Below are 576,716 nucleotides of genomic sequence, written 5' to 3'. Positions count from 1 at the left end.
ATGTATTGACTTTAATATTTCACTTAAGTGTGTTTGGTGAATACAACCAATGCTCTCTAATGTTAAAAATGTGAAGCTTTACAGTTCGGTTGAAGGTGTTTAAAATATGCTTGAAATAAATGTTTATAAGGCGATTTAGATATATAAAATATTAACAAAATACATTAAGATAACCAAAGAAAGCCTATGGCAAACTGTTCATTTGTAAAGGTGATATATTATTTAGTAATTTGTAAATGTCATAACCTGACCGAGCATGTAGTAACTGTCTTGCTCTTAAATAGTCAAACAAAACTACTATACTATCTTGTAGAAATATTATCCTTTTCATTATTTCAAAGAATAGTTAATTACCTTTAAAAGTTTAACTAAAAAGAAAAGGTTATTTTCTATGTATCCTATTTTATATTTGGTTTAATATTCACAAACAAACTTGCTATTTAAAATATGCTTGATCAGGACAAACTCATTGTGACATAGGCAGGACTTGAACACTGGTTTGGGGAAGCAAACAGAAGTAATGACAGTGCCACTGCTTTGATCCTTTAATAGTAAATGATCTTTAATACATTTTTTAATGTGAGAAATTATTTTTTACAGCACCACAAAACACATTTAACATGAAATAAATTGTTTTTCTTCTTAGTACACTTTTTTCATATAAATATATATATATATATATTTATTGCCAATTTCATTTTCCATATTCAAGAGGAAATTACAACTATAGATCACAGTTTCCATAACCAGACATTATAGTAATTATCTTACATAATATTATTAGATAATTACCTGAAAACATCGCTGCAGGAACATGTCGGATTGACACAAATATTTGAAAAAGATTTTATCATGTTCTTATTATGGCCAAAATAGGGATGGCATAAATGTAGAACCACTTAATTGGAACACCCATATTAAGGGGACACTTAGTTGAGTCCTGAATTTGTCCCTTAATAGAAGTTCTGCTGTTTCATCCATTAAAGAATCATTCAGCATTTCAAAACTAAAAAAAAAGTTATGGACTATACCATTTGTGGAGAGGGGTTTTTAAATAAAAATTTCTACTTTTCGAGTTACATCTCGCTCTTTGAGGAGAAGTCGGTTTATCCAGGTAAGCTAGGCAAGAAATAGACAGGTAATATCTGTCATAAATACTAGAAATAGAATGATGTTATGTGTTTGATAAGTTCCATAAATTCTGTAGGAGATACTTCCATGATAAGTAGCTGATAAATTGCATAGAAGGTTAAATAGATTTCCGAGTTTTATGCCATCATGTTTTTAGATGATTGTGGCATACTGTACATCTCCCAGTACTCATATTTAACCATTAACACTTAAAATAAAGTTTGATTCCCGCTAGGAAGGACGCAACAAAAGGACATAAGAACAAAACAAGTGATTTGATCGATCAATATGCGGTAGATCATCCAAACTGTCGCTTGTGATTGGTCAACTTACTTGCGTTGCGCTTACGTCGCTGCGTTACGTAAGTGGGAATCAAGCTTAAGGCAAACACCTTTAAACAACCCTATTTAAGTGAAAACTTTTGACTTAAGCAAAATGCTTAGTATTTAAATTAAGTAAGTGAACAGGGCCACTGGTTTACACTTATTAAACTAGCTTTAGATGATCGAAGCACAAGTGTAAATGTGGCCAATTTAAAACAGAGAAATATTTACAGGAATAAACTAGGTAATCTATGTGATTACATCTTCATATTCCATCCCATTATTTATTGTTTCACTTACATTAAAAACCATTTCAGATTTTTTTTAAAGTACATCTAAACGTACGTTATCGTTTTGAGAGTGGATTTCCGTGACTGTGTTAATGATAATTAAAACAAGGTGATTACATTGCTCTCATGCTCCAATTACCTCAGAAAGATTTATTGACATGTTTGATGGATCATGTTAGCGAATAAATGACAAATGGTCAATATGGTTGACTCTCGTTGTTAATACTAAAACAAAGTTAATCATTGCGATATTATGTACACTGATTATTAATTATGGATATTGGTATAACCAGACAGAATGCACTTTGACTATATTAAATTTAATAGGTGCCGTAATCATTGATAGGCCGTCAAAAGGGGTTCCAAAATGGATGAGGAAGATTTAATAACTGGATAATAGAGAATAATAACCATATCTTATTGATTTAAGAAAAAAATAGTAGAGTTTATAATAAATTTTTCTTATCATAATAATAATGATAATGACTAATAATTCTTGGTACTAGAAATAATAATGATGATTATGGACTTAATGGAGATAAAAACTTTTAATCTTGAAGGATATTGAAATCACCTGTTGCCTAAACATTATAAAGTAAATACAATCATGATGAGAAGACGATAATATAACAGATATTACAACATTTTAAATAGAATGCTTAAAACAATACAGGAAATAAAATCTTTCAGTTTAGATACAAATCAAACAACAAAATTAAAGGTCATTAAGATTGGACCAATATTTAGAGCATTGAAAATACAGGGCTTGCATATATTATTAATATTTTGTTTTTTATTTTATTTAAATTCACACTCAACAACGGGAAGCCTGCCAGTTACAGAATGAAATATAATAGAAGTACTTTAGTATATCTTTAACTAAAATGTTACCATAACAAAATATGTAGGCCTACTATAAAATTAAAATATAAAACTGATAATAGATAAAACTTTTTACCAAAAATGCAGTTTTAATAATTTATATTTCTTGAACTTGATATATTATGACATTACATCATATCTTATAAAAAGTTATCTGAAACTGTATAAAGTAGATTTATAACATTTAAGAGGATAAAAATGATTTTGATTTATTGATATGATATATTAATAACATATTAATAATTCTTCTTTGAAAATATTTAAAAGAAATGTAGTTTCAGTTATTCCCAGATGGAATTACCTGCCTTATATCATTTTATATCTAACATGTTGAGGACATTCCTCCACAAAATGACTATAGTCAATACATTCATTTTAAGAAGCTATAGATATTTTTCAGTTTTAATCCTCGTGTAAAATATGTCATCCAACTTAAAATTAGCTTAAAACCTATATGCATATTATATTTCTTTAAATCCAGCTTTTCCACATGGTGTTTAGGTTGGTGTAATAAATAAATAATATATAACGAAGTTTGATAAAAATGAGAAATAACTAAGAACTAAAATTTAGAAATAATTATGGTTAAAATATCCTAAGTTATATGTTGAAGTTCATAGGGATTAAATGATAACATCACTAGCGTATCAATAATTTCCTTAGCTTCCTAGAACTGATTTTACTTTCTTGTCCTAATAACTTCTGTGTTGTTCTCTTCACCAACTTTTTGGGGTTATTGAATTGGGCGTGGTCTACTAAATAAGACATTTATCTACTAAATTATGTTTGCAAATTTGTTTGGATGTCATAAATTGTGATTTATTGATCTATATCCCCAGTAATTAAATACATTATTAGTAGTAACCCCCGCCCGGGAGGTAAGCCCCGACGAGTAGGAGGGTCGCTGCGGTGAGCGTTGAAGCGAATCAAACTGCGCATTTTGAATTTTAATTTCTAATCTAAAGTTACTCCGTCTTTAAAATCTGTAATAATAACACGTTTTTAGTCTGAGAAAACAATGTTAGTTAGGATCTAGACTGATCTTAAAAAGGAGAAAATTCAATGGATTTTTAATCTTCTTATAAAACTCTATTCATTATAAGATTATTAAACAGTTCAATGTAACTCCTATTAGTATTATTTCTATACACACAATTAATTCATAGGAAATTATATACGGTATGGACACGCATGTTCTTTAAATCTGCTATACCTAAGAACTTATATAAATACCACTAAAGTATAACAAACCTTTACATTTTATTAATCATAAAAGTGACACCATAGGCAAATATACTATGGTCTACTAACTGTTAAATAATCAATGATTTGCTAAACACGATATCTAATAAAATTTGGTTTATTTTCTTTTTTATAAAACCAATTTTATGATTGATTCGTTTTATTGGAGGATAAAGTTAGATAAATGTAAAAGCTATAAACTTTTGCAATTATACAAAATGATTGATCAGAGGAAATAGTAAATGACAAGTTAAGCTGTATATACTATTTTATGATCTTGCTACTCGCACAACATCTAACAGAGCGACCTGAAACATGCACTTTTCAAACTAAATTCCTGCACTAAATAATCCTTGATCAATCCTGTATTCTGAACTTTATATAATCCGTAATGATTTATCCTTTCAGAGTATATAAATTTATTAACTCATTATTACTAATTTATGTTTTTATATATTAAATATAATTTAAAACAAAGAAGTTCTGTTTTGGTTGTAAATGTTAGAAGCTTCTTGTCAAATTAAGAAGAATATATTTTGGAATTTAAAAGGGATTGAATATATTTAATACCGAGTGGACATATGATTAATAGAATGGAATCGCTTAGAATAACAACACAATGAAAACAAGACAGACTTGCCGTTGAAACTCGGTACTCTAACAATGATAATGGGCCTTAACACTTAATATAAAAGTAATTACTATGACGTTTAATTAATTATGAATTACACAAGTTCTTTGAACATGTACTGTATGTTTGAAATAAATAGGTCAGATGATCTTTTTATGTAAACGTGCGGAGGAATTTTATCATAAATACAACATTAAATGCATGGTTTATTTGTTATACAAACTTATAAATGTTGACAAATATATATCACATTCATAAAAATTAACTAAGGCCTACTGTATATGTTTTTAGATTCTAACAAATTTATTTTTTAAATGATTTTACTTAATATATCGTAAATTAACATTGCAGATATTCTAATAGGTGATTTAATTTTTTTTGTATGGTCATTTTTTTATTTATTAAAATAATTTTTCCTTTGGTAAATTTTTATATAATGTATACTATGTATCATACTTTTAGAAAATAAATAAACTGTCTAGAATCATTACATAGTAATAATCATCCTTAATATAATAATCAATGATGCAATATACCAACCTAAAAAAGTAGTAATCTTAACTGAAATATATATTTTCAAATATATAAACGCTAAAAAAGAGTGATCAATTTTAAATGGATAAAACACTATTTGCTAAACTAAATTTAGGGTTATATTAAAAAATAATATATTCAGGTTTATTCAGACAAGCTAAATATAAATCAGTATTTTTGTATAAAATAAAATAATAGGTAGGAAAGAATATATAACAAAATTGTGAAAATGCATAGTATTTACACCCCCTTCCACTGTCAACTAATACTGCTAAACACTTCATCCTAACATTAATAATCTTACTTTTATTTGCTCCATGACGTCTAGCAAAGCCATTCAGAAAGCACATTAATAATAGCATGTACAATAAAAAATCCTTCATTTGGCAAAATTATCTGAATAAAACTCTCAATAAAAAAATATATATATATATTCACAACTGGCAAAACTTTTATATCATGGTTGTAACATATAATCGACAACAATTCTAAATCCTGTGCAGCTGAGTCCGTGTTATAGACCACTATGCTATTAAGCTCATATCAACATAGAAATAATACTAGAGTATACTTGGTGAACTTCAACCTCTGGATCGCTCTATAGTTTTCTTAGCTTTAGCACGGCAATCAGATTGCAATCCCTTGTTACACCTACTCTGATTGTCATAGTGCGCAGGCACTCAAGCGTGTAATCCGTACTGTATACACCTGCCTGCTTACTCTATTGATCCTAAATAGGTACTCAACGTTTATTACCCCCAGGCTCCTAACTAACAGGGTCAATTAATTTTAAATATTATACCTAAAGATGTCCATAACATATATTAGGAATAAAATTGCTGATGGCTGTTATAGTTATAAAAGCATTAAAACCGAATAATTCTGTTTTAATGCAAACTAAAATTAATTCACTACATTAGCAACAAATTTCTTTTTTATAGAAAAATTAGCAAAGGTATTTCTTTTAGAATTTGAAATGAAAACAGGTACTGCGTTTGGATCAGGTTTCAAAGTAAAACTGAGAAACACAATATATATTTACCTTAGCCATAAGTATATAGTTTGTTCTTTAAAATAAAACTATTTTGGATGATATAAAACATAAACTTTCGATTTATTTGTTCCGGAAAGATAGATATATAGCAAAATAATTTAGACATTTTAATCTAATGTTTTTAAATAATTTGTTTAATGCTAAGGAAGAATGGATCTTTTTACAAATATCATTGATCAGAGAAATGCAAATTGTTCGAAAGTCCAATGATTATCATGTTGAATTGAACAATCTATGATAACTTTATTGACTTTATCAGGTTATGGACCCTATCCACAATAAAATGATTATAACACTTTATTACAGAATTTTCTACTTAAACTCAATCTAAATATCCTATGGGAATAATACTTACTTTAGGGTATACTTATTTCATGTTAAACATAAAGAATATATTAGTGATAACACAGCAAGGTTAAGGAAAGTCCCCAAGACAGGGGGTCATTTCTACGAAAATTTAATTATATATTTATACAAAAATATATCAAAAATCCTGGCAAACTCTATATAAAAAGTTGTTAAGAATCAATATGATTATTTTATAGCATGTATATTTTGTAAGAACGGTCAGGGTTTTTGTAGATGTAAACTTTTCTCATATTGTTTATTTACCTCGTATTGTCATCAGTAAAATGCCCAACCTTCTAGTCACAATGAAACCACCACCTTTATAAAACCTGAATGGAAAACAGCACTTTGCTTTAATACTTTGATTAATCTAAAAAAAAGCTTCTAAAATATACATACAAATTCCTGGACAAAAGAATTGTAGGTCGTTTAAACAAAAACTTTAAGTGTTTGGGTCAATCAACTGGATCATACCAATAAGTTCAGAACTGGTTTTCCAATTACTATTAAGATTTGAATAAATACATAAATAGATGATGTGATGATATATGTTTAAGTTTTGTGTATTTCATAAGTTTTTTTCTACTGATTCTGTGTTTTTATTTATTACTTTATTTATGTGTTAGATCCACTTGTGATTCTAGTGCCATGACTCTGGTAGTGCCGACAAAGAAAGAAGTAAAAAAAAATAAATGAATGATATAGATGGAGAATACTTTTAAGAAAAAGGGTGTTGTTTTGTTTTTACATATCCATCCACACTCCACATATAACTGTGCAATTACTACTACTTAAGGCTTTATTAACAAACTTTGTTAATCTACTATACTTACAGTATACATTTTCTCATTCTGTTTTGAATTTATCTAATATTAAAACTGATTTAGATATACAGTAGACCCTACTTAGGGAGTCAAAGATGTGTCCCTTAATAGGGATGTCCACTGAATAGGGCACCATAGTATATGTTGTTTATTTCACAGGGAATAGTGTCCTCCTAAACAGGGATGTCCACTGAATGGAGGTTGGCTGTAGTGTTAAAAAACATAATTGTTTATTTCACAGGAAAGTGTCCCCTTAATAGAGGCATCCTATAGAAAGGGCTGTCCCAAAGGAGGGGGTTCTACAATCTTATTATTCTTTAAAACTCCAATAATATAACATTACATTCATTGTAAATGATATATATGAGAAGAAGAAGAATGAAGACAAAATTCTTGAGGTATTTAAAAACAGTAGAATAGATGAGTTGATTAAGACAGCAACAAACATTGCCACAACTGTTATATAACCGCTATAATTTAAACTGATTGCAGCTCAGAAGCAGTAAGAATTTCTATTAATACTTACAACGTTTTAACAATTTATTCTAAAACCTTGCCTCTTGCTTTAATATTGTTTAATATATTGCTACACATTGATAGAATGTATTAACATTATTTTTACATTAAACATTGTTAACGAAGGTCAGAACATAAATGATGATATAAAAGCAATTATGCAATTTTTTCAGATATCTATTTTTAAATGAAATTATAATTTACGTTTATATTTTATTTGTTCAATCTCACAAATATTTATAAACTATTATATAATTGTATACTTAAAGTTATATAATTTTTGTTAATATTTTTGTTGATTATGCCTTTTTAATGTCGCATAATATACAAATGCAAAATGGCCTATTCAAAGTCTGATTTTATTAATCATTATTTTTCATTTTTTTGGGGGACAATGCATCTTTAAATAAATGATAATAATATATATATATATAATTATGATAAAGACCGAGATGGCCAATTGAAAGAAATTCAATTCAATTCAATGAAACTTTTATTATTAACTCATGCTGGGAAAGTTGTTTGTTTGTGTTACAAATATCAATAAAATGTGTTAAAATACACATAAAATTACAAAAGTACAATGATCATCAAACTGCCATATGTGAAAAAAAACTGTTTCTGTCATCTTCAAATGTCTCCGTTTACACACAATTTTACCAGTTAGCCATTAAGTTTATTATTATCCAGGTTAAACTAAACTTGAAATAAAAAACAATACAGTTAGTAGAAACAAACTGCACCTAGAGTTAAATTTAATTTTATTAACTAACAACTCCTACTTGAAATTATAATAACTAAAATTGTATATTTGGTTAAACACATCTATGTTAAAATCCAATAGAAGTAAGATATAGAGAAAACATATTTAATTGATATATAATTTGAACTTATAGTAGGTTTCTTAATTAAGATTTATTCTTTATATATTATTTAAGAGCATGTTTAGCATTGAAGAAAAAAACAATCAGAATATTTTGGATCTGCATTATATCAAGTATTCCACAGCCTTCTATTTTCACAATATATTAATAATTAATCTATCATTTTTTAATGGATGTTGTGTAGTGGGGATAAATGTTATTATGTTGCAAAAAAAAAAACCATTACACACAGGGTCATGATATTTTTGTTTAAAGTTAAAGAATCTCATAAAACCAGAATTTAGAAGGAGTAAGAAAAATAGGATGGGTTGGAGATGGGTGAAGTGGCATATGAAGTCCTCTTCTACACAAATATATCCCTAGCCCTTTTTCTTTTTTCTTTTCTACCTTTCAAAGTGCTCCTTTGTTGTTTTTTAAATGCTAGACTATTTCTCACTTTATGATCATGCAGTAGTGAAGTCAATTGTTTTATTTGTACATGCATTTCAGCTACGTAAATGTTTTACGCTGTTTTCCCATAGAAGCAATTTTTAAAAATTGCACAACATTTAGGCTTTTTTAATGCAAGAAAATTTATGTAAGAAAATTTTTTCATTTTATAATTTTGGAAACATCAAAAGCTAGTTACTAATCACAATAAACAGTGTCAACTGTTTACTTACGTCAACCACTGATCATTTGTGTAATTGATTTCCCTTGGTAAATTTTCATCACATCCAACAATGAGGTTATCCAAATATCTCCAGGCCAAAGGTGACAAAAATTAGTTAAGTCAATAAATTGATAAATCAATACGAGTAATTAACTAGTTCAATACAGTCAACTTTCCCAATAAGCGGACTCTAAAAACTGGAAACGCATCAAAAACCTTTCTTGAGGTCCAAACGCAAATTCATTTTTACCATTAAAAACACATTCGGAAAACAAACAAGTTTATTATACAGTAAAGTATCCCAATACTGGACACCCTCAGGCTGTTTTCTGGAAAAGTATGGTATTGCGATTGTGTATTTAATGGTTAAAAAGAATATTGGACCTTTTGGACTCCAAGAAAAGTGGGGGAGTTTTTTCGGTTTTCAGAGAGTCTGGTATTAGAAGAGTAGACTGTAACATATTTCCTATTAGCCCAAAGGTGTTCGGTATCGAGAGAGTTAACTACATTTATATCATAATTATTTATCAATTTTTGCTTATGGCATGACGTATTGATAACAACAATACACACTCACATTCTAGATTACAAGATATTTTGTGTTCGTTTACTCATAATTTTTTTTTTTTTTTTCAATTCAACTTTTATTTCAGACAATTGTCCATATGGTATAATACATTAATAATAATACACACAAACAATATATAAAGCTTTATTAACATTTACAATATACTAGTGCATGATATTGAGCCAATGTCTGAATATTAACCCAGTAAACCTACTGCAAGATTGGTAGAAACCTGGTTTCTGATCCATTATCTATTTTTACATTGTGTTTTATCAATGCAAATATTAGAACAGCTTTATCCAATACAAGAAATCCTTACACTCTACATTGGCCCTACTTATAACAGTTACTATATTAGTAGGAGAAAAAATATTCCCTCCCCCAATTTTTTTTATTACTAAAAATGCAATAAAATAATAGTAGTTAGTACTCCATTTAAATCTTGGTAGTTAAATTGTGTTTATCACTAAAAATGTAATATAAATTGATAACAAATTGAGACCTAGGGAGCCAAGGTTGACTAAATACAATAAGGTGGTGACCTGTTATTTGTACAATATATGCTATCATTTTGACTAGATAAAAACAGGGGATTATTTAAACACTATAGTTAGTATATGAAAAGATGTTTACGGTTAGAAATAAAAAAAGACTGTATGAATGGCAGTCACCACAGAATTGCCAAGCCTAACGTTGGACAAAAGAAGCGTTGAATCACACCAGAGCTGCTAGAGTAATTAATTTCTTTTCTTCTATATTTTTAACACTACCCTGGATTTTTAGATTATGAATCAAACTGTATTATGGTCTTAAAGTATAAATCATAAAAACCACTATACTACTATTACAGTTAAATTCAACAACAACTATTGTACATTGTTGTTATTCCTTTCTGGTGTACTTTTTTCTGTTATGTTACCCTACTATTCAATAAATGAGTGAATAATGAATGAATTGTATTGTGTCAATAACATTCAAATATTTTTGTATATGTAAAATATATTTGTTTTTATATGGAAAAGTTTAACATTTTCTGAGATGAACTTTAATTTAATTTAAATGATGATTTCTTCCGCTGTCCTTTACAAGTTCTTTAGCACTGGAAACATATCCAACTTGTTATATCAATATATGATTTCCTCTTGTGTCGGTCATTCAACTCTTTTCAGGATCACAGCTTAATTTCCACTTAATTCTTTCTTGTAACTGATGGTTAAAAAAATGACCTGATGGTATATGGCCAAGTTCATTGTCAGCAGCTTATCTATACTGTTGAACATTCAGAATGGGATGGTTAACAGTTTAGGCGGCCAATCAGGAAAAATATAGAAATACTTGAACACTTTTGTGGCAAAATAAGCTTCCTAATTATAAATAACACTACAGTAGGTTTAATATAGAGCAATACAGGTTATGAACCCATTTTGGTTGGAACACTTTACCATACACTAATAATCCACAGCAGTCTGTGCTTATTTACTGTACATAATCACTTTTTAAAACTAGACTGATGCAGGCTTTGAACCCATGCACTTTTAACACTTGACCACCAAGTCACACCATATTAAACATATATAATGTAAACTCTTAACAACAAGTAACAAAACAGGTAAACAGGTAAAAGAGTTCATTTTCTAGTTAATGAGTAATACGTATGGGACCTAGAATTGTTGAAAAGTTTAAAGTAATACGCGAAAAAGGTATGCAAAAACGTTTAAAACGTTCATTGTTAGAAATTTTATCAGTTACTACCAGCAGATTCTAAAAATACGTAAACATCTTAAAAATATGGTAACATAATAATTAATATAAAGAAGGAAATCACACCTGAGCAACAATAATTTGGAAAACAAGGTCTTCCGTTCCATCCTTTTGTTATCTAAAGCCAGTCTGAGCCTCTGTAAGTCATGCTCAAGACATTGTGGTATAGGGAAACCTACAAATTGCAATGGTTTACCCCTAATTGATGTCTCATGACTCTATTATAGTACGTAGGCTTTTTAATAGCTGCACTAAAGATTCCTCTTTCCAAAAGAGGATTAGAAGCCATGCTTGCTCAGCATCATCTCTGTTCTTGACTTTGCAGTATATTTGACATTTAATAACAGAACCTTTATTATTTGTAATTGTAAACAAATTTAACTGATTAACTATCGAATATGGATTAGTGCGATTCTATATTACAAGTTGCTAGGTAACATACAAACACAATTGAAATATTTGATCCTTAATTTAGTAATATGCTATGCCAAGGATTTGGGGATAAGGAATTTGTAACTAAACCGAAATGAATAACAACACACATTAAACTGGTGCAGGATGCTATATAGGTTCATTCAATGCTACTGTGGTACATATTCTAAATAGAATTCACTGCACATTTAAAATGTACTATAGTGTTTTATGCCTACCTATAATATTTGCTTGCCTTTAATTACAATTGGCACATACTTTGCAAACTCATGGAAAAAATCCCCAGGTCAGTACATATGATCCACCTGGGGAGGGCTATTTGATTGCAGGCAGGGTGCAATTACAATCATATGATCCAGGTTAACTAGGTGAAACAATCCCAGGTCAGTACACATATTTATTTAAAGGTATCATAACATATCAGATGATGTAGACTGTTATCATAAATGATTCAAAGTACCCTAATACAAAGATGCCTTTGTTGCCATAACAAGTTATCCCATTCTGTGTATGTACAGTATAAAGAACTGCAAGCCTACAATCCAAATTTCATATGCACATCTACATGCAAATTCACAGAAGCAAATACCTAAGTTACTAAAATTCGGAGTACAGAATACCGTCTGGCTCCAGTAACTAGACAGTGAAAGTGTACACGTGTACATACACAATATCAGAGCCTCACAAAAACTAGATAAACAGATACACACACGTGCCTGTATCCAGGGTAGGACCACACCAAATCCAGGTCAATATTATCCCACACAATTCTATCTGTTATCGCATAATAAAACGTTAAGTGGGGTGTACACTTCATAAAAAAAAGTATAATATAATGAATTCAAATCTTTAAAACTACTGTGAAGCCTTGGGCTAACCCAAATGCGGTGAATTTTTAAAAACAACAATTACTAAAAATAAGATAGTTCAATGTTCATGCATCCAGCATACAAAACCACTCATTTTCAGCGAGATAAATCAGACTATTATATGAAAAATATATTAAAATAATTCAAGCGTGTCAATAGTATTGTTTGGAGGTATCAATGGATAAAGATGGATAAAGATGAACAAGATATGTCCATGTCAATCAAGATGCAGTTAAATTTAAATCAAATTGTCTTGAAAAATAGGTTTTTAAGTTAATATTTTAGGTCCTGTTTCTGATGCGAATCAATTACCAGTTATTAACCATGTGAATAAATTAACTCCAATTTCTTGGGAGCAGAAACCGGATAAATTTTCAGTAACAGCATGAAAATAACGATTAAAAACACTCAATTGATTAGGTATTAGAATGCCATTTAACCAGTTATCGCTATGAAACTTTTAGCTGCAACGCAAAATAATGATTATTTGAATGAATAGTCTGGTCAAAATTGCCTGAATGTGTCACGCATGTAAACTTTACAGTTTTGTTTGATTTTTAAATGAAATTAACAGTATAGTTCCTACCTCTACTTTCTAAATACAACTGTTTTGCATATTTTGCTATTTCAGCAATATTTTGCAGGAAATGAACATTGTCATAATAAGACAAGAAATGTTTAAAAATGCCCCAAGTGCTCGTCTTGAATCAATGGAAAATATTCGTGAAAAGACTTTTGAAACATTAACAGCTTAAAAGTATGTCGCATTGAAAAGTTCAACGACAAAACAAAGAAACAGAATAGTATGGATGCCGTTGCAAACCTAATCATTATTATGTTCATTAGGCAAGCATTCACTTAAATTGTTATTAACTGGTTTAAAGTAATCTTATAATCATGGTGCAAGCTTTAATTCATTATGCATTATTCCTTAAAGACAAAAACCATAGGCTTACGCTAGAACCAACTAAAGCTCTGTCTACAATATCAAACAAGTTTGACAAAAAAACTGTGATGTGCCCAAATATGGTAGTGATATGCTTAAATATGGTAGTGATATGACATCATCATGTCCATATTTGGGCATCACATTTTTTGTCATATAAAGTTTGATAGTGTAGACAGAGCTTGAAAGTACTTAATAGTTGTTGATGTGGTGCTTCAACTACCTCACCCTAGTGGTTAATTGCCCATATGGCCTAGCCACACTAACTTTTAAATAACTCTTAAGTATATGGTAGATTATGGAAAAACAGCCTCGCCCTCTAAAGACGGTCATCATGTGACTGACCGTATTATTAAGTATAATTAGTTAATAATATTTTAATATCTCAGAATTTTGCAGATAATATCTAATATTAATACTATATTATATCATATTGTTATCAAAATGCTACTTAAGTAGTGGTAATTCTTTTGTTGCATATTCATTAATTTCTGAAATAGATACTTTTCTGTCTACAGACAGTTGAATGTTATAAGAATCTGAGTGATAAATAAACTCCTGAAAGCGTTTTTCACAAATTTCATTTTATATAACATGAAGCTAAGCATTCCTTTTGAGTTAATGCATTGTGTTTCGTTCAAGAGGAGGGTTGTATCAATTTGATCTCTGTTGCACATGGATATTGAGGACTTTTTCTAAAGCTGCCATTCAATGAGACTTGCACATGCAACAAAACAACTATAAACACATTTTTAGTATTACATATTTTATATCCTCTTTTACATATATAAACCTATAGCTAGGAAGGTTTGGAAGGTTAGAATGAATCCAATTTTTCCCATTGTGCCCAATTTCAAGGTAGACACCAGCAACATGAGTGATGGTCTGTCCCATGACAAATGTTGTCTCTTTTGGGAAAAAAAGGAAAAATCCAGCTTGTCAAACTAGTTGGTTTACCAACAATTTCACTGCCTAATTCCCCTGGTGGCCCTCTATGATCTGTATCCTCCAATCTTTCATAAGAGAAAACATGCACACTAACACATTATGAAACATAATAAGAAGCAGCATAGTTTCAGAGAGAATAATTTATTCCAATATCTTAATTAAATAATCACATGAAAGGTAGTTTGTACAGAAGTAGTAGTAAGTTACAGATAAAATGTACATTTATAATATATCATTTATTAAACTATTTCTTGTGAATATCATTGAGATATGAAGGATGATACAAGGCTGATAACAAAATATACGCTTTAATAATAATTTGTTGTATATAATTAAAATTACAAAATATGGCATTCTATATTAGTCACAGACCTACATATGAAGTATGGGCCTAATATATTAAACCACTTACACATTACTAAAAGAATTTGAACTGAAAATCAACCTCATATAAACGCCTGTAGCGTATCTTCACCAACGGTTTTCATAATTAAAACTTGATACTAATGGTAACCATACTATTTGTGAACAAATTGCCCTCGTTTCATGAACGAGTGTTAAATGTACTTATGTATGCCGAAACTAATATAGAAATATTCAAAGGCATTACTTCAGAAAAACATATTTTATAATACTGACATATTATTAATATAGATAACTATGAAATATAACGCTTTTTTATAAACTTATTCTGTGAGAAAAAGTCTGTTAAGTACCAATTCAGGGGTGATAAGATAATTGTTAATTTACTTTAAGTTATTTTTTTATAATCATACTTTTTTTTTTGTCTTGTGTGGGTTCGTCCCACTTTTATTATAGTTCTCTGTTATAAATATAATAATATATGTATATATGCACATTTATATATTTCTCGTATTTATAAGGTTGCTAAAAAAATACATATCTTTGAAACAGTATATACATAAGCTAAGATTATTTTGATGTTAAAAAGAAACCTCATTTACATTTTTTAAATACAATTAGTTAAAATATATAGATGGCAATAAAATGAAAAAATTGATTAAAAAAAACATACTTTATGAAAAAGTGGTTATTGTTGTTTTATTTTGTTTGTGTCCATGTCTGGGTAGAGAGGCTATAAACTCAGGGGAGGAACATAATCATGCTTCTTCTTGTGTATCAATAAAAAAGCAAACACGCTGGATATTAGGAAGTTCTTTAACTGTCAAACTATTATCTCAAATCTAATCATCTCATTATTATACGTAGGAAAAGAAAATCAATCAAATACTTCCTCTATTCACTTCTAGTGACCTTTAATATAGGTAATTAATTAAAATAGTTGGTTATATAAGTTGTTATTTCACCTACAATTTCTTAATATAGCAAAGATAGTATAAAACTGATATTCTCGATTTATCTTTATTGATGATAATTGTATAATGGTGAATCCCCTTTGTTTTCAGTGTTTGTCATTGTGAAATATCAGGAAATAAAAGAGAGCTTTACAGTAGATAACAAATACATAATTGCAAAACTGAATTAAATAGAATGAAACAAAACAACTTTATCTTCAGGTATTTTTCAAAGCAAGGACTGCAAAATTGTTTTATTATAGATATAGTGCCCTCTATCTTGAAATTGTTGTATAATAGGGGTGGACTTGGAACAGAATGTATTGGTGATTGCATTACATGCTTTGTTTGGTTTCACCACCAATAACTCAAAAATTCATTCATTTAATCTTTTATTTTGTAATCTCTGGTCCACAGAAAATTAATTACATTTAGATAAAAAAAAATGAGTGACTTAAGTGCAATAAGATTCACACTCATCTCAGGATGCTATTTCACCTGGAGAGCATCTTTGACTCATACAAGACATTGTCTACTATCGTTGAGACTAATACATATCATTTGAATTAAGTCTACCCATCAGGCTATATATTGATTTTCTTTAAAATTCATAAAAAGAAGGAAGTTTACATTCATAAACATGAGGCTGACACTACAATGTCAAGGCCTTTGCAACAACATTCTTAACCCATTATTACTATAAGGTTGCCTATATACAGGCTATTACAGTTTTTTTCAAATTCCAAATGTCCATTTTAAATCAAAAAAGTTGTCTAAATAAGTTCTTGAACTTATATATAATATATTATAATTTTATTTTTAAAGATTTCGTGAATTTAATTATGTAAAAGCTTATATCAAATAGAATCACTTTAAGTCAAATCACATGATGATCATCTAATCAGGTGACTGAGCAACCAACACTAAACAAATCATCTGACCAACAAACCAATTAAGCTTGGTTGATATTTACTTAACAACCAATCAACAACAAGCAACATCTTCATCAACCAATCAATAGAGCAAATGACCAAGGCACTAAACAACCAACCAATAGAAACAACCTAATTCCTACTTCACTGATCTCGGTGATAAAAGTTTTCATAAAATAGAGGGCGGTACACTATTTATACTACATTTCAGGATTATAACTGAGGTTGACTAATACCATGGAGGTATCTAATACTAAGTCAAGGTAACTAACAGTAAGCTACGTATTGTATCAGTACTTAAACAAATTCCAGATAATCACACCAGCTTTTAACTTTTAAAACCCTTTATAATTCCATTTAAACAAAAAAAAGTCTACAAAGCAAAAGGATGTGATTTTCTATTCATGCCTGAGAAGGTAATAATCGTCCCGTTTTTCTTGCTATGAAGGACAGGCTGGCTAGTCATTAAGCCATCAATTAATTTCAACAATGATCAAAAAGATCCTATGCTTTATGCAAGATGAATATATATTGATATAAACTTACGTGACTGTTTGATATCTACATGTGGGCAGGGTTATTAGCATAATTAGTAGTGTATAAGATATCTTGTGTAATCACTGTATAACGGACATGCCATAAAGCCCTCTAATTTTGCGATCTAAATCTCCATAATATTTTGAGTATAATTTTATTTTTATTCAATTTGATAAAGAAAATATATCCTTTATTTTTATTTTAAAATTATAAAAAAACAAACAGTTAGTAGTTACAAAACTAATTATAATATTAATAATAAATTTGGACTTCCTCTATGTACTTCAAATTAAAAGCAACAAGTTTTGAATTAAAAATAAAACAGATATATAGAAAATCAGAAGAAAAGAAGGTAGTGAGTCACAAAAAATATAAATATTATTAATACAGTTTGTCAGTTATTATGGTAATTAATTCACGTTAATAATCTCTTCAAATGAATAAGCTTGTATGATGGTTTGTTAATAGCTTTAATAACTCCTTTATTTATTTATAATAATAATAATAATGAACTAATTCTTTCTTTAATAATTTAAATAATACAAATATCCCAAGAATTATAAACAACACATCACAGAGAAGTTAAAAGTTATACAGTATTAATGATATTACGTATATTTTATTTACACTACAGTGTTTGAATCATAATTATATGAGTCACTAATCACTAGAAAGTATGCTCTAATAAAGTTTTAAACAAACTTTGTGAAGATTTATGACGACTAAAATCATGATAGAGCTTTAATACTTTCTGTTTGTGTAAGTGTGCACTACTTGGTAATAGTGGTTTTTTCTTTATCTAATTTATACACAGACTTAATCCATGCAAACACTGGTTTACAATAGATTACAATAAACTTTTCTGATTGTATTATGATTTTACCACTCACATGGTCAACGAACTCAATAATTGCGTGACATCATCAATATTTTCATTGAAGTAAAAAAAACAGTTATAAGCATAAGTATTTTTTAAATAGACTATTAGATATGATTATATTCTTTTTATTATTTTGGTATATAACATTATGCTGCCAAATAATGTTGTATTTGACAGAAGATATGGATTTTTATAACCTAATGTGTATATACTTTTTAATGTAATAATTTATAATGTTTGTATTTGATTGTGTAGTAAGATAAGTCCATATTTATTTTTTGTTGTTGTTGTACATCTCTTGAGAATTGTGCCTCTGTTATAAAAGAGAAACAATAAAGTTATTATTATTATTATCATTATTATGGATGGGAGTTCCAGAATTTTCCATGAGTGTGCCACAGGTAGACAGACATCAGTGATAACTAGGTTCTTGTTGTATAGGAATACAGCCACATAAATGGTTATTCATCATAAATGAAAGACTATTTTTCAAATAACAAAAACCAAAAGTGATGTCTGTAGCGCATGAGGGCTGGTTACCTGGATAAAATTACAATAGTCTTTTGTTTCTACCACAAATAAAGTTTTACCAACCACACCCACAAATGATAAGATCCAATATATCACTGTATACCATCAGGGAAAGACAGTGATTATACTCGTAGTACTCACAAAATAGATTTTTAGAAAGTTTTATTCCTTATATGATCAAGAAATTTCTTAAGGGGCCTATGAAATTTGGTGGGGATTATGCTTACATCGTAGTGTATGGATTTACCAGTCTTGTGTCGGAATTTTACCTAGATTAAGGGTGGGATTAAATCCGAGCATGGGATTATATATGGTACCTTTTTATTTGTTTACAAAATTATCCATGGTACTATAGTGGTTGAGACAATGAGTGTTAATATTTAGTCTATTTAATAAACTCTCTAACAACTTATAATAAGATGGCGACTCCCATCACAGCGACTCGCCTTTCATCATTGAGGGGGCTATCCACTTAAAGTATACAAATACTACAGTTACCTAAAGTGACCGAACAGTTTACACAATACCCACTGGTAGTGTGATAACTCTGAAAGAGAAGTTTTATGTAACCACCATCATGTTTAATCAGCAAATGTTTTACAACAAGCAAACATCATAATAATGCCTAACACAAACGTATATTCTCAAATATTACACATATAAATTTTTTTTCTGGTACCAAAGCGAAAGTGTGGGGAAAAGTACAACAAACGATATGCTACAAAGATTAAGTTATTTACAACACTATGTAATAAATTCTTTTCTAATTAATTAAATTAAACAATGCAACTTTCTGGTACCAGAAAGGAAACAAATTTTAAATAAATGAAATAAAACAAATGATTATTAAATTTTACATTTTGGGAAGACGCTAAATAAGAGCTTTTCCAACTTTCGTAAGTCCTTGATTGTTCATATTATAATAAATATTAATATTTTTTTTTAAAAAACAGTGTAATTTTAATTTTCAATAGAATAAATGATAAATAGATAAATAGATAAGGTTCTCAATGAAACTATATGCAAAGAAGTAGATATACAATGTAGCAAATTTCCAAAGAATCCTGAACATGGAAAAGTGAGTCACTTTCTCATCAACACAAAAATACTGAAACATTGCTACAAAATGTTTTTCTTCGTAATATATTTATAATTTACAATATGTCAATTATCCCCCGAGTAATGTTTCACGTTCGATTATATTTCAGAGTCTCACGGATCACGAACACAGCCCATTATTACGGTGACGTCAACATAATTACATTTAGTACGCAAAGACATCATTTGTTGCTTTTATAAACTAAACACCCACTATATTTCTGACATGCCATTAACAATTGGTTAGGAGTATTTTAATGAAATCTCAAAATTAAGTAGAAAATTTAGATTTTACAAATGCCAAATGTTAACACAACTTACTTGTAGCTATATTGAAATTGTAGAAGAAAACTCATTTTTAATTGTAAAAATAGTAAAAAACTGTAGAACACCTATTAAGGGGCAACTTCAGGACCTAACAAAGTGTCATTTTAAGACGGGTGTATTCCACTGAATAAAGGATATCCCCATAAAAGGGATATCCCCTAAATAGGGATTCCCCTGTATAAGGGTTGGGTATATTGCACCTTGATCGTTTCGCAGGAAAGTGTCCTCTAAACCTCTGTCTACATTATTAAACTTTATGACAAAAACATGTGATGTGCCCATATATGGACATGATGATGTCATACCACTACCATATTTGGGCACATCACACTTTTTTTGTCAAACTAGTTTGATAGTGTAGACAAAGGTTTAGTTTAAATAAATTGTTAGAATTTCATTTCATTTTTTCATTTCATTTATTTCAATAAATATAAATATAAATATAATAAATATATTTTTGTTTATAAATGACCACATTTCTGGTAAATCGTTGCTCCGAAAAAACTGGATCTTTATCGTTTTTGTTTATTAATTATCCAGTATGCGGATAACTCCTTGTTTTTATTGTATTTGAGATCCTACCACTGGACACCCACAGAATTGTCATTTTTACAGTAATTTGCCTTTGGATATATATTGTATAGGAAATAGTATTGTACTTTATTAGACACAAGTCATGTTTGATGTGGTGCTTATTCAATCAATTATTGAGGATTCAGAGTTCCAATCCATTTCAAAAAAACCTTTTAGTAATAATTATAATTATGAGTATTAATAATAATAATTGTAATAAAAATTCAATTTAGTTCTGCATCACTAGCTGTAGGTGTTCTTTAGTAGATAGTATTTATAATAATTTCAATGAAATAAATACTACACATAATCCTTTAATGAACATAACTGGATTTAACTTAATATCAAATATGGAAATGAATATTTTAAAACATTATTCTCATGGGATAGAAATCATTGTACGTGACAATTTGATATTCTATTTTAAAATTATTAATTTAACAGAAATGATTTCTCTGAACTGCTATTTATTTTTCTATAATAACCGTTGACTTTATTCTCCAGCACTACTATAATTAATACAGGTCTGCTTTTATTTATAGACCACAGTACTGTGCAACACTGTTGAGCTATCATTATATAGCTAAAATTATTTGAAATATAGAATAATCCTACAAAATAATAATTAAACTTGAGTATTAAGTGAACTAAGTAATAAGACTTACTGTCTTGTTGATATAATGGAATTTGTTATTGTTAATAATCAGAAATTATGATAATATGATATTAAATCAAAACATCTATATATACCATCCTCTTTACACACGGGTATAGTAATTGCAATGTATGAGAATAAACAACAAATGACTATCTATCCATACGTCTAGATGTATGTGGTATACACCCTTTTTGAGAACATGCACATTAATATGGACCTGTTTAACTATCATGAAACCATTGTGGTTCAATGGTTATGTTCAAATGTTATGGTTCAATTCATGTTGGGTGCTGCCAAACCTATTTATGGAATAGTATATGGAATTATATACAATTGTATAACATTTTACTAATAAATTAGACCAAAAGAAGTAAATGATGCCCAAAATTAAAATATTAAATATTATATTATAAATATATACTGTACTTGATTGAATTTTATTCAAACCACAATTTAAAGCAATATTCTACTGGACAAAATCATTTTTAGATAAATGTTTTTAACAACAGATGTTTACAGCGTTTGAAACAGTGTTGAGTGGTAATGAGTGTTTAATAACAGACAGCAATAATATTTAAAAGGTAAAGGCATTCGTGAACTAAAAGCATTACAAATCAGAGCCATTGGGATGCAAGCTATCATGATACACATAGACTCTGCAGTATTCCCTATTGTAGAGATGCCATGTCCCTCAAGAGTTTTTTAAATCACTGTTAATGGACTTTGTAGAATTTACTAATACATTGTCTTCAGGGATTTAAAAATCTATGTTATATTTCAAAAACTGAACAAGAGGCTCAAAATCTTTTGTTTTCTGAATCACACAAATCTTACCACATCCCTGTTTTTCAGTAGGTTTTATTTGTAGAAAAAGTTAAAACCTAAAGTAAAGTCTACATCCTGACCTCGTCATTGAAAAGTAACCAATTTGTAATAGCGTGGTGAAGAATTCATCAAGTAGTTTATTTGATTGTGTTAGCTAAATTGGTAATTAATTGATTGAATTTGAATAAAACAAAGATTTATCAATATTGAGTGGTCCAAATAAAACAACCTGAGCATTAATAAAAAGCCCAAAGGGAGACTCATTACTCATTCATGATTGATTTCTTCTGTTACTATGATATATAGAACATGGTCTCATTTCAGTGATTGAAAAGAAAGTACTGTAATTGCAACAAAAATGTTTGATGTACATAATAAAAATAAGCATCTCAATAGGAGTCAATGTATAGTACAAGGGAAGTTTACTGTTCCCTGGATAGTACCATATTAGTGAAATACAATGGCACAACGTAGATGTCTGAGGCCCCTGGTTTTAAGGACCCTCCAATGCTGGAGGCTGTTTCCTTTATGTTTGGGGCCCTGTAATGTCTGAGGTGCCTAGGTTTTGCTAGTGGGCGCGTATAGCCGTTACTCCACCGGTTAAATAGCATATTGAAGTACTGTACCTAGTTTCATTCTTGCCTCTTTTTCCCTCACAATTACTCAGCCATTACTATATTTTTAAAACTATATAATATATATTTATGAGTTAAAAGACGAAAAACGTTGAATAGAAGGCTTTAAACATATAAAATATTATCCTCCTTTAATTAATACAAAACATTCATTTTTATGCACAAATTGTCCTATTCCTGTTCCTATCATGCTATATTCTGGCCTACAATTCATTTTTTTTAAAGCTGTCCACGAAATGATATATGTTGTTGTCATATCATCAAATTAAATGTTTAAGAAATGACCAAAAAAAATGAAAATAGTACATTTCAAGCCAATAGTACAATTAGTTGTGGGCTACAAAAAGTATTAAATTAAATTCATTCAATGTAATCTTCTTATTTATATTCTTCAATATAAATTTCAGTTAGCATGCAAAAGATAAGATAACGATAAATAATAAAGTAAAGGTGTCGTAATTCCCATATCTATATTAATACTCAAGATTATAAGTTTAAACCGAGTATGTTCTTAGTAATAAATTACTAAGTAAACGACACTAAATTTAACAGTGAAAAGGTATATCAAACATTTTGATTCGGTTCTCCTGACACATTTTATTATAAATTGATAGTCACGTAAATTTTGACCTTGACAACGCTCTCAGCAACGTCTAATACCAATAAACAACATAATGAGATTTGACGTCTTCAAATAATATATAGATACTTGTCTGTAATATCCTGAATGCTAGCAAACACATTGACAAATTTAATTACTGGTTTTTTTTTCAAATTTTTGTTATTAATACAACATCATAAAATAAGACTGGAAAAAACCTTGAAATATATAATGAAATGAAAATATTTCCACAATACTTTTACACACAATAAGACTGTGAATACAGGATTTTGAAAGAAAAGGACATGGACTGAGGGAGGTTCTTTTCAAGGGCCTAAAATAGGACCTAAAATGTAAAAATGCTGACTTGAACTTAATGTTCTATAAAAAATATAGGGTGGTGGACTTCCCTCTTAGATTCACCTGTTGTGGTAGATTGGCATAGTACTAAATGAATCTACAGTACTAGATAAGGTGCTACAAATATGAATATGTATTTATTATTATTGCTTTAAGGTTTTCATGCTGAAAATCAATATAATTAATGATATATAAATTAAAGAGAAAACATTAGACAGATATCCAATTAATCAGCAATCAAGAAAAACACTTCTGCTGGTCTTTGAAATAAAAGCAGATAATGTTGGTACAGATTTTCCATTTGTCTATTTATAACAAAGTACTATTTTAAAGAGTTACGCTGGATATATCTTAAATGACTAAGGCTCCACATTAGCTGTGCAGCAATTATGTTCAATCATAGTTAAAAATCAATAATACATTAATATACATAAAGCAGCATGACTTAATAATGTTCTCCAACAATCAATGATAATAGACATTTCACAGTTCGAAAAGTCTGGAAGATGAATTATAACAAGCAACTATTAGTTTCAATAACAAACCGACAAAACATATGGATTGCATGCCAAATTTAGTTTCAGTGAACACCAAGAATGTAGTTTGTATACTGAGATGTACTATTTGATCTGGTTAATTAAACATGCTCTATTAATTAAAGCCACATTGGACAGATTGATAGTTTTAAATATTAAGGTGTCTACTAAGTTATACATCATTGGAAACTATTTTAAATAGAAGTCTTTGGTCAATTCCTTAATTACACAGAAAAAAAAATTTGTATCAATGGAAATTATTAACAAAAACTGGAACAAATTATGGGAAATATCTCACTTTTCAACTCATATTAATATACCCTACCTGTGTTGCAATTACAATACATTATAATTACATTTATTTTATACTTTTTATTCCATAATACTCTACAGCCTAATAAATATCACTTTTCTGTTTGCGTTGAAATATGCTTTTTATATCATACAGACAAAAGAGTGAAACATATTCAGTCCATGTCTGCATGATGTGAAGAGTACCTTTATTGACATGTCTATAGTGGTTAAAGACAGCTAACCTTTAAAACAGTGAAACATAAAAGCAATATCTAGATAAAAATTGATTTTTATACAATTAATTGCATGGATTAATGTCATTAATTAGGAATTTATTTTGACTTTTTAATATATCGCAGGTGCAACTAAAATTATGTACACCCATTTACAAGATGTACTGTAACTCAAGCTGTGAAACCGACTCCATAAAATGAACATTTTTATCAATCATCTTGTAATACACTAGTTTTAATTACAATATGTCAAATGAAGAAATTAATATTGATGATTACTTTAATAATAACTGACAGAAGATGTATGTATATAGTAAAATGACTGTGAACCAACAAAATATGATTTTTTTTTTCTATATGGTTGTTGTTATAAATTGATTTATTAAGTGGTCTTGGAGGCAGTTGTGGATCAAGGATTTTGAAATAAGGGGGGCCTATGACCTAAAAATGGCAAATTTTAGGTGCCAAATTTAACCTCTTCAATGCATGTTCATGTAAATTACTTCTTAAATCTGTAATATCTTTTAACACAAAAAATACAATGTAATATTTTGAAGTACAAGATGTATTCTTCCATATATTTCGCAATTCCAATGAAAAAAACTAATTATATTTTAATGAATATTTATTACGATTTACATTACAATCAGTGATTTCATTTTATTTGATTTATTTCAACACGTCAGACAGGAAAGAATATTATCATGAGTTATGGGATACCTGTTTCTTTTTATGGATATTAAAAAATGTTTTTGTAATATCCAAGATGCATCTCCATTAAAAAGATTACTATCCTCGTATATACGTCACTCAACTCCACGGATCTCTCAGTCTCTAATGAGATTTTCCATTAAAACTATATAAATAATCATACAATTAAGTAAAATAGATTAATCGTTGTCCTATCAATCATGTTGGGAATATAGTGTGACGGTAGTTTAATGCAATTACAAGCGACTGTCGGTACAGACATTCTCAAAGAAAAGATATGAAAAAATTATAGGAGGTGGCTCTAATGACAGAAGGGATGGATGTCTTCGATATCATAAAATGTCAATAATAATCTAGCGCTCAATTTACTAAATATAACATAAAATCTTACAAGAAATGCTCAATGCACTAATAACTGATTCAAACATACAGCATAGCTTGCACAATGTATAATTGTTGCATGGATATCTCCCGGGATAATCTTACAGAGTTACAACGCTTTCACACGTTAATGAAAATGTAATCGCTGTATAAAGGAATCAGTATAAAGGAATCAGTAGAAAGTCTGTATGCTGCATAGTTACCGCTGTGTTACATCAATGTAACATGAAATCACTTTCACATTTGCATACCAAGGTAACAATTTGTTCTAGTATTTTTTTTTTTATATTTAAAAAAATATGAATATGTAATTATATTTAAGTTTTATTTTTAATTCAGCTTTTAAATGTCAATCTTTTTTTTTAAATTTAAAAATAATCAAAGCGTAATTAGAACATAATAAAACAACTTTCAATCTACTTTTGAGATATAACTTGTCATTCTGTGCAATCTAGCCGTCATCAAACACTGTGTGTTAGATATCTGTCTTCTAATTCTTATTGAACCAAATCAAATAAGCAGGTTGACTGGAATTTCAAAAGTACATTGAATGTATAGTTATTTCAGTTGCTCTACTTTCAATTGTATCACATCTAACCATGTACTGTATGTAAAGCCATCATTTCTTTTATGACAATTTAAATTTTGTAAATTAAAGTATGTCACAGTAAGCTAGAGTTATACAAATACATGGATATGCAATACCATACAAATATTATTTATTTAGAATAATTAGGTACCGTTGCTATTCAAATGTTGAACTACCAGGTATGTATTCAATTTTTCCTCCCAAATTTTTCCTTACAGCTTCCTCCTTACAATTTCTTCCTCCCTCTTCACAACTTCCCTCTTCCTAACTTCCTCCTCCCAACTTCCTCTACCAAACTTTATCCTCACAACTTCGTCCTCCCTCCTCCCCCAATTTTCTCCTCACAACAGCCTCCTTTCTCCTCCCCACTCCCTCTTCACAACTTCCTTCTCCCAACTCCCTCTTCACAACTTCCTTCTCCCAACTCCCTCTTCACAACTTCCTTCTCCCAACTCCCTCTTCCCAATGTCCTCCTCCTAACTCATTTTTTTGTTTTATCAACAGCATTGGATGTCTAATACTCTGTATTATTCCAGCTTCATCAAAAGTGGAGCTGTGGCTTGGTGGTTATGATGCTTGGCTACCAATCTAAGGGTCCTGGGTTCAAGTCCTGTCATATGTCAGGGTTTTTTTCTCATGACTCCACTCCCAAAGACTTAATAATAAGTGTTTGTTTATGTAGAGCATCTTGTGTATATGTTTGTCTTGTGAAATTTTAAATAGTTTATCCATCCTGTAATTGGCGGGTTACTCGCTGTTGGATGAGTATGAAATAAAATCGTTAAGAACCAATTGCAACAAACAACAAAGCTTGAAGTGATGGTATCTATTTATAACTTCTGACATTAACATATATTAAAATGAAGCTAGCACATGAATAATACATTTAGAATACCAGACAAAAAACATCCTTCAAGAAACACATTTCTCTGAATAATTTACAGGATACATAATAAAATTAATATATATAATGGCCATTGTTATGAATATCAATAACATTTTATCATCACGTTTCTCAAATTTCTCGATTAGACTCTATAAATAGTTAAATGCTGTTGATCATAAATTATAATAATTCTTCTCTATCTCCTCCTAAAGCATGGGGCAAATACTCCCTATGTTCTGGGGTTTTGAATGCGACACCATAAAGCCATGACACATTTGTTTTTTAGACCAATCTCTTTTAAACGGCCGGATGTTGCTTAGCAATATTTTTGTCACACATTTACAGGTCAAAGATACCAGTCCAAAGGACAGGTAACAGCAAGTACAATTTATTTGTCTGAATGCTTATTTCAGTAATTGGTTATCCGCAACGAAGTTGCAGGATAACCTCTTGTGATTGTACGAAATCATCATCTTTTTTGTCATCTTCTTTCTTTCTGTATGATTTTTGTGTAACGCTTTTCTCTAAAACTTGCAAACATAACATTTTGTTAACTATGTTAACATTTTGACATTCACGTAACGTCGTCAAGCGAAGCTTTTTATGATGTTTACAATTGCGCAACGCGACGTACGCGCGATTTAACGATTTTCTCGTATTTAACATATGTCGAAAACCAAATAACATTTTTAAGTGAAACTTTGCAAAAGTTTAATTTATATCATGCGCTAACTGTCTGTTGAAAAAAAATTGCGTGTTTTACACAAAGTTACGCGCGCACGCGCATTTAAAATTTCAAAATGCGCAAAATTATTTTCTAATCAACTTTCTACGCGTTTCATGTCGTTTTAAGCATGTAAAAAATTCCCACGCGTGCGCACATTTTTACGTGTGCGGTGCGCACGTAGCATTGAAAACGTATTTTTTTCGCGTGATTTATGTTTTTCCAGCTTTTTCTAGTAATTTTACCAAATTTTAAACAATTTCGACTTAAAGATACGTCATACGAGCACGTCCAATTGGACAATTTGCGCGCGTTTTTTATGAAAAGGTTAAAAAATTCGTTTAAAATATGCCTTTTTTTAAACAGTCGTAATTTCTAAACTAGACGGTCAAATTTTTGTGGATGACATATTCTGGAAGTAGATGAGTTTTAGATATCGAATCAGATATTAATATGGCTAACCGGACATTGTGACGTCATCGTATGGCCACGCGAACATAAAATTTAGGATTTTTGTATCTTTTGTCATAGCTCATCACATTGAATAGAGCGCATCTCCACTTATCCGTTTTCCATTTTAACCCCGATTTTGATATTGTCTAGGTCAATCAAGTGTCTTTCGCATGAGTTAAAAATATTTTAATTTTTTTGACGTCATCATGCCTAAAAATTTAAATCACGTGTGGCATTAATTTCATCTTTACAGTAAATTTTAATCTGTTATAGCTCGTAAGAATAAAATTTGATAATCACGATTAAAACTTTTTCTGGAAGCTATTGGATTGTAGATACGAAATTATGTAAAAATGTTGCCAATCGGATGTTGTGACGTCATCATATGGCCAGTTAAATAAAAAAGGTCGTATTTTCATCTTTTGCGTCATAATTCATTACATTTAAAAGAGCGCGCATCAATATTTCACGTATTCAAATTTCTTCTACACGCTAATACGTTGTTGCTGAGATAATTTCCTTTCGGAATTGCTACCTTCGCGTTTCATTTTAAAACCGTCAACATGTTAAAAATTGCAATAAATAGCGGGTCCCGTAATTTCACCTATTCTATGTATGTCACTGTATGTGATATGGATACAGATTATACTGTGTATACTATATATGAATTTAAATAATAAAATTCAGCAATAACAACATATCATATTCTTCAGTTCAGGTCCTAATGCCAACGTGAACACTTTCTTTTGTCCTCAACCTATCCCCTTAATGTTAATGTTGCACCACTTGCGCGGCGGATAACCAAACTCGTCAAAGTGACGAGTTACATGTCTAGTTGAGATTAGATCGGTTTGAACATCTGTTTTTCACATTTTGTTGTGAAATGATAATATTTAACGGCTAGGTGATGCTATAAATGCAAGTAATGCAAATGCAATGTTTTCGTTCTGTAGTTATGTGAAAAGCGTACATTATTATATACAGTTTAAAGGACATCCATAAAAAATGGGAAGAAAATTATTATTGTTAAAATATGTACTTATAAATATTCAACCTCTGCGGGAGGGCGTTTTCATGGTCATAACATTGAGTTATGCTACCATTTCGGGATAAACTGACATAGACCCTTTAAAACATGAAAAAATGTATCACTGCATATATTTTCAACTTCAACAAAACAATACAATACAATTGTTCCTGTACACTGTTCTGATTTTACCAGATTTTTTGGTAAATTTTTAGTTTAAAAAAAAAAAAAAAAGAAGTTGCTTCACGCAAGGCAACAAGTACATTTTTTTCCCTTAATGAAAGTCCGGTCAAACTCAAGTAGGACCATTTCAACAAATTTCTATCATTATTTCTTTACTGTACTATTTTTTGCTGCAATATATATGACATTAGTTGCTCTTACAAGAGCAAACTTGAAATAAATTTATGAACCGGTAATTGACATCTCAAAATTAATGTCTGCATTTTAAAGGATCTTTAGGTTCCCTCTAATTAGTCCACTATTAGGCTAATTGATGCAAGTGGAAGTAAATTTTTATTAGCGGAAATTGATCTTCGTAAGAACGCTTTTAAGTTCTCGTTACTTTGCCGTCTTGTACGGACGGACATTGTTTACGTTTGACTGAGGAGGATACTAATTCATCATTCTATAACCACTGTACGTCAATGTTCAACTTCATCTATTATACTAGAAACAGTCATGGTAAAATTTATATCTATAATAATCACACCCAAAGCATTTATGGCCCTGCTACACCTTGCCGATTTAGCTAGCGTATTCTCAATGTAAGACAAATTTCAGGAATATGCTGATGTATGAAGTACGCTAAACATAAGTTTGGTAGGAGTTAAGTGCACGTTTGAGTATATCTGATACGTCAAGTACGTTATAGAATAAGTATCTGCATGCACACAATTCACCATGTATAACTCTAATACGTTTAAAAACACCTGAACTTATGCTAGCTAAATAAGGTGTGACAGGGCCATTACTGAATTAAAGATATTGACATTGGTAAAAGCATTGCAGGGATTTTCAATACATAACAAAGTATGAAAACAAAGAAATAATAAAAATAAAATTTGAATTCATGATGTAATTATAGGTAGGTATGAATTTATTATTACGAATTAATCTGATTGTCTGCAAATATAAGGATTTGGATATAAAATATCTATAGTACCTACAGTATATCAATTATAACTTTGAAATGTTAATATAATTCAGATTTATGAATAAAATGCTGATATAACTACAAACTTTATGAATTTTTTTTATAAAACTACTTTAATTATGAGAATGAATTGTTATAATAGACTGATATTATTTCATTTATTTTATTTCTTTATTTGTTTTAATCCATAATAAACATTACATAATAAATTACAGTTCATATACATTAGTTTGGCTTTAAAAGTTGGTAAACCACTGTTTGATTAACATTAGCTTTGCCACATATTTATAAATCATAAGTCAACAGTTCTGTACCAATATGTTATCAGATTATTAGATTAACTGCTAAAAAGTGTGATTTATAGTGTTCACTATGAAAAGGTTGTGAAACTATTTTTCAAGCAAATTATATCTATCATGAGTTACATATGGTTGGTTTAAATATTATAAATACTTTTTTTTGGTAAAATATGTTTTGAAATTCAGATTTCAGATAGCTTTACTATTATACTTTAATCTACATGAAATATTTCTAAATTAAACTGAATAAATTATAGTGTATTTTCACCGTAAACGAATTTAAGTATTCAGTGTGATGGAATATTGGACGCTTTTCCAAGTATGCTGTCTGATACTCCATTCTAGAATACAGATTCAAGTATATGATGACGTCATTCAATTTCTCACCATTAATCAATTGACATTAATAAACTCTGATCTTCATATTGATTGAAGCAATCAAGTAACGGACGCTAACTTAATATAAATTAATAGCATTTTTTATAATTTAATGTATAGAAAAGAGCTTGAGTACTTTAGGTATTCCAATAGATATTTCCCTAGTACCCAGAAAAGCAAGCTCTTTTTTAAATACTTTAGTTTAATTTAGGTGTTTTTTTTTCTATTTTAATATTTTAAGCTAAACTTTTTGAATGTTCCTGTATTGTATTTCTTGTGTAAATTGCCTCCTTTTTTATACAGTATATAATTATCATTGGTTTTATACTTTTATACAAATTTTAATATTGAACAAATGTAAATATCTTTGTAATTCAGCTAAGGCTGCGATAATGATATTGAAATAAATGAAATGAAATGAAATGAAATGAAAAAAAATTAGGACTAAATGATGCATGCACTACCCTAGTGTTATTCAGAAAATGTTAAATAAAATTACTCATAACCAAAAAAAAAATATTGTGCACTAAAATGTATAAAAGAGCTTGAGTACTTTAGGAAACCAATAGATATTTTTCTAGTACCCAGAAAAACAAACGTCTTTTTAAATACTTTAGTCTAACTGGGATTAACTGATACATCGTACACCATCCTAGTGTTAAAAAAAATTACACATAATAAAAAACAAACTTTAAATAATAAATATTGTGTACAATTTTGTTTTATTTGACTGAAACTATCACAGTTGTTCAATCTCAGTAAATTAGCATGTTATGCTGTGAATTTTAATCCAAATGAATTCAAACTGGATTTTATTGTTCTACTTAAAATATTTAAAGATATACATAACTGAATTTTCTTTCTAAATGTATATTTTAAAAATCAAAACATTTACCATGCAGGTATTGGCCTACTCAAAGTGAAATTATTTATAAAGCTCTGTCTACACTATCAAAGTGATATGCCCATTTATGGACATGATGATGTCATATCACTACCATATTTGGGAACATCACACTTTTTGTCGAACTAGTTTGATAGTGTAGACAGATATTTAGTAGGTTTTACAATCAAACATTTTCCAAAGTATAGTATATTTTAATTGCCTGCAATGTTTGGACGTAGAGTGTAACTTAAAATGCAGAGAGAAAAAGAAAGGGGGAAAAAGGATAAAAACTTGAACTCCAATCCATGCCAGGTCACTGTAGGTACTTTAAATAAATGGTCATTTTGTTCACAGGTCCACATCCTGGTATTATCAACATCGCCATATAATATAAGATCCTGTAATATATAGCGTTAAAATTTAAACACAGGAAAGAAGTTCCCCTTTGATCTTAGAGTTTGTTTATGTTCCATTATTTAAGGCATCAATAGTATTGTGTATATGTTGACAGTGCCTAATATGCTTTTTCATTGGGTAAAATACAATATTTAAATCTCCAAGGACATATAGTTTGACACCAATCATTTGTTATGTTTCTTGTGCAATGTCTATTCTTCCCCAAGTTTGTTCTAGGCATGGTAAGATGTAATCCAGTTCTCTTTTACAAGATCATCTTCATTCAAGTTCGTTCTGGGCACAGTGGGATGTAATGGTTTTGTTCTCACCCCTTTCACCTTTACAATTTCAAGACCAGTTTAAATTCATTCTGGGCATGGCCGGATGTAATAATAGTTCTTCTAATATCCTACTTTTGCCTTTAAAATGTTGAAACCATCTTTAGTAAGTTCCATCCTGGGTATGGTGGGATGTAATGATACTTCTCTTATCTACCCATAGCCAAGCATTTGCATATCCAACATCTCATGAAGTTCAATACATACTTATTTCAAAATCAGCAATGTTGCATGTATTTTAAAATTTGATCTTGAATGTTTAGGTAATCGTTACATTTTTAAATGTGCTATAATATATATTCAAAAGAATTCTATGTTGATTTTAGCCGGGACCCCATTTGATCCATTTAAATATGCATTGAAATAGAAGCGGAACTCTCCTGAAAATATCAATGCAATTCATTCATTAATTAACCATAATTATTCGTACATACGTAGCCTACAAAAACCCTACATAATCACAACCAATCTTTTTTCAAAGAAATATCATGAATATTCTAAAATCTTAAATTTTACAGTCTAGGAATATTATAATAGTAATTCATATGAGCGATTACTATGTACTTAAGGCACTTAAAAACCCATTTGCCTACTAAAACGTGTCATGGATGGGCTGTTTAATATACAATTGTTAAAAGGGTGCGTATTTGAATGAAACAAAATCAATGTCACTACAGCCACATAAGAGTTTACCTACGTCATATTAAGGCTGACTGACTAACTCTATATTATTATTGTGAAATTCAGTTCCAAAAGTCCTATGTTTACAGAGTTACAAACAGTAAACATCCGGTATATAAGAGATAGGGGAAATAATATATTAGTGTACAATGTAAGTAATACTAGTCTTACATTAAAAGAAAGTAAAATACAGTGTACATTTCCTGAATCGTATATCATAATGGTTCCTTAATCCAGGTGCTTTTTATTGAACCTCATTACCCCATGTTAGTTTTATGTTTCGTTGTGAATTTGATACTAATTTACATATGTACAGTATATAATTTTTCTTTTTTAAATTGAATACCGTAATCATGATCAGACCTAAACGATTTCGTAAAAATTGACTCTGACAAGGGGTGTCCCTTGAATAGGCGTGCTTCAAAGACATTCTACTGTATATTAGACATTGATGAACCAAGCACAGCCATCTTGATTATCGCTTGATTAAAGACAAATTTCAGCAGAATGAATGCAGACAAATAGCTATAGAAAGGAAGCCACAAACTATGTCACATTACTTACATCTTGTTTAACTATTTCTAATGAGGCATACAAAATTTGATCTTCAGCATTTAATTTCATATGCCAATCAGTCAATACCTGAAACATACCAGAAGTACTGACAACCCCTTTTTGGTTTAAATTTAGGTTTCCCTGCTTTGACAAGAATCACAATTAATCAAGAAGACATCAAGTCATACCAAAGCACAACTTTCCCTTTGCCTAGATGAGCTGGAACTTTATTTTGGTGGATACTGTATATACCCATCATTGACACAAATCAGTTAAGAAACTCTTGTTTTTTTCTCAGAGAAAGTAGAAAGTTGGGATACTAAGGGGTGAACACAGTTGAAGATGATGAAAAGAACAAGACTACTCATTTATTTTTTGAACAGGACCATTCTACAATTCTTGTAACCTAACATGTATTATGAAAGAATGGTCTGTGCTAATGTCTATTTTTAGCTTTGTTGCACTATTGATTTCATTGTGTAGTCCATGATTTCGTATTGTTTCCTTGTATATGCCTTAAGATGTCAGCATTACTTTGTTTTTGTTTATAAGTATAGTTCACATATATTAAACTACACATATGTACTGCAAACTTTATATCAACACATAGATATGGATTGTTTCATTTCCGATAAATCATAAAATTAATTCTCTTGAAGCTGCTTTTAAGTATTTAGTCCTAATCTATAAGCAAATATGTAATCTATAATCAATGGAAAACAATGTTTAATTCTAAAATGTCAATGGTCATTTCGAAAAATTATAGTCAATGTTAAATTAAATGTAAATTAGTATTATCTATGTGTAAATGCCAGTCAATAAACTCATTAATACTATTATCTCATTTAGCTAAACTAAACCTAAAATAAATATTTTGCAATGGGATAGAAATACCTATTTCCTAACTATTCAAGGACTCTGGGAAGACTTTAAATTACGAAAAAAGCCACATAATATAAACGTCATGGTGCTCTATGGCTTAGGTAGTTTGAAATCAGGTAATCCTCTGAATAATTCAATTCATCGCACCTGTTCAATTCTTAAGTATAAATCCGGACAGATCCTCCAATGCTGCTCACTTGTTCATCTGTTCTATATGAATGACCTATGACATGTAATAATTTAATTACAATGCAGTATATACTATTAGTTAATATATATCAGATCAAAACTAAGTAATATAATGTTTGTTACCCATTACTATATATTTAAGGGATATACCTAAAATATCGATGTGAGGAATTACCCACACCCAGGACACGCCTAATTAATGAACCGTTTTGGTAGCATGAGAAGAAATATATTTAGAGAAATTAATTATTTCAATAACTCATATATTCCATGTATGAGTATCTCATCTCTATAATATAATACACCATTTTTGATGAACTCATTAGTGGTCTGATTAACACTCAGATTGAACATTTTTATGAGTTACATTTAACATTATTATTATTTCTGTTATAGTAAAGCAAAATTAGACCGATAATTTATCATAAGTGTGACAGTATTATGGTTATTAATAGTATATATGAATACTAATAACTTGGTACCTACTTACTAAGCGCCAGAAGTTCAAGTGTCTTTGCGGTGCCTGATTGATCTATGCAGAACGCTGGATAATGATCTGAAGGACATCTTTATCAAGTAAAAATACTTAATATAATAAAATGAACTTGACGCTAATAAGACACTTGTGGAGTACTCCTAATTAAACGATGCTTTAATTATAATCTTGTTTTAAGGCATATGAAACAAAGTACTTTAATAAACCTATAATGTTTTCTCGTTAAAATATGTAAAATACTGCGGTACTACTGTAAATAATTTTCATACAACTTTCTAATCTATATATTTTTCATTCAAAGCCATGTACCTAAAGATTGAGGTACTCTGTATGAAACAGCCTATAGTACATTAAAATGTTCAATCAAGTATCTAGTGTCTGACTATTTCTATCTGTCATGTCTATATTTTTAAAGTTCAATGTAACAAACAATAACATTTTTTGACATTTTAAAAATGTTGGTAAAACCTACAAACGATTTTTGTGAACTCTCAACTTAAGGAATATTTTTTGGTAAGTTTCACCAAAATTATTTTGGTTTAACACCAAAAAAAAAAATTATCAAAAATTATCATTAGAAACAAGATGAATTTATTTCAACATAATAAAAAAAAAAAACGTAATTGAGGAATAACAACATTTTCTTTAAATATTATACATTTATAACAAGACTTCTTTATAGAGTAGGAATTATTTAATTCTATATTCATTTAGTTCACAAGAATGAATTGAATGTATAATTATTATTCAAATATCTACACCATTGAGCCACGTTTAATTTTGGTCTCGTCAAACTGTCTAGCATACCATCATAAATAGGTCTCAAAGAAATAAACATTAATATTTTGAAATTATTACCTATTATTAATTTAATATATTCATAAAGCAAAGAATGTTTTGGCCGATGTTAAGCTCTGTCTATATGCCCGTATATGGAAATGATGATACTTTTTTTTGCCAAACTAATTTGATAGTGTAGGCAGAGCTTATATTAACCTATATGTGTATTCTTAGAATCTGAAATATGGTAGAACTTCTGAGTTGAATTTAATTACTAAACTAATAGTGTAATGATGATAATGATGTTGATATGGCTACTTGATATCATTTAACTAAACTAGATTCATGAGCGAATTTATGCAAGATCCCAAGATATTATTGGAAGCTGAGCTAAATTGAGACATATTGTTTAATACACGGAGTCACATAAAATTTAATGTCATGACAAATAGTAGTGACTGTAAATATGAAGGGTACATAGTACTTATTAATAAAAAATATAAATCTTTTTCAGTTTTGATGAGAGCATTATTGACACAGTAATATTTTTCAAATATAATTTTGTATTATTTACGCATTATGGTACACTATCCAGCTTCATACTCAACAGTATACCTCAAGCCAAAGGAAATGTTTTTAAATGCAGATATTTGTTTAACTGGGTCATCCATAAATCAGTACAGTATTAGTTTGTTTGTTTGCAATATATTTTATCTTATATTTTTTCCTCACACAAAAAAATCATATCATATTTATTTTTATGAATATCATATTAATATTATTACATTTTTATGTTTTAAATGTGTGTGCAATATAATTTTTTTCGACTGTTTTAACTGTTATTTGTATATATACTTTTACTGTTTATACTGTTCATGTTTTTATGACCTCACCACACTGAACCAGTGCCACCATTTTAAAAGTAAAGTGTCCTAAATAAATTAATAAATATTTTTTTAAGATTAATTAAGATTGTTACATACACAGTCACTATTAAAAAAAAAAAATTTCTTACTAATTTATGAAATTATACGAAAATAACTAACATTAACAATAATATTCAAAACAATTTTCCTCCAAACATATATTACTCAGAAAGGATGGTGATAGTGTACTGTTATATGTAAATAGCTATATATTTAAAAAACCCTTAAAAAAATAAACATCTTTTATTATGCAATTTAAATTTTAATATATAAATATAGTAATTTAACTCTTTTGTTAAGATTATTAATGCTAATAAATTAGTACCTGCACAATGTAAAAATTCATATTTTCATAACTATAGTGATATCAATTATAGGTCCATTGTAAAGACACATCAACAATAATGAACAAAGTGATGAAGACAAAAAATAAAATAGTTGCAGGTACTGTACTTTACTTACTTACTGTACTTAGAAATTAAAGCTTTTTAACCAGGATTCGTCGGGATGGAAGTTTTAATATTAACAAAACAAAATGTATATGACATGCCCAATGTACAAACATAACTATCATTGGTCTATGTTCATTGAAATTAGCACTTCTCTATATAGGTTGCAATGATCTATTGAATCCTAAGAGTATTTAAAGAAACTTTCCCTACATTTTTTCGATATAATTGAAGGTCGCAAGTGGATTTGTGAAAAAATTAATTTTATATGGGCCTATTGAGATAATTGTTTTTGTCTTTAAACGGTATAAATGTGAAAAATAAATCAATTCTATAAATACCAGCATGTAATGCGCACAAATTTGTATGTTCATTTATCTTCTGCATTACACCTACTGTCCATCAATTGTGAAAGCAAGACAACAAAGGGAAGAACTATAATTATTTAGGAAAAATAATGTGCTTTCCCCAATTTGTACCGGTATTAACGGATTCTGGCAAAAACAGAAAGATAATTTATGCAGCAACTTGACAATGGCAATGCTTACTAGCGTATGATGTCTGTACGTTACCGCTGTTTACCAGCTAGGCCTACAAACCTAAGATTAGCTAGGTTTGGCTCCATCCAAAAGAGGACATTCAAGCAAGCTACTAAGTGCATTGTTTTTCTCCGTTTTATCATAATTAATGGTAAAACCTTAAATACAGGGAATGACCTGTTTTTATGTTTTTAAATTAATATTTATGAATTATTTTTACAAAACATCAAAAACTGCAGGAAATTTTTCCTTAAAATGAGCTAGTCAACACGAAAGTGAATCTGAATGCAAAGGGTATTTGAGACACTGGTAAAAAAAACTACCCACAAAGGTCGTGTTTATACAACACCCTAAATTTGAACACGGCTTTAATTTTTAGCGTGTTGTTCGGACCGAGGTCAACCCACCTTAACGTTTGCTGTTATACTAGAAATCACGATACCGTGTTGTACCGGAAGTTTCATCAACACGCAGTGCATGCTAGGATAAAAGGTCAAATCGTTGATCGCTTGAATTGAATTGTTGGCTGGGTTGTCAACAAATCATCGTCGCCTCCTCGCTGCTGTCCGATGTATTCGCGCGGTTTTTAACGTTTTCATTATTGTATTCGTTCACGTTTGCATTGTTGTTTATTTTGTTCTCGGTTCATTTAAATTAATAAAAGTTATTTTAAGGGTTTCATTGTTTCATCTATACACTATGGAAGAAGATGCCATTTTTGCGATGTTATTTTTTATTCTGTTTGGAGTGGGAAACGATAGTCTATAGAGGCCTACTACCACTACGAGTTGGCCCTACCAGGCTAGGCGTAAGACGTGGTAGGAGGATGATTGCTGGCAGCGAAGCAGCAATAAATGGGCCCAATCTTGTTAGACGTCGCATGACATGATTGATATTACGACCTGTTTTAACGAGAGGTCAAAATATACCCTGAGGACACTTCCAACACGGTAACAGCGACCGGGAATCCACCAAATTTTAGGATTCAGCCAAGTAGCCTTTTTTGCAATTAAAATCTCATTACACGGAATCTCTTTGTTGTTATACAACACACTTCTCGTAGGCGTGTAGAATATGCGTGTAATAGCGTGTTGTATAAACGCGCCCAAAGTGTATATTAACAGGAACATACTAAAGATAAAAGACAACACCATCCTTGGTCAATCAATTAACATGACACAAACAACATGTGTCCAATTATACTGGTTTTAGTTTCAATTAATTAGTTAATATGTATCAAGACCAATGTAAAGCACCCTAAAAGATTTATCAGAATGGGTCAAGAATCGCTGATCCTGCTGATGTCATAAAGACATTTACAAATCCATAAAAGGATATTTCTATCCAATTTAAAGCACGTACTCTTGCCTATTAGAGTCTAACAAACAACGTGTCATGGAAATTTTATGCCACCTTTGCTAGAGCAGAGCTAGGTTTTAATACTCTAGACTTGCCCCAAGGTATTGTCTTTTTTATGTTGAGTTGAGCATTTCAATTTTTGTCTAGTTATTCCATCTCCAAGTATTGTATGTATGAAATGCCATGTGTGCCAAATCTTTTGACCAATATAAGTTGATTTGCTGTGTAGAACCTCGAGTAGGTTTAGTACTGGCTCAGAATACATATTAAGCAAAATGCCACTCCAGGCTATTCAACTTATTACTTATATTCTTGTGTTTAGTGTATCAAGCTATGGGAGTGTGATGAAATAAATGTACATTTTTTTATTTGTTATATTGTAATAAAAGCAAATGGCCTAAATATTATGAATATTAACATTCCTAAATGCAAGCCTTGCTCCTAATAAAAATATCTAGAATATTAGAAAACATTTGGTGATGATTTTTGTTGGCAGGTACAGCAGGTAAAGAGAAATCATTTGTCAATTGCTGCCATGAACTAACTATAAAGGTTTACTACTATCAAACCTGTTCAAACAAATCCGTCCAAACAAATTAAATACATAAGCACATTATACATAAAGATACCAAACAACCATACGTATTTGAAACTTTACTAAAATAAATTAAAACATTTTTGTAACAAAATCAGCATGGCATTGAAAATGTAAAACCAAACTGTTGATTGAGAAGAGTGAAATATTAGTGGAAATGTAATGTGTTAAAGCCAAGGTTACAAGTGCTTAATTAGAGAGATAAATGATTCACTCTTAAAATCCTGCAATAATGATGTCAACAAGTATATTCTGCAATACTCTGGTGTTTTAGAAGGATGTTTTAGAATTCAAGGAAAAGCCAAATTTGCATTTCATTTTATTTACAGTATATTTATTTTTTAAATATTAAATAAGTACTGTTGAGACAAATAGAAACAAGTTTTATTAATTATTCATCATTTAGTTTTATTTTATTTCTATTTTCATTATTTTACGCTTCAAAGTAGTTATAATGATTATAATTATTTTACAGTTAAAAACAATGCTGGTATCCATATAAAATGTTCAGATGTGCTTGACAAACTTAAACAGGATTCTGTGTACAAATCAGTTTTGAGACAAGACATTTTCATTGTTATAAATTGTATAAGAAATGTTTTTGAAAAATAGCCAAATTCAGTAAACATTAAAGAAATTATTTTTGGATGTGTACAATTGAAATCAAGTTTAAATCAAAACACTTCTCTATCATTTTAAGGGCCATTCAAATTATCAAATTAAAGCCTACTTAACATAAATAGGAATAAAAAAACTTTTGAGTAGTTAGTAAAGTAGTTTGTTATTTAATTATTATGTATAATACTTTTTATTTTACTGTATTCTCCCAGTTCCAGACACCCTTACACTAGCCCAAATGTCTGGTTTTTCATTACTGTCTTTAATATAGTATGAAGAGGATCTGAGAAATTTGGAAGAAACAAACAAAAAAATCTGATTTTTCAAAAATGTTCAATCAAGGAGTACAGAAAGTACTATTCAAGATTTAAAATATTCACTGATATTGTGTTGTGTCTTTTATAACTTTTCATTGAATAAACTGGATAAAAATTAAACTAATTTAAATATTGTCCTTATTGACACTAATTCCATCTTAATTGGCGTTTAAATATCCAATGTTTACATCTCAGACTATAGCATGAATTACCTAATTGCAGGATAATGTAATGAAATGAAAAAGAGGCTTGAACCAAGGACTTTGCGGATTAGGAGTTAACACCAACCAGCGCCACTGTGCTCATGTTAAGACAGTCTTACACAAGACAGTCACTGGTATCAATTGACCTTTTTATCCTCTCTGATTAAAAAAACAAATTAAATCTAGTATAGTTGCAGTTTTAAACTTCAGTCAGGGGAAAATGACAAAAGGCTTCTTACTTTCTAGGAGATTTATCAGTATAATCTATATTGTTTTGACAACTCTTATAACATGACCACAGTGCTGATTTTGCCATTTTTTCCCTAATGGATGATTTAAAAACTACTAATGTCAGTCAAACATGAGACATTTTGCTGAGACCTAAAATTAAATATTTTTAAATATTTATCAGTTGTTTTGTCTTTGTTGGATAAAATGGAATATAACAATGCATCATTTGATTATTTTCAGCAATAAAATATTCTCATTTTTAAAGTAAACAATCATACAGTATTTATATTATTGTAGACCAGCAGAATTAAGTTGAATATAGTGTATTAGGAGTATTTATTGTTGTTGCTGAAGAAAATATCCAACTGGAATACTGGATGGTAAGCCTACCAAACACCAGAATATTCTTCCTATCTGATATAATCAGAGTATATCAGGATTAATGGTAACAATCTGCAATCGGAGCTGTTTAATTTAGTCATCACTTCTTCATCAGTTGCACACACTGTTGTTAGTGGTACAACCTAAATAAAACAATGAGTAAGACAATGACAGAAAGCATAACAAAATGCAAAATAAACAACAATAAAAGCAAAGTACCTGTGTAAATTATGTTTACAGTACTTAAGAAATGTAGGCATGTACAAAGTTTAATTCGGGGTCAAAACAGAATTTTAGGGGTGAACAGGTATATATGTAATGATAATAAAAAATATATAACATTTTAAAAACCATGTTTTCCTCAGAATTCCATATAACAAGCGTGCTTTGCGACTTCAAAATCATTTAAGCCTTCAGAATTGCATGGAATTTTGTTAAAGATAATAAGTGATGAAAAGCAAGCTGGGAAGAGGATATCTGCATCATTTGCTACATTAGTGAAAGTAATTTTTTTTTCAAGGTTTATTAAGATGGAATGTGATTGAAATGAAGAAAAGATTTTATAAGAAAATTTCCTGGTGTAACAGAGTTAAGTACTAAAGTGGCCTAGTGTACTGCAAAGTGCTTAATTTGTCTAAAAACTAAATGTTTGATAATTGAAAATGATTAGTACGCTTTAAGTTTGTGTACTAATACTGTATGTATCTTTATATTTCAAGTTCAAATTAAGGTCACAATCAAATCTTATGATCACTCTGCATAAAAGTTTTAGAAGCTGTTTCAAAACTATTTAAGAGAAACCTTCCTTTGGAACACCCTAATTCAGGGACACCTAAGAGAAACTGCTCTGTGATTGTGATATGAATGAGGGACACCCTTTATCAAGGGGTATAAAAGTCTCATTTGAGGCAATATAGGAAGTTGACTTGAAAGAGTCGTGAGTTACAACCCTGGCTCTAGGGGCGCGTTTATACAACACGCTATTACACGCATATTCTACACGCCTACGAAAAGTGTGTTGTATAACAACAAAGAGATTCTGTGTAATGAGATTTTAATTGCAAAAAAGGCTACTTGGCTGAATCCTAAAATTTGGTGGATTCCCGGTCGCCGTTACCGTGTTGGAAGTGTCCTCAGGGTATATTTTGACCTCTCGTTAAAACAGGTCGTAATATCAATCATTGCTAACAAGATTGGGCCCATTTATTGCTGCTTCGCTGCCAGCAATCATCCTCCTACCACGTCTTACGCCTAGCCTAGTGGGGCCAACTCGTAGTGGTAGTAGGCCTCTATCGTTTCCAACTCCAAACAGAATAAAAAAAATAACATCGCAAAAATGGCATCTTCTTCCATAGTGTATAGATGAAACAATGAAACCCTTAAAATAACTTTTATTAATTTAAATGAACCGAGAACAAAATAAACAACAATGCAAACATGAACGAATACAATTATAATGAAAATGGTAAAAACCGCGCGAATACATCGGACAGCGAGGAGGCGACGATGATTGTTGACAACTCAGCCAATTCAAGCGCGATCAACGATTTGACCTTTTATCCTAGCATGCACTGCGTGTTGATGAAACTTCCGGTATAACACGGTATCGTGATTTCTAGTATAACAGCAAACGTTAAGGTGGGTTGACCTCGGTCCGAACAACACGCTAAAAATTAAAGCCGTGTTCAAATTTAGGGTGTTGTATAAACACGACCTAGGTCTGGATTGAACCCTGGACCTTGGGATTGGAGGGTAAGCATGTTAACCACCAAACTACAGCTCCACTACTTCACTTCATTTATAGGTCCTATTAAAGTTTTTTTTAATAATCCTACTGTATGCGGAAACAGGATGGTTGTGCTGCTACATCGCAATATCTACTCTTAACACCACATGCTTTGTAAATTAAATAAAAGTTCTAAACCACAGGATTTGTGTTCATTTATTCAGGTCCTATTCATTCATATTTCATTCAACTGTTCATCAGCTTTCAATAGCACAGGCCTTGAATAAAGATTTCAAAAAGGTCTTTTTTTGTTCTGAATAAATAATATATATATCAAACCATTATCCTTGGACTTTATGGAAATTGTACAGAAAGATTTATACACTGTTTATTGAAATATACATGTTTTTTATAAGAAAAATTAGTCATGAATCTGTGTTTATATTTTGGTATTGTAATATGTGCCTTTAAACATGATTAGGCTGTACTGTGACTAGCTAGACAATTTTTATTTAATCATATTTTAACATATTTTTTTCCATATTTTTTTCTGAATTTGTTTCAGCTGGGGTATTTCAAATTATGAGAAAATAAGTTTATAACTGTTAATATTTAAATTTCACTGGATCCAATAAAGTTTCCACTTAATAAAGTGCCCCTTTATATAGTGTCTCCTGAATAGGCCATAATATTACAACATCTTATTTTATTTGTTTCATGGAAAAGTCTCCTAGTCTTAATGAGAATTCCCTTAAATAGGGGATGTCCAAAATGAGGGAGATTGTTAATTGTATTAATAAATCCATTTTATAATATTGATTTTTTAAATCTTTTTTTTTTAAATTGTACGCATTTCAGCCTTTGCTTTTAACTGCTGAATGGATTATGCCTGCTTTAAGTACAATACACAATCTTGATATTATTTCTTAAATCTTTGTGTAAATTGGATAATTGAAGACAGACAATTTTCTCATTAAAATGCGATTAACAGAACCACAGGACAAGTGCTTTACTGAGACCATGTTGACCTTAAGATGAGCAACAACAGACAATGTAACAGTACCTTTAAAATGGCTTACAGATGTATTATCCATATGAACAACTTACAGAACCATTTATACAACTAAAATTAAACTATGTTTACTAGTATATTTTATCCATGAATAAACTTAAGACTATCTAAATAAGATGCATGTGTTGAAAACGAAAAACAAAAAGTTTAGTTTTCTGTTTTATGCCTTGGTTCACATTAAGTAGGCCTACAGTATTGTCAGCCTATGCTCATACTACTTCCTTGGTTCACATTAAAGTACATCTTGAGCCTATATACTCACACTACTTGAATCACATTAAAGTACACTATATTGAGAATATGCTCATACTACTTGGTTCACATTAAAGTACATCTTGAGCCTATGCTCATATTACTTTTTTCACATTAAAGTATACTTATGCTCACACTACTTGAATAACATTAAGATACACTATCTTCAGCCTATGCTCATACTACTTGGTTCATATTAAAGTACACTATTTGCACTTTCTTCTTACCTACTGTACCTAATAGTAGGAAACAAGCTATTCACATAAATATCTTATCATCAACAAAACAGCAAGCATTGCAGACCTATCGTTAAAGTTAAGATCGGAAATACATAATCAAATGTAATACTTGTGTAGCATGTACAAAATATAAACAAACAAGACAATGACGTCCCACTAATGTTATATTCTCTTTTGTCATTTTAACGATGGTTAGGCATCAGGCATATTTCACCAATCTTGACAAATTGGTAAAAAGTAGTGCAAAAAACAATGCAAAACCTCATTTCCTTTTTTACAATAGACCTTTTTTCAGGAAAACATTCATTGACAGTATTTTAACATTTTTTTCAGAACATTTATTCTTATACAAATCACCTATAGTAATACATCGCACTTACAATACAACCTAGAAAAGCATATGAAAAACCAAGTAACAATTTAATTTGCCAATCAACACAAGATGCAGTATGATAAACTAAGTAATTAGAACATTATGGTGTTGCTTTACACGTACCGCACTATAAACACCAGTTGGAATATTGAATGAACATGTCAAAATGTGTATAATTAATCATTTGATACAAAGTGAACAGTACTTTGTGAAACTTTAAACTATTGATTAAAAACAAGGGATCTCATTCATTTTCTTTAACAAAGTGAAGAATAGACTGTGAAATTCATTTTAACTTTTTTTATACAGTAAAATCAGAGTCAGAATGATATATTCAAAAAACGTTTTTCTAATCGATTTCAGTATATATGCAGTCAGATACAATTTATTTCTTTGCAACTGATGTCTATTAGATGTTAGGTTGTTAACACGTTGCAGATACAATTTATTTCTTTGCAACTGATGTCTATTAGATGTTAGGCTGTTAACACGTTGCAGATACAATTTATTTCTTTGCAACTGATGTCTATTAGATGTTAGGTTGTTAACACGTTGCAGATACAATTTATTTCTTTGCAACTGATGTCTATTAGATGTTAGGTTGTTAACACGTTGCAAATACAATTTATTTCTTTGCAACTGATGTCTATTAGATGTTAGGCTGTTAACACATTGCAGATACAATTTATTTCTTTGCAACTGATGTCTATTAGATGTTAGGTTGTTAACACATTGCAGATACAATTTATTTCTTTGCAACTGATGTCTATTAGATGTTAGGTTGTTAACACATTGCAGATACAATTTATTTCTTTGCAACTGATGTCTATTAGATGTTAGGCTGTTAACACATTGCAGATACAATTTATTTCTTTGCAACTGATGTCTATTAGATGTTAGGTTGTTAACACATTGCAGATACAATTTATTTCTTTGCAACTGATGTCTATTAGATGTTAGGTTGTTAACACATTGCAGATACAATTTATTTCTTTGCAACTGATGTCTATTAGATGTTAGGTTGTTAACACATTGCAGATACAATTTATTTCTTTGCAACTGATGTCTATTAGATGTTAGGTTGTTAACACGTTGCAGATACAATTTATTTCTTTGCAACTGATGTCTATTAGATGTTAGGTTGTTAACACATTGCAGATACAATTTATTTCTTTGCAACTGATGTCTATTAGATGTTAGGTTGTTAACACGTTGCAGATACAATTTCTTGTAATATCTTTTATTAGGATAATGCAATCCGTAAATAAGTAACTGGACCTAGTCTGAATGTAAATCACAGATATGTTTCTCTATGGAAAGTGCACAAGTTAAACCAGAATTAACCAATAGAAATTAACAATAGACACTTCCAATATATCTACAACAGAATGTAGGGTGCCGAGTGACAAAAATCACTGTAGGGGAACAGGGGTGTATATTTCATACACATCTAACAGTGAGTAAATCTCCACTTACAGGAGGGATAAACTATTTAATAATTTATCGTGCTTATAAACTAAGTCTCATTTGAGGGAGTGGAGTTGAAAGAATTGTAACTCCGGACCTTGGGATTGGAAGGCAAGCATGATTAACCACCAAGCTACAGCTCCACTACTAAAAAGATAAGACATTAGGCTCAGTTCAGGACTTTTTACAAAGGCAACGTAACAATACATTTGCACGAAGAAAAGTCACATAATTAAAAGCGATGTGTTAACTTAATTTATTCTGTTGACATTATATATTTACATTTACCGACTCTCCTATGGCGATGCTTAACATTGTCTTTGATGAGTGGTTGGTATATAGAATTGTACTTTCCGAATCTATGCTGTTGTGTGTAAAATACTATGTCTGTTGCCTTGATTTTACAACTTTTCCCCTTAGGGGTGTCCCAAATGAATAGGGGTTGTCTCCTGAATAGGAATGTACCTTTAATAGGGGTGTCCCAAATGAATAGGGGTTGTCTCCTGAATAGGAATGTACCTTTAATAGGGGTGTCCCAAATGAATAGGGGTTGTCTCCTGAATAGGAATGTACCTTTAATAGGGGTGTCCCAAATGAATAGGGGTTGTCTCCTGAATAGGAATGTACCTTTAATAGGGGTGTCCCAAATGAATAGGGGTTGTCTCCTGAATAGGAATGTACCTTTAATAGGGGTGTCCCAAATGAATAGGGGTTGTCTCCTGAATAGGAATGTACCTTTAATAGGGGTGTCCCAAATGAATAGGGGTTGTCTCCTGAATAGGAATGTACCCTTAATAGGGGTGTCCCAAATGAATAGGGGTTGTCTCCTGAATAGGAATGTACCCTTAATAGGGGTGTCCCAAATGAGAGGTACTATATTGGTAATATTCGATCCTTATGTTAGTTTCAGATATTTTAGTAACCATCTCAGAGAGATTATCTTATCAACAAGAGCATCTATGTTGTGGAATTAATCCCACCTAACTATTTATAACTGAAATTATAATAACGGTAATTAAACTTATAATTAATGTAAACTGATCAGATTATCATTATGATAACAGTAACTCATGAATAAAATGCTCTTAAAATATCTGTTATTAATTGTTAAATTTAATTATTTCTACTCCAGTTTTCATAAATTGTTTATACAGTCAGTTCTAGGTCATTTCAATTACTTATTTTACAATATATCATAAATAATATATTAATATTAATATAATAGGAAGTCAGTAGAAAATATTTTCAAATGTATTGTAATTGTGATTAAATGAATAAACTTTATATTTCACATGGAAAAATTAAAGTCACAGATAAATTTTAAGTGAATGTCAAACTAAATAGCAGAGGTGAGAAAATTGAATGAATTAGGACTACGTTTTCGATTTCTAACTCCTAATGAATTAAAAACCAAAAATGTATTTTAATTATAATGGTATAACACTTTTTCAATTTCCATTTTGGTGAGCCACTTGACATGTGATTCATTTCGCTTTTGGATTTTAAACTTTTTGTTTTGTTTTGTTATATAGCAATATTTCTTCTTTGTAAGCATACATCTTATTTCCTGATGAAATAAAATAAATCAAATGAAAGAGGAAATGAATCTTTACATAAACCTTTACAAGTTGATAAATTTATCCCTATACTAAAGGGCCATAAATTAGGGCAACTTAAAGGTTCAAACAGAATTAAGTTTTCCACCATAAAAAACATCCATCAATCAAATATAATGTCTATCAATATTTATATGCACAATGCCAAAGCAATCAGATATAAACTTAAAGCTGAGATTTGTATTGAATAAAGAACACAATGAACTTATACTTCTAAACTAAGTGACCTGTATACACTGAAATATGGTGCAGCACATACAAGCTAGTTCACATCAAGTAATTGTTTGGAAAAACATAACCACTAAAATATGTATCATTATAATCGTGAAACGTCTGACCGTAGCATAATTGGTCATAACTGGTCACCTGTGTATTTATTGATTTAACACGATTTGACCACACAAAGTCCCGATGTTTGTGGGTCACTTGCCATGTTTATGTCATTGCACATGTTAATATCATTCTATCAGATGTTAAGATTTAACGGTGAATCTTCAAATCTTTCCCATGGAGCTCTGTCTAAAATAATAAACATATTTATTATCAACAGATAATCAATTTAACAATCTTCCAAACAGTTAACTTCTGGATGAGCAGTATATTTATGAGATTTAGTGTCACTGTCTTGAAGTTTAAGGTTTAATATATTGCAATAAGCCTCTTTCTCTTTTTCAGCTAATAATTTTCACCGAATATTTCATTGAATTGTGTTTTTTACAGCAAGATAGGTAGATTAGATAGAGATAAATAAAATTGCTAAACATAATTTAATTTGGTAAAAAAAAAATAACTGTGTAGTAACTTTGTGTCAAGAGCTGTTTTAATTGGTCAGATGGTTCATTTATTAGAATAAAACCTTTAAATAACATCTGATCTAGTAATGTTGGTAGTATTAATCCGTGTTTAACATTATACCATTAATGTTGTTACATTCAAATAATAATGAATAATAATTGATCCTTTAAAATAATTTTGTACCTCAATTTGAAACAAACAGAAAACCCCATTAAGCACAATGATGAAAGAGATTTACTGGCTCCTGTGTGCTTTAGTATGATAATCATTAATGGCTATTTGTTGATCATTCTTATATAAGTAGATTTACCCTTAATTACAATTTATACAAAGTAAATCCGGTTTACAGTAATGATAGGATGTTGAGATTTACTCAAAAACAAACACAAAAAACCCTTCAAACTAAATGAATAAAAGATTTAAAAGGATTTTAAATTCAGTTATCAATCAAATAAAATTAATATTTATATTGATACAATTTAAGGTACCAATGTATTCTAAATTCAAAACATGTTTACGCTTTCTTCATAGCTTCGTAACAGTTCTAATATAATTCTGTTGGGTTGTTGTTTAAAAATTTGATCTAACTGGTTTTTTTCTCTTGCTTCTGGTGATATTGTAGTCTTTAAAAACGTTTTCATAATTTTCCATTTTTATTGTTTATATTTGTAATTTGTAAGTGTTAACTGGACTTCAAGGAAGAACAATGTACAAATATTGAATGAATATCCAGAATAAAGAAAGATTTCTATCTATCTATCTATTTTACTTTATTTTTTAGTTTAATTATATAGTTGTTATTGTACTATTATTTATTACTTTGTCAACATTTGATCTGGTTTTTTCCTTAATTTTACTTTTTATAATAAAATAATACAAATTGTTTTATTTGAAATGAATTATGTCTGAAATAAGTAATAAATGAATTTGGTGCTGAAGAATTTTAAACAAAAGTGAAAAAAATATTAGTATAACAATTGCATTGATACGCTACTATTGCAGTCACAATGTTTATTTTTCAGCAATAGCCTATACATAACATAAATAAATTAAATTTTCATAAACCTAATGTCAAATACAATACTGTAGAAAACTTGTAAATAAATAGACATCTTCGGGAAATTGTCCCCTTGAAAGGAGTTCCTCCTAAAGAGAGGCCAATGTGTAAAAACATATTTTCACTTTCGTGAAAGTGTCCTTTTAATTGGGGTATCCCATAAATAGGTGGTTCAAAAAAGGTCAAATCAAATTATAAAATCAGTTTTATTCAACTACTCTTTTAGATACTTGAACATTCCATTATACATAGGTTAACCAACCAAGACTCAGTACAAACGCATGACGGTCTTTCTCTTGAATACATGTCATCGAAACCTGTAGATTCAGGGTATTCATTTAGTTGAACAAGATTCAAGCTGTGAAGCTACGATGCACACGAAGATGACTTGGGCAAAGTCCACAGGTCGTATTTCAAAAATCTTCCTCTTCAGTAATATGGATCACGATATATGAATCTTGACGTGCATATCATGTTAAAAATCGTGTTCTTGTAACATTCTACTACAAAGGTTGTGGTTTGAAATCGCAAGTAAAAATTGGAAAAACCAAAATATTTTATTTTTTTGTTAAAATTTTTTGATGAACAGTTCCAGTTAAACTGAAATCAAATCTTTCTGTGCCTTATATGATGAGAGTTGATTTAAATGATATTCACAGAATAATGAATTTCTTAATATTCCTTTAATTTAGCACCAGATTACAGTAGCATAACAAATTACTATCTCCCTCGAGGACTTTAATGAGATCCAGTACCCTCTTAACCTAATTAATATTCATAATTAATCAGATGATGTAGGTCAAATTAAATGCTAACATTGTCAATCATTCATTCATTCTTAACAATGAATACTCGTTTTTATTAAAATTTTAGAAATACCATTTAATGTAGGCCTAATCAGTCATTTAACATTAATCCTATTTCTGAATTTATGTAGGCCTATAATAATTCATCTAACTTTCTTGGGTTCCGAAATTTTCCCTTTAACAGGAGTTCTACTGTATATTATTTGCTCAAGGAAAACAGAGATTCTGTAACTTGTAAATTGTATACCTTTACAATTTACTAATCGTCAACGATTGTACAGATTTAATTATTTAAAAGCAAACTAGATAAGAAACTTAAATTGAAACATTTCAATAAAGTTGGAATGCGATCGATTACATGTTGACAAATATCAACAGGTTTTTGTGGCGACGAAATCAAGTAATGGGTCATATCACACAGAGAAGAGAACCCACCACCTATTCAAAGACCAACTCATGCATTACAGTATAACGCAAAAATAACATAAATAACAATTGGTCATAGAACAAATTAATCACGTCGTCTCACTTGGCTATACCAGTTGACTCGGGAAGACAATATAAAGCACCAGTAAGATGGTAGAAATCACTAATTGAACAATAAAAATCACTTGTAAGAAAATGTATACAATAAGGAGTAAAAAGCTATACAAACAAATAATTAGTCAAACTTTCTACACAAAAAAAAGTTTTATTATTACGTGTATGACTTGTTGTAAAAGCCTTCTAGCTATAGACCTCACTGTATGGGTTTCTTTATCCATGGTTCCCTTCAACTAACTTAAAAGCTTTTCATTAACTGAAGTCAATTTTAGAATTAAGAGCAAAATTAATGAAGTATACTTCATTCATTTGCACCAATTAAAATGGACTGAATAAATATTTTTCAGCTTTTTTTTTTTAAATTTACATGGGCAATACTAAATACAATTATTAAGTAAAGCTAAAAAAATTGAAAAAAAAAATCCTAATGGAATTTATACTAAATATGATGGAATAAAAATAATTAGAAATATTGGAATTTAATATTGGCAATTACTAATTAGGACGAGCTGCCAAGTGTCAATCAAATTCTTATTAACAATAATTAATAAGTAGGATTGCATGAGAACAGCTTCAGTTGTTTTACACAATTGTGTGTCGTGTTATTAGCACTCGTAAGCTACAAAACACAATTATGCTGCTGAAGAGGATTCAAAAATAAACTTGAAAACCAAATGTAATTCCTGTTGAAGTTGAATAACTGTAAACAAAATGCAGTTGTATATTTTACAAATTAAATACCAATATAGTGTGTTATAAAAGGTGTAACGTATAAAGCCAATTAACAGAGATACTGTCTAGATATGTTGTTAATTACCCTCATTACGAAATGACTACTAATAATGATAATGATAATGATTATTTTGAACAGTTTACGGCCTGAGGGAGAACACAGAACAAGTTCGCTGATAGATACCAAGTTGTCATGCACTCACTGCACTGGTTTTATTGTTACTTTAGGTACGAGCCAGCTAAACCACCTGGCTCCCTGTCTGGGGCCTGGATAGAGTACAGATACTATGCCATGCCTAATTAAGCACATTTTGTTACATATTTACTATATTTACCCTACAAATTCAGAATCCTACCACCTTGGGAATTCAGGAACCTCGTAGGCCTCTTGAAAATACAGTTGTTATTGTTTCTGATCTACCTACTAAGTTAGGAAGCCAGCTTTCAAAACTTTTTACACAGGTGAGAGTCATCCATACCAGTATGGCCCAGACCCAGTAGGGGAGCACTGCTAAAACAAATCATAAAAATAACTTACTTAGTTCTTCCTCTTCCATTGCTAGGCCCAACTTGCTGATTACAAGAACCCAAAGAATCCAGAATATTCGCCTCTTGATTATCATCGTGTAGGCTATGTCATAAACTTTTCTTGTCAAACTTTTCTCACAGTATTTCAGTACAGTTGCATAAACACACTTGCTAAGTACCAACTGGTTGACACTTCAGTAAACATCACGGTGCAATACACATGTAGTCTGAAACTTCTTACAATTGTTTAAATAGAGGGCGCCAAAGTAGTTAAAACTAGAACTGTCCCGAAAATCGTTAAATCTATTAGTATTAATTTCATTTAGCTCTATTTTTCTTTCCTGATTAAATGAGGCGGCTTGTGTAATCGTAATCCCATCATCTTAAACGTACCATAATTGTTCATTGAAATTATCGTCTTTATCATCACAATACTAGTTCGGAGAATATGTGTATTGCAAAATATATTGTATGAATCCCGGTATGAATTGACTGGCCTTCTGAATAGAGGCCTGCTCCACATCAACCATGTTATCACCTAGATCATATTATTATCAAATTATCTTCTGCTCATCTTATCAGCATTTTTTCATCATCATCATCATCATCTCATCATCACAATCATTGCATTGCAGTTGTTAAACGTTATTGTAATCTTCATCGCAAAATGTGATGTTACGAGATTTTAAAAAGATAATATGACATTCGTCTGATAAACAACTTTCTAGATGGATCTAAGTTGCGTGACTTGCATCACAAATTACACTAATCTTCGTGTTATACTCTTGTTTTACGACTTATTAATACCAACAAGGGACCGTGATCATGACAAATTTTATGCCTCTACTTAGTGAGAACGGACACGGAATAAAATGGATATTAAAATACATTTAGGAATTCCTTGTATGTACGTCACTATGTTTTTCAAGAAAAAGTAATTCTCATTTTTACACCATGTATTTAGGGCCTTATATATATTGACCTTATTATAATCGTAAAAACTTAATGAATATTTAAGAATACGAGGTTTTTTTTTTGTCTGTACAGCATGCATCCATTTATGTCAAATACGGAAACCGCGATCGTGACGGATATTATAATTATCATTGACAATGAGTGTTAGAATGAATTATATTTATATTTATATATATATATATATATTTTTTTTTATCAATCAATTTTTTCCCATGTTTTAGTCCTAGTTCCTAATAATAGCAGTATGTTAGTCTCAGTGTAACCCTTTTTTTGGTATGCCATACCGGTACTATTTTGTTAATCCCTAAAACAAAAGCAAAACGAAACCAAGTTGTTCTAGCATTTTTATTGAAAACATAAACAGAAAAAAATACTATAACAAAATTGAAAATGAAACAGAAATAGATAAGAAAAAAGTTTGAAAATAACTTGGCCGACGAGGGCGCAATATTCATTTTGAACAATACATAGCTTACATGCATTATTTATTTATTTTTTTTTTTTAACCATATTTAATAAGGGTGATATTTAACTTTAAAATATCAATTCTTGCTGTTATATTATTTCCAATATCATATATACGTAAAGTAACACTTTTATTGATTGACCTTTGTTTTTTAACAAATTTGAAAGTTGAATGAAAGCCTAACCTTATTTAATAATAATCAGATATACGAAGAAGAATGTACCGGAACTATTGAGGCTTTAAGTGGAAGCGATGGATATTTATAATTGAAATGCAATATGTGAATGATAAAAGACACATTATGAAGGAGCTCATAATGAATTGATCGTCTTTGTTCGGACAGGTACTGCTTTGTAACGCGTGGCTTCTCACCTGTTACCCCTCATATTAACAGAGGTCATTTAAAAAGTTTTAAACTGATCAAGATGAATGAGAAGCTCACATGATAAACTACGAACCTTTATATTATTCGTTTTGAATGGTTGTACTGTCGCACTTTGTAATAACCTGTTGCACTTTTTAAAACTGTTTTCGCACTGTAATAACCTGTTTAAATAGATTATTTAATAATCTTTGTGAATAAATTGCTACAATGTATTTACGCGTTTCACTAATATTGTTGCGACTCGGCTTACCACCCAGATGCGCTATATATGCACTACGAGTTAATGTTAGCGTATTTTTAATAATACCCATTCGTTCGTTCGGTGTTTCTGCTAAAGTAAGGTATACGTGTTGTTAGATAAGGCAGGTTTTTTATGAAATAACCAGTTTAAAAATGTTATTACAAAGTGCGACAGCAGTTATTACAAAGTGTAACAGCTTTCGTTATTACAAAGTTCGGCAGCCAGTTATTACAAAGTGCACAACTCGATTATTACAAAGTGCGACAGAAGTTATTACCAAGTGCGATAAGTGTGACAATTTGGTTACAAAGTGCGACAGATATTACAAAGTGCGACGATTATTACAAAGTGCGACAGCTTTCGTTATTACAAAGTGCAACAGGCAGTTATTACAAAGTGCGACAGCTTTCGTTATTACAAAGTGCGACAGGCAGTTAGGCCTATTACAAAGTGCGACAGCTCGATTATTACAAAGTGCGACAGAAGTTATTACCAAGTGCGAAAAGTTTTACACTTTATAACGTTATAAAGTGCGTCAGACATTACAAAGTGCAACGATTATTACAAAGTGCGAAAGTACAAACGCTTCTTCAATGAGAATGTATAGAATATAGTATAAGGTAATACAATTTGACGTTCCTCCAACGAGGCGATGAGGGTCAAATATTTTCCAATTCATTAACTATGCAAAGTGCATAATATAGATATTTAGTATGATGTTAGGCCTAAAGCGTTACCAACTTTACTGAGAACAACATAGGGCAACAATAATTAATCCTAAATATGTATATAAAAAACATACAGAAGTTGCTCTAAAGATTTATATTGAGCTAAATCAGGCCAAGAGGGCCTACAATCGAAAAACAAAGCGGATTCATAGTATTGCAGGACATGAACCCATGAGTAGGTCTAATTGGGCATTGACAATTACACCAACGATATCGGTATTCAACTCCATTCAATCGCATAAATAGGCTACATTTGTTGTGTTAAATGCGACGAAACCGAAACACTTGGGAGTGAAAGAGTAACCAGGGTCGTAATTACCAGTCACACTTTTAAGTGAGATATATATTAACTTAATAAATATTCAGGTATTTTCCATAAATTGTATTCACTTAGTTAGGAGATTTCCCTTTAGCCTAAATGTAAATGGTGACTATACGCCCACTGGCACCTATAGAACCTGAACCACCAAACACCGCTCAAAGATGGAGAATGTAAACATTACACAATGCCACTCATTTCAAATCTTGCATCACGAGGAGCTTTCTGAGTGAATTATACAATTAAAACAAATATTTTGGTGATCAAAACAATAATTCATACTATCAATATAGGCTATTTTGGGTTCGAAATTTTCCCTCCATAAATCGATTTAATAATTAGGAGTTGGATAGCCGAGTGGTTAGGACACTTGACTGTCATGTCATACATATAGACCCGGGTTCAATTCCCGACAACTTCCAGTCCACTCAGCTGTAAATGAGTACCTAGTTGAAAATAGGGAGAAAAAAGGCGGCGTGGAAAGGAACTGGCCACCCTAACACATAATGCCGAGGCTTAGTACAATGAGCTCCTAACAGCTTATTCCCCTACGTTCAGAATAAACACGGGACTCACCTTTACCTTTAATCGATTTATAACTGTGAGTCACCTAACTACGGGCTACGTAACAATGGGTTTTATATTGGTACAGAGTATACACGTATATGTTGCTATCGGTATAAAAGGCTATTTATTTGAACAACCTTATTTCATTTTCATATTTATTCAGATGATGATGGCCGCGTCATAAAAAGGTTAATAACCGATCGTCTGAAAAATAAGTCTTATTCGGTATAGTTACTAACTATGGTTCTTGACATTAGTAATGATGCTATTTTTATCTTTAACTGAGAGATCTTCACCAACTCATGATTAAATCAGAATATGCGCAAAGAAAAACATCCTGCTAGGGGTGTCGTTCATTTGGTTGTTTTATCGCCCCTGGTTCATTTTGTCCAAACATGCACCATCAATATATGCATAATGCAATACATATTGTATAGTAAATCGCTATCTCTCTCTCAATATATCATACAATGCTACGTTTTGAAGTGATATAGGCTGACCTACATGTCTGAATTGTAAATAGATAAAATGTTTGCTATCAAGATTACCGTAAGAACACCACAAAAGTACGACAAACGTAATACCAGGCAAATTTCACTCTCCCCTGGTAATATTAACCACAAACTATATTAAACACCAACCACTAACGTAATCTTGATTTTGCTTACTATTGGTAAAATGTTTTATTTATGACATACATGGCGTGTCATACGTATACTTGAGCTGGACGGAAACAAAGAAACATTACAACACAAAAAAAAAGAGAATAGTGACTTGGGGCAAGTCTACCAATAAAGTAATATTTAGAATAAAAAATAATTTTAATAGTTTAATATAAATTAAACTACTACTAATTAGTTTGAATTTTTGTTTTAATCTGAAAAATATAGTTCAGAATTTTTGTTATTCAATTATAGACCTACTGGTACTGAAAAATGTAAATTGTCAGACAAGTTATAATAACCTACGCCTCAAGGTAAAATTCAGAATTCAAAGATGAATTTATTATGATCGATGTGTTTTGTAGGGTTTTTGTTACACTTTGTTATTTAGGTACCTGGTAAGTTAAGTTGATTCAGTTCCGCCAATCAGCTTCTATTAGCTATTATAAAACGTCACCAGACCATTTGGTATACTGTATGTACAACTGAACTTCATTTTGATTTAGACCTGCTTTTTTACGAACGTTATCGGGAGAATGTCGGAACCCGTAAGCGACCCCGTTACTGTTGCTGATGTTACGGACCCTCAGACAAAACCACTATACAAAGGTGACATTCAGGAAGGAAGAGAAATCGACATAGGCATTGCATCTAAATCGGATGAATCTTCACAATTGGTTGGAGAGCCGATTGTATATACACGTCGATGGTTCATGTTAACTATATTCTGTTTAGTATCTATGACAAATGCTGCTCAGTGGATTCAATATGCTTCAATATCAAATGTAGTAGCAGATTATTACGATGTTTCTACTCTTGCAGTTGACTGGCTTTCTATGATATTTATGCTTTTATATATTCCATTGATATTTCCAGTGACTTGGTTATTAGATAAACGTGGATTGAAGGTTATAGGTCTTCTTGGCAGTAGTTTGAACTGTTTGGGAGGATGGCTTCGCTTCGTAGGTGCACTACCAAGCCGATTTGCTTTAGCGTTCATAGGGCAGTCTATATGTTCTGTCGCTCAGGTTTTCATCCTTGGTATGCCAGCTCATGTTGCCGCCACTTGGTTTGGTGGTGACCAAGTGTCAACTGCCTGTGCTATTGGTGTTTTTGGAAACCAGGTATTTCATTTTATTTCAGTTCATTCAATTTTACGAACAAACACATGATATGATATTGAGTAGGCCTATATCATAATTGTTCACATGTAAATTATACATGATTGTTTGTATCTTCTATAGGCCGAATGTTATTCTATTCAATTGGTATTAATTTGTTGTAGATTAAGTAATATTAGAAATTCAATATTTAAACAACTTCAGCAAGATCTTTACCATAATGATCTACCGGTACATAACATATATGGGACTATTCACAATAAGTGTCCTTGAACTTAACTACCCCAACTTTTTTGACAATCGAAAATCATAAAGATACCCAATTCAACAAACAACCAATTTTAACTATAATCTTTTACTTATTTTGTAAATTATTTAAAAAAAACTGCATGGAAAGAACGAAATGAAACATTATAGTATTATTACATGACACAACTTTTTATTATTATTTCTCCGTATTTACTTACAATTTCATAACTTAACTATTATTTTATGTGAATTATTATGTATATTTAAACCACTGTAAAAGAATTGTGCATCTACTGCAAAAGAGAAAACAATAAATTATTATTACTAATTATTATTATTATTATTATTATCAGTCAAAAACACTGTTTAGTGGTTTGTATTTACTTAGGCCGATATGGGCTAGGCCCAAGGCAAATCAGTGGATAAGGTCAATCAAAGTTGAGAACTGGTTCAATTTCCTGGGGGAAAACGAAATTTATGGAACTATATTCCCTCTCAACTAACATTTGAAAAAATGCTAAGATTCAATCAAGTTTCCAGGGAAAGGGTTATATTTGCTGTTGCTGGTACTTAATGTCTAAGTATAATATAGGATGATATTAATAGATCTTTAGCTTCATTGATCTTAATTCTTTATATTATAAATAATGAAACTAACTTGAAACTCAACAAAAGCAATTGCACATATAAACGAATGGAGAAATCTTGTGAGGTGTATTTCTAAGGTAGGCCAGGCGGCGAAGTAAGCCTACATGGACCTCTCTGCGACGACACTGTAAAGTAGTAGGCCTACTAGTAGTAAATATTGACGCGGTTTACATTATATTTCTCAGCAAATCTCATCTCCTGTCACTGCTTACATTTGTTTACAGGTTGGTGTTGCTCTTGGATTCGTTCTACCTCCATACATTGTACCAAACGACGATGACGTAGAAGAACACATGAGAAATATGTTTTTAGGAACCGCTATCATTACTACGGTGTTATTTCTGTTGGTTGTATTTTGTAAGTAGGCCTACTACCACGAGGAAATTATTACAAATTTTAAAATGTAGTTCATCGAATAATACGTACGGTACTGTATTTTGCATGTATGGACATATATGTACCAGTACAAATGCACAATTATTCGATTTCTTGTTCACACTGAGGTGACCTTAAGTTATATTCAGAATAATGAATAAAAAGCCTACTTATCGTTAATTTGTGTGTGCAGCAGCAGATACCGACTCGCGAGTACGCCATCAAAGAATAAACAAGCGACAAGTGTTAATCTATACTACTGTTACTACTTTAATATCTATCCGAGTTTCTGATACTGTAGGCCTAATACTGTTGTTTTGATACTTCTTTTAGTTTACCAAGCAGAGCCACCGACGCCACCTAGCAAGGCACGACTGACGAACAAAGAAGCGGGAAAAGAAGATTCTTATATGCTGTCCATTAAGGCACTTCTAAGAAATAGAAATTTTGTCTTTCTGATCGTAACGTATGGTAAGTGTTGTTGAGCCGTGAAATGTGCAAAAGGTTTCCCTCAAATGGACAAACATCCACATTTGTGCAAACATGGCACCCTCAAATCTGTAAAGATGTATTAACCCACTAATGTGCAAACATCACGCCGTTAAATGTAAAAACGATCAGTTCTGACGTTAAATGTGCAAATAAAATTCTACAATGTGCAAATAATTTTGTTCAACCAAAATCGTTTATTAAAAATGATAGACGAGGTATTTTTGTACAGCACTGGGGAGTTCTGGGCAGGAGGTTGTGCACGATGGTTAAATAAAGTGAACGGTAGGCCTACCGAGTAATTAAATGTGTTGAGTATTTATTGCTTAAGCATAACGAGAACCTAATTCTAAATAGTCACGGGTTTTTCTAATGATGTTTAGGCCTACATGACTATTTAGAATTAAGGTTATCATTTTTACTTGTCGGAGTTATCAAACATTTTCAACCATTTTGAAAGGTAGGCATATTTTGAATTTAAAATGGTTATATATTTACAATTTGTAGTGCACTTTATACTTTCTGGGATGTACTTTAGAAGATATCATGTTGACTGAATTATGAAACACTCCTTTACATTAAAACCTTTTTTTTAATCAGGTGTCAACGTGGGATCGTTCTACGCCGTATCAACTCTATTGAATCAGATAGTACTTTCTGAGTTCCCGGTATGTACGCTGTATTTTAGGTGAAATCTAATTTAGAAAATCAAGAAATACATCGAAATCGAAAATATGTATATTAGATAATAATAACATTATAGCTTTATTAATAACATTATTATTAGGCTTAATTGTTTGAAGAAAATCAAACTCTTTGGCTTGAATACGTGGATAATCAAGAGAACGACATTCATTTACAAAACAAAAAAATGAATATGAAACACGTGTGCCTAACATGTCAAAACAGTGAAGTAAAATAGTCCAGCACCTTCGATATGTTGGCGGCAACATTGATAACACAATTAGAAATACTATACATTATGTGGAGTTTAATTAAATTCGGGTTGTCTTTGAACCAGTAAATTTAAATTTTACTCTTCTGAGATGATTATTTCTTATGCTAAGATAATTGAATGTATTTGGAAGTAGCTTTGCGTCAGGGAGCTTGATTCCCACTGCGGCACAGCGCAAGAAGGTGACGTAGACGCCACGCAAGCAAGTTGACCAATGACAATCAGCATTTTGAATAATCCATTGCTTGTGAATAGTCAAATCATTTGCGTTTCGCCTACGTCCTTTTCGTTGCGTCCAAGTTAAGCTTAAGTTAAGTGGTCAAATGTTTGCCCTTAAGTCTGATGTGTGAATGTTAGTATAGTATACTCATACGTTATACAATACAATTACAGTAAAGTACAATTACGTCAGATTTAGGGAAAAAAATTTCACCAATATGTTATTATTTATATCAGGGTGAGGAACAAATGGTTGGATTGATAGGACTTGCAATCGTTTTAGCTGGACTTGGAGGCTCAGCTGTTATGGGTTACTGGTTGGATAAAACAAGAACATATCGGTATGATCAATATTAGTATAAAGTCTACCCTCGTTGAACAAAGTTTAATGAAAAATAAAATTGAGTGAATCAGATAAAAGCAACATAGATATTTTGTGTAACCATTAAGTTCAATAACATCGGGCTTGCCTCAAACTGACATAAACATGCATTATCGACTAATTCTTGGTTCCCACTAGGACTCAACGCAAGGACATTACGCAAAGCAAACTTATTTGACCAATCACAAGCGATGGATTATTTAACAGTCATGATTGGTCAACTCGCCTTAGTTGCGTTTACGTCATTGCGTTGCGTCTGTAGTAGGAACCAAACTTAAATAATTTCAGAAATCTTAAATTCTATTATTTGTTTATAATTAGAGGGACGACCGTTGTGGTGTATATTCTTACGTTCGTCGGAATGGTGTTCTTTTCGTTTTCACTCTACCTTAATCAAATTTGGGTAGTGTTCGGCATAGCTACATTCTTAGGGTAAGTAAGACACGAGGTATACAATAATTAAATGTTTCACCGCAAGATGTGGTTTTTTTTTTTATTTGTTGCTGCACTTATTTCATTGGGATCATCTGCCATGATGATAATCTGTACAATAGTAAAATATTAGTAAAATAGATTTTGACATGAAGGCAGTAATTTTCTAATTGAATCGATTTTAAAACACCATGATCTTTACGAAAAATAATTTCTTTCTGTTAGCTAGAAATGTGTTTTAATGATTACCGTACTATAATATGTACACATTAATTTAATAATAATTGTTAAATTTGATTTTAGGCCTAACTAAGATAATGGATTCAATTTAAATGTTTTTTTTTTTAATCTATTTTATTTTGTGATAGGTTCTTCATGACTGGTTACCTACCTCTTGGGTTTGAGTTTGCGGCGGAACTAACGTATCCAGAGCCTGAAGGCACCTCTTCTGGACTGTTGAATGCCGCGGCACAGGTAATACTTAAGTGTATCATAACAATTAATTTTTTTATGATACAAAGATTGCACGTTGTCTGTCTATTTACCTTAAAATGTGTTTTGATCTATTCTGGGTGGTTTTCAAAAAGTAATATCATAATATTATTTTTAATTAATATATTTTTTCTCCATTTTACTTTCTGACGATAACAATATTGACAAAGTAACAAAAACCTAGAAAATTATAAAGACGAACAAACATGGCACACTAACGCCGTTAGGCATAAATGTAAAACGATCAGTTCTGACGATAAATGTGCAAATGTAATTCTAAATGTGCAAATCATTTTTTCAACCCAAATCGTTTATTAACAAGGCCATATAGATGGCTGCAGTCGCGTGCTCAAGTTAGTGTTTACCGACCGACCGACCGACTAACCTACCAACCGACCGAAATTGCTGAACCTGTTTAAAAATGTTGAAAATTGTTAAAAACATTTATATTTTTTTAATTTACACGTGCGTAGCCTGTCACTTTTGACGTGGTCGTATAACGTAATTTCGAGTTGAAAAGTAAGTCAAGAAAACAGAAATCGGGCAAAAAGAGTGCGTATTAACATTTAACGCGCAGTACGCGTGCAAAAATCTGCGCACTCATGGCAATTTTTTAAACGCTTAAAATTGCCTGAAACGTACTCTTATTTCATCGAAAATACATTTTTGACAATTGGAACATTTTAAGCGCCTGTATGCATGCGTTACATACGCTACGCACGTAATTGTATTGCCATATGATGATTTATGTCCTGAAATTTATGCCCTAATTTTATTTAATTGTAATTCATGCTTGTGAAGATATGATTACAAACGTGATTTCGTTAAATCGTGCGTAGACCGCGTAATTTTTTATTGCGCACCGTGAAAACCTAACCACATCGATTCCTGGCCATAAGGAATATACTGTGAAAAATTGACTTAGCTAGATTAAACTGATTTTAAGATAAGGTCATATAAAAGTGTTTACCGACCGACCAACCAACCGACCGACATAGTGAGCTGTAGACTAAAAATAATAACCTAATTCTAAATAGTCAAGGGTTTTTCAAACAATGTTTTCAAGATATAGCCACTTACATATTTAATTATAGTACAAACTGAATTTTTTTTAAACACACAATCATGTCCGGGGATGCAGGACTGACACGTGGTCGCTGCTTGCAGACCGGAGATGGTAACTTCCATAACGTTGAAATTAAAGTCCCTTATAGCTCTCCACTTATTTTAAAGGAAATTCATAAAACATAATGAACTGGTTTCATTAGATTTCATATTACTTGATTTAAAATGTAATTTGCACATTTGTTGATTTCATTTGCACATTTAACGTCAAAACGGATCGTTTTTACATTTAACGGTGTGATGTTTGCACATTAGTTGATTAATACATCTTTGCAGATTTGCACATTTAAGAGTGCCATGTTTGCTCAAGTGTGGTTTGTTGTACATTTGAGGGCAAATGTTTGCACAAATGTGGTTGTTTGCACAAATGTGATTGTTTGCACAAATGTGGTTGTTTGCACAAATGTGGTTGTTTGCACAATTGTGTTTTTTTTTTTGTTCATTTCACGGCTCAACAGCCCTTCATTTCTCACTCATGAGGCCGATTGAATTGCATATTGATCGAAACGTAAAGATACTCAACATTATCTTAAATTTGCGTCGTGTTGATTTTGAGATATAGGCTAACTTTATAATTTCCTTTTGATATGGATACTGTTAAACACACACACAGTTCTAAAACCAAATAGCTCTGTTTTGGGGGCTTTGGATCACAAGAAGTCGTATACCGAATCTGCATTTGGAGACATTTGTATATAGGCTATGCGTGCATATTTAACTCTGTATAGGCTTAAGAAAGTAAGATTTTTAAATACATTTTTAATTTCTAGACATTTGGAATTGCATTTACAATGTCAATGGGTGCGTTGGTATCAAACGTAAATACACTTTCAGGCAACATATTCCTGTGTATTGCAATCTTGATTGGAACAATTATAACAGGTATGCCTAACCCTTTATATGGTGGACTTATAATGCTTGGTTCCCTTAAGCCTGTTTTCCTGTCGACGTTATTCGATGCTATCGTTAACAATAATCGGCAATCTTCTACATAAACATTGAAATGTTAACGATTTACAGGAAAAGGTACTCTCTATCGTTATCATTTAAACTTTGAACTGGTAACGATCAACGAAACAGGCTTTACAGTCGCAACGCAGCGACGTGTTGCGTAATCACAAGGTTTGATTTCACGCAGGCTGGGGCAAACACAATTATTAAGCTTGGTTCCCACTAGAACGTAACGCAAGGACGTAAACGCAACGCAAGAGTTGTGATTGCTCGCTTGTCATTGGTTAAAACGCTTGCGTTGCGTTTACGTCCTTGCGTTACGTTCTAGTGGAAACCAAGCTTAGGGTATTTGCTTACGTTGCGTAGATTGCGTTACGTTGCTTGATGTAATTTGTTGCTTGTCGTTGGTAAACTCGCGTTGCGTCTAACGTCTTTGCAGTGCGTCTCTTGTTGGAACCAAGCTTTAGGTAGTACTGTACTGTACAGAAAGAAAATGCTGCTATTGTCTGGTACTGACGTAGATAAATATTATATTCTGTTGTATGTATCTGTATTATGTTTTGTTGTAGGTTTTATAAAGTCTGATTTACGAAGACAGCGTGCAGAGAATCGACAGGTTGGTTTGTATAGTGGAATATTCAACTCTGACAGATAACAGTACCATGCTACATTACTTCTAGTGCTTCTATCACGTCATTCTAAAAGGTATCATTCATGCTAGAACATTAGATAGACTACCAAAATCCAGTAATTTACTCTAATATAGAAGAGAATGATTACTCTGAAAACTGACCACCGTTGATTCTACTCTTCGTGACAATGTTCTAATTAAGTAGCCGAAAACGAATTAATGGCCTCACGGTATTCATTTCTTCACAGTACTCTTTTTCAGATAGATATTAATGACAACATTTGTCAGCATAAATTAGAACTAGCCAAACTATGTGGCCAGAGGCTGATGAAATCTCCTCGAACAATAAATGTTCATTGTCACGTATATATGCCATAACCACAAGCACCACCTCAAACACCCTCCTGTTCCCCCAATCATTCGGCTAGGCCAGTTAAAATACATTTCAAACAGCCACTGTACAACCCGCCTGTAAACACACGTTAAAGCTATAAATGTTTTTACTCACTCTAACGAACATGTTTTGGTCTAAAGGTTACAGCGCCAACACAATGCTAACGACATCGACATTTATGTCAAAGCAATGTACAACTGAAGGTACCGTATGTTCTTATATTGCATGTGTTCCAACTTGCTCAAGTTCAAGATGTATTGTCCCCCTGAAAAAAATATTTTTTTTAAATTTTTTTTTTTAATATGCCATTTTAATAATAATAATTATTCACTTTGACCAAAAATTGGATCGAAAAAAAAAAGTATTTACCTGAAAAAACTAATAAAACTATTAGTAATTTAAAGCAAAAAAATGGTCAAATTGGCTGCCAGCCTATGGTTTTTGGTGAAACTACAAAATAACATATTCAAAGTCTGATTTAATTAATCTTCATTTATCTTGTTTTTTGGGGGACAATACATCATTAAATAAAAAAGAAACTCATTTCATTTTGCAAATGATATATACACAAAGTAACTTTTAACAAAAACGAAGCAGTTTAATACACTAGTTTCATCAGTTTTCTTCTGTAAAATTTCAGTTCATCAATTTTTGCTTTTCATCTACCTTTCCAATTAGAATCGTAAAAGAATCTTATTAATATTCATTCTATTGGTTTGCTTGATGGAGTTTTCTTGAAGGGTTTAAGCATTGATTGATGAAATGCAATATTAAATAAACATTACGTGTTTTTCTTTTCGAAAGTGAATTTCATTATATATATTTCCTTAAAGACCTTGCTATTATATGATTTCGGCCAAAACAAACGTCCATCAGCTTAAATTCATTCGTACTTTGTTTGCAACATAAAACATGCCGCATATTGGACTCCCGTACTCCAGTAGAGCACGAGTACAAATCTTTCTCCCAATTTATGCCCGTTTGTGCATTACGTCATTCATTAATTCATCATCCATAACGGATTGTAACTAGCGCCATCACAATTCTATCAGTATAAACACCATGTACAGTAAAGTATTTGGTTTATTTTATTTTTTAATAGAAAGCATCAGTTTCATAATTTCTCAATACCAAGTTAACGTATTGAAAATTCATATTCATAATTTCTCGATAAGTAATAGTTTGATTATGAAGTTCAAGTTAGTCCTTATAAATATTGATTTTTTTTATATTGAGTACATATTGTTTTTAAGGTAACCGAGGTTGCAGTGGCATCTGAAGAACAAAATGGGACTGAATTATAAATAATCAACTAATAATGTATAGTAATGAGGATGATTTGGAACAAATACTGAAAATTTGTATTTATATTTAATGTACTTAACAGAAACATTGCTACATAATATTTAGTTTATTAAAAACATTACATACATGTAAAGATAAACCAAAATGGTTACATTTGAAGTTGTATTTACATTAAGAAAACACGTTTTTAAAGCTTGGTTCCCACACTTGAACGCAACAACGAGTTGACAAATCAACACAAGTCATATATTGGTTGAAGGTTTGCATGGCGAAATCAAATGTTGATATAAAGTTTGCGGTACGGTACACCACGTAGACCTAGGCCTATATTAGTTCTGAAAAGAACTGTTGAGTTTCTCGACGTTTCGATCAATATGCTTTGATCGTCCTGAGGATCGTCCTCACTCCTGAGGACGATCAAAGCATATTGAACAGTTCTTTTCAGAACTAATATAGGCCTACGTGGTGTACCGCAAACTTTATATCAACAACACAAGTCAGTTCTAATGATGCGTCGTGATTTGTTAAAATCATGCGCTTACATCATTACGTTGCGTCTAATGCGAACCAAACTTAAGTAGGTTTATAAAGCGTGGTTCCCACTAGCGACGCAACACAGGGATGTAACGCAACGCAAGTGAATTGACCAATCACAAGCGATGGCTTATTATTTTTGTGACTGTCTATAACTTCGCTTGTCATTGGTTAAAACGCTTGCGTTGCGTTTACGTCCTTGCGTTACGTTCTAGTGGGAACCAAGCTTAAATGATAACGCTTCATTATTCATGTTAACTTTTGTTTGATACTTTTTAAAGATGTATTAAAGTCAGTATCGTTTTGTATTTAGGTAGACTATTTATTGTATCATTTTATTCGGGATTTGCGCTTCTGAAGATGATACATTGCTATAATTATGTTTTGCAATGACAAATCGATGCATCATATACCCAAACGCCCACAGCAAAATGGTCTATTTCTCTTAATGCATGTGATCAAGTGTTATCATTTGACATTAATATCCAAATGCAGATTTTTACATTTTCTAAATTAATATTTTACATTTCAGTCTGTTGAATATAAGGAGGTTCCTTTCATCTATAAAAATGTGTTTTACTTGTTTGATTTGTGTTTTTGTTTGTCTATGAGATGAATGAAGAGAAATTATTATTATAGGAAGCGATCCGAACAAACATTGGTTTTATTATTGGAATAACTATGTAAAAAAAACCATGACCAAAATATCGTTTTAAACAAACTTCCTGTTTCATTTACAAAAATGAATAAAAAACGTTTTCGCGGTTTTAATGATCACCATTATTTCACCTTATTGGCCCATTCAGTTTATTTTTTTATCTGTAGCAAATTGAAAATGAAAACTAGAGTTGGGAAATAAAAAGAGACGACACTCACGTTAGATCTAGTTTGAGAGAGTTTGGTATAAAAATACTTAATTAGTATCCACATTTTCCACTTTTTTTGGGAAAAATAGAAAGTGTTTCTCAACTGATTTGTGTCTATATATCCACCAGCTACATCTGGCCTGGGGAAAGCCGCCATTTTGGATTTTCAAAATGGCCGCCATAAAATACAGGTTTTTGCTCACATCTCCTCTTCTACAGCATGTACAGACATTGTTTTGGTGGCAAAATGTTGGTTTTGACGGTCAAGGAATCCAAATACAGCTTTAATTTGACGTTCACCCAATGGCTACTAAATGGCTGGTATAAAAGTTATCGATTTGTCCTCATACCTCAGCTTCTACATCATGTATGGAAGTGATTTTGGAGGTATAATATGTTTTGAGGGTCAATAAATCTAAATACAGTTTTTTAAAGTTCACTCATGGCTTCCATTTTGATTTAAATCTTCGTTGTTGACGCGTTGTCTGCTGTTTCGCACATTTCTTTAATAAGCATGCGTGTGGACTGATTAAGGGTGGTTATTTTTAGAAGATTTATTCACGAGAACAAGTTGTCCGAAAAATCGTCTCACTCACGTACTGTTGATTTTAATTTTACATAAACATTTACTAAGTTAAATATCTATATTTTAAGTAGCATTAATTAAATATGTCAAACTATATTACAAAAGCTTTCAGTTTTGGTATTTAAATGAGGTAATTATTAAAGGTTAAATATACATAAGGAACAGAATACACTTAAAGTGTAAGTGCTCGTTTGCAAGCTAAGTACTACTATTATGTGAGCCATAAAGAAGTTGGTAACAGCAGAAATATATGACCAAGAAGATTCATTATAAAATATTTACCGACAACTATATAACAACAAATTCTTAAATAACAACAACATCCAAGCTAACAAAAATATGCAACTAAGACCAAATAGCTGATTGCTAAACAATTTATGAGAACCGAGGTAGGAAAAGGTGTGTTGTTAGTCCCCCATTGAGACAAGCATGCAAAGTAATTTCTCTAATACAGATATTATAATAAATAATAATAATAATAATATCTCTATTATATATATTATTATATTGATTGAATCATTGGCCTACATTTTAAAAAGATCATAATGTGAAAATGAAAATGTCCGCGATGTCTGCTTATTATTGTCAGTTACTTAAACTGAAGAAGACTAAGAGATGTGAAAGATCGTGTATTAAAAGTACTTAATACATCTAGTCTCTTTTCTAGATGACTTGCAATAGTCTGTTAGACTCTATTTAGTGACAACTACAGAACTATGTGATTAGACCGACTGTCTAAACTAAATTCTGATATCAAATTATGTATCTATTATAGTCATATCTAAACAATGCTTGTTATCCGTCACATTTGCTATCACTGGTCAAGCTTGGTTTCTACTAGGAACGCAGCGTAACGTAGACGCAACGCAATCGAGTTGACCAATGAGCGACAGTTCGATTAATCCATCATCGCTTTTGATTGGTCAAAACACTTGTGTTACGCTTACGTCCTTGCGTTGTGTCCTGGAGAGAACCAAGTTTTAGTTTGGCGAAAGACAACATGCTGCAACTTCAAGTGATATCTTCGGAACATTAATCCTTTCAAATGTATTTACTTTATACTTATTAATTACATTAATGTTGCGATTATGTTTATTTTACACGCATTATGTGGGCGTATTACGTGACTGTGTAGGCCTAAAGATATTTTAGTTTACCAGCTTGAAATCGATAATGTTTTCTTTCATTAAATAGAGTAGGAACAGAAGTTGCGATCTGCTACAAAAACAAAACAAGCACAGAGACGGTAACGGTATGCGGTAAACGGTAAACGAAAAATAGATAGAATCCATTTTTTATGGACCATTTAAATTCAGAGCGGACGGGCGTGTGAACGGAACCCTGTCAAGATAGATATATAGATTATACGTGGGAAAGAGACGCGCTTTTCCGCTTACCGTTGCCGCTGGTGTGTGTAAATTGGCCTTTAGTTGAATGTACTTAATATTATTTAAATAGTAGGCCTATATTCAAATGAAAATGTAATGATAAGGAGAAAATTTTATAGTAAGAACATTCGAATAAAATATTTATTTCTGAGTAATAACTGTGATAGCAAGTCATATAATATAAGACATTATTCCCGTACATTGTCATCCATTTTTTAAATCATTAATTGATTTGATTTCATACCGATATTTCACCATCTGATTTTTCCTCATGTCAGATAAACATGTTTTTCTGAACCATTGGCCGCTATATAAACATGGAAGAGTTAAATTATGTAATTTCACTCTTCCCTGAAACATTTTTCATGAATCCATCTATTGTTGCTGTGGTTTATCGGCATTATCAAAACATTGCATTTAGATATTAATAATTATCTATCCATAATTAAGTGATCATATCGTATGACGTCCAATGTTTACAAACAGAAATACTACGAAAACACCTAGCCCAAGTCAAGTAAATGAGGTATAAGTTCAATTTCAAGTTATCTTTATTGTGTTTTCAGTAACGGGTTTCAAACCAAAATTGGTTGCTGGTTTTAAAACAGAATATCAAAAAAAATATTAACGACATATAAATATAAAAATTAAAGTCAAAACATTCAATGTGTTGTTAGACGTTCGACTACTGATCGTGAGATCGAAGTTCGAATCCAACTCTCGCCGCATTGCTTGTATCCTTAGGCAAGATGCTTTACTTACGTTTGCCTCTCTCCACCCAGGTGTACAAATGGAAACCCGGTTTGATCAAGACACAACTTTGCGCTGATTACTAGCTGCATTGTGGGAGTATATGTTTCCATAAGTGTTTGATCCACGACTAAACATGCAAAACACTTCGTTGTACATTTTTTAACTAAAGTGAAATACTTCAATATTTCTTCATATTCATTCAGCATAATGATTGATTGCTTAATAAATTTGTCAAGCAGTATAAATTGATTGATAACAATATTAATGCTAATAGTTGAATATATTTGACTGTAATTATGTGTATCAGTCGATTCGGTTTAACAAACATCCAATCAAAGTACTGTAATACGTTGACGTTTATGATACCAGGAACATCACTCCTCTAGTTATAATATAGGCTACAGTCGTCTAGTAGAACACAGACGATGCTATTTAGTGAACGATTGTTTACTTTTGTTTCAATCGTTATACGGGTTTTCATAGCGCTACAGTACTACAATGTCCAATGTGAGTATATTTTATACAGTATAGTTAGTGTGGCCATAGACTTGCACCAAAGCCTCTGGTGCTAGTTTTTGTCTTAATATTTATTATACATATGAAACGCCATATGTGCCAAAATGTTTTTGACTAATATTAAGTCGAATAGTGTGACCTAGACATACATTTAGGTAGGAAGACGCCGCGAGTAAAGCTATTAATTATTGACTTAGATGTTCTTTGTTTGAACTTAATTGAAGTAGAGTGAGTATATCTATCTTTTGTAAACTGTTATTTCATTCAATTTGTGAAAAGACGGACCATTATTAGAAGAATGTGTACGAGTTCTTTAGAAGTCATTTTCCATTTTAGTAGGTCCATCTGCTCCGCCTCTCCCACCTCCACATTCAAAGGTCTGGATTACTGGTGGAGCATTGATTTGAATATTTGTTCCAGATTGAGTTCCCAGCAAAACCTTACTAACCACGGTGGGCTAAAACATATAGATAACATATTAGGCCTAGTCCAAAATATACGTCTTGTGTAAACAAATGTACATACATATACATTATAATTGTGAGGCATATACATCTATGATAGATACTAAGGACAAACATGAAGTTTCTGGTTTTGTGACGACTAAATGATTCGACAGTGATAGAGACTTGGATTGCTAACATGTTGTTAATTTGGTTGTAAATTATCATTCGGCGAATAAGCAATACGGATATTTTTATTTTGCGTCATGTGAAATAGGAATTGATGACGTCACATCATGATTTCAGTTGTTGGTTTCTGGTTTCATGGACCTTTCCCTTATGTTCTACGTACGTCCGAACGTCTAATCAATGCTTACACTTTTATATCAGAGGCACAGTCTCGGTGAGATGTGCAACAAGTGTAGGGCCTACAGTAAATAAAAAGAAATAATAACAAATTTCCTACAAAGGTACCGTATGCTTTGCCATGACGTTTGCGGTCAAGCAAGGCCAATGTGAAAAATTGTATAGTACAGCTTTATTTCATTGAAGTTCCGCCGAATTTCAAAAAGGCAACTGCAAGTCTATACATTATCACGTATTCCATCTCAACTAAATTGAAGGCACAATGATACATACATGAATGTATTTGTTTCGATTCAATGGTCTGGTTTTTGTTTCTGAAACTTAAAATTCTTTATAAATTTATTTATAAATTGCATGAATTGCATGTTGTGAAATTTATTCTCGATATTTATTTATGTTAGACTTCCCCCATTGCAAACATTAATATTTTCAAGTTATACATCATAATTATTTTACATGATTAATTATCCCACCATCGTACAAATAATATCGTTAAATTGAAGAATGAAAATGAATGAATGAAAATAGATGTTTAAAAACATGCTATTTTATAGGCCTACTAATTTATTTAGTGACATTATGTTCTGTGTCTTCCTTTAGATGCTGGAAAGCTTTGATTATCTAATATTTGCAGAACTGAACTGTTATTGTATCAGAGGCACAGTCTCAATGAGATGTGCAACAAGTTTACAGTGAATAATACACTTGTACTGATGAAGGGCTAGTGTTGCCCGAAAGCTCTGCTAACTTTTCTGGCTGTTTTACTTTATCGTTTTGATTTAGCTTTTCGCTTTTTTTTTTGTATCTCCATTGAGATCCAGCCACAGCATTGTCATTTTTTTAGTAATTTGCCTTTGGATTTATATACACATACACATACACACACTTATATATATACAACAACAAAACAATTTAGACATAAGACAAATTACAAACAAATTAAGTAAACTGAGAAAGATTAAAAACTAAGAAAAGGTGTCAATTAAGTTTGAGAAGGAATTTATTATATATATTACCATTTTTCAATTATTCTGTTGTTGACAATAGTGATTATTAAATTCGTTATAATGTTCTTGCTATACTACTCAGTAAATTAAATAGTTGATCAAACATCGATTGCAAAAACTATAGCTTTTGGCATTAGCCAATACCACAATCCTTTTAATTCAGATAATAGGCTTGAAAAGGACGTTTGCTGTTTAAATTTGTTTGCAATTAATTATATAAACACGAACAAAAGAATAATATTGTTTGCATAGCGAATAAACATTATTCCCTGTACATTAATTTACTTTATAAATGAAATTATATATGTATTATGTTCATGAATTTCAAGATAAATCAATTCCACACGATTTGTCGATTTAAAGACCATGGCGGCCTTCTCAGTTCTAGTGAAATTCTATTGGTTCGCTTCGATAAAAAAAAAACACAATACACTCGGCGTATTTTAGCAATATAGGCCTACATGGTTAAAGTTTAACATCAATATCCCTTTTTTCGGTGTATACTAATTACTCAGATTGGCATCTACTAAAAATAGAATACGAATACATTGGAACAATACTTACGCAATTACCATTTTTCTATTCTGTTACTGACACTAAAGATTATTATATTCGTTATAATATTCTTACTATACTACTCAGTAAATAGTTGATCAAACACCGATTGCAAAAACTCTATAGTTACGGCATTGGTATTAGCCAATAAAGCTTGGTTCCCACTAGCGACGCTGCGTCGTTACGTGCTAGTGAGAACCAGGCTTAACACGGAAAACGTTAGTAGCTAATAAAGCTTGGTTCCCACTAGCGACGCTGCGTTATGTGCTAGTGAGAACCACGCTTAACACAAAAAACGTTAATAGCCAATAAAGCTTGGTTCCCACTAGCGACGCTACGTTACGTTCTAGTGAGAACCACGCTTAACACTGAAAACGTTAGTAGCCAATAAAACTTGGTTCCCACTAGCGATGCTGCGCTACGTGCTAGTGGGAACCACGCTTAACACAAAAAAACGTTGATAGGCTCGCAAACGGCGATGTTCTGTTTAAAATTTTCAATTACATAACAAAAACAAAGAATAATACTGTTTGCATGGCGAATAAACATTATTCCAATAGGCATACCTTTACAAATGAAATTATATATTCATCAATTTCAAGATCAATATTTATTGCACACGATTTGTCGATTTAAAAACCGTGGCGGCCTTCTCAGTTCTAGTGAAATTCTATTGGTTCGCTTCAATTAAAAAAAAAACAATAAACTCGGCGTATTTTAGCAATATACAATATTTGAATTAGAACTTATTTTGTCATTTTAATTTTTTTCTGTTATTCCGTTAAAATATAAAACTAGTTTGACCAAACAAAGTGTGATGTGCCCAAATATGGTATTTATATGACGCCATTATTTACAGTTTGATAGTCAGAGATTTATAAGTATTGCGACGTGTTTTTATGAATTAAAAGCCTCTTATTATTTGCGACCGATTCGATTTATATAACTGAGGCTAACCTTCGATTGAAAACTGAAGTTATACAACATGCTAATATCGATAAGATGATATCACTTTATCACAATTACCGTACCACTGTAATCCATTACCAAACCGTTCAAATAATTTTGTAAAGAAGGTTTTGAAACTCTATTTAATAATTAATAAATATAACGAACTCCATCTTTTGCTTAAGCCCCTTCGTCGGTAAATTCTTTAGTTTTCAAGTAAAACGACATTCAGATTATAAGTGAGTAGATTACGTTCGAGCTTTTACCATCTACGTTATGAAATCACCTTGGATTCATAATAAGGCCTTCCAACCAACTGATTAAATCTGACTGAAAGAAAAGAGATATCAATTGGACCATATTTTGGTCGATAAATCACGTCGACAGAAAGTAGTCCGATATAGATATTAGCAATAGTAGTATTTTGAAAATGCAGCTTTTTTCGAGTCGCGCGAAGCTTTAAAAAGCCCATTGCGAAGAAAGTGTCGCCTGACAACACCAGTCCCGGTTCGAGTTGACGCTTCGCGCGTGTCGCTTCGCGTGTATATTATTGTTCAGCAATGTGCAACATCACCCTTAAATATGCAACTATAATAGTTGCATGGTATTGCTAATAATATATTGATTAAACTGTAGTGATATTTATTTTTGTTTGAAATCAAATCGATTTAGAAATTTGAAACTCACCACTCTACTGTAGAGTGGTGAGTTTCAAATTTCTAAATCGATTTGATTTCAAACAAAATTAAAATATCATTACAGTTTAATCAATATATTAGGCCTACTGTTAAAAATCTAACAGCGTGCTGATCAGTGGCACACAAATGGACACTTGTTATGTCCCAACTTTGAGACAATGCTATTGTTTTTAGCGTGTCTTACCTTGCTTTTCACACCTATCAGAAACAATTCTCTTCTACAGCTAGTTTCAATCCCTCCCACTGTGTTAACTTGCCATTGTTTCTGGCAGTCCTACCCATTTCCACTTATATTCCAAGTTTCCTGGACTTTCTGCATTCTCACTCCTGAGGACGATCAAAGCATATTGATCGAAACGTATTTTCAGAACTAATATACGTGGTGTACCGCAAACTTTATATCAGTATTAGTTTTGTTTTACAGTATTTATTGTTAATTAGGAATTTATTTTGTTTAAATACAGGTGTCGTCTGTTTTACCACGTGAATATTTGATGAAATGGAAATAAGATCGACCTGAAATACTAAAATTGCGACTTGGTATATATATCAAGTAGTCGTTTGAAATTGAGATAAGCATTTGATTGGAATAAACACAATGGAACTAAATGGTTGTCAGCCACGCGTGCGCCGATTGACATAAGTATAGCTTCATTTTGAAATCCAACAGATACCAAAGTTTAGGTCATGCATTTGACTCCAATACGAAATTCTGTCCGGATCATACAAAATAAATATTTAGTTTGACTTCTATAACATCGTTAAACTATATCGGTGTTACTGATTACATGTGTTCCATGCGACTGTGTTGACGTTTTACACGTTGCGCGTCTCGAATTGTGTCAACGTGTGACACATTTAGATATTTGTTGCTGTGGAACATTTACTGTTCATTTCAGAAAAAAGTTATACAAGAGATACGTTTATGTAAGTACCGATATTGTTACAAAAACGAAAAGAATATTGTTATAAATTCAAATAAATTACATTATTGGAAGATATATTTAGCCCTATTTCCAGCATCTAGGATTTGGTGACATAACTGTCATAGAAATGGCAATATATTCTTACATATCGTTAGTTATTGGAGTTGTCGCAGTGCTAGCAAATGGAGGCTCTTTGTATGTTTTTAAACGGATGAAGATGATTTCTAAAACTGTGACGCACTCTTTGCTATTTCACCAGTCTGTGATAGACTGCCTAAGCGCCTTACTTTTCTTACCGTTTTACCCACTCTCGGAATTATTTGGCATCTGGCAGGATAACGACGCGTTCTGTAAATGTAGAGGAGTTTACTGGATTTTGGCTGTAACTTCAACTGCCAACATGATTTACCTCAGTATTGAAAGGTACTATGCTATCGTACGACCAATGCGTCACTTGATTTTGTTTAAAGGACGAGCGTTACCAGTAGCGTTACCGGTAACATATTTAGCCGGTTTTATTTGCAGTGTACACGCGTTTATAGTGTCCGAGTCTGACCCAGTACAAAAAGTGTGCGTTTATAACTGGAACGGTAACGACACACTTAAACTTGGTCACGGTGTGTTTATATTTATCATAGAATGGATTATACCGACCACTATTTTTATATATGTTCACAGCAAAATATATCTGACTTTGAAAGCTCATGCAAGATCAGAATCTGCTACGATGTCGATGCCCAACACATCGACAGAAAATGTCAATAACGCACTCAATAAATGTTTGGTATCAATTGTGTTGGTGATTTTTGTTACGTATCTCGTTTGCTGGACGCCTAAAATATTTCTATATCTACTTGAGAACTGTGGCGTTAAAATAAATTCATACCTTAATCAATTTTCAGTATTGTTATTGACATCTAATCTGTGTTGGAACCCTTTCATATATACATTCAAATACAAGGAATTCAATCAAGGTGTTACAAGAATTTGGAACGAAGTTATCCGTAGAAAACCAAAAATGAAATCTTATGTTTCGCATGTCTATGGCAATAAAACCCAAGTTATATCCGTCTCGGAGGAGTAGCCACGCAAACTAAACATTGTACAGTAGGTCCATACGTGTTTTTGTCATGTTCATAATAGACCTAAATATAAAATCAGTCAAGATAATAAAAAATATAAATGGTTGGAAATAATTCAGATTTAGTGTTACACTAGATGTTTGTAGCATAACAATCGATGGTGTGTACCTGTACTTATCACTGTATCTTTATGTTCAGTATATTGTCTATTGTAGTATAGGTCTATAACGTAGTTCATTTCGAAGTCAACTATAAAACGGGTCTACACTTAGGTACTACGGTACAGTACGATATATCAAGAAATTCGTTAAACTTTAGCATTACCATATTTAATGCTTTTTATATAAATACTAATGTTGTTAATTAGTTGTAGTATTTCACATTTTCAAAATGTGATGAAAGACGGTGAAATAATATGTTTTGTGTCAGTATGAGTAAATCACCTATGTGTGTGCCACCGATGTAAAGGTGTTATTCAAAATAAATTGGTATTCCATTAAAGAAATGTTATCTCTTTATGTTGTTTGTTAAAAATCACAAGCTTAATAAACTTGAGCATAGAAATAGGTGTGTTTCAACATGTCCCACTGTATTAAAGTATCTGAGTATGATACTGGACCGATTAATAGATAAGATATCAAGAATCGGCTAATCTTAAACTAAGGTATAATAAATATAACATATACAGATATGCAAACCAAAAGTTAATTTAATATTCCAAGAAAAATGTCAAAATAAAACCATGGACTACAACTATGTCAATATTTGGTTTAAAGAAGCAATGGAAACAATCTATATTTAGCTTATGAACAAATTCGTTAAAAGCAATTTGAATTTGATAAATAATATCCGATTATCAAACTGGTAATAAGCGAAGCGTCCTATATAGGCTTCTTGCATGGTGACAGCACATTGATTTCTCCACTGTGAGGGAGAGGCTTGAATTTGTTTAATAAACTCTAAATATACTATAAGCACTTTAAATGACAATTCTGTAGGAATGACTTATGTGTTGCGTATTAACAGTTGCATTGCTTTGCATATACTGTACACCTATACGTAAACAGTACGTTGGTCCATACTTACATTCCAAAGTGAACCAATTATTGCTTACCTTAGTGAAGCTTACCTTGGTGAAATGTATTTTTTAGGAAAGTGCAAACCTCAAATTTGCATGCATGAATTTAAACGTGATGGAGAACGACTACGAAAGATATGTTTGGGATAATTACGCCGTGATTTCTAAACTGCCTATGCCACATATCAATTATACTTAGTTTTTAAATACACCAAACACGGGTTAAAATTCTACCAAACATTAATTATTGCTATCCAATCACGTTGAGATATTGAAATTGACGCCAAACTATGTTAGCAAAATGTGAACCACACAATAAATATGTCATCACTACCATATAAACACGCACATCAAGTTTTCTATATCACAACACCACTATGTATAGACCAAATATTATTTTTTGTATCTACAACTAATTTGGAATAATTCACTCCTATATACAGATATTAATAACAATTATGACCTCGGGTAATAAAATAATTGATACATCTATGTGGTACTGGCCATGACATAAAATATCATATTACAGATACATATTAAGGAGATAACGCTTGGTTCACACTAAGACACAAAGCAAGGACATAAGTGCAACATAAGATAGTTGACCAATCACAAGGGATGGATTATTCGAACTGTCGCTTGTCATTGGTCAGCACGCTTGCGGGCTCCCTTTACGTCCTTGCGTTGCGTCCTAGTGGGAAACAAGCATAAGAGTTAATTTGTCTAGTCAACTTTTAATTTTTAAAAGGGTCCTGGAAATAGGTTTTTAGGGTGAAGATTGCAATGTTTTCCCACCGTTTCGGCTCTTTATATATAGATTATCCTACTAAAATATGTTAACATTTTTAAAAAATAAATAAATAATACAAGATATATAAAAAAGAATGTGTGTATGATGTAAGTATATGTTAAATTGCTTATAGTAATACACATTCACTAGTAGATTGATTTTTTTTGCATTGTTAAACTCAAGGCAGATTGATGCAAGACTTTGGACACTAATACAACTGATAGAGCTAAATATTTAAGCTCTGTCCACACTATCAAATTTTATGTGATGTGCCCATATACGGACATGATGATGTTATAACAATACAATATTTGGGCACGTTTTTTTTTTGTCAAACTAGTTTGATAGTGTAGACAGAGCTTGTGAAGCACTAACTATAAGTTGAACGTGAAGCTTTATCATTACACTGAATGAATACTAGCAAAGACAGGGTGACTTATGGCAAGTGAACAGCGGTACATATTATAAGAGATAAGATAGGGATATAAATACAAAATCTCACAAATTTAAAACATGTGTTCTACCATGGAGAAAAAAAATGTATATACTTATTTCTCTACGGTTCTACTAAAATCAATCCTTAAATTGCAAAACCTACGAGAACATTTACAAAGGGCACTTTATATCTAAAATTGTCATCTAGTTTTTTAATTGTGGCCACGTAAAACAGATAACCATTTTTAAAATAAAGAACACTAAAGCAACATTACTAATAAACACTTTGAAGGATAAAAATTACCAATTTTAAGAGCTATTTAAGTCTTGAATGAGGTATTAAAACCATAGCAACGAGGTATCACACAAAGACACATAAAATTAAATATTAGCTTATAAAAATAGCTGAGTTTTTGTAAACTCAAATATTGAAAAGTTAATGCATTGAATAATTTACAATTTCTCCATACCATATCTACAAAGTATCTACAACATAAAATGTGCTGGATATATCGTAAAGACAACTTTAAAAAGCAAAACAAAATATTTTATCTGGTCTAGTTCTAATAGGCTTCTTTAGCAATATTTGCATAAACCATACCATGTATATATTTTCTTATACACATGAACACTTTATGCATTTTTTGTGATGTAGTGTGCGATTGTAAACCATTGCATTTAGTCTATTTTAAAAAGGTTTTTGACATCTGCTAAAGCCTTTTCTATTGCTTGGCCAAATTTTCTTGAATTCTGTAAGAAAACAAATACATTTTTAATAGAAATATACAAACATATCAAACTAGTTTGCCAAATATGGTAGTGATATGCTTAAATATGGTAGTGATATGCTTAAATATGGTAGTGATATGCTTAAATATGGTAGTGATATGCTTAAATATGGTAGTGATATGCTTAAATATGGTAGTGATATGCTTAAATATGGTAGTGATATGCTTAAATATGGTAGTGATATGCTTACATATGGTAGTGATATGCTTAAATATGGTAGTGATACGACATCATCATGATTCATTTTGTGTTTAGCTAATCAGTTTATTAACCGATCAGTGTTTCTATGAATGGATGACTAGAGTGTTACGTTGTTTTTCCACAGGATATCGCAGTTACGTTGTTTTGCCTAAGAAATGACTTTCATTCTATGCACGTCATTTCCAAGGCAAAACAACATATCTGTTAAAAGTGGTAATAACTTTTGATCAAATTGAATAAATTATTTAAAATTTTGTATTTAATAATAATTATTATTTATTTATACTCATGCAAAATTTCACATCATTACGATAATTTGTTTCTGAAATGCAAACACTCAAACTTCAATTCAATTTTTCTCGAAAAGCTAAATTTTGTAGTTACTTTGTTTTGCCTTGGAACGGCCGAGTTGGTAGCAGGAACGCTAGTAGACCAAATCATTTTGCTTTTATGATCATTTGGAAAATGATCACATAATGAAACATGAATGCAAAAAAAAAAAATTAATTTAAATTGAATGTCAGCCCAAATATGGTAGTTTTACAGTATTTTAACCACCAAGATGGAAAGAAATATAACTTACTGAGGTAGAACAGGACACTTTGCAGGAAATATGAATAAATAACATGTTTTCACCAGCAATGATATAAGAGACGCCATAACCATCATCAGATACCTGAAACAAACAGTTTAAGTTTTAACAGTGCTACTACTGTATGCTATATTCATATGTGATGTGTATTATTATTGTAGTATGGAAAATGAATTCATTATTATTACATTACAAGTAACATACTAAACACAGAAAGTGAAGTTTCAGTAATGTTAATTATGATCATTAATTTATAGCAACAATGTGCGAGTGAGTGGCCGAGCGGTTAATACAGTTAAGTGTAACTGTAATTAGCCATAACATCGGCTAGAGTTTGAGGTTCACTCGCTCCATGGTTCTGTTGGTACAACGAGTAATTACGGATAAGGACTATAAACAATAGGTCCAGTGTACACATCTAGCTCACATGCACTTTAAAGAACCTAGTACATCTTTACATCATCTTTACCCCAGTGTACTAGTACACACACAGCCACTGATCATAACTGGGCCCTCTGGCAGACCAGTCTTTGACTGAAGAGGTTACACAATATAAAATAAAATACAACAAATGTAAAAAAAACATTGTAAAATGGCTGAACAATGTTTGATTAATAAATAACATTTTAATTTAATATTGTAACATCATTGAGGAATTCAACAAATACATACTGGGCCAAATCCTCCTCCAGCTGATATGTACTCAGGATGTTTCACAAGGTCCATTTTCTTAGTTTGTTGATGAGGTGTTTGACTGGTAGATAGCCGCCATGGCTCTGTCAATGCCTAAAACATAAGTATATTTAGGTTAGGTATTAATAGGAAAACGATTTAAATGTAAATTGTACAAAATACATAATACCATTTTTACTAGTTTTAACAAGAAATGCCTAATATTTGTCCTTGTAAAGAGATAATTTGTCCTTGTGAACATTGATCAATAAAAAAGTTCTTAAGCTCTGTCTACACTATCAAAATGTATGTGACAACAAATGTGATGTGCCCAAATATGGACATGATAATGTCTCTAAAAGAAGTGGTAAGGTATGAATAGGCGCGGCTCATGGGCAATACCACTGTAAACAATTTTTTATTTTCGGGTTATGTTATCCCCTTGAAGGGGATAAGGCCTGTGTCGGTTCATCCAGGTAAGCTAGACACGTAATAGACTTGGACATATCACTACCATATTTGGCCATATCACTACCATATTTGGGCACATGACATTTTTGTCAAACTAGTTTGATAGTGTAGACAGGGCTTTAGAGTATATTCAAACCTCATGCAGGAAGGGAGATTCTTCTTCTAAATACTTGGACACAACATACAAACAGAACAAGTGCCTGTCAATTCCTTTGCCATTCATCGCATCTCGGTAACTTTTCACATGAACATCAACAGCTTTCTTAAACAGTTCTAATCTCTGTTGAGCCTGTAAAGGAATAAAACAAAATAAAATTAAAATTGATTTCTAGTCTATAGAGGCTTATACCCTTTTCACATCTGCAAAATGTAACAACTTTTAACAAGTTGTAACCAGGTTTGCATAGTGTGAATACAATTTGTGGAAAATCTCGCGAAATTATACAGGGGACCTCTGACCTCTGAAAAACACTGATGAGAGGCCTGTTTTTGTTCAGAGATGTTCCGAGTTATTACTGCGCATGTATTGCCCTAGTATTAAACTGACTAATCATAGTAATAAAATAGTGCACAAATAGCGTGATCAGTGTGAAAAGGACAGTAACAAATAGTCTATGAACTATTGTCTATTAACAAATAAATAAAACTATGAAACAACAAGACAAAGAAGACTCACCGAGTATTCTGGGTTATCCATGGAACGCACAAAATCACAAGATTCTATCGTACATGGCCGTACAGTTTCAGTTCGTCCCTCACGGAACAATCGCGTCATCGAAGCTTCATACGTCTGGTTAAAGCGACCTTGGTCCTACATAAAGTAATCATTTATTTGTTAATACTTTTTCCTGAAGCAATACTGCAAACAAACAAGGTTAACATCTTTAATGTCTTATTCTATAATTAGAAAACTGCATATCAATTTGAATGAATGCATCAAAGCTATTACTTTTCTAATTTAAATTTAGGCATATTGCCAAGAATAAGTGGTTACATTCATCTGATCAACTTGCCATCTGAGCCTATCTGTACCATACTGATTGCATCCTTAGGCAAGATGCTTTACTATCATTGCCTCGTCCTTTGTATGTCTCGTGTACATATAGTACATGTTAAAGAACTTAGTACATATTCGAAATAGTAGGGGATCTGGTAGGCGCTGCACTGCTGGCTGCTATGGGTCCGTGGAAGGCCCAATCTGAATTTCCTCAGTTTCCAGTTAAGCTTGAGGACCAGAATAACTACCTTTAACACTTTTTTGTCAAGAAACAAAATATCGGTATTTCACAGGGTTTAGGATCAGTAGGCAAGGATCTTAACCACCAAGCTACAACTCCACTCAAATATTTAAATATTCTTACCCTATAATAAGCTAACTGCATAGCCATTTGAATGAATGCATCAGGGCTAACTTTACATTTTTTCATCAGTCCTTTACCAAATGCATTATGTACTTTAACGTGGAGGTCTACATCGTTAGCTAAATTTATTGCGAATTCCCTGCTGGTATTGATTACACCCAACAACTGAAAAACAAAAACATAAATTAAATTATAATAATTCCCTCTTTGAATTTAAATGGATTAAAGTTTACTTTTATAACAAAAATATTATAATAATATACAGCAATAATATATAGCAACAAACAAAACCTAGAAATCTACACCTGGATAACCCGTGAAAGTTTAAGAGTGAGTGGCCGAGCGGTTAAGACAGTGGAACCGTAATCCAGCCACAACATCGGCAAGGGTTCTCAGCTCACTTGCTCCATGGTTCTGGTTCATGGTTCTCAGGTAAGGAGTATAAACCATAGGTCCAGTGTACACACCTTGCTCATCTGCACTTTAAAGAACCTAGTACATCTTTCGAGACGAGTAAGAGTATAAACTGGTTTCCAAGGGGGCCAATAGATATCTGGGATTGTTAAGATTTTAAGAACAGTTATATAAAATGATTAATAATTTAAGTTATTTACAATCTCTAAAATTACAATGTTTATAGTCATCACACAAATTGAAATCAATTTCTTACTTCTGGTACAATGTTCCACTTGAGCAGCTGCGGAGGGCTCAACTCCTTTGTTATGGTTCCTCTACAGTGGCCATCTTCTCGGTATCCAAGTGTCATATAGTCTTCTGCGTAGGCATATTCAAACAGATGGGCCATAATTGGGGCATCGGCACTAGGAAAACAATTTATTTTGTTATTAACATATACCGTATAGTTACATTTTCACAATCAAAACCACACATTATTATAGTATATCAAACAATATAAAGTATATATAAATTTGGTTTCAGAAATGATACGTTTTCTGCTAACTTTTCTGGCTGTTTTGATTTAGCTTTTCGCTTTTTTTTTTGTATCTCCATTGAGATCCAGCCACTGATACCCACAGCATTGTCATTTTTTTTCAGTAATTTGCCTTTGGATTTATAGTTAATATTACAAATATGATGTTATTTACAATCTACCAGCAACCTCCTTATACCAGACTTTCTGAAAACCGAAAACTCTCCTAATATCAGACTTTTCTAGTGTATATGTAGTCCAAAAGGCTCACATTTAGATTAACAGACTTTCCGGAAAACCAGACATATTAGCAGTAGCCCAAAGTTTAAATTGTATACATAATTAATTTAGATGATAATAATGAATGAGACTACTGAATAGCACGCAGCTAGTGAAGACATTAAATTAGACAAATTATAAGACAATAGTTTGATGAAATTATGTGTGCACATTACTTCCGATGAGCGTCCACATAACGCTTAATACAAGGGCATCACACCGTTTTTATGAAGAAGCTATGCAAATTTGCCAGAAGTGAAAAGTGCCGATCACAATATAAATATATACATATATACTTGCGAGTTTTGAAGTTATTTGTCTACACAAAGCTAGTTTATTGTGTACGCGAAAGTAGCACCTTTACTTCTGAGTCTTCTGAGTAAATTGTCTGTAGTAAGGTTGTAACTTAATACAAAGAACATCTTCACAGGCATTACTACCCGGGGCTTACAACAAACAAATTGCTCCTTCAAGTTTTACCTTCTATCCATCTATACGTCCCTAATGCTATTTATACATACTACGCTATATACAACTTACATTGAATGTTCAGCATTGCATCCAACTCGTCCATTCTTGAAGACAACAAGGTTGAAAGACTTGTCAAACCAACGATCATAACCTTTGCCATGGAGTAAAGAGCGTCCAAATCGATCTAACTGTGTGTAGTCATCCTATATAAAGAAGCACAATTAAATGATGACAGTTTATATACATTTCTTGAATACATTATTATTATTATTGAAAAACTGTTTTCATCTACCAAAACCAACAAAGGTAAGTCCTTCAATTCAAAATAAAAAATATTATAATATTTGCTATACTACAACAATTTTAAATGTACTGTATTAGAAAATATAAATGACTATATAAACATAAAAACTTCACTGTTCATATCCCCTTTACACTGCTGCAAAAGTGTGGAGATTAATTGTGTAACCGTGTCATAGACTTTCTCTTTGGCCCGAGAGGGCTGTGTTACTGTACAACAATTTGAGAAAATTGATATAGCAACCCAATGATTTTTTAAATAGAGCATACAGGTTAATATTAGTGTACAAAACATAATACAACTTATTAATTATTACTGATGAATCAGTTAATTAATTGTCTATCACATTAAAGCAACATGACCATGTGGCAACCCTACAATCAAGCTCACCAATTGAATAAAAACATCATCCCCAATCATCATGAAATACATTTATGAACCAAATGATAAAAACTCATAAACCATCTATTAATATTATATCAACTGTAGTAAGATCTACTATACATTATGTTAATATTCAAATCTCTTTGGAGAGATCTGGACATGCTATAACACAAAACATGCAAATCTAAAACAAACACCTCTCCATACAAATTTGCCATACTTGGCACAAATTTGTTAAATTTCTGAAGCCTTTTATTTGCTTCAAGAATGACCATACAACTCTGAACTTACAATAATGGTTTAGAAACTTTGTGGTGAGGGAGAAGTTGTTGGACATGTGAAGGGAAGGAAGGGAGCATTCATCATCTTTTGTTGATGATGGGGTAAACGGTTAGGATCAATTAATGTATGCTACCACATTTTAAAATAGTCTTCCATCTTATACAAATTTGCCATAACTGGTACTGGTAATATATCTGCATTTTATATGCTTTTACAAATGACAAATACATGATCTTGTTTCAGAAAATATGTGGCAAGGGAGAAGGTGTTATTTTGAGGGATGGAACATACACTATTGTTTTTTAGGGTAAAGGTGGGATCAATTAATGATATCTTGTCATGCACGTAATTTGATAAAAAGTACCTATTTGAAAAAAAACTATAAGCATTAGTTTGAAAAATAATTGTTAGTATATAAATTATAATAAAGTAGGATGAACCAAAAATGAACCAAATGATTAAAAGCATAATGCAAAAAGTAAGCAAAATAAAAATACCAGCACCCCACCCCTAGTGTTATTAAAAAGCATAAATAATACAGCTAAGAATAGCAAGTTATTTAAATAAGCAAGCATGCAATTGATTTTAATTGTACAGGTGAGTATCTGGGGACAAATTGTTTACTGTACCTTGTCTATAGGGTTTTCAGATGATCTCTTGGTATACCATGATGGGTAAACTTTTCGGAAGTCTTCAAGTGGTTCCTTGTATGAAACAAACATGGTGGCAGGGGTTTTAAAATGGACATGAAATGATTTTCAAATTGCAAGATATTCACAAGTTTCATTTTCACAAGTTGCACTAAGCAGATTTTAGTTTAATATCTGTTGTAGTATAGTATGTCATTTTTTCCAAAATATATCATTATATAGCCATAAACACCAATGTGTAACATGAAGAGATAGAAATTATTGTTTTTGCTTATAAATTCATATTTCACAAAACCATTAGGATACAAAGTTCTGTACTGTATTTAAAACAATGTTTAAGCTGTCTACACGATCAAACTTTATGTGACAAAGCAAATGTGATGTGGCCATATATTTTTTGGACATATCACTACCATATTTGGGCACATCGCACTTTTTTTTTATAGTTTGATAGTATAAACAGATCTTTAGTAATACATAATACCCTTTTCACATTCTGATTATACAGTTTACACACACAAAGGTGTCAACATCTACGTTTGTGTGGTGTAAACATTGCTAAGCGATGTGAAATAGTAGCAAAATTATCATTTTTGGGTTTAAAGGTGTCATTTGTTTAACAAATTTCCATTTGTTTTTACATAATTAAAATAAGCTAAAGTTCAATCACTTTATAATAAACAGCATACATCTTGTAAACAATAAGAAACTATGAAAGGTGGTATTACTTTTAGAAGAGACTAATTTGTGACCATTCTATGTGGAACTATTGGGGCCATTTTGGATAAAAGAAAAAAAAAGTTTCCATAATAAAATTAGACTTGCATAAACTCAAATACATTTGTTTACTTTTTTAAAGTTTCATGGCAAATACCTGATCATGATTAAAACAAAATAAAATTGTTTTGGTAAAAAATTATAATTGAAAGACTGAACTTTTATCAATGTTTTTTTTTAATAATATGTTTGTTGAGATGGTAAACATGGATTTAAAGGCAAAGGAGAAGGATGATACAAGGAGTGAATGAATGTACAGTGACGTGCTCGGATATAGACAAGCTAACAGAAACAAAAATTTGCAGAGAATTAAACAAAATAATAATAATACATAGTAAGATTATAAAAATGTAGATAATTTGTGCTTACAGGTCAGGTACAGGCATGAATTTTTTATACTCTGGTTAAGAAACAAAAATCACATTGAAAAAACATGAATTTCTCTTAAAATTAAATGTAATTATGCAATGTAATACCATATCCGGAGATTCCCTAGCAAGTGAAAAAAGGTGCAAAAAAGCTGGTGGGTATGCAGTGGATAGTTTTTGTTAAAGCAAAAAAATAAACGTCTGAAGCCCCAAAAATTAGGGGAAATAATAGATCGATTATTAGAATGCATGATCAATAGAAATGTTTTTCCCGCACCTGACCTTTAAAAAGTATAGAACATCAAAATAAAAAATGAGAAACAAATAGTTTAACCCATAACCAATATAATACTGCCAATTAGTGCAATAAGTATATTAGGATGTTCTACATTTTATAGTATATTAAAGAGTATTTTTCTGTACTAGGTAAAACAATATTAAATTGCTTACTTGGATTAATCAGGCACTCGTTTTTACCAAAATAAAACTAGCATCCTGTTGATTATCTTAATTCGAATTTAAACTACTGTAATTCATAAACTTTATTCAATGCAGTTATTTTGTTTTACAAATCTCATTTCATAAATTGATTGAATAGGCATCAACTAATAGCAGATATTCCTTTTTATCAGCAGATATTCCTTTTTATCAGCAGAAAGTTAGTTAACTGGTTATTTAATGAAATATTAAAAGTTGTCAGAAGATTGAAATTAAAAAATATAGGTATTATTAAATGAATTATATAGTAAATTGATGTGGTGTATATGGTTATTTTATCAGCATTATTGTTAGTATAATAATTATATATACTATTTTTAGGTGATCATTTAGAATAAAATGATCACCTATTGTTATTGTATGAAATCTTATTCCGCTTTATTTCTTTCTGTACAGATTTTGTGTGTCAATTATCTCAAAAAGTAAAATGTCAATGATCACAACAATTTTACAATATCTCCCAAATACTTTAACTTAATCCTAATAAGCTTTTCAGCGTGATCACTCAACCGTGACGTCATTTATACGCCATTTTGTGAAATCACATTATCAATCATATCTCCATAATTCATTATCATATATTAATGAAATTTATTACACGTAAACTTCAGGTCAAGGGTAAAAATATAAGCAAGTAAAAACGCACGTGCACGTAGGGTCATGCGCGTAAAATCGCGCGTTCAAAATTTAAAAAGCTCAAAATTAAGTTTTAATCAATTTAGAGCATGAATTAGGCCATTTGCGTGTTTCAAAAAATTACTGCGCAAAAATGCGTTTTTCAGCGCGCGATTCTTAAAAAGCGTAAAAATACGATTTTTTTGTAGAAATCGCATTTTACTCACCATCCTTAGTACACTCACCGAATTTGAGTTCGTTCCGACTTAAAATAACGCTATACGAGCATGTTAAAAATGACAAAATGCGCACATTAACTGCATAAAAGTGCTGAAAATGATGAAAAATAAGGCATTTTTAAAATGAAAATCATTCTTCAGAATGCACGATGACCCCCAATTTTTTTAAATTATTCTGGAAGCCATTGAGTTCTAGATATAAATTCATGTACACATTTGACGTACAAAATGTTGTGAAGTCACCAAATGGCCACTCAAATTTAAAAATTAGGTTTTTTTCTCTTTTGTCATAGATTATCACATTCAACTGAGCGCATCTCGGTTATTTTGTGCCAGATTTTCGCTAAATTTTTTGTATATGATTGCTCATTTAATTATCTTTCTCATGAGTTGTCAACATTTTCATTTTGATGACGTCATCACGCGTAAAAACTTGAATAACGTAGGTCGTGTAATTTCACCTACACCATACATTTGAATATCTTACAGCTCTTCCGAATTAAATGTGACCTTGATGATTATAATTTATTATGAAAGCTGATGAAATGTAGATATGAATTCATATAAAAATTAAGCCTATCGAATGTTGTGATGTTATCATATGGCTAGTTGAAGTTAAAACGTTGTTTTTAAATTTCTTTAGTCGAAGTTATACAAATTTCAAAGAGCGCGCATTGCGCTTCTACGTGTCAAATTCTCTTCCAATCCTTATATTTATTTGCTCAATTAATTATCTTTCGAAATTGTCATCTTCGAGTTTATTTTGATAATTCCATCATACCAAAAAAATAGAACATGATGTGGGTCCCGTAATTTCACCTCTGCTACACTGTATATAGATATACAGATACTGTACATATTGTATATGACACATAATAGGTACAACTCAGCACTATAAGTGTATATGCATCATGTCATAGGATGGCGTACATCAGCTTTTTACGATCGCATGTTAACGTACGTGCATGTTTAAAAAGTGTTAATTTCATTAAAATGATAAAAATGATCACCTATAATTCGTCAAAGTGACGAATTAAATTCTAGTTGTATACTGTACTTTTTGCGTAATATATTTAAAATTGAAGTTACTAAATCCATTTTTGCTCTACTTCGATGTAATTTTCTTTTTGGAAAGCACTAGTATACAATTATTCACTAAGCTGCTTCTATACTAAATGAATGGTAAAGAGAGGTTAACAGTTATGGTAATCATGTTTTCCTAATTAGTCATTACAATTAATAATTCCTAATTAGTGTACCCTGGTACCATGCAAACTTATGGTATTCCTATACCACAATAGTGTTATGCTGTATCATTTGTATAGTGTATTAAAATAAGGTCACTAGTAGGTGTGGTTTGGGTATGTTTAGATTGAAGTTACTGTAGTGTATAATTGTAAACAACAAAATCTGTGGCAGCTCAGAATAGAGATTAGCTTTAAGCTGATGTCGGGCTTAAAGTGTTTCCTTACAGGCAGGAAATAATATTTCTACCTTGTGAAGTGAATCATGAAAAATGTATCATGGAACACTGGACTACTGGTATTTTAATAGTGGTACAAATACAACAGAAAGGTATATTTGACCACCTCTAATAATAAGCCTGTTATAGGCATTAATTTAATACAATACATATTAAAGATGTACTGTCCCCCAAAAACATGAAAAATAAAGATTAATAAAATCAGACTTTGAATAGATTATTTTTTAGCTTTAATAAGTTAATCAATTCTGTAGAAAAAAAATGGAAAAAATTAATGTTTTCACTTATAAAATTACAAAATAAATGGTTAATTCAACCAAAAACATATTGGCTGGCAGCCAATTTGACTATTTTGTTTTGCTTTAAATTACATTTTTTTAGGTAAATACTTTTTTTTCCCCCGATCCAATTTTTGGTTGATAACTATTTGGTGACATTAAAATGGCATATTCAACAGAAAAATTCATTTAAGAAATATTTTTTTTAGGGGACAATACATCTTTAATGCATCTTAAAAATGTCCTTGATTAAGATTATAAATAGAAGAAAAATGATGTCATGTAAGTAACTTAAAGCTTGTTTCCCTCTTGGACGCATTGATTGGCAAAATGTAAGTGAGTTAACCAATCATAAGCTTGTTTCCCTCTTGGACGCAGTGAGTTAACCAATCATAAGCGCCAGATTGGAACCAAGTGGAAATATCTTAATATAATAGTAAAGAATATTTTTAGAATATGTCTAATTTATATAATATATATCTTCAAAAGTTTGTTTCATTAAAATGTGAATGTTGTATAATGCTTTGCATGTCAATTCTTTCAACAGGAAACAAAAACCAAAGTTAATAAATGCCATTATATAATAAATATATATGCAACCACAAACACCTGCATGTTTGTTTTCACCAAGTGATGCCAAACTTTAAACCTTATCTTTTCTTATCACATTTTAACAAAATCTGTATTCACCCTGTGTGTACAATTTATATGTAGAGGAATAAAGCTCTGTCTACACTATCAAACTAGTTTGACAAAATGTTACACAAAATGTATGATGTGCCCAAATATGGTAGTGATATGGCCAAATATACTATTGATATGACATCACCATATCTGGGCACATCACATTTTTTGTTACATAAAGTTTGATAGTGTAGACAGAGCTTTAGATTATTGGTAGAACACTTACTGGGTCATAGTCATGCTCATCTTCATCGAGTACAACAACAAATGCAGCCTTCTCAATTATATCTAGTGACACTTTGTTGTCTCCTGACTTGAAAAACTTCTGACGGGCCGCTGCCCATGGAATTCTAAGAAACAGAGCAGAGTATAAATGACGCTAGTTACAGATTAACCTGAACATATTACTATTTATATAACAATTTATAGGAACGTTTAAGTTTCCAAAGTAAATTTAGTAAAAATATAAAAAACGGTTTCAGCTAACAATAAATAAATAGAACTTTAACTACATAGTGAAACTATCCCCCGTCGGACACCATCCCGGTACTTCTAGAACTAGATTCGGGGTTGGTAAAAAACTAAATCCCGCCGGACACCATTCCTGTATTTCAAGGTTTAGAGTTGATAATAACTGGTAATAATTAGTTGCGTAACACAGAGGCATAAGTGGCCCTCCAATGCTGGAGGCCTTGCAATGTTTTAAGTTTTTTTTGACATATTTGAATGCCTTTTTCTTCCAGGCCCTGCACAGAGGCCCCTGGGTTTAGCCAGTGTGCGCTCATAGCCGTTACGCCACTGGTAATAATAATGATCATGTAAGTTGACATAAAAAGTGTGCCCAAATATGGTAGTGATATGACAGCATCGTGTCCATTTATGGGCACATTACATTTTGTCACATAAGGTTTGATAGTGTAGACAGAGCTTTATACTCGTCAATACTGGACAACAAAGATGTGATCCTTTTGGTTATTATGAAGGAACCTTTCCATATTATATACTCTTACCTTTCTCCAGCTGTGAGTGCTGGTATATACTTATCACCCTCACCTGGCTCAGTATCGTCATCCAATATATATTGGAACTGCCTAAAGAACAGAAGCAGTAGTAAATAACAACTTCAATATCCTCTTTAGGGGGATGGATTTATGGACAACTCTACTACTACTCTTAAGATAGGTACAGCTTCAACAACCGCTTCATGAGGATGCATAGCATGAACAATACATAATGACTACTTGATTTTAAAGATTGCATTTGACCTAGTTTAAACGTTTAAAAAATCAAATACAAATTATTAGTGATACGGTAGCCATATAGGTCAAGATTCCTGCTTATTACTACCATGAAACTGGCTTTAAATTTAAAGTTTAAAGATGTATTGTCCCTTGAAACACAAAAGAATGAAGGTCAACATATTCTAAATTTAAATTGGCCACATCAAAGTAATATTAAAGTTATTCACCTTAAGTCAAAAATTCGAGCCAAAAACAACAATTTTACGTAATTAACAGCTAAATTAATTTTATTACATTTCGTCTGGATAATTGTCCCGAGAAAAAGTAAACAAAGATTTCAAACCATGAGTATACATTAAGCATGATGCTAATTAGGATTGTTTACAACTCGTCACGGATGAGAAGGTGTTTTACACAGATCGCGAGGAAGTTTTATGATTATACATACAGAGTAGCCAAACAAGCGCGTTGCATTATGAGATATGTTTTGATAGAAAACTTTGAACTAAAAAACGTCTGTATTTCAGTTAATTGATTTTTTTTCCGACTCATAATTGGTAAAAATTAATAACTATTATGATACTTCAAAATGACCGACTTTTTTTCGAAATCTTTTTTAAATTTTTTTTGGAATTTGGCAAAGGGACAATACATCTTTAAGGTTTAACTTTAATTTCCACAAAGGCCCAGATCAACAACTGGTTGTTCTAGTACACAATTTTTATACAAATGTGTATTTCTTATCTAATAATTGCTGCATCTTGAAGAGTTTATAAAACTCACTCCAAATAACGAGAGGCAAGCCATGATTCAATGTTTCGATCTTTATTTTATATATCTGGATGATGATTTAAGCCTCCTGATAATGATCAAATAAAGATCGAAACGTTAAATCATGGCTTGTCTCTTGATGAATTTCATTTAGCATTTGGTTAAGGATGAAATTTCTTTTTTAAAAATCTATAAAAACCAAAATGTTTGAAAGTTAGAAATATTTTCTGTAAAGTGTAAATATTTTAATTGAGGGTGAGATTTTTATAATTATACTTACTGTTCCAATTCGCATGCATTAAGATTGTAACCGTTTATCTGAAAAAGTAACTTGTAAAATCGGCCCATATGGTACACAGCCACATGTCTTGAAGTATGGAACGTCACAACTTTATCGGTCTCTAAGCCTGGGATTCTTGTTGTGTTAAAAAGCCTTTCATACTGCCATGAACATAGTGGCACAAGATTCTGAACCATGATAGGGTCCAAGGTTTCTTGAAATATTTCTTTGCGGAATTTAAGGCAAGAAAGTGTCACATTAGCTGCCCTAGCTGCCTGGAATCTTGAACTTTGCCACATAATAGTATCCTACCATTAAAAAATAAACTAATTAATTAATCATGCAGCAACATATTTTGAGAATTAATCAAGAATAAATGTGTTTAAATACTGTAAAAGGAAATCATTATCTATGCTCACGCTAGCCATTTGCGTTTTTGCAAATGGCGATTGGAGTTGTCAATTGGCGAAAAATAATTTGATATCATTCGCAAAACTGGCAAAGTTTTCTGTAAACCACAACATTGCTGCCGTCGTCGCCAGCCTATGCGATCGCAATGTAGAGATATTGCGTTACTTGCCTATCAACAACGTGTTTATACGTCACTCAAGTAAATTAAAACAGGATTCCCATTTGGAGGCATACTTAAATTGTACAGGCGAGTAGTTGGAAATCACGTTATTTTGTGAATCGCTATTTTCCTTCGGGTATTCCTAAATACCAAGCTTTACAAATTTTGCGAAAGCAAATTTGACCTTAGCGTGAGCGTAGATTATATACATTAATTGACATGGTATCCAGATAATGATGCTGGTTTGGATTACCAGCACAATTAATTTATGAGATAACACTTTATTTACATGATCTATGGTAAAAATAATTAATTTGCAAAATAATGAAAAAAATAACAAATTAAAAAAAATATTACGATGGAAAAATGTATATCAAAATTTGAAATAACAGTCTTATTCAGCTTCAGCTATACCCTTTTCTAAGACAGATTCGGTACCTAGGCTCTCAACAATAAATTGTAAACTTTATTTATGAAACTCACAAGGCCATAATAATTGCTGTTAACCATGAGTGCAGAGCGCCCTCTAAGGTAGACATATTCCTCCCACCAATCACTGACATAGTTTGACGAGGACCACCATTTGAGGTACAAGTATCTTTGTAATCGCATCCCAAGGTTCTGTTTGAAGTCAGTAGCGAGGCGTTCCATTTTGTTGTACTTTTCATCATCCATAAATGGACGCACTGATCGTAAATACTAAAAAGAAATATAATCAGTTAGATTAGATATTGCTACAGGTATACATAGCAAATCTCTTTTACATACTGTAGATATCTTTACAATACTTGAAGGGTTGTTGAGAGCGACTCATTTTTTTAAGCATAAATAAAAATAAAATTCTTTCAGACAACTTTTCTAAAACCAGAATTATCTTACATTTAAAAGGTCTAAAATCAATATCTAAAATGTATTCTGTAAAATGGAGTTTTCAGAATACATTTGTATCTACAATTCTTCAGTATCATCAAAATGCAAACGTAATACAACATGTATCACATGTGTTCCACATGTATCACATGTGTTCCACATGTATCGCCTATAGTAATTTATAGATAGATAGACCTAACCTTACATGATACTGTACATACACAACATGTGATACACATGAGATGCTGATAATGGGATAATAGGTGGAGATACAGCACCGAGAATTAGGTACTAAATGAGGGGGTTTGGGCCCCTCATAATTTTCCCAATTTTCGTTTTCATTATTTATACAGTGTCAATGAAAATCTATATAAGGATGCTGTATACTAAAATATTTAATTTAAATTTTCTTAAAATATTAATATTACTACCTAAGCCTCAAAAGTTAAGAGACTTGGTTTAAATTACATGGTGTGTGATTCCTTTCCATACATTTTATCATGGAATAAAAGATCTCAATGATAAAATGTATAGGTGACAGTGAATTGACATAGTGTAAAAGCGAAATGTTATAGATGCGAAACTTGGCCAGACAAAATGTTCAATGTGACCTTCTTATAAATAGATTATCAAAGTAGGTTGAGAGAGTTTTATCAAATTATTTATACAGTGTCAATAAAGGCATTGTTTATTATTAGTGCTATATTGTTTAAAAAAAAAAATAAGTTGACAAACCCTTCGTAAGGTATCATCAATAGAAGGCAGAGGTAGATTGGGTAGTGTGGCCTGGTAGCTGTACAGCTGAGGCTTACGAGTACAAAACACCTTCAAACAAATCTGTAAAAAAGACATAAACAAAATCTATATATGAATGTTCATAAAAATTAAAGGTAACAAGGCTACTACCTAAGCCTTAAAAGTTATGAGACTTGGTTTAAATGACATGGTTAAGATTTACTATAGTGGTGTATCAACTGTTGATGCTGAATATATATATATATATATCAGTCTTTTATTTATTTTTTTTTCACATAAAAATATCATGTACCAATTGGCCATAAGGATTAGCCTTAAGGATTTAGTTCCCTTTTGTGTTTCCTGCCACTTACTTTGTGGCCATGTTTTTGTTGTGTTTATGTTTTTGTCAATAACGGTCATTCTATCATACAAAACATCACAAATACTGACCACCCATATTTTGGTAAGTAGTGAAGACTTTCCTCTTGGTTCATACATAAACCTACGATACGATAGTACAAACTTTAACATGTATCTCATGGAGTAAATGCCAACCAACCAGAGTATTGTGGCAAACACTATAGTGGACATGTAGCTACTGGTACCAGTGTCAAGATATGAGCCTCTGTAATGTAAAAAGAGTAATAAATATGAAATATCTTTATTTTACCTCTCTTTTTTAATAATGAAATATAGTATATACAAAATAACTGATAATTATCTGATTTAAATGAGATAATTATCGGTTAATTTTTCTTGAGCGAAATTGGTTAAACCCTGTTTCCACAGGAAGTTTTATTGATTAATTAATTATTCTGTGGAAACATGGCCTTAGATAACGCACCCATACCTTTTAACATGGGAAAAAAATATCCCAATGATAAAATGTATAGGTGACAGTGAATTGATATGTAGTGTAAAAGCGAAATGTTATAGATTCGAAACTTGGCCAGACAAAATGTTCAATGTGACCTTCTTATAAGTAGATTATCCAAGTAGGTTGAGTTTTATCAAAATCAAAACATTTCCGATAACTAACAACAATACACCAGATAACAGTTTAGTAGAGGTGTACTTTACCTAGGCCAGTCAAGTTTGTTGATGTATATTATACTACTGTATAATATACATCATTGAGACATAGACAATGTCAAGTCAAGTATCATTTATTATCATTTGTTTAAGAAAAAACATAGAAATTATGTGTACTGTACTGTAAGATACAGAATGCATCGCTCCATTAACAGTATTGGATGATTGTTGTATAAAGCGCATAGAAACAATGTATTAGACGCTACATAAGACTACTTATTATTATCTAAATAGTGTCTTTAGCTTGTTAATTTTGATTCTAAATCGTATAATATACTTACAATGGTAGATATTCACGTACTGTAGCAATCAAACCCATAGAAGGGTCGATCCTAGCCAAACTGACAGCCAATACAACGCTTACAACTGCAAGCCATGATGCTGGACTTGCTGGGTATGTTGTGGTTACTAGATGGTTCTACAAACAGAAAATAACATCTATTATTTTACTGTAGTTTAAGCATATTTTGGATGTTAGGCTGTTGGTCTACATAAAATTCATATTGCATAAAAAACTTGATTGAAATAAAAATTAAATTCAAAAAGAGTAAAGGATTGTCTAGGTACTGTATTGGGAGTATGTTTCCATACGCGTTTGATCTAAAAAAAATGACTGGGGTAGTATTGTTCAGGTAAAATATAAATGTCCATTTACAACCATACTGGAACAATATTGGAGAATTTTTGTCTATTCTTAGTTCCTATTATTTTGTCGATTATAAAACGTTCTATTTCAGCCGGAAACTCCTATAAAACACCAATTTTACTGGAGGGTAAAATTAAGGTAGGCCTACTGGTAGGAATCCAGTCATAAAAGCAATATGAATCATTTCCCTTGTCATTGAAAAAAAAAGAAGACTTTACGCAAATAATCTTCATTGCCGCTCAATTTAGATTTAATATTAACATACTGCGTCACTTCACTAATAAATTATAATGTTCACAAAATAAATAAAGCCTTATCTCTCACAAAGAAAGTGACGAGATGGTTTAGACTGTATGTGGAACTTTGATATTTACCTATAGCCTCCATAATAGAAAGGCGTCTAGAATATAAAGTAGGTTAATTAATGGATTTTATTATTTAAACAAAGGAACTACAGATTTAAAAAAAAAACAGGAAGTAATTTCTATCGAAAAATACAATACTGTAGTAATTAACTAATTAAAACTAATTAATAAAATGTAACCCTTGTGTTGACAAAACACTGGCTTTTCTGTCAGTGTATGTGCAGGAAGGGAGAGGTAGACAAAACAAAATTACAGATAATAAAAAAAAAACAATTCTGGGCAGTTACTGTACTCAAAAATGATTAAAACAATATACTATTTTTTCTTATTCAAATTTATCGCAAATATTTACTGTATTTAATAGGTTTTACTGTAGCGTGTACAGTACAGTAACCGCAACCACAATATCAAATTTATACTAGATAATAATTTTTTTGTTGTGGTTTGGTTTACCACAACTCAACTGTGTATGTTTTAGATAGGAAATAATAGTAAACAAACTAAGTAATAGTGAAGTGTAGTATGCGATAAATACCGGAACTTAAACAAGATACTGTAGATTACAGATATCAGTAACTGTAGGCTTTATACTGCCATTACACTTTAGACAATTCAGTTGTGTTTCAGAAAAAAGAGCTAAAATACTTATATTGGTGCCCATAGAAATTAACTGGTCCATATAACACACAATGGGCAATTGTGGGCTAAACTAACAGCTTTTTTTCTGAGCATTGACTATTAAATTTGAATGCTCAAACTTCTAATATAATTATGCATACAAAAAAAAACAGGTTAACTATTAAATAATAAAAACTCAGTTTGTACCCCATACATAGAAGACACTAAATAGTTTATTAATATATTTGGTAAAGGGGTGAATTCCCTAATTTGCTTAACAATGCAGAAGTTGGTATATAAGACAGATTGTTATTTACTGAATCAGCTTTGAATTATTTATGTACACAATGGTATATCCATGGTAAAATGACTGTATCTTATTTAAACCTATTCCTTTGTTATCAGTTATCTTGCTTTGTATGCCCTTACTGTAAAAATAAACTATTTGTCAACATAACAATTATGCATATCTTAGGCAATAGAGACCATTGATTAAAATACAATTTGTAATAGTTGTATTATTGTCAGCAATGTGGGTTTTTCGCGTGCCGACTAGGCTATGTGATACACCCATTTACATAGCTAGTCTGCAAATTGGGATTCGGCAAATTGGGATTCGGCAAATTGGGATTCGGCAAACTGGAGTCCGCAAACTGGGAGGGAGTCGGCAATCTAAAAGTCGGCAAATTGGTCAGGTACCAAGGGAGCCCTACTGTACTTGAACAACATAAAATTTGCGGGATGGGCATATTAATAAAGAAATTGAATATTTGGGTGAGCTTATCATCAGTGTAAAATAATAAATAGTAATATAATTATAAATGGCCATACTCTAAATCTGCTTAACCGTTTCTTCCAAGATCTTTTACTGCTATCATAAACTGCTTTCAATGCTTCATGGTTTAAACTAACATCAATACCCTCACCCGTGACAGTAAACTGGAAGGCTACTGCCTGATGCGCTTCAGCCATCTTGCTTTGTTGATTGCCAAGAAGGGCACCTGAAAAATAAAAAATAAAAGATTGACGAAGGCTGCTACTGTAACTTGTAAGAACAATATACAAGACCAACAAATAATTGTTAGTGTACAATACAGGAAAAAGCATATTGCATATTTCATAAACAAGAAAGGCATATTGTATAGGTAAGCCTTACAGTACATGACCAATGCAACCAAAGATTGACTTATTTACACTTACAGTAACCTGGAAAGAAGCCAATCATGGGTTTATTTTATACTTTGCTAAGTATTATAACCATACTCAGTATCTGACACCAGTATCAATAATATTGCCTCCAAAGCAGAGCTATAAATATTTTATTAACATGTAATTGTTTTATTATCTAATTCGTCTTTCCTTCTTGTTTAGTTTGATTTATTGAGACAGATATCCTGTGTGTACTATTCAATTTGAGATAATTTGCAATTCCATTTTCACGAGGCAACTTTCACCTCATGAAATTATTTGTACCATTCCACTAATAAACATTCATTATTTGTATACTATTTTTTTTGTACTTGTATGTACAGGTTGTGTTTCTTTTGCATACTTTCAAATGTTCTTGAGTTACTGAACTAAATTTGACAATTGCATACTGCAAGAAGTGTAATGTTTATGACAGCAAAGCAAATATATACTACCACCCAGTAAGTTTAATGGAAAAAGATTTACTAACATTTATCAACAAATTGTATAAACCAATGAATGACAGATAGTGCTGCATTACTCAATCAGTTTAAAATGTCAAAATTGTGGAAAATATCAAGATAATTTATGCAACAATACAACATTAATATTTACTATGCTAGGTTTTGATTCTACAGTAGATTTGTAAAGATATCAATTTATTCCCAGGATATTACTATGTAGTATTATATAACACCTAAATAAATTCCTGTCATTTGATTTGGACGATTGTGGGTCACATGGCGTGCAATAGTACGCACTATTAAACGATCGTTTAATAGTACTTTTTGAAACATTTTTGTGTACGAAAAAAAAAACGTCTCGCGGATGAAAAAAAATCTAGTACTGTACACAATTATCCTATGATATGGCTCTGTACTGTGAAATACAACAGCGCCACCTGTCGTCGTCTGGTCTCAGTTTCATTTGTAAACACCGCCGCGAGATATGCAACAGCAGCAGATATTGTGTACGATTTGGACATTATGTACTAATTTCATTCAAAAAGGCATTTAAATTAGCTTTAGATCGTTTTTAGGATTTTGATTAATTAATGGGGACATCCCTACAAGACGTGGAATTGTTGGAAAAACCATAATTAGCTTAGATAAGTTCCAATTGTCTGTCGAAGTTTTGCCTTTCAGCCAAGCTAGTACTAGGCTACTAGGTCTAGCCTAGGTCATGCTAGTATTAGGCTAGGCCTAGCCTAGGCGTTTTAGCCTTGATAGGCCTAGGATTGTTTGGTCGTTTGTTGACATAATTAACACAAAAGTAGGTGTTTTTACGAAATCCATAAATATAACATTCAATATAAAATTATTAAAAACCAAATGTTACTGTTTTTAATCAATGTGTGTGAATGAAATGTAGCCTAGTAAGCTTTGGCTAGGGCTACCTTTTATTTGATTCAAATAACTAGAATTTATTTAGATGTTATATAAAACAAATAATGAATGTTTTGTATTCGTGTAATAGTACAAATAATGGCACTTGGTGAATGATGAAAGGTTATATCAACTCGGCGTTGCCTCGTTGATATAACCTTTCATCATTCACCTCGTGCCATTATTTGTACCATTACACTCATAAACATTCATTATTTGTATACTATTACCTTATATTCCCAGGGAGCCTGAGTATGAAAGTTGTTTTAAGTAAGGATGTTGAATTATGTACTAGGATTGCATTAACATAACAATTATTAGAATCGCCTTATTTTTCACATTTGATTAAAGACAAACAAAGTTATCTCAATAGGACCAATGGATTTACTGAAGTCTTACGTCCAAATTTAGCCTACTGTACATGGGATAGAAATGTAACTCTAAAACATGGGTCTACAATACTCTGTATTCTGAAAAGTTAAAAAGTATCAACAATTACTGTACTTTATTAACCAGTTATTGACTAAATAATTGTACTGTGAATTTACAGTTCTGCCTCAAATATGCCATGGCTTTCCAATGACTTGCAAGTTAGCATTTTATATGTATTTAAATAATAAAGCTACTATAATCTAATAATTATGCACAAAAACACAAGAATACAGAAGTGTAAAAACAACAGGATGCATGCAGGGTGCGGACAATAAAGTACTTAACAACACAAGTAGTGTACAGTCTACTATAATGATCATGATTCAGACCTGATCTAAGTACGTTGTATAGAATAGTAAGTGCTTAAAGTACTTTGAATACTGTAAATCCAGGAAAAATAAAATATCAAAACAGATCCCAACTCATTCAGATGCAAAGTGGAAATACTACAACTTGCAATCTGTTTTTGATAACTATACAGTAGTTATTATTACTATCATTTTTAATCTATTTCTAAATACTGTAGTACAGTACATTATTTTCAATTAGTTTGTTTACAATGCAAAGTTCAATTGTATTAGCAAATGCTTTTATCTTACTGTACTGTACGCATGATTAATAACAATTAACATTGACCATATTGACTAATCATTTTTGGTATGAGGTCAACAATACATGTTACACAACATGGCCATTCCTGCATGTCGAACAGTATTAAGGGTCTTTCACACCTGTTCCGGCACGGCGAATCGAACATCAATGTTTCGTTTTCATGCGGCTATGCGCCAATCGATATGTGCGTAGCCGCGTGAAAACGAAACATTGGCGTTCGATTGGATTTTCCAGCGCCGGACCGGAATCGTGCCGGAACAGGTGTGAAAGACCCTTTAATCCTGAAAAATTATGAATTGTATTTTGTTGGATTTAATTTACCTTCCCCTTAAAGATGTATTGTCCATTGAAACACAAAAAATGAAGGTCAAAATATACTAAATTTTAATTGGCCATATCAAAGTAATATTAAAGTTATTCACTTTAAGTCGAAAATTCGAGCCAAAAACAACAATTTTTACGTAATTAACAGCTAAATTAATTTGATTACATTTCGTCTGGAAAATAGTCGCGAGCGAAAGTAAACAAAGATTTCAAACCATGAGTATACATTATGCATGGTGCTAATTAGGATTGTTTACAACTCGTCACTGTTGAGAGGGTGTTTTCACACAGATTGCGAGGAAATTTTATGATTATGCATACAGAGTAGCCAAATAAGCGCATTGCGTTATAAGATATGTTTTTCAGTTAAAATTTTTTTTTTTCGACTAATTTTTGGTGAAAGTTAATAACTATTATGATACTTCAAAATGACCCACTTTTTTTCAAAATCTTTTTATTCTTATTTTTTTTGGAATTTGACAAAGGGACAATACATCTTTAAGCTCTGTCAACATTATAAAACTTTATGTGACAAAAAAATGTGATGTGCTTATATATGGACATGATGATGTCTTATCACTACCATATTTGGGCATATCACTACCATATTTAAGAACATCACATTTATTTTTGTCAAACTAGTTTGATAGTGTAAACAGAGCTTTAGATTAAGAATAAAAAGCTCAAGAAATGTCTTTTCCAATGAACTTTAATAAATTACTGATATTAGTGTGAAGACTCATCTGCATTGGTATCTATCAAATAGAATATATAATCACAAATGTTGAACACAACATAGTAAAAAAAAGAAAATGTTTACGGTCTCCAAAAGTGTGGACTTTAAAAACTACTGTGTGAATGATACAACTGACTGGTCAATTCAATTAACATGTGATTGTAGAGCACCCATAACGGCCAGTTACAATCCATTCTATTTCTTTCTTTTCAAAAGAATACAATGAATACAATACAGTACAAGATTATTTTTATTTATTTACTTTATTATTATTTACATTATTTAAATTATAAATTTTGAATAGTAATAAGTTGCAGTGCAGTATCCATTGAGGAAAGCTTTAAACTCCCTACAGTGTACCCACCCACTTTCCTTTACTGTGTGATTAACAATTTTATATTTTAACAACTCTACTGTATCTTTTGAATATAGGCCAAACCCACAAATCTTATCAAATGCCAAATAATTCTATCACAACATTTCCGGGTCATGTAAACAGAATTAACATTAATATCTAGTTATAATTATTTGTTATCAGACTTTATAGACGAAACTATATCTACTGCATTGCACATGTCTGTATACAAAATTACAGTTAAATTTTACATTTTTTCTATCAAATAGTATTTTTAAATGCTAAAGAGTAATTTACTTTTACTACACTAGCAACCCATATTGTACAATGGCTCATTTTAATTAATTAATTTCTTTTATTTGTGTTTTTATACAATGTACTTTTCAATATGAATAGTTATGTTACCTCTTTAGGTTACTATGCAAGCATACATTACTACATTACATGCTAATCAATTTAATAAGGCATTTCTAGTTTTAAATATTATAATCTATTCATTTATGTTTAAAGAAAAAATTAATAATTATTGTAACTAAAAAATGGTAGTAATTTTTAGGAAGTAAGTCTGTAGGCTTGAAGGTCAATGAAGAAAGACAAACTATAGCTGTGTTAATGCGATTACTTTAATAAGGAGACTTCTTGTTATCAGTATTGAAATCTATGTATCTTTGGGCATTGCAGACAAAACGATGGTTGAGATCCCTTACACGGTTTATTTAGCTCATCAGTGTCCGAATGCACACAAAATAGTACCTGCATAGTACTGTATATTCTCAAAGTCACCTTCACAAATGTGCAGACTATAAATAGGTCATACTGTACCTCTTACTAATGATATGAAAGCTATTTGGTCGTTCATTCTGCTAATAAATTCAAAAGATTATATATGAGAGTTTATAGTACCGAAGCTAATTACTGTAGTAGCATTTTACAAAATTCCAACAAGGAAACATACATAATTAAGTTTGAGAAACAAAATTATTCATCAATTCAAATAAATGTATAAAAACATTGATATTAAGTATACTTATATTATATAGCATAAATCTTGATAAATGTATATTTATAAATTTCTGAATGTGAATACTAGATCAAACCTGGGTGAAAATATGATAAAGCTTATTTTTGCAGAGAGCTAAGTACTAGTCCTATTCATGATAGAACTAATAATTAGCCATTTGGAGGATGTTTGTGAAGGGGGTTTTGAAGGGTTTTTGAGGTTTGCGCATGGTTTGAGCAGTTTAGTTTTGTGCCTTACGTGTTGTTTTATTGTGGAACTTACAGTATATCTTTCTCCCTAATTTAAAATGCTTAATGTCAACAATACATATTTCAACTCAATATTGCATGCATGGACCAAAACCATCCACTAAAATGTGCACTATGCGAGGAAACCTTACAGATTTGCTTTAACTTCCTTTGTAAATAAAGTACTTAAGCAAGAATACAGTAAAATAAGAAAAATTGTGATTTCATCATTATTGATAGTTACTAAGGGTATGTCATATTGTCATAACAAAAAAATTTTGAAATTAGTTTGTGGTACACTACGTACAGTATGTTACTTCTGAAAAGAACTGTTGAGTTTCTCATCATTATTATTATTATTATTATTATTTTATTTATATAGCGCTTTTCCAAATTAGTATAAAATGATCAAAGCGCTTTACATCAGCAGACCCAACAATGAGTCACTTCATAGGAAATAGATGTGTTTTGAGGGCTTTTTTAAATTTTAAAACCGTGGTTTGTTCCCGGATCACAGACGGGAGTTTGTTCCACATCACCGGTTCAAATTTTGAGAAAGTATTATTTCCAGAGGTCAGCTTTTTGAGACAGTGATCCAATCTAGTGTGATCTATCTCGGACCTCAGGCCTCTCTTAGCACATCTATACACCCGTAAGAGATTGCTCAGATAACAGGGCGCATTATTATTTATACAATTGTAGACATGAAGTAACACTTTAAAAGTGATTCTACTTTCAACAGGTAGCTAATGCAATTCATAAAGCAGAGGTCTAGAACTAACAAACATAGGTATTTGGTAAATTAACCTGGCAGCCCGGTTCTGAAGCTTTTTTAATCTCGAAACATTATGTTTGGACATTCCAACAAATAGTGAGTTACAATAATCTAACCTGGATAGAATTAGTGACCTCAAAGCCTCGGTACACGTTTTTTTGTCTAAACAATTTCTTATTCTACGCAATGCCCTTAAGAAAAAATTTACAGTACGGCAGACATTATCAATGTGGGGTGTCATACGAAGAAAAACATCAAACACCACACCAAGATTTCTAACTGTGTTGGAGGGTTTAACAATAATTTCACCAATATTCAGTTGAATATTTCTATTACTAATGTCGACTCTTGGTGGAGTTAAAACTAATATCTCTGTTTTTGATTCATTAAGTTTATAAATACTAAGATCATTAATACATTTAGTAATTCTATAAATGGCAACTTCGAGATCCCCTGGCACTTTAGGGTTAAAGCTGGTATACAATTGAGTGTCATCTGCATCTGTAGATGAAAAAGTATCCCATAAGACTTAATAATGTCAGCAATAGGTTTAATGTAAGTGGTAAAAAGTGGGGGACTAATTGTGGACCCTTGTGGGACACCAGAGCTAAGATGAAATTTACTTGATTCAGATCCATTTAAAGTGACTTTACAATATCTGTCTTCGACGTATGTTTTAATCCAGTTACTAGCATTTCCTATTACCCCATAGTTATCTTTAAGTCTGTTTACAAGTATATGGTGATCTACCGTCATCTCATCTAGAACAACTACAGATGGGCCAAAAGATTGACAGAATGGCAGCCGAGAATCGGCAAAAGAAGAAGAGAAAGACCAAAACATAGGAGAGATGATGTCATACTGTACCTTATACAGGTACAGTACAACTTGGGCTAGGACAGCACAGAACAGAAACAAATGGTACAGTAGAGGCTTGAAGAGGGCTACTGTACACCCGACAGGGGATGATAGAGCCGCGGTAAGGTAATGATGTTAAAAAACAAGCTAGCAATGCCCTAATTAATAATAAAAACAAAACAGTACCTTTGACATTTCTGCTGCGTGTTGACATTTTGAAGGTCTTCCATCCGACTATACTTTACAAAATAGTAGTCTATTTACTGTACCAGGATATTTAGTATAGAATTCTCACTAATATTTAAATACCAGGATAAAATAATGCAAGACTAAAGTACTGTACAAATGGCTATTCTCAAGCGCATTAACCTCTACTCCACTCTACCAATCAGATGACAGCTCACAGTGACAATTTACATTTTTTTGGAATTTTATGTTTGTTTATAAAATATAATTAGGTTTTTTTACATTGTAATTCTACAATTGGCTGGTACCCTTATAACCCTAAATATTCAAACAGTAAAAATTGAAATAATAATAATATTATGCAAAACAAATATGAATAATGTTACAAACATCTACCAGCATTTTTAGTACAAATAAATCCAGAAAAAATAAATATCAATATAACAGGATAATTATGACGTAATAATCAGAATGGCTATAATAATCAATGGATATTGTTAATGAATGAATGACTGTATGATACTTAATAAGATTCCTTAGATAATAGAATGGTAACGCACTTAATAGTTGTCCAAGAAATGCTACAGTACTACTGTACAGAGGAACCCAGTTTCAGTTCCAAGAAAGTAAAAGAGGATTCTAATCAGATACAGTACAGTACTGCAGTTATATTGTATACACAGGTAGGTATGTGTCATGAAGGTTCTTAGACTTTCTATTGTACTGTACAGTAGGCTATATGCAGAATATATCCATGTGCAAAGGGTAGTGTAGCATCTGTTTCAATAATGTTCACAAACACCAGGTTTGAGGTAAGTTTGGGATGGAATGATCTTTGTTTGCAATATTTACATTCTAAGTGGCATGATGCATTTTCTTTAAAGGTCTGTTTATAAAGGTACAGTAGTCATACGAGTCATGGTTCGGAGAATCCGGTACAACAGTACCGATAGCAGTACCGCTATCAGGGCATGTACCGGATTCGCCAAACATACTGTAGTACAGAAGGCTACAGAGGCCTGGCTAGAGCTACTGTAAAGCAGTAGTACCTAGCCTACTGTAGTAGTATTAGTACTGTATGGTGTATGTGTTATGCACAATTTAAACAATTTTAAATTGCGCAAGGATTTCCTATAATTAAACAGCAAATTTAAAAAATTTAAGAGAAGCCATTATGATGAGCAGAACGCTGCGAGGTAATGTGACAGGATCTTGAGTGCCGGGGGCTTCTTCTTTTTATGCCTACTACTACTACATTTCATGCTATTTTGTATTCAAATTGAAATTGCGCAAGTAAGCCCTTGCACATTTTAAATTGTGCATAACATGGATGGAGTAGGCCTAATAATAACTGTATACTCCTATGACTAGGCCTATGTGTGGTTTGATTGAATAGGCCCTTGTCCCAGCCGTCTTCCTTTATAATTAATATTATTATTAATAATAGGCTTTGTCAACCTGTGATTGTGTATCCTCCTTTTCACTTCATGCAAAAATTTGTGTTGACATTTCTATTTTTGTTTATATTATATTATTACAAGGCCTACATCATAACAACATCAAGAGATGAGCATTTGAAACTGTATACTATACACACACATATATTGCTAGGTCTTAGCCTAGCCCACCCCTATCCTCTTCCTCCTCCTCTATTAGTATTACTAGCAGATCGTCGTCTGCAGACGACCAACAAGAAGGCTGTATAGCTCATCCAGGCCTAGCTTACTTATTCTGCATTTGGTTTGGTCTTTAACGAACTACCGTCAACAAAATAATCATATATTATTTGCATAATGTATATGCTTTTTAAATAAACAAAACAATATCTTACCCTTATTAAAAACACCAAATTATACAAATATTTAGCAAGAGCTCCAGCTTTTTTTTGTGAATGAACTGCCCTGCCAAGCCCCCTGGGCAACAACTGGAGAGGGCGCTAGACAGCTGAGACGAGCAGCAGCAGAGCGAGCCATAATATAAAGAGTTGTGACTTCAAATTGAGTAGAAGTCACGTTTGTGTCCAACTATTCCTATGTGGAGTATGGAGTCTTTTGTTTTGAAAATGTATAACGTTCAAAAGGCTTTAACTATCGAATTTAATATCAAAACAATCAATTTGTTTAAAGGATTTAGTTAAAATAATAGAAAAATTATAAAGTTACTGCGAACATGATTTTAAACATAAAAAAAAATTCAAAGATAAAATAAAATTCAACAAAAAATAAAGTCTTTATATATATGGCTCTGGAGACTGAGAGAGCCCCAATAAAATTGTTCTTATTTTAAAAGAGATAACCATACATGGCCGGCTATGTTTTTACAAAACATCTCTATATCAAATCATGCATACAATAGAAAGTTACTATGATCACACAAGTCCTCAAAACATATCTTCGTGTGAATCTCAAAATATATTTTGCTGATGATTTTATTTCATTTAAATTAATTTTCTTTCCTTTTACAGCAAAAATCATCAAACCTGTGTAAATGTCTGTACTACATGTAAATTTAAATATTAATAATATTAATTTAATACAAAACGTGAGACCATCATTTATACAATTACATATTTATTGACATCTGTTTTATTAGTAACAAATATAAGCATCTTATTTTTCATTGCACATACATTTTTAAAGTTAGAATCATTTCTTTATAATTCCTTTTTTTGTTGTAAAATTGCAAACATAAATTGATAGCATAATCAAAAATAAACAGTTAAGTAAATATTTATACAAACAAATAATTAATGAAAAAAAGTTATACAGAGGAATACAGAATTATTTCTAGCTAAATATTAAAATAATTGCAAAATTTGTTGCAAAATTTGTTGAAATTGTAATGGTATAATATTCGATGGGTTGGAGCTGATCAAACGCTCCTCCTCTTATTAAAAAAAGCAGGTCTGTGGGATTTCCCTTTGCAGAACAAACTGCAGTAACTTCTCACATTGAATAAGAGGCTACAGTCTGTAAGTAGTATATAATTAATATTGTTAAAAAAATATAAAGATAAAGCAAGGGAGAGTAACTTCCCAGAGTACATACAATTTTGCAGAGCAGTAAAAAAGCAACTAATAACAGTTGCGTAACAGCTATATGAGCACTCACTGGCTAAACACAGGGGATCAATATTTTGAGGTGCCATAGAGCATGAGCAGCATCAGTGCAATTGTCGAGGGCCCCTTATGAGTGCTAAATCTGGGGCCTTTGTTCCCTGTGTTTACACCACTGAATAATAAGTACTGGTAATTTTAACTATAGAAAGTCAACAATGAGCTTGTCAACAATATAATATACTTTATATAACAACTATATTACTACAAACTAATTTAAGTAGTAGGACTACAATAAAGTATTTATTTAATATACTTCTTTTATTCATAATGATTAAAGAATTATTATAATATTGATTTAATCAAATTTAATATTTAACATACATTTAATTTCATTGGTAGAATGCAATAATCTATCATATATTTCTAAATTTGTTTTATATATACCTGTATACTAAATTTGGTTTTATTCCTTTCATTAAGATTAAAAACATAAGCATTAAAAGTTAAACATGAAATAATCAAATTTAGTACAGACAGTGCTTTCATCTGTGGTCCCAGTGGACACAAAGTATAACAAGCTTTAATAGGTATAGTAAATTTATTTAAATTTAAAAACCAATCCAAAGGTACTTTTTTTCGGAAACAAGACCTTTGCTAACTATCATATTTAAAATGAAAGAAATGTATACAAATACATTTAAATTATTGCTTAAATACAATAAAGTAATCTACTTAAAAAAAATATTTAAGCTGGATTTGCAAGTAAAATATAAGGAATTTAATTATATTGTTAGAATTTGAAAATATAGCTCTGCGTATTATTATACTTTGAAAATCTAGATATAATAAAAAATATATGTATCTCTTTTTTTTTTAAATTGGCATCTAACTTCAAGGTATGTAGCCAAGTTCACATTAAACTTATATCAATTGTCTAAGTAATAATATTTTCTGTGAAATACATGATAAACTACAGCAGTGATGTTACAGTTCACGGTACATGTTTCATTTTATACACAGTTGTCTAGACAATTTTGATTTACATTCATTGAATGTGCTTATACAGTATATGTCATTGAGAAATTGACAGATAATGAACAACTAGGGTTAAACAAAATGTACAGACTAAAACAGAATCTGAAATTAGAACCAGAAATAATGTGTAAGGGAACATACACTTATGAAATTGCTCATAACACAAGGTTAGCAATTGACAAAAGCCCATCTTGCTTATACTGTAAATATAAAAATGTTTTTAAAATTTGATTAGCAATTCTTTTTTCTGGTGATCTACCACGCTAGCGGATCACCTATTATGTTTATTATTATTGAAGCCTTTTGGTCAATTTTACATATTTTGCATCATGTATTGTTTACAGTATAAACTACTAGGCCTATCCACATTTTCTATAAACTTAACAAAGTACACATGAGTAGATGGTTTCTTTGGCTAAAGGCACTTCCTGAAATAGAAATTTAGAGCCATGGCCTAAAAAATTATATATATATAATGCTTTTATTTTTATCAAATGCATTTTTAAAAATTAAAAATTTGGTATACAATGAGTAAATACACGATATTAAAATTGATATTGAAAAAAAGACATTCTCATATTCAATGTAGGAAATATAACATTACCTGATTAAATATACAGCCAGCTCTCGATTTTAACATGATTAGGCCCAAAGACTTTACAATGAGAAACCTAACATTTCAGTAGGTTAATTAATTCACTTTGCCAAGGTGTTCAGACAATAACCTAACAATCAATATGAGTTTCATACACATTTTGAACTAGCACAGTATGAATATCAAATTCCTATTCAGGGAATCTTAAAATTAAGTAGGTTAGAGGTCACAACATGGAAACAATGTTGCTAGTTGGATCTACAAACCATTTGCAATGACCTTATTTGCAATTACCTCATTTGCATAAGGTTCTGTATGTCACAAAATTAATAGCTGTAATGTGTGATAATACATTTTTTAATGAATCAGTTAAGAAAACAACTGTATCGTTTTCACAGGTTACAAACATCTTGATTAAAAACTAGTTCTAGTCTGCAGTGCCAAGTTGTTTTGATTTTGAGTTCTTCCTTATCTCATTTGGATTTCCAACACCTAGTATGATAAGCTTGCCATCACGTAATCCAACAAAGATGTGACTGCTCTTTGGGGCTAGAGACAGACACTGGATTGGTACATTCAAAGGAATCGTTGCTAGCACCTTCAGCCTACAAAAAGGTTATAAAACAAGTTATTCATCAACAAGTACACTCAAATTTATAATTATACTGCAAACCACTGCTGTTAAGGAATACTCCTATTGGTAATTTAACCATTGTGCAACAGAGCAGATTGTTACCAGTCGGCTTGATATGGAAAATTCCCTGCTGTATGGTCTGCTAAAGAAGCAGTTGCGGACTCTCCAGAAGGTGCAAAATTGGGCAGCTCGCTTGGTGATGTGTGCCAAAAAGTATGATCACGTCAAACCATTTTTCAAAGAGTTAAATTGGCTACCCATGGAGTCACATGTTAAATTTAAGATCCTGCTGCTGGTGTTCCGATGCCTAAATAGCTGCTGCGCTCCAAAATATCTCTCAGAATTGTTGACAGTCAAGAAGGGAAAGCGAGAACTAAGATCTAGTCATCAGGTGCTACTGGACATTCCGAGGAGCAAACATAGTTGGGGAGATCGAACTTTCAGTGTTGCTGGACCTAGGCTCTGGAACCACCTACCCTTGAACATTAAACACATCATTATTGAGTCACTTTAAGTCACTACTCAAAACTCACCTTTTCTGATTTTTTCTACAGCGCCATGAGCAATGAATGTTGGAATGGCGCTATATAAATCGAACGATTGATTGATTGATTGATTGAATGGAATTGGTGACCATTTAATCTTTTTATTGTACTTTTTTATACAGTACTTTTTATGCATTTTCAGTCCTTTTTACTTTTTGTACTCTTCTTTATTCAGTGTCTTTTTTAAGGGACACTTCAATACCCAATAAGGGTACATATATTGCCTCTTACTTGTATCAAATTAAAGTGTCCCCTTAATAACAGGTCCCCTGAATAGAGGTGTCATCTGAATAGAGATGCATTAAAATTATTTATAAACAGTAAAAATGAAAGTAATAATTTAAACATAAGTTGATTTAAATCAAACAAGAAAATATATAAACTGTTGATAGGACTACAAACTAGAGGGCAGAACCTTGTTTCGTGAGGACCCTATAGACATAACAAAAAAATCAAAAAATCAAATAAATGAAAAATCATACCGAAATGTGTCCCAGATCTTGAACACTCCTTTTTGATCCCCAGTCAAAAGATGGTTGTTGTTGATCTTAATGTCTGTTAAGTTACCAACATTATCTTGACTCCACAGTTGTTTACCATTTATTGAGTAAACATGCAAACTGGATAACTCCTAAAAAACAAATAACACTTTGTCAACTTGACCACCACCTGACCAACAACCGCACCACATCTCAACAACAACAACAACAACATGGCTACGGCTCTGTACTGTATCACATTCACATTTAAATTTAAAGAGTAAAGCTAAGTATTACCGTCACTGGTTTGTTGCCTTTTAACTGCTGGGAGTGTAGTACGATATGACCTTCTTCAGAGATGGCTAGTCTTGGGATGTACAGCCTAAGCCCTTGTTGACATTCAGGTTGCAGAGTTCGAATGTAATGCCCTTTGCGTACAGTGTGGATGATCACAATACCGTCCTGAAAGACAACAATTATACAAAACATAAATAAAAATAACAAATTGTTGCTATTCAATATTATTATTAAATAAAATATAAATAAACAGTCTGTGACAGGGTATATAGTTATTGGTGGCTTTTTATCACACACTTGTCATTTGATTGGAGGATTATAGGTCACATGATATTCAATAAATATTCGATTGAACTCTTAGTTATGTCATCAAGAGTGCAATGTCGTTATATGCAAGTACTTTATTTGTTTTGCATGTTCACTTTTGTTACACAGTGAGCAACCACAAGCACGACAAAATTCTAGGCTTGACTGATCATATTTGTAGTATGTGCCGTCTATAAATGTTACTACTTTGCATCCAAAGTTGGAGTGCTGCTTTTTTGAATATTTTAGCCTCTTGTTAAAGTAGATGTACTATAAAACAAATAATGAATGTTTGTATTCGTGCAATGAAACAAATAATTTCAATCAGTGAAAGATGACAATTTGTTCTATTTTCACCTCATAAAATTATTTGTACTACTGCATTCATAAACATTAATTATTTGTATAATAGTTTTGACTAATAATTAGGTATTGACAAGTAACATGATTCAAGATCAACAACACTACTGTACTAACCTTTGCAGCTGACACAGCCATGTCTAACTCAGTACTTATAGCCACATGAGTCACCTCATCATCATGACCATACAGTACTTGTATTGGTTTATTGTTCAGTCCACTTGCCATGATTCCCTATAAAAGCAAGAAAACAAATGTGAAAAAAAGCGATGTGTAGAGTAATTCTCTCAAGCGTAGCTCACTCTAGCGACGTATCAACGCAGTGCAGTGACGTACAGAATCAACGCAAAGTTCCGTACTGCATAATCACAAGTGGGAATCCATCAGTGCTTCAAAAAAGGATTTCAATGTATTTCTAATAATAATACAAAAACTGTGGGTAGTATCAACTACTATATTTGCTTTGGCATCCAAATTCATATTATGTCAATTCATTTAAAAATAATATATGACCTGAAATGTGACCTCCCAAATCATGCAAGTTGTGTCACGTGAGCCAGTAATCAGGTGAGTTCCACAGTGATCTAAAGCTAGGCAGGTTACAATATCTGTCAAAAACAACATTTATATAAGCAAATCGACAGAACATAAGAACATGTAAACAGGTGTATTTATGTAAAATATAATCAATTGAGATTACATTAATATGAAAAAGATAAAGTAGAGTGAAATGTTGTAAGGTGTTTTTTCGATTTATTGTAAAATCAAAATGGTACTGGGTATGATTAACTAACGTTCTTGTCATCCATTCATAGAAGTACTGATGTAATTGTCTATCGGTACAGCGACTATGAATGGACCCAAGACATGACTTAGGCCATGTAAAAAAAAAAGGTTGTTGATCGTCCTCGCCTGACATCGAAAATTGGTCCGCCTCATTTTTTTTTTTTTTTAACCGTGAAAATCCGGGCGAAAATCCCGTTTTTAAACCTCAGATCAGTCGTCGCGATCGCAAAATTCAGAAATTCATCGCGTTTATCTGGCCCTCTATCGATAGTATCAATATGCGCATGTGCAAGATACGGGTATCCAGCTTTATTTGTTTATTCTTTTCGCTGGCCTGCTGGCCTGCTGTACAGCGTGGGTTCTTTTTACACGTGATTTGTGAACAATAGATCTTTATTGATACGTATTTACGCAGCTTAAATGCCTTTTGTGGTACTTTCTATTACCCACGAGGGTAGTAGTTCGCCGATTAAAGATTGGTTTGGCTGCGAAGTCACGGCTGATGTAACATTATCAGAGTTGTATGTTGAATTGTACACAGGGAAGTTTGACAGTGAATCCGTCGTGGGCGATAGGCCTACGTTGCCTACAGTGTACGCCAGCGATAGGAAGCCCGGAAAGGGAGATGGTATGATCAAAGTATCGGCCCAGTCTAAGCTGAGTGACATCGTGGATAAACTAGGTTCGTTCATTAAGTTTGTCCAAACACCTACAGTTCCCGAAATTACGATGCCCCAAAATGCTAGGCCTAGTGCATTTGTTGTACTGATGGCAGGCGCAAGCAATTGGAACAAAAGCTTACCGCCGAAGTTCAGCAACATTTCAACATTTTGTCGAATCGTTACACTTTCATGATGCTTTGCTGCTTTTTTATAAAAAAAAAAAAGCCTCCCTCCCTCCTGCCTTTTTTTAAAAAAAAGGACGATCAACAATTTTTTTTTTACATGGCCTTACTACAACTTTTTTTAAATAATTTAATACATAAAGTTTGCAGTACACCACGTATGTAGTTCTGAAACACTAAAAAATCCTAATGACACTGAAAATGAACACAAAAATATGTACCTATATGACGAATAACATGGGTCACCAGTTTGCCCTTTGACACACTGAGTGCTCGGAGACTGCCATCCCAATGACCACCAGAAAAGAGGAGCTTTGAGTCGTGACTGGTCACAAAGAGATTAGAGGTGATTTTGAATCCTGGAGAGAATGGACCACCCACCATCTTTCTTGTCCTAAATCAACAAAAGTTTGTTTGTTTTATTACAAAATATGAATTATTATTTCTGCATTTGAAATTCATAAAACAAATATATAGTCAAGTTGCCAAAGATGTACAAGAAGTACAAAGTTAAATTAAATAGTACAAGTTTGCTTTTATTATATTATCTATATATAAATTTACGTAATATTACACAATTTAACTTACTTGGCATTCAGGAGTGATGGATCCCTGTCAAATGTGAAGAAATATGAAACATATTTATCGTAAGGTAACCAACCATGAACTCCCATAATACCTCGCTCACTAACTGTTATCTGTAAGAAAATAAAGTACGAAGATAAAGATTATTGTCACTGTAAAACCTTGAAAGATGTGGATGCGTGAAAATATAACATTTCATCTTTCACCTCTTGAAATTATTTGTACCATTGCACTAAAAAACATTCATTATTTTGCATACCATTCAACTGTCTACTCACTAAAAACTGTTAGAATAATAATAATAATAATAATAATACCATGTTGTCTGGCATGCCATGTTGTATAAATGATCTTGCTTGAGTTCTAGGCACATTAACATACACCAGTGGCTCACTATCAGTTGCAGATGCCTGTACAGATATATAAAATGATAAATTATTTTGTTCAATGAGAATGGAAAAAAATTAAAAGAACAAAAACAGTGAAATGATAGTAGGAACAAAGATAGTAAGGGGAAAGAAGAGGAAAGAGAATGTATGAAGAGCTGGAAAGAGGAATTAATAAATACTGAAAAGCAAAACAAAATTCTAGAACAGAAACAGAATTAAAACACCATGACATTTTTTTAAGTAATCAACTTTCAGACATTCAAACCCATAAATGATTGGGCTCTTTACTTAATTTGGATTGCCTGAAGATTTTAACAGACTATAGAGAAACAAACTTGCTTTATGTCAGATAAATGACTGATAGAACTGACCTCAACAAAGAAAGCCTTCAATTCACTTAGATGATTGAAGAGATTCAGTACACCTTGTTGAGTCTTCAGTGTCTTTCTTGCGGCTTCCTCTAGAGTGAACCGAGGTGGATGAGGTTCACGCAAGAGCTGGCAAGGTGTCTGTCCAAAATTGTTGATCATCCCTTCCAATGCTACACGGTCAAATTCATTGTCTATTGCATCAAGATCTACGGCTCCTAAAAAATTGTAAAGGTAAACGTTAATACTAGTTTTTAAACTTAACTGGAAACTGAGGAAATTTGGATTAGGCACTCTACGGCCCCACGGCAGCCAGCAGTGCAGCGCCGACCAGATGATAATAATAGATTCTAAAATTTATAACATGCCAAAACATAAGTAACCTGATTACATTTTTTTTTCATTTCTTTATTCGAATTCATAAAATAACACAACATAAAAAAAATACAAAGAATGAATTCAGGGTAACACAAAAAAGTAACCAAAGGTCAAACTTATTTCCATTGTGGCCCTTAAGGATAAAAACACCATAAGAATAAACATTTACAATAAACAATAACACATGTAGTAACAATATAAATATAAATTATAATCTTTCAAGCATAACCTCTTTGAGATGTTTCCTGATATTTCTTTTGAATTGATTGATGGTTTCTGAACACTGTATCAATTTTGGCAGGTGATTCCATGACGTTATTGCCGTGTTAACAAAGGTTGTTTGGGAGTGGTTACCTATATATGGTCTATAAATTGATTGAGTTGCAAATCTAGTATTGTACTGGTGAATTACATTTGCTCTACTAATACCATCATTCATAAACGTAGGGCTTAATCCATTAATAATACGATACATGTGACAAAGTTTTATCTGTTTAACTCTTAAGTCTACTGGGAGCCAATTCAGTTTGTTTAATTCATTAGCCCCAATGTGATCCCTTGGTTCAAGACCAAGAATACATCTGACCGTCTTATTTTGTGCAGTTTGCAATTTAACTTTTAATGTTTTTTTTAATCCAGAGTACCACACGCTACAAGCATAATCATAAAGGCATAACACCAAACTATTTGCTAGTAACTTAAGATCTCTGAAAGTTAAGTACTTTCTATTTCTATATAAAAATTTTACCCTTGAGTTTACTTTCTTTATAACTGATTTACCTATATAATCTCCAGTTAGATTGTTATCGAGTTCAAGTCCTAGATAACTTACTGTAGGTTTGTTTGTGATTATATAATCATTGCATGTAACTTTCAATTCTTGTTGATTTCTGAGTTTACGTTTAGATCCAAATAGAATTGAATACGTTTTGCCTAGATGCAATGACAATCTATTATCTAATAACCAAGAATTAATAGATTTTAATTCTTTTGACAATACATTTTGTATATTGGCGACACTTTTATCAGATACAACTATAGCAGAATCATCGGCATAAAGGAGCAGTTTACAACTCAATGCAGATTCCATATCATTCACATACATTAAGAACAACAGTGGGCCCAATATTGACCCCTGAGGGACCCCACATGTTATTTTTTTCCACGTTGAAAGAGTACCACAATTATCAACTACCTGCCATCTATCTGTTAAATATGATTTAAACCAACCTATTACTGTTTGGGACAATCCTAATGCTCTCATTTTGCCTAGTAAAATCTGATGGTCTACAGTATCGAAAGCCTTTTGTAGGTCTAAGACTATCATACCTGTTAAATTACCTTTATCCCAATTCTTTTTAATATGGTCAGTTAGGTGAATTAAACAAAGATCTGTCGAAAAATTTGCTCGGAACCCACATTGGAAATCATAGATAAGTGATTTAGAATTAAGGTATTCCATCAATTGGTCATGTACTAGTCTTTCAACAACTTTAGAAAAAGCCGAGAGTATAGACACCGGACGATAGTTACCTACCACCGTTTTACTACCCTTTTTGTGAATTGGGATGACTCTCGCTAATTTCCATTCTTTGGGTACAATACCGGATGTGAAGGACAACTTAATAATATGAGTTAATGGTTTTGCTATTGCAGAAGCCCCATCTTTGAAGAATTTGGCTGGTAGAGTATCTATTCCGGTAGCTTTACTCGTCGATAATTGTGTCAAAGCTTTAAGAACATTATCTTCAGATAATTCTATGAAAGAAAAATCATTAGGAAAGACACCTTTGCTACTGTAAAAGACATTGACATGTTCCAAGTTATAAGTATTACTAGGAGGGTCAAGTTTGTTTACTAGCTCTCCAGCAACGTTGGTGAAGTACGAATTAAACTCTTCAGCAACTTCTTTCTTATCATGAACATATTCATTGTTGATCTCAAGACAAACCTGTTTCTTGTCATTATTATTTGATTTAGAGGTTCCAAGACCTTTAAGAACTTTCCATAATTGTTTTGGTTTGTATTTATTTTCTTGAAGTTGTTCAGAATAAAAATTTACTTTAGCTTTTTTAATTTTATAATTTACACTATTTCGGAGTTTTCTAAAACCTTTGAGATGCATCACATCCTTTGTACTACGATATCTAATTAACATTTTGTCTCTTTGCCTAATAAGATCTCTTAATTCGGAGTCAAACCATGGTTGATCTTTTACTTTAACCCTAACTTTTTTTTTAGGAGCAATTGAATCAATTATACGCAGAAACTTATCTTTAAATGTATCCCATGAAGATTGAACACAAGTTAAACTAATACAATCTGACCAGTCAATACTATTAAGCATATGAGTCAGTGAATCAGAACTGTAATTTTTCATTGATCTAACATCAATTGTTCTGTGTATGCCAGAAATGATATTAGTCCGTTTTCGTCTACAAAACGTTAAAAAGTGATCACTTAGTCCAATAGGAATTACTCCACTGGCCTTAATTTTTAAAGGATCACTGGCAAAGATCAAATCTATTGCTGAGCTATTGTTATCACTGATCCTAGTTGGTTCAGTGATAAGTTGTTCAAGACCGAAAATATTACAGAAGTTAGTCACTGACTCATAGTTGTTACGATTACAATTTAAAACATTTACATTAAAGTCTCCAAGAATAATAATTTCTTGAGCAATGAAGTTTCCAACAGTCATAAGCAGGTTTTCTAAACAGTTAAAAAATGTACCTTGTTTTGGTGGGCGATAGCAAACACCGGTTAAAATTGGCTTCGACTTTGGCAAAATTATATCAATCCATTTGCATTCGATATCCTCTCTGTCCAAATCATTTCTGACTGAGTATGAAATAGTATTGCGTATATATAAACACACTCCACCCCCTTTTCCATTTCTGTCTTTCCTTACTATTGAGAAATTTTCAATTTTTATTTCAGCATCATTGATTGAATCATCGAGCCACGACTCACTTATTGCAATGACTGATGCGTTCGTATTTTTTGCAATATCTCGAATTTGATCGATTTTGTTACGTAAACTTCTAACGTTAAGGTGAATAAATATCAAACCCTTACCACAAAGAAGTTTACATTCCAACTCGTTGAGCAGCCTATCCTCGTTTTCCAAATTGGCATTTAACAACTCCGTGTACGAAACATCAGATATATTAATAGTATCTTCAAATAATGAATCACTGAAGATAGGTACCATACATGAGTAGCAATGCCAGTCCGAATCCGATTTGGCAAGGCGATTGTATTCTTTAATAGAGATATTCGCACATTTAATGTGGTACCATGAGTCACATCCATCGCAGCAGATACCTCGTTGATTTGATTTCACAGATCCTGAACACAGCCCACATGGATCACAAGTTGTGGGTCCAGGGTTAGACGATATATCTCCACTTAAAACAAGAATCATAAACGCAAAATGTCTCAATAAAACTCCAAGTCGTATTGCCCGTGTTTTAGTTTTTCCTCCGTGACCGTGTTTGCGTGGATATACCTTTTCAAAGTATGACGTAGAACATAATTTAAGTGCTGTGATTCCATGTTGGCTAGTGAAGAATTCCTTAAACGGACTGCTTGTACGCAAATCATTGGAATTTCTCTGGACGTCCCTGGCATTCCATTTTGTTATCACCGCCAGCAGGATCACTAACTAACTAACATCGATTTTGTAAATCATAAAGGATATCAAATAATTTAAAAATGAGTTTAAATTTGAAGATTGGTTAAAGAGGATAGCCAAATAAGAAGCATAGATATACTAACCTTCATATGTGCAGTAGTAAAACACATTAAGTGCTTCGGCTGCCTCTGACCCTCGCTGTTTGTAGCCAAAGATGAGATCAATCCAGTGATGAAGGTTTGCGGACACATAATCACACTCCTAAGAAAAACAATTTTGAAGTACGATTACGTTATGAGCCAATATGACACTGATTCTGATATCATTCTTTATAACACACCTGTTTGTATTATTCAAAAGTAATAGCTAAAGGTGATAATCAACACATGCACAATTTCTGTAAACATTTTCAGAATTTTTACCATGCAACGTTGTTGACCGCTTGTGTTTGGAAATCAAAGTGTTGTGCGCACTGTCTATAACTGTTCTACTCCATGTCTAAAGTTAGAGTACTGCATTTTATAATGGCCTAGCTTCTTTCTCATTAAAATATTCTCACCATCCAACTCATAAACATTCATTCTTTGTATAATAATGAATCATGGCTTTATTCACCTTGTTCATATACTGTACATGGTATACATTTGATATTATTGCGAAGTCAATTATCAATTGAATGCATTTTATGTTACCAAAATCAAATCAATAATATTTGTATTGACTCCTGTGAAAATATTTATTTTCCAATTCCAATTGATGTTTTATATTGTATTTCATGTCGTTTGTGTATTTTATATATTAATATTTTTAAATGCCTAGAGTTTTTTAAATGCTTTAAATTTGCATCCAGCTCTTTTATACCTGCATTGTTGTATTGAACACAATAAAGATAAATTGAACTTGATATAAATACAGGCATACAGAAACTCTAAAACATCCAGTTGTTAAGCTATCTACACTATCAAACTAGTTGGACCAAAAAACTGTGATGTGGCTAAATATGGTAGTGATATACCCAAATATGGTAGTGATATGACATCATCATGTCCATATATTCACACCAAGACATAATTTCGCATATGACAATTGTACTATTCACAGAATTAGAAGCAAGCTTACAAGAGCCTCTCTATGTTTGTAGATAAAATCAACGGCTGAATTAGCCCACTTTGGTAGTATGACATCATCCACCTTCTCTCCTGTCTGAAGGCAACCTAAATCAAACCCTAAAAGAACAATGATTTGTCAATATAGAATTAACTTACCAAATCATAATTATCTTATCTAGTATTAAGTAAAGTGAATAAATATTAAAATAATACAAATTTAAATATAAGTCTTGATTTTAAAACAAGCATAACCGTATAATGTACATATTTTCAAAACTACCAATAATTCTAATGACAAAAGTAGTCAGAAATGTCTGTTTATCGTTTAAAAAATGAATCTCTCTATACCTTCATACTAGGTCGTCGTAACTAGATTGTACTTTCAATCTAGTATATACTGTATTTATTTGAATAATGTCCCGCTTTGAATAAACGACCCTCCCCCACCCCCAATAGAACATCATTTTGAATAAATGCCCCGTAACATGCATATATACACAATATTTTATAATTACACACATTTCTATTTGTAGTAGAATTCATGATCTACAATTTAGTAAGCATTTTGATACAATCTTTGCTGTATTTTATCACATCTGGATATTAATTTTTCATATCTAGGGGGTATTTATTTGATTACAACTTTGGTTACCATATTTCACACAAAAAAAAAATGTCTCCACCGGATTAAACACCTCCCTCGAATAAACGCCCCGCCTAAACCCCTACAGGGGAGGCGTTTATTTGGGGGAGACGTTTATTTTTATTTACCGAATAAATATGGTAAATTAATTAAATAAAATACTTCTTGCAATTATACTCAACCTACCATTGCTATTTTCCAGAAATTCTGGCAAGTAAAAGAATTCTGGAATGAGTTCCTTGACATCATTTGGATTGTCCATCAGTGTTCTCCAGAGAGAAGGAATGGAATGGAACTGACGATCAGCACAGTCAAATCTAAAACATGGAATATCTATAGTTAACAGCAACAGACAATATTCATAAATAAAAATAGTAGTAGTAGTAGTAATTTTGTTTTTAAACTTTATACAATTCTTTACAATAAACCATTAATAGACGATTGCGTGTGAGACGTTTCAACATGTTCTCAACAAACTTTCATCTGAACAACGGTGGGTTATCGCTGTCTCATATATATGACCACCTCATTTCACATGAAAATCTGAAGAACTTCAGCAAATCACAGACCAAGTTTGCCAATAGGGGGTGCGGCCCTACAATTAGCAAAGCTACTCCTAGAAATTACTAACATCCAGTCATTACCAGATGAAGATTTGTTGACAAGTCGAAACGTCGCACAGGCATGTATCTATTAATGGGTTATTGTAATGAATTGTATACAAATAGTAGTAGTAGTTCATTTAATCATTTTTATTTTTATAGTTGTTAATTTGTGTTTCATGAAACTATTTAATGATACTATAACAAATATTTTCAATTATAACGTGAGTAGATCCTTGTCATTTGATTGGAATATTAACCAAAACGAAATTTTTTCTGAAATAATAAATACAATTTTTAAGTTGTTTTTTTTTCAAAATGTGGACTAGTATGTGGGCTAGAAAACTCCACAGCCAACTAGCTCGGAAGACTAAAAAGAACAACTAAATCAGTTAAATAAAACAACTCACTTGTCACTTTGCAGCTGTATGTGTAAAGTAGTAAATGGTTCCATACGCACCATGTAGTGCATCACCCCTGCTGGGTTTGAGTAGTGAGTTCCATAGTGAAACTTAGCAATGGTTCCACTGGGATCTTCAAAGTTATCATACCTATCATTATAAAGGCAAAACATCCACATACACTGAATTTATTTCAACATTTCAACATTTGGTAAAAATATTTTAACAACAATTCATAAAATGAATTGAAAGAGGCACTAGTCTCTAGAAGAACAATCTTATGTTGGGCAAGTCTGAAACAAATATTTAAAAGATACGAATATCACACACGTGTTGTCCATGTTTAATAAAAAAATAAGTCAATGAGTGTGCTTTTATCATTCGGAATGGTTGCAATTCTAGTTGGCTCTTCAACCATTACTGTAAATAATCATTGTATATATTTTATAATTAATATTTATATTGGTCTTGTTTTTTTGTAAAAATCTACTGTAATATTATACCTTATTGTGGTTACCATTATAACAAATGTACGATTGATTGAATAAAGTTCACATATAAAAAAAAACCAAAAAAAACCACCTGATGGAGCACCTAAAGACGGAGACCACTCCAGAACAGTAAGTTGGTTACTGGTGTTGGCCAACATTCAAACAATAATAAAAACTTTGCATTGTTGGATATTCAAATTAGATTATTCAGAAACCAAAGTAAGAAAAAAGAATTTGTTATGGACATACTTATCCTGAACTCCGGCAATATTCTTTGGATTAACGACACCAAGAGGTCTGGTGAGATCACGAAAGACTTCTGGATTTGAAAGATCCAAAGTCTCACTGGTATAATCAGCAAGAACCCAAGGAAACTGAAAGTAACAATAAAATATATTTCCTAATGAAACATAATTGCACCTCAGGTTTCCAGCTTGTCTGTCTATCCATTCACGATATACAAAAGTACTTTTTCTAAATCTCTTCTGGTCACATCCACCCATTTTGATGTTTTACAATGATATTCTAATTGATATAAAGTCAACTCTCTCAATATTGGATACCTTTGGGCCGTCGTAATTTATCTGGTTTTCTGCGAAGTCTGGTATTTGGAGTGTTTTTCATGATAAAAATGAATTTGGGACCTTGTGTAACTCAAGAAAAATCTGGTTTTGTGAGAGTTTCTGGTTTTCAGAGTCCAGTATTGGGAGAGTTGACTGTATTATCATTTGACCATGGACAACGAACAATAAAACAAACAATCAAACAAAAAATAAAAACAAACTTACAACATGGTATTGGCTGAGGTCATTGTAACTCCTCCCGGCGATTGTGTTAAGCTGCATGAGGTAGTCAAAGTTAGAGATTTCTCTCAGTTGCCATTTCTGAGTAAGGTTGGAAGCCTTGAGTAGATCACTGGGAGACTTCACACCAAAATAGCTTATGTTTGTAGGACGTACGCTTAGAATACGGCTGTATACATGGTTTCGTACCTGTTATAACAAGTTTATAGTGTCAAATTAAGATTTACTGTTGAACTGAATACAGTAGAACACATTCTTTAGAAGAAACCTCTATTAAGGGGAAACTTTCATGGGAAATAAACAAGGGTGAATATATGTTTTAACATTAGGCCAACCCCTATTCAGGGGATACCCCTAACAAGGGGACACTTTCCTGTGAAACAAACAGGAGGAAATGTTGTTTTAACACTATGTATGGCCATCCCTATTCAGGGGACACACTTTATGAAGGGGGCACTTTCCTGTTAAAAAAACAAGAAGAAATATATGTTTTAACACTATGGACAACCCCTATTCAGGGGACAATTGCAGAAAATAAAATAAAAACTTACTTTCTTATCTTTAAAGTTAATAAAATAATTTGTTTGGTCAATGAAGAATATTTCCAGAGCACTTCTTCGTAAGTTGAATCGCCTTAAGTGAATCTCTCGTAGTTGAGATATTGACCACTTAAAATCTTGACCACCACCTAAACACCAAATCAAATATAACTGGTTGTGTAAATGAAATCAATAACAAATCCTTACCTATCAGAAATATTCATAGATTTCATACATTCAATTTTTTCCAAAAACCTCCCATCTTAGAGAAATATGTCAATCATCTATCTCTCAAAACTACAGTACTATTAATACCCTTGACTATCAGGAGACTTATGATAGAAGATGGCATATATAGGTTGTCATTAATGTGAATAGTCAACAGATTTTACAATATCTTTCTCCTTAAAGCGTCTTTCACACCTGTTCCGGTCTAGCTCCGCCAAATAAAATCGCATCTCGATGTTTGTTTTCATTACACTCCACATGGCTATGCGCCAATACTTTTACTTGGTGTGCGCGTAGCCACGTGGTGCATTATATAAAGGAAAAGTTGCTAATGCGAAACCTAAACTGAACTGGAGCCGGTGTGAAAGACACTTAACACTTGGTCTTTGCTCCTCAATACTAATGTAAAATAACTAAGAGACAGATAAATAACAAATAGTTTACCTTCGACTTTATCAGGAGACATATCATAGAAGATGACATGGTTTGTGTTGACCTCTAGTTTACCATTTACTACTTCCATTAACGTTATAAGTGAACAGTCAACAGATTTCACTACAACTTTCTCCTTAGCACTTGGTCCCTGCTCCTCAGCACTAACGTAAAAGAAATTATAACAGAATTTTCTTCTATGCTAGAAATCACTCACAGCAGCACATAAAATACATTGTTAAATAAGTGATATTTGTTTATAGATAGTTTAGATGATTCCAATATGACACAAATCAATCAAGTGACATGCTTGGTGGCATATTGAAAAGTGAACAGATAAGGGCCTGTAACTACCCAAAAGAGTATGTATATCAAATGTTTGTAGCTAAACATTTTAAACCATTGCATCATTTCAAAGCCCTTTGTGCATAAAATGTTTACTAACAGTGCATTTGCTCCATTATGCTTGTATTCTTTAAAAAAGATTGAACTTCTTCTTGTAAGGATCCAACAAGACAATCTTACTATTATCTAAAATTTTTCCAGAACAAAACAAAGTATACAAGTATTTATAAACTTACTTTTCTTGATTAATGGCCATCCATTCTTCATCTCCTAAATGGTCATCTTGAAGATCATCTGTAGCTATTAAATTCTTTAAAGAAGCTAGTTTGAATGTATCGTCTTCCTCTGGAAGTGGACCTATCAAACAATAGTGGAAACGAAGTAGAAACTTATTAATACATAGAAGGGTAACAAATTAAGTTGCAAACAATAGAGATCTGTCTATTTCTTGACTATCTTTATTTCCAAGCACATAAAAATAGATGAACATTTTTTAGGTAAAAGTTCAAAATAATTAGAATTAGTTTTAAGTAGTGGAATACAAAGGGGGTAGTTTCTATCAAAAATAAAAAAACAAGAGGAAAAACAATATAGGCAAACATTGATAATTTTGATCATCTTTGTATACACAGAAAGGACTTCCTTCTCTATATTCAGCTGAAACATCCATAAATACCCACCTAGGGATGCAATGGACAGTAAATGCATAGAAGTACTTAAATTATTGAAAACTATAAAATTCTTAATGTTTACCCGTATCTCTCATCTGACTAGCTTCCTTATGTTGGTCAAATGCATAGTTCTGTGTTAATTTATTTCTTATTCTTGAGTAATTCTCCTGGCTTGATAATTTCCAATGAACTTCCTCAGTGGTTCTTTTGGAAAAATGGTGAACAACATTTTTAATTTTGACATAATATATTGTCATGTGCAGATTGTGAGCATTTCCATTGCTTTAAAAGGCAACTTGAATACTTTTTTATTTTCATTTATTTGGCCAAAATTACACAAACCAGAAATGGTGTTGATAGTGGATGTGGATGAACAGAAATTAACCCTTTCCCCACACTGTTTGGAAATACGAAAAGTGGAACACCCCTACCAATCAATTGGACAGTTTGCTCTAGTGGGAGCACCCCAACCTACCACCGCCATCATACATTTTTTCCTTTTTCAATTCAATTTTGTAATTATCTTATAAACTCTTGAAATTATTACAGTATACAAAGATTTCCATGAGTTTTGACAATGTACCTTTCTGCCCATGTGCCTCGTTCTCCTACTAAGAATCTCTTGCTGGCTCTCCACTGCTTCAACACAGACAAATGCTGATTACGTTGCTTGTTAAGAAAACTTGTGTACCGACTGTAATCCTTCTTACGCAAGTCTTCAAATGGTTGCATAATATGTTTCTAAAATGATATAAATTTGTCAGCAAATATGCAGTTTACATTTTTTGAATGCATCCAACAGCGACTCGCCAATTTCAGGTTGGATTAACTACTTTATAATTGATCATGCTTATAAACTAAGTCGCGTTTGAGGCTTAGGGAATAGTGTTGAAAGAGTTGTGAATTACAACCCTGGCACTAGGTCAAGATTGAACATTGGACCTTGGGTTTGGAAGGCAAGTACGTTAACCACCAGGCTACAGCTCTACTATATTATGTTACAATGTGCCTAGGGATACAATACCAAAGTTTCTGGCTGCTAAAGGTACAGTAAATGACATGACATCACAACTGTGTATATTCTTTTCTTTTATTTTAATTACCATTTGCCACAATTTTTATAGGGTAAGTCATCATAAGGGATTTACCATACCTTTAGCAGCCAAAGGCTTTGATATGGTACTGTCCCTGACAAATTATATTAATCAGAATTGGACCTTTGAAAACACCTCTTTTAAACTTACCTGGAACAGTAGCTTGCTTTCTCCCATTGCTCGATTCCGTTTGTGTATAGCCGTGTTACACTCATCAAAACATTTCTTCCAAAATTTGGACATGTATGCTGTGGCTGCGCTAAAGTTAAGTGTGCTGTATTCTTCCATGTAAGGCGTCACCTGAAAAAGGAGAAAATACTGTAAAACAACTGTACTATAAAAACTCTATATTGCAAAATTGTTTTGTTATAAACTGTTGAAGTCATTCCTAAAGCTTGGTTTCCACTACGATGCAATGCAAGGACGTAAGTTCAACGCAAGCTAGTTAACCAATCACAAGCGATGGAGTATTCAAACTGTTGTCATTGGTCATCTAGTTGGGAACTAAGCTTTACCTGTTTCTCTATGTATAGTTTCCATTCTTCTGACAAACAATATTTTTGGAAATCTTCAAAGTACGATGAACTGGTGTCAGTGGTTGGTAGGTTCGGTAGAAAGGAGGACATTTTTAACGGTTGATAATAAATCTCAATCATGGCTCGGATAAGTGGAACAATGTACGCATATGTCTTGATTTCAATTGCTACAAAATTAAAAGAATATACTGTTATTAATAGTGGAGTTGTAGCTTGGTGGTTAATGTGCTTGCTCTTAAGTCTCAAGGTATGGGGTTGAATCCTGACTTAGTGTCAGGTTTTCTCTAAGCCTGAAATGAGACTTAGCTTAAACAAGATGTATTTATCCATACTATAATTGGCGAGTTCGCTTGATGTTGGATGTGTATGAAATAAAACACTATTGCTCAAAAATCTAATATTTCAAATAGCTTTAACATATTATAATTCTGATAAAATAAAAAACAAACTATTGATACTATCAACCGTTTTCCACAACAACGCTACAAGCATTGTACGACGTGTTGTACGTTAATCCCCAACTGTTCAGACACACATACTTTTAGCGTCGTACGTTAAAACGGTCTAACGCCATGGGTCTGAACAGGGCCAAATTGTGTAGGTAATTTGTATTGGTATATTATTGTTGAGGACTCAGCCTTGGTTGCAATTTTATCACTCACTAATGTAACAATCAACCACTAATGTACATTAACCACTAACGTAACAAAAATCAACCACTGATGTAACAATTTTATTAACCATTAACGCGACAACAATTTAACCATTAACGTAACAATTAGTGGTTGATTGTTACATTAGTGGGTGATACAGCAAGCAGGGCTGCTGGCATTCACTAATTATTCAGAGTTACAACCTTCAAACCATGTATTTAATCCTTTGGGTTTTTAACATTAAGAGAAAATATTGATAAAATTAAAATTAAACATACTATTGAGTGAGCTAATGAGAGCCGAATGCATAGATCCTAGGATGAAGCATACTTCAGAGGTTGACGGTATTGGTCTTGTTTGCAACAAATGATGTAGTTTGGCTGACGCTATAGCACACATCTATCAAAAGACATTGAAAATCATATATCATGGAACAATAGTAAGGGACATTAACATTTCATGAATATACCAGTAATATATAATATGAGATATTCAATTGTTACTGTATATGGTGAGTATAATCCCATGATTGAGAATGACCCCACGCCCTAATTCAGGCTAAATTCTGACAAAAGACTTTTGTAAATCCGAGTAAATCCCACCTATTAATTTTATCAAAATTTCATACCTTCTGTACACGGTTGTTTACAGTAGGCCTATTGGCTAGCAGGGCACGATTGTAATGAGAAACCAATTTTTATTTGAAACAATAAAGATGAGGAAATCTGTGAGAATGAGAAAAAGTTTCCCCAACCAAGATTCAAACCCGGAACCTTCTGCTTGATATGCAGATGTCCTAACCATTAGACCACTGGGGCTTTTATGGTATTTGATATAAAGGACTAAACATCTATGAAAGCAAAAGAGCATAAAAAACTACATCAATACATAAATTAATGTTTCAATAGCTTCTGTGACTAACCTAATATTCAAAATTAGCATAGTAGTATAAGCAATCCAAAAGCTCATTTATTAGATAAAAGGTTACAAATAAATTATAATCAATACAGCTTGGTTCCTAATATGGTCATTTGACCTATTTCAGGCAGATACTCTTCCAATGAATAAGCAATTAGTAGACCAATCATTGTTTATACGTCTATTCATTTCCACAGGCTATGCACTAGTGGGAACCAAGCCTTAAAAATAAGTAATACTAATAATGTTAATATTTACATCCATATCATCCTTAGCCATAAAACTCATCAGAATTCTCAGACTGGTCTGTGATATCTCTGTATACTCATCTCCTTCTAACTTCCTTTCCCAAATACCAAGGCTGTCTACAAGATCTATGGCACCTTCTACAAGCTAAAGAAAAATATTTAATTTTTATGTTTTTTTAAAAACAAGAATGGTAAAGTAGTAGTTTTTTGTTGTTGTTGCAAGAATTCATATTATGTAATTTACAAAAAATCAAACAAAAATAAACTGACCCCACATAATACAGCAACATTTGTAAATAAACTGACCCCACATAATATAGCATACATTTGTAAATAAACTGACCCCACATAATATAGCATACATTTGTAAATAAACTGACCCCACATAATACAGCATACATTTGTAAATAAACTGACCGACCCCACATAATATAGCATACATTTGTAAATAAACTGACCCCACATAATATAGCATACATTTGTAAATAAACTGACCCCACATAATATAGCATACATTTGTTAGGAGCAACATTTTAGCAAACAATGAATAATATTATATAATGTCTAATAGAAAATTGAAGGAAATAAGATAGAAATAATGAAAAACAAAATCTAGTTTAGTTGTTTGTTTATAAACTGAAAACATTTATCTCAGGTTATGACTTTCTTTCACATTTATTTTTTTGTAGGATGCAATTATTTATAGCATACCAAGGATGTCGAAAAAAATGGCACCTTAACATTAAAACACCTTAAAATATATCTATCTATTTATTAATTTACATTTTTTTATAACAAAAATGGTAGTTTTTTTTTATAGACAAGTTCATGTCATTTACCCAAAATCAACTAAAATAAACTAACTACACAGATATATTTGGAGCAAAATGTTAGCAAACAGTTAATACCATAACATTTTGAATAGAAAATGAAAGGAAATAAGATAGAATTAATGAAAACAAAATCTAGTTTACTGTAGTTATTGTTTATAAACCGAAAATAAAACAAATACAATATATTAAGTTATGCTTCCTTGTTGTGAAATTGTCATATTTATTTTTTATTGTAGGATTCAATTATATAAAATACAATTACAGTTTATGATTTACTATATTAACATCAAAGATCTTAGTAGTTGATGTACAAGATGACAAAATTATCTCTTGTTCTCATCTTTATAGCAGTGACTTATATGTTCAATGTTAGTAATGCAATTATAGAAGGTACTGTTGGCTGGTGGTATAATACAGATACATCATATTTGCATTCTGTAGCAATAGTATCACCAAATGAAAAGTCTGGAAATCATCCTACTAGATTTAATCCAGTTGAATGTAAACTGTTGATATCTTTTAATGTACTACAGAATAAGGGAATATATGCATGTAATAATAGAAATAAGCATTATTTGTTGTCTTCGGCTGAAGTTGCTCAGACGACACCTAAATCTTTTTGGAAAGTTAACTGTAAACCTTTTGCACAAATCATAGAGGGAGAAGATGTTAACATAAAATGCAAATTGAATTCTACAAGTTTGACAAACACACAAATCACAACTGGATGGATCCAAGGAAGATATAACATTATAGAGTCACATGGTGTACATAGCACAGGTACTGTAATACGTTTTAATCATACTTTGACTGGTTTTACACCTGGAGATGGTATATTCTTTTACTGTGTTTTAAACATTTTATTTAATAACACAGACTTTCGATGCCACACAGTACTAATTAATAGTTCACCCTCGATTAATTGTGAAAATCATAAGATTGAAAAATGAAGACTATGAGAATTCAAACTGCTTCAAGTGCCATGTAGAAGGTGGTTCTGGTGATAAGAAAGTGTACAATTGGACCTTAAATGGAGACTATGAGAATTCAAACTGCTTCAAGTGCCATGTAGAAGGTTGTTCTGGTGATAAGAAAGTGTACAATTGGACCTTAAATGGAGACTATGAGAATTCAAACTGCTTCAAGTGCCATGTAGAAGGTTGTTCTGGTGATAAGAAAGTGTACAATTGGACCTTAAATGGAGACTATGAGAATTCAAACTGCTTCAAATGCCATGTAGAAGGTGGTTCTGGTGATAAGAAAGTGTACAATTGGACCTTAAATGGAGACTATGAGAATTCAAACTGCTTCAAGTGCCATGTAGAAGGTTGTTCTGGTGATAAGAAAGTGTACAATTGGACCTTAAATGGAGACTATGAGAATTCAAACTGCTTCAAGTGCCATGTAGAAGGTGGTTCTGGTGATAAGAAAGTGTACAATTGGACCTTAAATGGAGACTATGAGAATTCAAACTGCTTCAAGTGCCATGTAGAAGGTTGTTCTGGTGATAAGAAAGTGTACAATTGGACCTTAAATGGAGACTATGAGAATTCAAACTGCTTCAAGTGCCATGTAGAAGGTGGTTCTGGTGATAAGAAAGTGTACAATTGGACCTTAAATGGAGACTATGAGAATTCAAACTGCTTCAAGTGCCATGTAGAAGGTGGTTCTGGTGATAAGAAAGTGTACAATTGGACCTTAAATGGAGACTATGAGAATTCAAACTGCTTCAAGTGCCATGTAGAAGGTTGTTCTGGTGATAAGAAAGTGTACAATTAGACCTTAAATGGAGACTATGAGAATTCAAACTGCTTCAAGTGCCATGTAGAAGGTTGTTCTGGTGATAAGAAAGTGTACAATTGGACCTTAAATGGAGACTATGAGAATTCAAACTGCTTCAAGTGCCATGTAGAAGGTGGTTCTGGTGATAAGAAAGTGTACAATTGGACCTTAAATGGAGACTATGAGAATTCAAACTGCTTCAAGTGCCATGTAGAAGGTGGTTCTGGTGATAAGAAAGTGTACAATTGGACCTTAAATGGAGACTATGAGAATTCAAACTGCTTCAAGTGCCATGTAGAAGGTTGTTCTGGTGATAAGAAAGTGTACAATTGGACCTTAAATGGAGACTATGAGAATTCAAACTGCTTCAAGTGCCATGTAGAAGGTTGTTCTGGTGATAAGAAAGTGTACAATTGGACCTTAAATGGAGACTATGAGAATTCAAACTGCTTCAAGTGCCATGTAGAAGGTGGTTCTGGTGATAAGAAAGTGTACAATTGGACCTTAAATGGAGACTATGAGAATTCAAACTGCTTCAAGTGCCATGTAGAAGGTTGTTCTGGTGATAAGAAAGTGTACAATTGGACCTTAAATGGAGACTATGAGAATTCAAACTGCTTCAAGTGCCATGTAGAAGGTTGTTCTGGTGATAAGAAAGTGTACAATTAGACCTTAAATGGAGACTATGAGAATTCAAACTGCTTCAAGTGCCATGTAGAAGGTTGTTCTGGTGATAAGAAAGTGTACAATTGGACCTTAAATGGAGACTATGAGAATTCAAACTGCTTCAAGTGCCATGTAGAAGGTGGTTCTGGTGATAAGAAAGTGTACAATTGGACCTTAAATGGAGACTATGAGAATTCAAACTGCTTCAAGTGCCATGTAGAAGGTGGTTCTGGTGATAAGAAAGTGTACAATTGGACCTTAAATGGAGAGAGATTTACAGACAAGAACCACGTAAAAGATGAAAGATGTTTTAATAATTTACCAGCAGGTCATCACACTGTTAAATGTATAGTGAGTACTGATGGTATAAATATCTCAGATGAGGTGGAATGTATTGTCAATGAATTACCTTGCACACAACCATCAAGCCATCAGGTTTTAACAGTCAATGATTTCTTGTCAATGGACACACAGACCAAAAAGACCACTATGCCTCAACTGGATAACACAGGCATTGCAATAAAAGGGACAAAGAAAGCACCTAAGAAAACTGAGATGGAATTTATTGTCTATGAATTACCTTGCACACAACCAACAAGCCATCAACTTTTAACAGTCAATGATGTCCTGTCAACAGACACACAGACCAAAAAGACCACTATGACCCAAATGGATAACACAAGTATTGCAATAACAGGAACAAAGAAAGCATCTGAGAAAACTACACACATGACACACAGACCTGAATCTGAAAACAACAATCAAGGAATGTTTAAAGATGTTGGCATAACAACCATACTATTAGCAATGTCAACTACCATATTTGGGTTTATAATAATAGTGCTACTTTATCTATTAAAAAAAAAACATCACACCAAACCACTACCTGCTGTGTACTATCAAAGAAACAGAGATGTTACACAAACAAGTGCTGGAATGAGAGTGCAAGAAACTTCTGAGAATGAACACACCACTGATGATGTCTACTATACAATAGATGAGGAAGCAGAAAATGACTATGTTGTGTCATTCACTGTGATGGCAAACAAGAGATGTACAAACTTGTACAACAAAGATGATGATGATGGAAATGATGCCCAAAATCCACATTATTTTGTACTTGAATCACAATAAGCAAACACTGACTGTACTTTGTTAATGTGCTGCTAATCATCAGCCAAGTATAGGAACTGTCAAGCTTAAAATTAAGGAGAATTACAAACAGATTTGACCCTAAATAAAACATTTTTTGGTTTAATTTTGATACTGTTTCATTATTGAATAAATGTATGCTGTATTTCGATGCAAGTAGACTATTGCCCATATCCATGCAATTAACCTCTGTATATGGATATTGGATAATAATGGTAGTTTTTCTTTATAAATATATTACATCCATATTATCTTTAATCATAAAAGTAATTAGAAATCTCAGACTGGCCTGTGATATCGTTGTATATTAAGTTTCTTTCCCAAATAAAATACCAAGGTTGTCTAAAAGATCTATGGCACCTTCAACAAAATAAAAAAATATAATAATTATAATTTAATAAAATAACTTTACACTAAACATACAATATTAGACAGGAGGAAATAATCATAACCGAAATAAACTGACAAGATACAAAAAAAAATTAGTTGAGGTTTTAGTTTCTCAATCGAAAGCATGCTACTGATTGATTTAAATGATTTTAGTTGTTGTGATATTACCATGATTGTTGTTGTGCAATTCAGATAAAAAAACAAAAAGATCATAAAGTATATTAATATTAGGTTGAAACATCTTAAACTTTTACGTGATAACTTGAGAATACAATATGAGCAAGTCAACTCTATATCTCATCGCTGTAACAGTGGTTTGCCTGTTGGATGTGAGTAATGCTAGTGCAGAAGGTACTGTTGGCTGGCTCAATTATACATCTGATACATCATACACCCATGGTGTAGCAATACAACCAACAAAACAGTTTGGTAAACCTCCTACTAACGATAATTGTCTGCTTTTTATATCTTTTAATGGACAAGAAGATACAGGAATATACACATGTCAAGATAAGGAGAATAAACATTATGTGGTTTCTTCAACGAAAGTTGTTGGATTATCACCTGAATCATCTTGGAATGTTACATGTGAACATTCTCCATACATTATAGAAGGAGAAGAAGTTAACATCACATATAAAATTAACTCTAAGAGAAACATTACAGAAATTACAACAGGATGGATTCAAGGAAGGTACAATACAATACAATCACATAGTGTACATAGTATTGAAATAAGTCATCTTTTGACTGGTTTCCTACATGGAGATGGTATATTCTTTTACTGTGTTTCAGAAATGTTAATCAATGGAAAAGCCTATCAGTGCTACAGAGTAATATTAAAGGTCCACCCTCGATTGATTGTAAAAATCAAAAAGTTGCTAAATGAAACACATGACCTTGATAATTCAAATTGCTTCAAGTGCCATGTAGAAGGTGGTTCTAATGATAAGAAAATTTACAGTTGGACCTTAAATAGAGAAGGATTTGTTGACAAGAACCAGGTAAAAAATGAAAGATGTTTTAACAATTTACCAGGAGGTCATCACACTATCAAGTGTATAGTGAGTACTGACTCTATGAATATCTCAGATGAGGTGGAATATATTGTTAATGATTTACCATCTCAAAGCTCTGACATAACAACCATACTATTGGCAACATCAACTACTGGCATATTTGGGGTTATGGTACTTTTACTACTCTATCTACTAAAGAGAAAACATGACAAGAACAATCCATTAGCTGCTGTGCATTGTCAAAGAAACCCAGATGTTGAACAATCCAGTGAAGAAGGGAGAGAACAAGGAATATATGAAAATACACAGACCAGTGATGAGGTGGTTTACCATCAATTAGATGACAAAGCAGAGAATTATTATTATTCTGACACTGTGCTGTAATTTAACAAATGTAAAACTGTTTACCAAACAAAAGGGAAATGATGGTGAATATCCATGTATACTTGAATTAATGTAAAATAAGAAAACAAAAGTGATCTGGCTGTGGCAGTGTATGATCATCAGCTATGTACAACATTGTTCATATGGGGTTTTACATATATATCCCAATTTCAAAATATATATCACTTTTTAAAGTATATAATCAAGAGAACTATAATGCTGTTCTACAATGTTGTGATTGAACAGAGTTAACCATGTGATCTATTGGTAGGGTGTTTAAATATCAAGCAGAAGAGGACATTTGATCCACTCTCAATGATTTTCTCATCTTCACCATTTACACAGCAGTAGTAGTAAAGGGCACAACTTATAACAACATTTTCTATATAAAATATAATATTTATTTTTATACAGTTTCATTATTGAATATATGTCAATGGTTTTTTTTCTCTTTTGTGGGGGCAACCCACTTTTATTGCAATGATAAACAATATGGTGAATGGTTACAGTATATATGTCTATCTATCTATTTTCAATGAATATTTAAGTGATATTACAATATTGTGTTGAAATCTAGATAAAACAAACATGTATACAGAGAAAATTTATATTACAGAGCTAAAACGATATAAAGATTGATATTTAGTATTAAAAAGAGATTCGATATAATATAAATATATATGATAAAATGGTATATTGCATTATAAGATTATGTTTTGTTTGAATACTTTTATAAAATTGTATAGTTTTACATTTTGATTATGTCAATGTTTATAGGCTATTGGTCATGCTATGCAATAACAACCTTTGTCCCAGAATATTGGGTATATATATAGTCGTGACAGTTTGTAATTTTCAGTTTCAAAACCAGAACTATAACTAGAACTATTATCAAGTTTCTTTAAAGATTGAATATTCCTGTAGAAAAGAGATATACAGAGTGCAAGAGGTTTTATTTTGTACAATAACATTTGGAGATTTTTCATATCAAATTAATGAACATTTGATACAACATGACAAGGTTATCTCTTTTTCTCATCACTGTAGCAATAGTTTTTCTTTTGGATGTCAATGATGCTCAACATACAAATATTACAATAGGATGGTTTTTTAAGCCTAATACATCATATAGCTATGATCCAGCAATACTACCATTAAGTAAACAGTTTGTAGGACAAATTGATGGGAAATATCCTGATAACAACAATACAGTCAACTGTAATCTAGGTATATATTATTATAATGTACAACAAAAGGTAGGACTACACACATGTCAAGATGATGATAATAAACATTATCTGGTTCCTTCTGCTGATGTTGTTCAAAAAGACCCACATTCGTTTTGGATTGTTACATGTGAACATTTTGAAAACATTATAGAGAGAGAAGAAGTACAAATCACATGCAAGATTAACAGAAACAACACGATAATCACAACTGGATGGATCCAAGGAAGATATAGCATAATACAGTCACACAATGTAACAAGTACTTTTGCTCAGACTTTAACTGGTTTTCTACCTGGAGATGGCATATTCTTTTACTGTGTTTTCGAGCATTTAAAAAAATATCGCCGATGCAACACAGAAATATTAAAGGTTTATCCTCAATTATTCGTAAAAATCAAAAGGTTGCAAAATCGAACACAAGAAAAAAAATTGAATTGCTTCAAGTGCCATGTAGAAGGTGGTTCTGGTGATAAGAAAATTCACAGTTGGACCTTAAATGGAGAGACACTTGTCAACAAGAACCAGGTAAAAGATGAAAGATGTTTTAATAATTTACCAGCAGGTCATCACACTGTAAAGTGTATAGTGATTACTGATGCTAAGAACATCTCAGATGAGGTGGAATTTATTGTCTATGAATTACCTTGCACATGGACACAGAGTCATCATAGGAAAAAGGAAATCTCCGAAAAAACTACACACAAGCCACCTAAGACAACTCCCCGGAAATCTGCATCTCAAAACAAGAATCAAGGAATCAATACAACCGCCCTACCATTGGCAACATTAACTACCATATTGGGGTTTACAGTGATATTGCTACTATTGTACCTCCTCAAAAGGAAACATCACAACAAACCATTAAATGCTGTCCGTTATGAAAGAAATAGGGAGTATGCAAGTGTGTATGACAATTCAATTAATGTTCCACAGGCAAATACAGATGTAAGAGAGAGGGATACATCTGATAACTTACAGAGCAGGGCAGATGATGATGATGATGTGTACTATACTATAGATGACATAGCTGACCATGTCATTGATGACACAGTGATACCAAGCAAGAGGTGTACAAATGCTTATAACAATGATGCTGAAAATCCACAATATTTTGTACTTGAGTCTTCATAAACATTAGCAGTATCTGTACTTATAGCAGTAATGTTGCTATTTGTAGCAGCCAGACATAAGATCAAAGGACTGTTCCTGTCTTGGCAAGGCAAGCTCAGTGTCCTGTTGTTAGATTGCCTTGCTTAAAGTATGTATTGACATGAAATGTGAATGGCACAGAGAATCTGTGGGCTTTTAGATGGTTTTACCAAACTTGTATGTGTATCACACGTTCCCAATATACAGTACATACACCATTTTCGTTATATATAATTATCAAATATATATATATATATATATATATATATATTTGATAATTATATATAACGAACAGAGGACTAGTTGTGTTCCGACCGTACCACGCCGAGAATGTTAAAGGGTCGTTATCCGATCGAGTTAAAGAACAATACCATGAAAGCCCCAGTGGTCTATGGTTAGGGCAACTGCATATCAAGCAGGCGGTCCGAGTTCGAGTCTCGGTTGGGGCGACTTTTTCTCATTCTCCCAGATTTCCTCATCTTTATCGTTTCAAAAATTAATTAAATAATTTTCAGTGTATCACCGGGTGGTTTGGAATTTATTTCTATGCCTGTTGTGTTTATATATATATATATATATATATATATTAACACAAGAGGCAAAGAACATTAATTCTAAACATATTGCAATCTTCATTTGTGAATATAATGTAAAACTCTGTCTACACTATTAAACTAGTTTGAAAAAAAGTGATATGCCCAAATATGGTAGTAATACAAAAGCATCATGTCCATATATGGGCACATCACATTTTTTGTCACATATGATATTGATAAAGTTTTATAGTGTAGACAGAGCTTAAAGTTTGTGTCAATGTTATTGTTTGTACATATTATATATTTCAGCCTGTTGCTGTTTGGGTTTTCTTAATTAACAATGTTATATGTACATATTACTTTCAACTACTGTTTTTAATAATCACTAGATATGAATTTGGAATGCATGTTAATATTTTGGAATTTCCTACCTTTTCTGCTGCTATATAGACTATGGACAATATCAATAAAGTTTTTACCAGCCTTGCATCTTCTTGTGCATTTATATTTGTGATTTTTTTTCACCTTTTTTATGTCTTCATACTTTCGGAACATTATATTTTGATTACCTATTTGTATTCCTTTAAATTGTTTGCAAACAAAACAAAAAACAAGAAGCGATGGATCCAAGGAAGGTACAATACAAAACAATCACACAGTGTACATAGTACCGAAATAAGTCATCTTTTGACTGGTTTCCTACATGGAGATGGTATATTCTTTTACTGTGTTTCAGAAATGTTCGGCAATAGAAAATCCTATCAGTGCTACAAAGTAATATTAAAGGTCCACCCTCGATTGATTGTCAATAGTTTACCATTACAAAGCGCTGGCATAACTATCAAAAACCTTTACAAAAAAAACAAATTATGTTTTGAAATTATTATTTAGTTAATTATAACTCTTGCCTCTTGTACAAAAATTAAGATTTTTGGACAAGTAGTTCTTGAGAAAATGCAGTTTCAGTTTATTTTTACTTTAAGACTGCTCGCCAGCTTTTGAAAATTCTCTCCTCCTATCTTTTAACACTAGCAGGTCCGAAAATAATACTAAAAGTGGTCCAGAATCGGGATCCTGGTCCGGATTGCCTACAAAATTTAATGGAGTGGTCCTTGACTATCTGTGGTTTCATTTTGGTAATAACTTTTTGAGTACGGTAATCCTACACTCTCAAATCCGAAATACCTGAAAACCAGAAAGTATGGGGAAGGTGGTTTTGAGTAGAAAAGGAAATGTAAATAATCTCTGGCAATTATCATAGTAGTATATATGTTTAAGAAGATATCACAACTATCTTAAGTAAAAAATAGCAATGTAAATCTATTATATATTGTAATTATACATATATATTAAATGTTTTTAATGTTATGACTGTAGTTTTTATGTCATTGATGAACATTAAAAGCAAACAGACAAATGTAGTGAGGTCAAGGGCAATAGAAGTTTCTAAATGCACACAACAGGTAAAAAGAAGAAATACTCTTTACTAATGAATGTTATGACTGTAGTAGTTTCTATTTCATTGGCCCTGTTTCTGCGGCCAATCCCAAATATACCGTATAAATATATCGTATATGAAATTTGTGCACCGTTTCCACTGCACATTCGTTGGTGGGCTGTAAAAAAGTTGGCTTTCATTACCCAAAATGCACATTTTGTGAGACGGAAGTATGGATTGACCTAGAGTCTCGTGTAGTGAGGTTACATGACAAAAACAAAACAATGATGGTTTCTCAAAACGTCGTAGCATTGCTTTCTATTTTAAATCTAATGAGCAGAAGTGGCAACGAATTTACATCGCACAAACAATCTAGAAATGTAGAATGGGCATTGACTAGATTTATGCAAAGACGACGACGGTGTTTGCCGATAATCTGCTTTTATTTTGTTTGAGATACTTTTGTAAATCTCGGTATCTCTTCTGTTGCCATGCAGTCTCCCCCCAACCTTCGCTTCTCCCCACAATTTAATTGCAAAAATAGTTATTTCTTCAGTCCACAGTGATATTTTAATCTGTTGCTTGCTTATACACGTGTGTGTCAATGCAGCAGAAAAACCAAACAAACGCGTCACGCTCTGTTAGTTTTTGACCTCGTGTCATGGGTCGGGTCACATATACGGTAAATTTTGAGTGCAGCAGAAACGGGGTACGAAATATACGGTATATTTTGGAATATACCGTATAATATCCACAAACGATGGAGATATTTATGCGGTATATATACCGCATATATACTGTATAATTTTTATGAGACTCGGTTCTGCTGCCAAAAAATATACCGTATATAAAATATACCGTATATATACGGTATATTTTTGGCAGCAGAAACAGGGCCATTGATGAACTTTCAAAGAAAACAAAAATAGGCATGCAGACGTGTGCTGTTAAGGTAAAAATCAGTATTTATCTCTCAAGAAATTTAACTCTAAATTGGGGAAAGTGGTTTAAGTAGAAATAATGATAAATTATATTATACAGATATATATTTTAACAACAATAGCTTCATCCATCTACCATGTAGATTGGATGCAAGAGCAAATTCATGAATACATTTTGTGACAATATTGCCGGTCTTCCCCAACCTGCACAACATGCCATACACCACCTTACTGTGTTTCAGAAATGTTCGGCAATGGAAAAGCCTATCAGTGCTACAGAGTAATATTAAAGGTCCACCCTCAATTGATTGTCAATAGTTTACCATTGCAGGGCGCTAATAAAGTATATAATCACCTAATAAAGAGAACTATAATGCTGTTCTACCATAATGTTGTGATTGGACAGAGTTAACCATGTGACCTAATAATTGGTAAGGTAGATTAAATACAGAAGAGGAAATTGTATCCACTCTAATTGATTTTTCTCATCTTCACCATTTACACAACAGTATAAGTAAAGTGCACAACTTATATATAACATGTTCTGTATTAAATTTATTTTTGATATACTGATTTTTTTTCCCCATGTATTTAGCATACTGGACATACTGACCAATCTTCTGGAAAACACTGGCCAGTATTAGCAACATCAACTTTCATATTTGGGTTAATGTCAAAGTTTAAAACAGTACCATTAGTCTATAAAAGATGTACACTTTGCAACTTTTTATACTGATTTAAACTTTCCTATGTATTTAGCATACTGGACATACTGACCAATCTTCTGGAAAACACTGGCCAGTCTTCTGGACATACTGACCAGTGTTATGGAGTGTATCTAATTGCTTGGCATGGATTGTGCTATGAAGCAAATAATGAGCTACTATAACTGCAATTTCGTTGCCTAAAGACCTACAGGTATAAAACATTTTCCAGAATATAATTTAATGTGGATTCATTATTGGAAAAGAAAGATTTGCTGCATTTTAATAATTAGGCTATTAGCCACGTATAATATGCAATAACAACAAAACTTTATTTATAAAACATTTTACAGAATGTATTTTATATAATTGATGTGGTTTCATTATTAAAAAAGAAAAATTTGCTGCATTTTGATAATTAGGCTATTAGCCACTTATAATATGCAAAACTTTGTTAATAAATATTGCCAAATATATTAATTGTACATTTTGACAAATAAGGAATTAATATTTCATTTTGTATCAGTTTATAAACCAGAACTACAAATTTATGTTAATGAAAAGTTATACAAAATACACATCATGAATTGTTTTCTACAATTCCAACTGGAGATTCATCACTACATCAACACATTTATGCAATATGACCAGATAATCTATTTTCTCATTCTTGTAGCAGTTTGTCTGTTTGATGTCAGTAATGCTAATGCAGAACATACAGTTGGATGGTTGTATTCTACAACTGATAGATCATATACCTATCTAGCAGCAATATGCCCATCCAGTAAACAGTTTATAGGGCAAATTGATGGAAAATATCCTGATAACAATAAGACAGTGAACTGTAACCTGTTTATGAATTTAAATTCACAACAAAATGTAGGAATATACACATGTCAAGATTTTGAGAATAAACATTATTTGATTCCTTCAACAGAAGAAATCTTTTTGGATTGTTAACTGTGAACCTTTCCCAAAGATTGTAGAGGAACAGGAAGTACAGATCACATGTAAAATTAATAGAAAAAAACAAGAAATCACAAGTGGATGGATCCAAGGAAGATATAACAATATACAGTCCCATATTGTTAATAGTACTGCAATAAGATTTAGTCAGACTTTAACCGGTTTCTTACCTGGAGATGGCATATTCTTTTACTGTATTTCAGATTTGTATGTCGGTGCCGGAGACAATCGGTGCAACACAGTAATATTAGAGGTCCAACCTCAAACCAAAAGTTCTCAAAACAACAATCAAGGAAGAAAAGATGTTTACCTAACAACTATACTATTAGCAACATCAACTACCATATTTGGGATTATTGTAGTTGTACTACTTTATCTACTAAAGAAGAAACATCAAAACAAAGCACTAGCTGCTATATATTACCAAAGAAACAGAGACACAATTGGCTATGACACTTCTAATATTCCACAAACCAGTACAGACCTAAAAGAATGTCACACTAACCATCCACAGGCGTTTGGAGTTGATGTCTTTTACAGTGTATTAGATGATAAAGCAGGTAAAAATGTGATGTGAAGAGGTGGAAAAATGCTCACAACAGAGATGCTGTAAAAAGTCTACAATAGTTTGTACTTAAACCGTAGGGCCAAATTCTTTGTTAATTCATAGCAAACAACATAACCTAATTAAATGTACAGTATATGATTCATCCTATAGTAGGAAATACTAAGTACTATCTAATAATTATTTTTGGTCTAAAATCATTCCCAATTTAATCTGAACCTAAACATTTGTCTATCCTTTCTATTACTGACGAAGCTATAACAACAATAATAATAAAAATACATAATCTATAATTATTTCATTAGTTGTAGTGCCAAAGCCTTTGCACTCTCCTATAGCCAACGATTTTAATGTGTTTAGACTTTAACGTAAAACAGGTGTTTTTATACCATTTTTGTAAAATAGCGGAATGCCTGAACATGTTTCTTGGCCATAATCCTAATCTTATCATTAGAAATGTTAAATGTGTGGAATTTTTCTACTTTACTATGTAGACTAGATGGAAATAATAATAAAGTTTATTATAAGCTTGTAACTTTTTGTATATATTTTATGTATCCTTGTGTTCTATTTTTGTCGTTATTATTTCTGAACAAATTGGAAAAAAATTCAATACAACATCAAAATCAAAAATTTAGAAACAATTGAAGGAATTACCCAGCAAAAAAGCAGTTCAGTGATGTACAATAAATAATACATATATCATATCATATACAAAAACCAGTACTGTATATTGTAAAATTTAATCAAATTCTCTATCATATTTGTATCATAACTTAATATAGAAAATATGCATTAAGGGAATGAGACTACCTGTAGGTACTGTATGGCCACTATAATATTGTTTATTGAATGGGGAAAATGTATTGTTTTATCTATAACATTGTTAACTAAAACAGATAACATAAATAAGTCAACAAAATACCTTTTCACTCCAAGCGTTTGGACTTTCTCCATCTTCCCCAAACAGAAAATCTTGCACAAGTTTTACAAGTCTTAATCCGTTCTCCATTTCAGTTGCACTGTCTAGATTTCCATGCTTAGCATTATTGACAGCGCCCTCTAACATCTTCTCTATGAGGTTCCGTTTTATGACAATACCAGGACGAATGAGATCACATTTCTCCATCAATTGGTTAATACAGACAAAGACCTGGCCACGTTCCTGTATTAAATAAACTTAAATTATGTGTTTGGAATGCTTGGGTCTATTGGGAGCTTTAGAGCTTTAGAGCTTATGGCCCTAGAGTATGAGAAGGCCCCTTTGGAGTGCTAAACCAGAGACCTTTTACCCTAGCGATATGCCACTGTAGCCATTTGACTTTGATCTCAATTGTTGTTTCAACATATGATAATTAATTATATATGTGAGGTACTTACACACCAGACCTCCTCTGATGATCCTTGAAAGCCATTCCAAAGAACATGAAAGAGAATTTCTGTTATTGTGTCAGCCAAAACTTGTCCAGTTTTATCAACTTCTGAATCGTCTTCAGAATAATCTTCATCTTCATCCTCCTCGCTCTGTAAGGACAGCCGTAAGTCTGACTTCCTTAAAGGCTTATTAAACCTTTGATTGTAAAACATGGAAAGCATTGCGTCCTCAGTTTGGAAGCTACCACTACGTGAACCAACTTCAACGTATTCTGAATCATACTGGACCGACTCGGCTTTAGGTGGTGCCAACCGGTTATCACTTGATATTGAAGATATTTCTGAAAGCTCTGGTACGGAATTATGAGCGCTAGAGATGTTACTGCTCAACCCTGTATCTAGTAGATCTTTAGTTTGATTTGAAGATTTTTCTGTACTGAGGTTTTCGCTGGTGACGGACACGCGTGACTTATTATCTGAAACATCATCATCTGTGAAATCTAATAGGTCAACGTCATCAATGTCTTCGCATTTGATTTCAATTTGACCAGATTTTGCATATAGTTTGGTGATGACGTCTTGCCAGCCTGTTTCCTTGGCTATGTCTGACCTACAGGCTTTGTTTGTATACAGAATATGAAGTAGTTGTGTAGTTGCCTCTAGTTTTATAAGTACATTTCCTTTTTGGACCAACTGCAATGCAGCAATCAATCCGCTGAAGTTTGGTTCACTACATGTCAGTTTTTCATCTGAATGAAGAAATAATAGGTGAATTAAATGAAATACAATTCATAAAGGTACATATCTAAATGGTTCTAAAAGTAGAACTTAAGTATAAAGTGTAGGTCCAGTTTACACAAAATGCTTGTGTGCACTTTAAAGAACCTAGTACATCTTTCGAGACAATAAGGGGTTCCCTGGTGTACTACAGTAGTTGACACAGCCTATCTTAAGCTTAGGCGAGAAGCATGTAGTTGAAAAGTGTAACATCTAAGTCCACAGTGTGACGATCGGAATGGCGCTATATCATTATTATATTATTAGTAACTGCAGAAATTTCCTGAACATTGTATCAAATCAAATTCTTTAATGCTAAAAACAACAAATACCACAAAATAAGTTGTCAAGAAACACTAATATGGCTAAGAGCCTGTCTTCCCCCTTTTCATATTGTTTTTTTACCATATTTTCATGAGGGTGATCCATCCATCCAGCAATTGCTGATCATTAGGGACCCTCAGAGGTTCACAAGACAAACATATACACAAGATGTTCTGCATAAACAAAGTCTTATTACAAGTCTTTGGGAGTCTTTGTCCGGAGTTGTGATGGGACTTGAACCCAGGACCCTTGGAGTGGTAGCCAAGCTTCATAACCACCAAGCCACAACTCCACTCCTCCTGTAACAAATACTAACCTGTGACTTGCTCCACAAGGTTTTTAGCAATGGGCATACTCATAGGAATTGATTCCATTAACATTATCAGGCCAGCATGACCTACTTCAGTTAGACGTATTCTACTTTTAGTCTTCTCGTTAACTCTTGCCGTCTTCAACAATGCAGTTAAGATCTTAATGTATAAAAGGTAAAACAGCCATTTTCTATAAAATGATTTCTTATTAGATTACAGAAATGTTATTGGTCCATTTAAAATGGAAATACACTTTCCTTGGCTTAGTTAAAACAATAAAACAGCTATTAAAAGATATACATCAAATTGCAAAACACTTGGAGGTGTCCTCTGAATAGAGGTTTGCAGTGGTGTATTGCCTCTTGTTCATTTCATGGGAAAGTGTCCCGCTAATAGGGATGTCCTCTAAATAGGGTGTCCCAAATAAGGGGTACTACTGTATTCCTTAATAGTTGAACCAAAAACAAGTACACTTTGCTTCTGTAGTTTACCAGATGAGAATAAAGCGTCTGGGGATTCCTAAAAATTTGGGAGACATTTTTACTTACCTTAAACACCCTGACCCTAAGAGCATCCGAGTGGTCTTTGTCTACAAGTAAGGCATATAGCAATTCTCCAATACCTTCCTCAAACATTAACAGCATCAGTTGATCTCCTGCTGAGGTACTATGGAGCAGTGAATATAAGGTATCAATTGCTTCATTTTTCTGAGAAAAAAATGGCAATATTAATGTAATATTTATATAAATCCAAATTACTGAAAAATGACAATGCTGTGGGTGTCAGTGGCTGGATCTCAATGGAGAAAATAAAATAAGAAAGAGCTAAATAAAAACGATAATGTAAAACAGCCAGAAAAATTAGAAGAACTTTTAGGCAACACTAGCCCTTCATCAGTGCAAGTGTAATATTTAAAATATAGATATTATTTACATGAATAATCAAGTTGGTAGTTGACAAAACTTGCACATGCACATACGTTTGAATACAATTGTTATTGCATGTATCCATAACCATGGTATCCAAATGATCGGAATTGCACTGGGAAAGACTACATTTGAACTGCCTCCATCCAGAGGGGTTTTTAAATAGGAGAGGCACCCTGGTGCAAGTGTTTACAAGAAATGATATAAACAATTATGTCAAGTTTTCAGCTTTCCATGAATAGTCTACAATGTTATCAATGGTGTTTATTAAATAAAATACACAAACAAACATTGGTGTTGATAGAGTGAGTTGTATACACTACAGATGCCAATAAATTAAACAGTTCAGGTGCCATACCGGGCCGTATAAATGTGTATTTATAGCAATTTGTAGCTAGCATAAAATAAATGTCTTACCAGTTGTTCACATGGGGCAGTAGCTATAAAAGCTAGAATGGAACACAATTCTTCCTTTGAAATACTGTTTCCTTTGGATACGTAATATTTGATCAAACCAAAGAGGGCAGCTCGTATCGTCTTGGAATCCTCTCTTGATATATCTTCTGGACCAAAATCGCTGATTAACAAAAATATTATTATAAATGTAAAGTATTAGTTGTACACACAGCAAATATTGGGTTAGAATCTTGTTTAAAGCTCTGCCTACAAATCAAACTTTATGTGACAAAAAAATGTGATGTGCCCATATATGGACATGATGACATCATATCACTTCCATATTTTGGTATATCACTTCCATATTTGGGCACATCACACTTTTTTGTCAAACTTAAGACAGGGTCTATTCTCATGATAAAAACACTTCGTAGTAAAAAGTATCTCGCAGCATTTACGTTTATTATACTTTGGACTAATCAAAGTTATTATTATAATCATTATTACCATAAATCAGAATTAAATCAATTTAATCAGTAACCCATAATCAATTCATGAAACTTTATTATCTCAAACTCTGGGGAAATTCATTTGGTTGTGGTATATAAAGATTCATTATTATTAATCTTGTTACTAAGTCTCAGTAGGACATGATTTGGCGATCAGAAAAATAAACATACAAAGATACAGCATTTCTTTGAGTAGGGTAGCCTTTATATTAACAAAACTGCTCTTCTAAAGGGCATGCTGTCTCAAATCTTAATGTCATTATGAAAAATTCCAATATTTGTAATAACACTAGCAATACCTGTAGTATGTTCTGATGACATCCAATATATAACTCACTCCAAACTTCTGATGGAAGTATTTGTGGTCATCTTTAATGACAGTGGACAAATACTGAATATGAGCTAAGAGAAAACAACATTTGCATTGTTATTTGTTGTTACCTAAACCGTCATAATAATCCAAAATCCAAAACAGTTAAATATATTTCATCATCATTTATATAGTGCATTCCACAAACAACAACGTCTCAATGCACTTTTCAACTACCTGCCAACTACAGCGTTTTACCATCAGAACCATGGAGCAAGTGAGCCTTGACCCCTTGCCATAAGGATTAGGTTCCACTGTCTTAACCACTCGGCCAACTCACTTACTCCATTATCATTAAACTTATTATAGATAATCACAATTATTATTGCCACTGCCTCCACGCTTGCATCAACCTACCTATCCTAACTGTGAAATCACTTTTGCTCCATATTCTGAAGTCAAATAGCAGATGCTGGTATGTACTCTTTGATAACACTGAGTTGCCATCCGATATGTATTCTAAAAATGTCTGTATGGCCATTAGAACATGGACATCGATTAATCGTGGATCCACCTGTAAATACAATGTATATAATAATAATATTCAGATGGATTTTGTAAGTAAGATAAAGACAACTGTAAGTTATTTGTTTGTGAAGAGATGGGTTATTCCATTTTATATATAGGGCTTCTTTTATTAAATGGAATAATCCAATAACTTGTTACAAAATCCATCTGAATAATAATAATACATATAGATTATTTATCAGGTATAAGATCTTTTAATAAAAACCTTTACTACTGTATTTATAATAAATGTCAACATGTATGTACAACATTCATACTATATGTACACCTTGCTTTGTTAATGTATTATTTCTTTCTCCTGTTCTTACTGTAAAGGTAAAAGAAATTTATTCTGTCCCTCAACTAGAAACTGAGGAAATTCTGATTAGGCCCTCTGCGAATCCACGGCAGCCAGAAGTGCAGTGCCTACCAGAACAGCACACCAGGAGACGATACCCTACTCTTTTCACAGAGTGAACAAGTTCTTTAACATGCACTATATGTACTGTACAAAAAACCAAAACCTTTACATCCCATCCGGAGAACGAGGCAATAACACTAATTGTTGACAGTCAAGAAGGGAAAGCGAGAACCAAGATCTAGTCATCAGGTGCTACTGGGCATTCCAAGGAGCAAACATAGTTGGGGAGATCGGACTTTCAGTGTTGCTGGACCTAGGCTCTGGAACCACCTACCCTTGAACATTAAACACACATCATTATTGAGTCACTTTAAGTCACTACTCAAAACTCACCTTTTCTGATTTTTTTTTTACAGCGCCATGAGCAATGAATGTTGGAATGGCGCTATATAAATCGAACGATTGATTGATTGATTGATTGACTAAAACATCTTGCCTAACGATGCAATCAGTATGGTACAGATAGGCTTAAACGCATGCCTATCACATGCTAGTCTGAAATTATCATTACACCATCACTCTCCGATATATACAGCACCCAACGCAATTCTTAGACGGTCTGCCATCCAAAAAGCAACCGGCCCAACGATGCTTAACTTTGGTGATCTGACGAGAACCAGTGTTTTAACGCAGTATGGCCATATGTAACCTCTGTCTGGGAACCAACATCCTGTTTACTGGTCAGATTTCTTAATCATAAATTATCTTTATAATATTTAAATGTACTACTGGTACACTATTATCCACAACATCAATATCATCACCAAAAAAATCACCATAATACCTTTTGTAGAAGCATTCCTATTGTTGGAATTCCCTGGCACTGATGTAACATATCCTGGTTAATGGGATGTCCAACACATATGTTCTTAATAAGGGTTAGAAAACAAGCCACTTGATTCTGTTCTAATGCAAGATCTAAAAAAAGAAAATCAACACGCAACATGTGTTAATTACAGTTTGGGCAACCTCTGTATTCATATACGTATGGGTAAATCTTACATACTACGTCACACATTATGTGTACCATACATGATATCGATTTGTGATGTGTTTCGAATGCATTTCACACGTTTAAGATATATTTGTTGAATATTAAGTTGTTAAACACAGCACAGATAACATTTTACCAGCAAAACTTAAAAATAAATTATTCAAGAAAATTCAGAGTTTTAGTATAAAAATGATTCAAAAAGATGACAGAGAATTAAAAATATTGGCTAGGCCTGCTGTAGCCTAGGCTAGATAGGCTCAGGCTAGGTTTGTGTATGTTTGTTTGTGTAAACGTGTATTCATCACAAAAATGATTTTGGCCAAATTAAAAAAGCTATTATCAAACTTATCGCTTACATGTGTTTGACATGGGTACGTATGCGTATAAATGAATTTGCCTAAACTATACGTGTATTCATCACAAAAATAATTTTGGCCAAATTAAATCGCTTACATGTGTTTGACACGGGTACGTATGCGTATAAATGAATTTGCCCAAACTATCTAATATTAATTTACTTTGTTAATATTACCTGCTCTGTATTTATATTTAGTACTATATTTGACAATTATAATCTATTTTATCCACAAAAAAATTACTCATGACTCACCAGTTTCTCCAGGAGACTGCAGCACCTCCCATCCATCAGCACTTATTGTTCTTTCAGGTGTAAGAGGAGTCATTGGTTCCAACAGTATATTGTCTTCAGATGTTGCCATCTCTAAAATTGGGAACAAGACTTGAACACCGCCTATGCAGTTAATCACTTCCTGGAAAATAATATTTAAAAGCATATTATATTAAGATCTGAGTTACCTGTATATTCCATATGAGATTTTAAATAGCACACCTCTGTATTCTTTTAACATGGACCGAAATATCTCTATCCGAATATAGTTTTCCCTGATATTTAGCCAAGTATTTTACTCAGTTTCTGAGTGCTTTGCTTCTTTTTTATATAAAGTTTGCGGTTCACCAAGTATATTAGTTCTGAAAAGAACTGTTGAGTTTCTCAACATTTCTATCAGTATGCTTTGATCATCTTCAGGAGGAGAAAATATTTGTGATGAATACACATTTTTACTAAAATAAATCTGATTTTATTTTACAAGAGCCTAGACACGGCAGGTGCATGTTTTGTACATGGCCTAAAAAATATGTCATTAGCACATACCTTTAGATCCCATGTGGCACAACTGTGGCCATTCAACCGGCCTTGGTATAAATGGTTTGGTGCCAAATCTGAACATACTCCATTCCTACATGCCCTTGCATCATAGTACAGTAACATCTTGGCTGGAAGTTCTGACAAGTCATTATCTTCACGTTGAAATAATATCACATTATTTGGACCTATGTAAAAAATAACGATAATTTATACTGGTAGAAATAAGTGAATATGTCAGCTTTCACATTGACACGGTAATTTATACAAAATATTAATCTGTGCACACGGATATAAGCCCAGTAAATTCTGTTCCATTCATCCGTTCATTATCGTTCAATTTACCATTCAGTCTGATAAACAGAGTTAAGTTTATGACATAATTTTGAAAGTTTTTCAACCAAAGCTAATGCACGTGGTAGCCATTTTTTTTATTTTTAGTTGTTACAAATTTAACCAAAACATCATATATACATGCATATTATAAAGTATATGTAGACTGTGAATTTTCTTTGATTCTCCTCGTAAGAAACTTCTAAAAAACACGTCCATAAAACTATGTGTCTAGGAGGAGGCTGACAATCATAGTTTGGGTCTTGAAATTGATTTGTACAACCATCACACTGTAAAATTACCATCCCTTTCATTGACTGTCTCGTTGTAAAAGCGCACTATTATGATAAAGGAAAATTTATCTACTGTCTCGTTGTGAAAGCGCACTATTATGATAAAGGAAAACTTACCTTCAATGTAAAGCCTTTTAATCTCCTTTGATTGTAAGGCATCATGGAAGATGCAAACACTTCCCATCTGGCCATGAAGACTTAAAGATTCCCCCAAGATATCATCCTGTGATCCTATTGGAATTGTCATTGTTCCTGGGTCTACTGTATTGGACTCACGGCGAGGTAGATGATTTGTCAACAACTTCCCCATATTTTTAAGGGAGAGCTGAGATCTTCCTTCAGTGGGTTGGGTAGCAGTGCTCGGCTGAAAGGTGTTGGGGCCAATCGTACATTTGGTGAATGGCTATAAATAAAATTAAGAACAAATTGTTTATATTCACATGCCCTTTATTCTAAATGTCTGTTGCAAAATCCGTTAATTTTAATACTTATTTAGAAGGCTGTATATCTTCAGGATTTAATGCAATATTGTGTTTTATAAGATGTGTCAACCTTTCGGTTGTTATGCTACAACCGTCGCAAAGATTCTCCAAGACAGTTTTAGCATAACAAGCATATATACCATTCTCAACACTACTTTATTCCCTAATGGAAACACATGGTATACCACAAGCCTAACTTTGCTAGTGTTTAAACAATACTACTAACCTCGTTTAGGGCTGGAAATTTCAGTTGAGATGTATGCCTCAACAGGCCATCAATATACACAGATAGTTGACTTTGGACAAATGGTCTTCGAGAAGCAGCATGAACAATATCCAGAGAATGCTATAAGAGAAGTACAGATTTGAAAATTTAATGGAGTTTTTTAAATTCTAAACTAATCCTAAAATATTTTTCTGGACCAGAACCAGAAATTTAAAAAAAGATCTGACAAAAGAACAAATAAATAAATTACCCATTGATTGTCAGTAAGAGAACATTCGACAATATCTTTTACATAGTATTCTTTACGAGTACAGATGGCGATAGTAAGGATGCCGTCTAATGTAAAGAAAGCCTCAAATCCCATTCCACTTGCCGAATAAAAACTGAAATGTAAACAAAAATTGTTATAATTACAACATCAAAGTACTATGTGATTGAACCTACTGTACTAAAGTCTACTTTATTGGCTTGGTTGTTTATTGAAAATTTTTTTCCAAATATAACTAGAATTGTGCAATTTAAAAGCCTCTAATTTAATATAATGTCTAATACACATTTAGTACAAGAAGTAGGGGAAATTGTGTTCATCACAAGACAACCAGGACACGTGCAGGAACCAATTACAGTACCTGTATAACTGTCTTCGGTATATCTGGACCATGGATGGGTCATCTTCTGATAAGCATTGGTCTAGACACAGCCAAGCATGAAATGAGAATCCATGGCCTGGCCACTTGTGTATTGCTGATATCGTTATTCCCTGTCAAAAAAAGTATATTTTTCATTTTATTTAATTTCGATTAAACATTTATTTTCTTCCTTGCATCGTCATATACAATTAAGAATACATTTTAAAATGACTGTATTAACCCATGAATGTCATTATTCATTATTTTTAATATGTTTTCCAGAAAGACATATAATATACAAAAAATGAATGTTTATGAGTGCAATAGGGCAGATAATTTTATGAGGAGAACATTTCCTCTTTCACTGAATTTATTTGCCACTTTCACTAACATTCATTACTTGTGTTATAACACATCTACTTTTAACGATGAGCCTTGGCTAATGGACTAAAGCATTTGCGAATTGGATGTAGAGCAATTCTAAACGACGTGATGCTACAGTTTGATTTTCAAATGTACAGTCAACAGCCTAGCCAAGAATATGGACTATGTACTGACAATCTAATAATACATGTCTATTGAATATCATGTGACTCACAATCCTCCAATCAAAGAATCTATTCAGGTGTGTTATAATAAATAATAATAAATATACATTGAAAACATATACAAATTATTACTGACACTAGCAGATGTGGCAGATTGTAGAAAAGTAATAAAATCACTTTGTAGAAAAGTGACAATTCAAATCCGCATGGATTCACTTACAGCATTTCGGTCTTCCAAATCAAAATAATGATGGGCTCCCAATTTGCCCCCTTTCCTTGCCATCATGGACATACTATGCATCATATGTTTACATTTTGGTGACAGCACCTTCTCATCTTCTCCTCGTATTAGTGTTATTAGTCGTTTTAATTCTGACGACGTTATACTACAAGAGCCCAGTGACTGAAGTAATTGAATCAACTTGTCTGTCAAACATAAAAAAAATAATTCATCAATATGAAAATGTAAAGTTCATACATGGTATTTGTAATGTCCTTTTTAATATTGAAATATAAAACAATATTATGTTTGTTTTCAGGCCTTTTCTCCAAATAATATAATATTAGTATAATTTGTCTAAAATTATGTAGACTTTATTATATTTAACACACACACATACATACATTCTTCAAATTAAAATAAATTCTGCTTATATTAAGCAAAATATTTGTTCTGCCTATCACATAGCAGTCAGGGGGAAAATGCCAAAAGGCTACCTGCTTTCTAGGAGTTTTATCAGATAATCTATATTGTTTTGTTTACTTTTGAACATGACCACAGTGCTTATTTTCCATTTTTCCTAACTGACAGCATTGTCAGTATGAGTTAATTGGTATTTGTAAACATTTATAGACAAAATGAAGCAGATTCGGTTTAACAAAGAATGTATGCACATAGGACAAGCACACACAGTGTATTATTATTATTTCAAATTGATAATATTCTCTGAACACTTTGTACCTTCTGCTTTCGGATCAAGGGTATTTCTACGCTCCAATGTATCTAGTATACACCCTATAATGTTACTAGAACAACACTGTAAGCGGTTGTGATTGCACCAGGTACAGCACCGTGAAAGATTGCGACACACTTCCAGTTGAAGATCCTGTGATTTGAAATCTGGTAGCCACTTAATCATGATGGATGCAGGACCAGTGTTACGTATCACTTGATCTTTCTCAGCTACAAATTCATCGTCCACAAGCTGAATTTGAACATAAGTAATAATAAATTAAATTATAAAGTACAGGTGGTCTAATCCCCGTTTACATTGTCCGTAATTTAAAAATCATAGTCACTAGCTGCCAGGAAAGCACAAAAGCAGCCTAAGCCACTGTCACCAATTAGGTGTGTACCTCCAATATATATATATATATATATTAACTTAATTATGAACATGTTGAACTACTTAACATAATACAGGTTAGATGGTCTAAACCCCCTGTTCATACATGTATGACTAGGTCTATCTCAGCTACAAATTCATGGTCCACAAGCTGTTTGAATTTGAACTTAAGTAATAATTAATTAATTTTACAGATCGTCTACCCCTGTTCACAAGGTTGGGTGTTTAAATTATTAATTATTATATATTAACCGTGATTAAAAACTTGTTCGCAAATAAAACATTTTGATCTGTCTCGAGGTTGCATAAATAAAAACTAACCATATTGTAAATTCTTACTTTTTCTCACACAGTCTGTATATGTAATGTGGAGGGAGAGTATATATAATAGTCTATATTGTAACAAATAGTTTGGTACACAGATGATTCCTACAACACCCTTTTATAAATTTAGATAAAACATTAATTTTTAGAAGCATTTTAACATCAAAGTATACAATACAATGATGAGAGACCTGTATAGAAACCAAAGATTGTATTTACAGCGCATTGAATTAAGATATTATCTCCAAAATAAAAAGAAAGTATCTTGGTAAAGTACATTGGTTTTATACTACGTAGGCTCATCAGACAATAGTCTAAGTTATTTAAAAAACAAAAAATAATTTTGGACTGTATATAATACTTTTTAAGATGTTTTGTTTTGTAAAAATAGGTAGATGATCATGTCATTATGGTTTTAGAATAAGAGTTTTGAATAGTGAAAATGATCTTGTTAGGTGCACTACAAACTATCTGTTATGGATCTTTAAATCCCCTCACTAAATGGAAATGTTGTGATTAATCAAACACTTTCCAAAGATGATACTATCTGTCTGTATAGGAAGATTGTTAAGAGCTGAGGTTACACCTCTCACCAATTTGGATGTTTTCATTGTTATTATTTAAATTTGTAGAGATCATATCAAGTTTTCAAGTATCAAGTTTCTTTTATTTATATCACTGTCGCAGCCGAAGCTGAATTATTGTTTATTTAAAGATATATTGTCCCCACCCCCCCCCCCCCAAAAAAAATACTTCCAAAACTAATTTTTTTATTTACCTGAAAAAAATGTAATTTAAAGCACAAAAAAATTGTTAAATTGGCTGCCAGCCAATGGGTTTGTCATTTTATAAGTGAAAACATTATTTATTTTTCGTTTTTTTTTCCTACGGAAGTGATTAACTTTATTAAAACTACAAAATAACATATTCAAAGCCTGATTTAATTAATTTTTTGGGGGACAATAAATCTTTAAATTAAAATGTATAAAACAATTAAAGCATCAATAACATAAAATATACCATATCAAACAAAGAATTGAGTAATTCTTTGGAAGGCTGTCCTAATCGTTGTAAGGCTTCTCCAAGTCGCTGGTATCCAACAGCCTCTCTAAAAGCATCTTTGGCACATGTTGATTGCATGAAAAGTGATGCTAATGTACGAACTGTCAGATACGCAATAGTCAGCTTGTTACTCTTTGTTTCCTGATAAATAAATACAAAAAATTATATTTAATTAAATAATTGGGTATAATAATTATGAAATAATTACCACATTTCTATAGCGCCCTTTTCATGACTAATCATGCTCAAAAGCGCTTTACATAGCACATTATTACCCTGATCATTTTTTGGAAACATACTCCCATAATGCAGCTACTAATCAGTTGTTGTATTTGATCTAACCGGGTACCCATTTTATAGACCTGGGTGGAGAGAGGCAAATAAAGTGTCTTGCCTAATGATACAAGCAATGTGGCGAGAGTTGGATTTGGACCACGATCTCACGATCAGTATTCCAATGTCCAACACACTGCGCCACATGCCCTCACCATATAAAAAAATATTACACCACAACCTTGAACCAAACATCAGGGTGAGCAAAGATCAAATAGGTGATGTAACACAACTAGGTAAGAATAGAGAGTCGAATTGCGTGGAATAAATGATGTCTGGTGGTGATGATAATGATGATGATGATAGAAATATTCAATCAAAAAAGAGTAACTTTTGATTAAAAACCTACAAGTTATAGTAACTAGAGATTAGCTTTCACTTTGGACAAACACTCCCTTCCGTTAATTATGAATTCAGCCAAGTGGGGAATTCCCTTTTTTGGTACTGAGAAAATATCGGTTCAATTAAGTTCTAACCAATCAATATTTTAATAATAGAAAATGTTTCAACTTACTGCAGCATTGTTTAAAACCTTTAACAGCTCATTAAAAATATCTAATTTAATAAACGATTCTTGTAAATCAGTCTTATCTCGGCCAAGCATAATATGTGGAATGGTTCCTATAAAATAAAAAAAGGCATCTATATAGCTTTCACATTTGTTACATTCAGAAACATTAAAAATCATATAATTAATATATTCCCCCAAGAAGTTTCAGGCAATATATAATGATTAATTCTCACTAGAGATGCAACACAAGGATGCTACGCAACGTTAATGATTTGACAAATCATGAAGCGATAAAATATTGGGAACCAAGTTTAACAAAGAAACTGAAATAACATGTAGAATACCAATACTACAGTCATAATCATGAGTATGGGGAAAAAAGTGATAGATTTCAAAGAGAAATTATGTAAATTACATTTAACGACATCAGCCCGATTTGCAATTCACATGACCACTATCTACACCGCATACATTAACTCATTAGTGTAGGTTGACCCAATGAGGGAAACAGTGATTACTGTATTATCGTAATGCTTTATGCAAATGTCATTCATACATAAAGTAAATACTTCATCGTGTTTATAATTTACAAACTTGAGATAGGTAAAAATTAATTATGCAGATAACTTAAATAAATACCAAATACCAATCAATAGGACTGTAAGATTTTTAAGATTTTAGGAAACTTAACTGTGTACCTAAAAGCTACCAAATCCAAAACCAAACCAACACAACTAGACTGTATATTAATCAAAATGTCTCTGGGTAGATTTGAACTTGAGACCTCTAGATGCATCATGTTGTTACACCATAAACAAGTGTCATATTGTCTAATTACCCATTCATTATTTTCAAAATAATATTATTAAAGAATTACTCATCTATTAAATGCCAATTACTGTCATGGATTTGTGTCAGAGTCAATTTAAAAGATGAAAGTCAGTGTAGGAGAGATTAAAAGGATATTACGCACAAGGTGTTAAGAGATAATAGGACTTAAATAACATCTGCTAACAGATGTATTCAGGGTCTTACACAAAAAATAATATTATTTATAAAATACAGTAAAGCAATATTAAGAGGCGAGTGTCCTCCTGAATCAGGTTTTGTCAGCAAGATTTGCTGGATTAAACTTGTTTAAACCAGTATTTAAGATGGTATAAGAAAATTATACATAAAATAAACACCTATCTAGTAGTGGTACGGTAGGTTAGGCATAGCCATTAAAAACATAGACCAAGAACAATCAGGGCTATATTTTGTCAATTGGTTAGACAATGTACAATATTATTTGACTTTTGTGTATTTAGACGATTATTATCTTATTTAGTATATATCAGTAATTCAGTACTTAATTGTCCCTTTAATAGTGGTATTTACTGAAACATTATTGAAACTGTCCCCCACAAATGATGGGTTCTACAGAAATTCAAATCAAACTAATCTAGAAATTACTGGGGAATAATTTGAACATAAACAATTTAAAATAACAAAATCAATCAGTATCATTTAGATTCTTATTTGACTATTATTATTGATACACTATTTTAAGATGACTGGTTGACAGCTTTTATTTTTTGACCTACATTTTTTTTTTCTTGATGTCTTTTTGTGTTATTAAATTTGTCTTAACTGATAGATTCAAGGTTTTATTTTCAATTTTTTTATATATTTAAATTCTGGTTGATTGTTACGTTAGGCAAAAATGATCCAATACTTTCATTTTTAACAGACGGATATCAAATCAAAACATGGATCAGACGTAAAATGAAATAATGATGAGTCGCAGGCAAGATTTAAATAAAATTGATTGGTAGAAGAATGTGATGTTTGCCATAGGGATTCTAAGGTCACAAGTTGAGTCAAGCGTAAAGAAAGTGAACGTGTTCTTTTAAGGAAGAGGTTGATTTTGCGCAGAGTTCAGATGTGAGAACGAGTCATCATGAGTATTGATAAGAAGTTCCTTGTTCAATAGCCGTCTTACAGTTTTCATCAGTTTCTTGAGCTACTAACTACCATGGATTTATTGCTTTCAGGAATATAATACAAAACCAATTCTGTAAGTACAACATACTTATTTCGCATAATTTTTTCGAGGCCGTAAATGTTGTTAGAATTTCTAAAACAAGCATTTTGCGGCCTTCTATAGTATATTTTACTGTAAAGAAATCAAGGCCGTAAATTTTGTTAGAATTTCTAGCATAGAACAAGCATTTTACTATGAAAAAATAAACAATTGTTTTATAAATTGTTGAATAAGCTCCTTGAGGCCAAGGTTTGGTCTTGAGAGAAGTGAACTATCTAATCAACAAAAATGATTCTATAAGCTGTTATTAAAAGAGAAAATAATTACTACTACTTACGAAGTAATTTTAGCTGAACCTCAGGGTTGCTTTTACTGTTATTTAATGCTTTTATTAGGTTTCCAAGTAGTTCCAATATGTCTACTTGCCTCTGGTAAAAGAAAAGTCATCAAAAAATTGCAATAATCAGAATAGAACAGTTCTTTAAAGTATGTGCACAAAAGGCCTATTAACCATATAATGGATTGAAAGGAGTCTTAACATATATTATGTCCATAATTATTGTTAGTTTCTTTTGTTTTCATAAGTGGACTCTTAGCGAAAATAAATGATGACAGTACATTGGGATGCTCCCACTAGAGTGCATGATTGGCAGATTGTTTCATTGTCTGATAGGGACATTCTAAAAATTCTTCTTTTTGTATTGTATCCTATACTTTTTGTAGAAGGGCTATTGTTGCTTTATCCTGGTAGGCTATAGGCACACAAATTATGGTAAGAGTGATAATAGACCATTTCTTCCGTTTACAGAATAGACAGTGTTACTATTGGATTTATTTTTGTATGTGAGAAGATTATTTTAAAGTAAATAGTGCGTATTATATACCGGCACCTTTCAATTCACAGCATCTGTTTTTTTTAATCGCCGGTCTATAGTTATTGCCATGCCCTCAAACTAAAGACCGGCTAAACGAAAAATCTTCTTTAATACAATCAGTTACACACACGCGCTGCGCCGATTGTGTAGTTAGCCCTAGCCTACGATGATTAACTTGTGTATGAGCTAACTAGAGGATTTAGTAAGTTTAGCGGCCAGTTAAAATATGAAGAAACAAATAAAGTATGACTTGGAAATATTTATTACATATCTGGAAGCGACGAATTATCAAATACAGGCCTTTTTTGGTTGCTTATTGGCAGCAAAACTATGTCACTAACTAGGCCAAGGGCTACTCCAACCAAGTCCATGTTTGCGTTCGCTTCGGCCTAGTCTAGCCTGCCAAATTGGGTGGTACGGTATATAAAACAAATATTTACTGGGCTTTCATTGGGGCACGGTAAAATATATATATATCCAATCTGCAGACAGTACTGTTTTGATCTTATTAGATCTCGTCAGTGCAGCTCAGGTTTCGAAATGAAATGTACCACAGAACTGGCATAATATGTATATTTAACCATGTCCCTCAACCCAGTAAATATTTGTATACTATTACTTGCAATGTGACTCACAATCAGAAATTTATTTAGATGTTATCTAATAAAATATTTACATAAGATAACTTACTTCTTCGGGTGAACAGGTATGAATAACCTGTATCATTAATATAATGCACTTTAAAATAAGATCATAGAGAGATAAGTTGTCTTTCAATACATGAGGGCTAGCTAATGATTGGCTTTTTTCAGGTAACAATTGATGAAAGATAAGATCCACGGTTGCAGGTGATACCACTTTCAGAGCATTTTCCTAGAGAAAACAAAATAAGTTTCCATTAATCAGTATATTTTATAGTCAATAAGAAACGCTTTTAGTATAAAATATACATTATATGCTAAGTAATTGTAAAGTAACAAGCTCTTGTATTCAATATCAGTGTGTTCAAACAGTTTCCTTCAAACTGATCAAAAAATGAAAAACTATGCTTCCTAATGCGATGTCGACATTTAAAGATCATTGTGGGTCATTATAATATATGAATAATATAGAACAATGAATTAACAATCAAAATGTCTTAATAGGTGTCATGATACATTCATGTTTAACAAATACACTTACAGTGCTACCACAAAGTATTGCCCCATATATATGAAAGAGATGAACTTGTATGTCTTCTGGTAGATGACTATTTTCTTCTTGAAAACAATCTGTAAACAACAGGTGGCATTTATTTAGTTTACTTAAATATATCGGATCATTTAGGTTTAATAATGTTGGGTTACATTATTGATATATTTTCTCTCACTGTATTAATGTTACAATGTTTATTATTATATACTGGCACCTTTCAATTCACGTCGGCATCTATAGTTATTGCCATGCCCTCGAACTATAGACTGGCTAAACTGCGCATGTCTGTTTCCTCCATATCTTCAATACAATCCACACACGCGATGCGATGATTGTGTAGCTAGCGCGTGTGGATTGTATTGAAGATATAAAGGAAATATGTGGACGGAGCTGACTATAAGATTTAGTAAGCGGCCAGTTAAAATATAGAGAAACAAATAAAGTATGCTTTGGGAATATTTAGTGGAGTTGAAAGAGTCTTGATGTACAACCCTGGACCTTGGGATTGGAGGCCAAGCATGTTAACCACCAAGCTACGGCTCCACTACTTAGAAATGTCCAATTGAGATTCACATTTTGTTACAGTGTAAAAGCATCAGTTATTAATTGCACACAAAAGACGTGAAGTCGAGATGATGTTATTGAAATTTGAAATTCAATTCACTCAAAGTGACAAAAGTACCTTGTATAAAATCAATATACTAACCATAGAAAAATGGCACAAATTCAACAGAAAGAAACCCTGGCTGATAGTGTAACTGGCGTTGATCCATTTTGTGTCTGGAAGTAAATAAATAATGGAGTATAATACTGTATTTAGTTTTATCTCTTTTTTTCAAATAATATTAAAAATAATGTTTTCATCAGGTTTCAAAGATTTCAATAAATCAATATATTAAGAAAATTTGTAGTTAAAATATCAGTCATGGAAGTGATAATAATATGATGATAAAGCCATTACGTACAATCATGTGTTAATTGTGCGTTATACAAACTAAGATTTCATAGAAACCTAATTAATAGCAACTTTCACTTTAAGTACAGTAGGATATTGAACTACTAGTAACGCAGATGGCTATCAGATAATCATCAAACTTTGTATCATTAAGGTGCAATAAAGATGTGTAAAACAGTAAAAATAAATGACCTAATATTGTGTTTGAGGTCATAAATAAAATTCTATTACTGATTTAAAAAATTACTTTTCAAACAAACTTTTAAACTAAAACTGAAGAATACATGATAGTAAAAAACAAATTTAAATCATGTGATTTATTTGGATTTTAACCAAAAAGATAAGATTTAAAAGAATGAAACTATTACAGCCACATCTTATATTTATCTGCATTTTATAGATAACACTTAAAATTAGAAATTACGCATTGCGTGGGATGCTTTGATATCTTAAAGCATACTATACAGTAGTAACTGTATGCGTCATTGTGTACATAGTATTTAAGAGCGGACCTTCCCATTTCCTTTGGTGTAAAAGCTGCTTATAAGAAAAATAGAAATGGAAAGTTTTAAACTACTAGTACATTCTTATAAACAACTATTTTTTTTAAATACCCATTTCCTATATGATTTTAAAGTGGTGTCGGTAGTCTCTGATTATTACTTACCAGGATAAATATAAAAATACAGTTGAACCAATATTAAGAGGACACCCTCAGGACCCAACAAATTGTCCCTTTAACAGAATTGTCTACGAAATAAGGATTAGCCTTAGTGTTAAAATATATATGTCCCCTTATTCACTTAACATGAAAGTGTCTCCTTTTTTTTTTTTTTTTTTTATTCTCATCCAACAGCGAGTAACCCGCCAATTACAGGATGGATAAACTATTTAATAATTTCACAAGACAAATATATACACAAGATGCTCTACATAAACAAAGACTTATTATTAAGTCTTTGGGAGTGGAGTTGTAAATTGTCATGAGAAAAAAACCCTGACATATGACAGGACTTAAACCCAGGACCCTAAGATTGGTTGCCAAGCATCATAACCACCAAGCCACAGCTCCACTCCTCCTTAATAGAGGTGTCCTCTAAATACAGGTTGGCCATAATGTTAAAACATAATAGGTTTCCCCTCGTTCGTTTCATAGGAAATGGTCCCCTAAATAGTCTACTGATAGTTAGAAACTTCAATCAAAATATTTTATGATTGCAAGTACAAATATCATTCATTATTATTTTTTTTAATCTTTAAAGCTCTGTGTACACTATCAAACTAACAAAAATGATGTATGATGTGATGTGCCTATATATGGACATGATGATGTCATATCACTACCATATTTGGGCATATCACTATGCCTTTAATGATGATCACGAAGTGTTTTGGAGTGGTTATGGATGCAATTGTGACAACAATTTTCACCAATCTTTGTTCAAATACGTGAATTTTAGCACAATAAACCTAGGCCGGCAGAGCCACTTTCAAAGAATAGCATTACCGGTGTGTGAAGGGGTCTGTGTAGTCAGCTGTCCAGGTCAGTATGCAAATGTTAAATGGAGCCTAGTTGAAATGGAATATACAAAGCGTTCTATGAACAACTTTGTGCAATATTTTTTCTACTATTTTACTGATGCAGTCTACATTCGATTTATTCTTGACGACAATTTTCATCCGATACCATTTTATTATTCAAAATGTGCAATAACCAGCTGTCCAGGTCAGTATGCACATAAGTGGAACCAAGTCGAAATGGAACTTACACAACGTTCTATGAACAACTTTGTGCAATATTTTTTCTACTATTTTAATGATGTTGTTTACATTGACGACGATTTTCATCCGATATCTATTTATTATTCAAAATGTGCAATAACAAAACTGGCCTTACATCTTTACAAGTACGAAAGAAATCGAAGTTTAAATTCCTTGGCAGGGCTGTGTCATACTATTCAAATTCGTACTCTACGTATTTGGTCTGTTGTACTTGGAGGGGAGAAGTCAATCCTGGACCGAATGCTACTAATTCGAATAATAAAAGCAGCTCTTTAAAGGTGTACTACCAAAACGTTCGTAGTGTAAAAAATAAAATGGAATCATATAAATCGGAATTGTTTAGTCACATGTCACAAGATACATAGACGTTGTAGCATTAAAACTGAAACCTGGTTAAATAACACTAATTGATTGAGAACTGTCTTTAGATGGCTTTAATCTATATCGCAGGGACCGGCAAGAGGACAAGAGAGGCGGTGGAGTTTTACTCTTAATTAACAACAAATACAGGTCGTGTCGTCTCATTCAGTTTGAAGATGAAAGTCAAGAACTAATGTGGGTAAAAATTCAACTGTCTAGAAAAAAATGTTTAATTATTGGTATATATTATCGCCCCCCATCGGCACCTAAATCTCAAATCGATCGTCTCTGTGAGTCTATAAACAATGTGCAATATGAATTTCAGGGCTTCAATCATGACGTTATGTTATTAGGAGATTTTAATCTACCTGAGATAAAATGGCGTTTGAATAGTTATAATAAGTGCAATATTGTAGAATGTGAAGCTCCCGACAACTCTAATGGCAAATTTATAGATAATATTTTACAGGGCAATAATTTTAATCAATTTGTATATTTTCCGACATGTGCCGATCACACTCTTGATCTTGTCTTGTGCAATACTATATGCCACGAAGTTTCATCCGGTGAAGATATTTTCACTTCTGATCACTGTGCAATAAATTTTAAATATCCTATAGAGTTTAACAAACACCTTATCAATGATGACGATCGATTGTTATATAATTTTTAAAAACTTAACAAATTAGATTTTATACAAATGCTTTCTCATATTCCTTGGCATTTACTTGATCTTGCCGTTGACATTGATGAGGCAGTTAATTTATTTTATGATTTTATTTTTGCTACTATCAAAGATCTCGTCCCTGTTTTCAGACCTAAGAGAAAACTCCCACCATGGTTTGATAATGAGTTCTACACTGCTCTGAAATCTAAAGAATCATATTTTAGAGAAAAAAAACGTAATCCAAATAGGTTAAATATTGAAAATTTTCGATTTGCTAGGTCAAATTTTAAACGACTTTGTAGATTTAAGTATCAAACCTATGTTAATTCATTATGTTTTAATTTAAGTTGTAATCCGAAACGTTTTTGGTCTTGGATAAAATCCTCAAGAAAAAATAATAATAACATCCCTTCGGAACTACATTTTAATAATCAGTCAGCTTACACTGTAAAAGACAAAGCAAACTTACTTTTATTCTGTTTTTAGTCCTGTTAACAACGATTTGGATATTCCTAATCTTCCTGAATATCCCATTGATTGCTTATCTAAACTTGAGTTTAATCAGGAGGTTATAGAAAAGCACATTAATGAAATTGATTCTCATAAGGCTTCAGGTAATGATGGTCTAAGTAATATTGTTTTGTCTTTAGCTGCCAAACCTCTTTCTTTCCCTTGTAAAATTTTATTTGAAAGATGCATTTCTGAGAAACGTTTTCCGATAAAATGGAAGCAAGCTAACGTGTGCCCTATCTTTAAAGCTGGTTCTAAATCTGATGTACGCAATTATAGACCAGTTTCTAAAGTATTTGAAAAAATTGTTCACGACCAAATTGTTAAACATATATCTCCAGTTATTAGTGACCATCAACACGGATTTTACCCAGGAAGGTCTTGTGAAACAAATTTGTCTGTTCTGTTGTCACATGCAAAAGGACAATGCAAAGTTGTATATACAGACATGGCTAAAGCCTTTGACAGGGTCTCCCATAAGTTGCTCTTGTTCAAACTTCAACAATTTGGTCTAAATCACGATTTAATTTTATTTTTTACAAGTTATTTATCGGACAGGTTTCAGAGTCACTTTTGATGGTAATGCGTCTGAATGGCTTCCAGTTTTATCTGGCGTGCCTCAGGGGTCTATTTTGGGGCCTCTTTTTTTCATTATGTTTATCAACGATTTTTCCTTTGTTCCTCGTCATTCTAATGTTCTTATGTTTGCTGACGATATTAAATTATTTAAGTCTATACAAACTTTAAATGATATGTTGTTGTTACAAGAAGAGGTTGACAGACTCATTCACTTGGAATATGTCAGTCAATGCCTCTAAATGCAAATCAATGTCTTTTACTCTTAAGAAAAAACCCATCTATTTTGACTTTTATATTAAGAATATTATACTTGAAAGAGTGTCTGTTCACAAAGACCTTGGTATTTTTTTAGATAGATCATTAACCTTCTGTAAACATATTGATTTTATAGTCTCTAAATGCAATAGACTTTTGGGTTTTCTTTGGAGACATTGCAGACATATTAACGATAAAAAGGCATTAGTTATTTTATACAAATCTTTAGTTAGGTCGAATCTTGAATTCTGCAGTGTTATTTTTAACTCTATTTCTCTTGCCCAGTCTTCTAGATTACAAAGTGTACAGAACAAGTTTTGTCAATTTTATGTGCGTAAATTTGGTTCTATTAGCAAAGACGTTCTTATTAATTTAGCGGATAGGCGTAAGCTATTTGATTTAATTTTTCTTTTTAAGCTGTGAACTCAATTTTTCATGGTAGTTTTGAAGTGTACTTTCCTATTTCTGTTCCACAAAATCAATTATTTTCTATATCAAGAGGGAGGGTAAATATTACTAAAAATGGTTTTGTTAATCGTTTGCCTAAGTTATACCACTCACTATGTAAAATTGATGGATCTGTTGATATTTTTAGATTCCCTTGCTTGTTTCCGTCACAAGGTTTTGTCTAATGTCAGTAATATTTAAATGTTGTCTTGTTATCTGTTGATTTTTGCTTGTATATAATATGTTATATTTTGCGACTTTCAACCCTGTTAATGGTGACGTTTGGTCACTGTAGGGTGATGATGAAAATGAAAAATAAAAAAATAAAAAAAATATTTGGGCATATCACTACAATATTTGGCCATATTACTAGTTTGATAGTGTGAAATCAGATTTAAAATTTCTACTTACCCTACAAGAGATTTCCTCCATGTGTGAAAAGGATCATACATGCATTCGCCTAGATGTAATGTATGCTTAACTAAATCCATGTACTTTTCTTTAGATGTATCACAGTCAAATTCAGGTATCTGTTATAATATTCAAGACATAAGCAATCAGAAAATCATTACCAACATAATTTAATTATCAAGAATAAAAAAGGAAGAGATTTCCTCCATGTGTGAAAGTGATCATACATTCGCCTAGATGTAATGTATGCTTAACTAAATCCATGTACTTTTCTTTAGATGTATCACAGTCAAATTCAGGTATCTGTTATAATATTCAAGACATAAACAATCAGAAAATCTTTACCAACATAATTCAATTATCAAGAATAAAAAAGACTATTCATTTTTGCCTTTCAGCAGAACCCAACTAATATCCAGGGGCTTTCTTTAAAATAAATCCAGGGGCCTTTGACAAAATCGTAAAATCGTAGAGTTGTTTTTGATATGGTATTTTTATACAACTCATTCAATTCCGTTTATGATTGTCCTCTTGTTGCTTTGTTTAAGTTGAATATTCCAACTCGTACTCGCAGCAAGTGTTTGCTTCACGTTCCTTGTGGTCGTGTTGAATGCACAAAACGAGGTATCTTTCAGCGGTTACCTAACACATTTAATAGGTTACTTGTTACTTGTTTGGATATTGATTTATTTTATGATAGTTTAAATGTATTTAAGGGTAAAATTGTTAAGTCAAGTCAAGTATCATTTATTATCATTTGTTTTAGGAAAAACATAGAAATTCTGTTTGCTCTGTTGGCGGAGCACAATATCCAACGGACACAACACGAACTCAAAAAACAAGAACATTACAAAAAAAAGTCTACATCATATTTAAGGCTCTAATAGATCCTGGAAAGAAACTATTTGTAAATCGTGCCTTATTGGCCTTAATAGAACGAAATCGCCGACCGCTGCGCATCAACTGGAACATACTAGAGGCCGGATGAAAATGATCATCTTTGATAGCCACTGCCTTTTTCAGAAGACGATCCGAAAATATGTTCTCCAAAGGCAGTTGTGTAGATCCAATTATACGCGATGCGGTCTTGACTATTCTATTTAGGTCACGCTTTTCATTTTCGGTAGCGCTACCGAACCATACCGTTAAAGAATACGTTATTACACTCTCTATAACTGACCTATAGAAGGACGACATTATTACAGAGTTTATACCAAATGATTTAAGTCTACGTAGGAAGTAGATTCTTCTTTGGGCCTTTCTAATAATGTTACGTGTGTTAATATGCCACTTCAGATCATTTGAAATATAAATACCCAAGAATTTAAATTCTTCTACAAACTCAACTGATATACCATTAATAAATATTGGATATTTGACATTAAGTGATTTACGGAAATCAACAACCATTTCTTTAGTCTTAGATACATTCAAGAACAGATTGTTTTCGTTACACCAGTCTACAACTCGTTTAACTTGGTTGCGATAATTAGACTCATCACTGTCATCATTGATTAGACCTACAATGGTACAATTAAATCTCTTTAATGTTGTTATCTTTGTTTATGTTTGTGTTGTTTTTATGAATACATTTTATTTATTATGTTTAGATTCAACCTGTTAGTGGCGATTTCATCGCTGTTGGTCGACAACTGAATAAAATAAAATATAATAAAATAAAATATATAAAGAGACATACTAACTATACAATATAAAATACAATATTATACAGATATTGCCTGCTTAGAGGTGAAATATAACATTTGACATCCCCGAGGGAATGATATTTGCTCGAGGGAATATATTTCCCTAAGCGCCAAGTGCTGAGAGGGGAATATATTCCAGAGAGCAAAATATAATTCCCCAAGGGGATGTCAAATCTTATATTTTACCGATATAAAAGGCGATATCTGTTATATCATATACCCAACAACAAGTAGAATATCTACTGGGTCGGTAGCTAGGCCTCCTTTATGTAATAAGCCTACCTAGTTAGGCGTTGCATTCACCTTATTTTAACTTGTTGGCTAACAGATATCGCCTTTTATATTGTTAAAATATAAGATTTGACATACACTCGGGAATGATATTATGTTCTCGGGAAATATATATTCCCTCGAACAAAATATCATTCCCTCAGGGATGTCAAATGTTATATTTAACCTCTAAGCAGTCAATATCTGTATAATACTACAGTAGAACCCTTTATTTAGGGAACAACTTTTTTACTATTAATACCGCTGTTACTCCTAAATTAAGTTACACTAAATTTGAAAATGAAAATGTACATAAATACTTATAAAATGTACCTTCTTTAAAACAGCTGAAGCGATTGGAATTATCTGGCGGAAAAACTCACACGATGCAATCAAAGCAATATTGTCATGATTTCTGAAGGGAAAAAAAAATTATCAAAATAAGAAAGTCTGGACCAGTCTACAACACTGTACACTAGATTATTCACATTATAACTTGGTTTATAATTTATAATATTTATGCTATTTTTAACTGCTCACGGAGTCACAAAACAGTAGCAACATCTGAAAATGTGGGATCAACATGTAACAACACTAATTGGCAACAATGTGGAATTAATATGTGACAAATAATATTAATTGGTGGCAATGTGGTTACAATATTAGAACATGTGTAATTTAACTACAAGAACCATAGTGCGATTGGGGTTGCTATGTACAGTACATAACTACAGTATAATTAAAATTAACATGACAATACGTCTCAGCTACTCCACAGTTGATTATATAAGTATATTATTTTTTTTTTAAGAATGTTAAAATCTGATTTTAGAAATCATGAGGTTGTGTCAATGGTGTGCAACTGTTTTGCATATTATATCTTCTTCCTATTGTTAACACATTCTATTTTATAGTATATTAAATTATAATTTTATATCCTCTGCTTTGGGTAACAACCTATTCAGGGGGACACCCCCATTACTTTTCCATGAAATGAATGAGAGCAAGGGCAGATCCAGGAGGAGGCCAAGGTAGGACATCAAATTCAGCCTTTCGTTTCACCATTTTTTTCAAAATCCTGTTCAGAGGACACTTTTTTGTGTCCCAAAGGTGTCCAATTAATAGGATTTCTATTATATTATACCATGTAAACTGTCTATATTCATATTTTATACCTGCATAGTACAATTAATACTTTGACCATATCTAGCACAAACTGTAACGTGTCATCTTTCAGGTTTTCAACAAGTAAACTTTGACTTTGTTCTAACTTGTCCCTTATTACTTGTAGAAGATTGCTTGGTAAAGTTGATAATGGTATACTATCTAGTTGAGATCTGCGAAAATATAAAAATAAAATCTTTAATTAAAAAGAAACCCTGAGGAATTACTCAGAGATTAGAGATTATTATCATGACATTGTAGAGAGTGACAAGTTTAATGGTTTCTTTTTTTTAACTTCATAATTGAATGACTTTGTTTCTCAACACTTATGAGAGTTATAAAGAGTTGTTAATGTATTAACATGAAATAATCTTTCCTAATATCAGCAGGGTTTTTTTTGTGTTCAGGCAGAGATGCAGATAACTGTATGTGGCTATATTAGTTTTGCTCTCGGTTTATTTTCTGAGTCTAGGTAGGAGGCCTAAACTAGAGGCTTCCTTTATCTTGATCCATACAAATAAAAACCATGACCATTTACACTTATTTTCTACATTAGAAATTAACCTGTTAAAACTTAGGTACTGTATCCATGTGGCAAAATATGTTACAGTGCAATCCCTCCATTTTGGGAATCCTATTAAGGACACTTTCTTCTGAAACAAGTGCCAAATATGTTCAAACAACAACATAACTACTGTTCATTAGAAACAACTTTTAAGGTGTCCCTCTTGGAGTCCCATGATCCTATTATTAGGGGTTCTGCAGTATTCCTAAACTATAATGCTTACATTTTATCAAAATATACAGTTAAAAACCTATTAAAGGGACACCTTCAGGACCCAACAAATTGTGCTCTTAATAGGGTGTCCCCTGAATAGGGATCTCTATATCTACAAAAAAAAAGCAAATTGATCTGGAATCCCAAAATTGAGAAAAATCTGTATTAATAGCGATGTTATCAATTTGTCTTTTTTTGCATTGGCATTCTCAAAAGTGACTACTGTACTGCAGCAATATTTTTAATTATTTACACCTGACCAATCTTACTTTTCAAAAGTATAACATAAACATTAAAAACAAAACCTATTATAAATTGAATAAACTAGATGGTACGCTCGCTTCGCTCGCGTACCATCTAGGTCGTGCCCACAGATGGTTCTCGAATACATAATAATTTCAGCGTTAAAAAACTGACAATTTCAAATGTACGTACAATAATACATGTCGTTTACAGAAACGAATAAATAGACACTGATTTATGTACTCAACTAAAATTAGCACCCTGGGAATTACTTCCGAAAGAGAAACTTGTCACAAAATGAGACCAATTGTTGGTTTTCAATTGTTTCTTAGAGCCAATTCATACTTAAGTTGGTTCCTACCCTACCCACCAAAGTTGTTGCGTTTAGGGCATATGATGCACCGTAGGCCTATCAGGCTCTACTATGGCTTTACAACGCTACTCATGCCAGTGAGGGAAGGGTGATGATATGGGTGGTTTAACTGCAATAATAAAGATTTGTACATAATATACGGCGACTGAAAACGCTAGCACCAGCTCATTATCCGTTTAAAAAAAATTATATCCAACCTCTGCAGCACAGATTGAAAAAAAAAATGGATCGAATTTCTGTTATGAGTATACAGTACAGTACTTTCCTTTACGACGCCTGAGGGAATAGACACTTGTGGAACGACACAGAGATTGGAATGTTCCATTCATCGCAAATCAATACATTTGTATAAACGTATATTAAATCTATCAAAATAGTATTTTTTTAAAGAAAATCGGCCTGTCTTCAACATCATGATACTGTACTCGAGCTGTTCAACCGGTTTTCAGCTATTAAAAACAATTATCGTAGGAGGAGATAGGAAAATGCGAAGCCTCCTCGAATTTTTGTGGCGGGTATTTTTCAAGATTGACATCCATTAGACAGTGTATACCACGATCGGAAAACACCCCTATTTGGGGAAAATCGTTGAACCTAAATTCGTTTTAATCGTCAATAACTAATTATCTAACTTAATTTAATTAGTAAACAGGGTTACTTCAGGTGGTTAAAATCAGTACCGAAAGTACGAACCAACTTTATATACCATCGAGTAAAAATTCTAAAAGTAAGGCGCAATTTACCGAATTACACAAACCAACAGTGGTGTTGGTAGTCTATGAGTGCCGCTTACCTGGATAAACCAACATAAGCCTCTCTCTCCGACGAGAGGTAAACATTACGAAAAGAAGAACATTAATAACATTAATTTTTCCCCACCCCCGTCGGATAATGGATCAGTCCGCCACCAGTACGCCCTCAAGTGAGACACACCCACTTATCATCGTCATCATTTCTCAAGACCACCTGCCTGAGGGGACGGTAGGGAGGGCGTTTATCCAGGTAAGCGGCACTCATAGACTACCAACACCACTGTTGGTTTGTGTAGTCTATATCGTGCCTAGCTTACCTGGATAAACCAACATAAGCCAGTGTAGCACCGGACTAGAGTCTAGTCGGAGGCGGGAGGCAAGGTAAACATTGTCATACATACCTAGTGTCTGGGCTTCAAGATTGAAGCCACCACCGTAGACTGGTTTGCGGAGGTATCCGACAGGTAGTGGGAAGTGAAGGTGGACTGTGATCGCCACCATGCCGCTTGCAGGATGTCTGGAAGGGGCACCCCAGCAAACAGCGCCCATGAAGCGGCTATGCCACGCACTTGGTGCATATGTGCCGGAGGAGGCGTATTTGTGGAGTCGTAACCAGCCCGGATGGCTGCCACGACCCAGTTTGCCAGCGTCGACCGAGCAGCCGGTCGGAAGGGTGCAACTGTCGATATGAACAGATGTGACGCTGAGACCCGAATGGACTCTGTGCGTTTGATGTAAAACTTTAGTGCCCGCACCGGGCACCAAAGTCTGTCTTCCTCAACCCCTGAATATGCAGCAATGGTGGGAATAAACACAGTCGGCGGCGAGAAGTTCAATGTCTGAGATTTTGCAAGGAAATCTTTCCTAAAAACCAACCGCGCGCCACCCCGTTCAAACCTGATGTGCCCTGGCTCCAGAGAAAGAGCATGCAGTTCACCTCTGCGCTTGCACGAGGCTAGTGCAATCAAAAAGGCAGTTTTGAGAGTCAGGTTGTAAAGTGATGCCCTACTCAGGGGCTCGAAGGGTGGACGCATAAGAGCGGCTAGGACGACATTGACGTCCCAACGTGGAATCAGGGCCTTAGTAGGAGGCCGTTCTCGAAACATCCCGCGAAGCAAACTGGAAATTGCAGGGGATGAAGAGATGGTCGAGCCGTCTTTAAAATTCGGAATTACTGCAGCCAAGGCAGACCGATAGCCGGATACGGTGCGAACCTGCAGACCTGACTCAAACAGGTAATGTAGGAAAGCGCAGACCTGGCCCAAAGTCACTTTCATAGGGTCGGTCTTCTGGCGCTTGCACCATTCGAAAAAGTGTTTTAATCGGCTATTGTAGACAGCAAGAGTGGATTCCCGTCGGGATTTCGCCGCGAGGGCGGCCGGACCATCTGGAATGCCTGAGTCTCTGAAACGATCCCTGACAATGGCCATACAGTCAGGTCGAGGGATATGAGGTTCGGTAGAGCAAACCGAGCTCGGCCCTGCGTCAGCAAGTCGTTCCGAATCGGAAGACGTAACGGCTGATCGTACAGAAGGCCCAGAAGCAGTGGAAACCACGGCTGCCTGGGCCAATACGGCGCTATTAGTAGGACTCGGCATTGATGGCGCTGAATGTGCGTCAGGACCAGTGGCAGTATTGAAATCGGTGGAAAGGCATATGCCCAAAGGTTGTCCCATGGTATGGACAGGGCATCCACCGCCCACGCATGTGCATCCCGATATCGACTGCAGAACGTCGGGAGCTGCGTGTTGCCTGACGTCGCAAACAGATCTACATGGGGCCGCCCAAAGTGGTTGAAGATCTGGGTGGCGATTATTGGAAGAAGACGCCATTCCGTAGGACGTAGAAGTGGACGGGACAGTGCGTCCGCCACTATGTTCAGACGACCCGCAATGTGGGCCGCTGACAGTTGGATGTTGTGTCTTATACACCACATTAGCAACGTCCACGTGTGGCAACATAGCGTGGGGGACCGTGTACCCCCTTGCCTGTTTATGTATGCCACGACGGTTGTGTTGTCGGAATTGACGAGAACATGGCGATTTGCCAGATGGGGAAGAAGAGCCTCCAATGAGCGCTCGACTGCCCAAAGTTCGAGCAGGTTGATGTGGGCGCGCGTCTCCTCGGGCGACCAGAGGCCGGAGACGCGAATGTCCGGAGACGGTATGTGACCGCCCCAGCCTACTTCGGATGCGTCCGTTTCCACACGGACATCCGGAATTGACCTTTGTATAGGTGTGCCCACAAGTAACCTGTCTTCCACGAGCCACCATTCGAGATGCGAGATAATGAACGCATTCGTTGGAACCACCTTGTGTAGAGAGTCTGATCTTGGGCGGTACGCTGCCAGAAGGTGCAGATGTAGAGGCCGCATCCTTAACCGGCAGAACGGAACGAGGGCGACGAAGCTGGCCAGTGACCCCAAGGTGCGTAGCCAGTCGTACGCCGTCGGAGCCTGAGCATTGATAAGATGTAGCACTGCAGTTCTTGCCTTGGCCACACGCTCGATGGATGGGCACGCACGGCCCGTAACCAAATTTATTTGGGCTCCGAGATACAGAGGGTTCTGAGAAGGGAGAAGACATGACTTCTCCTCGTTTATTATGAACCCTGCTTGTTCCGTCACGAGGCGGACAAAAGATAAGCTGCTCAGCAGCTGGTCCCTGGACTGGGCCACGATCAACCAATCGTCTAAGTACATGAACACTCTGATGCCGTGTTGATGAAAGAACGCCGCCAGGGTTCTCACTAGACGAGTAGACACTCGTGGGGCCGTTGAGAGGCCGAACGGCAGAGCTACGAATTGGTATACCTGATCGTGAATGCGGAAGCGCAGCCAACTCTGGTGTTCTTGCGCAATAGGCACGTGAAAGTACGCGTCTTTCAAGTCTATTGTGGCTGCCCAGTCCCCTCGTCTTAGCCCCAACAGGATAGATGAGACAGTCTCCATCCTGAACCTGCGGGGCCGGATGTACCGCTTGTTCAGACTTTTGAGGTTTAGGATGGGTCGCCAATCGCCCGATTTTTTCTGGGCGAGGAAAACGGTGGATTCGTGTCCCGGGATCGTAAGTTGTTCCTTTTGAACATGCACCACAGCTCCTTTCTGGAGCAGTGCTTCGAGGCCCGTCATGAGCGCTTGACTCTTTTCCGGCTCTGACGGAATCCTCGTGTGCCGGGCACCTCCGCTCACCGGAGGGCTCGAGAATTCGATACGATACCCGTGAGTCACGGTGGAGAGAACCCATCTGTCTGTGGTCAGGGTCTCCCAAACCCGTGAAAACCGTTTCAAGCGACCCCCCACCTGCCCGCCCTCGCTTGGAGGGACGGGCGTCCCCGGGCCGTCACCGGCGCTTCACATTATAATACCGGCGACCACTCCTGTTGGTGGCGCCTTTGCCACCCCTATTTCGCATTCCGCGAGGGGGGTGTGAAGCCTGTCTTGATGTAGAAGCCTGACTTTGCATAGGCTGAGCCGGTGGCGGCGGGGGAGGCTGCATCTGCTGAGGAGCAGCAGGGACAGGCGGCGGTCGTGCGGCTGTCCCTGAGCGTGAATTGCTAGCTCGGCGTTTTTGCGGGAAGCGCGCTCTTGTCTCCCGACGAGCTTCCCTCTCACGAGCCCATTTATCCTCCTTCTGTGAGAAGGAGCCAAAGAACAAGTCCTGCGCCCCGAAGGAGTCAGACGTAGTAAACCTACGGAAATCGGTCGGTGCGATGTCAGTTGCACCCAAGACGTTAACGCGACGGGCCGCGGCCGCAGATAATGAGATCGTTGCCTGTTGATCAACAACCAGGCCCATGATCTGCTGTAGTAGAGCTATCACGTCCGAATCGCCCTGGGGCGGATGTTCTGGATCAGCCAGAAAGGATAGCAAGTACCCGGCCATAGAGGCGGCTCTAAGCGTCTCGCGTGCGGCCCTGTCGACGGACGTAAGGACGTCCTCTGTCCGGGATTCCGAAGGCTTCAAAAAATTAGTCCTGGACGGGTCCAGGTTCTGGTCCTCACGGACCCGTTCCTTCGCTGCCTCCGGGACGCTTGGCGCCGCGATGTACAGTTCGAATTGTTTCTGCGGCACCGGAAAAGCCGATGACAGGCTATAAGGCATAGGCCTACGAATCTTGGACTCTTTTGCGATCAGCTCCACACGTTCCACAAGTTCTGGATCGAGAGGCGTAACCGGGCACGAAGATACCTTCTTAAAGGGCGTGCGTACGCCAAAAGTGGAAAACCGCTTAGACGAAGGAGTATGCTTAGGCTCGCGATACGTGAAATCGACGCCGAGAAAGGACAGCACCGCGGGGACCGTCCGCATAACTAGCGCCTGCAGACCTTCCTCCCCTGGCCCGGCCTGCTCTCGTAAGCTATCTCTATCATCGTCAGAGAGCGAGGCCATCGTCCTGTCACTATCGTAATCCCTTTGCCGGACGGACGAACCATCGAAAAACGAGGTCTGCTGTGGGCCAACATCAATGTATGGAATATGGGGAGGAGGTCTAATCTGAGAGGGTACCTCAGGCTCATCCCTCGGCAGAGCTCTCACAGCTGCAACAATGGCTTGCAGTAACCCCGGAGAAAACTCATTCACCCCCGGAACCGCAGAGGCCGCAGCCGGTGCAGGCATATCTGGAAGGCTAACTTCCGGCGCGACGACAGGGGGGCCTGCCGTATCAACGGCACCCACCTCCGAAGGTGGTGCCGCTTCCGTGCGCTCTTTAGGCTTAGGGAGCGATTTGAACTTGGACGGTGTCCAGCGGACACAAACATCGCACGGCGACAACTCGGTACACATGCGGCAATTTATACACTCCAAGTGGCGGTCCCACTTCACGGTAGAGCGGGGACCCCTACATTTAATACAGTCCTGCTTAGGCATGGTGATCTAACAGACCTACTTTTCCCCACTAGCCTAACGAACAACAAAAGATCTTCCAGTATTTCTATCCAGGTGAAACACACTGGATAACGGCTTACAACGCTAAATTTTAACTCCTGGCAACCAGCCAAGGGTAACGATTCTAAACGTATCCACCACAAGATAACGATCTACTACACTTAGCTTCGTTTTCTTGCTCTATTCTTCTCTTCCAGTCTACAGTATAAAGGTCTTTATCGCAAATTCCTCAGGAATTCCAGGAATGTGTTCAAAAAGACGTACGTACACAACGACGTTACGAAAAGAAATGATGACGATGATAAGTGGGTGTGTCTCACTTGAGGGCGTACTGGTGGCGGACTGATCCATTATCCGACGGGGGTGGGGAAAAATTAATGTTATTAATGTTCTTCTTTTCGTAATGTTTACCTCTCGTCGGAGAGAGAGGCTTATGTTGGTTTATCCAGGTAAGCTAGGCACGATATAGACTTTGCCCTTACGTAAATTTATATATAGATACAAGAAATGCATGTAGTTTGCTACCTCCATTAAGAAACCAAGTTATGTAAAAGCTGCTACAAGTTTGTTTGTAATCATAAAATCTGCTACAAGTTTGTTTGCAATCAGATTGACCCCACACAAACACGTAATCAAAAGTAAACATCAAACCTACTACAAATGCTTTCATTCATTTACTTTACATTCACAATTGATGATTACTACACAAACAAAAGGATTTATTTACTTTTTATCATATTCATGTAACTGTAAGTTTCACTTTTAAAAATGACCATGTTTGGCACTGGTATTTTATTGTTTTTTTGCGAGACTATAGTAACCCTCAAATAGTAGTGGAGTTGTGGCTTGGTGGTTATGATGCTTGGCTACCACTCCTAGGGTCCTGGGTTGAAGTCCTATCATGTGTCAGGACAAAATTACAACTCACTCCCAAAGACTTGTAAAAGACTTTGTTTTATGTAGAGCATCTCGTGTATATGTTTGTCATGTGAACCTCTGAGGGTCCCTAATGATCAGCAATTGCTGGATAGATCACTCTCATTAAATATAAAATATATATATATATTACATAGCCTATGTAAATACGTGAACGTGATTGGTTGAAACTGCGTCACATGACTACCGCTGCGAGGATCGTTAATCGTATATATCCTCGAGAACGATGATATTGACTGAGTAATTTTCATGTGCAACACTCGCGTTTGCCGATAAATAAACAAAAGTCATCTACTGGATCTTGAACTCGGGATGGAATTGTCACTCCATCACAAGACAACGCTTCAACCGCTGCGCCACGGAACTTGCTTGAAGAAATTAATCTTTTAAACTATTTAAGCTATGCATACATAGCGCCCTCATTTGTTGTTAGTCCTCCCTAAATGTGATGAAACACCGTTTGTGATTGGTCAAAACTCACGGTAGTAACCTAGTAACTAGTACGCGCTGAACATCCGGCAATTCGGCTCCTCGAAGAGAAGAAGACGAATTGTTTATTCGGCCAACCTGATTATAATATTATTATTAATAGGCTTATTGATGGAAATTCTTCTGTTAATTTAAACGACCTAGGCCTAAGTGAATATTTTATTGCCAAGGAATCATTAATTAGTAATTATCTGTATATTATTCTTCGCAAGGTACTGTAAGGTGTCTAGGCAGGCTTGTTTACATACATAAATACAAATACTATATAGGTAGGAGGCCTAGCCTAGCTTCACCCAACCCAGCAGACTTGTTCTTGGCTATATAATATAACAGATATCGCCTTTTATATCGATTAAATATAAGATTTGAAATCCCCTCGGGAATGTCAAATCTTATATTTAACCTCTAAGCAGTCAATATCTGTGCAGAATCTGTTTGGGCTTTAGCCTATTCTCATTCCTGGTTGTTTTTACATTGATGACCGAATAAATATTATTATTATTATTATTATTATTATACAAGGCGGTATAAATAAGAGGGAAGGAAGAAACAAGATGAAGCAAATTTTATGTACTGTGTGGATTCATTCATTCATTCATCAGTGGAAAATTACTTCCATTTGATTGTAATTTGCATTATAAAATATACATAGAAATTATGTTCTCTGAGATGTACAAAAACAGATAAATGAAAAACTAACAAAAACAAATACAAAATGTCACATCACTCTTGTATGGTATTGAGGAGGGTTAGAAATAAAACCATACTCATGCATTTATGTTAAGTCAATATTACCTAATAACCAACTAACATCTTATTATATATTATATTTGACATTTTAACAAGGCAGAAAATCATAATCTATAATAACCTTAATAAAAGGTTAGAGATTTACAGGGTGGTAGAATGAGTCTTCTTGGGTAAGGACTATAAACTACATGTCCAGTGTACACAAAATGATTGTATGTGCTTTTAATGAACATCAGTACATTTTTTGTACACCCGGTGTACTAGTTCACACAGCCACTGTCATGGACAGATGAGGAAGTCCACAGCTATGAGCAATGATTGTTGAAATGAAGATTATTATAATTATTATCAAAATTGCAATTTCTCAATCTTGTTGCTCACACATATCAATTTTGTAACCTTTATAATATTTTCTGAATTTATTAGAAAATCATTCTCTTAAAGATAAAATTACACAGATCAAATGATCGGTAAGCAGGAAAACAAAAATCTAGAATCTATGTTATTCTGACCATTTACACAAAATGCAGAGTGGACAGCTAATCGGGATAGATACAGATTCTATGTGGGACAAACATGCGGTTTCTTCTTACCATTATTGCTCATCTGTGTGAAGTGGCTTGACTCCAGAGTCTTCGCACAGATACAAAATTGAATAATACTTAGTTTAAGCTTAACATTTACTATTCCTGACTAAAGTCTTCATCAGTACCTGTACGTGATTATCAGATGATAACATTGTATACAATCATACTGGAAAGTATAAATAGAAAGGGTGCATACATACCCTTCCTGTATGTGTTTGAACTGTAGGTCAATGGAACCATCAAAGTGTTGAAGTAGATGTTTTAAGTAACTCTTAAAGTACTCTACATCTTGCTGTGAATAAGAACAAAAAAATACATTATGAATAACAATACAAATTGTTTACACCATAGAGATAGATTAAATATTCAAATGAATTATAAAGTAATGAAGAATTTGACCATGGATGTTTCTTAATGATACTAAACTGTATTATTGAGACTATAGTCATGGAGTTATAATAATAATAATTATATTTATTGGTTACTCTCCTTTAAAACAGAGGAAACTCTACAAAATTATAGTTACAAAATGTAAGATCAGTGGCATAATGCAGGCCTGAGAGCCTCTGGTTTACAAACACAAAGTGGCCCTCCAATACTGGAGGCCTTGGGCATTTTTAGCCTTTTCCGACATATTTTAATGCCTATTTTATCTTCTGGGCACTGCTCAGGGGGCTCCTAGGTTTAGTCACTGAGTGGTCATCATACAGTAGCCGTTATGCCAACTGTGCAAGATAACTCACAATTGGTGATTGTTTTTTATTAATTCTGATTAATTATCCATGTTCTGTCTTTATGATGTGATCACTTTCAGTATCATAATACTGATTTTAAAATTGAATCACAGATGTAAATGAAATAACATTTTAAATATGATGTTTGGGATAATGAAGTTATTTGAATTTAAAAGAAAATAACGAACTTCATCATGTTTCTTATGAAAATGTATTTTAGACACAGTTGAACTAAGGGACAGCGTGACCTGCTGAGTACGACAATTCAATACCAGTGTGCCCTAGCGGTAGTGGAAAAACATACAGTATTAGGGTGGTTTCGCAATCTTACGAATACGATAACGAAAACGTCACACATTTGTAAAACTTTTGAGCTGATCCCCATTTCATATTCGTAAAGCGTATTCGTGTTGACGAATATCACCAGTCATATTCATAATACAAAACGAGTATAGTTTTTGATCTATTTTGCACATTTTGCATTTCAATCAGGAATGGTTCATGATTATAATATAATTATACTTTTAATTTTATTGAAAGTAATTTACTAAAGTAATTTACTAAAATGCTTTGATGTTACGCTAGGCCAAGGCAGCCAAGCACCAAGCAACACGTACAGTACCTGCGCTTCGCTCAAATTTACCGCAGTCATATTTTGGACGACGCCCTCAATATTTCGTTGCCATGCGAAACAGATTTTTACTGGCTTACGAAAAATGAATACGTGTGCGTGACATATCCGTTTTCGTTATCGTATTCGTAAGATTGCGAAACCTCCCTATTGTCTTTCTTTGGATGTCCTAATTAATAATAATGTAGAAACTATAATTGATTTCCGTGGGATTCAAGATAGTTATAGTACAAAGCCTAGAATGTGCAAAACAAACAACATAAATGTGAAATGCAAATTAACTCTTCGAGGAGAAATGCTATTGTCGGTTTATCCAGGTAAGCTAGGCACGAAATAGACCACTGAATTATAATTATACTTCGAAGAGAATACTGTAGGCTATCACATTGTAAAGCTGGTTTTTCACTAGGTGAATTGTTTATGTAAATCATATATTCATATTTCCATCTTCCAAATCCCTTTCTACAACAAATTCTAGTTATAATTGTTTCTTTTTATGCGAATCGAATAATTGTTGTTTACACCATGAAATAGATAATTCCCGGATCTATTATTCTATATATTGTTTTAACATATTAAATCCAAAACTTACTGATTAGAACAATAAAAAAAAAAATTAACAAGGAAAATATTTCAATATTGTTTAAATAAACAAGCACGAATGTGCGATACTCGGGGTAGTACCACAAAAGAAGCTGTAATGACGTCATAAGACGGGATGTGACGTAACATACACATCAATAATCTCGCTACTAAATAGTTTATACGGCTATACGGTACCATCTTCGAGACGTCATATGGCTGCATCCGGTTTGAAATTTTAAAATCCGTATCTATAGCTTTGAGGACATGTCCCTGTAGTATATTCATGCCAAATCCCAGCTCAATACTACAACGAATAAGGGAGGAATAGTACTTTATAAATCGCACTTTTTACTCAATAGTGTTGGATGGAAAAGGAGAAGATGAGAGAGTCCTTGAGTCGGGTACCCCGAGTAAAAACACATTATGAATAACAATAGAGAATTTTTAAAGACAAGACAAAAGATTATCTATAAATTAATCAAGCATTTTGAGTGCATTAACTATTTCCAAAATACAATAAAAAGTACATTATGAATAAACCAACTTGTAATTAATAATCTGAGTTGTAATCATATAACAATTCATGACAGTAATATTTACAACATAAAGGTCATGAATAATAGTAAATGAATAATTAACTGATTGTAAATAATCTAGAGAAAATACTGTTTTTATCATTTATACTGTAGGAAATATTATATTAAATTTAAAAAGGTTTCTTATCTTAATTAAGTGTGTGGGCAGTTTTTCCCGATGAAGTATTGAAATTCAGCAGTTGAGGTCTCCTTAACATGCTTTTTTTCGAAAGTCCGACATTACCTCACTGAAATAGATGCTGTTTCCAATTTTTAATCTTTTTATCTTTTAAATTTGTATATTTATGAATCAATCCCTTATACTCATTTTGAGTCTTAAGATACTTTTTTTATAAGCTTGTACAAATGTTTTACTTGGTGCAATATTTTTTTGTATTTGCTTTAGTTGCCCCTGACCATTGTGCTCTGTTTCTGTTCTGTATCTGTGTTTTGGTCGAATAAATAAATGAAATAAAATGTATTAATATGTTAAACATGTTTATGTAGTCGCTGCTGCAACATACTGTAACAGTCGGCTTTAATAGTAATTTTTATGTTTTTATCCGAGAACTTCCTTATATGGACTAAACAAATTTATTAACACTCAGTCAAGTGTCTAGAATTGTAAAAGGAGAAGATTACAGATGGAAGAAACACCCATTGTTAAGTAGTTTATTTTTCTATAAAAATGAATATCAAAATATTCTTGCCAAAATGTAATAGGGGGAAGAAAGGAAAGGGTGTTTTTAACAAAATTAAATACTGTGTGCTTATTTCTTTTCCCAACACGCAAACAAATCATTTATTTATTCATTTAAATTTCATCTTCATGGTATGCTCTTATTTTAGCTACTTGAGAAAGTACTTTGAAGGATTTTATTATAAAGATTCTCTTTACAGCTGATATTGATAAAATACATGGTGCGAAATTTACAGAAAGACATTACAGAAATTTACTATTATACAAATAATGAATGTTTTCATAGTGTAATGGTAAAAATAATGGCACGGTGAAATATAACCTTTAATCATCAACTGAATGAAATTATTTGTACCATTACACGAATACAAAATATTCATTATTTGTTTATCTATTATCTATCTATCTTTAAATAGATTCCAGTCATTTGAATCAGAATGCTGTTGACATTCAAAAGTAATAGTATAAAAAAAATATTTTCCAAATGCGAAAACATTTTTTAAAGTACTATTGAACGACCGTTCAATAGTGCGTACTATTGCACAGCATGTGACCCACAATCATTCAATCAAATGACAGGAATTTATTTAGATGTTATATAAAATCTATTAAAGTATCATATTTCAATGCAACAGTTACAAGTTAATAACCTTAGAACTAAACTAACATGTATCATCACTGTAGTCGAGGGATATGGAAAAAAAAGGCTAGGTCTTGCCCACTTTATAATGAATGCTAGTCAAGTCATCCCATTGCAAAGTCACCCCATACAAAGTGGCCCTAATACAAAGTGGCCCTAATACAAAGTGGCCCTAATACAAAGTGGCCCTAATACAAAGTGGCCCTAATACAAAGTCACTCACGAACGAGCTATAATGGGAAGATACTGTTCTGTAGGTAGTGGCGAAGGTCGCAAGCCAATCAAATGTTGCTTTTAGAAATAGAAAGGTTATCCCCGTTTGGCACATGGTTACAAGACTGATACAAGACCCAGTCAGCATAGGATAGGATAGGCTGATAGATATACTATACAGTAACATTAACTGTTTTAACAAAAGGGGCGACTTTGTTTTGTCGGGGCAATTTTGCGATGGGGTGACTTGACTGGATCCGTTTGTTAATATAGCCTAGGCCTACAGCCCTACGGCCGCCCTAGCTATACCTAAGCTAGCTATCTATATAAATTTAGTCTCTATTTAGTCTCTCTAAAATAAAGGCTAGGGCCTAGGCCTTTTAGGGCGGCTAGGCCTAGGCTTAGGCTAGTTAGTAGGCCTAGCCTAGAGGCCTAGAAGGCTTAGCCGGATTGCCTCTCTAATTATTAAGAACAATTTATGACCACTAACCTTTTGCTTGAATAACAACCAGAGCTGATAGAACTGCTCATCATTTTTCAAGCTCATGATTACAGTTCGGTAATAAAGTACATTAACATTGATAAGTTTGCATTTGTAGGGCCCTACCTAGGCTAGGCCTACACAAAAAAACAAAATAAACAGCACTCGTCTCGATCTCGAACACACACACGGCCGGCACACGGAACTAATTTATAAATGCCGCCCTCTATAGTTTAAGTATCTTGAACTTTTTAGTATTTTCCAGTGATTTGCTTACAGCTCACTGGTATTTTCTTACCTCCGCCAAGGAGGTATGTATTCGATCGCATGTGTTACTTGGCAAAATTTTGCCAAGTATAGTATTTACGTTGTTTGTATGTTTATTAGTTATTATTCTGAATGTTTTTGTGTAGATAGGTATATATATATTTGGAGGCAAATTCTCGACCACTTTTTAGTATTATTTTCAGACCTGCTAGTGTTAAAAGATAGGAGACAATTTTCAAAAGCCGGCGAGCAGTCTTAAAAATTGTATGCTATTAACTCAATAACTAATTGTTATTATTACAACTAAAACTTTTAAAAATAATGAATTATTTTAATTAAACTATTATTTCTAAATATAAGTCTATAAAATAGTTTTTAACATGTTAATTTTAGGTTTCAAATACAATCCGTTTTGCTAGCGCCGATCCTTCCATTCTCTGGTTGTAAATTGCGTCAAAACGCTCATTTTGAGCGACAGTAAAACGAGTCTTCCAGTCTCCAATGACACCTACAGTATATAATAAATAAGTTATAAGCATATTTAATAATTGAATAAAAATGTATTATACATTATATTGAAAACTTCTGCAGTGTTTCTAATCGCCTCACGATTATTTGCAGTATACTGAGCCATTGGCTATGAAAAGCCATTTTCCATTATAACATTAAATAAAATTACCTTTCCGCAGCAAAGCATAAGTTCGTTCGCCTTTTTCTTTTTTTAGTTGAAAAAATGGGACACGATTGTTCGCTTTCATGTTAGAAAATGATGTATTCTGGACAACTTTATCCACTTGTTCCTCTGACAAAGGACGAGACAGAAAATCAGAGATCCGAACAACACATCCTTTGTGATCCTGTAAGAATGTCAAACATTATTCATGTGGGATTTAAAATTATGAATTATGGTATTTAACAAATGTAATATTACTTTTCCAGGAATATTTCGCATTTGCAACCCTAATTTTCATTCTTTATTTTCGTAACTTTGTCCTAAAAGTTTAGTTGAGAATATTTATACACTAGTCGAGATCAGTTTAACGTATAGCGAAACTTGAATAAAAATTACACTAAAAATAACCAACTAAACTCACAAGTTTCATTTCTTCGTAAGTTAAGAACAAAAAGTTCTTTTTATCTCGATGGTTTTCATAGTACGGCAGATTGAAATCAAACCAATTTCCATACAACACTGAAAATAAATAAACGCATTAATTGAGTCTATAGGCCTAGGCCTATATAAAATAATTTACGTAAGAGCAAAATTCGATCAATCGCGCGTTACTTCTTCTAGAATGTTTACTTGATGGTATATAAAGTTGGTTCGTACTTTTGGTACTGATTTTAACCATCTGATGTAACCCTGTTTACTAATTAAATTGAGTTAGATAATTAGTTATTGACAATTAATATAATAGCTGAAAATCAGTTGAACAGCTCGAGTACAGCATCATAATGTTGAATACAGGCCGATTTTCTTTTAAAAATACTATTTTGATAGATTTAATATAGAATAATAGAACATTCCAATCTCTCAGTCTCAATATAATTATTTGGTTTAACACAAGTAGGTAAATGTATGGGTCCTTGGGGATAAACTTGAAATCTTTAGATATAATATTGCAATACTTTGACAATACTGTAAATACATATTATTAACTATTTTTGGTCGCCATATGAATCGAAAATGTCTTACTGTGAGTGTGGGTATAGGCTCTACTGGTAGATAATATAAACATATATGATATACAAATAAACTTTATTACTGACAGTTGCCTCTCAACGTTTGTATTAATTAATAATTACTAAAAATATAAACGTCGTAGTGGTGTATCGCTACACCTACTTTACTATCAATCGACTATGACAGCAGCAGTTTTAACAAAGTATCAAATGTTTTACTGTATTTAGTGGTATGTTATTTATAGGCCTATAAAACATGAAACATATTTCGTTGGAGTGGATAAATAATATATTTTAAAATTTTTCGTCTTTGTATCCATCCTCTTCCCTATCCCTCAACCCTAATGTTATATACAAAACACAAATTGGGTTCGTTTAAATTAGTCCAAATCAAAAAATTGGACTAATTTTGTGACAAGTTTCTCTTTCTCTCAATTCCCAGGACAAAATGTAGTTGTTATGATGTATGATGATGATGTCACTATGTTATCATACATCATATGGTTTTGTATTATTATTGTATTATGTAATCATGTATATTAGTTAAAGAGCTTTGTATCTGTAAGCTGTATATGAACATTTGTATACGAAAACGAATAAATGCATGAATGAATGAATGAATGAAAATGGTAGTATTTCCAACTTGTATATAATTTTAAGTCTGTAAACTTATGTGATGCATTAATATCGGTACACATTATGCACTAAAAGCTCGTATTAAGTTATTTAATTCTATACAATATAGGCCTACAACATACAGAGATCGAATTGTAAGTTAACTTACCGTCAGCCTTTAGAGATGCTTCAAAGCAGCTATCCCACTCCTCATACTCCTCCAACATCCTCCTTTCGGATAGAAAATGCCAACAAGAAACAGCACTGTCCTTTGGATTTCGTATCACGAACACCACCTATAAAATCAACAACAAATTATGGAATCCTATGAGGTTATATTGAAAATTACTTTGCGGCGGCGCACATGAGTCGGTTAACGATGAGGAAAGCCGCGATATACACGACTAGAAAAATAATAGAAGCTAACATAACATCAATAAACTTACCTTTCCTTTTCCTTCAAATACCTGTTTTGGTAGTACATCAACTCGAGCGTGCGTCATCATTACTCTTGGCTTTTCTGTCGAAAAACTGTCATATTTCTTGTAGTTATCACCAAATTCGATTGGCCCCTTTGGATCGCTTCCATAATCTTCCTTAGCGTTATCTTTGTTTCCCTCACACACAATATTTCTCACCAATTCTTGCGTCCAATGAGTGCCTAAAAGGAAATCACAGGAATAACTGAGTGAAATCTGTTTTTCTAAACAAAGAAATCAACGTATTTATTTACTACGATTTAGCTCGGACTGATTCGAGTTTTAGCCGGTACGTTTCACAACCATTCATTCATTCATTTCAGAACATTTCTTTCTCTTTTCTTTTCTATCTACAGAATTTGTGATAAAAAAAATTATAAATAAGAGCGGCGAAACCCAAAAAGCGAAAACTTGTGAAGGACTGCCAAAAAAAAATAGGGTACAATTTAATTTTTTTTAAACCGAAGTAAACAAATGAAACCGATTAAAAATATCAATGACATTTGAATTAATATTATTTAGGATTCAGTGATTGTATGTGGATAATAGATGCCTTTTAGCTTAAATGAGAAAATTAATTATACAACTAAAACAAAAAACTTACCAGCTTTTATATATGCAAGTACAAAAACATCATCCTCTCTTACTTCGAAATTGTGTATGTTATCAGGTGTGTCATCATACACATGCCGCGGCCATTTAAAACCATTTATAACATTTACACCTTGATACGTTTTTGGTTGGTCTGTCATAGTGGTTTGACTGGAAGTACGGTTCTGTGAGTCAAAATATTATTTACTTTATAATGTAGGCCTACTCCGAGCCAGTGTTGTTGTACTACAACATAGGCAATGGCGGACAACCATATCACATCATAATGATTAATGACAGTAGTATTATTTTATCATTTTCTTTTATTTTATGACCAAGTGATGAACCAATTGAAATTATTATAACTCACCTGATATTATTATCATGCATGTTTAAACTAATTAATTAGTTTTATTAAACTCTATTATTTCTAAGTTTAACCGTATCAAAGTTTTTTAAATGTTGATTTCAGATCTCAAATACAATCTTGCTTGCAAGTTTTGCTAGCGCCGATCCTTCCATTCTCTGGTTGTAAATTGCGTCAAAACGCTCATTTTGAGTGACAGTAAAACGAGTCTTCCAGTCTTCAACGACACCTACAATAAATAAGTTAAAGGCATAATAATAAAGTATTTTAATTAAATTGAAAGCAATGCCTAATCGATGAATTACAGTTACTAATTTATAAATTACTTTAAGTGACCATATATATTTACATCATTTTATTTTCTAATTAATACACAGTGACGTTGAATTACTATCTAAAAGATAATAATAATAATAATAACTGGTACTTGATATAGCGCATAATGCTGAAAGCCTCAATGCGGTTTACATAGACAGAAAAATTTAGAAAATTAAACATTCAAAAGGTGGGTTTTGAGGAGAGATTTGAAGACACTGGTGGAAGTTGCCTGACGGATTTCAAAGGGCAACGCATTCCAAAGAGAAACAGATGCCGAAAAAAAGATCATTTTCTTCTATGAATAAAATTACATTTCCGCATCCGTTTGCTTATTTCTCCGTTTCGTTGAAACGATGTTGGATTTTTTGCTTTCATGTTAGAAAATGTTGTAATTTCCACAGCTTTATCAACGTGTTCCTCTGACAAAGGACGAGACAGAAAATCAGAGATCCGAACAACACATCCTTTGTGATCCTGTAATAATTTTAATCATGGTCGGATTTAAAATTCTGGTTTAACAAACTGTAAAAATGTGAATTTTCGAGATGCCAAAAAAAATAAAAAAATATATATCATTTAAATGAAAAATTAAGATAAGAAAATCGATACAGAGAAATCAGAGGCCTATAGTTTACACGACTTACCGTAATCAAACAACAAAACTCATAAGTTTCATTTCTTTGTAAGTTAAGAACAAAAAGTTCTTTTTATCTCGATAATGTTCATAGTACGGCAGATTGAAATCAAACCAATTTCCATACATCACTGAAAAATAAACGCATCAATAAAGATAAAGGTGAGTCCCGTGTTCATTCTGAACGTAGGGGAATAAGCTGTTAGGAGCTCATTGTACTAAGCCTCGGCATTGGGCATATGTGGTAGGGTGGCCAGTTCCTTTCCACGCCGCCTTTTTTCTCCCTAGTATTTTCAACTAGGTATACTCATTTACAGCTGAGTGGACGTATCAATATCTGCCTTATATTACTGATTTCTTTCCAACTCTCCTTGACAAAGGAAGGTACAGATACTTGAGCTACGCCGCGATCAGTCTCTAAAGTTTGTTTTAATTACAGCATGTATTCCTTTACTTGAGACTCAGTATTCTCCACTACGTGCTGAGCTAATTCTAATTCACACGGCGTTTCACTTACTGTCAGACCTCAGAAATGTTTCAAAAAAAGTATCCCACTCCCCATATTCTTCAGTAACCCGTTTTTCTTTCACAAAATTCCAACAAGAAACGGCAATGTCCTTTGGATTTCGCATCACAAACACGACCTATTTATCAATAAAAAAGCATGGGCGCCGTTTACCGTACCTAAAGAGCCAACAACAACATCGGCAAGGGTTCGAGGCCGACTCGCTCCTAGTTCTGGTGGTGGAACAAGTCTTCTCGGATAAGGACTATAAACCGTAGGTCCAGTGTACACAGTTATAACCTGTGTGTACTTTAAAGAACCCAGTTCATTATTCGAAAAAGAGTAGGGGGTTACCCCGGTGAACTGGTTCACACAATAGCCCCTGTATCAGGGGGATTACCACCTATCTGATAGGACAGTGATTAATTCACTATTGGTAATCCTTGGCCACATTGCCTAAAGACATAAAATAAAATAAAATAAAATAAAATAAATCTTACTTTCATCAGTTACATAATTTAGGCTATGGCTCCCTGAGGCACCTCTTATAAGTATGAAGGAAAATTAAGCATTTAAACCATCAATGAATTTAATTTCCCCGTTCCATTTCGCATCTTGTATTGCCTGGTAACGCTCCAATGTTCTCCTCAATTAAATAAATATTATACTGTGGGCCTATAGGCATAATATCTCATTGCAATTAAATTAACTTACCTTTCCCTTTTCTTCTAATGCCTAATGTTTTGGTAGTGCGTCAACTGGTGCGTGCGTCATAATAACTCTTGGTTTTTCTGTTTCATATTTCTTGAAATTATCACCAAATTCAAGTTGTCTATGGGGATTGCTTCCATAATCTTCCTTAACATTTTCTTTGTTTCCCTGACACACAATATTTCTCACTAATTCTCGCGCCCAATTAGTTCCTAAATGAAAACAGTAACTTGATCTTGTTTGCATCTCTTAGCAGCCGACGAATGAATCGGTTCGAGTCCGATGAATTAAATAAGAACAAACACCCACCAGATTTTGGATATGCAACTACAAAAACATCATCGTCTCTTATTTCGAAACTTTGTTGTCTTTTAGGGGTGTCATTATGCACCTGCGGTGACCATGTAAAGCCATTTATAACATTTACACCTAGAAACGTTTTGTCTGTCATAGCTGTGCCACGTGGTTTTCATGGAAGTACGGTTCTGCGCGACGTCAAAATATTATTTAGATTATAGGCCTTCTCCGATCTAGTATTGGTCTGCTATAACCTAGTACAGTATAGACAATGACGGATACAACCATAATTATAAAATATTAATTACGGTAGTATTATTTTATCATTTTCTTATATTATAGCGTTTTTGCAGGATACATAAGGCCACCGGCGGTTAATAATGATTTTATGACCAAGCGATGAACCTGGAAACAATGGTCAAACGGTGCATTTTTTCAAAATTAATTTATTCAATTAAAATTATTATAACTCAATTCATCTGATGTTATTATAACGCATGTTTAAACTAATTAATTAGTTTATTAAACTATATTATTTCTGAATTTAAACGTATCAAATATAGTTTTTCAAATGTTGATTTCAGATCTCAAATACAATCCGTTTGCTAGCGGTGATCCTTCCGTGTTCCAAAAAAGGTCGCACTCTTCATATTCTTCTTGTGTAACTAACCAATATCAAATTAAAAATACAGAGCACATTTTGAGAATTTGACATTTCGATCTATTTAATTTTATTTGATTATTTTAATCATCAGACTATGCCCATTCATTGTTGGATAAAGCCAGCATTTCCATATTTTCCCGCCACGCAGTCCTCATCAAAATTGCCGTGTCTGTGCATTGGTGATTTCTCTTCATTTCCGCTCCTCCTGTTGGTTGCCCGGTTTGTGAGCCTCTTTGTGCATCTATTATGTTCTTGTTATGTGTCCTGCCTCTCTATTTCATTTCTCTGATCTTTTATATAATATCCCTTGATGTTTGTGTTTGTCTTATTTCGGGGTCACGAAGGTCAGTCCCGTGTTCTCTGAACGTAGGGGAATGAGCTGTTAGGAGCTCATTGTACTAAACATCGGCATTAATTGGTAGGGTGGCCAGTTCCTTTCCACGCCGCCTTTTTTCTCCCTAGTATTTTCAACCAGGTACTCATTTACAGCTGAGTGGACTGGGAGTTGTCGGGAATTGAACCCGGGTCTATCTGTATGACAGTCAAGTGTCCTAACCACTCGGCTATCCAACTCCTGATAAATAAAGCATTATTTGTCCATTTCTGAGTTGTTGTTGTTGTTGTTGTTGTTTTTGTTGTTGCTCCATGCAATGATTGTTATTATGCACTGGTCATTGATTATTGAAAATCATCAATTATAAATCGAAACGTTGAATTCTCAAAATGTTTTTAATGAGTTAAACACGTAGAAATCTTCTGGCTGTTCTAAAAAGAGGTAAATATCATTTTAATAGTAGCTGAGCTTTATCGATACGTGAACCTTTTACTTTAGAAGTTACTTTTTAAAATAAAAGCAGGGAAGATTCACTCTTCCCTGATATAAGTAAGAAATAATAATTATCCGGCTCTACACTACAGCGGTTTGTTTCTTTTCTGTAATATAACTATTAACACATTCTTCTGTCATTTCCTCCACCATTACAATAGATTGTATTACAAGATTGAAGGCTTAGTCTTATTAAATTAAAATTATTGGCGTTCATGGCATCTTTATTTTCTTATTATTTGTGTACAGTATTCACACACTTTTTGTTGTATAGGCCTTAGGACCTACATTTATATAGATTTAATACCGTGTTAAGAATATTCGTTTACTGCAGTAAAGGAATTAGTGTAGCCAGTCTACCTATCTAAAAAAGTAACCATTTAGATACTGTAAATGCTATCATTAGTACCTTAGTCAAACTTTTGTATTCTTCTTTTTTTGTTTCATTTATTTTGGCTTGGTGAAAAGGGTAGTTAAAAGGGAGGATATTTTATACTTCCTCTCCTGACGAGTTTGTAGCTGCTCTACCCAAACAGATAGACACAGTTTAGTACGATTTCAATCACGTCTTACATTGCCATGTTTAATTTATACATTGTAATTAACATATTATTTCAAAAATTGTAATATATATATATATATATATATATATATATATATATATATATATATATATATATATATATATATATATATGCCCCTAGTTAAATTTCATGCATTTCATTCATATATATAAAAAAAAAAAATAAATAAAAGAAAAAAAAAAAAAAAAAAAAAAAAAAAAAAATAGGGACTTTCGCCAATGAGCTATGCTCGACGCGATTATGAGATCATGTTCCGAATATGAGCACTGTTTCTATAATTTACAGTATGATTTATATATAATTTACACAGTGCTACGCAACATCATTGATTTACATATACACAATATTATTTAAAAAACCGTTGCGAATTAAAGTTGGAATTTATTCTGACTTGTTAAGCCTCCACTGATTGTGAGGGCGTTTGTTGTATGAGAGAATGTATCTGGTGGGTGAAAATCTGTGATAATACCATACATGGCTCTGTGGTCTAGTTGTATGATACTCGCCCTGTAAGCGAGAGGTTGCAGGTTCGAATCCCGCCAGAGACATTTTTTCATACAACTAAAAAAAAAAAAAAAAAAAAAAAAAAAAAAAACGGAACTTTCGCCAATCAGCTATTGCTCGACGCGATTATGAGATCATGTTCCGAATATGAGCACTGTTTCTATAATTTACAGTATGATTTATATATAATTTACACAGTGCTACGCAACATCATTGATTTACATATACACAATATTATTTAAAAAACCGTTGCGAATTAAAGATGGAATTTATTCTGACTTGTTAAGCCTCCACTGATTGTGAGGGCGCTTGTTGTATGAGAGAATGTATCTGGTGGGTGAAAATCTGTGATAATACCATACATGGCTCTGTGGTCTAGTGGTATGATACTCGCCCAGTAAGCGAGAGGTTGCAGGTTCGAATCCCGCCAGAGACATTTTTTCATACAACTAAAAAATACGGAACTTTCGCCAATGAGCTATGCTCGACGCGATTATGAGATCATGTTCCGAATATGAGCACTGTTTCTATAATTTACAGTATGATTTATATATATATATATATATATATGAATGAAATGCATGAAATTTAACTAGGGGCAACTGACTGACTCTTTGAGTTATAGGAATTTTTTTTGCTTTATAGTTTCTCCCTGACCATTGTGTTTTGTTTCTGTTCTGTATCATTTTAATTTTATTGGTCGAATAAATAAATGAAATGAAATGAGAATAATATTTTGTTGTAAGATACAAATGAAAGAAAATTATTATTGAATGAATTGTCACAAATGAGTTACAAATAGCGTCGACCCAGTCAGTAATTGTTTAATGTTTGTTTAGGTCAGAGCCATACATATTATGGCTCAGCAGCTCTGAGATATATAAATTGCGCCCTCTTTTTTGGTAAATTTTCGACCACTAAAAATTAACAGGAAGTCTTGGTTTTTTAATGGACCTTTTAATGGTGGTGCCTCCTAGCTAGGCCTAGGTTTGTACATTAAAAATGTAGTTGGAATTTAAGTGGTTGTGTTTACTGTTACCTGATAGATGATTCTATTAGATAATGGAATATCTTACATCTTTTTTTAACGTGAGTATCTTTATTAACAGCTGTTTTATAGTGTCGAAACGTAACAATTTGTAGACGATTAATCAGCCCACCGAGCCTACCGTATTTATGTTACTGACAATAACACCTACCCTGACCTGACAGTCGTGTCTGCTTGGCTATAGGGCTACCTACAGTAGGCCAAGTAGGCTAGGCTAGAGGAGCAGCCTAGGCGTAGTAGTAGTCCTCTATATTTCTTTCAGAGATGGGTTGGGTAGGCTGTTGTGTATAGGCCTAGCTAGGCTAGGCCTATAGTATTACTATTAGTATTAGCCTAATAATTACTGTAGGCCTAGGCCTAGACTAGTATTAGTTAGATAGTATTAAATGTCAGCTTGTTAGGCGCTAGTTCCCTTTCGCACCTGTTTTTATTTCGACTTCTTTTTACTCCAAATGTGTTATGTAACTTATTGTGAATACCACACCTTAGAATTGGGCCTCATCTTAGTACTTTTATGAAGAAGTGCCTTAGTGATGCTTACTTTAGTGAAATAAGGAGGCAAAGAGTATTTACTCGTACTCGTAGAGGCTGCCTCCTCTCATGGTGTTTATGTGTGTGTCATATTTTTGCTTGAAAGGTGTTAAGTGTTGGGCTTGAAACAATGTGAAAGGGTAATGAGAGGATTTATTACTTTTTGTGAGATCTCCTTGATAAAGTTAATTAACAAATTTTGAGTCAAAATAAATGGCAGGGGGCAAAACGGAACTAGCGCCGCTTGTTAATGTATTGTCAATTTTTTGTGTCTTTTGTGAAGTAGTAGACCTAGGCCTAGGTGACTTTCAGACAGAAAACATGTCAACCGCATTGCGATTGGTCCTCACAACCATAAAAATCCCATGATAGATTAACCCCAAATAATGTAGGCAATGGTGAGTAAAAAGAACAATTTAATAATGAGGAAAAATAAATCCATTGAAAATAGAACCCACAAACCTCGGATCCCTACCAACATGACTACACCATCGACCTGGTCCAAACGAGTCTGTGTTAAACTGTAGTGTATTTGATTACTTTTTGTATGTGTACGCTTTTTAACTGACCAATAATGATGTCGCCGATGCTCTACTCGCATAGTACTCTTGTAAAAGGATATTAACTCCACAGAAGCCATATTTTATAAAATTTAATGTGATTCAATTTTCTTTAAAAAATTGAATTACATTTTTATTGTTCATTTTTTTCCATGATAATAAATAAATTTAAAATTTAAAAAAATACTGGTATTGCATTGTATTTTTAATTTATAAATATTCTAAAACTATCATGGTACAGTTATTAGTCTATCATAGATAGGTAGATTTATCTAGTAACTACCTGTAAATACATTTTGGGACCCAGGTTTTATTGGTACAGTATATAGTAGCTTTGGTGTCTAAACTAAAGACTGGCACCCGATGTGATCATTAAACTACACTATTTAGAGGGAAATTAGATAAGATATTGTACAATAGTAAAATGAAATTTGGTTGAATTTAACATGCAATTAGACATATCAAATACAATAATAAAGCATTCTAAATATCAGAATGGTTATCTTATCATTCTATTATTAATAATATCAATGCGACAAAGGTCCAGATACTGTGCTATGTTATTGTTATTTGGAACTTATAGTAAAACCCAATAAAACTCTAGATAGAGCTACAGTACAGTACAGTACTATTTGAATCTAAACACATCTTAAGATTATCTTAAGATTTAGTAATTTAAGAAAACAAAACAGCACAACAACAGAACAGTTACTAATCTGTTGACGTATTACTGTAATATTATGTAAATATGGTATAACATTATGAATAGTTTACAACTGGCAGCATTATTGTTTGATGATATGAGCACTTTATTGTTAGTTCTATATTTGCATTGAACCTTTGATAGTGGGTAGGGCAGCATTGATGCATCTTTACACATGAGTTAGTTCTACACCAGTGTCAAATAATTTGCATTATGTTTTATTCACTCAGGTTTATGAACCATTGGCTTTGAAAGCTTTTCAATTTAAACTACAGATTCGCTAAATACATGCACCTACTGTATGTTATATTTGGTAAATTTTGTATCTATCAGTATAACATTTTTTTCAATTACTGTACTTGTATACATAGTTTGGTCATCGTGTGGTGGTTAAACAAAAATTAACTTTACTGATAACCAGTGTAAAATTAAATAAAAATACAGCTCAATTGATCAATAATAATAGATTTTTTAGGCGCACATACTGTATCCATGTCGCTTGTGGACAACCAAAAGAAATTAATCGAAAGCCTAAAAACTATGAAATCTAGAAACAAAAACCATACATAACACCCATAATAAGTTAAATCGAGTGGCCAAGCGGTTAAGGAAGGGTGCCGCAAACCATCTATATAATTGCCACAGGTTCAAGGCACTTCTCGTCTCGGATAAGGACTTAAAGCTGGAGTTCCAGTGTACACATCTGGCTCGTGTGCACTTTAAAGTGTACAGTTAGTATCAATTAAACAAATGTGTCTTAATTGGTAACTACTGTGATACTTGATACAGTAGCTAGACCTTTTAATTTGCGTCAATATAATGTAAATTATATGACTTTAATACATCACTAAAGTTAAGCTGTCAATCAATTCTGTCTTAATAAAAATGTAAATGTTTAAAGTAGTAATTAAAGTAAATAGAGGAAGAACACGACAAGCACTGCTACAGTAGCAAAGGGCCCTCCATAGCTGGATAGTTGCATTGGGGCTGATGATACTCTAGGACCCCCTAGCTCTGAGACCCTGTGTTTAGCAAGTGAGTGCATAGCCATTACCAAGTTAAGAAAATGATGTCAAGTGCAGATACTAAGTCATGTTTTCATTTTTAGGCCATTAGGGATGGGTAAAATTTAATTTAAAACACTTAATGTTAGTTTGCTGGTGTTTGTATTTTTTTGTTTACAGTAACAAATTATGTTTTTAAAAAATGATTTAAAAAAAAACCAAGTACCAAGTGTGTTGAGTACCAACTATGTTTCAATCACTTGTATTGGTTTGATATTAGGTTTATGTTTTTTGTAGGTTTGCGGGATTCTTGGTTCTTTCTTAGGACCAGTTAGATAGTGTAATACTGCAACAAAATCCAGACAAAAGCAGTCACACTTGACTGCTTTTTAATTTGAACTTACTGTTTAAAATCCTGAAACCATCCATGCTGAAATTATGATGACTTTACAAACGGCACTTGACGTCACTACTGTCATCTCCTGCCTAATTCTCGCTATATATTAGATAAAATGTATTGATAGCTTTCTTATTGATATAAAGTCAAATTTAAATTGTAAGTATAAAATATTAAAATTGAATTTTAATTTTATTAAAGAAACAAAATGGTTACATTTTTTAATTTGTTTTTATTGATTTATACTGTACTGTACTTTAATTTGAATTTTTTTTCCTCGCAAATTTAGGTTTTACTACAATTGTAATTTATTACATTGAAACTATATTAGTAATATAGGTATAACTTCTGGACATAAAAAAATGTTGTATTCAATACGAATTGTTAAAACAGTGCTCATAAGCTGCCTACTACTGAATTACTACAGTAAGACCTTTTGTATGAACTGTTCTTCCTACCAAACAGTATACAGTATACTGTAAGTGGTAATGCATTAGTTTGTGGTAGACATTACAATGTTACAAATCCCAGGGTTCATATTCTGGCATTTTGACAATAATAATAGCAGCAGTTTGCCAGTTGCCAGATATCTTTACTAAAAATAGCTAGTATTAGTAAATAAAACATTAACAAACTTGGTGAAACATGGATAGTTCACACTCAATTGCTGAATAAATGTGAATTTATCTATTTTGTGCCTATAGTAGCTTACCTGGATGAACCTACAATAGCCCATGCTCTCCACAGGGCTATTGAATGTAATAACAAAAAGACTAAGGAAATAGAAACCATCTCAAATCAAAACTAACACCTCGATGAAATAAAATTACAGAATTGAGAAGTTAAACAAATATATCAAATAAGCAATTAATACCATTGAATCAATGCATTAAATAAATAAAATACAACTCTTGCTCTCCCAAAACCAGACTTTTTTCCAAAAGGTCCCAAATTCATTTTTACCATTAAGAACACATTCTGAATACCAGACTTTCCGGAAAACCAGACATGTGTACTGTACTTGGCCAGCCCAAAGGTGTCTGGTATTGGGAGAGTTTACTGTACTGTATAATAACAAAACATTCTATTAGAATTAACTATGGTCACGTTTTCCTGTGCTTTCGGAAAACAATTGCGTTGTAGGGATTTGTTATTAAATTTATGATTCAAAAAAATTAAATTAAATTTAAAATTTAATCCCTATCCTGTTTGCAGTAGACCACCGCAGAAAACATCAAAAGTTATAAGCTCAAAAGCATTATTTGTAGTATAAAAGCTAATTAACACTTCCTGATTTCGCATTAAAGTTGAATTTTATCATACAAAGCCTATAGTACTTAACAGATCATCATAATAGTAATTTAATTTTAAATTAGATCAAATGTAAAGTTATGGTTAAAATGGTCATTCAGAGTACAACAAACTATTTTTTATTTGTCCATTTTAAATGTAAAGATTTTCTTTCTTTTTTTCATTACAAAACAATGAAACTTGTAAGTCGATTCTTGATATTTATTTTATAAACTGTATAAAAATAAAACAACCAGTTTAATAATTCAAGAACATTGTATCCAGTAATATTTTATTTTAGTCATGGTTTGTTAATGTTTTGTTATAAACTCCTGTATGTAAGTTTTCAAAAGCTTAAACTGTACAATGGATTGAAATAACACTTTTGTCATGTACTGTAAAGTGACAATACAGTAGGCCATTTCCTGTTTAGTTTTAACTCTTAAATCTAAAAGCCATGTTTTAGTAGGTTTTTTTTATCCATGTCCTTTACAAGGATCTTTATAACAAAGTATACTGTAGACAGATTTTCTTAATTGCCCAAATCTCAGATACTAGTACTGGATAGTTGTCCTCTCAATTTCTTGGTAGCCAAATTGTGGCAAAATATTGTAATCTTTTTTTAAACTGCAAACTAAAAGTTGCCCTACATGAGTACAAATTCAATTTTGGTGGTTCCAGGACCGAAGACTGAAACTGATTCTGTGAGCTCCTGTATTGCATGGCTGCAGTGTGTCTATTCACATGTTTATACAGTATTAACAAACATTTCTTGTTATTATTACTGTACTGTATGTACAATATATAAGTTTAATATAATTTTTAGTTAACCTTGTTAAATACCTACAGTATGTTATAAAAATAATGTATTAGTTTGTGTTATTCTTTATGATACAACAAACAAAGGAAATAATTACAGTACTGTACATGTTTTAGTTTCATAAACTATTGTTTTAAATTTATACTGTTTTATACTGTTTTTATATTGGCAGGTTTAATTTGCTAAAACAACCGAAAGATGTTTGCATCAAAGAAATCACTTAAAATTTCTGGAACTACAGATAGAAAATCTACAATTGGCTTCCTGAAAAGAATCCGACATACAATCAACCGGGCAAAAAATGATAAATCCATTTATTATTCAAAAAGAGACATGTTGACATCATTAGGTGATGACCAGGGTGTGATAATGAATGGATTTGGAACATGTAGGAAAGACCTGGATGGTGAATCTACAAATAATCTAGCCTTAATGAAAGGTGAAAGTTCATCTAATGAAAATGCTGAATATATGAATGTTAATGAGATTACATGCGATTCCTCAGAAATTTATGCAACAGCTAATGAGGATGGGGATTTGCTTGAAGAGAGGCACATGGTGGTCTCGCATTATGGCGCAATTAATACGCCCAGAGAAAAGGACAACAATGAAAATGAGGCTGATTATGAAAAACAAGGAGCAAGACCAAAAGGGAAACCACCCCAGATTAACTGTTCTGTTAATGAAAATGTGTACTCTTCAACACACATAAACTCTTTGAGTAACCAAGAATTAAATGCATCAAAAGCGTGGGTCAAAGGTCTTTCAAATGTAACAGAAAATGAACCGCAGCAGCTTTGTCCGCCAACGTCAATCACAAATTATAAACAAGGTTCTATTAGCTGTCAGCGTAGTTCTACTTCAAATGTATTTGTATCCCATATTAAAATTAAAAAGAACCAAAATCCTGATGACAGAATGGAAGAAACTGTAGCTCACGATGACCTTTCACCCCAATTAGCTACACCAGAAATGGATTGTGAAACTGATAGTTTAAAAGAGATAACAAATGAATCGATGAGCAAAATCACGGAAGTAGATCACGATAATACTGGCAATGTATTGCCTATTCTGATAAAACGCTCGTCGCGAGGGGATGTTGATGAAAAGTGTACCAACACACCCTTCATCGCGGAGATTTTAACAGAAGAGGATGTCAGGCTCGAACTTGCGCTTGAAAAACAATTTAAATCGCGATCTGGAATTGAGTATATAGATAATAATATTGAAAAAGACAATATGGTTAGCGGTAAATTAGAAGATTGTGGAGAAGTAAGAAGTGTTAGAGATGAAGATGCATTGGATACGAATGCAATCTCATTCAAAGACGATGACAAATCGGAAGAAATGAGAGTAGACCATCTGTTGGAACCACCAAAAATTGATAGGAAAACAAAACCCACACTGACTCGTGTAAGAAGTTGTCAAGCTGCTATGAGCTGTTCTGATCCTGTTCCACCATCTCCACCACCCCCTGTTCCACCTAGACTATCATTTCTTGACTTTGATATGCTGCATGATATCGACGATATGGATAGTGATGATGATACGCATGTTACTATGGAACACTTTTTAGAGGGTTCGGACACAGCAAGAAAAACTAAATCTTTACCGAGGCCTCCAGGTTTGACGTCGGACTCAAAAGATTCTTTAAAATCTTCAACCATGCCTTTCAAAACACGCTTTTCGCAAATTTTTAGATTTAAGCGTCCCAGTGTAATTAATGGCAAAAGACAATCTGTACGACCGCTTCCCGATATTCCCACTGAAAAAGTTCCAGATATTAGTGAACAAACAAATAGACCAAATTGCTATCTACCAATACAACCTAAAGATTTATCAAGTCTACCAGAAAATCAAGGTAAGTTCTTTTCTATATATTTTATTGTTTTATTAATAAAAAGCATACATTTTGTGCACTTTCAAAATTATTTTTTTTCCCTGTGGGGATCTAGGAATGGACCAGAAGTCAAAGGGTAAATACTGTTTTTCATGGTAAATTAGGATAATAGTGACAAAGTATGGCGTTGTAGTGGAGCTGTAGCTTGTGTTTACATGCATGCCTTCCAATTCCAAGGTCTAGGGTTCAATCCTGACCTACTGTAGTGTAGTTCCAAGGGTCTATTCTACAGTACTTACGACTGTTAAATAGCTTAACTACCAAGCTTCAAATTAGACTTATAAAAATGATATAGTTTATAGTTCATCCATATTGAGGCCTCTAATTGGCGCACAGACTTGTTTGACGTGAATAAATAAAATAACATAAATTATTTGTGAATGAAGAAGATGTGTTAATTGTTGAACCCTGGGATCTTACTGATTATAGTAGACACACAATTTCAGATGGTACCTTTTTTAGGTCAACCAGGCTACAGTAGTGTCAAACATGGAAAGAAGCGCATTTTTATTTCGCTACAGTATTTTATAGCTTACATTAGCTCACATAATACTTAATAGCTATAGTACGGTACATCTTGGCGGACCTCACATTTAAGGAGAGTTTCACATAAAAGCGACTATTTTTAAGAGTTAGCTGTACAGTATCAAATTTAAATTCTGAAATTTCCCTTTCCTCGTTAGAGTATATTAAGGTGAGGTGAAACAAAATTCTGAAATTTCCTTTTTCTCGCTATATTTAGAATTTTATAAGGTGAGGTGATGCAAAATTCTGAAATTTCCTTTTTCTCGTTATATTTAGCATTTTATAAGGTGAGGTGATGCAAAATTCTGCAATTTCCTTTTTCTCGCTATATTTAGCATTTTATAAGGTGAGGTGAGGCAATCTGTTGTTAGCTATAAAACAAACAAAGCATTAATGTTTATTGTGTCAGCGAGGTTCATTGTACAACATTTTTTACAGGTTCTTACTGCTTTGTTCACATTCAATATAAAACTGTAGTTTCAGTTGTATTTCCTTATTGCCGTCCAGTACTAAAAGTACTGTATGCTTCTAGTACAAATATGATACAGTACTGTTCTAAAGCTCTGTTTACACTATCAAACTATAACAGAAAAAAAGTGTGATGTGCCCAAATAAGGTAGTGATATGCCCAAATATGATAGTGATATGACATCATCTTGTCCATATATGGGCACATCACATTTTTTTGTCACATAAAGTTTTGCAGTGTAGACTAAGACTACTATTGATTTGAAGTACTGTACTTTGTGTACTGTATTACTATTAGAGAGACCTTAGAACAGAACAGTATCAAACTTAATTGTACTGACTGAGTCTGATTATGATCATTCCAACACCATTCAGTGTATACCTTTATGTACATACTCTGTATCCTAAGAATATTTAGATTAGTATAGTAGATACATGTCAAGTTTGATGTTGCTACTGTCTTGAGATTTCCCAATTATGACTCCAACCCATCTCCCAACCATTTTTTGTTACCTTTTAATTGGGACAAAACATCTTGACTGACTGGGTTGAAACGTCCAAAAAAAGGATTTTTATGTTGTTTTGACCTACGATCAGTATAATTCTGATGATATTAAAAAAGAATTGATTAAAAATCGATCGATTGATCTATTGATGAAAAAGCATGATATTTTGGCATGGCATGAGAGCTTGAGGTTGAACCAGATGCGTAGGACTTGACATATACAGTATGATAGTATTGCAACCGTAACACATATTGTGGCTAATGTTGGTTTATCCAGTAAGTTACTGTACTGTAGACACAACATAGATTGCATGTACAGTATGTAACCAAAACATTTCATTTTGTACTTTTGATTTCCACTTTAACACTTTGTGTTTGAAAACACAACGCTTGACTGCCAAACACGAAGATCTTTTTTTACGAAATCCAGTAGATAGGTTAATTATTGGTATATACTATAAATATGGACACTACCGTATTTTCCGGAGTATAGGTCGAGACTTTGTGGGAAAATTTTAATTGCAAAATCGGGGGGTCGACTTATACTCCGACCATGCGATTTTTAAAAAAAATCAGGCCGAAAAAATATGTTCAAAAGCCGTCAGCTGTCAAGGCCCAGCAAGGTCAGTGACAGTGGCCTATCATCAATCACTCACAGAAGTTTTCAATTTAATACCTACATTGTACAAAATAATACAACTCCAACAAGTACTGGTCAATAAAATATTAATATATCACAATGACTCATTTTGATGTTAATATTACGCTTTTAAGATAATTAAGAATAAATAGTTTTCTTTATGCTTCTTTATTCACTCTCGCGAAAACATCGTAACACACACCACAGACGTCGGAATGTCCCAATGCAGCATGTTTGTTATTGCGCGATATTTTCATCTATACACATGCACAGTTTGTTTGTTTGTTCGTAATTACAATTACTGCGCATGTCTATTCATAAAATAAATTCTCCTTAGTCGGGCGCGTGTACATTTTACAGATAACGCGATTTACAACTACTCGTCTGTACAATTAATAAGCCTCCTAACGGAAAACTCGTTTTAATTTATTCGAGTGACGCGAAAAACATCGCTGATGGCAAGTAACGCTACATCGCTGTCATTTATTATAGGCTGGTAAAGACGGCGGCGAAGTCGTCGCCATTCGTCCGTCCGATATTGATTAGGCCTACACTTTAATAATATAAACAACCAACCACATTTCATACATTTCTAGCCCTTTTTGAACTTTAAAGTAAGTTGTGTTATTAGCCGATTTTGGGGGTCGACTTATACAGTATTCAGGTCATACCAAAATCAACGATATTCTAGGCCAAAGTTGGGGGTCGACTTATACTTGGGGTCGACCTATACTCCGGAAAATACGTACTGTATATTTGGTCTGGACCATCAATATTTTACTATTTGAAAGTAACTAATCTGGTTACGAACGACTGTCAAATGGTACCTGTCGAAATAACATACACCGCGCATCACAGTAGCGCGTAAAGCGATGGCTTGGCGCATTGTGTATCGGTCGCGCGCTAGCTATGCCGCCGAAGCATTACAAAGGTTTTTGTGGATTGGCATGTTTGTTTGTTGTCTGAATATTAAAAAATAATGGAGTCATTTTCAATATGAAGTCTTTAATTTTATTATTGTATGTATACCCTATTTGTTTTGGTGTTTCACTGTAAGGTAAGTGACCGAGTTTCACGCAGCAAACTTGTTTAGAAATGGTATTGATATTATCATCAGTTTACTAGGCTAGTAGTACTAGCCTAGTCGTAAAACGGTTCCGGAGCAACTTTAGGCCTGGTTAACCAGGCCTGGTGTCTTTACTATGTGGATTTTGGCGAAACATTGATGTAAGATTTATGATTTATAAAATGTAATACATTTTTCGATAGTGATAACTAGTTTTTATAGGCCTACTATCGTTGCCATGTACAGTAAGTAACTTTTTCGTTGTTTGTTGATCTCACCGGGCCATATTTTCGAATACCTCGACTTTCTTGCGCGAAACTACAAAAAAATAAAAAAGTGGGTTACTTTTATTTTTCTATTACGATTTACATATTGCGATTTGAAAATCATTCTTGGTACCATTGTAAAGCTAAATCAGATTACATACATAGTTTCAACCAGCCTTTAAAAACATTGAATTGAGCTAAAAACGATGGCGGTGGCAGTTTCTAACTGGAAAAACGTCTGGCAGTCAAAGTGTTAATGTAATCATTTCAATTGGCTGGTGCAATTACAGTAACAGTAACACTGTTATAATAAACCTTTTCAATACAAACTTCAACTGTAAAGACATTAACACTTTCTGTTGAATGTTTCAATTTTCAATTATATATAATAATACCATTATCATGTAACTTCCTTGTTTTAAATTTCAATATTACAGTGTGTACAGAACCCTTCCTGTATGATTGGCATTCATTTTTCCTGGTATACAGTACTATACCATAAGTAAAAACCTTGGCTTTTTGACAAGAAATCTATATTTGCTGATGCACTGTAATGGATTTAAAATATAAAGAAGATTAGTGTAAATATTGAGGAATTATATAAACTAATTCCTTTAAATTAACTAACTGTACCCTTCCTAATCTAAGGCTACTACACAGTAGTTTAATACAGTGTGCCCCGCAAGACAGTAGTTCCCAAAGCTGTAGGCTATACAGTACACTATATTAACTGTACCTATAAATAAGATAGATTTAAACAAACGTAAAATACAGTAATAACTACATTTAGTGTTTAACTGGTATCTTGTAACTTACTTAACAATGGTTTAGTGTAGTGTGTTATACTGTAGCTAACAAGGGACTGTGGTCCCTGTGTGATAAAATGACTCTGACCGGCTTAGAACCTGTGACCTCTTGGTGACAAGGCAAATTTCATTAGACCACAGAGGCTTCTAGATAAAACTTGTTGAAATTGGATAATTAATTGGCCTTCAATTTTGATATTTATTTAAAAAGAAACTACACATTTCGTCAGATTGTATTTAGGCCTACTTTGAGGGTGTTCACACTTATTGCGTAAGGCTGGCTTACGCCTTGCGTAGCCTACTGTACTCCTTTTACGTGTGAACTAGTGGCGTTATTAATGCACCTACAGTAACTACCCCCACGTCGTTGCCGTTATTAACCACAGCTACAGTACTGACATACCCTAACTAACGCTACAGATATAACCCCAGCGACGCTTGTTTATGTTTATACAAATTATATTCTAAATGTTTTATATACAATTAGGAGACTGTTAGTATTAGTACTACTGTAGGTAGTTGTTAAGTACGATTTTTAGGAATCCTGGCTCTGCCTGTTTTGTGTGATGTTTTCTTGTTCTTTGTCCACGCTTTTTAATATTGTATATATATTATGGAGACAAAAATAAATGAAGTGAAGTGAAATTAATAATTTGGATCTTATTTTAAGATGTTTACCTGGAATGATTCTGTTTTTTACTGTATGTATTGTAAATTATTTTAAATTGCTGATTTAATTTTCTGCTCTTTTCGAGCAGAGTGACTTTGGGGAAAGAATCAGAAATTGAAAATCAAGTTCTTTGCGGAATGTACAGTATTACTGGCTGATGACAGCAACTGTTCTTAAAGTAACACCCTGCTTACAGGATATTTAGTAATTACATAGGTGCCTAGAGGTTTATTATTAAAGGACATGGTTGTTTACAAACTCGGAATGTTTTCAACCCCTTGCTGGGCTGACTCAATAAATTGTTGTAAGTTTTAAAATTGTTTTAATTACTTTTATTAATGGACAGGGAAAGTATCTTTTACTTGTTCTTGTTCAACCAACAAAATTCTATTAAAACTTACACAAACACGCCACCACACCTATCTGTTTCTAAGCATTTTAGTTTTGTTGTTCATGTACAATCAGTTATGTGACAACAAAGTATACTGTATTTTATCTTTTATCTTGTTAGTTACAGTAGTAAAATTTCAGACCTCTGCTTTTTAAACTAATAAATAGGTCAGGGAAAAATTTCATTTTAAAATTTTGTTTAGCAATTATTGCTAATCAAACTGATTTTTTAGTCGAGAAACATAGTTTTGTATTGTCTTTTTTGCTACACAATTTTAGAAATGTGTAGCAATAAGGTTGTTTTGTATAGCTTTTTGCTATGCTACACTGGCAAAAATATTCCCTGTAGGTGAATAAATTTTTATAACTGTAAAGTGACTTTGCTGTACCCAAAGTATAAAGTATATCAAGTCCATCTACTTGTTTGATTAATGTATTAATGCGATGAGAAAGCAGGTTACCAAATGAACTGATTTTCACTTAGCATGTAATTTAATTATTAATAATATGATAATTGCATTATTTACACTGCCAATTAAACAGCTTTCCCGAAGCTATAGTTTAAGGACGTCTCAACCAATTAACTACTGTACAACGTTTGGTAAGCCTATCGTTTGTAGTTGTTTTTTGGTCACTACTTCTGGGTTGGTACAGTAACAGTTACCGGACCGGGAGACTCCTAAAGTTGCCTTGGGGAGGGGGAATTGGTGTTGACTGATTCAAAGCCATATAGTATAAGGAGTTACGACATTAGATTGATTAGAACCACCTTTGACACAAACTGCCCTACCAACATTATCAAATTTCATTTCATTTGTGATGATTTGCCATTAATGTTTAATATAATAAATATATCCACAATACTTTATTATTTTGTTTAGTCAGCACACTTTAATTACATAATTGTTATTAATACGATGTAGTTGGCACATCGATAATTCACTTTCAAATGTGCAATTAAATTTGTTAAGATATAAGAAACCGAGACAATTTTGACACAATTTGCTCCGGTGTGTATCACATGACTTTAACCCAATGTCGTAACTTTTTATGGCTCTGGACTGATTGCTATTAACAACTGTAAAGTACTGTAGAGGACACTTTCAGTATTATTAACTATTTTTTCAACGTCACAAAAACTCCATTTGTGGTAACAGTGTAAGATAGGACTTTCTTTTTAAAGCATTACACACTGCACCATAGCTTGAGGTTGTATGATTATGAGTGTGTTAAAATGAATTACTGCATTTCACAGATAACGTAACTTCGTTGACTCATCTCATTGAAGGAGTTTCCTATTAAAAAATCTGTTTAAAAAAAGGTGATTTTTAATCAGTCTCTGTTGTGACATACTGTACTATAGGTGGTTGCTACACATACATTGAAAAACTATTTTAATATTTTTTTTAACCCTTTACTGTTTTTATATTTTACTAAATTAAACAAATTTTCAAATAACTAGATCCAATCTATATTATATTCCCACTTCCTTCCTTTTTTTTTAGCAATTCCAGAACAAATTGTTTTGTCAGTTTTAATGGATTTTCCAAATATGCATGCAATTACTGTAGATCATGTGAGATACTGTAAATATTGGCATTTTTGATGATTTTTGATGATTTTCATTTTTTTTTTTATTGCGCAATGAGGGTTTGCCTTTTTAGTACCGGTACATGTTAATTTTGAATACATAAATGATGATGATGATGATAAAGATAATAATGCTACAGTACATTTTTTATCCACTAGCAAAACATTGTTATTTGTAAAACGAGAAGCCTACTGTAACTAGCAAGCAAGTGAATTGTTGGTATTGAATTAATTCTACAGTCAACATAATGAATTTGTAGATGAAGACTAAAGTACCTCTGCTTGACTTTTTTTAAAAGTTACTACCAGCAAACCAAGACAGTGCTATCGATTTAAAAGTTTAAAATTTACATAGCTATTAAGTTATTTTGTTGATGGAAGACCTTTATTTTTCATGTTACTGTATCAACTTTTTTCATGTTATTGTACCAACTTTTCTCATGTTACTGTACCAACTTTTCTCATGTTATTGTACCAACTTTTCTCATGTTGCTGTACCAACTTTTCTCATGTTATTGTTTGTACCAACTTTTCTCATTTCCCAATACTGGTAGCCACCCACTTCACTACAGTTAGTCTGCTGCAAACCTTAAAAATATAAATAATTTTACAAAAGGTACAGATATTGATCAAAAATTAAACTGAGCTATTTGGAAAGCCTTTGTGATTTACACATTAGTATTGTTCTTGTTAACAACCACTAGCTATATTGATTTTCATTGGTTTTACATGCTGTGAAGTTGAGTGTTTTATCAACGGGATAACAATGATATTAAATGACCTGTACATAGGCTCTATTGAGTTACTACTGGTGTACACAGACCAACTGTGTTAATGGAGTGTATTACAATAACAAATGTCCAGACTCTCAGCTTTGTAATATTTCAACAGTTTGATTAATTAAAGCAATAACTTTAATTGATTGTCGGCCACAAAATGGTTAACGAGAGTAAAAACCAAAAAGGTGTTTCTATATTGCAGAAAAGGAAGGCATAGGTTCAAGTCTTTGTATTTGAATTAGTTGTTTATTTAATTTGAATTTATTATTTATAAACATACAATCTGTAGAACAGATTAAAGTAGAGTAGAACAGGAGTTAGTATAGGCTAATCAAAGTCAAAGTTTATCAGCTTGACGAAACTGTCATTGACACGTAACTTAAATTAATACTGGTTTACAATTAATGAACTATCTCAATTCTATTCTCAAGATCATTTTTTTTTAAACAATAAACATAAAATAAAAAAATGATCATATAAAAATGAGTTTACAAGATCATAAAATTACAATACAATCAATATTAAAAAATGATTACAATAATATTATATTTAGACTATAGATTATCAATTTTTTAAATATTTAATTATTTACTAGTATTTGCTCACACTAATTTTACCCTGGGAGTTTTTGGTTAAAATGGGCCTTTTAACTTAAAACTATTTCACTGATGTCCATAGTTTAACCAAAGACTAAAAATAGACAAATTATATTGTGTACCATATTTATTTTGAATAAATTGCTTTGGACAAACACCCCCTAAAATAACTGCCCAAGGCTTTTATTTTTTTCTTTGAATAACGCCTTACCACTTGCATACATACCCATGATACTGTTATATCACATTTCTATTCATGATCTACAATTTACCAAGCATTTTTTTTATAATTTTTACTGTATTTTATCACTTTTTGATATTAATGTGTTATATTTTGAAATTGATTTGCTATTAAAATACATGTTACCATTACACGCAAAAAAATAAATGCCCATACTCCTAAAAATCTTATTGAAACATAAACATCCCAGGGCAATTATTCAAATAAATACATACAAAGATATAAATGGTTACAAATTAATTCCTATTCACCTGGCTCTCATTCGCTACATAAGAGGAAAACAATATATTGCTTCTTTTGAATGACGTTGATTGTTACGTGGATAGGAAATCCTTATAGGTTTCTGTGAAACAATTGTTTACACTTTTTTCTATAAATATATTAAAACATTCTATTCATTGTAATGCAATGCAGTTTATTTTTGGTCAAATCCATTGTGAATTGTTTTGCAAGTCATTCTATTTGAACATTTTATACAGTTGAATTTTAAAGTGTGTACCCTGGTGGTAGCAATATTTCTTTTCGTACATAAATTGGGTTCCCTCATGAAACGACATAAAAAAAACATTTACGGTAGTCATATCCAAGGTGTTAAGAATTGACCAATTCGCTATTATGCAAACGCTTTCTTTCAAGCTGTCTGTATAGTCAAATGGATTAGGCTATGGACACTGCATGTCAATGTATGGGTTTCGAATCCCATGAGCAACTTTGTTTGACTTTATAGTGAGAGAGATTATTTTGAGGGTTAGGTTAAGTTAAATTTAGGAAGTAGTTTGGCTATATTTAGCCATTTTTGGTGTAGGTTGTTGAACAGCTATTTTATAAACAAATCTTGAAAGAAAAATCAAATCTTTGATAATGAAATATTATACATTTTACAACTTGGTAATCTAAAAGGGTTTATAATAATCTTTTATAGCAGAAAATACTATTAGAGTTTTTCTTGACCTTTACATACTGTATCTGTATAGGTATTTAATAATTTCCAGGGACCTCCTCCACTATCTTTTCTTGATGATAGTAAAATAGGCAGTAACATAACATCAGACCTTTGTATTATCTGTCACTAGTTATAATGCCAGCATGCTTTTGATATGTTCAAGTATGCCTATCTTTGCTAAACATAAAATGTCAAATATGCAATGGCTTTATAGTACTTATCCACAACATAGCGTATCAACCTATATTGTATTTAGATAATGTATGGCCTGTTTATGCAGATATTTGTCCTAATAATTGTATCGATACCTAACAAAATTGAATTGAATTTTTATTGAAGAAAATATCAGTTAATTGCGGAAATAAAATTGTTATTATATATCAATCGGTCTGTTTACCAACAATATCCTGTTTTCTGCAATATATACACTTGAAAATTAGAAAAATACAGACATGTAAAAAATAACTTTAATCAAAATGAAATAAGAAAATTAATATCAATCATGGAATTTTTTTTCTGTAGGTGTTTGATGCCTTTACAGTATTTTAATAATGCACTAGCATTTAGAAACCGAACCAAACCCCTGTAGCAGTCAAAGCAGGACTCTTCCAGGGTCATAGTAGCCATAACATCGGCATGGGTTCGAGGCTCACTCACTCCATGGTTCTGGTGGTAGAACGAGTCTTCTCGGATAAGGACTATAAACCGTAGGTCCAGTGTACACAACTTGCTCGTGTGCACTTTAAAGAACCTAGTACATCTTTCGAGACAAGTAGGGGGTTACCCCGGTGTATTAGTACATCACAGCCACTGATCACCAACTGGGCCCTCTGGGAGAGTCTTTGACTGAAGAGGTTACCCAGTATAAATATATATTTCAATCAAGTCAATCAATAGTTCACATGTTTTCAGATATAAATTGGACAACCAAGGCTTTGACAACATCTGTTTTTCTATATACAATTCAATAACATTTTACTCATTTTTGACATTTTTAGATGATGATAATGATGTACCACCAGAGCTGCCAGAAAGGGATGCTATCGTTAATGACGAAGCTGAGAAGTCGAGGGCAGAATTTACCTCAAGTTTACGCAAAATTAGTGACGTAAGTTCTGATTATTAATTAAGAGAACGTGATTGTTTCAAGCAAAACACCACACCAATGCAATATCGAAACAACTATACTTCTACTTCTACTATACTTCTTCATATTACATGATGTACACATCCAAAGTAATACAACATTAGCACATGATCTGCACTTACTGTGTTGATTGATACTGACTGATAGTTATTAGTAAATATGCAATTTAATCAAATAACAATATTAAAATTATGTTGTTTGTAAACATTGCAGAATAATTTCAATGGGCCTGTTTCTGCTGCAACTGCTCAAAATACGGTATAAAAATACGGTATTTTTTATACCGTATTTTTTAGTACCCCGTTTCTGCTAACAATACTTCTTGGGTGGTCGTGTTAAATTTCATTCTTTTTACCCAAATTGCCATTAATTTATTTGGTCGATAATTAAAAGTCGCAATAAAGGAAGTTTTACGTCTCACTTTCAACAGCCTAGCCCTAGTGATAGAGATGTTAGAGCACAGAATGGGGACAAGTAATTCGTTCCCTCCCCGAGTTATTGTACTGCTTTTGCAGGCTCTTCAGCTTTGAGTTCACTTGCTTTGGAGACAAGTCTATTCCGTACTCCTGCTTTATTTTTTTAGAAATGTCTTTATAAATGTTGTTGTCCCTTTTATTACTTTTTAGTTGGCCGGACATTTTAGCTTCCCTTTCCCACACAGATTTATATAGTAAATACTTTGACGTCTTCGCTCCACATTTTCGCCGAATATATCTATACACGTGTGTAAAACAGCTGACAGCGACAGAAAATAAAAACACGATGTTGACCTCATGTCGCAGGTAAAAAAAATACGGTATTTTTTATTGGCAGCAGAAAAGGGTACAAAAAATATGGTATAAATTTGTAAATTTTCCCCACAAAATTTGTGGATAAAATACGATATACAAGATACGGTATTTTTTTTATGAGCGCAGTTTCTGCTGCCAAAAAAATATGGTATAAATACGGTATTCAAAAAATACCGTATAAAATACGGTATTTTCTTGGCAGCAGAAACAGGGCCAATGTTATTCGCTGCTGATACTTTCAAGGGCAAATATCCGCATACAAACAAAACAATATAAAAACAAATTAAAAACTAGATTTAATTCGTCACTATGACGAATTATAGGTTATATGCATTGATTTAAATAAAGATAATTGATTTTTAAAAGATATATTGATTGATTGATTGATTTTCTCAGAATCTTTAATTATTTGTAATATATGATAGGACCTTGCTAACGCGAACAACATAGCCGGTATCACAATCCGATCAAAGATCCATATGCGTATAATGTCATAAACCACATTTGTTGTTACATAATAAAAAAGACATAAGTTAATTTTTATCTAGATTTCATTATAAATCATGTGTATAATCTATACACTAAGAAATAAATTTGAACAAACAATACGGGAAATAAAAAAAAAATCTTATTTCGTTTCCCAAGGTGAGACTCGATCTCGGGACCTTGAATGCCATAGACACGAGCACAGACCACCGAGCCGTACACAACTGACTAAAAGTTGTAGAAAAATTCCTCTGTGTATTTACTATGCAGTAACCACTTTGATGCAAATAGATTATTACATACCGAAATGAATTATAATTTTTTACTATGATGACATCTTTAAAATGTATACAAATGATGCACTGTCAAACTACATACTTTTAACTTTAATATATGAATTTTTGAAGGAAGAAAGTTAATGTTAAGTTTGTTATTTTGGCCTAAGAAAATGTCATAATTTGTTTGATTGTCGAAATTATTTTTTTTTAATTTAATATGCAATTAATGATGACTTAATCAACTTTTGTTCTCTTTATTTGATAATAAATCATACATATGATACATACAATTCAAGAAAATGAAATAAAAAATAGGTGTTCCCCTGCATTCTGACGATATATATTAATTTTAAAATTTAGCATATTTTCACCATTTTGTTAACTTACGTGCGTAGCCAGTCACTTTTGACGTGCTCGTATAACGCAATTTCGAGTTGAAACCTGAATCAAATATGATGATATTATTAAAGAAAGATTGTAAAACAGAAATCGGGCACAAAGAGTGCGCATTCGCGTGCAAAAATCTGCGCACTCATGGCATTTTTTTAAACGCTTAAAATTGCCTGAAACGTACTCTAATTTCATCGAAAATAAATTTTGACAATTTTGAACATTTTAAGCGCGCGTACGCAAGCGTTATATGCGCTACGCACGTAATTTTATTGCCATATGATGAAATATGACCTGAAATTTATGAGTACCAAATTTTGTTTAATTGTGATTCATGCTTGTGAAGATATGATTACAAACGTGATTTCGTAAAATCGCGCGTAGACCGCGTAATTTTTGATTACGCATCGTGAAAATATAACCACATCAATTCCTGGCCATGAGGAATATACTCTGAAAACTTGACTTAGCTAGATTAAACTGATGCCAAGATAATGCACGGACAAAATAGTTCTAAGGAAAGAATAAATAAATAAATAAATAAATAAATAAATAAAGATTTTGACAGAATCAAGAGGTTATATGCATATCATGCATATAACCTAATTAGAATTATTTACAATTCTGTGCAATTCAGCAGAAAATGGGTTTAAAATATACGTTATAGGCGAGAGGGAGAGAATGAATGGGAAGGGTAGAGTGGAGGAAGCAGGAGGACTTAGAATTTAGATTGGAATCGGAGATAAGAGGAATGTCTGTCATTTTAGTTGGTAACCTAACATAATGCAGTTGTCACATGTGACAGTATGTGACACTATTACAGAATTTACCTATGATACTTGACCGATAAAACTATATGTGGCGATAGAGTACAGAGATTCATGTGAAGTGGGACAGTTTGACACAGTGATTATAAAAGGATGGTAATAAAAAAATGGTAACAGATGATACACTTCAACATCTAATCAGGGCCACAATGTGACGTTTAAGCAACCATACCAACAATTCCACTTAAAATGATATGTTATATTATTATTTTAGCTGTTGTGAATTCTGAAATATCATATAATATTCTTACCCAGGGATAAATGTTATTTTGGTTACATTTAATATCTATTTTCTTAGCCTAAAATGACTTAGTATTGTGACCTATATTACATCCAATAGGGACTCTTGATCTAGATATTAAAAACATACAATTGACAAGTTATTTTAAGAACAGGCTTAAAAAAAACAGCAACTTTAAATCTGTACCTTATTGGTACCTTAAGGATAAGCAGAATACAAAACGTATGTAGCCTAGCTGTATAAATATACTACCCTTCTCCAAAATGTGAGTGATTCACATATATCCATAATTTCAACCACCTGTATGTATATATGTCTAAATTTCCTTGCCAAAGAATTTTAAACAGGTGATGTTTTTAACCTGTTAAGAATCATATAATCAAACTTGTCTAACTTTATTTGACATTTTTGTAGAAAGATTAACATAGTTGTACTGACAAATGTTGTCAGTTTTGAAATGTTGTTTTGTATCTCTGAAACGTCTGTCAGAATTAATCCAGAAAACAATTGCCATATTTTTTCTTTGTGTGCTTTGCTTTTTGGTAAACTTTAGTGAGCTCAACAATGACTGGTGATTCAGTGATTATGTTTCAAAGGAAATGAGCAGGCATTGTTTGGTAGTATAAGCGGGGGCCATCTTAGGAATTAAATAGTAAAGGATACATACAGATAATATAGTTTACATTAGCTAATATTATTTTATATTATTTATTGGAGTGTTTATGAAAACGTACAGGTATCTTCCAACACAAAAAAACATGTTGGCGAATGTGTACTGTACAAAACCTTTGTTGTTGTTGTTGAACCCCTCCCCCTTACCCCTTCTCTCCGTGCATTATTTATTAAGTTTCACAAGGCATACAGTACAAACAATAAGAACAAAAAACAGAAAAAGTGACAATGAATGGGAGAGGCAACAGTACATGTCAGTACAGTTACTCCTCCCCAATTACAGTGAAGACTGTTATAATTGTATCATAATTATACAAGCCCATCACTTTTCTTGCAGCGTGGATGGTATTGGGGGCCGATGAGTTGGGACGATGCTGAATCACGTCTTGAAAACACACCAGATGGCTCGTTCCTCGTAAGAGACAGCTCCGATGATCGACACATACTCAGCCTTAGCTTCCGTGCGCAGAGTACAACGCACCACACCAGAATAGAACACCATAATGGTTAGTCTATATTTACATTCATGATTCAATTACTCTTTCATGCAATAATGCATTGTAAATTTAACTTCAAATTTCATTGTTTGAAATGCTTCTTTGTTATATGCTCTATTGTTTATGATAAGCTTTTTCCTAATTTTCTACTGCACAATATAAACAGGAAAAGGTTGGTAATTTTGGCAAAACTAATAAATCAAAACAACTCTCAAATCAAATTGCTTTTGTTTTCTGTTGTTAAATAGTTTCTGTTCTGAAATGATTTAAACAACCTTGTGTTTTTTTCTGATCAAACAGGTTACTGTAAAAAAAATAAATAATAACAGCATTTTATAATCAGTGAAACTAAAGGTCGAAGGTTGGTGTTAAAAATCCTGACTCTAAAATACGCAGTCACTAAATTTACAAAAGACCTATTATACACTTATTTTTTAGGAAATTGATATCAGGGGTCTTGCCTGCCATCTTCTTGTTGAGCTGTTCCAAACAAATGCATTCTTGGCTTAGTAATCATACTGATGTATTTACAAAATACTTTACTTATTACATTTAATTTGCAGGTAAATTTAGTTTCTGGTCCCAGCCAACTTCTCATGGTAGTGCTTCCATCGTGGAATTCATCGAAGAAGCCATGCAACATTCTCGGAACGGGCGGTACCTCTATTTCCTGCGTCCACGCCTTCCAGGATTCCCACCAGCTCCAGTGCAGCTTCTTTACCAGATCTCTCGGTTCCAGAAAGCACGTTCTTTGCAGCACATGTGTCGGTTTGTGATACGTAAACATGCAAGACTTGATCACATTGATTTATTGCCGCTACCAAGGCGTTTAAAAGACTATTTGAAAGAAGGACAATACTACACACCAGATGATATACTTAAGGATATATAAAGAAAGTCAACTACTGCAGCTACTGCAGTACATTGTATACATTGTTGGAGGCCCTTTAAATTCCATTATACTGCACCAATGACTACAAATTAATGTAACGTAACAAGTGCGTGCACATGGTTACGTACTAATCAGTGTTGTGCTGATAGCTTCTGTAATTACCAACATTTCTGACATCAGCAAAAAGCTATCCAATTCTGACTTGTAAGAATACACAATGTCCATTACTGACTTGTGAAAATACACAATGTCCATTACTCGTAGTGTTTTAATGCAGCATTGTGAATATATGGCTATAATATGGATTATTAAACTAAAATTAGTAATATAGTCAACACTCCCAATATCGGAATCCTTGGACTTGGCTTGGCTTTTTTTCTGGAAAGTCTGAATGGTATAAATAAGAATTTTTGACTGGTTAGACCTCAAGAAAAGGTTTGGGAGAGATTCTGGTGTCAGAGAGTCCAGTATCGGGAGAGTTGACTGTATTATCACAATCTCCTATGGTATTCCAGGATCAAAATTATATATATATATATATATCTATACTTTTTTTAAGTATCTTTAGTGTACTATTGTATACTCATTTATTTATTTACACTTAATTTAACTTGTCATGGGGACCAAAGAATATTGATCATTAAATATTTAATACTCTACTATATCTTTAAATAATTATGAAATTATAAATGACATTTATAGAAAGAAAATTAATTGATTGGTTGTATTGGAAAAGAAAAACATTTCAATAATAATCTTAGGCAACAATATTTTATTTTAATAGAAAGTATCCATCACCTGATTATTTTAAATTGTGTATTTTCAATTACGTAAATGGAAAATAAAATAAATAAATATACATCTATAAATTAATAGACGATGTTTAAGGCTATGGTGTTGGGTGAAATTGAACTTATTTTTGTAGATAAAAAAAAACAAATATTTATGCTAAAGCGTACCAACTTGTATTGATCAAATTGTTGGTTGCCAGAATGTAAATAAAATTGTATATATTTCATAGTTTACTTTATAAAAAAAGATGGAAAATATGAAGAAGTTTTGTTGTTATATAAGTATAATTGTGGTATTTTAAAATAGATGGATTTTGTAACACTATTGATACGCTTTTAAATTTATCTATTAATCTTCACTGACAAATATCACAAATTTAAAAAACCACATTTATGTATTTAAAATGAATTTTTTGAAGTTGTATAATTATGACAAACATGTGAAAGACAACAAATTCTTAAGGCGATAAACATACATTTTTCTCACATAAAACTTTTTAACAATTTTTTATTCTAGAACTATAGGATAACCATTTATGCTTTCTTTGATGAAAATAATATTTTAAAAATCTAATCAAATGACGTCATGATAAATAAGAACAATGAAATTGTTGTATCGTCACTATTATTGTTCTTGCAGTCATTTGATGTTTGGAAATATTATTTTCATTAAAGACAGCATATGGTTATCCTATAGTTCTAGAATGAAAATTGTTTTTATTTTTGTTTTATGTGAGAAAAATGTATGTTTACCTTTTTATCTTCCTAGTGTAAATGGGCCTTTAAACTAGTTCATATTTCATATCAGTCTGAATTTGATTATTTTAGTTAAATAGGTTTTGTCAGATTGTATTGATTCTGTTTAATAATTTATTTTAACACACAATTCTACAAAATTCCCACTCCCATCCGTTTCTATTTCCTATTGTATTGTATGTTTATATTATGTTTATTTATAAAAAAATTAAATGTATGTATTATATGTAATGTATACAAGTACAAAATATTACTTCGGCATAGGATGTTTTTATCATTTAAATAAATAATAGTATATAGTATTACATACCATTTTCATAGTTATTTTGACTTATCTTTTGCCTTAATAATAATTATTATCACTTAGTCAGAATTTTCTAACTTTGAGGTGATGGATTGGATTATTGACCCAAAATTATAAGATACATATTGGCACAAAACTGTATCTTCCAAACAAACAGTTATGTAAAATCGGGTAAAAATTCTCATTAAAATAAGTCTTTTAGTTATTGCCTTTAATCATTGCAGGATACTACACAAACGTTTGCGATAACATTACACCATGTACATACTTCTTATAAAGAATTTTTAGACTGTATTACTGTAGTACGAAAGTTCTTTATTTAATCAGAGTATGAATAGATAACAGTCTGGTTATTGCACTCTGGCAAAGTCTGCTAAAGTTTGTGAACAGTGGTGACTCATTATCTCCCCTGAGAGATGCTACATTAGCAGAGAACTATTTTCATCGTGCGTTGCAGCGTCAAATTTTCAGTAAAAATAAAACGATCGTAGATCTCTGACAACAGCAACTTACATTTTCTCTCACTTAAGAAAGTTGAAATAAGAAGAAGTTTAAGTAAAAGTTGAGTGAATATATAGGAAAGTTTGGTTTAAAAATATTAATTTAATCTTTCAATATCAAATATAATAATCAATAAGATGCACAAACTATAATACTTTACATGAGAAATTTATTTTTTTGTTTTATTAATAGATATTATTGTTTTGTTTTGTGTATAGATGCTTTCCAAATTTAAAAACAGTACATCTAAAAAATAAAATTAAAACAAATTCTATTTTTTCATTTATACCAAATGTTAAATTTTAAAATGATAACAATTATATTTCTTATGACTCGGTCAGAATACAATGTAAATTAAATTAAGCCTTTTTTTAAATAAAAATATTAATTTATTAATCATAAATAATTTGAAAAGAACATACTTATTGTAGTTCAAAAAATTGAGACAAAAACGTTATAAATGAAATAGGATAACATTATAATAACATTTTTTGTATGGTGCACTATACTATTTTATTAGAGTCAATATTTGGCTTTAATTAATTTTCCAAGACAGAATGAAACCCGAACCTAGTGAAAATAATTGCTGCCTCCCTTGCCCTCTTTCCTCCAACCACCATTTCCCTTCAAACTTTTCCTGGCTACTTTTTACGCATGGCTGGTCCATGAAAACTAAACATTTGTCTTTCAGTTGTTTTTTTGTATAAAATTAAATAGAAATGTAAAAATAAGATGTAAGGACTCATTTCCTTATAAAGAAGCATATTCCAATTTGATTTCTCAATTCATTATAGTCTAAAGAAATTTCAATCAAAATGATTATAGGCATATTTTATATATTTATTCTACAAGATTCTCAATGCTGTATATGCAAATTCTACAATATTTGCCCAGTATCATATGAATATTTGGTAATACCATAGAGATATTATAGTTCACTATAATATCTCTATGGTAATACAGTATCACATGTAGTGCCTGTATAATGTAAGGTTAGGTTAAGTGTTAGGCTATGGTATATGATACTAGGAGATACATGTGAAGCCCATGTGATGTTGTATTACCGAATATCCTATGATACTGGGCAAATCTAGATACAGAATCGAGAATCGGGTGTTTATTCAGGTTAAGTGTGTACACACATATATCCAAAATTAATATTGGAAAAAAAAGAAGTAAAGAAATCTATTTGCTTTTTTTTTTTTAAGAAGTCAATTATTAAGTGGAATCCAATTTTACTTATTTACAATTATAAAAGGAAATGAAATGATTAAATATTATAAAGCAAACATACAGTAATTAAAAATCTTGTGTTCCTTAAAAAATACATCTTTAGTGACTTTACAAGTTGAAATAGTATGTTCATATTGTTCCTAGTTACAGATTTTAAATTGATTATCATGACTGTATTTTTTATTAAAATAAAACATAGGACATAAAAATGTCTCAGCTATATAGAAGAAATAGCTTATCTTGGCAATCAGAAGTGTTCTACATGTTGGAATATACAGTAATGGAACAAACAATCGCATCGTATCATTAAAATCTATGCAAATAATATAGTCAACCTGTTGTACCTTGTTTGACGTGTAGTATATTGCGTAGTAGCTTAAGCTTCATTGCTTACATTTGTGTATTTTGCAATCAAATATTTGTGAATATAATATTGATAATAAATTTTGTAAACAATATTAAGTGAATGTTGTTTTTTTTTACTTGTGATTCAAAACAATGTTTATTATTATTATTTACACATTCTAGTGGCGTTGTAGCTTGGGTATGTTGCTTGCCTACCGTACCTAGTTTCTGTGTTCAAATCCTGTCACATTGCAGAATTTGTTCCCACAACAAAACCAACTCTACTCGTGTTAGGAATTTATTTATGTACAACATGCTACCCGATTCTCAGTGCTGTATCTCCACATTATTTCCCCAGTATCTTAGAAACATTCTGTAAAACAGCATGTGAAACACATGTGATGTTGTATTACAGAATTGTCCTATGATACTGGAGAAATCTAGGCACAGTACAGAGAATCGGGTGAATATTATTGTGACAATTTATATATATATTACACTTATACCTAATACATTTTCCCTGGTCAAGGGAAAATGTTCATGTCATATTCTATAAAATACTATTCTCTCTCCCAATGTTTAACTAATCTCATTTTATTCTTTTATCACTGTATTGTTATACAGTAGACATTTTTTATACTCATTTTGGCTATGCTGAGAAAACAATGGTTTATGATAATATGGGATATTCCCCTGGACCTCACAATATAAATTTAGATTTGCGCTTTTTTTTTTTTTGGCAATTAAACGTTTTTTTTTTTTTTTATCAATACAGTAGTACCTCCTAGACTATAGTTGATCAAATTATCATATTTAAAGAATGTTTTTGCTAGTTTTAACATTGACAATTTGCAATATAGCTACTCATTAAACATTTTTTAATATATTTTTTCAAGTTTGCCTATTTCCTGGTTTGCACTGGTCTGTTGTTCGAGATTGGGCCAATACATGATTGCATACGCTTATAAGCTGATTCACCAAAGGTAGTTACAAAGGCTTCTATGATGAATAAACAGGAAAGCCAATACTGACATACTTGGGTAAATGCCAACTAGATAAACACAACCGAGGGGGAAAAAGTATGGTACGGCTATAAGTGATAGATATAACACATACAACCTATGAGCAACATATGTACCGACTCTTTTGCAATTAAAAGTCTCATAAAATATATATTTTTAACTCACTATTATAAATTGGTAAACAACAGTAATCTAGAGCTTACAATGATTTTGTTGACATTCACAATGCCTTCAATATACAATAATTTACATTAATTTCAGTGTATCCATCTATAAAGCTCTGTCACTTTATGTGACAATAAAAATGTGATGTGCCCAAATATGGACACGATGACATCATATCACTACCATATTTGTGCACATCCCACTGTCATCTACATCTACTTTTTTTTGTCCAATTAGTTTGATAGTGTAGACAGAGCTTAAGTCAAGTTCCCCAGTGGTATGATAATTAAATTAGTTACTGTTCCCACCGGCTTATGATCATTGTAGAAAACCCTTTTTTATTATTTCATACGCATATTTAAAACTTATAAGTCATTAAGAACGGTGCATAATAATATAGTTAATTTGAGTTCCAACAGCAAGTACTGGCCAAGTACAGGATACCATACCGTGCTTATAACCTCTTATTTCAGGCCTGGGGAGTTACAAGCATGGCACTATGATTGAACCATGGAACTTTGGATTGGAAGGAAAGCACATTAACTACTAAGATACAGTTCCACAACTACTAAGGTATCATTTTCAAGATTGTTTTCATGCCACTCCTTTAGGTAGTTATATTCAAGACAACGGAAGCATTAGGAAACAATTACCATGCGGTTGTAGTTTACAGCTGAAAAAATGGGTATTTGGAAACTCGGACTGGGCGTGTGCAAACCCCAAAGCTTGTCTGGGAAAAGAGAATCTATGAAAACATTTGCTGATAAATATTGAGATGCTTGTAGATGGTAGTTATCGTGAGATGAGCGGTTTTTTGTAAGAAATATTTCTTGTTTAATTTGGTATAATATAAATGCTTTGTTTGTTTAAATGCTGACACTGTAAACATTTTACTGTCGACCTCACCTTTGACGCATGTTTTGACTTAGGAAAACATTGACAGTTCTAGCTTAACTATAATTGATATCGTAACAGTTTGAGTGATTCACATTTGAATCATCAGTCAATCACCTGAAATCTGGATTTATAATCCTATACCAATTAAAACATTGTCAACATGTACATTTTACCAATAAGTCATTGCCAATTAATGCTTTATTTTTAAGATGACAAAGACATAAAACATAGCTCAAATATAATTGGTAGTAACAGTAAGATTACAAGTTTACAATATTGTGTTTTTGTTACTATTAATTTAAAGTTCAAATTCATTAGAGATCATGTCAACAGGCATATCGAAGGGGGTGCCCAGCAGGCCCAGGCCCCCTAAATTTGGCAAATTACATTGCAAAAGATAGAAAATTAGAATAACTTAGGCATTTAATTTCACCATTTTTTGGTCCACCCCAACCCCCTACCCTCCCCTATTTTAAATCCTGGATCCACCACTGAAATTATTCTACAGCAGTAGCTGTGTTATGTTTACTCTATGACCTGTTTATTATTTAGCATGCTTTGATTGGCTAATAATATACATTTTTTAATTGCAATGACTGCTGTGAAAGCTCTACATTAAGACGCGCTGAAATCTTACTTTATTCCAATCAAAACAGTAGAGTAGATCGCTTAATAGTGGAGGTGGGTTGTATTCGTATTTAGGATAATAGAAATTCGAGGAATGAACAAAATAGCCAGTTACTATTATAGCATCTTTTTTATTAATTATAAAATATAATTATTTCATAATAGTGAAACAAAATTAAATGTTGGTTTGATATAGTAGTGTAGTATAGAGTGACATGGGGACCAGCACAGGGATGAAGACCAATTGGAATACAGTACTAGCATTGACATAATGTGGATTTGCAGAAAAAGGATACAGGCTACACTGTTGAAGAGGTACAGACATGTATACGGTATAGGGGATTCCCTGTGTAGGATAAGGAAGAATGGAAAGTCTGTCAGAAGATGCCGAATAGGATACAGTGATGACATCACATAATTGCTATAATGATCACTTTGATGAGATGATCCCTTGTTTTTAACTGATCTGTTTTTAAACTTAAAACTGATAATTTAATATTTGCAGGTGAAATATTATGTTTTAAATCTTTTTGTTAACAAAAGAATTATTTATGCACCAATATAGAAGAGTGCAGACAACCATCTTATTTCCTGTAAACATATAAAAGTTTAAAATAACATAATATATGTACATACAAATACATTAACAGTAGTGTATTGTTATACAATAAAATCTATATTTACTCAGAGATCTACTTTTATATATATTACAATATCTATCAATAAAACATTAGCATTTTATTGGTCATATTTTAGGGACAAAATTATACTCTATTATGGTTAAGGCACTATTTTTTCAATATAGTGCCCTGTCAAAAAATACACTAACATAACACTATGTAGATATAAGTTTGTGGTACACCATGTATGTTAGTTCCTTTCAGAACTAACATACGTGGTGTACCACAAACTTCTATCAACATTTAATTTCGCCATGCAAACCTTCAAACAACATAACAATATTTTATTAGGACATTTCACAGTAAAATTTCGTTCTTGTAGGACAGTCCAAGTTCCTTATGAGGCATGATAATAGAATTGAGAACGATAGTCTCATCCGGTACAATTACATGTTGTCCTGAAAAATATTGAAAAAGATTTATTTTAAAATATTGTTTTGAAATGCAATATGGAGCTTTCGTTTTGCGACGACCAACGACCTACGCATGGACCTAGAAACTACTATTGAATATCAACAACAGAGCGAGACACATTCAAACAACTACAAGTTCAAATTTGTACATTGTAAACAATGGAGAAGAAGGAAGCATACTGTATTTTTAGACAAGTACTTCCTTCAATCAATAAATAAGCATTTACTGAATAATAATACAAGATATCAAGGATTGGAATTATCATGTTCATCACATTATCATAATCTTTTAAAATCAACGTCATTTTATTTTGTAATTCTGTGTGAGAAATTAATTACATGTGCAGGCAATTTGTTCGCAGCATTCTTTCTATTATCTCTACAAAATCACACAAATTTATCTTTTGTAACATAAAGTGCAATTAATGCTGTGAATCAGTGATTTTTTATTTTACATGTATTTTTGTAAAATTATTTTTGAATAAAATATACTATATAGTGATAATCTAATCTTTAATCTTTATTTGTAATTCTTTGTGAGAAATTACATTAGATTGAGGCCCGTAGGGAGGATTTTTACAGGGGTTCTTTCTTCCACAAAAAGGGGAAAATGCAAGCAACTGAACAAAAAACAAATTTAGGCCTAGTCTAGTAAATGAAAAGTAATTTGTCTGCTGGCTAGCTATAGGATTGGACAAAAAAGTTAGGCCTATTTACTAGCACTTTTGCTACTAGTCTCTAGTTTGAAATGGGTTTTCCCTTCAGGGAAAAGGGGTTCTTTCGAACCTTATGAACTATGGCTATGGGCTTGAGATCACACTCCCAATCTAGTTAACTGCAGTTTGAGAGGTTATCACTGTATAAAGCACATTATAAACATTATTGTCAACTTTGTCAATATTTTAATATCAATAATAAAATTATTGCTTCATGAAACTATTCAAATATTATCAGTATACAAACATTTTATTTTTTATTACATGTTTTTAATTTATATTTTGCATAATTTGTGTGCATTGAGTGTGTGAACATGCTATATTTATTTATATTTTTTAAATAAATATTTACTTATTAGTAAATGCACTGTTGAGTAACATATTAAAAAATGTAAATCTGTATCTAAATATAAAAAATAAATGATAGGGTATTTTTGTAAATGAAAATTAAGAAGATAATGGTGACAAAATATATAAAAATATACTTTTTGGAATTATTATGCATACATGTAAGGTATTTTTGTGAATGAATATAAAGAAGAAAATGTAAAAAAAGAATAAATAACAATATTATTTTTTCAACACTTCGGATGCTTATGCATATATGGTATCTTTTATCTACAAATGATGTACTTTGCTTACAAGAATAGTAAAGCCTATAGGAGTATCTGGTTCTTGACACTATATGTGAGGTCTTTATGTGGCAGAACAATGGAGTTGAGAATGACAACCTCAGATGGAATGGTAACATTTTGACCTGCAAAAAGATGATACTATAATGGTAAAAAGAAGAAAAATGATCGATGCATTAAGTAATTATAGAGACTTTTTAATTTTGACGCACCATTTGACTACATGTATGCATCTGTTGAGTCGAAAAGTCATTCTGCACATTCTTAGAAACATATGAAATGACTATAGATGAAATGACTATTATTAATTAGACTCAACAGATGCAAGTCGTAAAAACTGATGGCTCGGTAATACCCTTGGTTTCTACAGACAAGGTCAAGACTAGGAAAACCCACAACTCTTCCACAGTTCTGGTTTTAAACAATAGAGTACACTAGTCCAAAACTATGTCTACAGTTTATGTGACAAGAAAATGTGATGTGCCACAATGATGTCATATTTGCACACATCACACTTTTGTTGTCAAACAAGACAGAGACAGAGCTAACATTCAAAGGTCATGCAAAATATATGAACATGTAAGATTGAGATTTTATAAGCCTGTTTTAAAGGAAGTGCTGATAAATGGTATACAGTGCAAATTTGGGTTATGATAAATTATATAAATTATGAAAAAGCATTATGTTTGAGAATGGAATGAAACATTACCTAAGATAGTGATAGATGGATTGAGTCGCCCATCAGAGTTGAATAAAGCATCACTATCTATTTTTGCGTGTTTGTCATTCGGATTAGGGTCAGAGGGCGTGCCTTCGACCCTTGACCAGGCACCAACCAAACTGTTCCAACCAACAATACTGTTCAAGATGCAGCAATGATCCTAAATATGAAAAAATTATTAACATTAGGTTAAAATACACATACCAACAGTGTTGTTGGTAGTCTATGAGTGGCACTTAACTGGATACAAAAAAACCCCTCCAGCTTCCCCTGCAGTCAAGCAAAATGATAATGGTGGTAAATTGGTGTGTGGTTGACAGATTAGTCCATTATTGTAGAGGGGTACGCAACAAGGAACTTATACAGCATATTTTCATAACATAGTTCTCCCTCAGGAGAGCAAAGGCTACTGAAATTTATCCAGGTACGCTAAGCATTCTTAAATCATGGATCCAACAGTATCTAAAGCTCTGTCTACACTATAAAACTACTTAAACACAAAATGTGATGTGCCCAAATATGGTGGTGATATGACATTACCATGTCCATATATGGGCGCATCACATTTTGTTGTCACAGAAAGTTTGATAGTGTAAACATAGCTTTATACGTAGGACAATGACTTCACATTTTGAAATATTGAACACACCTGTAATGTTGCACCTGGTAGAAGGATAGACTCTCTTACTCTCACACCTGCTCCTATTGTTACATTTTCACCAACTGTTACATTTGGTCCAAGCTGAAATATTGAAGTAGAAAAAAAGTCTTTGTTTGGGATACCAGATCTTAGGAGATACTAGTAAAGGTATACATAAATGACAATGGCAAAGAATACTGTATTCACCAATCCTAAAGCTCTGTCTACACTATCAAATCTTATGTGATGACAACAAAATGTGATGTGCCCATATATGGACATGATGATGTCATATCACTACCATATTTGGGCATATCACAAGCATATTTGGGTACATCACACTAGTTTGATAGTGTAGACAGAGTTTTAGTTATATACAGTATTTCAATTAATAACTAACTGTAGGTATTAACTGAATAAATATCTAAAGACTTCTCTTGCTGTTCAATTATATAGGAAAATTTCCCTTTAATAGTTAAAATGTAAAGATGGCCAATAATAATTTTGAGGCAATGCATGGTTAAACCAAATCCACTGAGATACCATCAAGCTCTATGACTGCCCCATTTATAAACCCTTTAAATTTTGAAATACGCCAATGGGACAATCATGATGAGGCTAGCTAAAACGATGGCTATCTTACAGTTGCAGAAGGGTCGACATTAGCTTTAGGGTGAATGTACACATCTCCTATGATCTTGGGTTTTCCATCTTCGTTCAGAGCCAAGATTTCAGGGTGGTTGCGATGGTATAGCCCAAGGTACAGACGATTAGCATAGATGGCTGATCTGTAAGCAGAACAAATTGACCTTGTAAGACAAAATAAAATTTCTTTTTAATCAGTAGATTATTTTTATAACAGAAATTGTGGAACTTACCCGGCAGATTTGATTTGACTCCAAAATCCTTGTGTTTTGAAAACAAAGAGACTACCAGTGCCAGCTAGTGGTGTAAAGATGTCTTGTTCAAATCGGATGCAATCTTTAGCCTGAGTGAAACTATCACAGCTATTTAGAAAGTAACAAGCCACATTAGTATAGGAGGACTGACAATGGGCTTAGGAGTAATTTGTTTCAAGGAGCCTGAGTGTGGAATGAGCTTCCTAATGAGTTAAATCAAACCTCTTTGTACTAGAAATAAAAGTGATGAAGATGTCCCTTGCATTTACAGTACACATTCAAGGGCAAAATGAATGTCAAGAATAGTACCCTTTTCACATCTGCAAAATGTAACAACTTGAAACCAGGTTTGCATAGTGTGAAGACAATTTGTTGAAAATCTCCCGAGAAAAACACAACAACAATCCTGTGTTTTTGTTCCGAGATCTTACTGCGCGCACGTTTATTGCCCTGGTATTAACTGACCAATCATAGTAATCAAATAGAGCACAACTATTCTTTCCTCCCAAGATTTCACAATCTTGTGTAAAAACATGTAATAAGTTGGGAGATCAAACCTGGTTACAACTTGTTAGAAGTTGTAACAATTTTTGCAGATGTGAAAAGGGTATAAGAGACAAATTTGATAATATTGGTATATACGAAGTGGAGAACAGTAGGCCTATCACCAATGAAAACTGTCATGCATTGGACAAGCCAGAGAAATTATCAAATTTAATTATGAAGATCCATATTTCTATTAATACAAATCTAAATGAATATAATTAATATTTTGGTCTTTTTTGGTGTTTGGGTTCGAAATATTATTCCCTTAATAGGGGTTGAATCAACCATTTAGCATACACAAAAATGTCCCCGTCGTCTTAGTAGGGGTTGGCCATTGTGTTATATATTTTACAAGAAAGTGTTCCCTTAATAGGGATGTTCTAATGTAGCATGATTACAAAATATGAATAAAACAATTTAATATACCTGAATATTTCATTCTGATTTAGTTGAAAGACTCTACCAATTCTATCAAATATTTCTGGTGACAGGAGGTACACACCGCCGTTGATAATACTACTCACAAAGGTTTGAGGTTTCTCCACATAATGAAGCACCTAACAAATAAATTTGTTTATCTATTATTTCATTGGCTTACCAGTTTCAAAACAATTTCTCCAATCAGTTTAAGTTTGATTAAGTTGATACCTTTTGATTAGAGTAGACCTTTGATAGAATATGCTTGTCCTGTGTGGCATGGTTACCTTACTGGGGAGAAGTCTCGTAATATTGAGAGAATCCAGAAACGAGCTCTGCGAATAATACTAGGGCATGATTGTATTTGTTCATTGCTATATTATATATTTGTTCATTGCTATATTATATATTTGTTCATTGCTATAGTATATATTTGTTCATTGCTATAATATATATTTGTTCATTGCCATATTATATATTTCTTCATTGCTATAGTATATATTTGTTCATTGCTATATTATATATTTGTTCATTGCCATATTATATATTTGTTCATTGCTATAGTATATATTTGTTTACTCATAAGCCAGAATTGGATTAAATAAATAATAATAACAATAATAATAATATACATTGTAGAGGAAATATAATGGTACACAATCAATCATACAAATTATATACAGATTTCTAAAATATATACCTCATGAGTTTCAGGATTCTCTACCAGACATCCATAGTTCAAAGATTGCTTTCGGGTTGCCTTTCAAAAAAATAAGAATATAATAATATTTATATAAGAATAATGATATTCAAACTTATGTCAAGACAATTTTATCAAACAGTAGCTAACAGCTAGATTTCATCAGTTGTTATGTTGCAAGACCATGCAGTGGCTGCAAAAGAAGTCCAACTGTCATCTTAGCAACGAAGCAACTGACAAAGTCAAGCTGTTAGCACAACGAAACTGTCTTGAAATAAGCTTTAATATCGGTTTATTCTTTTGAACATTACCTAATAATAATCCGTGTTTTATATCATATTCAAAGTTGTTAAATTGAGTTTATACAATTGTTGAATGGGTCACTGATTAATGGGAGTCTCTTAGATCCATTATTGATTGCATTCATGGTACTGAATATACCTATGCATTGTATTAACTATACAAAAATCAGGAGTGAATATGCAAATGCCCATGAATGAATATATCAGGGGTAAATATGAAAATGTTCAGAGGTAACATATGCAAATGCTCATGAATGAATATGCAAATGAACATGAATAAATATGCAAATACCCAGGGGTAATATGCAAATACCCATAAATGAATATGCAAATGCTCATTAATGAATATGCAAATGCTTAGGAATGAACATGCAAATGTCCATGAATGAATAGGCAAATGCTCAGGAGTGAATATGCAAATACACAAATCGAAAACTAACCTCAGTTGCTAATATTGTATACTTTGTACCGTTTGGAAGATTCTTATGAAAGGTATACATATCATTGAGAGGGAAATCACAACAAACATCTCCATTGAAAACAAAGAATCCCTCTGGGTTACCACTCAGTATCTGGTCTCTGAAATGATATAGGCCTCCTGCTGTTCCTAGGGATGTGTATTCTTGTAGGTATCTGGGAAAAAACATATTTACAATTGGGAATTGAAATAAAATGAGGGAGGTCAAATAAAATGACCGTGGTTTTGGCAGTCGGTTAATGCTGCTTAAATGGATAAACCAACATCCCTTTATAATAATTAATCCGGCAATCAGGCACTCACATGGTCATGTATGAATGCAAAACTTCATTACCATTCGTGATGCTGCATTATGTGCTACAAAAATCGTTATACATACTTCTGTGCTTGTGTTTTAAAAACCATACTTAATACATCTAAGAATCAAAATGTACCAGAGTGTATCATTACTATTTTCAGACTGTATCATTACTCTCCCTCAGAGATCAAGGGCTGCTGTTGGTTTATCCAGGTAAGCTAGGCACAACATAGACTTATAGACCAATAAAACAAACATGTCTCAAAATGATTACAATCATGACCCTTATATAGGAGTACATAATATATTTGCAAACCACAATGATTTTTACTTACCATTTTAAACTCATAAAACACCAATATTATAAGAGTATCAAAAGCAAAATGAAATGTACCTAATGTTAATCTTAAACTTTTGTTGCGTTGTTTGGATGAAACGATTAAGAGCTTCACTTGGCTGATAGAATCCAATTAACAGGATTTCTTTGACTTCAGATACCTGAAAAAATGACAAGATTTCTGTGTAGAAATCATACAATGACAAGTGGTATTTACTATACTTTGGGACAAGATAAAAGATAAAATTGATTCATGGGGGAATCTCTTCTTACCATACAACATGCTTCTATGTGGTGATATATGATGGGAAAGCCAGCTACTGGAAACAGAGGTTTCGGCAACTCAAGTGACAGAGGTCGAAAACGAGTTCCTGAAAAGAAATGTTATAAATTATTTATTACATTTTCAAAATATGTATTTAAAATACAAATTGGAAAAAATGTGATTTGCTACATGATTTTTTGTGTTAGAAACATAAAAATAAACAAATAATTAAGGAATTCATGGGCATAATTATATCAGAACTGCATGGACGATAGACTTCATTCATGGACATGCAATACTACTAGGGAATCAACAATTAAACATTTTCTAGCAAATGTAATTTTAAAACATTGGCCCTTCGGATACAAATAACATGTGGTGTAAATTAGTGGTACATACAATTTTCCTGGTACAACTTTGCTCAGCTCACATCTATGATCTCGACCGGCTTATTAAGACTGGGCGAGCCGAGTTAGGCCTCGAGTTCTACCTAGCGGCTAGGCCTACCTATATTCTGACTTGTATGTAAAGTAATTATTAGTATATAAAATATATGCATTACCTTTCTGGGGTCCTCCTATAAGTATTACGGCTTTCAACATGTTTGAAATTAAACTGTATGCTACCTAGATCGGACGTAAAAAGAACAAATTTGTTGCACAATATTGCCGACGTGGAGTTGTTGGACGTTTGTTTTGTTTTTTTAATGTTTTGCAACAACGTGTCAAGGTTCAAACGAGGATCGTTCAAGTGTGAAAGTTTGACACATTAATAAAAACTCCGAAAAAGTATTTGAAGTTTTAAAAAATATATAGTAAAGTTACAAAAGCTAATATTACAGAAAAAATATTGAAAGAAGATTTTCCAGTATTCCCAGCCCAAAAAGTTTCGGAGCTTAAACTTCCATCCTTCTAAAATGTATTGTAACAAAATTCTAAAATAGATTGCGTGTCTAGTACTAGTAGCCTATTGACTGAAAATTTGTAATGATCAAATAAATATACAAGAATATCAAAATGTATATACAAAGTTAATAAAACATAACATTTGATGAACTTATACATCATGCATCGTACATTTTTATAAACATAATATAATTTGACATAAATATTTTAGTTCAATAGATTTATACCGTACAATTTCAGGAGACAAAAACGGCTTCTTGATCCATCGCTCAGAATTCGGAGTCTGAATAAGGTACGGATTCAAATCGTACGGTTTTGGTGTTTAATGATATTGCAATATATTTTAATTTACTTTGATATAGTATTTATGTGCATTTTTAATGTTTATTCAAATTTTATTCTAAGTGTTTTTTTATACAATCAGTGCAATAGGAGACTTAGTATAGTGATTAGGTTCGCTTGTTAGGAATCCTGTCTCTTGTAGTTTGTCCACGTTTTTTTATATTGTATTTTTATGGAGACAAAATAAATTAAATGAAATTAAATGAAATGAACGATCCCATACTTTACCACTAAACCCATTTTCCATGATATTTTTCTCAGGCCACAGAACCGAATAGGTGCGATGTGAAAGCAGCTTAAAACATAATGTAACAACAAATATAATATATAAATATATAAAACTAGTTAATAATAAACATTATAGATTACATTACTTACTTATTTGGCGCATAGGCCTACTGAAATGTGATTCAGTTTGTCCTTAAAATTATTTTTGTTCAATTTGAAAAATGTAGAAAATTATTAGGCCTATCTGATTATTATGTGACACTCATATTTTTATTAACATTTTTTTTGTAATAAGGATGTGGCCTATTTATTTGTTACACATCATACAAACGTGTTTTCGTGAAATCATTATTGTAAATCATTTATTCTACTTTTGAAAAATTTTAGTTTCGACGTATAGATTAAAGCTACACTATAAATTCAACAGGAAAAACCTGGGGATTATCTTTGTGAGAAATTTTTTTAATGGTCTGCCGCCCTCTGTTTAGAAACCAGACGATAAACATAGCATGCTAACTTGACATCGGTTGCTTAGAAAGAAGAATCAGTACACTATTAAGTAAGTTACTCTTCAATAATTTGAACGAAATGATAATATAAGATATTGAAATGATTTCTTAATTTGAAAGTAATATATGCACGGTAATCGTCTGCTAGTTGGATAATTATAGAGGATTAGTTGTTCCAGTGTGAAAATTGAACCAACCCTTTTGGCACCGAGGGATAAGAAGTATCTAGCCTTTGGATTAACTTGATGATTGAAGACAGTAGTATAGCCTGTACATTTTCCTTCACTAGGGCCCAATAAACAATTCGTTATGGAAGCAGCCTGTGCTATTGTACCCAAGATTTCTGAACCCTCTGATTGTATTGATACTATTGTTGGAATTTGTGAATCTATTTCGGAACAATCCGGTTCAGAATTCGATGAAAATGTTGAATTATCAGAGGTTTTTGTGGAGAGGGATCCTCAAAAAGATAACATGGCAATGGACAGATTTTCACATTTTACTATAAAAAAGCAAACTTCATACAGGTGAGTGTGACATTTTATTTAAATTAATTGACATATTTTATATATTTTAACATTAGTTTTATTGAAAAATTGTGGGTGGGAGATCCCTAACACCTGCCTAACACTCTGAGCTTTGGTAATTATTGTCAAAAATTATTATTAAATGAGCACATGTTTATGTTTTATATTGTTTTAATTTAACATAGTTCTGATGGTGGGTCCCTATTTTTGGTGCAGCCCCTATTCATTGTCGCATATAATCAACAGCTTATTTTTTAGTCTACAGTAGTTCCACTAAATAAGTTTATTATCTCATTCCATTTAATTAACACATGGTAAAAAAGTTTGATGCAGCAGTGTATTTTTAACAGTCAGAATTCACTTGTTGTTTTGAAGTGCTTGTTGAATAATTTACGGTCTGTTTATATTGTTCATTGTGTACTGTACTAAGACTTCATTCATTCAATAATATTGATGCCTTATTTCAACTGTAAATTCATCATATACTTACAAAACAGAATAAAGTTAAATCAATAGTTTTATGTTGCTTTTGCTTTACGATTTAATTTATATACTTATACTTATATAACTGTATTTACAGTAGTAGCCTATATTGTAATAGCTTTTGTGTGAAATGACAAAATCCTTAAAGTTAAATGCTTTATGTTCAATTTATTCATCCATTTATTTTAGATGGCAGACACTCTACTGTGTAAATCATGTACAACAATAGCTCCATGATGTAATCCATAGTATATTCTACTATTATTAGGCCTTAGTGGATTTTCTTTTGTCATTTTTCTACTAGTATAAAACTAAAGTTTGTGTTTTAAAAATGTGTATAGAAATAAATCTGTTTTGAAGGACCCTTAAGCACACGTAGAGGAGCTTACAAAGAGAGGAGAGTATTTAAAAAATAAAATTTTAGATTTTTAGTTGTAAATAGCACAGACTGTACATAGTAAATCGTCCATACTGTAGATTTAGATTGTTGCCATAGATTCATATTGTTTAGTGAGCTCAGCTGGTAGTGGTTATTTGTCTATCCTTGAATAGGTAATAACACAGTTAAAACAATTAACAGCTATAATGATAATTACATCATTTTAATTGGTTTCACCTTAACTTGCTAATTTGTGAGCAAAAACCATTCAGTGTAAAATCTGTCCTTACTAAAAATAGGTGAATAAAATTAAGTGTTTACCATATTCTCATACTTGAACAACTGAATTATTTAGTTAAAAGAAATCACTGTACAGTACAGTACATACATCAGTATAACCTACAGTATCCTACTGTTTATGTATGGTGTTAAAGCTGAAGCTGACAGACCTAGATGGTTGGTAGTCTACAGTAGTTGGCAAAAAAAGAAGGTACCGGTATGACAAATAATATGGTTAAATTAATGCATTAAAAATGTAAAATCGTTTGATACTCTCACCTTGACTGTAGATCATCTGTTGTTCCTAGAATTTTATTTGACTTTTAATCTTTCTTTTAATACTAAATAGGCAGATATTTCTGTTTTTTATGAAATTATATTTTTTTCTGTGTAGATCTTTGCTAATCTAGTAATCAACTTCTGATAGGCATATATTTTTAATTTCTATTTGTAAACACTGATAAAAATTAAAGATTATAGTAGCTTGATTTTTTAATTCAACTTCCCCATTCTTGCTTTCAATTTACGGAAAGTGGCATACATACTGTAACATTCTTTAAAATGTATCATTTCATAGAGGTAATTCTATACCTCCATCATTATGTAGTTTAAAATTAAAATTTGCCTAAATTATACAGTCTAGCCTAATATCTAGCCTGTAATAAAATCTAGCATGCCTAGTTTCCGGAAAGTCTGGTATTCTGAATGTGTTTTTAATGGTAAACAATATTTTTGGACCTTTTGAACCTCATAAAGCCTGGTTTTGTTTGGAGAGAGTTGGCCCTATTTTAAATATAGTATTTAAGTGTTAAAGTAAATACACTGCTGTATGGGAATGAAATAAATAACATTTAAATATTATTTGAATTTTGTTTAAAGGTCATACATTCATATTTTAAATGTAATGTGTTTAAAGGCAAAAATAAATACTGTTCAATAATCTCATATTCATTATTCATTGTCACATATAACAATTTCCTTATTTTAAGTTCTTTTATGTTGGATTAATCATGATATTTATTAAATTTCACTATTTTTTCAATGAAAACATTTTAATCGTGACCCTGAATTTGATAAAAATAGAATTTCTATTATTTTATGATACTGTACTACCGTATTGTGTATAACATAACAAATAATATAATAAAAAATTTGATTGAATTCAGTATTTTTTAAGACATTTTACCTTTGTCTCCCCACCCATGCTATATGACCATAGCAACTATAATATACATATCCTAATATCATTTCTAAACTCTGCACTACATGTCTAGCGACCGTTCTATTTTATTGCTTATTTATTGCCCCGAATTAAAATCCTTTCTCCATGTTTTAAATTCTTGAGCAGCAGTGTACGATACATATGAATAACGCTCTTTCTTTTGACATATCAAACAACAGCGTTACGTTGATCTTTCATCATTTCTTTTGACAGCGTAGTATGCCGCAAACAACACGATGTAAGTCTTATTTTACACCTTCAATTATAATTCAGTTTCTTAATTGTTATTGTTTTGAAATTATCCAAAGAAGCGAAGATACTGTCTGCATCGCAATTTTGCTGATCATAGATATTGACGTGGCCATATGTTTGATTATTATAAGTGTATCTACTGTACTGTAGCATAGCATGATCTGTATCCTGCGCTGCTGTGTATAATCTATTGTTGTTTTAGGCACTTCACACTTCAAAATATTTTAGTTCTTTATGTTGCCGTCTACTATCTTAAACCGTAAGACAAATTATAGAATTTACTCTTTAAGTAGAAGTGTTAAAACATTCAATCTGCTTTACAGTAGAAATAGCTGAATTCTTGAATAAATTAAATAGTTGAAACTAGTTTTTACAATTTAATATTTGTTATGATAAAGATTATATAAAATGGTTAATAAGTAATTGCATCTGCTGTACATTAAAACACATTATGGTAAAGTGATTAATACTGGATAATTCACCAATTATGTTAATTTTTATTTTGACCAGAGTTTTATAATAAATGTATGGCTGGCATTATTTTCACCACATATTGTGTTCGAATCTCAAACTGCCCACTTGACCCTTGATAGTTACACATCAACAAATATTTCTACATCCTCTTATTCCTATGTTAATTGTTTATTAAAGTGTATGTGGACTTGTTTGCCACCTCTTCTCTTATATGCTTTATCCTTTTTAAGATATCACCTTACCGATAATTTTTGATTGCAAAAATCAATTTAGAATTCCAATAAGGCTGAAGTACTTGCTGTAATTGGTTTTGATGTAAGGACACTTGTAATGCAGCCATGGTAAAAAAATGTAGATAATAGGCAAGATACCAACCATCCATTAAATCCAAATAATTATTGCTACTGTAAATCAGGCTGAATAATCAATGATGTAGTCTATTATATAGCGGCCATAGTTCAGAAGGGTAAAACTAGCTTTACACAAATGTTGAACTTTGCGTACTGTACATAGTGTACGCTTGCACCTTTCTGAGGTCCTTTCCCAAAAAGAGCTTTTAATTTGCGATGACCTATGACCTGGGAATTGATGGTTTGCTTGTCATCGTCTGATCTAGGAACCACCAAAATTGTACGTCAAGGAATACAGTGAGGAACCATGCGTGAATTCCCTGCATGTGCGCAAGGAATACAGTGAGGTACCATGCATGAATTCCCTGCATGTGCGCAAGGAATACACTGGAACCATGCGTGAATTCCCTGCATGTGCGCAAGGAATACACTGTGGAACCATGCGTGAATTCCCTGCATGTGCGCAAGGAATACACTGGTGGAACCATGCGTGAATTCCCTGCATGTGCGCAAGGAATACAGTGTGGAACCATGCCTGAATTCCCTGCATGTGCGCAAGGAATACAGTGAGGTACCATGCGTGAATTCCCTGCATGTGCGCAAGGAATATACTGTGGAACCATGCGTGAATTCCCTGCATGTGCGCAAGGAATGCAGTGAGGAACCATGCCTGAATTCCCTGCATGTGCGCAAGGAATACATGGCGTACAGTACTTGTTCGTAGCTTGTCAGTTGTCGCAACTCGGAAGCTCCCTAATGTTAATATTCTTGTCAGAGTACAGAAATGATAATAAGTACATCTTCATTTATAGCTTGGGCATGGTCTATTTACTATGTTGCTATTCTAGTAATTGTTTAATTTTGATTTACAAATGTATCATGATCGGTAATCAATAATTAAATTCCAAGTGGCAATAAAACTGAGTTAGTTATTATTACAGTAGTTTAATGGTGGCAGTCAGTGTTTACTACTTGACTAATATAATTATTTATTGTGTAGAGTACTTAGTGGTTTAGTAATTAAATTGTTTTTCTACTTCTCTAGATTAATTAATGTGGTAAAGAATGATATTATTGTTTGGATTGTTAAGTCATAAACTGAACATTTCAGGTCACAGAAATATAAGACCTAAAGCTCTGTCTACACTCTCAATCTTTATGTGACAAAAAAAAATGTGATGTGCCCATATATGGACATGATGATGTTATATCACTACCATATTTAGGAATATCACTACTATATTTGGACACATCATACTTTATTTGTCAAACTAGTTTTGAGCTTTACAGGTTTATCCAATATCAAATGTACTTAAAACAGGTTGGCTAAAAATAGAATGAGGCAGGATGTTAGATATATTACAAGCAGTGGGTTTATTAATTATCTCATTAATATTAATATCTTTGCAAAAAATAACTAATGTCAGAAGCTGTCTCTCCAAATAACTATTAAATACATTTATATTTAACTTTTAGCCAAAACTAGTCATAAATGCAGCAACATTTGTTGTAACTATAGAGGGCCTTCTTAAGTTATAGTACATTCATTTTTATGTGAATTTATTTTTCTTTGCTATTTTTATTTTCTTTTTTCTGTTAAAATGCAATATACTGTTTCTTGACAGAAAGATACTATACATTCTATGATAGTGTAGAGTACAGAGCAATCAGAAGGTAAAACAGAGTTTAAAACAAAATGTAAATCCATGAAAGTGGCTTCAGTAGGCCTACAAATGTCTGTAAATAGATGCTAATTGGATAGGTTATTACCATGGCAACCTGTCAAATGTTTATATTATGGATAAATTATTCTTTAAATACTTTTAAAAAGAAGAAAACCGTAATAATTATGACAGCTTGATGTCTTCTCAATAAAATTACGAGAATTTTTTTTAAATTTGAAGAAAAAAAGATTTTGTTCAAATATATTGACTAATAATAATATAGCATTCACTTTCATTTTTGTGGTTTTTTTAAACATTTATTTTCTCCAGTAGGCATATTGATACAGTACTGGCCATAATGTTTGTGTGAACCATCTGCCAATGTGGATCATTTGTACTGGTAGAAAGAATATATGTAGATTAAGGTTGAAATCTACCTTCAGGGCTTGTTTATATCCGGCTGCCTATATTTCTATGCATATATATTTATTAATGTTATTATTTTTTTTTAATAATGTATATATTTTTTCACAGCCCCTGTGGTCGTTTTGGCACCCTGTGTCGAAGAATAATGTTATTGTTATGATGTTAGAATAATACATGGGCAAATACATAGAAGTAAATTTTCTTTTGTGATCCAATATAATGCGATAGATAAATACGAAATAAAAACGCTTTTCAATTTGGTTGTTACAATCTGACCACACAACACGGTATTGTTGGCAGCACTATGTTTCCTTTGAAAAAAAGTATATTCTGATGATTTAAGTGGGCCACTATAAATACCAACATGCATTATGCATGAATTAATATTGTTTTCCTTCTGTGATGCACCTGCTTAGTGTGATATCGTGAAGGGAAAACAATGGAAAAACCATAACTTTTCAGTGAAAATATACATATAAAATGTTTTCAGCAACGAGAAAATGCTGAATTAGACCTATAGCTAGTGTTTGTATATTACCGTAGTTTATCAAAAGCCTGGCCTAGAAACCTATGCCTAAATAGGCTAGGCCTATACCTATCTAAGTAATGATGATGGTTGTACGTATGGGTATGCCCATGTGAAGGTATGGTTAATGGTAAATCCATTTATTATAGAGGATGAAACTAATGTTTCCTTATAGTATGTACAGTAGCTCTCCTTCAGTTGAGCACAGGCTATTGTCGGTTTATCCAGGTAAGTAGCACTCATATCCGGTTTGTATGTTTGTCTGACAATATTCACAACTAAAATTGAAAGTGAGAACTTTTAAATAACAGGACAGTTTTTAAATCAAAACCACACATTTTGCACAAGTCAGTTGGCAAATAATTATATTTTTGACCATGCCTTAAAATATTTAAACATGCCTTTAATGACATTCATTTACTGTATGTTGAAATGTTTGATTCTATACAGAGTATTAGGATGGTTTTCTATTTAACTTAAGTTAATTAATGAACAAGATCTGATCATAATGTAAAATTCATATTAAGAAATGGTACATGTTTTTGTAAAATTTATTTCACACCATTGATCAACCAATACTCTGTGTCAAAATTAAGATCAAATCTTATTAACATAAACTAATTATGATTGTACTCGTTTTTCTACAGAGCAAGTTCGACCCACTAACCTTCTAAAAGGTCAAATCAGAACGCTGCGGTAAACATTAGCATTAACAATTTGATAAACTGAATAAGAATAACATTAGCAAAATAATAACAAAACCAGTCAAAATTACCGCAAAGCAATTACTGTAATAAATTAACGCAAAGCAATTACTGTAATAAATTAACGCAAAGCAATTACTGTAATAAATTAACGTAAACCAATTACTGTAATAAATTAACGATGCAATGAACATGCTTTTATTGTAGAAATTAATCTTAATAAGAGTATTAATTTTTTTTTAAATAAATATTTGTCTAAAATTTTAATTATTGTGTTTATCACCTCATGTTTTTTTCATTATTTCTTGTTTATGACATGAAAGTATATTTGATATTTTCAGAAAAAAATTTTTTTTAGAGATAATTTATTTAACCAATGCAAAGTAAAAAAGATGACATGACATGATTTACATGATATTTCTGAAATATTTTTCAGAAAACATATTTTGAACACAGAACAAAAAATATCATTGATTCTAACATTTTTTTAAATGGTATACGACTGCAGTATACTTACGTATATTTTTATATACGGTAACAATATAAACCAATTTTATAATTGTATATTCTCGTTTTTCACATAATAGTCTTTGAAATAGTACAGATGTGGCAAAAGGTTTGGTACAGCCTGGCATAAGCATAGGTACAAACTTCAGACATGGAGTAATCACTCGGACATTACAGCATACTGTAGGTATGAGTAATGACTCAGACTTGGAGTAATCACTGACATTACAGCATACTGTAGGTATGAGTAATGACTCAGACTTGGAGTAATCACTCGGACATTACAGCATACTGTAGGTATGAGTAATGACTCAGACTTGGAGTAATCACTGACATTACAGCATACTGTAGGTATGAGTAATGACTCAGACTTTGAGTATTCACTCGGACAGTGCAGCATACTGTAGGTATGAGTAATGACTCAGACTTGGAGTAATCACTGACATTACAGCATACTGTAGGTACGAGTAATGACTCAGACTTGGAGTAATCACTCGGACATTGCAGCATACTGTAGGTATGAGTAATGACTCAGACTTGGAGTATTCACTCGGACATTGCAGCATACTTACTGTAGGTATGAGTAATGACTCAGACTTAGAGTAATCACTGACATTACAGCATACTGTAGGTACGAGTAATGACTCAGACTTTAGAGTAATCACTCGGACATTGCAGCATACTGTAGGTATGAGTAATGACTCAGACTTGGAGTATTCACTCGGACATTGCAGCATACTTACTGTAGGTATGAGTAATGACTCAGACTTGGAGTAATCACTGACATTACAGCATACTGTAGGTACGAGTAATGACTCAGACTTTAGAGTAATCACTCGGACATTGCAGCATACTGTAGGTATGAGTAATGACTCAGACTTGGAGTATTCACTCGGACATTGCAGCATACTGTAGGTATGAGTAATGACTCAGACTTGGAGTAATCACTGACATTGCAGCATACTGTAGGTACGAGTAATGACTCAGACTTGGAGTAATCACTCGGACATTGCAGCATACTGTAGGTACGAGTTATGACTCAAACTTGGAGTAATCACTGACATTGCATAAGCATAGGTACAAACTCGAACTTGGAGTAATCAATCGGATATTGCAGCATACTGTAGGTACAGTACGAGTTATGACTCAGACTTGGAGTAATCACTGACATTGCAGCATACTGTAGGTACGAGTTATGACTCAAACTTGGAGTAATCACTGACATTGCATAAGCATAGGTACAAACTCGAACTTGGAGTAATCAATCGGATATTGCAGCATACTGTAGGTACGAGTTATGACTCAGACTTGGAGTAATCACTGACATTGCAGCATACTGTAGGTACGAGTTATGACTCAAACTTGGAGTAATCACTGACATTGCAGCATATTTTGTGAGGGTCCCTAATGATCAGCTTTGGCTGGATGGACCCTCGTAAAATATTGTTGAAATAAAATAAGGTAAAATAAATAAATACTGTAGGTATGAGGTATGACTCAAACTTGGAGTAATCACTGACATTGCATAATACGAGTTATGACTCGAACTTGGAGTAATCACTCAGTTATGATCACTTCTCCAGAAGGGAATATAGAACTCAAAGTAATTCAATTTAGTAATCTTTCAATTATATTTAACAATAGTCTTTGTATATAAACTTCAATGGACAATGTATGATCAGTCTGTGATGGATCTGTTAAATTCTAGGTCATCAAAGCCTATGTGATTACTGTTGACATCTTCTGCCACTTCTTCTTCATGATGATTTTATTTTTTTGGGACAGCAGATTATCTTGATCTAAATTCTTAATACTCTTGTTTTTATCCAAGACAATTCTAACAGGAAGCTTTGTATTTTAAACTTTTTAACCTATTGGATTTTTAAATTTAGAAATTCATAGTAAAAAATAAATTACTGTACTTAAAATATTAGGTTAAAGTATTTGGGAATATTTTTATGAATGGCAATGAAAGAGTAGATGTTGTGAATTCAACTACTACTTCTGTCCCAAAATTAGGACCATGTTTTGTCTTTATCTCTATTCAAATGGGATTTCTATCCTTAATACTAATAACTAAGAAGCTAAAATGAGTGGTTCGCACACAGATCTTTACCTTCATTATGTTAATGTATTCCAAAATACTGATCCGTGAAAGAGTTAAAGTCTTAGCAAGTAGAATGTCATGCCAAATATGTTATATGTTCAGTGTTACTGTATATACAGTGTATGAATAATTTAAAACAGCGCAGTAGAAACTCATACAGTAAAACTCCTACTCAGGGGATATTTTCAGGACACACCAACGTTCCCCCTTAATAGGGATGGTCCCAATGGAGCAATTATACTGTATAACCTCAATAGAACCACCCTATAGAACAGTTAAAGGTTTTTTAAAGGTGCACACATCAACTAGTTTTACAAAACTATTCTTATACTATAGTGAGATTTTATACATTTAAATTAGTCTGATGATAGTATTGTAGAAACTGGTGCTATTATTTTTACTTGCTATGCAAAAGAGTAAGTTTGTTTATACCCAGAAAATTTGTTAATAATTGTCTAGGAACAAAGTTGAGCTCTTAATGTTGGCTATATATTTTTTTCTTACGCGTCCAACAGCGAGTAACTTACCATTTACAGGATGGATAAACTATTTAATAATTTACCTTGCAATATGAGCTAAGTCTCACTTGAGGCTTGGGGAATTGAGTTAAACAAGTCGTGAGTTACAACCCTGGCACTCATGATTGAACCCCGGACCTTGGGATTAGAAGACAAACATGTTAACCACCAAACTACATCTCATTTTCTACTTCTTTTTAGTGCTTTATAATCCCTGCAATTTTTACGGTATACTATAGTATAGCACATGGAAAACAGAATGATCAGATTCAGCCAAACCACATTAAAGAATCGCTACACCTTTTTCTTAAGCTCTGTCTACACCATTAAACTAGTTTGACCAAAAAAGTGTGATGTTCCCAAATATGTTAGTGATATGCTTAAATATGGTAGTGATATGCTTAAATATTGTAATGATATGACATCATCATGTCCATAAAGTATATATGGGCATTACAATTTTTGGCACATAAAGTTTGATAGTGTAAACAAAGCTTTACAGGTAGCCTTTAATTCGCAGTGGCTTATAAGATAATAAGGTGCAAAAAAGGGTGTGGTTGGTACTCAACTGTATACTCGTCCTTCACCTCTACATCACACGAAATGTACTATGAAAGATATATATGAAATAATATGTTAATAACCAGTGCACCATTTTTTTAATTCTTAGTGTCAGAATACTGTAGAAGTTGAAATATTAAAAGATTAATTTTAGGAAGTTTTAGCTTATATCGGTGTTAATGATTGGTTGAAAATCTGATAAAAGCAATTGATAATTTAGGGTAAGGCCAAGATAGAAAGTAGCCATGACACCTCAAAAGTGGTTTTAAAGTTGAGATACAGTAAAGTCTAATTACTGTATAGTATGTATGAGGTCAACGAAAATGTGATTTGTTTGTAGTTTTGTATTAACGATAAAACTGTTTTTTTTTTTTATTTGGAGAGTTTGAATAATATCCTGAATTTAAACACTTAGTTTGAAGTGGCTTAGTAGTACTATTGCATGCACTTCCAAAACATATTATAAAGGAAGAAAGTAATTCTGATCCTATTATTTTAATACCTGTATGAAGGACAACCACATGTTTGTCTAGTATTACAACAAGATAGCCGTACCGAATGATATCTGTAAAATGTTATGTAATATTTTTCATACAGTCAAAATGTACTGTAATCAACACTATGTAGTGATTGATCATTTCCGTTTATCAAACCAATATTAAAAATACATAATAGTACATATAATAACTTAAATGATAGAACATTACATTACCAGTAACTATATATTATAGGGTGATCAATTTATTTACACATTAAAATGTGTAAATAATTTATACCAGGTACTAATACTTGTATTGAAATATTATAATTACACCTGCAGTCGCTATCCCCCCCCCCAAAAAAAAAAATTCTCTCATTCTTGCTTCTCTGTATCAAATTTATTCCTCTTTGATATTAGCCCTCCTCCACCTATCCCTCCTTTATCTCATTTTTCATCCTGCCTCCCAAAAGTAACAATGGTCCTCTAAATCATGCCTAGAGAGCTTACAGTACCTGGAGAGAGGATACATTTACGAAAAGAAGAACATCTTTTGAGCACCCCTATCGGAAACACCTGCCAAGTAAATCAAAACAAAAAGTTACATTATTTTATTTGTTGATGAATATGTATTTGGATAAAAACTATAATAAATTTAAATATTCTTTTGAACATTAGATGTGTGTGTAGTTTGTACATTTTTAGGTTGGATTGTTTCGGATGTCATTTGAATTTTGCTAATTAGCAGGATGTTTCTCATTAAGTTTTAATCATTTGTGATGTAACATTTTAAGTGATAATTATAACACTGTTCATGACTTAAAACATTCGAGTTTCGTGGATTAGTAAATCATTCACTCATTTACAATATAAATTCATACAGTATGTTCTGTTGGCTTTGATGGAGGGAAGGTTGTAGAAAATATGTGAACAAAAATATATAAACATATGTGTTAGAAAATATCAATTAAAATGTATGGCATATTGAAAGGATATTTCCTTTGTCTGTTTGAATGAATGGTATTTATATATATTCTCTTCTCTTCAAATATATATATATTTTCTCTCCTCTTTAAATTTTGCCAATGTACAAGAAAGAATTTTATTGAAATAAAGAGCATATTCTATTTCATACCTAGCTGTATAAACCGACAATGGCTTATTCTCCTTAAGGAGCAATATAACTTGAAATAAAGTTCATTAAACACCCCTCTGCATAACTGGAACATACCCTCAGGTGCATCCCACAAATCATAATATCTTTTTGAGACATGGAAGGGCATGAATAAAGGCCAAATTACACAGACAAGCGGTGACGGTAATATAAATATTGAATCTATGTTAGTCCTTATGCCCATTTACACACAACACGGACGGGCGGTTTCAACTCAAGATAGATACAGATTCTATGTGGGACAAGCTACATGTTTTTCTGCTTACCGTTACCGCTCGTCTGTGTAAATTGGCCTTAAAGAGTTTACAATGCACAGTGGTATTCCATTACAAAGACAAATGTGCATATTCAAACAACATTAAATCTGAATTGGATGGGATTTGAACCTAACAACCTTCATGTTTTATGTGAGGTTCAGGTAAAATAACCACCAGTCATCAATCACTTGCAAAATTATTGATCATTTTAATCGTGCATTGAACTAGTTACGTTATGTTATAAGGCTAAACTCATAACCTCTTGATAGAGTGACGTCTTTAATACTATGAATGTTTGTTGATCGTGAAATGATGTCGCCATTATTGACCAGGTAATATTATACTTTTCACAAGCTTTGCTGTAGCATACATGCTTTAATTTATGTTATCACAGAGGTGATTTATCTATTGGATTAAGGACTCATCATAAGATTTCCTCAATTTGTTAATGACTTTAATAAACGTTGCAGCTTTACAGTATATTCTTCATGCAACATCTTCTGTCTAATTGAAGAATTTTTTTTCATAATGTTTTAGAAAATACAACCACCAAAACCCATTGTTTTTGCTACAGTAGTATGAACCTCCTTGCCACCTATTTGTATCCTACTAAAGATTGTATATAGTACTACTGTAAACAATTTAAACGTAAACAGGAAACATATTACATGCTTATTAAATAACTACTGTAATGTTCTTATTAAACCTTACCCACATATTGCTGAACAAATAGGCACTAAGATCCACCTGTTCTCTCTGAAACAAACACTGATAATTAATATTTGTTTTCACTAGTATATGTACAGTACTGTTATACTTTTAATATTTATAAGTGCAAATATGTCAGGCTGTTTATATTCAATTATTTCACATATTAACCCTCCCAATCATATCAAGTTCATAGTAGTAGTACTGTAGTACAGTAGTTTACGCAAATATTTCTGTGATTATATAGTCTATTTCGTGCCTGGCTTACCTAGATAAGCCCAAAGAGGGAGATATACTCGAAAAAGTATATTGCAGCAATATGTTATACCAGTAGTAACAGTATGCTTAAAAGGCAATACTATTTTTCAAATAATGTGGTCTGGTTTTTGATATATAAAATCTAGTATTACCTACAGTATTCTTCATTTTCATCTTTATAACACCTATCACAATCAGTAAACTGAGAGACAATCCCATTCTCTTTACAATGCAGTACAAAGTTTTTTATCATGTACATGTGTGTTGTACTGTATGTACATGCAACCAACGGCTTTATGTTACATCCAAAAGATGAGGTAATAAGAGAAACGCATCTTGCATAAAGGACATAAGCAATATGACACAGATCTCCAACACATGCCTATCCCACGATGATATTGGGCTTGTGGATAATTAAAACAGGCTTAAAGGGCATATTTAGAGAGAGATATCATTTTTTTTAATCTAGGGGCAGGTTGAAAAGTAGGGTGGAAGTCATCTTTTGAAGATTGTAATGCAGACAGATACTGTAGGACATCATTTAAGCTTGGCTTATTTCATTTCGCCATTTTTAGCCCTGGGTCTCCATCCCCTTCTTCCCTATTTAAACATCCTGGATCCTCCACTGGCATCTGTGTGCAACTCAGCCTACTACTGTACTTTATTATTATTATTTACTCTACTGTATGTCTAGCTTATGCTGGCCTATCTGTACAGTACTATACCATTAAAAGTAAAGTATTTTGATCATCACTTTTTTTTCAAATCATTGAGTATGACCCAGCCTACTTTACTTATGAATCTTATTTCAAATTCATTTTATCGCAATAATTTATTTGTCTCGTCTCAAACTTGTTCACGTAAATACTATATTTCTGTATGTACAGTATGTAGGAATGGCAATAACACATAGTATTATAACAACACAGTTTTGAACAATCAATAAAATTCATGGTTTGCAATATTCAAATGCCTACTGTACAGTACAGCTGTGGAAAAAAGATTTCTTGAATTTATTTGAAATATGTGGGTAGAAAATAGAATTTATGATGCAACACCAATCCACTGCTTTTGTAAATATTTATCTGTTCAATAATTGTGACCATGTTTGTGTCCAGTGTATGTATAGGTCTTTTGTACACACAAACATTTTCAATTGAAGCCGATAAACTGTATAAACAAAATTAAATGTAAGAAATAGGCTTATTCATAGCTATTGGTAATACCTACACTAGGTTATGATCAAATATTCAATATCGTTTAAAGGTTATTATACGGCCTACACTATAAAATAGTTGCTCATTTATAATCACGCTATTTGTAATTACTACAGTGTTATGATAATACAATTACTATTACTCACATAATAACAATTTTCAAATACCTTTATTTATTCTTTTTCAATATAAAATCTATTTAGAATGTAAAGTTGACAATCTTTTAAATAGTGACCAGGTTTTATGATTTTTATCTTTAAAAGCTAAATAAAAACAGATAGATCAAAACTAGGTTGTACAGTAACAGCTGTATCAGTGGCAACCTTTTCCATATGTACTCTTCGACATCTCATTACGGCTTTCCTATTCGAATAAGCACTGTTTATGGCATTTAATTGAGTATACTTGCATCCATTGCTTACTCAGACCTTTTTACTAATCAATTCTAAGAGAACTGTAGCACAGGGAGTCCATTAAAGAATAGACATTTTACAATATTGATGCTTTGTATATTGACATTTTTTCTAATTCTGAATAGTACTGAAATTAAAATATGAAAGTACTTTGCCGCCTAAAAAGTATTGAAATTACATATAGAAAGTAAAAATATCTATTTTCCCTTTGATTATGGAAAAAACTAGGTATACCAAACTACATTTAAGAATCTACTACTGTATACCATCAGAGGCAGTTCCATGGGGAGCAAAAGGGGCTCATGCTCTAAACTGTATACCATCAGAGGCAGTTCCATGGGGAGCAAAAGGGGCTCATGCTCCCCGTTTTGACAGCTAAAACAAAATGATTAACTACATTTTGAAAATCTAAGCTGAGAGACTGTTATTATTATATGGTACAGAATTACTGTTTCTTTTTTAATCATGAATACGCCCCTAACCATGATAAATAATAATTTTGAAAAACTGTTCATCACATCAGGGAAGAGTGAAGTTTTTCCTGATCACATAAATTTATGACATTCAATAATAGAGAAAATAATATTTTTATAATTTTACTGAATTATCTGTTGATAGTGAGAATTTTGTATATTTTCCTCTATGTACAGTAGGGGGTAACTTTTATTTCTGTGGGTTTTTGTAAAAATAAAAAATAAGGAATATAAATGTATTTTGTATAAAACCGAATGTGAGTTTTAAAATCGTTAGCAACAGTTGTTTATTTCTTTAGAAATTGTAAACTAATAAAACTGCTTAAAATTCCTTGTTAGATCCTGCTAATAATTTCTTGTCTAGAAATATATTGATGATATATCCCTAGACGCTTTCTATGTCCCGTTTACGTCAAATCATCGTCTTCCTTTTCGTATCCGCATCAAAGAAGTTCTAAATTAAGAATTTTAAAGAAATCTATTAAAAACTGTTTAACGATCATGAAGTTATAGTGCGTATTACGTGGGTAGACTTCCGGTGTCATAGACAGGTTTATAATCAGATGAGAATATTGAATCCGTGTCCGTTTATTATATCTATAATTCAAATCTTTGATTTATTAAATGTTTCTTAATATAAATATTTTTTACACAAAATTATAAGCTAAGAATATGGTTCTATTTTCAATTCAATTAATTATTTTCAACATGAATAAATGTATGTATAAAGATCTCTATGATAGGTTAAAAGGTACCATATTTATTCGAATAAATGCCAACCTTTGAATAATGACCCGCCAAATAAACACCTGCCATAGAACATTGTTTGGAATAAACATTCCCACAAATTATATTAAAGTTTTTTTTTGTCTCGCCACATGCATACACATAATATTGTATTTTAACACATTTCTATTTGTAGTAGAATTCATTGGCTTCCACGAGCAGCAATTTTCCAAGCATTTTTTACTGTATTTTATGACTTCTTGATATTTACATTAGTATACTCTGTACAGTACATACAAGAATAATTGTGTAGACCTTGGTATGGGACCCCGTAGGAGACAATTATAATTTTAACACCATGGTGGAGATACTATAGTAGTTGTGGGTTGGAAATTACAATTATACTGTACACTTTCAAGCAAAATTCCTTTTAAATTTAAAATTGAAAAAAAAAAATGTTTATATTTATCCATATGTTATATACAATATATATCAATATTTTTGTGAAGCTCACTTTTAAAAATATATGTCTACTGCCCTCATGTTTTAATATTTGTAGCAACTGATGCTAGATAAATATTGTATTTAATTTAAATGTTGCCCTCTATAATTATTAAAAAACATTAATCTATGAATGGTGGCTCTTCTATACTGGAGCAGTGGTGGTTCTGTACGTTATTCAATAAATTACAAATTAATATGAACAAATTAAATAAAAAAGAAATTGTGATCAAAATGTCTCTATACATATATTGGGAGTTGTACATTAATTATGTATCTTATTTGTTGATGTATTTATTGTATGTACTGTTAATACAAAATTACCAATTAGTTTCAAATTAGTATATCTCTTTTTGTTTTTAATAAATTTATAGTTGTTTCCTTGTTTAGTTTATTGTTTTGTTTTACATCATATACAAGCATTCAAGTTTAGACGTTTTTAAGAGAATGAAATTCTCTTCAGGTTTTAATCAACAGATTAGGTAGAATATTGTTATCAGTAGACATGTATACCCCTATTAATGATATCTTAAGTACTCTTGGATGGAGTAGACTTACAGAAAAATGGAATGAAAATATTCTTATAATGCTATTTAAATGTTTAAAAGAAATAGCTCCAAGATACTTAACAATATTATTTCAATTTACTGTAGATAACCATAATAAATGCACTCGCTCCCAAAGTAATAATGATTTATCTATTCCGTTATGGAATAACTCTCAGGGTAAAAGAACTTTTGTTTATAGATCAACTAAATTATGGAATTCTCTACCAAATAACATAAAATCAGAACTCCATAATATGTCTTTGGCAACTTTTAAATCTTCACTATAGAAATCATATATGTATTAACCTTTTTGCCTTCACAATTGTAAATAGTTTTATATCTGTTTTCTTTCTTTTTGTTTTTCTTTTATATTTTATTTTTGTTGTAAATATGTTTACTGAACCACTTTGGAAATCAGTACATTTGTATTGAAAGTGTATTTCAGTTTAAAGAAAGAACAAATAAATAAATGAATAATAAAATCACAGAAAATTTGCTCTTTTTTTTTGCTCGAAACTGTAATGTACTGGTATAAAGATTTTTAAATTTAAAAAAATGGCACCAATTTTTTTCTAAACTATTTTCATAAAATAATTACCATTAGCATTATGTTTTATAATCAATTAATTTTTGATGGTTTAAGTATTCAGAATCATATACTGTATCAAATATGTTTTATGTGCCTGTGTTTCAATAATGCAATCTCAAATCTTAATACATGTAATAGAATACGTCATATATACGATTATTATAAATTAGTGGATTTCTCTATTTACGGCGTTGGTATGCAGAGAAAAATGTCAGGAAGTCTAGATATCTGAACAAGGAAGTGTTAAACAGCTGGATGTGCGAAGTATAGTATCTCAGTTTGTTGTTGTAGCATGTATGTGTGTGGGTTTTGCACACGGGGTTTTGTTGACCTTTTGACTGTAGTAGGCATGCACCATGGCCCTGTAAAGTTTCTTCTTTTACATTTTGATCCATCATGCATGAAGCAACAAAAGGAATGATTCTGTAAAGCTGTTCTTCAGAAAATCCCATTTTAGAGTGTTAGATTGGTAGCAATCAATTGACAACTGTGTGTATGTATGATCAACTTATTTCTCCATGGTATGATATACTGTGATGCTACAAGACTAACCCAACTATATCCTCTTCTCTGTATATCCTATTCATCTCTATCTAAAGCATGGATGATTCTACTACTACTACTGCCACTTCTCCCACTAGTACTCCATGTCGATCTGCCACCTTTCCACAGAGGAACTTTCGAAGACGACGCAGTAGTTACGGGTATGTTCATATTAATGATTGTTTTGGCCAAGGGGTGGTTGCTTTTTTTTTGGAATAGTTGACAGTAGCCCTATTGTATATTATCTGGTTCACATTGTGTTCATATTTTGTTTGATGATTTCAAATATAGTACCTTAGTATTTAAACCTATATTGAAATTGGATACTGTACATATTAAACGTTTTTCTTAAGTGCTACTGTATACAGTATAGTTCTGCTATGGTAGATTGCTATTACATTGTTATTATGAAACCACTGTATATGAGGAAATCATCGTATCATTATTTGAACCTTACAAGTTGAATATATACATTTTCATAAGTAAAGAAATGCATACTGTATTTTTTTAGTATGTATCAAAGTCTTTACACAATAAACAATAACAAATAATAAAATAAACAAGATCCCCAAAAATATTCCATATCAAAATTATCTTTAAAATCCATTGTCTGCTGAATAACAAAAAAAATTAAAACATGTTTGAAATAATAATAATACATAGGTAAATAGTTGTTTACATCTTGTCTACTCATGATAAACTATGCCACTAGCTAAATTAGAAAATTAAAAGACACAAGACGCTAGTGAAATTTCAAATGCAGTCGCCTAATAATAAAGTTTTACTTTACACTATATGCACAAGTCCTGTAATCAAGAACATAGTATTAATACAAATATTTCCCAAAAGACCCTGTGGAGAACATAATAGAATATGATGAAGGATGATACATACGTATAACGTTGCTTAGCAACCTAGTTTTCTTGTGATTGTTCATGAGATTCAACCAGCTGTAATGGTACTCGCCTTATGTGTATATTAAATGTGATACGCTTTTCATGTTTTATGACAATTAACTTCATATTTAAGTGGTAATTCTTCCTGATATATGACTTTACCCTGGCCATTTTGAATGTGATGAATCTTTTAGTTTTTGTTGTTATATAATGTACCTTAAATTTATGATAAAAGCAAAACCATTTTTGATAATGATAATTGTGATGTAGGAAAAATGAATGGTAAATTTATTAACTTATCAATTTCATCATCATTGTTGTCATTGTCAGATGTTTACCCTACTCTGACGTAATTGTACTTTATACTATGTACATTTTAAAATAGCTGAGCATGAATATGTACAGGAGTAGGTCCAGTGTACACAAGCAACTTACGTTCACTTTTAAAAACATTGTATTTCTGTTGAAACGAGTACCTGGTTTACTTACACCCTTAATGGCAACATGATGTACCAGTAAAAGCAGAGGGTCTTCCAGTACCAGTATTATAATATTATATAGTAGTAATATTATAGTATTATACATACTGTAGCTGCCTTTATGGTTATGCCAATATTCAGCAGAGTGGTTGCAAATTGCTAATGTTTATGTAGAAATATATTTTAACAAATAAATGAACCCAACAGAACTCAGCTTAGTTAAATAATATTTTAGGCCTAGCCCACAAACATCCGACCCCCCCCCCCCCCCCCTGTCAAAACTTTGATCTGCCACAAATTGAGCTATATATTATTATGCCAATATTCAGTGTTATGAATCTATAGATGTCTTTATAATATGGATATGCCAATATTCAGTGTTATGGATCTATAGATGTCTTTATAATATGGATATGCCAATATTCAGTGTTATGGATCTATAGATGTCTTTATAATATGGATATGCCAATATTCAGTGTTATGGATCTATAGCTGCCAATATTTACTAAATGTAGCCATGACATTTCATTCAAGGTGTACAATTTCTTGTTTCTAATACTTGAATCTACCATTCCTTGAATCCGGAACTTATTTGTGGTTAACAGTCTTATAAAGTACATCCCGGAAAAGGCTTTAAGCGTCTAATTCTTTAATTCCTTAAATCTTAGCCTTGGGAGTTTTTTTTTATCTTTTTATAATTACAAACTAGTCTTGTAGGAAATTTATGAATGTTGTTGTAGACAGAGCTTCAGACCAACACAGTGTTCAACTTGGCCAAGTTGAACACTGTGTTGGTCTAAAGCTCTGTTTACACTATCAAACTAGTTTGACAAAAAAACGTGTGATGTGTCCCAAATATGGTAGTAATATTCTTAAATATTGTAGTGATATGACATCATAATGTTCATATACAGGCACATCACATTTGTTTTTCACATAAAATTTGTGTAGACAGAGCATTATGGCTTGTGCATTGCATGGAAAACATCACTTATAGGCCTACTGTAGCAGCATTTTAATAGAAACTGTAGTTAATAGTCATTCTTGGAATAAAATTACAGGCCATAAGAATACCTGAGAAACCAAACTGCTCATCTGACTTGCCCAGAAGGCCATCAAATATTCAGTATTTCTGTAAGATCTACTAATTTTTCTGTTTAGTCAGTGTAATCCCATTGCACTAAATACAGGTATAAAACTATATATATCTTCATGCTAATTGTCTGTTTAAAAATGTTTGCAAAAGCCTAATGTTATGCAAACCAGATTGCATATTTTGGCATGACAATTACCTTATTGTCAATTTTATTTATCAAAAGCAAATCAAAATTTGAAATGATAATATTAATTTGCCATATTTCACAATAATAAATTGTGGGACAATTATTACATTTCAACTTTTTTTATGTTCTTTACGACTGCCCCACCCAACCCTGAATTTGTCCCGAAATAGTTTCACATATCCATTGAAAACATAAGAAAATGTGTTTTTATTTGTGAATTACAAAATGTGTGACTTATATATATTAGTATTATGTTATTCAGTAAAAAACTGACACATAAAATGTACCATGTATCGCATTGATACTATAGAAATTGATTCATATCACTGATTTTTATCATTTTTTCTTCAACAATCTGATACTTAGTAGTAGTACAAAAACTCATTAAACATATCTTTATGTAGCTTTGTTGAAAAGTGTATGGTAAATAATCATTATAGGTATTGTATATATCTCTATACATTTCTCAACCATGTGGATTTCTTACAGCAATATCATAGTTAAATTACTGTTTCAACTTTGACCTTTTGAAGCCATCCTTTATGATTTGATGGTCGATGATGAATTTCACTTAATAAAAGATGGTGTTGATAGCTAAGTAGGAAATGACATTAACACCAAGGTTTTCGTAACTGCAATATGGTTATGAATATTTGATTTTTATCATTCGATTTCATTTTTAGATTTAAACATTATTGGCAATAAAATGATAATACATTTTCAATTTCAATAACACTATATAAACATTTTACAATATAAACTATAAACGTATTAAGTACAATAAATAGTAGATTCATATTATACTACTGAAGTTATATAATAGAATAATTAAAATTTAACTAAATAATTTTATGTATAATAATAATTATCACTCAATATATGTTGAATAAAAGCTTTGTAATTAGCTTATACAGTAGAATATAATATATTGCAATAATTTTTTTATACAAACGATAAATACTTTTTAATTTAAACCATGAATTGATTAATAAAGCAAACGGCTAATTTTTTTTGTGCCAATTTTGCGCTTATTTTATATGTAAAGCAACGATGGAAGGATAATATTCATTAGTTGTAATTGTTTAGTCATCACTCGTCTGAAGCATGAAGTAAGTCCACATAGTGGTATCTGAAGAAATAATTACTATGCGCATAGCTAATTACAAAGGTTATTTAACGTATAAAATAGTTAACAGCGTGAAATGAATGTTGACAAGAAGGCTAATGACCTTTGACCTCTGTGTGTTTAATTTGCATGTCTATTACAAATTAATTGTACTTGTGCATCCTTGGCTATCTACTATGTTTTCCTATTACACACATTATACGACCTGTATACATGTAATATACATAGGATACGTTGATTATACAAGCTCAGGATAGCTGTGATTATCGGTCAGAGGCTATTATTGGATTTGGACTGATGTTCCAGCCTAGCTCGCTCGATTCTAGCCTTCCTCTGGGACAACTTGCCGTTGATCATCTTTAGTCTAGCGTCTTCTTCTTAGTTAGTAGTATAGCAAAGTAAACGTGCTCCTTCATCATGGCTTTGTCACAAGCACCAAGCAAGTGCAGGAAATATCGTGTTCAAGAACGAACAAGAAGAACGTAAGACATTTTAGAATTTTAATTATGTACCGGTCAGTAATGCATTCTGTATAATTTATTAATTCTGATGCCGGTGTTGTTAGTAAAATTTAAAAATTCAGCCGTACAGTACAGCAGTGTAACGGTTTTTTTTATTATTCATTGATAAAATATTTTATTCTAATTGTATTAAAACATTTAAAAAAATGCATATTATGTTTAAGTATAGTATGATGGTGTTAATATGAGGAACTAAATAGCTGGAAAGGGTGGGAATGTTGTAATCAGAGGCATAGGCTGACGTTAGACGGACTGTGCTATAAAATTGTTGGTTATTTATGTGAATTACTCAATTTATAAATTCAAACTAAGACGGCATCGCACAAACAACATCTATCATGATATTTATCGTAAAGGCTAAATCAGCTATACAGACAGCAAGGTGGGTAGACGAGACTCATACAGCCACAATCAAACCTATTGCTTTTCTGTGTAATGTAGGAATAGGAGTTTGATCATAAGTGCATATGTTTAAGTTTAAGTTTATGGCAAGATAACTATATTGTATGTATTAACCCTGTTAATTAAAGACACCTTCCCAACAATTTGTGACGTTTTGTAAAAATGATACATATATATTACTTTAAAAACATTAAAACAGGTCATTCCTTGTCTTAAATGTACGTTTTATGGTAAATTATGATAAAAAGTGAGAAACAATGCACTACCTAAGTAGCTCGCGGCGAATGACCTCTCGTAGACGGTCTTTAGACCTAGCCTAGCTTAGTTTTGTAGGCCTAGCTGGTAAACATCGGTAACGTACGAACATCGTACGCTAGCTATATACCTAGCCTGACGTTGTATAGTTGCTGCTTTAATTGTCTTTCTATTTTTGCCAGACTCCGTTGATACAAATTGGGCAAAACCTGGTATTTGCGCTGAATAGTTAGGAGTCTTCCATTTGTTTTTGCCTCACGATCGATCGAAAAGTGGGTCACTATAATTATTAGAATCGACTTATTTTTCACATTTTTAACCATTTAAAGACGAAAAAAGTTATCGCAATAGGACCATATAGTATTATTTTTACATTAAATATAGTTTGTGATCTTAAATTAGATCTAAAAAACGTAGGGAAGGTGTCTTTAAGTGTTAAATTATACCAATCTTTGTGCATTAGCTCAATTCTTAAAAGTTAATCAGGTACAGTTATTGGAATCAAAAATCCTTATCACTGTACCCCATGATTTCCACAGGCAATGTATTCCATGATATTTTAAATGAAAAATACTTTTATTATTACAGTATATATACTGGTATTATTTTTGTAATTTATTTAAATAAACATGCCAACAAGTTAATAGGTTGTCTAGAGGATTGATTCCAATGGTTTTCCAGTTTAAAAAAGTAATTCTTGATAAAGAGAGAACAAGATGGTGGCTGCAATCGAGCATTCAATGCTCCAGTCACGCCTGCTACGCAGTGGTCACGCATTGAGCTACCCCTGCACTGAGCATTAAATATGAGAAGTATTTTTACATTCACCAGTAAGATGCTCAACGTAGCGTGTTATTAAATTAATTTTCTTTATGTATTATATTAGATTCTTTTAAATATTTTATATTCTAAATTTTAATAATGTTTTGAACAGATTTACAGTGGCCGTATTTGTTGGTACTTGTCGGAATCACGTCCCAGTCAGGAGTCCGCCCTCTAGCCAATCTTATAAACTCTTTGACATATACAATGTGAAATAACACTTTGTTCATATAGGACATAAATAAATAAAATGCCAATGTTATTAATATTAATAAATTAAAGTACCTGGACAGTTTTTTATAATAATTTATTTGTGTATATTATTTTCTATCTGCGTATGTTTTAAATATATTAATTAACAGGCACAGAACAAATTAAAAACCACCTAGAATATTAAATATATAAAATGTTGTGAAATCAAATATCTATGTGTAAATAAATAATGTTGGACTATCATCAGTTAAGCCACATAAAAACATAGTATAAAGATTACTGACAATACTGAAAAGGTCAAAGATCAATTGTATATTTTATATAAAGTAAAACTACAATTTTTTTATTTCCAGAAACGTCGCCAATCAATAGTTAAAGCCTACTGGAAGTTTAACATTTTAATTATATATTTGTTCCCTTTCGCAGACAACCCTCAATATCGTTAACATATTCAATACAATAATTGAAGAGAGCCCTCATCAGTTTTAAAGTGAATGAAAGATGCTACTAATTATAACGCTTCTTCTGATTTATAAACAAGGATTCATAACAAATTTTGGCTTTCATCTTCAAATATATGACTACTTTTTTTAACCATAAAGAATAATATTCCTTTGCAGAATCAGTAAATGGTATTTAAATTCGATGGAAGAAACTTGAATAAATCAGTGGTTTTTAGTACTGTTATTGTTAATTAAATTTATTTGAAAATATCAGCTTGTAAGCTTGGCAACTCAAGTACTCATCCTTTGTCACTGAATCATTATGAATTTCAGCATAAATTAAAGACAATGATGAATAAATTATAGAATTTATTATGGTTGAATTATTGCTAGTTAAGTAGTCCTCCATTTTGGATTTTACTTGCGATAGTACTTATTTTTAAATTATGTTTTTAAATTTGCAATTTATATTAATTGTACACTGGTTTTCATTTGAAGCTTATTATAAACTAGACCCTAGCTTAAATGCAACTTTTATTAAAACATAAACAATAATAATATTAAAAATAAAATATAATAGTTAATTATATCTCAACCGTAATTGTAATAGTAAATAACGATTATTTTTATTTACTACGTCAGGTGAATAAAACTAATCGTTATTTACTATTACAATTACGGTTGAGATATAATTAACTATTATATTTTATTTGTAATACCAACCGAATGAATCTTTTTAATGAATAATAATATTGTGATAAAATTTAAATACATTTTGTACATTATTAGATAATACTACTAAATGTTTTTTGAAAGAAAAACTAAGTATCCCTTTTTTTAATTAGAACAATTGGCAACAAATAAAATAATTGATTTTATTGTATCATTTTTAAATATCCTTTACTATGGCAGTAGACATAGTTATCTAATTCTAAATTGAGACAAACACTACTAAATAAATGCTTACCACTAAATGTCACTAAACCCTAAATTTATGTGGGTTGGACACAGGTTTGATGGTTAAGGCAATCGATTGATTGATTGATTGATTTGACTACCAATTAATCGTAATCAAAAATATCCATGCATTTTGAATTGATTAATTATTTGTAGGTGATTATTCTGTGTTTTCCCCACTTTTACTATCCACACCTTCTGTGTATATTTGTTTGCATTCAGACAGTAGACTCTAATTTGACCATCTTGTTATACCATAATATATACCATATTTAGAGTTATAACATTCATTGTATTCTAAAAATTAAATGTATCGCATATTTTGTTCCGAACTTCAACATTTTTAATTTTGATATTAAAAAAAAAATGTTGCTGTATACAACAAATGATAATGACTGCTGAATAACTTGATTATGAATATGTTGTCGTATTAATTAAATTGCTAAAACCTATCATTGCAAAATGTAAAAATAGATTATACTGTCCATTGATTAGCAGATTTAATAACCCTCCTACCTTGGAACATTCATAGATCTGAGTGGTGTCATTCATGGAATTGATAATTGTTGTATGAAATCTAGGGAGTTTTATCAGGAAGCTTTTAATGTCACTGAGACTTGTCTTTTCATTGGCTGTTGGCTTTTAGTAATTACATGGGAGTATAGTCAAACTCGTTGCATAGACCTGGTGTAGTTTATTGTGCAAATTTGAACGCTGGCGTTCAACTATACTGGTACTACTATGAAGCGATCTGAGTCTCTGGATACGGCGACAAAAGCAAAAAGTGGAACGAGTAAAAGAGTTTTTCTGCGTTTTTATCGTCGTTTAACCAGTGAAAGTGATTTGACCACACAAAAGGAACAATGCGATCAGGCTTCAAATCGGACTGATAGTTTCAAGTAATGTTTACATTCGTTTTAATATTTCCTATTCAAAAATTTGGTTTTTAAAAATAAAAATGTTGGTTATTGTTTTTTCAGTCAACAAAACTATGTTGCGATTAAATCATTTTGTATGAAATTTTTTTTAATACCGTGATTTTTAACAAATCAATGATTTAACAGAATGGTTCTTAATTCTTTGAGCTTTGGCAAATTTATTTGGTGAAGAGTTTTGTAATAATTTTTTACAAATCAATTAGTTGATCATAGAAACTTAAACAAAATCTGGAGACTAAAATACACAAGCACAAGTTGGTAAGTTTTTGAAAGACATAGTAATGTTAATACAATAATTATAGTAAAATATGAAAATGGTTGTGAAAAATGTTTAATAATATGTCATTATGACAGAATTGGATACAATACCAGTTATTTACTGTATTATACCTGCTATTATCAGAATAGACTTTGATACCAGTGTCTATTCTTAGTTAAGCAAACAGAAAATCAGTGCCTTCAATAGCAACCTAAAACAATATTGTTATTGAGATTAAGTGGATATAATTTCTAATGTCATTTCAAGTAGTGTCCATCTCTATCTAATACAATTATTTGTTAAATAGGCATGCCTTCCTCTACCACCTTCACCTACCTCCATATACCACAGTTTGGTGACTGATACCCATCTCTACCACCATTTGGTAGACATATTACGCACCTCTCTCTACCACCATTTGGTGGCCTCACGCACCCATCTCTACCACAATTGATGGCCTCACGCACCCATCTCTACCACAATTGGATGACTGATACCCATCTCTACCACAATTTGGTGGACGTACGCACCTCTCTGTACCACCATTTGGTGGCCGCACACACCCATCTCTACCACAATTTAGTAACCTGCCACCTCTATCACAGTTAGGTAACAGCAAACATTTCTATCTACCACAATTTGGAAACTTTGGCGCCTCCCTCGATCACAGTTTTATGCCGGCCTCTGACCCATCTCCATATCCACAATTCATTAGCATTTATTTACTGTACATATCTCTGCCATAATTTACCTCACCCAACTCTATCATATCTACCATAATTTGTTAGCCTCTATCTAGTACCGTTTGAAACCTCCAAAAAACAGTTTCCAAGCAATGGATAAACAAAGCTGTATATATAATGTCTATATAATAATCCTCACTAGGCCTTTGCTAGATTCACTTCATGCTTGATCAATGTTTTATTATATTAGGTTATTTTTAGGCCTAAACAAATCATTGTTTGAGAGGAAAGCCTGTAGCCAGGATTTTTATAAAGGTTTCCGTTTTTCAAAAAAGGGGAAAAAAATCTTCATAATTAAGCTGGCTTATTTACCATACTTTCACTGCTATTCTCTAGTAAGGGCAAAAGGGGGTTTGTTCGAACCCTCGTACCCCCTCTGCCTACAGGCTTGAGAGGACACTGTGTTGTGTCCCTAGGTTTCTCCTTAATAATGGTTGTATTGTATTGTATAATAATTACATTTTTCTCTTTAAATCAAAAGTTGGAAAGATATTAAATTATAAGTAAATATTATTTTGAAAAATGAAGATAAACAGCTTTAGTTCTAGAAAAAAAAATCAGATATATTAAAAACATATTATATATATTATTATATAAGCTTTGATATTTCAAACTATTTATAAATACAGGTACCATAATAAATGTATTTATGTATAATTATGTAGTTATGAATTGATGGGACAAAAAAGATTTCCATTGATGCTACTAAATTAGATCATTTCTTGCATGGATCATTTAAAATGTTTATGACTTACAATAATTATTATGATAATATGCAATAGTCATATTATAAAACAATGCCTGTAGGCATTTTGACATTACTCCAGTTCAAATTACCTATGGAAAATATACTAGGAATGTTCCATAATGGTGTAGGTACCATAGGTCAAATTTATATATACTCATGTGGGTAACCAGCATTTTGACATTACATTGTTTCCATTGGAAGCGGTTTGCGAACCAAAAAGTATTATCGCCAGTTTTACAAAACATATTTGACTGTGTCAATGGAGTTTTTATCTGCAATGCGATCTTTTTTATAAATCGATTTTGCAGCAGTTCTTTTGAAATTTTTCAGCCGAAATAGGTCCTAGAAAAGGAAAGGAAAATGAACAATCATATTGTGTTTTACTGAAATTCCAACAACTGTTGGGTACAGCTGAGCAACTAAAATAATGTACATTAAAATTTCTAGTTTGAATGAATGCAGTTTTTTTTTTATTAGAGTGCTTGATCAGAATATTTGATTTTGTTGTATGCAGAATGACTTGATGGATGTGCCCTTATCCAGCTCATTTCCTCTCTAGTATTTACACTGGCCTGTAGTCTTATGCACACCTTACTTTACATTTTATCCACGTACCTGACTTAAGCACACAAACACAAACTTCATAAATAATGACTTGTCAAAGAAAATCTACTTTCAAAATGTTTCTATACCTTTATACATTGCAAAGGAGACATTTAGGGGGACAAATTCAAGAGCCAACGAAGTGTCCTCTTGGTAGGGGTTGACCATGTTAATTAAAACATTGCAACGTACCTCTTTCATTTCACACAGGAAAGTCTCTTTAACAGGTGTCCCCCGAATAGGTTCCATGAATAGGTGTGTCCTAAATGTGGACTTCACTGTATGTTATATTTTGTTGGTTTCTATTACCAAGATTGTTTGAAATATTTTGGGCATTATTGTACCTTATTTTTGCTGTAAAAGACACACACCTGCTAATAGGAAATGGGTCGACCAAAACAGGGATTTCCCTTCTCTATCACCTTCCCCAGTATCTAGGCGCTAAATAAATATATATTACGGTAAATTGTATTTACCAATTTGAAAGTATATGGCTATGTTGTGAAATTAAGTAGGCCTACATATTGTATTTTTCTACAGTTCTATGAATACATAATATACTTTGCCATTATGTACTTTTTAGCTAAATTGAGGCAAGATAATTAAGTTTTCAAATATTCTTATTATGCATTCTTAATCTCCATATTCTCCCTTTTTTTCGATTCAAACTTTCAAAGTTTTGAATATTACTGTGTTAACGTCAAAGATGCCTATTTTTAATATTCTGTCAATCTGTGTATATACACTATTCTATACAGTAGATTCATTCTTCCGTATGCAGTCATAGTTAATGAGCTGTGAGATACTTTTCCATAGATACTCATAAAATTGTACATCTGGGACTATAAACATTAAGCAAAAAAGTCAGTAAATTCAAACTCATAATTATTTATGCTAAATGCATTGACTATTATTATTATTATTATTGTTGTTATGTGTTTAGGCTTGTATTATTTTTGCCTTTTCAGTTGTTATTGTCTCATTGTTTGTATTAAATTATTATTATTATTGATATTATTGCTATTAACTGCCAGTATTCACTGTCTAGCGACAGCAAATTCAATTAAATATATACATATATATTTTAACGGTCTTCTAAGTATTTTGTTATTTTGTTTTTTATAGAGTGTCTCTGAAGTCAAGCTTTTTTTTTTCTTGTCGTTAAAATGCAATTTAAGTCAATTATCTGAATGTTTAATGTATCTGTGACTGAAACATACTAATTTTTTTTCAATTTTTTTCCGTTAGTTGCTCAGGTAGATTTCATTTTTGACATTAATGTATTTTTAATAATTTATTGTTCAATATAATATATATATATAATAATTTGCGGTTAAAATATTACAGTGAGTTATTATTAGTGATTACATCTTGATCTGGTTTTGAGTCAGTCAGAGTCAGTCCAGTTTATTAATTTATGTTTTAATAATATAATTATCCTTTGAATAATCTTCTTATCATAATTCCATGATGATCTGAAGCAAGATTTCAATGCAGTACTTAACTTATCAATTAGGATTTTTCCCTACTGTAGTAGTAGTACAGTACTAACTAACTGAACAGTTAAACAGGGATGCCACAAGCCATAACATCGGCACATGTTTAAGACTATTCTTGACTATAGATCAGGTGGTAGAACTAATCCCGGAAATGAAATAAAAGTGTGCATTTAAAAGAACCCAGATCCATCTTTCGGGAAAGTAGGTGGTTGCCCTGGTGTACTGGTCCATGTCAACCATTAGGTAGAAGCTGTATTGCATGAAGGGACCCTTGTATGTCATCGCTATTCAACATTTTTATAGTAACAGCCAATTAGGAAGCAGAAAATGTTTTATAGCTACAAGGTTTTATACAAATCTGAGTGAATTCCTAGAGATTCCTTCAAAATTGTGTCATTTTTAAAATGTGAATAATACAAAATTTACTTAATCAGCATTACTAATTTACAAGCACACGGAAAGCATAAACAGACAAAATTGTTTCATGTCCTACTGTAAAATGAGGTTTTGTGGAGATACAAGGTTTTGATAGAATAGTGACGGTTTGCAATTCAGCCCTGCAAGACAGCCCTGCAAGACATACTATTTTTTTTATTATGTCTATATTATCACTCTTCTTTCTTTTTTATATACTGTATCAATACCATTTAATTCATAATTCATTGTTGTATTTGCTTTTGCTGATTTTCATGAAAATAATAATGGTTAAATTCAATTATTCAAGTAAACAGTGTTGTGAAAATGTAGTAGAAAAACATTTACTATTCTGTTTAGCGAACCAAGATTTCGTCTTTGATACAACAACAGGACAAGGAGTTAACTGACCGTGATGCACTTATTATATACAATTCCGGCCTGTCAATTTTTTGCAATGATTTTGCCAAGTCTTAGTAGGCCTGTTGTATCTATATAATTATAGTAGACAATAGTAAAAACCATTTTTTATGGTCTTATATAAAGTACAACACGGAAATCAATTACAGAATTGTATAGAGCAGGAATTTTAAAAAGAAAACCACAAAAGAATTGTTTAATACAGTTTCCTTGGTTTAAAAAAAGATGTGCTCTGATTGTTGTATTCCATTGTTCAAATACAATCAATCCTTTTCACTGTTTTTATGCAAACAATAAATGGCTAAGTTATTTAATTTCCTGGTTATCAGAAACTTTTAAAACTCTGTAATACCATTTATTAAGAGATTTTGTGTTATTTGTTATTTCCTTACCACATTGAAACACCGGTTCTCGTCAGATCACCGAAGTTAAGCAATGTTGGGCCCGGTTAGAGCTTGGATGGGAAACCATCTGGGAATACTGGGTGCTGTATATGGAGCTGGGGTCCCATTAGACATTTGAAATCAGCACTGCTGACTCTTATGGCAGCCCCTGCATCTCATCTAGTATCTGCCTCAGACGTATTGGCTTATGCCTCTCCTCTGGTTAAGGTGGGCACTGGACGAGAGAAGCCCTTGGTCAGTGTTGGGACCAGCCAAAGGTACTTTAAACAGTCCTGGCTTTAGTCATCATTCAGATGAATGTAAGACTAATTGTGTTACTGAAAAGTTAAAATACCATTATTACTATAAATAGTTTTTTTGTGTTCGGATCCAAATGCGGATTTGTATTCAACCTATTTAAACCTGTCTTTGTTGTGGTACCTTTATTTTGATGTGACTTATCTATTCAACCTTATTAATACTGGTTACTTCATGGTTAAAACGTTGGGATTCACAAATCATTCTTGCATAAGGTTCTTATTGTATGTTAATTTACTGAGAATATGTATTTATTATGATAGTGTTATTGTTATGATTCAAGGCTTATTGCTTTGGAACCGCCCATTTCTATGTAGTAATGAATGTTTATATGGCGTAAAAATAAAGAAACTTTCTCCAAAAGAGATATCTGGTCTCCAACTTTGCATGCAGACATCTTTAAATTTGACTAAATCAATGTCAAATGTCAATATTTTTTTACTCTTAACAGCATGGTACATTTTACATTTTTTTTTTCGGCAATATGATGGCGCCAGAAGGCCAGGTTTGTTGGAGGTCTCACGCTGTTGTTTCACCATAATTTGTGCAACATCGATTGATACCTATATATAACAAACATTGACATAGTCAAAATATTTTATTCTGGCTTCTATTTAATTTATATGTATATTGATATCGATATGCTAGACGAAACTGTCTTGGAACGTAAGGTAAAATAAATGTTATACTGGTTTACACTCAATGAACCATCATATCAACATTGACATAAACTATTATGGTTTTTTGCAGGAAAGCTATATCAAAATCAAATGCATATGTAAACCAATTGCATGGATTGCCATCAAATCACCTACCAATCACAAGTCAGTCAAGTGGAGAACGCCCTCTACGAACAACTGTTGATTGGACAGTAAGTTTTGTCATAAACATACTTAAGTTTATAATAACAAAATTGATAACGTACAAAAAACTACTTTAGTTTCTTATGTAACACAAACTTTGAGGAAATGAATGCACTTAATATAAGTTTGAGTCACAAACTAGTTAATTGTAATGTGATAAATTCTTTGTTACAAAAATACTATATAAAACGATTGTTATCTTTGGTTATAAATAATTTTCTTGTATTAACAAAGAAACCACTTATGAAGGATATGAAGAAAAAAATGAGTAATAAAAGAATGTCTAAGATGAATAATATTTGACCCAACTTCTATTTCAAGGACTCTTAGAAATAACAGTTTCATTATTTCTCATATAATTACAATTAGTATGTTTTTGTTCTCTGTTATAACTGTATTTCCTTCAATGATATTAAATTTGCTCATATCTTTGTGTATTGTTATAACTGTATTTTTCTTAGGACTGAACAGCTTTCATCTATTCACAGTGTTATTAGATAGAATGTTTCGTGACTAGTTATTAAATAGTTTAATATCATAAAACACCATAAAATAACTTTATATAGTAATAACAGATCTATTTTTATTTAATTTTTTTGTCAAAAAAAGGAGAAAGATTATATAAGCAATAAACAAATATATTTTATATTTTTTTAATATATCATTTTTCATTTTGACCCAAAATTGAATTAAACAATTTTTGGTTTTATTTTTTTTTCTAAATTTAACCATTCATTTTTAATAATTAAAATCGCTCGCTAAGTGACAGTGAGTATCTTGATTTAAACTTCAAAATGGCATATTCAAAGTCTGATTTTATTAATCTTCAGTTTTAATGTTTTGAGGGACAATACACATCTTTAATAAATATTTTAGGATGTCTCCTTTATAATCTATAAAGACTTAAATGCCATGCACTTTTATTCAGTAGATATTCAGTAACCCATTGGATAATCACTATCCATCATTTCATAGTCAAAATCAATCTTTGCTGTGGCAACATCATCTATCTTGATTTTCAACACGTAATCAATAACCACTTGTTGCCCCAATAATTGTGTTGCCCATCAGCAGTAATAAGGAATAATAGGCCATATCTTATTGTGTTGATATAACTAACTAATTAAAAAAATAAGAAAAATATATCCACACTTTTTTAATTAGCCTAAGTAATAGTTTTTTTCACAAGTGGAACAAACAAAAAGATTCATAAATTATGAATAATGTGTGTATGAATAATACAGTATTGAAATAATTCAAATTAATGGTGATATTTATGATTAATAAAAAAAAACACTGTTTATTGTAAATATATATGCCAAGTATCAAAGTATACAGTGCATTAATGAAAAAAAATAGGGTAAATATGTAAAATTTCAAATTTACATTTAAAGTGTATTGACGTGTCTGTGGTAATATCAAACACAGGCAAGCAATACAAAAGTACAGTATACTCGTAATACATATTTAATAATAATGCGCTGCTCTCACAGCATTTATTAGGTCCAATAAAACATCGGAAATTCGTTTTTTGTACACTATTTAAAAAAGAACGAACAAATATATAAGAACATAGTACACACTATACAAAATTGCACAAAAACATTATACATAATAATAAAAATACTTATATAAAAATTACTTAAACAGAACCAAATTATCTAGTAACGGTGTTGTTGAAAACTGTAATTGACTTAGGGATAAATGATTTGGAATAACGTGTTGTTCGCACACGGTGGGATTGAAGTCGGATTAATGATGGGAGAAAATTATATTCTTTGAAGAGGGGATGAGAAGGTTGGTTGTGATAGGATACCATAGAGATCACAGTATTTTCATATGTAGATTTCATACGACGCCCTCAATATTCGTTGCCATGCGAAACACATTTTTACTGGCTTACGAAAACAAATATGTGTGCGTGACGTATCTGGTTTTCGTTATCGTATTCGTAGCGTTGTGAAACCTCCCTAATAGTTCCATGATGACCAAGTGAATCCTTACATACAAGAATTATATTCTGTTGGTAATTTAATTTCATTCAACAGATGATGTTATTCATATAATTATTATTTTATTAATTATACCATTAAAAACCAATTTAAGAAATCAAGTAAGGGAAAGGTGAGTCCCGTATTCTCTGAACGTAAGCAAAGAATATATATCACAAGAATGAGTAATCCGCGATTTTCCCTGTAACAGTAATATTGTCCATGTGGTAGGGCGCCGCCATAAGTGTGGATGTATCTGGGATGTATACAACTTTTTGTGACGGTTTCACTAATCAAAGGCTGGACCACCGGTAGTATTTTCATGATAAAAAATGTTATCAACTACATGCCAACATCATGTTAAATACTATTTGGATATTTAATTGTTCGTTTTATGCAATTTATTTAGTAAAAACTGCCGTATAAACAGTTTGCTTTAACAACCGGGCGCTACGATAGTGTGACCGGACGAAGGATAGTTTAATAATATTCCTATATTTAACTTGTTTCTGGTAAAACAAATAAATGTTAATGACATTTAACATTTTGTCCTATTAATAACATGTATTTTATACTAATTTATATCATAAAAACAATACTTAATGTAGAGTAGTACACGGCAATGGTAAAGAATAGGCCATGCTGAGTAACGATTCATTGATTTTGGTGTTGCTGTGTTAGGCCTTTTTTGTGAACTAACTTAGCATGTTAGTAAATAATTGTCTGTAAAAGTGAATGTACACTAGTTTGTTAATAAATATGTATTATAAAATAGTTTACAATTGCAAAAACTATTATCATAATTCTATTTAATGTGACATGCATAATATCTATTAAATCAAGTCTTATTTAGTATGTATACGTCCGCCCTTATGAGGGCGGGCATCACTCACTGGAGCTCTCTGTTACAAATTTCTCATGCAAAAATCGCGAAATACTCATTCTTGTGATATATATTCTTTGACGTAAGGGAATGAGCTGTTAGGAGCTCATTGTACTAAGCCTCGGCATTATGTGGTAGGGTGGCCAGTTCCTTTCCACGCCGCCTTTTTTCTCCCTTGTATTTTCAACCAGGTATTTATTTACAGCTGAGTGGACTGGGAGTTGTCGGGAATTGAACCTGAGTCTATCTGTATGACAGTCAAGTGTCCAAACCAACTCCATACAGTTTAAAAATTGGTTAAGTTCAGTAATGGTACAAATGATAAATATCAACATTCATATAGATAGTATCACATATTAGACCACTGTAGCACAATCTCTATGGTATTAACAATTCTAATATCCTCATTATATTTCAGTTATCTCCTAAATTAAAATGTAGTTGTAATACATTTTCCTTCCTGTTATCATTTCTCTTTTTTCAGGAAAATGCGATATTAGGTGACCACTTATGGCAAGAGACAAATGCCTCAGGGGAATGTTGTTATGTCGGAGAACAAGATTGTTTGGTAAGTTACAACAATCATTTAGACCCATAGGATGTTACCATGGAAAAGAGGTTTATGACAGGGCAAAGTTCATGTAATTCTATAAATGTCATTTTGATATGACCATATTTGGTGATAATGCATGCATTGACAAAAATATGATGATGGTGGCATGCATGGATGTAGGCAAAAATTGTTATTGCAGCAAAATTACCCTGAAAGAAAAGCTCTTATGATAGGGCAAAATTCATGATTATACATACAAATTCTAATTCATTATTAGGAGTGAAACGATCATTTTAGATTTTTTCTTCTGTTTAGAGTGTCATTTGATGTTTTAATGCTAATACATATACTTTAATATTTCCCACTCTACCTCCTTCTGATCCTTGTTAATCATAGCAAGTGCTTTATCTGTTAATCTTCTTCGTTATCTCTTTTTGATCATCTTCTTTGACACGTAAGTTTTAGGAAAATGTTGAGCCTTAGTAAAAGTTTGTCCAGTCATTCATCTTGCCTAGTGATCTTCTACACTTCTGTCCCCTCCTCTAATAATAATCATTTCATCAAAATGTTTTTATTCTTTCATCTTCCTCTGACAATTTTAGAAAGCTTTAGTACATTTATAGCAAAATACTAAAAACTATGAGCAGACAAAAGAAAATATTTCAATCGAAAGCTTTTATTAATAAAAAATATATTAATGTTGAAACAGCCATACAGTAGTAAACTTATATTCAATCAATATTTTTTCAAAGAATGATTCTTATCGAAAATATAGTTAATGATTATAATCATGTATATAAAGATAGAAAGAATGAATGAATATTGAAAATCAATTATTATAATAATATGACAAAATTCTCTTTAAGATGTAACACATTTTATTTGGCAATGAGGATATGAATATTGTTTTTGATAAAAATTATTTTCAATTACAATTTATTTATATTTATACTTATTATATGCTATGATATTTTAAGTATTGGCTGTAATAATCTTTATTTATTTTATTTTAAAATATTATCATTTTCTAATAATCGATATAGTAGGTTTAAGGTATTTTTGTGTGGAAGATGTTTTAAAAGTTATTTTTACTCAATAATTTGTTAAAGGCAGTTATTTACTTTTTCTCCCTTTCTCTTCCACAATATTTTATCTGTACACGACATTCCCCATCCATGTGATACACATATGCCTTTAACAGATAATTTATAATACTTGTATGTCAGTAATTAAAATTTTTTGTTAATTAATTAAATAAATTTCATTTAAAATGTTATTATGTAGATAATTATTTTATTAATTTTTAATTCTTTGTAAATTTAACTGTTTTATAAATTGTATTTTCTTATTTAGTCATCTCATAATAATAGACGCAACTCCATCTCTTCCAAAAAGCTTGCTGCCAACAATGTGGTATATACCTGCATGTTAAGATGATTTGCATGACTGCATTAAAATTGATTCATTTGCATAAAGACACATGTGAAAATCTGAATAATTTGCATTATGACATTAAAAAAATAGTTTGCCAAATTAAATATGAGATTTAAAATTTAATTTAATAAGTTGTTGTATTTGTTATTATATAATATTAATATATTATTAACTCATCTCATTTTTAGAAGTTTTGGCAGAATAGAAAGCAAATTAAAATTAATTTTTATTTATATAATTTAATCATCTTCAAAAGAAAAAGCCAATTTATTGATCTTTCTTCTCAACTAAAATATGATCTTCATGGAATTTTTATTATATGTAAAAAAATTGCATTTTACTGATTGATAAATTTGCATAATGGAATTGAAATCAAACTTATTTACCTAAAGATGTTATTTTTTCAAATAGGAATACAGACTGATTATGCTATTTCATTTTTTTTCCTGAAATTTCCGATTAAATATTATACAATAATGTCAACTAAACTGTGATTACTGGCTGTGTTATTGCACATCACTGCATTTTACCAATTTAATACATTTGCATAATGACACATGTGGAATTTAAATTAAACAATTTTCAGAATTTAGAAGATAGACTAGGATGTGAGGATATTTGATAAAGTGTGATAGGAAAAATATGCAAGTAATGTCTCAATACAAATTTGAATTTTCTTTCCTAAAATGTTATAAAAAAAATGTATAATTATTTTAATTTCATTTTGACAGTTACACCAGGAAAGGTGTATTTTTATATTATTAAAAAAAAAAGGCCTGTAGGGTATATGTGTTTAGTGACCCCTCGTTTAACTAACCTTGTTTAATCTCCGAAATTTTGAATAACTATTACTGTACTGCATGTAAATTCTTCATTACTAATAATAATGAATATTTATTCGCATGTTCTCTGGCTGTAAAGAACTTGAATTGTTTTACAATGAATTTTTTACCATCATGCCTGAAACTAAATTAAGATCCTGATGTAGGGCGATGACAACATTGCAAAATACCGAATTTGTATATGCTTATAAATAGAATTCATTAATGATTATTCAGTAATTAATAATGGTTTAATTATATAACAATAGTAGGTTAATTAATTTTTCAGTTTGTTCTATATCTTTTTTCATGTTTTTTATTTTGTAAGTGCTGTTTGCAGAATTCCCAGGTATAACATTAATTATATATAGCGTTCATTATTCATCAAACTATATCTGCCATGTCAGACACTGTTGTGGCTTTTGTGGTTGCATTTGAATTATTCTGAGTGCTATATATATATATAGAATGTTCTATATTTAGATTCTAATCATGGAACAGTAGTTTCTCTCCATGTTATTATATCAATTAAGCGCTACCACCTATTTCATATTTTTAATCATTTGCCAATACACTTCTCACTATAATACAGTGACCGATAATTGCTCTTCGCTGCAACTCTAGTAGACAGTATTGTGGTTGCTATGGAAACTGTATTTGCATATAACTTGATTTAAAATGTGGAATGTAGGGAACGTGACAGAGCTTCAATATTAACTGGAGTAACGAATCAATAATTCGTGTCAAGACCAAATGAAAGATTTTCATTTTTCTAAGTCAACACATTTAAAGAATGTTTTACATGATTTTGTACCAAACAAAATGTATTCTTATAATATGTAATCATTCAGTACTGGAAAGATGTTGATGATGATTGTTGATCTGATTATGAGATTAAAAGTTAATTAATGATAATGTGTATAACATTAACGATGTAAAAGTTAATGGCCTTAAGTGTGAGAGGTTTCAAACGGATGAGGCAAAGATGTAATTATTAATGAGCTTTGCTGGCAACTAGGAAGCGGCGATGAACGCTGGTGGTAAAAATTGAAAATGTAAGACATTGAAAATACATACTAGAGACATACATGGAGTTGTGTGTTCAATTTAAGATCCTGCTGCTGGTGTTCCGATGCCTAAATAGTTGCCCTCGCAAATACCTCTCAGAATTATTGACAATCAAGAGAAAGCGAGAACTAAGATCTAGTCATCAGGTTCTACTGCACATTCCGAGGAGCAAACATAGTTTGGGGAGATTGGACTTTCAGTATTGCTGGACCTAGGCTCTGGAACCACCTGCCTTTGAACATTAAACACTAATCAAAACTCACATTTTCTGATATTTTTGGCAGCGCCATGATCAATAACTCTTGGAATGGCGCTATATAAATCAAACGATTAATTGGTGTTCAATAATATTAGTGATGAGAACCCTATGCCTAATTGTACCATACTGTACATGCAAAGACTCCTGTATTTTAGACTCGTCTCTCGGTCCAACATCATACTCCCAATTTTCCACATTTTCTTCCAGATTACAAAGATAACTAAATTTTGATGTATACGTGTTGATTTCTGCATTAAAATATAACAAAAAAGCTTGCACACAATCAATTTACAATATTTAAGTTTGTACGACCATCTGCGGTCATAATTTTAAATTTTTTTTTCATAGCCACTATCGATACTGCTTGTCACGTCACACACTGCACATTCTTACTTTTCCTGGTCTTGATAATAAATAGGGTGATGTTGACCTGATGATGTTGTATGTTGTACGATTTTGTTGTTGATGATTATAAGAATCTTGGTGTTTATGTCCCTTATGAGTTCTTTTCCCCACGGAGTAAAAATTTAAGCTGTAACATTATTTTTTTAAACAACTACCAAAACCAGATTCATAGAAAGGCGAGTGAGTGGCCAAACGCTTACGACAGTAGAACCGTAATACCTTGCCACATTAACATCGGCAAGGGTTCGAGCCTCACTCGATCCATGGTGCTGGTGTTAGAAATATAAACCGTAGGTTCAGTGTACACATCTGGCTCATGTGTACTTTAAAGAATCTAGTAAATCCTTCGAGATGAGTAGGAGGTTACCCCAGGGTACTAGTATACACACAGCCACTGTCACACACACACTTTTCATAACTCATCAAGAGCTCTTGATTGTCAGCATACACTGTTTAGGGTCACCATTTATAAATAAGGTGAAATAATAAAAAAAATAAATAGAAATTAACTGTTATTTTTTAATTTGTCAATAGAAACATTATAAAATAATAAAGTAATGAAAAATCCTAATCCTAGCTAAGATTACAAAATGTTAAATCACTAAAATGAAATAATTCATTCACGTAAAACCTTTCAAATTCCCTAGGAAGAAATAACTTACATTGTAATCAATATATTAACCTCATCTATACCAACTTTTATAATGAACAAACACACTGATAATATCATAATTAATCTAGTGTTAAAGTCACACCAGAGGGAATGATTTTCTACATAATTTGTCTTGGATATTCTAAGAATTAAAAAGGTGTTGTTTTGGAAACACTTTTAAATGTACAAATTATCATTATTTGTCACTCTTCTATCCCTCCCTGGTACCATACAAAATGATTGCGTTTTTTTGTTTTCGTTTTGATCTGTTTTTTTTTTTTCTTGTACGGTATCGAAATAAATCACAGCAAATCAAACATTTTGTTATTTTAGACATTTAAATTTGAATTTTGAAACTGCGACTCAAACAATAGACGTGCTATTATCTATTATCATTATTTTATCATACGCGCAAGACAGGCTTACCTTCCCCTACTATCATTATTTACTACTACCACTCATAAAAACGGAGACAAAAAAAATGGTTGAAATCGTAATCACAAGATTATGTAAATGACAGGTACTGAAAAATCCTGGTTTAATAGGGGAAGAAATTTGCTTAATTGTTTTATAACTATCTATCTCAGAATTTAGTTTAGAAGTGGTAGAATGAGAACGGTAAATGCGCAGACGGACTGTTACAAGTACTCGTTCTACCCAGCTGGGATACGACATTATAACAAAAGATTTGTTAGAAAGTTCTTTTTTCCCTTTTTTTATATTTATGTAAGGCAAGCCAAGATATGAGCACTGTAATTTCCATTATATTGGATAATAAAAGGAATCTGTGTTTGTATCTGTTTTATTTGCAAATTTTATGAGAAATAGCTGATAGATATAGTATGACACTTCACAAATGTTTTGTTTCATAATTATGCAATAGACTAACTGCAGCCATGCAAAACACTGTTACCATTAATTCAGCAATTGCATAATAGTGCCTGATAATTCATGCAAGGATACCTGGACAACAAGCATGAGGGAATTTACAGTGCATCATAGTATAAAGGGTTTCACACCTGTCCTAGCACAGTTCCGGAAACACGACGCTCCACGTGGCTATGCGCCAATTGAAAATGCGTATAGCTGCGTGAAAACGAAACATTGACGTTGATGGTGCCTGACTGGAACCGTGCCGGAACAGGTTTGAAAGATCCAAGGCATCTTTTAAATATATTTAATCAATTTTTTTTTCTTTAATTATGCAGAAAACTGGTTCACGAAGAAAATGTTCATCATGTAAAATTATTGTACATACATCTTGTATGAGGCAGCTTGAAAGAATCAACTTTAAGTGTAAACCGAATTTCAGAGATGCAAGTTTTAGAAATTACCGTGACGTAAGTAAACTATGATATTTCTGACAGATTATTATTTAAGCACATAAGTCTACGATATGTAAAGTGTTAATCCTATAAATGAAGAGGTAAATCCAATAAAATGTTTTTAACAATGGTAGAGTGGTTATAATGTCAGTTTTCTAATCCCATGCTTCTGGGTTCAATTCTGTAATATTCAACTTCATCACAGAGATTTTCATACTAGAAAATAACCTGAAATCACTAACCAATCACATATCGTGGTCCCAACTTCTGTCAAGTTTATAAAGGTTCCACATCTGTTATGTTTAAATTTGAGTTAATTTACGTGAATAAGTGCATTTTGTAGGATTGTAGATAATAAATAAATCATTTTGTTTGAGTTAATTTAGTTTGAAATATTAAATATTTAAATATATTTGTACTGCATGATGTTTTGTAATTGTGAACAATTATTAACTTTTGTATCTATACATATTGTAACTATGACTGTAATTTTGTGCTGGGCAAACCTCTTGTTACGAGAGTGTTCCTCAGTTTAGAAAGGAGAGTAACTAATAAATATTATTATTATTATTAACATACATGCCAGAATGATAGTTAACTGTGCAAACCTAATGAAAACTAGATTTGAACTAGTCGGCAAACTGTGCAAACCTAACGAAAACTAGATTTGAACTAGTCAGCAAACCGTGCAAACCTAACGAAAACTGATTTGAACTAGTCAGCAAACTGTGCAAACCTAACGAAAACTATATTTGAACTAGTCAGCAAACTGTGCAAACCTAACGAAAACTATATTTGAACTAGTCAGCAAACTGTGCAAAACCTAATGAAAACTAGATTTGAACTAGTCAGCAAACTGTGCAAACCTAACGAAAACTAGATTTGAACTAGTCAGCAAACTGTGCAAAACCTAATGAAAACTAGATTTGAACTAGTCAGCAAACTGTGCAAACCTAACGAAAACTAGATTTGAACTAGTCAGCAAACTGTGCAAACCTAACGAAAACTATATTTGAACTAGTCAGCAAACTGTGCAAACCTAACGAAAACTAGATTTGAACTAGTCAGCAAACTGTGCAAACCTAACGAAAACTAGATTTGAACTAGTCAGCAAACTGTGCAAAACCTAATGAAAACTAGATTTGAACTAGGCAGCAAACTGTGCGAAACCTAATGAAAACTAGATTTGAACTAGTCACTGTTCAAACCTAATGAAAACTATATTTGAACTAGTCAGCAAATTGTTCAAACCTAATGAAAACTAGATTTGAACTAGTCAGCAAACGGTTCAAACCTAACGAAACTAGATTTGAACTAGTCAGCAAACTGTGCAAACCTAATAAAAACTAGATTTGAACTAGTCAGCAAACTGTGCAAACCTAATGAAAACTAGATTTGAACTAGTCAGCAAACTGTGCAAACCTAATGAAAACTAGATTTGAACTAGTCAGCAAACTGTGCAAACCTAACGAAAACTGATTTGAACTAGTCAGCAAACTGTGCGAAACCTAATGAAAACTATATTTTAACTAGGCAGCAAACTGTGCAAAACTTAATGAAAACTAGATTTGAACTAGTCAGCAAACTGTGCAAACCTAATGAAAACTAGATTTGAACTAGTCAGCAAACTGTTCAAACCTAATGAAAACTAGATTTGAACTAGTCGGCACAAACACAATGTACCACAATAAAAGTAATTTTGATGCTACAGTAAAACCCCTTCTTTGAAACACCTATTTAAGGACACAGCGGGCATCTTTATTCCTGTGAAACAAACAAAGGGAAATACGTGTTTTGACACTAGTACCACTACCAACCCCATTTATTTTTTTATTTTAACCATATTTAATGAGAGTGATCCATCCAGCAGTGGCTGATCATTTGGGACCCTCAGAACATACCCATTCAGGAGACACCTATTTTTATGATACTTTGTTGGGTCCTGAGTAACTTCTACGGTATAATAGTTTTACACCACTCTATTCAATTTGAGTCCAGTTCAGTTTAAAAATAACCTTTTCAAAATGTCTTTTTTTAGAATCTAGTTGTACGACATCACTGGGTACACAGAAGGCGACAGGAAGGAAAATGTAAACAATGTGCTCGTGGCTTTCAACAAAAACTTTTCCAGCAAAAAGACATCATAGCGATTAGTTGTTCTTGGTGCAAAGTAGCAGTATGTATTCAACTGTTTGTATACTTAAACACTAAATACTAAATGAAAATAATAAACCCAATATATTTGTATATCATGGTTGGATCTAGGATTTTTTTAAAGGGAAAGCTCTAACATAATAATATTAATAGTAAAATTTAATTTTAGCTGTCAAACGCATGACCCAAGCACTACTCCACTGAATCTCAATATTATCATTATTATTATTAATAATATCATTATTATCATATTTACACACTCTGACAGTTATAGAAACACTGATAAACAAGAAATATTTCTTACAAAAAACACCGCTCGACATTTTAAAATGAATCATTGTTCTTTTGAGAGAAACAATGATAATAAAAAAATGAGCAAAGCAATTGTCAATCATATATAATGATTGTATCAGAATGATAATTGCAATATGGTTCCTCATATTTTTCTAAATACCATCCTTATTTTGAACTCAATTTGAACTGATATGATAGCTTAGAAAATCATTATTTTATTTCATTCATTGGAAAGGTTCTTATGTCTCAAAGAAAATAAAGGTAGATGGTTGTCAACCATACCTTTCAAATAATCTTTATTGCAATCATAATATTTATAAAATATTATTAATATATTAGATAATTACAATTCATATACATACAAAGGAACACATTACCTTAACACACATACAATTACCTACTACTAAAAACTCACTTTCGATAGATTTGCTGTTTTACTACAGCAACTGTTGAACATCAAGTTATCGTTTTTAAGATTACATACAATATTGTTAAAATAATTGAAACAGCAACAAAAATAGTAAAGCAGCGAGTAAGAGAATTTAGAACTTTCGAATAACACTAACTGTATGTATTTTTGTTCGTTTTATTAGTATCATAGTAAAGTGTCTTGTTTTACAATGGGTCTAATTGAGGAACCGTGTAATCTTGGAGTTTTTGCATCGTGCATTATTCCACCAACATGGATTATTCGTCTGCCCAAACAAAGAGTTCCGGTGAGTATATATTTACCTATGCATCATTATTTTTTCATATCCAACCATGGGCTACACTACTACTATAGATTTTACTAACCCATTTTGTACTGTATGCCCAAACAAAGTGATAACAGGGCTGGAGCCAGAATAAGGAAAACGAGGCGCTTGCCTCTTCCGAAATTTTTACCACCCACCCCAATTTCCCAGCACAGATCGTCATATTTTATATTAATAATTATATTTAAAGCACCTTTGCCTCGTCTGATTTTAACCTCTTGCTATATGGCCTTGATAACATTACATATTGTACATTATCAGCCATGGTGTTAACTATTTTTGCACATCATGTTGATGGAAATCGTGGATAATGGAAATTTAGTACATAGGTTTGCTAAGCATTGTACTAAATTGATCTTTTTTAAATTTGATCCTTTTTTTATTCTAATGTAAGTTTTCTGACCACTCTTGATCTTCAAGCGCTGCCTAATATTACCATGTACGAGCAAGGTAATTCTTTTCTAGCCTTTTTTCTATTCATTCGCCTTGATCAAGTTTACGATGGTTATTAGTGAGTGATTTCTTCCTAACTTAACCCTGGGCAAAAGAAGTGAATGTATTAATTGTTACCATACTCCACTATCAGTGATCTATCACAACAACAACAAAAAAAGAACCATCTAAAAAAAAAGAGAAATCTGTTTATTTAGAAAGCTATGATTGAATTTCTTTGTAGACGTCTTTTAAGTCATCACAAAGGAGGAAACGACGTTCATCAACAAAGCGTCGAGTGAGCAGCAAAAAAGAGGAAAGCAAGCCGACAAGACCCTTTGTGATCAAATCAATTCCATCTCCTCATGTCAAGCCTTTACTGGTTTTCATTAATCCAAAAAGCGGTGGTAATCAGGTTAGTTCTGTGTAATTTAAGGCTCATCATTCTAAAACTAATGTTTACAATATGCAACATCTAATCTACAAAAGAAAAGACCATACATTTGCGCAATTTATAAAACTACAGTCGCCATTTACCAATCATACTAAGAGCGAGAAAAACACATTATAATAGAACACATACAATTCTCCTATCTAAGTAAATACCACCAATGATTATTCAAATATGAACATTCTTTATTGCAACAAGGTAAGCATTGTTGAATTTACAATATTAAAATAACAATAAAATATTTAAAAGTTTACATTACAATATATATAGAAATGACATCAAAATATATACCCAAGTCATATATATAATATGTTTATTGTATATACTTAGTATTTCACTTCAGTGGTGACTACAACTGGCCCATAACCAAGTTTACTGAAAGAAGATGGTTCATCTTACATTCATAATATATTGTTATTACAATAACAGTAGGGAATACAAGGGGGAATGACTGGCATATTATTATTTTAATGTGTTATTATAAATTAATATTTGTAATGACTTGAACAATTAACATATAAATATTAAACATTTTGTAAAAAGATTAGATAAGTTGCATTTAATGAAAGTCAATCATTATATTGCCTAGCTACTGTACCTTTTCATATAGCATTTTTTTGAACAATTTTCTATATTTTAGCACTGTACAAACTTACCCTTGGTCCTTTTCATCTTTTAATGTTTTTTATTCTGTATTTTTTAGCTACTGTACCTTTTTCATATTGCATTTTTTTTTAATTTTTATATAATTTAGCATTGTAAAATTGTAGGTCATCAACCATAAAATAAAATCATTTATTTGTTTATTCTCTGAATATTACCCCAAATCATTGTTATTACATGATTCTGTGCTTCTTACAATAGGGTGCTAAGTTGTTGGTGAAATTCCAGTGGTTACTTAATCCCCGCCAGGTATTTGACCTAATGCTGGATGGACCGAGAGAAGCGTGAGTATAAAGATTAAAAGGACTTTGAAAATAAAACCTTTCACGGTCAATAGTACCCACAACAAGTAATTAACCTTGGACATTGGTTGTAGTTTTATTTGTTTTATTCAAATATAATTTGTTAATATATGAAAACTGTCAACGCAATCCATTTTATTGGGATTAATCTTCCTTCGGGGTAATAACTGTTATTAAATTTTAAAGTTATGTAAATATATGTTAAAAGGTTTCATATACAGATGCACACATATTTACTGTTAGAAGCTGGTAGGCATACCCTGTTTATTACTTCAAACAGACAGGCAGACTAGACAAGTTTACAATAAGTCATACATCGCCTTCCTTTATTTGTATATGTAGGCCTACACAATGTTAAATTTGGATGTCTCTATGGCATCAAAGATAAAACATTTCATAATAGATTATCAATTTAATTAGATGTAAACGAATAAAAAGTTTTTTCATATAGTTACTTTATACAAGTAGTAGTAGTTTATCATATAAATTGTTTCCTTGAAATGTTTCAGATTGGAAGTGTATCGCAAAGTACCTAATCTACGGATTCTTGTAGGTGGAGGAGATGGCACTGTTGGATGGATCCTATCGGAACTTGACAAACTCAAGTTTAAGCCATTTCCTCCTGTTGCTATAATTCCACTGGGAACAGGAAATGATCTTGCACGAACATTAAACTGGGGAGGGGTAAGTCTATATACTGTATTTCTCCAAACAAAAATGTGGTATGGTCATTCATATATTCTGTTATCTGGTGTATATAGCATTATTTATAATTTGTTTTACAACTAATTAAATATAGTTCTCCATTTAATGTTATCACTATAGTAGATTACTAATCACTAGGCTGAACTAGATTACTCCTACCTTCAGAAGATCTACTGGCAATTTACACAGACGAGTGGTAACGGTAATAAAAATATAGAATCTTTGTTGTTCCTTATGACCATTTACACACAATGTGAAGAGAACTCGTGGTTTCCGCTCAGGATGATAGATACAGATTCTACATGGAACAAGCTACACAGTTTTCTAGTTTAATGTTACCACTCGCCTGTGTAAATTTGCTTTTACTTCTAAAACACATAATTGAGACTTTTAAATTTTAAATAGACCAAAGCGTATTATGTTTAACCATATATTTCATTCATAATATTGTTTTTATTATTCATTATTATAATTAATTATAACTTTAAACAATGATAGCTACGACACAATGTGTCTGAACACATTCTTTAGGGGTTATAAATTTGGTTATAGGGAAAATTGCGGATCATCCACTATTTAAATCCAGGAAGGTTAGCTCATATCACTGTTCAACTCCACTGCATTAAGCAGAACAAAATGTACTATTAATAACAGATAACATAGGTTTGTTTTTTTGATCAGTAAAGAAATGAATATAAAATATAGAATAACATGCTTTTATGGGAATTAATCTTGACCTTGCCAACAGCTTATCTGTAAGGTATTCTTAATGATTTGCATTATGTCATAGTTATTGTGGATGCTGATAATGCCATGAACATTCGTCGATGTTCACATTCATAATGTTCTTTAACAACTAATTATTAGATGTGTTTCGAATCATATGGCTTTTAATCATGTTGCTACGGAAGTAAATTATGTCTTCACGTTCGGAATTAATTATTTTGATATTGGGCTTAAAATTTTTGCTGAGACTTAAATCATAACATATCGAGTGTTAACCCTAATTCCTGTGATGGATGTCAATTTTTTTGATAGAAAACTATAATTCAGCCTAAAACTGTATTAATTGCATATGCTGTAGAGTTTGAGGCAATTTAACTTATCCTAGCCTACTCCTCAGGTTGAATCATTCATCCTTGTTACTTCATTTAGGTACATTGTACATGTAACACAAGACTGTTAACCTTGCATGCTTTAATGAATGTATGAATGAAAAGAAGAATTATCCTAAAAAAACCTTAGTTAACTTCTTTTATATAATATAGTAGAATTTGAGGTAAATGAACCTAGCTTGAATATATTTCAACCTTAATTTCTGTGTTTACTGATAGAAGATTGAAAAATTCTAGAACTGTATAAATAAAACACCGATTAGAGTACCTAGGTTACCCTACTTGGAGTATCAAACCAAATGTCAACAATATTCCTAATCCTATTTTCTAACATTTCCTCTCCGGAATCTATCCCTCAAAAATGTTTATAATGACCTGTTTCTACTGCCAAATAAGGTATATTTTCTAAATACCATATATACGGTATATTTTTGGCAGCAGAAATGGTGCTTGCAAAAGTATACCGTTTTTCACCCTACTAAATTTGTGGATGAAATACTGTATTTTGTGTATCATTTTCTGCTTCCAATACAAAAATACTGTATGTTTTATTTTCTATAAGCTTTTTACACATGGATAGTCTATAGTCAATGAAAGTAAGGAACAACATCACAACATTTGCAATTAATCTGTTTGAGAACAAAGATTTTGGGAAACTTAAAAGGGAACAAACAGGACAGCCAGATTTAGAAAGATAATTTAGGAAAAATTAAGAGAGTACGGGTTGCAGACTTGCTGAAACAAGTCAATAAAAGAACAAAAAGAAACTGAATGCAAAGTCTACAACATCGCCAAAGATAAATTCTAATTCGCGCAAGGAAGGATATCTTGTCCCCATTTGGATCGAAAGGCAGGTTGGGTACAAAATATGAATTTTAACATGACCACCCAAGATAGTACTTCTAGCAGAAACAGGGTACTAAAAAATATAGTATAAAATATACTGTATTTTATACCGTATTTTGAGGATATACAGCAGAAACAGGCCCTAATAAAACATGCTGACATTTAAATGGAAAAATTGTAAAAATCATTGTAACTCTAGTTGTTTTTATATCAAATGAAACGAAACAGAATATGTTTAGTTTTTCGAACATTTTTATTATCATATCATTTTATGTTGTTTTGTATGACCACAATTTCAAACAATAGATTTTCCAATTTTGTAAAAATGAACCTATTATGTAAGTTGTAGCATGTTTCATAATGTGACAGAACCTTTGAAATTAACTGCACATTAGCTATGCACCATAAATTGATGATGTCATCAAGGTGTATGTTGTATGTACTTTGGTAGCAGGTGATTTCACCTCAATGGTGAGATATCTCTTTTTAGCTTTCCACCTGGTGAGGAAACACACTGGAAACTGTCATTATAATAAATCTGTATTATTTACACTTTATTGAAAAACACATATTGACATTAATAACAAATTGGTAGTTGTACTTAAAGAGGTATTGTCCCCCAAAAACATGAAAAATAAAGACTAATAAAATCAGACTTTGAATATATTATTTTGTAGTTTTAATAAAGTAAAAAATGGAAAAATTTATGTTTTCACTTATAAATGACAAAATAAATGGTTAAATTAAACCAGAAATCCATTGGCTGGCAGCGAATTTGAAAATTTTTTTTGCTTCGAATTACAGTTTTTTTAATAGGTAAATGCATTTTTTTGGCCAAACTATGAGATGAAATTAAAATGGCATATTCAACAACAAAAATAACAAGAATTATTTTTTCATGGGGACAATACATCTTTAATTAAGGTACTGGCTTCCCTTCATTAGTTGAACAAGTTCTTTGTTTTCACAATTTGGGTATTCAATGTATTTCATATCCAATAAATAAACTAGATCTGAACTCGTCACTTGAGGACGAGTTTGGTTATCCGCCCGCAACAAAATGTATCTTGCGCATTCAAGTACTTTTCAGTTGTGACTTTTTCAAAAAAATTAGCCTATTCAAAATTAAAACTGCCCTTTAAGTGTAATAACCAAACAAATCCTTTTATTTAATTGTTTTCCCGTGATGAGATTTGAACCCAGTACCTCTGATACCAAAGTCGGTTGCACTACACATCGAGCCATATGAGCACCTGCTGAAGAAAATCCGAAAAAAGAGTCCTCGTTCATTCGGTATGTCGTGAATCCCCTCGATGCAAGTTGATTATTACATATCAAACGTAAATCATAAATTTTACTATGATGAAATCTTCACAAATTTTAAACAGTGACATATTAGCAAAGTGCATACTTTCAAGTTTTATATATCAACATGTAAAGAAAAAAGATAAACGTTATGTTTATTGTTTTGCTCTTTGAATATGTTATTGTTTGTTTGATGATAAAAATTTCGAAAATTATATTTAATATGCAAATAATGTAGCCATCAAACACGTTTTAACATTCAACACTATAATAAATCAGATCTACGATTCACAGACTGTAATAAAATAAAATAAAAAATGGGGGTAACCTTGCATTCTGATGAACTGTATCACTTTTAAAAGTAGACATATTTTGCAACATTTTCACAATTTGTTGACGTTTTCGTGCGCAACCAGTCATGTTTAACGTGCTCGTCGAACGCCATTTCAAGTTGAAAAGTGAATAAAATAACGTAAAATTGTTAACCTAAGTTTGAAAAACACAATTTATGTAAAAGAAAAGCTTATACGCGTTCCCTGCGCCGTGCGTGCGTAAAAATGTGGGCACCTTTTTTTAAACCCTTAAAATGACCTGAAACGTGCTCTAATTTAATCAGAAATTAATTTGAAGCATTTTAAAATTTCAAACGCCGTTTACGCACGCACTTTCTAATGTTACAAAATTCGGTAGGGATAAAAAAGTTAACAATTAATGTAAAGCAAACGTGGCTGAAAATTACGTTAAAAAATATTTATCTGTTTCAAAGTTATGATCAATTTAAGATTTTCAGAAAATCGCGCGTAACTTACGATACGCGCCTCTGACAGCGTCCAAAAGCTTGGCTGCACATCTTCAGTTAAATGTCTATATGTTGACCAAGTTACAACATGTTATGTTCACGCATTGCAGAGAAACAGCGTGTACAAATTTGGAGCATTTTAAAATTTCAAACGCAATTTACGCGCAAACTTTCTAGTGTCCAAAAATGTGCTAAAGATTGAAAAAGTTAGCCATTGATGTGAAGAAAACGTGGCTGCAAGTTACGTTAAAAAATATTTATCGGTTTCGAAGTTATGATCAATTTAAGATTTTCAGAAAATCGCGCGTAACTTACGCTACGCGGCTCTGACAGCGTCCAAAAGCTTGGCTGCACATCTTCAGTTAAATGTCTAAATGTTTACCAAGTTACAACATGTTATGTTAACACGTTGCAGAGAAACGTCGCGTACAAAAAGTGGCGGAAAGAAAGAAGAATAATAAAAAAAAAGAAACTACAATTCCAAGGGCTTATCCGCTTGAGGCGGATAACCAATAATGAAAAAGTGATTAGTATGAGAGTACAGAGATTTATTTGTACATGAATTGTATGTAAGGGAAGAATTTTAAAATATAGATATTTAATTTATATTAATCAAAAGACAAACAATTACTGAAAACTTAAAATGCTGTGCATATAAGTGATTAGATGTCAATGGAAATTCAAAATTTAAATAAACAAAAACCTAAAACAAAACAGCCAGAAAGAAATTTTGCAGAGTTTTTGGGCAGCCCTAACCCATCTTCAGTACAAGTGAGAGTATTAATAAAATTATTAAATATTATATTAATGATATATAATTGTATTATTTTTCTAGGGCTACACTGATGAGCCAATTTCTAAGATACTAAGTTATGTTGAGGATGGTCCTGTTTCACAGCTTGACAGGTTTGTATAACAAAATATACTCACTATGATTGTTGTTTTCCTCAAAAACATATTCACATTCTGTAGGGAATGACAGTATATATCTTCAATCTAACCTAAGTCATGGGGTGCCTGGGGAGGAGGTATTTTCCCAGACTGGGCCAGTGTGCCCCTTTAGGCAGTGAAATTAAATTACCATTACGGTACCATAAAAAAATTGACTGAATTTTAAAGTAAAACTCTGTCTACACATGAAGACTTCATGGTCTTTATTTGACCAAAAAAATGTGATGTGCCCATATATGGACACAATGATATCATATCACTACCATATTTGGGCACATTGCATTCATTTTTTTCTATCTAGCTTATGTGCATTCAGCCACTTTCACTACAACTTTTAAATATTTGACTAAATTAAATCAGTTGACATATCATAGTGCAGTAGAATACTGTTGGTGTAATGATTAATATTTTGAAATGTATTTATGTTACAGATGGGATCTATTTGTGGAGAAAAATCATGTAGTTGACTATACAGCAATGGAGAACGAAAGGGTTGTGGATGAACTACCACTAAACGTTGTTAATAATTACTTCAGTTTGGGAGCTGATGCAGCGACTGTTTTAGATTTCCATGAATCTAGAGGTTTGCAATAAGTTTGTTTTCCAACTGCAACTTTTGTAGAACTATAGAATAGGACATCCCCTATTCAAAAGGGACACCACTATTAAAGTGACACTTTCTTATGAAGAAAACGAGGGGTATATACTTTATTCAGAGGACACCTCTATAGGTGACACTTTGTTGGGTCTTAAAGGTGTCTTCCTAATAGGTTTTCTACTATAATTGTTATATAACTAGTCATTTAAAAAGTTAACTAAACCTCTTATTTAAATAGTTGGATAAGAGCACTTGAAAAATATATATAAGAAAACTGATTTCCTTTCTCTTTTCAATTGTTGTGTAAAGTACTTATTTATAAAATTTATAAACTATAACATGGGGAAAATACATTTTTTCTTAAAATGTACATACTTGATTAATTTTTGTATAATAATAAAAAAAATGTTTAATTCTAATATAATTTTAATTAACAAAATATTTCTTTTTTTTCCAAACAGAGGCTAACCCAGAAAAGTTCAACAACAGGCTGCGTAACAAGTTATACTATGCTCGTGTCGGTGGAAGTGATTTCCTAAAACGATCCTCCAAAGATCTTACAAAGCAGATTACAGTGGAATGTGATGGTGTTGATCTGACACAGAAAATACAAGACCTTAAAATTCATTGTTTAGTCTTTCTTAATATTTCAAAGTAAGTGATTGATATAAACATGTGTAACATTCTAGTGCATAATTGATTGTATTCTTAAATATATCTTTTACATATTTCTACACCTCATCAATACTGGTGTCAGACAATTTGTATGTATGTACCAATGATAACCCACGATCCAGTTGTGGTGAATTGGAGACACTATTTTTTGGTGGAAACCATCTCATCCAAAAGGTGGTGCAGTATAACCATGCATTCCAAGCCACCAGTTTAAACTTAGGCTGTGTTCGGATGTAAAATCAGTTACATGTGTAACTTTACATATGTAATCAGTAATCGTTCGGAAAATGAACAATTAACACATGTAAACTCATATTTCATGCATCTCTTTACACTATTAAGGTAAAATTGCTGCTTATCTTGCGGTTAATCAGCTTGCGGTTTAAGGTGTAATTCAAAATTGGATTTTTGAAACAGCAAGTTTATCTCAAAATTTACACCACACGCGACTATTACTTGTGTAAATTTGTTCCGTCCGAATGGGCTCATAGCAGCGATTTTTTGTTTTTATATATTTAGGCAAATTGCCAAGTATAACCAAAAGCGAATTCATACAATATATCCTTCTTAAAGATGGTAATGGGAGTTGAGTTATTATATTATATGTCATTAGAAAAAATGCTGACACTGACAGGACTTCAACCCAAGACCCTTAGATTGGTAGTCAAGCATCATAACCACTAAGCCACAACTCCACTCCTAAATAGATAGATTTGAACAAGGCAATTTGGTCCTTTAACATGGTTCTGTTGTATAACTACTACCCAACAACTTTAAAGCCGATTTTCCAATAGGCGAATTTGTTCGCGCGAATCCAACATTTCGAAGAGAGAAAAATCGCCTACTCTCTTTCCACTACATGAGCGAATAGCTGCGACGTTCATGTTCCTCGCGGGGTTGCTGGGCTTTTCGATTTGCATGAGTGCTCATGAAAGCGTCATAGCTCATTTTCTGAGCTCTGATTGGTTGCGCAATATTTCGCTTCGCGAAGTAGAAACAATTCGAACTAGTAAATTTTGCTGAAGCGAAAAATCAAAGGAACTAGAATTTGTTGAAGAAGGGAGTATGACAGACAGAAACTCAAATACGCATGCGCATAGCATGACGCTTTCGATTCGCGCGAACAAATTTGCCTAGTGGAAAATCGGCTTAACATGTCAATTAAGCAAGCAAGCTTTAAACAGTCAATACATGTCTGTATATGGTTATTATGGTTTATTTTACTGAAACTATGTAATTTCTGTTTTGATAGATATGGTGCTGGATGTAGTCCTTGGGGTAACCCAAGTACACATCAGTTTGAACAACAGCGACAAGATGATGGATACTTAGAGGTTATTGGATTCACACCTTCTCAAATTGTAAGACACTAGACATTCTTTGTATTGTATTAGCTACCTCAACGGTTCAACTAAATTATTTTAGGCCTACCGTGTATCTAAAGTTTAGTGCCTAAAAGACGCAGACTAAATGACACAGGATAGTTTTTTTACAACTATGATTATTATTATTTTTTTCATACAGATAACTTTTATTTGCTAAAATAAACTAGAAATTGCATTGCTTAATTATCACAAAGACAGATATAAAAATTTAGTATAACAGTGTAGTATAATAATGTTGTACAGTATAACAATATAATAATATATATACACATCCAACATGGATGGATAAACTATTTTATAATTTTTCGTGATTATAAACTAAGGGCCTGTTCAGACCTACGGAGTTATGCTTTCGTATTGTACGCGGCGTACAAGTCCATAGGTCTGAACCAGGAAAAGATTAGTGGAAGCCACCTCGTACGACACTGATATTTCGTACGCTACGAAAGCTCAAAGTATGAGTTTAGTGGACGTCACTTACAATACAAAAGTCGCGCATCGATGAATATGACCTAGGTTAGATATCTAGCCAATCAAATTACAATATTCGCCACATCACATCGTGACATGTGCTCCTCATCGTATAGCCAAGCTGATCCATTTGTTGTGATCGGTGAACGTGCGAAAAAATCATACCTTTTGTTGTTACACTATACAGTATTATTATTATTAATATTATTATATTAATTAATTTAAAATTTCATCGAAGCGTGCGCATTGGCGAGAAACCGAAGTAAAATACCTTATTTCATTGTGGGGAAGCCCTGAGTTCAGAGATCGGTTGGAAGTGAAAAACTGGCGTAAAAACACCGGCAACAAGATGTCTGTGTTCAACGAGATGGCGGACACGTTAGCAGATGGGCCATCCTCATAAAGAAGGATTTAATATCCAAATGAAATTGAAGGGGTCGTCGTATAAAGCGGCGAAAGATCGAGTAAATAAATCTGGAGCCAGTGCAAGTACGGGATTTGAACATTTTTCTGCCATAAATGATATTTTAGGTCATAGACCAAATATAAACCCAAACCCCAAAACAATCGGCTGGTTGGTATGCCTGACAACCAATCGATAATGCCGAGCCCAAGTGTTCGGTCTAGGCCTGTAACTCCTAAACCAACCACTACTACTTTTAATAACAACAAAGGTAGGTCTATGCGTGCGTTAGAGTTTGGTTAATCGCCAGCGAGTGACATCATATCCGTTTGTAACGCAACTTCGTTGCAATGAATCTGAACACTTTGCTCTTACGACGCTCATTAAAATATGACCTTGGCTGTGATACGAAAGCATAACTCCGTAGGTCTGAACATACCCTAAGTCTCATTTGAGGCTTAAGAAGTTAAAAGAGTCGTGAGTTACAACCTTAGCAACTCTGGCCCTGGGATTGGAAGGCAAGCATGAAACCCCCAAGCTACAGCTCTTATCAAGCTACAGCTCTTATCAAGCTACAGCCCTTATCAAGCTACAACTCCACTACTATTATGAGTTTTTCATCTGACTGTCTGTCAGAGATAGAAGCCTATTTTGTTAACATAGTGTATTCCCTAAATATATATAATATAAATATATCTTAATCTCTAAAGGTGCTATAACACTCAAATTTGTAAACTTTGTTTCCTTCTCAGGCTACTCTATATGTTGGAGGTCATGGTGAGCGGTTATGCCAATGTCAAAAGGTCAAGTTAACGACTAAGACTCCGATACCAATGCAGGTGGATGGTGAACCGTGTCGATTAACCCCAAGTAAAATCACGATTTCTCTTCGAAATCAAGCAAATATGATTAGTAAACCTAAGAGAAGAGGCTCAGTAGCTGTAGGCCATGAGTAAGTTAATCATCAATATTTATTTATAATGCTCATAAGATATATATTCCCTCGAACATAATATCATTCCCTCAGGGATGTCAAATCTTATATTTAACTTCTAAGCAGTCAATATCTGTATAATAATGCTCATAAGCAAAGATGACTACATTTTGAAAATAATTTTAAGTTCTCCAATTTCCTCCAATCTGACTTCAAATATGGAAATAATGAACCTTGTCACGGATGAGCGATCACCCTGAAAAGCTTATTTGGATTAAGTTAAATTATTTGAAAGATATGACATTTTGGTGATCATTAACTTTTTGACAAAATAGAGATTTCATACAATAACAATAGGTGATCATTTTATTCTAAAAATTAACTGTTCTGGACAAGCTAATTTAGACATTACCAGACTAGCTAAAAAGTATGATATAGTAATTTTTTACTTACTGCATCAATCAACCAATCAAATGATTTCAATCTTATCTTTCTCATAGATTTCAACAAGTGAAGTTTTATCACACTTTACCTACATTTTGGTCAGTTTATATTGGTTTACACCAAGATTCCACTTTGGCTCCATATTTTATTTACTTTTATTTCTATTTTTAGACGAACTAACAATGATTAACCATGTTTGTTGCAGATACTAACTTTATTTTGAACACAACAGGGACACTACTAATAATACTTTAGTTGGCACAAAAGAGCACCTTCAACATAATTTATGCTAAATCAAATAATGAACCACAGGCACCTTTACCATAGTTTTAAGTATAACAAATGACTTTCAGTTGAGGCAATAAGATATTGGTCGTGTGTACTATATGACTCATGTACATATATGCAGTCCGCTTCTTTCTAACTATGTACAGTATCAGTGAAGTTTAACCACAAGATGTTTCTCAGTGAGAATTATTTAGACAATGTTATAACTAACACATATTTTTAACATAGCTTTCTCGTTTTCACCAACTTTTTTTGTATTTTATTTCAGAAAAAATTCACATGGTTTTCAATAACAAAACATATTTGCAAATCATTTTAAATATATCATGCTGTTTTGCTAGAGAACATTGTTTTCTGATCAGTTAAGAGACCTCAAGTCTGTAGCCAGTAGGGTTTGAGGGTTTTCCTGACATGCCCTTTTCAAACTACAGATCAGCGGTGAAAGTATGGTAAATAGGCCTAAACTAGCCTAGCTCATGTTGATTTTTGCCCCTTTGGAGAAAAAATGAACTTCCCTGTAAAACCCTGGCTACGGGCTTGAAACTTATGATAGAAAAGAAATAGCTTTATAAAAATATCCACGCATTCATTAGGTAATTCCTTTTAACATTTTTTATCGACACATTAAATGACAAAAAGACATGGATACAACTTTTATATTTCTATGTATGTATGTCTGTCTAATGTGGTTGTTATTATATTATACAGTGCACCTTTGACAGCTGATAGAGTACGCATTCAAGTTAGCCGAGTCAGTATGCATGATTATGAACGACTTAACTACGATAAAGAAAAACTAAAGAAAGCATGTAAGTACAATTAGCTTATAGTGTAAATGCAATGACCTTTTGCATTTATTTATTATGGCATATTTGCACAATACTGAACAATATAATAGATCTGGTGAGCTGTCGAAACATGCACTGACTGTCAGTAAAAAGAGCTACCCAAACGAGAATGCACAAAGCGAGGAAATAGGCTTCTACTCATGACGTATTTGCCGAAGCACCGATTAAAATCACATTTAAGACAGTTAAAACAGCTACAGTCGTAAATAAGGACTAAAGACATTATAATGTGTAGTTTTATTTCCTCATTTAAGCACAAAATAATAGAAATACATCATTTCTGCAACAAAGAAAACACCATATTCCTATATCTTTAACGTTAAGTATTGTTTTTTCTGTTGAGTATATATAAACAGAGTATTTGAATGTTAAGTTACTGCAGTATTCAAGTAACAAGCTTGCATTAATGAATGATTATCCATTACCACAAATGTCTTGAACACAAAGGTATCCCAATCAAATACCCCAAGTATCATAGTTATTTCATAAAATATTTACACTTATTTCTAAACCTATTACCATCCTTTTGTTTGAATGCACAAGAACACCTAGTTCTTAAGAATTTTTTGTATTGGTTACAGCTGTACCTTTGGGGATTATCAAAGTGGACAGCGATAGTGATTTGGAGCAGATTCGAGCACATATTGATCGTTTGTTAGAGGTATACATCTTGCAAGACTCCAATGCTAATGGTTCAGCTTCAAGCCTATCTCCCAATTGGTGTTTCTTAGATTGTAAGTTAATATCAAATTCTTTACATTTGAGTTTAATAGATGTATACTATTAAACTGTAACGTCAGAGTGATATTATGTCGTGTGTTACACAGTGAACGAACGGAACGTCCAACGCGAGGAGTTTGATAAAAACCTTTAGTCTCACATGTTTTATAATTCTACTTCGCATCCAATTGAATTGCTGCCTTTTTTTAAATAGTTTAGGTTTTGGCCTACCCTCTTGTTAGGTGTCAATTCATGCAATTGAGCAAATAATTCATTCGGTGACAGATGAAATGATCTGTTTTCACCCGGCTTCACCATATATTGTATAACTGAATTGTGCCTACGTTGTTGTGTCGAAGTGAGATCCAAGCTTAATTTTCTATATACCTTATTAAATTAACAATTTAAATTTTTCTTTTTAGCTACCACAGCTGACCGATTTTTTAGAATTGACCGTGGCCAAGAGCAGCTTCATTACATCACAGATATATCATCTGATGACCTCTATGTACTTGACCCAGAAAGAACGTCAGCTGAACCAATCAAACGTGGCTCAATGCCTGATCTTATTACCCAGGAAGGTTTACGTCACGGTCAGTACGACAGCATTTGGATGAAGTCACCAAGTTTTGATTCAATCTCAAGAGTACCATGTCAGAAAATGATCCACGCTAAAAGGTATTTTAATCATGCACTATAGAAATACATTTGCAATTTACAATTTTAACTATTAAATTATTTTTGTAGTGTCTTTTCTTTAAATTAAAATAAAAAGCATTTATATTAATATATATCATGATTTATTTAGATATAGGTTGCTATTTTTAATGCATAATTTTTTAGTAAACATATATATTATTGTGACATATATAATTGTGATATATAGTACAAACAAATATACTCTGCAAATTCTTGTGTGTATAGAAGAAGCTGGCCAACAAATTATTAAAATCTCTTTTCTTGCATCTCAATCATGGGTGTTTATTTATTTTTCTGCACTTTCGATCATTTATGAGTTTTTATGTAACAACTCTTTTCTTGTACCTATGACCATGTATGGTTTGGTTAACACCTCCTTTCTGGCGCCTATGACCACTCATCGGTTTTTGTTGGTGCTACATGAACATACACAATTCCCGGTGCTTCATCCTGAATTGCTGAGGAAAATAATCAAATCAATTAACAGTTACTGAGCTGAAACCTAAAGAACACTGAAAATAATTAAATACCTTGAAATTATCTTGCCAAATTGGAAAAGTGTTTTATGTACCCATATGTTTCACAAGCATGTTTTCGGAACATGGGTGCATAAAATAACAATTGACTTTCAAAAATAATCTGTACAGTACACAAGTATTTGCATTAGGTATACCAGATAAGAAGGAAATTATAATGTAATTTCACTCTTCCCTGGGTATTCATCTTTCAATACTTATTTTTTACTATATTAAATTGTTATGATTTTTTGTTGTAAAAAATATATTTAGGATAGCTTTATTTATTCTTTTTGTTGGAACGTTCTTTTTTTAACACAAATTATTACAACTGTGTATATATAGTGAAGAAGTTCTTCATAAAGTAGCCAACAATAGCAAGGCAAACGCCACTAAAGATCCCAAGACAACACCTGAACCAAGAAGGTATGGGCCATGACTCAAACTTGTCCGCCGCATCACAACATATTAACTGAATCGTATACAAATGTTCAGTCAGTCAAGGCTGTATGTCCCTCATCATATACCTAACCACTTCATTCATAGCAATTAGTACAGTTTTGGCAGATCACAAATAGTGCCCTCTATTCAAGCACTGCATTTTTCAAGCACTACTTAAGCTCTGTCTACACTATCAAACCAGGGAAGTTTGACAAAAAAAAGTGTGATGTGACCAAATATGGTAGTGATATGACATCATCATGTTCATATATGGGCACATTTTTTGTAACATAAAGTTTGATAGTGTAGACAGAGCAAAAGAGCATAGAGATATTATTTTATTATAATTCACTAATATATCTCTATGCTAAGAGGCACTATTTTTCTAAACACATACATGCTATATCAATTCAATTTATCATATTTTTCTGAAATCATGCATGACTTTTTAAATCTTGCTAACTTTGATTGTCATGCTTTTTAAACATTTTGGCATTGCATTAAATGTTTGTTACCATTTTAATATAATTATTATTGTTATAATCGTTTATTTTTGTTGTAATCAAACCGTAAAACTAGATTTTACAGTATTTGCTTGCTATAAATTAATTAAACTAAAGTTCATTATAGAAAATACATTGCTTTAATCATCATACCATGGTGCACAGTTATCATGGCTCTGAAACCTCGCAATGCATTGAAATGACACTGTACACACCCATACAAATGTTTATCATCGAACATTCATAGGTCTTGTTCAAGCTTATTTACCTGTGTAAGTTGGTTTCATGAGCAAGTAATCGCTAACTTTGTTGGATAGGTTATATACTTACTTTGGTAAATAACTAAACCTAAACAAGCCCATAGTCTTTACACTATTTACTTTAATGATGATTTTGTAATCATAACATGTATTGAATGACTGTTGGAACTAACTCTCCTCCCAATATACAAGAGGAGAGTAACTCATCAAACAGTTTAATTCATTTAAAAATTACCACATGTGTGTTCTAATTTAAAAATGTGGTTTTTATCATTATTGTATTATTATTATTAATGGTAACATAACATATTTTATAGAATACTGAAGCCGCAAACTGGTTCACCAAACTTAAGAGGTGGCGAGTTTAACTCTGTAGCTGGTGTGGCTTCCGATACTGCCCATCTAAGCAAGTTAGACAAAAGTACAGTATTCAATAATTATGTAATATTTATCTTTATATAAGTATTGAAACTCTAGCCTGGTGGGTTAGCATGCATTTCAAACTCTTGGTTTTCTCTTGCAAGGTCTATTTTGAAATAGACTCGCAGGAACAACAACCAGGCACTAAACATCAGCAGCATATGACACAGTCCTCATTGGAGCAAAGACTGTCATGTTAAAACTGGTATAACACATTTAAAATGCTGCTAATAATCAATCAATTGAACTTTTATAGCGCTGGTATCATTGCTGTAACGACTATAGGTGCTCACTGGCTAAAACCCCAGAGCTTAAGGGCCAAGAGTATGAGCAGCCCCAATGCAACTACCCAGCGTTGAGCCCCTTAGGAGCGCTAAAACAGGGGCTTTCCCCCACTGCGTTACACCACTGGTTGGTATCCATATGATATATAATTTTCAGAAGAGCTTGATAAAAGAACTGCTTCCGTGTACAAGTGAGCTTTTAAAGATACAAACAACATTGCAATTTACCACTTCTTTTCTAGTAGCAATAACAATTTTTGCATTTTAACAGCCTTGATGGATGTCTCCAAAAGAGGAGATGTTAAGAAATTTGAGGAATTACACCAGAAAGGAGCAAGTTTGAATGCTGAGGATCAACATGGCATGAATCCACTCCATCAAGCTGTTCGATTTGGACATAAAGATATTGTTAGATATATTATAGAACATGGTATGCTATAAAAGATAATTATATCTAATTATCTAAAGACAATTTCCCTACATTTTATATAAAAATACTGTAAATTGCGATAATTGTTGTCTTAAAATGTGAAAAAGAAGTAAAATCTAATAATACCAGCATGCATCGTGCACGGATTGATATTTTCACTTTGCATCTGCGATGCACCCACATTTGATCGTGACATAGTAAAAAAACAGACATCGTCAAAAGAAAAAAATACCGGGTCTTCCCCAATTTGTATTAACAGGATTTTGCCCCAAAAAAAAGAGTAATTTAGCAATGAGACAACGTCAAAGTAATGGTTTTTTGTAAATGTTGATCTGTTTGAGTGTATATACAGTTCAGGATTTATACCAAAGATAGGCAGTATTAACATTTTGAATTAAATTTGAATAATATAATTGACAGGTGGTAAAGCACTGGTTGACAGTACGGATGAGAAGAACCAGACAGCACTTCATAAGGCTGCTTGGTATGTACGACATGATATATGCAAAATGTTGGTGAATGCCGGTGCGTCTCTAACATGCACGGATTACCAAGGCAACACGCCACGTAAACAAGCACTTAAGTCTGATGATCACCAACTTGCGGATTATCTAGACAGTGAGTATTTAAATTGACATAAAATAACATTTCCCAATTAAAAAAATATTAGTAATTTTTATATTTAAAAAAATATAACAAGCAAGGATATGTATGTAACAATGTATGTGGTCACATACACATATGTTAAAGTCAATTTACACAGGCAAGCAGTAAAAAGTAAGTGGATCAAAAAAGGAATCTAAGTTATTCCTTATGACCATTTACACAAAACGCGGAGCAGACAGGCAGTTCTATGTGGGACAAGCTAGGTACTTTTCCGCTTAACTTTATGCCATTATGCTCAATCCATGCAAGATTCTTAAAAGAAGAAATACATATTATCATGTTTGTTTTCAAAATATTTGTATTTATTCATAATTTATTATATTCAGGCACAGTGATTGCAAATAAAAGGTTGCGGTAAGTTGCATGCATTGAAGATCTTGTGATTCCTACACTGAAATTAAGTCTAACGATCTAAACAAAATAAACTGCATGAATGAATTACAGATTTATAATATTATGTTTTATTTAAGAGAATTAGCACTGATCAAAAGGTTTGGTTTGAGTTGATTGTTTTTGCACAGATGCATTTGAAACTAATTTTGCATATTGGGTTGCTGTAAAGTATTCCAAACTGATTAAACAAATTAAAATGCTACTGCATATTCAGATGAGCTGAGTGTTAATTAACCTGTTAATTGGTTTTTTTAATTCAAACCAAACAAGATTTGTGGTACACTAAGTACAGTATATTTGTTCTGAAAAGAAAAGTCTAAACCCAGCTTTGAGACAATGCTATTGTTTTTAGCTTGTCTCATTTGGATTTTCACAATTCTCAGAAACAATGCTCTTTTATCAACATTTGATTTCGCCATGCAAACTTTCAAACAATATATAAGATTCTTTTTCTTTACTGCCAAAACATAAAACACAACAAAAACATGACCACAAAGTAAGTGGCGGAAAACACAATCAAACTGAATTCCTATGGCTAAAGGCCTATATTCCTCTTTTACCGAGTAGCTGATGAAATATATTTCAATAAAATATATCTAACAATGAAAATTAAAAAAAGTTCATTCATAAAAACACAATAGGTGGCAGCACAACAACAATGCATAAACGCTACTTAGAATTAAGCTCTGATGTGTGCAAAGTCTGGAGTGCCTCTGGAATTACTAAGATATGATCAATTTCTTTCTGCCACCCTAAACATGAAACAGAAACACTGGAGTACTTATTTTTTGCTTATAGAGAATTTTTTAATGCGTCTTTTAATCATGTTTTATTTCTATTTTGTTTTCACAGGTAAGAAACAAAATAAAACAGAAACAGAGGACCAAGAAACAGCAGTTTAACAAGGAAGCTATTTCTACCACCCACCTTCAAGCATCTACATAATATCTTTAAATTATTTCAATATATCTTCTATTTTTTAAACATTAACTTTTGTTACAATATTCTATGAGGTTTATATATATATTTATTTTTTACATTTAATATTTTTTTTATAGGATATTTATTCTATGATCTAGGTGCTAGTTTAATTTTAATTGCGTGTAAATGAAACCTTGATACAAATACAAAGTATATGAAGTGCTGGGTCACTCAAAATGTCACATTTTATTGGCTATTATTAAGCTAAAAACTTTATCAAAATATTTAAGATTATGATTCAGACGATAGACTAAATTGAAAGTCTTAGTGATTAAAACGTTTTTGTCCCAATAAGTACTTATATCTGTAATATAAAATTCTGGAGTTCTGAAATTGGTGCATTTTTTTCACAACAAATTGTAACAACTTAGTTTTTGATGTACACTGGTAAAATAAATTACAGAAAGTTATCAATTCTGCAGTGATATGCTATTCAATTAACAAAATTATATGTTACCTATGTGCTATTTATTGACAAATTGATAAAATGTTTATTCAAGTTGAAATGGTCTCTTACACCTTCTGTACTCTGGCTCCGGTGTGAAAACGAAACATTGAGGTTCGATTTTATTTTTCCGCAGCCGGACCAGAACAGGTGTGATAGATTCACAGTAAAAGTACCAATTGTCAAGTTTAGAAGAAATTGGATATAACCCAACGACGTTCAACTGTAAATTTATAGAATAAGCTGTAAGTTATGCACAATGTAGTAGTATCTTGGTGGTTAAAATTCTTGCCTTCCAATCCCAAGGTGCAGGGTTCAATTCTCACCTAGGGCCTGTTCGTAGGGGTTGAAAATACCAGCTTATTCCCGATTTCCGTTCGCGTGATCCAATTAACTTTTGCCTCAGGCTACAAAAAATTCGAGGTAAAATGTTCACCAAATTTGCAGGTTATTTCAGCGATAATCCAATTATACTCGGCCTTCGAGGATAATAAATCTCCGATAGAGGCAATGTGTCAAATTTTGACAAACGTTCGCTGCCTAGGCCCGTCATTTCTCCTACGAAGCTCTTCCATACACGCTTCGAGGGCGATCGTCAGCTGGTGCTGTCCTTGTTGGTGTAGACCGCTTAGTAGGCCTAGCTGGTCGGGGAGCCGCTGGTCGGTGGTGTTTCCGTCGTGTAACATTGGGCTCAAATTCTTCGTCAATGAGTAAAATAATGGTCGTCAGGAGAAGGCATATTTCGGCAGGATTATCGGCGTTAAGAGGCATAAGGTTTGTCGCAAGGATAAGCAATGTAAAAGGTAGCAAGTAATTGTTATTGTAAAGAAAGATCGCGAGTAAAAAATATACAACACGAAACTAGCGTGCGAAAATGGGGTCGTAGGTTGTAAAGACAACTGACCTTAAAACGTAATTTCCGGTTTGTGATTCGTCGATTAAGCATTTAAGCGGTTAAATATTTCAAGTACGAACAACGCTCAATTTATAACCCGAGGCATGGGTGAAATTAAGCGCTTATTTTAACCACCGTACGAACACGACCCTAGTGCCAGCGTTATAACTTATGACTTCACTACCTACATTATCAAACTTATGTGACAAAAAACGTGATGTGCCCATATATGGACATGATGATGTCATATTAATTCTATATTTGGTAAATCACACTTTTTTGTTAAACTAGTTTAATAGTGTCTCAGTTTATAAGTAAGATAAATATTAGTATACCATCTTGTAATTGGAGAGTTTCTTGCTGTTTGATGCAAAGATAAAAAGAGAAACAGAACTTATTTTACAAACAGTGCGTGAATTGGTGCAAACCAACTCTGGTATGTTTGCAATACGGTGCTGGTAGCTTAAAATAAAATAGATTAAATGCTACCAATTTTGTGAAAAATTGATAAACATATTCTTAGGCTTCTGGAAGTCTTTAATTAACAATTTTAAAGTTTAAATTGTATTGCTTGTTTACAATTTGAACATAATTACTTCTAAATAGGAACATTGTTTCATCAACATCATATTTCTTTACTGTGCATAACCTCGTTTGAATATTATTTTCTGAAAAACTAAAAATCCTAACTTATCAGAATCTTTTTTTAATTGCAACTTATAGTATTTCAAAATATATAATAGACTTATAAAAAGACTGCTGGATAAGGTCTGAGTTCAAATTGTGTATTTTTCAATTATTTAATTATTATATAGACAGCTGGAAGTCTAAGAAATTGAAACATGTTGATCATCTTTTTATTAAGTAAATTTTATTTTTTATTACAATATTTCTATTTTGAAACTGGCATTTATTTTTTGAATTATTACTAGAATCTGGGACCAAGTGGCAAGATTGCAACTATTAAAAATTATTAAATATGAAATTAATGAATTAATGAACTAGAGTGCAGAATCAGTTTGAGCTTTTATGTATAAATATTTTATATGTTATGTTTGTCTATAATTAATTAATAAATTAATAAATTAATTACAATTGAAAGATGCCCACCAAATTTTATTATAGCTTAAATTGTTGCCCACTCTTCTTTATATATTAGCGCAACACACATCTTTTTCATTTAATTTATAATTAGCAACAGTGTTATTATATTGCATTTCTGCCTAATCTATGTCAAGTTTTAAAGAAAAAGAAACTCATTTACAAAGAAACGGGTTGCATAATATAAAGAGAAACTAAAGAGTTGTTAAAGAGCTAAAGATAAGTGTATCATATTCATTTTAATATTATTAGCTTAGTATTTAAATTTAAGTAGTTTATATTTTTTAAATAATATACAACTTTATTATATATATTAACGTTTATATTATGTGATGGTGAATTTTATTTAAATATATTTGGTAAACTTTTATGAGCACTAATACGAAAACCCACCTGCACTTCTACAAAACCAATTTTTAAACTAATTTAATTTCTATGTATTTATAGTGTATAACGTGTACACTTGTCATGAAATGTAAATAGGTATTTTCACTAAAAATAGGTAGTGCATACAACTAGGCATTTATACAGGTATGATATGCTCGTATTGCTGTGCTTTAACAAAAATCTTAATTAGAATATACAGTAAATGATTTGAGATGAATATGTAGTGTACAGAATAAGAGTGTATTATTACATTTTATGTGTTCAAACTTTGATATGGCATTATACTGTAAATAAAATGTCAGTATTTCGGGTGTACCCCATCCTCATTTTTACTTAACTTGCCCAGATATGAAGTAGCAGAAATGAGAAACTGTAAGAGGAGTATTTTCATTTTGTTCCCAATTTGATTACTCGAAAACTAAAGCTGCTCTAAATTTTTCATTACCCAATCCGATATTTGTAATTAGGCGTTGGGTAGCATATATAGCATATAGCGCTTTTATCATTATGGAACTATGCTATATGAATAGTATTAATTATTATTGTTGATTAATTGAAACTTTGTTTTGGTTTAGATTAATGTGTGTGTACATTATCTATATCATTATCTCATAATTAACTTATTTTTAAATGCTAAATTAAATTAATACACAATATTTATTATGGTAGTATATTTATAATATATGTAAACTTTAACAACACTCATAATTACAATGTTAATTGATGGCAATGTTTTTGATCCAAAATATTATGTTGTTGTGTACACTAATGTTGTTATTGTTAAGATTTTCGTACTTTTCCACTTTTCTTGTCCACCTTACCATAGTATATAGATATATATATATATATAGATAAATTAATTATAGTTACGATCATAAATATACCAATTTATTTTTTATTTGATGCAGGACCATCAGTGAATGAAGATTATATTAATATATGTATATAAATTTGTAAATAAATCCAAAAGAAGGAATTAGATATATTAGTTAAAACAGATAAATGTATATATATTATATGGATAATTACTTTCATATTTAATAGGAATATATAACAACATTTTGTGTGTAAACAAACTATACTGACACTTGGGAAGATTTGCACCAAGGTGTCTTGCAGTCAAGCCATGTACCGTATAAGTAGACCATGGAGATGAGATGATATTATAATATCCAGGTGTTCTTTCAGTATATACCTGTCAATTTTCTATTACCTGTATACATAGCTGTAATTTGAGTCTGAAACTCACATTCAGTAAAACTTTATTTTCTTTATTCCACCTAAATAGCCATGTTTATTTTACAATAATTTCTTCTAACTAGATGTTTCATACAATAAAATTGTATGTGTTTGTTTGGTTCATATTTTATATACAATTTGTGTTTTTGCTTTTGGACCAACCCTTTAATCTGAAAGTAAAATGAGAAAAAAACTTGATATTTTCATTTCATATTCATAGTCAAGCACACTAAAATATAGTACATGGTTTGAAATTATTTGTATTTGTTCACATTTAAAAAATTAAAAATTCACATCAAAATATGAAAATGAGATTAAAATGGTAAAATTAGATCAACTACATGGTTTAAAATACAAAATACAAGCAAGATTGGTGTGTGTAAGGGTATAGCATAAAATGATCAATGTTTCCATGTACCATAATTGCCTCATGGCAGTAAGCAGAAACAAGTTTGTCACCCTACATTACCCTACCCTACATAATATATTACAGGTTGTTCAATGCAATATAATACATTTATATTGAAGTCAATAAGATAGATCTATATTATATTATATGTCATTGTATTATTATACAATTTCTTATGTTTATTGCTTGAATTAGCAACAAAAAGTATATAATGTATAAAACTGTAATTTTTCCCTTTTAAAATTCAATTTTGCACTGTTAAGTAACAAAAATAATCTGTTTTACAACTGTATTATAATTATCGATTATCATTTTTATGTTTATTAATTTGCAATCTTACAAATTTGTTTTGAGTTCTTTTATGTAGGCCTACTTTAAATTTTAAATTACCTGTACATTATGGTGTTTAAACATTGTTATATATTTTTATTAAAGACCACCAGATCATTTTGGTTTACATTTTTCTTGTAAATTAAGATTTTTAATATGTATAAATTAGTGCTCATTATGCAAATTAAATGTTTAAATATATTGCACATTAATCTATTGTTAGCTGTCAGCATAATCAGTTATGTAATGAACCGTTTGTTGTTTGGGGGAAACCCCCCTCATTAGTGTATTTATAGTCATGTGGTAATGGGGATTTCCCCATTTTTGTGCAACTTGTGTCTTTCTGTCTAAAAGAATCTAGTCTGTTGACTGTCATATGTATTAAATCAACGAAATGGGTCAATTAATAATGTTGTTTATTTCTTTGTTATGTGTGGGGTAATTTGCATAAATAGATAATCTAATAAAGTAAAGCAAGGCCTGATTACAATGATGTCGTGAGCACAAATCATACGTCGACACTAGATACCATTTTCTACAAAAGTATGAAACATTCTACCAATCAGAACGTCAAATTACGTAGGTATATATTCGTTTGGTTAGCTTGATGTTTAATCATATTAATTTAAAGATGTATTGTCCCTTGAAACACAAACAAATTAAGGTCAAAGTATTCTAAATTTTAATTGGCCACGTCAAAGTAATATTAAAGTTATTCACTTTAAGTCGAAAATTCGACCCAAAAACAACAAGTTTACGTAATTAACAGGTAAATCCGAATTTCCTCAGTTTCCAGTTAAATTTGAGGACCAGAAATAATACATTTAAATTAATTTGATTAAATTTCGTCTTTAAAATCGTCGCGAGCGAATAAACAAAGATTTCAAACCACGAGTATGCATTATGCATGATGCTAATTGGGATTGTTACAACTCGTCACAGTTGAGAAGGTGTTTTCACACAGATTGCGAGGAAGTTTTATGATTATACATACAGAGTAGCCAAACAAGCGCGTTGCATTATGAAATATGTTTTGATCGAAAACTTTGAATGGAAGTCAAAGTTATTTTTTTAACAAAAAAACGTCTGTATTTCAGTTAAATTATTGTTTTTTCGACTAATTTTTGATGAAAGTTAATAACTATTGTGATATATCAAAATGACACTTTTTTCGAAATCTTTTATTTTTTATTTTTTTGGAATTAGTCAAATACATACAAAAACAACTCAAATATAGTGAACTTTCGGTAGACATATGCGTATAATCTTTATATCCTTATGTATTAGGCCTATGGTAGTGCTGAAATATGTTTTCCAATTGATCTCTGTGCCTATGATTTCAGCAAAAAAAAATTATAAATTCATCTCAATTTCAATCAAATTAAATTTATTCCATAAAACTAAAGATATGTACAAATATGTTATCAAAAAGTTTTGGAAAAGTTAACAAATCTTTTAAGCCGAAACCCTTAAAAAATATGATAATAAGAAGTTATTTAAATCAATAACAATTTTTTTGTTTAAACGTGCTTTGGGGTGCGAGCATGCCCAGTCCTAGTTTCCAAATAACAATTTTTCAGCCGTAGTCATCAATAAACTACCACATGGTAACTGCTTCAATTCTTCCGTTCTCTTGAATATAACTGCCTAATGGAGCGGCACGAAAAAAAACAAGTGGGCTGCATGATGATAGGGAGCCAAAATCACGTATTAATAGTTAAAAAAACACTCCTATTACTCAATCTTCATTTTGTTAAAATAACATAGTATAAAACTTACTACTCCAATAATAAGAGGAGGCCTAATCAATGCATTTATTGGTAATTTTGTTTAGAATCCAATGTTTTAATTATGTTCAGTACGTTACTTCACAATTAATGAGTTGATTGAAGAGACGTATTACAGGATAGCAATCTTGAATGACTACAAACGTTTGTGGAAAATCAATATGAAGAATCCTTGAATGAAAGCAATGTTAAAACTCAATAAACTGCTATAATATAGTTAATGAGCAATGACAAACAATGATCATTACTTCGCATTCTGAAGTGTTCTAAAATGTCAACTCGGTAATTTGTCCTGGCTACAATATTGATTATTATTATTGTTGTTTAATTACAACGTTCATGCATAGGCCTAAGCGAATTGCTGTTTTTAAAGCTAAGGTATCCATCCATATCTCATTCTCACCTATTCATTTCGATTTAATATACCGTACGTAACATCAACCAAAACAACGAAGTTTTAAAAGTATATAGTTCAATTTTAAATGTTTTGAAATGGATAAATTATTGAAATAAAGTGAATTTGGTTGATGGATTTCTAAATTACGTAACAATCGACATACCCATCTCTGACCTATCAGGTGTCCTGAATGAATACATTGGTAATCTAGCAAAAGGATGCTGAACTATCTCTCTGGAAGATAAAAAGGTTTATCTATGGCTGCGACACGATCAGTTCCCTTACAACATGCCGCGGAGAATATGTACACAGTACAGTACTTTTGGTATTTGTCGCAGCCAGACATAAGATCAAAGACTGTTACGAGTTCCTATCCTGACAAGAGCTCAGTGTCCTGTTGTATTTAAGATATAGTAGGCCTAAGCACCTTCTTACTCAGGGCACAATAGATCAAAGGTAAACAACAATAACTATCTTCTCGACAATATCTATGTTGTTAGTGATGCTCACGTTTTTAATCACCGTTATAGAGTTAGTTTCATTTATTAAATCACTATACAATGTGTGTATTGTCCTTATAATAAGTGCCATTGTTAACATAACTGTTGTCTTCACTACACGTTCATGCATAGGCCTAAGCGAATTGCTGTTTTTAAAGCTAAGGTAGGCCTACAGGCACGAATTTTAAATATATTATCTGGTTAAATATACATAAAACAAATAGGCCTATGTGAAATCATGACAAAAAAACATTTCTTAAAATGGCCAAATCCAACATTTTGCAGAATTCGGCTATAAAAACTAGGCAGACTTTTTTCAGTAGTTAGGTATAGTTTAACCTAATGTAATAACATATCCGTCGGTGACTCCCTATAAAATGAAACATAGCAGAAATTATAGATTGATAATTACTAGAATGTATATGATAAACAGAAATGTTTTGCCCGCACTTGGCCTGGCCTTTAATGTTTAATGAAAGGTAATTTGCCCGTCACCTTATAAAATTATTTCCAATTACATGTCTTGGCTGTTTTCTTATGAATGTATTTAAGCCGAGGCCTAGGCCTAGTATGTATAAGATACAAGAAAGGTTGTCTTCATCCAAGCATGCTGAAGGAGTTACCGCGTCCGTCCTTAGTTTTATCTGCACCCAAACTGGCAAACTAGAAACAGCAATTTCGATTTAAAGTTATAAATACGTATTTAAAAAGACACGTAAATCAATCAACACTAAATTTAAAAAGTATACAATTCATCGAAATGTTTTTAATTGACAAACCATGGTCTGAAATAAAGTTTGAATAATATTAATAGGTGTAGGCCTACTGTAGGCATATAAAAGTCTTAAATTACGTAAAGATCGATATACCCATCTTTCCCCTACCAATTTCGATTTAAAAAGATACACGTAACATCAACCAACAAACAACGAAGTTCAAAAAAGTATAAAGTTCATTTAAATGGTTTTAACTTGACAAACCATGGTCTGAAATAAAGTTTTAATTAATGGGGTTATAAAAGATACATTGCATTGCATACATACATTGCGTAACGATCGACATATCCATATCTCATTCTCACCTATTCATTTCGATTTAATATACCGTACGTAACATCAACCAAAACAACGAAGTTTTAAAAGTATATAGTTCAATTTTAAATGTTTTGAAATGGATAGATTATTGAAATAAAGTGAATTTGGTTGATGGATTTCTAAATTACGTAACAATCGACATACCCATCTCTGACCTATCAGGTGTCCTGAATGAATACATTGGTAATCTAGCAAAAGGATGCTGAACTATCTCTCTGAAGATAAAAGGGTTTATCTATGGCTGCGACACGATCAGTTCCCTTACAACATGCCGCGGAGAATATGTACACAGTACAGTACTTTTGGTATTTGTCGCAGCCAGACATAAGATCAAAGACTGTTACGAGTTCCTATCTTGACAAGAGTTCAGTGTCCTGTTGTATTTAAGATATAGCAGGCCTAAGCACCTTCTTACTCAGGGCACAATAGATCAAAGGTAAACAACAATAGCTATCTTCTCGACAATATCTATGTTGTTAGTGATGCTCACGTTTTTAATCACCGTTATAGAGTTAGTTTCATTTATTAAATCACTATACAATGTGTGTATTGTCCTTATAATAAGTGCCATTGTTAACATTACTGTTGTATGGGAAATGAGGCTTTATTTTAGAAACATACCGCCGCTTATAGTCGGGTTCTTTATGATCATTGATATGCCGACCTTTCAAAATAAAGCCTCACCCTACAATGACTTACCCAGAAGGATAGGTATTTTTAAATAGGCCTAATCTAAAATTAATCTTTATATATGCGTGTATGTTGTTATCTAAAAGGTTATGTGGTGTGGAAATATTTTAGAAACAAATAAAAGTTTAAAAGTTTAATTTCGGAATTACAATTTGGGAAAAACGAGACTAAAATTCTATTCACTTTTGGTGGAATTGTTACCTACTATACCTACTTGAAAACACTGTAAAGTCTAAAACATTTTATACTCAATATATATTTTAATTTTATGAAATGTAGTATAATATAATATACTGTATTTCTTGAACTATCATATATTGGATTGCTTTAATTAGCGCCCTCTATAAATTTAAGGTCTTGCTCATCAGATCTGCCTCGTGCTTCACGCTCCACTGACTTAAATCTATTGTTTACACTTGTCTTGTGTGTTTTTAGTACATAACACGCTCCACTTGTAAACGGCAGACGATGTTTAGTAACCTCATGTAGAGCTATCTGTAGGCCTGCCGAGCTCAAATTTCGATGGAGGAACTTAACAATTTCTATAATTGAAGATGATTGACTTAATTATATGTAGTACTGTTGCAGTTTTAGTGTACCTAAACACGTTGGACGCCGAATTTGCATACGACGATTCGTAAGTAAACTTGTTGAATTGTTTTATTAAACTCCATTTTTAGGCTGGTAAGTGGTGGTCGCCGGTTAATTTATCCCCAGGCAAAGTTGACAAACTTACGCCTCATTTAACTTGCTAGTGCTAAAGCCATACTTACCAGTAGCCTATTTATTTGAGCAAAAACCTACTACTTAAATAATATTTTAATAATAAATAATAATTTCTCTTTAGTATATAGTTTTTCATTTAAAATTTCCGCCCTATCATCAATAAAATGTATTTTTATTTAGAAAAATTAGTAAATTAGAAATGTGGGTAAAGTACTAAATGTAATGAAAAAAAAGTTTGTAGAACATCAATTTGATCATTGGATTAAAAAATTAATAAAATAATGACAAATTGTAAAATTAACTTTTATTTACAAAAAGCAATAGTGTAAAAGTGCTAAGAAAAGGTAAAAAGTTTGTAAAACATTTATTTGATCACTGAATCCTTTTGGTCTTCTATAGTATTTATTATTTTAGATTATTGACAGGTTCCATTTATTCATTTATATCACATCTTACAATTAAATAATTTATAGATAGTAAAATAATGAAAAATGTATTATCATCATCCATAGGGAAAACAAACTGTGGAATAAAATGTCTCTGCATTCTCCCAATGGAATGGTTTCCCCTGCTTTATTGCTTGTTTCTTCATATTAAATATATATACTGAATTTCATATCATTTCAGTTTTACTGTAATAATATTCATAAAATTGATTTTTGAAAATTGGAAAGGCTACAATTTGGCAGTTTCATTAGGAAATCTCATGATTTTTGTGTAAAATAAACTATTAATGATTTTCTAATAATGATTATAGTGCCTACCTAATGATTCGGATCATAATCTTTATATTTTTGTATTGTTTGTAATGAGTAGTTTAAGTATGCTACAGTGAGGTATCCATTTATGGCCAATTATGTACAAATTCACATAAGGGCCCTCAGCTTCATAGAGTAAGTATAATTTGTATTCAAGGACACATGTATACATATTGGCGCTCATTTTGATGATTTATTTCCTTCAATTTATGTTTCACTGTCTAGGTCGTTCAAGAATGACCTTGATAATATTTAGAAAAATATGATAAATAATAATTTATTAGTTTATTGGTATTGATTGAATATAAGTTTTATTGATGTCTACAGTACAATACATTTTGCTTCTTTGTTAAGATGTATGAACTTAAATATTGAAAAACTCCCATAGAAACTGATGAGTGATATTAGGCGCCAGGTTTGTGCACCCTTAGCAAATGTCAATGATGTACAGTATATTAGATAGTCATTTTATAAACATATTTATAGGATACAAGTATGATATTACAATGTAAAGTAAGGTCTTATCCTATTTTGTAGTACTATAGGCATACCATGTGTATAATTGTGGTGTCATAATATTAAGAGTTGATTATTACAGTAATATTAGGCAGTTATTAATATAATTTTATTTAAAAAAACAGTTATGTTATTACAAAGTTACATACACTCACAGGTAGTAACAAGTTACAGTATGGTTTCCTGCTTTCCAACCACTACCGGTCCTGACAGTTCTTACCACCAGTAAAAACCTAAATTAACTTTGTAATAAGCTTACTTCCTAACCTAATAGATATAGTGATATTAGTACAATACATTTGCAGATATAGTGAATGAGAATCAATTTCTGTTGTAGGATTAACTGTTTTAATCCAACGTATTGTTTGTTATGGAATACAATTACCAATGACAGTTTGTCTGCCTATTGTTCATAAAACCAGTACATTTTCCCAGATTCAGATGTCAGATTTGTCATTAACAAAAACGAATATAGGTTTCCTCTTGTCCTTTGGATAATATGTAAAGCTGTTGGTCCCATGCTAAAGAACTTGGTATCACTATCCTAAAAGAGTAAGTGATTGTATGCTGGCTGACATAAGTCCGTAGAGGAGCTAAACCAAATTTCCTCGGTTTCCAGTGAGCTTCAGTATGTTTATAGTCTCTCTCGTGCCTAGCTTACCAGGATAAACCAGCAATAGCCTCTCTCTTCAAGGAGAGGCATACATTACAAAAAGAACTTCAATATACCAGGGAGTTGAATTACAACCCCCTGAATATACTGTACATTAAAATATCACACCCCTGTCGGATAGTGGTATTATAGTATATGGTAATTACATTTAGTATCTGTAGGTATAATATGTAAGTATTTCAAAATACAGTATATATCATTCTCAATAATAGATGAACATTGTCACATTAATATCATTCTCAATAATAGATGAACATTGTCACATACATGTGCATACGGTACTTTATTTTTTCTCTCTCTGTCTAATCTCGTATTTAAATGCATTCATTAACAAAAACTGTTATCTATTAATCAATAACTTTATTTATCCTTCAAAGATTTTATAAATTCTGCCATCTTAATTCCCTTTCACACAAAATCCTATTAAAGATACAGGCAGAGTGATCTAAAACCCTCTAAACAATTTCTATTGTTCTAGTCACACTTCATGGCTACAATAGTATTGTGGTAGAGTTTAATCCAGCAGTCAACCTAAATACACCCAAGAACGGTTTCTTTTGTAATTTCTAACTGCAAACATACAATCAATAATCTTCTGTACTGTGTAACAGACTTTTTCCACTTCTTTGCCCGCCATCAACAAATATTTTTGACGGAAACTGTAGTAACAATACTGTAACTACCTGCGTCAAAACCTCTATTGTATTTATCTATTGTAACCAATACCATAACTTTGATCAGTGAAGGCATTAAGTGTTAAATAAACTTGTATTGCTTCAGGCTTTATTATAAAAATATAGAAAGCACCTGTGAAAGTGATCTGAGAAAGAAACATTTATTGTGTACAAACATTGTAACTACCGGTATGAATAGATGAACTGTTGAAAAGCACTCGAGGAAAAATATAACTGAAATGACGTAATGTAGGCATAATGGGATATAACAGTTCAAACAAATAATAATAATATGGATGTTGATATATTTAAAACCTGGTTATCTTTTAGTTGCCATGAGAAAAATATTTTGTTTTAGAAATAAAGAAAATGAATGTAAACTCATTACAGAGGATAATTATATTAATGGTCGCGATATAGTTTGCAAAAACTATAAAACATTTAAATCTATAAAGTATTACCAACATTCCAGCATATCAGATTTTACCTTAAATAATTATATCTAATTATCAGAGTGGAAAATAACGATTAAATATTTTTCACTGGAAAACACTAGATTCCATTTCGTTCAATTTAAAAACAAATTGATAAGTAATAAGCTGGCTGGCTTGCACACTCATGGGATACGATTTCAATTTACATTTTAAAATCGTTAAGTGAAGATGAAGTACATAAATACTCTGCTTCAATTGACAGGTTCTTTAGCGCGAGAGTTTATACCCCGAGCAAATAATCGTTTCCTTTTACTTAAGACGTTTCTTGATCATCTGTAAATGCTTGGATTTTTGCATTGCATAAGTATAACAAATTATACTGATAGCTTATCAGTTAAAGTAGTTATACAATTTTCAATTTGTTGGCTTGTGCACTTTATTAATGGTTATTAAATATTATCAACAGTTAATTTTCTTTATTACCCAATGAGGGCCAATATACTCTTTGTATAACCCAATGAGGGCTACTGTTTTCTTTTGCAATTATAATTCAGTATTCCCGAGCAGGCCGTGAAATTAATACCACTTTCCAACAAACAGAAAATAATTATAAACAACTTTTTGACGCAACAGTTTCAATTATTGTGTAACATTTTGTAAACACAAATATAGTCTGAAATAAAGATTTGTAGCCTACTACAGTACGTTCACAGCCAAGAAAAAAAATTATATAAAAAGAAAATATTCTTTACTGAACAGGCCTTACATTACACAGACTACTGTCCGCATACATTTCATAGATTCTCTTCTCCGAGACAAGCTTTTAGATTTGCGCATACACAGTCTGAGTTTACAAATTCCCATTTTTTCAGCCTTAGTAATTCTATAAGCTTCCGGATGGTACAGTTTACTAATGCTTCCATCTTCTTGAATATAACTGACTGAAGGCGCTATGCGAAAAAGTTAGAAAATGTTATAATCCAAGCTTGAATTCACTGTACTATTTGTTATTAGTTGAGCGTCGATAGTTTCTTACACCAGGTGCTTATACACATTTCAGATAATTGTTATTGATCAGAATTAATTTTTGATTCAGTCAATTTACTTCAGTAGAATTTTCCTCTTGGTTTATTGACCATTGCTTTAATACTTGCTATATTCATATTACTGCCTCTGCTGAAAGAATGTTGTTTGCGCATAATTTTTTATGTAACCTTAAGTTAAGGAATACATTAATAATAAGTGCATAGCTGACGAAACTATGCCTTCAGACCTGATGCCATTCAAACTTAGCCAAAGAGAATTATATCCTGAACTTATTACATTTCAGACATGCCTGTTTTCTGGGTTAGTTGAGTATTAACCACCAATGTCGCACTTTGCGACATTTAGCAGCTTATACAAATCTTCCTATTTTAAACCAGCCAAATAATATGGTTTTAGTGATCATCTAAACATGGACCATAGGCTCCATGATATATTTGAAATTCTTCATACAGTTTTCATCATACAGTACTCTAAAATCTGAAAATTGTATGTTATGAATCCACAAGTTGGCACATACAGTATGACAATGATATTGTGCTTTAACACATTGACTGCCAAGGCATTTTCCGTAATTTCTGTCCCAGTGCCAAGTCCCGTTTGAGATGATTATATTGAGTGTGAGGGCGCCATATTCAATGCATGAGGGAATAAACACAAACAAACATATGACATTTATTTTTAGATTATCGTTTACGTACATCATTCATAAACTGCCATGTGATAATTCCTGTTCCAATCACCACTGCCAGCGATTCTACATACAATACAAAAGTGCTACGATTTTGACGTAGTATTACGTCTTGGCAAGTATCCACACGCAATTTTTGATGTATAAATACGCCGTGGCAGTGAACGTGTTAAAGTGTCTGGTAAAGTTGTTTCATACATTCATATCCAAAAGTAGGATAACTAGACCCATGAAACCAGCTTACGGTACAGTACCTAGAATTAACTAACCCTTATCGCACTCTATGTAATACCATGTACAGTATAACATTTAGTAACTTTACTGTTTTTTGTGTGAGGATAATTACATTGATAGCCAAATAGTCATAATGAGAATTGATGAAACTAAAATAAAAAGAAATATTTAAATTTTAGCTTAAATCACCAGCCACAGAGTCTCTCTACACTTTCAACTCTAGACCCTTGCTAGCCGAAGAGTCTATAATAAAAACTATAACTTGATGTTAATTGTTGAGCATATTATCAAACCATTCAACATGAACTGAATTTATGTTTTTTTATCATATACCCTAGTTATTATAGTAAACATAAACTATGCCTTCTGAACCCATACAGAAAGTTAAATGTTTTACCATGCATGTTAATAGCAAGAATGTATCATTATGCTATAAAGTAACGTACGCCTCAAATTTGTTTAATTGTCATTTATATATAATCTGTAGAAATTGCAGATACAGTATCTGGATAGTGTGTGATCCAACATCTTTATTTTGTATTTAATCCTACTTTGAGAATCCAATTTAATAACCAGTTATTTTATATCAATTGGTCTCTTTCTATGACTAACTATTAGACTAGGAGGTAATTATTCATTGCACTTTTCCACAGAGGACAGGGCCTGGGCATTTTGTTGTTTATAATCTATAACATTTACAAACGTTTAGTTAAATTGTCAATAACAGGTGCTATCTGACATGAAAAACAAATATTGTCTTTACATGCTTTTGTTTGATTGGTATTGACGCTTAGTAAACATTACCAAACAGTGTTTTCAATTTGGGTATTAATCCAAATGTTATAATTATAGCGAGCGGCAAAAATTGTCACGCATGTTTATGTGTCTTGTTATAACAACAGTTGATCTCAAAAGTAAAGAGATAGAATATAATACCAAGTGACATTATTGATTGGAAAGCTGCCTGTCTATCCCAGGGTCATGGGTTGAAATCTTGAAGCGTTCCATATATATTTTTGGGGAGAATTGAAGTTCACTCTGTTTCTGGCCCACATACTGGGGCCTTGTAGAGAGAACCTAAACAAGAGGTATGTACAGTACATCTAAATAAATTGAATTTAAAAAGACTGAACCTATGACTCTGTAAGGTTTAATGGAAAGTGCAATTCAACAATACCATTCTATATTATTATAATAAAAAAAAGTAGAATGGTATTGTTGAATTGCACTTTCCATTAAACCTTACAGTAATAGGTTCAGTCTTTTTAAATTCAATTTATATAGATGTACTGTACATTACTTTATACTGTACCTGAAATGTTGTGGAAAACGATGACTGATGTACAGTAGTTTCCACTTTGTGACATTGCTTTTTGAGTATTTACATTTTAGGCTTTTCAATTGATTTAGTTATTTTTTTAGTACATTTGGGGACACTTTATTTTTAACAAATGTTTCAACTCTTGACTTTTCTTATCATAGTAAAGTAAAAGAAAAGAATGAAATCCTGAAATGAAGTTGAATTATAAATCATTCTGTGGTTTATGTGTAGTTATTAGGTATGAGTGTAGAAAGAAATATTATGATGAGTTTAACCCTTGAAATGACACGAACTACTGTATAACATGAAACAATTATGGCTGCAAACTGTTATCAATTTTACCTACAACTACCACATAAAATTGGTAGGCTTATATAATGTATTACTATTAACCTTATATACCCAGCAATAAACTCTCCTTATCAATTTTATGCTGGGTAGCACGTGCACTTTTCAAGCCTAGGTAATATTTAACTACAGTAATTAACTTTCAGGCCGATAACTTTCTAATTTCTACTAATCTAAATTGTAAATTACATTATATCATGTTTGGTATTGAATCTTTGAAAATGTTTTTATATTGCATTCTACAATCTGAACATTGGTATTTGTCAGCATTTAAACTTACTTTATGTTAAAGTACCTGTAGTGCTATGATTTCTACCAGATGCTATTTTTATTGGCACAATATGAAATGCTATACATTTTCATCAGTGCACTTTTTTACTCACTGCAGAAACTTTTTAAATGTCATTGCAAACAGTGAGTTAAGGACATACAGTATGTACAGTAGTAGGTCTACAGAGTTCTTTGATTGAGTTGTGATATTTCAAATGCAAATTTACCTTCTCTGTTAAGATGGCTTGTATGCATTCACACAAACTTTGTCTAGTATTTCTTACTTTACAAATACCCATTAACAGTACTTGTATGCCTCTGCAGAACTTATGCAAATGTGAGAATGTATATTTGAATATTACTTTTACTTTTTACATGCACACATAAATCAACATAGGCCCTAGCTCAAATTTACAGTAAGAGGCTAGTATATTCTAGTAAAAAAAAACAAACCCAATCTTTAGTGTTTTTTTTTATATACTTATCCAATAGCGAGTAACTCGCCAATTAGAAGATGGATAAACTATTTAATAATTTATCATGCTTATAAGTCTCATTTGAGGCTTAGGGAGTGGAGTTGAAAGATTCGTGAGTTACAACCCTGGTACTAGGTCAGGATTGAACCCCGGACCTTGGGATTAGAAGGCAAGCACATTAACCACCAAGCTACAGCTCTTTTTGTTTACATTGTTTTATATATTTTTAATCCATTCCATTCCGCTGTTGAATGTGAAATAATTAAATATAGTAAATCATTTATTTTTAACAGAATAAAATTCAAAATACTGTATTTACTGTACCTTAAGCATTTGGATTAAGTAAAGAATTTTGTAATACTGTAGATATACAAATTTGCCTACAATATTTATTTTAATTTGCATTACTAATATATTTTTTTACATCATCATAGATCAATATTATCTTGATACTAACTCTGTGTAATATTACAGAAATCTTGTCACATTTCCATATTCTTTTACAAACCCCAATGCGAAACATAATAATTACACTGCATGCTCGCATGTAACCTGGTAACTAGAATGCTAAACACATATTCACAGGTCTTCCAAGTGTAATATAATTAATATCATCCTGATAAAGTTTAATTAAAGTACAAACTTATCCTTCTAACTTGATCAGGACAGTACTTTTTATTAAGCACATTTTATTTGATAATTTACCTTATTTGAATATCAACCTCCTGTATAAAATCTTCAAAACATTCTCCTAGTATTTTACAAGTGCTCTCAACATCCACGATATTGGATTTTTCAAGTACAACCAAGCATCAATAAAGACATATCTGATTTCTACTTGACTCATATTAATTTCCTTTAGAAACTCCATTTTCATCTGACCGTTGATCAATAGTGATATGAAGAAAGAATGAAGATAATATGATAAAGAATTGAAAAAAGATAAATAAGTACATAAGTAACATTTCTTAATTAAAAGTGTTTGTTTTTCACACCATTTTGTGATATCAATGCTGCTATAATGTGACTTTAATACGATATTTTAATTAAAATATATTTACACCAAAACATTCAAATAATAATTAAGACATGTGACAAGAGTTATGTGGACTAGTCAATTGGGATATGTGTGTATTGGATGAACAGACAAGATCAAGTAATAACAAGTTTTTAATGCCGAGACAAAAATTAACAATGAGTGCATCAATGAATTGTTGGCCTAAATTATGCGTGAACTCCGTCAATGCTGCCGTTTGATGTTGACGTACTGCTGAGCCATGCCAGTGCACTTTTGACATAATCGAGCAATCAGTAGATGCTAAATCTACACAGGTTCGTTTGCCGCTTGATTATTACCTTCCAATAACGTTTCTTGATAAGCTAATATTACTTAATAAATCAAATAAATGCTCCCGATAGACATATTACTTTAATTGAAAATGCGTCCTTTATCATCCTTTGTCTTTTGTACTGTACAGTAGTAATAAATATTTTAACAGTTCCCCTTTAATTTGTTCTACTGAAATAAATCTATTATATTCTTAAAAGCATTCAATTCTGTATTTAATTCTTCCTTCTCAATTATTTTATTATGTGAAATAATGGTACAAGTGTGAAAAGGTTGAGCATGAATCATCATATGCAAACACTTTGAGGGTAAAGTGAAATACAGTGTTCAAATTATATTAGTTTTATTTTAAACTGAAATCATAAGAGTGGTACTGTACTACTGTACAGTAGTGTAGTGCTTACTTACCTTTTTTAGGTTTCTAGGTTTAAATCATGTGAATAAGGAACACATTTTTATACCAATTTAAATTGCAATTACCAACTCTGTCTTATACTTTTAAACCATTTTCTGACATATTTTTTTCTTGATTGACTAATAAATTTGAAAAATGGAAGTTATTGTACTCTACTGTACTGTAGCAGTCAAAGATCATATACCTACAGTTAAATTAATGGTGGTCATAAATTGTTGTCAACTGTTCGATTTAATTAACAAAGAATTACATACAATAATCTGTAATTTCTACTAAACTTCAGAAAGTGAACATTCCAAATGATTAACTGTCGTCGTATTATTTTTTACTTAAGTGATACTTTACACTTTTGTAACTATTAAATTTATTGTTTTACTACAATTTGAAAATGATCTTTCTATTCTGATTTACATCCGCCAGTAGACATGAGAATTTGTTACTGTGCGCCAATTAATTATGTAATTTAATGAATAATAGACAATGAACTGGACATGTATCAAATACACGACTCGCTTCTAATTTTACTTGTAAACGATATGAAATACAAGTTTGATTCTTTCTAATTTGATGCGACATCTTGTGATGGATGAACGCAATGTGGAAATGTCCAAAATGTTGAGGGAGTTGTAAACTGTCATGAGATTTGATCATGGCTGTAAACTTTACGTGACACATGATATTTAAAAAGATGTGTAAATGACAGTGAAGATCTTCCAACTGAAATTCACCATACTGTATGTCAAAATATTTGAATTAAATTAAAACATGAAAATGACACATTTTCTATTTAAAAAAATGAAATGTTAAAATAAATTGTTCATTTTGGAGAATCTAAATTAACAGTTTGTAAATAGAATTAATATATTACTGATTGGTACAATAGGTCGGGAAAGTTTTTGCTGTTTTTAGCGTTTTTTCTTGCCAAATTTGAACCTCCTTTTAACCTAATGCAGTACGATGCATCAGAATGAAGATGATTTGAATTTATATGGTAATTTTATTGAGTCAATCTTTAAAAGACAATATGTCTTTTTATGACTTAAAGTGATCAAATTTAAAGTTCTATTATCAAATATTTATATTATGTATATTGTATTCATGAAAACCTTGCCAACAAATAGATGTATCTATTGTATGTCGTCAATTAATGATTTTCTATACAATCAAACTGAGAGTGTGATATCTTTGTAATAAAGTATATCCCATGGGTTATGTTTTGGTAAGAAAGGCATTTCATGTGTAAAAATACTGAAGAGCATTGATTGACTTCAGCATCATTGTTCACTTGACTTTCCCTCAAGACCCCATTGGGTGATGTTTCATAGGGTCACCCCCAGGACGTTGATAAGTTCGAGGTGTCATAACATGATCATTCCTCATTGGTTGCAGAGGGGTGAAAGTCTTGATATGAATATTGAAAACATGTATGAGATATAAAGAACTGGTAATGGGATTGTATGGAACAACTAATTGTACCAACTTACATGTTTATTTTATGCTTAATTCACAACAATTCAAGTGTAATTTGTTTTTATAGCTTGAAATGTTTTGTAAATGCACCTCCAGGCATCAAGGATATTTCTTGAGATAATAAAAAACTACAGGAAATGTTTTGCCTATGAAGGTTTAGCAATAGTAGTGCTTTGCTATAAATGCATTAATATGAGATAATAAGAATGTGATCAATGTGTATGGGTTTGATGATGAGACCAGTATAAATGTGATTGATCTAATCAATACATACTTTACTGCTGCTTGGTTAAAATTGATTAAATTTCCAGATTTCTACTTTTAAATTCTTAACTAAAGAAACGGCATGATATATCTCTTACTCGAAGTATTTGTTGGTGTGTTAAGCCTGTTTTCCAGTTGATGTTGAGTCACATTGAATTGCGTTTTCAACAATATTACAGGAAAAGGGGCTAAAACAACGTAAACAATGTTAAAATCTGCAATCGTTGAAGTTGAATCGCAACGATAATGATCATTAAAACCGACCAATCAAATGATTCACAAATTATGTCATACAGTAGTTATGGAAAAAATACATACATTAAAATGTGCAAATAATACCTGTCCGGCTCGATTATCGTTATTTATTGAAAACTTAACGTGGCACAACGTCGACTGGAAAACAGGCTTTACCTGTGGTTGCTGCAGCTTTCTTGAAACATGGCACAAATTTCTGATTCTATTCTATGCTACTGTAGGCCTATATTATATTGTGCTATACTATTTTTGGAATTCATAAAAGCAAGTGTAATTGATGTACGGTAGGAATATTCGTACTATTTTAAGGTATTGTGTTGTACACTTAATGAAAATTGACGTGTCTCTATTACCACCAATCCTAAAATTTGATTTAAAAATAAGTATATAGGCTATAACAATATATTAATGTTTTCAGTATAAATTTAAAGTAGATGGTAAATTCTAAAAATACTGATGCAATTTCTAATTTCTTACATTTTTTTTATTACATTTGAAATAACTTGTCAAAAACAAATTACTTTTCACTATATTGTCAACTAATGAAAAATCTATCAAACAACTTTTTAATTTAAAATCTAATATTGAATAGGTATTCCTGCTAAATAAAATTGGAATTTCAAATAAACATAAAACTGACTTTTAAACAAGCATATGGTTCATACAATTCTAAAGATACCATAGACTTATCAATAATGCATGAATTGCACACATTTTTTTTTCATATTACAAAATAGGACATAAAGCGTAAGTCTACAGAAAGATAGTATGACGCTGCAATTTTATTTTTATGTTTTCTACAGTTTTGATGTTTCATTTTGATAATTGCGAAAGATAGATTTGTTCGCATGGATTTCTAAAAAGCATTTCAGATTGTGATTGACAAGGTAGATCAATATCAAAGTCTACCAACAGATTTTACGAAAAAAATGTTTCTATTTTAACTATTTATTGAAGATATGAAATATTAAAGAAATAAGTCCTACTTAAAGCATGGCCAAGATTTGCAAAAGATAGGAACAACTGGCATCAGTTGGGAGAGGCCTTTGCCCAGAAGTGGGATGATATGGGCTGAAGAAAGAAAGAAAGAATTGTTTGTAGTAAAAAAATTTAACTAAAAAAATGTCCACATAATTTATGAAGATTTTGAGTGTACAAGTGGAATATTAAATTATATTTTAATAATTAATATTCAAAAACAAAAAATGTTATGTTTAAATCTTTATGATGGTTCGAACAAGCGATCTTTCACAGCACAAGACGACAGGAACATAATGGGTGAAGTCAGTTTTCAAAAATGTACCTTTACAGAAACTTCAGAAGCTGAACAGGTGTTAGGGAATAAAGGTATTCACTTTGTCTTTTGTAGATTGTTTGTTTTTTTTGAGGCCATGTTTTGTAAAAGATGTGTCGACAGATTTAAACTACATTAGTATAACAATTGTTGAATAGTGAAAGATATAGTAGTAATTAGTCTTGTTCTCAAATATTTTGATTACATTTATGGCTGTTTATATCATCAGTCAAGTTCAAACAATTAAATTTAAATAAGTGAGAAAAGTTGACCTGAGAATAATAATAAAAGTCCTGAGGGACAATACTTTGGAGAAGTAGGCTATAGTATAGTAAACCCCTTCTTTGTGAAGGAGTTTTACTATAGATTTTCCGAGTGCTTGGTCCCATTAGTGATGCAACACAAGGAGGTAGATGTAATGTAAGAGAGTTGACCAATAACAAGCAACAGTTCAAATAATCCATCGCTTGTCATTGCGTTGCGTCATGCATGGACATAGCACAATGCAAGTCATGTGATGCAATGTAATCAAACTCTAGCTTGTACATTGGTCAAATCACTTGATTTGTGTATACACCTGTGTGTTGCGCATATGCTATTGCGTTGTGCGTACACCCCTTTTACAGTATGTTGCGCATACGACCTTGTGTTGCGCATATGCTATTGCGTTGTGCGTACACCCCTTTTACAGTATGTTGCGCATACGACCTTGTGTTGCGCATATGACCTTGTGTTGCATTCTACAGTGAACAAAGATTAATGATGCGATGACATCAGTGCTTTAAAACGATGATAATTTTACAAAAACCTAGTTAAATTGCGGTTTCTTAGGTTCTGTATCAAGCACGATTGACAATTTAATGACAAATGAAAGACAGTTTAACCAGCTTTAGTCTTTAATAATTAACATATGGGTCATGTTTTTACTCATTTCGTAAAGAATAGATGGAAATATTCAATAATCAATATTTTTGGTGTCAAATTTCTACTTCTCTGGAACAGTAGATCCTCGCAATAATTATTGATTTTAGAATGAAGTGTCTGTTGTTTGTACAAGGTAACTTAAACCTTTTTTTTAGCTTTGATAATTGTCTAATTTCTTCAGCGATTGTTATTTTCAAATTCACTACATTGAACTTGTTTTTATCATCATCTGTTACACATGTGTGTTACAACTATAAAAAGTTAAGTGTTGGTAAATAACCTAAACAGCTGTTTGTTAAACATTTACAAATTCATACCAATTGTAAGTCCGATTTAATGTGCCTCGGCCGGCAGTAAACGCCACCTGCTTCCATATCTCCACTTGTAAAGTACCGTAATTATCGTAAATCCGATCTAATTTCTCTCCATAGAAACATTGTAACTTTTTCAACACGTTATTTGCCGTCCATATTTATCATGAGATTAGTGGATTTGATATTTTGGAATTCTATGCATTAATATTACAAAACGAATGCTTATAAGTTTAATATTGATTGACAGCTTAAAACATGAATATATTTTTACTTGACTGTTGATTAGTATTTAAATATCAATAATATTAAATTTTTTTCTTGATTTACTGTATATGTTTTATGCTATGAATGAATACCCAACCGCTTAATTGTTTTGTTTTGAAACGTGATTAAAACTGTGAAATGTTTCTTTGTAGCTTGTTTGTGTAAGCGAAAAATGATAGATAGGACTCGTGTACAGTTGAAAAAAATGAGGATTTTTCTGTTTCTCAACTACTTTATGCAGTGACATGACATTCTAGATGTTTCAAACTTGAGGTTGAGATGTAAAAATCATCAATTACCTTGTTTCTGTGAGAGACAAACATTCTGTACTAATCAAGACCACAGGCCAAATGTGCTTGAACTACCAACAAATTAAATCTACAATCTACACAACAACTGAAATAAAACAAATACAAATATCTCAATGGATATAATTATAAATACTGTGTATGAAACTATGATATTTTGACAATTTGATTTATTATTCATAAATATCACAAATATTTCGACCCTGCAGTTGTTTTATGTTAGATCATAAATAACAGAATTATTAAAGCTAAAGGCAGATTGTTTAATTTTTCAAATGAAATTTGAGTAAACCTAGGTGAAGGCCAAAGTCGTGAGTGATGGGCATGTTCAATGATGCGTAGGAAATGAAACTTGTCAATGCATTTGTTAACCGGTTATCCTTTTGTCAGGTAACACTGTAAATACTTACACATTTTTGAATTCGAAAATACAAACTAGTTATTGATATCATCCTAAACAACACGTTTCTATTGTTTGTTTTGAAGGCTAATAAATCAAATTTAATTGTACCAAGGACGTTAAGATAAACCCTAAAAAATTGTATTGTATTATACTGGTTTACTCCTGCCTGTCACTAATAATATGAATATCCATAGAATTGTAAAATGTTCACACCATACTTGGCGCATTTTCTGAGTACTAGCTTGTGGAAGATATAGACCTTGTACCAGGATTTTCTGTAAACTATTTTCATACAGTCAAGATTTTTATAAATTAATAATTTACTTTTCCAAAGCTGTTCTCCGAAAAGAAAAAAGATAGATCCTATTTAGAATAATTGTGTTTAATAAAGATTACTTATTAAACAAATAGCAAACTCCCACTAAAATACTGTATCATAAAAAACTAATAAAAAAATATTTGTATGAAAATAATTTGATTCTATAATTATGTTTTCCTGTGAAAGCATGGAGGAAAGGATAAAATTTAAGAATCAACAGTTTTTAAAAAGGGGATGAAATGAGTTGTGCTTGGGCACACGCATCTCCTTTTTACAACTAAAATGAATGTTTTATTTGACAGACTAATTGTATTAATATTACAGTATGTTCGTGCTCTCCCGAAAAATCCTGGATCTGTTTGGCCAAATTTGATTTGTATACCGTACACCTCTTGAACTAAACTGCATCATCGATGCTATAGTTTTTTCTTTGTATCTAAAATATTCCTGTAATTCCTCAATAATCCTTTTTAGATATTATATATCATGTAGGTATTAGCACAATAGGGTTTTTGATTATTCACTCTATGCTTGGTTGCTTACATTTTCCATTGATCAAACAAATACAACAATGGAATAATTGATGTCTACTTGCAATCTTATTATTAGGTATATTCAGCTTTGTTCCACTTTCTTTAATATTTGTTTATAGAAAGGTGTTGGTATAATCAAGGCCTTTAATACAGTAGGCCTATTCATTGTCATAAAAACACACTTTTGTAGATTAGTGCGATTCGGACAATATGCTTTGTTCGCTTGTATCTTGCGCTCCATTCAATGTTTAGCATATAACATTTGTGTTACCATTGACATTGATTAAGTTTATGAAATAGTTATCTGCAACTTGAAGTTAAAGAACATTGCCATAGAACACAATATGTGAATAATAATTTAAAGTTTAGAATTTAACTTGCTGTCGCTGTAATGTTTATGCTTTCATTACTTTTATCCTAATACTAGAAATATTTGGAAATACTATATTATTATTACACAATTTATACAACACATTGACACATTGTGTTGATCACATTATTTTAAGATCCTGACTTTATTTCCGGTTGGAGACATGCCATGATTGATAATTTGTCTAGTCGAGATGTGCTTAATATTCTATTCACATCACTAATGCAGTTTGACAATATTACCATTCAAGTGCTTTTGCAACAACTATAAAAATTGCATTGCACTAGTGTAATGTATGTTGTAGTTGAAATATTTATATACTATATTTTAAAGGAAATGCAATATAAATTGTTAATATAAAGAAACAAGTTACTGTGCATACATATGTTTAATGATATGTTAATTTATTGTTATACTGTAAATAGTATATTTTTTGTTCGTAAACGTTGGCTACTTACACTCTACAATTTCATAAAATTAACTATTTTAACCATTTATCATTTATTTATTTGGTTTGGCAAGTGATATTCATTAATGCATCAAGTTATTCAGTCCACACCAAAATTAATCATTTTAATAGTTTTGTAACAAAATAAATAATTCAATTTCATTTTATATTTATAGCTCTTAATAGTAAAGTTCAAAACATGTATGTGACATTCTAAAATGTCATAAATACAATTTTCCATCAGCTGAATGTTTTTAAAAAACCGTACAACTGGCCCCAAATTACTAGTTTTTTTAAAATGCATTTTAAAGAAAAGAAAGAATATTGGGTCTTACTATCTTAATCAAATTCTGGCTTTTGGAAAGTCATCAGATTTTGGATTACCAACTGACAACTGACTAACTGACCAACTGACAATTATTTTCCAAAAAAATTTAAGCCACATTTCGCTAATTGATAATACATTAGTACCTTCTACTGCTTGATGTTATGTAATTATGAACAGTTATTAACTTTTTGTGTCTTTATATTATATATTGTGATGATGACTATACTTTTGTAACATTTTGTATTGGTCAACTTGTTTGGAGAGTGTTCCTCCATTTTAAAGGATAATGTAAATTTTATATATAAATGTTATAAATCAAAAGATATTTTTTAATGAAAATCACAGATGTAAAAGTAGAAACATTATTAGACTGTTGATACTTTGTTTTGCTGATATACATGGACACACCTCAGTACTCATTGATAGATTGGGCTCATATCAACATTATCAACACATGCCTTAATCAGTCGATATCTTACATAAAATCATACATGGCCTAGATTATCATTTTCTGTGTCAGGTGTAAATGGATTGAATACATTTTTTTTTTCAAATTGCAGTGCATGTATATATTTACGTCAGAGATATTGATCTAAATTATAGATAAGTATATAAAGGAAATGGAAAATATAAACTTTACAATTTCTTTTATATATCATATTTCAAAATATTGATATAGTATAGAACTTTCGCCAATGAGCTATGCGCGACGCGATTATGAGATCATGTTCCGAATATGAGTACTGTTTCTATAATTTACAGTATGATTTATATATTGATTATAGTAATTGGCTCAATTTTATAACATGGGTTTCCACGGGGCACTTTGCTGACTACACTCTAATGTACAGTAAACAGTTAAAATGTGATGTTTCATGTATGGACATGATGATGGCTTATCACTATTATATTTGGACACATCACACTTTTTTTTTTCAAAATAGTTTGATAGTGTAGACAGAGCTTAAAGCAGGGAAAAAGCACTGGCTCTCCAACACTGGGTAGTTGGAGGGTCATATTCTGGAGGCCATTACGCTGGGTTTATCCAGTAAGCGCTCGTAGCCGTTAAACCACTGACAGTAGATCCACTACTGGTTTACTATGTTCCTCATACAACCCCCATAACCTAAAGCTGTTCAAATTGTAATATAATTACATTGAAATTACGATGGCTATATTAAAATAGACAACTTTCTGTTGTCAGGGGAGTTATTAAATTTTGCTGTTTAATCAGTGTGTTGGGAAAAGGTGTGTGATCGAATATAAAGTAGAGTAGTTTAGTATTACATAGTACTGATTGCCTAATGTTTACATTATGATCAAGTACACATTAACCCTAGATATTTGATATTTCCCTTCAATATTTAATAAATAATATATTTTTAGTTAAAAACTGCGATATTCTGTATATTAAGCACCTCACAAATAAGCACCTCACTCCAATAGTGCCCCTTCTGTCCGTCAACTACTGTATATATACCACGACAGCTATAATAAATTAACTTTGTGGAAATCTGTGTAAAAAATGTGTAAACGCAATAAGTTTATGTTCAATAAAGCATTGTCTTGTACTCACAATATGTTGGCCTTTACACAATGTCAAATTTGCTTACTGACACTTTCAGACAGCAATTTCGTAAAAAGCTTACATTCCACTGTATTTCCAAACATTGGTAAGTGGTTAATTGGTTTGCTAATTGTACTACATTTGTTTAAAACAATCATTTTACATTACTGATAGCCCTAATTTATTCTTTTATGGTTATTACTCTTGGTTTTGGAAGTAATTCGTGCAATTACCTTAAGTGCTTCACTTGAATAAACATCTAATGGTTTGTTTATGTATTGCAATACAAGAATTTAGTTAACTATAGTCCTACATATTTTCATATTTTCTGTAATTCAGAAATTTTGAATTCAACATGTACAAGCTTAATCTGCTGGTCAGATTTGTTACATGCCATGTTTGAGTTGTGAGACTTAATAAAAGACCAAATATATATTATGCGCTTTGGTTTATATGAAATAAAGGAGAATAAATGGTAGAACTGCTTCAATTTTGTCTATATTGTGCATAGCTTGAAGTTGCCTGAATTAAGGGAGCGGTATGATACGAAAAGATGAAAGTTCTTTGAACATCCCTATTATGAGAATGGATAGTCAAGTGAACAAAACGATGATACTGGTGTTTGATACATGATGGGGTGATTAGACCATTATTGTAGAGGGATGTTTAAGGAACTTTTATCATAGACTACCAACACCATTGGGTTTAATTTTTGTATGAAAGATTGATTTTTACACTGCTTAGTGTTTGAGAAGACATCGTAATCATTGCTGTAAACTTTATTCATTATCTGGTAAATGAAAACTAAATAATATATTATGAGAGGCTTTTGTATGGAGGTCAGTCGTGTTGAAGTTGGCACTTGAATATCTTCCCTACTCAACATTACAAATTTAAGAAACGACGTGATCGGTTTCTTGATCAGCTCCGCTTGAAGTCGCTTTGAACTGTTCTTGTGAAAGCAGGTCAACATCAAAGAAATATTATTTAATACAGGTAAATGTGTTTTGTTAATATATAGATCCACCGCAAATAATTATTTGACTACTATTTGCTCGGACAAACTCATTCAACAATTGGTAAATTAAGTTGTGTTGGATGGAACTTTTATAAAGTTTGTATTTAGACAGATTTAGAGACAATGGAAAGTGTTTTAGTTTAGTTCAATTCAACTTTATTTAATACAAAATTAGTTACCTGAAACGAAATTGTAGTCTATTTCGTGCCTAGCTTACCTGGATAAACCGACATTGGCCTATTCTCTACGAGAAGAGAGCTACAATTCGAATATATATAAAAAAATTGAAAAACTTCTGTCATATAATGGTACATTCCATAAACCCTGCCCTCAAGTGGGAACATCCCAACATACCACCATCATCATTTCTTTTCGAGACATGGTAGAAGTAATTTAAAGTTTGTAAATTTGAAATTTGCCTGTCAGGTAGTGTTTCTGCTGCTAAAAAATAACCGGTTATTGACCATGTGAATAAATTAACCCAAATTTCTTGGCAGCGGAAACCGGACAATTGCACACAATGACCGGTTAAATGGCAGCCTGAAAATAACCAATCGATTCAGTGTTATTAAAGATCACCGATTATTAATTGATTTGTAAATTATTATTAAATTACAAAAAAAAAGTTTTACTATCCTTATAATATTGTTTATTTATTACAAAACTACACAGACACATAAAAAGATATAATACATGTTATAAGAAAAGTAGGCTGCAAGTTTTTTTGAATTTTATATCATTTAATTTCAAAATTCATTTATTTTTTAATCAAATTTCATAGTTTTAGACTGCTCTGGGTGATAGAAAAACTTACTTGACGATGATATTGAGAATTCAGGAGCCACAATATACCGTAGATGGAATAATATGTCAGAGATAACAGTATTGGCTGATGAGTTGTCAATAATAGAATTAAAGAAGTGTATTTCAGAAACATTATATAAGAAAAGAACCCGAAATATGTACTAATCCCGACCTGGGGTCAAAGATAAATTATGTATGAAATGTCAGAAACAAACAGTTTGTTTGTTTCTTTATTTCCATTCACAAAAACAAACATAAACATACATAAATATTCATTACAAAAATGAAACAATGAAAATGGGGAATCTCTGAAGCACAGCTTATAAGTAGTTACAAAACAGTATATAAATAGAAATATGAAAAAAACAGTAAATGGATAAGTAATAAATAATTAATATTACAGATGTAGAATATGATGTTAAAAAATGACAAGAATATTTCTACTGACCTAGAAATATAAAGATACATGTTCTAAATGTATTCTGCACTTTACATTTATCAATGTCTGGACATATTATAACCCAAAGGCTAAATTGTCAATCTCTCCATCATTGTTGTCTTATTCAAACAAATGGCATGGTAGAATTTCTTTTGTTTTAAATGGCAAATTATTAAAGTATCGGTTTACTTGTCAAAATCTATTAAGTTTGATTGAATAAAGGAGAAAATAAAATTTAAAATAAAATGATTTTGAAAAAACGATACAAAGAATTTTATAGAGATGTTTTAAAAAACACATTAAATTTTATTATTTTTTCCCTTTTTCTTCTACATCTTTAATTTATTTATTTATTTACAATCTCATTCAACAGCGGGAAACCCGCCACTTACAGAATGGAATAAAATATATATATATCTTAAGACCTATATACAAAACAAAGTTATACAATCTTACTAATTTTATTACAAAAACAATTATAACGGTAAAAAAAAGAGATCAATAGAATTATCTTTAACAACACAATTATTAAAAAGAAGACAAATACGTGAAATAAATCCATTCTTGGTAATTAATAATGATTTAGAGTTTTTATGGAAGTGGTATTATACTACACCTTCACAAACATATAATAATACCAGATTTATATAGCGCCCTTTTCATGAGTAATCATGGGTGAGTGGCCGAGCGGTTAAGACAGTGGAACCGTAATCACGTAGCCATAACATCGGCAGAGGTTCGAGGCTCACTCACTCCATGGTTTTGGTGGTAGAACGAGTCTTCTCGGATAAGGACTATAAACCGTAGGTCCAGTGTACACAACTTGCTCGTGTGCACTTTAAAGAACCTAGTACATCTTTCGAGACGAGTAGGGGGTTACCCCGGTGTATTAGTACATCACAGCCACTGATCACCAACTGGGCCCTCTGGGAGACCAGTCTTTGACTGAAGAGGTTACCCAGTATAAATATATATTTCAATCATATTTCAATCATGCTCAAAGGCGCTTTACAAGCATTATTACCCCAGTATTTTTTGGGATCAAACACGTATGGAAACATACTCCCATAATGCAGCCGGTAACCAGCGCAGTTGTGTCTAGATCTAACTGGGTACCCATTTATACACCTGGGTGGAGAGAGGCAACGTAAGTAAAGTATCTTGCCTACGGATACAAGCAATGCGGCGAGAGTTGGATTCGAACCTAGGTCTGACGATCGGTAGTCCAACGTCCAACACACTGCGCCACACGCCCTCCACATATCTAAACCATGGTTACCATTTGGACAATGACGTAGGATCAACTGAGTTGACCAATCACAAGCGACAGTTTAAATGATCCATTGCCTTGTGATTGGTCAAATTACTTACAGTGGGCTTGCATCCTTGCCAAGTGGGAACCAAGCTTAACATTGTATTACACAATTAGAAGTTTTTTTTTATCATATTTCCAAAATAAACTGATACAAAAAGTAAAGTAATGATTAATTAATTCATGAATATTCTGTGATTTTATATCTTGGGTGTCAAGAGTTGGAGGTCATAATTTGATATCAAACTAAACTTGATTTCCTCCTGATGCTGTGCCATAATGATATCTAGTGACAATTGGTGATTAATTTCTTCATCAATAACCTTAAATTTGAAGCAAATTTGTCAGATCATCAATCATTTGAAGATGGCGTGGAATGCATAGTCAGTACAAATACATATTTCATAAAGGGATTAACAGAAACGTGCATATATTTTAACAGTCTGGCGCTCTTAAAGCTGAAATATTCTCATAATCTTATTAGATGTCTATAAGTATTTTGTTTTTGTACACTGTAGGCTATAAAGCACAGAAGACTGCTTTGTGCATTTCAGTACTGTATATATCATGAAATACACATTACAGTAGATCAGTAGTAATTAAAATTAATTAATTAATTGCTGTATGTCGATATAATGTAGCCCAAATATTTAAAACGTGTTTAAAGACTTTTTTTATATACCTAAAGTAGTATACCCATGTTGAAATAAAATTTTGTTTATCCTTCTTTTTTTTATTTTGTAAAATGGATGCACCATTAATTGAGTTGTGCCAACGATATACAGTTAATTCCAATGAATAAATAAAAAATAAATACTACATTTTTGTAAACTTGTGAAGAGATGCTCTTTGTTGATCATAAACAATTAAGTATGGTACTACACAGTGCTTGACCATAGGGCATAAGATCTATAAGAAAAAAAAGCTACCATAGTAAAGCTCTGTCTACACTATCAAACTAGTTTGACAAAAAAATGTGATCTGCCCAAATATGGTAATGGTATGCCCAAATATGGTAGTGATATGCCATCATCAGGCCCATATATGGGCACATGACATTCTTTTGTCACATAAAGTTTGATGAGCTTTATGTTTTACAATAATAGTGAGCTCACATTTGACAGTGATTATAAAGTTACTTCTCATAGGTTTAGAAGTTTACCTCTCTTTTTTTAGGTGTCAGACATATCCTTAAACCCTATCTTTTTAACAAATTACTTAATTCCAAGGATAGTACTTAGTACTTAATGTTCTACTCCCTGCCTACAAAAGTGTGATAAAATGCTTTTATAGATGGACAAAACCTATTAACATGGTCTTTTGACTGTCAATAGAATAGATGATGATGGGTAATTCACCTAATAGGTATTAACCATAATGAGTGGTACACTGATGACCATCAATTTATCAGATCTTTTACCTTCAATCAACTTCTAATTCTCACTCCACACAGGCTTTCTTTAAGGTCTTATCAATGCTAATCTTTAATGTCTTTGTTCTGATAGTTTTAAATTCAACAACACAAAACAGTGATTATTCCACAGTCAGTACTAATTAAAGTTCTTAACATTCATTTGTTTGCAAACAATGTTTTGAAATCCTACATCTATTGTACCAACAAGACAAGGAGGCCACAGTATATTATTATTTATTCAACTACTTGTTTCTGTTTTTTCTTATAATTAATAAGATTAAACAAGTGGTTTTTAAAACAGCTTGTGCTAAAAAATGGAAATCATGACCTTGTTTTGTGTTTAAAATTGTGATGTGTTAAAACTTTAAATTTACAGTTTTACTTAAAACCACTTCAATATTTGAATTTAAATATTTGTGTCCTTGGATTTGCATGCCAATCATTTTTTAATGATCTTATAGCAATCAATTACCACATGAATTAAAACAATTACAATTCAAATGATGTGATTTAAAAGTAATATTTTGATAAATGAATATTGTATTGTACTAATGGAAAGGTCATCCACAACATTTTTTTAATAAATTTTCAATGTTTGAAATTGATAAGTGCTTGGATTTTGTTGATACACTGCTATATGGCCACACTCGGTAAATATTTCATTATCATTTTGTATTTACTGTACTTATTGAATTTGAAATGTGAAAGCCAGTTAGATTTTCAGTAATTTGGTATTAAGCTTTATCTTGCTTGATAACAAACGGATTAATGTGGTAATCTGTAGCTCAAGTTAATCTTGTTTCTTTAGCTGGTGTTGCAATACTTTAGTCATAGGCACACTCTTTTAGTCTGAACACTGTCTACAATTCCCCAGGGTTAAATTAACTCCAATGGTTACTTTTTCTGAACACTTCTTGCTGCCCAGTAGAACTTATCACAGTCTTGGTAAAACTAACCATGCTGGCTAAAATTCCAATCTGAAAGTGCGAATCAGGTAAACACATTTTAATAAAACGATACTAGTGTCAACTAACTGTGTGAAGTTGGTTTTAATTTTTAAATTGGGTAAAGTTAGTTTGGTTATTAAAATCAACCATTTTCCAAGTCCAGTGTGAACAAGGCTTAAACAGTCAATACTTAAGCAATATCTAACTTCATTTTTCATTATCCATTCTCTTTTTTATCCCATACTTAAAACTGTGTCAATCAAACTGACAATTGTGATCTGTGTCAATGTCATTCTCACTGACGACGATAACACGATACTGCATTTTAAAACAGTCAATTTTAATATTTAATTCTAGTATTACTTAATAGTGTAAGTTAACGTAACATGGTTTGTTTCTCCAACAAGTAGGCCTACTTTATTACGCCAAAAGGTATGAAAGATTTCTCCATATGTTAAAGGATGAACTAGATTTGAGGTAATATACAAGGAATACTATTAATAACACATTGTTTAGAATGTTCAGAAAGAGTATTGAACACATGCAGTCTAACTAGTTGATGCGTTAAAGAAAATTATTCTTGACAGTAGTTTTTAATGTCACATATATTTTTGTACTACAGTACTTAAGGTATTAATGTACTGTCACAGACTTTTAAATATATCGGTAAAATTCAACAACTTTTTGCAACTTTATCGCTATCAACACTTAACACACACCAATGTCAAGTGCACTTAATAAATGATTTAAAATAGTAATGACATGTAAAGTTAAAAGATGCAAACAATTTTTAGTTGAAAATTTACACAAAAAAACCCCAAATAAATATCTTTAGATTACAGCGTATATGTATTTTATTACTATCATTACGAGTGTTCTTTACAATAAAAGCTGTCAGTTCTGTCACAATTATTTTGATTAATGTAAAGATTGAGAACAATGTTTTTGTCTTTTTGCCATATCGATTGTGCCTTAAAACAACCTTTTAAATTATTGCCTACGCCTTGGTACATTACCCATTAACTAGGCCAATGAAGAAAGGTTGAACTTTAGATAAACATTTCAATTACCATTAAAACATAAATAATCATTTATTTTAATCTATTTTTTTTGTATGAACATTTTGTGCCAAATATAAATTCATAGGTTTTATCTATTCATCATTTTTTATACTGAATATTCTCATACTCTCAATTGTAATAAAAATAAATCGGTATAATTCATAAATATTATTGATAATAAACCTTATAGGATAAATAAAATAATCTATTTTTTATATATAATTCTAATTGTTGTTTATCTTCCTGTTTTAAAAACTCCCCATATGCAGCATTTAGAAACTAAAATTTCTAAATTCCCACTGCTATTATGTAGCATATTTAAAGTTTATGTAGTGTATTTAAGTTTTGACTCCCGAATTGTCCACTTGGCTTCATAGATAAGTTTGAATATTGCCATATATGTTAAGAGCTACAACATGGATAATCCAGAGTACATATAGTAGTTATAAATGGCTCTCACTACATAAATAATGATTCTATTTTGTGCCTAGCTTACCTGGATAGACCAATAATAGCCTATGCTCTCCAGAGGGAGAAGTTTAGATACAAAAAAGTAAAAAGTTCTAGAACAACCCTGTACCATAATGGACTAGTCTGGAATTTGTATATTTATTTTCCCTATTAAAATTAGGTGTTCCAGTTTTTTCTTTCTAAGCAAATAACCTGTATTTTGTATTATGTTATTCATAAATAATTTGCAGTTATATTATAATATGTACATATAGTAGCAATATTGTTTTCTATTCTTATATTACAAAAAGCATTTAATGATCAAGTTGAAAAAGAGTATATTTTTTAATGAGAGATTCCACTCTCTATTTCAAAGGCTTTTCCAGCGACCGACATCTTTCCGTAGTGTACAGTTATAGTTAATGAAAACTGAAAAGTACAGTTTCATATTGAATGTGACAAGAAAATTTACAGCCTAAAGTATACGGTGCTGTGAATAGCAGAAGTCTAATTTGAAATTTCTCAAGAAGTCTTCTCAATTTCAAAATCTTCATGAATTTTAAAAGATATTGACATATAAACTCCAAATAGCTGTTGTTATTTGAACTCACGATAATGAATGTTTTATGTTGGTTCAAACTTATGCTTTTAAAAGAAACACAACACCTTTTTTTTTTGTGAAAATTTTTGGAAATTATGGAATATGCTTATTTTCTGGAATTTTTTGAGTCAAATTATAATTTAAAGATGGGAAAAATATTTTAAATACAATAGTTTATTAAAAGTTTACATAAAAAGAAGTTAAAATACCTGTAATATAAAATGCCCTAAGGTGGAATGTTGTAAATAAAGTACTGTATATCATTTCTTACCATGATAACATTGTGAACATCCTTCTAAGATAGTTGGTATCTTATCTTATCTCTACTCGATCCATTTTTATGTGATTCTTTAAGGCAGTAGTTTCCCATGTATAATTTAAATTTGAGGTAAAACTTTATGTTGGTCATGATATAAATCTATAGCAATATTATGGGAAGGGCAATAAGGATTGGAATGTGTGTTGGATAGTATACTAGCCAAAATGTGACATTTTTATGATAAATAATGAATGCCAGTGTCAAAGTTATAACTGGTGTAATAGTATTCCTGACATTTTTAAAGTGTGTACTTGTAATTCATTACTGGTCATAAATTTGATTTCTAACAAACTTCCTTGTGTTTTTATGGAAATATTTTAAAACCCTGTTTTCTCACATTATCTATAGTTTTAAGTATAAAATGATATTAAGGTTTTCCTTGGTTATCCACCCACTAAAAACTTTAATATTATCATGCTTATTATTATCATGCTTATTATAAACTACAGTAAGTCTCATTAGTGAGTTAAAAGAGTTGGAATTAGGTCAGGATTGAAACCTGGACCTTGGGATTGGAAGACAAGTATGTTAACCACCAAAACTACATGCTTCACCATATTGTATATAGAGAGAAATATATAAAAAATATTTTGGCTACTGCACGCGTGATGTTGACCGGAATTGTACTGGGAAGGTTTTTAACTAAATTTGAAAAGCAGTTGCGTGGGTACGAGTTCTTGCTATTTACAAAATATGAAATATAGGTGAAATATGTATTCTAAAATATTAGTATATTCTAAAATATGTATTTTTACATAAAAACTGCAAAAGTATAATAAAATTCGCCTTATTAGATCCAAGTAAATTATGTTGTAAATATTTAGAACCATATTAGATTGTATAGAAATGGATATTGAAAAGCACCTTTGTAGTCAAAGATTATATACAGGCGTGAACAAAAAAGATAATGATATTTGACATTATGTTAACTCGCTTATTACTTCTGATTGTGTGATAAGACATGGTTAAAAAAGATAAAATTCAGCCAGCCAATCAGGTTTTTAACCTAGCCATCATGGACTTACGGATCAATAATAAAAAAAAACCATTATCCAAATCTAATATGTTCTAGGCAAGAAAGGTTCAACATAATGTTGGTAAAAAACTAAATTTTGGAAAATGAAATTTATTGTTTGGTGAAATATTTGGTGATACTACGGTACTGTACTAAGTGATTGTGTAGGGTTGATGGAAGATGTTTTGTTAATTGATTGTGAGCTAGATTTTGGGATGAAACTTAAATTACACAAACATAATCATTAATGAAAATGTTTGAAAATAAAAATTTCTATTAAGTAGGAAAAGGAGATGTGATGGGAGGTATCGAGTAGGAATGAGGGAGTGATGAAAGAAAGATCCCTTCCCTACGTTTTTTTAGATCTAATTTAATATCACATGTAAAAATAATACTATATGGTCCTATTGCGATAACTTTTTTAGTCTTTAACCGGTTAAAAATGTGAAAAATAAGTCGATTCTAATAATTATAGCGGCCTGCTATAAATCCCAAAATGAATTATGCGCGGATTGTGTTTTTTGTTTTTCTTCTGTAATTCACCCACTTTTCGATCGATTGTGAGGCCAAAACAAATGGAAAAATACCGGATTTTCTCCAATTTGTATCAACGGAGTCTGGCAAAAATAGAAAGACAATTAACACAGCAACTATACAACATCAGACTAGGTAATATAGCTAGCGTATGATGTTCGTACGTTATCGATGTTTACCAGCAAGGCCTACAAAACTAAGCCTAGCTAGGCTAGGCCTAAAGACCGTCCACGAGAGGTCACTCGCCGCGAGCTACTTAGGTAGTGCATGTTTCTCACTTTTTATCATAATTTACCATAGAACGTACATTTAAGACAAGGAATGACCTGATTAAATGTTTTCAAAGTAATATATATGTATTATTTTTACTAAACATCACAAATTGTAGGGAACGGGTCTTTAACATAAAAGAAATTAGCACAAAGAAAAAATGTATATTTGATTTTACAAATTGGAAAACATACCTAACTATACACAGTGTAGATATCAACAGCATAATATTGGTTGATTAACTGTAAACATTCTTACGGAGCTTTTCCACTGAAATTGCTTTGTTAACAAGATAATTATTGTTTTTTTAGTGATACGATGTGTGCCTTGGCCAACTCTATTAGGTTTATTTTCACTCTATTGTATGTATTCTCAAACAAATTAAGAGCAATCACAATGCTCATATCTGTTATTGTTTTCTGCGTTCACTCAAAATAATTAGATACTCGGATTGAACCACTGGTTATTATACTTCAATCGTCCTATTTTCTTATAAAGAGTTTCATATTCTTACAATATATGTTGTATTGTAATTTACGGTTTTCCTAGCCTGTTAATGATGATATATCTTAGTTATATGACTTCATTTTCATACTCTCATTATATATAATCGTTGTATTGTGTTTTGTAAAAAGACTTTTTGCTATGTTTTGTTAGTATGTATTGCAATTTACTTCTAGGCCTGTTATAAAGTACTTTAATGTATTGATAAATATGTTAAAACTTCTCCATACAGTAGCTATAAACATTTTCTGTTCCTTCTACTATTGTATTATAATTGTGCATTGTTATTTAATGACAGAATATATTACATATTGTTACGTATTATAACACTTGATCATAACGTGAATCATACTGTATGTACCAAGGCTATTTTGTGTTCATTTTGCTTTGTTATTTTTATTTGTGCTTTGTTTGGGATATATAGGTGTATAGAAATGTATTGTTTTTTGTTTAAACATACAGTATAAATAAACAAAGGCTTCAACTCTAGTTATATTATAACTTTCCTAATCCAATTAGATATAAATTTGTTTTATGTTTATCATCTATAATTGTCTAGATGTGTTTAATGTTATGTTGTTTTTTGGTAGAACTAAAAAACTGCAAAGTGAAAATCTATATCTATATCTAGAAATGAAAATTCAGTTTACAATAAATCAATCTTGTATATGGGGACCCATTTATTATATGTTTGTACAAATAAAAATATATGCTCTTACTAAAGAGGTACAGTACGAGCATGTTATTCTCAATGGATTATTGGTTGCCCTTGGGCAAACCCATGTTGTGATGGATGACCTATTTTGCTGTAATTATATAATTGAAGGTATCCACATAAAATGGAACACCTATCATATTTTAGCTCTGTGAAGATACGCTTTCATTTTTTGTAGTTATAAATACAAGACCTGAAGCTATTCCATTTCTAGAATTATAGTACTAATTTTTTTTTTCTTATAATGATACAGTTTTTATTATAGGTTTTTGTTGTTGAATTATATCTAAATGCACACAAACATTGTAATTGAACACCGCTGGGTACATCAATGCTTACCATAAAATTTGTGTATACTATTATTACTATCAGTAAATTAAATACCCCAAACACTAGAGAATGCTATAACATTATACAATATAAATTCAAACAGCGTTTTATCGGCAGAGATATATCTCAGGCTCATCATGCAGTATACTCATCTGTCCCTGGCCGTGAGTGTGAACTCTATATTGTCCTCAATGAAATCTATCCTATTTTATAATCTCTCCTAATTTAGACTTAATTTCAGATACAGAATTCGCATACATTTTGAATATGAGATATCGGATACGGAAATGACACAATAAATTCTTGAATAATTGGTACCGTTTACTGTATAATTGTGTTGCAAATCCTGTTTATTTTACCATTAAAGAGATGGTAATCAAGACCTTTCATTCATTTACAACATTCGCAAAGATTTCTTAAAATTGGCTTTGTTTGCGGTATAAAATATGCATCAACTATACAATTTATGTGCAACTAGCTCATTATTAATACCCCACTAAAATATAGAGTGCCGATATTCACAACTTCCGTTCAACTTCAATGGATATGTGTTGCATTTAATGATATAGTCCCTTTCCAACATTTGGCATTATAAAATATGAAGGTACATTGCAGACTTCTATGATATCTCCCCAGGCGCGGATTTATCGGCGTTATTTTCTAAGATGTACAGTGATGCATACATATATTCACATTCAAAATTTTACTGTATACAACTTGGGAAATGCATTTCATATTCAAATCCTAGTATATAGTTTATTACAACAAGCTAAATAGGCTCAAAATTTACAGACACATCATTTTAAAATCTACAACAAATATGATAATGATTTTAATAACAAAAGTAACGGGAAAATCATAACCAGTACCTCTGAATTCACCTATTTGTGTACAAGATACATAACATACCTGTTCATGTAGTACCACACCCACTTTGGGCCTATACTCTGCCTATACATTAATGTTGACTGCCTTCACTTAATTTGGTTGATGGGAGACATATAATATGATTAACACTTGGTCAATCAGTGGATACCTTTTCATCAAATTACCGTTAGTGTTATGCTATACATATACAGATATATACAGTTCACACATATTTAACTTTACAGTTGTATCATATAAGATTTATCATTTCAAATGGAGACATATATCTTACTATATGTAAAATTTATTTATAATATAAAAACTATTTAAACTAATATTTTATAAGTAAGAGCTTAATATGATAAACCTGATGTATATCTACCCAATGTAAAACTATAGTAATTGTCCTCACACATTATTTACCACACTCCTTTTTGGTATCCACCTGTCTAAAATGCTTACCTAATATACCATATTATAAAAGTTCCTGGCTATAAGCACTCTAAGTCATGTTCTAATTAGATTTTTATAAAAATATGTGCAACATGAATGCCAGTGCATATAATCTCATGGCAGAAAAACAGAAAGATACTACGGAACTTTTAATGACTTTTATTCTAATTTAGATAAGCCATCACTCGACAATCATGATAGGATATTTATAAAATGTACAAGTCTAAAAATACTGCTGTGTGTAAGATTTGACTATAAAATGTATTTCACGTAGGAATTAGATATCGATTTTGGCATATGATTTATATGTAACGATGCATAGCGTTTGCAGCGGGTCTAAATGACAGGGTCAACACGTGATTAACAAGATTTTTAAATGCGTGAGAAAGATTTTATAGCCGCTAGGTGCTACTTTTGTAATGACAAAGAGGCTCGGTGCATACTGCTTTGAGTATGCAGTATCACTTGGATTGTAAATATTGCATTGCCATTTATACTACTAAACTACAGTTAAAACATGGAGGTATAAATACCTCCATGGTTAAAACATGAAGTCAAAATGTAGTACATGCATTTTTAAATGCATCACTGGTTTTATATAATATTATGATAGATATATAATGATAATTTAAGTATATTGATAGTTATAATGAAAAACAAGAAGGTTCAAATTAATTGGTGTACCGTATTTGATCCCAGAAATTTAAATATAAATATTTACTCTTATAAAAGAATGATATTATTAGTATTTACATATTTTTTGTTTCATAATTGTAGATTTATTTATTTCAATACTGTTTTTTTTCCTATTTTATTTTTTCTTAATCAAAAAATATATTTGCAAGCAATTATAAATGAAAATGCAATAATACATTTAAATATCAAATTTTTCATTTCAAATACTTGGTATTGTTAAAAGGCCATAATTTGAATAAAAATGAAAATATAATAATGTAATACAATTAATAATGATTGGATAATTCAAGTTATGGGATATCTATTGTTCTGTAGAGAGACAATAAACAGCAATTTGGTATCTACCACTTATATTTTATTGTATAAATTGAGTGCTTTCATATAATGGCAATAATATATCCAAGGATTGGCTATAAAAATGCTAATACATATTGAATGTACAATATGGTGTTTTATTGTAAAATACCTTTCTTTGTTGTTATTGTTAACCTTTTGTATTTTTTTTTGACTAAAGGCTTTGCCATTATAACTTAACCATAAAGGTTAATTTGACATAAATGTGAATAATTATATTTTAGCTGTTTTAAATGCAAATTTGCTTTCAATATATTGTATGGTTATGTCCATATGACTGTAACTATTTAGTATAGTATATTTGAGATAAAATTGACAAAATAAATGGTGAATATTTATAAATAAACATGCATAAAGGAACTCTAAACTATCCATTGAAAAATTGTTTTTATTGATTAATTAATTTATACACGGTGAAGAAAAGAAAATCTATGAGAATGGGAAAAAGATCACCCCAACCAATTTGAATCCAGAGTCACATAAATTATATATTTAAAACAAAAATTAATATAATATTATTAAAAACAATCACAATAGGTTATCCATTAATATGGATAACCAATTATTATTATAACATTCTTTTTAAAACATGTAATTATAAAAATCGTTTGTTTATATATTTCAGACGTGCAATACAGAAGAACCAAGACCTTTTACCCGAATCACCAATTTTAAATATATTTTATGATGATTTCTGGGGCACACCACTGGTCCACAGCGGAAGTCACAAATCCTACCGACCAATTTGTGTTCTTACATTTCGACTCAACTATTTCCTTGGTGGATTCAATCCGTTTGGATATCATCTCGGAAACGTACTACTACACTGTTTATCAACGTTATTATTTACATACACGGCAAGACAATTTTTAAAACGGACGTTCCCGACAATTTTTGCGGGATTGTTATTCAGTGTTCATCCCGTCCATACAGAAGCGGTCGCTGGAGTCGTGGGCCGTGCTGATGTTGGTGCTTGCTTATTTTTCTTAGCTTCTTTGTTGTGTTTTATAAATTACTGTAAATATAGAGATTTATCTGATGATGTGTCGATGCGGAATGGAGTAAATAAAAAATGGATGTATCTGTTTGCAAGTATGTTGTTCACGTTGGCGAGTATGCTGACAAAAGAACAAGGAATTACCGTATTAGCGGTAAACATTACGTATGATTTGTTTATAAAGCATGGAACAAGATTACAAGAAATATGGACAATATTTTCAAAGGTATTTCATTTATTTAAATGTTAATTTCTAGTGTTTTATTACTAGAATTTATGTTTTGTAATATTATGTATCGCCATCATAAAAATGAACAAGGTCCTGTTTCTTCTGCATAAAAATAACCGGTTAAAAACGGTGTGAATAATTTAACCCCAATTTCTTGGGAGCAGAAACAGGACAATTGTTTAGTAACCGGTTAAATGACAGCGCAAAAATAATGGTTAAAAATATCCATTCAATTCGGTGTTAGAACGCCATTTAACCGGTTATTGCTGGGCAACTTTTAGCTGCAACACAACATAACGGTTATTTGATTGACAGCTGCTGACTTTGAGTCAACTACACTGCAGTAATGTTTGAATAAACCGCCAGGACCAATTGCATTTTGGGTAATTCTAACGATTTTTGACAACGATCACCCACTGATTTAAATGGTTATTTTGGAGCAGAAATGCAGTAAATATAAAAATTACATTTTAAATCTATTTTGAAATAAACAGTTTATTCGGCATTATGCATCAGAAACAGACCCCAAAATAGGTTGCCATTATTCAATAGTGAGAAACGTATGATAGAATAGTTACAAAATTTCAAATGATAATTTGATGAACAAACTGAATGTCAAAGCTTCCCCGTCAAAAATTGGGTCAATTAAATAAACTCAGCAAATTTAAAACCTATATTTACATAACCATTTATTATTAGATGTAAACTGATGACAGTTGCATGTAATAATTCTCCTCAATCAATTGTATTTTCATCCACCACTTTATATCTGCAAATATTAATAGCTATTGATTGACCTCAATGTTAAAGTAGGCCTGTAAATATTGCTTTTCTTTTAGCACAGCAGACCTACATATTAACTATAATAGTGATGTAGCCATTTTCCTGTGCCTACACTAGGCTAACTAGAGATCGTGTTATAAGACTAAATAGTCAGTGATTGCGGCTTCCCATACACTGAGAACATAGCTGACTGTAGTTTTACTTCATACAGTAGTATGCCTATCTGTTACGCCCAAAGCACAAACAGATAGTCACTTGTGCTGTGTGGTCAACTTTAAGTGCCCTTATGATTTTATTAGAACCTGAAGCCATATGTTTACACACTTTTTTTTCTATCAGAGAGGTATTGCGGTTAAGCTTGCTCTGCGTTCATACACGAAAATACACTGGTTAAACAAATTATATCATTAAAGGTACATCAGAGTTTATCGTGGTTAATGACACAGAGGTATAAGCGAGATAAACGGGTTACCTGAGCACTTATGTCAAAAGTAATTCAGATATGATTTGGATACGCTTAAGCTGAATGTAGTTAACTGTTGTGCGTGTAAACGCAGCTTGAGTTGAAAGGTTACAACATACAATTTGTTAACCTATACTGTACTACAAAGCTACGCAAAACAGCAAAAACGTAAACATTGTTAATAAAGTTAAAGATATATTGTCCCATGAAAAAATAATTTTTTTAATTGTTCAGGTCTTGCACACTATTGTCTGCATACATCTCATAGTCTCTCCTCTCCCAGACTTGCTTTGGGGATTGCTCATGCCCAGTCTGAGTTTACAAATTCCCATTTTTCAGGCTTAGTAAAGCTTCCGCGTGATACAGTTGCCTAATGCTTCCGTCCTCTTGAATATAACTGCTTGAAGACGTGGCACAAACATCTTTGAAGATATACCGTCCAATAACAAAACACAAATGTTGGAGTGAAGCCCATAAGAAATTTATGATTTACAGCACTTTTTCTTTATCAATTTAGGCATACAGTATGTCACACTGTCTGATCTAATGCACTTAAGTAGTTTTATGTCTATATGCTTTTAACACTTGATAATAGTACTAATAGCCAGCTAATTCCTTTTTAAATGAAATCATGCTGGGAAGTCTGTATGATGTTTGTTTTTTTCTTTTTTGTTTTGGTGTCTACGCCTGTATTAGGTGATAATGCATCTAGTTGATTGCGGAAATGCTACGTTGTAAATGTTCCTTTGTATCCGGCTGTTAAGTAATAACCACTTAAATGGAATTTTGTGTCCGATTAGACATTTTTTACTAAACAGTAAAATGTTCCAGAAAAAAATATTCCTTTGGTTTACTCACTCGCATTTTCCGACTCGCGACTCGCATTTTCCGAACTGCAACTCGCATTTTCCGACTCCCAACTCGCAACTTGCAGAAAAGAAACCCTCTCCAATGATATGGTACAATCACAAGTACAAAACAATTAAACCTATTATAAGAATGATGAAAATAACATAAAAGTATCTGCCAAACTAGGGAATGGGAAAATTATAAGTCAATTCCGGAAATTATAAAAATTTTAATATGTTTATCCAATTGCATTCTAAGCTAAGCTTGAGGTGTAGATTTTCTATATATTGATGTTTACTTAAAGTTTACGAAAATAAAACCAACTTTAAAGTCTACTTTAGTTACTTATTTGTGACCCGATCTGGCAAAACCCTCTCTTTGTCGGCAATTCAAAATTCACGTAATCAGTCAAAATACGTCCAAATCGACTACCCTGGCAGATTACATGTTTTTGCATTTTTGAAATATTTCACTATCTAAGAATACGTCTACCTGATTTAAACTCCCGAAATTTAACTAAAATTATGAAAAAAGAGAGTTTTAAAAACATGTATTTTCCTCAAGCCTAACAATTTATTCACGATCTACGCTAAAATTTTGCGTAAATTCAGTTGAAAGTTGCCGAGTTTTACGACATTTTGATCGCCAGTTCGCTGCACAATGTTGAAAGGTCACACATCAAAATAAAGCTCATCCATTTGACATTCCAAATATGGAAGTTTTAGGGCGGAGTTTAAAGAAGGAACCAATGAAAACTTTGATTTACTATGACATCATTTCAGAAAATTCGGTTCTTCGAAGTTTCTGGAACAGCGAACTGCGTGTGTTGCTATGCGCATCATCGCAATAACAAACGTTATTGGTCAACGCGCTAGATGTTATACGCTCTACGCGCGGAAATAAAAAGTTGTTTACATTTTTGTGAGGTTATTTTTATTGTACACACAGCATGTCGTAAATTGGAATATAAACGATTTTAATATTCAAAGTAAAGTGTTCTGCAATAGCTGTAGTGTGTATTTGTTTATTCCATAGTAAAATAGACAAGTCAAAAACAATTCACGTCATAAATTCAATTGTATTTTCTAAATTTTTTTGGGCTAGTAGGCCCTAGGCCTAATTTTATTATGGTTGTAGGCCTACTACTACTGGGCCTAGCTTTATATTATTGTCAATAGTTTTATTTATACATTTTATATATCCAATCGGCTCTTAATCATTTATTTAATTTATTTTCCATTCCTTTCATATTAAATGTTTTTTTAAATCATTGGATTCAAGCCCAAACATCACAGCGAATCTTCCACGTTATAAAAAAAAACAAATGTAATCGTCAATACAGTGTAATGTTAGCTTGCAATTAGCTGTGACTCTGCAAGGCGCCTAACTTGTCTAGACTAACGCTAGCCCCCGTGTCGATGCACCGCTGCCATACACGGCCTGATGAACACCCATCATCAGTAGGTCTTATACAGGCGATGACGGCGAAAATCTGAATTGGCGCGCCTAGGCCTAGGCCTGCTTGGTTTTTTGCCGTTGATATCGTAAACACTTCCGAAACCAGTTAACATTAGCTTGGTAGTTATAATGCTGCTTTTCAATAGTGCAAAATAGTTAATTCGAGTGACCATAGTGTCCACGCTGCTGCTATATCGCACACACTTCCTGGTATGACGTCATTGTGCCTTAGACCAAAATAGCGCGTTGCTACGGAGTGAGTTTTCAGCGCGTATCAAAAAGAATTTCATTGCAAACTTCAAACGCGATTTTCTCGTAAACTAATTGAATGATTTGTAAGTTTTTAAAATATAATAACTTTTTAAATATTTACTCAATTTTTATGAAATAAACACCATTGCAAAGCTTATGATTCAAATAATCCAAATATATAAAAAAATACAAAATGAATATTTCCGACAAAAGTAGGGTTTTGCCAGATCGGGTCACATTTAATCTTTTAACAATAGCATCTTTTCAAACTATTCCTAATTCAAATGTAAAAGTTGGCTAACTTATTTATAGGTGTATAAAAGAATTGCTATTAATCATTGAACACTGGAGGCCATATTTGTATTGGGTTTCAACAGAAGCAAATTACTGTACTGTCATTTCAAGTTTTTGTTACAGGTTTACAATACATTGTTAATGTATAGGGCCTATAAATTAACCATGTATGGGCCTATACATTTACCATGTATCGGCCTATAAACAACACTCCTTCCTCTAAAAGAATGACAGCCTATCTGATACTTTCAAATGAAATTCATTTTATATATTGTATTGTGAATTTGATATTCTGCTGTTTTACCACTTGCTGTAGATTAGCATTGCAATGATACAGTTTTTTACAGGCACATGCTTTTTTTTATATATATATTTGGGAAAGTGCGAATCAATTCACTATCATTCTTAAAGGCAGCAATCCTGTTCACAAGAAAAACATATACACAAGATGCTCTACATAATAAAAGTCTTATTACGATTATTAATATTACAAGTCTATAAATTGTCATTAGAAAAATCCTGACAGGACTTGAACCCAGGACCCTTTAAAATCCTGACAGGACTTGAACCCAGTACCCTTCAATTGGTAGCCTAGCATCATAACCAACAAGCCACAACTCTACTCCTTTGAGGTATAACAAACAATCAAGTTTCTAATATTAGTAACCAACAAAGTTCTTTTTTATATTACCTAAAACAACATTCCTTCCTGATTATGAGTACACCTGGATTTTGAATAGTATGTATTTGATTTATTTAATATCACTGGTGCATTCGACCCTAAAAACCTCATAGGCCCCATGAGAGGACTAGCTGCCTACGAGTCTACTCCCTACATAATAAATAACAACATAAACAACTATAAATTTTACATTTTCGTGTCAGAATGTCAGGTTCCATAGTTGAACTATTCACTAAAAAAACTGACCTAGTATGTACTGTATGTACCTGTGTCTGATATTTTACTTTTATAAAAATCAATAGTAATGAATTATGTAAGACTTGCCATCAGTGTTGTTATGGTACCAAGTGTGCTACTGAATCATACTAATGTTAAGCTCTCTCTACACTGTCAAACTTTATGTAACAAAAAAATGTGATGTGCCCATATATGGACACGATGACGTCATATCACTACCATATTTGGGCACATCACACTTTTTATGTCAAACTAGGTTGATATTGTAGACATAGTTTTAATGATTATCTAATATTTTAAGCTTGTGATGATTAATTTTTGTTACCTTTTAAAATGTTTGGAATGTTTTTCCATCAAAGTTTATGCTGGCCTCTAATTTCCCAATATTAATTGATTATCCATTTTAAAGCCTGTTCTTTTTTTAAAGTGAAAATATAGGACAGCCAAGTTAAGTTGAGAATTAATGAATAAGGTCACTTTAGGTTGAAATTCGTACTATGAAATATATCAGTTGGTTTTAGACAATTCTAATCTCGGAATTTATAATCTATAAATTATGGAAATAGTATAATTTTTTTATTATAAATTGTGAAATCAGCAACATTTAGTTGATTTGAACCACTCCTTTAGGACACTACTATTTAGGGAACATCCCTTTTAAAGGGACACTATCCTGTGAAAATAAAGGAGGGCAATATAATGTGTTAACGCTATGGCTAACCCCTATTCAGGGGACACTGTGGTCCTGAAGGTGTCTCCTTAATAGAGGTTCCACTGGAAACTCTATCATATTCTTCTTACTGACTCACTCATTACGCAGAACAAACATTGCATTTGACCATTTGAAATGGTAACCAACATTATCACAGGTGTTTCATGCAACAATTTTTAAAGGTCCATGGAAGTGAGGAGAAGCCTGCTCAGCTGGTACCAATTCATGTTCATGGACACTTTGGCTGTGATATCCTTTCACTGTAAATGAGGTCATTATATTTTAAATTAAAGTCATGAATGATTAAAATATCAAATTTTATCAGCTGTCATTATCATAACTTCCAAGAGGAATTTTGAAGCAAAATGTTATAAAATCACAAAAGAATAAACAAAAGATGAGAATATTTAGTACAGGAAAGTTGTTCAACTAAAAATATAGGTCTTTTTGTTTGATATTCAATTCGGCACCTTATTTTTAAAGAATCTTAGGGCGCGTTTATACAACACGCTATTACACGCATATTCTACACGCCTACGAGAAGTGTGTTGTATAACAACAAAGAGATTCCGTGTAATGAGATTTTAATTGCAAAAAAGGCTACTTGGCTGAATCCTAAAATTTGGTGGATTCCCGGTCGCCGTTACCGTGTTGGAAGTGTCCTCAGGGTATATTTTGACCTCTCGTTAAAACAGGTCGTAATATCAATCATGTCATGCGACGTCTAACAAGATTGGGCCCATTTATTGCTGCTTCGCTGCCAGCAATCATCCTCCTACCACGTCTTACGCCTAGCCTGGTAGGGCCAACTCGTAGTGGTAGTAGGCCTCTATAGACTATCGTTTCCCACTCCAAACAGAATAAAAAATAACATCGCAAAAATCTTCTTCCATAGTGTATAGATGAAACAATGAAACCCTTAAAATAACTTTTATTAATTTAAATGAACCGAGAACAAAATAAACAACAATGCAAACGTGAACGAATACAATAATGAAAATGGTAAATACCGCGCGAATCATCGGACAGCGAGGAGGCGACGATGATTTGTTGACAACAACCCAGCCAACAATTCAATTCAAGCGATCAACGATTTGACCTTTTATCCTAGCATGCACTGCGTGTTGATGAAACTTCCGGTACAACACGGTATCGTGATTTCTAGTATAACAGCAAACGTTAAGGTGGGTTGACCTCGGTCCGAACAACACGCTAAAAATTTAAGCCGTGTTCAAATTTAGGGTGTTGTATAAACACGACCTTAGTTTAGATTACCTAAGGAACTGAAAAAACAAATTTTAATTCCTGGACACAGTAATGTTTTAACTACAGAGTAGTATTACCAATATCCTTTGATATAATATGAGACAATGACAGTGTTTTTTCCTCTTTTTCGTAAACACACTATCAAACTGTATGTGCCCATATATGGACATGATGATGTCATATCACCATCATATCTGGGTATATCACTACCATATATGGGCACATCACACTTTTTTTGTCAAAATGTAGACAGAGCTTTACATCTTCCTTCCTATATAAAAGAATATCATTTATATATATGAAGTACCATATACATATTCAATATATTAGCAACAGGTAATCATTGTTTCCAGGTTTTTCCGTCAACATTTTTTAAAGCCTACAGCAACTGTTTCAGCTGTTGCTATGTAATTAAGTTCATGGACATTCAACTCCCTTTGTTTCAAGTCTTTATAATGAGGGTCAGTCTTAATTTTAAAATAATTATTAAAATCTTTCGTAATTATACGTTTACATAGTCCAAATTGTACAGGAAATTGTTTTTTTTTTTTCAACTTGAATAGTTTTTACTTGTTGAAAATGTCTTATAAGTTTCTTAAAAAGCGTAACAAAAGAATGTGCTTCTATTTTCAAACATCTATTTTGTAAACATATAAAGATTACTTATTTATTTACTTAAATATACATATTAAAACTGAAACTGTACTCTGCTGGCACACTATCCCAACAAATCAGTACATAATTCATTAAATAATAATCGTCCTGTTTCTTGTGTTCCCCCTTTCTTTAAAAATATATTGTGAAAGGGGAAGTCAAATGCAGGGTTGTAAAATGTTTTGATCAGTGATAATTTCATCGAATATCTTACCAATGTATTGAATAGAGTATGAATACATAAGTGTTTTTATACAAGCAGATGTCTTCTGTTAAACTATCCTTGTTGTTATCACTCTATTCAGTATTTTATTGGCTTTTGAAGAGAAAGAATTAACATCCTTATGTTATTACTCATTCATGTAGCTTCACCACAACTCTTCCTGTCTCTCAGTCTGAGGTTTTTAAAATCAACTGATTTTTTTTATTGATTTCCAACTGATAACCACACTAAAAGAACATATTACCGTCTTTATTCGAATATTATTAATACCCTGGGCGTTTATTGTTCAGCAAGGGTTTTAGGGTGCGTTTATTCAAGGCTTTTATTGTATTATGGTAACATGTATAATCAAACCTCCTAGATATGTATAAAATACAACAATATCAAGAAGAGAATGATACAGTAAAAATTGTATCAAAATGCTTAGTAAATTGTAGCTCATGTCAATCAATGAATTACTTTACAAATGGAAATGTGTTGTAATACAATGTGGGGCATTTACTTGAGGAGTGAAGCATTTATTCCAAATGATGTTCTATGGTATGGGGAGGGGATGGATGTTTATTTATGGGAGAGGGGCCATATATTAAAAGTAGGGCATTTATTCGAATAAATATGGTATGTACTTTACTACATAACCTTACATCAAATATAGAAAACTGGTGATTAATTTCCAACCTAGCATATTATAATAATTAAATGTCTTTTAATTACCATAGTAAAAAATATTATATAGCCACAAAACTGACAAGGGCCAAGCCATAAAACTTTAGTAACTAATTTTATTTGACTTAATTATGCTAGAGACCTACATAGTTATATCCAGTACAGGCACGAAATCTCTATTAACCCCAAATCAGTCGGCCGACATTTTTCATAAGATTTATGAGGTGTTCAACAATATAGCTAGTAAAGTGATGTTACTGGCTTTTCGGTAACATTATTAGTTAATGCATCCCATATCTCATAAAGGACTACATAATTGTATTTAGAGCTTTCTACTTTGATAAATTTCCTTCCAATTGTTTTTTATTATTAGACCAAAGACACTTTGAAAAAATAAATGATATCGTTTTTTTTAAAAAGGCTTGAAAAGTTTTAATAGTTTTTGTATGGTTACAAGTATCACAAATAAATGCGAAATCCAGTATGTAAGAGTTTTTAAATTTGATTGGTTGGAGGTCAAAATTGTTGATGCATGACTTTCATATTGTAAGCATCGTACATTAATCTTGTACCTTCAGCTTTAGAAACGTAAGAGAGATCACTGTTCTAAAGCTCTGTCTACACTATGAAACTAGTTTGACAAAAAAGTGTGATGTGCCCAAATATGGTAGTGATATGCCCAAATGTGGTAGTGATATGACCTCATCATGTCCATATATGGGCACATCACATTTTTTCGTCACATAAAGTTTGATAGTGTAGACAAGACTTAAGAGGTGGCTTCTACTAATCTTTTTCTGGTTCAGACCTATGGAGTTGTATGCTACGTACGATAAAAAAGCATAACTCTTATTGTATTGTGGATTGATTGACCAAGATTTTATTATATCAATTAAATTATCAATAAAAATATCTGATAAAGCTCTTGATCATCTTTTCTATTTTAGGAATGCCATAAACTTTTTTTGTTTAATGTCTTAATCAATGTAATTATTTCAGTAAAGATAAATTCTTAAGGATTATTGCAAAGATTTAAGAACAACTTCACTGACCAGTGAGCAGCGTCGTCAATTTGAGAAGCACATCTCAAATAGATTTAGATAGGATTGTCTTGAAGTATTTAAGAACGTACAAGCCATCTATCACAGATATCACATTACATTAAACAGATTAAGCATGATTTCAATGGGATTATTCAATTCAATTCATCATTTATTTTAGAATCTTGTATTCGTTTCATTACCGACGAGCTTCTAGGTTTTTACTGTACTGATCTTAATAGTCCTGTGCATTCATCAAGTTGAGCTTATCAAGCATCGCTGTGCCATGAGGTCTTTCTAATTGGGTTCTTTAATCAAATTTTAAACATACCATTACAGATATTCAAGTTATAATTTTTTAATTTTTGGTTATCCGCAACGAAGTTGCAGGATAACCTCTTGTGATTGTACGAAATCATCATCATTTGGTTATCCGCAACGAAGTTGCAGGATAACCTCTTGTGATTGTACGAAATCATCATTGGTTATCCGCAACGAAGTTGCAGGATAACCTCTTGTGATTGTACGAAATCAACCTGTATGATTTTTGTGTAACGCTTTTCTCTAAAACTCGCAAACATAACATTTCGGTAACTATCTTAACATATTGACATTTACGTAACGTCGTCAAGCGAAGCTTTTCATGACGTTTACAATTGCGCAACGTGACTTACGCGCGATTTAACGATTTTGTCGTATTTAACATAGCTCGACAACCAAATAACATTTCAACTTGAAACTTTGCAAAAGTTTAATTTATATCATGCGCTAACTTTCTGTTGAAAAAAAATTCCGTGTTTTACACAAAGTTAGGCGCGCACGCGCATTTAAAATTTCAAAATGCGCAAAATTAATTTCTAATCAACTTTCTACGCGTTTCATGTCGTTTTAAGCATGTCAAAAATTCCCACGCGTGCGCACATTTTTACGTGTGCGGTGCGCACGTAGCATTGAAAACGTATTTTTTTCGCGTGATTTATGTTTTTCCAGCCTTTTCTAGTAATTTTACAAAATTTTAAACAATTTCGACTTAAAGATACGTCATACGAGCACGTCGAATTGGACAATTTGCGCGCGTTTCTTATGAAAAGGTTAAAAAATTCGTTTAAAATATGCCTTTTTTTAAACAGTCGTAATTTCTAAACTAGACGGTCAACTTTTTATGGATGGCATATTCTGGAAGTAGATGAGTTGTAGATATCGGATCAGGTATTAATATGGCTAACCAGACATTGTGACGTCATCGTATGGCCACGCGAATATAAAATTTAGGATTTTTGTATCTTTCGTCATAGCTCATCACATTGAATAGAGCGCATCTCCACTTATCCGTTTTTCATTTTCACCCCGATTTTGATATTGTCTGGGGCAATCAACTATCTTTCGCATGAGTAAAAAATATTTTAATTTTTTTGACGTCATCATGCCTAAAAATTTAAATCACGTGTGGCATCAATTTCATCTTTACAGTAAATTTTAATCTGTTATAGCTCGTAAGAATAAAATGTGATAATCACGATTAAAACTTTTTCTGGAAGCTATTGGATTGTAGATACGAAATTATGTAAAAATGTTGCCAATCGGATGTTGTGACGTCATCATATGGCCAGTTAAATAAAAAAGGTCGTATTTTCATCTTTTGCGTCATAATTCATTACATTTAAAAGAGCGCGCATCAATATTTCACGTATTCAAATTTCTTCTACACGCTAATACGTTGTTGCTGAGATAATTTCCTTTCGGAATTGCTACCTTCGCGTTTCATTTTAAAACCGTCAACATGTTAAAAATTGCAATAAATAGCGGGTCCCGTAATTTCACCTATTCTACACTGTATGTGATATGGATACAGATTATACTGTGTATACTATATGAATTTAAATAATAAAATTCAGCAATAACAACATATCATATTCTTCAGTTCAGGTCATAATGCCAACGTGAACACTTCCTTTTGTCCTCAACCTATCCCCTTAATGTTAATGTTGCACCACTTGCGCGGCGGATAACCAAACTCGTCAAAGTGACGAGTTACATGTCTAGTCTTTTTTTTCATCTTCTTTCTTTCTGTATGATTTTTGTGTAACGCTTTTCTCTAAAACTTGCAAACATAACATTTTGTTAACTATGTTAACATTTTGACATTTATGTAACGTCGTCAAGCGAAGCTTTTCATGATGTTTACAATCGCGCAACGTGACGTACGCGCGATTTAACGATTTTCTCGTATTTAACATATGTCGAAAACCAAATAATATTTTAAAGTGAAACTTTGCAAGAGTTTAATTTATATCATGCGCTAACTTTCTGTTGAAAAAAAATTGCGTGTTTTACACAAAGTTACGCGCGCACGCGCATTTAAAATTTCAAAATGCGCAAAATTAATTCATAATCAACTTTCTACGCGTTTCATGTCGTTTTAAGCATGTCAAAAATTCCCACGCGTGCGCACATTTTTACGTGTGCGGTGCGCACGTAGCATTGAAAACGTATTTTTTTCGCGTGATTTATGTTTTTCCAGCCTTTTCTAGTAATTTTACCAAATTTTAAACAATTTCGACTTAAAGATACGTCATACGAGCACGTCGAATTGGACAATTTGCGCGCGTTTTTTATGAAAACGTTAAAAAATTCGTTTAAAATATGCCTTTTTTAAAACAGTCGTAATTTCTAAACTAGACGGTCAACTTTTTGTGGATGGCATTTTCTGGAAGTAGATGAGTTGTAGATATCGGATCAGGTATTAATATGGCTAACCGGACATTGTGACGTCATCGTATGGCCACGCAAATATAAAATTTAGGATTTTTGTATCTTTCGTCATAGCTCATCACATTGAATAGAGCGCATCTCCACTTATCCGTTCTCCATTTTCACCCCGATTTTGATATTGTCTAGGTCAATCAACTATCTTTCGCATGAGTTAAAAATATTTTAATTTTTTTGACGTCATCGTGCCTAAAAATTTAAATCACGTGTGGCATTAATTTCATCTTTACAGTAAATTTTAATCTGTTATAGGTCGTAAGAATAAAATGTGATAATCACGATTAAAACTTTTTCTGGAAGCTATTGGATTGTAGATACGAAATTATGTAAAAATGTTGCCAATCGGATGTTGTGACGTCATCATATGGCCAGTTAAATAAAAAAGGTCGTATTTTCATCTTTTGCGTCATAATTCATTACATTTAAAAGAGCGCGCATCAATATTTCACGTATTCAAATTTCTTCTACACGCTAATACGTTGTTGCTGAGATAATTTCCTTTCGGAATTGCTACCTTCGCGTTTCATTTTAAAACCGTCAAAATGTTAAAAATTGCAATAAATAGCGGGTCCCGTAATTTCACCTATTCTACACTGTATGTGATATGGATACAGATTATACTGTGTCTACTATATATGAATTTAAATAATAACATTCAGTAATAACAACATATCATATTCTTAAGTTCAGGTCATAATGCCAACGTGAACACTTCCTTTTGTCCTCAACCTATCCCCTTAATGTTAATGTTGCACCACTTGCGCGGCGGATAACCAAACTCGTCAAAGTGACGAGTTACATGTCTAGTCATCTTTTTGGTTATCCGCAACGAAGTTGCAGGATAACCTCTTGTGATTGTACGAAATCATCATCATCATCATCTTTTTCTTAATCTTCTTTCTTTCTGTATGATTTTTGTGTAACGCTTTTCTCTAAAACTTGCAAACATAACATTTTGTTAACTATGTTAACATTTTGACATTTATGTAACGTCGTCAAGCGAAGCTTTTCATGATGTTTACAATCGCGCAACGTGACGTACGCGCGATTTAACGATTTTCTCGTATTTAACATATGTCGAAAACCAAATAACATTTAAAAGTGAAACTTTGCAAAAGTTTAATTTATATCATGCGCTAACCTTCTGTTGAAAAAAAAATGCGTGTTTTACACAAAGTTACGCGCGCACGCGCATTTAAAATTTCAAAATGCGCAAAATTAATTTCTAATCAACTTTCTACGCGTTTCATGTCGGTTTAAGCATTTCAAAAATTCCCACGCATGCGCACAATTTTACGTGTGCGGAGCGCACGTAGCATTGAAAACGTATTTTTTTCGCGTGATTTATGTTTTTCCAGCCTTTTCTAGTAATTTTACCAAATTTTAAACAATTTTGACTTAAAGATACGTCATACGAGCACGTCGAATTGGACAATTTGCGCGCGTTTTTTATGAAAACGTTAAAAAATTCGTTTAAAATATGCCTTTTTTAAAACAGTCGTAATTTCTAAACTAAACGGTCAACTTTTTGTGGATGGCATTTTCTGGAAGTAGATGAGTTGTAGATATTGGATCAGGTATTAATATGGCTAACCGGACATTGTGATGTCATCGTATGGCCACGCAAATATAAAATTTAGGATTTTGTATCTTTCGTCATAGCTCATCACATTGAATAGAGCGTATCTCCACTTATCCGTTTTCCATTTTCACCCCGATTTTGATATTGTCTAGGTCAATCAACTATCTTTCGCATGAGTTAAAAATATTTTAATTTTTTTTACGTCATCGTGCTTAAAAATTTAAATCACGTGTGGCATTAATTTCATCTTTACAGTAAATTTTAATCTGTTATAGCTCGTAAGAATAAAATGTGATAATCACGATTAAAACTTTTTCTGGAAGCTATTGGACTGTAGATACGAAATTATGTAAAAATGTTGCCAATCGGATGTTGTGACGTCATCATATGGCCAGTTAAATAAAAAAGGTCGTATTTTCATCTTTTGCGTCATAATTCATTACATTTAAAAGAGCGCGCATCAATATTTCACGTATTCAAATTTCTTCTACACGCTAATACGTTGTTGCTGAGATAATTTCCTTTCGGAATTGGTACCTTCGCGTTTCATTTTAAAACCGTCAACATGTTAAAAAATTGCAATAAATAGCGGGTCCCGTAATTTCACCTATTCTACACTGTATGTGATATGGATACAGATTATACTGTGTATACTATATATGAATTTAAATAATAAAATTCAGGAATAACAACATATCATATTCTTCAGTTCAGGTCATAATGCCAACGTGAACACTTTCTTTTGTCCTCAACCTATCCCCTTAATGTTAATGTTGCACCACTTGCGCGGCGGATAACCAAACTCGTCAAAGTGACGAGTTACATGTCTAGTTCTTAATCTTCTTTCTTTCTGTATGATTTTTGTGTAACGCTTTTCTCTAAAACTTGCAAACATAACATTTTGTTAACTATGTTAACATTTTGACATTTATGTAACGTCGTCAAGCGAAGCTTTTCATGATGTTTACAATCGCGCAACGTGACGTACGCGCGATTTAACGATTTTCTCGTATTTAACATATGTCGAAAACCAAATAACATTTTAAAGTGAAACTTTGCAAAAGTTTAATTTATATCATGCGCTAACCTTCTGTTGAAAAAAAATTGCGTGTTTTACACAAAGTTACGCGCGCACGCGCATTTAAAATTTCAAAATGCGCAAAATTAATTTCTAATCAACTTTCTACGCGTTTCATGTCGGTTTAAGCATGTCAAAAATTCCCACGCATGCGCACATTTTTACGTGTGCGGAGCGCACGTAGCATTGAAAACGTATTTTTTTCGCGTGATTTATGTTTTTCCAGCCTTTTCTAGTAATTTTACCAAATTTTAAACAATTTTGACTTAAAGATACGTCATACGAGCACGTCGAATTGGACAATTTGCGCGCGTTTTTTATGAAAACGTTAAAAAATTCGTTTAAAATATGCCTTTTTTAAAACAGTCGTAATTTCTAAACTAAACGGTCAACTTTTTGTGGATGGCATTTTCTGGAAGTAGATGAGTTGTAGATATTGGATCAGGTATTAATATGGCTAACCGGACATTGTGATGTCATCGTATGGCCACGCAAATATAAAATTTAGGATTTTGTATCTTTCGTCATAGCTCATCACATTGAATAGAGCGCATCTCCACTTATCCGTTTTCCATTTTCACCCCGATTTTGATATTGTCTAGGTCAATCAACTATCTTTCGCATGAGTTAAAAATATTTTAATTTTTTTTACGTCATCGTGCTTAAAAATTTAAATCACGTGTGGCATTAATTTCATCTTTACAGTAAATTTTAATCTGTTATAGCTCGTAAGAATAAAATGTGATAATCACGATTAAAACTTTTTCTGGAAGCTATTGGACTGTAGATACGAAATTATGTAAAAATGTTGCCAATCGGATGTTGTGACGTCATCATATGGCCAGTTAAATAAAAAAGGTTGTATTTTCATCTTTTGCGTCATAATTCATTACATTTAAACGAGCGCGCATCAATATTTCACGTTTTCAAATTTCTTCTACATGCTAATACGTTGTTGCTGAGATAATTTCCTTTCGGAATTGCTACCTTCGCGTTTCATTTTAAAACCGTCAACATGTTAAAAATTGCAATAAATAGCGGGTCCCGTAATTTCACCTATTCTACACTGTATGTGATATGGATACAGATTATACTGTGTATACTACAGTATATATGAATTTAAACAATAAATTTCAGCAATAACAACATATCATATTCTTCAGTTCAGGTCATAATGCCAACGTGAACACTTCCTTTTGTCCTCAACCTATCCCCTTAATGTTAATGTTGCACCACTTGCGCGGCGGATAACCAAACTCGTCAAAGTGACGAGTTACATGTCTAGTCTACCATTATATACATACTATAGTAAAATAAATTTAACAATATACAAACAGCATGGATGGTGGATGCCAGAATTGTTAGGGTAGATGGCAAGATTTTTAAACAGTGATAGGAGGTTACATTCTGAGTCCTGTATTATGTGTTGGTACATGGAAGCTTTAGAAATGGACTGTGTATACCAGTATTAATTAATATTTAACTAGGCCATCACACTTTTACTACTTCAATACATGCATGCAAAAATACATCATTTAAAAAATATTAAACAATTGATCCTTTTAAAGCTAATTTAGTATTTAAAATAACTTAAAATCACCAATAACAACAATTTCTATAATTTCATTCATTATATTCAAACATAAAATGTATATACACGATGATCAGTCAAGTATGACAATGATGTGTTTTTCTTTATTGTTAAGGAATTTGTTTAATTTGTATCAAGTAAGTATTTCTATTATGTAGTTAAATCACATTTCCTCAGGGGATTATGTAAATTTAAGTATGAAGAATCATGATGTCTCGCATGCCACGCTGTCAAATTATATCTATAAAATAATCATATATACAAACAACTGATGAATAACCCATCATATCATTTCAAACAGTTCTAAATTAACTGACGTTCTCTTGGATAGTTTTAAATTGTCGTACAGGAATAAGTACCTTGCAGCTATTAATATTACTTCTCATTTCATCATATTTTCTATAATATTGTGTAACAACTGTTCATTATTTTCATCATTGTTTTATAAATGATTTGTTAGTTTTAAATGTTTGCTGAAAGCTATTAGACATTGACATTTCTATAAAATAGTAAAAGGTTAGCAGCATAAAACATGAAAAATACCTGTAAATACACATTTCTAAACAGTTTTTCCTTTTAATTTTTTTAACTGACTAAAACTGATGTTATACTGACTGTAAAACTGATGTTATACAAGATAAGGAATTTCACTCTTCACTGGTTATTCTGATTAACTGTGCATTCAATTCAATTCAATTCATTTCCACAATACACAATAACATACAGGATAATAAATACAATCAAGTAATCATTAATACAAATACGAAAAGAAAAAAAAACAAAACATAAACTAATAATAACAAGGCCAACAGCCATAAGTCGCGTGCTAAAACGCATAGTGATACCGGACCGACAGACAGACCGACCGACCGACATAGTGAACTATAGAGTCGCATCCACACGACTAAAAACTGTATGCTTGTCTGAGTTACTGTTCTATAAATGAATATGAATAATACTATCACAGGGATTTCAACAGTTTTTTAATCGAGCGAACACTTAAACATACTGTCAAAAGGGGTCAGCACACACATAACATCTAGTGCTCTGCCTGGACCTCCCCTGTGTTAATTTCAAACTTCAATTTCATACTTGTTATTATGTTGTTTGTGTTCTCTGTTTACCATCTAATATTTAAGCGTGGTTCCCACTAGCGACGCAACACAAGGACGTAACGCAACGCAAGTGAATTGACCAATCACAAGCGATGGCTTATTCGCTTGTGATTGCTAACTGTCTATAACTTCGCTTGTCATTGGTTAAAACGCTTGCGTTGCGTTTACGTCCTTGCGTTACGTTCTAGTGGGAACCAAGCTTTAAGAATGAACATATAATTAGCTTTGTCTTGTTATTTGTTTATTATAATAAATCATTGTTGGGTCTACACAAATTGGAATTCATTTTTATGATCACTAAAAAGGCTATTGAGTCTACTTGACAAGAAAAATGAAGTATTTGCAGTTATAACGTTTATAAATGATGTAAAAATCTATGACATCAATTTTGGATATCTTTTTATAAATTCATTATTAATGTATACTGTACATATTTTCACTCACATGAACTAAACCAGGTTGTCAAAACCATGCTGTTTTACCCTCAGTGACAAAAACAATGAATTATTTGTAATTTTCCAAACATCAATGAATTAACTAAACAATAAAACTCGCGAGAGATAAATTGATTTAACTGATAAATTTTCACAATGAATCTTTATCTATGCATTTACTTAATTCTCTACAACGTTCTATGGAGAGAGATTTATCATTTTTATGGCTTTTGAAATGATCTGAAAAGTTATTCAATAAAAAAGGGTATTATTACAAGTCCTTTGGGATGCTATTTATTCTTGATGACTATTCATTTCATTATAGCCTTCCTGCTTATTTCATTTACTATAGTTCACTAGGAATAGTATACTATATAATGCGTGCAGTGTAATAAAAATGCCATGTACTATTTATTGTTTTATTTTTATATTTACATTTTCTTGTTTTTATATTATTATTAGGTTATATGCATTATCATGCATATAACCTCTTGATTCTGTCAAAATCTTTATTTATTTATTCTTTCCTTAGCACTATTTTGTCCGTGAATTATCTTGATATCAGTTTCATCTATCTAAGTCAATTTTTCAGAGTATATTCCTTATGGCCAGGAATCGATGTGGTTATATTTTCACGATGCGTAATCAAAAATTACGCGGTCTACGCGCGATTTTACGAAATCACGTTTGTAATCATATCTTCACAAGCATGAATCACAATTAAACAAAATTTGGTACTCATAAATTTCAGGTCATATTTCATCATATGGCAATACAATTACGTGCGTAGCGCATATAACGCTTGCGTACGCGCGCTTAAAATGTTCAAAATTGTCAAAATTTATTTTCGATGAAATTAGAGTACGTTTCAGGCAATTTTAAGCGTTTAAAAAATTGCCATGAGTGCGCAGATTTTTGCATGCGCACTGCGCGTTATACGTTAATGCGCACTCTTTTTGTCCGATTTCGGTTGTACAACCTTTCTTTAATAATATCATCATATTTTATTCACTTTTCAACGCGTAATTGCCTTATACGAGCACGTCAAAAGTGACAGGCTACGCACGTGTAAGTTAACAAAATGGTGAAAATATGCTAAATTTTAAAATTAATATAGATCGTCAGAATGCTCGGGAACACATATTTTTTATTTAATTTTCTTGAAGTGTATGTATCTTATGTATGATTTATTATTAAACTAAGGGAACAAAAGTTGATTAAGCCATAATTAATTGCATATTAAATTTAAAAAAATTCATTTCGACAATCAAACAAATTATGACATTTTCTTAGGCCAAAATAACAAACTTAACATTAACTTTCTTCCTTCAAAAGTTCATATATTAAAGTTAAAAGTATATAGTTTGACAGTGCATCATTTTTGTACATTTTTAGAGATGTCATCATAGTAAAAAATTATAATTCATTGCGGTATGTAATAATCTATCTGCACCAAAGTGGTTACTGCATAGTAAATACACGGAGGAATTTTTCTACAATTTTTAGTCAGTTGTGTATGGCTCGGTGGTGTGTGCTCGTGTCTATGGCACTCAAGGTACCGAGATCGAGTCTCACCTTGGGAAACGAAATAAATTTTTTTTTTTATTATCCGTATTGTTTGTTCAAATTTATTTCTTAGTGTATATATTATACACATGATTTATAATGAAATCTAGATAAAAAATAACTTATGTCTTTATTATTATGTAACAGCAAATGTGGTTTATGACATTATACGCAGAGGGATCTTTGATCGGATTGTGATACCGGCTATTGTATTCGCGTTAGCAAGGTCCTATCATATATTATATATTATTTAAAGAATCTGAGAAAATCAATGAATCAAAATATCTTTTAAAAATAAATTATCTTTATTTTAATAATCAATGCATATAACCTATAATTCGTCATAGTGACGAATTAAATCTAGTTATTATTTATTATTTTATCTAGAACTTTTGACAATTTTAGGTTGTGTAACAATTTTGATTCACAAATCCAAAGTGAATAAATTAATAAAGTAAATTTTATCAAAAAATAATTTGTCAAAATAATCATTAATTGTTTATTTTTGTAATTTTTCTAGAATGGTTCTAAACATCTTCAACAAGGTATGATGTCACAGATCACATGCGGCATTATTCTCATCAGTCTTCGTTTATATCTGATGGGAAACACAACACCAGAGTTCTCTCCGTCCGACAATCCTGCCTCTGATTCAAATAGTTCTCTAACAAGATCATTGACTTTCCACTATCTTCCTGCGTTTAATATATGGCTCATGCTATGCCCGTACAAACTGAGCTTTGATTGGTCGATGGAAGCTGTACCTTTGATTACGTCGCTTCTAGACATACGCAATATGGCTACGGTTTCTATGTATATAATACTTGTTTACACTGTAATATATTGTGTACATGGACTTGATGCGTTGCAACAACCGTCATCTCCAATTTCTATTCACAAGCAATCTGAATCTTTTAATAAAGTACATTTAAAACTTTCTAACGGTCATAAAAATAATCATCATTATGATTCAAAGGGTAATGGGCATTATAAAGGAGAAATTGCTTTGCGCAAACGATGTTCGCCTTATCGGTTAAATCAAGAAATTGGTGCTTTATCATTCTTAGATATATTTTCATCAGAAAAAATTTATATAAAAAACGAAGAGCGTAGATCGTTAAACGTGATGCTAATCGGTTTATCACTACTAGTCTTTCCGTTTCTTCCTGCAACAAATTTATTTTTCTACGTTGGATTTGTCGTTGCCGAACGAATTTTGTACATTCCAAGCATGGGACTTTGTCTATTGGTCGCCGAAGGTTCTTATCAACTCTGGAAACGAAACCAAGAAACAGGAAAAAAGTTGATTGTTTTAGCATCCATCTTTATTTTGGTACTATTTGGCTTTCGAACAATAATACGAAACCGGGATTGGCATAATGAGGAGGCCCTCTATAGATCAGGAATTGATATTAATCCAGCAAAAGGTAAAATAATCATTTTGCTCAACATATATCTGTATATTTTGAAAGACTAATTAAAAGAATATATTATTATGCAAGCTGGTTTGTTGCATTATAAAGTTTATTTTAATACATTATATAGCTCCAGCCATATTGTGTAATGAAAACCATATGTCTATTGCAATTATTGTAATAATCGCATAAAAGAGACGCCAAATATAGTGAAGGAGGCAATTTATTATAAAATCCAATCTAATATTAATTTATATAAAATCAAGGTTGTTGACATTTTAAAGTAAAATACTTTTTTCAGTTGTTTCTTGACATTTTTTATCAGATGGTCAATATCATAGAAATTTTTGATTGCTATATGTTTTTTTATTTTTAGCATATGGAAATCTAGCCAACATTTTAAAAAGTAAGGGAAGGTTAAAAGAAGCAGAAAATGCATACAGAAGTGCCCTCTCATTTAGAAGTAACATGGCAGATGTACACTATAACTTGTGAGTTAATTATTAATAATAATTATTAATTTAATAAGTTCAGAATAGTAATAGGTTCAAATCACTTATTTTATTTTTTTGTACGATATATGTGATCTCTGAAAATGAGTTTTGTCCTGATGGATATTCATTGTACTGCATTGTGCCATATAGAGAATAGCATTATTAAAAACCTAAATCAGTGTTGTGATAACTCCTGTAACCATGCCAAATTTGAAAACAACACTGATTTAATAAATAAATTGCAGATGGATTGTTTGACGTATTAATATGGCCAATAATTTCTGAATGCACATTTCAAAGAAACATAACATAGTCAAATTAGAAAGTGGCCAGCACAAACGAAGTAAGCATCGACCCCATTGGTTTAGGAGGCAGTTGCGTACAAAGACTTAGGAACATAGTCTATTATATATTATATTTTCAAGGAAGAAAATTATTAAGAAAATCTGGAACTTTATACAGGAAGTCTGTTTGCTATTGCATTTTCATCATCAACTTATGTTACAGGCAATATGTTTATGTTGCCTTATTACTTGTATGGCAATTTGAAATTATTAATACTCCCTAAAGTACAATTTCAATTTCCAACCTCTAACACATAATTATAAAAATACATATAAACTAGATCTCTAGGGCTTATTTTACCCCCACTTCAATAAAGGTACCTATTTTTCTCCTGGGATTTTTATATATTGTTGAAATGCAAATTGCAAAGTTCTATATCAATGTTTAACAATTTGATTAAGAAAAAAAAAGAGATTTAGAAAAAGTACTTTGCCATTAGAATCGATGGACCAAATTTTGTAACGTTAACGAGCCGTAAATACATAATTAAACATTGATTGTTAATGGGGTAAAAAAAAAACTAATCTTCACTAGGAATTTTCATTCCATATTCATAGAAATGTCCTATTTCATGCAGTAATGTTTTAAACATGTTAATTAGATTCAAATTAATTGCAAAATCAAATTACATGTGTACCAAATTAGCACTTTTTAAATTACCCCGCAGCTACAAGCTTACCCTGTTTTGTATTCATTAATTTTCGCACAATTATTAGTGCAAAACCTTTTCTCACTACACATTACTGTTATCGTAATTAATGGCCTAAGCAAACTTTATTAAACATTATTGATTTTTTTTGTATTGTAAGAAACATAATAATTATGTTTTGTGGGCTGGGAAATATGAATTTGTGAGATAGATTGGTGAGACTTGATTGGTCAAGCGTTTGGTTCACCCAACACGTTTCTTCAGGCTGATATTCTGTACTTGCAGTTATGTTGTCATCAAAGTAATCATTAACAATAATAATACTAAGTGATGTTGTATTGGAATGGTAATTATTACAATTACATAGATGTAATAGTACAGTGATCTTTCTGATATTAAACATGTAAATGATATCTGCATAGTAGCGTTCAGGTTGGAATGCTTTCAACTTCCACTCTTCCATTTTTTAGTCAAGTGTATCTTATTTTTGTTTAGTTTTGGATGACATTTTTATATTTGGCAAAATATTATTATATTTTGAGGAAAGTATTCAGAAATTGAAAAATAAACAAAATATTTATAAACTCTACTGCCGATAAAAAGTTAATTTTTAATGATTTATATAAATTTTTTTTTGGAATAGAGGAATATTGTTACAAGAAAGTGAGAGATATCAAGAAGCAATACATAGTTATCGCATGGCCATAAGATGTCGTCCAAGACTTGCAAGTGAGTATACATTGAATAAACAAGAAATATTTTTTGAAAAAAAATTTCCTTTGAATGTGCTTTTCTAAAATATGCATCCTAGAGCCCCATGCTTCTCATTTGAATCACGGAGAAATTCCTTCATGTTTAAATGCACTTTATTTTCATATGGTTCTCAAGTATGTGCCTACTGTAGGTATTTATGTAATGCCCAAAGAGTTCATATAATGATTGGCTAGAGGGCAGTCTCCAATGTTATTGCAGTTTTAAAAAGTGATTCTTCATGGAGAAGAGGACCAGACAAAATGGCGGCTGGATTCTACCATTTCATATCGCTAGTTATTTTCCCCTACACAGTCACACACTATGCCTGTGTTACAAGTATGTAGAGTGTATAAATGCGAGAATAATTCTCGTATGCAAAAACGCCAGGTAGTTTACCAAGAAATTATATTTCTTTCATTACAATTAACAATATCATTACTGTATTTCTATGAAAGGTTCACTGTGCGTTAAAAAAAACATGTGTTCTGATTTATGTGTTTTATTTATATATGACTGTAAATAATAATTGAACTACAGCGGCCATCTTGAGTGGTCCCTCTCCCTTGGAATCACTTTGTGTCTTTACAGTTAATGATCTAGTATATCTATGGAAGTGCCCCTTTTTGGAAAATCTGCCTCAATATTTATCTCATTTGGATGTTTATGTTACAATTGAATAAACTTCCAGTTCTAAGTGTATTCTATATGATCAAATAAGCACTGTATTTAGTTAAGCTTAAATTCATTTGTAACTCATCTGTAAGCCTAGATAGCGCGACTACTCAAATAAGAAAAAACCAAGTGTATTAAATATGGTGCTTTGTTGTATTTCTCTCATGTTGGAAAAGTTATTTATTAAAATGAGATTTTGGTTAATTTGTTTACCTTTTTACCATTCGGAACCTAGTGGAATGAGCTGTTAGCATGTTTCTCAGCATTATATGGAGGGTGACTAGTTTCTTTCCTCCTTAGTATGTTTCAACTCTATTTACAGCTCAGTGTATTGGAAGTTGTTTTTGAGATTTGAACATGGGTCTTTCTGTCTTCACTTGGCTACCAGTCCTGAGTTTATAATTTATTTAACAGTTACCTTGTGATTATTCTGTACCTAAGCCTGTGTATAGACATGTAAGGGCAGCTAAATCATTGAGTTGAAAATATAACAAAGTTATTGATGGATAAAATACTGTCTCATAAAGTTTACATAATATCAAAAATGTACAATTCTCTACAGATATATCTAAAAATTCATGTCAATGAATTTTAAAACATTTTATCTATGTATTCTGATTTTAAATTTACAAGGTTTATTCAAACATGAGTGTGTAGCATATTTTAAGTTTTTGCCTTTAGCTATACTCTGTGGATAAACTGTACAATTGAAATAAAATATGGGGAAATGGCCATATTTTAATACTTGTAGGTGAAATGTAGTAAATGCACATTAATTAATTAGCATGGCGTTCTATGGCATATGTTTGTTTCCCAAAAATCATGGCCTTTGAACATATTCCCCAGTCTTTGAAACACAAGGTGGTAAAACCATAATAGAGAAGTATATCAAACTGTATGTAATAAAAAAATTGTGACATGCCCATATATGGACATGATGATGTCATATCACTACCATATTTGGGCATATCATACTTTTTTTTGTCAAACTAGTTTGATAGTGTAGACAGAGCTTTATACAATTTTTCCTACTGCACACATCCATACACATGTATCAAAATGACCGGAATTTAGGTTTTAAGCTCTGTCTACACTATCAAACTTTGTGTGACAATGAAATGTGATGTGCCCATATATGGAGATGATGTCATATTACTACCATATTTGGGCATATCACTACATATTTGGACATCACACTTTTTTTGTCAAACTAGTTGGATAGTGTAGACGGAGCTCTAAACTACATTTGGTTCAACCTAAGGCAGATATCTTGGTGCTTTATTTACTATTGTATGCATTTCCTTTTTTAAACAACCAAGGAAAATGTTGGAAAAACTGGAGCTAACTATGAATAATTCCATACATAGGTGCATATTTGAATCTGGGAATGGTGTTTGCAACACTTGAGAAGTTTGATGATGCTGAAGAGGAATATCGTCGTGCTATTGCAATAGACAGCAAAGGGCTAAAGGATCCAAGAAGCCATATGAACGCTGTCATGTCAGCGATGTTTAACTTGGGAAAATTGTTACATGACCAGGCAAAATATGACGTAAGAAATTTCAATATATATTTATTTACATATCTGTATTGCAGTAGAACCTAATTAAATGGATAATTTCGGGACCCAACAAAGTGTTCCGAGCACAACCTTGCCAATTACAGGATGGATAACCTATTTTATAATTTATCGTGCTTATAAACTACGTCTGAATTGAGGCTTAGAGAGTGGAATTGAAAGAGTTGTTAGTTACAACCCTGGCACTAGGTCAGGATTAAACCCTGGATCTTGGGATTGGAAGGCAAGCATGTTAACCACCAAGCTACATCTCCATAGTACATGAATAAGGGTTGGCTGTAGTATTAAAACTTGTATTGCCCTTCGTTCATTTCATAAGAACGTGTCCCCTTAATATGGTGTCTCCTTTAATAGTGTGTTTCCTGAATATTGATGTCTTAAAGGAGAGGGGTTTTACCATATAATGTTTTTTCTAACCTTTTTTTTGGAAGCTTTAGTTCCAAATTGTATTCATGGCTATAAAAGCAAGCTGAAGTAAACTCCTTAAGAATAATTCATGTTATAGGGAAAAACTTTTCTGACCATTCATGTATTTTTATTGATTTGTATACATGGACTGATTCTGGATATTGACAAATTCCATTTTTCATCATTAAGTTCTGCAAAAGACCAAAATTTACAAATCAGAATCAATTCTAGCAAGAAATAATTTTTATTCCGGATAGTCTCATGCGTAATGATTCACTATTTTTCTGTCCTGTATGAATGTTATCACATTATCAACAAATTTTATAGCTGATGTCTGAAACAAATAATATATATTGGTAAATAGAGTGGATTGCAACAGTGTAGAGAGTATTGTCACTTGCATCCTCATCGTACAAACGTGTGATATATATTCAAGAGTTATCACACATATGTGTAACTATAGATCTCGTAAGACTACTCAAAAGACACTAATGTAAGCAGGTTGTAGCTATAAAAAACATAGAAGCTGATTTAATGTTTCTGACTAAAGTTCCATTATATTTCAAACTTAATTTGCTCATCATAAGAAATATATATGTGAATAAATAATGTATGATTTAATGGTCAAAAGTTTATTACTGAAGGTCATTTCATTTTGAGATTATATAAAAAGTATATATATATATATTTTTGCTTGTATCTTGAGCATTATGATTTGTGTAAAAGATTGTATGTAGTAACTTAATCTATTTAATGAGAAAATGCTGCATATTCTTTCTGAGGAGTGTGAAGGGTGTTTATCCAAAATTGTTTTATCAAACTAAAGTGTTATCTAAAAGTTTGTTATCAAACATTACTAACACTGGAATTTTTATTTTATTTTATTTTATTTTATTCATTTCGGCAATAAACATAAAATAATAATTACAAAAAAAAAACATAGAAATATATATATATATGTATGAAAAACAAGACACGAGGCCGAGGAAAGACAAAAGCATTAAACAAAACGCTGTCACCGGTAAGGTGTGTCTCTCCAACACATAAATAACAAATAACAAGAATATATACTAATATAGTAGACATATCATTTCATTTAAAAATTTAAAAAGTTTCTCTCCGACATTTAAAATATAGCTTTAGAGATAATTTGAAATTAATAAAAGAACCATTAACAAAAATATCGCGAATCTCATTGGGTATGGAATTCCAAGTTCTAGTGAATCTGGTCGGGATGCAAAATTTTGACACATCATTACTGGAGCGAAGATGCTTGAAAGTGAGAGTATCATGACGATTATTAACTATGAGTAAATTATAAATAATAGATCTTTGATGATAAAGTAAAACATTGCAAACAAATAGAACAGTATAACAATCTCTAATAGCGATTGTGGATGGGATAGTGTCTAGTCTCCCCTCATATGACTGTTCCTGACGACGTTGATGTAAAATCAACCGGGTGCCCCGTCTCTGGATTTGCTCAATCATTTGAATTTGACATGATAATGGCATTGAATTTATAATTGATTGAACAAATGTTGGTAGAGTCAATAAATGAATATGAATTAGTGGGGTAGAGTGTAATTTAATTCCAAATTAGCTGAATGATTATAAAGTTCAATTACAGCCATATAATAATAATAATAATAATAGGATTAGGTACTAATTATTTAACTATAAATCTAAGGGCAAATTAATGACAAAATGAAAATGGTATACTTTGGTATCAGTGTCTGGATCTTAATGGAAATACAAAATAACATAAGCAAGGAGCTAAATCAAAATGATTAAATTAAATAAAAAACAGCTAGAAAATTAGCAGAACTTTTGGGAAACCCTTCATCATTATTTAGCTATAAATATATTTAGTGAAAAACTTTACAAAATCAAACTATGGACAAAATGTCTCTATTATCAGGCAATTTGTTTTCCGAGTGTGGTCTCGGTATAGGATTATTTATAAATGGGTACCCGGTTAGATCAAGACACAACTTTGCGCTGATTACTAGCTGCATTATGGGAGTATGTTTCCATACGTGTTTGATCCATAAAATGACTGGGGTAATAATGTTCAGCGCTTAGAGAAGCTTGCTTGTAGAGCGCTATATAAGAATGAACTATTATTATTATTATTATTTATTAAAATTAGGGGTGTATTATAACATCTACGAATAATTCCTTGAACTTACACGATCGTTGGTGCATGTACCAGTAATTCTTTCACGCATCTATGTGCACTAATTACAATATTTAGCGAAGCAGTTGGAGCATTATAGCATCGAGTAAAGGCTTGTTGTCGCTACAAACCGCCTGGGTATCATTACAATATTCTAGACACCCTTGGCTAGTCATGGATGCTATTTAGTTTATATCTTTTGATTCCTTTTTGCTCAAAAGCACATTTATCATTGGAGTTCAGTGGTGTAGAGCTTTGCTAGATTATCTTGTATAATCCTAGAAACGTTTTTGGTTTTAGAATGTATTTATTCATATATATTTTCATTCTCAGTTAAATAGTTTATGTTTCCTTGCCTTCTTAAGCATTGTCTACACTATCAAATTTTATGTGACAACAAAATGTGGTGTGTCCATGTATGGACATGATGATGTCATATTACTACCATATTTGGGCACATCACATGTTTTTTGTCAAACTAGTTTGATAGTGTAGACATAGCCTTATTCTTATCAGTAATAGTATAGGTGTTATATAGGTAATATTTCTCAAATAAATCTCTATTTGTATGTGTAATAAAATGTCTATACTACACTATAGTAGCGGTAGCCCATCCCCAAAAAAGAATTATCGAGTGATAACAGTCCCAGGGAGCCTGGGTATAAAAGTTGGTTCAAATTAAGGAGTTGGATTATGTACTAAGATGGATTTACCAAAATCTTATGCCAGAACTTAGTCTAAATCGGGGGTGGGGTTATACTAGAATTGCATTAACAATCAAAACAAAAAAAGTCTTGCATCCGAACTTAGCCTAAATTTTGGGGTGGGAATATACTCGAGCATGGGATTATATTTGAATTATTGAACTTTGTGCCTTCAGTAGAAGAAGTAGTTCATTTTCACGTTGTTATTTTAAAGATTGTACTTATATTTGCCAATGAACCAAGCATTTGATAAGTATTGTACTATATATAAATTGTTGTGAAAATAGCTTTAAATACCCTTGAATTATTGTTGAATATATAAACATGGAGAAAATAGTACACATGGTATAAATAAATAATACTTTAACAGTTGAAAAACAGTTAAGCATTGTTCAATTGTCATTATAGTTAATTAGGCGCTTAATATAAATACCTATATAATTATATATTGTTATCATATCCATTTCTAACTGATTCACCTTTATTTACTTTTCATTTGCTTAATTAGGCTGCAATTGATGTGTTCTCAGCCGCTCTCGAGAGACGGCCTGATTATTACCTGCCTCAGAGCCTGCTTAACATGCTTGGTAAGTATGGACTAGAGAGAATTGAAATGCGTAAATTAGCGTAAACGGGAAGATAAAGCTTACCTGCAACAAGGGCGTTATAATAGTCAATTTACCAATGAAAATTGCAGATTGAATCCCTTAGTAGCGTTTGCTCAACACTTTTAGCTAAAGTTGGAAGCATTAACTAGGTCATAGTCATACTTAACGCTACATTCTGCTACTTGTGCATTGTTTACAAATTTGCAACAAAACAAAAATGAATCCGTATGATATAGGGTAGATAGATGGCGTCCAAGAAAATTATGTATGACTTGACTGTAGATATATAGAGAAATAGTAATATATTCAATGCAATTTACTTGCTATGTTGTAACCTATATTATGATACCCAGTATCACCAGGGGCCTTTTCTATATGACTATGAGTTTATATCTTATTTAAAGATAATAAATATAGACAACTCGTTATCAACTTGAATGGATTCTACTTATTTTTTTAGTATTACCAGCAAAGCAAATATTACATTAGTAGTGCCTTACTTTGGTTTGAGGATAGAGTAAATAATACTTGTGTAAACTTTGTTTATTAGCTTTATTAATTATTTTTATTTAAAAAATTCAATATGAATCAGTATTTCTATCGTGATATTTCTACTTGAAATTGAAAATAATTATCGCTCAAAGATTTAATGATGCGTAAGATTATTCAAAGGTTTTTGCACTTTTTATAAAAAAAACAAATAGCTTGTTTTTTTGTACTTCAGCATCTTGATACATCCTATGGTACATATTTTAGTTTGTACAATACAATAAAAAAACAAATATTGTTCAAGATTCAAGTAAATCTGGTTTTATGGTATTTAAACAAAGAGAGACTTTTGGGTACAATAGAAGATAAGTAGAGCATATCTCCATATAAATTGTTTAAAAATAAAGTATTAACCTTGATAGTAATAAAATAAAAGCCTGAGAGATTGAATGTTAAGGATCTTTGAAATGATATGATTATAGTGTGAGAATTAATTTTGAATATTTATTTGAGTAGTTAGTAATTGGGGGTAAAGATCTAAAAAGCAATAGGCACGTTTCATTAGATATCAAAAAGATATTAATTAAGTCTGTAACGAGAACTTTTGAAATGGAAGTTTATGACAAGGACATCAACTCTTCATATTAACAAATATTTGAGGATAGTTTTTCTGACGAAAAACCTATGTCAAATGTGAAAGACCTAACTGTTTTCTTTTTCTACTCAGGTGAAACATATGCAAAACTTGGTGATGCAATAAATGCCGAACATTTTTTCAAAGAATCATTACGGTACAAACCAGACCATGTGCCTGCACACTTGACGTATGGAAACCTGCTTGGAAAAACGGTAATTAACCAAACTATAATAACATTAACTTGTATCTTTTAGACATTTTATTATTTTACTGTAGGCAAGAATTTTAGAATGTATTCATTTCACAAATAGGGCTTTTACATGGTGAACTACATTTATATATGTTACATATGTTTTTGCTTTCTTCTTCAATTGATATACAACATGGAGAATTGAAATCATTTAACCTTGTTGGTATGAGTGGTTTTTGGTTAATTGTGAATACTTCCTGAAGATAACGCAAATCCAGGAAAGAGGGTATTGAAGCGATGTAGATGTACCCAAGCATTTAGTAGGACAGGGTCAACACCTACAAGTTATTTCACCACAAATGCTATATTCAATATTATATTATATATTATACTAGCAGGTACCCGTCCAATAACAGGCACCATGATGAATTAAGTGCATCTAGATAAATGGCGCATATGTGTATATGGCACGTCATTGTGAGAGTCAAACAAATACGTCTAGTACAGTATATATATTATAATATGCTGAATTTATGTTGTGAAACCTTTCCTATGTATATGTAAACTTTGATATCTATAATAACATGAGAGAATTATTAAAAATTACACATTTTGGCAAGTAAAATATACTATTAAAACAATACTAAAATTCTGGATAAGAGGACCTTATGTTTAAACTAAAAATTACTTATATTTTAAAGTAAACTTGTAATAATGCCATCACCATGTTATAAACTTAGACAGCAAGTTACACTTGAGATGAGACACGGTGCCACAAGTATTACGAATCATTAAAGCGTAGCAATTGACCAGGCGATACAAACATTTTACTTGGCCGACTCGTCGCACAAGTTGAAACGTTTCCATCAACACAGACATGAACTCAATTTTGCAAAGTAGACATATCACATTTAGATAGGTTCAAGTACCTCTAGAGGGATTCAGACAAAATATTTATTATTAAATATTTTATGACACCCTAGATGAGTGTGGAAGAAGACATGAATTATTAGGTTGTTATTGATTAAATATATCATGTTGATTATAAATTCAATTCAGGAAAATATTTCATCATATTTAATTTAGAATACACATAATTTTATTGACGTTTTTACGATTACTGATATTTTGTTTAATATTTGTTTTTCAGAATCGTGCATTGGAAGCACAGAAGATGTTCAACCATGCTGTGGAATTGGATCCAACAAACCCAAGTGTATACCAACATTTTGGTAATTGTTTAATCTATAAATTTTTATGTGGTACCCTTTGGATAGTCAGTGTTTAAATCACTGTTAATGCACTATAATAAAATGGTATTTGTATATAGTTGATATCGGGCTCTGTAAAAACCAGAAACTCTCCAAAAACTAGGCTTTTCTTCAGGTGACAAATTTTAATCCATTAAATAAACATTTGAACTCTCAGAACTCCTAGAAAACCGAACAAAAACCCAAAGTTGTCTGGTATTGGGAGAGTTGCCTGTTTTGACGACATTAGTGCTTTGTGTGTAGTACTATGTTTGTGGCTTGTTGCTTTAATCAGTGTTCTAAAATTATATTCCAAGCTAGTTTTTAGATTTAGATAAAAATAATTCAAAAAGTACATTTTTATTCCGGAAGAAAGAATTTCCTAAACCCCAAGAAATTAACTTGCTTGCAATCTTTCGGAAGTTTCCAGAGACTGAAAAGTCCAAAAGGAAAATTATTTATTATTATTTATAAATGATTTGCTCCAATCTCACGCATTATGCCTGTTTTTATTTTGTATTCATAGCTCAATTTTTAATGGATCAGAAGCATTATCAGGAAGCTATTGAACTTTACCAGAAGGCAATGTCAATGGTGTCAGAAGATTTTGAAGTTGTTTTTAACTTAGCCAATGCATACAGACAAGCAGGATTGAACGTTGAGGCAGAAAAATACTATAAAATAGCTGTCAAGATAAAACCTACTGTAAGTTTTGATATACGGTTGAACACATTTTAGGTGTCCCTTTAATAGAGGTGTCTGTTGTAACATCTATTTGATTCACAGAAAATGTCCAATAAGAGTAGTGATACTGTAGAATTTTCATTACGTCAAAATCAGCCACAACTATACAAGACTTAGGACTTTGTTGGATGTGTGTAAACATTTTTGTAAATTAAAAAATTTTCAATAATTTAATTTATCTTTAATGAAATTAGTAAAAATGGAGTTTAAAATATATATGATATATATATATGTTCTATTTTTATATGCTTTTAAAACAGGGGTGCAGTGGCACTAATGAAATGCTCGTGAAAAAGAAATATAGTATTTAACTTTGCATTTCAATATGTAGGCCTAGTATGTTTCATAAAATCATTCTCATACAAAACGACTATAACATGCAGTTCATCCTATTATATTTAATCTTTTTAACTTATAATATTTGAACCTGCTATTTAAGCAGAACACATACACATTGAAAGTGAAGTATTTTTAAAATGTGATATAATTCTTATAATTCTCAAATTATTGTTCAAGTCCTGACAAAGATATGATATATCTATCATATAAACGTTAATAGTTATTAATGATTTCACAATTTTAGTCATTAAAATGATAATAAAAATGTTAAATTTATATTTAGAATTAATGATGTTTTTATTCAAAAATTTACATTATAGTTACACCACTGGTCATACAATATTAGCAATTAAAGTTATTACAATAAAAAAATAATAACTTTAACAGCCAATAAAATTCCTAATCTGTTTTGAATGTTTGAAATTATTGCCCAAACTAATTTATTTTATTCTTTCTCTTTTTAGTAATTCTGAAAGTTATGAGAAAATATTAACAGTCGATAAAATTTACATTATGCTGTAGTTGTTAATTTGATCGGCTGAATATCAGTGTCTGCTCTGCATGTTTTGAAAAATTATACTAATTATATTCTTTGAACAATTTCCATAAGCCACGGTAAAGCACTGTCTACATTATCAAACTAGTTTGACAAAAGTTCCCAAATATGGTAGTGATATTCCCAAATATAGTAGTGATATGACATCATCATGTCCATATATGGGCACATCACATTCCACTTAAAGTTTCATAGTGTAGACAGAGCTTTACCATAATAATAATGTGTGGATTTGCTATTAACTTTTTGTTGAGAAAATTTGTAATTAGTAATAGTATTAGGTTTGCATAGACTCTACTGGAAAAGTAGTAAATTCACAATGGTTGTAAAATTGAAAAAAAAATTGGAAAATGAGAAAGCACTTGATTTATTGCTCTCATTATTTGTGTTAGATATTGATTTACAGACTTTCAAATTTGAATTTCAAAAAAAGTCTACTGCCCTCATTATCTTAAAAAAGTTTGTAATGATTTTAAGGACTAAAATACATTATACATGCATAATGTATTTGAGGTGTTATGTAGCGGTAGATGTTACTGGTCCATTATCTCTCGTACATATTTCGTAACAGCTTTTATCCTGCTGCCATTCAGGCACTGAATGCTATATACCGTACGAGAGTGATGTGACACTTTGTAATTGTTTTTGTTGGTTTTTCATTTATCTGTTCTTGTATATCTCAAAACAAACATAATTTCTATGTATATTTTATATGCAAATGACAATAAATGGAAGTGAATGAATGATTAAAGATTAAATATAGATACGATACTTTGTAGTTCCATATATCACGTTTAATATTATTTCATGTTTAATTTTATTTATTTATTATTGTTTTATGCTTATTTACAGTCTTCAAATGGTCACATGAACCTAGGTGCTATTCTTCATCTCAACGGAAAGCTAGAAGAAGCTGAATCAGTGTATTTGAAGGCATTACAACTTAAACCAGATGACCAGATAACTATGCAAAATCTACGCAAACTACGAAAGTTGTTGGCCAGACAACAGGATAGCGCATCTGTAAACAGTAGAAGATAAGGAAGGTGGAGGGGTGTTAGGTTTAGGTTACAGAATATTTAATTTAATCCGTAGGTTACCTAATTATACTAAGTTATATAGCTGCTTTTTACACATACTTTATATTTATGCTACCATGAAGAATTTCTCCATGTTGCTACCAACAAATACTGTAATCACATGACACTTTTTATTTTTGAAATGATAATATAAAACAAACTCTAAAAAAAGTGAGGCAAGCTATTTAATATGCTTGTAGTAAACATGCATATTATATACAAAAAAACCCAAAAGAGTGCTCAAGCTGCTAACATCACATAATGAAAAACACAAATATGAAAATGTCTGGAATGTCAGCCATTGGGCACTGCTCAATCAAGATATATATTACGCAAGGAATATTTTTCAATAACTTTGTTCTAGGAATTTCTTTTAAAATTGCAGTTTTTATAATCTATACACGAATATGGTTAAAAAATTTCATAAATTATTATTATATTATTTCATAGAACCTCCCACAACAAAGAGCTCATGTTTTGTAATGAGATGAGAAAATAGGTATATCTTGAAGTAAAATATTGACTTCAAACTTTAAAAAAAAAAATCCACTAGCAGGATGGGTAAATGCTAGATAATTATCAATTTATTTGTTATTATTCTAACCACATAACTGAAGCACATAACATAACTGGTGAAATCTTCAATTGTGAAGTGACCACAACCAGTCATGGCACCAGTAACATTGACAGTAATTAGGTCTAAATCCACCATTGTTTACTGGAGTTTTCATAAATCATTTATATAACATTATAATTTACTCATTTATTACAAAGAGCACATCTGCCAGATAAGCAGTTACCAGCCTTGATTGTATAACGATATTATAGTGTATGTCTGAACTGGAGTTATTATCTGTAAGTTAATAAAAAAACAGGATTGTAATTTTTCGTCAGGGAGTTGAGTAATTAGATGTTTTGCCCTACTCTGACGTAATTTGTACTTTATACTAAGTACATTTGAGAATACTTGCGAACAAATTGGCAAGTAGTCCCACCCGAGAACTACTTGCGAATTTTTTCGCAAGTATTCTCAAATGTACTTAGTATAAAGTACAAATTACGTCAGAGTAGGGCAAAACATATAATTAATAAAAAAAATAATCTTAATTTGAATGGTGCCACCAATAGGCTTTATCTTTAACATTGAATAACAAGCTTGAGGTACTCTACTGGTGCTGTAATCAGAGCCATATTTAGCCCCAGTTAGGCTTGTTTAATCCTTTGCCTACTAACTTATAACTTATAATTTAGTCCAAACTAGTCTAAAATAACAATATTATTAGTAAAGTATATATACCTATTTCAAAACTGGAAACAAACAAGCGATACAGTCAAATAAGTCGAGTCTCTCAGAGTCAGTAGACTTCCCCTAAGTCTGTATTTAACAAGTTTTCTTTTTTATCTTATTCAACCAGTCGGCGTTTTGGTTTTTGTTTTTGAGCACAAGTATTATACGTATGAAACGCCATATATATGTTCCAACATATTTATCTTTTTACCAATATTGATTTGTTGAAATACACTCTAGAACTTGGACTAAGTCGGCAGTAAAACTGCTTGTTTGATCATAATACTGTTTATATTCTTGAGAGCTTGTCTATCTTTAATAAAAACAAACCTTTATATGCATCATGATATACATTCCTATGCATCAATTAGCTATTGACTATTGCAAATTAGTTGGTATCATGAAAACCTGTAAATAGTTTAAAGAATATTTTTTGTTATTGTAGATAAGAGAAAGTGCAATGGTTACTTGAACGACTGATAAATATATTAAATACATGTGGTGTAATACGAAATTTTTCTAATATATAATTGCCACATTTAACCCCCCACCGATTTATAATGTTTTCCAAAACACTATCAAATTTCTTTGGTAGATTAATATTAGTGATATTGATAATTAATTTGAAGCATAATGATCAATTTGGTTTTATTGGATTAAATTAAATTAAATTTTAGAATTATTTTAATAGGCAAATTTATTAATTTTATTAATTTAAATAGCAATATTTTAAGAATTGAGATATATGTACTACTTTGTATGCCAACTAACGAGCATGTTTGTATGCAAAATATTAAATTTTATGTAATGAAAAAAATATTGTAAATTTTCTTTTTCCTCAACTTATTGATGTATACATGTTTTTTTGTCTGCTTTGTTCATAGATAACAACAAATATTACAATTGTAATTACAATATCAAAATGCTATAGACAATCTCTAAATAATACATTTTGAATTTGCGACACTGTCAGCCTTACCCACTATCTTGTTGGTTATCACATTATCATTGGCTAACAAGCATTTCAAGCTTACAATGTCAGATGTCTCCCATAATCAGTCTGATAATAATTATTACTGTTAGACCTAAGTGTATAAAGTTATCTACAAATGCTAGAGATGGTTATTGTTTTTATTGCAATGATATGTACAGTGTGACATCTTCATCCTGTATACGACATCTTGCTAGAATAGCAATTCATTTCCTTTGAGTTGCAGTTTATAGTTGACTAAATTAAGTATGTATCATGTTTATTAAATAGGGATTTAGTTACTTAAATTGGGATTTAGTTACTTAAATTAAGGGTGGATGATCTTTTTAGCGAGGGTGACATTTAAAATGGGTAGAATTTACCTCACTTCATCCAATTGCCTAGCAAAATTACATCCATGATTACTAAACCTCAGTAGACTAGAGAAATAAATTATATATTCTGGTTCTCAAGTTTAACTAGAAACTGAGGAAATTTGGATTAGGTCCTCTACGGATCCATGGCAGCCAGCAGTTCAGCGCCTACCAGATCAGCACACCGGGAGACCATCCCCTACTATTTTGAATAGTGTAGTTCTTTAACATGCACTATATGCACACAGGACTAAATTTACATCCCATCCAAAGGATTAGGCAATGAGAGTAAAACGTCTTGCCTAAGGATGCAATCAGTATGGTAGAGATAGGCTTGAACACATGCCTACTAGTCTGATATTATCATTACTCACTTTCCAGTATGTACAGAATGTGAACACGATTCCCAGAACGCAACTGGCCCAATGTTGCTTAACTTCGGTGAAAACTGGTGTTTCAACGCAGTATGGCCATATATATAAACTCTGGGACTTCCTTCATTTTTTGTTTGACAATCCTTTAGTGTTATGCCTAAAAAAAATAATAACAATTTGGAACATCTGGAAACCTTAAATGCAAAACTAGACCTATGTATTTGTAATACCAGTCATGGAAAAAAAAATCCAGAAACAATAAAATACCATACAAATGATAATTTTAATCATAAATTACATACACCTATACAATTAAAAATGTACTTTCTATGATTCATAAATGATCATCTTCAAAATGACCCACTTGTAGTGACCTTTGCATGATTTTTTCTCCCTTAAATGTATTTAAAAGTATCCTACTGGACAAGGCATGGCACACTTCTTTGTAACCTTTAAAATGACATAGTACTTCATCCTTGTGTTATATTCTTGGTTTTCTAATTATCTTTGATGTTGACGCAACTATTTTTTATCATCTTATCGCAAAGATACAACAATCATTGATGGGTTATTGGCAATTTTTATTTTATCTAAACTTATTTCATCGCATTTGTTTGAAGAATATGGATGCGTGACAAAATGAATTGCAGATATGAATCAGCTAAGGTAACCCAGTACGTCTTTGGAGACGAGTAGAGGGTACCCCCCAGGATACTGGCGCACACATTATTGACAGGATGAGTCAGAACTTACTAAACATTCTGACACTAATATTGTAATCATTCTAAACACACACATTACAAGCAAATCAGTTTCTGTTAATAGAGTTGTGAAACCAATCTTTTTGGACTCAATTACTTTCCATTGCATACTTCTTTTTGTTCAAATCTTTTGGTTGTGCTATATTTCTTCTTCACTCCTCTGACAAATCATTGCCATATTTGTTTACTCTTTTTGGAACGAACTCCGACCTTTTTCAAACATTCACCCACTTTGGATTAACTTAAGATTAATTTAAAAACTCATTTATTTAGCAAATTTCAGGAGGCAAGCTCCTTTTAATTTTTAAAAATTACCTCAATATAAATGATTATTATTTAATTTACATGTTTGTTTATAAAAGTACAAATCCCAGTGTTTAGTTATTATTAACAAGGGTGTGATGCCTATTCTTTCAGCTATTATTTCTTTTGGGTAACATTTCTTTTTTTAATAAGCTATAGTATAAAGCTCTGTCTACACTATCAAATTAGTTTGACAGAAAAAGTGCGATGTACCCAAATATGGTAGTGATATTCCCAAATATGGTAGTGATATGACATCATCATGTCCATATATGGACACATCATAAACAGAGTACTTACATCAAATGTTTCATTCTCCATCAGAAATCTTTGTTTTTGTTTTCTAATCTTGAAATGATCCATTTTTTTTTTTATTGTGCTATAAAAATACACATCACCAATGATTGACAAGAACTATTTTTGTGTGTAAAATTTTAATTTCCGTTACTTTTGTTATATACTGCAATCAAAATGACTAGCAGGATCTACACATCTATCATTTAAATGGGTAACATGTTCACAGAAATTACTATCAATAGTTGGCTGTCTGTCTCAAAATCAATCACAGACAACATGTACAACCATCTATGTTGCCTGTGAAATCTATAATGGACATTTTAAATTATGTTTCAAAGATGTGTAATATATATATATAATAGCAATTAAGAAGACTCCCCAATTTTAAAATTTTGCAACCTTTTTCTTCTTTTTCTTTTTCTTGCCATCCTTCAGATTTGATTTATTCACTTTCTTAAATTTTTCTTGCATCATCTCTTCCTCTTCATTATTTTCTGCAGCATCGTTTGACATGTCAGGTACAGGTTTCTTGTTTGCTTGTATGTTGAACCTTTTATACACTACAAAAGGAGAGCAATGTGGTTATGTTTTAAACTAGCAATGTACCAGCAGTGCTGAATAGAGTCTGTAGGATAAATGTTATCGATGTGTTTAATAAAAAGACGACATTTTACCTTCAGGTAATGTGCGCAAGTCAAGAAGTCTAACGCCATCATTTTCACCTCCCAATGCCAATACAGTGGGTGAATTTGGATTACTACCTATGCAGTTGATTATATTCATCTTCATATCTTTTGAGATAACCAACGCTGGTTTATTATCCTGAAAATAATATAGATATATTTATATTATAAACACTCATTACATATTTTTTTCTCTCATCCGCAAAATGTGAAAAGCATAGTTCCTAGTAATCTGACCAATCGATGGTTAATTTAAACCGTCGCTTTTCGTTGGTCCACTTGGTTGCGTCCTAGTGGGAACCAAGTAACGCATTGTTGTACTTACTGTTATGTCCCATACTTTAACGTAGTGATCAGCTGATACTGTAGTTAGACAGTGTTGAGGTTCAGTTGACAGTGCAAGTCCTGTGACTGCTTTCTCATGTGCTTGTAGTGTGAACAGAGGTTTATCTAACCTGACATCAAGACTATATACAAAACCACCATCTGTACTTGCCTACAAATATCAATTCAAACATTGTATTTTAATCGCAAGAAAAACTTTAATACTTTTAAGCATTTTAAAGGTTGAAAGTAATTTGAATTATTTTCTATTTATTGCATAAAGCTCCATCTACACTTTCAAACTTTATGTGATGTACCCATATATGACATGATGATGTCATATCACTACCATATTTGGCACATCACACTTTTTTTTTCAAACTAGTTTGATAGTGTAGACAGAGCTTAACTATTCTTCTGCCTCAATACTGTCGCCTGTATTCTTAAACCGGACTTTAGTCGTAGTTCGAGCTAAAACTAAAAAAATGACGTCATTTTAATTCATAAACCGAACTTCAACTAAATCACCGACTAAATCAGGCCAACCTCGACTAAATCGAGACGGATTTTGATCGATTTTTTTAGTCCTGGAGGGGGCAGACTAAATGGTCGACTAAATGGTTTTTAAACGATGTTTATAAAAAACGTAACAGTCATTGAGTTTTTATATTGGCCAGATATTGAAGAATGAAATATCTATATTTATATTAGCTTAATTAAATATACATTGGTATAAATTATAATAATGAAAATCATCTTTATTTACAACTGTATACAAATTACATTATTTTCTTCGCGCAAGTCCGACTTGAGCTACGTCACGCCATAGCGACAATGGGAGATGCGGCAATTCACCACGCGATGGAATGTTTAGGGGGCCTAGCGCTTTCTTGTCACGCTATGAAGTTCGTGGTTCGTGGCGATCATACTTTGTTGGGGGCCTAGAAAATATAAAGTTACCGTACCGCCATGGTTCCTAAATATATTTTTAAGATTTTATTTGTTGTTAATCAAATATACTTCACTGTTAAATTAATACTGATATTGTTCTAATAATTAACAATTAAAATTATTTTTCATGTATATAGTCCTGATGCGTAAAAAGTGTTGTAAGAAATGGAAAGTGATATCAATGCGCAAAATTTCGTCTGCTCCTCAAATACTCTCTTGTCATTGGCCAATGTATAGCCTTTGTTACCCAGACGTGTGCAACTCGACTAAAAGCTCGACTTCATTAAGTCGAACTGCAAACTTCGACTACTTCATTTTTTAATCGAATTTGAAGTAATAGCTCGAACTACGACTTTTCCAAGTCGAACTTCGAACTAAGACTAAAGTCCGGTTTAAGAATACGGGCGTGTGTATTGGGTACAATTTAAACTTACTAAAAATGTGTTTGAATTTGAAGGATTCCAAAGAACTCGCTCAATTTCACCGTTTAAATTCCAAGACTTGGAACATTCATCTGGAACTCGACAATCGTATAAATTTACTATTCTGAAATTAAAAAAGATCAACAAATAAATTAAACAGACAGAGATGTTTTAATAAAAACACTTTCCCTAAAATTGTTGAAGTTTTGTAAAAATAATGCATATATATTACTTAATTAGTTTAAAAAAATTAAACCAGGTCATTCCTGGTCTTAAATGTACAATTTATGACAAAAAGAGAGAAAAAATGCACTACCTAAGTAGCTTGCATTGAATTTCTTATTGGGACTATCTAGGCCTAGCCTAGCTAGGATTAGTTTTGTAGGCCTAGCTGGTAAACAGCGCTAACGTAAATGTTATATAAATTGTACAAAAAGCAATTAAATTTTGGTGCAGGCTTTTGGTAAAATTTCAGATTTCAATCGCATGCACATATACTCTATGACATAGGTTTGTATGGCAGTATACTGTAGCGCCCCGTTCAACTTAATCTTTTAGATTAACATTACAAGAAATTGTTGCAAGGTTTGCATGGTGAAATCAATATGTTATACTACATATATTTAGTTTGAGAAACTCAATCGTTCTTTTCAGAACTAAGAAATATGTAGTGTACCGCAAACTTTATAGCAACATTACAAGAAATGTAATAATCACTGGTGTTTCAATTTTCACTGTCAATTTATTTACTTAAAAAACTAAAGGTTTTTATGCTTGGCTAAAAAAATTAATTAAATTATTGCAAACAAAATTAGGAATTGTCTAATAATACGCACTTATCAAATCCTCCGGACAACAATGTGTGCCCATCAGTCGCATGCCAATCAATAGTTTGAACTTTGTCGCTATGATGCCGTAAAGTAGATGCGACTTGTGTAGTACCAAGATCCCACAATGCAATAGTCTCATCTGTCGATGCACTCGCCAGAATGTGATTAAAATTGTGATTTGACGCCAGATCTAACACTGCACCAGAATGACCGATTTTTGGTTTTGTAGTCTTTTTCTACAAAAAGCAAAAAAAAAAAAATTACAAATTATATTTTTATATATAATTATATGTTAAAAATAACATTTTATTTACAATATGAAAAACTTAAAATGTATTTTATTTACCTCTTTTTTAGCCTTTTTCTTTTTTGATTGAGGTTCCCCTAATATAAAGGAGGGTTCTATTGCATCGATTAAGTCTAAGTCCCATAGTTCAATCACTGATGACATACTACCAATTGCAATCATGTTTCCTAAAAACATAAAATAAAAATACAATAATATTTATTTATAACAATGTTTCCGCCACATCTTTGTTAGCTACGGATGCCATCAAGGGCAAATATCTGCATATTAATAGACAATATAATATAAATACATACTAGAAATAATACCATTGTTTACAATTGAATGCAATTTTAAATCATTCTGAAGGGCAGAAAAGGGGTTAATATTGACATTTTAGGAGAGAAAGAGTGAATGGAGAACGGTAGAGTGGAGGAAGAGGGAGGTCTTAGCATGGAACCTGAGATGGGAGGAATTTTATGTTATTTCGAAGGGACAATGACCAAGTTCTAATGAAATGTCTCCTCAATTTTAAGCCCATATGTTTCCATACTATACACTTTAGGTGCCAGTCTCTTCATGATTTAGCCCATAGAAATCCATACTATACACTTTATGTGCCAGTCACCTCATGATTAAGCCCATAGCATTCCATACTATACACTTTTTAGGTGTCACTCTCTTCATGATAAGCCCATAGCATTCCATACTATATACTTTAGGTGTCAGTCTCCTCATGACTAAGCCCATAGCATTCCATACTCAACCTTTAGGTGCCAGTCTCTTCATAATTAAGCCCATAGCATTCCATACTATACATTTATGATACAGTATGTTAAGAAATTACAGGACTCCAATACCTGAAGAGCTACCTTGAATCCATTCCAATGACAGCGGAAATGATGATAATAACAAGTCATGATGGACGTAGAATACATGGTCTTCCTCATTATAAACTGCAAAATATTACAATACCACATTATTATTACCATACAAGTCAATAAGTAGTTTAGTATGCATTGGCTTTACACTTTGCGGTGCAGTAAAGCAAATTCTAGTCTAAATATCTACAACAGTCAATTACGTATTATACATTTTTCATTACATCATAATAGAACCCTATTAAGGGGACAACTTAAGGACTCAAACAAGTGACCCCTATTAAGGGGACAACTTAAGGACTCAAACAAGTGACCCCTATTAAGGGGACAACTTAAGGACTCAAACAAGTGACCCCTATTAAGGGGACAACTTAAGGACTCAAACAAGTGACCCCTATTAAGGGGATAACTTAAGGACTCAAACAAGTGACCCCTAATAGGGGGACAACTTAAGGACTCAAACAAGTGACCCCTATTAAGGGGACAACTTAAGGACTCAAACAAGTGACCCCTATTAAGGGGATAACTTAAGGACTCAAACAAGTGACCCCTATTAAGGGGATAACTTAAGGACTCAAACAAGTGACCCCTATTAAGGGGACAACTTAAGGACTCAAACAAGTGACCCCTATTAGGGGGACAACTTAAGGACTCAAACAAGTGACCCCTATTAGGGGGACAACTTAAGGACTCAAACAAGTGACCCCTAATAGGGGGGACAACTTAAGGACTCAAACAAGTGACCCCTAATAAGGGGACAACTTAAGGACTCAAACAAGTGACCCCTATTAAGGGGACAACTTAAGGACTCAAACAAGTGACCCCTATTAAGGGGACAACTTAAGGACTCAAACAAGTGTCCCCTATTAGGGGGACAACTTAAGGACTCAAACAAGTGACCCCTAATAGGGGGACAACTTAAGGACTCAAACAAGTGTCCCCTATTAGGGGGACAACTTAAGGACTCAAACAAGTGACCCCTAATAGGGGGACAACTTAAGGACTCAAACAAGTGACCCCTATTAAGGGGACAACTTAAGGACTCAAACAAGTGACCCCTAATAGGGGGACAACTTAAGGACTCAAACAAGTGACCCCTATTAAGGGGACAACTTAAGGACTCAAACAAGTGACCCCTAATAGGGGGACAACTTAAGGACTCAAACAAGTGACCCCTATTAAGGGGACAACTTAAGGACTCAAACAAGTGACCCCTAATAGGGGGACAACTTAAGGACTCAAACAAGTGACCCCTAATAGGGGGACAACTTAAGGACTCAAACAAGTGACCCCTATTAAGGGGACAACTTAAGGACTCAAACAAGTGACCCCTAATAGGGGGACAACTTAAGGACTCAAACAAGTGACCCCTAATAGGGGGACAACTTAAGGACTCAAACAAGTGACCCCTATTAAGGGGACAACTTAAGGACTCAAACAAGTGACCCCTAATAGGGGGACAACTTAAGGACTCAAACAAGTGACCCCTATTAAGGGGACAACTTAAGGACTCAAACAAGTGACCCCTAATAGGGGGACAACTTAAGGACTCAAACAAGTGACCCCTATTAGGGGGACAACTTAAGGACTCAAACAAGTGACCCCTAATAAGGGGACAACTTAAGGACTCAAACAAGTGACCCCTATTAGGGGGACAACTTAAGGACTCAAACAAGTGACCCCTATTAAGGGGACAACTTAAGGACTCAAACAAGTGACCCCTATTAAGGGGACAACTTAAGGACTCAAACAAGTGACCCCTATTAAGGGGACAACTTAAGGACTCAAACAAGTGACCCCTATTAAGGGGACAACTTAAGGACTCAAACAAGTGACCCCTATTAAGGGGACAACCTAAGGACTCAAACAAGTGACCCCTATTAAGGGGACAACTTAAGGACTCAAACAAGTGACCCCTATTAAGGGGACAACTTAAGGACTCAAACAAGTGACCCCTATTAAGGGGACAACTTAAGGACTCAAACAAATGACCCCAAATAAGGGGACAACTTAAGGACTCAAACAAGTGACCCCTATTAAGGGGACAACTTAAGGACTCAAACAAGTGACCCCTATTAAGGGGATAACTTAAGGACTCAAACAAGTGACCCCTATTAAGGGGACAACTTAAGGACTCAAACAAGTGACCCCTATTAAGGGGATAACTTAAGGACTCAAACAAGTGACCCCTATTAAGGGGATAACTTAAGGACTCAAACAAGTGACCCCTATTAAGGGGACAACTTAAGGACTCAAACAAGTGACCCCTATTAAGGGGACAACTTAAGGACTCAAACAAGTGACCCCTATTAAGGGGACAACTTAAGGACTCAAACAAGTGACCCCTATTAAGGGGATAACTTAAGGACTCAAACAAGTGACCCCTATTAAGGGGACAACTTAAGGACTCAAACAAGTGACCCCTATTAAGGGGATAACTTAAGGACTCAAACAAGTGACCCCTAATAGGGGGACAACTTAAGGACTCAAACAAGTGACCCCTATTAAGGGGACAACTTAAGGACTCAAACAAGTGACCCCTAATAGGGGGACAACTTAAGTACTCAAACAAGTGACCCCTAATAGGGGGGACAACTTAAGGACTCACACAAGTGACCCCTATTAAGGGGACAACTTAAGGACTCAAACAAGTGACCCCTAATAGGGGGACAACTTAAGGACTCAAACAAGTGACCCCTAATAGGGGGACAACTTAAGGACTCAAACAAGTGACCCCTAATAGGGGGACAACTTAAGGACTCAAACAAGTGACCCCTATTAAGGGGACAACTTAAGGACTCAAACAAGTGACCCCTATTAAGGGGATAACTTAAGGACTCAAACAAGTGTCCCCTAATAGGGGGACAACTTAAGGACTCAAACAAGTGACCCCTATTAAGGGGACAACTTAAGGACTCAAACAAGTGACCCCTAATAGGGGGGACAACTTAAGGACTCAAACAAGTGACCCCTAATAAGGGGACAACTTAAGGACTCAAACAAGTGACCCCTATTAAGGGGACAACTTAAGGACTCAAACAAGTGACCCCTAATAAGGGGACAACCTAAGGACTCAAACAAGTGACCCCTATTAAGGGGACAACTTAAGGACTCAAACAAGTGACCCCTAATAAGGGGACAACTTAAGGACTCAAACAAGTGACCCCTATTAAGGGGACAACTTAAGGACTCAAACAAGTGACCCCTAATAGGGGGACAACTTAAGGACTCAAACAAGTGACCCCTAATAGGGGGGACAACTTAAGGACTCAAACAAGTGACCCCTAATAAGGGGACAACTTAAGGACTCAAACAAGTGACCCCTATTAAGGGGACAACTTAAGGACTCAAACAAGTGACCCCTAATAAGGGGACAACCTAAGGACTCAAACAAGTGACCCCTATTAAGGGGACAACTTAAGGACTCAAACAAGTGACCCCTAATAAGGGGACAACTTAAGGACTCAAACAAGTGACCCCTATTAAGGGGACAACTTAAGGACTCAAACAAGTGACCCCTAATAGGGGGACAACTTAAGGACTCAAACAAGTGACCCCTAATAGGGGGACAACTTAAGGACTCAAACAAGTGACCCCTAATAGGGGGACAACTTAAGGACTCAAACAAGTGACCCCTAATAGGGGGACAACTTAAGGACTCAAACAAGTGACCCCTATTAGGGGGACAACTTAAGGACTCAAACAAGTGACCCCTAATAGGGGGGACAACTTAAGGACTCAAACAAGTGACCCCTAATAAGGGGACAACTTAAGGACTCAAACAAGTGACCCCTATTAAGGGGACAACTTAAGGACTCAAACAAGTGACCCCTAATAAGGGGACAACCTAAGGACTCAAACAAGTGACCCCTATTAAGGGGACAACTTAAGGACTCAAACAAGTGACCCCTAATAAGGGGACAACTTAAGGACTCAAACAAGTGACCCCTATTAAGGGGACAACTTAAGGACTCAAACAAGTGACCCCTAATAGGGGGACAACTTAAGGACTCAAACAAGTGACCCCTAATAGGGGGACAACTTAAGGACTCAAACAAGTGACCCCTATTAAGGGGACAACCTAAGGACTCAAACAAGTGACCCCTATTAAGGGGACAACTTAAGGACTCAAACAAGTGACCCCTATTAAGGGGACAACTTAAGGACTCAAACAAGTGACCCCTATTAAGGGGACAACTTAAGGACTCAAACAAATGACCCCAAATAAGGGGACAACTTAAGGACTCAAACAAGTGACCCCTATTAAGGGGACAACTTAAGGACTCAAACAAGTGACCCCTATTAAGGGGACAACTTAAGGACTCAAACAAGTGACCCCTAATAGGGGGACAACTTAAGGACTCAAACAAGTGACCCCTAATAGGGGGACAACTTAAGGACTCAAACAAGTGACCCCTAATAGGGGGACAACTTAAGGACTCAAACAAGTGACCCCTATTAAGGGGATAACTTAAGGACTCAAACAAGTGACCCCTAATAGGGGGACAACTTAAGGACTCAAACAAGTGACCCCTATTAAGGGGACAACTTAAGGACTCACACAAGTGACCCCTAATAGGGGGACAACTTAAGTACTCAAACAAGTGACCCCTAATAGGGGGGACAACTTAAGGACTCACACAAGTGACCCCTATTAAGGGGACAACTTAAGGACTCAAACAAGTGACTCCAAATAGGGTTTATGCATTTATTTACTTTTAAAACATATATCATTATTTCACAGGAATAGCAGTGTCCCAAAAGGAGGGGCTCTACTTTATTTAATGCTTACCATAGATATCTAAATTACTGTAATCTTCTTCTGCTCGGCCAACAACTAAAAGATTATCTGAAGGTTTGATAGCTACATCATCTGCCTCATTGTCACTACCCTATGAAATTAAAATCATCTTTATATAACAAAAGCTCTGTGGCTTAAACAATAATTATTTATTTAACAATGTTTACAAGCCATTATTCTTGTAGTTTCAAGGTACAGGACTGCAACACCAGTGGTGTAACACAAAGGGTAAAGGCCCCTGGTTTGCACTGCTTTGGACTGCTCATGCTCTTTGCCCTTGGGTACCAGTGAGCGCTCATAGCCATTACTCCACTGTGCAACACCCTCATTTACGCAACGCAAATCAGAAACAACAGTTTGGATGGTTCATCATATCGTGATTGGTCAAATTGCTTGTGGCCCGCTAACTTCCTTGTGATGCGTCCAAGCAGGAACAAAGCTTTACCTGGTCTTTTAATGTCATATATGGATCTTCTTTGTTGTCGGCAAATATTGCCAATCCAGCCAATGTATCCGTTATTCCACTACTTCCTGAGAGATACAAATTATGTTAACATTAATCTGAAAGAAATTCTGAATTTAGAACTAGACCAGCTGCAGTTTACAAGGTCTAGTGACCAGCAGTTTACAAGGTCTAGTTCTGGGTCTAGTACAAACAACTTTAGTCTCATTTTATGCTTGGTACAGCAAATTACTAGCATTTGTTGCCATCTACAGACTCAACAATGATATGCACTTTATTATACAGACTCTCTGAAAAAAAAGAAAATCTCCCATAACCAGACTTTTCTCATTAAAAACACATTCTGAATACAAGAATTTATGGAAAACCAGACATATTAGTCCAGCCCAAAAGAGTATGGTTTTAGGAGAGTTTAAAATCAGGTAATTTTTAAAATCTAGTTTTGGCTATATAATAGGTTTGATGAGGGGTTGTACCTGTTGCTTCATCATACTTATGCATTTCATAGTCTGCTAACTCCCCATCCTTCTCAGGAGTTTTACTCTCCCCTGTCTCATCGCCGCTCATGTCCATGTCACTCTCATCTTCGGATTCAAGCTTCTCAATCTCGTCATCTCCTAGATCTTCCAATTGTTCTTTGGTTGATTTAATTAAACTCTCCAACTGTTCTTTACTTAAGGTTACCTGAAAGTAGTAGTGGTGATAATTTAGCATAGCTTTGCCTAGAAACTACTCTACTGCGGAAAAAATATGTAAACATTATCGTGTTGTATTTAGTTGCTAAATATTATTATTAACAATACATAAAACACATTACAAAGTACCTTATCTGGGTCTGCTTTGGCAACTCCTCTTTGAATCCACTTCAGGCATGTTATCACAGTCTTCATTTTTCTGTAATAATAAATTATTTTTTAAAAAAACATATTAAATACTAGTACAGTAGTTAGTACAACAAATGTTGAAACAATAATAAAATAACAAATAATAACAATCAATACAATGTTACTCACCAAAAAAGGGCCAACCAAGGCTTATTAGAAATAATAGTAGGCCCTACCCTACTATTACTACTAGCCTAGCCGCTATAGTACATTAGTACAATTAACAATTATTTATGTTATGCGCGATTTGAACGATTTGCGCAATTTGAAACTGCGCAAAAAAATCCTTGCGCAATTTGAAATTGCGCAAAGAATTCTTGCGCAATTTAAAATTGCGCAAGGATTTTTTTGCGCAATTTGAAATTGCGCAATCAACTTGCGCAATTTCAAATTGCGCAAGAAAATCTTTGCGCAATTTTAAATTGCGCTGCACAATTTGTAAATTGCGCAAGATAGTTCTTGCGCAAAATGACACCTTTGCGCAATTTGAAAACGAACTGTAAATTTTCAAATTGCGCAACAAAATTCTACCAGACAATCGGTATTTTAATAATTTATTGGAAACTAAATAACTCAAAATAAAACATAATAAATGCGAAGATAACATGTGTATAATAAATACATAACATTTATTATTACAATTAAATAATATTATCACTGTAACTTGAAATAAATCAAAATAAATGTAAAAATTAAGTTTTTAATATTAGTTTAAGCTAGGCCATGTAACCTAGTCAGTATCAGTAGTCCAGACCCTAGCTAGGCTAGAGTAGTATAGCCGGCCGGCCGCGCCACGCCCGCCTGGTGGAACACCACCGCTTCGTTTTCCTTCGTCGGTTCTTCGACGGTATGCTAACTTATAACAATATTTGCACTACTAAAATAAGGAAATGCGATATTTATCTTTAATTTTGAATCATTCTTAGAAATTACTATAAAATATGGGTGTGCATGATTTCACAATCTGTCGAAAAACCTTGCGCAATTTGCAGATTACTTGCGCAATTTAATACGTTGCTTGCGCAATTTGAAACACATGTTTCAGTTCAAATTGCGCAAGGATTTTTTTTGCGCAATTTCAAATTGCGCAAATCGTTCAAATCGCGCATAACATTTATATCTTATGCATTCTTAATTATCGATTGACCTTGTCAGTTTATAAGGTAATATTGCAGTTGGTCGTTTCGTCCTTTTTCAAGTACTCTACACCTCCTTATGCCGCGCACACGTCACACTCACAGACAGTAGACAGAACATTTAGATAGTAGGCCTAGCCTAAAGATTAAATGCAGGAACACAGAAAAAGCCCTTGATGTATCGTGATTAGTTAAAATTTATATTATCATTATTTACTATAGAATAATAATGCACAAACATGTTTTCAAAATGTTTATAACGAGTTTATTAACAATGTATTTACCAACCTGTCCCTTTTATTCTGTTTCCCGTGTGCGTTTTTTTTAAATGTAAAAGCGACCTCAACGGCGACACAAATTAAGATCTAATATTCGGGGTAGGGGGAGGGAAGTTCCCTCTCACCACCACACCACCACCACAATTCAAAGCTTGTAAATAAATAATATTGATTCTTTCTTATTAATTTTGATCGGTTACCGTATGTAGTGTAAAAAACACGAAATATAAAACGAGTTGCTGATATAGGACCTACTCTGCATGATTATATTTATGTTTGACGTGTCATAAATATTAGGTCACGTGATGATTTCGTCATAGGAGAGATTGGCTGGCAAGAGACACACGAGCAGTAATTTAGTATGGAGCCATCTAAATCAGATATTCACACCATATTTAAACGTTTAAAGTCTATTAAATCAAACAAGGTACTTTATTAATACATTAATATTTGTAGATATATTGTATTTGTTCATCAGAATACTGCTGGACGCCGGTATATAAGCTAATCTAAGCTAGGAAGTAGGCCTGGCCGGTGTCTGTGTGTGTGTGGTGGCCAAAAGGAGAGGGCAGTCGAGTGAGCAGCTGGAAGGAAATGGATTGCCTCGGAGGTCTGGGAAAAATACCTGCCTAGGGACAATTTTGTTGATTATTCTAAAGTTCTTAGTAGGCTAGACCGCATTTCAAGTTCAATTGTATTTTGTAGGCCTAAATTTAGGCTAATTAAAATTGTTTATAGGCCGGGCCTCCTCCTAAGAAGGGTAGATGTACCAATTTGCGGTTAGGTAAAAAAGGTCAAATCATTCATTATTACGTTAAATGTGTTATTCTATAGTTTCAAGTGAATACAACAATTGTCAATTACCGTATTAATAATATATATCCTTTATTAAAATACATAAAAAAATAAACAATGGCCACTTAATTAATAATAATTCGTTAAATACTAAGGACGGCACCAGTTTGCGGTACCCAGTTTGCGGTACCCAATTTGCGGTAATACTTTTAATTGATACGCCACTCGAGTTTGGTCACGTGACTGAGAATGTTCAACTTTTAAACGTAAACATGATGGTATTGTAGTGTTTAAAAACATAAATAAAACACAAAAATTCATATTTATTAATTCTTGTTTATTACCTCCGCCAAGGAGGTTATGTTTTCACCCCTGTATGTTTGTGTGTGTCTGTGAACAGCCTGGAGGCCACAGTTTTCATCCGAATCCGGCCAAATTTGGCCAAAAAAGCTTGGACGAGTTCGAATTTAAGGGGAAAAGGTCATTGGTCAAGGTCACAACTAACAAAAAACTATTTTACTGCCTAGGCCTAGATACCAAAGTTTTTAACCAATTCTCAACTTAGCCACAATGATCAATGACACATCATATAATTGTGGTTAAATTTTGAAGGGTCAGGGTCAAAGATCAAGGTCCACAAAAAAAAAAAAAATAATAATAACAAAAAAAACCCTCAGTGGGACTTGAACCAGCGATCTCAACTGTGAGAGGCTGGATACATAACCATTACACCACACTGTCATCCACAACTTTGTAGTGTGCAGTTAGCCTATTTACACTTAAAACTAATAAAAAAAATGTTTTAAAAAAATATTCAGAGGCATTTTATGTAGGGGAATTTTACAGTAGGTGGAGGTTTGTACTCTCGGAGTACCCTCTAGTTATGTTTAAAATTAATTGAAAATATGTTTACATTTACATTTAATGTGACAATGAAAAAATATTAATTAAAAACCAACCTACCGCTGATTGGATCAGGCCACATGGCTGGTCCAATTAGCTGGTTTTTCTTCTACATCCCATAATACTAATAGTAAGACAATCGTACAATGGACTAGTCTATGAGGTATTTTATTTATTGAGATATTGTGAAATGCAGTTTGTAGGTATATCACGTCACTATGTGACTTACCTACATGTAAGTGAAGGGTACCCCCTTTCTTCAGTTCGCACTAAAGACATGAAATTTTCCACATGGAGTCAAGAGGTCATTCATTGTTTTGATGGCTAGCGATGAAATAGCTTAGGGAATTATAAAATAAACGATTGTAACTTTGAAAGAATATATTAAAGGTACTACTAACATGAAAAATAATTAATAGTTGTGAATAAATAATAAATTACATTAATTAATAAATGAATTAACCGCTAATTGGTACATCTACCCTAGGCCTATTTCTATATCATCCTATTTTATAAAAATTAAAGTGGTTTCAAACATCTTTATTCTATAATATAAAACAGTATTTTTTTAAAAACATTTTTACAGTACACACTCCAGTTCATGATATGAATTTGGTTTTTTTTCTCAGTTATGTTTTGACTGTCGTAGTAACAATCCAACTTGGGCTAGTGTGACGTATGGAGTGTTTCTATGTATAGATTGCTCAGCTGTTCACCGATCACTTGGTGTTCATTTGACCTTCATTAGGTATGTTTATCATTGTTTACTTTTATATATGAGGATGTGAGCCTGGATAACATGTTATATTATATGATAGGTACTGTTTACTTTTTAGTTATTTAAAAAAATTATATTACTTTTCTTTTTATTAAGATCTACACAATTAGATACATCATGGACTTGGCCTCAACTGAGGGCTATGCAAGTTGGTGGCAATGCCAATGCAGTAAGTACAATTTACCTTAAAAGGAACTTACTGTAGGTAGGAATAGTTTCTTTTAATGTATTTAGGTACATGTCGGCAAGAATTAGCAATCAGTAAATTATTCACTGTCCTATTTTGTGAACCAGTTCACCAGGGTAACCCCTTACTCATCTCGAATAATGATCTGGGTTTTTTAAGTTGCACACGGATTAACTGTGCACACTGGACCTAAAGTTTATAGTCCTTATACAAGATGATTTTTTTCCATCATCAGAACTAGGAGTCGGTCTCGAACCCCATGCCAATATTGTCGGCTCTTTAGATACGGTAAACGGCGCCCCTGCCCTAACCACTTGGCCATTGGAGTCACTTAAATAGAAGTAATGTTTTCCCAAAACCTTGGAACTTTTTGCAAGTTTTGCTAATACCATTTTGATTTAGATTTATGCCTATTTTATTTGCGTCTTCAGAATGTAGCTCTTATTCTCAAATTTATATATAAAAATTAATGAAAGTGTGTAGCATGGTTGAAACGTAGATGACGAGTACAGCAGCAGTGAGGTCAGCTGATATTAAATGTTTGTCAATGACGGCCATGTGGACACAAGAACAGTAACATTAACATTGAGATCCAGCCACTGATACCCACAGCATTGTCATTTTGTCAGTAATTTGCCTTTGGATTTGTATTTGTTAATATTACGATTGTTTCATTTTTTAGACAGCATTCTTCAGACAACATAACTGCTTGACAAATGATGCTAATGCCAAATACAACAGCAGAGCAGCTCAGTTGTACAAGGATAAAGTTAAACAACAAGCTAGTGCTGCTATGAGGAAATATGGAACAGAAGTAAGTCAATGGTGCTCTCGTTATAATTTGAAACCATTGGAATTTACCTTTGAATATAGAGCCATTACATTAAAGATTCCATCACTCCAAATATTGTTAACACTTTTTGACATTGATTAATTATTAAAGACCTTTTCCACTAAAAAGTTCCAGTCCATTGAGTATAAATATTAATAATATATATACTTATTAAAGATGCTTTAAAACGTTGGTTTTACAGAATCCTTTCAATTAGAAGAACTTATTTTCATTAAATGAAACCTACCAAGAACAAGACATGTATTCAATTATATACTATTGTGTAATTAACCTATTCATCTAAAGCTCTGTCTACACTATCAAACTAAAGTCCCAAATATGGTAGTGATATGACATCATCATGTCCATATATGAGCATATCACATTTTTGTCACATAAAGTTTGATAGTGGAGACAAACCTTAAGGATTCCATCCTGTTAACATCCCTCATCATTTTCTCTCCCTATTTTAGTTACATATTGAGGAAATTGCCCACATGTACTCTCCAGATAAGAAGGAAGGAGACTTTTTTCAAGAGCTTACAAAAGTTGATGAAAAGGCATCTTTCATCCAAAATACAACGACCAGTGTCCCAATAAACAATGGCAAAACACAAGCAGGTAAAAAACTTGTTAAGCTTAAATCAAGATGATGTCATGTGGTCTTTTCAAAATCTATTTTTATTTTTTTATTTACTGTATTTATATAATAAACGCCTTCCTGAATAAACTCCCCCCTTGAATAAATGCCTCGCCACATGTATATACACACAATATTGTATTACACTTTTATTTGTAGGACTTCCTTACTGTATTTTATTTTTTTTTTAAATTCCAGCAAGCACAAATAAGGCTGTACAAGAAGGTAGAGATATATATCTGTTTAATTCCGATCTTTAAAATATCTAGTACTGTACTGTACATTCCATACTGTTTACTGTTTTGTTAACTTACCAATTTTTTCTTTTTTAATACTGGGTATTTTAGATGAGTCACAGGGATTCTAGACACAGCACTATGAGTATACAGTACAGAAAGAAATTACTGCTTCGTATCTACGCGCAACCTTTTGTAGCCTACGCGTAGGTAGATCGTAGGTTCTCTCTGAACGTAGCCTACGAAGTATTGTTCGTAGCCTACGATATATTGTTCGTAGCCTACGATGTATTGTTCGTAGCCTACGATGTATTGTTCAAAGCCTACGATGTATTGTTCGTAGCCTACGATGTATTGTTCGTAGCCTACGATGTATTGTTCGTAGCCTACGATGTATTGTTATGATAATTATCTACGCGTCGATTGTAGGGTGGGGTTTGTAAACACCATTGTCATCGCCTTTAGAAGCATGGACAATGCAAACAAACAATGTATTGTTTGCTAATTAAAATCCTATCTAAAGATAGTAGACATCAATTTTTGTAGCTGCCCTACGCATCGGTTATCCTAATTTAGACGGAAATCCACCGACGAGACTACATCGGGCCCATGGTCCCTCAGCTCACGTAGAGAGAGTCAAGGCTAGCCTGTTTCGGCGGCCTACATTATAAATTATTTAATTCTACCTTGGGTTAGCGAATTATAAAAACTGACACCTAGGCCTAGGCTAGGACACCAACAAAATATATGCAAAATAAAAATATATTCCATATTAAAATTTAACATAGGCCTAGGCCTTTTGAAATGATTACGACATGTGTAAAGAAAAAGGCCCGAACAGAATTTGGAGGGGAAAAGACATGTGAACAGTTTTAGAGAGAGTATTATGTTTCATGTCATGTGACACAAAATCCAGGTACACGATCTTATTAATCGTTGTCAGACGGCAGCCACCTTCTCGTACTGAGTTTTAAAAAAACCATGAAAGATTGCGGTAAAGCAGAGAGTATCGCGTTTCATGCCATGTGACCAAAAAAACTAGGTCGGTATTAATTACGGTCTTCTGTCGGCAGTCTTTTTGAGCGACCGATTAAACGTTCTGATACTATATTTAGAATTAATTGTTTACGATCTTTTTTTCTCGGCATTGTTTCTGGGTGGACTGGACATTCGCTATATTATGTTTATTAGTTGGCCTGTTCGTTGAGGTTCACCTGTGTTGGATCGTGTCTCTACGTTTACATCGTGGGAAATTTATATTTGTATTTGCCGTAGGTAAACACGCACGAAGGAAACGATTACGATTAAAAAATATTTATTTTTTAGTAATTTATAACTTAGTCCTCCGCCAGTTAAAGTTAACACATTAATTTCACACCTTACTTCACTAAGAACATCGTAGGGTTGTTTATTTAGGTTACAAACTCCCTACGAAGTTCAGAACGTAGCTCATTGAAAGTTGTTTATTGAGGTTACGAAGCCAAACAATGGAACCTACGAAGCCAACAATGTAGCCTACGTTCTATCTACGAAGCTAATTCGTAGGTAAAGTTGCAGTACTTTCTTTCTGTACTGTACTAGTAACACCTCCCAACTTTTTTATCATTGTGTGTTATTTGTTAAATTTTAATAAATATAAATTCAACATTTCTACATAATTCCTGTTTTCTTTTTTTAAATATGCACAGTTTTTTGAAAGATATTTGTGCAAGCATGTATTTCAAACAAAACATTTACAATTTTTAACTTGCTTCCTTCATAATTTTCACTACACAGTAGTCAGAGAGAGAAAAAGAAAGCTAAGGCATGTGTTATCAATTTTATATGTTGTTTTCATAGTAAAAATGTTTGTTTGTAGATGACGATCCAGACGCAGTTCCTGACGTTTCAGCAGCTTTAGGTACTTCACCATCAAAAGTTAAAGCAGAGCCTAGAAAGTCTACTATTGGAACTCGTAAACCAACCAGTGCTAAGAAAGGGGTGAGTCTTCATCACGTTTTTTAACCTTATTTGCCAATATCAAATGCACATGTGTCATGATTTTGTAGCATAACTTATGTATGCGTGTGGCGCAGTGTGTGCATTGCTGGTATCCTTTAAGTTTTAAAAAATCATGTCAGTTAACAATATGTAACATGTTTTTTTAGCTTGGAGCAAAGCGAGGAATGGGAGCGCAAAAGGTGAAGACCGACTTCAAAGCATTAGAATCACAGGCAATGGCAGCTGATAAGATGAAGGAAGATTCAGTTAAGCAAAAAATTAAGACGAAAGAAGACGAAGAACAACAAATGTGAGTAAACTGAACGTTTTAGTTATTTTTGCAACCAAAGGATGCTTGAGGCAAGACATTTTAAGGGTGTGGGTTTGGTTTCTTAATTACTTTATATGTAGGGGCTAGTAAGGCTGATCAGTGTATACATATATTTGAAATTTTTCATTTTGTATGTTTTGTATATCCAAAATAAAGGAAATGAATGAATATGCGTATACAATTTTCACACATAATTTTGTATTGGAGAATTTCATACACACACAAGTTTCTTCTATCATTAATGGACAATCATACCAGGTCAAAGTTTATATCAAGACATTGACTGAGTTCTGATATTCATGCTTGTAAACAAATAGAACATGTTATAGTAGTAGTATTATGAAATTGAAGGTGTATTCTATACAGACCAAGTTAATCTCTGTCTACACTATCAAACTAGTTTGACAAAAAAGGGTGATGTGCCAAAATATGGCCAAATATGATAGTGATATGCCCAAATATGGTAGTTTATTTTCTTTTCACTTACAATTTAATAGTGTAGACAGAACTTAACAGCAAAAAAAAATATGTTAGACTTTCTGATAATTTATACCTGCAGCTTTTATCTCATTCTCACAGATTTCCTCATCCTTATTGTTATAAATAAATAAATTTATTTTACATATATACTTAGTGGTTTAGAATTTCTTCTGTGCATGTAAATTATAGATAAATAACTTTAGAATTATCCAAACTGTGATTACAGGGCTTCCATGAGGCTAGCCTACCAAGATATGAGTGTACAGATGAAGAAACAGGAAGAAAAGATGAAGAATGTTGATCCTAATAAAGCAAAACAGATGGAACGTTTGGGTATGGGATATGTTGGAGCAGGCAGAAGGTAAACAAAATGACTATACACTTTGGTATTGCTTTGTAACTATGTTACCATTGTGTCCTAGTTGAACACTATATTCTTTCTTCTTCAGCCCATATCATCCAACTGCTGGGTGAAGGCGTCTCCCAGTTGGTATCTTTTCCAAATTTCGGTCTGTCTGACGAGCTCATCCCTTCATCTAGAGTGAGGTCTACCCCGCTGTCTTTTCCCATATAATGGTTGCCACTCCGTTGTCAATTGTGTCCATCTACCATCGTGTATCACTTGCTCGCTTTTTTGGCTCGTATGTTAATGAAGAGTGTTCAGTTTATGACATCAAAGGGACAATTGAGGTATATTAAATAGTAAATTTTCTTTTGGATGATCCAAAGTCGAATAAAATTCGTAAACTTACGTTTTTTACTCTAGCTTTCGCTGGTCAACGACGCAGCTTAATCATGAGTGAGTCTCTGTGACTTGGACTTATTACCATTAGATCTCGTATATGGTATAGCGCCATCTATAGATCGTTCAGGTTTTCCCGAATTGTACAATTTTGGGAGTTCCAAACCGCCGTCGTCTCTGTTCATAGTGTTACCATGTTTTCTTATTTTTATTGATTCTTTTATTTTCCTGTCTTTCCATGACGATTCTGTGCCCAGTTCATTTCTTCCTTTATTCCATTTAGTCCTAATCTTCAAGGTAGATTACACATTAATAGAGCAATTGAAATATCTAATACCTATTTTAAGTAATAACTGTTTAGCTATTAAAGGTAATTAAGTGTACTTTACATTAATGTTTTTGCTTTTATTGAATCATTTTGTTTACACAGGATATGTTTTGAATGTTTCACTTAACCTTTAAATATCATTTAATGATTTCTCCTTTACTCATTAGGTTCTCTAATATTGTAATAATAATAGTCATTATTGTGAAACGCCACAGCTGCCATATGTTTTGCATTTATTACTCCAGTAATTGAATCAGTAACTTATTATTATAGATTTAACGTTGAACTTTTTTCATTTGAACTCCATTTGTACTTATGTTTTTATTCGTACAATATTATTAAGAATATTTTCATTCTTTGCTGTTATAAGCATCATCATTTTAATAATGAAATAAAAATTATGGTGGTGATAACAATGCGATCTACTGTACAATCCATCAATAAATTGATGACTTACAATCCATAGAAACAAAGCAACATTTTATATAAAAAAAACTCCATTAAATAGTATTAAATTGTTATGTGTAAATCAAAGAATATGGGGCGTAGAATAACAATTTATAATACTTCCTGGACAATAAAAATGGTAGTGACAATAGATTTAAGACAACGCTTTTAATTTACCTGGGACTATACTCAGTGATATACAGTATGATTGGTTTTATCACCAAACCTAAGTTTCATTGATTCAAAGAGATGAAAAAATGCTGGGCAAGGTCAGCTTAAGCATACTACATTGCTGAATTCTGTTTGCTTTTTTAACCATTTTTAAAATTAATCTTCTCTTTTAGTGGTGTGTCTCATTCGGCTATGAGTGATATGCAAACTATAGACCAAGTGAATCCAGTCAAAAGCAAATCCAAGTTTAAGTCTTCAAGTAGTAGAGATTTCTTTGATGACTACGATTCTGGTTTCTCAAGCAAAAACTCGTCAAGGTACTGACAATATTACAACACTTAATGTTCTTTATTTGATAACAATTTGCAATCAACTCAGGTGTATAACTCTTTTAGTTTAGAAGGACTCTTTTTTATAACAAATTGCCTGTATCTTCTCGCATGTTAGAAGGTGAATTAACATTCAAGTTGATCCTTGGTGGGGTTAGGGTTATTTAATTGACTAATATCACCCAGGCTTGTATTAACTTTAAAAGAGTGATTGAAGGTGGTTGTTGTAGTAATTAAAATGTCCTGCAAAGTCTGACTCATATAAGGTTTAAATTTTGTAATTCTTAATTTCATAATTAAATATTAAACCGACCAAAAGACAGACCTTCACCCTCCCTCTGTTTTATCCCTTTCTTCTTTCAATGTTGATATATTTTGCACAAATTACAGTTTTGTGGAAGATTAATTTAAGTTGTAAAGAATGTGGTATTTTAACTCGATTGTATGAAAGTAATAGGTTTATACATTTTGCAAATTGTGTGGGGAGAAACAGGAATATGAGCATGATGTATATTTCATATACTGTACATAGTTTTATGGAGTGAATTCGACATATTTCTGTTTAAAGGAAAACATTTGTAAAACCTTTTGAACATGTTCAACACCATTGAACTGAAAAATGTTGATGTATATAGAACAAAACTGTTAATCAGTTTTAATTTTATTCCTAGTCACGTTTTTGGTGACTGCTTGCCCTATCAACTGTTTTTGTTGTAAATATTTTGTAATTGTTTTTGTGTTATTGTCTACTGTATCTTCCTCAATATGAAAGTATTTTCTCACACTTCATTGTCGATAGTTTTCATGTTTGTTCACTTGTGAAATGTGTGTTATTTTTCAGAGGTTTTAACATTATTCATATATCTAAGATTTTACACTGTTTAGAAAAACAAATATAGGTGCCATGATTGTATTAATCACATATAATAGGTGATTTTATCTTGCAAGTTAATTAAAGAATATGGTGATTGTCTTTTACCCAAAAAATACATAAAATATATGCAAATCTGTCTTGTGTGTACTGATCATACATACAGTATACCATTGATTTATTTACGTGCTACAAAATTGTGAAATAAAACAACCAAAATCCCACTTGCACTTTGACTTTCGAATTGGTAACCTGCTTTTAATTGAAGCTACTTTTGCTGTTTGTCTTAAACAGATAGTAAGTCATGAGTCTGATTTGTGTGCTTGGCTCAGATGGCCAAATTTGCATTTGCAAGGTAAATAGTTTTCCTATTTATGAAAATAAGATTTATGTGAAACTACATGGTATCTATATTTTGTTCCAAAATTGGGCCAAATTACTCAAATTTTAACTTGATACGAATTGAATACATGTACAGTATTTGTTTTTGTACAGCTGTCTCATAAGAAATACTACAGGTACTATTAAGTGCATGTATAACAAGTTTACTTAGCTGTGTTGATGCAAACACTCGAGTGTAAGGGGTTATCTTTAGTACAATATTTTATTATATTGTTTTTCTCTTGTAAATGGGTATAGTGTACCTGAGAGATTTAAATGTCAGTGCACTAATTGCTGATATAATGCCTAGTTTTCATAGAATTGCTATGCCATCGCTATAGAATGCTTTGTTCATATTACGGCACGCATAGTTTTGTTGTAAGTTTTATCATCAGAAATTAATAATTCCAGAATTATATTATACTTGTTAGTTGTGAATGGATTAAGCAATTATGGTAATTTTTGTAACGCATTATCATGTCTGACCAATCAACAGCCAGCAATGGCCTTTAAATATGCAAATATACTTTTTATTATAATAGTAAAATCAGAAGTGACCTTTCATTTCATCAACAAGTATAGCGATTTTATGGAAACATCTAAAGTATTTTAGAATACAATATTCAACAATACTGTATAGCAATTTTATGGAAACATTTGGCTATTTTGCAACATTGACACACAACATTTAACTGGCAAATAAATTCACAAATTTTCTGGCTCAGCAACTGCGTTTCCTGTGAGAACCATACAAGCTTCTTGTGTTTCAAACTATTTAACATCAATACAAACCAAGTCTTAAGTGTTTGCGCCGTTAAATTTGTTGAGATACGATGCAATATAGCCATTAGAATTAAGAATTATCTACAGTATATACAGTTTTAACTGTCTATTGCTTTTGACCTAAATGCCGCCGTTATATTTAAATAAATGAAATGAAAATACTTGGTTTATTGTTCCTTCATCTTGTTTCTTGTTCTCTCTTTCCTACATAGCCTGGTTTCCATAAAATTGCTATGCTTTACTTTTGTTCACTTGTCCAATTAGGGAAGAGTGAATTCACTCTTACCTGGTTCATTCTGTGGTCATTTGTTTGTTTGAAATATTAATTCAAATTATAATATATCGTATAATTAGAAATTTAACTTGATGATTTATGTAGATTAAAAAAATATTTTTGGACCGTAACAATTTTTTTATAAAGTCAGATATTTAGTTTTCTATAGTGTGTTGGCAACATAGCAATTTTGTGGAAAATAGGCAAACATTTTAGAATGATTTAATACTGCTTGCCGGTGGTGGAGATTTTTTAATATTTACCAATTTACAAGATTTCTTATTCACTCATTTTCAACAATCATTTTCTATCATATACCTGCTACCACATTTAATAGCCATATCCTATGCATTGAAGGTGGTTGTCCTTATCTATTACCTAGCACGCCATCTAAACCAAGCCAAGGTATATTTCCCAATTTTATCTCGCACCTACTACATTCCTATGTATAAAGCTGAACATAAACAGTATTATGTTTTGTGTTTTATCGAGTGTCAACGCTAAAACATGTTATTGAGCAACTATCATAATGGTAGAGTCCGTCTTTTGTTGGGCCCCAAAAGTTTTGTTCTACTGTATTTCGTTTCTAACTTAATATTTTATTAAAACATGAATAAGTATGTATGGAAGAAGTGACTTATTATCAATAATAAGTACAGTACTATAAAGTGTATTGCTGTTTAAGCCTAAGTATGATATTAATAACTTATTGCAAATATTTTGTTGAGAAATTCCTTCAACTAGATAAGTATCAAGCTCTGGCTAAGTTACCCTGTTTTAAGTTAAATTAATTATTTGTGTCAACATCTATTGTTTGCTGGGAACACAATATACTCACTACTACAGCCATGCAATACATTTTCATCATAACCAACTGGTTTTTAAATAGGAGTGTCGTATATGGTGGAAAACCATTGAGACAAGGGTATGTATGTCATATATTGAGAAACAAAAATATTGTGTTTTTTCTACAAAATAACTACTTATGAAACTCTTGCTTCTGACCATGAGATTTTATTTTTGTGTGCTCTAGGGGTTATTCTAGCAAGAGTTCCCGTAACTATGATGATGATGAAGATAATGATGATGACGATGACAATTATAAATCTAAGGATAGTGAATGGGAAATCATTGATAGAACTTCTACAAAGCCAAAAACTTATGATAAGGTTATGCCAATTGAGTCTGGGTAAGTTTGTCTAATTCTGTGGAATTTACTACCACATGTTCAGGAATAGTTTTATTTACAGGGCACCAACCAAATATGCTTCCGTCTGAACTCAGAAATGCGGTGTCACTCAGTGGCGTAACGGCTATGAGCGCTCACTGGCTAAACCCAGGGGCCCTGGCACTTATTGGGGCTCCGGAGCTTATGGCGGCCCCTGAGCAGTGTCCAGAGGAAAAAAAGGCATTAAAATATGTGAAAAAAAGGCTGAAACGCCCAAAGCCTCCAGCATATGAGATCCTATTAGGGTTCCTAAAAGGGCCTCAGGCTTCTGCGTTACACCACTAGTTTCACTAAATTATTTTATTTCTGTTTAAAAACAATATTTAACACCGAAAGAAAATCGATACATAGTGTATAGTATATTTTTGTATAGTTAGTTACTTTTCTAAAGTACCCAGACAGTTTCTTGATCGTATAGAATTTAAAATTGTGAATGGTAAATTCTTCTAATCAGCCCTTGATGAACCGTTATTTAATGTAAGAAGTTTTGTGATGAGCAACATGTGCTAAATTAGTCCCAGGCTCCTGAAATTTGACATTATGAAATGCAAATATGAAATTTGTTAATGTAATTACCGATCCAATCACTCTAAACCTTGTCCAAACCATAGAATAATTTACCATAAGAAGATATATTTAGAAATTATTGCCACGGTTACTGCTCAAGTTGAACAAATAATTACCAATTAAAATGTCTATAAAGTGCATATTATAAAGTGAAAATTGGTTGTTTTCTGTTTCATAAACTTAATGTTTTTATTTTATTGATTTTAAAAATGTTATCGAATCGTGCTTATATTAGACATTATTTAAAAATTTTTTTATTTTATTCAATTGAAACCTACAGCGATAATTACCGCCACTAACAGGTTTGATAGAAACAAAGCCAGGACATTGATTGGTCCTTAACATTGATCAAGGGCTTCTCTCGTCCAGTGCCCACCTTGACCAGAGGAAAGCCATGGGCTAATTAATACGTCTGAGACAGATACTAGATGCAGGGGCTGCCATAAGAATGTTATAAATATTATTGCATCTATCTAGTAAGGTTCATGGGATTATGATGGGTTTATTGTAGGGATTATGGTGGGCTTATTACTTAGTACAGTATATCAATTTTTTCGTACAAGAATCTGATAATAATGTGTTATGGTATTGATATGCTCAACATGCGTTGCTGAAATAAACAAAGTTCGGTGCAAAACTTTATCTTATTGGCCAATTTGTTGCAACCATATCATGTATCTTTTTGAGTTGTTAAAGTTGGCCATGTGATATTATATGTCTATAGATTATGTATAATAATATGCTATGGATACCTTGAGGTGAGCTTATATCGAGACATTCAAATTCTAAACTTTGGTATTTCAAACACAAATTAAAAACGAGATGTAAACATTCTAAAATGTCAACCAAATTTATTTGTGTGAATTAAACTCTAAACAAACCATTTCCTAGTTATAATTAATTTCAAAATACATTTTTAAAACCACACTTTCCTAAAAACTGGGCATTGTGAATGTGAGCTATACCCAAGGATGTTCACTATGTTGTATATAGACATATCTATGCTATGACCAATACGGTATTAGGAGGTGAAGCATATTAAATGTTCTTTACTCGTGAAGAGTAGCATTTACAGTATACTTTGATAATGTATTTAAATCCTATCAGAGCTTACCATGTTAGATTGATAAAGTTTTGTAGTAAAGTAGTGTATAATTACAGTGACCATTAAACACATATTCAGCAGTGAGTGTAAGTACTTCTTGTCTCCCTCAAAGCAATGGACATTTTTCTAGGACCAGAACACTCATAAATTTCATTAGCAATTGCGTATAAAACGCCAAACCAACGTTTTTAATTTTTATGTTTTATTCTAGGTTCAGTAAAACCAGTCGAAGTCGAAAGGAACCTGTTCAGGTTTCGGAGCCAGCTGGAGATTTAAACAAAAAATATGGTAATGCTAAGTCAATTTCATCAGATCAGTTCTTTGGAGGTGATAAAATAGATGTAAGTGTATGTAAATTGTATGTGTTTACTATAAAAAAATCAATTAACAGTTATTTGTAAAAGGGTAATTTTCACAGAAAAGTATTTCTGAAGAAAGTGCAGCTCACACCGTTTAGCTAAATCTTCGTACATCTGCTCCTAAATCAAAATAAAACAAGTGGTAGTTAAAATAAAGACATTTAATATATAACCAGTCATTTACGTGGATTTCAATTAGTATGGTTAGGCTTTAGTATCTGTAGTAATGGGACTGTCTGTAGCGTGTTGCCACATGGTACGCATTCTTTCGTATTCTCCAACAATTTATATTATGGAACCATGAATGTATAAGAACCAATTACATATTATTTTCGATTCTTAAAAAAATGTAATCCTCCTAAGTATCATGATGAAGAAGACTGATGATACATCAATATAAGATTATACTGACGAGTAAATTAATAAAAACTAATGCAAGAATGAATAGGGCTTAAAGGCGGCAATTACGATGATGCAAGAAATCCATTATTAATATTACCAACAAAGACCGAAAACAAATATTGCTGTAATGACTTGATTATGTTAAAAGGAATGTGGTGTTGTGTATGCACATTATATATCCCTTTTAATTTGCCAATGAATTTACTAAAGAATACAAAACTAGGACGGTAGCCCTTGGAAATATTTGGACAATCTTTACCAGAGGGTGCATTTTCCTTGCTCACTTACCCTCTAGTAAGTGTACATCAATGGTTCTGAAAAATGTACATAATCACTCCAGATGTAGGCCTAATATACTGTAGTTTAATTATTTAAGATATTAAAAATATTGAATTTCATTCATATAGTATGCAAATAATGGTGTAAATTATACTAATTTAAAAAAAAAATTATTGTGACATCATCGTCATTCCATAATATTATTACCATGTTTAAGGCTTTATATCGGTACTACATCATTTGATGGGATGTCTAGAAGAAAATCTGAGTTTTCTAGATCTAGAAAACTCGGATATCTGACTTTTCCAGATCTTGATATTTGAGTTTTCTAGTTACAGAATGGAATGGATATATCTGAGATCTGAGTTTTCTAGACACCCCATTTGATGCATGACGTGACAAATTATAATTGTATACAGTCTGATCATGGTAATTGATCGTCTAGCTTCAAAACCCTTTGTCAACAAAGTTTTGACAACGTACATATAGCACAGTTAAGCCTAGTTTCCATAAAATCGCTACACCGTCGCTACAGCGTTTTCATTAAAATCGCTACACGCGCAGATGTCGCCGACGCAATCGGGAAGGCTCCCCGATTCATCGCAGTCAAATCGGCAAAGTTCAACCATGTTCAACTTTGCCGATTTTGTCGGCGATGAATCATATACGCGTACCATAGAATATTTAGCACTCGCGAACTAGATCCCCGATAAATTCTAGCGTTTCCATAGAATCGCTACACTCTGCCGTGTAGCGATTTTATGGAAATCAGGCTTTAGACAACACAGATTTTCGAACTATTTTAATTATTGTACTAATAACTAATTTCAAATCCTTCTGTTGTTTATTAGACCTTGTCTGATTAGCTAGTAATGTTCAATTTTGTATGAATAATGATCACCTTTTTTTTTTGTGATAAATTTAAATGAAAACAAAAATGCCATTTAATTATTCACCTTGACATTTCTCAGCATTTAGAAAACAGAATAATTGTTATAGTATTATCATTGTTCAATGTAAACTATAAGATTTTTTTTTCCTCGCTTACTCATCAATATTTTTTTTAAAATACCATATTAATAACTGTGTGATTGTAATCAGCCTCTCTGATGTCAATCTTAATAAATCTGCAAATACCCAAAGAATTCAAGTAGCCTTGTAATACTGTGTTAAACCACAAGAATTTGTGCATATTTATTTCTATATAGTACAGTAATTATATTTTACGTGCAAATAATGCAGATATGTTGCTGATGAATTTGTTTTGTCACATATTTTACATTTATCTGTCTTTCACATTTGTGAGCTCATGAAAAAGTAAGTTCGTTTTGAGAGTTGTACCTATTCCTATATCTATATGGTTTTATATTCTCTTAGCTGAGAAAAAATGTTTTTATTTCTGAATTACAAAACATGTTATCATATGGTAGTGGAGTTGTAGCTTAGTGGTTAACGTGCTTTCCAATCCCAAGGTCCAGGGTTCAATCCTGACCTAGTGCCGGGGTTGTAACTCACGACTCTTTCAAATCCACTCCCTAAGTCTCAAATGACTTTATTAGCACACAAAATTATAAAATAATTTATCCATCCTGTAATTGGAAGAAAAAGATAGAGACTTGGCTAGTGTAGAGGTTGGAGGACAAACATTGTACCACTATCTACACGTGAATCAGGCGTAATTGTTATATTTTAGTTTTTCAATTCATTCAAAATTTATATTTTATAGGAGAAAGCAAATATGACAAGATTTGAAGGAAGCGCAAGTATATCAAGCGATGATTACTTCCATGGTGGTTCAAGTAGTCGACGCAATCCAGGAGGTCCAGATATGGGGGCAGTTAAAGACAGCATGAAGGAGGGCGTCACACAGGTTGCTGGAAAACTATCAAAAATGGCTAATGGGTTAATGTCTTCCATTCAGGTAAGTAAACAATGATTGCATTGAATGATGAAAGAGCTTGTTGACTATTGGTTCTCTTCTGACTTTTCCGTGTGACAGTGTTCTTTACAAGATTGTGATTTTTTTGGAAAGCCTATTTATTTTTAACTATAAATATAATAATATCCTGGATTTATAAAGGACAACTTGGATAGCATCGTACGACAAGGCCCGACTAAAAACATCATGACCTTGTCTTTTCGGTCCTGTCTAAGTTGAATCCTGAGGAGATGAGTCGTCTTGAGAAAGCATCGGGCGTAGTTTTTAGGTCATCAGAAGAACTTTAAACATGTTTAATTTTCTCCTGATGAAACGACTTGTCGGGCCTCGTACAAGTTGGCCTTAAAGTACCTAATGTTGTGAAACCTCTAAGCGCTGTACATATTAGCCCGGTCAATTTTTTTAAATCAAACAACATACTTCTATAATGTAGCTAGTAATTGGCGCAAGTTTTTACACCTGGGTGGAGAGAGGCAATGTAGGTGTCTTGCCTAAAGATACAAGCAATGTGATAAGCGTTGGATTCGAACCCATGATTTTACGATCATTAATTTAATGTCCAACACACTGCACCACATGCCCTTAACTATCAGCAATATGACACCAACAAAATATCACAACTAGCCCAGAGTAAATCCCAAGCTTTGTCAGGGAAAGTCTCTATGTAGCCTATAATTTATAAAGCATAAATTGGTGTCTCGCCTTTTTCTTACATTCTCCTTAGTTGCTTCCATACAAATATTAAATAATTTTCTGTACATGATTGAATAGCTTTTTTTGTAATTTCAGATTGTAGAAGTATCACTTTTTCAGTGATTTCAATTGTCTGTATTTGAATACCCATCAGTAAACAATTTTATTGAGAAAAGAATCTAAAAATAAGTGACAAAAATTACCTACTTAAATTTGCCCTAAAGATGAGTTTCTTATTTTAAAATCCATTTGTCCCCTTAAAAAATTAATTTGTAATTTGGCCTACTTATTTTTGTAATGGATTATGTTAGAAGTAGATTATTGGATTCTTTGGATATTTTCAACCCCCTGTAGATAATTAACCATTAGAGAAATTAGGTTATGACTAATGAAGCGCAATATTTGCTGCACATAAAGATGCGGTAATGTGCTGGAAAATGGAAAGCATTTATATTCAATTTATATTTCACAGAATTTTATAATATAATTATGCTCGTTTAGAAAGACAAAAAGCATTTTCTGTTATCGACGACATACATGAGAATGTTTACAGATACAATAATTGTTTAGAATGTATTCTCAGGTTGTTTATCTTTATTGGAAATTTTAAATTGGATATTTTTTATCAGTTTTTTAAACCCTGCCCCATTTTTCCTGGCCAGAGATAAAGCTCTGTCTACAACATCAAACTAGTTTGACAAAAAAGTGTGATGTGCCCAAATATGGTAGTAATATGCCTAATTATGGTAGTGATATGATATCATCATGTCCATATATGGGCACATCACATTTTTTATAGTGTAGACAGAACTTTAGAAAAAAACATCACATGCAATGGCTAAAGAAACAGACACTACTGTGTATATATCATATCTTGACAGATTTTTAAACTCACCTATTGACGTAAATAGAATTCATTGATAAGCAATATAAACAATGCATGTTTGGCCAATGTGTCAATGAACTAAACAAAGCAGGGGATTGTAATTGTTGTTCACATCAAATTATAACAAACATATATGTACATTTTATATCACTTTATTGAGGATGGAGGATGGTCAATTTTAACTGACAAACATATCCCAAGAGAGGGTTGATTTGAATGTCAACTATACTACATAATGATTATTTTATTAGTGATATTTGATGAACCACTGCTATGTCTCATTATCTCATCTATAACTAAATTTACAATTGCATCTTGAGAGTGTTCACTTAGCAAGAGCAAGTGGTTTATCGCGTTTAATAAGTGAAATAATAAGTTGCCAACACATTTTTCGCTTTAGGCATTATCGATTCCAATATTTTTAGGTTTTTTCATAGCACCCTCTATGGTTTAATGTAGTATGATAGCACCCTCTATAGTTTTACAAAACCTCACAATATTTCATTTTTCAAGTTGTGAGGTCCTTTATTCTAGATTTTCTTTAAAAACCACACCATCTGGGCATGGTAAAAAGATTCTGATCCGAGTTAGACTTGCCATCGCCCAAAGCTATATCTTTGCATACATACCTATGCAAAGGCATTGATTGTTATAGAATTCATAGCGCTTTAAAATGTCACATTTTTAGAATCGTAACAGGTCAAACAAAAACATGGACTGGTTGAGGTACAATATTAGTATTGTTATCTATAACAACAGCACCCTCAATATATGAAGTATCAAATAACCTTGAATTTGGTATTATAGATAATGCTAACATTAGATAATGTATGTTTACATTAAATGAAGAGGCCTTTTGACATTTTAACAGTTTGCAGTTGCGCTCATCAATGTCTAAGGTTGACATTAAAAGCTCTTTACATCTTAGAATAACATACTCCATTAGTATTCTTACTTACTTATCATAGGGACATATTGCTATTTCATGATGCCAGATCTGGTTTTTATTGTTTATATAAGGAGGATGATAGTGAGACTGAAGAGAATAAGTGAATGGTGTGCTATGTTATTGTAGGGCAATCAAAATGATAAAATAATGTGAGCTTGTAAAAAAGCTATTTGTTATCATTAGGTATAACTTTGACGGTAAATCGTCCATAATCATAGTTATTCATAGAGAGAAATAATAGGAAGAATTTATAGGTTTGGAAAAAGAAAATTTGGTTTGGTGCTCTTTGACATGAAACTCATTTTTGTCATTATCGTTATTATTGCATTTTCGACGTTTAAATTTAGTTTAACATAGGATTCATTTAAACCTATTATAGTACTTTTTTTTACTTAAGTGAACATTTTATTTAAAAGTGATGATACAATATGAAATTACTTTTATGTTTAACAAGAGTTAAATGAATAATTTAAAAAAACATTGAATTTGGCTTTCTTGTTAAACGATGTAGAACTGTCTGTAATTTTGACATATTGATAATGAACTGTTGAATTAAAGGAGATAATTCCATTTTGTATATCAATGAATTTTAGATATTTGAGAAAAAGTTGGCTAACAATAATTGATACATATTATATTTGATCTTGAAGCCAAGGTACACATTATTTCTGCATATCAAACACATAATCATTGTCCCTGGAGAATCATGCCGTACTGCTGTAATTAGTAATGATACCGATGATAGTGTATCACTATGTTAGTATTCAATAGTTACCAGATTCCCAATTAGACTTCCAAAGTCAGAGGAATTAAGAATGTTTGTTTATGACCGTGTTCACAAAATGTGTAGGCTCCCTGAACATACTGCTGGCACCAGAGAACATCTTCAAATCCAGTCAGCTACTTGTGAAAACTCGACCAGTTAACGTTTAAAATGTTTGCACATGATTTGCATAGAATTCTATTAAATACTTTGTTTATATCTAAAGGTCACTACACAGTCCTAAAAGAATTGGTGTGTACCCTGGGCCAATTTACTGGGCCAACTCCGGCTCCCCGAAGCCCTATTAAATTCAGAAGGAGGCTTGTTACTGTTACGGAATGATTAAGTTGCCCGCAGAAGTCCATGGAAAATAAGCACACAGTTGAGATATTTAATTTTAAGATTGATACTACTATTATTGCCTATGTGATTGTGATTCTACTAATATGGGCTAGTGAAATCTAAACTGACTAGCCTAGTGTGTCTAGTATTCAAACACTTTAAATTGTGATACTACTATTATGGGCTAGTAATCTAAACTGACTAGCCTAGTGTCCAGTATTCAAACACTTCAAATTGTGATACTACTATTATGGGCTAGTGAAATCTAAACTGACTAGCCTAGTGTCCAGTATTCAAACACTTCAAATTGTGATACTACTATTATGGGCTAGTGAAATCTAAACTGACTAGCCTAGTGTCCAGTATTCAAACACTTCAAATTGTGATACTACTATTATGGGCTAGTGAAATCTAAACTGACTAGCCTAGTGTCTAGTATTCAAACACTTTGAATTGTTTGTAATCTCTGTGATTTATTATTAGCATATTTATACTAAAAGAATTCCTTATGGAAGAAGTACAATTTTTATGAGAAACCGTAATGAAATTAGACTAACTTAACTCCCTTCTTAGATTTGTCTGAAAGTATATTTCTTAAATATAATAAATCAATGTTCATTTTCAAGATAATCAATTACAAAATGAGGTTACCTTATATCCAAAAAAATAAATTCCTTGCAAACATATTAAGAAGCAGCAATAAATGTATTTATCTCTGATTCAGAAAATGAAACGTAGACGAATATGAAACAAAGGTAATGTAGAAATCAATATAAGCATTCAAAGTGCCTATCTATCTCAACTCATTAGATTATGTAAATGGTTAAAATCTTTCTTTAAACTTGACTAATTGCATTGATTTAAATCGAATAGTTTTGCATAGATAATGTTTTTAATTTCTTTATATAATCTATTGTTTTAACGCTTTTTGTATGGTACACAAATAAAATATTTTTCTACTTGTAAATAAATAATTAAGCAGATTCTTTTTGTAGCATACAGCAACTCTGGCAATAAAAATTAAAATCTGATATCTGATGTTGGCAATGATCTGAATAACAAGAAATGTGATTAATATAAAACATTAATGTTACAATTCTTATTTTATAAAATTATATCATTCAAAACATTTGAATTCTTTAGATTTAATATTCATAGTACTTATCCATATGTCTTTCTTGATTTTCAAAGTTGAACAGTGTACAATCAAGCTCTAGTATTAGTTTTCATTTGACCGATGGGTCATCTGACCAGCGTATTTACAGGAATACTTACGTTTCCTACAGTATCCCCTGCTCTTGGTCAATTTCTACTGACCACTGAAGCATGACAAAATTCAATACCTGAATTAGATTTTGATATACATAATATATCATATGTAACTCGTTCAGTGAACAAGCCAATTTGTGGTAAATAGGTGTTCTGTGAGATACAGTGATCTTTGAAGTCTGTGATACTAATAACGCCATATTTCTTCGCCTCTATTAGGCTTCTTAAAAGTCTCCCTATAGACTCCTTAGATTACCATGCATAATTAATATGTGAATTTATTGTTTTCAATTCTACAGCATGTCACTTGCTATTTTTTAATTTAGTTGTAGATATCTTTAGCTCAGAAATAATATTCTCCCTATTTTTGTTGCCATTTTGTTTTACACATATAGTAGAAATGGAGTTGTGTGTTTTTTAATATCTGTCAACTGTCCTGAGTTAAAATTTAGGAATTTTAGCAACCAACATCAATCTCAAGACATTATAATACTCTGTCTTTGTGAATAAAATTCCTCTTCTTAGATGCTATTGGCATTCTTGGCAATACCCAAACATAGGCTTATTCACTAAATATATACTAATGGTCTAACTAAATTGGAACAATAGTGATTGGTTTTTAATTATACTTAAGCACTACCGTATGCGCAGAAATTTGGGTTGGTTCACTAGGTAGCCATAGCAACTGCATTATAGTGTTACCCAACATTTTAACTACACTAATTCTGAAATTACGAAAGATGATGTGGTGTGGTTAGTTGTTAAGTTGTTTTTTGTCATGAGGAAAATAACCTAAACGTAATTCTAAATTTGAATGTAATACATAGCGATTGAAATAAGCTCCACTTGAAACTGTGGAATTGAAACACTTTATAACAGGTGAGATGCCTATATCCATATTACTGAAATTTTCATCTGTTTTGTCAAGCTTTTGTGTGTTTTCACCTACGTTATTCTGGATCGCAACAGAGCAGTCCAGACTGATGCAACAATTTTTAGTCGCGTAGATGCGACTCTATAGTTCACTATGTCGGTCGGTCGGTCTGTCTGTCTGTCGGTCCGGTATCACTATGCGTTTTATCGCTTTCTGACCTTATCTTGATATCAGTTTAATCTAGCTAAGTCAATTTTTCACAGTATATTCCTTATGGCCAGGAATCGATGTGGTTATGTTTTCACGGTGCGCAATAAAAAATTACGCGGTCTACACACGATTTAACGAAATCACGTTTGTAATCATATCTTCACAACCATGAACCACAATTAAATAAAATTTGGTAGTCATAAATTTCAGGGCATAAATCATCATATGGCAATACAATTACATGCGTAGCGCATGTAACGCATGCGTACGCGCGCTTACAATTTTCAAAATTTATTTTCGATGAAATAAGAGTACGTTTCAGGCAATTTTAAGCGTTTACAAAATTGACATGAGTGCGCAGATTTTTGCGCGCGTACTGCGCGTTAAATGTTATTGCGCACTCTTTTTGCCCAATTTCTGTTTTCTTGACTTACTTTTCAACTCGAAATTACGTTATACGAGCACGTCAAAAGTAACCGGCTACGCACGTGTAAATTAAAAAAATATAAATGTTTTTAAACATTTCAACATTTTTAAACATGTTCAGTAATTTCGGTCAGTTGGTAGGTTGGTCGGTCGGTCGGTAAACACTAATGAGCATGCGACTGCAGCCATCTATATGGCCTTGTTCTCTTTAATATGGTTTATATTTTTTTTTCTTTTGCACTACCAATTTTCTCTTCATAATTCATTATTGTACCTGCTATGTTTCTTTTAAGTGTGAACAAATATATTAAAGTTACTTTACTTAAATGAGAATGAGTTAGGCCTATATAAAGAAATTAGGACTAAAATGACACAAAACAAGTTGTTTGCATATGATTACACCATCTGTTGGTATACCTGTTCTAATTACTCTTCTGACTCCCATTTACCTGCCTGCCTGATGGTGCTAAGTGCTTTAGCAATTATTAAGATAAATAACAAATAAACTCTTCTTATTTGCATAATGTATTACATCGATTCTAGTATAAGATGCGGAGTATTAAGACAAATTTGTAACATGTTTACTATCAATCAAAAGGTGTAAAGGTTTTGCTAAATGAGGTGTATGAGAGGAATTCTAATTGTTAGTTTGTTGTATTTCAATTTTCAATGACATTGCATTTTTCTTTTAGAAAATGTCTTCTTTTTTTTTTTTTGCAACATCACTCACTCAATCACATCATAATAATGAATAATACCTGTTAAGATGTATAAATTGCCGAACCTGTAGCTCGGCTTAACAAAAATAAAAAATACCGCAAAAACATCCAAGAAACCAAAAAAAAAAAAAAACATCTGAATCTGAAAATTGTAGAGAGCACTTTTTTAGAAGATATGGAGTGTGATGATTAATATTGTTTTTAAAATTTCACTTTTCAATTAGATGCGATCCCTGATAAAATATTGAAAATAAATACATTTTTTATTGCATTGCAGGATAAGTATGGATACTGAATCAACCTTACATCAAAATGTGGCAATTTCTGTAAATTCTGCTATTGAGTTACTATGTAAAACCAAACAAACACTTGTACAAACAATTATATAGAGTGAAATACAGACAGTAATGTTCTTTACCAATGTCAACATTCAATGATCAAAATAAAGCCAGTTTACTTTACAGTATAATGATGCGATCAACCTCTTTCAATGATTTACCATTTATTTACTTATAATGAATATCGGATGATCTACTCAAAGACTTTGTCAAAATGATATTTTACATTAACGTCGACGATGGGAATCACTTTTGGGTAATGTTATCATCCGAGCAATTGATTCACTCTCAGAGGAGTGGAATTGGATTCGGTCGTATCAATCCGAGCAATTGATTCACTCTCAGAGGAGTGCAATTTGATTCTTTGGTATCAGTGGTATTGATATGAAAACATGAAATATCCAACAGACTTTTCAGCGTGGTTGACCTCAACCTTGTTTGATTTACAATGAATTTTGCGATAATAGATGCGATCACACAAACAAGGGTATGTTCTGACTGATGGTAACATAGCAAAAGCGAGGTCACATTGGAAGTGTTCAAACCCGGCAGTTTAAATAAATCGGTCAAGCAACAGGTTGGTTCTCTGGTCAGTTGCATGGATTGGTCAGTGTAGCAAAGGCAATCTTCGCAGTACTAATCTGATCCGTTGAGACTCCCTATCTGAACTCAACAAATTTGATCACATAAATGAGACAAATACAATATAACTTAACTATGGATGATGGTTCATGTATAATGTTTTGAATGAATTTTTCTTGTTACAACGAAGGCATGAAATGTTTTTTTCACTTTTCCTTCATGTAAGAAAAATTCATTCAAAATATTGTAATGTGTCTGTACAGTAGTTTACTGGATAGCAGTGTTGTATGTATTAAAAATTTTTTTTTTTGCTTTAAATTAAAATATATATTAATATAGGTAAGTATAATATTTAAATTTCCTTTAAACTTTAAAATTGGTAAAATTAAATAATTGTAGTTTATATTGATATTATTACAGTATTCATTTTTCAGGGCTTTACTGTTGAAAGCACTATTCAGAAGAAATGTAATAAAATGTGGTGTTTGATTAAAGGTGTGTTCCCCATCGGATATCTCAGACCTCCGAACATGATACCAATAATTATTCTTTATTTTTATTGTGTGTGATACACACATTTAGGGAATTAGTTGGGTGTTTGAAATTTAAAGCATCTGTTTTATATTTACATAATCCCTGTCAGATGATAAATCAATAAAAATGATGAAATTAATTGTTCTAATATAAAAACTGTTCCATCATTTTATTTTACAATTGTGTGAGTATATGACTATATAACAGTGAATCACTTTATTTGATTTTGAATCTCCAAGCTCCTCCGTCAAGAGCAACAATCTGTTCTCATACATGAATTTTATACATTTTGAGTCCAAACAACTACTGCCTACTCACAGCCACTGATCATAACTGGGCCCTCTGAGAGAACAGTCTTCGAAGAGGTCACCCAGTATAAATAAATAAAAAAATTTAAAAAATGTTTATCTTTCATTTTATGAAAAATTCTCATTACTATTCAAAATAAACTTATACAAATATGACACGAAGGCCTATGATTGAAGGCCTCCTTCAGTATTCAACATACTATATGCTGAATATATTACCATTATGAAATTTATTTTAAAATCAAATTACAGTGCAAGCAATTTGATATAGAATTACTCTCTAGCTTTATAGATATTGGAATATATTTACAGAAATGGGTCTTCAATCTACAAGATGACGCTATTAAAGCTCTGTATACACTATCAAGCTTTATGTGACAAAAAAACACGATGATGTCTTATCACTACCATATTTGGGCACGGCACTTTTTTTTTTGTCAAACTAGTTTGATAGTGTAGCTTAACATTTCTTTATGTTTTTATAACCATTCTGTTTTTGATTTACAATAAATCCCTCCTAGTAACAACCTTTTTTTGAACCAAAATTTTGTTTAAAATATTTTCTTATGGTGTAAATTTTCATCTTGAATGTGCTAGAGGTACTGTATATATGAACAGTCTTTCCATAACCATACTTGTGATTGGGATTTGTTCAATATTTTCTCGAAGCCTCCATAATTTCAATCAATTTGCAGTTTTATCATTTCTGTACTAAAATAGAAAAAGGTTTTTGTTTGTAGTTTCTGTCATTATTTTATTATATATTATTTTTATATTTATTATTAATAATTGTTACCTAAGGTACATCATTTCTCCTTGGATTTGAACACCAGATAATATTATAGTTTCAGTAGTTTTCGACTACTTTATCCTTGTATTTGTCTATTTTAGAAAATATAATTTTTTTTTTCAAATGAAAGTCAGTATATGTAGGTTGTGGTATTAAAAATAATAATTGTTTCAAAACATCTGTTTCAATTATTAAACACTCATTTCTAAATTATGAATTAATTGAATTTATGCTAATTAAAAGTATCATGGTTATACTATATTAAAAAGCAAAAGAGATTATAATACATTGTGGTTTTTTTTTCTCGTTTAATTGTCATTATTAAATTAATGTTCTCTAATATGACTGGAAGTTCATTATTTTTCATGTAATGAATTTTTCAAATTATCTTATTTTATTTGCTTATTGGTGAAGTAATTGATGATGGACGAAGACAATCAAAATATATATTGTCAGTGTTTTAACACAGAGACATGAGACCCCTGGTTTAGGGATCCTAAGTAGCCCTCTAACATTGGAGGCCATGGACGTTTTTTATATATTTTAATGCCTCTTGTTTCCTCTGGGGCCCCGGTTTCAGCCAGTGAGCGCTCATAGCCATTACGCCACTGTATATTGTTATAGAAAGTAATTCCAATATCTTCCTCTCTCTTGGTGAATGTATTTTCTGGAAAATCCATTTCACAGTTATTTTATCAGCATTATCAATGTGTTAAGTTCTGAGAGGTTAAGTTCAAATACCAGGCAAGAGTAATGGTATTTCAGAAAACATGCATGCATGTTGGAATTATCATTTGTCAGTTTCCTGGTATTTATTAACACTGTTTTACTTTTTCTAACTATACTTTTAAGATCTATATATTATCTTGCATGTATTCTGTATGTATACTCTGTATCTTGTGAGTTTGGTTTAGTTGTTTGTGTGGAAGGTTTAGGTTCAAATCGCTGGTAACACAGTAGTTTAGAAACATACAAAAAAAACAATTTATAAACAAAACATGAAATCCACTTTATTTGCTGTAGGTAAGAATACATATATAACAGAGGCATGATAGTAAAGAGATTAAACAGGCAATATGAAATACTGTAGGTAATGTCGACAAGCTTTAGAGAATGTTATCTGCTGAAAATCAAAGACAAAAGGTCATAGGTCAATGCATACACATTCTTTTGTATAGCTTCATGGCTGGTGAAAATTCTGATATCTTAAGGTAGAAAATCGGTTTGTGTGGTAGGGTATTTATTATTTGCGGAAATGTTTTAATAAACTATTCGTTCGGATGAATATTCAGCCAAAGATATTACTTTCTATACATATATATATATATTTATATACCGTATTTATAAAATTTAAATATCGTAAGCTATGAAAGATAAGGTGAGACAAGTTTTAAATCCACTGAATATAGTACATAGTTTACACAATATTGATTTACAATTATATAATATTAGCTATTTCAACAGTTTATCGTTTTGTATAACCAAACATAAGTTATAATTATTTATTTAGGGCCATTCAGTAAAAATGTATATTTTAATTTTTTTTCTTTTTGTAAAGTGATGACTTACACACTGGTTAGCTGAAACTGAGACCTGTAAAATTATTACTATACATTTCATTTTTCAAACTGATAGACTATAGAACATAGTAAATATACGACATATTATATTATTTTATACACCAAAGATTTATGTATATAACTTAATACAATGATAAATTAATATTCAGATTATTTACATTCAGTACAGTTTTATCCCCAGAATATATAAATCATATTATATATCAATAAATAATATTCATCTATTGGATGAAATACAATATTAATGCACAAATGAATTCATACATTTTATTCATTAGCACATATAAACAGATATGAAAGCATCTATAATTTTAAATAAAAAAGAATATTGTAAATATTATAAAATTATATTTTTACCAAGTACTGAGTTTACTAATAATATGGACAATACATCTCATCATCTTATTACATATAATGTTTGTCTTGAATGTCCCTGTGGGGTTGCAAGCTTCTTATAATAATCATTATTTGTGCTGGATAAATTGAAATATAAGAAAGGTAAGATTCCCCCAGCCAATTCGACATTCATGTATGTAGATTTATTTTTATCTCTCTGGCGTTACAAAAATTCACACGAAAACTTGCAATAGTATAGTGTACTGTATAATATAACGCAGCCAATTTGTAGTTTGTGGATAATCATCGTATTGCGAGCGGGAAAAACAATATGAAAGTATTCCATGGGGAGTTAAGTAATTACGATAACACCTATACAAAATAAGAGATAGGAATATACTACTGTATTGTAGTAAACAATCATAGAAGAATATTCACAAACAGTAATAACATAACAGCTATAAATCATCAACAAATATTGTATTGTAGTTGTACTAAAGTCAATACTTCATTGTAAACTTTAACCTAATATGCGGTTGTCATGTGGAATGTTCCTAATGTGTCGGATCGATTTTGATAAATAGATTACATGCGCAGGTAAAAACAACAATTATAAAATTATTATTCCCATTGTAAAAAAAAAACTAAAATGGTGGTTGAAAACTTACACTCTATAATTCAGGTAAAAAAAATATAAAATTAGTTTTACAATGACACACAAAATAATACTGAAGGAATGACTACTATAGTTTGCACTGTGTTCATTGAAATATACATGTGTTTCTGTTCAATAAGATGTGGTATAATACGTAAATAAGTAACTTTCTTTGGGAATGATCTGTTTTTATAAAAGATATTCTGTAATTAGCACCTTTAAAAAAAAAAACAATAAGTGCAACATGTATGAAAAATAGTAAAAGCAAACAACCAAGGATTTATGTATATTATACACATATAAATTTAATAATTCTATACAATATACATTACACTATCATATTCTGATATTAATATAATATTTCTAATATTAAGTATGCCCATGACAGTAAGAATAATAATAATAAAGAGCATATGATTTGTTGATATGCATCAAGTAATACTATGATACAGGTGCAGTTGAGACGTAAGCTAAAACACAATCTCTGTAAATATATTGCAAATTTTGTAGAAAATTGTCTAGGATACATTAAACAGCACAATGCTATTTAATGAGATTACTGTACAGCTACATATGCAAGAGTGACACTCTCACACAATCTATGCTGCGAATTTAATCGGGAATGTATTTCTCCGTGATATTACCATTTAGGCAGGTTTTAAGAGGATTTTCTAAAACGACGTCAACATTTTACACACAATTTAAAGTTCTTAAACTAACTATGTAAAGACAAGTATAAAGAACAAATGGTTTAACTCAAGGCATTCCCTGTACAATTATTTATTATGGTGAAAATCACGACAAAAAATTAAATAGTGAAACAGGCAAAACACTTAATGTTTATTATTCATATTTAGAATAATACTTAAGATTGGTTTTTGCTAGCTAGGTTATTTCTGATTATTGATCAGAGTGAAAATCATGAAATTAAATAGCAAAAATGGCAAAGCACATGATGTTATTCTAATAATTATCAGAACAATATCACGGATAGGAACGTTAGCTAGTCTAGCTAGGTAAATTGTTGCTAGCGTACAGTTTGTTGATTAATATAAAGTACAGCATCTTGGTTCAAATCTTAAATATATTGCAAGATTATTCTTCAATAACAGTAAGGTGTACTGCTTTTGAAGCAACAACAGTTACACCATTTATGCTAACCAGTTTGAAATTAGGTTTGTAGTAGAAACACATATGTGTATTGAATTTCTTAAACAATAAACTAAGTTGCTTATGATAGATACCAGGTAGCTATAGGTACAGTTTGTGGGTGGGTACCAGAAATTAGAAACATGGCTGGATTGTGCTAAAGCATGAGGGTTACAAGAAATATTAAAATGATTCTTTTTCTCTCTGCTCTGTCAAGGCTCTTTAGTAGTTTTAGGAGCATGACTTGATATGATCTCTTGCACAATTTCAAGACTTTCTTTCAACCATCAGTTGCATTTTCTTGTGCCTTCTGCCGGCACACCTACATGTTGCAAGCACCAGACATACTGAGATGCAGACTGCCAAATCAATGTCATTTGGTAGCACACCTATTCAGTTTTAATGTTAGTACATTGCAAATTCTGAACTGTTTAATATATCAACCTCAGCAATATATCTAAATGCAGAATATTCTTTACTCTCAATCACATTTTTGTTTTCCAATCCTTGCATTGCGTGCGTCTATTACGACATGTCTTTTAGTACGTGCCACTGAGCGATTGGTTGGCGCGCTTTAGCAAACATCTCATTCCAGTGTTTCATCTCTAACGGTGACGTCTTGTGTCCTATCAACACGCTACCTATGGCATCGTTTTTTGATAATCGATCCCGATCCAGTACAGATATTATAAAGCTTGTATCCCGTATCTTGTCCAAAGAAACGTCAAATACAAATTCTTCGTTGAAGATCGGGTTCAAGGTGCATTTTTTTACGGTTGTTTTCTTTTTCTCTACACGTTTTCCTTTGTACATATGCCATATCTTGACGTATGGATCTGAAAAATAGACAGAAATTATAAAAAGGAATACTTTATGTCACACCAGGGAAGAGTTAAATTACAATCTCTTCCCTGGTCACACTCAGTCACATCCTAGCCCTTGAAGAAGCTTGCCATTTCACTTTGGAAGTGGCGTAATGGTCAATCCAGTGGTGTAACGCAGGGAGAAAAGACCCCTGGTTTAGCACTCATAAGGGGCTCTCCAATTAAATGCTGGATTGCATTGAGGCAGCTCCTCCTCAGGGGCCTCTAGGTTTAGTCAATGAGAGCTCATATCCATTTACGCCCCTGGGTCAATTGTATTTGTCATTATTATTATTTTCTATTGGCACTGTGCGATTAGTTTGCTGTGGAGCTTAAGACAACAGACTTGTTTTTCATGCATTGTCGACCATGTCAATAGCCACAACACTAAATATTGACCATGCTGATGGAAAATAATAACTTATATGCATGGTGGACCTTTTTACTTGTTTTAAATCTCTCCGTTTGTGTTTTGGAATGTATTTTTACCACTAAAATTTGTTTTCTTCAAAACTTGGAGAATTAAAAAAAAAGTGATAATTGAAGGAACAAATATTGAAATTGCAGGAACAATATATGATCTATATGACCTTTACTTTCCTTCCTTTCCTTTGTTTATAGATTATGCGAAATAAGTATCAATTTTAAAATTTAATTGATGTTCATTTGACATCTAGAACATTAATAAGATTAATGATTATCTAGTATTGCTTTTCATAAAATGTCAGGGTATAATAAACCCCAGAAAAAAGATTTTAATATTTGAAATCAAATCAAGGTAGATGAGGAATGAATTATTGATAAGATAAAAAAAAAGGCCAACAAATTATTTTTGATTAATAAATCGAGATGTAATCCAATATTGACTGTATTGTGAGTGATTTTATCCCATAAGCAAATAATGAAACAAATTACATTCAAGAATATTAATCATACCTCAGATAAATGATAATTATTCTATACCTGCTATAGATATTAATTTGTATTCATTTAAAACATGAGACCAAAATATATAAAACATTCTTTTCATTTTATTTTTTTTCTTCATATTTTTATGAATGAAAGTTGATTACTCAAGCATACAGAAATATTTATATACCAGCACCTCATTGGTTAATCGGTAGTCTATTTATTGCCATGCCCGGAACTGTAGCCCCACTAAACTATGCATGTCCGTGTTTCATCCTAAATAACAATTTGACCTGTACACCAATTGTGATTATTTGTTGAATATAGCTAGCTTGTTGAACTTTTAGAAGTTGGCTGGAAGAATTGGAAGAATTAGTAAGTTGAGTGGCCAGTTAAAATATGAAGAAACAAATAAAGCATGCTTTGGGGAAATTTATTGCATAGCTGAAAGCGATGAATTATCAAATCTAGGCCTTTTGATGATGTTTGCTGTTTGCGAAAGAACAATGAATTGTGCCACTAGCTACAAGGCCTACACCAACTAAGTCCATGTTATGGTTTCGCTTCGGGCATAGAGATATTATGCTTCGGGCTAGGACCTAGCCTACACACAAATTGTATGGTACAGTATATAAAACAAATATTGACTGAGATTTCAGTGGGGTGATCTGGAGACATACTATAGCATAGTCTCCAGATCACGGAGGGCTACTATTTTTAACCATGCCCCTCAGCCCAGTCAATATACCATATGTATTATAAGCAATATACAAATATCTACTACCAGACAACCTAGTATATTTTAGTAAATACACTTCCCCAACCAGTGGTTATACAGGAGTCTTCTAATAAACTGAAAAAGAAATGCAACTTTACCCGATTTGCCTGTTATATCCTTAGCTTGAAGATTCCTGCATTTCATTATTACTATTGTTAGTTGGCCTTGCGAGGGTACATACATGATTGAAAATAGAACATCACCCAGCTTGCCCTAAACAAATATATAATATTAAAATACATTAATTTCAACCTATTTCACAACTTGCTGTTGTTTTTCTCACAATTGAGTGGTAACAACAGCATGGTAACATTTTTTCTGTTGTCAGAAAGCAAATTTAATAATGTGATTGTATGTTTTACAAACATACCTGTACATATTCTTTTTTAACGTGCTTTTTTCTAAGGCAGTGCAGCACTGTTTTATATCAACCCTTTCATACTAAAATGGGTCATCCACTCAATAATGTAGTTACATGTTGTAACAGAACTGATGAACATCAGTTCCAATGAATAAGATAATTTATTTATTCTGAAACGGAGCTGCCTGTTTTAAGGATTTATTAGGCTTTCTCACTGAACATAATGATAGCAAAAAGACAACAGGTGAAAAGTAGGCTTTAAAGCTCAATTTATATGATTATATAAATCTTCTTGGTGGATGCTAATTCAATCATGAACAATAGGAATAAAATATCGTAAAAACATAGAATTGAACATAAAAATCATCATGTTAGAATGGCGTTAAATCTAACTTGTGCATAAATTATCTATGGCTCAAATAGTGCTGGCTTAGGCTTTAGGCCATGGGCACTCTTTAAGCATTATTTAATATATAAATTATAATAATATATAAACACAACAGGAATAGAACATTAATTCTAAACCCCCTGGTAATATACTGAAATTTAATAAATTTATTTGAAACAATAAGGTGAGGAAATATGTGCGAATGTATGTAATAGAAGAGAACTCAAAATATATAATTTAAAAACACTAATCTTAAATAGTTTACAGTAGTAATTTTTTTTTACATTCACCAATTTCACCTTAAAAATGCTTAATGTCTTGTATGTTTTACTACCATAATTCATCTGTTTCAAATGTAAATGTTTTGTTTTTTAAATGTTCAATTGTATGAATATACAGAATATTTGTTATTTCAGATATGTTCTATTTAGTTAGTTTTATAGAAAAATAATAATTAATTAAAATTATACATTCAACAAAATGTTAAAATTAATTTCTACATACCGGTAGAAAAAAAATAACCTTACACACAACCTTTATTGATCTTACTTGTTAAGCAGATCTATTTATTCATATTGAAATTATTCTTAGTTACTGTACTTGGATTAAGTTTGTAACACTCCATTTCCTTGCCCAGAGGAAAATGGTATGTCAGAATTTTGTTATGAATGGTGCGTTAATTTGTCAGTCGATAACGATATATTTCATCCAGTCAATAGATGATGTCTAAGATGCTCACAAAAATCGCTATGACAACTGCGTTAATTTTACTAATTGCCTTGTAATGTAAATATGTACATTGAAAGATTTTTTTCGGAAATCCTTATGGAAATTTGAGTAGAATCTAGCTATGAACACTGGGGGTTAGTAATTAGCAGAAAACCTGACTGATAAATAAACAAAAGATTTAATACCTTAGATGAAGGTTCATAACAATACGATTGTAGTGGTATTGATATTAACTTGAAAAGACATAAAATGCTTTTAAATGTGAAACATGAGCACTGTATAATGCTTGAATGAGAACTGATAATTTAGCTGAGTGATGATAATATTGGTGGTGAGGATAAACAATGTTGACATACAGTATGTTGATGATGGTGATGAAACTGGAGTGAGAATGATATAATAGAAGATGATGATAAATACAATATAATAAATGATGATATGATGATAATAAATGATATGAGGATGGTGATAAATGATATGATGATAATGAAGATAGTGATAAATGATACGAAGATGGTGATAAATGATATGATGATAATGAAAATAGTGTTAAATGATATGATGATGGTGATAAATGATAATGATATGAGGATGATGAAATATTAGTAGTGACATTGATAGTGTTGATGATGATGATAAAACTAAAGTGAGAATGATAATGAAGATGATGATACATGATATGATGATGATAAATGATAGGATGACAATGAAGATGGTGATACATAATATTAAGATAAATGATATAATGATGTTGATAATGATATGAGGATGATAATAATGAAGATGATATGATGATGTTAATGATAATGATATGAAGATAGTGATAATGAAGACGATGATAAATGATATGATGAGGATGAAAATGATGAGGATGATAAGGATATGAGAATGACGATAATAATGAAAATGTTGGTTATGAATGTAACACATTTTCTGTTTTCTTTCTTTATTATTTTTTTCTTTTCAAGATTACTGTTTCTAGTAGTTTCCTATCCTCTTGAGCCTTGCTAATTTGCATCCTAATTTAAATACAGTACTAGCACATGTGTACATTTGTTCTGCTTTGTTCTACTTGTTGCTATTGTTGTATTCCCTACTGCTGGACAGTGTGTTTCTATCTACAATAAGGCCACACCTTTTTGTGTAGAGGCCTAGTCTTATAATACAGCTCCATCTTATATTCTTAATTATATAATACACTTGGAATTACTTTACCTATTGGTAGCTATATTGGACTTAATCATTTGAAGGTAAGGTTCTAGTTTCTTTTAGTTACAAATATTGTTTATTAATTGATTTATGTGTATAGACATTTAAGGGGCTATTTTATTATTCAATGTACTATAATTACTCTTCAAAATGCAAAATAATGAGTATTAGTCATGTTTGCTAACCCTCACTATTCTACCATATATAGTACAGTGTATAGAAATGCACAATTATTGAGATTTTCCACACAATTACAGTTATATTATATGCCAAATACATTCTTACTCTTAATACAGTACTAAATGTGTAAATAACTTCAGCATTGCATATTAGTAAAAACTACCAACAGTAATAATATATGATACCAATTGATTGTGGATTGAATAAAATGAATAAACTGTGTATCAGATAGGGAACTAAAAATGTATAAACAGGTAACTGGGCAAATGGTTTATAGTCTTTATCAAAGAAGACTTGTTCCACCACCAGATCTAGGATACAGTATATTCAATTATATTACTAGAAAATATGTATTAGCAGCACCAGTTACTTCTTTGGTTGCCCCCTTAAGGCCCATTTACACTAGATTAAATTTATTTTGTTTATGTAATGAAAAATACATATTGATCGTTATCTTCCTAGTGTAAATGGGCCTTTAAGATCAGGTTAATTGTATAAGTTCAAAGTAGACTTACAGCCGATTTTTTGCTTGGTAACAGGTTTTTCCAATACGTAGTTTCTTTGGCAAGCTCAATGTCACATAATGGTATATTCACTTCACCTATTGCATCATTTCTACTGAATTTATCATAGTCCAGTACTTGTAAATGCAGAATTCGCTCTTGCAATTTATTATATGGAAAACCTTAAAGAAAAATTGAATTGGCAATTTGTTATTGCGTTTTTGACAATTCTGGGTTCCAGGCTATTTTCTTTTGGTGACAATATAATAGAACCTCTATTCAGGACAGGGGACACGCCTAATGGGATACTTTTCTTGTGAAAATAATGAGGATAAATATACTACTACTGGTAATCCCTATTGAGGCAACACTTCTATCAAGGGGACACTTTGCTGAAGTCAAGGTGTCCACTAGGGTTTCTACTATAGTATAATTATGTTGGCTCACATTCAATTTTACAAATTCAAAGGATAAAATTAATAATTAAATAAAAAAGATTATAGGTACTACTTACGTATATACCATTTTTAAAAAATAAAAATAATTTGTATCATGATATCGTAATGGGAATTCAATCCACAGGCTATAAAATAGCAGTTGCTACTAAACTACTGTTTATTCAAGATATGATAAGATTAGCATAAGATAACTAGGAACATTGTAATTAGAATATCAGAATAATTACCATATAAATTATACTCATTATGTTATTAATTAAACCCTACAATAAATTTATTGCAGTTATCAGTCTATGCCTTGATCAGTTTTCTTTTTATAATTTGGTAATCACAATGGGGCTTTGCAATAGATCTTTATTTATGTTTGTTAGTCAAAATTACTATTTTTCTTGCTATAGGGACAATACCATACTCCTAATACATTTAACATAAAAATTAATTGTAGCAATAGCATCAATATACTACACTGCTTCAACTGAAGTAGTACTAATATTCCAAGACCAAATTTGGGTGATTTGCCTATTTTGTAATAATATGGCTAGTGTCAGGGCCAGGTCAAATTACCATATTTGGGTACATCATACTTTTTTGTATATGCTTAACAATAACTTAAAATGTATGTTTACGCTTTTAGCTCTGTCTACACTATCAAACTTCATGTGACAAAAAATGTGATGTGCCCATATATGGACACAATGACTACCATATTTGGGCACATCACACTTTTTGTTGTCAAACTAGTGTAGACAGAGCTTTAGATAATAGGTAATTATGTTCTGTACATGTACCTTCAAATAGAAACGTCTCATGCCAAGTTGGGTTCAGTTTCTTTTTCTTCACCTTTGTTTCCATTTTGCTCTTTTTATTTGGAAGTAATAAGATTTTGACAAATGGATCACTGGTGCCACTGTGAAATCAAACCAATAATATTAAACGTTATTTGGTTTAAAAGTTTGGATGGAAAATAAACATTATTATATAACACCTAAATAGATTCCTGTCATTTGATTAGACGATTATGGGTCACATGATAAAAAGTAAATGTCCTAATATCAATCTCTTCACATAGCGTGGTAAATACCAATTTTTACCAGATAAAGCCCCGGAAAGCGCAACCCACGTAATGCAAGCGTAACAACAATGCTTTGCTTTGAGCATGTTCCAACAAGAGCGTGGTGAATTACTATTAACCGGTTGAACACCGGAACTTTGTGTGACCTCCCATAACAGCAAATAACTAGTAAAAAAAGGAAAGTAAAGTAAACGTTTAGAATGTATCAACTGCAGAAGACATTTGTAACATAAAGCCCGGCTCACACTATAGCTATCGGCTGAGCCAACTGACACAAATAACACTTTGCTCACAGTGTGCGCCGGACAATTTATATTGGAATACATGGTGTAACACACCCTTCTTTTCTGGTTGGCTTTGATGGGTTAAATAACAAAAAGTAGGTTTTCCCACTGTTTTACTGTGAGAAATGTGTAAATGAAATTACTAGGATTAATATTACCTTGAAAGGAATTTTAAAATATAGAATACTACAATTTATATAACGAGAAACACGCATACTATAAGCTAGTTTAAAGATGACCCTATACTATGTCATTGGTAGAATTAGATGCATAACACAAATCAAATCAAAAGTAATAATTACACAATTTATCATAAGGCCTACTTTTTTTTTATCAATTATCACAATTCATTGCAGATATGGCAAGTTTTAGTTACCTTGGTAACAAAGTATCCAACAAGAAAGTAACAATCAATTACCTCCCAGAGTTTGCACTTAAGAAGGAAAGCTAATTTTAAAATCCTGACATAACAATATTTTAACATTAAAATCAATTTACCATTAGATTAAGACATAACAAGTATGTATTAATGTGTAGTCTGTATTTATATGAAAGGATATATATTTATATACTATTTAAGAGGAAAGAGAGCTAAAGAATAAATAGGAAGAGACCATTTTGGTACGAGGAATTTAAGGAAGCCTCTGACTTAGACTTAGACTCAGAAAATTACCAAAACCAAAACAGCCGCATAAACTTCTTGGCGTCTCTCTGGCTTAACAAAAACCCTAAGTGTTCATAGACAACAGAGTTATTAAACTTTAATAATATTTTCATTAAAAATGATCCACTTTCCAACTGTATTACAACAACATATGTGTAATCATTTTATATTTTATAAACAAAAAATAATGTACTCGCTGTACTGTATTTTAAATAATAATGTACTTTTAAATCTAAAACCATCCAGTGGCTGATAAAGAAAAACTCAATACCCTGAACATGTTTTATTCTGCATGACTCAGTATAACTCCGTATGGTTCGGCAAAACCAGTAGAAATTCATAGAAAGATTAAATGGTTGTTACAAAAAACATTACAGTATTTAACACCTCATCTTGTGAGCATGAATGAATAATAATTGATGCATTGTAAGATACATAAATACAAAACATTATCAGACAATAATAAGCCATTAGTGCATAAATACAAACCATTATTGTACAATAATAAGCCATTAGTACATGAATAAACCATTCACAAACTCATTATATTTTTCAAGGATATCTGCTTTACCTTTAAGAAGTTACAGTGTAATAATAAAATTATTCTTATATACTTGTTGTAATGTAATTTGGCGTAAAGAGATTTGTTTTCTACTATTCTACTTCTATTATTTGTCATCTCTATCCTAACAAAATATTCAAAAACTTCTATCAACTAAGAGTCGAAGAAAGTCATGTCTCGGGTCCATTTTACAGTCGCCATCAGTACTTCTATGAAATGGATGACTAGTTGGGAACATAACGCTAGTTGGTCAAACCCAGTACCATTTTGATTAAAATGTATGGGGGAAATAATCTGTAACCTACTGGGCTGAATTGCGCACAGGTGTGGATGACATATACCACAACTTCATTCTCCCCTAAGGTTCCCTTCATCTGTCCACAATGTCCTGTCCGGATTTTCTGATCATTCTGGAAAACACGGACCTCACAACAAAGTACTTACCTAAGATCTTTTGCAGGAAGATCCTGGGCACGAATGATCTTCAGTATTAGGGTTTGTTCCGTAAAATTGTAATGAAGAGAAAACTGTATTCTCCCTAATGTTTCTTCCTGAGTTTCCATCATTATTCCTTCTTGATCCTTAAAGATAATCACAACTTAGCATGAGAGTGAAACAAATCAATACCATTCAATAGTTTTTGTTAGATATATCCTTGGAAATCATAAATTATTAGATCAAAATGTCGTCTTTGTGTCCTTATATGGAGTAATATAACTGGTTTTGTATTTCATATCAAGTTATTATAGTGGATGTTTTGCTATGCCAATATTCAGAATTTTTTTTTCATTTTCAGCACAAATTTTTAAGATGCTGTCAAAAGTTTATATCACTCCAGAGCTTTAAAAAATAAGCACCAAAAAGAGAATAATAATTTGAATATGCAGGAAATATTAAACAGGTGTTTTAAGAAAGATAGATTTGAAAAAGCATTACTAACTAAAGTGGCCATCTTGAAATATTATGGTAATGTTTAGAAAGATGCTTTAGTATAATATTAATGAATGCGCTCTAAGTCTTTATCGGTACTCTTACCTCTCATGAGGTCTCATTTAAATTATTTTAATAATTATTGCACACATGAAGCACAAATGAAAAACACAATGTACTTGTCACCCACAAGAATTTATAACTTTTAACATTTATTGAATCTTTCAAAGAAATGATGTTTTTTTTTTATCTAGCATACATACTACCAGATACTCTATCATTTTTATCTATTAATATCATAATCTTGCATCCATATGTGTTCTTGTCTTGTACAACCTTAATATAATCTTTTGGAATAACATTAATGTCAATTTTTATTAGTAAAACTATAAAAAAAAAACCACACTCTATACTACAATACGTAAACAGGTGTTCTGTTAAAATGTGAAAATTATTTCAATGTAAATCATAATTGTGTCATAATAGGAAATATATTTATGACATCTTCTACATTTTAGTCTTCTAACATGGTATATCCACAGACAATCTTAACATAAAACAAGGCCAGTGGTGGATCTATGGGGTGGGGGGGGGGGGTGGTATTTAGTGTGGCTAGTCACCCCCTCTTAATTCTCCAAAAAAAAAAAAAAAGATGCAACATACCCGCGACGTGTATTCGTCGCACCCGACTCTTTTTTTTAATTAAGAAGAGTAGGCCTAGAGCTAGGGTTAGCATTCGTAGTGTAAATAGGCCTACATAGTTAAAGAGCTATAAGTTTAATTACTATTTATGAATTCAAGAGTTTAAAAAGAAAATGTGATTTAAAATCTTCGGAAAATACCCACAAACTGAGTTATTTTCAAAACACATGTGCTCCTACTACCAGCGTCACGTTGTCTAGCTCGCGCCTCGTGTGAATGCTGACGTCATCACGCTCCGAAAATACACCATTTTCCATTTCAGTTTCAAGTACTTCGGAGTGGAGTGTAATATTGTGAACTTTTTTCTCGCGTATGAAGGTTTTTTATATAATAATGGTATGCAGTATAAATGATAAAAATAAACAAGAAACATGGCATGTATGTACACGGTCGGAAAAAAGTGTGTGGCGCGTATTTGGCGTTTTGTTGATTTGTTTTATAGACACGGCGATTACTGCAATCATTGTATACTAAATTACATTGAGTTATTCACCCGGCTGTAGAGTACAGTATATCTAAGGTTAACAGACCACCAAAACACAGTACACAACACATGCACTATATTGAGGCATTGAGTACCGCATTACCTACCAAATGTTTCGTTTGAAGTATTTTCGATCAAAGTTTATTATTAGTTCGTCGAAAAAGATCTGTACAGTATTTTGGAAGGATTTACTTAAATTTACATTATGTGCAACTGCAACTGCAGTCGTGTGCTAAAATTTGAGTTAGTGTAACTGACCGACCGCCCGCCATAGAGTTAACTAAAAACTACTACTAAAAATGAGTAAATCAAATTTGCTAAAAGACCATTTGTGGCATCATTAATTCCATCAGTTTTATTTTTCATACTACTTAATGTTATAATGTATTTGGGTATAGTCCCATTATCGCTGGACCTGAAAAATAAAAATATTTAATGAACATAACCAAATACTATTCTACTGTATATTTAGGAGGAAATATGAAGAAAGATCACATGACATGTTTGTACCATTTCTCTCAGTCTGCTTCAGGCAACTATTGTTTTAAAAAAAGAGCCTGTTTTCTAGTTGACGTTGAGTTGCGTTGAGTTTTCAAATTATTAAAGTTGACAATGAATAACGATGATGATGATCAAGCCCAACTGCTAATAATTTACACCTTTATAAGCATTTGTTCTTGATTTCCTTGGTTCTATCAAGCGTTGCCGGGACATGTGTAGTGTTACAAATCGAAGGCGGGCCATGCACAGCCAGCCCATGAAAAACTGAACTGGAAAACAGGCTTAAGAATAAAACAATATTCACTTCTGTACACCTAATAGAGCATTAAAGGAATCTTTTTTTTTAAATTACGTACATTTTGAGATGTCAATTTTTTCAAAACCCTTTCTCTTTATTCCCGCTATTCTAAAAGTATAGTGTTTAATACACTACAAAGTAATGATCATGAATGAACTGTAGAAAAATGCCACGAAACAATCAAATCAATTATTTAAATAATTCTCTCCTTTTACTTCCGATCTAGAAGAGGCACAAGCAAAACACGCTTTAGCATATTATTAACACTTCCACTGGTCATTATTTATGTTTCATTGATAGGAGGCAAGTTTTTTTAAATCCACAACATGAATAATGTATATCAATACTTGAGGTGCTGAATTATGCATAGCCTCAGCTCTCAGGTAATGAATTAAACATGACACACATGCTTGATATCCAGACAAAACAAAACTTTTAAAAGAATGTTTTTTAAATTTTTATTATAATAGTACCATGAAGACTTCTTGGAAACAAACGTCGTACACGACGTAAATATTCATAAAAGGTTTAACGTAAAGAAGTTATATACAGATAGTTAACAAACCAGATGAAAACATTTTTCGAAGATGTCCAATACTGTAGGAAAAGTTATTTCCATAAAAGTTTTTGCCTTGTGTTTGCCTATCTTAGAGTTAAGCATGATTTATATAACACTGTACCATGGAGGCTGGGTTAGGTACACATGTAGGAAAAATAGGCTTACCGGTATGGAAGTTTTGCAACCATAAAGCTTAATAAACAATTGGTATCCTATTATAAATAATAAGAGATTTTCCCCAAAAAAGTCACATAATTGTCAGTATTTTGCTGTTTTAGGCCAGTAGTAATATATATAATATAATAATGCTCATTCTCACAGATTTCCTCATCTTTATCGTTTCAAATTAATTAATTAAATTTCAGTATATCACCGGGCGGTTTAGAATTAATGTTCATTGCCTAATGTGTTTATATATATATATAATTCATAAATTTACAAAAAGTAGTTCCTACTGTACATCCATTAGGATAGAAATTGTATAATATACAAATAATGAATGTTTATGAGTGCAATGGTACAAATAATGGCACGAGGTGAATGATGAAAGGTTATATCAACGAGGCAAAGCCGAGTTGATATAACCTTTCATCATTCACCAAGTGCCATTATTTGTACCATTACACGAATACAAAACATTCATTATTTGTTTTATATAACATCTAGACGTTTTTTTTTCGTACACAAAAATGTTTCAAAAAGTACTATTTAACGATCGTTGAATAGTGCGTACTATTGCACACCATGTGACCCACATTCGTCCAATCAAATGACAGGAATTTATATAGGTGTTATATAAAAGCAAATAATGTATACTATTGTCACTTTGTGTATTGGGATACTGCATAGTTAGTAGTTTCTGATTTAGCCTCTATCCCTATAAAGTTAATGTCACCATAATGAAACCCTAAGATAATAAAGCATATAAATCACTTTAAATCAATTACTTTTAACCTTTAGATCACTCATCAATGAAATGACGTTTTCCTTTAGGTAATGCCATATTTATTTTTAAATTGACCAAAATTGATCTTTTTAGAAACACGTTGCATTTAAGTATTGATGCTTTATATTTAAATTGACCATCATTGATCTTTTCAAAAACCTTGCACTTAAATACTGAACACATTGCAAGGTTTTGCAAGTACAGTAGAGTTCATTAATCCAAAATTGGCACTGTGATCTTGCGTAATTTTCAAGAGAGCTAATTAAAGCTCTGTCTACACTATCAAACTTTATGCGACCACAAAATGTGATGTGCCCATATATGGACATGATGTCATATCAGTACCATATTTGGGCATTCCATTACCATATTTGAACACATCACATAAAGTTTGATAGTGTAAACAGAACTTAAGTTTATTTACCAGTACTAGTCTTACTCTATCATCATCATTATCACATCGGTAGACTTCTTCTATGGTTTGTTTCTGCATCATTGTGCCGAATAAACCGTTTATAATTGTTATATCTATATATTTCTGCGGCTAAAGTTGTGCTACCACATAACTGTGGTGGATGGTCATCGACGAATAATACCCAAAATGTAATGTATTCAAAGGGCCAAATTCTCAAGATGCGACAGTATTTGACTGAAGGTTGAACAACAGTTATTTTGTTGCAGCTAAAAGTTGCACAGTGATAACTGGTTAAATGACATTCTAACACCCAATAATTGGCTGTTTTTAACTGTTATTTTCGGGCTGCTACTTTTAACTGGTTATTGAAAATTTGTCCTGTTTCGGCTGCCAAGAAATTAGGGTTAATTTTACTCTCACGGTTAATAATTGGTTATTTTCCAGTATTTGTCCATTTTATTGTTTAGGTCCCGAGTAGAAATAACGTAAATTGTTCTGTGAACCCCAGTTACAATTTTTCAATAAATGTAATTTGTTTGCTTTTAATGTTTTTAATATGATCATATTCAAATTGAGCTTTTCATTTTTAGCCATTTATGTTTTGTTATAATAAATTAAGAGCTAAACTTGATATAATTTGCAGGCTACTGAGACAAGATTAAGGGCAATTTTGAACCTATGATTTTGAGATTTGCAAACATTTTAACAGACCAGTGATAGCTTAACTCTAAGTAGAACAATCTAAAGCTCTCAATTTCAGATCTAATCCTTGCCGATTCAATCTGTTGTTATCATAGCAATGTTTTCAACGATAAAACTGTTACTGGTTGATGAGACGAAGAGCATTAATCTAGTAAATAAACTTTGAGAATATTTCTAGATAACACCATATGTTATGAATGGTGCAATGCTTAACGTTTAGGGTTAGTTAGTGTATTATCTAAAACACAATTGCACTTAGATTATTAGATACACTTCATGAGCCATTAGTCAACAGGTCACCTTTGTGGAAATTTATTCACGCCTGTTGTTTCTCATATTTATTTGATGTAATAACTCGTATAACGACATGAATTTATTGTACAGAGAACAATGACTATTTTTATTTTACAATTATTTGTTCAAAATGATAATAAGAATATACAGCTAACCAGTTAAGAGCAAACAGTAAGATATTATTATTATATTATAATTTGCAATTCAAAATTTTAATTTGTTATTAAGAACAACCACTTTTCCCCTCATTAAGCATACACACATTTGTGTCCATCAGACAATAGATTAATTATTTATATGAAAATAAAACCTGCAAAATGTCTTAGTTTCAGGGAAATTGTACTAATAAATGTGACAGTGGGTACAAAAGAATTATTACAGTACAGTACTGTCCAATGATCAATTAAGCTCTCTCCTTAAAACCATCAATTTCAATTACCTTTCGTGCATGTGCAATGTATCGCTAGAAAAGATATGTAATTATATCTGTCTATGTGATATTACGGTACACTCGGTTTTTAAACTTAACTGGAAATTGAATGTACTATAGTAAACAAATTTAAATATTATATTTGTACGTTAAGGTATTCATTTTAACACAAAGATAGAAACTGTAAATCAGCCAGAAATAATGAAAATCTAAAAGATAGAATAAGCTTACCATTCCACTGAAAGGATCCAACGGGAATTCGGAAGAACCGTTCTTGGATCCGGCAACTCCACCAACATTCGGTGCCACGGCAGCGACGGCCGGCTTCTTATCAGGTCTCTCAAATCTGAAATGCAAAATTGTAAGTTGAGAACGTATCATTTAAAAGGAAACAGAAACGATAAAATATTATCGACATTAAATACAGATAAAATGAAGCTATATATATGGTGAATAATTATTGAAGGAATGCAAAGATCTGAACTGATAACATGCTGATGCGTCAAAGATAAATGATCACAATCTAAAATAAAGCTAAAGTTTTAATAAGAAAAAAGTATTTTGAATAATGATTTATAATATAGATTTATTGGTTATAAATATATGACTGTCGTCAGAATTCAGCTGTTGAATTTAATCCAACAGGCTAATACTTAACTTGAAGATATATTTATATTAATTGCTAAGTTAACAAAGTTTGTAACAAATCAGCTAACTTAGTACATGGTTTGTTTATAGTGCAGAATCATATGTTGTTTTGGTTTTAAATTATGACAATGGTTATTAGAACATCAACCAGATGTCTTAGCAGTCACTTTCTTAGAAAAAATTAAGTTTTCTTATTAGAGAGAAGGCCAATAATTTCAAGTTTACAGTTCCAACCTCATAGTCATCAATTGAATAAAAAAAAAACACTTTCAACTTCATAAAACAGGATGACCCAACAACTGGAACATAAAATGACACATAAAAACATCAAAACACAAGGAGAAACAACATTTTTAAAATGACAACACAACACATGTGTAATATACAATTACAAGCAGAATATATAGACACACACACACAAAGAAACAACAGTTAAGTCTGACTTTTTATACTTTTATTTTATGTATTATGTTTTTAGGCACATGTGTCCAAGGATTACCAATAGTAAATTAATTTCCTATCAGATAGATCGTAATCCCCCTGATACAGGGGCTATCTTGTGAACCAGTCCACCCAGTCACCCCTTAACCATCTCAAATGATGAACTGGGCTCTTTAAAGTGCACACGGGTAAACTATGTACACCGAACTTACAATTTATAGTTGGTCCTGGTTATTGAGTATTGTGTATAAATAATGTTGAAAATGGTATAACCCAATATAATATGAATATTTTGAATAAACATATTTAATAGACTATTTGATGTGCATTCAAGCAGATCTTTATTACCTACAATAAATAACTATTGCTTGTATATTATGTTCGTATAATAATAATAATTAACTATTTGAATATTTATTTTATTATATATTATTATTATATATACACCACTGACAAAATGTGTACAGAACATTTGTTTTTTTTCACTTTAAAATCAAATGTTATGTATGGATTCATGTTTTGAATGAATGTAGTACCACTTCGCATCACCTATTAGACACCAGAGTACACACCATACATAAACGCTGTTGTTGTGTGTAAACTCAAAGTTTTGCTAGGTGATGAGTTATAAAATTAATCACATCATACAGGTTTTAAATAAGTAAGGAACTGCTCATCTTGCTAATTAAAACATGTCAATATCAGTCGCTGTTACCAAAAAGAAATATTGTTTACTTATAATATAAATTAAATTCCATCATTGATCGCTAAAAGAAGTGGCATATCTCTTTCGTTAGTGATTTGCTAATTATACTCATTAATCATTGGTGTAACATCAGAACTGGGACACTATCCATTCTTATTTATTTTAGTAATTGACTAAAAAGTACTATACGACCATACACCGAAGTTAAGCAACGTTAAGCCAGGTTGCATTCTGGATGGAAAACCGTCTTGGAATATTGCGTCTGGTGCTGTATATATGATGTGATAGGAATGGGTTTGAGCCGTCTGTACCATACTGATTGTATCCTTGGGCAAGATGCGTTACTCTCATTGTCTTGTCCTTTGGATGGGATGTAAAGCCGTACATATAGCGCATGTTAAAGAACTATTTGTAAACAGTAGTAGTGTGCTGATGTGGTAGGCGCTGCACTGCTGGCTGCCGTGGGTCCACGGAGGGCCTAATCCGAATTTCATAAGTTTTTAATTAAGCTTGAGGACGATAATAAATACTTTACCTTTACTAAAAAACGTTAAGTATATTTTATTTAAACAAAATTCAATTTAGGCATTAAGATCATAAGATGTTAAAATCAGCATTTTATTTTTGTTTAAAAATCCTATTTGTTATTATCATCATTATTCTCTATTAATTTTTACTGTATATAACATAAATTATATGACTGATAATGATGATATAACTAATATTATTTCCTACAGTATTCTATAAAAAAAAAAAAAAATTATTAATCTAAAATAAATATTAAACCAATTGATATTTAATGTTCTTTATATAAAAACAAATTTTGTAAAAACAAGTCATTTGTTATATTCCTCAATTCTGTGAAACTACTACTTAGGAATGAATGCTACACGCAATATTCGCATAATTTTTACAACATACAGTAAACAAACCCCAAAGCAATGAAAATCGCTGTCGTTTTCAGGCTTGTTCAAAATGTTATCAATTTAGCTTATTACTAATAATATATTAGCAAACATATTCTATTTAAAAGCAAAAATATTGATTAGACAATTTAGCTAATCTATATGCACACGTACCTTGCAATCACTTGGTAACCTGATTTGCGCAAAAAAACCATAGATATGCATACTGCAGTAGATAAGAGATTGATCATATCTGTGACGTTATTTATGGCAGCATGTCATAGGTCAGATCAAAAGAAATAAATTAGCGTATCGGGAATTCACTACTTCCATGTCTCATTATTAACAAGTGGCTAGCAAATTTGTTCCTATCGATCAGCTAAATTTTATGAGAAAATAAATTAAAAACTAAAAATAAAATCCTACTGGATGCGAGTAATATATGAAGAGTTCTAACATGTTAAGTATATATCGATCAACCAGTGTTTATGAGAAAATAAAATAAAACATGCAGTAAAAGCTAATGATAGTAAATTACATTACTTTTTTGTAAATACCAAAATAATTTGTGTTTAGGTTATTAAAGATACTAATCTCTTTTTTCAGCACTAAAATAATAATAATAATATATAATATATCTATAATTACATGAAATGAAATAAAACCTATGTACTCATTTTGTGTTTCTTGAAAGATAAGATACTGCAATTGTAGACAGCAAATATAAAACATCATTAAGAAATGCATTATGATCACACAAATTAATGAAAATTAAGTTTGAATAATACCTATCATTATTTAAGGAATTTTCACAATAATATTGAATTTATGACAAAAAACAAAAAATTTATTAATTTACAGTATTATTAATTAAGTTAATTAACAATAAAATATTAGTATCTCATTGTTGATTTATCTATATTTTTATTTTATAATATTTATTCAATTTTTTATTGTAATTTTAACTATAATTAAAAACAAATATAAAACCAACTTTAAGATTTGATAACAATACAATTTCAAGAAAACAAAACAATATAAATAATATAATTTAATAATATAATAAACTACAAAAACTTACAATTAAAAAAAGTAAATTAATCAAATTGATTGAATTACAAAATAAGGAGTGTCCGGTGTAAAAGTTATCATGAAAAGTGAATGATTGTACAGTTGACACAATAATATTAACACTTCATAATAGTTCACGTGTTTGATCAAAATGCGGTGGATTGTATTCCACTTACACACGCTTAAAGCATATTAAAAATTAACATAACATGCTGCTATATTCAGTTTCGGTATGCGCAAAACACAAACAAAAATTGTTTTTTTATTCATGGCCAAGAATAATTACTACTCTTCTGGTACTGTATAAAATGTTACACACAATTTAAAAAAAATTATTTTATTAGCATATTCAGTTTCATTTTTTTTAAATTATGAACCAGTGATTCTGAATAATGTCAATATAATAATTGAATATTAATATTATAGAATTATTTAATAGTATATAACTATAAGAAAAATAAAACATGGTTATTACTCCAAATAAAGAGATGGAACATATATTGAGAATTTGATGTTTCTATCTATTTGATCATTTTCAAGAATCTGATAAGCTTGACTTTTTTCATATCATTATTTACAAAAATGTCACTCGACAAATCCATCATCTTTCAAATACCATAAAGTAAATACCTATAGGTATTAAAATTATATAAATTATATAAGTTGAATTATTTATTAAGTAGTGATTAGTTGATGCATTATGCAGCATTTCTATTACCATAGTATATTGCCATAACTATGTATGAATATATTCAGTCTGCAGACGGGGATTCGTCACTTATTATCATTTCATATCATATGAATTTGGACACCGCTGAGTGGGTGGAACGATCCATTATATGTCGTAATATTCAACACTATGTTTAATGATGAAATGACCAAATATGGAATAAATGACCAAATATGGAATAAATAAACATAAAACCTAATACAGTGAAAAAAAATTATTACAATTGTATGGTGATATTTTATGCGTTTTTTCTTGATCGATTTATTTTGGTTTTATTTAAAACGTTAGTACAAATACAATACAAATAAGATAAAAAATGAATATTAACTAACTATACTATTAAAATTTCCAATAAAAAGTATAAACGTTATATAAATTACAAAATTATTATTAAAAAAAAATATAAAGTAAATTGAAATATTTCATAAAACGAATTTATACACAGCATTGATTGTCAGTTTGTGGATTAGCTTACGAGATTATCTATAATGCAGATCTTTCGCTTCGACCTAGATCCATTGTGCGCATGCAGGGACATGATGTACTTCCTCACTCGATTCATTAACAAAGCCTTAGTGCACTCTATATCCAGACGACAACTAATAACACAACCAACCTAGGTCAGGTCAACTGATGTTTTGTCTGTCTGTTGAACGTCTGAGCCTAGAACCCATCAAAATTTTGGGGAGTTAGGGCACACGTCCAAATATCTCTGCATGTGCACAACGAATTAAAATGACATAGTTTGGTCATCAGTTGCCACAAATTGGGAGCTCCCTATGGTGCTAGGATGTGACAAATCGAAATTTAGATTGTTCTCTCATTAATGATTGTTTCTACAATGTCTGGTAGTTGTGTCTTGTAAAACAACTTCTAGAAAACTTGTCTGAAGTTGTTGATTATTGTAATATTGCATCCATTGTCTTGCAAAGAAACTCACAAAGCAGTTTTCAAGTTTTGGAACCATTTTCCAGTCTCAGCTCAATTCCTAATATTTTTCTTTTGTCTAATCTTTAGCCAGCCACACTTGAGTAGAATTGATTCAATAAAAGTTTCACAAAAACCTTTATTCAAGAAATTTTTGAGTCATTGTTTCACCTACCGCAAATGTATTTTAGTGTATACAGTAAGTTCCTTTAAAACATTGTTTATTTTTCAGATGTGATTTTTAAATTTGTGCCTATTTATTTCAGTGGTGTTTTGTAGATTGGCATACCTATATATAACTGTGGTAACACACTAAAAAATGGAGCATTTTAACGAAGTTAGTTCTTACTGAAAAGTGTTTTAATGTAGATATGTTATTCACTGGCGGTACTAAAAAGTGTTTGTCCTGTAGAGCTTCTGTATTAAAGAAGGTAAAAGTTGAAGAATTTTGTGAGTTGTATCATTATTAAACATTTGAATGAAATGTTGATAAAAACTGTTCAGTTGACTGTGAACATTAAAGGTCACATGACCATGATGTCGCAATTACCACCGCTTGACACATCCCTTGATAATAAATATTTAGGAAAATATGATTTACGGAAATGAAAACTAATTACATATTCTGGAGAAAAAAAAATGAGTGTACAAAAAAAAAATATACCGTAGGTGATTTAGTGAATGTAAATTGTCGTATTCAGTCATCCTTATCATTCATTTTTTAATTAAAAAATTTTCGTTTTCAGTGGTTTAAAGAAACCTTGTTAGTAGAGGTGATCCTCATGTTGGTGATAAAGTAATTCTATACCGCAATATCGGCTTTATCTGAAATAAAGAAACAATCCATGCACAACCTGTCACTTTTATCAACATAATTGTGTTATTCTTAATTTTAGGAGTTATACTTGATGACAAAAAATTCATCATGATATTTTCTATCAATAATAATATCAAGATAAAAAGGTATTATTGAATGCAATTCAAGAATTTGTCACTTTTATCATAAATTCTTATTTCCAATAATATTGAGATGGAAAGTAATATCTGAAAAGCAAGAACCAGGCTGTCATTCTTATTATCAATACTATTTGTGATTGAACGAGTAACAGTCCGTAGCTAGTTAAGATCAATATATTCTTGTTATCAATACTATTGCGATGAATGAGTATCAATCCATCCATAGCTTATAAAGATATTATCAATAATATTGTGATGAAATAATGTAATATCGAAAGCAATAAATCTAGGTCATCGTCAATTCAACATAGAATATTCTTAGTCAGTTTGACAATCTGTCCGTTGGCAAGTATTTAGGCGTTCAAAGTTTCCATATTTCTTGATTTCTTTTTCCGTTCTTTAGGGTTTCACATGTTCTGACTTAAGAAGTAGCTGTTTCATTTAACCAGTCAATATTCCTCCTCCTTATGATGATGTCCTCGTTCAAACTCAAGTTGGAAAATTCCATTTTATGAAGGGATGCACTTTGTGTTGTAACAAACTTTATTGTTTTCAGAGTGCTTGCTGAACCTGGTTCCATTCCGGATGACTTTTGTTGTATATTACACAAACCAACAGTGGCGTCGGTAGTCTGAGTGCCGCTTACCTGGATTTCAACGTATACCCACCAGGCTGATTTTGAATGTTTATCAAGGAATTTTTTTTTTAACAACACTGTTAAAATTGCAGAACCATTGCGTTGATTTTCTTCCATCATGTTTGTTCAAAAAATGTATGCACGCATACCACCACTCTGTGCTGCTATATTTTACTAGAGTCAGGTTTGGCTGGAATGCTACATGCACATGTGTAGCCTAATGTGATGACATGGCGGCTACGATAATGTATATTCATATTTTTGCGACTGATATGTGATAAATGAATACTCGTGTATACTTTTAATAAACCAATTAATTTGGTCACGCATAGACACGTGATAAATTCAAGACAAATGTGTGATCACATGTGTTTGTGCAAAATGCGTGTTTTTTATTAAAATCACATTGAAATGCGGGGCTGTCCCACACAATGTCAGGCGGTTGGTAACTATGGGAAATGTAAAGAGAACTTATACCAATCTGGATATGAAAATATTATAGTATTTTGGTATTTGCTTACTTAGTAAAAACGGTTCTGATAGTATTTTTTGCCTTTTTTTTTTTTATTAAACATTATATAAAATTCACATGGCTGTGAATTTTCAATCACTCACTAGATAGCTTGTATGGATATTAATGTTTGAATATTTGAAACTGTTAAGTAGCTGTATTGCTTAAATACAAGATAAAAAGAAGCTTTAATCTTAAAAAGCATAGCAAAAAAAAAATATATTTCATTACCTTTACCTTTGATATGTCTTATATAAAAAGACTTATATAATATCAGTATATCAATATAGACATGCATCATAACAGATAGCATGCATAAAATGTAGACATGCGTAATTATACAGAAGAACGGATTGGAGATTCCACTATAACCAAGTATTTTTTTTTTTCAAATAAATTGAAGATGGAACACAACAGTAAAACATATATTGATTATAACAATGATATATTGCAAAGTGACTCGAAACATTAATGGGATAAGGCCAAGACTTAACGCCATAAAAGTATGTTATATGATAAAAAAGCAATGTAAATAATCCCTTCGGACTGCTTAAAATAAATTATTAAAAGAATGAAGTCTCTTCTATCCTATACAGAATATGCACTTCAGGCAAGTGCACAGTCAAAATATATGCACTGCAGGCAAGTGCATAGTCAAAATATATGCACTGCAGGCAAGTGCACAGTCAAAATATATGCACTGCAGGCAAGTGCATAGTCAAAATATATGCACTGCAGGCAAGTGCATAGTCAAAATATATGCACTTCAGGCAAGTGCATAGTAAAAATATATGCACTGCAGGCAAGTGCATAGTCAAAATATATGCACTGCGGGCAAGTGCATAGTCAAAATATATGCACTGCAGGCAAGTGCATAGTCAAAATATATGCACTTCAGGCAAGTGCATAGTAAAAATATATGCACTGCAGGCAAGTGCATAGTCAAAATATAGTATCAATTCTTAAATAGATAAGAACGATAAGAAGTAAGATAAAAAGGACTATATTTTTTTAAGAAACCAAAAAAAGATATATTTAAAAAAATGTAAAATTGTACTTAATATAATTATAAAATATTTGCAACGGCGTAGATGTAAGAAGAGTATTAAAACAAGTCACTACAACCTTTTTTTAGGCTTCATATGAAGATGCCTATTGGATAGAAACTCGTTTGACCTTGTGCGGTGGTACGGTTGAACAAAACTCAATTGTACGCACGCACATACATCTTTAACATTATAAATTATAAAATTATATTTCTATTTTATAATTTATAACTAATATAATATACTACGATTATAAGGAATGTATATTAGAATTTGATAAACCAATATTTTATAATTATAATGTAGTGTACACATATAGGTATGATTAAGAAATATATTGGTAATAAACATTTGATAAAGAAGAAGGGATATATAATATTTAAAAAAAAGATGTTATGTTAATCCACAGATGTGGTAAAACAGATGCATACAACAGAATTGGAAACAAACCACATACAAGAGAGCAGCTGAGAGAGAGCGAAAGGGGATGCGTTTCTTGCCAGCCCCATTATTGCTCTCTGCTTGACTGCCGCCTAACCCTTCTGTCGACTCTGAGTCCCTAACAGAGAAAAAAATATCAATTGATGGTGAGGGTTAGTTTGTACTACGTCTGTGTAAACCATAACATTGCCATTCACCATCGCATGTTCTGCTTACCTGAACTTAAAAAATAAATTCATCATTAATGTGTTATTGAATGTGAACATGGATGTTTACCATATTAATAAATGTGCAAAAATTTAAAATACATATCACACTCGCTCAAATAATTGCCTAGGAAACATTTAAGGGCATGAGGTATAAAAGATTGGCAATTTGGAAAAATAGCTGACCCCGGTCAACACTAATTCAGAGTGGCACTCAAATAGAGGAGTGTGCTAGGCTTGTTATTTAAGCGAGTATGGTATTACATTGTACAATTTCAATTATTTATTATTGAAGATTTTGTGCAAAAACTAGCTTTAGTGGCAAATTAAAAGTACAAATATTTCAATGCCTTTAAAATGTTGTATAAAAAGTAATTTGAGAAATATTGCAGTTTTTAAAATAGTTATTCAATGAAAGATTCAACACCTTTCAAACATCACTTTTTTAAAAGAAATATCTAGGTAATACTAATATACTACTATGTAGTATTGTATAAAATTCCTGAATATATATATTTAAATATATTTTCTACTAAATATTTCATTGCATGCTAGTAAATATCTATAGAAACTATATTTACATAAATTTTAATATGACCGTTTTAATACGATTATAAAATAAATTTTTTGTCAAAGTAATACTGAAATGATATCAGATTGCAGAACGGTTTTTAAGATTGTGTAGTTAATGACATATTTTGTATCATATTAATATAGCATATTAGCATCTGTTGGCGTCTACATAAATTTATACTTGTATACGTAGAGCCATTTGATGGAAAATCTAACAGTATGTTACTCATAATAAGTGCAGATATTTAGAGCAAGCTACATTTAATTGCACAAAAGCAATTTTCATCCAAGTTCTCACTTCAGACATATTATTTATAATATTATATATTTCATTTAGGGAGCTGCGTTTGGGACATGCCCCCCACTCCCTCCCCTTTGACAGAAAAATGAAATTATGTACTACTTTTTGATACCTAGTAGTAATAATATTAGTATATGCTAGTGCTAATACTCATTAGAAAAATCCTGGATCTGCCCCTGGAAATATATTTTTTTGTTAATATACTTGTTAATAAATGTCTTTAAATTTTGCATAGGATTGTTTATATAGTACACTCTCTAAAGGAAATTGAGAAGTGGGCGTGAATTCAAACTGGCACATAATTGGCAAATTGAAGATTGTCACTTTGCATAATAAGTGGATCATTTTTTCACCCATGGTTGTGTTGGAGTTGACTCTTAGTTTTATTTAAATGATTTAGAGAAATATATTATACTCTTTTTAATGCAGTTTATTAGTTTATTACACATGCAAAAATAGAAGGAAAGAACAAATATAAAAGCACCATGCCTAATTTTTTCCTTCATATTTTCATTTCAATTTTGAGATATGACAATTGATTTTGGAGTTCTACGGTACCATACTTAATATTTACATTAATTTAATATTGATTTAACAAAGCCTAGAAACAAATAAACTAAAGTACCATATGATGTACAAATGTGTATTAATACCTGTGACAATGTGTGTTATTATTTTGCTTTGTTTTATTTCAATCGCTAAAACATTTTTTTATCTGCTTTAAAATTAACGCAATATAACTATGTAAATCTACATAAACCAAGTGTTTTAAATGATAACAATATGACATTAAAAAACTGTTTTTTAAACCAGTTGATGGATAGATTTTACGATTTAATATCAAATTTCAAACTTATTGATTTGTAAATAAGGCTTCCTGACAGCATTTGGCGCAGAACAAACAGAGATTTAAAGCGGAATTAACCGCTCAAATGTGAACTATGAATGAAAGAAGTTTACTGAATAAGTATGGCACGATAATGAGATGCTGTTAGGGTAATAAACATAAACCGTAGGCATTTATCAGTCCAGTTACAATCAGACAACTGGCATTTAGAGGTAAACTAATACTGTTGCTTAGGTAATAAAAACAACACCAGTGTTAAATCAGTTGATTGTCCACACATTGCTATTATTTAAATTGACTTCCATATATTATAATTTTTAATTAGTTAATTACATTACATTTACAGCTAATGTTGTTTTTTTTACATATTTATTTAATTTTAATTCAAACTACATATTTTTTGTTGTATTACAGTAATAAAACCTCGGTTGGGACACCTCGATTAACGGGGGACTTTTCTGTGTACCAAACAGGAGGGAAATATATGTGTCAACACTACAGCCAACACTTATTCAGAGGACCTCTATTAGGGGGAAACTTTGTTGGGTCCTGAAGGTGTCAACTTTCAACTTATATTATTTAGTATTATAATTTTGTTGACATTTGCGATAAAAAAAATATTTATATTCTTTTTAAAAAAAAAAAATTATAAATTTAATACTGTATGAATATATTAACCATTATATTGTAATAATACATCTCCAGGTTATGTGAACACTTTAATTTCAAAATTGTCCTGGAGTGGTAGTTACAATATATTAAACATATTGTAGTTACAGTATATTAAACCATATTTAATGAGAAATATACAGTATAAATGTTACATTTTTCATCTGTTATGAAAAATGAAATATTAGTAATATTATAACCTAGATTTTTAGATTATATAATATGCAATATGAATTTTCAACATATATTACAATTTAAGTATCATACTTATAATCAAATTTTGTGTCTAAACAATGTTTGCATTAAAGTATAAATTTCCTCTATTAAATAACTATTCAAAAAACCACAATATTTCTAAATGTGCACATAATCTAACAAAAGGTTATAAATTCATAAAACGTCGTATACAGTAACAATAGAAGCCTGAAGTCTTCCTAAAATAAGGGGACATATCCTGTACAAAACATGAAAATAATAATAATAATAATTATATATAATATTACAATTTAATTAGCATTTTGTTATGTGTCCCCTTAAATCAAGGACTTATAACTGTTATAAGTTATTGCTTTAAATAAGGGTTCTATTGTAGACTGAACGGAGACCTTTATTTATAATAATATAAATTATATTTTATATACCTTTTATATAAATTAACATTTCTAGAAAGTGACCTGTCACAGTAAGGGTTATCACATGTACAATAACTATTATTCATATTGCACAGAATGACATTGACAAATGAAATTTCTAATGAATAAATATTGCTTACTTGATAGTCTTTCGGGTAAGCATTGGTGTTCTTTTCATAGGTCTAACTGATGCAGATTTTCTTTCTGTACCTCCTTCCTCGTCGTCAAATAAAAACTGTTTTTCAGCTTGTTTTTTTCCGCTAAAGCAATCGCATAAACCACAAAGCAAGACGAAAAGCGCAACAGACACGAGACTAGCCAATGAGATTAGTAGTGTAACGAAAACTGGTGCATCTGTATAAAATATAAATATATGCAATTAATATATATAGATATATTCAGCATTACTACTACAAACTACTTTTCTGCTTGTGATCGTTCTTCTACGAAGAAATAAAAATGAATAGGGTTGATGGAGGAAAGGTTAATAGCATGTGAATTTTTGCATCCAATAGCAAAATTTATACTCGGTCTTATCATTTATTATCATTACTTATTGGATTACATTGAACACTCCATTTCAAAAACACTTAGATTTAATGTATGCAGTTCTTTCACTAACAAGTTATATGAAACCTGTAGTTGAGGTCTGTACATCGCTTGCATGTATTCTGTGAAAATGTCTTTATTCTTTGAAGTATTCTATAATTGAAGAAATGTTGCATCAAATGTTCTTAAAAGAATTAAATAACAGAAATTTAAAAGCCTATGAAACAGTATAATTGTTTTTATTTAATTTGAACAAATGGTTGGAATAAAGTCAGATTTCACTGAGAAAATGTGTACATTTTTAAATAGGAAATTTACAGACGTTTGTTGGATTAATTTAACGCAGGTAGTATAGGGTAAAACTAAATGATGCGGTAAAAAAATCAAATTAAACAGCGATAAAAGGTAATAAATTGGGAAGTTTACTAATTAAGTAATTAAAAAACAACCATCACTGTTAGTTTTACCGGGCAAGTTGAGTCAGTTTTAACGGGCAAGTTGAATCTATTAGCTTACAAACTGAAAAGGCTATTTGCGCTTGTCCTATGATAAAACTAACTGGTAGGTTAATTTGACGAACTAAAATGTGAATACACCTTTAATTTCAAGAGTTGCAGTACAATATACAGTATGTTTGTGGATATATTCTGTAGTGAAAAGCAAAAGCTATAATTCCAAAAAATAGAAATAATTGGTTTACTATGAATAAAGTTTTATTGGTAATATACATCTTCTAACAAATAATAAAGATATGAAGAAAGTACTGACCAGAAAAATCTTTCTAAGGTAAAGCAAAAAACTGATTTATGAATAAGTGATGTTCTGAGTATTCTCAAAGCACCTGAGATGAGGAGAAAATATGGACTGAATTGTCTTTATTAAGCAAAAGATTTGATTCAAAGAATATAAATTGGTTTATCACAAATATGTGACATTAATTTGAGATTAGGCCGAGATTTCAAAATGAAAACCTGTAAGCGACAAGTAGAATGGTTACCTTAACAAAAGTGAAGATCATCAGCATGATAAGTAGAAGTAGGGACAAACTTCAACAATACAAGATCTTAGAGTTTACAATATAACATGCATAAAACAATGTCATTATGATATGGGGCAATTATTTGTTGCGTTAAATACAAAAACATTTTTAAAACACTATGACGGAGATTATTCCAATTCAAAATTCTAATTTAAAATGAAAACAGCGGCAACACAGAATCTAACCAAAGAATAAAGTAATAAAGTATGTCTTGATCAATGTCTAATTCCCCTGATGATAAAAAGAGACAAAATGATTTATGCAATACATATGTTAAATAAAATAGTATTTTATAATGAATTAACATATAATTACTATTTCCATTTTGAGTGATTCTATCTTGAATTATAAGAAGCTATTTAATGGGAAGAAGATTCAGAAAATAGGAAGATCCAGAATTCAGAAAATGGGAAGAAGATCCAGAATTCAGAAAATGGGAAGAAGATCTAGAATTTAGAAAAGTGGGAAGAAAGAATATGGAAAGATCAAGAATTCCTCTGATGATAAAAAATGATTTATGCAATACACGTGTTAAATACAATACTATTTTTAAATAAATTAACATTTAATTACTATTTTCATTTTGAGTGATTCTATCTTGAATTATATTAGAAGCTATTTAATGTAAAGAAAATTCAGAAAATGGGAAGAAGATCTAGAAATTAGAAAAATGGGAAGAAAGATCCAGAATATGGGAAGAAGATCCAGAATTTAGAAAATGAGAAGATCCAGAATTTAGAAAATGGGAAGATCCAAAATTTAGAAAAATTGGAAAATCCAAAATTTGAAAAAATCTGAAGATCTAGAATTTAGCGTGAATCTTTAATTTTTTTACGCTTTTTCTTTGAGAAAAATACTTTTTTTAAGGTACTGTACACCATGAGCTTTTCTGGACATCCACTTTATCCGATTCACTGTACTGTATCTTCACATGGCATCCGTCCATTATAATAGGCAAAACCGAAATTTGTTTTATGGTGTGAACTGGATGAATTAAAGATACAGTTTGTAATTAATGAAATTTCAACACTGTACAATTTTTAAAATTTATTTATACTTATGGATACATGTTTATTTATAGAAACATCCATTAAATAAATTGATAACTTATTAATAAATTACTGGGATAAACTATAAAATGATTAGGATTGAATAATTCAGTTAGCCTTATCCGTGGGGATTGTTTTTGATTACAGACCACAGGTTTAGTCAGGCGTATTAAGCTGTGGAAGAGGTATCATTTGATTTCGTATTTCTAAACTAGAAAACAAATTATGAAAATTAATAACATGAGACCTCTTCTCATCTCATATTAGATTTAATTTATTTATACTAATACATTCTTGTACAAATTATGATAAATTTTACACAATAAAATTTAAATTTAGACTATGTTTATAAATTGAAATTTCTTAGTAGTAGTTTTATAGGAAAGCGTTATATTTATAAAAAATCTCGGTAGAGTAAATTTGTTAAGGTTTGATATAATTATTAAAAAAAAATTTTTTTTATCAGCTTTACCATTTTGTGCAATAGCTTGGTTTTATAGCCTCAACAAACAATGTATGAAGACAGTAGAGACAATCAGTAAAACAGCTTACAGAATAATTGAAGCTAAAGATAGTAAGAACGCTAAAGATATGGTTAACAGTGCCATAAGTAAAAAATTTAAAGTAATTATGTCGGATGAGTATCGCCCTCTCCACCATTACCTGCAATGAGGCAATGCAATGAACACTGTAAACATTTATCATTTTATGCTATACCCTCTTCACGCACCAATCTTGCTTGTATTTTGTATTTTAAACTATGTATGTTATCTGCATTTTAAAAGATGTGTTTTATTTGTATTTTACAAAATTGTAACCTTTTTAATTCATTTTTATATTTTTATGTGAAATTTTACTTTGAACAAACAAAAATAATTTCAAACCATGTACATATTTTACTGTGTTTGACCATGAATAAATAAATGAAATGAATAAATAAATTTGAACTTAAGAATTTAAGTTTTATTTTTGACATCTTTAGACAATAGCATTTATCTTTGTCGTGCTTCAAAACAAAGCCAGATTGAATTAAGTTATTTCATCAAAAGGTAGAAATGTAAACGATAAAATATATTGTACACAAATGTTCTAATGAGATATATTTATCATGAGAAAGAAGTTTAATAAATGTCACCTTTTGAACCAAGCCATTCCATTACTACCTATTTATGTTAATAAATATAAGTCACATATATTATAGATAATGCATAAATAGTAGAAGATCAATTTTATAATGCAAAAGATATATTGTATAAACTATGTGCATGAGAGATTTTAATGTCAAAATTCAAAGTGTAATAAAATTCACCTATAATTAACTTGTGAGTGAGTGAATGCCTTCTTCCAATATGATAACAATATGTCATATCAGATGGATTTTTTTTATAATACAATATATGGAGTATTGATGGTACATCTTTTTGAAGGAGAGATGTTAATCTGTTTATTGGTGTCTAATAATTTCTCTGAACCTTGTTCAGATATGATAATTGTTCACTATTGATAATATGATAATACTATCAGATAATGCAATGCCATGCTGAGACAAATGTTTTCGGCACAGATGCAAGAATAAAAAGTCTTTACCATAAATTGTAATAAATTAATCGCTAAAATGCAAAACAATAGGTAAAATAAGCAAAATAGATAATATAACTACATGCTTCAACGGTTTCTTTATCGTCATAGTTGCAAAGGATTATAATAGGTTGTTCCAAAAATCAATACATTATTATATTAACAAATAAAATACAAGTAGAAAAATATCTATTGAAAAATAAATAATAAAATATCAGGAGGAGGTAGTCAAATTTTAGTTGGTTGTTTCATACAAGGTCATGTAATTAAAAAAAAAAAACAGAAACCATTTATGATCGTAATTCTGCTTTAATGTCTATGCACATTCTTTGATTTCATGTGCCACGTAATAAATGCGTACAATTATATTGCAATTTCTTAAATTTTCAATGCAATACATGAGAAACTTAGCTTTGAAAGTTTTAATAAATAAAATATTAATACATGGTTATAGATGGAATTTAAAAAATGCTTTTTAAATTAATAATCGTAATAATGCATTGTTACAACCAACTAGCACAATAAAATTTTGAAAATTTATTATACAAATAATGATTTTTTATGAGTTGAATGGGGAGAATATTTTCATGAGTTTAAGATTGACTGTTCTATTCAATGATGTGCTTAAATTATTAATTTAATTAATTTGTTTTAAATTATTTTGTTTATACTCTTGCTTTATGAAAACAAAGTTGTAAATTCATAAAATATTGAATTTCTACATGAATTATTTTTGTTTTCACAAAATTCACAACTATAAATATTACACATTAAATTACAGGTCGTAAAATCAATTTTATATTTTTCTAATAATCAACTCTACGATTAGTGATTGCAGCGAGGTATTTTGGAATAATAATTATATCGTCTTCAACCTTGATTGATCAAACAATCACCATGAACGTTAGAAATGCACATGAAGTCTATTCAATATGACTGATCGGCTTACTTAATTAACAGCGAGATTCGAAGTACGCTAAAGACAAACAAACATATGATACAGTACAATAACAAGGTTTCTGAACAGATCCAATAAACTTCAGTCGCTTGTTTGTTAAAGTAATCAACTTCGTAATAAAGTTTCATTTCCTTACAAAAATAAACAGTATATCACTATTGACATAGGTTTAAGCGAGATTATTCATTAAAAGTCCATTTCAAACTTCATAGCATATTTTGATACAATCTAATCATGTACTGTAAAGTTGTAGTGAAGCTGTAGCTTGTTGGTTAACATGCTTGCCTTCCAATCCCATGGTCCAGGGTTTAATCCTGACCTAGTGCCAGGGTTGTAACTCACGACTTTTTAACTCCACTCCCTAAGCGTCAAATGAGAATTAGTTTATAAGCAAATTATAAAATAGTTTATCCATCTTGTAATTGGCGAGTTTCTTCACTGTTTGATGTGTATGAAATAAAAAAAAGGTGTTCTTCCAGAAATGGATGTCCAATATGGAAATCTTGATTAAACATTACAAAATGATATACCGTCTTTTCTTAAAACTGTGGATCCAAGTTTATATTAAATAAATACAGGTTACAGCACTGATAAAAGAATTAATAAGTAATAATAAATCAAACTGGTTATTACCACAATATTAATAACTAAAATAACAACAAAATGATTTAATATTAAAAGAATCTGTTAAACTTTGTTTGCCCAGGTGTACCCCTCGCATACCCTTTACCAAAAAAAGGCCTGCTCCTTCTATCTAAATATATCAAAATCCTCAATCTATCCACCACTGTGTGTGGCAGGCCTAAAATTATTTAATATTCTGTGGTGGTATATTCATAAAAATGTTCAAATAATAAATAATTTGTTAAAAATTATTAAATAAGAATGAATTATAAAGTTGTAATATATTCCTTCACAACTCATCCTCCAAAGACTTTTTCACTGTTGCTTTTCAAAGATTGCTTTTTACCATTCTACAATAATAATGCTACTGTGAATACATTTTAAATAGCCTATTGTCAGTCAAAGACAAACAGCTAATTCAAATAGGTGATCCACTTCATTTTCATCATCTCTCTATCCACTACATATTTAATGTTAATTACAAATTAGTGTTTTTTTCAGGGTTAAGTGAACTATAGCCATGGACATATGAATATTATAATTGACAAATGAAATTGTTAATATAAAATAATTGCATATTGTTTGATGCGTGGGTGGAAGTAGCATAAATTGTTGTACCTTGTTAATGTGACTTGAATACTAATATACAGCTACAAACCATCTTTTTTTTAAATGATATATATATACTTTTATTTGCCAAGAAGTGGCCTAGTTAAAGCAAGGGACAACTAGGAAGGGTGAGGGCTCAGTACAGCCGCACTGTTTTGTGGGGGTTCAATCAATCCTAGGGAAAAGAGTGAATGAAAACAGTACTTGCTTTATAAATTCTGCACACTACTTTGGCTTAGACAATTATTGTTATGGTTACATTATGTCATTTTGTATTTTTGTATTCCATTGAATAATTATAATCATGCTTTTTGTATACAAATATATTTCTTAAAATCCAAAAATGTGGATGAAGATGCACTGAAGATTAGCAGACTATACCAATATTGGATAGGGATGTTCAAACTAAAATTCAAATGTTTGTATTATATTACTCTCTTCAGAGAGAAGGCTGGGGCGGATCCAGAGGGGGGTCCACGGGGTCCGGACCCCCCCTAAATTTTAAGGGTGCCCTTTTTTTAGAGGTTCAATATTTTATTCGTGTGACATATTTGTGTGTATATTAGTATGCACAGAGTAGGCGACACTAACCCCAAAAATAAAAACAGAAATTTATCACAATGAGCGCGATGTCAAGTTACGGCGGCCGATCAAAGAGCATCGTGAGAGGTGGTGACACGTGATGATCTCTACTTAAACTTCTAAAAATAGATCGTTTCACATACTACAGAGGGCGCATGTAAACTTTTTACGATTCAACTCCGCGTACGTTACCATGCGCGCTATATCATTGACGCGATTATTTGTCTATTGGTAAACACATTTTTATGTATTATTATTCTGAAAATAATTGAACTGTAAACATAATTCTTTTGAGTATTTGTTTATTTACATATCATTCCATCAGATCAACTATTTTTTATTTCCATTACATCCAACCAAACATGTAAAAAATGTAGTTAAAATATTGTACTATCTAGCGCGTACGACCATACGCGGTAGATTGTTCACTCAAAAATCATCGAACAGTCCTTACACTATTCAACCTTGTTTTTGTAGTTGAGCCTCTCATGACCTGGGATTTGTTCTACAAGCCATGTGCTTTTTTCTCTGAGAAATATTTATTATAAGTGCCAAAAAAATGTTTTTTTCTCGATATTAAGCCTTTATTATTCAAATCTTTTAAAGAAAAATCACACATACCATAAAGAAGGTTCATTTTTGAATCAATATTTGTGAAAATTACGTGAGGCTCAACTTCAAAACCGCCATTTTGTGATATGATGTCATCGTAAGCCATTCAAAGCTGAGCTTTCCCGCGATCGGCAGAGCTCACGGTTGAATGATTTTGGATTCTGGCTATTTGATTGGTGGACGCGAATCACCCACAGCGGAATGTTTTCTCTCGCGTGTACCAAGAAGTCACATTTAGAGCAATGAATTTGTACGAATTCCGTTAAATAAACAACTCTATATATTTTATAAACATTTAATAACATATTTTATTGATATTTCCAATGTTGATATATAAAAGAAATTACTATAAAACGTAATTATATGTAATTATTTTAGCGAAAAATGGCGCAATTTGTTTACAACGTTCGTGGCTAAAAACGAACATTTTCGGAAAAGTTTTAGACCCTATATTTCGAAAACTACAAGTCAGATTTTCGTAATTCTTTCTTTATTGGAATATTGAAACAAAATACCAACAGATAATGTTTAAATTGGTTGAAAAATAACAACTTTTAATTTTGCATCGTTATCCCTGCTAATAAAGTGTCATTTCCGGCGAACTAGAAAGGTGCCATTTATCATGGATTTTGCGTGCGAGAGTGCCATTTCCGGCCATCTAAGTGTGTCCTGTAACAAAATTCGCTTCGCCACAACCCCCACCATGGGGGGGAGGGGGGGGCTGTGGCTCAAATACTCAATATCTCATGTGCCCTTTTTATCGGCGGACCCCCCCCTCTCAAAAATGTCTGGATCCGCCCCAGGAAGGGTTATTGTTAGTTTATCCGGGTATACTAGGAACACAAATTGACTGATATAATGATACTGATAGTCATGCTAATGATGAAGGATACTGAATATTATAGAAGGAATATTATATAACTTGATTATCATTTTGTCAATCATAGATTATGAATCTGCAATTGGTTTATAACTATGTAACATATTTATAAACCAATTGCAGATTCATTGTACTATGAGATTCCTGTTGAGAGCCCCTTTAATTCATCAACCATATCAATATGACTCAAAATTATAATGAGGTTTGTATATCCATATCTTGACTACATCAGCTACCTGATGATAATGACCCTTTTGAAATAATTGCCAATTTAATCAATTATCAAGTTTATAGTATATCTAACAATTTTGTTCAGTTCTATTCTCTATAATGCCTTTGAGTAAAAAGAGCTGCAAACATTTATTATTGCAAAACCTACATTTTTTTTTTATTTTTGAAAATTTAATGTACTCCAGTTAATGATTACACTAAATCAACTGTAAGTTATTTGTAGATTCTTCATTTTTGTAATGTTTAAACAGCACTTGGAAGCAAATTGAATAACGAGAAATGATATGGTGGGTGTTAATTGCTAACAAGATTAGCCGTGTAGGTGTATGATGGGTTTAATCTTACTAAGTTAGAGTAGCTATTCATTAACCCGTTATTACTACTGTAATCGTAAACAAACTGGTTGGTACATTGCTTGCTGGTGACTATTGCATGGGAAAATGTTGTTGTTTTCGCGTTATTATATGGTATTGATCATGACTTTGGATCTGATAGGTAGACCCCTATTAAAGGGACACCTTCGGGACCCAACAAATTTACCCCTTAATAGGGGTGCTACTATTCAGGGAACACTAACCAAAAAATTAAATTGTCTCATTAATGGGGGTTTTCGGGAAAAACTTTATGAACATAGGATTGTACTATTGTAATACTAGTATGTTTGCCGACTTGGTAGTGATTTTTTTTTAAATACACTGGACCTAATGCTGAGGAAACGGAGACAGGAACCACAGGGTTGACTTACATTTTTACTTTGATATATCTATGTATATAAAAATGACAGGCACAAAATAAATTCTAAAATGATATACTGAAATTTTATTATAAATTTGAAATGATAAAGATGAGGAAATCTGTGAAAATGAGAAAAAGTCGCCCCCAACCGAGATTCGAACCCGGAACCTGCTGATTGATATGCAGGTGTCCTAACCATTACACCACAGGGATTTGAAGGTATTGTTCTAACTCAGTTGAAACACTCTCGGTGTGGTACGGCGGAACATCACTAGTCCCTCAATTGTATGCAAACGCACCAGAGATCAAATTGATACGGCCTCATCCTTCAGATATATATATACAGATTATGTATGATATACTGAAAATGTATTAATTTGAAGTGATAAAGATAAGGAAATTCCTCATCTTTATCACTTCAAATTAATACATTTTCAGAATATCATTGGGAGGTTTAGAATTCACTGTTGATCTATAATTTACATTAATTATATCATACAGAATTCTGCTAAAGAATTGATCCAGCATAATTCTGTAATCTAGTATTAATTTATTAGATAATATTTCAATTTGCACAAATTCTCCCAGAAGGAGCACTTCCATAATGTGTACAAAATAGATAACATCATAAATTGAAGCAAACAAAAATTAAAACAAAAATAATAAATAAATAATAAAAATAAATAAATAATAAAAAATAAATAATAAATAATAAGAATAATAGAAGAATAAGTACTTACTATCGGTAGTTCCATTCTTCATGATGGCTGCTAATTCTAAAGTGACAATGCCTATGAAAGAAATTATAATGACTCTATGATAACAAAACATAATATTACAAGATAATAATTTCGATCAGTGGTGTAAATTACATATGGTAGAAATTACCCTGGTACTTGACCTAGCATGAAGGTATAATGTATACCTCATCATAAATACAGTACTACCTATACAATTGTCTTAAGTTGACCACAGACCACTTTATTAATTTGTAAATAGACTATCAACAAGTAGGAGTCATCTTTGATCATTTCAATTACAGGTATAAAGGTCATAAACAACATTTAGTTTAAAAATCAGAATACTTAAATACTATAATAATTCAATAATCCTTTGCATAAGTTCTGAAATGTTAGTTATAAGCTAGACTTGCCCCAAGTCTGTATTTATTGTCTTTTTTTTTTATTTATTTGTTTTTATTTCGACCGCGATTTTTGTCTGAAAATACAGAGTATCCAAACTGAGTAATACACGTATGAATAAAAGTATATGTGCAAAAATATTTATATTTTTACTAATATTAACACAAAACTCCGTCTGGAGCCCAGACTAGTTATAAGCATAAAGGTGGTACAAATATACTAGGCCTACTAAATGTGTAAACGTCCACTATTAATGCAATATAAAATAAATGTTGTTTTTATCAAACAACTAATGTAATGCAATTTTACAAACTGGTTTAGACAGGGAAGTGACGAAAGAATGTGGTTTAGATAGGAAATATATTAAATTAAATAAATTATTATTGTTTTGCTGTAGGCCTACCTTCCTGGTAATTGACTAAGTATGCAACATATGCTGTAATAATGTACAGTTGATAGGTGTGTGGATAACACCTGAACTTCAACATCGGTTAGGAGTGATCTAGTTAATATTTATCATTATTTAATCCATAATGAAAGGTATACGTTATCTAACTAGCAATACAAGGTAATATATATAGATAAAATATATCTTAAAATAGGGAGCGTCTAATGATTAATTACCAGTTCCGACAACGTTGGTCCGGCTTCCTCTCCTACGTAACGCTTCACTAGACGCCGCAAACGCCAGGTATATCAAAAGAGCACCGCACTTAAATTCATGAACAACAGGTTGTTTTCTTCCAACAGTTCATAGTTTCACCCAAAATACAACTCATCCATAATTCCCCGGATATTCACGTGGAGCGTAGATTTTTTTTTGGTTTAAGTACGAGTAAAAAAAGAACTATGAATGCTTTCGAGAAAGCCCACCATCATTTTTTAGCCTGCTCAGTCTTCTTTCCGTCGGAGTTTTCGTAAGATGTTTATTGACAGACTGCCTTTTGGTTAGTAAATGTGCAAGGAGGTTGATTAACGACCGCCCTCTATATATTTCATCCTATTGTACTGTAAACTGGCACCAGCAGAGGTGTCATTTAAAAAAAAAGTTTTTAATAGAAACCCTCCTTTGGGACACACTTATTCAAGAAACACCCCTATTAAGGGGACACTTTACCATGAAATGAATGAGGGAAAAATATAATATTTTGAGATTTTTATTATGCAAAGCGGTTGTCCATATTTGATATGCGACGGCCTTATATTGGCTTTAAGTGTAAGAATATACAAATAAATAGCATAAAACCTATTCAATAAAACAAATTTTATGATAGCAATAAATATAAACGAAATACGGTAGACCATTGGGTAGCGTCACCAAATTAACCCCAAACCTAAAAATCAAACTTGTTTACAACCGTTTTATGAAGATTAATAGCGTATTAATAATATGTTATCAATTACGATGGCCTTCAAAATTTTGGTTCATTCAATAAAACGTTGGGGATTCCCCATTTTGACTACTAGTGGTAAATGATTTGATGTAATGAAGATCAGCGGGATACAACTGAAAGTGACAACATGTTGACAAAACGAGTTACAAACTGGACGAAAAAGCCGCGGCCTCGCAGACGACAAATTTTAATAAGTGGAAAGATTGACGAAATATTGTGGAACGTCGGAGAAGAGGACATACCGTACTGCATGGAGGATGGGATAGGCGCGCCTTCATTCATGATCACCTGTATGACATAAACCAGATGATTTCGTCACGATGGTGGTTGAATTATGCGGAATCACTATTCAATACGAATAGTTTATATGACAAGGAACATAATATTTAATACTGTATTTAAACTCCACTGCAAATTGAGGGGGTGAGTGACGAAAATGATGTTATTGTGAAACGATATAAACATGTATTTTCCTCCCTTTTCTGTAGGCCATATTTGTCAAAATGGGTGAAGATGTTGGGGAAGAAGATTGGATTGGTTTTTTACAGAAACTATATACAATGGGGATATTTACGATGAATTGGACAATATTTGATATTATTTTCTGGCCATTTTATTACGTGAAGTTATAACTTTTTTAATGGTATTTTTCTTGGCAGCAGCAGTGAAACGAGTTCACAAAACACCGATTTTTAATTAAGGTTTTTTAAAAACCCCCAATTGATACGGGAAATTTAGCTGAACATGATCTTTTTTTTAATGGTTTAGCAGAAAACCGTAGGTCTACTTTTGAATTCAGCAGAAACAGGTCCTAAAGGTCGGAACAGCATGTAAAATGGTACAGTAATGTAACATAGTGTCTTGTAAACGTACACGTGTAAAACTATACAAAACGGTAGAACATGTTTAAGCTTGGTTCCCACTAGCGACGCAACGTAACGCAACCTACGCAACGTAATAATATGCCCTTCCAATAATTTTGTTTTCCCCCGCCTGCGTGAAATCAAACCTGCGATGTTTGCAGCACTGTTACGTCGTCGGTTCCCACTTGTGATTACGCAATACAGCACTTTTAAAGACCAACACCTGCAGCTCTTGTTGACCTGTATTACTGTTCTAATCCGGCTTTTAAACATTTTTGTTAGATCTATATTACCATCTGTTACACATTTAATTACTTCTAACACATACACAAATCAATGCTTTGAATAGACTGATAAATGCTATTTTAGAGAAAGAATACACGTGAAGTGGCGGACCATCTTTGAATAGGATAGATATTTTATATAATAATATTTAATACATAAAATAAAGTTTTATAAAACGCTATGTACTGATGTCTCACATCGCTCAAGCTTGGTTCTCACTAGCGACGTAACGTAACGCAATCTACGCAACGTAAGAAAATGCCCTTCCAGTCATTGTGTTTTCCCCCGCCTGCGTGAAATCAAACCTACGATGTTTGCAGCACTATAGTCCATGGGATTTAGACTTTTAACTCACACAAGAAAAGAAAAGGTTTTTTTGATGAAATGTGTTCTTTAGACCCTACTGAACACATTTATCAACGTTAGGACATTTTTCGACAACGGGAAGTAGCCTAATTCGCATAATTAAAAATGGCCGCCATTTTTAATAACGTACTTTGTATCTTGGAAACCGCTAGTCACAGATACTTAATTATGGTGTTAAAATCGTTAGAGTATATGTTTTTATATTCACTTTAATGAAAAAGTTTGTCCAAAAATGAATGGAAGTTCTATTTCTAACATTATTGACCTTTGACCTTGATTTATCATATCTCAGCAACCACTAATCGGAGATATACAAATTAGGGCTTAAATTGTTCAGAAACTACACATTTATATCCAGTCTAATGGCATATTTTTGCAAAAAATGGCGGATTCTAACATTATTGACCTTTGACCTTGATTTATCATATCTTAGCAACCACTAATCTGAGAGATACACAATATGGCTCAAACTGTTCAGAAACTACATATTTATATTTTGTCTAATGGCATGTTTTTGCAAAAAATGGCCGATTCTAACATTATTGACCTTTGAACTTTGCACTACATAAAATCGCATAACTTTGAAAATATTGTACATATGAAATTGTTTTTAGTGTCAAATTGTTCAGAACATACATGTTTCTATAGAGTCCAATGACACATTATGTCGGTTTCCACTTGTGATTACGCAATACAGCACTTTGCGTCGATACGTCGTTGCGTGCATTCTAGTGGGAACCACGCTTTAAAGACCAACAAGAATGATTGAAATGGATGAGATTTTAGTGGCTTGAATTGCTTTAAGAGACACATTGATGACAGATATTATGCCGGTTTCAAACTAGTGGCGCTTGAGCAAAAATCCCCTGGGGCAAGATTTAAGGTGTGGTTTGGGGTGCGGTGTCAGAAAAAAAAACATCTTCGTTAGCCTTTATTGTAATATTTCTCGAATAACAAAAACAAAACATAACCTGAGTAGTTTTATGTTTCTCACGTTTCACATTAAAATAATGTTAATCGATGTTTAAAGTCTGCGCATGATGATTAGTTACCATGGTGAATATATCGTCATCCACATCCATCCATTATCGTCAATCGATCATTCATTGATACCATTTGTCATGATTATCTTCTAAGTACACTCATGTTTTATATTAAGACGACTTTCGATAAATGATCGAAGATTTCGTCACCTGTGCTGCCGCCATTTTACTCAGATTGTCAATCTCCTAGATCTATCAGTTGAACAGTATCATTCATAATCGCATATTATTACAGTCACATATAACAGTAACACACAATTCGATAAATTGTTTTATACATTTATCCTTTATGATAATGTTAATTTAATTGTTACGGCCATATATTAATTATATAGGCTATGCTCGATTCCTTACTTACGTCAGTACTCGCCTAAGTAGTATGGCCCTAGCTAGCAAGCAAGTGTTGCAAGTCCTTGAAATTGGCACATTCGCTAAAACAAGGCCTCTAGGCTAGGGGCCTAGCCTAGGCCTAATATAATTTGTTTTTTAGTAGGTCAGTGATAATGATTCAACGTTGTAATGTCCTTCCTTGGAGGAGATTGTATGCCTAGCTAGCTAGGCTAAGCCTGCCTACTATCTATTACTACTACCTAAGTAGGCATAGAGGCTAGGCCCTAGCTAGCTCATGTTATGAGTCATACTCATCATAGTCATAGCCTAACCCCTAACCTATATAGGCTAGGTCTAGGCCTAGAATATTTTAATAAACCCGCCTACTAAATCATCGAGACGAATAATGCATTTATCAAAACATGTAACCATGTAGTATGCTTATCAGCAGTATACTCAATTCTAAGCATAAATAGGCATATTTTATATTATCTAGGCCTATTAAGCCTACTAGGCCTAGGCTATATGCCTACCAAAAATAATCCTGCTTTCAGCAGAAGCAGCCCTCCTCCTGCTGAGCTAGCAGCAGTGAGAGAGAGAGATGAGAAAGTTGAGGCAGCGCGTCATCAACTACTTTCAACCAATCAAGAAGCATTATTTTTATTGTAGAAAAGTTACCCAGTATTATAAAATAGAGGACATGCAATTCAAGCTATCAAATCATCTAGGATCCTAGGTAGGTAGAGTTTCACCTTATACCAAAATATGGCATTATTAATGTTTAAAAGTGTATATGTTAAGATTTTTAATAAATAATAGCTATTTTCCAAAATAACACAAAGTAAAACGCAGAGCCAAAAATGGCTCTGGTAAAACGCTTAGTAGTGCGCCACCATCGAGTGTATCCGCACGTGCGTTTGTTTGTTGTGTTTTGCATGTACTCTTCTACACCACCAATCATGTAGCACCTGTAAAACTGTTTTTCGCTGTGACAGTTTATGTACTTGTGGGCCTAGGCTTAGGAAGGCTTATTAATTTGTTGTACAGTACAGTATTTACTAACTGATTGTATAATAGTATTAATACCATGAAGGTTGCTGTAGAGGGTTGTGCCCATGGAGAGCTCGATAAAATATACGAAACCATTCAGTATATCGAGAAGAAAGAAGGTAGGCCTACTATACTACTACTACTACTAGGCTAGGCCCCCAAACAAAGGTCAAGCAAGCAAGGGTCTTGGCAATGCTTATTAGAGAGTAGTTAGGCTTACCCCTGCAGCTAGCCAGACTAGTTAGGACGACCCGTTTTAGGACAGGTGATACTGTAGGCCCTCGGTCTAACCATCCATCATTTAAATATAGGCCTATCTAAATAAATAATTTGTACAGAACACTGGATTTTTTTGTGATATTTTAGTTGATAATTAGTTGCGCATTAAAATTTTTGGCGCTACTGCAGTTTCGCACCACACCGTTATATCTTCGATTTCTTACCTAAACTTTCGTTTTTTACACTCACAACATAATATTATGTAACATGTTTATACGATTCGACGGATTAGGCCAAGTTGAGCCGCCGACAAGTTGAGCCGCCGTCAGAAAAACGTTATTTTCTATGAAACGCCAAATGCTTACTTTCGCCGGTGCTCGTTTCTATTTAATAGAAGTTCTATTTATATTACTTATTAGATATAACGATGTATATTCCAAAGTTTATATATCACGGTTTTTAGTATATATTATTAAATATTATAATTAAAGAGAAATAATTATGAATATCTGACTTGTAGATTCCAAAATATAAGGCCTAAAACATGACCGAAAATGATTGTTTTTACCTAAAAATGACGTAAACATGTTGCCCCCTCAGACGGCGGCAGTTGTATGAACAAGGCCAACTCCATTTTTTTGCATAAAATCACCGTTTTTTAGTAAAATATTTTGTGTATTAACATTGTAAAATTCAATAAAATATGATATTAAAAGATACGGTAGTAAATAAAAAATAATAATTATTTAACCTCATTCGAAGAATATCAATACTCTATTAGTCCTGAGAAACAACGTGATTTTACGTGGTAGGCATACACGCGAGAAAAATATTATGGAGTGCACTGCATTTTTACCTTGAAAGATTAAAAACAATTAAATTATTAAATATGACTATTTCCTTTGCTGTGTACAGTGTATGGCGGTTCAAACCAATAACATTGTAGTATGTAATTATTATTTATTTTCATGACACAATAAACCTAAAGACCATGAACTTATGTACTAGGACACCACTCTATGTTTATCACTACGCGAAATGTCGTAAAAGACGCACTGGGCGTTTCATAGAAATTACCGGCGGCTCAACTTGTCGGCGGCCCAACCGGTCATATCCCGATTCGACCACTTACTAAGTAATTTTTTTTAAATAACAATACTTTTCAAAACATTTTAAACAATACTGAACTCGCTGTCAACACATTGCGAAATGTTCGCCATCTTATATTTATCACTTAATTGCCAGAATTTATGCTTCATTTTACCCCAAAAATTGTATAAACTATAGAGGGCAGTGTTATAAAATCCGATTACACATATAGGCCTAGGCCTATTTAGTTTTGAAAAGCAAGAAATGTTTTCGGCTGTCGACGAAATAATAAAGGTTAAATTAATATTTCATTATTAGTATTATTATTCATATTAATGGTTCCTATCAATGTTTTATGTACGGACTCATATCGTCGCCGTTTTGATATGGATGTACTGTACAGCTGGTTCTTTATAAAAACCACTCTTTGCATGCAGTTTAAAAATAAAAACAGAAAATAAAACATACATTGATTTCTGGCAATTTTCTGATTCTAAAATGGCCACAGTTCGATCGAAGTATTCGCGAAAAAAGGAGCGGTTTTGAAAGGCATTTTTTGTTATGATAAAGCTAATTAACGGTGGCTAAATCATGGGAACATGTTACATAATGGCCCAAAATTGTATGATGTGGGTGTGAGAAAAAAATTAAGCGAGAAATCGAAGATATAACAGTGTGGTGCGAAACTGCAGTAGCGCCAAATTTTTGCATAAAAAGGAAATGCATAACAATAAAATGCGGTCAGTCTAATTACCGAAAACATTAACAATCAAACAACAATCAAAAAAATATAAATCAAAATATGTGTACAGATTTTGTAAGTAATGTACGGTGTTATACCATGGACCATGGTTATACGCTGTTGTACGCTTTTTAGTTTGTATTTTGTGAACACTACCATTTCGTAGGGTCTTGGCTTTTGTACGCGCGGTCTTCTCTCTGTCTTAGCTTTAGAAACACTTATCAGTAGAGGGCGACATAAAAAAAATATAAAATTTGTATTTAGATTTTTAAGATTTTGTTTTCGGATTGCTTTCGGTAATTAGACTGACCCCCAAAAAACATTTAGGTTGTTTAGATTAGGCCTAGCTAGGTTTAGGCTACGGTATGCCTAGAATAGGCCTAGTACCTAGAATAATTTAGACATACAGTAACAGTAATTATAGAGGGCGCTATGTAAGCATAGATGTAAATTAAATAGGTTATGTCAATGCTTCTACAAGCCAGCTGCGTAGCCGAACGGTGTAGACTGGGGAGCGATGGGGAACGATGCCATGAGTTCGAAACTCGTCTTTTATTTTATCAGGTTTTGAGAAGGACTGAGGCCCAATCTTCTCAATACCATATCTTTAATAGCATCCAGAGAAAAATATACGGTACCATATCCCTGGCCACAGCGTTTAGGCTTATCTAACTAGTTAAAAATAAAATAGAAACGAGAATGGAAATAAAATTATTTTTTACAGGCCTACTTTACCACTACTACACTAGTAAGTTACTAACTAGGCCTAGCTAGAAGAAGGTTTGAGTTGTTGATATTTTTGTATCCCAGATGATTTATCTTTGCTGGAAGTTTTATAATTAGTTGGTAAATAAACAGGATGTCTAATGTAATAGTAAAACTAATGGATTAGTTTGTTGATAAATGTTATATCAATGTTATGATAAAGAATTATGTAAACCACCATGACCTAGCAGAAAAGTTTAAAGAACATTATTGACGTAATATGAACAATTTATTTTATTTTAAAGCTAAATAAAGATGAAATGTATTATAAATACACTGCTCAATGTAAGTAACATCCTGCTCATATGAAGGGCAATGTCATAATATACAGTAGACAAGCAGAATTTAAAAATGTTGCCATATTGAATTTGGACCTGAGATCTCTCATTTACTAACAAACTATTATAGACCACAGAATACAGAATGTATACGGTACTTGTTTGTCATTGTAGAGGGCGACATTAAAAAAAATATAAAATTTGTATTTAGATTTTTAAAATGTTGTTTTCGGATTGCTTTCGGTAATTAGACTGACCCCCAAAAAACATGTAGGTTGTTTAGATTAGGCCTAGCTAGGTTTAGGCTACGGTATGCCTAGAATAGGCCTAGTACCTAGAATAATTTAGAGATATAGTAACAGTAATTATAGAGGGCGCTATGTAAGCATAGATGTAAATGAAATAGGTTATGTCAATGCTTCTACAAGCCAGCTGCGTAGCCGAACGGTGTAGACTGGGGAGCGATGGGGAACGATGCCATGAGTTCAAAACTCGTCTTTTATTTTATCAGGTTTTGAGAAGGACTGAGGCCCAATCTTCTCAATACCATATCTTTAATAGCATCCAGAGAAAAATATATGCTACCATATCCCTGGCCACGGCGTTTAGGCTTATCTAACTAGTTAAAAATAAAATAGAAACGAGAATGGAAATTATTTTTTACAGGCCTACTCTACCACTACTACACTAGTAAGTTACTAACTAGGCCTAGCTTGTACTACTTCTTAGTAGTTAGCCTACAGTACCTAAAGGAGGTACTGTACAGGACTCTAGGCATAGCATGGTCATTTGTAATTTATTGATTTTCTATAGGCACAGTTAACATGTGCAAAGCCAATGTTTAGTGCAGATACAGTTTTGCAAATTGTAAATTGAGCAAGAATTTTTTCCATGCACCTGTAGTCATCTGATTACATGTCACTTTCTCTATTAATGTTGTGCACAATTTTATGTTTTTTTTTTGGTTAGATATAAAGGTTGACTTACTGCTGTGTTGTGGTGATTTTCAATCTGTAAGAAATGAAGCAGACTTGCAATGTATGGCAGTGCCAGATAAATATAAAACAATGAACTCTTTTTACAAGTAAGTTTTACGAATAATTGCCCATTGAAAGAGTAATTTTTTCTTTAGCTCAGACAAAAAAAAAAAAATTATCCTACATAGACATAATATTTCTGCAAAATGGCATAACAATTTCATTCATTTCATTATATCAGATTTGCTATGTTATTAACTAATAATAACCTGCATTTTCAATACACACATAAAAACCTCTATGTCATGTACTGTAATATAAGAATTCCATCCATCAGAAGTGCTTAAAAATTCAAACCAAGATCAAACTACCATCCTAATTACAAAATAAAACACAAGTCTTTTTTTATTAACAATAACATTTTAATATTTTTTTTAATATAGATATTATTCAGGTGAGAAAAAAGCTCCAATTTTAACATTGTTTATTGGCGGTAACCATGAAGCATCCAATTATTTACAGGAGTTGCCATATGGAGGATGGGTGGCACCCAATATTTATTACTTTGGTAAGTATTTAAGCAGGTAACATGGACAAATGTCATTATGCTAAGTAGATTGTGAATATATTTAACACAATATAATTTAGTTAAATGTATTAGCAACCATTGCAGAACAACATTAACATTTACCCCTGTAAATGTAAGGAAAGAGCACATTCTTGCCTAATATTATTTCCAAATATTTATGTGGAAACCCTGGGAACTATATTGGCCTGTTATGTTCAAAATTGTAATCCACTAATAAGAAGTAAAATATTTGCCTTAAATATGCACCTTTTTCAACCAAACTTCACAATGCCCTTAAATTTTTTTTCTGTAATTGTAATATTTAACAAACCAACTGCCCTCACAAAACATGTTAATTTTTTAATCTGTTCACATTTCTATCATTAAAGGGTATGCGAATGTGTTAAACTATGGTGGTCTAAGGATAGCAGGTTTATCTGGCATTTACAAGCAAAACGACTACAAGAAGGGTCACTTTGAGCGACCTCCCTACAATCGCAGCACATCTCGTAGCGCATATCATATCAGAAATCTGGAAGTCTTCCGCTTGAAACAGGTAATTTTACTAAATTATATATACAGGCATACACTGGTTGTGTTCTTGGATGGAGACCATCTGGGAATAATCTCATTGCATGCTGTATAGACGGGAGAGTGATGGTTGATAAGGGAATCCGACTAGCATGTCAGCATGGGTTCCATACTGATTGTATCTTCTCATTGGGATAGGACAGACACTATTCGAAAGTAGTAGGTGATTGTCTCCCGGTGTGCTGTTCTAGGTAGGTGCTGCACTGCTAAGTCCCGTACAGTAATCCAAATTTTCCAGTTAAGTTTGAGGTCAATAATAAATAATTTTACATTTCAAATTACTTCTACAGTTCTATTGTATATCCATTATTATACAGATATTGACTGCTTAGAGGTTAAATATAAGATTTGACATCCCCGAGGGAATGATATTAAGTTCGAGGGAATATATATTTCCCGAAGCGCCAGCTGAGGGAAATATATATTCCCCGAGAACTTAATATCATTCCCGAGGGGATGTCAAATCTTATATTTAACCGATATAAAAGGCAATATCTGTTATATTATATAGCCAAGAACAAGTCTGCTGGGTTGGGTGAAGCTAGGCTAGCTAGGCCTCCTTATAGTATTTGTATTGTATTTAAAACAAGCCTGCCTAGACACCTTACCTTGCGAAGAATAATATACAGATAATTACTAATTAATGATTCCTTGGCAATAAAATATTCACTTAGGCCTAGGTCGTTTAAATTAACAGAAGAATTTCCATCAATAAGCCTATTAATAATAATATTATAATCAGGTAGGCCGAATAAACAATTCGTCGTCTTCTCGATCTTCGAGGAGCCGAATCACCGGATGTTCAGCGCGTACTAGTTACTAGGTTACTACCGTGAGTATTGACCAATCATAAACGGTGTTTCATCACATTTAGGGTGGACTTATAACAAATGAGGGCGCTATGTATGCATAACTTAAATAGTTTAGAAGATTAATTTCTTCAAGCAAATTCCGTGGCCCAGCGGATGAAACGTTGTCTTGCGATGGAGTGACAATTCCACCCGAGTTCAAGATCGAGTGAATGACTTTTGTTTATTTATCGGCAAACTCGAGTGTTGCACACGAAAATTACACAGTCAATATCATCGTACTCGAGAATTTATATGATTAATGACAGGGGACACGATTATTACGCGAAAATTACACAGTCAATATCATCGTTCTCGAGGATATATACGATTTACGATCCTCGCAGCGGTAGTCATGTGATGCAGTTTCAACCAATCACGTTCGCGTATTTATATAGGCTATGTAATATACTAGTTTATGCTATTCACCTGGTTAAATATATCATGGAACGACCGACAGTAACACTAACTTAATGTAAACAGCCATAATTACGCTTCTCTCTCTTCCATTTGACTTATCCAAAAAAATCAAGTAATGTTATTATGATATAAATTATTATAAAATACATGTTAATAATAGACTACAATGTTAAATTTAATTATTTATTTATTTTACCAGAAACAAGTTAAATATTGAAATATTATTAAACTGTCCTTCGTGAAAACGTGTCCACAACAACGCGCCCGGTAGTTTACATGAACTGTCTGGTGGTTTTCTACTAAATAGATTGCTCAAAACGAACAACTAAATATCCAAATAAATGAACATGATGTTAGCATGTAGTTGATAACATTTTTTTATCATAAAAACCTTCCGGCTGTTCAGGCTTAGATTAGTATGATGACAAAAAGTTATTTACATCCCAACGTATGCAGTGCCCTACCACATGGAAAACATTACAAACTGCTGATTGCGGCGGGTGCTGCATACAGTACAGAAAGAAAATACTGCAACTTTACCTACGAAGTAGCTTCGTAGATAGAACGTAGGCTACGTTGTTGGCTTCGTAGGTTCCATTGTTTGGCTTCGTAACCTCAATAAACAACTTTCAATGAGCTACGTTCTGAACTTCGTAGGGAGTTTGTAACCTAAATAAACAACCCTACGATGTTCTTAGTGAAGTAAGGTGTGAAATGAATGTGTTAAATTTAACTGGCGGAGGAAAAAGTTGTAAATTAATAAAAAATAAATAATATTTTGTAATCGTAATCTTTTCCTTCGTGCGTGTTTACCTACTCAACGGCGAATATAAATATAAATTTCCCACGATGTATAATGTAGAGAGAGACACAATCCAACACAGGTGAACCGCAACAAACAGGCCAACTAATAAACATAATATAGCGAACGTCCAGTCCCATCCAGAAACGATGCCGAGAAAAAAAGATCGTAAACAATTCATTCTAAATAATAGCATCAGGACGTTCAATCGGTCGCTCAAAAAGACTGCCGACAGAAGACCTAGTTTTTTTTGTCACATGGCATGAAACGCGATACTCTCTGCTTTACCGCAATCTCTCACATGTTTTTTTTACTCGGTACGAGCATGAGAGGGTGGCTACCGTCTGACGACGTTAAAACAGTAATTAAGATCGTGTACCTGGATTTTGTGTCACATGACATGAAACATAATACTCTCTAAACTGCTCAGCTCACATGTTTTTTCCCCTCCAATTAATTCTGGTCGGGCCTTTTTCTGTCGTAATCATTTTAAAAGGCCTATTATGTATGTTAAATCTTAATATGGAATATATATTTATTTTGCATATATTTTGTTTGTGTCCTAGCCTAGGTGTCGTTGTTTTTATAATTCGCTAACCCAACAAGGTAGGAATAAATAATTTATAGTGTAGGCCGCCGACACAGGCTAGGCCTAGCCTCGACTCTCTCTACGTGAGCTGAGGTCCACCGGCCCGATGTCGTTTCGTCGGCGGATTTCCGTCCAAATTAGGATAACCGATGCGTAGGGCGGCTACAAAAATTGACCTACTATCTTTAGGTAGGATTTTAATTAGCAAACAATACATTGTTTGTTTGCATTGTCCATGCTTCTACGAACCACCCTACGATCGAGGCGTAGCCTAGATTTCATAACAATACATCGTAGGCTACGAACAATACATCGTAGGCTACGAACAATACATCGTAGGCTACGAACAATACATCATAGGCTACGAACAATACATCGTAGGCTACGAACAATACATCGTAGGAGAGAACAATACATCGTAGGAGAGAACAATACATCATAGGAGAGAACAATACATCGTAGGCTACAAACAATACATCGTAGGCTACAAACAATACATCGTAGGAGAGAACAATGACCTACGTTCTACCTACGATCTACCTACGAAAGCCTACGCGTAGATACGAAGCAGTAATTTCTTTCTGTACTGTATACCGGAGATTGATGGTGTAATGATAATATCTGACTAGCATGTGGTAGGGCAAGCTAACTGTAGTGTAAGGCAAGATGCTTTAATTCCATTGCCTCGTCCTTTGGATGAGACATAAAGGTCCTGTGTGCCTAATTAAAATTTCCTCAGTTTCCAGTTAAGCTTAAGGACAAATATGAATTTAAGAAAAATATATTATTCTTTGATATAATTCAAATTAAGGATGCACACAATATGGCCTTTTATAAAATGGCTGACTATAAAAAACACACACAGAGTTGGTTTGAATTGTTGATATTTTTGTATCCCAGATGATTTATCTTTGCTGAAAGTTTTATAATTAGTTGGTAAATAAACAGGATGTCTAATGTAATAGTAGAACTGATGGATTAGTTTGTTGATAAATGTTATATCAATGTTATGATAAAGAATTATGTAAACCACCATGACCTAGCAGAAAAGTTTAAAGAACATTATTGACGTAATATGAACAATTTATTTTATTTTAAAGCTAAATAAAGATGAAATGTATTATAAATACACTGCTCAATGTAAGTAACATCCTGCTCATATGAAGGGCAGTGTCATAATATAAACAAGCAGAATTTAAAAATGTTGCCATATTGAATTTGGACCGAGATCTCTCATTTACTAACAAACTATTATAGACCACAGAATACAGAATGTATTCTTGTTTGTCATTGGGCATGACAGTCCTGCTATTAAATCCATCGGGCAACGTGTTTATATTATATATACAATAGTTAAAATGATCAATTTAATTCTACAGTTTGTGTGGGTAAATAGTAGTAGGTTATTGATGATATTAGCGTCATGCTGCTCTTGAATCTTCCTGATGCTCTGTCTACACTATCAAACTAATTTGACATGTGATGTTCCCAAATATAGTAGTGATATGCCCAAATATGGTAGTGATATGACATCATCATGTTCATATATGGGCACATCACATATTGTCAAATTTGATAGTATAGACAGAGCTTTAGATCTACCATTTATCTGTTTAATTCTCTGTATTGTTTTGTTATTTTTTCCTGAATAAATAATAACAAAAAATCTGTAATTTTTGCTGAAAAGTAACCATTCCTGTACAGTAGTCTAAGATAACATTTCAACCATAACCATCACCCAGGGACCACTTATATGATGCAAAACATGTTACCATGGCAACATGTTGCTTAGCTGAGTGAACACCAGCAGTTAAAACGATGTCCATGATCAATCAATCTGCATACATTAGTATTATCATTGATCATTAAGAGTTAATGTTGACACAAGACATTCAAATTATGTATCATTTTATTTTAATTTATGAAAAGTCATAGAATTCAGCATTGATTAGTGAAACATTCATGCATGCCTCCAAGATGGTATCAAATTTGTTGAATGAGTTGGTCAGTCAGGAGAATAATGTAGTAGTATAGACATGAAACATTACATTCATCATTTACTATGCTTTCTGATTATAAAAATGTTTCTTTGGCCCTGTTTCTGCGGTATTTTTTGAATACCGTATATATACAGTATTTTTTTGGCAGCTGAAACAGCGCTCATAAAAAAAATACCATATTTTGTATACCGTATTTTCCCCACCAAATTTGTGGATAAAATATGGTATTTTCAAATTTGTAAAATTGTAACCATTTCTGCTGCCATTGAAAAATACCGTATTTAAAAAAAAAACCTGTGACACGAGGGTCAACATCATTGATTTTCTGTCGCTTTCACCTGTTTTACACACGTGTATAGATAGATAGATAGATTCGGAGCGAAGACGTTACGGTATTTTATAAATTTGTAAGTACGGAATAGACTTGTCTCCAAAGCAAGTAAACTCAAAGCTCAAGAGCAGTACAACATTGCAAAAGACTAATAATAACTCGGGGAAGGAACAAATTACTTGTCCCTATTCATTACGATGTTTTGAACCGGATATTGGGATATCAGACCATATCTGTGTTCTCACTACATCTGACTAAGGCTAGGCTGTTGAAAGTGAGGCGTAAAACTTCCTTTATTGCATGCGACATTTAATTATCAACCAAACAAAAATGAAATCAAAACTAAGACGTTTTGTTAGGCCTACGATGTTTATCGGGAAAGCCGAAAATATAAGCACATGTGTATCTCTGGTGTGTGCGTGTGTGGAGATCGAGAGTGGGAATTCATTGAGAGTGGAGTAACGTCAGTGTTATCTCACACTCAGTATACTTGGGGATCAAACACAGATTTCCGGCTCACGAATGGCAATTTGGGTAAAAAGGATGAATTTCAACATGTGGGCAAGACAAGTCTGGCATTAACCAAAAACTTTTTTATTTTTATTTAATTCTTGTCCGTAGCAATACTTATGAATGGTAAAGTTGTCCTCTTTATAAATTACAAACTTACAATACATATTTTTTGTAATAATGAAACTATACATAATCTGCTTATAATAATGTTTTCTTTCTAGTTCTCTCTATCATTCTTAAACAATTAACATTTTATTTTTTTATAATTACAGCTAAATAAATCACCAGATATTATTCTTTCTCACGACTGGCCAAGAGGAGTTTATCACCATGGTAACAAAAACAAAATTTTCCGTTTTAAACCATTTATGAAGGAGGAGATTGAGACAACAACATTAGGTAATCTGTAAAAGCAAATTTATTTTCTTACATTTTATGTTGTGTTTATTCTATTGGGCATGGGTTCAATGCCGATTTTACTCCTAGTTCTGGTTGTTGAACAAATCTTCTCGGATAAGAACTATAAACTGTAAGTCCAATGTTCATAGTTTGTCCATGTTCACTTTCGAGGTAGGTTATTCGGTGATCTGATTCACAAAATATGATGGTAGGATTAATTTAATTGGTAATCCTTGGCCATGTACCTAAAGACATTAAATAAATACATTCTTAATGTTTAACTTGAGATATAATTAAGTATTAAGTAACCAAATAAGCACAATCCTAATGTTCAACATTGTGATGCACACTGAAACAAAACACCCTGGGTTCAAGTTGAGGGATATTGTATATTGGTCTTCAGATGATGAAGGGCTATAGTATGTAATATTAGCAATTGATTTATTGCAATCGTAAACATAAAATACAGATTGAAGTTGAACAGAGAAAAGCCCTATAAAAAATGAAAATTATGATACAGAGAATACCAGTTACATAGTGTCTTCCCGGCTGCCTACACTGGCCTAATCAGTTTATCATTACTACCTACATTAAATGCAGATATGTGCCCTCTATAAATGGTTGGAAATAACCAATCAGGTGGCATACATTTAAATAATGCGGAATATATTTATTTAATGGAAAATATTAAACTATCGATTTCTAAATGTTGTTGACACTCTAGATCTGTGCTGAATATTGCCGACTTTATCAATTCATTAACAATTTTATGTCTGAAAGTGTATAGACAAGCTTAACTTCAATCTTCTCCTGGATTTAGCTCTAGTGTGTATAATATAAGCTAGAATTTTGTCTTTAAAGTTTCTACCATGAACTGGCCTACTTTACATGTATTCCAAACAATTTGCAGCACTATTGCATTTTAATAATAATAGTATAGAATGTTATATATAGTTTGAATGATTTTTTTCCCTACCTATACCTGCATAAAAAACTAATATCATTTTGATTTTTACTACTTTGGTCTTTTTAAATAATGTTTATACATATATTTATTGATTAATTTGGAGAGTGGGAAACCCGCCACAAACAGAATGGATTAAAAATATTAAATAATAAAATATTTTAAAACAATATGAAAACAATATCACAGATGCTATTACATACTCTATACTGTTTAATTTCTAGAACATTCATTGGAATTCTGTACAATATTTTTGTGCCTATAGATACAACAATGGAACATTGTAGTATTTGCCTTGCATTTCTGTCTGGTTTCATGTGGTTTTAAACTACATTGAAACCCATTGTAGCCGCGGCCTCACTGGCCACTTCTTTGAGTTGAGATAATACGTAAGAAAGAACACGGAAGCTTGTATCATGTAACAATCGAGATATTTTATTTTGTGAATTCTCCATATAGTGTAACTTCTTAATACTAACTAAGACCTCCGGTCTATACGCTGGCATCATCTCAACACTAGCAGTGAGATTCTATTATACGTCGACGTCCCCTGGCATTTATGCAAATTAACCCAGGTACAACAATTACGTAATTGTTTGCTAGTTTACGCATACTGCCGTTACACCCATCCTCTGGGTATCTTTATATTTTCATCCAATTTACTATGTAATATTACACTTTCAATTATTTATATGTTCTTAGGAAGCCCTCCTTCTGAAGAGTTACTCCACTTCTTACAACCTGAGTATTGGTTTTCAGCTCATTTGCATATCAAATTTCCTGCTATAGTTCGACATCAGGTATTCATTTTATTTCTGATTTCTTAATACTCGTTTAGATAAATGTATTACATGTATAACAATTAATTTTCTCATCTTTATCGTAAATTAATTCATTTTCAGTATATCCCCGAGCGATTTATAATTGACTCTTTGCCTGTTAATTTATATATGTAAAAGTATCTTTTTGAAGTTCCCACTCATTTTGACATTTTGAATTCTGTTCCGCCGCACCTCATCAAATCAAATTTGAAAGCCCCAGTAGCCTAATGGTTAGGATGTATGCATATCATGTAGGTTTTAAGTATGTATCTTTTTAGTTAGGGTGGCTTTTTCCCATTCTCTTTATTGTTTTAAAATTAATTAAAGTAACATTTAAAAAAAAATGTTTGTGAATCTTATTCTGTGCTTTTTTTAAATATAATATAATGTATATATATATATATATATGTAATACAGTCAACTCTCCCAGTACCGGAATACCTTTGGGCCGGTCAAATATTTCTGGTTTTCTAGAAAGTCTGGTATTTGGAATGTGTTTTTAATGGTAAAAATGAATTTGGGACTTTTTGGACTTGGTATTGGGAGTCCAGTATTTAGAGAGTTGACTGTATTACTATTAGGTAGTTTATGTGGCAACGTTTTTTGTGTACGGTAAGGTTTTATAAAGATTATTCAAAAACTATTAATGATGTATACATGTTATATAAAAAAGAGTTCTAATTTACTAAAAAGGTTCAAGTTAAGCAATTTACTAAAAGGTTTTAAATTTAGCATACAGTAAATTTTTAATATTCACTATTATACAACATAGACATTATTGGCCTTGTTTGATTCCCAAGTTTGTTTTTAAATGAATAGAATACATAGATGTAGCAAATTACGTTTAATTAGGCAGTTTTTAGACAGATCAAGGATTAAATATCACTGGCCTGAGGTGCTCTAAGCTTCTTCTCTTGGCCTCTCTTAATAGTACACAACGTTTTTATAGATCATAGGAATCACTGGCCTGAGGTGCACTAGGCATCTGCTCTAAGTGGCCTCTTTTGATAGCCCACAAAGTGTTTGCTAGGATCATGGGAATCCCTGGCCTGAGGTTCTCTAGGCTTCTTTTCTTGGCCTCTCTTGATCGTACACAAAGTTTGAATAGATCATAGGAATTCCTGGTCTGAGGTGTTCTATGTATCTTCTGCTTTTGGCCGCTCTTAATAGTCCACAAAGTGTTTGCTAGGATCATGGGAATCCCTGGCCTGAGGTGTTCTATGCATCTGCTTGTGGCCGCTCTTGATGGTGGTCCACAAAGTGTTGGCTAGGATCATGGGAATCCCTGGCCTGAGGTGTTCTATGCATCTGCTTGTGGCCGCTCTTGATGGTGGTCCACAAAGTGTTTGCTAGGATCATGGGAATCCCTGGCCTGAGGTGTTCTATGCATCTGCTTGTGGCCGCTCTTGATGGTGGTCCACAAAGTGTTTGCTAGGATCATGGGAATCCCTGGCCTGAGGTGTTCTATGCATCTGCTTGTGGCCGCTCTTGATGGTGGTCCACAAAGTGTTTGCTAGGATCATGGAAATCCCTGGCCTGAGGTGCTATAGGCATCTGCTATTGGCCTCTCTTAATAGTACACAAAGTGTTTGCTAGGATCATGGGAATCACTGGCCTAAGGTGCTCTAGGCATCTGCTCTTGGCCTCTCTTGTATGACCTGAGGTGCTCTTGGCATCTGCTATTGGCCTCTCTTGATAGTACACAAAGTGTTTGCTAGGATCATGGGAATCCCTGGTCTAAGGTGCTATTAGGCATCTGCTCTTGGCCTCTCTTGTATGGCCTGATGTGCTCTTGGCATCTACTATTGGCCTCTCTTGATAGTACACAAAGTGTTTGCTAGGATCATGGGAATCACTGGCCTGAGGTGCTCTTGGCATCTGCTATTGGCCTCTCTTGATAGACCACAAAGTGTTTGCTAGGATCATGGGAATCACTGGCCTGAGGTGCTCTTGGCATCTGCTATTGGTCTCTCTTGATAGACCACAAAGTGTTTGCTAGGATCATGGGAATCACTGGCCTGAGGTGCTATTAGGCATCTGATCTTGGCCTCTCTTGTATGGCCTGAGGTGCTCTTGGCATCTGCTATTGGCCTCTCTTGATAGTACACAAAGTGTTTGCTAGAATCATGGGAATCACTGGCCTAAGGTGCTATTAGGCATCTGATCTTGGCCTCTCTTGTATGGCCTGAGGTGCTCTTGGCATCTGCTATTGGCCTCTCTTGATAGTACACAAAGTGTTTGCTAGGATCATGGGAATCACTGGCCTGAGGTGCTCTTGCCATCTGATCTTTGCCTCTCTTGATAGTCCACAACATGTTTGCTAGGATCATGGGAATCACTGGCCTGAGGTGCTATTAGGCATCTGATCTTGGCCTCTCTCTTATGGCCTAAGGTGCCATAGGCATCTGCTCTTTGCCTTTCTTGATAGTCCACAACATGTTTGCTAGGATCATGGGAATCACTGGCCTGAGGTGCTATAGGCATCTGATCTTGGCCTCTCTTGATTGTCCACAAAGTGTTTGCTAGGATCATGGGAATTAACTGGCCTAAGGTGCTATAGGCATCTGCTCTTCGCCTCTCTTGTATGGCCTGAGGTGCTCTAGGTACCTGCTCATGGCCTCTCTTGATTGTCCACAAAGTGTTTGCTAGGATCATGGGAATTACTAGCCTGAGGTGCTCTAGGCACCTGCTCTTGATAGCCCAAAAAGTGTTTGCTAGGATCATAAGAATCCCTGGCCTGAGGTGCTCTAGGCATCTGCTCTTGGCCTCTCTTGATAGTCCTAATTTAAAGACCACGGGCCTTTGCTACACTTTAGAATCCTCTTCATGTCAAAGTTCGTCAGTAAAGATGCAGTTAGAAATAGCATTCCATTTTGTTGGTGTAGCCTTGTACTGTATTTTATTGTTAATCATTTTGTATTTTCCATTTTTTTTTTCCAGAACAGTGATGGAAGAGAAAAGAAGACAAAATTTCTTGCTTTAGACAAATGTTTACCAAGACGTCAATTCCTTCAGGTCTCATTTCATTTGTTTTGTAACACTAACAGTCAAAAAAGATGATTTTCATGATGATGTTGATGAAAATTATGACAATAGAGATGATAGTGATTAAGATTAACAATTATGGTGGTGGTGATGACAATCACTTGCCTAATAATCAACTAATGAATGTTTATTAGTGGAATGGTACAAATAATTTCATGAGATGAAAACCAGGTGAAAATGAAATTTCATCTTTTACCTCATGAAATTATTTGTACCATGAATAAAAAAACATTCATTATTTGTTTCATATTACATCTAATCAGTCATTTCATTTTGATTGAAGGAAAGGTACATTCAGATTGACCTAGGCCTAGAATATTGACAGAAACATTGACAGGTTTTGCCGACCCTGCGAGGCCAGGCGTGCTAATTAATAGCGGGAATAATACCGCCCCCGAGGTGCCGGTAACTATGACGCATAGTGGATAACTCAGGAAGGTCACCCCGTCCGGACCGGCTTCTCCCGCTGATGTATCAGTAGCTTCCCAGCACGGGGAACTGGTACATGATTCTAAACATAAATCCACTAAATCAAAACAAAAACCTGTCTCAGAAACACCTACGGTTGATAACCATCTTGACAAAATTGAGCATTTTATGAGGGAGTCTTGTCAGGAAAACAGTGAACTACGGGGGATGTTAGAAACAGTATTGCTAGCACGCTAGCGATGAATATGATGATGATCAAGGCCCGTGTTCTTGTGTATAATTTTCCATTCTGTCCATGCATTTTCTTAGTTTGGCTTTCTACATCCACCAAAGTTTTAACTGAAGCTTTTGAAAAGGCCTCTAGCCTACTGACCACATAGTTTTTGTGTGTGTTTTTTTAAGCCTGTTTTCCTGTCGACATTATTCAACGCTATCGTCGTTGATCGTTTACAGTTCAACGTCAATCGTTTGAAAACGATCAAGTTGAAATGATAGCGAGTACCTTTTCCTGTAAATCGTTAACATTTCAATGTTTACGTAGAAGATTGCCGATTATTGTTAACGATAGCGTCAAATAACGTCGACAGGAAAACAGGTTTTAGTCTACATCATTATGTAATTTAGAATTTTCATTGTCATTCAACAAAGAAAAGTTTCAACAAAGGCGCCATTGTTGTTGTTTGTGATGCGATCAAGCCTGTGTCGATCGTCGATTGCTTCCAGCACATTGAATATAACACCCGTGAGAGTGGAATAGTGCACTTATTTTAGTATCATGTGACCTACAATCTTCAGTTTAAATGACTATTTAGGTGTTACTGTATAAAAAAATAAAACAAACAAAAAAGACTACAAATATAAATGTTAAATTCCATATGAAAAATAGTTCTTTCAAATAAAATTTTTAGTAATTATTATTTACATACTTGATTACATGAAAAGAGGCCATAAATGACAATTAGAAGAATGATGGAAATAAAAGATATAAATAGAGTATCCTCAAGGACACAATCAACTCTCTTTACTAGTTACTAAATTAAGAACATACACTTGAGATTCAGAGCATACAGTACCGTATATTCATTACAGGAACAAGTTTCTATATTTACAATTTATACATATTTTAAAACAATATCTGTATGGGTAAATGTAAATATATATTGCCATGACAAATTAACATTTATGCTTTATTTCGTCAAATGTTTGACAAGTCTTTTACTGTGAAATTTGGTCTACTCTCAACTAATACACTACGTTCATTGTATTTATTCATTGTATTCTTGCTATTTGAAAAGATTGGGGTACATTTTACATTTAAGTTTCTATAAAAATGTTGAGATGGTGTACTATGAATAATACACTCGAAAACTAGCCCGTAGAATGGATCTACTCCTAATAAATTATATTATATAATGCCTAAATTAATTCCTGCCGTTTGATTGGTCGATTGTGGGTAACATGGCATGCAATAGTATGTACTATTTAATGATCGTGTAATAGTAATTTTTTCCAATTTTTTATGTACTAAAAAAATATTGTCGCTTACGGAAAAAAAACTCTGCGTGGGATCCAATAGCAGCATCGTCTGTTCTGATGGTAACGGCGACGCACACGATGCAATTTCTCATTCATAGTAACAAGATCAGAACAATGGCAATGACGAGAATCTATTTAGATATTATATAAAACAAATAATTAATAATAATTCATTTTTATATTCGTGTGATGGTACAAATACTTGCAATCGGTGAAATATGAAATTCTATTTTCACCTCATGAAATTATTTGTACCATCGAATTCATAAACATTAAAAAAACATTATTTGTATAATAATTAATAATGAAACAAAATGAATATCACTTTGAAAACTTCTATCGAAGTGTGATCTATTTATGTCTTGTGATTAGTCACTGAAGGATAAACTTGTCATGTTTGTATTATTTGTTGTCAATAGTGATGTATTACTTCCCTCCAGCAATCTCTTATACAAGATTTATATATTTTCTTAAGATTCTTTTTTTGGATATTGTTTCCTAAAAAAGAAATTTATTTAAAGAATGTTTGATGTGTGAATGTAAACTTGTTTTCTTATTTTAACAAAATGGTCTCCTGGCATGCAATTTATGATTTATGAAAGTCCATACTGCATGCAGTTGGCATTGTCATGTGGGAATTAAAATTATGTCTATTTCGTGGCTAGCTTACCTGGATAAACCGACAATAGGCCTTTCTTCTTGAAGAGCGAGATTTAACTTGAAAAGTAGAAATTTTCATTAAACACCCCTCTCCACAAATGGTATAGTCCATGAACTAAAATTAAATTTTCATCCATGGCCTATGTGGTATTGTTCTACTGAGTCTATTCTGAGATATGAAATCACAAAAAAACATTTTAGAAAACGTTTTTAAAAACGGGCTAAAATGTGAGATAATGTAACTGTTTTTTTTTTTATAGATATTGGACATACCTTGCAAGGAAGATGAGCCATATACACTGTGTTACGATGTAGAATGGTTAGCTATCTTACAACTAACTAATGGCCTATTGACCGCATCACCAAATCAGGTACATATGCCAGCTAAGGGATACAATGCAAAGTAAGTGATCACCTTTCTTGATAAACCAGTTAAAAACAATAGATTTTATAACAAATTCGATCCAACTCGGCCCTAAACTGTCTCGGCCAAAGTCAAGTCGGCCCCTAGTCAATTCGGCCCCACGTCAATCGGCCCCACGTCCACTCGGCCCCACGTCAACTCTGCCTTACGTCAACTCTGCCTTAAATCAACTCGGCCTTAAATCAACTCGGCCTTAAATTAACTCCGCCTCAACTCGGTCTCACATCAACTTGGCCAAAAACTAATCGGTCAACTCGGCCCAATTAATTGGAACGCAAAAGCAATGTGCATTGATAAAAGAATAAAGTAATTTTAAATATACGTATATAGTTTTTAAATTTATTAACATTTTATTTTACTGTATTAATCTAATAATATCTATCTAGACTAAGCCTATATCTAAGAATATTTCGATTCATCCTTGTCTCAAAATATATACCTAATAGTAACAAACACATACTGTGAGGCTAACATCACAACTAATAATATTAATATATAAATAAATACTAGGCTAGGGGCCTACCTATCAATAAAAAATGACCGAGTGTGTTATAATTTATATTGAATTTTCCGTTTTATTTTTTTAGGCCTATGTGTAGGCCCAACCTTACTATACCTACCATTATAATATTAACTATTTGAACTTTTTGCGTTCCATACTTTAATGGGGCCTAGTTGATCGATTAGTTTTTGGCCAAGTTGACTTGAGGCCGACTTGACTTGGGGCCGACTTGACTTGGGGCCGAGTTGACTTTGCGCTACTCCGTTATTGACTTATTGTTTGACATCTGTAGTGTGCGGGAGCCTTCTTTAATTGTTTTTCCTCCGCATATAAAATTGGAGTGCTGCCGCTTCGAATGTTTTAGACTTTTCGTTAAAAGTAGGTGTAGCATTGTTTTACTGATTTTGTTGTTTTCTTGTGTAGGTTTTGAATTTATCAGTCTTCAAAATTGTAGAGAATCATTACATGAAATAAAAAATTAATTTTTCTAGGAGAAATATCTTTTGATATTTAGAATAGAGTGAACAAAAGCATTGTAACTCACACTTGATAGAATTTCAATTTGTCGCCCTGTTTCAAAGATTTTCTTTTAGAATTTTCCATTAATATGATGTTTTATAGTCTAGAATATATTTGCTAAAATCAGTATATGTAGGTCAACGTGTCGATTCAGTTGTACCCTGTCCATAAAGGCAGTGCCATTGTTTTGTTTCCATGTTATATGAAGCTGTTATGTCAATAATACAGCACTTAATGTTGCACTAAATGCCATTTAGGTATCAAATAATGTAGACAGTATTTGTGTTGCTTGCTAAGACAACTATGTCAAGTCTTTTAACTTTTGTCTTTTCAACAGTAATTTGCATTTCTACATATATTTGTCATAGGTTTTTATAATAAATCGATCATTAATTTAAACTAAAAACAAAATTTTGTACCAAATCCAAATACGTAGTACATACTCGCGTAAAAATACATAAACAAAACCAATTTTTTTTTTTTTGTAATACGACCATACTGCATTGAAACACCGGTTCCCATCAGGTCACCAAAGTTGGCAACGTTGGGCCTGGTTGCTTCCTGGATGGGAGAACGTCTGGGAATTGCGTTGGGTGCTGTATATTATGTATTAGAGAGTGATGATATCAGACTAACATGTGTTAGGCATGGGTTCGAGCCATACTGATTGCATCCTTAGTTAGGCAAGATGCTTTACTGTCATTATCTCGTCCTTCAGATTGGATTTTTAGCCATTGGTCCCATGTACATATAGTGCATGTTAAAGAACTTGGTACACTATTTAAAAAGAGTAGGGGATGGTCTCCTGGTGTGCTGTTCTGCGTAGGCGCTGCACTGCTGTCTGCCGTGGAGGGGCTAATACAAATGTCCTCAGTTTCCAGTTAAGCTTGAGGACCAGAATAAATAAATTTATATTTACATATTACTTTGACCTTAAACCTTTTCAAATTCTTTCATTTCATTTTGACAATTTATTTTTGCCTCAAAACGATACATAAAATTATGTATTAACTACTGTAGATGGTACGCAAGCGAAGGAACAAGAAAACAACACACAACCAACAGACCGGATTCCCAAAAAGCGCATCTAATTAAATCACTATCTAGTAGATCTCCTAATGCACTGATTGGAGAAAAAAAATTTTGAATATAAAAATATTTAATTGTTATCATTTTCTGTATTGCCACATTAGTATAAATGTTTTGATGAAATCTGAAATTACTGAATGTGCAGTAATCACATATTGATCCTTTGTTAATGTTTGTATTCAGCCGACAATTCAAGATGACAGTATGTAAATGTTTAATAGTAAATAAAAATACAGTTGAAATGTCAAATCACTAAAATATCCTATCAAAGACTAATCCTGTAGTTTTATTGTTTAAGGCAGCAAAAAGATAAAACAAATCAACATCTTTTTAACGATTTTATATTTGAAACATTGAGACCATCGATAATAGACAGTATAATTTTTCTGTGTTTTCTGTTCTGACAATTTCTTTTGTAAACAGAAACAGTTTTTAACAGAATGTGAATAAGCATAACTGTATATTGTTATGTTATCTGTGAAAGCACTCGTTCACACAGATAGCCTTTTCGATTTACATGCCCATAATGTAGTCTGATACCCTATGATGTTATTTATATGATTTAAGCATGCGCAAGTCCACTGGCATGTCAACTGCTAAGTTTGAGAGTTTTCAGTGGCATTTTTCCGTTCGCTCTCTTGACTACGAGTGGGAATATGACATCATAGCATTGCAAATGTTTATAAACATCATGGCTTGATCTTGCAATGATTTTCTGGGGATACAGTATGCATTTCAGTGGTTATTTTAATAATACAGGTTAGGGCCTAGTTCGTAACACCAAGCTTTACTTAAGGAATTTAGGATATAGGCCACGTTGCAAACACTATGCCTATGCTAACATTGGCCCAGTGGAATAGCACCACGCACACTAGATTACAATGGTCATTGTATCATTCATTCACTGGTGTGTCAAAATGACTATCCACGTACATATGCACTTTCATTCAAATCGAAAAGTCCCTATCCATGTATTGAAGAATTCAGCTTTCAGCTGTAGTGGTTGTTGTATTTGACCTTTGGTGAGGAGCTTGGATATTCATAATCTGGTTGTCTTTATGTTTTATTAATATTTTGTTTTAGGTATGATTATAGCGTAACTGAAGATCAGATTGAGGCTGCCAGAAAGGCGATGGGAGACAGTGTACAAGTACCGGACAATTTTACAAAAACGGCGTCTGCATATAACCCAGCGAACTCTAAGGGTAGAGCACAACAACCAAGTGCATGCGTGAATCCACAAACCACAGAATTCTGCGCTAATCTTGGTCTTACAGATCCATTTTATCTCATAGATGGAGATGCTAATTCAATGCCTGATGATAATGTTGCAGAGATTTCAATCAATGATGACTTTATCGATGATACAATTTTAGAGACATCTGTAAATCCTGATGAAATCTCTTTAGAAGAAGAAGAAGATGATGATGATGATGATGATGATGATGATGAAGATGATGATGACGAGGATGATGATGATGTTGAAGATGATGATGATAAAGTTAAAGAGGTAATAGAAGAGAAGAAAATTTTATTTTTGGAAGATGAGTTTAAAGATGAAGAGGAAGAGATATTAGCAGCAATTAAAAAAAGAGATGACTCGAAATCCTGTAAAAATCCACTGTTATTGGATTCGAGTAGTGATGTTATCTTGCATAGCGAGGTTGATAGTGACATTGGAAACACAACAGATACTGGAAAAACCTCTGCCGATACGGACACTGATCATTCTACGTCGTCTTCTCTTGAAAAATTTAAAAGACGCAATGAAAGCATATATTCATCACAAGAGGAGGATACAGACCATACTGACTCGCACACAGAAACAAGTTCAAGTTCAACAAGTCCAGGAGCAAAGAAATTCAAACGTCGTAATGTTAGTATGTATGAAAACAAAGATGAAGATATGTGAGGTGTGTGGCCTTACAGGTAGAACACATCATGTTTGTAAGGAGGTACTCAAACCCAGTATAATGTTAGCAGGTGCTGAAATAAAAACAAATGATTTTTGTAGAGGTGGGGATTTGTGTACATATGGAAGTTGTTCTAGATAAAGATTTGACATTAACAAGTTTAATGAATTGGTAGAAGTTTTAATTAGCAAAGGGCACAAATGTATGCAATCTTACACTGAAGCCAAAATGCCAAGGGTAATGTCTTTAATTGTATCGTTGATGGTGTCAATGTATTTGATGGTGTCATCGATGTCGTTGATGGTGTCAATGTATTTGATGGTGTCATCGATGTCTTTGATTATGTCATTAATGTCTTTGATTATGTCATCGATGTCTTTAATGGTGTCATCGATGTTTTTGATGGTGTCATCGATGTCTTTGATGGTTTCATCAATGTCTTTGATGGCGTCATCGATGGTGTCATCGATGTCTTTGGTGGTGTCATCGATGTCTTTGATTATGTCATCGATGTCTTTGATGGTTTCATCGAAGTCTTAGATGGTTTCATCGATGTCTTTGATGGTTTCATCGATGTCTTAATAATGCTGTCTTTGATGGCGTCATCGATGTCTTTGATCGCGTCATCGATGTCTTTGATGGTGTCATTAATGTCTTTGATGGTGCCATCGATATCTTTGATGGTGGTTTCATCGATGTCTTTGATGGTGTTATCGATGTCTTAATAATGCTGTCATGTATTTGAGAAATGCTTTCAGTACACCAAGTCAGTTTATGTAAGTTTTTGAAAAGAAAGGTGGACACAAGAAAATGTAAAAACTGTATAATTATGAAAAATACATTTTTATCATTGCATCTAGATATAGACAACCCCTCATGAACATAATGGTAAATATCTTCTTTTATAAATTTGATTGTAATAAGAAATTGTTATTTATTTAATATGTATCTTATGGACTTCATAATAATTAATTTTAAAAGACATGCTCATGATATTTTAAATATTGTTTTATGTATTTCTCTATTAACACATTTTAAAGTTTACTAATCCACTGGTGACTGACTAATAAGTTGTTTAAAGTAAACTTCAATTTCATTCAGAAATGCCTCCATAAATGGAGAGAAGAACCTATGAAAATTACAATAAATGAACAATACAGTACCAAGTTACATAACACTATCAAAACAATTCTTTGAAAGTCTAAAGTAAAATCCCGAAAATGATCGCTATTTTTAGCTGTGGAATTAAAATAACCTTTCTCAACCCTAACCCTAATACTATACATTATCACTGATACCTGTGTAATTTACCTCGTCTTGGTTAATTTGCATGTATTGGTTTGGTATTTGATCTAAATTTCACATTTTTATTTAAATGATATTTACGTTGTCCATAAATAAATATCAGCCGAATTTGATCCCAGCTACTGCTTCAACAACAATCTGATCTTGTTAGAGCAATTAAGTTCTCAAGTTTTTAAATGCTGAGCAGGTTGAATTAGATTCACTCTGCTTATTTTAAACCCAAACCTACTAAATAGAATGTATTTGCAAGTATCAACATTTTGTTTTGTTTCGGGGATTTACGTCGTTTTTATTGTTTCTGTTTATAAAGGTTTTATGACATGTATGATTACATTTTACAACCAAATGCCGTCAAGTTTTAATTTATTTCTAAATGTTTATTTTAATAAATGTTTTCGCGTTTATTTTATATGAATCGGATTGTACTTTATTAAAATCTAAATCTCCAAGCCCTTCCAGTTGTAAAAATACGGTAAATATTATTACGTATTTCTTTGCAATACCGGTTCTATTAAAAATCATTATTATTTCAAAGCATTTAATACGTGAACACAACTTGATTTATTTCGGTAAAAGTTTTTATTTCAACATTTTCAGTGACACTATTCGTATAAATGAAGTGACAAGGAATTCATCCCGCTAAAATGTAATTGAGCGCATATGTTTACATTACCGGTACCACATGATACCATAGGAGTATCTAAATTTCACAAATTACAATGTTCAGTAGTTAATTTTTAGCCTCTTTTTGTCAGAGGTTGATTTTAATATTTTATTACTCTGTAAAATATTGATTTTCACAAGTATTTATGCAATAAAGTGTCGATTTTATTACTTAGATGATTTGTTTATATCTTTATGTATTCTGTCTTGCCGACCTGTGATCGTACTTATTATTGTGATTTATTTATTCAATTTTCAGCAGGATAGGTTGGTTTGCATGTTATTAACATAATAAAAGCCTATGACATGTGTTGCTTTGAATACAGGAACTCCGCTTCCTTCATTGATACAATAACTGTACACAAACTTGACGTGGCTTCGTTTTTTCAATGATGTAATCATGTCGCATGAATACAGCAGGAAAACAATGTATTTACGCTGATGAGCTGGCATCATTAAAGAAACATTGTACTATTGCATTTATTTTAGAAGATACCCGAGTAATTAGCCTTTTTTTTTCATTTTCTACTGAAAAGTACATCACACTAATTATTGGTTATGCGATACTGTCAATGTAGAAATATAATAATTAAGAAAATGCTACCCATGCTCCATTACAGGAATAATACCAAATAAATAATAGGCTACTACAGTTACATTAATAAATGTAATTTCCAAACAGAGCTGGGTTAACAGTGTTTCATGAATTTACTTGCCTCCCGTCATTCAATCCGTTGATATTTCATGAAACATAACGAGAAATAGGTTAAACACTCATATACTATGAATTAAGACCGTAGATTATGACTATTACATTAAACGTAAGAAGTTCCGAGAAAACAATTGGCATAATTTGCTTCCATAAAATCTTCATTATATACATTTTCCATGATTATTGAAGATAATTAGAATGTTTGTAATTTACTATGTTGTGAATTTTGATTATAATTCCTAATTAAGATTGAGAATCAATCAAACTGGTTTGATATTTCCTTTCATTTTGATTCTATAGTTATTTTTGTCATACATACATCAGTAGTGAAATAATATCGGCTCGGTGTCAATAATATGTGTGTTAATACAGCCAAAATCAGTTGTCTCATATGGGGATATTTTCTTAACCTGTAAATGTGGAGGAACCTCTTCTGAACCTAAAGTAGCAGGTTCACAACACACTACACACAAACAAGCTCATATCATGTTATAGTAACTTTTGATGTCGAATAAATAAATGAAATGAAATAGCCTACACAACATGATTTTATCATCATGTTCTGTGTTTCATGATGAGTATATGTATTATATACGGAATGTATCTGGTAGTAGGCTTAACGTTCTAGTACTAGTAATCTTAAAGATGTATTGTCCCTTTGACTAATTCCCCAAAAAAAATTAAAAAAGAAGATTTTAAAAAAAAGTGGGTCATTTTGAAGTATCATAATAATTTTTAACTTTCACCAAAAATTAGTCAAAAAAATCATTTAACTGAAATACAGACGTTTTTTTGTTCAAAAAATAACTTTGACTTCCAGTCAAAGTTTTCGATCAAAACATATCTCATAATGCAATGCGCTTGTTTGGCTACTCTGTATGCATAATCATAAAACTTTCTCGCAATCTGTGTGAGAACACCTTCTAAACCGTGACGAGGTGTAAACAATCCTAATTAGCATCATGCATAATGCATACTCATGGTTTGAAATCTTTGTTTACTTTTGCTCGCGAAGATTTTCCAGACGAAATGTAATCAAATTAATTTACCTGTTAATTACGTAAACTTGTTTTTGGCTCAAATTTTCGACTTAAAGTGAATAACTTTAATATTACTTTGATATGGCCAATTTAAATTTAGAATATTTTTTTTTTTTTTGTGTTTCAAGGGACAATACATCTTATGATTTCCTTAAAGCAAAAAATACCTGAATAGTCTGCCGACAACGGTTTTTGGTTAAAATTAACCGTTTCTTGTGTCTTTTTATAAGTGAGATCATTAGTTTGTTTTTTTCTACAGAAGTGAATAACTTTATTAAAACTGCAAATAAATGGCCTATTCAAAGTCTGATTTTTATTTTTTAAAGTTTTATTTTCTTTAGGCCTAACTAATTTTCAAACTAATCGAAAGACATTTGCTGACCGCTCGTTTTCGTTGCTGGACCAAGAATCTGCAACAATTTACCAAAAGTTACATTAAACATTTGAACGATTATAATCAGTTTAAAAAAACATTTAAAGATGTTTTATTTTAACCAATGCGAGTATGTGAGCTTTTCATAGAAATGAGCGCTACATAAATGTAATGTAACAATCTTAATTGTATGATTGAAAATGTTCATCTGGTTTGTAGTAATAACTTCTGAAGAAACTGTCAGGGTTAGTTTTACATACTAATTTTTGGTTTGGAAAAAAGAGCATTTCTAATAAAATCTTAATTGTACTTATACATATATATAGACAGGTTGGCGCATATTAAAAAATAATGTTAATATTTTCTATTTTTCTGGAGTGTAATCATCATCATTTCTATGGTTTCATAATCCCTTTTTGATGATCTCCAACAATATTCTCGTTAGAAATGTCACATTACATTTCCCTGATGAGTGTCTATTCGCATTCCCTGTTGAATGACATATGTCGTTTTTTTTCAATTATTGAAAAATTTATTTATTACAATATTTGAAATTAGTAAATGTATTTATGTTTGCCTTTAGAACAAAACAAATTTAAGTTTAATTTACTTATTCTGCGTTATACTTAAGTATGTCACTATGGCACTTAAGTATAATAATTTTGTCCAGCAATGGTTGACGTCAGGTGTTATTTTTGTTACATCCGTGTTTACAACATAGATCACCACTATGTGAAAAAATAAATTATTTTCACAATACTTGTGTAATTTAATTAACACTTATTCATGGTTTTCGGTAAAAAAAATAGGCCTATACAAAATAATTAAGCTCATACTGATATCACGTTACACTGGCAGTGCAGTGGACGTTTACCGGTACACGATGACCAATTAATTCAGCGTTATTGAGCGTCAAAATAATACGTGTCACTGACAAATTCTACCATACCCAATAACGTGTTAAACATAACTCCAGCTGCTGCTTGACACGTCTATCACCAGGTGACATAACATGAAAATGGTTTTAATAGACATTCTTCAATGAGCATAATAACATTAATTGTAAATACATTTTTATGTGACAGACTATCACACAACATATCACGTCTGTATAATTTAGCTATGAATGCTGATAAAACTATAGGCCTAGTGAAGTAAAATGTATGTATTGTCCCTTTGTCAAATTCCAAAAAAATAAAAAATAAAAGATTTCAAAAAAAGGTGGGTCATTTTGAAGTATCATAATAGTTATTAACTATCACCAAAAATTATTCGAAAAAAAAAAATTTAACTGAAATACAGACATTTTTTTGTTAAAAAAATAACTTTGACTTCCAGTCAAAGTTTTCAATCAAAACATATCCCATAAGGAAACGTGCTTGTTTGGCTACTCTGTATGCATAATCATAAAACTTCCTCATGATCTGTGTGAAAATACCTTCTTAACCGTGACGAGTTGTAAACAATGCTAATTTAGCAATGCATAATGCGTACTCATGGTTTGAAATCTTTGTTTACTTTCGCTCGTGACGATTTTCCAGATGAAATGTAATCAAACTAATTTACCTGTTAATTACGTAAACTTGTTGTTTTGGCTCGAATTTTCGACTTAAAATGAAAAACTTTAATATTACTTTGATATGGCCACTTTAAATTTAGAATATTTTGACCTTCATTTTTTTGTGTTTCAAGGGACAATACATCTTTAATCAAACAAGCTATACCGTAAATTATAATTAAGTATTAGAACCAGGTTAGTGTACGGGTTGTTCCGATTGAGGTTAGTTTGTTGTAGGCCTATTGAAGTTAGAAAAGCAAAGAGGTACAGTAACAGAAAACAAAACATTACTTTGTTGTATTGAAGTTAGAAAGGAAAAGAGGTACAGTAACCAAACCACTGTTATTTGAACAGTGAACAAAACATCGAGGAAATCATTTACGGTATGAGGGCGTCGTTATTGATACACGTGTATGCAAATGTTCTAGCAGACCAACCCCCGGACCAACCTTAAACTGAATTCACTATCTCTCTTCACTTTACATTGTTCGAGATACTGACAACGTGTTTTATTTAGTGAAATTCTAATAATTGTGTATTAAGATATATAAAGTACATTTGAAGGTAGGTTCATTATACAACATCAGTTACTAAAGATAGAGTTGTTTCTTACTAAATGACTACTATACATACGGTAGGCCTAGCGTTAAACTCATTATTTAACAGCTATTCGTCGTGTATTTAGACAATTTAATGTGTAATTTAAGTTGAGAGTTCATTAAAGAATGTATTTAAAATTTGTAGAGTTAGGTAGGCCTACATCCATAGAGCTATTATATAATATCTCTATGGTACGGTACATCACACAGAGTTCGTAACATGGTATTATTTGGGCACCGTAATTTCGTAATAATTATATAAAATATTGCATTAAATACACATTATATGCATTAACCAAGTACATTTTGCATGGGTTATAATATGGATTACTAATATCTACAGTACGTGTTACTATTTAAACATTTTTAATTTATTCTGTACAAGATCTATCAAATATGGACAAACGCAGAGTGCTGACGTCAGCATTTGTGTTTTAACATAACGATGCCATATATCATAGCCTATCCGAATTAAATGTAGAAACAATTTTACTCTAGACAAAAAAATTCTAGGTCGTTGTTTGAGATATTGTTCGTAATTAAGAATAATTCGTTCAATGGGCTTTCAGTGCCTCTTCTCCCGTATCACAGTCTCTTACACACACAGATGCCCATTACTAGGTATACATTACTTTACGTGGCAAAATGCTTGCCTGTTTTATGTTTATCAAAGTTTGTTTATGTTTGTATATAAGTTTGTTTGCAGGATAACGTCCGCAATTTTATAGAACAAAATACCAGCAAACTATTTTAAAAATCAGGCTCGAGTTATCTTTATTTACCATGGGTGGAACTATTAGATAGCACGCCCTCTGTCGCTTTCGTTTATGTTATGAATTGTTCGTATGATTTTACGCAAAAGATATCACATTTACACCACGTTTTGCGTATTTTCAAGCGTATAATTTGGCCTACACGTCCAGTGCAATTGTTGCTGCTCCTTTGGATAGAACATACAAAAGAAAAAATACATATAGGCCTATATTCCGCATCTTAACCTCATCGAATGTTAGATTATCACTTTAGTTGCCATGCCTGTGAATGTATATATCTATATGTACAAAGAGTTTTAAATTTCAATTAGTGTGTCAGATCAAAGAATATAAATAGTTTATCTTTGGTATTATGCCATCAAACATCGGTAAACTACTATCCATACCTCCTACGTGCGGCTTACGAGGGATAGCAATATACGACCTTATTTACTCCTTTCCTACTAATAGGAGGCCCTCATACTTTTTATAGCCGATGACACCGTAAAATATCTCCATTAATATTTAAAACGATTCAGCCCAATTAAAATTATATTCCCAAAGTACGCATATATCCTCAAATGTTTCCCCTTATGGTTTTGTTAATTAGCAGCATTGATTTTGAAAAAAATAAATGGTAATCTAAATCAACAATAGGGCCTACAGCGTTTGTATTAATCAATGAGTAACGATTAAGGAATAACCCAGATGTAGTTATTTAAAATCAACGTGTTATTATTTTATTTAAAAAAAAGCATAGGCCTATTTGGATTCAGACCATTATTTCTAATTTGTTATATCTGATGAAGAACAAAGCTGTTCCCACTCTTGGACAGTAGTAAAAAGTAGCAGATTCGAATTGATTTTGTAAAAATGTTGTCTTCTTAAGACCGTGCTTTTGTTTTTGGACCGTTTTGTACCATTATGCCAGATGTAAATAATGAATGATGTAGGCCTACAGTAATATAATACGCGTAGTTTGTAAAAACAATAAATTCCTCGACTTAGGCTTTCTTTTGATCTTGTTACACGGCAGTTTAAGCACTGACAGTTATGGTAACGTATAGCTAAACAACCCTGCTTTGACAGTACACCATCTATTTAACCGATCTAATTATACGGTTCTTTATTCAACCACCTGATGGATTAAACACATAATTCGAGTAAGATAAGGAGTCAGCTAGTTAATATGCCGGAATATTGGAGAATGATGAGAGTACTCGGCTGGACTGATGCGACTGATCTAATTAGGCTGAACATATGCGATTGCTGAAACCATTCTATGACTTTTCAATGGAACGACACGACGGATAAAAGCCTGCACGTTAAAAGTCGAGTTCTAATATTCAGAATACGATATGCTTTGTTATCACTCGAGTGCTGTACATGGATTTGAAATATTCAATAGCCAGACAGTCAGTTTTGGAAATCACCGATATTAATTAACAGAATAAACAACAATGTACTACTTGGTGTATCATTGTATCTGATCTGATCTATTGATGGCTGAGCTTTTCTTTTACTGGTTGTTACGTTAGTGATGGAAAACATTATTTTCTGTACAATGCTTTACAATTAATTCACTTGAACTTTTTGACAATTGTCTGTGTCATGGAAGCATCCGGCCCCAGCCGATCTGTATTGGATGTTAATGAAAATTGATTTTAGCCAGGAGATTTTAATATACCAGCTATTCAATGGCCGATAAATGGGATTAGGATAAAATATGATAATGTTGATATCTGAATTGGCAATAGATACATAATATTATAAACAATGCCAGTTCGGAAAGGCTTGCTAGCTCCCCAAAATACCTTTTTGGATACCATAGCAACGAGATTCGATGGAACCCGTAAGTACATTATTTTTTCTACATTTTTTTAAAAACTTTTATTATTTCATTTTTTTCCGTAATTTTACACAATCATCAAGCTCATTACAAATTTGTATGTGTTTCCTGTTCATCTCTTTATCGACTTGTTTTAATTTATTATACTTTTTTCTTTGTATTTTGATAATGAAGAATTAGAACATTTTATACATTTAAACACTGTAGTTTAATCGCACAGATATAAACAGAGCAATGTTAGATGGCATACTAGATTATTATTCTATTGTTTTTATTAGTAGGTCTAAATTAGCCTTAGATATCAAACTACGGTAATACATTTTTATACTTTAAAAAAAACCGTGTTTAGGCCTATAAAAACCTTACTTTAATAATTAACACAACGTAATCACTGGTATTTATTTATTTAAAACACCGTAATTAATATTACCACCGACGTTTCTAAAGTATTCTAAAATGCTATTTCAATGGTTGGTCTGACCAATGCAGTAAAATGGAACAATTTAATAAACAATCTTAAAACATGTCCACATTTTAAATTGCTTTTTGTCATAATATGGTATTCCACATGACGACATAACATATTTGTGTTGTTTTCATACCATTTTTTATCTTGTCTAAAAATATCAAGATAATGTAAGAATTGCATATTATTGTTAACCATGGTTAATATAGTTCATTTTCATCGATGAAGCTAGTTCTTGCTTTTAAACATACACATAAATAAATGTCGATGAAGCTAGTCCTTGCTTTTAAACATACACACTATACTTATAAATAAATGACAAGGCCAGGGTACGTGTATGACCATCAGCATAATGAGAAGTGTTTATAACAAAGACATTGTTATCAGACACAGCTTTCCTAAACGTTGACACTTAGGCATATACACCAGTTTTTACAACTCCCTGTATACACCATTTACAGAAAAATAATTTAGGCCTCCTGATTAATGAATTCGTGGTTATATTATCAGTGCCTATAAACGTTATTGCTATTTACTATTATAGATGGTATGGACAATAATTCACAATGGATATTTCATTGTACAGCAAATGCTTTGAATTTGTTGTTGAACTCGGCCAACTGTCATATTTATAATCCCTGTAGTAAATCCCAATGGCTTTAAATGCGATCTTTTGTTTATTTTTAGTGACATTAATAGCGAAATAATGCATAAAGTGGCCGATGTTGACAATCTGTAGACGTTTATTAAAAACAGATATCTGTCTCTGTATGGACGTTTTGTAAACTAAGCACGGTACGCAATTATTTAATTAATTAATTAAATTATCTCAGGATGTAACCTCAATTAAAAAAACCAACAGTATAAGCAATCCCTCTCCCCACCCCGTTTGAACGGCTCTATTCAGGGGAAACGCCTATTAAGAAGACACTTTCTTGTGAACTGAACGAGGGGAAATATATATTTTCACACTACTGTCTCCAAAGACATCCTATTATTAAGGTGTCCCCTTAATAATAGGGATTCTGTATTAGTTTTCGAATTTTTTTGTTTTCTTTAAATTTAATATATCTGTATGCCTATTGTAGACAAAATGAAATAAATTCTGAAAAATACTGTGGCTAATCGCACTAATGTTCATTTTTAAAACACACAGTTGCATAGTAGGCTATGTAAAATAGTTTGACCTGCTCTTTGGTAGCATAGTGATACAAAGAGGTTTCTATTTACTTCGTTAGACCTATCTCATCTTTTCCCCATTGACATTATCTCACTGGTAGGCCTATATATTGTTAGGCACCAAAGCTAAATTAGAACCCCTACCTTTGGACTCATACAGTAGTAGTGAAAGGAAATACCCAGCCTACACTTCTATTAAGGATACACTTTGTTGGGTCCAAATATTGTTTCTAATGTCCAGCCAATATATACTAGATTTGTATTGAGCTTCAGCAGCTTTGCATCATATAATTATAGAGAAACACCTTTCATTATTATGGTCTCCACCTAGGAACTTGAATACCAGGAGCTTGTCGACAGGTGGGGATTTCTGTAAAATGCTTCTGAATTGTGAAAAACCTGTATCTTGACTATTTTGTTATTTTTTAATATTCTTACACACATTTACTGTAGATTCCTAAAATCTATGTATTTTTTATGAAATTCAGAGTATAAATCAATGAAAATTACAATTTTAGGAACTTGATTAGAGTATGGCACATATAGACCTTTAGTAGCTTATCGGTTTGTCTTGTTTAATTCTTCCGTACAACTAAACATTAATTCGGATGAATATCCAATGATGTAAATGTTTTCAATCATTGCTTTTGATATCTATGTATAGAACAATAAATGATATCATAGCTTTCTTCATAGTATTGATTCCTTAATGATTACTGACGACTAAATGAGCGACATTCATAAATTAAAGTTAAAATCAATGGCAAGATAAAATCACTCTCTTTTAAATTAATTCTGATAATGAAATCAACACATACATTAGACAAGGACAGAGTAACAGACTGAAAAGAAATGAATGTTAAGTAAGCACATATCGGCTAACGGTCATTTCGATAGAAAGAGAAGTCTGATGATGACTATAACGATTTCATTACACAAATTACCTATTCAACCATCAACAGACTTATTCGGTGAAATAGCATAATCCACTTGATATAAAGATTGTCAACAATGGTGTACACGCATCTCAAAGAATAAACAGTGTAATGTTAATGAGTCAATGTGTAGGCCTATATGGATTGTTTACTGTGAATTCTGTCATCTGTCTAGGTGTTAATACCTGTTTGCATGTTCCATGCTACACGTATACTATTTTTAAAACTGTTAATGACCGACTAAGCAAAAAAAAAACAATTTATCTATTTTCAAACTCTAGCGTTTGCTTTACATTGAACTTTTCCTTCAATATTTAATGTAATAGTCTCTACTAAATAAGATGAACGCAAGATCTTATTATTAACAGTTACATTTCAAGTAATATAAATGTTATTTTGTAGGTCACTCGCCATTCGATGATATTTCCAATCCAGCTACCGCTTTCAGTAGTTTTTTTCATTAATAAACAAATGCCCGCGGTAACACTAAAGATCTAATAAAGAACTTGAGCAAATGTCTCGAAGCTTCGACCGACTTTTGGTCTGGCTGCTGGAACTGTTTATCGTGTCGTAATTCGTCACAATTCATATCTTCAAACAGTGTCATTGTTATTTAGACATATTTCAAAAATGTTTACTCCAGCCTATAAATCTCGAGACTAAAAAAAGTATACAAACATCTCTCTTATATAACATAAATAATTTATTTTAAAAAAAAGAAAACAGTTGATAAAGTAATTTTATTCCCTTTTAAATAAAACACGAGTGCTGAAAATGGTATTTGTTCGATAAAATATGTAACATTTTTTCAGTGACGTCAATCCTGTGAATGTAACTATTTAAGCTTAGGTCCCTTTTGGAAGCAACGTAAAGACGTAAGCGCACCGTAAGTAACTTGACCAATCCCGACGCGATGGATCACCCGAACTGACGTTTGTGATTGGTCAACTCACGTTGTGTCTTGGTTCGTTGCGTACAAGTGGGAACAAAGCTTTTATTTAGGGATAATCTGTCCGCACAAAGTGCGTCATCAAATTGTGTGCTTTTGTGGCGTTAAGAATACAGGTATATTAATTTGGTTTTATTTATATGAGTTCAGTTCTATCAAGCCCAGTTTCAGATCGATGTATATGTCACTTTTACTTTCGAAACTTAGTGCAGCTGGAAGGATGTACATGTAATAGCACAAATATTTTTCTATTGTTTCAAGGTTTCAAGATTTCAATTTATTTTCAAAATTGCATAAGAATATTTGATAAGGTAAATAGTTAAAATAATGCAAAAATGGAGGGAAAAAACAAAAGAGCAATGCTCGTTTTTGTGGCTCCCCTTATACTTAAAAAAGAACCTTACAAATAAAAACAAGACAATGACAGGACAAATACATAAACAAATAAGATTGTATAGGCCTAAGTTCTTTTTCACAGAGGAAGAAAAAATGTTAAGAATGGTGTTTTTAGGAAAATGTAATAATGCGTTCAAAATCTTACATAATTAAAAACTATAATTATAATTTAGGCTATAGTTTTCCGTTTTATTCTTTTATCAAGGTGTTTAGTCAAAATACAAACGCATTATATAGTGAGAAGATTGGAATATACTCTAGGCTAACATGTAAAATGTCTCTAATACATCTCCGCACACCTACGAAATATTACCGCTTTTAGCAGTTTGATTATGTGTATTCCAATATGTGTTGATGTTACCGCTAAACATCATAAGTGGCTAAATAATCGAATATTACCTTTGTTTGGAATGTACGGAAAAAAACTGTTTTGAATAATGGAATATACATAGATTATGATAAATAATTTGTGGTACAATTCACATTATAGGAAAATGCCTTTGTGACCAGATTAGCATGTTTTTCTACTTGAATTTTTATTCTTTATCATGTACATTTCTAACAACCATCGTAATGATGCTCAGCTAACAATGTTGTACGTAGCTAAACCACGTAATTTAGTTTTGACATTTTGTTCAGAATATTGTGCAAAATGCTGGAGCAAGAGCAGTTCAATATGTTCAGGCCTATTGCTTGCTCCTGTCACGTACTTGATGAAATGCCGAATAAATATTATTATCATCATTATAAATATTACAAAAATACAGAAAATCAATTTGGTCCCGTAATGAACATGAGTTCATAAATAAATAATTATCATTGGATGATTTGTGAACGCCACAGAATGATATTCTAATTAGCCTAATGAATATCATTCAGAATAAACAATTTATGAACTCGTAGCTTAGTACTTCTTCCTTATTATTCTCCATTGCATGTTTTGCGCAAAGCCTAGGTTGCCCGTTTTTTGTCCAGCTCATTACCTGGATCGTATAATTTAACAATCATAATACTATTTGCCAAATAGTTGTAGAAAATGAGTGTTCAAAAAAACAAAGATTACTCGCTACTATATCAGATCGATGTGCAAGCGATAACTTTAACAGTGTCGTGTTTTGCATTGTCGGTAATTATAACGATACAATAATAGTTTAGCCATTTCCGAATATTGATTAAAAATTAGGCTTTATATTCTAGTTGAATATGATATTTTTTTTGCCAATCGGACAAGATGATTTAATAATTATGACTTACTCATTGAAATGGTAACATCTGAAGTGTCCTCATTATTTGCGTTGGATGAAACATTCATGATAATAATATAACATAATGAAGGATTTACTTCAATCTTCATGCTTTTACTTCAATCTTCATGCCTTTACTTCAATCGTCATGCTTTTACTTCAATCGTCATGCTTTTACTTCAATCTTCATGCTTTTACTTCAATCTTCATGCCTTTACTTCAATCTTCCTGCTTCTACTTCAATCTTCACGCTTTAATCTTCATGCCTTTACTTCAATCTTCATGCTTTTACTTCAATCTTCATGCTTTTACTTCAATCTTCACGCTTTTACTTCAATCAGCATGCCTTTACTTTAATCTGCCTGCTTTTACTTCAATCTTCATGCTTTTACTTCAATCTGCATGCCTTTACTCCAATCTTCATGCTTTTACTTCAATCTTTATGCTTTACTTCAATCTGCATGCCTTTACTTCAATCTTCATGCTTTTACTTCAATTTTCATGCTTTTACTTCAATCTTCATGCTTTTACTTCAATCTTCATACTTTTATTTCAATCTGCATGTCTTCACTTCAATCTTCATGCTTTTACTTCAATCTGCATGCTTTTACTTCAATCATGCTTTTACTTCAATCTTCATGCTTTTACTTCAATCTTCATGCTTTTACTTCAATCTTCACGCTTTTACTTCAATCTTCATGCTTTTACTTCAATCTTTATGCTTTTACTTAAATCTAAACGTATTTACTTCAATCTTCACGCTTTTACTTCAATCTGCATGCTTTTACTTCAATCTAAACGTATTTACTTCAATCTGCATGCTTTTACTTCATCTTCATGCTTTTACTTCAATCTTCATGCTTTTACTTCAATCTTCATGCTTTTACTTCAATCTTCATGCTTTTACTTCAATCTTCATGCTTTTACTTCAATCATGCTTTTACTTCAATCTTCACGCTTTTACTTCAATCATGCTTTTACTTCAATCTTCACGCTTTTACTTCAATCATGCTTTTACTTCATCTACACGCTTTTACTTCAATCTTTACGCTTTTACTTCAATCTACACGCTTCTACTTCAATCTACACGCTTTTACTTCAATCTTCATGCTTCTACTTCAATCTACACGCTTTTACTTCATCTTCACGCTTTTACTTCAATCTTCACGCTTTTACTTCAATCTTTACGCTTTTACTTCAATCTTCATGCTTCTACTTCAATCTACACGCTTTTACTTCATCTTCACGCTTTTACTTCAATCTTCACGCTTTTACTTCAATCTTCACGCTTTTACTTCAATCTTTACGCTTTTACTTCAATCTTCATGCTTTTACTTCAATCTACACGCTTTTACTTCAATCTACACGCTTTTACTTCAATCTTCACGCTTTTACTTCAATCTTCACGCTTTTACTTCAATCTTCATGCTTCTACTTCAATCTTCACGCTTTTACTTCAATCTGCATGCTTTTACTTCAATCTTCACGCTTTTACTTCAATCTTCATGCTTTTACTTCAATCTACACGCTTTTACTTCAATCTTCATGCTTTTACTTCAATCTTTATGCTTCTACTTCAATCTACACGCTTTTACTTCAATCTTCATGCTTTTACTTCAATCTTCATGCTTCTACTTCAATCTACACGCTTTTACTTCAATCTTTATGCTTTTAATTCCATCTTGAATCCTAGAACGTATACCTAGATTCAACAACAACAACATCGGCAAGGGTTCGAGGCCGACTCGCTCCTAGTTCTGGTGGTGGAACAAGTCTTCTCGGATAAGGACTATAAACCGTAGGTCCAGTGTACACAGTTATAACCTGTGTGTACTTTAAAGAACCCAGTTCATTATTCGAAAAAGAGTAGGGGGTTACCCCGGTGAACTGGTTCACACAATAGCCCCTGTATCAGGAGGATTACCACCTATCTGATAGGACAGTGATTAATTCACTATTGGTAATCCTTGGCCACATTGCCTAAAGACATAAAATAAAATAAAATAAAAATACTTCAATCTTCATGCTTCTACTTCAATCTTCACGCTTTTACTTCAATCTTTATGCTTTTAATTCCATCTTGAATCCTAGAACGTATACCTAGATTCACAATAGAAAATTAAACAATGGTAGGCCTAATATATACGTTATATTAAAAATATGCTTTTTCTATCTGATTAAATTTGCAATTGTTATTAGAAGAGAAATTATTATACTGTAGCAGTTCATACGGATGCAATGTTTACAATCATTATGAAACCTTAAACGCTAATAATATCTATTGTGTTCAAATTCGATAAAAAATATGGCTTTAGAAACTATCGTACCGTGCTTTCCTCATGATCAAACCGTCCGAAAAAACACCTGATATTTTAACCCAAAGCTAAAATTGGTTTTTGTGACATGGTAGTTTTAAAATTTCGTAATCTGTAATTAAGGTATATTATTTAACCATTATTAAATCTTCCTCTCATTGTTTTTTTGGTGTAAAACATTGAATAATTTTAATTTAAAAAAATGTAATCTGGGGTCTCACCCTTCATATTCCTTCATAATTGTGCTAGTGATCAGGTCGTGGGTTCGAGAATTACTTTTACGTGTTCTCAATGTACTTAGTATAAAATACAAATACTAATTGAGTAGGACAAACATCTGACCAATTGTACATTATTTTCACTATAATGTAATAAAATATTCGTATTCGTAAAAAAACACTATTCGTGTGATGTTATTGTACTAAATGTCTTGGTAAATTTACTACGTTGTATAGTTCACACGAGGTATATAACTGATGTATGTAACTGATGCCATTAAGAAAGCAATTGACATGACAGAAGTATACACAATGAATTGTAGCCATCCCTATATTTCTTTACCTCCTCATTCGTTCAATGTTAGTTTTTAGCAATGCATTATCAAAAAAAAAAAGCGCTCAAGCTAGGAAATGTCAAATCGCGGATGTAATCAGTTTCTGAAAATCAGCCCTGAGATATTTTTACTAAATAAAGGAAAAGGTTTAGGCGGGGTTAAGGCAACATGATATTTTTCGGAATGTTATGATTAAAAAAATTAGTTTGAGGATATTATGTGTTACCACAATAACTCGACGGCTAAATTTGTTTTCTAATTATCATTATATGGTTTCATTCTTGTCGCCATTATTAATGTATAGCGTAATTAGCAAAGAGAAGGGGGGGGGGGTAATCAACCCCTTCTACCTACGCATTCACTGTCATTATTCATTTGTATTTGTATAAAACATTCTTCCATAATCATAATGATTATCTGACAATGATAAACTGTAAAACTATTTACTCACTAATAATAATTCAAACGAAAAAGGTGATAGTTGAAATCCCTTTGTATTTGGACGTAATACAGTACAAGACGTATATCATTACATTTACCCAACGAATTTTGTATTTAAAATTCCAAAGATGATATATGATTGTATTATGAAATGCAAAATATAGATCTGAAAAGGCAATGGTTTCCAAGCTTGCCCGTAGGCCTGGAGTAATTACTTGCCTGCGATTAATCAAACATGCTAGACTCTGTATAATGCAAAAACTCATTATTCGCAAATCAGGACTGATATCAACCGAACATTTCGTACGTTTCAATTACTTAAAAATAAGTTTCACGTTAAAAGATTACCGAAGATACTTTTATCACATTTGCACAACGAACGCATTTATGTTATATGTTTGAATTCATGCCGTTAAAAGGAATTTAAATTACATAACAAAATGTATGAAAAGATTGACTGTAACACACTTAATATGATACGTGTGACATACAACTTTATACAAAAAATGGTATTGCAGGTTAGCTTATAGGCATGTATATAGTTATTTAATAATTTAATTATAATTATTCTATAATTCATAAACGGATATTAATGTAATCCAAAGTAGGTTTGCGTCGGGGAGGTAAGTTAATTGTTCAGATGTTTTGCCATTCTGGCGGAACTTAGTATAAAGTACAATTGAGAATTCTTTGGTGAAACGTGAACCCAGTAATAGTATGCTCAATTGTACTTCGTATCAAGTAAACGTAAGAGTATGGAAAATATATGACCAATTAATGTAAGATACTTAATTTAAATTAAAACAAAAACTAACAGCATTTTAATTTTTCGGACCATTTAAATTTGACAAACAAAAATAATCTGTTTATTAAATTATTGAAATGATAAACGTTAAATGCATTTCATCCAGTACAGTAGTACTGTATGGATGAAATCATTTAAATTTAATTCTCCGTAACTAAATAATTGAGAATAGATCTAAAAAACGTCAAATATTTCTTTAAATGAACTAACGGGATTAAGGTTGTCGCAGTAATGGTGACAAATTGACAGAAACTGAAGTTAGAAAACCTAAAGAAAATTAGCAAAAGGATAAATTGAATTTGAGAATTAATTAAACTACCGGTATGTCGGCATTTTTAATATACTGTAGCACATAGCGAATGGCCCACCCAAATCTCTTCTCTTGAAACTCTTTTTATTTAAACTTCAATGTATCAAAAAGCCAATTTGATAGATATGATAAAATATAATAGATAACAAGATGGTATCACGATTAACCATAAACATTAGTTTAAAAAAAGATTACTATGGACATTTATAAAGTACAGTTGTTAAAATAAACAAGATAATTTTAGAATAAATTTGAATTTTCTGTAACTTTGTTGTTATAATCGTATTGATATCTGATTGATATCAAGCAACATATCTAGGTCAATCCATACGCTAAGATGTAGTTAATTAATAACATGTATTTTACACCAGCATAATTCTAAATCAATTATGTATATTGACACACACGTCAGGCAAATAGTTACAATAGAACAAACAGTTAAGTTGTAAGGTCAAAATGAACGCAATAAGTTTAAGTTGGGCTTATTTCTTATGATCTACTCTTTTCTCTGTATCTTAAAATACCACCCCTCAATGGATTCACTTATTTTAAATGGGAATGTATTGAAAATCATGTAGATTATACGAGAAGATAATACGTCCTAGTGAGGGTTCCCGGATGGAAAATGAGTAAAAGTTCTTACACTGAGGCAAGACAACAGTGAACGATTATTCAAACCGTAAGCTATATCCCTACAATCTTATGTTGTTGTCAGAATTAACAAAATATGACATATAATCGAAAAGCATTATCCTTATGGTTTATATTACACATTAGAAGCATGCATGTCCTATCAAGACTGTGTGCTATCATGTTCAGCACACAAATTGGCATTTTTTCTGCACACATAACTATTTGACATCCATATCATGAAATTGGGTTTTTTTTTAAATTCACCTTGTAAGGAATGCATTAAGTAACGGCAACTGTTACAAGTATGATAAATGATCGTTAGTATCGCAATTGTCATCTTCATCACATCTTCATTGTTATATCGTCATTTCTATTATCGTCATTATCATCATCGTCATTATCATTATCACCATCGTCATTATCATCATCGTCATTATCATTATCACCATCGTCATTATCATCATCGTCATTATCATTATCACCATCGTCATTATCATTATCGTCATTATCATTATCGTCATTATCACCATCGTCATTATCATCATCGTCATTATCATTATCACCATCGTCATTATCGTCACTATCATTATCACCATCGTCATTATCGTCATCCTCATTATCACCATCGTCATTATCGTCATCCTCATTATCACCATCGTCATTATCTTCATCGTCATTATCACCATCGTCATTTTCACCATCGTCATAATCATCATCGTCATTATCCTCATCGTCATTATCACCACCACCGTCATTATCACCACCACCGTCATTATCACCACCACCGTCATTATCATCATCGTCATTGTTACTACCACCATCGTCGTAACATTATCGTTATTTATATCCTATCTTCCTCTTCTATACGATAGTCATCACCACACCGGTTATCACAGCACCAGTATTCAGGCTTTAATTATTTACCCGGGAAAGGTACTGACCTGAATGGGCTATTGTTATTATAAGGTTTTATACCATGGATGAACATATTGCTCCTATTATCATCTATTACTATCGTCAGTATGGTAATGTATAATGAGTATAACTTACATTTATATTAATTTTATTATTATTATCAATATTTATTTTTCATAAAATGAAACATGAAACATAATAATACGGATAACAACTGAGTTGTAGGATTATTATATTACATACAAATTCGTTTGTACAATTCTTAGAATCATAACTATCTATCAAATGTATACACATATTCAATGTTTAGTCTTTTCATATTACTCCTTTGTTCCCATCTTAACATATGAGCACGTGTGACATCATCTTTGTTGCTTGGCAACAACGTAACCGTGTATGAATGCCAGAAAACTAGTTAGTGGTTAATGATTGTTGAATGGTTGTCATGGTGAGGGGACTCGATTCTCGGGCCCTCAATTACTGTCAATTTGTTACTCGTATTGAATAATAATCTATTATAATATTAATCTATAAAATGTTAAGAGCTTTTTGAAGGTAGCAGTCCGCCATCTAATTTAATTACTATAAATGCTATTTCTATAAAGTATAATAAAGTTAAAATATTTTGCAATTATCAAGCATGTTAAGTATTTAAGGGTGAGTTGTAAATGTATAAGAGAGGCCTTAAAATGCAAAGTTGCTGAAGTATCCTATAACCTCTGCAATACACTTTGGCCGAATTGTAGACAAAAGTAAACTACTAAATTATGATTAATATTACATTTGGTCGATAGGCCTATATCTAAATTGTTATTATACCGTATTTTATAAAGCTAAATATAAAAATATCACCGATTACATAGTCATTAGAATAATCTTCCTCAATAATAATCGGAAAAAAAATTACTAAACAGATGGATATTATTAGAAGATGGTATGAGAATAGACAGTATTATACCACTCTGTCAACAACAAGGAGACGTTCACATAATAATACGAAGTTTTAATTTCTCTCAAATCTGAAGACGTTTTAATTTCTCCAATATATGGAAATGTTTTAATTTGTTTTCAATATGGAGACGTTTTAATTTCTATTTGCAATATGCATGAATGTATGTCTGGCGGGTCGGCTTAAAGTATTTGATTTCCATCATGCTGTAATGTAAAATTCATATTTGTGAAGGTAGAGTGATCGATAAGTCATTAGAAGACGTGTCAGAGGTGACTTAATAATATAAGAATTTGCATTTAAAACACGTGTATGTATTAGAAATAGGTTGTAATAGGAACGCGAAGATATAACGTAATAATAATGTTACATCTGACGTTAGAATCTTGCACTGTGATGCTGAAATAAAAATATGAATAGAGGACTTTTAACGGTTTTTTTTGTGTAACGGTTTCACTGCTTGGATAATCTTCGGGACATAAATAACATTGTATAGGGCTACATTTTGTAAAAGCCAAAGGCCAGAAAGTTGCATAAATACAAGGCCTACAGAATTTAAAACATTTGTGTGTTAGTTTTCAATACCTCAATTTTTCAATTATCAAAGTTCACACAGTAGAACAGGTCACAAAAGAAGATATTGAATATAAAAACAAACATTCCATTACTTACTACCATTCGTAAACGTTTACTTATCACAGCAGCGCCCAACAACATACAATTTTCCACAAGGTGTTTCTTTTAAATCTGATATAAATCGTATTGGAATAAGCTGTAAGAATTATTAAATGCATTCATATCTTTAGTAAACATATGTTAGCTTCAACATAAATCAATGCTTTCAATGTAAGAACATTACAATTGATTATCGGTTCAGAAAAGCATTTTCGGCAGGTGGACTGAGAGTTTAGGCAGGTGGTGAGTCTGACAAAATGTGTTGTATAATGCGTTGATTCGTATAGCGTTATCGTTCTGTTTTGTCTCACTGTATATACTATAAATGGTTTAAGAGTATGATTTAGGCTAATAACATGTACTAAATATTATATCATTACAGTATATGATTATCTCATTGAAACATGGTTTAAATCAATTAAAACAGCACAATGAGGTTAAATTATTGTTTATATATATGGGCGGTTTAGAATTAATGTTCATTGCCTGATGTGTTTATATATATAAATATATATATAAATCCAAAGGCAAATTACTAAAAAATGACAATGCTGTGGGTATCAGTTGCTGGATCTCAATAGAGATACAAAAAAAAAGCGAAAAGCTAAATCAAAACAATAAAATAAAACAGCCAGAAAAATTATCAGAGCTTTCGGGCAACACTAGCCCTTCATCAGTGCAAGTGAATATATATATATTTAAATATAATATAATTATTGTGATTGTGTTTCTATACAGGGATATGAATGATGAAGTCGGTATGAACAATTATTACCGATCTTAAGCCCACCTCTTTTAAATCTATGACTCACTCCTGCCAAGATTATCGTTAAAATGGCGTTTCACATAAAACCAATGTTTATTAAATCAGACCTAAACCTACAGTATTATTTATATTATGTGTATTGATAACTACAAATGTGATGAATACTTGATACGACAAAAGAGAAAAAAACCACAATACAAACAAATTAATTGGTCAGATGTTTTTTCCTATTCTGACGTAACTGTTAACTCACTGACGCAAACCTGCTTTGCAGTAGATATAAAATTAATATAAAACAATAATTTGCTGAAGTCAAAGAAACACCATACTTTTGAGTTCTTAATAATCAATAATGATGATAAACATTTATATAGCGCCAATTCAAAACAAATGATCAAAGGCGCATTATATTTTAAAATTTTTAAATAAATCTTAAATGAGTCAACCGTGGATGAAATGTTTACAAAAGGAGGGGGTCCGTTCCAAAGAGAGGAAAAGGAGCGTCCGTCGTAAGCTTTAATCCGGAAAAAGGGAACAGATAGTTTGCTTATTTATTATATATCATACAATACATATTTGTATACTGCCTTATTTATTTATTTATTTATTTGCTTATTTATTCACTGCTTTTATGTTTATTGTAATTATTATTATTTTCTAAGGTTGCTTATTAGCTTAAAGATACTCTGCACAGATCTTAAAATATGCATCCTCTATGTACTAGGTTGTAGTAGTTGTAGTATGTGGAAAGTAAATTGAATTGAATTGAATTGAATGATTCAGTTCAAAGTTCGTCAGAGGAGTGAAGGCGACGAGATGGAACGTATCGTGGAACAAGTCGAGTGATATAAGATGGACGGGTAAAAATAAAGCTTTATAATTGTTATAACAAGGATCTTACGTTGTTTAATGTCCATGAAGGTCGATGGTAACAGGAGTGATGACGGCGTTGAGTAGTGTACACACAAGGGCATCGACAGTTTTTGGAACCGGACAAGAGAAGAGAAGAGAAGAAGAGGGCAGTTGGTAGGCTACAGAAGATAAATTCTATTCCAAATACGTAACGTCATACAGAAATAATGTTGGGGTACGGTCGCTATTATGATTATTCAGAAACAATATCATAATGGGGTGGTAATAATAATGGTTCACTCTTTTAGAACTTTTGAAACGGCGTAGAAAGCAGTTCACAAAGCAGTACAAATGGCATGGTACATATTGAAAAGCAAGTATCAATACCCGTGTAAACAAGGTCGAATAATCATATTATTCTGCAATTCTGCAATACTTGTCAAAACAAGATGTTGTTCTGAAGTCATCACAATAAATTGTATATTACCTGCCCTGAAAGTTTACGTCTTCGTTAATGGAAACGTTAATTCTTCGCTATTAAAATGTAAATTTCCGTCTTTCTGTTTTATCTACGATATTAATCTTTCAATATTGTGTTCTTTCGGAGATTTTGCGCCAAATTGCATTATACAATAATCATCATTGTTTAACTCTGCTCACTTAAATAGTTTACGCTCTAGAATTATTGGAATTGTTTACGCCCATCTTTAAGATAATATTATGATGTGCGCTTATCCGATTATACACTGAATTTAAACGTGCGCTTGGACTACGGTACCTGATATATTATGCGCATATAGTGCTAATTTAATTATGCGCTATAGATCAATCATTTATACGATATTTTAAAAATTCTCTTTATATTTAATAAACTTATAAATATGGATTTTTATACTAATGCGTCACTGTTAATTCTGATTCTAATCAAATAATAAATTACATAGACATGCAGTATATAGCTCCCGTGTTTTTTTTACTAGATTAAAATTCGAGTTCAGTTTTACATCCAAATGATTAAAAAAATTTACATAAAAATAATTATGTCAGAAAAAAATCAATTGTTTTCTTCAATTAAAAACAGTACTTTTAAGACCAATTTACACAGACGAGCGGTAACATTAAGAGGAAAACCACGTAGCTTGAAATGGTAATAAGAAACAACATAGATTCTATATTTCTATTAACCGTTACCGCTCGTCTGTGTAAACTGGACTTTATGCATCATCAAAATTATTAGACAACTAACCATTATATATTATTTAATGATTATTGTAAAGAGAGTAGATTTCTTGCTGTACTTTTGTAAAATCTCTTTCTAAAGCTTGGTTCTCACTAGGACGCATGGATGTAAGCGCAGCGCAAGTAATTACTATATAACAAATCACAAACGATGTATTACTCGTAGGCCTACTTGTCATTGGTCAACTCGCTTGCGGTTGCGTCCTGGGAACCGAGCATATTGCTGTTAATTTTACTGTATAATGTTCCTTTATTCATTGTTGCTAGTTTCTTCTTACATACAATGTCATGAAATATAAAAAAAGATATTATTAAACTTATGTAAAACGTATATAAAATATATTAAACATGAGAGACGCTTACCTTCTAATCTTATCATAATGTTTTAAGAAGATCACGATTTTTTGACGTCAGAACATGGTTAAAAAATAGAATGCATGAAACGCGCTCCGAATGACAAAGTCTTTCGGTATATTTTATAAGCTGAAAACGACACTGATATATTTATCATTCTTTACTCTTTATTAATAGTGTTATGTGTCTTTTTGTATTCAATAATGCTCACGTTTCTGTAATTGTCTTCAATTTCCGCTCGTGTAGTTCGACAATGTTTTCGTGCATCTCAAATTAAATTTATGCTCAATACAAATGAATGTACGAATGTTAAAAACAACATTAAACATACTACCTGCAGCCTACTAGACTTACGGTAGCACATTTGCATGAGCAGTCAAGTTTTCATTAAAATTTCTTTATTCTTTGTTTTCGGCAGCAATGTCGATATGAACAGTGTCGCAGTACAATCGGGACATCTTTAAGCTCTGACTACACTATCAAAATTGTATGCCCATATATGGACATGATGATTTCATAGCACTACCATATTTAAGCATATTACTACCATATTTGGGCACATCACACATACTAGTTTGATAGTGTAGACTATAAAGCGCAATATAACATTCTTTTGCACACAACTGCTAATGTTTTCCTTATGATTATTTAATCGAATACAATAGCCAGTATGAAATAAATTAATCCACAAATCAATAAGAATTAAATTTGGTTTGTTTTTATGAATATATTCTTTACCGGTTATACTGTAGGCCTATATATGATGATTTAAATGATAATTTACGGTTTTCTGCTTTATTTCATCAGTACACAATTTTCAATTTTTGATTTTTATAAACCAGTATAAATCTTTAATTATTTAAATTTAAACATAGTTGATCATAATTATAATTTAAAATCATAGTTAGTTATTAATATTATTTAAAGAAAATGTATGTATATCCACCACCAAGATATTAAGATAATTACATTCATAATAATAATTTGAATAAATATTAATTTAATAATAATTAATAATGGATTAAGATGATTTAAAGATTCTAAATATATGTTATATATCAGATAACCCAAAGGCAAATTACTGACAAAATGACTATGCTGTGGGTATCAGTGGCTGGATCTCAATGGAGGTACAAAATGACAATGCTGTGGGTATCAGTGGCTGGATCTCAATGGAGGTACAAAATGACAATGCTGTGGGTATCAGTGGCTGGATCTCAATGGAGGTACAAAATCAAATACGCATAAAGCTAAATCAAATCAAAAGCCAGAAAAATATATTATTAGCATATTAATGTTTTCCAGATTGTTTCTTTAAAATGTCAAAACAGTAAAACATAAATATAGTAACTAACATACGGTTATTAGATTATAGGCTAAGTTTAAATTATTTAATTTTATACGATGTTTTAATTTTGTATAAATGTCAAGATCAATAAAATATATTTATATGATTACTTTCCCATTGAACTTAAAATAACTCAATTCCAAGAATAAAACTATTACAAAACAAAATGAATGATCAATCGTAAGTTTGTCCTTTCATGTTGTACTTTCCTATATTAATTTCTACTATAACCGGAGAGGGTTTACCAACAGTGAATCTAATAAACCTATAGGTCATGCAGTGCCAGCACCATGTTCGTAGAAAACCACATTTACTCATTCTAACTACAGCGTAAAGTGGTGTATGGCATGTGGTGCAGGTTGGGGAGGACAGGCAATATGGTTACGAAATGCATTTATGATTGTGCTATTTCATCTTCCAATCTACATGTTAGATGGATGAAGTTATTGTATTAACCACGCGTCTATATGGCGTCGGTTTATTTATATATATATATATATATATATATATATATATATATATATATATATATATATATATATATATATATATATATATATATATATATATATATATATATATATATATATATATATATATATATATATATATATATATATATATATATATATATATATATATATATATATATATATATATATATATATATATATATATATATATATATATATATATATATATATATATATATATATATATATATATATATATATATATATATATATATATATATATATATATATATATATATATATATATATATATATATATATATATATATATATATATATATATATATATATATATATATATATATATATATATATATATATATATATATATATATATATATATATATATATATATATATATATATATATATATATATATATATATATATATACTTGCACTGATGAAGGGTTAGTGTTGCCCGAAAGCTCTGCTAACTTTTCTGGCTGGTTTACTTATCGTTTTGATTTAGCTTTTCGCCTTTTTTTTGTATCTCCATGGAGATCCAGCCCACAGCATTGTCATTTTTTCAGTAATTTGCCTTTGGATTTATATATATGTATGTATAGAACATTTTTTCGGATCGTCTTCTAAAAAAGGCAGTGGCTATCAAAGATGATCAATTTCATCCGGCCTCTATGCTCCAGTTGATGAGCAGCGGTCGGCGATTTCGTTCTATTAAGGCCAATAAGGCACGATTTACAAATAGTTTCTTTCCAGGAGCTATTAGACACTTTTTGTAATGTTTTTGTTTAGAGTTCGTACTGTGTCCGTTGGATATTGTGCTCCGCCAACAGAGCAAACAGAATTTCTATGTTGTTTTTTTTCAAATGACAATAAATGATACTTGACTTGACTTGATATTTGTCTTAATATTTATAATAATGTAGACACTTGTAATTTGTTCTTGAGTTATGGAGAATTTTGTACTCTGTATTCTTTTTTTTCCGAAATAAAAGATGAAATTAAATGAAATATTAATTTAGAAACCGCGAAACTGTTTCAAATTATTCTTAAATAAGGGTTATTTTATTTATGTGAGATCTATTGTACTATTTTTGTATAAGTTACGGTAATGAATGATTCAATGCGTGTTACGTTTTTAAATAATTTACATAACCAATGAATTATTCATCTTCCTGCTGTTATAAAGCATTAAAATATTAATCACAATAAGACGTTATTTTTGTAAGTATAAATATCCAATATTGTGCAATACGGCATCGTTTGACGTAATTAATCAAATTGATAAACCATGTTAATGTTGGTCATGGTTTGAACAAACATAACACATCAACAAAGAACCCAAGGTTATTTGTGACACCTATTCATTTTAAGAGAGGACAAATATCATTATGTTTAGCACTATAAGGACTAAATACCTATTCGGAGGATATCTGAATGGTGTCGAAAGTCTTAAGCTTGGTTCCCACTGGACGCAACGCAAGACGTAGCGTGACACAAGTATTGACCTATCACGAGCGATGGATTACTTGTTTGCTTACGTCATTGATTTCTGTCCTAGTGGGAACCAATCTTTTCTATCCGACTGTTCGCAGTGTGCTTTCTCCGCCGAGCAAATCCTGACACAGTTTTTATACGCTGCCGTCAACGACATTACGTCGCTGTTGATTGAATAAGCGCCGCGTCTTCTTGATTTCCGTCTGATACTTCTGTTAGGCCTACGCTATTTAGTGTATCTTCGTTTAACATCGTTATAGTGTCATTTCTGTGTGCCTTACCTTATATGTATTATGAAGTACGATAAAATAAATCTTTTGGCATCGAATCAAATTGTGTTAAAGGTCATTATTATATACGAGTCCTTTCTATTTTGAATTCCTTGATTCCTCCATTCTACGACGCTGACCCTAAATAATATGTAAAGAAGCCACACAACTGATTTCTTAACAGCATCATCGCATTTTAGATCAACACTATTTGCAACGTTGATCATATACCGTAATCCGTCATCGGCATTGTACTGTATTTGAAAGAGAATTACATGCTTTCTGAAGCTAAGTATTAGCCGATGATAATTTTATTGAATAACGTTTTTTTACAATCGCAAGTGGAGAGCTCTCACTTGCCACATGAAAAAATAGGTCGATTTTAAGAGGGTAATTTAAAAACAGCGAAATATGCATATTCGGCATTAGCGTTTGATTAATGGTTGATGATAGGTGGTGTGATAATGATAGGAATATTGAATATGTAAACATTCATCGTTTCTCCCAAAATCGATATTTAATAACAATACTAATTATTACTTAATATTTGTGTTATATCAAAGATATCTGTATAACAAATTTAACAACAAACAGATTGACATAGGCTATATTTTGCATTTTACGGATATTTTAATTAATATTAAACTGGCTTTTTTTTTCGTTTCTTTTAGGTTGAAATTTATATAACTTTTTTTTATAATCTTAATTTTAAAGTTACAACACACAAATCACATTATGCCATTATTTACACATACCTCAGCACCAAAGATTATTCTGCTATCGTGCAAAAAATGAACTCTATTTTGGGCGTCGATGGCACGATTTATTTCTTTAAAGCAAAATACATTGTTTCACCTTTTTTACTTTAATATTTAAACAAAAAATGGCATAAATAGCTACACCTTGATTTTACAAATATATCGTCTTAAGAGAGAGGTGAGACATATTGTTGAATCAACTACAAAACATTAGTCTAGACTGAATTTAGTGGATAATATATCCCTGGTGTTTGATTAAATATTTAAATGAATTTTATAGTGGTTTTTGCCGCCGAGGCTTTTCGCATTTTCCGGGTAATACAAATCGATAACGGGCGTAGAACTTCTGTGAACCTTAATAACCGCTAATCTTTCTATCAGCCTCGTCAATCAAATATTCCACATAAAAAAATTGATGCAAATGTCGTAAAATGCATAAACTTACTGGAGTGAGTTATGCGTTGAAATGAGTATTATTATTTTATTAGTGTACTGTATTAATAGCTAGTGATTTCAAAATCAGTTTTATATGATTTTCTGGTATGCCCAGAGGAATGTGGTGTTGCAGAGGCGTTACTTTAAGTACCGTGATTAGGCCTAGAAAACTGCGGTAAATATCAATAAATAATATTGTAATGATAAATAGGATGTTTTACTTGAGCCTCCCACACATCGAAAATGAAAATAATAATTGCGTCCGAAACTTGTAATTGTTTAAGATTATTTAACATAGGTCTAACCACGGAGATCAGCCGTTTTGCCTGTCTATTATTTGTTTCAGATAGATAAATGATAAATAAAACAGTATCATATGACCTGTATCATAGGTCATAAACATAATACAGGCGCAACATATGATATATGTGAGACTGTATTACGTAATCTGAAGATTGTGACAATGATACTGGCAGATAATGTCACTGTACAGAGAATCGGGTGCTAGAATCAACTCTGAAACCTTACGCTGTTAGTAATAATAATTCTATCTCTAAGTAATTTTCTCACGTGAATATTGAATGGCAACATAACAGTAAAAAAGGACAAGTTACTAGAATCCATAATAGAAGCATCAATTGTCAAGTGAATAAAGTAGATCACAGTATTGTATTGTAGAAAATATACATTTTTTGTTTAAGGTGTTTCTCTAGCATGAGGCCTATAGGCAGAAATCGTTTAAAGTGCATACTCAAGATGTCAGTAATCAGTACAGATACTGGGAACTGAACTTAGAATGACTGGATTTTATATTTATATTCTAAAATAAATGTCAGTACCTAAATCAGTTTGTGTGGGGTGTGTTAAGTCAGGTTTTTAACCCCGACAAAATACCAAGTACACTTTAAAAGGATTACCGTTTTGTTTAGCAATTACAACACAGTAATACATTTCCTAATATTAGAAAAGTTGAGATTGTATACGGTAAAGTAGTTAGTGATCACTTAGAACAAAATGCTAGTCATTCTAGTGTCGGTTGATTTTATGTAGTCGTCATAGATTTGTGTACCTACACATTTGTATATATATTTTATATTTTTCACTTTACCCAAAGCATTGTCATTTCTTCAGTAATTTGCCTTTGGATTTATATATTTCACTTTATATCGTCATATGTAAAATATTTTACGTTACTTATTACAGGCCTAACCTATAACACACGTTGTTTGCAGTGATGTGTTAAAAATAAAGTCGTTAATAATTACGTTCACGCTGTCTTATTAATATGAACTATTTAAAATGAACTTACATATTCATAAATGATATGATCATCGTAATGGTGACGTACTTCATGTCATTTTAATCTATCGACATATTTTGATCTTTTCATCTCTCAGGATTAAATTATAAGACATATGTCCTTACTATGGTATTAACAATACACATTAATTTTTCACTTCTTAGAAGTCAAATTGGAATGCTAATTGATATAAGAGCAGCATGAAAGATGACTGCTAGACCTACAACTGCATTATATCTTACTCAAAAAGCGAAAACTTAAAAAAAAAGTTAGTTAGCCTAGTATCTTAATATCAACGCAATGTAGCAATTAATACTTTAAACGAATTCAGAACAATTTGATGACGACACAAAATAATTGACCAATCAAATTAGTTAAGACGACAATTACCCTCTCTGTTTTGGCAAGTAAGTTCTGAAAACTTTTTAAAGCGATATGATTGGTCGATTAACATACTACTCTCAATAGATCGCATGGTGATTTGTTTTGATGTTGGGTCGACGTCCTGTTGCCTCTTTTGTCATATTTTTGTTCTAAAAAATTGTCATTTTCGCACCTGTAGTAAGTGTATATTTTATTTAGTTCCTTCTGATTTACCAAAATGGTTGTGACTCATACTTCTTTCGAACTCGGTGGTCATTATTGATTGTTGGCTAGAGTCGAGTAGAGCTAGCCTATCTAGCCTAGCCTAACCCTAGGCTAGGCCTAGACCCGGGATCTAGACCTGGCTAGGGCCTAGCTCTAGGCCTATGCCTACCTAGGACGTGCGGCCCTACCTAGGCTAGGCCTATATAGTACCTACTAGCTAGACTAGGCCTCTATGCCGGCTAAAAGAAGGCCTAGCTAGCCTACTAGGCTAGGCCTAGGTATACTATATGCTATGCAAGCTAGCATTAGGCCCTACTACTAACTAGCCTAGGCCTCTAGTAGGAAGGAGCTAACTGTAGCCTAGGCTTAGTTTAGGCCCTACTAGCTAGATGCATGACATCCATCAGAGTCTTTTTTTAGGTGGTGGTAGGCCTAGGCCTACATATTTGTTACTAGACCTAGGCCTAGCCTAGCCTATATTATTTTATTAGTTAGAGATAGGCCTAAATTAGTTTTTTATTTCTGTACAAAGATGAATTTTACAACAAACAAATTCTGAAATATAGTTTGAAAATTAGAGCATTTGTAATTTGATGAATCTTGTTACTGTACTAATACTATAACAATGTGAAGTTTGTTACTGTATGTCTGTGTCGGCGTATATTCGATTCTGCGAGGACACTATTGTACCAGTTAAAAATGTAAAAATGTTCCCTAATAATAAGCCCTGAGTCACCCGGGAGCTTCGATCGCTACTTGCCAAGAAATATGCGTTAATTAAGCATGGTGAGGAGGACGGTTATACAAAGAAGGAAATTCAGCGAAAAATTAGGGAGGTCATAGCAAATAATAAAAAAGAGTACACAAACAAAATTGAAAGGAATTTTTCCAGTGGCGATATTAAGAAAACATGGAAAGGAATGAGATCAATTACAGGTTACAACCCAAAGTCTGTGGCGATAGATGGTAAAACTGACTTCTCTGTCGACGAACCTAACACGTTTTACACTAGGATTGATAATATTAATTTTGCAGCTGAGAGACAGGACAGAGTAGATAATTTGAAGAGTAAAGTTAAGGATGAGGATAGGATCGAAATTGATCAGAGTGACGTCGAAAACATCTTTAAGAGTGTAAAGACCAATAAAGCAGTTGGACCGGACGGCATCTCAGGAAGAATCATTAAATCTTGTTATCTGGAGTTAAGTGTATTTTCAAATATATATACCAATAGTCTATTGATAGTCACAAGGTACCTAAATTATGGAAGCTGTCGAACATTATTCCAATTCCAAAGATTAAAAAACCGCTGGTGTTGTGTTGAATGACTACAGACCTGTTGCTCTGACTGCAGTGCCCATTAAATGTTTGGAAAAGCTGATTAAGTTTAAATTGACGGACTCAACTTCAGAATTGCTAGATACTTTTCAATTCGCTTACAGGAAGGTTGATGATGCTATTGGTACCCTTACTCATAAAGTTCATGAACATTTGGACAAATCTGGTTGCTATGCTAGATTTTAAGTCTGCATATAATACTATTCAAACTCATCTTCTCATTGATAAGCTATGTGCTATGGATGTTAACCCTGTTTTAAGTGTATGGGTTGCAGATTTTTTGAAGGATAGAGTTCAAGTTGTTAAATTTATGGGTGAAGTATCGTCCTCCCTTCTATGTAATACTGGTGCACCTCAAGTTTGTTCACTCTCACTCCTGCTATGTTCTTTGTATGCTATGCTAACGATTTTGTACAGTCCATGGAGAACAGGAAATGTTTTCACGTTAAATTTGCTGATGATACATGTCTTGTGGGCCTTATCCAAAATAATGATACTTCAGCTTATCTGGCTTATGTGGATGCTTTTAGTAAGTGGTGCTCAGATAATTTCCTTCAGTTAAATGTACATAAAAAAACAAAGGAAATTATTGAAGATTTTAGAAATATTCAGAACTACTGTATGAGCAGTTATTGTTAAATAGGGACTATGTCGAAACGGTTAAAGAACATAAATATCTAGTTAACTAATAGTGGATGATAAATTAAATTGGAGTAGCAATAGCGCCGCTGTGAGGGTGAAATGTAAAAAGCGGCTCTACTTTCTAAGGAAGATGAGAAGTTTTAAGGTGAATACTGTTATAATGAAATTATTTTATGATTCCGTTATTAAATCAGTTATGACTTTCTGTTGTAGTATCTGGTATAACGGCCTCGCCAATAAGAACAAATACAAACTTTATCGAGTTATAAGGAAAGCAGATAAAGTTATGGGTACCAAATCTGAGCACTTAGATAGCATGTGTAACGAATTGATGTTGGCTAAAGCCAAAGTCATAATGTCTGATTCTGCCCATCCCTTGCATAGTTTGTTTGTTATGTGCAGATCTGGTAGACTACGTCATCCTTTGACAAAAACAAATAGGTTTAACAACTCCTTTATTCAATTCGTCTCTTTAACAAACAATTTGTAAGATAATTACTATAATTACTTTTAATTAACTGTACATATAGGCCTACAATGTACTTGACTTATAACGAATTGTATTGATGATTTTACATGGTGTTTTTTATTACGAATGTAACAGGGAGCTGAGTCTCACATTTTCCAATTATTATGTGACAATAAAGTATATCTATGTCTATGTCTATGATGTATGTTTGCCATCATCTATTAGTATTAATAATAATAATAGTTTTTTCAATTGAATAATTAAATTAAGGGTATGTTTCACTCACAGCGTTAAGTTAAGGTAGCGTTATCAGTGGTGTACAGTAATGCAAGGGAAAAATTCCCCTGGTTTAGCACTCCTGAGGGCCCTCCAATGCTTTGGAATTGCATTGAGCTCCTCGTGCTCCTCTCACTGGCTAAACCCTGGGGCCCCAGAGCTCAAGGGGCCCCAGGGTTTAGCCAGTGAGATCTCACATAGCTGTTGTACCACTGAGCGTTATTTACGCAATGTACATATTTGTACTGTATGTCTGAGCTAGGTCGCAGATTTGTGTTAGACAGCCTGTTATATGTAGAGCTAATCCAATCTAATCTATCAATGATTTTAACTTTCATTCGAACACCATGACAGACTTGACCATGATTTCAGGCCAACAGCATACCCTAGCTTTACCACAGCGAATTAGATAAATTTCAAATCTATTTTTAGGTATTCAATTTTCAAAGAACAGTGTGCATGTTCACTAAAATCTAAAAGTCTCTTTATGAAGTAAACTTCCATGCGCATGAATGTATGCTTTTATCTGTTTAGACCTGATGAGTGTTTTGAATGGAAAGCGTATTGAATGTTGATCTTTTTGTCTGAACACCTTGACTTTGCGTTATATAACTATTAAACATTACGCTGTGAGTCGGACCACACCCTTAATCGATTGAATAAAACTTTACCATGTTGAAACACCGGTTTTCGTCAGATCACCAAAGTTAAGCGTTGGGCCTGGTTAGATCTTGGATGGTAGACCATCTGGGAATATCGGCTGCTGTATATGTAGCTAGGGTCCCGTTACGTTAGGCATTTGAAATCAGCACTGCTGACCCTTACGGCAGCCACTGCATCTAGTGTCTGCCTCAGACGTATTAGCCATTGCCTTTCCTCTTAAACTGTTCTGGCTTAGTCATCATTCAGATGAATGTAAGACTAAAATGACACTGTCGGCTGCGACAGACATCATATGCATATAGTCTATAAAGACTGAAGACTGAACTGAATAAGACCAAATCTTGAAATGTTAGAATGATTGTTTTTCATATTGCAGCTTGAAAGGATTTAAAAGTAGATAACGGAATATAATAATAATTTGTAAAGCGTTGTCCTACTTAAAATTTGTCTTGTGCCAGAAAGAGTCATACCGTACATTTGAAATCACTTTCCGATCCCAACTCAATTGCATGCATACATAATTATGCAATACCGGACCTAAGTTAATGAAGTACACTTAACGCTAAATTACAATTAATTTAATAATTAATACACAATCCTATTAATGGTGGGAAATTTTGTTCTACTGCAACACACGCACAATTTATTTTATAATTGCATTTATTTGATATCCAATGCTGGGCTAATTTAAACTTAGTCACCAGGGAAATACCATTCTTATTTTGTTACCGGAGTAATGTTAATTAACACACTGCGATCATTAAACTTTGTTGTATTTCCTGACTGGTGTAGCAATTCCCCAGGTAAGCCCAAGTTCATTACCACTTTGTTTTTTTTCTTGATAATTTTTTAATAACTATAAGAAATGAAATATACACACAATTCACTAATACAGTATTGAAATTTAATCAACTTGTTTAAAGAATCTACACCTATAAAACTATTAATAAACACTGTGACTTAGAAACATAAAGCCTCTGGGATTTTAATGTACAAAATGTTGTATGTAATATACTTGTTTTTCAACTTTAACCTTTCAAATTATTTCACAAAATACTAAATGTAATGAAACATGGGCTGTTGATTATATTAATTAAAAAGTATAGAAAATGAACTTCTTTTGCTATTTCTAATAGGTTATTTTTCAAAATATTTTATTATTTTGTACAAATTATATATTTTAATGCAAACATTAGCAAGGAGATTTTGAACTTTTTTACTTAATTCCTCGACACATTTTCGGTGGTTTATTTTAAGTGCATCAACAATGCGTCGGTGCTAGGTCATCACAATTTCAAAAGCTCCTTAGTATTTTCTGAGGAGTCAAAGTGTTGTACAGTTGTGTCATTAGGGAGCTTTCGATTTGCGCCGACCGCCGACCTAACTAAGTCAGGTCAATCGATGTGTCGTTGTCTAGAAACCATTAAAACTGTGTTGAGATAGAGAGCGAAGAAACATGTCCCAATATATTCCCGTATGCGCACAAGACATAGTGTGGTTGTTGGTCATTGTAATCTAAAGCTCCATATTGTGACAATTATCTCTATCAAGGGGACACCTTCGGGCCAAACAGTGTCTCCTTGCAGCTGGAGGTGTCCCTGAATAGTGTAGGAGTTGATTTTATTTAGAGTTAAGACATATATTGCCACTTCACACTTCATTTCACAAGAAACTCTCTCTTAATAAGGTTGTCCTTCAAATGTAGGTGTCCCAAAGGGGTTCTACTTTATTTATTCTGTCATTTTGGAAAATCCAAAATATTTAAATGTTGTACTGTGCCTGTTTTTTAAGGAAAAGTTAGGTTCCTTTAATAGCCGTTTTTTTTCTTAAGGAACAAGTAATAGTAGGTAAAAGCATATTGCTATGCAGGTGTTGTTGCAACTGAACCACATCTGTATGACATCCATGCGAGTCCTTAGGTGATACATTATACACCTCACACTCTAGCACATTTGAAATATCTTCATTCTCTCTTCACAGTTTCATAATCACCTTATAATGTAAAAGTATATGTTTGATGTTTCGCTACATTCTCAGCACTGAAACATGATACTTGTAAAGGTAGAAATTAATTTGTTTTTGTTTATTGAAAACATAATTTCTAAAAACAAAATGAAACAGAAATTTATACAACTAGAATTTGAAAAAAAAATTGTTCCTGTTCATAGAAGAAACATACTATTAAACTATTATTTTTATGAATAAATTTTATTTCAATTTTAGAAATTAGTGTGTATTATCTATTAAATCAATTAGAATGAAATACCCTGGTTTTATTTTAATGTGCTTTTTCAAAGCATTTGTAACAATGTGTTATTGACCAACTGATTAATGAAATTATTTTTTGCAAAATTATACAATAATGCATAACTAATAGGCCAGATAGGTATATGGTCTACTTGATTGGACAAGGCTAACAATGAAAGAAGTGCTTAGAACGAAACAAATATTGGAACTTAGATTGACAAATTGTTAATGGCAGACACAAGACTTTCAACAACTTTAATTGGAAGACGAACATCAATTCAAAGTCTTGAAGAAGATGAAAGAGTTGTTAATACAGTAGACAAAGAACACATGTTGTATAAACTTAATGGCTGCTGCAAAGATTTTTTTCGCTGGTATATTTACTGTAGGGTTTATTTCATCCCTTTAAAATCTGCATTTAATATGCATACAGTAGTTTGAATACTTAATGTTATCTACATACATTATTAAGTTACTTTCTTTACTTTACTTAGGAACTGATCATATTATTATTAACAGTAATATGCCACTAATTACGCAATCTATGATAACATGATGGTGTGTTTATGTGATGATGGTAATAATATGCATTGCTTGACATGAGATTTATTGTCGTTCTGTAACAAATAGAGCCTATCATCAAGATTGTGTTTACAATAGACATATCCTTCCATTTGCTATCAAACAAATGACATGTACTAAACTTGCTAACAGGCAAAATGAATAGTGATTAGCAATATGTGATTCTAATCGATCATAGTGATTGATCTTGATAGGGAATGGGATTATCCAAATGTTTGTTAATGTACATTTATATCCTTTAGGCAAAGTAATTTATCCTTGTTTTTTTCTATATTTACCCGATAGTGGTGTGTAAAACTGGGAAAGACCGCTGTTTTACCATATTTCATTCAATATGACTATTCTCTAGTGATTTTTTTTTTACTGGGTCCATATTGTATACTGATTTGTTATGATATAAGGTTAATATCAATTGCGAAATATGGCAAAAAATGTGTGAAATATAATTGAATTACAATAGAGTACCACGCCAAGTGTCCATATTTAGCCTAAATTAAGGTGAAGGATTATACCTGGTTATACATAATAACATTATAAAGTGTTCCTAGTGTGTATAGTACGTCATTACGAGTACACAGCTTCGCAAGACTAAACCTGAATCTATGGATGCTGCGATTCTGTATAAACATCCATAATGATAATGCCCCTTGATTGGCTTCCGGATCATAGTGTATTATGATGACAGAGTGCAGAGAGCTAAGGGCTTTAAGTATGGAAGCCTTATAGGTTGTGATCTGATTTAATGACTGTGGAGAAAATAAAGCACACATTGATTAAACGAGAGTGATATTCACTGCAGTAGGATTTACTACTACGTTGCATGGATGATATACCGTAAAAATGAAATTTGCCAGTAGCTTACCGTAGGCAAAAACTGCCATTCTTTTGTGTAAGCATTTGTTAATGATTATGAATTGTTAGGCTATCTGGGTAATGATGATCCTTAGAATGGCGTCACAAAGTTTTAAATACAAGTACCTTATTTATTAAAATAAACGCCCTGAGCGATTATTGTTCGGGAGGGTTTATTCGATGCGAGGTGTTTTCCCGAATGATCGTAGAAAAAGGTACTGGGTATGATCAAGAAAATTATTATCAAAAGTGATAAAATATTGTACAATTTGTATAAATTGTAAATCATCAAAGTCAATTGAATTTTACCACAAATAGAAATGTGAAAAATTATAATATTGTGTGTATATGCATGGGGCGGGGCATTTATTCAAGGAAAAATTAATGCTTAGGACGTTTATTCGAGGAAGGCATAGTCAAGGCAGGGCGTTTATTTGAATTAATATAATACAGTACCTTGAAATTAATGATATTGTTTAATTGAAATTGATGAAACTTTTCCACAAGCTACAGTACCATAGTTTATTCAATGCAAATAAAATAGTTAGTCTGTTTCATGCCCAGCTTACCTGGATAAACCAACATTGGCTTATTTCTCTTCGAGAAGAGGGCTACAATTTAACCTAAGGCAATTGTAGCTCTTCATTCAAACATGTTTAATCTACCATGTCTGAAAATGAAATGATGATGGTATATTGGGATACTCCATTTTTTGGTTAGGGTTCATGGAATGTATCATTGACTGATAGGGGTGTTTTTAATTCATTTGTATATATTTGAGTTGTTGCGCTCTTCTTGGAGAGAAGGCCAATGTCGATTTATCCACTTAAGTAACACTTTTATGATGCATACTATAGTCAGCAACACTTTTTGTACTGTAATCAGCAACTTTTATATGGTCATGGTTTATCGGAAGGTGATGAAGTCAACGACTTTAAACAATATTAATGCAATACTGTAATCTGAAAGTGATTTCTGATCAGAGTGTGTTAATTATCTATGAATAATCCTTTACTATCTAATCAATTACTGTCAATTAATGCATTATCTCGTCAGTTGCTTTACCTAATTAATGATCGTTAACCATAATTTTAACCTACTTTAACTGATAACCTTTGAGACAGTAATGATTGTTATAGAAACAAAATTGGCAAAATATTTATTTAGTTTCTGTATATGTCTGTCCTATTGTTTGAATTTTTACATGCTGATATAGTATAGTGTATACAGATAGACCTAACACAGTTATCATAACAAATATGAAATTAATCTTATTTTGACAATAAATATAAGTATATTATATTATCCTGATTATTTTTTATCAATGACGTATGAAAACATAATTACTTCCAATAATGTTGTTATATGTACAATAAATATGTTTTCATTCTTTAAAAAAGGTATTGTGAAAAAACATTTTTTATTTAGCTGTAAAATTAGTTTTTTGTATTTGTTTATATAACATCTAAATAGATTCTTGTCATTTGAATCAGTATTGAATAAAAGCTAGTCCTACATGATTCACATTGAAACAGTAACATTTATTTGTTTTTTTTGTAACATTACAAAACAAATATATACATATATATGTTCTGTTTTTGTTATTTTATAAACACACCTACTTTAGTGTAAATGCCCGAACGATACTATGCCTAGCTAGGCTAAAAAAGCACTATAGGCCAACAGTAGGCTAGTAAGGCAGCGGGACCACAAAACTTCGCCAGGCAACTGAAACTGATTCCACATCTCCTTTCCATTCCGACTTTAGTAACACTAAAACATATGGCCTATTAGCACCTTCACTTCTGCTGCCTCTCGCTTATGGAATTCAATTCAACTTTTATTTCAGACAATTGTCCATATGGTATAATACATTACAAAGAAATCATGTTTGTCTACTATCGCCTTTAAATCTGCCTTGAAAACTCATCTTTTTTTTTCAAATTGAGCTCTCTCGTACACCGCGCCTTTGATTACTTACTGCTAGAATTGGCGTGTTACAAATTCGTACTACTATTATTATTATTATTATTATTATTATTATTATTATTATTATTATTATTATTATTATTATCTTGTAGAGTTGTTCTCATTAATTAATCAAAATGATTAACAACCCAAATTAGTATGTATATCTCCAAATATTCTGTTGCCATATGAGTGTTCAATGTTGTTATGAATTTTAAAATCGGCAGCGCTGTTGGATTTCATGTTCATAATCACAGTAATTGACTTGAAAATGTTTTTCCATCCACGAGAAGATTGTTTGAAAAGTGAGAAATAGAAAAAAAAGTACTATTTAATGATTGTTAAATAGTGCATACTATTGCACGCTATGTGACCCACAGTTATCCAATCAATTTTAAGAATTTATTTAGGTGTTATATAATAGTGGTTAATCAAGTGGCTATAATGGTGACGTTTGAAACCCAACTATTTTTTTAAAAGCTCTATGAACGAAATGGACCATACTCCAAATGTGTTACTGTCTCATTACGAATATACATAGTTTTTGGATAAGAAATATAATCTTGTTTATAGTCTTAAAAAAACCATACAATGACAACATGCTATACACTTGGCTATTGCTTGGCTAGTAGCATCTATACACATACAAGTACATCATGTCATTGTAAAAAAGGCTGTCAGGATAGATAGGTAATATAATGGTTATGGTAGTTGACACATGTTAATTGATTTTAAGACAAGTACTGTATAAAGGTAATAGAGAGTCGACAGTCAATTGAAGTGCGAAGTCATCTCATTTAGAATTGAATACTTCAGCAAGATTTCTAAAAAAAAAAAAATGTATAATTTATTAGTAACACATTGTTTGATATACGTGTCATATTCCTATTATTCATATCATAGTATTCAGAATTTGTAAAGGTTATTAAACAGACAATGTTATTTGTTGTGACAGGACAACAACCTAGATAGTACATCTTACCAGTCAATTTACACCTTAACAAGTAATATTATCTACAAAGTTGTTTTAAAATTCATATTGAATTTCGTACTTTTAATGGTTGTAGTGAAGTGGTAGTTAGTACTAGTGTGTTGTTTCCGAGAGTAATGTGTTCATAGGAGTATTATTCCACGACACGTACAAAGACTGTGCTAAATGATTTCACAACATACAACAGAAGTATATTCAACAATATAAACTATTATTATTTCTTATAGCACAGTATTAATGCAATACAAACTTTCTATTTTTAAAAGACTAGACCTTTCTTAACTCTTACTCTATACGTCTTTCTATCTACTGTGATGTTATTCCCTCTTCTCAATATCTATAACATTTTACTATTTATACTCAACATGCAAATTAGGGACTTCAGAGGTACATTTTCTGGCCTTCAGAAGTTTTTATGATTGGTTTATATATTTATCTTATAACTTATCTTATATTTATCTATAACCACAGGAAATCACAACATAATAAATATGACAATGATAAAATTGAATACTAGTACAATATTGTGATGTAATTATCAGCAGATTATGTAATGTAAAATTGTCTTGCCCTTTTAGAATAACCTGAAAACATACAATGTTTGTCATTGTTATCAACAGATTAAGGTAAAGCTAAAGATCGATCATTGCTATTTTTACTAGACCATCGGGCAATGATAGATTATACAGTGACTTCAAGCAATTTTAATATAGACATAGTACTTCGGGCAAGTAATACATTGAGCCCTGGTAATTAGTAAGCATTTTGAATGTACAGTATTATTACCTGGGATATCAACTGGTCAATGACTGCTAGTTTATGATGTTTTTCTTTTTTATTGCTTTAAAATTAAGTTAAAACAAAATGTTATAAACTTAATTTTGCATGTCACGGTTCAAATGTCCCATAAACTTTGACATTTATAACGTTTTTTTATTGAATTATATTACCTGTGCAGACTAGATGAAAATTTAAAAATGAAAATTACTAATTTGTTTTTATTGGTTGGTTTTTTTTAGAGTGTTTCTATTCGGAATTTTCAAATATTTAATTTCTTTTTTTCTGCAATTTTTTTTATAGTTTTTTAGTTTACAAATTTTGCTTATGCTGTATTAAGAATATTAATGTGTAGCTATCAATAAGAGGGGTCACTGTGACGTTTTATTGAATATATTTTGCCACCTGTTGTATTCCCATAATTCCCATTATTTTATTGTTTAAATAATTTGTTTTGTTATACATATGTTTATGTGAATTTCATTATTGCCAAACAAAAAAATTGAATGAAAGTGCATTTACCTATAAATAGCATGTAACATTCAGAATTGCACATTTTGTGTAAAGCTCATCAAAATTTGTTTAAATTCTTAAATTATTAAAGAAGATATCGATAATAATAAAACAATAATAAAACTGTTACGTCAAAAAGTTGAGCGTTGTTTTTTGTAAGAAATATTTTTGTTTACTTCCACATTGTATCTTTATCCACTAGTAACTTTCAACTTAACATGATTATACTGTATACAAAGGGAAAAACAAGGGTCAAACAGAGTTGATTGGCTGAGACATGTACACACCATGCATTATCTGTACATGCTTGCACATCTACGGTGTGGGTAATCCACTCGTACAATACTTGACGTATGAAAGCAAGTCACGTAGCTCCATTACTAAAAATAAACTTTAAGGAATTCTTCGTGTGAAATTACACATTTTGAAAGCATTATTTAACAGGACTTTTGCTAGCCACTTGCAACCTAGTTTAAAATTAATTGAGAATGCAAATAGTTGGCTTTATACCGGGTTCAGGTAGTACAGTAGTAATAGTGTGTTATTTTGTGTTACATGTACATCGTACAAGATGTTATCACGATGTATTATTTAATTTTCAAAACACTACATGTCATCAATAGGCTAGTGCATAGATGAATTCTTCACAAAAAAGAAATTTCAAAATAAATTTGTGTAAATGAATGATCTGAATAGTTCTTAATTAAAAATTAATTCATGCATATAATTACCATAATCAGTATTTGAGCTTCATCACCTTTGTTTCTATCCCTTTGTGTGAAATATAATATACATGCTAGATCGTTGTGTGGTGTTTTCTCGAATGATCGTAAAATCAAAACGGTACTCAGGCAACTAGCTTTCTTGTCTTTTCATGTTAACTTCTGAAATTAGAGACAGCCTGAAGAACTTTATAGTGATAAGCTTTGTGGTGCCAATTTCAAACTTGTTTTCAATCTATTTTCACAAGACATCATCATCAATAGTTTACCTTTATTTTTGTGAGAAATGGTTCCTATGATTATAACAATAGGCAGTTTCTGTTAAACAGCCCTAATTTTGAGTGTGGACCACAAAGTTAACAATTTCAGAATCTTTTTGTTAACAATTTTGCAGTGTTTTAACAGATTAATCACAAAATACCTTGCGCAATCAGCATTTCAATGTTTACCAGAGGTTTGTCACGCATTCTAGCAACTCATCACATGTAATTGTGTATTAATAAAATAACCTTTTAAGAACAGTAAAACAATTTTAGGTAATTTTTTAATATTTGCCAGATCTGGAGATTCAAATATCTGGTACTGAACTTATGAGGTGGCAGCTCCACAAACAGGGACCTTTATGAGGAGATTAGAATGCTGTTGCGATATAATCAAGTCCACTGGGCTTGACTGTATAAAGCGCAGCAAATATGTTGTGAAGTGCTTTGATAAAAAGTGCTAAATAAGCAACATTTAATGTATTATCAACAAAATTATATTAGAAATTTAACAAGTGTTTATTCAAATCTTTCAGATAGCAATTTTGTGCTCGGTAACGCACAGGTGATACCTAGCTACCCAATTGTATACTGCTCTGATGGATTCTGTGAACTCACTGGGTTTGTCCGAGCAGAGGTCATGCAGAAGAGTTGCGCATGCAAATTCCTTTACGGTAACCAGACAGAAGAGGAAAAAATTGAAGAAATTGAAAAGTCGTTGGAAAATAAGGTTGAATTAAAGACAGAAGTGATGTTTAGAACAAAAGAAGGCAAGTTTTGTTAACTATTAGTTGTTATTATTATTATTATTATTATTATTTATTCAGGCAAAAGATAAATTTTACAAAATATAATACAAATCAACAAATTAAACAAATACGAAGCAAAAGAATATAAAATCATAGTCACTAGCTGCCAGGAAAGCACAAAGCAGCCTAAGCCACTGTCACCAATTAGGTGTGTACCTCCAACCAGTGACTAATTATTACAAATAATATATAAATGTAGATGATGATAAATTAATATCTCAAAAGAATAACTTAATTATATTAGGCCTATAGTTTATATATGTAAATGCTAAATTAAATTATAAATAAACAACTATAACAAAAAATTATTTTTAATTTACATTAAAATATGTTTTAAATGTTAATAATAAATTAAGTACAAAGTACTGTAATATTTCATCCCAATTGTTTATTAACTTAATTAACGGGTAAGTAATGTTCCCTTAGGTTACTTTTAAATGTACTTCATACTTGTAATAGGATAAAAGCATTTCTTAAATCCATGGGTAATGCATCCCAAAGTCTACAAAACATTACAGAATGCAGTGCACTATCAGTCCAAGCTTTAAGTATTTTAAATGTTAATATTTCCTGATGACGATGATTGATATTAATCAGTTCATTCATTGACAGGGAGGACAGATTAATGTAGTAAAAAAGTTTTATATATTTTGTTTATTTTACTATATTAATATTTAAAATATAGTTGTCTGTAAAAAATATTACAATTTATGTACCTTTCTTTCAGATAAAATCACTTTATCGTGGCCTAAATATAAGATATATAGCTTGGTTAATAAATCAAACTAACTAATCATCTTCCCTATAATGGCATGGAAGATGCATTGTTACCAAATGCTTTAAAAGTAAAGGTTTAATATCAGAAAAATATCATTAGTAGTGTGATCAATCCTATGACCTCTAGATTGGATGCACAAGCAATGCAGTAGAATTGACACAGTCTGATGTTGAATCAATGCAATGTGAATATTCCCTACTGAATACCAAAACGCTGCTCTGGTCATTATAAATGCGTATACTTATTACGAACCTTCAAATTTATAATGCAAGAATTTGTACTATTTTTTGCACTTTGAGTTTATACATCATCAATTCACAGAAGCATACTATTATCATTTATCATTGCTAAGCAAATTTCAAGTTTTCAAATTCAGAAAGACCAAATTTCACAGAATTTTCAATTATTTACAAAATTTTGATATTTGTCTTATCCAATATTTTATATTCATTGTAGATCTATTTTTATAAAGCAATTCTGAAGGCTGCTTTCAGCTTGATATGCCTGTTGCCAATAGCTACAGCACGTTGATGTCAAATTAATATTGTTATCAATAAATAATATTGTTATATTTTTCATTTGAATTGAAACCTTATTTGGGAAAATGTTAAATTATTTCAAAACAAATATTTATAATTTTATTTGTGCAAATGAACACCGTGATTCAAATGTTGGAATTTGTTATCAGTAAAATTTACCTCTTTTTAATGACCACTTTGTGAGACCTTAATAATTAATTAGTGGTAATTTGTATTTTAGTAAGTATTTTATCTGTTTTAATCTAGTCTACCTATTTTTATACTCATATATGTTTATATTGTATGTTTAATTGTTTTAAGGATGCACCATTATTATGTGTGCCGCTGTTCAAAAAGCGTTTTCCGAATAAATTATTATTATTATTATTAATAGTGAAAAGTTGATATAAAAGTTTGTTATTTAGCTATCAAAAGGAAGGAGTTCACGTCCCTAGCACTACACCCCTGATTCTTCCACTGAAATTATACTGAAGTCTATCTTTTAACCAGAATTAAAATTGGGAAAACATTTCTTATTAGGCCTATAGCTTATAATTATTTTAACAGATAATACACTGTACGGTAATTAATTTTTTTTTTCTCTAATGAATGCATTTGAAATAGACATTAATTTGTTTCTCATTATCAACTTTTTTTCTTATACTTTGCAGGTTCAGAATTTTGTTGCCTTCTTGATATAGTTCCTATTCGAAATGAAAAAGGAGAAGTTGTGCTTTTTCTTGCATCTCATAAAGATATTACGCATACAAAGATGAGCACATTTATGTTTAAAGGTTAGTTATAGACATGTTTATTCCTTACTTTAATAGCCATAACATCAATTATTATCTTATAGCCTACATCTGTTGAGAGGTTAGTTGTAGTAAGTATTACGTCTTAAATTATTTTTGTTTATATTATGTCATTCTGAAGCAATGTGCGATAGACGTGTGGATTCCAGAATAATTTTCTGTAAAATGGCTAGGAAATTAGATTGGATAGCATTCAATTGTATCCTCCTAAATTTTTAGGTAAAATTGTATTGTAATAAACACTATACCTAATTTACAGTAACAAATACATTTATATGAACGTGCTAAAGCGGTTTTGTGTCAATGTAAAAACACAGAAAAAGGCGGCGTAGTATTAATCTTTATAGGCCTCAGCGATGCCTGTGAAGATTACATGGATGTAACATAGCAGTGTATGCGCATATGCGCATATCTTTTTTCACACAGCAAGTTCATTACATCGTGTAAGTGGAACTCGGTAAGATTATCCCAGGAGATATCTATATATTCACAGTTATATTTTTGTTGTACATGTGTTATCAAGTATTAGTATACGCCCACTCTTGGTTATTAGCACACACCCATATGTGTCATATATCATGATTCATCTAATGCATCAAATACGTGTAGAATGATCAGAAGACTTAATATCAGTAGATGGTATTTTTTCCTTATTTTCTACTGGTTTGATTACTCATAGACCTTAAATGTAGCTAGTTAAAGTTATAATGCAATTACTGTATGCTGATGACGTCAATCTGAAATTTTCATTAAGATTTGTGTATTACTCCATAGACATTGCTATGACTCGTGGGTAATAATGTACAGTGCTCCGAGACCTATTTTGTAGAGCATGTACAAATACAAGTTATTAGGATTTTTATAATTATACAGAAGATGATTTATGCATAGATAGGTCAAACACTAGATTGCTTTTGTTATAAATATTTTACAAAAGTGTGTTGTTTGATTTTAAAAATATTATTCATAAATTCATATGGTTAAACAGTTTTTTTAAAATTACATTTTATTCATTAAAGACTAATTTTAGACTGAATAAAGAAAGCAAAAATATGTTATTGTGGTGATTAATTTAATTTTAATACTGTATGATTTTAATACATTTTTTCCACTTTTTGTATTGTTTATCATTAAATTTCATGTTTGTAATAAAGCCTATCGTGAGCGGCTTATCAAGAAAAATGAGTAGGCAAAATATGAGCAGTTCAATTTAGTGGTTTCGGAGGAGATAGTAAAATGATGTGACCAATTTACTAGTTATTATTATATAGATTGTTTTTTTTTTATCACCATTGTTATAATGAGTATACATGAAGAGTTAAATAATTGCATTTATGTTATCAATATTAGAATATTTTTGAAATTCTGATAAACATTGATTGATGAATGAACATTGACCTACAGTAGTGTGGGAACCGTTCAAGATAAAGTGTTTTTGTCAGTTAATGTCAAATCAAAATAACTTTGTTTGCAGTCTTTAGACTAACAGATCAATATAACTACAAATTGATGCTATATGACATTTCTACCTGTTCTCTATCAGATGTTACAAAATGCATACATATTGATTTTTCACACCGTTGATTAAATGATGGGCTAGAAGAAATATTTACTAATTAAAGAAAGATATTCAACCGTGATGAATCAAAATTCATATAGAGTGATGATGATGATGAATTACATGTTCACCTTAGTTGTTTAATTCTTGTTTTATTAAAACTATTTTGAGTAATTTGGGTAAAATGCATAAAAGAGTTTACAAGTAAGAAAATTGCAGTAACAAAAATGTAGAATTGCATAATAATTAAAAATATTGAAACTGCCTACTAAATAGTAATTTCTTTTTCATTCATATTATACCCCACCCCCTTCCCTTTACAACTGAAGTCGCCATGACTGCGAAGCTATGGCCAATGAGGTTTGCATGACGCATGTGGGAAGGAAATTGGGGCAACACTTGCTTGATTTTTTTCTTATTTTACCTGCAATTCCTTCCCACTATGCATTGTGCAATGACTTAACTTGTGACATCGGCTATCTGCGATAAACCTTTTATGCTAGTTGGCTAGTATGCTGGTAGTTGCATTGTTATAGTTTTTTTGTTGAATTATGATTTGGACCAACTCTTCAAGATTAGTAAGCAAAGTTAAACTGTTCCACTATAATGTTTCCTGATGCTACTGAATATATGGATATCATCAGAACAAATGAATAATATAGCTTTTTGGAAGAACAGTTGAAATTGGTAAATTATCTTCTTGGGCAAGAAAACTGCTCATGAGTGTAAATTGATAATTTACCTAAAATTCCAATTTGTTAATTTTGTGTAGCCTAACTGTTCTTCTTATGGTGGGTTGTGGAATTAAATATTTATAAACAAAATATACTGTTTAATTTTTGCAGATGGAGATAATGATGAAGATGATGAAGATGATATACACACAGATCTTTTTGGTGATGAAAAACCTCCTAATGGAATCTACCAAAGGAGGCGGAGTCGAGCAGTTTTATATCATCTCTCTGGTCATCTTAAAGAACAAGAAAAAAAGAGACGGAAGCTTAAACTAAACAGTGTAAGTTCAAATAATGTAATTTGTGATTTTGCTATAGAGCAACATATATAAAGAATAACAATCAAACATTGTTCTATTAGTTCTTCACATTATTACTCAGTCATTTTTTATTAATACGTATGGAAATATACACTCATAATTTTAATGTGCAGCTAGTAATCAGCTTTGACCTCTTACAAGGTGGCCATTTGTACACCTGGGTGGAGAGAAACGTAAACAAATGTAAGTAATGGTCTGTTTCTGCTGAAAAAATCAAAATAATCGATTTTTTCCAGTCACCGCAAACCACAAAAATAATCGTGTTGCAATTGAAAATTGCTACGACTTTAATCGGTTATTCAGGTAATCGGTTTTTAAAATCACGTCATTGTTCCCCCACAGCGCAGTTCAAGTTATGAAAGGCCGATGAGAGTTGGTTTGTTCACATCCTATGGCTGCCTAAAACTCTCAAATGTAGGATTAAAAATTACTCTTACGTAAAGCTATATTATTTGTAAAATAAGCATCTAGGCCTACTACCGTACCACATACAACAGAATAATGATGATGTTATATTAATAAAGACACGTCGACGAAAAAAGTTTGTTTCGCCGTTCGTTGGTTCTACCTTCGGCCTGCTATTACTAGGCCTATAGGCTATATATTTCTACCGAAACAAGTCAACAGACAACAGGCCTAAAATAAAACATCGTTAGCCTGGACTGGTGGTATGTAACGGGTGTACTTGTAACACAGAATCCTGGAGTCTCTCGGTATAATTCTCCCCCACAAAATAATAAAAATCAAATGTTTAACATTTGATTGTTATTCGGTCTACATCGCGATCGTGGTTTTGCTGATCGTCGTCAATATCGCGCAAATAAACAGCATGCTTTGTGACGTGAATAAGTTTTTCATATTCTAGAGGTCAAAGTGAGGTCAATAATCGCTATTTGTGTTGCAGCTCAAAACTGCTCCGCAATAATCGGTTAAAACAAGAAATAATCGATTAAAACACGCAATGGATTGAGTGTTTTTAATCGGTTATTTTTAATCGGTTATTTTATTTTGAGCCGTTTCTGCTGCCAAAAAATAATCGATTAAAAAAATAAACAGTTAATAATCGATTATTTCTGCTCAGCAGAAACAGGCCCTAAGTTTCCTAGACACAAGCAATGTGATGAGCGTTGGACTGAACTACCAATCTCACAGTCAGAATCCAATGTCAAACGCACTGCGCCACACGTTCACACGATTACAGCCAACCCATATTCATTGGACATCTTTATAATATGGGACACTTGTTGGGTTTAAATGCCCCACTAGAGTTTGACTTTTTAATTAAGTTTGATTTTTTTTACACTAATCTAGTGAAAATAAATCCCCATCTTTTTTGTCATTAGTTTGAAACTTTAGATCCGTTTACTCAACATAAATTTTCTTTTTTTCTTTCAGACATTACTTGCCCCAAAACAAACCAACCTACCAGAATATAAAGTAGCAGCTATGCAAAAATCGCAGTTTATTTTTCTTCATTACAGTACATTTAAGACTATATGGGATTGTATTATATTATTAGCAACATTATACATAGCCGTAATAGTACCATATAATGTTAGCTTTTTAAGTGACGTGTTAGGAATGAATAAAACGTCCAAGACGCTAGTACCAGATATAATAGTAGAGATTCTATTTATATTAGGTAAGAGTCATTATTTTTTACTTTATCTTTCAAGAAGGCTAATAGTCTAGACCAAAACAGTCAAGCTAGATAAAAAATTGTCTCCAATATGACTATCACATCAAATACATTGTTTCACGTCTTGCATAATTCAAAATTATAAAACATAATATTATGAAATTACTTTAATCTGGGCTGACATAGTCCATAAAATTCACTGAATTCAGTTGCAGTAAATCTCACAATTCATTTTTAGGTCTTTTTTTTTATAGTTTTCCTGAACAAAATGTAAAAACTCAAGAATTTGTTTATTTCTGCATTTTGTTGGCTTAAAAAAAGACTAATACTTTACACTAGACAAATAAGATTATTATTATTATTATTATTATTATCACCCACTTAAAAAAAACCTTAACCCGAAGCTTGGCTCATGTTGGTTTATTTGTTTTGAAAAGTTGTCAATCATGTCATATTAGCTTGTTTTTAATTTTTCTTCAAACTTAACAATGAATAATTAATGTGTACTTATAACATATTTGACTGCAATATGTCCATATGTCTAATATATAGAGTATCAATTTACTACTTCAATACAATAATATGAGAATAATTCAGTTTAAATAGAACAGGTGTTCAAACTTTGTATGTGTTAATTGATAATATGTAAAACACGAAAGAGAATGAATGAATGAAAAATTACTTTTAACTCAACATTTTTTTATGTCCCCGTAAGCATTAAGTTGATCTTATTGCAGATGATTCTAGGCACAATTGGTTGTACGAATACCGGCAAATCATGCCCTCTATCGTTGCTTGTGGCAGGTCCTCTTTGCTCGCTAAATTTTCGCTAAGAGTCACTGGGTAGATTTTGTCATCTGCCTATTTTAATTTCATTTTTATTTATCTGTTTTTATCTGAGATTTAAAATATAACACTTATTAATTACTGTATCAGAAAAGTAACGATTAGCAAAAGAAAGGGGAAATTTGGGGAAAAGAACATTTCTGTCCATAGAAATACATAATACAGTATGTAATGATACTTTATTTAAATTTTTTTTTTTTATCAATTAAAATTGCTAAAAAGAAAAAAATCTTAATAAAGTATCATTACATCTTAAAGCTTAAAAGCTTCTAAATAATGCGCTATAGCTTACAAATCCCAAGTTTCTTGCTTTAAATCCTGCCTCCTAGTCAATGCCACATCTGTTTCCAAAAATGTTGACTTTTCTTTAGTTCAAAACATTGACACTATTTTTAGAAAGCATGGCCTATTTTCCATCATACATTTGCGAGTTTTATTACACTTTCATATGTGTTGAAATAAAAAAATAAAATAAATAAACAATTCCTAGAATTAGATTACATTATAAAAGGAAAGCCATACACAATGGTAATATTGAAAAACTCGAATTATTATTAAATTGGAAAACTCTTGAACATATGGTGTGAGAAATAATAAATTAGTTAGTTAGTTACTGCTTTCCATGGTTAAACATAAGGTTAGGAGTATAGAACCTGTAGGAGGATTTGTTATGTCATTGTACTTTTAACACCAGTTGGTTTTTACGCAGGCAGGAGTAAAGTGAGTACCTGGTGTAATCTGCTGCAATAATAATAATATAGTATTACGTAATTTATTAATAAACTCAGCAGGAAACTATAATGTCAAGAAACTTTCACCATCGTCAAACAAATTCAATGGAACGAACTAATTTGAAAACATGTGATATGCTAATACTGTATGCATCTAGTATTTGCCTCAGACGTATTAGTTATGCCTCTCCTCTGGCCAAGGTGGGCACTGGACAAATAAGGCCCTTGGTCAATAGGACCAGCCAGTCCTGGCTTAGTTTCATCCATCATTCAAATGAACGTAAGGCTAATTGACATTGTCTTTTGTGACAGACGTCCGCCATAATAATAATAAATTGTTTAGAACCATATTGATACCTGTATACATTGATAAACACCCAAAATGGAAAAATGGCTAGATAGGTTTATATGAATTTATGAAAACACTATGACAAGATGATTCATTTGTCAACCTTAAGTGACAATAATTGTAAGTTGAGTCATTTTGGAATAATGTACAGTATATATATTTAAATGATGAAGTATAATCTCATTCTCGAATATAAACCCATGATTTAGGCTCGGGTATAAGACTTTGGTAAATTCCTTTGTTAATGCAATTCTAGTATAACCCCACCCCCTGATTTAGGCTTCGGCCATAAGACTTTGGTAAATTCTTTTTTTAATGCAATTCTAGTATAACCCCACCCCCTGATTTAGGCTTAGGGCGTAAGACTTTGGTAAATTCCTTTGTTAATGCATTCTAGTATAATCCCACCCCCTGATTTAGGCTTCGGGCATAAGACTTTGGTAAATTCCTTTTTTAATGCAATTCTAGTATAACCCCACCCCCTGATTTAGGCTTCGGGCATAAGACTTTGGTAAATTTCTTTATAATTCTAGTATAATTCCACTCTTCAACTAGATTTGAACTCGTCACTTTGACTTTGAATGGATGACGAGTTGGGAGCAGGAAAGCTAGTAGACCATACCCATTACCGTTTTGATTACGATCATGCGGGAAATATTGAATATCAAAACGTGGCAGGCTATGACGCTTGACCTTTGACAAGATCGCCTAAAATTTATAAATTAAACTTACGATACTTATTATTGTATATTCAGGAATAGCCGCTCCATAATCTCTTTGCTATTTCTTCTTTATACCTATTTTTATTAGGGAATTTATACTAACAAATATCATTCATAACAATTATTTTAATTATTTTAAATGTGTATAAAATAATATAGGTTAACCAAAACGACATGGATTAATCATATTGACTATAAAAACGCGGAACATCAATTCTATATAGACTCTTCCACACATAATGTAACAAATAAAACACTAATGTAATCAAACACTGTATACTCTCTCTAACCAATTTTTCAATCTTCTATCGACTAAGGCCGAAGTATAGTTGTTATCTCGGGACTGTTCTATGGTTACCACCAGGTAGGCTTACTTCATCAAGGCTACTATGAATATATGACGAGTTGGGAGCAGGAAAGCTAGTAGACCATACCCAGTACTCTTTTGATTACGATCATGCGGGAAATTACCTCACGAATTTAACATGCACATACGTTAAACTATATGAACGTCGACAATTTTTATGCCATCCTATGACATGAATTACATATGTGTACACATTGGGGTATTATAACAGTATTTACAGAATACACTGTACAGTATATGTTATACAGTGTAGCATAGATGAAATTACGAGACCCATCTTTTAATCCAATTTTTAAGATGATGACGTCATCAAAATAAATCACGTAGATAGCAATTTTGGAAGGAAATTATATCAACAACATATTGAAGAAATTTGGATACGTAAAATATAGATGCACGCTCTTTTAAATGTGATGAACTATGACGCAAAATATCAAAATACAACTTTTTTTATTCAACTGGCCATATGATGATGTCACAACATCTGATTGGTAAAATATTCACATGAATTCGTATCTACAATCCAATAGCTTTCAGAAAACGTTTTAATCATGATTATCACTTTTTATTCTGACGAGCTATAACAGATTGAAATTTACTGTAAAGATGAAAGTAAGTGACCCATGTTATTTACATTTTTAGACATGATGACGTCATAAAAATTAAAATATTTTTAACTCATGCGAAAAATAGTTGATTGACGTAGACAATATTAAAATATTGGGGGAAATGGAATACGTATAAGCGAGATGCGCTCTGTTGAATGTGATGTGCAATAACGAAAGAGACAAAAATCCTATATTTTACATTCCTGTGGCCATACGATAACATCATAACATCCGAGAGGTAAAAATTCTGCATGAATTTATATCTACAATTTATCGTCTTACATAATAAGTTTGGGGTCACCTTTGATCCTGAAGAGCTATAATAGATTCAAATTAGGCATAATTTTGACAATATTTTGTAAATTTCGCAACTAAAGCGCACGCAAATGGCCGTAATCAACGTGTTCGTATGACGTCATTTTAATTTGAAATGATGTTAATCTTTTTAAAAATGACTAGGAAAGGTTAGAAAATCACAATTCAAGAAAAAAAAAATGATTTTTGTACTCCATGCGCACCACACGCGTAAAAATGTTCGCCCGAGCGGGAAATTTTGACATGCTCAAAATGTCATGAATCAGCATGGAAAGTTGATTAGAAATTTTGCACATTTTCAAACTTTAAATGCGCGTGCGCGCGTAACTTCTTGTAAAACATGCCATTTTTAATCCATAGAAAGTTTGCCCTTAATATGACTTAAAAGTGTCAATACAAAATTACTTTTGGTTTAAAATCTATGACCAATCATTGAAATTCATAAAACGTTATATAATAAGTTTCTTGCACATCTACAGCTACAGGTCAATATTTTGACAAAGTTATACAATCTTATGTTGACATAGATGAGAGATATGTGACACACAAAAATCCGGGAAAGAAAGAAGAATAAAGATGAAAAAAAAAGATTTTTACAATAACAAGGGTTATCCGCAACTAAGTTGTGAATAACCAGTTATCCGCAACTAAGTTGCTGATAACCAATTATCTCCGAAAGTCATACTTGGACCTCCTGGCTACACAGTCTTATACAGTATATAACATTTACAACATTATTATTGAGAAGTTCATAATGTTCAAATGTTACTCCATCTATTTTACTAATCTGCAATATATTTCTTTTTTCACATGATTATACTCTCATCATTTCCAACCATTCTAACTCATTATAAACATAGAATTGTATGTACAGGATTACAAATGCGCTATTTTCAGTTATTTATAGTTGAATGTTTTCTCATGTTGGCACGTAAATCTGCACCAAGACGTAATTAAATATAAAAATAACTGCAGTTTCACATTAATGCTTACATATTTAATGCTATGACCACATAAAATGCTTGAAATAGAAATCATTCATATTTTTACTCAAAGGAATTAGCAATGCTGATATAACTATTTAATTAATGATTATTTTGAACTTAAGGTTTATCACAAATATACAAGATTTCTGAGGAACGTCATTACACAATGCATGGTGGGAAGGATTTGGAAGCAAATATTAAACTAGAAAGCCACTCCGAGAGTGCATACCTCTGCCTACTGTAAAATTCTCCTACATAAGATTTCTCCGGGAAAAAATATATATATTTATATATATTTGTGTGTGTCTTAATGCTGTTTGTGCTTTAGGCTAATTTCACTACAAGCATGTGTATGCGAGTTTAGTGTAATGGTTATGTAACAAGCCTTTCAATTAACAATAGCTTCAGTTGACTAACAATAGAACAGCAACGCGAAAATCAAACGAGTAAATTTGAAAAGAAATAGGTTTTTTAAACTACTCTCATCAAAAAAGGTGCACATTAAATCAAATTATGTTTTAAAATTACTAATCACCAATTATAACTCTTGCCTCTTCTACAAAAATGAAGTTTTTTGGACAAGTAGTTCTCGAGAAAATGCAATTTCAGTTTACTTGTTACTTTAAGACTGCTCGCTGGCTTTTGAAAAATTCTTTTAACACTAGCAGGTCTGAAAAGTATACTAAAAGTTGTCCAGAATTGGGACCATGGTTTAATGAAATGGTCCTTAACCACATATCTATCTGTTTATTTATTTTGGTAAAGCTCTTTAAATACTTTTTGAGTGATCCTGCTAACAAACAAACAAACAAACAGACAGACAGACAGACAGACAGACAAACAAACACATGCGATCGATTACAAATCCTATATGTATGCGTCATGACGTTATCTCCCAAATCCTTCCCACCATGCGTAACGCACGCTAATTGCCGTGTTGAAAGAATTCTTGACAAAGCAGTGTAGAACAGCAATAGAACATTTATTGTATGTCAAGCGCAAAAAAAGTATTCCTAAAAATAGAATTGTACGCTATTTCTAGAAACCAACTTTATGTTTATACTATAATAGGATTTTGTTTAATTTCTTGGACATACATTACAATCAATAAACACAAACTTAGTGAACATTTATTACATATAAAAGACAAAAACGTATAGGATTTTTTATATGTACTCTATTCTTTAAACAGCTATCAATTAATACAAAGTACTATATATCTTATTTTTGACATTTTATTATATGGAGATAGAGCAGACATTACAATTAAATATAAATATAGTCAACATTTACATGGAAGTAGAACCTCTACTATTATTGATTTTTTTAAAACATTTTATTAACAAGAGAATGAATTCTGTAATCCTAAGATATAAATTACAATACTCTGTTGTACAGTAAATCATACAAAGAAAGTATTTGTAAAATGAATATGATTTATGAAATACATAAATAACAATTAATAATTATTGTGTAAAAATAGAAACATATCTGTAAATAATACAAATTATAGCTGTATGCTAAAATCTATTTGTTGAAGTAACCTTCTATTAAAAGCAAACAAGTGATAAGGCTATAAATAGAACATGGTCAAAGTCTTCATTCATTTGTGTGATTATTCTGAGTATTTTTACAAATCATTGTGTATGAATAGGCTATTTTTACTTTACTTTTTACAATTATACACTTTATCAAAAACATTACCTAATTGCCATACTATATCTGTCAATATAATGCTCTGAAAATATATTTTGATACTCTATTAACGGAAAGTCATACTCACATTCGCCTGAAATCATTTGTAAAGTAGAACTTTTAGGACGTTCCTATTATGGGGACACTTTCCAGTAAAATGAAAATATATATGTTTAAACGCTATAGCTGACCTCTGTTAAGGGGACATTTGGTTGGACCTCTTAAAAGGGTTCTATTTTAATACCAAAAAGAAATATTATTATTATCAGTATGCCATTTTTTACACTGTTTTTTCTTTTAGATCTTGTTATAAATTTCCGAACAACATTTGTGAGTAAAGATGGAACAGTGATATACCATCCACCTCAAATTGCCATCAACTATCTCAAGACATGGTTTTTCATTGATCTAGTCGCTGCAATACCATTTGACCTAATTACTTTAATTGCCAAAATTGATACAGTAAGTATTTGTTAGTTTATTTTAGTTTAATTAAAAAGGCAAATTACTAAAAAAACGACAATGCTGTGAGTAGCTGAATCCCAATAGAGATACAAATAAAAGGAAAAAGTGAATTAAAAAAAATAGATTCAAACAACCAGAAAGAAATTGAAGAGCTTTCGGGTAGAATTAACCCCTATTCAGTGCAAGTGAGAGTACTTGGAAAGAAGTATGAAGAAAGAAATGTTTTTATAATAATAATAATATTGTTTGAACGGTTTACATATAGGAATAGTTTATTTTATTGACCCTATGTTTCTATACCTAATTTGGTTCTATTTCAATACCATCGCTGATAGATACCACATCATTCCATTCCTGTTCTTCTTAAGGTTGGAATGAAAATGCAAAAATAGATATAAAACAAAAGATACTTGACACTAAAACAAATTATTAGTTCATTTTTTTAACCAATATCAGGTAGTTAATTAAAAAATAAAGTGCACATGATCAGGCGTTACCAAACAACCAGGTGCCCAATCACAACCCAACAATTTTTCCTTTAGGTCAAAGGTTAAAAATTATCGCATTTATCCGATAATTATCTGATTTGAATGAGATAATTATCAGTTAATGATTCTTGAGCGGAATCGGTTAAACTCTGTTTCCACAGGCACTTTATTATCGGTAAATTTTTATCTGCTAATTATCAGTTAATTTTCTAGAGAATGTCATAGGATGTAATTGAAATTGTTTGTAACTACCGTATATAATACAGTAATTCAATTGCTCATAAAATACTAATAATTGAGAAAAGGTGTTTTTTATTTTCAGTTTTCTTTTAGACTTTTTATTAATAAACTGTATTCACATTTATAATATACTGCTTACGTCTAGATATTGACGTCAATTCTTTTCTGTTTGTATTTATAGTATTTTTTTAAATACATAAGAGAGCAAACTTAATCATTGTATTTAAAAAGCAAGTTTCTTGATCTTAAGAAAATACTGTCTTAAAAATTATTCCTTGATAAATAGAAAACCGAAGTTTCCTATTTTGATTAAGAGAACTGTCCGAACTTATGACTTTTTAAGTACAGTTTATCTAGAAATAGCACTCGAATGATAGCTAAACTGTAATGACCATTACAATGTGATTGCAATAACCCATTATCGACGATTTTCAACTCAGAGCCTACATCATTCTTTTACTAGTCATTGCAGAATAAATTTTCTCGCTATTAAAGATGACCAATCTTGATGAAGTAATCACTGATATTGCAGTTTACATTTTCATGAGTACTACTAAAGATAGTAGGATGAATATTAATAGCATATATCCACCAAGTATCGTGTAAAAACAGACACTACGATTGTGACAACGATTTAAGTATTCAGATCTTGTGTATTTGTTGCAAATTTCTCTAATATCTTACATTTAAAAATTATCATTATGATAATATTTAGTAATACACCTGATGCCATTAATAACAGATTAAATTAATAACATACATTAATAACACATATTACATTATTGTAATTTATATTGATTAACATTAAGAATGGGAAACTTAACATATAAGAAAGAAATATTAAAGAAATATAAGTATATTATATATTATATAATTAATTTTCAGAATATCACCCGTGTGGTTCAAAATTAATGTTTGGCGCCTGTGGTGTTATATTATACTGTATTATACTTTGATTACAAAGAAATGTATTTATTAAGAATGAGTACAGTATGTAACAAAAATATGAAATAAAAGTGAGTGAATCTCACAAAGAGAACAAAAAAACATCAAGAGTATTAGTGGGTATATTTATTAGTCAATTAGTAAAAATATATTTTATTTGGGTACATATAAAAAATAGTAACCAAAAGCTGAATGGCATTAAACAAATATTTTTTATAAAATTATAAACTTATAAATAACACTGAAATAACATTGAGAGAAATTTATTATTAATAATGACATTTATATAATATACTGTAAATGTCATTTTTACTGTTTTACTTTATCGTTTCGATTTAGCTTTTCGCTTTTTTTTGTATCTCTATTGAGATATCGCCAGTGATACCCACAGCATTTTCATTTTTTCAGTAATTTGCCTTTATAATAAATATATAAATCTTATTGCATTACTGTAGTATATCATAATATTAAAATAGTACTTGCACTCAGAAAAGGTTAGTACTACCCAAAAGCTCTGCAACTTCCATCTGGCTTTATCTTTTTGATTTAGCTTTTTTTGGTTATTTTAAAGTTGGGATAAAGATCCAGTCACTGATACCAACTGTATTGATGAACAATATTAAAATACATCAATAAAAAAAATAATGAATAAATTAAATCATTATGTTTTTATACAATTTTATACTAAACCATATATCTTGTTTCATTTTATTTTTGTTTCGTTTCATTTCGTTTATTTATTTTTTTCCACTCACTTATATATATATATATATATATATATATATATATAATTTACATTTTACATAACATATATTAAATGTGGGTGGATGGAGGTCACAGTAAGTTCACTGAACTTTAAGTCGTGACCCCCGTATGCCTATAAGTATACTAACATTGCTACAGAGTAGACTAAAATATAAATATATAATAGTGAAAGTACATAAAATCAAAAATAAAAAAAAATTTAAATTATAGAAGTTAAGATAAACCAGGCAATTATATAATATAATGATAAAAGGGATAATGATAACAATTAGAGTACAATATGAAATATAATTAAATATGGTATAATAACAAGTATAACGATACAATGTAGCGGAGATTATTGAATACCAGGGTGAAGGATTTAATGCCATGTATCACCACCAATTAAATAAGGATAAAAGATCGGCGAAAAATTATGTAGCATATTCTGACACCATTTTGTGTTTGAAATTAGATTTAAAACTAGAAAAGGAAGATTTCTGTTTAAGTTCATTTGAGAGTGAAGTCCAAAGTTTGGGACCAAAATAATAAATATAAAATCGTCGAGCCTTATTTCATTATATCTTCCATGTTTTTTGTTTGTTTTGTATCTATTTTATTTTTAAATTATTATATTATAATAATTATATAAAAATATAATATTATAATGAAAAAATTAAGACGAATATGTGGGAAATGTATGATAAGTAATCTAACAACCTTGCAATACTGTTTAATGTTTTTTTTATATGCCTTTCCGTATGTTTACATTTTATGTGTAGTTTTGCTGTAAATACAATATTTTCAGACTTTTGGCTGCTTTTTGTAAATTTGTTACACCTGAATAAGTAAATAAAAATCATGTATGGTATGAACTGTATTTCAACTGTTAGTTACAGTTCATAATTACAGTAAATAGCAGATATTATATTAAAATATCAATATGTGTGACAATCAATACGATCTTCATGCTGAAATATCATCTTCACCATCACACTATCAACAACAATCTTTATTTATTCACAAAAAAGTACAGCGTACAAGATAAAACACTAGTTCACCAAAACAAGGTGTTTTTCCATGAATTCATGGAAACAGATAAAATATATATACAGGCAGCATTTGTCTGCTTTTTCTCAATTTTGTCCAAGTACACTCACTTGTACTGATGAAGAGCTAGTGTTGCTCGAAATCTCTGCTCTAATTTTTCTGGCTGTTTTACTTTATCATTTTGATTTAGCTTTTTTCTTATTTGTATCTTCATTGAGATCCATGCCACTGATACCCACAGCATTGCCATTTTGTATCTTCATTGAGATCCATGCCACTGATACCCACAGCATTGCCATTTTGTATCTTCATTGAGATCCATGCCACTGATACCCACAGCATTGCCATTTTGTATCTTCATTGAGATCCATGCCACTGATACCCACAGCATTGTCATTTTGTATCTTCATTGAGATCCATGCCACTGATACCCACAGCATTGTCATTTTGTATCTTCATTGAGATCCATGCCACTGATACCCACAGCATTGCCATTTTGTATCTTCATTGAGATCCATGCCACTGATACCCACAGCATTGCCATTTTGTATCTTCATTGAGATCCATGCCACTGATACCCACAGCATTGCCATTGTGTATCTTCATTGAGATCCATGCCACTGATACCCACAGCATTGCCATTTTGTATCTTCATTGAGATCCATGCCACTGATACCCACAGCATTGCCATTTTGTATCTTCATTGAGATCCATGCCACTGATACCCACAGCATTGCCATTTTGTATCTTCATTGAGATCCATGCCACTGATACCCACAGCATTGCCATTTTGTATCTTCATTGAGATCCATGCCACTGATACCCACAGCATTGTCATTTTGTATCTTCATTGAGATCCATGCCACTGATACCCACAGCATTGCCATTTTGTATCTTCATTGAGATCCATGCCACTGATACCCACAGCATTGCCATTTTGTATCTTCATTGAGATCCATGCCACTGATACCCACAGCATTGCCATTTTGTATCTTCATTGAGATCCATGCCACTGATACCCACAGCATTGCCATTTTGTATCTTCATTGAGATCCATGCCAATGATACCCACAGCATTGCCATTTTGTATCTTCATTGAGATCCATGCCACTGATACCCACAGCATTGCCATTTTGTATCTTCATGGAGATCCATGCCACTGATACCCACATTATTGCCATTTTGTATCTTCATTGAGATCCATGCCACTGATACCCACAGCATTGTCATTTTGTATCCATTGAGATCCAGCCACTGATACCCACAGCATTGCCATTTTGTATCTTCATTGAGATCCATGCCACTGATACCCACAGCATTGCCATTTTGTATCTTCATTGAGATCCATGCCACTGATACCCACAGCATTGCCATTTTGTATCTTCATTGAGATCCATGCCACTGATACCCACAGCATTGCCATTTTGTATCTTCATTGAGATCCATGCCACTGATACCCACAGCATTGCCATTTTGTATCTTCATTGAGATCCATGCCACTGATACCCACAGCATTGCCATTTTGTATCTTCATTGAGATCCATGCCACTGATACCCACAGCATTGCCATTTTGTATCTTCATTGAGATCCATGCCACTAATACCCACAGCATTGTCATTTTGTATCTTCATTGAGATCCATGCCACTGATACCCACAGCATTGTCATTTTGTATCTTCATTGAGATCCATGCCACTGATACCCACAGCATTGCCATTTTGTATCTTCATTGAGATCCATGCCACTGATACCCACAGCATTGCCATTTTGTATCTTCATTGAGATCCATGTCACTGATACCCACAGCATTGCCATTTTGTATCTTCATTGAGATCCATGCCACTGATACCCACAGCATTGCCATTTTGTATCTTCATTGAGATCCATGCCACTGATACCCACAGCATTGCCATTTTGTATCTTCATTGAGATCCATGCCACTGATACCCACAGCATTGCCATTTTGTATCTTCATTGAGATCCATGCCACTGATACCCACAGCATTGCCATTTTGTATCTTCATTGAGATCCATGCCACTGATACCCACAGCATTGCCATTTTGTATCTTCATTGAAATCCATGCCACTGATACCCACAGCATTGCCATTTTTCAGTAATTTGCTTTTGGATTTATACAGAATATACAAAAACATTTAAAAACATTATTGAACAATTGTTAAAAGAACAAATTGACATTAATTGTAACATTTTGAACCGGGCCCCACCCTATTAGAGATACTGCATTAATAGTTTTAAATACTCAGGTTTAGGAACATAAACATTTACATCTCTATGTCTACTCTAATTGAAATCATTAGTTTTAACTGAATTTGATGGATAAATGGGTTCATGCCCTGTAAAAATCTTATAAAACATAAAATGGGGATTTTATGTAATATAGAAAATGTACCAGAAAGTAAGTAAATATTTTAGAATAGCAGCAAATAATAGAAAACTATAATGTCATATTTTGATTTATCAACTTTCAAATCACAAATTTCAAAACTTTAATTTTAATTCAAAACTAAATCTAATTAATGCTCAATGATTAAAACTTCTTTTATCTTGTTTCAAAATCTCAATTATTTATGTTTTAACCTTTAAATGTGCTTACTTTAATTGTGTTAATTTGATTTTGATAATTTTAGGTTCAATTTTATATTTTCTTTTGTCCATTTATATACTGTATTTTGTTTACATTTATGTAGTTAAGAACCGAACCACTTTGGAAATCAGTACATTGTATTGAAAGTGTATTTCAGAATAAAGAAAGATTAAATAAATAAATAAAATGATTTAAAAAAGATTATATTGAGTGAACTGTTAATCTGTTGTCTTCTATTCTAAACTATTTATAAATACGTTATGTACATCTTTGATTTAAACAAAACTATAATAAATATGATTTTAAAGATAAATTGTAATTCCGATACCTTCTAAAGGCATTATATACTTTAATTTGCAAAAATGGAACTAGTTGCTTTTAGCAAGTTTTGGATTTTCTCTTAAGCATCTATATGTCCCCATTATTCAAAGCATGGCTGACATGTTTATGATCAATTTATTATACCAAATGCAATAATACTGAATAATGTCGAGTTTACAGGCAGGATAATTCCTACAGTCTTTAGAGAATAGATCCTGTAGTCGCACACAATATACGAGACATCTAGTGTAATTAGCTTCTTCTTCCTTCGGTTTCAGTATACAGACAGCGGCGCTGTATATATTTCTAAGAAATCTAAATATGGTAGTCTGCTGTTTACTTTGTAATCCTATATTTATAACAATTTAGCAAACAGGGATGTTTCTTATTTTAACTGTGATTAGGTGGCATTTAGAAGAAAATCTTCATGGAATTGTTAAAACAGCCGTTAGATTTTGTTGTTTTATTTCGATATGTGCAGTGAATTCTTTCTGATAATGTAGTAATCCTTAAATATTGCTCATGATAACCTTTTATTGTAAGTCTTAGAAACTTGCTATTATATTCGTTGTTATAGAACGTATATGCAGCCTCTCAATGTGATGTACATACATTTAAGACCATGTTTCCGCAGCCAAAACAAACTTAATTTTTTAACTAATAAAGTGCGTATGATCAGTCATTACCAAACAACGAGATCCCCAATCACAACGCAACAATTTGTCCTTCAGGTCAAATATTAAAAATTATTCGTAAACTTTTCTTGAGTGGAATCGGTTCAAGCCCGTCTCCACATGCAGTTCACTGCCCATTTTCATTTTATTTCTTAGAATTTTTCTGTAATATCCTTATCGGGATGTGTGTCCTCGCTCCTCACCTCAAGATATGTTTGATTGTTTCTAGGTCCAGCCCGATTGATCTGACCTACTTTGTTCCTTGATCTTCGGTCGTCACAAATTGAAAGCTTACCAATATTAGAATTTATAAAGAAAAATAATTATAATAATGATTCTTTATTTTTTCTTCAAGGTTTGGGGAAATATTGGGATGTTAAAGATCGTAAGACTTCTGCGCTTGCTACGAGTCAAGATAGATCGGTATTCTCAATACAGTGCCATAGTTTTAGCGTGCCTTACCTTTGGTTTCGGTCTTCTAGCACATTGGTTAGCTTGTATTTGGTATGTAATAGGACGAAAGGAAATTGATAAGCATTTGAATGCTACAACGCCCTGGGAGATAGGTATGATATTTGTAATTTTAACTTTAACTTTTCCTGTTTTTTTTATTTATTAAATTTATATTATTTAATATTATTGTAAATATATTATAAAAAAAATGTTGACTAATAAATTGAATAAATAAAGTACTTAAAGATATATTGTCCCCTGAAAAAAGTAATTTTTACAATTTTTTGGCTGAATATGCCATTTTAATGTCATATAATGGTTATTCACTTTGACCAAAAATTGGCTTGAAAAAAATAATTATTTACCCGAAAAAACTTTAATATATAGCAACCAATAGGTTTTTGGTTGAATTTAATAATTTATTATTCATTCATTCATTTTATAAGTGAAAACATTTTTGTTTTCTACGGAAGTGATTAACTTTTTAAAACTACAAAATGACCTATTAAAAGTCTGATTTTATTAATCTTCATTTTTCATGTTTTTTGGAGGACAATACATCTTTAAAGAAATATTTTTTCACGTAGGATGGATAAACGAACTTACCGAATCACTAGGTCAAACGAGCGATGCTAATCTGACGTTACAGAGTAAATATGTCACTGCATTGTATTACACATTAAGTAGTATGACAAGTGTCGGATTCGGCAACGTTTCAGCCAACACTGATGCTGAAAAGATTTTTACAATTATTGTCATGATTATAGGAGGTAAGATATTACAGTATAGAAATAATGAAAGTTAATGAGTGCAATGGTACAAATAATTTCATGTGAAAGATGAAATGTTATATAATATAACAAATTTTCATCTTCCACTGAATAAAATTATTTGTTCCATTGCACAAATATACAACATTCATTGTTTGTTTTGTGACATACCTAGGTCGAGATGAAAATGCACTGCTCCAATTTTGGAAGCGGAGTGAACCATTATAGACAGCATGCATTACATACAACAGCCTAGCCTTGTGTGACGGGTGTGGTCACTCACTGTGTAACAAAAATAAATGTGCAAAACAAAATTGCAGTAAAAATAATAATATCCTGGATTTATAAAGCACCTAATAATACTCATGTGTAATTTGCATTCTCGATGATGTAATCAAGAGTTCAACAGAGTATTTATTAAATATCATGTGACCCACAATCCTCCAATCAAATGTGTTTTTTCCACAGTAATTTAGTATTTAAATAATTAAAATTGTCCTTATTGAATGAAACATGTCATCTTTTATAGTATGACAATATTCTTTTAATTTTCATGAAAATTAAATGCAGTACTAGATTTGACTGGCTAAAGCAACTAACCATGTAATAATTTGAATGTCTAGTCCATACAATGCTATATTAAATGTCATCTGCCTATAAAATGACCTATACTTGTATGATATTCTATTAAATAAAATCCATTTTTTAGTTAACTTTAATTATTAATTTCAATTTTAACTGAACTTCTGAGAAAGCCTTTTAAATTGACATCTTAGGTTTGCTTGTCAAGTATAGCAAGTGCTTATTCAAACAGGCAGCTCAACAATAATTGAACAAGGCATTTGTTTGTTTGTTTTTTAGGTACTCAAGCAACATACCAGAATAACCCATAAAGCTGAAACAGCTTATTTCCAATGGGGTCCTTATTAAAGTTACAAAAACATAGAAAATTTACTTAGATATTATAAAGGGGGGCTTTATTTGAGTGAATTAGGTAGACTAGATGGTACGCTCGCTTCGCTCGCGTACCATCTAGGTCGTGCCCACAGATGGTTCTCGAATACATAATAATTTCAGCGTTAAAAAACTGGCGATTTCAAATGTACGTACAATAATACATGTCGTTTACAGGAACGAAAATAGACACTGATTTATGTTCTCAAACTAAAATTAGCACACTCAGAATTACTTCCGAAAGAGAAACTTGTCACAAAATGAGACCAATTGTTTAAGTCAAATTTAAACAAACTTAATTTGTGTTTTGTATGTAACATTAGGGGTGAGGGATGGGGAAGAGGATGGGTGCAAAGAGGAACAATTTTTAAATGTATTAAATATATTCTTTATCCATTTAGTAACGAAATATTAATTGTTTTCATGTTTTACAAATAATATATCACTAAACACAGTAAAACATTGCTATGTAATACTTTGTTGAAACTATCACCGTCCTAGTCGATTGAAATAGTATAGTACATGTAACGATACATCACTACGACGTGTATGTTTATATAATGTAAAACAATTTGTGAAAACCACCTCTATTCGGGGAAAATCATAAAATCGACTTAATCGTCAATAAAAATTAAATTATCTAACTCAACTTTATTAGTAGGCCTAATGGTTTTCAATTGTTTCTTAGAGCCAATTCATACTTAAGTTGGTTCCTACCCTACCCACCAAAGTTGTTCTGCGTTTAGGGGATTTGATGCACCGTAGGCCTATCCTCTACTGGCTTTACAACGCTACTCATGCCAGTGAGGGAAGGGTGATGATGTGGGTGGTTTAAATGCAATAATAAAGATTTGTACATAATATACGGCGACTGAAAACGCTAGCTCATTATCAGTTAAAAAAATTATATCCAACCTCTGCAGCACAGATTGAAAAAAAAAAATGGATCGAATTTCTGTTATGAGTATATACAGTACTTGCCTTTACGATGCCTGAGGGAATAGACACTTGTGGAACAGAGATTGGAATGTTCCATTCATCGCAAATCAATACATTTGTATAAACGTATATTAAATCTATCAAAATAGTATTTTAAAAAAAAAATCGGCCTGTCTTCAACATTATGATGCTGTACTCGAGCTGTTCAACCGGTTTTCAGCCATTAAAAACAATTATCGTAGGAGGAGATAGGAAAATGCGAAGCATCCTCGTATTATTGTCTGCGGGTATTTTTTAAGACGGACATCCATTAGACAGTGTATACCACGATCGAAAAACACCCCTATTTGGGGCAAATCGTTGAACCTAAATTCGTTTTAATCGTCAATAACTAATTATCGAACTCAATTTAATTAGTAAACAGGGTTACATCTGGTGGTTAAAATCAGTACCGAAAGTACGAACCAACTTTATATACCATCGAGTAAACATTCTAGAAATAACGCGCGATTTACCGAATTTTGCCCTTACGTAAATTTATATATAGATACAAGTATTTCAAGCTGTTTTTGTTTGTTACAGCGCTTAGCCATGCAGCTGTTTTTGGTAATGTGACAGCCCTGATCCAGCGTATGTATGCAAGACGAGCACTGTATCACTCCAAGTGCAAAGATTTAAAAGATTTTATCCAATCTCATAATATTCCTTTGGACTTGAAGAATAGGATGCAGGATTACTTTCAAACATCGTGGTCAGTTAACATGGGTATCGACACAATTGAGGTAAAGATAACTAACGCTCTGTCTACACTATCAAACTAGTTTTGACAACAAAGTGTGATGTGCCCAAATATGGTAGTGATATGCTCAAATATGGTAGTGATATGACATCCTCATGTCCATATCATCAGTTTTTTTTCTCGCATATAGTTTGATAGTGTAGACAGGGCTTATAAATACCACACTTGAAAGCTAAAACTACCCGAAAACTATACTTTCCTTAAGGTTCAAAAGGTGCCAAATTATTTGTTACCATTGAAAACAACAAATTGTAGTAAAAAAACCTATATAATATGTAATACATTTAATACCAATATACATAAAGACTTTAGAAAATGTCTTATCTTATAAAAATACATGTCAAAAAGCATTTTCGCTTTAACTTTCTGAACATTACTTTATGGATACCGGCGCTATACAAGTCTTATTGATTGATTATTTTTGCAGATGTTACAAATGTTTCCAGAGGAGCTGCGTGCAGACATCTCAATGCATCTTAACAGAGAAATTCTCTCTCTTCCAATATTTCAAGAAGCAAGTCAAGGCTGCAGAAGGTACAGCACTCTTTATATTTAATGTTCTTAAAATTATACAAAATAAGGACTTTTTATCAATTATTAAAATATTTTGTTTCATCCATTTTTGTTGATGCAATTTCCATCACTTAAACGTGGTTCCCACTAGCGACTCAACGTAACGCAACATACGCAGCATAAGCAATGCCCTTCCAATAATTGTTTTTGCCATTGCCTGCATGAAATCAAACCTGCTTAGTTACGAGTTAAAATTAGTTGCTGTAGACTTTAACCAACCTAGTTCATCCCACGTACTTGGCTATGTGCTGTTTTCCAGTGTTCTTGCCTTGCATTTTGTTGCATGAAATCAAACTGATTTGATTTCCTGCTGCGATGTTTGTTTCACTGTTGCGTAGTCGGTTCCCACTTGTGATTATGTAATACGGCACTTTGCATCGTTATGTTTCTGCCTTACGTTGCGTTCTAGAGAGAACCACGCTTCACAACCATCATGCTTTATATAATTAAAACAGGCCATGTTACAAATAGACAAATTTGATTTACATTTAACAGTTTGATTATTTATTTTGCTTTTATCGTTCACCATTAAGAATATATCAACATTTTTAAAGCGACAATTTAAACTAAAATGATATTTATTAAAGCGACTTGAATGAGTGTTCCATTCATTTTACCATATTTTATTCTCATTCAGCGAATGTCCAATTTTTATGTGATTAAGATTGTTTAGATTACCAAAGCTAATGACTTTGATACTTCATACACTGAGTATAATGTCAAAGGTCAAAATGGAGAGAGATGAGAAATAAATGTATTCATTAGAAACCTATGAATGAATATGCCAACCTTTAGGCCATTTTTACTTCTGGAAAGAAATATTTAAATTAGAAACATGTGACGTAGATTCTGTAGATGTATTTCGGAAACAATCAATTTAGTTAATTGTTTATAGAGGCAAGGTCTTTAGATAATTTATCTTCATTCTTGCCTTAAAATATAATAACAATGCAATCTATATTTTGTATCAATATTATAATTGAAATAACAGACATATAAATGAATTTGGTAAAGGAATAATAAAGTCCGATACACTTAGAAGCATTCTTCCACCTGTTCTTGACATTAGCAGAACCCTGAGGTCTGCGAGTAAGCCTCTACTCAAAATCCCGTTTGGTCGTACAGAAAGATTTAGATCTTCACCAGTCCCTTTTTTAGTCCGACTCATTAATGATGAATATTGAATAGGCTGGCACTATTTTAACTTACAGGTGGACCAATTTTAATGTGGTAAATTATTATTATTTTTTTTTTTTTAAACTAGTTTTACCTTTTATACATAATGTATTTATATATTTTTATCAAATTTTGTAAAATACTACTTTTCAGCCTTTTGGCTGCCGTTGTATTTTGATGTCTTTTTATGAATAAATATACCTAAATGATGAATTATTCTGAGTAGTACAATATTAGTGTAATATTAAATTGAAAACACTTCATGAACCTTGGATTTGTTTAAACCAGGTTTGATATCTAGTTGAATGAATTGATTAGTGAAAAATACTGTGAATTACCTGGGGTATATACTCAGTATTTGCCAAACTTTACAGAGTCCCATACCAAGTACTGTAAGTGTCTCCCTCCTCCACCATTTTAGACCCGCCAATGGCATTGAACATTGTTTCTACACACTTCAACAGGAGACATTACACAACAGATCAAACTACTCCACTTAAAATGCATTTAAACCTTCAAAAAATACAAATTTAGAAAATAAAATACCAAGACACCACCTGCTCCAATCTTCTATTGATAATACCAGACCCTTTCTTCTTCCGACAACCCGCTTCCACAGGGTTCAGTCCTGAACCATGTAGCAGCTGGCCTAAAAAAAACTCCCTAAAATCACACTTTTTTATTAATAACATTGCTTAACAATAACATTTAGTTTTAGTTATCTGCAATGCGCCTTGAAATTTGTTGATAAGGTGCAATTTAAAATGGTTTTATATATGTATTTTTATATTCCCCATAATTTTTTTCCTGTAATTTTGTCAATATGTTGCTTATTCTCTTTTCAATATTCTAATGATAGTATAAATTGCTAATACTTAGCTCACCTTTACTTTACTTTACAGGTCATTGTCTTTACGGGTTAAAAGTGCATTCTCTGCTCCAGGAGAATATCTTATTCACAAAGGAGACGCATTGAATATGATATACTTTGTTCTAAATGGATCCCTTGAGGTGTTAAGATCAGGAATGGTTGCCGCAATTCTAGGTAATTAGTGACCATGGAAGAGTGTTTCTTCTCTTCCCTGATTATGAAGGCAGCTATGTGAGAATATGTGTTGATTATGAGTTGATTATGGAGAAAATGGAGTTGAAATGTTTAACAAGGTGGAGCCAGAATTTCCACGAATACAAATATTCTCCTCATTTAACAAATATAAAACATTCATTATTTTTAGTTAAACGTACTTATTTTTAAAAATTAATCCGCTGTTTCCATCTTCAATCAATGTTAAAGGCTTGATGGCATGCTAGGTCATTCAAAAAGGCAGCACTCTGATTTTTGCCACATTAGAGCTGTTACATACACAGCAAAGATGCCCAGCAATCCTTAGCCTCATTTCTCCCAAAATTCTCAGGATTTTTACAAAAAGGTGACTGTGCAATAGTTTCAAGATAGGAGGTGCTGTTCGATTTCTAAAGTAATGGTGTTAACAAAACTATTTTCCCTACGCGAAAAAAATTTTTTTTTTACAAAAAAAAGGGAAAAAAGTACTATTTAACGACTGTTAAATAGTGCACACTATTGCATGCCATGTGACCCACAATCGTCTAATCAAATGACAGGAATTCATTTAGGTTTTATATAAAATCATTTTAATAGAACCCTTAAATATAAAATGTATAAATATTCACTTTTCAGTTCAGTAGAACTAATACTGGACAGCACATGATATGAAATTAACCAATCAAATGGCATGGTTGTGTAGAATTTAGCAGAATTTTTACTAGTCATCGTCAGTATAAGTAAAGTAACTATTAGAGTTTTTTTAAAGCAATTTAAAAATGTCTTTGATTTATAACTACACTATGATGTTAGAATTATATTATTTGGTTGCTTAATATTACAATGCATAAACTGAATATGTTGATTGTCTATGTACTTTTTTCTGACGTTTAGTTTGATTTCAGCGAATTTTCCTTCATTACAATGATTACAGATAAGATATTTACATAATGACCCAGTTGTAAGCAATAGCAAAGTGTTATGCTTTTAGAATCTGTAGGATTACTATAAAACAGTTAGTGACACCTATAGCTTCGTGATTAAGATTCTTGCCTAGTAATTTCATGACCCTGGGTTCAATTCTCTGGTTCTGATCATATAAAACTGTGCTGATTTTCTTATGAATGAAATAATTATTTGATTTATTTATAATAAAAAAAATAAATACATTTTTTAATCTAATTTTTAAATAAATTTGCTGAATTGAGAAGAACTCATTTTTGCCTGTATTATGTTGATAAATCAAAGAAAAAAATTAAGTAAAAAAAATTCTTCAATGGCAACTAATACTATTAAATTATACTATACATAATTCTTAATACATTTAATTATGTATTAATCTTAATAAATACATCTAATTAAATGAATAATATAATATTGATTGATTTTAAAATGTTTATGTTGTTAATTATTGTATACAATATAATCTATGCCTTGATAATTATTATAGTATTTATTAGGAATATTTGAGTTGAATAAAATGAGTTTTAAATTTGTTTATCAAAGGTAAAGGAGACCTGTTTGGCTGTGACCTTTATGACACAGACTCAATCATCCAATCAAATGGTGACGTTCATGCACTAACATATTGTGACATTCAATCAATATCAAGGTAACATAAAATATTAAGACATTTTTTATTTATTTATCCCTTTTTATGGTCTGATAAATGTGTGTATCTAATTATGCTGAGCACTTTTATTTCAGTGAGTAAGAACACTACACTACTTTCTGTGACAGAAAAGTGTGATGTGCCCAAATACGGTAGTGATATGCCCAAATATGGTAGTGATATGCCATCATCATGTCCATATATGGGCACATAACATTTTCTGTCACATAGTTTGATAAAGTAAACAGAGCTTTAGATATATAAATTTAAATTGTATCTAAACAAATTTTTTTTTAAATTTTTTATTTAAAATTAGGAATAGCTAACTGCATTAAAAATATGTCTCCTGATGATTTTTATGCTCAATGAGGCAAATAATTATAACAATATTTGTTGCAAACGGGGAGTAAACATACATGTCTACTAATTTCAACTCTAAATCAACATTTATGATTATTTTATTCAATCAATCTTTAGTGTTTCATGTGGCTTTGAAGTGTTTATTTATCTCCAGTAAATTATAATTATAAATAGATCATATAATATCACTTGAATAAAAGGTAATTTTGATAATCATATGGTACTTATCATATCATATGTTCTATCATCATCAATTCCTGGGTGTCGTTTGCAGAAATGCATACAATAAGGTTTTGTCTCTCCATCGTTCTAATACAAACATACTTACTAGTATGATGAAATCCTTCCATGGTTTGATCTGTTAACAATAATAAACTTATAATCTAATGTTGTAATAATGTATTCGAATGAAGAATATGTTGTTTGAAGGTTTGCATGACAAAAATTTATATGTTGATATAAAGTTTGCAGTGCACCACATGTTTAGTTCTGAAAATAACTGTTGATTATGGATCCTTCACAAAGAATCCTAACAGACCTGAAACAGTGGAATACATATTTCCAAACCCAGGTCTGTTAAGATTCTCTGTAAAGGCAGCGTGGAAAGGAGATGAGAGGGTACCCAGGCTTGGCCTAAGAGGTTAAGAAATGACATACGCCGCCAATGGTTTGACTTTTCAATTCAATACAAACATTTCATTCAAAACATTTCATTCAAAACATTTCATTTAAAACATTTCATTCAAAACATTTTGTTCAAAACATTTCATTCAAAACATTTCATTCAAAACATTTCATTCAAAACATTTCATTCAAAACATTTCATTCAAAACATTTTATTCAAAACATTTTATTCAAAACATTCAATTCAAAACATTCAATTCAAAATTTTTCATTCAACATTTCATTCAAAACATTTCATTCAACATTTCATTCAACATTTCATTCAAAACATTTCATTCAAAACATTTCATTCAAAACATTTCCTTCAAAACATTTCATTCAAAACATTTTATTCAAAACATTTCATTCAAAACATTCAATTCAAAGGATTCAATTCAAAACATTTAATTCATATCGATGCATTTCATTCACGTATTTCGTCAAAAAATTCATATAATTGAAATGTTGCATAAACGGGTTCCATAGTTGATAATATGATGTGTTATTATTTCAAATGTATAGGCAGAGTTTAATTGAAGTGTTGCAGAATTACCCAGAATACTTAGGAAAATTTAAAGAAGAAATTGCAAGAGATTTAACCTTTAACCTCAGAGAAGGGGCAGACTATGAGGTAAGAATACTTCATGCTTTAAGCTATGTTTATGAATTATTAATATTGTTTAAAGGTTTGCATGACGAATAAACACTAGTAAAATCAGCTTTGTAGTACACCATGTGTTTAGAAACATGAATTGATTAAATTTGAGAATATCTTGACGATACAGTCGTAGTATAACTTGAAAAGCTGCCTTTACAAGTGAAATGATATATGTAGTATAACAAGATATAATATTGCAGCACTTAATTAAATTTATTGATAATCCTGTATTATATTAATATTCTTTATATATTATTTCATTTTTTGACAGAGTGATAAAATATCATTCGGGAATTTAGAGAAGAATGTTGCACGGAGTAGGTTGCCGTCAATAAATGAAGATGATGAGACACGTGGAACAATACCTACAAGAACGAATAACAATGACACGAAAGAAACCAGCTTCAAGGAGAAAGGGGTTCATTTGGAAGTAAACACATGTAATTCCAGTGGCCTTCCCCCGGAATTAAGTCCAAGGTGAGATTGTGTTCAGATATCATAACTTACAAAATTAAAATATCTGGAGTTTATTTATTTTATTATCATTTTCATTATTAATTATATGATTATGATTATTTGTTGTCTTTTGAAATCTTTATGGAAAAAAAAATTTAAAAAAATCTGGAGAATTTATGAATGCATAGCCAAACAACAGAGCCGCACTATCAAACCATAGAGGGTGCTATCTTTATCTTTATCAGTCATCTTTGGAGGTTTTAGTATATTTTGTAGATAATACTAAAATGAGTCATACATTTTGGTCCTCAAAAGTGCAATGGACTTTCAGATTTGACAGTATAGTTACTTCTATTTTGTGTGCTGCCTATGTTTTTGAACATAATTTGAAACATTGAAGCAAAAAATTATTGGAGTTCTTTTATATTCCCTAAAGTATTTGTATTTTTTAAGTACTATAGTGATGACAATTTGAATTGTTTAATGTTACAATCAATAACTGATTATTAGTACACTATTACTACTATTTTTTATTGAAATGGTGTTTTGAAATGAAGATAGAATCATAAAGTTATATCATAAATTTCCCTTACTAAATTACTAAAATTGTTAAAACCATATTTGTTATTCATTGGTATTTATTCATAAACAAAAAGATCAAATCATATAGCAGCAAAAATTCTAAATTATGTTAATTTACAAATATGTATAAAAATGGTTGAAATCACTGCTATAGGTCATAAAAAACAAATTTAACATCAAAATACATATATGAATATTTTCTTATTTTCAGAGTGGTTGATGGAATTGAAGATGAAAAACAGTACAAATGCCAGTCTTTTGAATTTCATGATTCTGTATATCCGCGTCGACGAAGCTCTTCTCATCCTGAGAATCCTAAGGGACTCCTTGAACATTATGATAATGATATGCAAATGAGTTTTGTATCACCCCAACTTGCAGTTCACAGGTCGTGTTCAACTGAATCAATGAATACAGAAGAACTCCGGCATGAAATTGAATCCACACGGAATAGTGTAGAGAGGCTGGATAAACAGGTATGGAACTGTTGTGTACAATGAATAGACAATTGACTGGTTCTTTAATACATAGATAAAAGAATTAAAATAATAATGGGTTTGAAAGATTGAAGAAAGGCTTTTTATATTTTATATTCAATTATATTTAAATAATCCTGCCTCATTGTTTTATAATTAAATCTTTATCCTGTGTTTATGTGCGTTAATATACAAATAATTCATGTTTATGAATTGGATGGTGAGAATATTTTATGTGTTGAAAAATTGACTGCTCTATTTTTGCAGAGCCAAGTCATTTTTTCAACCAGTGAAATATTCTCTCCGTTCAACGAATAAAAAACATTCATTATTTGTTGAACATACCTACTTTATTCAATTTATCCATCGTAAATCATTGACAAAATGCTAGTCTGGAAAGGTAGGCATAAAAGGCAGTACTCCAACTTTAGACATGGAGTAGAACAGTTATAGATGGTGCGAACAGCATGATGATTTACCAACACGACCAATCAATGTTGAGTCGCAAAAAATCTCAAAATGTTTACAGAAAGCTGAACATGCATTAGATATCACTTTTTCGTTAAGTAGGGCTAATTTTAAATGCCATGTGATACTTATTAACCAATCAAATTGCAAGAATACAATCAGGTGTGAAAAATAAATTATAAAATATAAATTCATAAATTATCACATCACATTTGTAGTTAAAAACTGATAATTGAAATGTGTCCTTTTTTCATAGTTAAGTGATTCAATTTAATATAATTAAATTAAATTCAAGGGATAATGTTGTACTATATATTTTTTTTCTAATTTTAGGTTTTTAGTCTGAGTCAAGACGTGACAAACTTGAGTCAGGATTTAAAATCCATTTTAAGACTTCTTCATGTTATCTCACCGTTACCTGCGTCACCAAATAGTCCTGACGCAATTGGAACAAATCATCTGCAAACTCCTCCTAAAGTGTTGACTGTTAAAATTGAACAAAGTGGAAACCAAAGATATGAAGATATTATCCATGTACAAAGACAGGATGGACTCTTAGAGACCAGTATTGGTAGTGGCATCTTAGCAAGTCAGGACAATAAAGAGCCAATACCAGAAAAACAATGCAGTAAAAACCCCACCAATGTTACACTACTTCCGCATCCGTCTGAAAGAGTGGAATTAGGGAGACCAATGACATCTACAAAGTCTAGAGAAGATGATTCAGGGCAGTATGATTCAGAAAATGGCACAGAACTTTAGAAGTCTTCAGTGGCAGAATGAATTTGATAAGATTTCAGAAGTCTTAAGTTACGAGTAGTCGACAAGACTTCAGTAGTCTTTGATTGCATTAGTTTAATCGATATAACATTTTGCTGACATCCATGTACAATTTATTTGTTCTTTCAAAAATTGGCTGAAAGTTTTTTTTAATGATATTGCAGCATTTAAGTTACTTCTCATCGGTAATAGAAAGCTGAAATATCATCACATTGGCACAATGAAGAGGCATATGCTTACTCTCTAAAACCATGTAAACACATGGTTAGCGTGTGTATATGACATGTACACACATATAACACCTTGTGACCTTATGTGGCACGCATGAAAATATCAGGGGTAGGATTATACCCCATAATGGGCTTATAATCGCATATGCACATATCATAAGCTTACAGTAGCATACAAGCCGGATTCAAAATTTTATTTTATTTTGTGATTTCTAATGACAATTGAACTAGTATAATATTAAAATTGCATTTGTAAACAAATTCTTTATATATCTCTTTTATTATGCAATTATAAATTAAAGAACAAACACATTGAGAAGATGTATGATTATTATTATTATTATTATTTTCCATCAAAATGTTGTTTTATTTTAGTAAAATTTACAATATACTTTTTAACAATATACAGTAGGTTGAATTGAACAAATAGAAGACCTGTGTAATGCTCACAATTTGCCATTTGTTTTTTCTATCAATGCTATATTATTTATTTAGGGTATTTTTGTATGTGTAATTCATTATTATAAATTATAAATGTTAAAATAAAATGCAGACATCCTTGGTCTAATATTGCAAGATTTGCATCACTGTAAAAAAATATGTATATTTTTCAATATTTACTAATACTGTATAACAAAACTTTCATATATTTTTATGTTTAAATGCTTGTGGTTTGCCATCATTGTAAATTGTATTTGTAATATTTGAAAAAAAAAAGCAATTTTATATTGATTATGAAATAGACATTACATTACTAGCACACTTTGTTTGTATATAGTTTATACATATATAATTGTATTTTCTGGTTAAATTTTTTTAAACGCCCATCAAATAAATGTGTGTGTATCAATGCAGGGACATTCGTGAGATAAAGAGAGGCAGTTCTATTATTTTCAAGGGGTGTTTTTTAACATTTAAAAGGTTTGTATTTCAATTAAAAAACCACCTCTTTAAAAATTGAACAGTTACAATTATTAAAGACATCATATCTAAATGATTACAATTTTTTTTTCAAATAAAAAATATTTAACTAAAATTCTGAATAATTGATTTAGTATAAATTGTATTCAATCTTTCAATAATTGAATATTGTATTAAAAACAAGTATTATTTTAAAGATAATTTTAACTTGCTTTTTTACACAATTTTCTTTTACTGTGCAAAATAGATGATATATCATATGTTACTGCTTTTAATAATGCAAACAAAAATTGTTTTTATGTCATTTTTGTATGTAAGTTTTGCAATATTTATACTTATTAACTTGCACTAAAAGGCAAAGACTAAGTGGTCATACATATTTTATAGTCAAGGATTTAAATATTTATCAGACCTCTTTATTATGAGGTCATGTTGTTGTTCATCGGACTATAAAACAATGGTGTTTTTATCACTCTTGAATTGAAACTAAATGCTCATTCTGCAACGTTTGTAGATCACGACCTAAATTAGCTGTGACCCATGATGCATTATTCTCAACATACACACAGACGCAAGTTTGGGGATGTGATACCTCTCATACAAAAATTCACATATTAACCCAAGGCTGGTCACAAAATTTGTGTTCCTTGACATCTCAGGCAAAAATCATAAATAACCGACCTACTTCCTAAATATATTTAACCTAAACCTCTAAATAATCTGTCTCAACTATAAAAAAAAACCACAAGATTTTATGGGATTCAAACCTAGCACTTCAGCTTTACAACCTGAAGTCCAGACAATTGCGCCATACAAGCTGATAATATGCGTATAAGTGTTATAAGTAATTATGATATATATAACATAAGACAATTAGATTTTTTAGATTCTCTTGGAACATTTTCAAATTGAACAAAAATAATAGAATTACTAGAAATAACATTTATAAAATAATGGGAATTTTTCTCACATGTTTATTATTGACTGAATAAAACAATTGGTGCTTATGTACATTTAATAATTTATCATTATTTTAAAATATTGATTTTTAAATGTTTTATTATTCTAGAAACAATTTCCATCAAATTATTTTTGTCTCGTGGTCCCCATCATAATTTTTGTAAATAATATTAAAGAGTGCAATTTTGTAAATATGTAAATGTATAACCCACATCTTAAAGATATATTGTCCCACTGAAAAATAATTTTGTAAAAATGTTTTTGTTGAATAGGCCATTTTAATGTATGTAATTTAATGTAATAATAGTTATTCACTTTCACCAAAAAGTGTATTGGTCAACCGAAAATAAATGTGATTTTGGTTAAATTTTATTTTGTCCTTTTATAAGCAAAATCATTTTTTTAAAGAAGTGAATAACTTGATTAAAACTACAACGTTGTTTTATTTTATACATCTTTATTTGTTCATGTTTAGAGGGACAATACATCTTTAAATATTTGATTCAATTGCTTTATATGTATTTTAATGCTTTTAAATTAATGTTTTACATTCATGTAGTACATTTAAATGTAGTAGATACTATACAAAAAGAACAAAACTAAAAAAAATTGCAAAGGTTCTTCCATAAATTATTCACTTTTTTAATTGATATTGCTTAACTAAATGTTTTTAATGTTTATGATTAAATGTACGTGCATATTTGATTTGCACAATTAACTATTAAATCAATTATTTACATTAAATAACATTAACTAATTTTTTTAACATTAATACAAGATATTTGATAGTAGTTAAAATAAATATTGATTTTACAAAATCCTTATTAAGTAGAAATTAAAATGATTTATGCATATTTGATTATCATATCATATTTAGATTATGATCCAAATACTTTGAGAAAAAAAAATTGCATTTTCCCTCTCCTTCTCTTTCCCTTCAACTCCCCCTTCCTTTTCCTCCTCTTCTCTTCTCTTTCCCTTCACCTCCCCTTTTCTCCTCTTCCCTTCTCTTTTTTTTTCACCTCCTCTTTCCTCCTCTCCCTTCTCTTTCCCTTCACCTCCCCTTTCCTCCTCTTCCCTTCTCTTTCCCTTCACCTCCCCTTTTCTCCTCTTCCCTTCTCTTTCTCTTCACCTCCCCTTTCCTCCTCTTTCCTTCTCTTTCCCTTC

General features: G+C 32.0%; 17 protein-coding genes and 1 non-coding gene across 35 annotated transcripts in view; 9 read left to right on the top strand and 9 right to left on the bottom strand.

Moving 5' to 3' along the window:
• LOC140040622 (epidermal growth factor receptor-like) overlaps positions 1–53,985 on the bottom strand; it is a 102,483-nt gene extending 48,498 nt beyond the window's left edge. For 4 of the 5 annotated variants that reach the window (XM_072086688.1, XM_072086687.1, XM_072086691.1 and 1 more), the window contains exon 1: positions 53,813–53,985. In XM_072086688.1, coding sequence (XP_071942789.1) covers positions 53,813–53,897 — 85 coding nt within the window. In that variant the 5' untranslated portion in view covers positions 53,898–53,985. Of the gene's footprint in view, positions 1–5,337; positions 5,870–53,812 lie in introns of those variants that run through there. The other variant, XM_072086689.1, reaches the window with a different exon arrangement.
• Positions 53,986–58,634: 4,649 nt separating this feature from the next.
• LOC140040621 (choline/ethanolamine transporter flvcr2a-like) lies at positions 58,635–69,795 on the top strand. 5 transcript variants are annotated; one of them, XR_011842744.1, is made up of 11 exons: positions 58,635–59,269; positions 60,388–60,520; positions 60,872–61,009; positions 61,628–61,695; positions 62,439–62,542; positions 62,905–63,015; positions 63,384–63,489; positions 65,403–65,514; positions 66,153–66,288; positions 66,749–66,811; positions 67,862–69,795. XR_011842744.1 is itself a non-coding variant. In XM_072086685.1 (10 exons), the coding sequence occupies exons 1-10, from the start codon at positions 58,682–58,684 to the stop codon at positions 67,910–67,912; spliced, it is 1,458 nt and encodes a 485-aa protein (XP_071942786.1). In that variant the 5' UTR covers positions 58,635–58,681; the 3' UTR covers positions 67,913–69,795. The 5 variants fall into 5 exon arrangements, 1 of the variants encoding a protein (XP_071942786.1); XR_011842745.1 differs by lacking the exon at positions 66,749–66,811; XR_011842743.1 differs by having other exon boundaries at positions 66,749–69,795.
• A 2,662-nt stretch (positions 69,796–72,457) lies between these two features.
• On the top strand, positions 72,458–78,919 carry LOC140040619 (compound eye opsin BCRH2-like). The gene is made up of 2 exons (XM_072086684.1): positions 72,458–72,547; positions 77,038–78,919. Exon 2 carries the CDS (start codon positions 77,627–77,629, stop codon positions 78,581–78,583), a length of 957 nt encoding a protein of 318 aa, XP_071942785.1. The 5' UTR covers positions 72,458–72,547; positions 77,038–77,626; the 3' UTR covers positions 78,584–78,919.
• A 177-nt stretch (positions 78,920–79,096) lies between these two features.
• LOC140040618 (carnitine O-palmitoyltransferase 1, liver isoform-like) lies at positions 79,097–110,417 on the bottom strand. Of its 2 annotated transcripts, XM_072086682.1 has the most exons (18): positions 110,333–110,417; positions 101,234–101,403; positions 99,055–99,191; positions 98,132–98,306; positions 97,679–97,780; positions 96,557–96,772; positions 95,503–95,810; positions 94,221–94,301; positions 93,437–93,560; positions 88,248–88,322; positions 86,721–86,854; positions 85,641–85,791; positions 84,971–85,135; positions 84,286–84,420; positions 83,746–83,898; positions 83,139–83,252; positions 82,458–82,550; positions 79,097–81,634 (listed from the first exon to the last, which is right to left on the bottom strand). In XM_072086682.1, exons 2-18 carry the CDS (start codon positions 101,372–101,374, stop codon positions 81,563–81,565), a joined length of 2,376 nt encoding a protein of 791 aa, XP_071942783.1. In that variant the 5' UTR covers positions 101,375–101,403; positions 110,333–110,417; the 3' UTR covers positions 79,097–81,562. The 2 variants fall into 2 exon arrangements, with proteins under 2 accessions (XP_071942783.1, XP_071942784.1); XM_072086683.1 differs by lacking the exon at positions 88,248–88,322.
• A 667-nt stretch (positions 110,418–111,084) lies between these two features.
• LOC140040614 (neurobeachin-like protein 1) lies at positions 111,085–170,637 on the bottom strand. Its single transcript, XM_072086678.1, has 47 exons — positions 170,487–170,637; positions 165,227–165,300; positions 164,509–164,597; positions 164,017–164,199; positions 162,789–162,879; positions 160,429–160,535; positions 159,540–159,722; positions 157,811–158,054; positions 157,070–157,275; positions 156,302–156,432; positions 155,923–156,055; positions 155,673–155,792; positions 155,082–155,367; positions 154,348–154,526; positions 153,784–153,943; positions 152,964–153,097; positions 151,609–151,765; positions 151,181–151,283; positions 150,394–150,553; positions 149,599–149,757; positions 149,056–149,209; positions 147,645–148,387; positions 147,190–147,429; positions 132,521–132,655; positions 131,623–131,743; positions 130,671–130,858; positions 130,306–130,455; positions 129,645–129,802; positions 129,144–129,265; positions 128,627–128,747; positions 128,058–128,209; positions 127,398–127,534; positions 126,832–127,035; positions 126,293–126,417; positions 125,562–125,702; positions 124,736–124,866; positions 123,917–124,023; positions 122,941–123,058; positions 118,786–119,000; positions 118,343–118,435; positions 118,029–118,138; positions 117,662–117,834; positions 116,324–116,418; positions 115,928–116,044; positions 115,145–115,309; positions 114,851–114,999; positions 111,085–113,794 (listed from the first exon to the last, which is right to left on the bottom strand). Exons 1-47 carry the CDS (start codon positions 170,564–170,566, stop codon positions 113,617–113,619), a joined length of 7,521 nt encoding a protein of 2,506 aa, XP_071942779.1. The 5' UTR covers positions 170,567–170,637; the 3' UTR covers positions 111,085–113,616.
• Positions 170,609–188,609, bottom strand: LOC140040617 (neurobeachin-like protein 1). The gene is made up of 5 exons (XM_072086681.1): positions 187,992–188,609; positions 183,624–183,715; positions 173,638–173,799; positions 172,796–172,877; positions 170,609–170,789 (listed from the first exon to the last, which is right to left on the bottom strand). The coding sequence occupies exons 1-5, from the start codon at positions 188,046–188,048 to the stop codon at positions 170,664–170,666; spliced, it is 519 nt and encodes a 172-aa protein (XP_071942782.1). The 5' UTR covers positions 188,049–188,609; the 3' UTR covers positions 170,609–170,663.
• On the bottom strand, positions 188,605–191,869 carry LOC140040616 (amine sulfotransferase-like). The gene is made up of 6 exons (XM_072086680.1): positions 191,631–191,869; positions 190,994–191,208; positions 190,717–190,843; positions 189,344–189,441; positions 188,929–189,106; positions 188,605–188,757 (listed from the first exon to the last, which is right to left on the bottom strand). The coding sequence occupies exons 1-6, from the start codon at positions 191,776–191,778 to the stop codon at positions 188,639–188,641; spliced, it is 885 nt and encodes a 294-aa protein (XP_071942781.1). The 5' UTR covers positions 191,779–191,869; the 3' UTR covers positions 188,605–188,638.
• A 216-nt stretch (positions 191,870–192,085) lies between these two features.
• On the bottom strand, positions 192,086–193,065 carry LOC140039324 (sulfotransferase 1C2A-like). Its single transcript, XM_072084928.1, has 3 exons — positions 192,958–193,065; positions 192,614–192,776; positions 192,086–192,213 (listed from the first exon to the last, which is right to left on the bottom strand). Exons 1-3 carry the CDS (start codon positions 193,063–193,065, stop codon positions 192,086–192,088), a joined length of 399 nt encoding a protein of 132 aa, XP_071941029.1.
• Positions 193,066–197,391: 4,326 nt separating this feature from the next.
• Trnat-agu (transfer RNA threonine (anticodon AGU)) lies at positions 197,392–197,463 on the top strand. Its single transcript has one exon. It is a non-coding gene; the product is annotated as a tRNA-Thr (tRNA).
• Positions 197,464–198,021: 558 nt separating this feature from the next.
• On the top strand, positions 198,022–222,378 carry LOC140040615 (uncharacterized). Its single transcript, XM_072086679.1, has 5 exons — positions 198,022–198,116; positions 203,553–205,241; positions 215,764–215,873; positions 219,935–220,103; positions 220,658–222,378. The coding sequence occupies exons 2-5, from the start codon at positions 203,579–203,581 to the stop codon at positions 220,984–220,986; spliced, it is 2,271 nt and encodes a 756-aa protein (XP_071942780.1). The 5' UTR covers positions 198,022–198,116; positions 203,553–203,578; the 3' UTR covers positions 220,987–222,378.
• Positions 222,379–226,173: 3,795 nt separating this feature from the next.
• On the bottom strand, positions 226,174–236,369 carry LOC140040613 (mannose-1-phosphate guanylyltransferase regulatory subunit alpha-A-like). 2 transcript variants are annotated; one of them, XM_072086675.1, is made up of 12 exons: positions 236,234–236,369; positions 235,680–235,777; positions 235,464–235,567; positions 234,734–234,926; positions 233,992–234,051; positions 233,301–233,431; positions 232,308–232,436; positions 232,073–232,217; positions 231,439–231,531; positions 230,778–230,949; positions 230,079–230,193; positions 226,174–228,705 (listed from the first exon to the last, which is right to left on the bottom strand). In XM_072086675.1, the coding sequence occupies exons 1-11, from the start codon at positions 236,271–236,273 to the stop codon at positions 230,093–230,095; spliced, it is 1,266 nt and encodes a 421-aa protein (XP_071942776.1). In that variant the 5' UTR covers positions 236,274–236,369; the 3' UTR covers positions 226,174–228,705; positions 230,079–230,092. The 2 variants fall into 2 exon arrangements, with proteins under 2 accessions (XP_071942776.1, XP_071942778.1); XM_072086677.1 differs by lacking the exon at positions 230,079–230,193.
• A 19,917-nt stretch (positions 236,370–256,286) lies between these two features.
• LOC140040611 (diacylglycerol kinase zeta-like) lies at positions 256,287–308,870 on the top strand. 5 transcript variants are annotated; one of them, XM_072086672.1, is made up of 23 exons: positions 256,287–256,680; positions 270,992–271,112; positions 274,463–274,546; positions 280,379–280,510; positions 282,534–282,671; positions 283,537–283,659; positions 284,375–284,545; positions 285,446–285,528; positions 286,056–286,230; positions 291,152–291,222; positions 291,699–291,850; positions 292,327–292,519; positions 293,793–293,901; positions 295,552–295,751; positions 296,234–296,275; positions 297,174–297,274; positions 297,895–298,047; positions 298,456–298,711; positions 299,593–299,673; positions 300,769–300,872; positions 301,427–301,585; positions 302,006–302,203; positions 303,497–308,870. In XM_072086672.1, exons 1-23 carry the CDS (start codon positions 256,577–256,579, stop codon positions 303,544–303,546), a joined length of 3,000 nt encoding a protein of 999 aa, XP_071942773.1. In that variant the 5' UTR covers positions 256,287–256,576; the 3' UTR covers positions 303,547–308,870. The 5 variants fall into 5 exon arrangements, with proteins under 5 accessions (XP_071942773.1, XP_071942770.1, XP_071942771.1 ...); XM_072086669.1 differs by lacking the exon at positions 256,287–256,680 and adding an exon at positions 264,637–264,815; XM_072086670.1 differs by lacking the exons at positions 256,287–256,680; positions 296,234–296,275 and adding an exon at positions 264,637–264,815.
• A 4,462-nt stretch (positions 308,871–313,332) lies between these two features.
• On the top strand, positions 313,333–384,112 carry LOC140040610 (protein O-mannosyl-transferase TMTC2-like). The gene is made up of 11 exons (XM_072086668.1): positions 313,333–313,536; positions 346,617–347,214; positions 367,452–368,358; positions 368,723–368,837; positions 370,478–370,563; positions 372,627–372,811; positions 376,638–376,716; positions 377,954–378,075; positions 379,204–379,285; positions 379,830–380,008; positions 381,795–384,112. The coding sequence occupies exons 1-11, from the start codon at positions 313,454–313,456 to the stop codon at positions 381,981–381,983; spliced, it is 2,625 nt and encodes an 874-aa protein (XP_071942769.1). The 5' UTR covers positions 313,333–313,453; the 3' UTR covers positions 381,984–384,112.
• A 1,232-nt stretch (positions 384,113–385,344) lies between these two features.
• Positions 385,345–398,368, bottom strand: LOC140039733 (periodic tryptophan protein 1 homolog). Its single transcript, XM_072085347.1, has 12 exons — positions 398,338–398,368; positions 396,854–396,923; positions 396,506–396,713; positions 396,012–396,097; positions 395,558–395,657; positions 390,745–390,840; positions 389,945–390,072; positions 389,605–389,834; positions 388,781–388,892; positions 387,397–387,567; positions 387,063–387,210; positions 385,345–386,948 (listed from the first exon to the last, which is right to left on the bottom strand). The coding sequence occupies exons 2-12, from the start codon at positions 396,917–396,919 to the stop codon at positions 386,773–386,775; spliced, it is 1,521 nt and encodes a 506-aa protein (XP_071941448.1). The 5' UTR covers positions 396,920–396,923; positions 398,338–398,368; the 3' UTR covers positions 385,345–386,772.
• Positions 398,369–398,647: 279 nt separating this feature from the next.
• Positions 398,648–453,399, top strand: LOC140040608 (ADP-ribosylation factor GTPase-activating protein 2-like). Of its 3 annotated transcripts, none has more exons than XM_072086664.1 (14): positions 398,648–398,754; positions 400,655–400,773; positions 400,900–400,972; positions 401,673–401,804; positions 402,296–402,443; positions 402,661–402,687; positions 404,557–404,678; positions 404,846–404,988; positions 405,716–405,850; positions 407,351–407,494; positions 410,849–411,004; positions 412,927–413,056; positions 415,482–415,676; positions 453,307–453,399. In XM_072086664.1, the coding sequence occupies exons 1-14, from the start codon at positions 398,689–398,691 to the stop codon at positions 453,313–453,315; spliced, it is 1,599 nt and encodes a 532-aa protein (XP_071942765.1). In that variant the 5' UTR covers positions 398,648–398,688; the 3' UTR covers positions 453,316–453,399. The 3 variants fall into 3 exon arrangements, with proteins under 3 accessions (XP_071942765.1, XP_071942764.1, XP_071942766.1); XM_072086663.1 differs by lacking the exon at positions 453,307–453,399 and adding an exon at positions 423,103–423,286; XM_072086665.1 differs by lacking the exons at positions 402,661–402,687; positions 453,307–453,399 and adding an exon at positions 423,103–423,286.
• Positions 426,136–468,089, bottom strand: LOC140040609 (synaptotagmin-7-like). Of its 2 annotated transcripts, XM_072086666.1 has the most exons (10): positions 467,779–468,089; positions 466,753–466,803; positions 456,707–456,920; positions 453,355–453,456; positions 444,550–444,664; positions 438,502–438,638; positions 436,264–436,382; positions 435,030–435,199; positions 431,746–431,860; positions 426,136–429,933 (listed from the first exon to the last, which is right to left on the bottom strand). In XM_072086666.1, the coding sequence occupies exons 2-10, from the start codon at positions 466,772–466,774 to the stop codon at positions 429,623–429,625; spliced, it is 1,305 nt and encodes a 434-aa protein (XP_071942767.1). In that variant the 5' UTR covers positions 466,775–466,803; positions 467,779–468,089; the 3' UTR covers positions 426,136–429,622. The 2 variants fall into 2 exon arrangements, with proteins under 2 accessions (XP_071942767.1, XP_071942768.1); XM_072086667.1 differs by lacking the exon at positions 453,355–453,456.
• Positions 468,090–472,348: 4,259 nt separating this feature from the next.
• On the top strand, positions 472,349–499,526 carry LOC140040607 (lariat debranching enzyme A-like). The gene is made up of 9 exons (XM_072086661.1): positions 472,349–472,604; positions 476,548–476,662; positions 476,999–477,123; positions 477,513–477,679; positions 483,490–483,616; positions 485,283–485,380; positions 488,342–488,416; positions 491,332–491,474; positions 494,689–499,526. The coding sequence occupies exons 1-9, from the start codon at positions 472,523–472,525 to the stop codon at positions 495,515–495,517; spliced, it is 1,761 nt and encodes a 586-aa protein (XP_071942762.1). The 5' UTR covers positions 472,349–472,522; the 3' UTR covers positions 495,518–499,526.
• Positions 499,527–503,721: 4,195 nt separating this feature from the next.
• Positions 503,722–573,827, top strand: LOC140040606 (voltage-gated delayed rectifier potassium channel KCNH8-like). Its single transcript, XM_072086660.1, has 16 exons — positions 503,722–504,372; positions 539,872–540,105; positions 542,112–542,234; positions 544,656–544,825; positions 546,260–546,506; positions 553,424–553,584; positions 561,012–561,222; positions 561,697–561,879; positions 564,355–564,554; positions 564,999–565,105; positions 567,223–567,365; positions 568,890–568,995; positions 570,541–570,649; positions 570,948–571,153; positions 571,926–572,190; positions 572,992–573,827. Exons 1-16 carry the CDS (start codon positions 504,297–504,299, stop codon positions 573,418–573,420), a joined length of 2,970 nt encoding a protein of 989 aa, XP_071942761.1. The 5' UTR covers positions 503,722–504,296; the 3' UTR covers positions 573,421–573,827.
• The last annotated feature ends 2,889 nt before the right edge of the window (positions 573,828–576,716 follow it).

This window comes from Antedon mediterranea, chromosome 2, assembly GCF_964355755.1.
Source record: "Antedon mediterranea chromosome 2, ecAntMedi1.1, whole genome shotgun sequence".
NCBI lineage: Eukaryota > Metazoa > Echinodermata > Crinoidea > Comatulida > Antedonidae > Antedon > Antedon mediterranea.
This window is presented reverse-complemented; position numbering and strand designations above follow the sequence as displayed.

Bases quoted from the DNA above. Each gene is read 5' to 3' on its own strand.
- LOC140040609 (XM_072086666.1), bottom strand. From the start codon at position 466,774: ATGAAGAATGGAACTACCGATA. The intron at 456,921-466,752 runs GTAAGTACTTAT...TATTTTATACAG, and splicing joins GAAGAATGGAACTACCGATA to ATGCACCAGTTTTCGTTACA. The intron at 429,934-431,745 runs GTAAAGTTGCAT...TCTATTTTTCAG, and splicing joins GGATATAACAGGCAAATCGG to ATCCATACGTCAAGATATGG.
- LOC140040618 (XM_072086682.1), bottom strand. From the start codon at position 101,374: ATGGCTGAAGCGCATCAGGCAGTAGCCTTCCAGTTTACTGTCACGGGT. The intron at 96,773-97,678 runs GTTTGTCAACTT...ATTTCTTTTTAG, and splicing joins TTGATGATACCTTACGAAGG to TATTTACGATCAGTGCGTCC. The intron at 81,635-82,457 runs GTAAGTTATATT...GTTTTCTTACAG, and splicing joins AAGTGTCCTGTTCTACCTCA to AATTCAAGAAAATTTGGCCA.
- LOC140040613 (XM_072086675.1), bottom strand. From the start codon at position 236,273: ATGTTGAAAGCCGTAATACTTATAGGAGGACCCCAGAAAG. The intron at 235,568-235,679 runs GTAAGAAGAGAT...TCATTTTTTCAG, and splicing joins ACATAGAAGCATGTTGTATG to GTATCTGAAGTCAAAGAAAT. The intron at 232,218-232,307 runs GTAAGTTCCACA...TTCTGCTTACAG, and splicing joins AGTCAAATCAAATCTGCCGG to ATCAGCCATCTATGCTAATC.
- LOC140040608 (XM_072086663.1), top strand. From the start codon at position 398,689: ATGGAGCCATCTAAATCAGATATTCACACCATATTTAAACGTTTAAAG. The intron at 402,444-402,660 runs GTAAAAAACTTG...TTTAAATTCCAG, and splicing joins CAATGGCAAAACACAAGCAG to CAAGCACAAATAAGGCTGTA. The intron at 407,495-410,848 runs GTACTGACAATA...TGTGTGCTCTAG, and splicing joins TCAAGCAAAAACTCGTCAAG to GGGTTATTCTAGCAAGAGTT.
- LOC140040614 (XM_072086678.1), bottom strand. From the start codon at position 170,566: ATGGATTTAGTTAAGCATACATTACATCTAGGCGAATGCATGTATGAT. The intron at 164,200-164,508 runs GTAAGTGTATTT...TGTTTTCTCTAG, and splicing joins CAATACTTTGTGGTAGCACT to GAAAATGCTCTGAAAGTGGT. The intron at 124,024-124,735 runs GTAGGTTGAGTA...TTGTTCTTTTAG, and splicing joins ATTTCTGGAAAATAGCAATG to GGTTTGATTTAGGTTGCCTT.
- LOC140039733 (XM_072085347.1), bottom strand. From the start codon at position 396,919: ATGAAGACTGTGATAACATGCCTGAAGTGGATTCAAAGAGGAGTTGCC. The intron at 396,098-396,505 runs GTACAACCCCTC...TGTATCTCTCAG, and splicing joins TAAGTATGATGAAGCAACAG to GAAGTAGTGGAATAACGGAT. The intron at 388,893-389,604 runs GTGCGTATTATT...TTTTAATTTCAG, and splicing joins TTGTCCGGAGGATTTGATAA to AATAGTAAATTTATACGATT.
- LOC140040621 (XM_072086685.1), top strand. From the start codon at position 58,682: ATGTCGGAACCCGTAAGCGACCCCGTTACTGTTGCTGATGTTACGGAC. The intron at 61,696-62,438 runs GTATGTACGCTG...TATTTATATCAG, and splicing joins TAGTACTTTCTGAGTTCCCG to GGTGAGGAACAAATGGTTGG. The intron at 65,515-66,152 runs GTATGCCTAACC...GTTTTGTTGTAG, and splicing joins GATTGGAACAATTATAACAG to GTTTTATAAAGTCTGATTTA.
- LOC140040606 (XM_072086660.1), top strand. From the start codon at position 504,297: ATGCCAGTTCGGAAAGGCTTGCTAGCTCCCCAAAATACCTTTTTGGAT. The intron at 546,507-553,423 runs GTAAGAGTCATT...TTTTTCTTTTAG, and splicing joins AGAGATTCTATTTATATTAG to ATCTTGTTATAAATTTCCGA. The intron at 553,585-561,011 runs GTAAGTATTTGT...TTTTTCTTCAAG, and splicing joins TAATTGCCAAAATTGATACA to GTTTGGGGAAATATTGGGAT.
- LOC140040611 (XM_072086669.1), top strand. From the start codon at position 264,658: ATGAAGCGATCTGAGTCTCTGGATACGGCGACAAAAGCAAAAAGTGGA. The intron at 291,851-292,326 runs GTTTGCAATAAG...TTTTCCAAACAG, and splicing joins AGATTTCCATGAATCTAGAG to AGGCTAACCCAGAAAAGTTC. The intron at 298,712-299,592 runs GTATTTTAATCA...GTGTATATATAG, and splicing joins AAAATGATCCACGCTAAAAG to TGAAGAAGTTCTTCATAAAG.
- LOC140040617 (XM_072086681.1), bottom strand. From the start codon at position 188,048: ATGAGCTTGAAAAATGATGAGCAGTTCTATCAGCTCTGGTTGTTATTC. The intron at 183,716-187,991 runs GTTAGTGGTCAT...TCTTATTCACAG, and splicing joins GGTTGTTATTCAAGCAAAAG to CAAGATGTAGAGTACTTTAA. The intron at 172,878-173,637 runs GTATAAAATATG...TTTTCCCTTCAG, and splicing joins GTATTAATTGTACTATGCAG to AAATCATGACAATATTGCTT.
- LOC140040616 (XM_072086680.1), bottom strand. From the start codon at position 191,778: ATGACAGACCAACCAAAAACGTATCAAGGTGTAAATGTTATAAATGGT. The intron at 191,209-191,630 runs GTAAGTTTTTTG...ATTTCCTTTTAG, and splicing joins ACTTGCATATATAAAAGCTG to GCACTCATTGGACGCAAGAA. The intron at 189,442-190,716 runs GTAAGTTAACTT...ATTTATTTTCAG, and splicing joins AGCATCTCTAAAGGCTGACG to TGTTGTATGGAAATTGGTTT.
- LOC140040607 (XM_072086661.1), top strand. From the start codon at position 472,523: ATGAAGGTTGCTGTAGAGGGTTGTGCCCATGGAGAGCTCGATAAAATA. The intron at 477,124-477,512 runs GTAAGTATTTAA...CTATCATTAAAG, and splicing joins ACCCAATATTTATTACTTTG to GGTATGCGAATGTGTTAAAC. The intron at 485,381-488,341 runs GTATTCATTTTA...TTTTTTTTCCAG, and splicing joins CTGCTATAGTTCGACATCAG to AACAGTGATGGAAGAGAAAA.
- LOC140040615 (XM_072086679.1), top strand. From the start codon at position 203,579: ATGTTTGCATCAAAGAAATCACTTAAAATTTCTGGAACTACAGATAGA. The intron at 205,242-215,763 runs GTAAGTTCTTTT...TGACATTTTTAG, and splicing joins AAGTCTACCAGAAAATCAAG to ATGATGATAATGATGTACCA. The intron at 215,874-219,934 runs GTAAGTTCTGAT...CTTTTCTTGCAG, and splicing joins GTTTACGCAAAATTAGTGAC to CGTGGATGGTATTGGGGGCC.
- LOC140040610 (XM_072086668.1), top strand. From the start codon at position 313,454: ATGATTGACTTAATTATATGTAGTACTGTTGCAGTTTTAGTGTACCTA. The intron at 379,286-379,829 runs GTAATTGTTTAA...TTGTATTCATAG, and splicing joins AAGTGTATACCAACATTTTG to CTCAATTTTTAATGGATCAG. The intron at 380,009-381,794 runs GTAAGTTTTGAT...GCTTATTTACAG, and splicing joins CTGTCAAGATAAAACCTACT to TCTTCAAATGGTCACATGAA.
- LOC140039324 (XM_072084928.1), bottom strand. From the start codon at position 193,065: ATGTATGGAAATTGGTTTGATTTCAATCTGCCGTACTATGAACATTAT. The intron at 192,777-192,957 runs GTTTGATTACGG...AAATTATTACAG, and splicing joins TGAAACTTATGAGTTTTGTT to GATCACAAAGGATGTGTTGT. The intron at 192,214-192,613 runs GTAATTTTATTC...TATTTATTGTAG, and splicing joins AAGCAAACGGATGCGGAAAT to GTGTCGTTGAAGACTGGAAG.
- LOC140040619 (XM_072086684.1), top strand. From the start codon at position 77,627: ATGGCAATATATTCTTACATATCGTTAGTTATTGGAGTTGTCGCAGTG.